The 576,716-nt window shown below is 33.5% G+C and overlaps 1 protein-coding gene across 1 annotated transcript; it reads right to left on the bottom strand.

The window, feature by feature from the left end:
• Positions 1-186,840: 186,840 nt before the first annotated feature.
• BANK1 (B cell scaffold protein with ankyrin repeats 1) lies at positions 186,841-575,744 on the bottom strand. The gene is made up of 17 exons (XM_074275760.1): positions 575,405-575,744; positions 512,530-512,928; positions 461,054-461,208; positions 443,171-443,309; positions 432,692-432,831; positions 414,029-414,131; positions 371,465-371,661; positions 259,568-259,601; positions 253,022-253,303; positions 247,270-247,569; positions 214,332-214,400; positions 195,456-195,634; positions 192,921-192,984; positions 191,399-191,428; positions 189,493-189,548; positions 188,756-188,819; positions 186,841-188,474 (listed from the first exon to the last, which is right to left on the bottom strand). Exons 1-16 carry the CDS (start codon positions 575,742-575,744, stop codon positions 188,760-188,762), a joined length of 2,547 nt encoding a protein of 848 aa, XP_074131861.1. The 3' UTR covers positions 186,841-188,474; positions 188,756-188,759.
• Positions 575,745-576,716: the final 972 nt, after the last annotated feature.

Raw genomic sequence — 576,716 nt, 5'->3', positions numbered from 1 at the left:
ACATCTAATATGTGAAAGACAGTTTCAAATCATTTTTTTAACCTTAGAAAGCAAAACAGTATGTCCAATTTGTAGAGAGAGAAATTTAGGGTGTATACCAGGAAAAGCTTCCTAACAATTCAGGTTCCTCAAAGTTGAATGTATTGCTTCCAGTTGAGTTAAATTCAGAATGGGAATTTTTTTTCCAGTTATGATTGCTGAGACATCTTCCAATTCTGGGATTCATTTAGCTATTTTAACACTATCATAATTAATTACTTTTAGTAGGCAATTGGTGCAATGGACAGAGTGCTATCTTGAAATATAGTTATTATTTAACTATCTTGAAAGGTGAATTGGGAGACCTGAGTTTATCTTTATTTAAAAATAATTTTGTTTTGCATTAAGCAAACATTTACTGCAAGAGCTTCCCTGAGAGTTTATGGTGAATGACCCCAATAGTGACTAAAGGTATATGTGGGAACATTAATGGTTCTTTTCTCACTCTACTATTGCATTCTCTGGGCTCAGATCTCACCTACTCTTCACCATGACATAAGTGAATTTGCCAACTCTTTGAACCAGAAGTGTTATTACTCTATGTAGTCTAGCAGAATGGTTGTTCTCAGGGAGAAGAAAGGCAGTGCTAAGGAGCTTTGACCAAAAAAAAAATGCTTTGAGCTAAGACATTACTTGCCCTTCACTGCATGGCTTGCAGAATACAGAGTAACTTGCTGAACTTTGATTGTTCCACCATTAGCTTAGAGAATATTCTTGAAAAGCAGAAAAAGTAAAGATGGAAGATCATGACTCATTTCAATTTTTGGTCATTAAGAAATCTACTTTCTTCTATTTAAGAGGAAGAAAATTAGTTTACAGAGGAGTATGATAACTTATTCAGAAATGAGATATTAAATACTTCTGGAATAATATCTATAGAATGTATATATATGTATATATATTTAAATTTAAAAAATGAAATCATCTTAAATAGTTATGGAATAATATATGTTTAGAATGTAAACGATTCCATGAATTCTGATTTTGTACTATTCTGTATGGTAGGCTATAAAAATGATAGATATTAAGCCCAGACATTTTTCATTCATTAAGCAAGATGAATTGTTCTTTCCCATTAAATTGCTCTTTAAGACAATGGGTCCTGTCACCAAAGTCCTGTGATTATTTCACCATCTTGGCTTATGTGATTATTGGGCTAGAGCACACAGTCAACAGGATCAATTTTTTTCTGACTTGATTTGTCCCATCTTTTGCTTCAGACTTCTTGAGAATACTAGGATGGACAAATTTATCTTCCTTAGAAGTTATGGAAAGCTGCATATTGAATAGATTCTGTTGCCAGTTTCCCAAATTTTGATGATCAGAGTAAATTGACAAGTAAGATAATGCAAAGCTAATAATGAAATAATCAGTTAAATAACAAACACTTATTCAGCACCTATTATGTGTTACTAGGTGTGGAGGTTACAAAGAAAAACATTATCTTCAAGGATTTTACATATTAACTGAGGAAACAACATATAACACATGTAAGGGGAAGTAGTATTGTATGGTCTCTATAGGTTATATGTGTCTATATGAATCTGTCTAGATGAGGCTTGAATAGGTATGAATATATATCTCCAGAGTCTTCTCCACCCACCCTTCTCTAAGGGAGACTTTAATTCCTTTCTAGAGTGGAAGTAGGAGGTTGGATCAGAACAGAGTGTACTGTTCCAATTCTAACAATTGCCTCTTGGAGAAAAGATACATAGGACACTTTTGAGTGTAATTTGCATAATTAACATTTTCTCCACCCCTTTTTAAAAAACTAGGCAATCAGCAAAACAATAAATTTGGCCCCTATGCAGCACCTTCTGAGGTATAAATCCTCACACTAAAAATTTGTCAACTATGGTCATGAAAAATATGAGTCTAGCATACTTCTGATCCAGAGGGTAGTTACTCCATTTTCCTCAAAGAAAAGGTATTGGGATAGAAACAGATTTGCTCTCTCCTATCCCAATATTTTTAAAATTTAGATTTAAGCAGCACTTCTGATCACTATCCATTAATGAGAAAAGGATGCTCTAATTTATATATCCAAGACTTGACTCCCTTCCCTCTAAATGTTAGTTCCATAAAGAAGAATGTATGGTAAATAAACCTATTTATTTAAGCCCATAGCAAAAACACAAAGCAGAGAAGGCGTACATGCCAGATAATGCAGAGTGAATGACCTCTCATTAGGATTGAAATAACTCAAATGAGAGTCCCAGATTTTATCAAAGGTGATATTCTCCAAGTCTCTAGTGTAGCAGTTTGGGGATAGGAAATGATTGAAGTATTGTCCCTTCTATATATTGGTTTCATCCAGGATTATTTTCTTTCTTTAAGGACTCTCATTGAAGAGAATCTAGAATTATGTGTGTTTTCTCTCTAATTCAGATGGCTCTTTCTTTCCCTAAATTCTCATCAACTCTAATCTTTATATAGGCAGGAAGTATTGAGTAAGCTGTCTCAATCAAGGTGAAACTCTTATCCAAATGGACCTTGAGTCATGGGTCATTCAGTTAGTCAGTGGACATTCATTAAGTGCTTACTATGTTCTATTGTGCTAAGCACTGGAGATACCAAGAGTCAAAAGGTGATCCTCATCCTCAAAAACCTTACAATCTAATAGGAAGGAAAAGAAGCAAATAAATGGATACAGACAAGTTATATACAGGATATATGGAAAACAAATAAAAGAAGGGGATCACTAAGATTAAGAAGAGTTGATAAAAGTTTCCTGTAAATGATGGGATTTAAGTTGAAACTTAATGGAAACCAAAGAAGACATTCAGTGGAGATGAGGAGGGAGAGCATTCCAGATATAAGGGACAACCAGAGAAAATGTCCAAGAAATGGAACATTTTGTTTGTGAAACAGCAAGGAGGCTGGAGTTTTTTGTGTAGGGAGGGACCTTTAGGAAAATCGCTTTGATGGGGAGGATGAATTGGAATAGGAAGAGACTTGAAGCAGGAAAACTCAGCAGGAGGGTATTATAACAGTTCAGGCATACTATGATGAGGGCCTGCATCAGAGTGATAACAGTGAGATAAGAGAAGGGACACATTTAGAGAGATATTGCAAAAGTGAAATTGGCAACAGATTAGATATGGGAGATAAGAAAGAGTAAAGGAGTAAGGTTGTGAGCCTGCAAGACTGGAAGAATGGTGTCATCTTCTACATTAATAGGGAAGAAAAGAATGGGGAAAGGTTTAAGGGAAAAGATAATGAGTTACATTTTGGACATGTTGCATTTAAGGTGGATATGGTTCATCCAGTTAGGAATGTCTGAAAGACAGTTGGATAATTGAGATTGGAGGTCAGTGGAAAGATTTGGTCTGGATAGGTAGATCTAAAAATCAGCAACAGAGAGGTAGTGATTAAATTGTCAATGAAATCATCAAGTGAAGTAGTATCAAGGAACAAGAGAAGACAGCTCAGGAGAAAACCCTGAGGGACATATCTGTTTAGATAATGTGATCTGGAGGAAGATCCAGCAAAGGATACTGAGAAGGAATATTTATATAGGTACGAGGAGAATAAGGGGTGTGGTATTTCAAAAGTCTAGGAAAAAGCCAGCATCAGATGTTTAAAAAAAGTTTTTAAAAAACAGTGAAAAAAAGGTCTAGGAGAATGACTGAGAAAAGGACATTGGATTTGGCCATTAAGTGATCATTAGTAACTTTGGAGAGAGTATTTTTGGTAGAATGATGAATCTGAAGCTGGATTGTAAAAGTTTAAGAGAGTGAGAAAGTGAAAACACTTATTATAGAAAACCTTTTCAAATAGTTTAGCCATAAAAGGCAGAAGAGGTATAGAACAATAATTATCAAGGATAGAAGAATCAGGTGAAGGTTTTTGATAATGAGAGAGGCATACTTATAGGCAGTAGACGAAACATCCAATAGAAAGGAAAAGACAAAAACTTTTCAATTTGATATAATCAAAGTTTTCTACTTTGTGTTTGTAAAGTTCTGTTGTTTCTAAATCATGATCTTTCTCTTGGGGGCAGATTTTCTTGGGGAGCTTCTGGGAACAGCCTTGGCTTTAGTTCCTGTTCAATAACCCCAAATCCATCCAGGAGTTAAAATACGGATTCTATATTGTGTCCTTCAAAGTCTTGAATCTTTTCCTGTCAGAATGTCTCCAGCCAGCTTCAGTCTCTAGCTCCCTCTGGATCCAAAGCCTCCAGCCAGCATGAAGGTAGCCATGGGAATGAATCAGACTCTGCCTCCAAGAGTGTGAAATTGTGGGTTTCCCAAAATTCAATCCTAGATGTGGATCTCCCAGAAGTCCATGAGCAGGCTTTTCCTTTAGACATGTGAATCTGCTCTTGTCCAAGTGTCCCTAGCCAGCACCACAGTAGAATCTCTAATGACCCCCCTCCTTCCTGAATCCTGGCTCCTTCCCTTACAGAACTAATGAGCAAGAGCCTTTAAAGGTGTTAACTCCTTTAAAGGTTTGAAAACCTTTAAAGGTGTGAACTCTGAACTAGAGAATTTTAAGTGCCAGACAACCGATTTAGGGTCTAGTAATAATCCTAACAGTGTTATATCAAATTGAAAAGTTTTTATACAAACAAAACTAATGCAGATAAGATTAGAAGGGAAACAATAAACTGGGAAAACATTTTTACAATCAAAGGTTCTGATAAAGGCCTCATTTCTAAAATATATAGAGAATTGACTCTAATTTATAAGAAATCAAGCCATTCTCCAATTGATAAATGGTCAAAGGACAACAGAAAATTCTCAAACGAAGAAATTGAAACTATTTCTAGCCATATGAAAAGATGATCCAAGTCATTATTAATCAGAGAAATGCAAATTAAGACAACTCCGAGATACCACTACACACCTATCAGATTAGCTAGAATGACAGGGAAAAATAATGTGCAATGTTGGAGAGAATGTGGGAAAACAGGGACACTGATACATTGTTGGTGGAATTGTGAATACATCCAGCCATTCTGGAGAGCAATTGGAACTAAAATGCACGCTCAAAAGGTTACCAAAATGTGCACACCCTTTGATCCAGCAGTGCTACTACTGGGCTTATATTCCAAAGAGATTTTAAAGAAGGGAAAGGGACCTGTATGTATAAGAATGTTTGTGGCAGCCCTCTTAGTAGAGGCCAGAAACAGGAAACTGAGCGGATGCCCATCAATTGGAGAATGGCTGAATAAATTGTGGTATGTGAATATTATGGAATATTATTGTTCTGTAAGAAATGACCAACAGGATGATTTCAGAAAGGCCTGGAGAGACTTACATGAACTGATGCTGAGTGAAATGAGCAGGACCAGAAGATCATTATATACATCAACAACAATACTGTATGATGATAGATTCTGATGAATGTGGCCATTTTCAACAATGAGATGAACCAAATCAGTTCCAACAGAGCAGTAATGAACTGAACCAGCTACAGCCAGCAAAAGAACTTTGAAAGATGACTATGAACCACTACATAGAATTCCCAATCCCTCTATATTTGTATGCCTGCAATTTGGATTTCCTTCACAGGCTAACTGTACACTATTTCAAAGTCTGATTTTTTTTTGTACAGCAGAACAACTGTTTGGACATGTATACATATATTGTATTTAATTTATATTTTAACATATTTAACATGTATTGGTCAACCTGCCATCTGGGGGGGGAGGAGGGGAAAAATTAGAACAAAAGGTTTGATAATTGTTAATGTTGTAAAATTACCCATGCATATATCTGGGAAATAAAAGCTATTATATATATATGTATATATATATATATATATATATATATATATATATATATATATATATATATATATATATATATATATATATATATATATATATATATATATATATATATATATATATATACAAAATAATTGGTAAAGTTGGAATGACAGAGGGAATAATCTGTTGGAAGAGACAGAATGTAATGGGGTCACTCAAACAAGCAGAAGGATAAGTTTTGGTAAAGGAATAGGGCCTCTTCATTATGTGAGACAGGGGTAAAGAAGGATATCATGGCAAAAAGCATAAGAATAATATGAAGTGAGGAAGAGAAGAGAGACCTCATGCCTAATGGCTAATGGCCTTTGTTAAATATGTAAAATACGAGATAAGGTTCTTACCTTACAAGGAGAGGGGGAGAGAAGCCAAGGAAAGTTTAAGGGATGAAAAGATTTAAAAGAGATGCTGTAGATAGTAAGATAGTGACTTGATTGGTAGGCATTGTGAAAGGATTCCATGGTCACAATGAGGGTTCACTTGATATTGTGTAATATAAATTTGTAGTGTATCCAATCAGAATGATTTCATGATGTTTTTCCACTTTCATTCAACAGCAACAGCCTTTGTAAAGGACTGAAGGTGGCAGATTGTGCAAGTGATCTGAGGCTAAAGCTGTGCAGAGAACTATTGGTAAAAATAAAGGGATCCAAGAGAAAAGACAGCATAGAGTTGAATTGGTTTAGCAAAGGCTCAAGATAGGGAGAAGAATTAAGAGTGACTAGTTCAGGGGAGATGGGCTAGGAGACAACTGACAGATCTAGGAACTTCAGATCATAATATAGTTGAAGAGGAGGGTTAGATAAAGGAAATAGCGGGAGAAGGAGGAAACCAAAACATTATTGTCAAATAGGATTTTGAATTTCTAGTTGGGCTTTAAGGATAACTATGGAGCCAGGGTGAGGAGGTAATAAACACATCTCAAACAAGGACAGCCTAGGCAAAGTCACAGAGATGGGAAGCCCATGACAGAATCTTGTACCTAAATTACCAGCATTAATAAATACAACAAATTTCCCTTGGGAATAGTGCAAACTATTAATTTAATAATCATTATTTGATTTAAAAGCATGTTAGGGAGCCAGGAGCTCTTCAAGAATTGGAGAGAAATAGTGAGATGAGAAGATAAGAAACCAGAAGAGGTCAGTGGTAGCTGTGTCACAGAGCAAAGTGATCTTTATTTCTAATTTTTTGCATTTCCTCCCATCGATTATATGTTGCAGCCTGCTCATACCCACCATGTACCTCTCTAATTCCCTCTCTGCGTGATTTTCTTTTTTGATTCCTTAGTCCTTTAATTCCATCACTTCTTGCCAAGTAGTGAACTCCAGAAAAGTACTGCTATTCTGCAATGTGAACTTGGTTCTATTGGAATCATTACAAAAGCTGTGTTAGTTTTTTTAAAGGTGGGACTTAGAGTCAGGAAGATTTAGATTTAGGTTTTACCTCTGATCCATGCTGCTTATGTGACTCTGAACAAATCATCTGATCTAAGTACCCCAAGCAGTTTTCTAAGATAATCAATTGTGGAGCTCCATTAATAAGAATTCCTGTGATTTGCCTGTATCAGTGAAATTTATAAACTAGACCAAAAGTATTATGTAACATCCTGTTGTAGTAACTAGCTCTTTTAACCTTGGGAGAGATGGGCTTTAAGCTCCATATTTATTCTTCTTACACTTTAGGAAGTTTATTTTAGATTTAAAACAATAAGTGTTTAGGAGAAGCTAGATGGTACAGTGGATAGAGCACCAACTCTGAAGTCAGTAGGAACTGAGTTCAACTATGGTCTCAGACTCTGAGCAGTCACTTAATACAGTTTGCCTCTGAAAACAAACAAACAAACCATTATGATTTCAGTCACAATCACTTAAAAAAAGTATTTGTTTAAAACGAATACAAAATAGAAAATAGAAAAAAGAGAAAAAGGAAAAAAAACTGTTATGTACACAGCAGCAGAACTAAGAAGATTAAAATATATAACAAATTTCCATTTCAAGAAAGCATATTTATTAACAGAATGCATTGCATTCAGAACTGTTCATCTTTTCTTTGCTTCCTTGTGGGTTTTCTTTTCTTCCCTGCTATCCACTTATAATGTCCAGACTAGCTCCCTGGAGGGCCTCAAGATCAGTCGCAGTCAGGATTAATCAAAGTTCTTGGTCTTTAGGGGGAGAAGTGAAGGAGAAGCTTGTCAAAGATGTATCCTGGATTCTGGAGTTCAGAGTCTCCAGCCTCTCTCCTTCTCATCCTGTTGCCAAGTGACTCTCACTTTTCTCCCTTTGTACTCTAAACCTTGCCTACAATTGGAGAATGGTTGGGTAAATTAATTTACTACACCTACTGAATAGGCCAAATCAGATATTATATTTATATCTCCTGAATTAATAAGTAAGATCTAGAATGATTACATACAATTCATTCTGCTGAGTGGACTGAAAAGGAGTTCTGAATACTCTATTGTTGTCACGAGAGTATACAGTACAAATGTTATGTTTGGATGCATCTGTAAAGATAGTTGGTCCTTTAAGAGGAACTTTAGAAACCATTTCTTCAAGAATCCATTGCCAATTATGTAATAGTTGGGTTATCTTTAATGGAGACCTGTGTGTAAAATTTGGAGCCGTGACCAATAAAATTTGCCAATCTGGGATGGTTTTACAGTATACATTAATTTGTGCATTGGTATAAAAGCTGTATGTCTTGTCAGGTCTTATCCCAGATAATTGTACTGCTCAATGGCCTTTAATAAAATGCTAGCCATAAGCACTAGGTAAAGAGTAAGGCTTTGTTCTGGTTGTGCTGGAAGGTTCACCCACTCTATAACAGTGTCTTCTTGATGAAGTACTGCTGTGGGTGTCTCTTTTATAGCAAAAACTGATATTTCCAAGGGTTTTTAAATGACTCTTTCAATCACATTGGATAAAGCCAGTTCAACTTCTCTCAAAGCCACTTGAACTTTTATAAGCTGGCATGGTGAATTTAAAGCACTGTCTCCCCTTAAAATAACATATAATGGTTGCAATTGATAGGTAGTGAAGCCTAACACTGGACTCATCCATGGGATATCTCCTATCAATTTCTGAAAGTCATTTAAGGTATTTAACTTCTCTGTTCTTAAGGAAAGTTTTTGTACTATAAGCACCTTATGATATACTTCATATCCTAAATATTGAAAAGGAACATGTCTTTGAATTTTTTCTGGAGCTATATGCAACTTGTAGTTCCTTAGTGTTTCTACGGTCTTTTGCAGACATGCTTCTAATATTTGCACCTCAGGTGAACATTCCAATATATCATCCATGTAATGTAATAACATTACTTTTGGAAATGCTTTTCTTACTGGAGTAAGAGCAGCAGCAACATACATTTGACACATAGTAGGGCTATTTTTACTCCCTGTGGCAAATCTGTCCATTCATATCTTTTATAAGACTCAGCTAAGTTGATGTTGGGCACTGAAAAGACAAATCATTTCATATCTTCCTTATCTAGAGGGATAGAACAGAAACAATTTTTAATATCCATAACCCAAAGAGACCATTCTCTAGGTAGGAGATGGAAGTCCAGGTGGAAGAATTCCCATAGTTTCCATCTGTTCATTTACTTTTCCTAAATCAGTCAACATCCTCCATTTTCCAGATTTCTTTCTTACAACAAATAAAGGGGAATTCTAAGGAGTTAGAAAAGGTTGTAAGTGTCCTCGATCAAGTTGCTTCTGTACTATATCTAATAAGGCCTGAATTTTATCACTAGCTAAGGGCCATTGTTCTATCCACACTGGTGTATCAATTTTCCATTGAATAATAACAGATGAGAGTGTTGGCAGGCCTTCAACAGCAGCCCTGCCTAAAACCCAAAGTATTCATTTGTAATCCTAACTTTTGTAAGATGTCTCTTCCTCACAGATTGATGGGGAATTTTTCAACTATAAAAGGAGTAAAAACTCCTGTTTCACCTTCAAATGTCCATCTCAAAAGGGTAGCAATAACTTCAGCTGCTATTGATCCTCCTACACCAGACATACAGGTGTCTGCCTTAAACTTTGACCAGTGACTGAGCCAGTTGGTACCTCTGATGACTTTATGATCTGCACCTGTGTCTACCAATCCTTCTAAAGGTATGCCATTTATATAGATAGTGAGCACAGGATGGTCAGCTTTAACTGCTGCAGTCCAGAATATTTCTGGATTCTGTTGCTTGGAGTCAGAATCTGGGCAACTATCACCAGATTGCCTATTAGGAGTCCTTATCAGTAAACCTGATGCTACTACTTCTCCTGTTTGATAAGTCACACATTATTTTCTACACATTCCCCAGTTTCCCACATCAGTGTATGGATGAACACTGTTTTGTATGTACTCTCAGGAGGTGAAGTTGTCAAGCCTACTGTGACTGGAGGAAAGGGATCCACAGGCTGGAAAGGAACAGATTTCACCTCTCCAGGGGATATCTCAGTAGTCCCAGCTGTATACAACTCTGTTCTCTCCAACTGTAATCCCTTTCTCCCACCAGCTTTCTTCTAGGCCTATTGGTCATGTCTGAGTGCTGAACTTCTAAAGACTCTCTGGGTGTAGCATCGGCTGCCATCATGCCCCAAGTATTTTTTGCTTTGGGCCCTAGGGCTGGTTCCCCCATCTCATTTCCCTGAATCAATCTACATTCTGATGCCCATTGGAAGCCTCTGTTGCATTTTGGACATGGGGTTTGGGGTCTTGTTTTCCCATCCTATTTTCTCACTCTGTATTTATGCCAACATTGAGTTTTCAAATGCCCTACTTTACCACATTGAAAGTATTGACAGGTCTCTCTGGAAGTCCCTTGCCAAAAGGGACCCTTGTCTTCCCATGTTCATATCTTGGGAAATCTACATCATAGCCTGGCTATGAAAGGCATTTGTGCCCACTGTGGCACAGTGTTTTACGATCTCCTCTAAAGGTGCATCCTTTAGTAGTCCAAGTATAATTCTTTTGCAAACCTCATTAGCATTTTGATGTAATGAATAAGTTGTAAATTCATAAATTCATAAGTCATAAGTCATAAATTCCTTCCTTCTCCAAAGATCTGATAAATTATCCGTTATTCTCTCTCCTTCCTAATGTGAATAATATCTCGGAACTATCAGCCCTCCTCACCCATCTTATTCTTCTATGTCAGTTCTTGCTCTTGCACCTCATCTGTATAATATAATTATTGTTTTTACCTTTTCCTACACATGTTTGATTTTTAGAATCACATACTCAGCTCCATCTCAATCTTTTTCTGAAATATCCTATTACTAACGACAATCTTAGACATATGGTTTACATTTTCATGTATAAAACAGCTTGTCCTTATTGAATCCTGAAATTAATTTTATATTTCTCTTGTTAAGAAACAAGAACTTGTGTGTGTGTGTGTGTGTGTGTGTGTGTGTGTGTGTGTGTGTGTGTGTGTGTGTTTTAACTTCAGTACCCTCCCCTGAAGGTGAATCCTGGTCTTTCCTATTCTCATAGTAACTTTCTATGTTTGTGTTCTCTGGTTGTTTCAAAAGGACCACTGTTCTGCCCCAACTCTGATTTTTAAAAATCATTCTATGTTCACTCTAAGGCACAGTTTTGTCTTGTTTGTAGGAAAAAATCTGGAGAGCTTGAAATTTTCTGACCTACTTTTCCCCCAGAATCCTCCCACAATCACTTTGAGTACCCAATTAGAAAAATTCCAACCACAGAGATTCAGCTCTCTGCCTAATGTATGCATTTACATAGTACTTTAAGATTTGCAAAGCACTTTGCAAATATTTCCATCCTTACAATATCCCCAGGATAGGGAAATGTCATTATTAGCACCACTTTAAATTTACTCAAGGTCATACAGCTAGTACTATATCTCAGAGTAGATTTGATATTGAGTCATTCTACTCTATTCATTGTATCATCCAGTTGTCTCTACATTAACTTTTGATCTCCTTGAAGTTAAGGTAAAATTCACTTTACTGAAAATCTTGGGTAATGAAACAGTAGATTTTGGTATAGTGTCTGTAGCTAAACAGGAGAGAAGTTGAGAGAGAGTTGATCTTTTCTTGAGATTTCCCTGAGATCTGTTCTGAGATGCTTTTAGTATTATTAATTCTCTTTTAAAGAGATATCTTTTCTTTGCCATAGCTCAGTCGTATCTTCCCTCCTCAGTGATGTACTAGAATGATACATTTGCTACAAATTCTTGAATGTCTTCATTTCTCTAGCTGATACATTGTATATGACCCTTGGGATTTGGCCAATTTACTTTGATATAATGATGCTACACATGAGTTTTTTGTAACATCATTATGGTTGGAAGGACTTTTCCCATTTTTAACCCAATGTCTACGAGATTGATTGTTTAGTCAATTATGTCTGACCATCTATTTTTAAGTGTGTGTGGAGTCAACTCAATCATCCTACCTTACATAAAGAAAATATTGAAACAGTGTTCATTTTCATGGAATTTACATTCTATAGGGAGGCAGGATACAAAATGTAAAGTATTTCTAAAGATTTCTTGAAAGATCAAATACCAAAAGGTATGCAGAGAAAGGCAAAGACTTCTTGATTTCTTCTAAATTCTCCTCCAGGCAACTTTAAATAATGCCTCAAAATGAAGTTTGGATGGCAGAACCCATAAAAATGGAGTGAAACAGTTTCCCAGCCTAAGGCAACTTAACAGATCATCAGGAAAGGCTTGTCACACTTGGGTATGAGTGTAGACTGTGCCTTGGCAGCAAGCCATGGGTATGACTGAATCAGTGGCTGCAATGGCAGATTCCATACCTCTAAATCCATAGATGATAAGGGAGTTGAAAAACCAATCAGAATGAAAATACAGGGTTTTATTTTCTAGCTAGGGATGTAAGACTCTGTTGCATGGTCTACATGTAGATCTGGGTCACAATCTTGGGTCACAGTCCCAGTATGAGAAGTACAAGCAAAGAAGCGCTTATGATTACAGGAGAGCAGGAACCCTGGTGATAGTTGCAGGGTGAAAAAGAATGTTTGTAGTCTCTCACAGACCAGAGCACAGGACATCTTTCTTTTAGAAAGATGGAACAACTGAAAACTTACAGACCCACATAACTAGCTCTGAAAACAGCTGTACAAAAATACCCTGAAGCTTGAGGTTAATTTTTAACATATAAAATTAAAAGTCAAGAAATAGAATGAAAAAATGAGCAAACAAGCAACAATGGCAACAACAACAACCCCAAACCCCCCAAACACCATGACCATAAAAAGTTACTTTGGTGAGAGAGAAGACCAAAACAAACTCAAAATATAACAGTTGTCAAAACAGCTACATTGAAAGCCTCAAATTTGAATTGGTCTAAGACTATGGAGGAGCTTAAGTTTTTTTTTTTTTCAAAATCAAATAAGGGAGGTAGAGAAAAAATTGGGAAAAGAAATAAAAGTAATGTAAAAAATTGAAAAAAAGAATCAAATGCATGGTAAAGGAGACACAAAAAATACTGAAGAATATAAAACCTTAAAAAACACAATAGATCATATGGCAAAGAGAGACACACAAACTTACTGAAGAGAAGAATGACTTAAAAAGTAGAATTGAGTGGCAACCAGGTGGTATAGTGGATAGAACACTAGTCTGGAGTCGGGAGAACCTTAGTTCAAATCTGGCTTCAGATACTAAGACACTTGAACTATGGGCAAGTCATTTAACCTCAATTCCCTCAAAAAAAATGAATTGACAAGTACACTGATAGATCCTGCCTCAAGATATTTGGTTGCTGATTCTAGTATCACCACCACCACAGAAGTGATTGAATCTCTTTTACTACCTTATGCTCATTTGGTACAAATAAAACTCAAGGCAGTAGCAAGGGCTTGTGAATTAGGAAATGAAAAAAAGGATTAATATCTATACTGATAACAGGTATGCATTTGGGATGACATATGACTTCAGGATGCTGTGGAAACATGGGGCTTCCTCATCTTCTTAGGACAATCCATTAAAAATCAGAAGCAGGTTTCCCATTTATTAGATTGCTTACTAGCTTCCTCAGGCCATAGCAGTGATTAAAATTCCAGGCCATGGCTGAGAAAACCAAAGCTTTTCTGGAAATGATTTAGCTGATCAAGCAGCTAAAACTGCTGCTTTAACTTCCCTTAATTCCTCAGGGAATGGCTCACACAGCATGGTCCCAGTGGAACTTTTACTTTGCCCCATAAGTATGGCCTTATTAGCATATCCATCTCACCCTGAAGGCTTGCCTAAGCCTCTTAGTCTATCAAAAGAAGAAATAACTATAGCCCAGAAAAAAGATACTTATTACTTGCAGGGAAAACTACAAAAGAAGGGATGTACACTTAATAAAACTGTGGGGTTATGGGTAGGTACAAATGGGTTTAAATACAACCTAAGAACTTATCCTTCCTTATGATGGAAACACCTTAATTCATTTAGCCATTGAGTAATCAAAAAACTAATAAGGCTTGCTTGAAAATATTGGTGGGGGAGTTTCTACAGGGTTGCTGTCACCACCTTTGAGATGTTTCCCACCTGCACCAAACACAATGCATCCAAGCCTCTGAAGCCAGCTCTTGGGCAGTTTCCTCTACCAGATGTATTCTTTGAAACCTGGAAGACTAACTTCATTCAATTGCCATAATTATAAATATGCTTTGGTTATGATCTGTATTTCTCTTGGTGGATGGAAGTGTTTCCCATGTTTTATTGCCACAGCCTCTGGGGTAATAAAAATCCCCTTAGGAAAAAAAAATCCATTATGTGATGTTCCTAAAGAAATGCACAGTGATAAAGGCACCCATTTCACAGAAGATTCATTCAGCTAAGCTCTTTTCATATCTGGACAATTACTCAGCACCTTCGTTGTGTCTATTGTCCTCAAGTGAAGGAGTTAATGTTTTACTTAAAACTCTCCCCATTAATTTCTCTGAGGGGCTAGTTATCCTCTGGCTCTAAAACCCTTCCTTTAGCCTTTTTAGGCCTTAGATCTAGATCATTTGGTTCCCATAAACTCAGTCCCTATGACTCCCAATACTCCCAATGCCACTGTATCCATACAGGAGAAACAAAGGCTCCCTCTTACAATACTGTATTAGGTTGACTCAGAAAATATTAGAAACTTCTTACTGTCCCATTCTTTAGAAATTTCAATCAAGACTCAGCCCCTGATCTAACCCAGTGACTATATGTATTAGAAACATCATCTCTGAAACCATTCTTTCTTTACAGCCATTGACTTCCTGATCACCATTTCCACCTGCCAAACTCCAGGGAGTAGAAAGTGACCTTTCACATCTCAAAAGAGCAGTAGAAATGTGAACTTATTCTCTCTCTTTGTTAGGAAGAAGTCCAACAAGCTATTAATGGGAACTCTTTATCAACCTCCATTGTCTATCCCTCAACTTTTGTGCATCTTTAAACAACTTTTTGAGATATTGATTAGCTTATATTTAGATAGGTCTGGGACCTGGTCTGTCAGGCAGTCCATATTTTTCCTCTTTGATCCCTCTCTCTGCACTCCCTAGCACTTCCTCTTCTTCCTGAGAAACCCCCAAAGTTGTATTTTCCCTATAAAAGATCTGCTCCTGATGAAGATCTTTGCTAAATTCTTTACAGGACTAAGCTCACTAGAAGGCAGTGGGCTTCTGCCTCTCTCCTTCATAATGTCTTCCCTCTAATGATGTCTTTATCCTTACTCTAGCTAATTCAGATTAGTCTGCTAAATCCCTCTATGGATCTAAGCAGTCAATCAACGATATACTCAGCTTCATTGCATATTCTTCCTAACTTCTTTCCTTGGTAACTCTGTTGCTCATCCATATCGAATTTATATTTGTCACTCCTAGTGCCTGTTTTACCTCTTACTAGTCTGTAACCTTTCCTCTAAATAAACTTACCTTTTAGCAAAGAGAATGGTCATTGTGAATTTACCACATGTTTATTTTGAACCAGGAGTTGCTACTTGACCTTATCATTAGCACCCATTTGGATTGTGGAACCTACAGGTGACCTGACCTTGAAAATCAAATGGATCTGAAATAAGTGATATCTGAGGCAGACTGCTATTCCCAAGACCCCCCAGATTAACAGAGAACTGACAGTAGATGCAGACTAGGATGTGTTCTGAGGTTTGCAGTTGCTCATAGAACTAATATTTTGTTTTTCCCTACATGTCTAATGGTAGTCAAGCCCTAAATTGAGGTTAGTGATATTTTACTATTTAAGGTAAAGTTCCTGGGATTCTAATGTGCTTTGAGTTTTGATCACTAAGATAGTTATCTGAATTGTTATAAGTCAATTGTAAAAAATGGCATGTCAGCAGTTTGGGGATTGTTAAGGTCCAATCTGTGCCTGGCAAAGATTGTGGAGATAGGATATGGCTTAGGTGGGATTCTCCTATTTCCCCATAGTACTATTTCCTTTCTGGAAAAGGAAAATTGTCCACATGATTAATCCCGATTCTTGCCTTTAACACTCTATAATTACATAATTGAATGCCAGATATGACTCATGCCTGCAATCAAACAGAGCTAAGGAAATTCTTCCCTCTTTTATATAACTATCTCTATCTTTCCTCTTTTTATTATAATTTTCTATAATCAAGAAATTTTGTAAATAATAGATTGATCCTGTAATAATTCTGAGTCTAGTCTGATTTTTGTTTCAGATTATTATTTCTTATTACTCTTCAGAGTTATTCTGACCTTTGATCAAAAGGAGGGAATATGAAGGGTTTATGATTTTCATATTAATTGATATGACATGTGTAATTAATATATTAATAACTTAGATTTTTTTTAGAGTTCCCATTTTGCCAGAAGATCCTGATTTGGGAATCAGAGATTCACAATAAAGCATAAAGTTATTAATCATTTCTTGTTAACACTCTCACAGTCACTACCTTTCTATGCCTTTGTATTCTAAGTGAAGCTAATCAAACACTGCAGAATCTGTTCCCATTACAGAACTTTAGTGGAGTTCTGTAGTGCACTAAGTAATGACTCCCAAGACTTGAAATAATTAACTTTTTACTATACATGACTTGAGAACACTTGCATTGTCCTGCACTCATAAGCTTACTATGGGAAATTGTTCAAATCCTAAAAATGATTGTATTGTAATACAGCTTTCCCTATATTACTACTTTTGATTCATGTATATAATTTTGCTTTTTCTGAGGCATGAGGAGCTCTTTCGAGGAGAACTTTGAAGATTTGCAAAGCACATCCTTTATTCTGAAATTAATTAATTAAACCACTACTTGGTTGCTGATATACCTACATCTGATTAGCTGTATTTCATTTCTGGTCATTCCCAGGTTAGAGACAAGGCCAGAAAAATTCTAGTAACATGACCAAATTGGGAAAAAAAAAGTTATACAAAAATTCACTGAAGAAATGACTTCTTAAAAAAACAAAAACAAACAAACAAACAAAAAACCAGAATTGGCCAAATGGAAAAGGAGGCACAAAAGTTCATGGAACAAAACAATTACTTAAAAATTAGAGTTGGGTAAATGAAAGCTAATGAATGCATGAGACATTAAGAAACAATGCAATAAAATAAGAAGGATTAAAAAAATAAAAGAAAATGTGAAATATTTCATTGAGAAAACAATTGACCTGAATAATAGTTCTAGGAAAGATAATTATCTTTCTCATATAATAATAATAATAATAATAATAATAATAATAATAATATATAATAATGTATATAATAATAATGCTTAAATTTAAGCATTATTGGACTACCTGAAAGTCATGATCCTGCCCTCCCCCCACCCAATTAAAAAAGCCTAGACGTATTTTCTTCAAGGAATTATCAAGCAAAACAGTCCTAAGATTCTAGAACCAAAGATTAAGCTAAAAATAGAAAGAATTCACTGATCACTTCCTGAGAGAAATCCCCAAATAAAAACTCCCAGGAATATTAAAGCCAATTCCAGGGCTGCCAGATCAAGTGCAAATTATTGCAAACAGAAAGAAACCATTCAAATATCATGGAGCCACTGTCAAGATAATGCAAGATTTAGTAGTTTCTACATTAAAATCTTTAGAAGTTTGGAATATGATATTCTAGATGCAAAAGGAGCTAGAATTACAACCAAGAATCACCTACCAAAGAAATGGGTAAAATCCTTTAGAAGGAAAAATTGATATTTAATGAAACAGGAGACTTTCAAACATTCCTAATGACAAGACCAGAACTGAAGGGAAAATTTGATTTTCAAATACTAGATGCCAAAGGGTAAAACAATAAATAGGAAAGAGAAATAATGAGGAAATCAGTAAAATTAAACTGTTTACTTTGTTATATAGGAAGATGACACTTGTAATTCTTAAACATCTTTAGCACCATTAGTGCAGTTAGAAGAAGCATGCACATACTGAGGGCACAGGCATTAGTTGAATATGATGGAGTATCTAAAAATAAAATTAAGGGTTGAGAAAGGAATTCACTAGGAGAAGGGGAAAGGGAGAGACAGAATGGAGTAAATTATCTCACATAAAAGAGGTAAAAATATTTTTATCAGTGGAGGGGAAGATCAGGAAGATAGGTATGTGTGTGCTTGAAACTTAATTTCATTGAAACTAGTTCATAGACATACGCACTCGGTTGGATATAGAAATCTATCTTAAGAGAAAGTAGAAATGGAGGTATTAAGAGAAGTGAGGGAGCTGATAAAAGGAAAAGAAGATGAAGAAGGGCATTAATCAGAAGCAAAATACTTTTAAGGATGGATAGCATGAAAGAAAAAAGAGAAAAAGTAGAGCAAAATAGAAAAAGAAAATAACAAATGTTAGAGGGGAAATGGAAAAGCTAAGACATTGATGCATTGTTGGTGGAGTTGTGAACTGATTCAATCATTCTGGAGAGCAACTGGAACTATGCCCAAATGACTAATGACTATAAAAACATGTATACCCTTTGATTAAGTAATACTTAGGTATTATTCCAAAGAGATAAAAAACAAAAAAGAAAAAGACATATCTGTAAAAAATATTTCTTGCAGCTCTTCTAATGATGGTAAAGAATTGGAAATTGAAGGAATGTCCAATATTTGGGAAATGATTGAACAAATTGTAATTTATGATTGTGATGTTATACTATTGTGCTATAAAAATGATAAGCAGTATGCATTCAGAAAAATTTGGAAAAAACTTACATAAATTGATGGAAAGTAAAGCAAGCAGAACCAGGAGATCATTATATACAGTAACAGCAGTATTGCATGATGACATATCATGAATTACTTAGTTATTTACAGCAATATAATGATCTAAGACCATTCTGACAGACTGAGGATAGAAAATATTATTCACATCCAGTGAAAGAATGTATGTATCTGAATACAGATAATAAAAGACTTTTTCTTTACTTTAGCCTCCCCTCCCTCCCTTCCTTCCTTTCTTTATCTTTTTTGATCTGTTTCCTTTCAAAACAAGACTAACATGAGAATATGCTTTGCATGGCTGTATATGCATAATCTATATCAAATAGCTAGCCTTCTTAATGAGAGTAGGGGAGGCAGGCGGATAGGAGATAATTTAGAAATCAAAATTTTAAAAAAAGAATGTTAAAATCACTTTACATATAATTGGGGAAAATAATTAAATTTTTAAAAATGTTCGATATCTAGGAGGAGTCCATTATACTGAATGGATTATTGACAGAAAATTTATGGAAACCCTTAACAACAAGAATATCCCAACATGAGTAAAACTGGATGAGTAGCCAATTGCAGCAGTGGAATGGATATCCTGACACAGAATAATGTTTTAGACAGAATTACTGAATTTAAACATATGAAAACCTGATTTTCAATCCTGCCTTATTTGCTGTGTAATCATGGGCATAATGTAATCATTTAAATGATTACATTACTAAAAATTTAAAAATCAAATAAAAATTTTAAATCAATTAAAATCATTTAAACTTGATGAACTTGAGTTTTCTCACCTGTGGGATCAGTGATGTCACTTGCTTCTTGTTTTGAGGATGAAATGAGATAACCTTTGCAAAGTGTTAAACAGAAAAGAACAGCATTGAAATTTTAAAACAATGTTTAGTAACTCCAATTAATTTCCTTGTTACAAAACAGTTTTGCTTCAATAGAACAGTGTCATTTATAAATAACATATTGTTTTATGAAAATAAATATGACCAATATAATTCAAAATATTTTTTGGAAGTTGAACATTCACCCTCCCAGAATCTTCCTATTAATATTAAGTTGCTGATAAAATTCTTTGTTCATAAACATAAATACTTAGATTCTTTGTAACTGCTTTATTGCTATGAGTACTCCCACCAGCTGCTCAGATTTCAATCTAACCACATTTTGGTATCCTAATAGCTCTTGTCCAAGTCTTCTTATAAATCATCCATATGGGGTGTATCCAATGTTCTGGAAGCTTTCATCAAGTTCTCTCAAGAAAATTAAAGAAGCATGTGGGCTATCCATACGTTACCTGTTGTCGACACACTTTGCAAGGGATCCATCTCCTTTTTTAGTTATTTGTTTATGTAATTCTGTCCTTTATATTGCTTCTCCTGTGTAATTCTTCATTGTTGATTTTTTAAAAATTTAATTTAATTTTTTATTAATTTTATAATTATAACATTTTTGACAGTACATATGAATAGGTAATTTTTTACAACATTATCCCTTGTATTCCCTTCTGTTCTGAATTTTCCCTCCTTCCCTCCACCCCTCCCCTAGGTGGCAGGCATTCCCATACATGTTAAATATGTTATAGTATATCCTAGGTACAATATATATGTGCAGAACCGAATTTTTTTGTTGTTGTTGCAAAGGAAGAATTGTATTCGGAAGGTAAAAATAACCTGGGGAGAAAAACAAAAAATGCTAATAGTTTACACTCATTTCCCAGTGTTCTTTCTCTGGGTGTAGATGATTCTGTACATCATTGATCAATTGGCTCTTCTCTATGTTGAAGATATCCACTTCCATCGGAATACATCCTCATATAGTATTGTTGAAGTGTATAATGATCTCCTAGTTTTGCTCATTTCACTCAGGATCAGTTGATGTAAGTCTCTCCAAGCCTCTATGTATTCATCTTGCTGGTCATTTCTTACAGAACAATAATATTCCATAACATTCATATACCATAATTTATCCAACCATTCTCCAATTGATGGGCATCCATTCATTTTCCGGTTTCTAGCCACTACAATAAGGGCTGCCACAAATATTTTGGCACATACACCCTTTCCCTTCTTTAGTATTTCCTTGGGATATAAGTCCAGTAGTAGCACTGCTGGATCAAAGGGTATGCACAGTTTGATAACATTTTGAACATAATTCCAGATTGCTCTCCAGAATGGTTGGATTCTTTCACAACTCCACCAACAATACATCAGTGTCCCAGTTTTCCCACAGCCCCTCCAACATTCATCATTATTTATTACTGTCATCCTAGCCAATCTGACAGATGTGTAGTGATATCTCAGAGATGTCTTAATTTGCATTTCTCTGATCAATAGTGATTTGGAACACTTTCATATGAATGGAAATAGTTTTAATTTCATCATCTGAAAATTGTCTGTTCATATCCTTTGACCATTTATCAATTGGAGAATGGCTTGATTTCTTATAAATTAGAGTCAATTCTCTGTATATTTTGGAGATGAGGCCTTTATCAGAACCTTTAACTGTAAAAATGTTTTCCCAATTTGTTACTTCCCTTCTAATCTTGTTTGCATTAATTTTGTTTGTACAAAGGCTTTTTAATTTGATGTAATCAAAATCTTCTATTTTTAATTTTTTAAATTTCATTTATAAATTTTTTGACAGCATATATGCATGAGTAATTTTTTAAATAACATTATCCCTTGTATTCATTTTTCCAAATTATTCCCTCTCTCCCTCTACTCCCTCCCCTTGATGACAGGCAATCGCATACATTTTACATGTGTTACAATATAACCTAGATACAATATATGTGTGTAAATACCATTTTCTTGTTGCACATTAATTATTAGATTCCGAAGGTATAAGTAACCTGGGTAGATAGACAGTATTGCTAACAATTTACATTCACTTCCCAGTGTTCTTTCTCTGGGTGTAGTTGTTTAAAATAAATAGATCAGTTTGGGGAGTATTGTCATCTTTATTATATTCGCTCGGCCTATCCAAGAACACTGAATGTCTTTCCAATTATTTAAATCTGACTTTATTTTTGTGGCAAGTGTTTTGTAATTTTGCTCATATGATTCCTGACTTTCCTTTGGTAGATATATTCCCAAATATTTTATACCATCGACAGTTATTTTGAATGGAATTTCTCTTTGTATCTCTTGCAGTTGGATTGTGTTGGTAATGTATAAAAATGCTGAGGATTTATGTGGATTTATTTTGTATCCTGCAACTTTGCTAAATTTCAGAATTATTTCTAATAGCTTTTTAGCAGAGTCTTTGGGGTTCTCTAAGTGTACCATCATATCATCTGCAAAGAGTGATAGTTTGATTTCCTCATTACCTACTCTAATTCCTTGAAACTCTTTCTTAGCTCTTATTGCTGAGGCTAACATTTCTAGTACAATATTGAATAGTTATGGTGATAGTGGGCAACCTTGTTTTACTCTTGATCTTACTGCGAAGGGTTCCACTTTATCGCCATTACATATGATGTTTACTGATGGTTTTAAATATATGTTCCTTATTATTTTAAGGAATAGTCCATTTATTCCTATACTCTCAAATGTTTAGTAGGAATGGATATTGGATTTTATCAAATACTTTTTCTGCATCTATTGAGATTATCATATGGTTTTTGTTAATTTGGTTGATATAGTCAATTATGCTAACAGTTTTCCTAATATTGAACCAGCTCTGCATTCTTGATATAAATCCCATTTGGTCATAGTGTATTATCCTGGGGATGATTTTCTGTAGTCTTTTTGCTAATATTTTATTTAAGATTTTTAGCATCAATATTCATTAGGGAGATTGGTCTATAATTTTCTCTGTTTTCAGCCTACCTAGTTTAGGTCTCAGTAACATGTCTGTGTCATAAAAGGAATTTGGTAGGACTCCTTCAATCCCTATTTTTTCAAATAGTTTATATAGAATTGGAGTTAGTTGTTTTTTTAAATTAATTTTATAATTATAAATTTTTTTTGACAGTATATATGCATTAGTAATTTTTATAACATTATCCCTTGTATTCATTTTTCCAGATTTTTCCCTCCCTCCCTCTACTCCCTTCCCTAGATGACAGGCAATCCCATACATTTTACATGTGTTACAGTATAACCTAGATATAATATATGTATGTAAATCCAATTTTCTTGTTGCAAGTTAAGTATTGGATTCCAAAGGTATAAGTAACCTGAGTAGATAGACAGTAGTGCTAATATTTTACATTCAATTCCCAATGTTCCTTCTCTGGGTGTAGTTGTTTCTGTCCATCATTGATCAGCTGGAAGTGAGTTGGATTTTCTTTATGTTGAAGATATCCACTTCCATCAGAATACATCTTCATACAGTATTGTTGTTGAAGTGTATAGTGATCTTCTGGTTCTGCTCATTTCACTCAGCACCAGTTCATTCAAGTCTCTCCAAGCCTTTCTGAATTCATCCTGCTGGTCATTTCTTTTTTTTTTTTTTTAATTTTTTATTATATATATATATTTTTATAATATTATCCCTTGTATTCATTTTTCCAAATTATCCCCCCCCCCTCTATTCCCTCCTCCCGATGACAGGCAATCCCATACATTTTACATGTGTTACAATATAGTCTAGGTACAATACATGTGTGTAAATATCATTTTCTTGTTGCACAATAAACATTAGAATCCGAAGGTACATGCAACCTGGGCAGACAAATATTAGTGCTAACAATTTACATTCACTTCCCAGTGTTTCTTCTCTGGGTGTAGCTACCTCTGTCCATCATTGATCAACTGGAAGTGAGTTGGATCTTCTTTATGTTGAAGATTTCCACTTCCATCAGAATACATCCTCATACAGTATTGTTGTTGAAGTGTACAGTGATCTTCTGGTTCTGCTCATTTCACTCAGCATCAGTTGGTTTAAGTCTCTCCAGGCCTCTCTGTATTCCTCCTGCTGGTCATTTCTTACAGAGCAATAATATTCCATAACCTTCATATACCACAATTTACCCAACCATTCTCCAACTGATGGACATCCATTCATCTTCCAGTTTCTAGCTACAACAAAAAGAGCTGCCACAAACGTTTTGGCACATATATGTCTCTTTCCGCTCTTTAGTATTTCTTTGGGATATAATCCCAGTAGTAGCGCTGCTGGGTCAAAGGGTATGCACAGTTTGATAACTTTTTGGGCATAATTCCAGATTGCTCTCCAGAATGGCTGGATTCTTTCGCAACTCCACCAGCAATGTATTAGTGTCCCAGTTTCCCCACATCCCCTCCAACATTCATCATTATTTGTTCCTGTCATCTTAGCCAATCTGACAGGTGTGTAGTGGTATCTCAGAGTGGTCTTAATTTGCATTTCTCTGATCAGTAGTGATTTGGAACACTCTTTCATGTGAGTGGATATAGTTTCAATTTCTTCCTCTGAGAATTGTCTGTTCATATCCTTTGACCATTTATCAATTGGATAATGGTTCGGTTTCTTATAAATTAGGGTCAGTTCTCTATATATTTTGGAAATGAGACCTTTGTCAGAACCTTTGTTTTTAAAAATATTTTCCCAATTTGTTACTTCCCTTCTAATCTTGTCTGTTGAAACTCCAGATTCTCTTCAGCTGGTAAGTCGTGCTTCCAGTCCTTGTGGTATCTATCAGTCCTGGGCTTATTCTGAGGCTGATTTATCTAATTGGTTGTGAGGGAGTGAGGACGTTCACAGAGTCGTGTGTTTCTTCTCCGCCATCTTGGCTCCGCCCCTGCTGGTCATTTCTTACAGAGCAATAATATTCCATAGCCTTCATATACCATAATTTACCCAACCATTCTTCAATTGATGGATATCCATTCATCTTCCAGTTTCTAGCCACTACAAAAAGGGCTGCCACAAACATTTTGGCACATACAGGTCCCTTTCCCTTCTTTAGTAGTTCTTTGGGATATTAGCCCAGTAGTAGCACTGCTGGATCAAAGGGTATGCACAGTGATAACTTCTTGGGTATAGTTCCAAATTGCTCTCCAGAATGTCCGGATTCTTTCACATGGAGTTAGGTGTTTTTTAAATGTTTAGTATAATTCACTTGTAAATCCATCTGGTCCTGCGGATTTTTTCTTAGGGAGTTGGTTAATAGCTTGTTCTATTTCTTTTTCTGACATGGGACTATTTAGACTATTTACTTCTTCCTCTGTTAATCTGGGCAAACTATATTTTTGAAGGTATTCTTCCATTTCATTTAAGTTATCGAATTTATTGGCATAAAGTTGGGCAAAGTAGCTCCTACTTTTGTTCTAATTTCCTCTTCATTAGTGGCAAGTTCTCCCTTTTCATTTTTAAGACTAACAATTTGATTTTCCTCTTTCCTTTTTTTAAATCAGATTTACTAAGGGTTTGTCTATTTTGTTGGATTTTTCATAGAACCAATTCTTAGTTTTATTTATTAATTCAATAGTTTTTTTACTTTCAATTTTATTAATCTCACCTTTTATTTTTAGAATTTCAAGTTTCGTGTTTGTCTTGGGGGTTTTAACTTGTCTCTTTTCTAGCATTTTTAGTTGTAAGCCCAATTCATTGATCTTCTCTTTCTCTATTTTATGCAAGTAGGCCTCTAGAGATATAAAACTTCCCCTTATTACTGCTTTGTCTGAATCTCACAAATTTTGGTATGTTGTCTCATTATTGTCATTCTCTTGCATGAAATTATTAATTGTGTCTATGATTTGCTGTTTCACCCAATCATTCTTTAGTATGAGATTATTTAGTTTCCAATTGTTTTTTCATCTATTTTCCCCTGGCTTTTTATTGAATGTAATTTTCATTGAATTGTGGTCTGAAAAGGATGCATTTACAATTTCTGCCTTACTGCATTTGATTTTGAGGTTTTTATGGGCTAGAATATGATCAATTTTTGTAGAGGTTCCATGAATTGCTGAGAAGAAAGTGTACTCCTTTCTGTCTCCATTTAGCTTTCACCAAAGATCTATCATATCAAACTTTTCTAGTATTCTATTTATCTCTTTGACTTTTCTTGTTTATTTTGTGGTTTGATATTTCTAATTCTGAGATTGCAAGATTGAGATTTCCCACTATTATAGTTTTACTGTCTATTTCTTTTTGTAGTTCTCTTAATTTCTCTTTTAAGAGTTTAGATGCATCACCACTTGGTGCATATATGTTTAATATTGATACTGGTTCATTATCTATGCTACCTTTTAGCAGGATATAATGCCCTTCCTTATCTCTTTTAATTAGATCAATTTTTGTTTTTGCTTGATCTGAGATGAGGATGGCTACCCTGGCTTTTTTGGCTTTACCTGAAGCATAGTAGATTCTGCTCCACCCTTTTACCTTTATTCTGAATGTATCACCCTGTTTCAGGTGTGTTTCCTGTAAACAACATAACTTAGGATTCTGGCTTTTAATCCAGTCTGTTAACTGCTTCTTCTTTATAGGGGAGTTTACCCCATTCATATTTATGGTTAGAATGACTAATTCTATATTGCTTGCCATCCTGTTAACCCCTGCTTTTGTTTTTCTCCTTCCCTTCCCTCTTACCCCCCTCCCCAGTATTAAACTTGTGAATACCACTTGCTTTTCACAGCTCTCCCTTTTTAGCATCCCTCCCCCACCTTAAAGTTCCTCCCCCTATTTTACCCCTTTTCCTTACAATTTCTGTATTCCCTTCCCCTTAGCTTACTCCTTCCCTCTCACTTTTCAATGAAGTGGAAGAAGTTTCACCATAAATTGAATATGTCTATTGATACACACTATGTTCATCCCCATCCTTTCTTTCTCTCAGATATAATAGGTTACCTTTGCCTCTTCATGAGATGTAGTACCACCACTTTACCCTTTTTTATGATATAATTTCCTTTCCACCTCTAGTTTCTAGGACAAATTATACATGTGTTCTTTATATATCTTTATGGCAGAAATATAGTTATCAAGATTTCTTTTTACCTTTTTAGAAATCTCTTGAGTTGTATATTTGAATATGAAACTTTTTGTGCAGATCTGGTTTTTTCATCAAGAATAGATGGAATTAATTTATTTTGTTAAATGTCCATCTTCTTCCCTGGAAAACGATGCTCATTCTTGCTGGGTAAATTATTCTTGGCTGCATACCAAGTTCCTTAGCCTTTCGGAATATCATATTCCAGGCCCTTCATTCTTTTAATGTGGATGCTGCTAGATCCTGGGTTATCCTTATTGTGGATCCTCCATATCTGAATTGTTTTTTTCTAGCAGCTTCCAATATTTTTTCCTTCAACTGATGGTTCTTGAACTTGGCCACTATATTTCTTTGTGTTTTGATTTTAGGGTCCCTTTCATTAGGTGATTGATGAATTTTTTCAATGTCTATTTTTCCCTCTATTTCTAAAACATCTGGGCAGTTCTCTTTCTCTCTGGAAAATAGTGTCCAGGCTCTTTTTTTCCTCATATTTTTCAGGAAGTCTGAGTATTCTCAAATTGTCTCTCCTGGATCTGTTTTCCAGGTGTGTTGTCTTCCCAATAAGCTACTTGACATTCTTTTCAATTGTTTTGTTTTTCTGGTTTCGCTTGACTACTTCTTGGTTTCTCCTTGAATCATTCTTTTCTACTTGTTCGATTCTAATTTTTAATGATGTATTTTCTTCACTCACTTTTTTAAATCTTTTTATAATTGTCCAATTGAGTTTTTAAGTGAGTTTTTTTTTCTTTTTTGGAATTTTTTTTCCATTTCATCAATTTTATTTTTTAGAGAGCTCTTTTCTTTTTCCAACTCACTAATTTTATTTCTCAATGATTTGATCTCTTTATCCACTCTGGATGACTTCTCCAGACTCTCTTGTCAAGCTTCCCTTTTCTTTTCCCATTTTTCTTCTAGGTCTCTTGTGAGAGCCTTTTTGATTTCCTCTATGAGAGTCCTGTGTATTGAGGAGCAGATCATATCCCCCTTAGGGGATTCCTCTGGAGACAGCCTGCTTTTAGTCTCCTCAGTGTTTGAAGTCTGCTCTCATCCATACAGAAGCTGTCAATGGTTAGAGCCCTTTTACATTTTTTGTTTATTTTGTCAGAGCAGAATAGAAGAAAAAAAATTCACAAGAGAAACAATTGCTCTGTTTCTGGGGGGGGGGATGGGGCTGGATGGTGTTTCCAGGTTTCCTCTACAAACTGCGGGAGACAGCAGCGAGGTACTAGCAGGACAGAGATGGCTGTGCTGAGTCTGTGCTCTGAGGCTCTAAGAATGCGCTGAGTCACTCCTGGTGGGGGTGGCGGTGGCCGGGTCCTGAGAGACACTAGCTTTCAGGGGTTTTATTCTTTACCTCCGGTGTTTACAGCTTCTCTGCTGATCCTGGCTTGCTGCCAAGATGGAATAGCCACACTGGGGTAAAGGTCGTTTCACAGAAATGGCAGAAACCACACCTCTCCCCCTCTGGTCTGAGCAATGTGAGCTGCCTGCCTCGCTCTCGCTGCCTGCCCTCAGTCTTCACTCAGTCTGTTTGTCCCTTCCCCTAAACAAACACAGACCTTTTCTGGCGAATTTCCATGGATGTCTTCTGTTGGTAATTATTTGTGGGTTTTTTTTTTTTTCTGGTCAAGCATTAACTTGTCATGAAGTAAATTCTGAAAGAAAATGTGGAACTCAAGCATCTGTGTGTCTCCTCACTGCCATCTGGGCCGGAAGTCCCCCCTGATATTTTTAATATAATAGTCTTCAGTGCACTTAGAGTGCTGGTGTTGGAGTCAGGAAGATTCAATTTCAAATTTGGTCTTTGCCACATAGCAGCTATATGACCCTGGATAAATCACTTATTTGTCCCAATTTCATCGTCTTTAAAATGAGAATAATGGAATCTATTGTAGAACATATATAAAGTAGAATAGCAACATGGGTTATTGTCAGGGCTAAAAGAGATAATATTTACAAAAGACTTAGCCCAGTGTTTGGAAAATAATAGGTTTATTTCCTCCTTTCTTTTCCTTCCTTGCTATTCATGTTCATTTATGTACTTTTACTGTTCTTTGGTGATCTCTAACTTTAATTCTTTAGGCACTGTAATATTGCATGAGTCACAGTGGCATGGCATCACAGAATATTGAATTTAAAAAGATAGATCTTTGTTTCAGGAAGAAGCTTGATATCTTTAAAAGTATATGGATTTTAAAAAAAAGATAAAATAAAGTTTGTTCTTTTTTTCAATTCTGTAATCCATCAGTATGGGCTGCCCATTCAACTATATATCATATACACATATGATACACATATTATACACATATATAAGTTCCTCATCTGGTCAGTTCAAAATTGAATTCTAGTGACACTCTATTCTATTGTTCTGTCTCTGCCACATGACTGTCTTTGGTTCTCTCAAGGTCAAAGGAAACTAAAAGAGCTTCTGTAGCTTTCTTGTTTTCTAGCCCAGCCTTTAAATTGTTTTTATTTTCCTTTGTGTGAGTGTATTGTTGGGAGAGAAATATCTATTGCTCCTCATACACAGAAATTTTTAAAATCAGTTGACATCTGAAAACCAAAAAAGAGTTGATATGGTTTAAACCATAGGCATATGTATGTAGATATGTGTGGGGGTGGCCATCTCTCTGTACTCCAAAACACAAATGTTGATATCTGAGGTATCACTTTTATAGATCCTGATGTGACACATTTATTAAACAACATAGCTATTACTGCCATAAATATTAATCAACAGATAATATCTTTAAGTTTTATAAAGAATGAGATCATAAATAAATTAGAGGAACATAGGATAGTCTACCTCTCAGAATTGTGGAGGAGGAAGGAGTTTGTGACCAGAGAAGAATTAGAGATCATTATTGATCACAAAATAGAAAGTTTTGATTACATCAAATTAAAAAGCTTTTGTACAAACAAAACTAATGCAAACAAAATTAGAAGGGAAGCAACAAACTGGGAAAACATTTTTAGAGTTAAAGGTTCTGATAAAGGCCTCATTTCCAAAATATATAGACAATTAACTCTAATTTATAGGAAACCAAGCCATTCTCTAATTGATAAATGGTAAAAGGATATGAATAGATTATTTTCAGATGATTAAATTGAAACTATTTCCACTCATATGAAAGAGTATTCCAAATCACTATTGATCAGAGAAATGCAAATTAAGACAATTCTGAGATACCACTACACACCTGTCAAATTGGCTAAGATGACAGGAAAAAAACCAATAATGAATGTTGGAGGGGATGCGAGAAAACTGGGACATTGCTGCATTGCTGGTGGAGTTGTGAAAGAATCCAACCATTCTGGAGAGCAATCTGGAATTATGTCCAAAAAGTTATCAAACTGTGCATACCCTTTGATCCAGCAGTGCTACTACTGAGGTTATATCCCGAAGAAATACTAAAGAAGGGAAAGGGATCTGTATGTGCCAAAATGTTTGTGGCATCCTTTTTTGTAATGGCTAAAATGAAAATGAATGGATGCCCGTCAATTGGAGAATGGTTGGATAAATTGTGGCATATGAATATTATGGAATATTATTGTTCTGTAAAAAATGACCAGCAGGATGAATACTTAGAGAGATTTACATGAACTGATGTAAGTGAAATGAGCAGAATTAGGAGATCATTATACATGTGAACAACAATACGGTATGAGGATGTATTCTGATGGAATTGGATATCTTTGACAAAGAGAAGATCTAATTCAGTTCCAATTGATCAATGATGGACAGAATCAGCCACACCCAGAAAAGTAACACTGGGAAATGAGTGTAAACTGTTTGCATTTTTGTTTTTCTTGCCAGGGTATTTTTACCTTCTAAATCCAATTCTTTTTGTGCAACAAGAGAACTGTTCAGTTCTGCACATGTATATTGTATCTAGAATATTCTACAAAATAGGGTGGAGGGAAGGAAGGGAAAAGTCAGAACAGATGTGAGTGCAAAGAATAATGTGGTAAAAATTACCCAGGCATATGTTCTGTCAATAAAAAGTTATAATAATAATAAAAAATAAAATGCAGTATGTCTTTCTATTGTTTCTTAGGAAAATGCTTGAAAACATTTAAAATGTTAACAAAATAGTAAAATGGAATTGTACATAATCAGGAAAAACCCCAAAAAGTTATGTTTACATTTTTGTAGAACAACATGATAGGAATAAATACTCAAAATGGACTGGTATATCTATCATCTATCTATTAATATTTGTAGAATAATGTGATCTGTGATTTTTCCAAGCTCTTTATTCTTAATTATCATTGCTCTTGAATAATATGTGATAATAAAAATAATAACATATTTATATCATGATTTATGGTTACAAAGTGCTTTATATATAGTATCTCACTTGAGTCCCTAATCAATATTATTCCCATTTTACAGATGGAGAAATTGGTATGTAACTTGTCTAAGTCAATAAAGTCTCAGGTGTTCTAACATCAAATCCATTCTTCTTTCAACTGTGTATGATGCCTCTTATGGAAATCACTATTTTCCCACCACCATCTGTTGAGGGAAAGTAGGAGTTCTCAGATTTACAAGGATTTCTGCTTAAAAATCTTCAGTGGCATTTAAAACCTTTCACAATCTGGCTCTCACCTACATTTCCATCTTTTCATATTGCTCCCTTTAGATGGGCTCTTTGAGTCAATCTGGCTAGAGACTTGATCTTCAAATATATCATTCCATCTTCTACCTCTGTACAAGTCTAGTCAAGTCAAGTCAACAAATATGATTTAAGCACCTACTATGTGCCAGGTTCTAGTGCTGAGAAAGATGGTGGGGAAGGAGGAAAGGAAGCAAGGTAAAAAGGAAGGAAGGGAAGAATCCTTAATTTGTAGAATTCCTTCCAAACACAGCTCAGGTGTTACTTCCTACATTAAAACCATTTTCCTGATTTCTCCAGGTATAATTCTCCTCCTGAAAGTACTTTGTCTAAATTGGTATATATTTTGTAGTAATTTACTTATGGTTTTTAGGTACTCTCCCCTCCAATGGAATATACACTCATTGAGGTCAGGGAATATTTGATATTTGTTATTTGTATTTCTAGAACTTAGTATACTGACACATATATACACATATACCTGTATCTAGACATATGTATATGTTCACATGTATATAGAAAGGCATACATATACATATACATGCATGTATATATATGTGTATATACATGTTTCTTTATCTATCGATCTATCATCTTTCTATCCTCTGGCCTTTATCACTATGGATCAGCAATAGCTTCACAACTTTGTATTATGGACTTGCTTGGGGAAGGGTTGGGGGATAATGGTTATCAGTCAGAGACAAAACTTGAACTTGGTGGGAGGATGAGTGGGAGGTAGAGGGTTGGGGTTTGGGAATGGAGGTGAGAGTTGGGGTGGGATAGAGCAGCAGCATAAGAGTAAGGAGAACTTGGATTCAAATCCAGCCTCAGACACTACCTATATGACTCTGGGCAACTTGCTCAACCCCACTTGTCTCCATAAAACAAAATCTGACTTCTGTTTTCTTGACTTCAAGTTTTATTCTCTAATGATTATGTCATAGTATTTGCAATAATAATAGCTAATAGCAAACATAAATAGTGATTTAAGGTTTTCTGTCTCCCTTCCTTTCCCCTCTCCTCCTCTCCCTTTCTCCTCCCTTCTCTCCCCTCCCCTCCCCTTTTCTTCTCCTCTCCCTTCCCCTCTCCCCTGCCCTTCCACTTCTCCTCTCCCCTCCCCTTCTCCTCTCCTCTTCTTTCTTCTTTTCTCTGCGTCTGTGTCTGTCTTTGTTTCTTTCTCTCTTTCATCTCTCATAGTGTCTAGCTTGACTTGATTTGCACAAAGTAAATTCTATACAGATATTCCTTAAATAAAATTAAGCTCATCCTTACTGTTATAAAGTTGTTACCTTGAGAGGTAAATAACATGAGAATAAATATCCTCATTTTGCACCTGAAGAAGCAGAGGTAAAAGAGGAACCCAATGTCACACAGAAAAGAAGTACCTGAGCTAGAACATGATACAGTGATACAGTGGAAAAAAAGTTCTGTTTCTGGATTGCCTTGGGTTAAATTCACATGTCTAACATTTAATTTATTAAACCTGGGTTTCAGTTTTCTCATCAACCAAGAAAGGATTGGATTAGATAGACTATGAAATTCCTTTCAATTCTAAATCTATGGTGTTTTACAAAAAGTCCAAAAGTTGAAAAGAGCCTCAAAGGAAACTGAGACTTAGGAAGTTGTGACTTGCCTAAGGTCATACAGATAGTAGGAATCAGAAACAGAATTTGAATTTATGTTCCTTTAGTCCAAATTTAGCAATCCTCCTTAATTGCCTGCCTCAGGGAAAATATATAGTGGGTTAATGCATAGATTGGACAGTCTTCAAAGGTTTGTCAAGACTAACAATACTTTTGTTATACTTGATTTTTCTTTGTAACTGTTGTTCTTCAAAGAGGACCATGACTTCAGGTTTCTGATGCCACAACATGGAAGTGAAATGGATTTAAATGAGGTACAATTATGATGTTACTTAGTCATCTTTTTCAATCATCTCTGACTCTTTGTGACCCTATTTGGGGTTTTCCTGGCAAAGGTATTGGAGTGGCTTGCCATTTCCTTCTTCAGCTCATTTTATAGATGAAAAAATTGAGGCGAAAACAGTTAAGCGAATTGCCCAGGGTTGCAGCACTAGTAGGTATCTAAGGTAAAATTTGAACTCTGATATTCCTGACTCTAGGCCCTTTGGTCTAACCATAGTTACCCTTTTGTAATGGCATTTGTTGCAATTAGATTTTACTTGGAGTGAAAAGGTAACTTTCTACCTAATGAATTCTTAATTAGTGGGATCTGAATTAATAAAGCTTTAATGTTCCCAATGCATTTTCCATCTGTAATGAGTCAGATTCTCCCTAGTATTTTGTTGTTGTATGTCATGAGAAATGGACAACCTACAGGGCTCTGGAATTATATAACTATACTGCTGTACACCAAATGCCATTGTTCATTGAGCCCTCTCAGTTGTCCTATTATAATTTATCTCTGTCAAGCTAATGCTAATTATTAACAGCAAGAAAACATGCTTGGCTGAATTGTTGTAATACAACAGAAAGAGGATTGGGTCTTGGTATCCAAAGATTTGGGTTAGACTTTTTGGAGACCAAGGGGACCCCAAAATGTTGGGGTATCATGAGGTATCTCAAAAGTATTTGTAGACCCAGACCTATCCCCAAGTCAAGGGACAAAGTTTATTATAATTATATTGCCAATGAGTGGTTAAATTCCAAAAGAAGTTACCAAAGAGCTAGTACCAAGAAGGTAAATTTATAGGAAAAAGTAAGAGAAACCAGGTGCTTTATATAACTGACATGCTAATTTTTTTTATGCTAGAAGTGGAGTTGAGGCATGGCCTGGTTATAATTTTATGCGCAGGTGCAGTACCCATGGTTTTCTGGGCAGAGTTGGGGGGATATGCGGGAGAGAGGAGAAACCTTTCAGAGGTGCATTTTTAGTCCCAAAAAGTAACTAGGTCAAGTGGCAGGCATACAATTTTGTGCTGCTAACTTCAGGCACTTCATTAATGCTGCTCTTTGGTTCCAGAAACCCATTATAACTGACCAGTGAGTTGTTATCAGCATTCTAGCCATATAAAGTGAACTATTAAGGCAAGATAGCGTAAGAGAAGAAATGCATCAATATTAACTACATTATTCCTTAGACCTGGTAGCCTTGGGGTTATTCCTAAGGACTGCATTACATCAGAATCAGGGTTTGGCTGCTTATTACTCTGTGGCTTTAGTTTTATCACTTGAGTTTTATGGGCCTCAATTTTATCATTTTCAAAATGGGAGTATTGGACAACATGATCTTTATTATCACTTAAGCAAATGATAAATATAATAATATGGAGCCAAATAGGCTCAGATTTAGTATTCCCCCCAGAACTGAATTGGACTTTTAAAGAATTCAGAATCGAATGTGAGATTTCAATGGTTTTTATATGGCTCCAGAAATCAGGGGAGACAAAGGCAAGGGGTACAGTCCAAACATTGGTGAGTGCAGGAATTTGTAGGAATGGACCATCAATTTGGTTCTGACAGGCTGGGGGTAGGACCACAAATTCTGATAAATTGGTAGTGAAGGGGGTAATCACTGGAGACAGAAAGTTTGGAACAAGATATATGTAAGCATATCTCTAAATAATTTATCTGCCTATGGAATGCTAATGGTCAGGGATCCTAACCCTAATTATCTCAGTTGTAATGATCAGGAAGGGGTTTGCAACCAGAGGGGATTGAGGCAGAAAAATACAAGGAACTGAGGCAGAACAATTTAGGGGAACTGAGGCAGGACAATAAAAGGGAACTGTGGCACAACACTTTTTCCTCCACAGTTTCATTATCCTCCAAGAGAAGGGATTGCAGGTGTGTTCCACCATATCCAGCAGCAAGGATATTTTCAAAGGAATTCCACAGTCAAATATTTTGTTAAAGGTAAAGTACTTGTCAAAGTTTTGGTTTAATGAAACATTTACTATATTGCATGTCAGTGGTTTCAAACATGTTTGCAAGTGCAGCCTATACCAGATTAAAATGCAACTGAAAAATGTTTAACAAAATAGATAAAAATACAATAGATTACCTTAACATTTAAAAACTCATTTAACATATCCACAGGGATCCTTATGTATGAATTAATGACCCTGTTTCTATTTTAATTTGACATCATTGCTATGCATTCCTGATCATAATAATTCAAACTGGTCTTCAAGTTAACAAGTCAAGTCAATAAACATATCAAGTACCCATTATATGCTAAGCAATATTCTAAGCCCCAGGTATGATACAGGCAAAGCAACAACAATAACAAATCCCAGAAGTCCTGGTTCTCAAGGAGTTCACAGTCTAATGGGAAAAACAATATATAAGCAACTAGGTACACATAAATAATAGAGTATGTTAAGAGATAATCTTAGAGGAAAGGCACTAGGGAAAGGCTTCTTATAGAAGGTAGTACTTAAACTGAAATTTGAAGGAAGCCAGGGAAACCACAGGAGCCAGAGATAAAGATGGAGAAAGAACCAGGGATGAGGGATGGCCAGTGAAAATGCTAAGAATTGAAAAATAGAGGGTTTGATTTGAGGACCAGTAAGGAGGTCAATGTCATTGGATTACAGAGTATGTAGAAGGATCTAAGAACATTGAAAGAGTAGGAAGGAGGTAGCTAACAAGGTTACAAATATTATGAAAGTAGAACTAACAGTAATGAGGGAAAGGAAAGGGGGAACCCCGTTTCTTGGTGCAAAGATCCCATGAGGCACAGTGTCCCCTGTAAATGAATTTACAGGCCTGAAAACCTAGATTGATAAATAAAAGGTCTATTGTAGAAATTCAGAAGTAAAGCTCAGTTAGACGCCAGGGCCAGAGGTGGCCGCTGGGCGGGCAGGAACCCTTACATGGCTGGAAGGATTCCATGTGTTGGTGGGGAGGGCTCCTGCAAAGAGAGAGGTCTGCTTGGCTCTTTTATACCTAAAAAATGATGGGTGGTTCTTGGCAGGCTTTTCAGTTAGCTTAGATCAGGTGAGTGCTGGGGGAAGCTGAGCAGATAGTGGGGCTGGGCCCAGATATTCACAAGGGTGCTTTTGAACAGGATTTGTGAATCAAAGTCAACCATGGGGGTTGGGCAGTCAGAGAGGAATCTTAAAGGGACCTCAACCCCCATCAACAGCACTTGCCAACTAATTAAATAGGGGTGATGATGATGAGAAAGTAAGAAATTGATAATAATATCCAAGTTGTGAGTCTAGATAAATGGGAGAGTGGTTAACAATCACAGGAAAGATGGTAGATATCTCTAGGGTTGGTGTGAAGTATAAGGGTAGGAAAGAAAAAAAAGAGAAATATGCAGGATAATTTTCTTGTACATTTGAAAGGAATGGCATGTTGTGCGTAAAAGATTTGCAGTTTCATGTACAATTATCTTTTTTTTTTTTACAATACTATAACATGGAAATGCTTATTTTGTTACATAAATTAAAAATAAAAATTTAAAAGGAAGACAGAAGGATTTTTGTGGAAAAGTAAGTAAATTAAATACGGTATATATTGAGTTTAAGATAGCTAAGAGACAGAAACTTGAGAGATACTTGCAGTTAGCATGGGTGACCTGGATGAAGTTTTGCCATTTAGCATTGTGGTAAGATTCTTAAGGGATCAACTTATTGGATAGGTTAGAGTAATTAATGATTTCCCATTCATTCTAGAAAATTGGTTTCTTTTAACATTCTTGGAAATAGTTTGTTCTTTTAATTAGTTTACAAATAGCCTAAATTAGGAAATCCCTATCAAGTACCCAGTGAATGACTTCTATCTGAAATATATTCCTTTTTATATATAGTACCTTTTTAAATTTTTTGATCAGTCCCTAATCTTTTTATTAGTTGAGTATTAATCATTCTAGATTGTGTCTAGGAACCAAAAGTAAAAACTTTAGTGAAACAACTCTGTTCCAAAATTTTCCCCTCCTTCCCTCCACCCCCTCCCCTAGATGGCAGGCATTCCCTTACATATTAAATATCTTATAATATATCCTAGATACAATATCTATGTGCAGAACCGAATTTTGTTGTTGCTGTTGTTGCAAAGGAAGAATTGTATTCAGAAGGTAAAAATAACCTGGGGAGGAAGGCAAAAAAAATGCTAACAGTTTACACTCATTTCCCAGTGTTCCTTCTCTGGGTATAGATGAATCCATCCATCATTGATCAATTGGAATTGAATTAGCTCCTTCTATGTTGAAGATATCCACTTCCATCAGAATACATCCTCATACAGTATCATTGTTGAAGTGTATAATGATCTCCTAATTCTGCTCGTTTCACTCACCATCAGTTGATGTAAGTCTCTCCAAGCCTCTCTGTATTCCTCTTGTTGGTCATTTCTTACAGAACAATAATATTCCATAACATTCATATACCACAATTTATCCAACCATTCTCCAATTGATGGGCATCCATTCATTTTCCAGTTTCTAGCCACTACAAAAAAGGGCTGCCACAAACATTTTGGCACATACAGGTCCCTTTCCCTTCTTTAGTATTTCCTTGGGATATAAGCCCAGTAGTAGCACTGCTGGATCAAAGGGTATGCACAGTTTGATAACTTTTTGGATATAATTCCAGATTGCTCTCCAGAATGGTTGGACTTTTTCACAACTCCACCAACAATGCATCAGTGTCCCAGTTTTCCCACAGCCTCTCCAACATTTATCATTATTTGTTCCTGTCATCCTAGCCAATCTGAGGGGAGTGTAGTGGTATCTCAGAGTTGTCTTAATTTGCATTTCTCTGATCAATAGTGATTTGGAACACTCTTTCATATGAGTGGAAATAGTTTCAATTTCATCATCTGAAATTGTCTGTTCATATCCTTTGACCATTTATCAATTGGAGAATGGCTTGATTTCTTATAAATTAGAGTCAATTCTCTGTATGTTTTGGAAATGAGGCCTTTATCAGAACCTTTAACTGTAAAAATGTTTTCCCAATTTGTTACTTCCCTTCTAATCTTGTTTGCATTAGTTTTGCTTGTGCAAAAACTTTTTAATTTGATGTAATCAAAATTTTCTATTTTGTGATCAATAATGGTCTCTAGTTCTCCTTTGGTCACAAATTCCTTCCTCCTCCACAAGTTTGAGAGGTAAACTATCCTAAATTCCTCTAATTTACCTATGATCTTGTTATTTATGCCTAAATCATGGACCCATTTTGATCTTATCCTGGTATATGGTATTAAGTGTGGGTCCATGCCTATTTTCTGCCATACTAATTTCCAGTTTTCCCAGCAGTTTTTGTCAAATAATGAATTCTTAACCCCAAAGTTGGTATCTTTGGGTTTGTCCAATACTAGATTGCTATTTTTATTCAGTATCGTGCCCTGTGAACCTAACCTATTCCACTGATCAACTAGTCTATTTCTTAGCCAATACCAAATTGTTGCTTTATAATGTAGTTCTAGATCAGGTACAGCTAGACCACCTTCATTTGATGTTATTTTTCATTAATTCCCTTGAAATTCTGGACTTTTTGTTCTTCCATATGAATTTTGTTGTTATTTTTTCTAGGTCATTAAAATAGTTTCTTGGGAGTCTGATTGGTATAACACTAAATAAATAGATTAGTTTAGGGAGTATTGTCATCTTAATTATATTTGCTCGGCCTATCCAAGAGCACTCAGTGTCTTTCCAATTGTTTAAATCTGACTTTATTTTTGTGGCAAGTATTTCGTAATTTTGCTCATATAATTCCTGACTTTCCTTTGGTAAATATATTCCTAAATATTTTATACTATCATCCAATATTTTGAATGGAATTTCTCTTTGTATCTTTTGCTCTTGGATTGTGTTGGTAATGTATAAAAATGCTGAGGATTTATGTGGATTTATTTTGTATCCTGCAACTTTGCTAAAGTTCTGAATTATTTCTAATAGCTTTTTAGCATAGTCTTTGTATACAATCATGTCATCTGCAAAGAGTGATAGTTTAATTTCCTCATTTATTACTCTAATTCCTTGAATTTCTTTCTCAGCTCTTTTTGCCGAGGCTAACGTTTCTAGTACTATATTGAATAATAATGGTGATAGTGGGCAACCTTGTTTCACTCCTGATCTTACAGGGAAAGGTTCCAGTTTATCACCATTACATATGATGTTTACTGACTGTTTTAAATATATGCTCATTATTTGTAGGAATAGTGATGGCCTATTTCTTTAAAAAGGAGTCCAATTTGAAATTAATTTTTTTTCTATAATAAGCAGAAGCATTCAACATTGTTCTACAGATGTTTAGAGCTGCATTCAAAAACTGGAATAGGACTTTTCAGAAACAGTAATTTTCAAGAATAACATTTGATGCACTCCTCACCTAGCCCCCTTCCCCACCCCCCAATTATTCCAACACACTTTGGAAGTCAATATCAATGCAAAGCCATTTGCTTAAGAGTCACTATCAGAGTGTTTCTTTTTAAATTTTATTTATAAAATTTTTTGACAGTATATATGCATGAGTAAATTTTTTTATAACATTATCCCTTGTATTCAATTTTCCAAATTATCCCCTACTCCCTCCCCTAGATGACAGGCAATCCCATACATTTTACATGTGTTACAATATAACCTAGATATAATATATGTGTGTAAATCCCATTTTCTTGTTGCACATTAAGTATTAGATTCCGAAGGTATAAGTAACCTGGGTAGATAGACAGTAGTGCTAACAATTTACATTCATTTCCCAGTGTTTCTTCTCTGGGTGTAGTTGTTTCTGTCCATCATTGATCAACTGGAAGTGAGTTGGATCTTCTTTATGTTGAAGATATCCACTTCCATCAGAATACATCTTCATACAGCATTGAAGTGTATAGCGATCTTCTGGTTCTATTCATTTCACTCAGCATCAGCTGATGTAAGTCTCTCCAAGCCTCTCTGTATTCCAGAGTGTTTCTTTTACTAAATCAACCAAAGGGCACATTAATTTGTAGTAAAATGTTTAATCCAATGGAATGGTTAAAAAAAAAGTGGCAAATTTTTTTCTTTCCCTCCATACATACATACAGTGGTACACTCTTCCACAAGTGATCATAGCACTCAGATTGTAAAATTTGACCATGGATAACATTCTCCTCTAATAGAATATTTGTGACTGAGCCAGCTTTTACCTGTAAGACTACAGTCACCTATGTTTTTTGAAGGTCTATTACGAAATTTGCTAATGGGTGTTTCCACTGAACTGCTTTCTAGGTTTTTTTTTTCTTATTGGATGTCTTCATCCTCTACTAAACTTTTTCATTGTTAACTATTTCAGCCTTTTGGAGAAGCAAACCCTAAGCAGGTGACCATACCTAGGGAATTAGCTAGAAAAGTGCTTAGACATTCAAGTCTGCCTTGTGGACTCCATTATTCCTGTTGTCACTGAAGGTTTCTCAGTCTTAACTCTAGTTTGATTTTGAGAAAAAAATTTCTTTCTATTATCATGATATCACTTATGGCTATGAATGGCCATAGAACTAGCAATTTTTGTCCTACTGCTCCTTACTGCCCAAATTTATACCTTCCCTACGTCAACATCTAAATATTTGAAAGACTATGGTTATAAGAACTTGTTCAACTGTCTTCTCATAATGCTTTTTCTCTTGCCCATTTTTTTCCACCATTTATTCCACCATTTATATAATTTGGTATTATATGCCAAAGATAACACTGAAATATAAAACAAGTCATTGTGTGGGAGTAAGGAAGGAGAGCCAACATTAGTTCTTTACTATGATGTTAGTAGGATATGTCTATGGGTTGGTTATGCATTATTGTGTTAGGGGCATAGCATTCTGGAAATCTTGAAAATCATCATAAGATTTTTTTGGTTCATACCAGGGAAAATGTTTGAATTTTTCCTTTTTCTTTTATAGGTTTGGTTGCCATCCTTCATTTTTGAAGAGGACCAAAATAACATCACTATGTTAGAGCTGAGTTACAGTTTATCCTATTGTAATCGATCAGACTAATATGAGCTCAGAATGCTCTGTCATAGGTCAGACACAAATAGTCCAAATGAACATTTGGGATGGCTTCTCTAATTTTGCACATTTCATATTTCCTTTGAGCTAATTCAATTCTGCTTTGCTCATAGAGAACAGAACCTTCTCCGATGATGGCATGCCATGCTGGGGAATCTGTGTGAGTGTCTTCCATGTCATAATTTGATTCTAGAGTTCTTAAGAGATACCTTGAGAATGTCCTTTTATTCCTTTTCTGACCACCTTGTGAGTGCTTGCCCTGAGTGAGTTCTCCAAAAAGTAATTTTTTGTGCAAGTGTACATTTTGCATTTGAATAACCAAATGGAGCTATTGCTCTCTGCTTGGCATTTTAGTTCAAGAAAGAACTTCAGTGTCCGAGGTGATATTCAGAGTTTTCCTAAGACAATTCAAATGGAAATGATTCAGTTTCCTAGCATGGCTTTGGTATACTGTCCAGGTTTCACAGGCATACAATAATGAGATCAGCACATGAAAAATATAGGTATAAGGATAAGATTCTGTAGACCTCAGCCCTCAGTTTCCCTCTACATCTATGGGGTAATTACAGTACAGTGAACTCCTATTCACTCCTGTTTTGCAGCTGCTGAATAATCCTGGGAACAAATATAATTAAAAGAACACTGTCCTGGGTGGATTCTGGCCAAATCCACCAAGGACACATTATCTATCTACTGGAACTAGCCACTCAAGGTGTAAAGTTTTACTCTTGATAGACTCTAGCAGGGCTGTTCTCCCTTCTGGATTCACTCAAGAAAGTGAAGCCAGTATTTCTAGTATTTAGCCACCTTTGTTCCCTGGGCTACTTAAGTCATGATAGATCAATACCCAAATTGGAGTCTTACCCATGGAGAGGACTCTCTGCCTGGAATCCTCCCTGTTGGGACTTGCAGGTCTGTAATCTGGGATTCCCCAGCCAGAGGTTTGCAAAGTTGGTACTTTGCTGAATTGGTGATGTATCCTTTCTTTTCTCCTCTTCTAGTCTATATATCTCTTTGTATTGTACCTGTTAAGTAAAATATGATGCATTAAGTGCTTTTGTTGTAAGAACTACACTGTCAATTCTTGTTTTCCTTTTTTTAAAATAATTCATTGTTATTAAACATTTTCATACAATCTGGTATCTTAAGTCTTGTTGTAGGAGTGAGCCATTCTGTAGGAGCAAATTCATAAATCTTAACCTAATAGCACAACAGCTCTATAGATCTTCAGTTTGGTAGTCAGTCTAATATCTCTCTTATCTCACACTTTCCTTTGGAGCTTCCTAAACATTGGGCTAGCTCTGGCAATACATGTGTCAATTTCATTGTCAACATGGACATACTAATCTATGATAGATAGATTGAAACCATGATGGGGAAAGCTGTGATATGGAAAGGATACCTTTTATTATTATAAATCTCTTTGGAATAATGAAATTCTCCATTGTTAATTCTGTAACCATTAACTCATACAGAAGTGATATTCTTTTATTTGGGGAACATCAATTATCATCTATCTGGCCTAGTCACTTCTTGCTATTGGTCCCTAAGTGTCTTTGGAACTTAGCATTTTCCCTGATTCTAGACAAGTTACTTGACCTGATGTTGCATCTTAAGAACTCTGGGGTCTTGTCAATCATCCTGTACTTGCATTCTATTGACCACTAGGAATTACCATTTATATGATTTTCCTCTTAGAACATGAGATTGTTGAGAGCAGAGGCTGTGTTGTTTTTCTATTTGCATTCTCAGTGTTCAGCACAGTGTTTGGCACATACTAAGCATTAAAAATGCTTTTTTCATTATTTTGAGTAATTGGAGACACTCATAAAAATCAAGGTTTGGAGCCATTAGCTTAGCAAATCATTTGGTACACATTACTAAGAGTGAATTAAGTTAATATGTCTTCCTAAATGCTTATTTAATGCCAGTGGGAGACACAAAAATAGAGTGGAAGTTGTGGATTAATGAGATATATTTTTTTACATATATACACACATACACACACACACACACAGGCATATAAAGATCATTTTTTTGAAGGAATAGAACAATGGATTCGACTCAGCATTTTTCCTTTTAAGAAAATTATTGCTACTTTTTGGTTTTGTATACATTAATTTATAAATATTTTTTCCCTACAAAACAAGTCATCCCTTATAATAAAGAAAAAAGAAAGATGGAAAAGAGCAGTTAAGCAAAAGTCATCAATATACCAATGTGGTTTGGTGACATATGCATTGCTCCATACCCATACACCCCTATCTTGATTAAAAAAAGAAGTTCCTTTTATTTCTATTGTTATTATTATTATTATTATTATTATTAAGATATCTCTTCTCCTGGATAAAGCTTAGTCATTAAATTACAGAGAGTTCATTTTTAAAAGTTGTTTTTTCTATTTATATTTTTGTGATCAATATGTACAGCTTTGCTTCCTAAAGTATTCATAAAAGTATACCTAAGCTGATCTGAATTCTTTCTATTTATTGTTTCTAACAGTTCAGTAATACTCCATTATATTCACATACCACAATTTGTTTAGCCATTCTCCATTTAATGGGTAGCTACTTGGTTTCCAATTCTGTGCTACTAATAAATGCTTCTAGCTTTCTAAATGCCTTCTGACAGGAGAGAGTTTGATTATTCATCACTTTCTAAGAAGAAATTACTGAAGCTGTTTTTGAAAAGTCTAAGGGAAAATATTTCTTTCTTTTTTTTTTTAAAGAAGAAATTTCTTAAATGATTAGGAAGGCTTGTTGAGATGTTTAAATTCATACTTAGTCATTTAGGAACTAACTTTGTCTATAGGATACAGGGGAAAGGCATTTTCTTTTTTTTAATTGAAGGTTTTTATTTTCAAAACATATGCAAGGTTAATTTTTCAAAACTGATCCTGAAAAATCTTGTGTTCCAATTCCCCCCTTCTCCCCACCCCAGATGGAATATAATACAATATATTTAAATATGATAAAATATATATGTTAAATCCAATATAGGTATACATATTTATACAATTGCTGCACAAGAAAAATCAGATCAAAAAAATAAAAAAAAATCAGAAAATAAAATGCAAGCAAACAACAAAGAGTGAAAATGCTATGTTATGATGCACCCTCAGTTCGCACAATTCTCTCTCTGGGTACAGATAGCTATCTCTATCACAAATCTGTTGGAACAGACATGAATCATCTCATTGTTGAAAAGAGCCATGTTTAGGGGGGGCAGAGCCAAGATGACGGAGAAGATACACGTGAATTTCTAAGCTCCTTTCTTCCCTCAATACCAACTAGTTAAATCAGCCTCAAAAATAATGCTGGACTGATAAAAACCACAAGGATTAGAAGCACAACTTACCAGCCAAAGAGATTCTGGAATATTGACAGAAAAGGTCGGTTCCGAGGGGAGGAAAAAAAAAAAGATCAGCACAGACAGGGTTGGACTAGGCTAGCACACTGTGCCAAACGGGCTGGGGAGAACTCTGGGATCAGAGAAGCCATTGAGAAAGAGGAATCTGAATAAGCTGATAGTTTTATTCTGCTTGTAAAACAGCAGGTCAGAAAAGAAATCAAAGCCACTTTAAAATTAAAAAGCCAGAAAATATAATCACCCCAAACTGGAAGGGACACAATATCGATCTTGGCATGGCTGTGCAGCCACCTGCTGTTGTCCAGGGCTTCTCCTTGGGGCAGTTAAGAATATGAACAGTGGGGGACACAGCCTGAGGCAGTAGAATTCTAGCAGTGAAACTTCAGCAGTGGAACCTTTGCAGCAGGGACTGTGCTTTCTGGGAAGACACTTCCGGTTTGAGCGAAGGAGCCTTTAGTGTGTCAGCTGCTAATATCCACGGCCCCACAGGAGGCTTTGCATGGGGTTTGTGATGCTTTTACTGTTCAGCCTCTAGTCTCAGGGCAATCGCTAAGCCACACAGGGAGGGTCCGTCACTGGGCACTCTTTGCAACGCAGCCGTGCTAACCACCTCTGAGTCACTTCTGGGGGGAGAGGGGAACTCTCTCCCAGAGCTCTCTCTTAGTCCACACACAGGATAGCAGCAACCTACCCCCCGTCTGGGAGGAAGCTGATAAATTTCCTACCCAAAGGGCAGACCCCACACAGAGTGTTAACAATGAGTAAGAAACTGAAGAGAACATTTGACACCTTCTATTCAGAGAAAGAATGGGTATCCAACCCTGAGGAGGCTAACAGCAGACAGTCTCCAGATAACACCCTAAAGGGGAATGATTCCTGCCCCCCATCACATAATTCTCTCCTAGAAGCAACTATTAAAAAGTTAAGAGAGTTTGAACAAAAATGGGGAAAGGAAAGAGAAACTATGATAGAGAATAACAACGTCCTGAAATTTGAGTTGGAAAAAATAAAGAATTCACAGGAGGTGCAGGGAAACAAAATTTGTGAATTAGAAAAGGTTTAAAAATCACAGGAAAGTAGGATTTTTGAATTGGAAAAGATAAAAAATTCCCAAGAAAGTAGGATTTGTGATTTGGAAAAAGAAAATAAATCACTAAAAAAATTAGTGAAATGGAAAAAAAATCAACAGAGCAAAATAATTCATTTAAAAACTCAATTGGACATATACAAAAAGAACTAAAAAATGTGAATGAAGAAAATAACTCATTAAAAATCAGGATTGAACAAATAGAAATGAATTGAGGAATCAAGAATCAGTCAAACAAAACAAAAAATATGAAAACCTGGAGAATAATGTTAAATACTTACTGGGAAAATCTATAGACCTGGAAAATAGATCTAGGAGAGATAATCTGAGGATCATTGGACTTCCCGAAAATTATGATGAAAAAAAGAACCTAGATTCTATTTTATAGGAAATCATCAAAGAGAACTGTCCAGAGATAAAAGAAACAGAAGGGAAAATAGGCATTGAAAGAATTCATTGAACACCTTCTGAAAAAGACCCTAAAAAAAGAACTCCATGCAACATTGTGGCTAAGCTGCAGAACTATCAAAAAAAGGAAAAATATTGCAAGCAGCTAGGAAAAAAACAATTCAAATATCAAAGTGCCACAATAAGGGTCACTCAAGATCTGGCTGCCTCCACATTAAAGGATCGAAGGGTCTGGAACCTGATATTCTGAAAGGCAAAAGAACTAGGACTGCAACCAAGAATAAACTACCCAGCCAAGTTTAGCATTTTCTTCCATGTAAGAAAATGGACATTTAATGAAACAGAGGAATTCCATTTGTTTCTAAGAAAAAAAAAACAGACTTAAACAAAAGATTTGATCTACATCCACAAGACACAAGAGAAGCAGAAAAAGGTAAAAAGAACTCTCTAGAACTGTATCTCTGTTGTGGATATACAGAAAGCCCACATGGATAATTTGATTTTACTGATATAAAAAAGGGGGAGTAGTAAAGGCAAGGGGATAGTATCAGAAAAAGGGAAAGAAGAGATAAAAAGAGGGAAACTACATCCTAGGAAGAGGCATAGAAAATTTACCATATCTGAGAGAATTTAGAGAAGGGGAGAAACATTGTGTGAATCTTATCCTTGCCTAGGTAGACAGAGTGAGATATTGGTCCATTTATAGTTTTTGCCAGGCTGCTTTCCAGGTTTTCTAACCACAGTGAATTTTGCCAGAGTAGGTGGAATCTTTGGGTTTGTGAAACATTATACTACTCTGTTCATTTGCATGTTGTATACCTATCTGTTCCACTGATCAACCACTCTATTTCTTATCCATTGCCAAATATTTTTACAATTACCACTTTATAATATAGTTTGATATCTGTTACAGTTAGGACTCTCGTACATTTCATTTAAAAAGATTGATTCCCTTGATATGTTGATTTGTTCTTCCACATAAATTTTGCTTTTATTTTTTCTAATTATATAAAGTAATTCTTTGTTAGTTTGATTTGGCACTGAATAAATAGTTTGATAAATTAAGGTAGCATTTTCATTTTTATTATGATGGTTTGGCCTACCCATGGGCAATTAACATTTCTCCAATTATTTAAAACTTTATTTCTGTGAAAATCATCTTCAAAGAGTAAGAGAATTATTTCTTCTTTGTGTTTGTTTATTTCTCCAATTTCTCTTTCTTGCCTCAGTTCCATTTGTATTGAGTATTCATGGTCATAATGTATATTCTTGCTTCATTTTTTTACTTGATTTTACTGAAAAGGCTTCTAGCCTTTTGTTGGTAATTTTGTTTTGTTTTATTGTCTCCATTATATATAATGCTTCCTCTTGGTATCTCATTTATGTGAAATAATCCCTCCCTTTACTAATGCATTTTCCCAGTGCATTCTTTTCCCAATTCTTCCATTCTTCCAAACATAACGTATAATAACCAGATTCTCTGTCTAATCAGATTTCCTCTAAGATTCCTGGTGATGATAACGTTCTGAGAAGTTACATGTATCATTTTCCTATATAAGAATATAAAACAATTATCTTATTTAGTTCTTCATAATTAATCACATGTGTTTTCCTTTTTAGGCTTCTTTTGAGTCTTATGTTTCAATGTCAAATTTCTATTTAACTCTTTTTATCAGAAATATTTGAAAGTTTTAAAATTTTATTTTATCTTTTATCAAATTTTATCTTCTCCCATAGGATTATATCCAGTTTTATTGACAAGGTTATTCTTTATTATAATTTTAGCTTCTTTGCCTTTTGGGATAACATATTTCAATACTTCTGTTCCTTTATAATGATGGGTGCTAAATCTTATGTGATCATGACTGTGACTCATCAGTACTTGAATTTTTAATTTCTGACTGGTTGTAGTATTTCCTCCTTGATTTGAGAACACTGGATTTTGGCTATAATATTTCTGAAAGTTTTCATTTGGGGATTTCTTTTAGGTAGTGACCAGTAGATTCTTTTTCCTGTTTCCTTGAAACATGTTGCCTAGACTCTTTTTTTTTTTTCATGGTTTTTAAATAGACCAATAATTTTAAAGTACCTTGCCCCAATCTATATTTCAGATTAGTTGTTTTTCCTATGAGACATTTTACATTTTCTTTTTTTTTAGTCTTTTGACTTTAGTTATTATTATTATTATTGATATATTATATGGATGTAATTCACTGTGGTCTTGGTCTGATCTCTGCAAGTTTCTGAATGAGGTTTAGGACTATTGGCTTATATGTGGTTGAGTGTCAGTAACTACTGTTGGCTTTTTTTTTTTTTTCTTTCTTTCTTTTTTTTTTTTTTTTTGGCTGAGGCAGTTGGGATTGAGTGACTTGCCCAGAGTCACACAGCTAAGAAGTGTTAAGTGTCTGAGACCAAATTTGAATTCAGGTCCTCCTGACTTTCAGGGCTGGTGCTCTATCCACCAAGCCACCTAGTTGCTCATGGACTCTTTCATGAAGCTTTTGGGAGGTTATGCATGATTGAACTGCTAACTTCTCCTTGGTCTCAGCCTCTTACCTTGCTTATAAAATTTCACTTTTACAGGCAGGGTAAAAGATTAGAACTTAATCCTACCTCTGCTCTTGGGCTCAGAGTACATAGCTAAGTTTCCGGAACTTGTATCTTGCTCCACCTATAGTGCTCACTTACAAGTATCTCTCTCTGCTCTGGAACTGATACATGGAACTGGGCAATGGGTAAGAGCTAATAGATGGCATCTATTGCCAGGATTGGTTTAGGGATCTTCTGGGATTTCTTTCTGCCTCAGGGCTTCCTACTTGACATTCAGACTCAGCCTTTTTATTATTCAATGGCACTGGAATGTTCCCTACTGCTGCTACCACTGGCCAGCTTTTGCATCAGTGTCCACAGATCTCTCTAATCTTCTTAAGCTGCTTTGGACTAGAAAAGTTACTCATTGTGACTTTTTCTTTTCTTTCCCTATCAGAATTCAATGTGGTTATTTTCTGAGTTGTTAGGGGGAAGGTGTGTTGGGTGAACTGAGCAAGAACATTTTCTTTCTCTCTGCCATCACAATTCTGCCTCTCTAGATTTATAATATATTACATAATTTATAAAATAAAATTTCTATGTTTTTAAAAATATGTACTTGCTTTCAAATGGATAAAACTGCCTTTTATGCCAGTGCAAATGGACAGTCCTAAGTTTGGCAAGATAGTTTAAAAATTATCTGAATTATCAATGTTAAAGAGTATATATATATATTTTTTTTTTCTTTTATATAAAACAGTTATTCATGGCTACCTTACACCTCTATTATTCAAGATGGATTTTTCTTTCCTTACAATTCATCAGTTATAAATATTTCACCATTCTTCTAGAAATGTGTCTTCTCTATAGGTCACATATAAAAAAGCAGAATGTATCAAACTGAAAAAAAACATCTTTTGAAAGTTAACTAAAGAAGTTGAATCTTACGGTTGAAGCAAGACAGCTCTGCATGGATTGTTAAGTCATTTTTGAGTTCTCATATAAGTAATATAAGAGATGCTTTGTGTCATTTCTATGGAACCTAAGAAATGACTGGAAAGCTTATTGGTGAAATGAAACCTTCTGGGGCCTTTAGGGACTAAGATTTTATTCATTTTATTTTATTTTTTGCTTTATGATAGCTTTTCATTTTTCAAAATACACACAAAGATAGGTTTCAACATTTACCCTAGCAAAACCTTATGATCCATATTTTTTTCCTTCTTCCCCCTCCTCCTCTCTTACACAGAAAGTAGTCCAATATAGGTTAAACATGATCAAATCTTCTGACGATATTTATCACACTGTACAAGAAAAATCAGATAAAAATGGGAAAAATGAGAGAGAAAACAAGTAGATAAACAACAATAACAACAAAAAACATGAAAATACTATGTTGGGAGCCACATTCAGTTCCCATAGTCCTTTCTCTCTATCACAAGTCTATTGGAATTCGGCTAAACCACCTCATTCTTGAAAAGACCTCAGGGATTAAGAGTTTAAACACATACTTATTGTATTATACTGAAATGCTTTCAAAAATCATATAGAAATTTTTAGGTTGGTTTCTTTTTTGTTTTCAAGCTTTTAAAATAAACTGCTTTCCATATTAAAATTTAAGAATTAACAGAACTGTCTTATGTGGAATTAGGAAAGGAGACATTCTTATTTTCATATATTTTGCATTTTTCTCCTAATATTTTATTCTTATAGATATTGCAGAAAGCCCTTTTTCCTATTCTAAAATTCTATTGATTCTCAATATTCAGTCTTCCCTCATCTTTTCTTGTCAAGGCATGGTTTAGACAAGTAGATATTTGGGTATGAAATATTACCAGGGATCAATAGCTTTGGTTCTCAAACTCATATCCAAAACTCACTGGAAGAAAAAGGAAAATGTTTAGTCTGGAAAAGGAGAGATCAAGATTAACTATTCTGTTTAGGTAACTGTGATGTTGTATGAGCATTGACCATTATAATAGGGGAAAAGATATGTATTTGATCCCTCTATGAATAAGCTATTCTCCAGATAGTTATCCTATATGTGGATGCCATAGTTAATAAGTGGAATCTTGCAAAAGAGTATGGCTAGAATAGCACCAATCTATTATCACACTTGGTGCAAAGTCCCTGCCCTGTTTATCAGAGAACCCTCTCTATGCCATATTAGCAGCCTAACAATCACTGATTCTTGTGCACTTATACCATGTTCACTTCCTGCTATTGCTATATTGCTCTGGCCTAAGAGTAATCAAAAGAGACACTATTGCCATGGAGACCAGAGGCTACTTCAGGTTTTTAGACTTCTTATTTTTTTCCCTTCTGCTTTAGCTAACAGTAATTTAGTAAAGGTGAAAGTTTTTACACTTTGAAAATCTGAGTCTGTGAAATTTTTTTTGACTTCTAATTTTTGGCAAAAAAGAATAATTGTCGATCACATTTTAAAAATTTTTCTGTAAAAAAAAAATGTTGCAACATAATTCTGTCACTTATTTATATATCCAGCTAATGCTTAAATATCAAAGTACTTAACACATTTGATCCTTATTATGGATAGGTGCTATTATTATCGTCTATATTTTACAGATGAGGAAACTGGGCAGGATTTGAATTCAAAACTTCCTGACTCCAAAGATAGCACTTTAGCCACTAAACCATATTGCCTATTTACTATTATATCCTTTGGCTTTGAAAGCATCTCACATCTTGGCCCCTTCTTACCTTTCTTGGCTTCTCTTTCATGTAGTTTATTATCCAAGGACACCAACCTCCTGACTATTCCTTCCTACTCTTCCTCTACTTTTTGCATTTTCACAGGAAGTCTCCTATGTCTTCCTTCTTATCACATCTTCCAACTTTCCTAGCTTGCCTTAACTCTCAGTTAACATCCCACTTTCTGCAATAATCCTTTCCTGATCCCTCTTAATGCTATTCCCTTCTCTTGGAGATTGCACTTAATTTACTCTGTGTAAATACATACATATGTGCCTACATATGTGTATGTGTGATATATACACACATATACATACATGTGCACCATATATCGTTTGTGCAGTTGTTTGCATAGTGTCTCTCCAGTTCCACTGAGAGATACTTGAGAGCAAGGCATGTTTTTGTCCCTCCTCTTTTTTTAATTTTGTAAAGAAAATACTTAATACAGTTCATATTAGGCACCTAGTAAATCCATGTGAATCTGTCTTTCTATCTAATCCATCTAACTTTCTTTTTGCTTCTTTATTTGTTATATCTCATGTCTTAATTGTATATCTTTTTATCTATCTATCTATCTATCTATCTATCTATCTATCTATCTAATTCTCTTTCTCTTTCCCCCTCTTTCCTCCTTTTTCTTGGCCATTCTTTTTTTTTCATCCTCCTCCTCTTCCTCTATCAGTCTCTCTCTCTCTCTCTGTCTCTCTCTCTCTGTCTCTCTGTCTCTCTCTTCCTCTCTCTCTCTCTCTCTCTCTCTCTCTCTCTCTCTCTCTCTCTCTCTCTCTCTCTCTCTCTCTCATTTGGTTTGACCCATTAGTGATTTGATGTTATCGTATTGTGAGCTTCTAGTTATCATCATATCATAAAATACATATAATTTTGATGATTTATTTTAATAGTACCTAATCTTGCTATGAGAGAAGCAGATTTTTATACACTAGAGATAACAAAGCTCTTGGTGGCAAAATCTAACTGAATAACTAGTATACACAGTTTTTGTGCCCTTACATTTGTGCTTATAGTTACACTAATGTCAGGAATAATAATAGTTCAAATTTTATGTAGTACTTTATATTCAATATTTCATTAATTAGGTTACTAATCCTCTGATAGATAAATAATTAAGCACCCACTATGTATCAGACAGTTCAGTATGTGCTGAGGATATGAATACAAAAAATATAGATAGTCTTTACTTTGAAGGAGTACAACAGTGCAATAAGGGAAGATAAAACATCAAGGGGAGATAATTAGTATAAGTATTACTTTTTTAATGATGACATTCATTTTTTACAAGGGGAGTAATTTGTGTGTATTCTTAATCCTCATTTGACAAATTAGGAACCTAAACCTCAACAAATTATATGACTTGCTCAGAGTCTAATAGGTGGTAAAACTTAAGAATCAAAAGCAGCTTTTCTGACTTTAAATTCAATGCTCTTTAAAGTACAAAATGTTCCATAAGAGTAATTTCCAGGATTGAGTTGGTGAACACCTTGGCAAGATGGCTGATAGCCTGAAAAGTGATCTCTTTCTCATCCTTGAATTCTTCATTATGAGAATTATACAATGTGTGCTTTAGCAGAAGCATGGGTCCCTGCATGGGAGCCTATCTCCAGACCTGGCCATAATCTTGTTCCTTTTTCATCTCTGCTCTGCTATCCCTGAGAATAATGTCTACTTTGTTTTGCCATTGGTGAGGGTTGGAGTCTGAGATTTCCTGTAGAAATTAAAGGTTTTAATGTACATTTTGACCAAGTAACAGATTGGAATGAATGAATGGATTGGAGTAAGGGGGAAGAGAAACTATGATATAATTCATAAATATGGGAATAAAAGTAGTTGCAGTAAGATGAATAATGAGGAGTGAAAATGCCTATTTCTTAAAATATACTGAAATTGCTGTGAGCACATGATTCCTTAGGATTTTGATAAGAGATTATTTAAAAAGGGACTTCCTTTCCAATCTCCTTGGAGAGTAGGAATATGAGTATATCGTGTGCCACTCAGAGAGCTCAGGAGCTGCCAGTGCCAAAGGCCTCGATTTAAATCATACCTGAGTTTATTAAAATGCTTCTGCTTTATTAAACTTTCTGTCTCTTGCTGCTAAATGGATGCTACACTGAATAGGAAAAAATGTGGATAAGGGAGGATGTGTGGAGAGTTGTTATGGAAACAGCAGGGACAACCAATCAGGAGAGGCATTAATGTTTGTCCTAGAAGACTGTTTCCAAATCATCCCAATAGAATTCTAGCGATAGATGAGATGGTGAATAGGCATCTATGTACTCACTGTGCTCTCTATAATGGCTGGGGGGATTTTTGCCAGCTTCCTAACTAAATGTGGAATAGAGTTCAGAATCATTTGCCCAGCATCCATAGCCATGCAGTCATACACACAGCAGAGGGGACTTAGACATAGAAATATGGATGACAGGGATATAGATACATATATACAGGGATGGATGGATTTATAGAGAAAGAAAGATGTGTGTAGAGGAAAAAAGATAAAGAGTAAGAGGGGAAGAGAAAAATAGAAAGGGAGAGGGAGAAGGAGGAGGAAGAACACTCAGAGAGATTGAGAAACCGAGACACATACACAGAGACAGAGGGAGACCGAGAGTTTACTCAAATTAGTTGCAGTTTCTTTTATGTTATGTCAAGACTGCTCCACCCTCTGAATGCAGACATTTCCTGGGCCGGAGGAGAAGCTAATAAAATGTTCTCAAATAAGTTTCCCCTTCTGCAAAACAGGGATAATAATAATAGCTAGATTTAATATAACACTTTGTTAAGCACTTTGCAAGTATTATCCTATTTAGTCTTTACAACAATCCTGGGGGGGTAGGTCCTATCATTATTCCCATTTTATAGATAAATACCTCTATGTTCTGACAACTCTATCTCGGGGCCTTCAGCTAAAGAAAATACTTTTTGTACATCAAAATGCTATCCAAAGGAAGTACATTATTATTAGATGAATGCCAGTTAATTTGAAGAGGTCATGTTCTTTTTTATACTATCAGCTAAGGCTTAAAATGTAAAATAAATAAATAAATAAAAGCCAAACAAACCCAAATCTTGACTTTTATTTAGAACAGTGGTAAAATTTATTGGGCAGTAGTTTGTGGAGAATCCCAAAGTGTGGAAATAAAAAGTAATGTGGCTGAGATTTGGTGCAGAGTGGGAGTTTTGTGACTCATTTTTAAGGGGGTGCCTAATCTCCAAATGTTTTTTAAAAGGCAATGATGTTAGGTGCCCCGACAATTTTCTTTCTCTTTTTCCCCCTGTCATTTTAAGACTCAGAGGCTGAATGATAACCAATCTTTGTAATGTCTAGGAATTTGTTTTATTCCTTGCTTTTCTTTCTCCTAAAGGTAATGTGGCTTAATAGTGTGGCTTTCTCAGGAAGACCTGAGCTCTAGTACTACTTCTATTACACTCTGTAAGACCCTGGAAAAACTCATTATTCTGGACATATTTCTAAAGCACTAGGTTGCTGAGAAAGTGACATCCTTCAGGGTAGAGAGTCACCCCTGGATGATTTCTAAGGTTCCTTCCATTTATAAATATATGATCCCATGCTTACCAATTCCCCCTTTCCCTAATCTCTTATAGTCAGTAATTAACTTGATTTATTAAATACTTTCTTATGTGCCAAGCACTGTGCTAAAGCTTGGGAATACAAATACAAATACAAAGTAGAAAGACTTTAGTTAGCTTTTCCCTAATGGATAAAGAAAATAGATTTAAAATAAAATAAATAAAGTAAAATAGATTTTAAAAAGTTAAAAGGGGGTGGGGGAGAGATGAAGATATCCAAAGTATAGCCTGGAGAGGAATGAGACATGGCTGGACTGGATATGATTTTTAAATAGTTGTTCTTGGAGAAGCTGTCCAAGCAAACAGAGAAGTCACAAGGTAATTCCAATGTATGGATTCCAGGATTGGAGTGAGGCTTTCAAGTGAAGATCGTATATAGAAGGGGTCTTGAGTACAAACTGAAGAGGATTGATAAAGTTGTAGTTTGAATAATTACTTTTATTAGCCACATTGAAATAGAGTATAAATATTTATGTGGTTAATAGGACTGTCTTGCTGATAATGAACAGTAGAGCTTTAAAATGTATGTGTTCAGAGAATTGTAATAAACCCTATATTGGCAAGCAGTACTGGGCTCTTGTGTTGGGAGTCACTTAATGGCATCACTGCTTCTCAAAGCTCTTCATTTATGTCATTAGTGATATGTTGTAATTGGAGTCCTGGTCTTCTGTATTTAGCATTTAAATATTTAAATCCTTCTACAACTTGGCTCTAGCCTATCTTTCCAAGCTCATTGATTCTCTTTATCAATTTCATTTAAACTGGTGTCCTTGTTTCTCATATACAATACTACATCCTTTATCTTTACATGTTGGCAAAACTTTTTTCTTGAGCTAGGATTACATTCTCTCTTCATATCTCAGAATCTCTACTTTCCTTCAAAACTCAGCTCAGGCATCATATTTTACAAATGAAACTTTTCTTGGCTCTCTTCCCATAAGAGTTCTTCCCATAAAATTACCTTATCTCTATTTTGCACAATTTTATAAAAAAAATCATATGAGTACATATTTTCCTAATAGAATGTAAGCTCCTTGAGGATAGGAACTATTTATTTTTTTATTTCGACTAGGGTTTATTACTATACTTGATATGTATTAAGTGTTTGCCAAATAAATGCTTGTTGATTAATGATCACAATTACATAAAACCATTATTTTCATGAAAAAAAAAACACCTGACTAAATACTTCTTTGTATTTAAAACTGTGTTAAGTTTTGGGCAGAGCAAGCCAAAAAATCAAAGTTCTTTCTTTTAGTAAGTCAGAAAGCATATATTAATCACCTATTATATGACATATAATCTCAAATGAAAGGGACACTTCTACACTACTGTAAAGAATGGAGCAAAAATATCCCTGAAAGTCATATATTATATGAAAAAAAAATCAAACAACAACAACAAAAACTTGTTGTATATGAAGATTAAGGTTGGCCACAGAAGCTCCATTAAGATGTGACTGTGACTTGAGATAATTTTGGATTCCATAGGATGTTTTACTTGAATGTGAGTTCTGGGAAAAGTAAGGGCCCATTACAGTCAGAGGACCTGTCAAATAGTGGTTTAGTCTATAGAAGCTCAGCACCAAAGGACTGGCAGTTGGTGACTAGTACGCTTTACTTACTATATATAGAGAGAATACCCATACTAATAAAATTATAAATCTTTAATATATTCATAGCAATAATAGTTATACCAGTTAGACTCATCAAGAGGTTCCATATTTGTTATCTAAGGACCATTCTTGAAAAGTTAAGAGAAGTTCCTTACCACAACATTGGTAACTGTGTAAGTACATTTTTGGCTACAGTAACTCATGAAGACTTTACAAAGATAAAAAGGGGTTATGATTTCTTCTATTCATGGATGGAATACCATGTGAATAAAGGATCTTGGGAATTGAAGTAATTTAAGGCTAAAAATTACCTTTACTATGACCGCTTTCAATGGAGAAAGTTTTATCATGAATATAACTATTTTCTAGTTATTTTTTCTTAGAAAACATACCTACTTGAAAAATGCCATCATATGGAAGTGGAAATCTTCAACATAGAGAAGAACCAACTCACTTCCAGTTGATCAATGATGGACAGAAATAACTGCACCCAGAGAAGGAACACTGGGAAATGAATGTAAATTGTTAGCACTACTATATATCTACCCAGGTTACTTATACCTTCAGAAGCTAATAATTAATGTGCAACAAGAAAATGGTATTTACACACATATATCGTATCTAGGTTATATTGTAACACATGTAAAATGTATGGGATTACCTGTCATCGGGGGGGGGGAGGGAGTGGAGGGAGGGAGGGGATAATTTGGAAAAATTAATAAAAAATGCCATCATATACAGGAAAATGTCTCTTTTGCTAAACTAATTTAGCCATTCTAATCTTTTCCAAATTGTTCACCATACTACTTCATAGCATGTGTCACCAGCAATTACTTGCTATAGTGCATGACTGGAAAATTATTACAATTACTACTTTTAGAATTTGTTCCATTTATGTGAATGATGAGATCCTGAATTTTTTAGATCAAGAAAAACTAAAGAACTGATTCCCGAGGCAAGCAGGCAGAGGGCTCTGATTGATAGAGATCAGTTTAGTTCCAGGGTCCACCTTTTGGGGAGGTGGTCCAGTGTGAAATCCAGGTTATGTCAAACTCCTGAGACTCACCCTCTGTAGAGGTCTTGAGCAGTCTTACCTCACCATCTCCTGTGAGAAATCTCAACCATGTCCCTGAGGTTAAATTTTTCATATGGAATCTACTTATGGACTATCCCATGGCTATTATCCTCCTTTGGGTCAGTCTCCACCATGGCAAACACTCTGCCACCTGGGTCTCTTCCTTTCTCCTTCCCCCATGCCATGTGATATCTCTCCTAACTTCACTATGTTTCACAACCCCACTTCTCCTCATAGCTAACTTTTTGGGGTGTTATATGCCTTTAAGGAACTTGTCTTTCATATGCTCTTCCAATTCCATTTTGTACTTACTATTCCCAGTGTCTATTGCATCCTTTCATTTTTTCTGTAACCTATTTTCCTAAATAACCTACCTTTTGCCAAAAAGAATGGCCACTATAAATTCTTTACATGACTACACACCAACTTTTGGTACCTGCCATCATTTGGTGCCAAATCCCACAACGTAGATCACTTCAGGATGACATTCATATGTTGGAGATTCTAGTTAGGAATTTTATTGGCTCTGTGGGTAGTAGTGGTGTTGTATGTGCTAGTGTGGAAAAGAGGAAGGCAGAAAGAAGTAATGTCTTTAGACATAAATCATATCATGGAAATGTATGTTGTGAATGATTCAACACCACAAGAATGAAAGAGATGGTGAAAGGTCATTGAAGTCACACCTTGAAAAAACTGCCTTGATAAAACAATGACAAAGAGAAAATAATTTGCTTTAAAAGTCTTCCAGGAAAGATGTATGTACCCCCTGTGAGAACTATTGAAAATATTGATGTGCGAGATCAGATTACTTTAAGGATTAAAAACAATTTATCTTTTTTGGGGCTAGACTTTCAAATGAGTTATTCTATTCTCTGCTGTAACGAGCTGTCGTCTCTAGAAGCTGCCGGATCACTCTCTGGGAAGAGATCTGCTGTGTCTTCTACTCAAATCTCTCCAACAGATTCTTCTTCCTGTAACGAACCGTTGTCTCCAGGCAGTTGCTGTTAACTCTTGTCCAGAGAAGTGACTTCCCTTCCTGCAGGGAGCCCCGTCAAGCCTGATGCAATGCAGAGTCTTCTTCTTGAATCCTGGCTCTGAATCTTCTCCAGCTCTTATCCTTCTCCAGGCTGATCTGCTCTCTGGGCCCAATGCTGTCTCTTTTATCCTCCCAGATAAAGGGAGCGTGGAATAATGCAAGGGCTTCTGGGAAGAACCACCCCAGCCAATGAGCTTGCCCCCTCTATCAAGTCAACCTGAGTTCTCACTTAGTAATCCTAACATCTCCCCCTTTCTTTTGATTTAGAACATAGGACAGTCATGACCTTGAAACATAAATCCATCAATATGGGAAGTATTACAGATAATTACATAAATGACCTTGAAACATAAATCCATCAATATGGGAAGTATTACAGATAATTACATAAATTACATAAGCATATAGTAACATAGTAACATAACACATGCTAGAAGTATATAACATAATCATAAATTGAAAATTTATAAATGTCCATAAGTCCATTGTCCATTAGTCTCATCTTGTGTGAGGAAGTCCAATGATTCCTGCTGGTTTTAAAGTTCTTTAACAGTCTTCTTATTATCCATGCTCTTTCAATGTCAGATGTTTCTTAGATCTTCTCCTTTATTTTGAGGTCTTTCTCTTTTTCTGTCTCTCTCTGATGGACAAGGCGAATATGACTCGTTGGCACCCATCTGATTCCTTCTCCTGCTGAAGAAATACAAGCAAACCTTCTCTCCCAGGCAGCCAACCTATCTAATTTCCTTCTATTTACCACTTTCTAAATCTCTTCTCATCATCTGGCAATTACATTGGAATTGTTTGCACTGGACACAGCCCCGTTGGTTTAAAAGGCCTGTATTCTCCCCAAGTGTAATCCATTTTTGCAATCTGATTGCCTTTTGGTTGACTGATTGGGTAATCCCTTTCTGCCATGTGATTGCTTTTCTGCTGGTTGATTAAATCAGAGTCCTGGCCTTCTAAAGGCTCTTTGGGTGTAACATCAGCTGCCATCATGCCCATGTCTTTTTTGCCTGGGGCCCTGGACCTGGGCCCCTCATCCCATTTCCCTGAATTATTCTACACTCTGATGCCCAATGGAGTCCTCTGTTGCATTTTGGACATGGGGTTTTAGGTCTTCTTTCACCCTGTCTTCTCACTGTATCTCCATACCTACACTGAGCTCTTAGATGTCCAATTTTTCCACATTGAAAACATCGCCGAATTTCTCTAGAAGGGCCTTGCCAGGAGGGACCCTGTTTTTCCGCGTTCATCATTGTCCGGGTGTAAAAAGCATTTGTTCCCACTGTAGCACAGCGTCTTATGATCTCCTCTAAAGGAGCATCTTTGTCTAATCCCCATATAATTCTTTTGCAAATCTCATTGGCATTTTCCTTAGCCAGATGTCTGGTCATTATTTCTGTAGCTGAATTTTCTCCAATAGTTCTTTTGACAGCAGTTTGCAAACGTCCCACAAAATCTGCAAAAGGTTCATTGGGACCTTGCTGTATTTTAGTGAAAGCTTCTCCGCGATCTTTCTGTCCAGGAAGGACACCCCAAGCTTTTATTGCAGCCTTAGCAATTTGTTCATATATTGTCATGGTATAATTAATCTGTTCCGAATTCTCTCCATACTGACCTTCACCAGCTAAGTGCTCAAAAGTGAATTGTGTGTTAACTCCTATTTCCAAATTGCATCTGACTTGAATTTTACATAATTCATGAAATTCTGCAAGCCATAATAAATTTTCTCCAGGTTCCAGACATGTCCTTGCTATGGATTTCCAATCATTCGGGGTTAGGACTTCATAAGACAAACCATCTAGTAACATTTTGACATAAACTGATGTAGCCCCATAAAGGGTACAACCTTTTTTCAAATCCTTAATTTTATTCAAATCTAAAGGTGCATATCTTCTCCTTTTTTTACCTACAGAATCAATCTCTTCAATCACAGGATATGCATGTATAAAATCACTTATATCCTGTCCTTCTCTCTTAGCTTTAACCAATGCTTTTTCTAATCTTGTCATAGGCTTAGGCTGCTTCACAGGCAATTCTGTTTGTGTTTCTGCCTCTTCCCCTCTTTCTTCCTCCATCTCTGAAGGTGGGGTTGATGTGGGCCTGTCAATAATCTGTTCTCTAGGCAGGGTTGAAGCTTCTTCAAGAGAATCATACCATAATTCCTCATTTAAATCCTCTTGCTCTAGGGAAAAATCTTGATCTTTCCTTTTTTCCTCACACTTCCTCCTCTGTTCATTTTTAGAACTTTTCCTTCTCCTACAACTTGCTTGATAGTTTAAGGCTAATTGAACTATGTTGTAGATATAAAATACTTCTGCAGAAATTGAACGAGGCCCATTTTTTGCTTGAAATTCTTTCATTTCATATCCCACTAGCTTCCATTTATCTACATCTATTTTTTCTTCCTCTAAGAACCAAGGGGATGTGCGTCTTAATGCAGCCAAGAGTTTAGCAATCTGTACCCAGGTTACAAGTAAACTCTGCTCCTCAATTATCTTGATTATACTCTCTATAGTACCACTCCTGAATGGGGGTGGAGCTGAGGTTGCTTCTGGGGCTGGGGTTGAGTCGGCTGAGGTCCAGGGATTGAATATAGCTAACATCTGCCCCATTTCAGCTATAAGAGATTCCTGGTTTAGCCCTTAACAAGTTAAGTTCCTTATTTATCTATTAGCACGCTCACTTAATCTTTAACAAAGTTTCCTCGTTACTCACGGTTTTGGGTCAGAGAGACTGAGATCTAGATCGGAAGCTTTTCTACTGGAATCAGGACTGTGTCTGTCCCTGTTCGGGCGCCAAATTCCAAAGGTCTGGTCTAGCTCCTCTTGTCAGGATAAGCAAAAGTCCTTGCCCCACGTGTGGACGCCAATTGTAACGAGCTGTCGTCTCTAGAAGCTGCCGGATCACTCTCTGGGAAGAGATCTGCTGTGTCTTCTACTCAAATCTCTCCAACAGATTCTTCTTCCTGTAACGAACCGTTGTCTCCAGGCAGTTGCTGTTAACTCTTGTCCAGAGAAGTGACTTCCCTTCCTGCAGGGAGCCCCGTCAAGCCTGATGCAATGCAGAGTCTTCTTCTTGAATCCTGGCTCTGAATCTCCTCCAGCTCTTATCCTTCTCCAGGCTGATCTGCTCTCTGGGCCCAATGCTGTCTCTTTTATCCTCCCAGAGAATGGGCGTGGAATAATGCAAGGGCTTCTGGGAAGAACCACCCCAGCCAATGAGCTTGCCCCCTCTATCAAGTCAACCTGAGTTCTCACTTAGTAATCCTAACACTCTGCCTTTCAGATTTGGGCTGAGTCAGAGCAAAGTCTAACTAATATTTATTATGGATTAAGTTAAGATTCAATTAACTTCATCAAATATTTATTGATGCCATATTCAAAGATAGTTGATCAAGGAGATACAGAAAGGAAATAAAGTCTTCTATTTCTCTTGTCCTCAAATTCTTTATTTGTAAAATTAAGAGTTTGGACTCAATCAGAGGTATTAAACTGTTGTGACCCATATGTGACCCATAATACTCCTGAATGTGGTCAAAACAGATGAAATGTAATTGGGAAGTATTTAACAAAATTAATAATAATAATAATAATAATAATAATAATAATAAAACACAGATAATATCACATCTTAAAATTTAGTAAAAATGAAAAGATCCTTATGTTTAGCAAATGTCCTATGTTTCTATTTGAATTTGATATCATGGCTTGGATGACATTTAAAGGCCCTCATAATTCTAAACTAATGATACTAAGAAGTTACATACACAATACTTGAATTAGAGAAAGATAATAGAAACTATTAAGTAAATTTTGAGGAAGAAAGTTTTTATTATTATTAAAATATCATAGCAATTGATGATGTTATATTAAACATTATTAAAATTTGAATATATGAGGTATTTTTAAGATTGGAAAGGCACCTTACAAATATTATTTCATACTATACTTATGATAATGTTAGGACATGGTAGTATTACTGTTGCTTTTTAATAAATGAGAAATTGAGACAGGGAAATGTGAAGTGACTTTTTGAAGTCACCCAGCTTGGAAGTGTCTAAGGATTTAAACTCAAGTTCTGACTCCATCACTAGTGCTCTAGACTGCCTTACCTGCTGCCTATCATTTTATCATTGGCTACCAAGAAGTTAAAGGAAAGCTTGAGAACAGAGAAGACATTTGAGGTGAATTTCAAAGGACAAATAGGAACTCAACAATTTAAAAAAACGGGTGGAAGGGCAGCTAGGTAGTACAATGGATATAGTATTGGCCCTGCATTCAGGAAGACTTGAGTTCAAATCCAGACTCAAACACTTACTAGCTGTATAGCACTGGGCAAGTCACTTAACCCCAATTGCCTCCACCAAACAACAACAATAAAATCAAAAGAAGAAGGAAGGAAGATATTACAAGCTTAAGGAACAATATAAGCAAAGGCCATGAGGAAATGTTTCAAGGCCATGAGGGAATGTTTCAAGTCCATAGAGAGTTGTCCAATTTGATTAAACCATAGAATGTGAGGAGAGTGAATTTTGGAAAAAATGGCCAGGAATGTTTCATTTATTTCTGAGCTATGTGAGCCTGTCCAAATCATTGAACTTTTGTCTGCTTCAATTTTTTCATCTATAAAATGGGGATAATAATAGCAGCTATGCCCTAGATATTGTGAAGATCAAATAATATAATATTTTAATATTACAGCAATACCATTTAATAAATATTAATATAAAACAAATAAGAAATATTTAAATAACATTTAATATAATAAATATAATATTTAATATAATAGCAATAATATTTTAAAAACACTTTGCAAATCTTAAAACATCATAGAAATGCCAATATTTAAAATGGAACCAGTTTGTGGAGATTTTTGAATAATAAGCAAAAGACTTTGATCTTTCTTCAGTAGGAAATTGGGAAGACACTGAAGTTTTCTGGACAGAAGAAGGACAACATCTATTTAGAAGCAAAGAGCAGGTTGAAGGATGGCAAAGTGTAGAGATGGAAATACCACTTTAGAAGCAATGATAATAATGTGGGTAGGTGGCTGCTGTAAAAGGATGGCATTAGAAATGGGTGCCAAAGAGGTAGAGGTGGAATTGTCAGGATTGGCTAGTTATTTAAAAGTTTATACTTTAGTAGGGGAGATAAAATATATACATAAAGAATTATAACATCAGAGAAAAAGCACATAAGATAATAATAATGACCTGTGTTAAAATGATCTGTTTTCGATTAAAAACTATAACTTTCATTGTCTCATTTGCTACTTCACACTGCACAAAGTGGGCAATGAGATAATTAATATTTCACTTAATAGATGAGAAAACCAAGACTGAGGAATATTACATAGCTTTGAGACAGGAGCCATTTGTTTCCAAACCTACTACTCTTACCACAAAATTCGAAGTGCTATGAAGTCCAAGGGAAGAGAAATATTAACAATTTTTTAGAATTTTTTCCACTTATGTTGACAATTAGAAGACCAATAGACCAATAGCAGAATAGAACCAAGATTAAAGATTCACTATCAATCTTATAGATGAAGTTTCTGTGAATTAATCCTACTCTAATCACATATAAGCCAGGATCAGGAGCCTGCAAAGCTCATTCTAGGAGGGTAGCAATCAGACTTTATCCTAGATCCAACTCCTTAGTGTGAGATGAAAGTTTGCAGGTTTTCATATGGTTGTTAAAAATCCTTGAAGAAAACAGCACTCAATACTGGGAGAAAGCAATAACTACCAAGACTCCAGAGAATACAAATTAAGTTCCCAAATCTGCTTACCAAAGTACACAGACCCTGGAATACACATTATTAATTCAAAAAGTAAGAATAGAAGAATGAGTTAAAAAAAAAAAGATTCCCTGGATAAAGAACCATTATGGTATGAACACCCAAGGCATAGAAGTTATTCTAGAAGGAGAGACTGACTCTACCACATCTAGAACAGCCTCAAAATAAAACACAGCTTGGTGTTTAGATTAATTAGAAGCAAGAGTTTAAAGGAGAATTTTAAAAGACATTATTTGTGAAATGAGAGATCTAGAGAAAATAATTGGAAAGGAAATGAAAGCCCTAGTAGAAAGAATTGGAAGGATAATTAAAATCTTCCTCAAGTAATAGACTTTCTGAAAATTAGAATGAACCAATTAGCTAATGACTCCATAAATAAACAGGAAATATGAAAATAGTCAAAGGACACAAAAAGTAGAGAAAAACAAAACAAAACAAAGTATCACATCAAAAACAACTGACTTAGAAAAAAGATTAAGGAGAAAGAATTTATTATATTTCCTAAAAGTCATGACCAAAAAGATAAAAAACCTAGATATTATATTTCAAGAAGTCATAAAAGAAAACTGCCCAGATCTCTTAGAACCAGAAGACAAAGTAAAAATACAAAGAATCATACAGAGCTTTCAGGTCAAAGTAAAAATACATTTGTTGTTCAGTTGTGTCCAACTCTTGTGACTCCATTTGCAGTTTTCCTTAGCAAAGATACTGGAGTTGTTTGCTACTTCCTTCTCCAACTCATTTTGTAGATGAAGAAATTGAGGCAAACAGGATTCAGTGATTTGTCCAGAGTTACATAGATATAAATATCAGTTTGGATTTGAACTCAGGTCTTCTTGATTGAGACCCAGTTCTCTATCCATTGCACCACCTAGCAAAAACAAAAACGCTCAAACTGAGGAGACACAGTCACAGTCATACAATATTTGACAACTACTATAATGTAGGAATAGATAGAATGGGAAAATGATATTATTAAAGGCAGAAGACAGACTTACAACAAAGAATAAATCACCCAGAAAAACAGTATAATTCTACTAAGGAAAAATGGATTTTTAGAAGATTTCCATTTTTTTTTTTTTTTTGGTGAAAAGACCAGCATAGTTAAAACCTTTGAAAGACAAACTAACCAGTTAAGAGAAATATAAAAAGGTAAATATGAGTAAAATAATCAGCCAGCAGAAACTATAGAAACTTGAAGTTTTTACATTCTTTTGGAGGAGTTGAGTTATGCCAAAACCAATTCTAACTGGTTTGCCCGCTTTAAAGAATTCATTATAGTTTCAGTGAGAATTTATATTTCAAATATTAGTAATTGCAATTACTTATTAATCAGGGCTTGATTTATTCTTTTGTTGATTATCTTGTTTTTAATATGGTATTAATAATGTAAATTAATCTCAAATGTATACATACATGTCTTCCCTATTCACAGAAAACATTTCATAACAAATCTCTGCTTTGTTCTTTAAACATTGCAGAAGTGCAGACTCAGGGAATAAAGTCATCACCATATGGAAAGTTTAAAAAAAATGATGAATTGAACAGACTTAGTATATAATGTACTAAAACAAATGTGTCCATTAATCTAGTATTTGATAATAAAATTCCTGGGGTAAGTTCTCAGTATTTGACAAAAACTGTTGGAGAGATTGGAAAACAATCTAGTAGAAATTAGGTTTAGACAACCTTTCATACTATAAACAAACATAAACTCCAAATAGATATTTGACTTAAGAACGAAGGGTGATACCATAAACAAATTAGAGGAACAAGAAAGAAATTACTTCTCAGATTTATGATTATGGAGAAAGTTTATGATCAAATAAGAGATGAGATGAGATGATTACAGAAGATAAAATCATTAGTTTTTGTTACATAAAAAATTGAAGAGTTTTTACACAAACTATAGGGAAAAGTACAAGAAAAAATTAATTGAAAAGAAATTGTAGATAAAGGTCCAATTTTCAAGCTATATGAAGAAATGAATCTAAGTAATAACATTTATTCCTGAAATGAGAGATGATAAAAGCCATATTAACAGGTAGTCTTCAAAGGAAGAAATACAAACTATCAGTTGTCATTTGACAAAATATTCCAAGTCAGTAATAATTAGAAAAATACAAATTAAAGTGCTGACATTCTATCACATACCCGTCAGACTGGAAAAATTAATAGGAAGGAAAATACCAAATAATGGAGGGGCCATGGGAAATCAGGCACAATATAGCACTATTGGTGAACCTGTGAATTATTTTAGCCATTTTAAAAAGCAATTTGTTAAACAATGCAAATAATTCATTAAACTGAATATATTGCAACTAAGAGTATACCCCAAAAATCAAAGAAAAAATAAATGGACACGGAGTCACACATATATATTTCTAACAGCTCTTTCTGTAATGGCAAAGAACTGAAAACCAAGATAGCACACCAAGATAGTGGAATAGCTCAGAAATTATGCTAATATACAAATATTTCCCATGAGGAACTGACTCTGAAGACACTGAAAATCATATTTATAATGGCATCAAATGAAAGAGCCTTAGAAAAACTGTGGAATATGATTCGATTTATAATTGGTCCCAATCTTTTAACCACATGACTAAATAAAGCCTTTTTCATACTTGGACTACATACTTGAAACAGTATATTAAAAAAAAATCCCAGCCAGCCTCAGTCTAGCCTCTTTGTCTTTTTTCCCTGTTTGTTTTCCAAAAAGAGAGAAAACAAATCAATCATTATGAATTTCCCAGAACTATGATTTCCAGAGTGTTCATGCGGGGAGATGGCATCAGAGACATTCTGGATATGCATCAGAACATATTACATTCTCCCCACAGTTAAAAAAAATTGCTGTTTTCAGCAAATTAGTAAAGGTGAGTTTTGAAATTGTTCATGTACCCAATCTAGAATAGCCCTCTTAAGATTTCTAGACAGGCATGAGATTTGTCATTTTTCACTTGCTTCCCTAGAAAAGAATCTCAAAATAATTTTTGAGGCAATCTATATATAGGCCTATATAGAGAGGCAAAAATCTTAATGGTCCCCAAATACAAAGTTATACAGATTCAATATAGAATGTTTCACAAAGTTTGCTTAGTTTTGATATTCCACAAGGGCCTATCTTAGTAACGTTTTTATTCAATCCAATGACAATCAGGAAAAGTTTAAAAAAAATCATCTTCCAGTCTCAATAGGATATTTGGTCAGAAACTAACTGTTCTACCTGAATAAAATCTGATATTCATTTAAAGAAAAGTAGAAAAAGAATTTATCAACTTGTTTCAAAACCTCCAAACTAAGTGAGTTTTGAACCAATTTGTTAATTGGTTAATATCAACACTCTTCTTATCCACTAACCAATTCAGCATAGCAAACAACCACTGTCAGAGAGATAATAACTGGCCAATCACAATTATAAAATGTCTATTGATTAAAATATTAGGATTATTCTTTTTTTTCTCAGTTTCCTTCTTTGTTTTTTTATTAATTTTATATTTATATTAGGATTATTCTTGAGATTTTCCTGTTGCTCTTTCTACTCTGTAAGTTCTATAATTATACTTATTGCTATAATAATCAAATCAAAATCAAAAATCAAATCAAACCACAAGCTGTTCTAAAAGTGATACGTATATAAATTGTTCACAAGCATCATGATTTCTAAAATTTCAACCTCCCTCCTCCACAACCTCTCACTTTTTAAAATAATGGATAGAGCTAGCCTTGGATTTGGGAAGATCCAGGTCCAATTCCAACTCTTTTATAGACATAAATTTCAGTGCCTGCAGTCCATGTGAGAGAGTTAAATTAAGTGAATTTTTAAAATTACATTTTAATTGTGAAGTGGAATCATGGGGGGAATCTCCATTTTGGAATTGCCCCACACTGAGAAAATCAGAGGCACAGTTAAAACAAGATGCTTACCTTTGATAGAAAGTTTAAATTAGGACTAATCATATATTTTAAACTTTTGATATCTGTTTCAGCTTCTATAATTTTTGGCATTTGAAAACATCTTCTGAAATTCAAATTGATGTTTCTTTTTTTGTGGGAGTGGCATTTCTTTTTGGTTGCTTGTAGGATCACTAGGATAGGAATATGTCTAGAAAGATGAATTTTATTTTTATCCTAATTGGTATCTAGTGAATTTTATTTGAAAGGCTTAATACATTTTCCATATTTCTGATTCATATTCTCATGTGATTTTCTAAAATGTAATGCACATGTTCTTTTATTTTTTTCCTTCTCATTTTTGAGGAGACTCATTCCAAAATTTCCTTTTCTTGGTCTGTCGTTCAGAAGTCACTCTTATCCATATTGTTTTCCAATTTTTTTCCAGATGACAAGTGGGTTTGTTTTTCTACTTTCAGTGTCCTGCCATTTTTTTTGGTAGTAAGAGTGATGACTTTTATTGAATCCATTGTTTTGTTTATATTCACCAAAGGCATGTCTAAACTACTAAACTTTATCATCATTTCCCTCTCAGTTCTTTAATGCCTTCATTTTTCCATCTGGTAATTTGAGTAATATATTGAGTTGTTCCTTTAATTCTGTATTTTTTCTTTAGTTTATCTTCTTTATAATCTCATTTCTTTCTTGATTCTGCTGCTCAAACTTCAGACTTTTTTCTCCACCCAGCTGTCTCCTCACCCTAGAAGATTTTTCTACTACCAGTCTCTAGTCATTTTTTCATCCAGAAATATCCCTTACCTTTGCAGTTTTCTCATCCTGAAAGGTTTCATTAGTCCTGAATCATTTCCTCTGATGAATCAGTTAGTCCTGGAACCTATATTTTAAGGAAATTATTATTTTCATTCCTTCATTTGTCTCCAAGCTTCACTTCTGACCTTTTCTCCATCATATTCTTGTGTAGATATTTCTCCCCTCTATCCCCCTTTCTAGATTTTTTTTGGCTGAGGCAATTGGGGTTGAGAGACTTGCCCAGGGTCACACAACTAGGAAGTGTTTAGTGTCTGAGGCCAGATTTGACTGGCCTCTGACTTCAGGGCTGGTGTTCTACCCACTGTGCCATCTAGCTGCCCCGTTTGTAGCTTTTATATATTGTATTTATCCATTAGAAAGTAAGCTCATTCAGAATAACTGTCTATTTGCTTGCTTTTGTATTCTCAGAATTTAGCACAGTGCTGGGTACATAGTAAAAGCTTAATACAGATTTGTTGCCTTGACTTATCTTGAGAAGATCTATATTTTACATTTTTTCCATGCATTTTTGCTTTTTAAAAACTTGTTGCACAGTATTTGTTTCATTACATTGGTTTGCTTGTTCTTTTAGACAATTAAAATTTACTTATGAAGAATTTTGGTTATTTTAACGTTTTAGGCTCTATAATTGTTTGGAAAATATGGAAAAAAAACCCTCTACTCTGTCATCTCCCCAAGATCTGCCCTCTTACTGTTTTTGTCATCCTACAATCTACAATTGGATTGTAGAGACTGGGTTGGTGAGAGACTGAAAGGTGCTCTCAACTATAATATGACTATCATTTACTGAATTCCGTTAGAATTGAATGGGAATAGAAGCAAAAACAATTAAAGTAGCCTTGGCATTTGCCTTTAGCAAAGGGAACTACAGGGAAACAGTGTATTCATTGGCAGGATAAATATGTACAGCCTTTAGTAAACTATTGAAATAATACCTTATATCAAGCTTTTTCCAGAGTAAATGTTTCTGACAGATTCTGTTCAATAGGTGAAAGAGAGTCAGACAAGAGAAATTTTTTATACTGCTGGTTTATTGAGGTCCATTGGGAAAACATTAGTGAAGGTTGGTTTTTCTAAGCATTTAATCCACCTATTCTTAGCACAATGGAAACAGTATTCTGTTGAAATGCAAAGTAGGGTCCCATTTTTTTCTCTTCTAAGCTGAAAAATAAGATGGAAAAATTAAAAATATTACACTCACTTTAAAAAAGCTAGCTTCATTTTCTTCTACAAATTATTTCTCAATTTGTTTATTCATTTTGCTTTTCCTTTATTTTATTTTTCAAAATCAAGAGGCAAAGATTTTAGTATTATACTATTGATTTGTAGCCTCAGTTCCCCCAAAGGAGCTAGCAGTTAACAAAAGGGAAAGACAGATAACAAGGAAAAAGATGTTCAAAAGCAGGCAAAATTCCCAGAGAATTTGCTGCCATAAAGGAAATAGTCAGAAGATTCTACCACAGAATGAACACATAGTCTATGTAAATAGTTCACCTTCTCTGTTGATCATACATTTTAATTTTATATTTTACTCTAGCTATTTATAATTCCATATTTTGTGTAGCAGGTTGAGTTCACTTACCATATATTTCTCTCTACTTGATAACTCATTTTTAATTCTTCAGAGAAAGTAGGGTTTCATAGTTCATAGCCATATAGCAGCAACTTTAGTAGAATATTGTTATTAAAATCATATGACTTTGTTTATGTGAATTTAGGGTAATCATAGAAGCTTATATCTTCTAACAGATAATCCAACCTATTCTCCTTGCCCTGCTTAATTTTGCTCATCTTCTATTTTCAGATTCTATTCTCCCCAAGACAGTCTAGATAGTAAAGTCACCACAAGGGAAGCCTTTCAGTATTTCAGTATTCTTTTCTCCAGTCTGAATTCATGTTGGTATTCATTCTCCGCCCCAAAGCTGGGTGGCTATGTTAATAATAATAATAACTAGTATTTATATAGAGCTTTAAGGTTGGTTTAGTATTCAGTAGAAATTATCTCATTTTATTCTCACAATAATTCTGGGAATTAGGTGCTATTATTATTATTATTACTCCCATTTTACAAGTGAGGAAACTGAGACAGAGATTAAGTGACTTGCCCAGGGTCATATAGCTAGGAAGTATCTTAGACCATATTTAAATTTACCGTACTAGAAGCATCTAGAGGGTGTTAAGGTACTACAGCTCACTCTCTGAGTTCTACATGTGAGGAGACTATACATTGACCCCTCTTGGTATGCTTCCTATTTAAACAAACCAGCTAACATGATGTCATTTAATTGCAAAACATTTACTAAACAAAATGCAAGCAAGAAAAATCGTATATTTCCATTAGCTTAGGCTGATCCCATCAATAGGCTGTATTCTATCAATACACCAGTGTTTTTGGGGAAGAGTGGGTCCAAACTTTTACAAATTTAGAAGGAAGAAACCTAAATTGGGAAAATCAGGTACACAAGATAATTATAGCTCTATACTACAGGTTTTGATGTCCCTGGGCTCCTTGGGAAATAGGATGCATCAAAAGTTACCTGTTGGGTAGAAATTCTTCTGGCTACACTACTACTTCTTGGCTATATACTAAGGCAGTAGTTGGCTCTTTTTAACTGAAAAGGATTTCCCTTAAACCTTGGATGTGGAAAACTATTTAGACCCTAAGTGCCAGTAAAGGTGAAGTCATGTCAAGAAATTAGGTCTTTTCAGTGTCTGGAGATTCTTCTTCCTCAAATTGACTATAAGCAGCCTAAACTCTTCTCTCAGTTTATAGATCAGCTGGTTTTCTGGGAGCTATCTACTTAGCTGTACTTGACTTACATTGTTTTTTTTTTCAAACAGCAGAGACCATCTTAGTTCTGAGCCCTCTCTTTAATGGGGTCAGCTTAGCTTTCCTTTCTCAAGAAATAGGGCATTTTCAGTCTTTTCTTCTGAAATAGCTGACTGATTCTGCCTTAAAGCAAGACCTCTTCATATAAAGTCACTCATTTTTTGTCTTAAAGTGAGAAACTAAAATTCACATTTCTCCCAGGTATCAATTGACTCATATTCACCAAAAAGTTCTAGTTATCAAGTTTTTCCAAGTATGGATATCAAATTCCTCATAAGTCTTATATGAATTAGCTGCAAGGAAACAAGACATATCAACAATATTTTCCTTTAACAAATGTGTTTTCTTAGAGGGCTGCTTTCCTAACAGAATCATCTTCTATTCTTCCAGAAAATTCTTCTTTGAAGGGCTGGTCTGAGATTCTCTCAGAAATGACTTCTCTGTCCCTGTGACTAAATTATTTGTTCAAATCTGAAATGGTCAGCATTACATATGTACTGTTGGACAAACTCTATAGCAAAAGTTCTTCATCTTTTTATTCTGTGTGTCATAAGTCCTTTTGGCAGTCTGTTGAAATTTATATGCCTTTTCTCAGATATTGTTTTTAAATGCATAAAATAAAAGACATGGAATTATAAAAGAAACCAATTACACTGAAATACAGTTATCAAAATATAAAACAAAAAACAATTCCATGGTATTAAAATTAAGAATCTCTGCTCTTCTGGTCATTTTTCTAGAGTGTAAATGATAACCTGAATACTCTTTTCATCCATTTGTTTTTTGCAGTGTGGATGGTTAGGCCCAAGTTTTCTGAATGATTATAGATCTTATCAGGGAGGCTCTGTAGTATTCTAGGTCTTGAGTCCACTTACATAATGTCATCTGCTAACAAGAGCATCTGGAAGCACCTCACCATCCAAATAAATTAAAATATATTGATTCCATGTATTTGAAAATGCATTTTTATCATATGATTGCAATTCTTTCCAATTGATTTCACTGGGTTATGGAAAAATCTTATCATAAGTTAATGTATCTATATTCTGAACATTTGAAACCAACTATTAAGAAAGTATTGACATGTTTAATTATGAAACTTTACAGCAATTAGATGTCAATTAGGATTAAAGTATAGATCTCTTTTGGACCTGAAAATACATAGTATACTTATGTTATCCAATGTGTAGCATTTTTAAACCTTAAGTAGAAAAGTTAATTTTTATCAAAATGGAAAGGGTTGTGCATTTCTTCAGTATATTCACTGTCTTTTCCAAATTTGTTTTTGCAGTAGTGAAGTCAAAGGGCTGGCTCTTAAGGAAATGAAAATTAAAAGGTGGTAACTGAGGAGAAAAATCTGTAATTGTATTTGTCTTCTTGCTCCTTTTTGTTTTTTGCCATTGTTTTATGGCATTGATGGTAGGCCTATTTAATCCCATTGCTTTTAATGTATTTTAAAATCAATAACCTATAACATAGTTTTAGATAAGATAATAGTCATCTATCATCATGTAGAGCTCTTATTGCTACAATACCTACACTAACCTTTTCCATCTTCTCTCTCTCTCTCTCTCTCTCTCTCTCTCTCTCTCTCTCTCTCTCTCTCTCTCTCTCTCTCATTGTGCCAGTAAGAAGTAAATCCTTTTTATGGTGGAATAAAAACCTATTTCTGGCCTCTAGTTACACATACCAAAGGAAAGATTATGATTCTTCCACAAACAGGTGTGAATTGAGATTTATTTTCTGTATAATTATGTTTAGAAAATTAAATTTGAGTGTCATGTAAAATTCTGTAAATTCTTTTGTTACTTTTTTCTAGGGTACTATATGCCAGACACATGTAAGTGAAACCCTGTTCCTTTCCTATTTTCCCTGATTTATAGACCCACTGTGAGAAGAGATGAGACTACAGTGGAATCAGAGATGGTGTAAATGTGTTAGCCTCTTATCTCTCTTTGGGGAAAATTTATGCTGTGGTACAACCCAAAGAAAATTATTTCATGTACAGTGGCAGTCAAACTCTGGGAATGACTCCACAGAAGATATAAACTCCACTTCAACTATCCCATGGGAAAACTTGCATGTGACTCTAGGCTATCCCTGGCACTGTGCCTTCTTTGTTCTTTCTATATAATACTTAGCATGAGCATTTTACTTTGTTCTACTGTTGCCCAGGATGATTGGTCTCTTGTGAGTAAATTCTTTCAATTAACCTAATTAATCTTAATAAAATTTATTAACAACCAGTTTGGTATGGACTACTCTTTCTCTAGTATCTCAATATTCTTTGGACATCATGCTACCGTACAACTGGCATAATTAGTGTACAACAGATTTGCCTCCTTACATTTCAATGTCAATCAATCAATCACCAAGTATTTATTAAGTGGTTATTAGGCCTGGGAAATCAATTGAAAGTTCAGCTCCAAACATACTATTGACTTTGTTTTCTTGATTGATAAAAACCTAAGTTTAATAGGTATTTGAAGCATATCTACATATAGACAGAACACTATAGATGTTTAACTATCCACAGAATGACAATTGATGATGAAAAGAGAAGAAGATGATGTAAAGAGAAGAATACAATTGGGTAGGAATGCATATGTAGCACTATAATAATCAATATCTGTGCAGGGTTTCTATATGCAAACAAGTTAGCTGTTCTAAGTTAAAGTAATATCTAATATTGTAGAACTTGCATTGACCTAAAGGTATCAGTATCTTAAAGTATTATCATCCAAGAAATTGAAATACTCTGCTATGGATTGTAATGATGAGTCCATAGATTGATGGGATGGGGAGAAGGGAAAGATTGTAAAGATTCTTGGACTTATCCCATTTATCATGAGATTTCACATATATGTATATATATATATATATATATATATATATATATATATATATGTATATATACACATACACATACACACAGATGTATAGATATATATGAATATAAATAAAATATAATATGTGTATATGTTAGATTCCAGATTTTTTGAGTTATAGTTAATTATTGATATGTCAACAGAAGATTAAGTATAAAGAATACCTGGAGCGCAACTTTCCTAGAATGTTTTCTACCTGAATTTGACTGAAGCATGAGAGAGAAATGATAATGATAATGTGATGGTAATAATTATTATATCTCACTGATCAATAAAAAAGGTTAATGAAAAGATACACACCTCTGAATTTTTAAAAAAGAAACCAGATGGAGCCTATGAAATGGCTAAAATCCAAGACTGGCATCAAAAGGACCTCCATGGGTGTCAGCTACATGAACTCTAGCCAACAACATGCTGACAAATTAGCATTGAGCAAATGTTTGAGGCATGCAGATTTGTTTAGGAAAACAGAACAGTTTTACAGCCAGATCATACATCACTACCTAAAGTTACAGAAAGATTAAATTTAAGGAGTTACTGAATTATTGGACAAAGCAGCTTATGCAAGGAAATAGTAGAAATTATGCATTGTTTGTTATTGTTCAGTCATTTAGTTGTGTCCAATTCTTTGTAAATCTGGGAACCATAGTATACCTGTATACATCATGGGGTTTTCTTGGCAAAGTTATGGAAGAATATGCGATTTCTTTCTCCAGCAGATTAAGGGAAATGGGTGCTAAGTGACTTGCTCACAGTCACACAACTAGTATTTGAAGCTGATTTAATTCAGGTTTGCAGGCTTAGTGCTCTATCCACTGAGTCATTTAGCTGCCTACACATGTAGAAGGCTATAGAAATTTAGCACTGACCAAACACCTAGCAAGACATGACTCAATGATGAGAATTTTATATGAGAAACTCACTCTCTTTCATGGACTGACATATAATCAATATTCAGGAGAACTAAATTGGTAAACAGCATTGAAAACAGGTCATTATCATAGAAGGAACTGTTACTCATGATTGCCCTACTATTAGCTATAAAAATTAAAAAAGAAAAAAACAATGTTTTGGGTGTCACCCTACTATATACTCATAACTTCTAAGCTGTGTGGAAAGCAAAACTTTCAAATATAGCTATCTAGCAGAATAAATGAAAATCACAACCCTCTGTTTTTTGGTAAATGAAAGAAAACAAAAATGTGTTGAGCTCAGTTAATAATGGTCATTTTTTGAGCTTTTCTGTTGTTACACATTCCTGTCCTTAAATCTTATCTTCCTTCTAGCTTCCCTACTTGGGAACAGAAGTGCTGTGATTAAGAAATTATCCCTGTCCTAGCAATTTAGGTTCTTTGGATTGTCACGCTTATAATGCTTCACTCAAGGTTGTTAATGATGGGCTTTAGAACCTTGTAAACCTGTTTCAGAAAAGATATATGGACATGTTCCCCAATTAAAGTATGTTATATCTTTTGAATCATGGCAATCCAAAGTATACCCCCATCAAAATCTAGGATAACCATCTCCCTAACTTTCCAGCTCAGTTGTGCTAACTCCCTCACCTGCTAGGATAAAGAAAAAAGTTTCTAGCCTTGCCATCTACCCTCTCAGGGTCCTTGCTTGGGGATAATTTCTTTTAGAGGGGCACCCTCAATCTTGCTGCTATGGATTAGAGTACAAAATTTTCCAAGGCCCTAGAATAGAGCCTATCCAGTCTGACTTGACTCCTGGCCCAAGGAATACATTTACTCAAAGATTACAAGGTGAGCTAAAAGTGTCTTTCCCAGCTTTTGAGGACTTCTTTCCCTGTTACTGGATATGAGTTTTCTATCATAATCCCAATTCTATGGCAATTTGATTGCTCTCTTCCCTGTTGATCAAAAATAAATAATGTTTCTGTCCTTGAAACAACAGTCTGACAAATTTGGTATAGCCAACTTTGTAATAGAAGCTTAAGGCTAGTTTAGCTTCTCTTTGTTCTATCTCAGGGCTGACATGCTTCCTAAGTGTTTTCTTTTGTGGTCCCTTGCTAGGGTTATTTGGTCATTAAGAAGGCTAGAATATATCTATATATCAAAGATGCCTCATGAGTAGAACAGTCCATTCTGAGCTGGATACTATTAGTGCTCTCCTGCCTAATGGCAGGTGTTTCTAGCTCTAATCTTATTCTCCTTTTCTATCTTCTTGTTGGTTTTTCAGCCAAACTGCCAAGTCAGTCAGATTTTCAGATTTCCAGACTCAGAAAATACTGCTAAACAGGCTTCTACTTCAATTCAACAAAAATTTATTAAGCACCTATGACTGCTGTGGTCTTTGACTTGAGATTCATGAACTTAAAAATACTTTTATAACTGTGTCTCAATAAACTTTTTTCCTTTGTAATTCTACGTGTTTTATTTTATTCTTCTGAAATAGAGTCCATAGATTTATTAAGCTGTCAAAGGGATTCATGGTAAACAAAAAAGTTAAGAATTTCTACATTATAAATGATGCAAAACATTCTATTAGGTGTTGAGACTTATTTAGTTCCTAAATATTTCTATCAGGGCCATCTTTTTATGTTTCCAAATGAAATTTGGTGGGTGACATGTAGTTAAATTTGCTAGTAAAGAGGATGCTTCCTTTGGGAGATGGGTTATGATACCAAGTATCTGTCTAGATCTCCTATTTTTCTATGATTCTGACCTTGGACTAGAGAGTTTGCCTTGTCTTTGGTTCTTGGCCAGCTGAAGATGACTTTGGACCTTTGAACCAACTCTGTATACCATTTTCTTTCTTTTGATTCCTTCAATATAAGAGTCTTACTTGATTCTCTTGTTCTATCTTCCACACTCATTTCATGATATTCTTTCATATGATCTCTGGACATGTGGAAACTACAGTTCAACAACTCACCTACTACTGTCTCTTTTCCAAATTACTTTTAAATGAGGTGTGTGGAGTGTTCAGGGAAGATTAGGAACTATGCTATGAAAAGTTTGCCAATTTCCAGGGCTGCTCATCTAACCTTGGCATCTTTCTGTCCCCCAACTTTCAATTGTGTCTTCAAGAAACTGTAGCATGCTCAGTGGCCACACTCCAGTAAAACTATGCCAGTAGATTGAGGGTAACTGAAGGGAGACTTCAAACCTATTGGTGAGTTAAGGGAATTTCTAAGGGTTTTTTTTATAACCCATTCCAGGTTTTGATAAACCTAATGATAATAGATAACACTGATGGATAGATAGTCTGTTAGGTGCTGTTAAGTCACATCATGAACTGTTTTGTTCTCAGTCTAAACGAGATAGGCTAAACTGTCCAGTATAGTCTAATAGGAAAAGCACTGCATTGAGATACAGAGTTCAAATATTGCCTTTTTTCTAGGGTAAATTGCTTTATCTTCTCCCAATCTGTTTCTTCATTTTTATTATTTATGTATGTATTTATGCTTTTGCAAGGCAGTCTGAATTAAGCAAATTGTCCAGGTCATGCATTTTAGTAAAAAAAGTATTTGAAATCCAATTTTGAACTCAGGTCCTCCTGACTCCAGGGTCAGTGCTCTATCAATTTGCTACTTAGCTATCTCTGTTTCCTCATTTAAAAAATGAGTGAGTTGAAGTAGGTGAGGTCTGAAGTACCTGAAGTGTTTGTAGATATTTAATCCTAAAAAATAGCAAAATAATTTCACATTCTGAACTGTTTCTCCCATTAGTACTTCACGATTAAAGTTTAAAGGAAAGAGATATAATTAACACCATACACTGACTTCCAAACTCAAAAAATGATCATTCTGAGAAAGTGAATGCTTTCTTCTACTTATTTTTCATTCCATAAGAAAGAAAGGGGGCTAAAAGCATTCAAGCACTCTACTGGTGATATCACCTGTCTTTATGCTATCAAATCCAACTCTCTTTTAGCTAAAATTCTGTGTCATCATTATCAGTCCTTTTGCCTACACCATAAAGAGTACGAATGAAGGGGAGATATTTTCTAGGGGACAGGGTGACTTCACAGTACCAGATTAACAGTTGATATGCTGATTGTGCCAAAGAATTTAAATGTGCTTTTTGGCAGTGATGCATATGTTTAGAGAAGAATTATAGGTAATTATATTGAAAAGACAAATGATAATGTCTTCGGCTTGACAAACAAGATAAGTTTGGTTATGTAAGCACTAATATTATCTCTCATCTGCTGAAAAGAAAGATATTGTAAATACAGACATATTCATTAATCCATATGGTAACATCTTATTGATTATAGCATTGTTTATTGGCAGGACCTAAAAGATGTTTGGATCATTGAAGTCATTTGAAATGCTAAGTGTTGCTAAGAGATAGTAAGCCATAATGGACAGAAAACTGATCTCAAACCCCAGGAAGAATTGAGTTCAGATTTTATTTCTGATATATATTGGCTATATAACTCTGGATAAATCACATAGCCAATCATTACTATAGGTAAATCTTCTTAGACTATACATTATAGAGATCTATGTGGATCAAAAAAATACCCTCACAGGAAAATTCCTTATATACATAAAAATACAGGTCCATTCCTTCTCTATCCCTCCAAGATGCTAAAGGCTTGATTGTTCTTTATTTAATAAACACCACATTTTCTCTAGTAAGTGATTTCTCCAAGATCACAAAGGTAGTAAGGAGGCAGGTTAAAATTCAATCTTAGAAAATATTTTTCCAAGTTTGGGGTTTTTTCCATTGTAATTTTTTCAATAATACTCATCAAACCCAAAGGTTTAATTATGGAGTCTTCCACTGAGAAAGATAGCTCATAAGTTTCTGATGCCAACATTTAAATAGATAGGTTTAAAAGAGTCAAACTATAAAGATCACCATCACACAAAGACTTAGACAATGTGAAGGACTATAACCCTTCTATATGCAATTCATTATTTATCCTGAAAAGTGAAGAGAATCTCACTATTTTTACTTATGATGGTACCATTCTGAGGAGATGACAGCACCAACTAGCTGTTTGCATGTATTCATTCATTTATTTGCTCACTTACTCACTTAAATCATTTGAAAGAAGGCCTTCATTTAGATGTGTTGTTTCAAATCCTGCCTTGGATTTATTGTCTACATGACCCTGGACAAATCAGTCGATGTGCTAGGAAACTCTCTAGAATTTTTAATCATAGATCTGCACTGGCAGAGGAAGTTTCTTATCACAATGAAAAAGATAGAAGAGACTTCAGAGTCAATTGATGCCAAATCCCTCACTTTATAGGTAAAGAAATTGAAGTTCAGGGAAGAGAAATCATTATAATCCAACTTTCCCAAGTTCACACAGAAGAGGGATTTTAGCTCACTCCTATGACTTTAGAGCCAGGGGTTCTTCATTTACTTTTATTTACTAACCACTTAAGCAAAATGTACAAGTTTGTGAATTGCAGATAACTCTGCAATTTGGTGGTAGATTTAGAGACAGGAATATTCAGGAATCAAGACTGAGGATTGTGAACTAATAATGTCTGCACTAGCTTTTCTTCAGTATAAATAATATGAAGAAAATGCTTGAGATCTCAAACTATTGTCATTTTCAAGAGAAAAGTGAGAAATATTGGAATAATTAGAGCAGTCTCACTTCTATATGACCCATGAGATCTTCCCCAGAGTTCCTTTGGATTAGCTATTGCACAATTTTTTTTTGTTCTCTTATGTCCTATTCTTCATGACCCCATTTGGGATTTAATTGGCAAAGATAGTGGAGCGAATTGACATTTTATTTTCTGGCTCATATTGTAGATAAGGAAACTGAGGCAAACAGAATTAAATGTTTTACCCAAGGTCACACAGTAAATAAGTAAATAATAGTAAGAAAATAAAGGCAGATTTGAACTCAGGAAGATGAATCTTTCTGTCTTTACGTCTAGTGCTCTATTTATTGTGCCACCTAAGGGTCCCTAATTATAGAATAACTACATTCTTAATAGTATTTGTATTTACTCTTTTTCCTTATCTATATTAATAACAACAGAAGAATTCAGCAACAGATTGATTTGTGTTGCTATTCTGCTTTGCTGGGTGGGGGAAATAAAATAAAATAAAACAAAAACATATAGGGACTGATGTGAACTGGTTGGTACTAGAATAACATTAGACAAAGTATAATGAAGACTGCCTTCTAATGAAGGCATCATCCTGGGTGCCAGACCAGCATCTTTCATTGAAAATGAAAGTGATAGCCTTTGGGTAATTGTTGGGTTCTATCATGTGAATGAGATAGAGGGAAAAAGATCAATATTCATATCCCTGGAAAAGACTAAATTTATCTTACACAGCTTGCTTTAAAGTAAGTTGAAGATTTCCTATTTAAATACTAAACTCCAGGATTGCATTTCAATGAGGCTTATTTTAATAAATCCTATCTTACTTCTGTCATCCTGAATCATCTAATAGTATAGAGAGGTCTTGGGGGAGGTTGGAATAAAGTTCAGAGAAAAGGCCTTTACTTTTTATTCTTTATCCATATTCTACAAAGCTTCATTGGTGGTAAGAGTTTTTTCCTCCCTCCCTCCCTCCTTCCCTTCCTCCCTCCCTCCCTCCTTCCCTCCCTTCCTCCCTCCCTCCCTTCCTTCCTTCCCTTCCTCCCTCCCTCCCTCCCTCCCTCCTTCCTTCCTTCCTTCCTTCCTTCCTTCCTTCCTTCCTTCCTTCCTTCCTTCCTTCCTTCCTTCCTTCCTTCCTTCCTTCCTTCCTTCCTTCCTTCCTTCCTTCCTTCCTTCCTTCCTTCCTTCCTTCCTTCCTTCCTTCCTTCCTTCCTTCCTTCCTTCCTTCCTTCCTTCCTTCCTTCCTATATTTATTATTCCTTCCTAGGCATATTTAAAAAAAAAAACATCAAGTCAATTTATTAAAACGTTTTGCAGGGAAAGTCTTGAAAAATGATGACGGGTGGGAATGGGATTGTTTGGGAGGAAGTGTCTAATGGAGTGACACAGAATATAGCTATTGAAAGAAATATAACAAATACAGTAGGTGTTTGTCACGGCAATTTGTGAACTCATCCTGCCCACTGTTGCCCCTGCTGTACTGAGAGTATTGATGGGGGTGCAGTTTTTGCCCCTAATGATGGTGCTGAGCTATATTTTGTCTCTTGTTCAAAAAGATCAATCAGAAGAGAAAGAAAGAAGGTGCCTGGGGACTAACACTTTGGAAATTCTCAGGAACAGAAAAAACAAAAACTCAGAAATTGAGATGGTTGGAAAACAAAATTCTAAAGTAGTTAGGAAATAAAAATAAGTGAACACATCAAGGGAGGAGAGAAATCCTTCTTTTTCCAATTCATCAGTCATCATTATGAGAGCCCTGGCTATTTGTGGGCTGAGCTGTTTTAGGCTAACTGTGGAAAGTAGGCTGGCATTTTCATCCCCACACCTGTGTTTATGTTCACAGGCATCCCAATGATTGCCTTTGCTTACTCAGCACAGACCTATTTCATTCTGGGAACAGCAGCCCCATCTCAAGAGCCAAGTACCCTGCTGGGAATCAGAGCAACAAGAACAGTTCACTTGGGCTTGAATTATCTTCACAAAATAGGCTGAGCAAATTCCCTTAATGCCAAACCTCTCAGTTGAGTTTCCAAGGCAAGTGGGCTGCTGCAACTCCCTTCTTAGCTTTAAAAAGTACTAAACATGTGATTCACCCACAGGCCACTAAAAAGTTCCCAATTGCCTTCTGGGATAGATAGATCTCACAGCACTAATTAGTTCCCTATCTTGCTTTGGGGGCCCTTCCCTTGAGTGGGAGGGGTATTTATGGCCAAATTCAAAAACTAATTTGAAAAAACTGAGGGGGAAGATACATTGTTTTTACCCCCCTTCTCTCCCTCCCAGAAATTTGGACTCACTGAAACACATAAGAATAAGGAAGATATAGAGCAGGGGTTCTTAACCTAGAATTCTCAATAGGGATTTGTGAATAGATTTCATGGGGTCGAAATTACATTTTAAATTCAATATATTTGGTTTCCTAGGTAAGCCTATGTGTTTTATTTCAAGCATTTATAAACGTTATTTTGAGAAGATGTCCACTGATTTCCCCAGACTGCCATAGGAATCCATGAAACATATATAAAAAGCTTAAGAACTCCTGGCCCATATGTATGGAGGAAGCAACATGTCAGCTGGGGAGGAGGAGGAGGGTTGCTAGTGCTGATACCCCTTCTCTCAGGAGACAGTGATCCCTTTTGTTCAGGAGGTTAAGGACAAGGCAGGTTGATAGTCCTGGCCTGAAGGGATCAGCTAGAAGAAAATAGAAGGGAAGGGAAGGGTTCCGGTCTGTAGCATGGTATTTTCCTTAGCCTTTTCCTTGAACCAGAAGGAAGTAGATTCTATTGATTAGCAGTGTGGTGGTATAGTAGATCTAATGCTAGTCTTGGAGTCAGGAAGATCTGTATTTAAATCCTGCCTCTGGTACTTGCTTAGTTGTGTGACCTTGAGCAAATCACTTTACCTTTTTCAGCCTCAGTTTTTCTTATCTGTAAAATGAAGACACTAAAAGTACCTACTTTTCAAATTTGTTGTGAGGATCAAATGGGTTATTATATGTAAACTGCTTTGCAAACCTTAAAGAACTATATAAGTCCTAGCTGTTAGTAGTAGTAGTAGTTGTGATTGAGCAGATTTGCAACCAGTATTTCATGGCCCACACTCCTTTGTTTGCTTCCAGGATGAGCAGCCAAGGGGTGGGAAGTTGGAAAGGTTGTGATTGGGAATCAAATGATTGCATTGCTGACTTCAGAGAAGGGGAACAGGTTTGCACTTTGGTGATAATCTGAGATAAAACCTGCCTAAATTATGGGATAAGTTGTAGATATGTGGTAGATGTTTTAATATGTATTGTCTTATTCCTTTCTTTGTTTCCTTGGATTGTCAAGGACATTCATGCTTTTCTGTCCATTTGTCTGAAAAGTCAACTTTGTTTTGTCAAGATCTTAGGATTATCTCGGTAAAGTATAACAGATGTAGGAAGAAGACAAGAGTTTCCATTAGGTGGGGCCTCAAGAATGAATTCTGAAATGTTAAATCCACATGTACCACATTATATTAGGTGAATGAGATGGTTTGACCATTTATAGAGAAATGGAAACAGGTGAATAGAACTATGAAAAGTTTAGCACTTTCTTAATACCCCTTCTGTAGTGGGGTAGAGTACATGATGAAGATGAGATTTTTTTGGGGGAGGTAGAATCAAGTTAATGGTTCAAAAATTACTTGGAGTCATATTAATAAAAATTTATATTTTTATTGGCAACATTGACATGTAGCAACCATCATTTATGAAGTAAGTTTTAGAGCAGCTTCTCCAGCTGGGTACACCAAAGTAAGACTTGTCTCTTAGGAACATTGTGAAATGCAAGATGGATAATTTTGCTTACATTAGATTAAAAAGATTTTGCACAAATAAAACCAATGCAACCAAGATTAGAAGGGAAGCAGAAACCTGGGAAACAATTTTATAGCCAATATTTCTGATAAAAATATTTCTAAAATATGTAGAGAACTGACTCAAATTTTTAAGAGCACAAGCCATTCCCCAAATAATAAATGGTCAAAGGATATGAAAATACAATTTTCAGATGAAGAAATTAAAGCCATTTATAGTCATATAAAATGCTCTAAAGCATTATTGATTAGAGAAAGGCAAATTAAAACAGCCTGCAAGTACCACTTGGCACCTATCAGATTGGCTAAGATTGACAGGAAAAGATAATAATAAATATTGGAGAAGTGGGAAAAGTGGGGCACAATGCCTTGTTTTTTGTTTGTTTGTTTTGCTTTTTGATTTCTGAGGCAATGGGACTAAGTGACTTGCCCAGGGTCACAGAGCTAGGAGGTATTTAGTGTTTGAGGTTGGAGGACTCAAGTCCTCCTGACTTCAGGGCTGTCAGTGCTCTATCTACTGTGCCATTTAGCTGCCCCCATACTAAAGTGTTGTTGATGAAATTGTGAACTGATCCAACTAATATGGAGAGCAACTATAGAACCAAATAGTGCATATTCTTTGATTCAGCAATACCACAACTAAATCTGTATTCCAAAGAAATCATTTAAAAAAGGAAAAGGGAAAAGGACCCACATATACAAAATGTTGGTAGCAGCTTTGTTTTTTGGAGTGACAAGAAATTGGAAATTGAGTGAATGTCCGGTTGGGAAATGGCTGAGTAAGTTATGAAATGTTAATGCAATGAAATATTATTATTCTCTAAAAAATGATGAGCAAGCTGATATCAGAAAAGACTTATATGAACTGATGCTGAGTAAAGTGAGCAGAACCAGAATATTATCCATAGTAATAAGATTATGTGATGATCAACTGTCATAGCCTTGGCTCTTCTCAGCAATGCAGTGATTTAAGGAGATTCCAATATACTTGGGATGGAAAATGCCATCTTTATCCTGAGGGACTGAATCACTTTACCTTTTTCAGCCTCAGTTTTTCTTATATGTAAAATGAGAACAGTAATAGTACCTACTTTTCAAAGTTGTTGTGAGGATCAAATGAGATCATATATGTAAAGTACTTTGCAAACCTTTAAGAGGTATATAAGTTCTAGCAGTTATTAGTGGTAATAATATGATTGACCTTGGTGGATCCAATGAACAGTTTTGAAACCATGGCTCACACTCCTTTGCTTACTTCCAGGATGAGCAGCTAAGGTATTCGTATCATTTTTTGTTTGATTTTTCCTTTTCAGGGTTTCCTCCCCTTTGGACTGATTTTTCTTGCACAAGATAACAAATAGGGAAATATATTTAAAAGAATTTCACATATTTAACCTCTATGAGATTGCTTGCTGTCTTGGGTAGGAGGGAGATAAGGGAGAGGAGAACAATTTGGAACACAAAATCTTACCAAAATGAATGTTGAAAAAATCTTTACATGTATTTGGAAAAATAAAACATTATTGAGGGGGAAAAAAGAAGACTCATCTCAGGAGAAAAAGGTGATCTGATTCTAGATTTCTAAACCCTTTTTCTCTTCCTATCCTCATGTTTCATGTATTTGCTCATTCTATGCTACATATTAGGTGACTGATTGTTAAAGGAAATAAGGTATTTTAGAGGAAGCTAGGTTTCACAGTGGGTAGAGCACTAGGTTTGGAATCAAAGACATTCTCTTTGGTACAAATCTGGTATCAGATATTTATTAGTTGTATGAACCAGAAACTAATCCATTATCTTTGCCAAGAAAACCCCAAATAGGGTCACAGTTTTGGTCACAACAACAAAGGGAATCTATAAAGGAGAAGGAAGCCATCCAGGGGGATTAAAAATGGAGTACTATGTGTGAGAAACAGAGTGTATGAGACCTAGTTTGGTTAGGCCAGTGGTAATAAACTCAAATAAAAATGGGGACCACCAAGTCATACATAAGGATCCCTGAAAACTATATGTCAACTAAGAAAAACCACATAGTAATATCATTTTCTATTATATTTGTATTGATTTAGTTAAATATTCCCCAATTACATCTTAAACTGGGTTAGGCCACACTATTATTCTGGGCTGTATGCAGCATGATGGGACTCATACGCTGGCTGTAGAGTATAGGATGGAGGCAAAGCATAACAATCCTGGAAATATAGATTGGGACGAGGCAGTGACCTGCTTTAAAAGATGGAGTTATTTTTTTTTAAGGTCAATAGCACTTACATTGATTACATAAGCAGATTTGAACTCAAGAAAAATCACTTTGGTAAGGGCCAGGAGGATGGATTAGTATGGGGAGGAATTGGAGGCAAGCAGACCAAGTAGGAGAGACCATTTGAGTAATCCCTGTGAGAGGAGGTAAAGGTTTGAACTAATATGGTCTCTGTGTTAATGGAGAAAAGAGGATAGGTGTAAGGGATATTGTGGCAATTGAAATAGCAGGTATGAAGTGCATAATATGCACAATATATGTACAGTATCTCATAGATTCTTATGTAATCTTGTAAGACAAATGTCATAAAGAGTCAGATCCTGATTTTATAGATGAGTAAGTGTAGGCTCAGAGAGTAAATGGCTTTTCCACAGCTCTTGGCAGAGCTAGGATATAAACCTAGATATTTTGATATGAAGCCCAGGAACCTGGTGTGCATTTGGAAGCCTAGTCTGTTTTCTGAAAAATCATACAACTCATTCCATAAGGTTTTTGATCAATACTTTTTTGAGAGACCACTGTCTTAAGGAAGGACTGAGCCAGCTTCTTTGTACTGCCTGGATTTTTTTCTTGGCAACAAATTGAGAGTAAACCATATTGTGACAGCCTGGCTCTCTTGATTTTTTCTCTCTTGTCACAGCTCACTTGAGTCTTGTGGGCCTCCCTTCTGTTAGTCAGGTCTTCATCTACAGGCTAATTCTGCCTTTGCATTTCCCATTGCAAAGCAGCTAGAAGAACATAGAATTGGAACTGTGAGCCTGGGGAAAATATTAATGGGCAGTTTTCATAAGGGTAGACCCAGCAGAATAACTATAAAGAAATGTTCTCTTTAAAATGGGATCACTGAGGGGCAGTTTTGTTCAGAACAAGAGTAGATAAAGAGGCCAACAGAGGAAAATGAATTTCAAAGTGAGGATACTGAGATACATAGAGTGGATGGGGGGAGGAAAGATGGAGGAATATTGCACATTAAAATCTCAAAGCTTCCCTTTCTAAAAGTCTTTTCTCTTTAATGAGTTAGCTGAACTCAGAGTAAGTGCCTGATTAAAATGAATCAGCATGTACTTGCTAAAGCAGTTCATTCTGCTAAGAATTTGGAAGGCATTAGGGATAAAGAAAAAGATAGGGACAAATATGGATAATTCACTGAAATTTTACCAACCTGGTCCTTTCCTTCTTTTATTTTTCTATATACCCACTCCATCTCCTTTTTAATTAAATTTGGTATTTTTTTAAACTTAAATTAATGAGAATCACAAGTACCAAAGATTCCATTGTTTTAATTAATGACAATGAACCCCATACTTTCATAAGAACAAACATGAACACAAGTAGTCTTTTTCACACTTGAAATTTTAAAAAATATTTTCCAAAGCTATTGCTATCATCTGAATTCAATTGCAGGTTTCCCCTTTATATATAGCAGTCATTGAATAACCCTCATAGTCTAAATCCCCACATCCATATTCGCCTTATTTACACATACCTGGAATGTGTTGATATCTCCTGATTTTTCTCTCCTGTAACCTTTATAAGTCTTTAAAATTGATCTGTGTCTTCCTTATAGAAATCCGATAGCTCCTTTTCCTTACCTATTCTCTATTAGAGACCTTAACAAGTAACAAAATGACCAAAAAGCAAATGTGGAAGAAAAGAGGGGTTGATGTGTGGAATATAGAAATCTATTTTTAAGTTTAAGAGAGAAAATAAGACCCCCAAATTGATCTCAATTTCAAAACATTATATGGGAATTTCTCAGAGCTGAATCCCAACACCCATGTTACAATAAAATATTCTTGTTTTCCATGTGTACATGAACCATTTGTATTTTGATTTGAAATGGTCTCAAAAAGAAATGTACCTTTTTGGAAAATAATTATATTGTTTAGTGAAGTTTCTGTCCTGCCCACTTATCCTCTTTGTTTTATTAACCCATCCAAAAGTCATTCTTTTACAATGCATTTCAAAAGTACCAAATTCCTTGTGCCTATTTTTCTTCAGTAATTGTAGGAAGTCTATTGGGACAAACCTATGAATCTGAATCAAACTATTGAACTTTCTGGATATGACAATGTTTCCTTGTCGGAGATTTTTCTGCACCATGGTAACTGGGTACCATTGACACTTTCATCATTTTGTCTTTTGTTAGCTTGTTCTCTGTGTTATTGCAGAGATGCCTTAGGGAACCTTCAGCGCTAATGCAAATCTTCCCCAGAGATTTCATATTTAATAATATATTTACTTGTAGACTACAGTATTCTCGGTAATTTTTGAAAGGAATATGTACTCTACATAATCTGTCATCATTGCTAAAACTAGAAAAGAAAGCAAACATTTATTCAATGCCCTACTATGTGCTAAGCACTGTGTTATGTTTTATAAATATTATCTCATTACATTCTTATAACAACCATAGGAAGTAGGTGCTATTTGTATCTGTATTTTATAGTTGAGGAAACTGAGAAAGGCAGAGTTTAAGTTATTTGTTTAATGTCACACAGCTGTTAAGTGGCTAAGGCCAGAATTAAATTATTCATTATTCCAGGCCTATCTCCCTATCTATTTTGCCACTTAATATCAGTTGTTGATCTTGACTAAGATATAGGTCCTGAATCACCAGTTTCAATAATTCTGTGACTCTAACTTCAATCTTGTTGCAAACTTTTGAGGAAGAATAGTTTCATGGAGAGTATATTGGAGTTGGAGTCAGAAATACATGACCATTGTCTTATTCAAGTTATTAATCTTGAATAAATCATTTTGAGTGAGATGGACAAGTGAAGCTTTCTCAAGAAGTCTATGAGACTACGCCTAAGTCATGTGATCCCTATTCCCAGAGTTCTGAAGAATCAGAAGATCAGGACTTGGGCCCAGGTTGCAGGAAGTCACATGATCCCTAGGCCTAGAGGTCTCTAAGGCCAAGACCCTAGGTCAGTGATAGAAAGTGATATGATCCACATGAAGCAGACAACATTGGTGATCATTAATCAAGATGGTTACTTCCTTTTAGTTTATCCAATGAAAAGACTGGGTTTTTTGCTGTTTAACCAGCTGTTCTGTTTCCACTTGGTCAGATTAAGGAGCACATGTTGGAAGCTGATTGGCCCTGCCCGTGCAGGGACTAAACAAATGTTTTTTTCTTTGTACCTGAAGATGTTTCTAATTAGTTAATTTGGGAAAGGGGATTGAGCACCCATCCCACACAATTTCACCATTCAGGACTAGAATCATCCTTTGTAAAATGTAAAACTAGAATACATAGTCTCTAAAGTATTTTTAAATCTCACATTCCATAATTTTTTCTATCTATGAAATTCTAGGCAAGTTATTCAGGACCTCTGAGTCTCAACTTGTCATCAGAAAAAAAGGGATAAAAATATTTTCATTATTACCAGGGCTATAGATTTAGAGTTAAAAGGAGTCGTGGATGTCAACTGGTACAAATAAAAGGTGGGGAAAATGAGATTTAAATAACTTGCCCATAGTCCTGTGGGTAAAAAAAGGGCAGGATTGGGAATCGAACAAAGGTCTTTTTATCCTCAACTCTTACCACTACACCAAACTGCCTCTATCATAAAGTAACCTTCTTTCCCTCTTCTTTCCTTCCTTCCTTCCTTCTTTCCTTCCTTCATTCCTTTCCTCCTTCCCTCCTTCCTTCCTTCCTTCCTTCCTTCTTTCTTTCCTTCCTTCCTTCTTTCCTCCTTTCTTCCCTCCTTACTTCTCTCCATCCATCCCTCCCTTCCTTCTTCCCTCCTTCCTTCCTTCCTTTTTCTCCCTCCTCCTTTTCCTTCTTCTCCTCCCACTTTCCCCCATATAAAAGACAGAGAACTACATAATGTGAATAATTAGTATTCATTTGTATTTCCATGCTTATCTGTAACCATCTTTCCACAGTCTCTTTGGGCTGTATTGTTCCCACTCCCCTATACTTATATGTGATATAACCTATTTATATCTGTTTAAATTACACCACAAATACTAGCAAAGCAATAGATTTTACTTGGAACTCAAACCACTGAAGTTGCAAATGAAATAAAGAGACCAACATATATTTGATTTCCTGAGCTCATCGAGTGGCATATTGAGAATCCCACTCATTCTAAGGAACATATTGACTTCTGAAATTCGTTGTACTGAGCAGCAGCATCACGATGGATCAGAGATGTCATACTCTAGCAGTTAAACTCCTGGGTTGTTCTGCAAGTTTTTAGTGCTTTGGCTTGGTTATCCTTCCCTTAAACAATAAAAGCAAACAGTAATCACAGATTTAATGAGCATGAGCTTTCATAAAGCACCCAACAAACATAGCATGCAATATTCTTCTCAAAAAACAGGTTAAGTGTAGCTGGGCAGTCCTCTCCCTTTCATTTGCTTATCATTGCATCAGACAAATGGAGATTTTTGTCTTCTCATTTAATATTTTTAGTTATGGAATCAGACTCAAAGGCTTTTAGAGTTAGAAGGGATCTATTTTAACTTCATGATGAACAGGAATGTCAAGTATGTAGAATAACATTTTGGGGATGGCTCCATTGAAAAATTTCTTCAACTTATTATTATTCATTGTATTTTGTCTTGTAAAAACTCTAGTTCTGTTTTTAATAATATCATTGATATCCTCTTCTTCCTCCATATTTTCTTGGTTTTTGCTTTTGCTTCTTTTTGCTTATAAATTTTTTTCATTATGAAAGCAATTTTTTATTTTTCTTATTCTTTAGAAAAGTTAATTTTTTTTTATTCATAAGGAAGAGATTATCATCACAATATATTCTGTCATGGTTCAATTTTATCTGAATTTTTGAGTTAAGTTTCCAACTTGATATTATTGGAGGGACATTGAGAAATCAGATTTTATTAAAAGTTCAATGACCAGAATGGTCAAATAACTTAAAATCATGTCATAACAGTATTGGCTTAAGTAACTAATTTTTTTCCCCAAAAAACAGAAGGCTTGGTAGTTGGGAGGAATAACATGAGGTTTTTCTTTAAGAATATGAAAGCTTGTCATGTGGAAAATGAGTTGAACTATTTTTGCCTATCTGTTGATCTACCAAGACAGTCCATGTATCTATCTATCCATCCATCGATCCATCCATTTATTAGCCACAATGGAAAGATGGAGGATAAAAAGGAATAAGATACAGAAATGTACAATTTGACTTCATATAAGAAAGCAATTATTCATTAACAACAATAGGGATTAGTTTTGATGTCTAGGAAAGTATAAGTCCTCATGAAAGCCAAAAAGAGGACTGGTTTGATGAGAAGAAATTTTAAGGAATAGAAAATAGAGAGAGGAGTAGGTAATTTTGCCTAGACAGGATCCAGATACAGACTCTGTCACCATAAATATTGCATATGCTAGCAACAGAGTAGGGAAAAGAGTGTATTTGGGTTGAGGGACTAGAGAAGTGTTGTATAAATGATAAATGATAAAAGAAATCTATATTACTTATTATTTGGGAATAAGCACCAAAAGAATCCAAGGAATGATTGGAAAACTAATTTTTTGCATTAATGTCAAATACAGAAGGATATTTAAAAGATAGACTTTTAAAAGACTGAACTATTCTTTAAAATTAATATCTATAAAAAAGGAAAATGAACAATATAACTTTACTCTAGTAGATATTTAGTAAAGAAGTATGAAAGAGATCAGTAATGAATTTTTCCTGCAGTTACTGGAAATCTACTGCATATAATAAAATCCTAGGGGGAGGGAAAAAAGAAGAGAAAGAAAATCAAATTTGGAATTCTTTGACATCTGGAATAATTTTGTCAATTTATACAGAAAGAAATACATTCTCCTGCTGCTGTTCTCATAGTGGAACACCCACATCTTTTTCTTTGACAGTTCTTTTAAAAAACCCTCAAAAATAATAGAAAATGCAAAAGTAACATTTCACAAATATCAACACAAAACAGATTTCAGGTTTATTGGCTTTGAGTAACTGGTTAATGTGTGAATATGTGGGACATATTTTCATATGTAAATGCTTTAGGTTATATAAGTTGTTCCTAATTTTTGTATAGAAAACAAAAACAAATCTTTGTAAATGTGTGAATTTGGAGCTGAAATGGGAGAAAATCCTAGATGGAAATTTGATCATATTTCCCTAATTTTTTTTTGTGTATGTAATCACAGTCTGGACACTCAAAATTGATTTAAGTTAGGAATTTCATCAAAGGAAGACACATCAATTTTTCTATCAAGTGCACTCCTGAATCACTGATGGAGAGAATTACAGGATTTTTGGCATTTGTGAGAAGCATGTTCTCTCAGCTAAAATTTTGGCTCCTTTAGTGTCACTGCTAATCTGTTCTAATCCAACTTTAAGGCAGAATGTGCTTTGTGGGTTAGGAAAATAAAAGTGAGAAGCTGCAGGCAGATACTCTTGGAATTTTCTTTAATCAGCCCGTCAGGTATCTAGGTGATGAATGCTGGAACAGCAAGACTGAATGCCAACCTATCCATTAAGATATGACTCTTGTCAGCAGGTATTCTTTACTGTGTTCAGTTTACATTTTACATCAATCACAGTGTGACTCTGACCAAGTCACTTACTTTCTCTGCATCAAGTTTTCTCATCTGTAAAATGAAATTGAACCTAATGGCTTTTAAAATCCTTCTAAACTCTCAATCTATGATTTTACGATTAGTTAACCAATAAGCTTTTATTAATTATCACAAGGACAAAAGTATATACTCAAACAGCTAGTACCCAATAAGGGCTGGTAGGCAAAATATATTTGCCCAGGGAAAGAAGAAGAGGAAAAATCTATTTCTGAAAGCTAAACACTAAGCTAGATATCATAGAAACTAGTTGCAATATGTGAAGAATTGCATTTGGGACACCCAGAAACTCACAGGAAACAAAAATCTGAGAAAAGAGCTAGTAATAAGACCCACAGTCTCAGATGTCTCTAGATAACTGCATGGGGAAGGATAACAGGCAAGATAAAGAGATACTAATGTGAGGAGATATATGTGTCCTCATAAAATTTCTTGGAGCCTTGAGGAGATGAGACACATAATTAGAATATATCAAGAATCTACCTTGAGCAAAAGGAACAGACTAGATAAGGGGGAGAGGCAAGTAGCTTTCCAAAATAAGAATACTAACACTGATGAACATAAGGATCCCTCACATGACTGCCTCTGTAAAAAGTTCCTACATTCAAAATCTGTATCTCATGAGCTCCTAACAATACATTTACATTGAGTGATCAGCCAGAAGATAAAGTCAGTTCAAAGCAAAGATATTTCATGAAATAGCCTAGCTCTAAAAAATACTAAGAAAACATGACCTCAACAAACCTCGGGCATGTTCTCTCAAATACACACTCCCTCCGTGGGAAAAATGTGACATATAAAAGGAGCACGTATGGAGAGACATATGTTGGAAACAAAAGCACACACATGGAGGGGCACATCATGCTGCTGATTCTGCAGGGCTGCTGACATCTCCTAATCCTAATCCTAAAATAGATCAGCTCCTCTGAGTATCTATCTATCTATCTATCATCTATCTATATATCATATATAAAGCACATATAAACTTTCTCTGATCCTGGCTTTTGGCTTAAGTTTGAGTTCTTAGCTTAGGTATTATTTCTTTCTTATAAGAAGACAAATAGGCTCTGATAGCTCTCTTTTTTGCAAAAGGACCAGAGATTTTGCACCAGATTTTTTTTAGAACTATGCTCATTTGTACACACAATCATCAAACTAGGGGAAAATATACCTAAAACTACTTTTCAGGAGTCTCAACTATTAGAAACTTGGCAGTAGTGGACATTTTCTCTCCAAAAGCATTTCCATTTTCCAATCCTAAGGGTCAAACCCGTTGGAAAACAAAAGAGATCCATTTAACATGTGATGGCAGATAATACATATTTATATGTGTGTGTGTGTGTGTGTGTGTGCATTCACAAGCGTATTTATGTATATGTATATATATACATATATATACTATTATAAATAATGTTATTTTATATTATATATATACATATTTTATATTATATTTGAATTATTACATTATTTTATATCAATAATAGTTTTGTATATATTTATATGTTTATTTTTTATTTTATTAGTTATACATTTATATAAATATACATATAAGTATATGTACACACAAATATAGTCTCTCTCCAATTTAAGGTTAAAAATAATGTATCTTTTCAATTAGTTTCCTCCCGAGGTATTATATTCTCAAATTATTTTTAGGGGTCTTTTCTAAAATCTCATAAAGCTGTGTGGTGTAATTCATTTTAAAAATAAACAAACAAACAAACAAATATTTTCCAAACCAAATTTTCATATATAAATAAATTTAAGTAGGTAGGAAACAAGTTCATTTTCTTTCTCTTGTCTAGCCACATTCCTGTCTTTAATGTATATTTGTGACTAGTAACAAGCTGTCTAAAAAAAAAAAGTAAATCTATGTGAGTCAATCCTGAAACCAGACAAGAGGAAGTGTGCTATACATTTGAAGAAAATAAAACAAAGGCAGAAATAAGAGCAATATTGTCATTGGAGAACACTGTAGACCACCTAGACAGAAAGAAGAAATTGATGAGGAGTTTGGAAAATAGAAATGAGACTAATATGTTATGATATAGTATAGAACAACATAATATAATAATGTTTTGAAATCTTAGTTTACAGACATTTGCTGCTGATTTCTTATGTGACAGAGAAGAAGAGAAAAGCTTAGCGTAATTTTATGTGCTCTATAAATTGTGAAGTAGCAGTTATCAAGGTGTTCAGAGAAAGCACAAGTAGGATTCTCTGAAAATATAAACTCAAAAAACATCAGAATTGGAAGTAGCTTCAGGGGCTCACTAGTGCAATTAGTAATTAAATGATAATCACCCCTATATTAGACTTCTGGATTGAAAAAACTGAGCTGAACCAGTACAAGGCAGTAATAATGGCTAAATAACAGTTCATGTGACAAAGTACTTTCAGTTTTCAGTTGACCACAAGCTCAGTGGATTAATGGCTTGAAATGATGGCCATTAAAAAAAATCCTAATACTTTAGATTGCATTAATAACTGGGACATGATATCTAGAATGAAAGAGATAGTTTTGCAAAACTCTGGCCTAGTCAGACCCTATCTAGCATTGTGTTAATTTCTTCTAAGCCTTTTTTTTTTTTTAAGAACAATGGCAAAGCTAAATCATTTTTAGAAAAAGATCACTAGGATACTAACATTTGTAAGATCATAAGAGTGTCATACAGAGGTCATTAAGGGCTATAATGAGAGAAACAAAGGGATAGATAAGGGCAGTACTGTGAAGTAGCAGATACTTTATAAAGTTAGCTATAGGAATTCACAAAATAAGTATTTAAGTAATCTTTGGTTCTTTTAAAAATAAATTTGAAAATATTTTTTAAAATCTTTAAGATTCAAAATGTCTAATAATAAATTTAATCAGTTTTTAATCATTTAAATAATAAATTTATTTATTTAGGAATCAATGACAATCTTTATGTAATTTTAAAATGGGACTGCTAGTTAAGTCACTTTTAAATTAGTCATTTGGTAAGGGAATGACATTTTAAAAAAGAAACTGGGGAGGAAAGCTCATATTCTATATTTACTTTTTCTCTTTTCCTACACATAACTCAAGTGAATGGAGGAATGAGGGGATCCACAGAAGCCACAAGTAGGAAAAGACTAAAAAAGTATATCATATTTTCCTAATCAGTTTCAAGAAAAGAGATATCAAATTATCAATTGTAAGTGACAAATTAGCTTAATCTATGGCTAAGAAATCATATTTATTGACTTGGTTTTTAGACCAAAGAATATTTTTTTTACCCACATATGTGAGAATTTGTGCTGTGTTCTTATCCATTGTACATGTTATGTTTGGAAATGAAGAGTTGAATTCAGTATATTGAATAGTGCTACACAAGGATTTTCTCCTACTTCATTAATAAGAGCATATATACCAAGGAAAATAATAGAGTTCCTTAGAAGGTACACAGATCCCTGGTTCTACCAGATTTTCTGACACAAAGATTAAACAGGTATTTTCAGCACATATAGTATAAAGGGATTTTTGCCTGCTAAATCAATCCATAAAAGATTGTTTTAAGTAATGAAAAATCTTGAGTAATCCCTTCCAAACAGATTAAGAAGTTATCAATTTACAAAAGAAACATCCACATTTAATTCTCTAAATTCCCAATTCTTGAAAACTATCTATGGCACTTTAGTATTTTATAAGAATACAGAACCAGATATTCTGAGATATCATCTTTAAGCACATTACAAAACTCTCTTTCAGATAGAAATGTTTCAATTTTAAAAGATTCTAGAGAAAGTCCAACAACTTTCATAGTTAGAAGTATTTTCTTGTATACATATTTTCCTTGTATATACTCTACATTTCAGTCTTGTCATGCTTACCTGTTGAAATCCTTCAATGAGATCAAGGTAAACCTCAGTTCCACAGAACCTAGACACTTCCTATCTATGTAACTGTACAAATCATTCAGCCTCTTTCTACTTTATTCTCCTCATTTGTAAAATGAGGATAATTGTTACAATATAGGCCTACTGGGTCTAAAATAAGCTTTATGAATTCAAATCTATCTATCATCTATCTATCTATCTATCTATCTATCTATCTATCTAATTATCTGTCTATGTCTATTTATCTATCATAATTAGTCCCTATTCATAAGGAAGCTTGTGAACATCTAATAAAATGTTTTATATATACATATATGTACATACATAAATATATATATATAAACAGACACACATATACACATATCTGTATATAAATTACTAAGAAACCTTAAAATACTATATAAACATTAACTATTATTTCTATTACACAAGCTAAAAGTGATAATTTATCCTTAAAAATACATTTATCTTGATCTGTTTCTTAAGGGGATGGACATAAGTTTATTACTGCTCATAACATTGATTTAAATGAGACATAAGGGAAGGGGAAACTCAGAGCATAAAAGTAATACACAATTAATGAACGCAGTGGCCACCATAACACCAAAGACACTATAATAAATAAATACATACAACATACATCATCATTGCTTCAAGGAAGCACCAACATCTGAATTCCTTGGTTGGGAGGATCCATGGTCATAGGTATTTAGAGTCTCAAGAGGGAGACTAGGGAAATTATACAACTACTAAGCTAAATTCTCCAGTCCCTTTCACTAAGGTGTTTTTATAGGCTGAGAACAAAGAAGACACTATGCTAAGTATTCTTATTTGATCTGTGACTCTTGAGACAAAGCAGCTCCCTCAGGTACAGAATGCTCCATTTCCTTTAGGAAGATTATGTTTACTCCAGGAACTGGCCAGGTTTCCAGGGTAAACATAGACCTACAATAAAGGATAATCATTAAAGCAGGTACCAGAAGGCTGGTTGACCATTCTTGTGTGCTTCATGAAGTTCTGTCTTGATCTTTTTTTTTTTGTCCCCATTGTATCCTACTTCACAATTTTTCTTATTTGGATACATTGACAGGACCCTGGCCAGAGTAGTTTCAAAGCTGAATAATGAGTTGAGTTAGCATCATGGCTAGGGACAGTATTGGATTACTCACAACTGAGACATAGTGCCACCATTCTGGTAGTATGGAGGTGACGTATAGTGGGACATTTAAGAAAGAGGAGGAACAGTGATAGTTATTAATAGTAATAGGCTATTATTATAGAGAACTTCAACTCTTTTTCTAGATGTTCATAGAATAATTCATTTAGAACTGGAAGAGAACTTAGAGGTATCTAGTCCAACCTCATTTTTGCAGGTGAAGAACTAAGGTCTGAAGAAATCAAATAACTAACCCAAGTAATACAGTAGTAAATAGCAGAGATATTCAAACCCCAATCTTCTGTCTCCTCATCCTTCCATCTTCTACAAATAAACTAAGACCTAAGTGAATTTTTGGAGTTAGGGAACAGTGTGGTTGCATTGGTAGTATTTCTAGGAATCTTCTCAATTATGGGTATATTCTTGTTTGTCTCTTGTTATTTGTTTTTGTTAAGTCATGTCTGATACTTTATGACCCTATTTGGAGTGTTCTTGGCAAAGATGCTGGAGTGATCTGTCATTTCCTTTTTCAGTTTATTTTACAGATCAGGAAACTGAGGCAAAGAAGGTAAAGTGCCTTGCCTAGAGTCACACAACTTCTAAGTGTTTGAGGCTGGATTTCAATTCAAGTATTCCTGACCTAGGCCCACTGTACTGCTGAGTTGTTCCCTCTTTTGGTATGCTGGACCTTACATTTTTATTTTCCTTTCCTCTGGGATTGTGTGTATTATGGTTATGTTTGGTATCTTCCCTTTTGTTGAAAAACAATATTTTGATATTAATCAAATCATATGAGAAGATTTTTCTTAGGCTAGGCCACATTTCTCTGATACTTTGTCCTTTCAACATGGGGAGTGATTGAAAAACCCAGAAATAATACAATGTTCTCTTATTTTTCCACATCCTTAGTTATACTGTTCTTGGATCAAGGCCTGTTTTGTTTTTCAACTTTACATCCCCATTACTTAGCACACTGCCTTGTTGATCCTTGAAATTAATGATTTAATGCAAGTAAACTAGCTTTTATCTTCTGTGTAGGATTTGTTCATAACTTTGTCAACTGATAAGCCCAACAGCTTTCTTTTGTTTCTCCTTGAGTATTCCTACTTCCTCAATTCTTTTTTCCCTCAGTCTTGGCAACACTTTTTAAGTCTTCTCTAAGCTCTCCATATCACCCTACTTAATGAGCCAGAATGTCAAACATTGATGTAACAAGTACCTATATATATGTGTGTGTGTGTGTGTGTGTGTGTGTGTGTGTGTGTGTGTGTGTGTGTATGTGTGTGTATCAAAGATACATAGGAAATAAATCCAGAGTTATTCAGAGAAGTATGTCAGATTCCTCTGGTTGTATCTACTATGAGTCATTTGCATATGAGATCACTAGCAATGGTTGATCCAGATTATGTAGAATGGTTAGCATCAGTGTATCCTTATTCAAATGAGATTTGTCAAATTGGGCTAACTTTAGCTTATTTGTTCATATAGACCAAACTAAAGACTAGTAAAGAAGTTAGCTCTAAAAATATTATTGCACATAACACAACTTAGTAATGAACTGACTGTGATATTTTAACATTTAGCACTTTTAAAGTGCTTTTCCACTTCAGTGCCCTATGCAAACACGACTCAATTGTGGGTGGTTTAGAGTCATTTATAGTCTACACTATTTGCAAAGTTTTATGCACTGCTTAATTTGGCACAGGTTTTTTGGCCTTCTGTGTCTTCTTGGGTAGTTTTTCAACCTTATGGCCTCAAAAACCTTTAATAGACTTGTTATAAAGCTGGGTTTTTGTGCTCAATTTTCCTTCCATTTCATGTCATGAGAAATTGCTTTCTCCAATCCCAGAAATTATTTAATAACTATACTTTAAAGTATCTTTCAAATTCCTTTGTTATTCTTGTATAATTTCATCAGCTTACCTTTAACACATGTGTATGTGTGTGTGTGTGTATGTGTTTATGGGGACAATGTTGTAAAATGGGACCTGGAGGTAGCTTTATGGGGCATATTGTAAATTATAATTTTTGTGTCATTTTGTCTAGAAACTAACAACAAAAAAGAGGCAACAGATGGAATGTCAGCCTCTTTAGTTTTAAACTGGCATTACCTTTTAGGCAAGATCTAAATGAGGTAGGAGGGAGGAGCTTATACTTAATTCTCATAATTTGGCAGGCTCTTAATGCACACAGAATGTAATGGTGGTTGGAACTATTATGTACCAGAAGAATTTTAAATAATAAAGAAAACCAAAGTATTGTACTTAAAGATCTGGGTAAATGGAAATGACATGTGAAGCAAGTAGGAGTAATTGGAAGGGGAGGCTGTTAAGTGGGGCTGATAACATGACTTGATGAAAACCAAGGCCAAATTGATGGGAACAACCCATATTAGAACCTAGCTAGAATAATGGATGATTTATATGGAAGTGTATGTCAATATTTTCTTGCCCACACAGGATCAAATGTGTTCACAATGAAGGAAATAATTAAAATGTTTGAATAAAATGTAAAGAGTATATATCATGGGAAGCAGCTCCTGATTTCACTGGCACAAAGAGGTTCTGCCAGGGCTACCCACTACTTCATTAGCCAGATTCTGTATGACTTTTCCTTTTGATTGCACTATTGAGTCTGGGCCAAAGTATGAAAGATGAAGAAAGTTGGAAATAAAAGGAAGGCTGACTTCATCACTCTTTTGGGCTCTCTGCCCTCCTCTTATTGACTCCACAGCTGTTAACTTCTGGTTCTGACAACATCTCCACAGAATCTACTTCCACAAAGATTACATGTTTACATGAGTTCTATCTCGCTCCTTCCTTGCCTCTTTCCTTTTAAATGCATTTCCTAAACTAATTTGCCCAAATAACATTTTTTTAAATTTTAGGATCTATTGAAAGACTCAATAATTTTTTTTTTGGAAGAGGTAGAGGTAGAATTTTCCAAGGAAAAGGGGCAAGGGAGGATGTGGTACAAACTGATATAATGGTTGTGAGTTAAAGGTAGCATAATTTCTTTCTGTTCCATGGTTTCACTGTAACACAAAGTGACCTAGCATTCTTGCACTTAGTGTAGTGCAAGTTCTGTCAGGATCTAAACAACTGAAAAGCTTCCCCTCTCCAACAAAGAAGATAAGTTCCTTGAGGCTAAAGGATGGTTCCATTTCTGTCTTTGTGTCCTCAGCACCTAGCACAGTGCCTGAGATATACTAGGAATTTTATAAATGCTTGAAAGATTGAAACTCTTTGATTGTAAGTCATACATATGTGAGTTTGTAGATCTGTTATCTATGAATTAAACTGCTGTTTTTAGAGGCTTAATCTTTAGCATAGTACCTGGCCTATGATTAGTGTTTATTGATTAGAGCAGGGGGTCCTTTGGTTTATGAATTTATTTTTTAAAAGATATTTTGATAACTTTTTCAATACAATTAGTTTCCTTTATAATTCCGTAGATTTTTAAAAATTGCATTTACAACCACTGTTCTGAGAAGGAAAGCTTAGGATTCTGTAGACTTCTAGGGGAGGCCATGACACAAAGTTAAGAATTGCTGCCCTAGAGAAATTATCAGCAATAATTTTTGGTCTAATCACAAAAACTCATGAAGCGGGTCTCTGAAGGCAAAGAAGATTGGGATATGGTATGCTGGTAAATGTTTGATAATCATCTTTCTGCAAAAAAGTACACAATACACTGATAACTTTAACTAGAATTATTAGCATTTTCTCCATTATTTCTCTGTTTAGATAATGAACAAAATAATGCATCAAGCTAATGAATCAAGCTTGATTTGTAGCTTATGCTATTTTCGGAGGCATAAATACCTATGCTGAAAATTTAGCAGTGGCTTTTCATGAGCCTATATAAGCTCCCATTGGTGGAACAAGATCGCAGACAGAAGAAATCATGAATTATTTGATGTCCTGAACAATACAGGTAGGAATGAAGACTATATGATAATTGAATTATCTTCTAAATTTATGAGGCTATAATTTAAAAGTAGTAAAAGGCATCTTTCAAGAAACATTTCATTCTTCACTTTTACCTATTTGTTGAAAGATTTTTGTCTTACTGACAAAAGCTGTTTTCTTTGGAGTCAGGCAGAAGTTCAGGGAGTACCTTATTTAAAAAAGTAACAACTACTTCCTTGACAGACAAGTGGTATTCAGATATTGCATTCAGGTTGTTATGTTTGTTTGTTTTTGGCTATTCTCTTGCTAGAAAACTTTGGTTGAGATTAGCCATCTACTCTCATCCTAATTCCAATTTCCCCCTGGATTGCTCTTCATATTAGAAGACTTTCTGACATTCTCTTTAGCCTTCTTCTTGCTGATCACCCCAATTTCCCTTTAACTGTCTGGAAACTCAGAAGACCATTTAATCCATGGTCTATAAAATCTAGTGTTTTGACCATGCTCATTGCCTTACAAAACAGAATCATTGCCTGATTTTCTTTCTTTAAGTTGATTTAGTTCCTGTTGATTTGTAGGTACTACATTCAATTTATTGACTCCTACTTAGACTGAATTAATAGGACAAACTTTGGGATATGAGCATTTGAGCAATGAGACTAATCTCTTAAAGGATCCCAGATTTAAATTTGACAGGGATTTTAGAGATTATCTTTTTCAAATGAGGAAACTGAGGCACTGAGAAAAGTGATTTCTTATAGATCATCTACATAGGTAGTAGAAAATCCAGGATTCAAGCCCAGATTCTTTGGCTCTTTATCCAGTACTATGTTCATAAGATCTCTCCATCTCTTGGGGAAAAAAAAGAATGGCAGGGAAGGTCTCATGAAAAGTGATAGGGAATATTCTTGGTTTCATGAATATATGGTAGACAAATTTTCAGATACATAGACTTCTCCTCATTAAGACATATAATTGATGTAGGAGATAGAATTCCCGTTAGCAAAACCTCATGAACCAGGGTAAGACTTTATTGGCTTCGGAACTGCAAAAGAAATGTGTCCTAGAACCTTTTTATAATGAATAAATCTTGGGCCATCAGCATGCATAGCAAAAAGTCTTCATTCCAAAGGAAATTTTGTCAGCATGTTCATCTAAAGGGAGTGATGAGGCAACAGTAGTTTAGTAATTGGTACAGGGACAGTGATTGAATACTGAGTATGAATTTAATTACAGGGTAAGCATTAATCTCCACCAACACAATTATTCAAACTTCATAAAAATGCAGAGAAAGAAAGCTTTTGCAAGATTCCGTGACTATTGCCTTAAATATGATCATACGTGGTCTTTAAATCATATTTTTACCTAAAAATAAAATACATACAAACAGAATAAAAATATCTGCATTAAATTTAGAACTGGAAGAGCCATTTTATTTTATTTTATTGATTGCATACAAGCTTCTTAAGGGCAAGGACTCACGATAGAGTGGTAGAGGGGTTTGGTGTCAGGACATACCTGGTTTTATCTCCCAGCTCTATATACTATGTAACTTAACAATATTATGTATATATCTATACTATCTCTTAACTATATAATCTTAGGCAAGTTACTCAATCTCTCTGTGCCTCAGATTCCCTATATGAAAATGAAGAACTTGAAATAAATGACTCCAAGATAAGATCTTTTCTATTCTAATTTTTTGATTTTACAATGATTTAATTTTTGTCTGTATCTTTGGTGTCTAGCAAAATTATGGGCACAATATACACTTCATACCTATCTTCTGATAGATTGTTTTATTGACCTGCCCATCTATTTTATAGTTGAGAAAACTAGGATCTAGGGTATGTTTTGCTCAAGATAGCACCAATTGTAGGTAGCAGAGTCAGAATTTAAACAGGTTTTCTGTAAAACAAATGCGATGACAATTTAATTATGGAGATATGAACAGAGAAGTATCACAATCTTGAAATACAAGGATCCTTAAAGTTTTAGTGCAGTTTTGATCTATTAAAACTTAATAATTTTAAAGTTTTTATAAGATGTCAAATTACCAGATACATTTTCATATAGAATTGAATGGATATAGCTTCAGAGAAGCCATACATCTTTGCTTTATATCCTGATTATATTAAGGCAAAGTGAACCTTCTTTTAATATTTATTCAATGGAGTTTTTGAAGTAAATTCCTTTTTTTGTTCTAACATCAAACTTGAACTAGTAGTGTTAAAGCTTTGTCTAACTACAGGGAGTTTATGAGATAAAATTATATAATGTGTAAAAATTTGTAAATTTTCACTTTATAAAATTCAAAGTTTTATATTTGGAGTTATTTTTATTATAGCTAATATTTGTTGTTCTTGCTATTCAGCTAAGTTTTATCATCTTTGCAATGGAGTTCAAATAGAAATAGTTTTGGAAAAGTGATTTATCTTGTTATTCCCTTACATTTAGTGATCTATTCCAGAGCTGGATAAAATATCATAAAAATAGTTGAATAAAAGTTCATCTATTTTCTGTAGTCTCACGAAAAATACCTTAAGTACAAGTCAGTAATTGACAAATTGATGGAGATGATACTTACCCCGTCCTGTTCTCCCATGATTTTTATTTCTTTTCCTACTGTAGTTCTCTATAGTTTGAAAACTTGTCATTCTAGATAGCCTGAATATTACCAAATATTTGTTATCATGACAACTATTAAAATATTGTGCCTAAACTTTTAATGAATCAATGTCATATTAAGATAATTGGTGGCAAGAATTTGATCTATGATAATGATTTGGTCCTGGATAGCTGAATGGTTGCATCCTCAAAGAATTTGGACAAATCAATATTTGTAGTATGAGGATTTTTCATTTATTTGTCCATGAAAAATATATAACTAGCCACCATCCTATAGTTGTTAGGTATTTGTTGGTACTAAATGTTTATAGCCTGCCCAGTTTGTACCACTTCTTTGTAGAATCTGTATTTGTTACTTAAATCCCTATTCCTTAAGCATCATAAATGCCTTTATTTTAATAAACAAATGATACCGAATGAAAAAAGGCATGAAAATATAATTTATGTATACAATAATTATAGCAATGCAAGTGGAAAGGAATACACACCAAACATATACCATAACTGTAACAATGCAACTGGAAGGAACCACACATCAAAAATAATCAAAAGGGAATGTTGCAAAATTATGAAGAACAAGTAGATCTCCAAAAAATAGATGTGAGTCACCTTGATCCTGCTCCAACCCTTTGATGAGGTGAGAGGTACACAAATATGGACCCTATTTTAATACTTTTTCAATGTATTGACATGTTTCTATTCCTGCCTTTATATTATTATTGGTTACATGAGATGGATCTTTGAAATGGACATATTGGGGAAAATTTTAGTGATATAAATAAAATATTTGATAATGATTTATTTTAAAAATCAAATTAGAGTTTGTAAGTGGAAAAATGGAAGTAAGAGAACATAGAACAGAAGGTAGAACACCTTTTCCAAGCATCATACTCTGTAAAACAGAATTAAGCAAACAGAATTCCATGAAATAATATGAAATATTAGACCAGTTAAAAGACTAAATAATTAGAGCATGTGAGATATCAACTATGAAAAATAATTGGCCATTACAAGAGGGATAACAATAATCACAACATTTAGATAAAAAAAACCAACAAAACAGATCTATTTAAAGAAATAATTAAAAAAAAACAAAAAACCTCAAACCATTAGGATTAGAGGGCCAAGTGAAAATAGGAAAAATATCTCACTATCAGTCCTTGAAAAAAGTCTCAGGAATATGATAGGCACAATCCAGAGCTTTGAGGACAAAGAAACATCACTGTTTTTAAAGTTCTTCATAACTTGGCCCCTTCCTACCTTCTCAGTTTTCTTCCACCTTTCTCCTCAGCATGTACTCTTTGATCCAGTGACATTGGTCTACTTGCTTTGCCCTGTATATGATATTCTTTTACTCAACTCAAAGCATTTTTACTAGTTAGAATTCAGGGCTAGAATTTTCTCCCTGCTCATCTCTGTCTCCTGGCTTCCCTAGTTTTCTTTCAATTTTCAGCTAATATTTTTTCTTTTACAAGAAGCTGTCTTTTCTTTGAGATGATCTGTAGTGAGAATAAGTTTTACTATCTCAATAATAAAGTATGAATAAGTTTATTAATTGAGCATAAATGGTAACATTACTGGTAAGAATAAGTTCTATTCTCTTAATAAGATATTTTGTCAACAGTATAACTGATTCCATTTTGCTTTGTCTCCAAACTTTCTCAAGTAAGTTGTTTTTCTGTAAGATGTTTATCAAAAATAAGATATGCCTCAGTTTGATATGTTGTAGTATATACTGAAAAAACAACTGATTAGCATATAAAGACTCTTGGTTAAAACAGACCAACAGTGACAAGCTATTTAAATAACTTTATCAATAATTTTGAAGTTAACAAACTTCAGCTAAAAGTGAAATGAGAAGTGATGAAATCTTTGTCATCAGTCTATTCAGACTCCTTAAGTCTTTTACACTTAAGACTACAGCAATATTGGTTGGTTTGGATAGCAAATTAGAGACTTAATGGAAGACCATTTTGGAGGGAAAGATGGTCCTTTAGCTGTATACAAAAGAAATCTCATCTACTTTGATGATAAATGAGCCTATAGGGACCTCTAAAACATGACTGTGGTAGAAGTCTGTTTTCAGAGGATATTGTTTGCATGCTTTAATAAACCTTGATTGCATGTATCAAAAAGAGTAGATCTAATTAGTGTATACATCTTATTTGTTAGCAGACATAATGATAAATCAGCCATGTTCACTAAATGTCACCCAATCCCCAATTTATCAGATATATATATATATATATATATATATATATATGTATATATATATATATCTTATTTGTAGATGAGAATTTTGTATATTATTCCCATGTTGTTCCCTCTCACTTGATTGTGAATTCCTTGAAAATAGGGACTGGTTTCTCTCCCCACCCCATTTCACTTCTTTGCATCCTAAGTACTGTGTCTTGCATAGTTGGAGCTTGAGAAATACCCTTTCAGACTAATAGCTTGCTCTTTCAGAGCAACAGTAAGACAACCTACAGCCTGTGAATTTTAAGGAGGATATAATCAAAAAGGCCACATGCAGTATTTGTTAGAAAGTAGGTTGGGAAGTCTTCTTGACTTGATCAAGTTTTACTTTTCACATGATTGCCTGTTTGATCCCGGGAAAGTAACCTAAATCATCTGGGCCCAAGGAAATTAATAGGACTATAAAGTGGCACAGTCCATAGAGTGTGGAGCCTTGTTTCCTTCAGTTTCCTTATTAAAAAATTAGATTAAGAATAGCACTTGCCTTCCAGAGTTGTAGGGAAGATCAAATAAGATAACAATTAGAAGGTACCTGGCACATAGTAAGCACCATGTAAATTTTAACTATGAGTTATTATTATTATTATTATTATTATTATTATTATTATTATTATTATAAGTTAATAGAGCTGGGAGATCCCTAAACCAATATAATCACAGATTTATTCTACCACATCACCATTCCTGCCCCCCCATCCTAAATAATTAGATGATAGATATGAAAAATCTTTGAGAAGGAAAAAGCATTATGCAATGAACAATTTTAATAATGAGATAACTCCCACAGATATCTTCTCAGGGATATGTGCTACAATGCAGGTGTGTCAGGAACTTTGTAGAAGATTTCTATCTAAACTCCTGCGTGCTGTTCTGAAGCCCACAGACTCCCAGGCCAACTTCTTTCCAAAAAAACCCCAAAAAACAAAAAACAAAAAACACAACTACAACCACAACAAAACAAGTGCACCTACCATGTACCCCTGTGATTTTTGGAGCTTCCTTCTTAGGAGAATATCAAATTCCAAGTCTTTTTATATCTAGCAAACGATAGCCATTCATTGAAAATCAAGATTAAGCTTTTTAAACTCTGGTTTGTTTGCAAAATTATTATTTATTATCAGTAGATGTTTGATCTGTATACATGTTTTATATACTTACACATCTGGGGTCATATAAAAATGAAAAGAGATTGTGAGTGGAAAAAGTTTAACGAGCCCTGAACTTGAGAACTCTTCTGTCCTTCTTTGATAATTACATCAGATAAAAACATTAAAAAGGATAAGATTTTACATAAAACTTTCCATCCCCAAACTTTGCACAGGAAGTCAGTCCTCATACCCAGAATACCTCTTACCTTATGCTCAGTTCTCTCTACAGCTCAGACTTATTACCAAATTAAAAATGGAAAGAATTACAATTGCCATCAGCTATTGCATTAAAGCATCCCAGCCTTAAAGCAACCACATAGATATTTAGTATTTAATAAGGGGGAAAGAAGGAAGATAAGATTATAATTTAAAAATGTTTTTCAAAGTTAATGTTGTGGAGTATATGTATATAAAGCTTCAAACTTTCATGGAAAAAAAATCTGATTTTTCATGGGCAAAAAATTAATCACTGGAAGCCCTGAAGGAATCCATTGTATGACTTTAATTTGATTCTTCATTCTAATAGAAGTTCTTCCGAAGTTTCAATTTTTTTCAATATTTTATTTTTTTAAATAATTTTTAATTTTCCTAATTACATGCAAAGATAATTTTATAAGATTTTGAGTTACATATTTTCTCCCTCTTTCCCCTTTCTCTTCCTTAAGATGTCAAGCAATTTAATATAGGTTATACATATGAAATCATGTAAATATATTTTCACATTAGTCATGCTGTGAAAGAAGAAACAGTACAAAAGAAGAAAACCACAAAAACAAACAAAAAAAAATCCAAAAGTGAAAATAGTATGCTTTGATCTTCATTCAGATTCTTTCTCTGTATGTAAATAGCATTTTCTGTTTTGAGTCTTTTAGAAATGTCGTGAATCATTATGTTACTAACAAAACTCAAGTTGATTATTGCACAATGTTGCTATTATAGTATACAATTTTCTCCTGGTTCTGCTCTCTTCACTGAGCATCAATTCATATACATCTTTTTAGGTTTCTCTGAAATCTACCTGCTCACCATTTCTCAGAGCACAATAATTTTCTATTATATTCACAAACTACAATTTGTTCAGCCAATTTCCAATTGATGGACATTACCTCAATTTCTAATTATTTGCTCTACAAAAAGAGTTGCTATAAATATTTTTGTATATGTAAGTCCTTTTCCCTTTTAAAATAATTTCTTTGGGATACAGACCTAGTAGTGATATTGCTGGGTCAAAGGGTATGCACAGTTTGATTGCCCTTTGGTCATAGCTCCAAATAGTTCTTTAGAACGGTTGGGTAAGTTTTTCCCACATTTTTTCAACATTTATTTTCCTTTTCTGTCACATTAGCCAATTTGATAAGTATGAGGTGGTATAAGGTTTTAAATTTTAAAGAAAAAAGCACCTCTGATTTCAAATTGAAAGAAAGGAAAGGGGTGAGTGGTGGGTGGCAGATAAAACCCTTATCCAGAGTTAGAACATAACTGTTTGAATCATGGTGCAAAGCTTGAAACAAAAGAGGATTTCAAAGATGTCAGGTCTTAATGTGGATTTAATACATGATAAACTGAGGTTCCAGCTCTAAGCTGTTGGGAAGAAGGTCTTGTTTTATGCTGTGTTTTTATCATTCAGATAAAAATTCAACTGCTTACAAAGAGGGAGGCACAATGAGGCAGTGAGAATAGTGCTAGATTGTAATGATTCCTTTTCTTTTTCCACAAGATGGGGGCACAGGTTTGGTGACTGATTACAAGTTTGTGATTATTTATATTCCAGTGGTACTTCTAACCCGAGTAGCTGGTGGCATGGATATAACACTGGTCTTGAATCAGGAAAACTCTTTTTTCCTAATTTCATGGGTAAGTCACTTAATCCTGTTTGCCTTTGTTCCTCATCTGTAAGATAAGTTGCATATTCCTTCTTCTGTTCTTCCTTTTTTCTGGAAGTGATGTCTTTTAATTAAGAGAAAGAAAAATTTTGATAAACTGAGGAGCAGAATTATTCTAAAATTGCATCCTTTTTAAAATAATAGCTTTTTGCTTTTGAAATATATACAAAGATAGTTTTCAACATTTACTCTTGCAAAACTTTGTATTCCAAATTGTTTCTCCCTCCCTCCCCCCAACCTCCTCCCCTAGACAGCAAGTAATCCATGTGCAATTCTTCTATACATATTTCCACATTTATCATGCTACACAAAAAGAATCAGCTCAAAAAGAAAAACAAAATAAGAAAGAAAACAAAATGCAAGCAAACAATAACAAAAAGGTTAAAATACCATATTGTGATCCACATTCAATCCCCATAGTCCTCTTTCTGGATGCTGGCTCTCCATCACAAGTCTACTGAAATTGAACTGAATCGCCTCATTGTTGAAAAGAGCCAAGTCCATCATGGTTGATCATTGCATAATCTTGTGATTGCTATATATAATGGTCTCTTGGTTCTACTCACTTTACTTTGTATCAGTTCATGCAAGTCTTTGCAGACCTCTCTGAAATCATCCTGCTCATTATTTTATATAGAACAATAATATTTCATAACATTCATATACCATAACTTATTCAGCCATTCCCCAACTGATAGACATCCATTCAGTTTTCATTTCCTTATCACCACAAAAAGAGGTGCTACAAATATTTTTGCATACATGGGTTGCTTTCCCTTTTTTATGATCTCTTTGGGGTAAAACACAATGGAGACACTGCTGGATAAAAAGGTACACACAATTTTACAACTCTGAGCATCGTTGCAAATTGCTCTCCAGAATGCCTGGGTAAGTTCACAACTGCACAATAATGTGTCGCAGTTTTCCCATAATCCCTCCATTATTTATTGATATCTTTTCCTGTCAGCTTTGCCTATGTGAGAGCTATAATTGCAGCAATTCTTAAGTGGAAGTAGAGTACTTTGGTGTGGTCTTTATCCAATCTATATGCTATGGAACTCACTTGACCTTGGGAAAAAGGACTATTCCTCAGAATAGTCTTAATATCCTAGTGTGATATGATTTCATGATAAAGAATTAAAGGATATTTCTTAAAATCTTATGAACCCAGTGACAAATTCTCTAAAACATGTGAGTGAAGGAAAGATCATATAATACAAAGTCTTTTTTAATGTAAAGAATTAAGTGTATTAAGGATGCCATGTGAAACAAAACAATAATGATATCATTCTTTTGGTACTATTTTCAGAAAAAAAAAGAATTTTGTAATATCTGTTGACTCAAGAGGTACATTTCTTATGGTATTTAAGAAGAGAAGAAAAGAGAGAAATATATTTTAATAAGCTATGCCACACTTTCTTAACCAATCCATGACATAGGGATGACATGAATAGAATGTAAGCTCTTTGAAGGCAAAGCCTTTTACATTTTTGTCTTTGCATTCTTAGTCTCTAGAACAACCTGAGATATAGTTGATGTAAAACAAATACTTGTTGACTAATTAGAGGTGACAACAATAGAGAGCTGACATAAGCTATGCAGTCACTTAACTCAGGTTACAAAGCATCTATCTATTTATATTGACTAGAGACGTTTTCTAATTAGGAGTTTCCAATAACAATTAAATTTTGTGTCAGTTCATGCAAGTCTTTGCAGACCTCTCTGAAATCATCCTGCTCATTATTTTATATAGAACAATAATATTTCATAACATTCATATACCATAACTTATTCAGCCATTCCCCAACTGATAGACATCCATTCAAGCAAAATATAAATAATAAACTAGTTGATCAGTGGAATAGGTTAGATTTAAAGGATAAAATAGTCAATAACTTTAATAATCTAGTGTTTGACAAACCCAAAGACCCAGCTTTTGGGATGAAAACTCAATGTTTGACAAAAATTGCTGGGAAAATTGGAAATTAGTATGGCAGAAACTAGGCATTGACCCACACTTAACACCGTACACCAAAGATAAGGTCAAAATGGGTTCATGATCTAGGCATAAAGAATGAGATTATAAATAAATTAGAGAAACATAGGATAGTTTACCTCTCAGACCAGTAGAAGTCCAAAGAAGAACTAGAGATCATTATTGATCACAAAATAGAAAATTTTAATTATATCAAATTGAAAAGTTTTTGTACAAACAAAACTAATGCAGATAAGATTAGAAGGCAAGAAATAAACTGGGGAAACATTTTTTACAGTCAAAAGTTATGATAAAGGCCTCCAAATATATAGAGAATTGACTCTAATTTTTAAGAAATCAAGCCATTTTCCTATTGATAAATGGTCAAAGGATATGAACAGACAATTCTCAGATGAAGAAATTGAAACTATTTCTAGCCATATGAAAAGATGCTCCAAGTCATCATTAATCAGAGAAATGCAAATTAAGATGATACTGAGATACTACTATACACCTGTCAGATTGGTTAGAATGACAGGGAAAGATAATGCTGAATGTTGGAGGGGATGTGGAAAAACTGGGACACTAATACATTGTTGGTGGAATTGTGAATACATCCAGCCATTCTGGAGAGCAATTTGGAACTATGTTCAAAAAGTTATCAAACTGTGCATACCCTTTGATCCAGCAATGCTACTACTGGGTTTACATCCCAAAGAGATTTTAAAGAAGGGAAAGGAACCTGTAGGTGCAAGAATGTTTGTGGCAGCCCTTTTTGTAGTGGCCAGAAACTGGAAACTGAGTGGATGCCCATCAAATGGAGAATGACTGAATAAAATGTGGTATATGAATGTTATGGAATATTATTGTTCTGTAAGAAATGACCAGCAGGAGGATTTCAGAAAGTCCTGGAGAGACTTACATGAACTGATGCTGAGTGAAATGAGCAGGACCAGAAGATCATTATATACTTCAACAACAATACTATATGATGATCAATTCTGATGGATGTGGCCATCATCAGCAATGAGATGAATCAAATCAGTTCCAATAGAGCAGTAATGAATTGAACCAGTTACACCCAGCGAAAGAACTCTGGGAGATGCCTATGAACCACAACATAGAATTCCCAATCCCTCTATTTTTGTCCGCCTGCATTTTTTATTTCCTTCACAAGCTAATTGTACACTATTTCAAAGTCCGATTCTTTTAGTACAGCAAAATAACTGTTTGGACATGTATACATATATTGGATTTAATTTATGCTTTAACATAACCTGCTATCTGGAGGAGAGAGTGGGGAGAAGGAGGGGAAAATTGGAACAAAAGGCTTGGCAATTGTCAATGATGCAAAATTACCCATGCATATATCTTGTAAATAAAAAGCTATAATAATTTTTAAAAAAATGAATAACAAAAAGATGGTTGTGAATTTTACAATGTGAATATATAAAAAATAGGTTAGTTACCATACGCCTGTTAATCATAACAAAACAAAAATATTTAATAGAGAGGCTCTAGGAAGATTTTCTCTGGATGACAAGAGGTATTTTATGGATTTGCTCTTCCTAGTTCCTTCTTTTCCCATAATCAGAGTGATAGGCTATCCCTTCTAAAGTCTCTTCTTCCACAGCTGTTGTTGCTTCCATTTGTTGCTCTCCGTAATTATGACCTCATGGAGGACATGAGAAAGATGATTAACCTTTGAAAAGATCTTTCAATAATATTGATTGCCAGCTTTCTTGTTTGCCAGATCTTTCTAACATCCTTTTTATTACTGTTATTCTAAACTAGAAAAAAAAATTATAAACTCCATCTGCTTTTTTGTTATTTATTTATTTGTCTCTTATTGATCATTAGATTTAGAGTGGAAAAGAGCCTCATAAGCCAATTAAAACAACCCGCTTATTTTACAGATGAAGAAACTGAGATCCAGAGATATTGAGTAACTGGCCTCAGGACAAACAGGTAAAGAATGAAAGAGCAGGATTTTTAACATAAATCCTTTGTTCAAGATTGAGGCTTTGTCCACCATACCTTATTGCCTCATGTATCAAAGCTCCTCCAGCTCCAATCATTCCAAAGGTTTCTTGGAGAACTCTATAGTTGTCCTAATTCAGAAAGAACAGGGTGGGAGTATTGCCAGCTAGATTGAGCACAGAACACTTTCTAGCTGAGCAGCTGATGAGCTCCCTTAACTCACTTGTGGCAGTAATTACATAAGGCAGGCTTTGATTTAAGACAAGGCATTAATTCAAACCTCAGTTCTTTTTTGCTGTGGGCGTCTGCAGGAGTAAATTTATTTCTCATGGTAGCTGCTGCAGAGAAACCAGGACTTTATAGCACTTGATAAAAGCTGAATCTGAAACTGAACAAACAGAGCAAAGGAAGTATTTATAAGTGGAAAAAGACAACAGGATGGATCCATATTAGACTTTTAGACTGGGTGGACTTGAAAATTCCTGGAAGCAAGATAATAATCTTTTAAAGAGCTTTAGTTCTTCAACTATCTCTTTTTTTAAATTTATTTTTCACTTGTTTTGATCTGACACAAAATTTGTTATTGGAAACTCCTAGTTAGAAAACTCCTCTAGTCAATGTAAATAGATAGCTGCTCTGTAATTTGAGTTAAATGACTTGTCCAGAGTTACATGCATAGCTTATGTAAGAGTTAGACCATGTAATACAGAATTCATGACTCTTAGCTCAGCTTTCTATCAAATATACCATGGCTGTCTTTCCAAGCTAAAAATAATTATCATTCTCTCAATCACTTGCTTTTGCCCAAGTCAGGTCATATAGTAACAAAGTCTTTCTTGTGGCATTATGGTTCTTTGGGATTCAAAGCAAAGTCTGGGGAGACAATGGAAGCTACCAGACTTCTACATTCTACTTTTCTTTACTCTAGGCAAAAGGAACAGGGGATTAAAGGAAGAGAAAGTTTTTTTTTTAATTTAAATTATTATTACTTAAGTAACATTTAATCTCAAGGTGCTATCTGTTATAATTTTCACTAGTGGAAAAAACATAGTGTTAAATTTGTTTTAAAATACTTCATGTTATGCTACATATAGTATATATTAGGAATTTTAAGATAAATGTTCTGAAACCATTTTAGACAGCTATAATAGAACCAATTCTAAAGCATGGAAGAGGGAAGATGACATCGATTCTGTGGTCAGTGGACTATGATTCTACTCCTGTATCAAACTCTTACCATGTAGCTTGGACAAGTCTATTAACATCTCTGTGTGGTGCTCATTTTATTACATGTAAAATAACTATATAGCATCAAAGGTTTTTTCTAGCTCCAGAGCTATCATCCTACAGTTGGGGGTCACTCAGCCAAAGACTGGAACCTTGAGGCCAATTATCTGTTTCTTCATTCTTTTGGTCCTTCCTTCCTTCCTTCCTTCCTTCCTTCCTTCCTTCCTTCCTTCCTTCCTTCTTTCATGGAAGTTGGGTCCTTACTTAAGAGAATGAAGAACTTTGATAAATTGAGAAGCAGAATTATTCTGGAATTATCTATTCCCATTTGGAAGTAGAATACTTTGATATGGCTTTGACTGCTTCTATATGATATGGAAAGATAACTAATCTGTCCAAAAGATGGAAATAAATATTCTATAATGGCATGGAAACTCACTTGATCTTGGGGAAAAGAACTATTTTTTAAAATTATTAAATCATTAAATAAATAAATATTTATTAGGCACCTTATATGTGCCAGGCATAGTGCTAAGACATTTCCTGTCCTCAAGGCACTTACAATCTATACTACAATGGTTTGCCTTCTTCTTTTCCAGTTTATTTTTACAGATGAAAAATCCAAGGCAAGTGTCTTGCTACTTGAGGCTAGATTTAAACTCAGGACTTCCTGACCCCAGGATTGGCATTGTGCCACCAATTATCTCACTAAATAAACAAACATTTATTAGTAAGCTAATATGTGCCAGCCACAGTGGGGTTACAAAAAGAAACAAAAACCATTTTTTCTCCTCAAGGAACTTACAAATAAATGGGTTTATTTGTACAGAACATGTACAGAAATGTATGCAAGTCAAGCAATATACAAGTCAAATGCAAAGCAATTAAAAGAGGGAAGGCACTACAATTAAAAGGGGCTTCCAGTAAAAATAAAGATTTTAAATGGGGAAAAAGGAAGAGTGGGAACTCAGTAGGTAGAGTTAGCGAAGGAGGATTATTCTAGGCATAATACACAGCCTGGAAAAAATTCCTATAGTCAACAACTAAAGGTCATTTGTTTTGGAACAAAGAATACCATGCCATAGAATAATGTATAAGAAGATAGAAGGATAAGAAGGGGATAGATTTTGAAGGACTTTGAATGTCAAAATTGTCATATTTCTTACCAGAAGCAATAGGAAGACACTGGAGTTTATTGAGGGGAGGGGGTCATGTTTAGAACTGTGCTTTAGGAAAATCACGTTAGTGGCTGAATAGAGAATGTATGGAGTAGGGAGAGACCTGAGTCAGGTAGATCAATTAGCAGGCTATTGTAATAGTATAGTAGTAAGGTGATGAAGGCCTGCAGTAAAGTGCTGCCAATTAAGAGGGGAAAAAGAAATGTATTCAAATATCTTGCAAAGGTGAAATCAACAGGCCTTGGTCTTGGTATTGCCCAGTGATGCTGTTGTCCCTAGATTCCTACTGATATAAAGATAATTTACTAATGAAATATTTGGAGATCTCACTGGATAAGGATATCATGAGTGCTGCAGGAGCCCATCTTTCTTTCCTGAGAAGTAATGGCTTTTCCTTGGCTGTGGGCAAGTTTTCTTCCTGAAGAACAGAAAGTAACAACTTCAGTTTAGGAATGGAGACAGCCCTGAAGCCCTTCATCTTGAATTCTGTAGAGGACGCTCTCCCAGCATGTCATTAACAAACCACCCAAGTCTCATTACTCAGCAATATAGTGTTGACTTCAGGTGTCTGAGCCATTGTCAGTTTATTGATCTCGGTGAAAGTGAAACTTTGGAAGAATTACAGACTACATAGGCAAGAAATGATGCTTTAGCAGTGTTACACTTTCATTGCTGTCAGCATCTTGGCTACTCAGGGAAAATGAGAATTCATTTACTGTTAGTATCTTGGCTCCACTGATTGTGAAGAGAATGATTTTCATTACTATTCTTCCTCCATTCCCTTTCTTATAGTTTACTGTGAAAGTCTTTTTGAAGAAAATCATGCTATAGCCTATGGAGGCCTGGATTTGAAAAGATGTCTTTAAAAATCTGTCTATAATTCTTCCTATTTTTACCTCCTGCTCTTTCTCATTTTAAGTGTTTTGTGTGTCGGTTTTAGATTAAGGTCACCTTTTAAAAAATCTAAGTTAAAAAACATTCTCCTATTCTAGTCAGAATCTCTCCTCACCTTCCCCTCTCTCACTCCTGTTCCACTTCTTCTTCTCTGTCATTTTGGAAGGGGTTCTCATGATTTATTGGTACATTAGCTTTAATCATTGAATGGGTGGTTCCCTCAGTCACACTGAGACTTATTAATGACCTTAGCTTAAAAAGACCAAGGTCTTCCATTTCATCCAGGGCATTCTCCGATCTTCTTGATGCCACTGGATCCAGATGGCTCTGGAGGAGAGAGTGAAGCAGGTGACTTTGCAAAGACCACTATCCCCTTAAATCCATCTCATATGTATGTCATGGCGTCACCTCCCTGATGTCATGGAATTATTCGACAATGAAGGACAAAGACCAATAGGGGATAAGGTATACCCTGAAGGATGCTGACTATAACAATTAGTTGTTCAATGATAGGCAAATCAATTAACCTCTTGATCTCAATTTCTCCACTTGTAAAACAGGACTTATAATACTTATACTACCCACTACCCTTGTGATATTGTTCTGAGGAAAGTATTGAAGATATTCACTATTTAAATAAATTATTTTAAGTGTGAATTAAAGAAGTATTTCACAAAATGCTCTGTGAAGTCTGAAAGGATAGGTTGTTACTGATTAGTGTCAGACTTCGTGGAAGAGATAGTATTAAAACGGAATCTTTAAAGATGGGCATAACATTCTGCAGGTGATGAGGGGGAGAGAGGACATTTCATAAAAAGGAAATAGACGAAGGTAGGGAGGCAAATGACAAATGACATTTTTAGGACATAAGAAGTGGAATACTTTGGCTGAAGTGTAGAAATCACATAGAGCAATACTATGCGCTATGGTTGAAAAAGTAGGGTAAGACAAGATTGGGCAGAGTCTTGATGCCAAATAGAAGAGTTTGAACCTCATTTGGAAAGCAAAATGGAGCAATGGAAGAATTTTCTACTTTTTCTTTTTCTCTGTCCACTGTTTGCCTTAAATTTTCATACAGATCAATGAAAAAAAGTGTTAAGCACTAGCTGTAAAGGGGCTTCAGTTTTGATACTGCAGTAGTGCAGAAGTGATTAGAATATTTTGCATTGTAAGTCATTTTCTTCTATTGTTTTTACAATTGCTCTTTATCATTCAGAATTTAAAGAGCTGGTCTGGAAAAGAAGAAATCCCACTCATTTTACAACTCTTTTATATTAGCTTACCCATATAATAAATATGTATGAATGATCCAAAAATAAATAATTCCATTTTACTTTGTCTTCCTAGTGGCAACAAATCTTTGTTCTGAGTTCGTGATTTTACTTCTCTTTACCTACCCTTAGTGATCTCATTAATACATTTTAAATCTGCCCCATTTTAATATTTAATAATACAGAACAGAGCAGATACAAAGTAGAGAAACTGAGACAGAGACATGCAGAGAGAGACAAGGAGGAGACATACACAGAGACACATATATACACACATACAGAGAACTCTCTTTCTCCCCCCTTATAAAACATTATATTTTGTATTGTTAGGATTGTTGAAGCGAAGTACAAAATTCAGTAACTCCAACTATTGCATCTGATAAGAGGCTATGCTTTAAAATAGAAGGGAATTTTTGGCTGGCAGGCCGTATAAGACCTGCAAAATCATTTGGCCTGGCCCTGCCAAAGCAATTGTAGGCAGTGATGAGCTGAAAGTCAGGTACGATTTTCCAAGTGCTTGTGTTTTTAAATTGATAATTCTGTATGGCCCATGAATGTTGTTATAAATATCTAATGCTCTTTGGCAGAAAAAAAGTTTCCCACCCCTGCTATAAAGAGAAAGAGCTTAAGAACCTTCTCCCACTCAGAAGTCATATGACCTTCTGAGAAGCTAGCCTTAGTCTTTAGCTTTTTCTTGTTGTTGTTATTATTGTTTATGATGTGCTTTTTCTGTTACAAATGAAGGCAATGAAATGTCTGATCTTTGTCTGGATACCAAGCCATAGGAATCTAGGATTTGGAATCCAGTCTGGATTTTGCAACTTGTATAATATCAATGTCCCAAACAGCAAAGAGTGATGTTCATAAGTGTCCTTCAAGACTCCAATCCAGTAGACTCATAGTAGGTTACTCATTTAATTTGAAAATGAATAGCTCAGAAATAATATGTAAATTTTGTTTTTTTCTGTTTTTCCAAATTTTTATTTGGTTTTAACATTTCTTATTGTCTCATGGAACCATTTTCTTTTGTTTGGCCCATCCAGATTTTAAAGGAATACATTTCTTGGATAATGTTTACTACCTTTAGTTCTGAGCTCTTAATTCTCATTCAGGTATGTTTTCCAAAGCTCTCACTTCATTAAATTTGGGGGGCTATCTTTTGCTTCATTTCATCTAGATATTTCTTGGGGACTAACTGTGATGTCCCATGAGGTTTTACTTATACTTATTGTGGAGTTACTGCTTTATTTTGGATTTACTTCTTGTGTTTCTCTTAATACATAGCATTTCTTTTGCTGCATTCAGCATTTTATTTTGTTTGCTATCTTCAGCCTCATTTTATGGTTTGTGATTTTGTGCTTGGGTAGGATTCTACTCTTTTCTTTATAGAGTCCTGCATGCTGTATCTTAGACTAGATTCCTATACTGATGGCTTGATTTGGGCTTTGTCCTTGTGCTCAGTTTTTTTGTCTTCTCTTTACATACGACTAAACTTGGCTTTATTCATTTCTTAGACTTTGCCAGGCCCCAACTATCTATCATTTATTGTACTTGTAGCAGTGATCTGTAAGACCTTAGATACATTGTTCTTTTTTCCTTCTGTGGCTCAGACATGGAGTTTTCTGAGTGCTGAGTTGTTTAGATATTGATTTGCCTTTGTCTTCTATCATGGTTTGAAAGAAACCGCTTATGTGCAGTTTCTCTCCCTAAGATCTGACCCTGTGTTTGTTTCTGGGCTTCTTGCATACTATGCCTTTCCCTAATCCTGACTTATCTTTGCTCCATGACACTATAGATTTCTGGCAGTTTTTATTTCCTATGGCTGTGGACAGCATTGTCATTTCTCCTGGGTTTTATTTATTCTTCTTCCATTCGATGCATTTTGAATCTTTATTGGAGCATTTATTGGAAATCTGGGCTCTTCTAGGTTCATTAATTGTCACCATTTTGCCAGGAGTGTATTCTCATAATTTTAGGTAAGAGTCAGGGAAGTTAAAACTTCCCATGATAAGAAATTTAGTATATATTAGAACTAGAGCTTTAACAAAGGCCATCAGACATTAAGACAAGTAACCCTGTGTGTTTGTGTGTGTGTGTGTGTGTGTGTGTGTGTGTGTGTGTGTGTGTGTGTAGTTCCTGTAACTTCATGTTTGCTTCTGGTGGGGTGGATTGCAATGATAAGTTTGAATGTGTAGTTACTGTACTTGTTGACTGACTCATTTGCTTTGGCAAAGAGTGAGCATGACTTTCCATTCCAGGAACATCTTCCCGGGAGTTTCCTGATTCTTGTTCTGGCATTGTGCTTTTGGCAGGTTCAATGTCATAACTCAATTGCACTATTTGGACCAGGTGTGCTGGTTGATTTCGGGCTGTTTCCAGGCTTTACTTTGGATGAGATTTTGATATTTAGAATTCTTGGGTTGGCAATTCCTCTACTTGTGAATTGTGCAATGAGTTATCATCTGAACTAATCTTCTGTAAGTTTCTAAATGACTGATGTGGCTAGCTCATATTTCTGAATAGGCTAATTAAGCATTTGGTTTTGTATATCTGGAATCATGAAAAAAAGCAAAACAACATAAACAATATGATTCTAATCCTCTAGGAAGGAAACAATAGCATTCTAGATGTATTTGAACAAATGTTCAAAGCTCTAAACGTTAATCCCCCAAAAGGACATAATTCCAATCTTTACATATTCTCCTTTGGGTAATGAGAGCTTTTCTACCCTATTCTTGGATGATCATAATAGTAATACATTTGTAGGGTGCCTTATAACTTATAAAGCACTTTTACACCCATGACCTCATTTTGACAATGTTCAGATATTGAGAGCTCTTTTGAGGTTGGCAATTGGTTTTTACTGGCAGTACAGTAAAATCAATATGTTTTGGTTTTTTAGTGGAATGAGAGGAAGATACTACAAATAGGAAGAGGATTCCAAGTACTTGGTGATGATTTTATACCATTTTACAAGTTCTTTTTCAGAAGAGCTATTGGTATAGAAAATTGCTCCTCTGAATCCAGATTTTTCTTGGACTGATTCCAAGAGAGCTAGATTCTGAAAATGTCAATTAGAAATTTGGTAGACTGAGACGCCTGGAAAATGCCTAAGTTTCAGAGCAGAGTTCTTTTCCCCAAGAAACAATGCTAGCTAAAGTCTTTGGAAAATTTAGCTGAGATATATTTATTGATTTTTCGGATTTTTTCCTAAATGTTTTTGAAATGATATGATTGAGTGGGTCAAAGTACAAATCATAGAAAAATACATAATTTCATTAAAAAGGATAACAATGGAATAACATACCCATACTTAGAGTACATTTTATATCTCTAAACATTTATCTTAATGAAATAAAGAAATAACAGATCAATGAATTGAAAATGCAACTAGGATGGGGGCAGCTAGGTGGCGCAGTGGATAGAGCCTTGAATTCAGGAGAACCAGAGTTCAAATCTGATCTGAGACACTTAACACTTCCTAGCTGTGTGACCCTGGGGAAGTCACTTAACCTCAGCCTCAGGGGGAAAAAAAGAAAAAAAAAAAAAAAAAGAAAATGCAACTAGGGAAAAAAAAACCTAGAAAAAGGACAAAAATCCTAATTAAATGCCATATTGGAAATCCTGAAAATCAAAGAAGAGATTAATAAAATTAAAATCAAGAAAGCCATTTAACTAATAAACAAAACTATGAGCTGATTTAGAAAAAAAAAACAACAGATAAACCACTGGTTAATTTGATTTTAAAAATAAGAAAGAAAACCAAATACCATTATCAGAAATTAAAAGAATGAGTCAATTGAGCTATTTTGTCCAAATATATGCCAACATATCTGACAATCTAAGTGAAATGAATAAATATTTACAAAAATATAAGTTCTCCAGATCAACAGAAGAGAAAGCAGCATACTTAAGTAGTCCTATTTTAGAAAAAAAAAAAGAAATTATGCCATCACTGAGTTGCATAAGAAATAATCCCCAGTACCAGATGGATTTACAAATAAATTCTACCAAACATTTAAAGAACAATCAATTCCAGTGTTATATAAGCTATTTAGAAATATAGGCATATAGGCAAAGAAGCAGTTATACCAATTTCCTTTTGTGATATTAAAACCAGGAAGGATGAAAGCAGAAAAAACATAATTATGGCTTAATTTCTCATCATAAATCTAAGCTATCTATGGTTATATGGAAAAAATGTTCTAAACTATTGTTTAGAGAAATGAACATTAAAACCTCTGGTATTACTTCACAATTATCAGATTGACTAATATGGCAGAAAAGGAATGGGGCAAATACTGGAGGGGTTGTGGGAAAACTGGGACAGAAATGCAGTATTGGTCAAGTTGTGAGTGATCCAATCATTCTGAAGCATAATTTATAAATATACCCAAAGGGCTATAAAACTATGGATTCACTTTGACTCAGCTATGCCACAGCTAGGTTTATTTTCTGAAGGGATATGAAAAAAGGGGAAAATGACATGGTTGTACAAAAAAAAAATATTTACAGTAGCTCTTTTTGTGGTGGCAATGAGTTCGAAATTGAGGGAATGCCCATCAGTTGGGAATGACTAAGCAAGGTGTAGTTTATAATTGTGATGGAATACTATTCTACCATAACAACAACAACAACAACAACAACAACAACAAAAAGAGCAGGCTGCTCTCAGAAAAACCTGGAAAGAACTGAGGAAGAATGAAGTGAGTAGAATAGGTAGAGCACTACTTATTATTATGCACTGATAAATTGTGAATGAAATGACAGCTATTTTTAACTATACAAAGATCCAAGACAATTCTGAAGGACCTGTCATGAAAAATTATATACATCCCCATAGAAAGAGTTGATGGAATCTGAATGCAGATCAAAGCATAACTTTTTTTCTATATAAGTAATAACTTTCTTATAACTTTGATGTGCTGCAATACAAAAAAAAATTCAGCAATGAGATACAAAAAATATCTGGACATCAACATCACTTGATTTAAAAAAAAAAGAGGCTGGTTGGTTTGACACAAGTGTGTCTACATATACTATGAATTTTCTAATCATATCTACCTCAATACTGGTCTTTAAATCATTATAACAATGTGCTTATTTCCAAAACAGGACTAATTTAAATTAAGCCTTCACTTTAAACATGGGATACAGAATTAACTGGATTGCTGTAAATGATGATAAAACGTCTGAAGAATTCCCACAAATTTCCTTTCAAAATATAATGTCCTTTTACTGTAAACAGAAAGTAAGCTGTGAGTCTAATTCAATTCAGCAAACATTTATTAAGCATTTATTATGCAGAGCATTGGTTAAACTAGTTTAATCTTGATGATTTAGAGGAAGCTCTGTGTATGTGTGTGTGTACTTTTGTAATACCTTGAAACCAGTGACCAATACAACTGAAGTAATTTCAAATAAATGAAATTAATACTCATAATTTTGATGTTTCAATCTGAAATGAAATATTGATTTTAAACTATGAAATACTTTTACAAAGAAATAATGATCTCTTAAAATTTCATTCTTAAAATATTTATTTCAGACCATGAGCATGCAAATATAAATATCTGACATCAAAGCATATTTTTAAAGCTTTATTTTTGTTTGTGTTGTTTTTTTGACATGACATATAAAAATATGCATTGCATGACTGCGCATGTATAATCTTGATCAAAAGGTATACTTAACCCAACAAGGAGGAAGGAGAGAGAGAGTGGAAGAACATCTGGAGCTCAAAATTCTAAAAAAAAAAAAGATTAAAAAATGCTTTCCTGTATAATTGGAGCAATATTAAGATTAAAAAAAGAAAAGACATGATTTAGCTGAATTTCATGCCAAGCTTTTTGCAGACTTGTTCTTTGCTCTTTATGGAGGCTGTATTAATAAATATATTAGATTATTTTCTACTTTCAAAATTTCCAAATTAGTTTATATTTTAAGTCGGTCTCACCTTTGTCTCCTTTGTCTCCATTTGCTAAGGAAATTGAGGGATTGCTTGTTGACTTGGACAGTTTCTGGTATCTGTGGGCCTCCTTGTGCTAATTTTTTTTTTATTTGTAACTAGATATATGAGGTGGTAAGGGAGAAAGAAGAGTAAAGGATGACTATGAGGTAACTGGAAAGTAATAGGGAATTTCAACTGAAATAGGAATTTTGGAGGGGGGATAAAGAGACAATATTGTATTCTGTTTTTTAATATGTTAATTTTGAAATTACAATAGAACATTCAAGTGTAGATATTGAGCAGTTGATGATGTGAGACTGGAGTTCAGAAGATATTAGAGATAGAGATACAGATTTTGTAGTTATATGTATTGAAATAATTCATTTCATGGGAGCTGAAGAAATCAGCAAGAGAGAATATAACAAGTTTAGGGCTGGATATGGATGAAGATTTAGAAAGAATCTAAAAGGGAGCAATCAGACAAATTGTGGAAGAACCAGTTGATCATGTTAAAAGACTCAGAGGCCATGGAAGATGAAAAAGCTCAGAAAAGGTCTTTTAATTTAGAAGAGATGACAACTTTTCAGAGGGCAATTGCATGGAAATAGTGGATTGAAAAAAATTCTGGTGCTGAAAAATGAATGACTTTTTGAAGAAGTAGAGTCAGGGAGTGTAGACAACTTATTCTTTAAGATTGACTTTAAAAGGGACACAAGAAATTGGACTATATTTGGACAGGTTCACATGACTTTCAAGGATGAAAAACATGGGCCTATCTGTAGGCAACAGAAAAGAAGCTAGTACTTAAGTAGAATTATTTGGAGGTATGTGTAAATGATTTAAGGAATGTCATTCACATTCCAATGATTGATATATATATATATATGTATATATATATATATATACATATATATATATGTTTGCATATGCATACAATGCAATATACATTTATCTACATGCACATATGTACCCAGTATATGCACAAGTGCATTCACATACACATATGTATATATGTACTTGTATATTAACATATAAATATGCAACTGCACAGCCACATATATACATAGGCATATATAATGGATATATACACAGACATGTATGTATATTATACACACATATGCTTATGCATACAACCAAGAAAGCTTTCTTTTGGAAAAAAAATTGCATATTTTTAACAAATGAATTATACTTTGGTTATTTCCACAATCTTACACACTATTCCACAGTGTTGCTCATAAACCTGGGTATGACACATTTTTCTACTTTTCTGATAATTTCATCTACAGATATTTGCTGCCCAGGCAACAATCTTTTTTCATTGCTCTTTCAATGAATGACCAGACTCTTTCTCCCAGGTAAATTCAGACAGATAGAATAATAATTGGGGCAGAATTTTCTTTGGGTGCCATTGACACTGCCTTGGATGCAACTACCATATTCCTTTCTTGGTTTGGCTGGAATGACCACATATTTGAGTGTATTCTTACATTTTACTGTGGCTAACAGACTAGTTATTCTTCTTGATTGTACCTCAACCAGGAGGAGCATTATTCTCTCTGGAGTAATGTGATTAATATTCATGAAATTCTCTTCTTTTCTCTAAAGCACTCATTTTTCTTGCTCCATCTACATAGAAGTTTCTCATACAATGTGCAAGTTCAGTTAGGGGAACCCAGAGTTCAGATGTCTTTTGTAATTTTAAAATCAAATAAAATGAAGTGAGCAGAACCAAAAGAACATTGTATATGGTAACAACAATATTGTTTTAAGAATGACTTTCAGTGACTAAGACATTTTTTACTATTATAAATACTCAAATTAACTATAAAGAACATATGCAGGTATGTTCTGAGAAAGAACCCATAGATAGAAGTATGTATAGAATAATTTTACATAGGTATACATATTTTTGTCTAATAGTAGCCATCTCTATGGTAAGAGGAGGTAAAGAAAAAAAAAGAAATTTACTTATTGGAGAAAACAGTAAGTTGTGTACAGTAGATATGCAGTTTCATGTGCAATCATCTTTTTTTTTTTAAATTGAACTATGAAAATGCTTGTTTTGTTCTGTGAATTGAAAATAAAATAAATTTTAAAAATCCAAGAAGAGTTTTCTATACCATTCCCTATTTCTTATATTTCTAGGCATCTACAAAATACCTAAATTATTTTTTCAATATATTTTCCTTGAACTTTGAGGTGGGTCCATTCAAATCTGTAAGGACAGATACCCTGTCTTATTTATTCATTTTTGTATCTGAAACAAAACTTAGTGAAATTTCTTAGCTATATTTGGGATTCAATAAATATTTGGTAAATATTGAATGAATATATTCAAGAAGGCCAGAGCAAATATCCAAAGCATACACATAACCAGACACATCTATGTTACAATCAAATTACTTGCCTATGGGCATAAAACTGTTATGTGTTCAGGACTGGATTTAAACACATAAAGTCTTCTGTCTCTTTTGCCATTCTGGCTCTTAGTAGAGATGAGCATAAATATTTACTGTTAGGTTCTTACTAAGTGCTAATGAGATAATGAGATATTGGGTTTTTACTAAATGCTAAGTTGGTACTTGACAATTTTCTAGTTCCGGCCTTTCCTGGTAGTTTGACTTGTGAATTCCTGGGGAAGAGTTTGCGTGCTTGGGAGGAGCAAGTTCATTGGTTGAAGTGGTTCTTCCCAGAAGCCCTTGCATTATCCCACGCCCATTCTCTGGGAGGGTAAAGAGGGCAGCACTCCAGAGATAGTCTCTACTCTAGGCCAGAGTTGAGTCGGCTCTCTGCAGGAAGGGAAGTCACTTCTCTGGACAAGAGTTAATGGCAACTGTCTGGAGACAATGGTTCTCTACAGGAAGAAGAATCTGTCCGAGAGATTTGAGTTGGCACAGCAGATCTCCTCTCAGACAGTGATCGGCAGCTTCTGGAGACATCAGCATGTTACAATTTACAAAAAAAGGAGTGTGTACATGAAAGCATATTTGTGTGTGTATGTATGTATATGTATATATGTATGTAAGTGTATAGCCATGTAGACATCTATATGAAGACTTTTGGGGTATATAATTATAGCAACTTGTCCAAGATTACACAGTAAGTGTGATAGAGCTAGACGAATGGTTCTTGGTTCCTAATAGTGCAGCACAAATGTGCCCATATACTTCAAGCAGCCTACAACATTCCCAAGTGCTTCAAGAATTCAGATTAAAAATGCAATTGGAAAATATTTAACAAAATAAATAAACATGCAATAAAACACAGATACCATTACATTTAAAAACTTAATATGTAGCCTAGAGGAATCCTTTTGTATGGATTATTGGCTTTCATTTCTCTTTGAGTTTGATATTCTGGTATAATGTACTATTTTAATTTAAAGAAATACAACTTGTGGTATAATGGATTATTTGGGTCAGGGATACTGAGGGATACTGAGTCTCAGATATGTTGCTTGCTATCTATGTGACTTTGAGAAAGTAATAATCTCTCTGGATCCTAGGGTTTTAATTTCATTTTTTTAATAAAATGAAAGATTGCACTAATTGCCCTCTTAAAAGTTATAATCATATGATTTATAAGTTTGGTCCTGGATTTTCTACTTTCAAGCATTATTGGAAAACAAAAAACATGAGAAAAAGGGAAAGTTATGATGGCCTTCTTCCTGCCCCAATATTCAAATCTTTTCTGTAGCTCCAATGGAAAGGTAGAGAGCTCACTGCTTTAGATATAATGCAAGTCTTGGATGCCATCCCAGCCAGCAAATTGAGAAATGCTTTTTGGCACAGTGGACCCAGCCACAGCTTTTGGTGAAGCAAATGACTGGAAAATATCATTGCAAAGAAATAGCAGCAACAACAAACACATTATGACTAAGTTCTAACTATTATCTGTGGTGAAGCATTAGGAGTGATATTTCTTTTTTTTTGGTTAAAAAGTAGGTCTTTCAATAAAAGTCTGTTGTGAAAATTTGCTATAGGCTCTATCTTACAATGTTGATCAAGGCAAAAATAGCCCTTGGCTAAAGTTTGGTCTGACAATGTAGTTTAAACTTTTATTTTTGATGACTACAGAATTTGTTTAACAATAATTCTTGTAATAGGTATTATTGTTGACTTTGAGGACCCTATCTCTACAATTCTCTCTTTCTTCACTTTTCAGTTTCTCTCCCTTTCCTTCTTCCTCCTTTAATAGAAAGAAAAATTCCCTAAAACCAGCCCTATAATTCTTAACACATATGTGCAGCCAGGTTGTCAGTAAGAAGTGAGTGGGAGAAGGACTGAAGCAGCATGAATGAATGATTGAACAGAAGCTATCACAGCAGGGATTGGGGGGGTGGGAGGAGGAGGAAATTTAGTACTGGATCGCCTAGAATAAAAAATGTTGAAATTGACACATTTAAGGAGGGTACAAATGGTAGATGTTGTGTTGTTGTTAGGTGAATTTTTCCCTATTTGACTTCCTATTTCACTTTTGAGTTGGTGATATTTGAGTTTCTTATCTATTTTTAGAATGGAAGAAAACACCTTGGAAATGGAAGAGCTTGGATCTTTTACATTTGCATAAGGTGTGCCCAGAATAAGAATTTTTCTTTTAAGTGTCATTGTGCTTAGAAACATTTCAGAGGCATATAAAATATAAGCAAACTTTATAATTGTCCAGTGATTTTTCTCAGGCCTTCTAAAGATTAAAAAAGTTTAAATGCTTGAGTAAATAGTACCTTGCACATAATAGACAATAAATATGAGTTGAATGAATGGCCAGTTACTGTGAAACTGTTTTTCATACTTTCAGAACATTCCTTTTTTACTCTCTATTTCTCTTCCCACCTTTCTATAAAGCAACTAGAAAGTAGAACAGATGATTTTGAACATCTGGTATTTCAATAGGGAATAGACTATAAACAATGGAAAACACCTGAGTTATAATTTAGTCCAATCCTCTCATTTTACACATAAGGACATTGAGGTTCAAAGCTCCACTACAAGTTCCTTACTTCCCAAATCGAGGACTTTAGATGAATAAAGGCCAAATGTCTCTGATTTTTTTAGTCATTAACATTTCTTAGACATTTTGTTCATAATGCATTCTTCCCATACTGAAGATGGTGCTGAGACGGTACCTTCAAACACAATTTGGCAGTTTACCAAATATCATCTTTTTTCATCAGCAGTATTGCAAAGAAAAACAAAGATCTTTAGAAATGAAAGATGTGTCAACACTCTGTATTCTTTAAAAGCCCGTGTCTTTATGGTCTTTGTCACAGAGAAATAAAAAAGAGGGACAGGGAATGACCGTTATGCTGCTAATACTGACATCGGCCTTGATTTTATTGTATTACCTCTGCAGAGAAGAGTGAGGCTTATGGGAAGCCATATGTTATTCACTTCTAGCCCCTCCTGTCTGAGACAAGCACTCTTACTGTCAGAAACTAAACATTCACTTTGACACATTGTATTATATTCCAAACATTATTCCACATTGTTTTGTTAAAGTGTGTATGACTAGGCTATAAAAGCCTCTAACATGTTTTGCACATGTTTTGGTGATTGAAGAGTAAAGGCTTAGCTATTTTAGAAAGGTAGAGAAAGTCACAATAAAATTCATTGGTAGAAATGAAAGGTCGATCTCAAGGGAAATCAGGAGGAGGAAAAATAGAAGTGAAAGAGTAATATGACTTACAGATTTCATATTATATTATAAAGTAGTATAGGTTAGAAAGGAGGTCATCAGAACAAACTAGATAAAGAGGAATCAGAAACAATCAAAATCAGTTAAAGCCAAGTACATAAATTAACTGTAGGATTTTTTATTTGATTAGAATTATTAGGAAACTAGAGAGCAGGTTAGTACAAAATAGTTTGAAGACTAGCATCTTTTTTATAGCTTTTTATTTATAAGATATATGCATGGGTAATTTTTCAGCAATGTTCCTTGGAAAACCCTGTGTTGCAACTTTTCCCCTCCTTTCCCCCACCCCCTTCCCTAGATGGCAGATAGATTATTAAATATGTTAAAGTATATGTTAAATACAATATATGTACACATATCCATACATTTATTTTGCTGCACAAGAAAATTTGACTTAGAAATAAGGTAAAAATAAGCTAAGAAGGAAATCAAAAATGCAAGTGGACAAAAACAGAGCGAATGGAAATGCTATGTTGTAGTTCACACTCATTTCCCAGAGTTCTTTCACTGGGTGTAGCTGGTTCTCTTCATTATTGAACAAATGGAACTAATTTGGTTCATCTCATTATTGAAGAGAGCCATGTCCAACAAAATTGATCATCATATAATATTGTTGTTGAAGTATAGAATGATCTCCTGGTCCTGCTCATTTCACTCAGCATAAGTTCATGTAAGTCTCTCCAGGGTTTTCTGAAATTATCCTGTTGGTCATTTCTTACAGAACAATAATATTCCATAACATCCATATACCACAATTTATTCAGCCATTCTCCAATTGGTGGGCATGCATTCAATTTCCAGTTTCTAGCCAATACAAAAAAGGCTGTCACAAACATTTTTGCACATACAGGTCTCTTTCCCTTCTTTAAGATCTCTTTGGGGTATAAATAGTAACACTGCTAGATCAAAAGGTATATACAATTTGATAACTTTTTGAGCATAGTTCCAAACTGCTTTCCAGAATGGCTGCATGCGTTCACAATTTCACCAACAATGTATCAGTATCTCAGTTTTCCCCACATCCCCTACAGCATTATCTTTTCCTGTCATCCTAGCAATCTGACAGGTGTGTAGTGGTATCTCAGAGTTGTCTTAATTTGTATTTCTCTTACTAATGATGACTTGGAGCATCCTTTCATATGGCTAGAAATAGTTTCCATTTCTTCATCTGAAAATTGTCCTTTTACCATTTACCAATGGGAGAATAGCTTGATTTCTTAAAAATTAGAGTCAATTCTCTATATATTTTAGAAATGAGGACTTTATCAGAACCTTTGACTGTAAAATGTTTTTCTAATTTATTGCTTCCCTTCTAATCTTGCCTGCATTAGTTTTGCTTGATTAAAATCTTTTCAATTTGATATCAAAATTTTCTATTTTATGATCAATAATGATCTCTAGTTCTTCTTTGGTCACAAATTCCTTCCTCCTCCACATGTCTGAGACATAAACTATCCTATGTTCTTTTAATTTATTTATAATCTCATTTTTATCCCTAGATCATGAACCCATTTTGACCTTATCTTGGTGTACAGTATTAAGTGTGGGTCAATGTCTAGTTTCTGCCATACTAATTTCTAATTTTCCCAGCAGTTTTTTTGTCAAATAGTGAATTCTTATCCCAAAAGCTAAAGTCTAGCATCTTATGCCACATTCCACAGTTTCTTTTTTTCTTCTTGTAGTCCTTCCTTTTTTCCCTGGTTATTCATAAACATTTTAATACACATTTCTTTATGAATTATCTTGGGAAAGAAAAATCAGAACAAAAGGAAAAAAGCAAAAGAAGGAAAAGGAAAAAAAAGTGGATATAGCATGTGTTGATTTACATTCAGTCTCCTAAAGTATGTGTCAAATGGATACTTGATTTAATTATTAAATGTCAATCTAACCAATCATAAATCATAAATCAATCATAAAAATTTGAAGTAAAATGAATGGTGATATCTTTCACAGATATGACTGGGGAGCAGGGTGAAATTTTCTCCAAACAAAAGATAGAGGAGATATCATAAAATAAAATATATAATTATGATTACATGAAATAGGAAAATAAAATGTAACTAGGATAAAAGTAGTAATCTTTTGGCCAAAAGGGGTAAATGAATCTTTGCAACAAATAACTCTGAAAGGGTTTGAGGTCCATAATATATAGGGAATTAGCACAATTAAATAAGAGCAATAATAATTATCCAATGAATGAGTAAAAGATATGCACAATCCCTACTCAAAATAATTGTGAATTGCTGGTAACCATATGAAAGTTTGTTCCAAATCACTAACAGGAAAAATGCAAATTAAACAACTCTGAAATTTTATCTCATACCCAGAAAATTGGTAAAGAATGACAAAAGATGGAAATAGTCATTGTTGGAAGAATTATGGGAAGGCAAGCTCTGAACTATTCTAAAAATTTTGGAAAAGCAATTTGGAATTATGTAAGAAAAGTGACTAATTTGTTTACCTGCTCATATTAAAATCCTAGTGCTCTTAGTAGGACAACGAAGAAAGTAAACTCTTATATTTATGAAAATGTAAATAGTATCAATTTTTTTTACAAAGCAAAATCTAAAGGCAAAGTGAACACATTATTTGGGAATGGCTAAACTAATGGTGGTATCTAAATAAATAGATAAGTAGATAGGTAGAAACCACATTTATTAAATACTTGTTCCAGGTTATTATGTTCAGTGATTGGGAAACCGGTGGGGCTGGATAGTAGGGGAAGGATACAGAGGAGGATCCAAGCCTATTGGCCAGAAGGTGGAGACATCCTTGATGTATTCATTGAATGTTACAGCTTCTGAAATGGTGCTCCAGATTGATTTAGGTTAAATGGATATGCTATAGAGCTAAGGTTCTTAATACAAAGTATGAAAAATTTGTTTTTAATTCATAAATGTACCTCATTATAATTGTTTCCCTTGTAATTCTATTTATCTCATGTCTTTGAGAACATCACTTAAGGAAGGAGTCTATAGAATTCATAAAAAGGTTAAGAATCTGTAGTCTAAAAACCTTTGCCCTATTATTTGCCCTTCCCCTTTCTGAATACAAGACATATGTAGTTTCATGTCTGTCTTATATTTACTCCTTAGTCTCTTCAAAGTAACTGATACTTAATGGCATGTTTTCAATAGGCGTAGTGTCCGGACTAGCTTTCTGGAGCATCTCTGGACTATTCTTGGTCTTAGGTGGAGAAGTGATAAAGGAAGGAGAGCCACCATGAGGATGGTCAAGGATGGAGTCTGGAGTCTTTTTTTCCAAGATGGAGTCTCTTTATTTCAAGTCCTATCAGCCCTTAAATACATCACTATAGCACACTGAGCGTGTGCCAACTGTAGAACCATTACATCACCATATCACACTAAGTCTATGCCAACTACAGTGATTACATCATTACATCACATGAAGTATATGTGAACTAGAAAACCATTATCTCATCAATCACACTGAGTAAACACCCTGCTGTAAGTATCCTTGCTCAAGTATACCTTTCGCAGAATTCTCCCACTATCTGCAGTCCTCTACAACCAGGTAAGAAAAAAAGACTTTTCTTCCATATTCAAGGACTTGGATATCTGGATAGGGGAGTTCTGAAGATCTTACTGGCACAAAAATTTTTACCAGTGAATACTAGAATTGTCCTTTAAAACTGTTTTTCTCCATGTGTATTCCCTCAAAATTAATGAGTCTTCCACCTAGCCCCTGATCTTGCCAATAGAAAACTTATGACTTTAATCTGAACCCTTGGTTAACATATTATAGAAGTCACAGAACTACTTGCTATTAAGAAAGAAATGCCCAACCCTCATTTTCATAATTAATGCAGAAACATCATTTCAATATCAAGGAAATTTTCATCTCTCTAATATTCCATGCACGTATATAGCATAAGCTGGCATAAAGACATCTTCAAGTACCTTGAGGTAAATAACTCAGGCTCTTTATGGATTTCAGTTGACAAAGTGAGAGAAGAGAGGACATTTACTGGTTATAATTGCTTCATCCAAGTGAAATAAATGCTCCAAATATTGTATGCCATATTAGTTACTTAGCAAATGAGAGAAAAAGAATAAATAGAAAGCAAACTAAGTTTTTAAAGGCTGCCAACCAAAAATCAAAAAGTTCACTTTCTAAAAATGAGATATAGGTCGGGGAGTATTCTAGTGAAATTTTTTTTAACTTCATACTTCATTAAAATGATTTCATGGTGTCAGTTTTGGTGGACCTCAGACAAATACTTGTCCTAGAATTGGAATTGAAAGAAAGAGAATGTTCCACTTTTTTTTGTCTTTTCCATCCTCCAGAACTGGTGTTTATTCACATGTTGCTAAAAGCTAGTTTGTAACTTGTTACCTTGCAATTCAACTTACATTTCAGATTTCTCTACCTTCTTACCAGGAGCCTCGCTTCTGTATCTTTCCTCTCTTACTGTCCAGATCTGCTCTTTTAGTGCCTTCTCCAATTAAGATGCAAATCTTGTGAAGGAAAAGTCTACCTTGTTTATTTAAATTTATTTTCCCAGAATTTAGTGCAATTCCTAAAACATAATAAGTACTTAATAAATCATTTCTCCACCTTCCTATCTAATCATCTATATTCCTTGCCAGTTAACAATTGCTCAAATCATATATCCAGTTTGCTTTCAGATTTTGTTCCATAAAATTGTGACTATATATGTGAGGAAAATAACTAAATTATTGATACCCTCTTAAAGTATTGATACCTCTTAAGAAGTCAAATTTAGAAAAGTATAATATTATATTAAATTTCTGTTCAAGAATAGGCAATTTTCATCTGATACTCTCTTCCTTCCTTCCTAGATACACACACAGTTATTATTGCTAGGATACATTTTAAGTAGAGACTCTCTCTTTCCTGCATCCTATTTAAATTGAAAAAAAAAGCTAATTCATTACTTTCCCTTACAAGTGGGGTATTCCCCATGTATTAGTCAACCTGCCATCAAGGGGAAAAACTGGAACAAAAGGTTTTTCAATGATCAATGCTGAAAAATTACGCAGGCATGTGTCTTGTAAATAAAAAGCTATAATAATAAAAAAGAAGTGGGATATTCTCAAGTGCCAGAGATGTAGTCTTCTCTGACTGTGACTAGTGTTCTGTGCTCCTTGCCCATGGATAAAAGGCTCATCAAAACTTATGGAGAAGCTGAATCTCTGCTGTACTCAAAGCGATAATTGTAAATCTTTTCACTCAGGTTTAAAAAAAAGGAAAGGAAAATATAATCACCACTGGAGATGTGTTGAGACTAAAATGGGGGAGGGGAAAGAAGAGCTCACTTTTGTGGATCATCAAGTAGCTTCCAATACAATAAGTATTTATTGAATATATTCTAGGTATGAGACACTAGGTAAGTAAAATAAAAATTAGTCAAAAATAAAAATTAGTTTCTTTCCTCCAGGAACTTGCATTTGACTGGATAGTTTCAAAATATAAACAGATAAATATGATCATAGAGAGAACATTAATAATTAGAGAGAAAAAGACAAACCTCATTGGTAAAGGCAGTGGTTGAGTTGAACCTTGAAAGAAAATGGAGCTTCTAAGAGGCAGTGGCAAGAAGAGAACATGAAATGGAATATTAAATTTGGTGAATAGCAAAAAGACCACTTAGGTTTTTAATAGATTATATAAATGAGAGTAATGTAAAATAAACTATATTGTTAAAGGCTTGAAATACTAAACAGACATGTGTGCATTTTATGAAAATTTTCTAGAATATAGAGCTACTCAAGATTCTTGAGAAAGGGAATGGTATAGTTGAATTTGTGCTTTGGGCACATCAATTCAATAATTGTGTGCTATTAAAATGGACTAAAAAAAAGGATATTGGAAGTCAGATATCCCACTTAGAGGATATTGAATTAATCCAAGTGAAAAATGATGGGTGTCAGAATGAGGATGCTAACCATGGGAAGGGAGAGGAGGATAAATATGATGGATATTGTAGAGATAGAATGAATAAATTTTAACAATTTGGCTAAAGCAGGCTAAAGAAAAGGAAGAGTCATTTCAGGAATGTAAATGTGAGGGAGTAGAAAGAATGTGGTACCCTCAAGAGAATTAAGGAATACCAAGATGTATTATTCAATATGAGATGATCAAATGTCTCATTAGTAAGTGATTTCTTTTATATCTATTTACAAAAATATATATGTATGTATATACATATATATGCTTAAATCTATGTATACATACAAGTATAATTTAATGAATATTATTAACAGTAATGATAATACAATAATAATAACTCACACTTATCCTGCATATGCTACATGTCACACATTGTGGTAAATACTTTATAATCATTATCTCATTTGATCCTCAGAAGAATTGAGAAGTAAGTGCTATTGCTATCCTTATTTTATGAAAAGAGATTAAGTAATTTGCCCAGAATAGTACCATTAGAAAGTGTCTGAGGCTAGATTTGAACTTGGGCATTATTATATCTACTGTTGTTATTAATCTCATTCTTATCTTTTAAAATTTTATTACTATCTTATGGTTTTTCATCACCTAATCTTCTCCCATATCCTTCCCTTTCTCTCTGCCCTGAGAGCTATACCATATAATGAGAATATTTTAAGAAAAAAAGGGAGAAAAAATTGACAAAACCTATCAATATTTTAAAAATACCTGAAAATAGACTTTCCCTGTTGATAACCAACTATTTTGTGCTAGTTCTTTGCTACCAAAACAATGCTGCTATAAATAAATATCTTGATGTATGTGGGGACTTTCTCCATATCAGTGACTGCTTTGGAGTTTATACTTGTAATGGAATATTTGAGTTTAAAGGATATAAGGATCTTAGTCACTTTATTTGAATTATTCCAAATTGTTTTCAAAATGCTTGTACTTATACATAGCTTCACCAACAGTGTACTACTTTGCCTATTTTCTGACAATCTGTCACATATTTTGTCATTTTCTCCCTAATTTTCTGAATGTAAACTGAAATATCAGGGTTATTTTGATTTTCATTTTTTCTCATTGGTGTTTTGGAACATTTTTTGGGTTGATAACAATTGGCAATCCTTATTTTGAGATGTTTATTCATGATATTTGATCATTTGATTTTTAAGTTGGGGATGGATAAGATGTACATGTATATACGTGTACATGTATATACATATAAATTTATATATACATATAAACAAAAATGCATATATACACAATCATATATATTGTGGATATTAACTCTTTTTCCAAGAATATAAGGTTTATGTTGAAAAAACACATTATTTGATAACTTCCCTTCTTATTATATTAATTTTGATCTGCAGAATCTCAAAATTTTGTGTGATTAAAAACTATTCATTTTATTTTTTAATTGCCTATTCTTTTTGTTTGGTTTTGAATTTTTCCTGTCTTTAGCTGGGAAATAGGTGTGGTTTGGGTCTCTTCTAATATTTTATGGTGTGATCTTTAATAGTAAGGTCATGTTCCTATTTTGAATTATTGTGTGATATGGTACAAAATTATAGTCTAACTCTAATTTATGTCAGATTACTTTTCAGTTTTCTGATTAGTTCCTATTAAGTAGAAAGTTCTTTCCTAAGAACTTCTTTCCTAAGAAATGTATGTTTTCCCATTTACTGGAGCCAAGTTATTAAATATTGGTACTTCTGATTCTCACTTTCTCAAGTCTGTTTCATTAATCTTTTTTCTTTTTAAAAAATTTGTACCAAATCGTTTTGAGGAGTGTTACTTTGTACTATAGTTTAAGATCAGAAATGGTGTAACATTAAAACAATGAATTAACTTTTGTAGCATTGTTATTTTTGTCAAAAGAGCACAAACCATCCATTGACATGGGAATAGCTAGACTATTCCTTCAGTTACTTAAGTTATTGTTCAGCTATGTAAGGGCAAATTATAATTTAATCCATATAAATATGTTATATGTTTTGGTGGATTGATTCCCATATACTGTGTGCATTTTAATAATTATTTTGAAGGGTATTTCCCTTTCTATTATTGCCACTTAGGTTTTGCCATTATATTGAAATGCTGTTGTTAATTTTGTGCGTTTATTTTGTAGTTTGCAACTTTGTTGAAACTATTGTCTCAATGTCACCTAAAAAGCCTAAGCAAATATATATTTGACTTACCTTCCATACAGAGAAATATGAAAATGATAGGCTACTTCAGCTTAAAATGTAAATTTACTTCTAAAATCCTATAGAATAAAATGATGGAATGTTATTAATAGTTTCTTATAAAACAGAATAAAGAAGATAAAATCAACTTCAAGATACTTAAAGGAAAATTTTCCCATGGACATTTAAGAGTAAAAAAGGAAAAGAGGATAATACAAAGAGGAAAAATGGAATGGATAGGTAAAAATTCTTACAGCATATTTTCACCTTAAATCAGTGGAGACACAGCATCAAGTTTTCTGCATCACAGTTCTGAGTGTTCTCATAGAAGAGTTAGAAATGCAGTTTCATATAAAAAGAAAGATGTGAAAAGCAAATGAATTGGACCAAGTGTACATAAGGGAGATTTATTCTGGAGGTGACATAATTGTAAAGTCATTGGAGGATCAATTCACAAGGTATTTGAAAGGGAAAGATGCCAAACATATCTCATTAATAATAAGAAAGAGTAAATGATGGAAAATTAGTAACTTTTGAGCTATATGCTCAGTTACCATCTGTATAAGAATGTTTATGAAGGTAATCCACAGCAGCATTGAAGGCATTTTGGGGACATGAACAGGAACATTTTCATAAGTAATACACCACAGTAGAGTATATCTTGAATGTCACACACGGACTGAAAGATTTAGGAAATACAAAATCCCACTCTTGCTGTTTTTGTCATTAAATAAAATATTTGATTTGGTAGAGCTGAATGCCACTTGACAGTTTCCTTTCAACAAAGGTTTCTCTGCATATATTGAAATTGTTCAGGATTTTTAAAAAATACAATAGGGATAACTTTGTTTCATGATCCAGGGACCATTATCATCATATAATGAATAAAAAAGAATCCTTTGTTTGTTAAAATCATTCATCACTGTTATGAATGGAGGAGATAACAGTTCAGTGTCCAAGTTGAAGAGAATTTCTCAATAGATGTTGAGGTCCTTCAGATGCTTCTATTTATGGATCATATTGTGCTGGTTGCACAAAATTATAGAATATTGTCGGGGCTATTAAAAGAGATCTATACATTCAAATGAGTTTAACCTAATCATTCACATAGATAAGACAAAATAGGTGAAGAATGTTTATTAATCAAATTATGACTTGTAGCTGAGTAAACAAACCAAAGAGCAGGGCTTCTCAATATTTTTTATGTTTGTCAAGGACCCCATATACTGAAGCACATAGATCCTTTCTCAGAATGTTTTTAAATGTATATAATAAAATATATAGGATTATGAAGGAAACATTATAATTAAATATTGTTATCAAAATTAAAAATAAAATAGTTCATGGCCCCAGGTTATAAGAAGCATTGCCATAAAGCTCACCCTTCACTATAAATATCTTGAACGAATACTGAAAATGCCTAAGTGGGATCCTTAATTAAATAGGAGAATGAATTCCCTTTTGTAACTTGCAAACCTCCCAAACGACTACTCCCTGCAACAAAAGACCATATTTCTATTTTTTAAATAGTATTTTATTTTCCCAGATACATGAAAATATAGTTTTCTGCATTTACCTTTGCAAAACCTTGTGTTCCAAATTTTTCTTCCTTTCTCCCACCCTCTCCTCTTCAAAAAGCACCATCAATAATTTCCATATTCATCATACTGTGCAAGAAAAATCAGATCAAAAGGGCAAGAAAGAGAAAGAAAAAACAAACATGCAAACAAATGGGGAAAAAATGAAAATACCATGCTTCAATCCACATTCAGTTTCCACAGTTCTTTCTTTGGATGCAGATGGCATTCCCCATTCCAAGTTCATTGGAATTGCCTTGAATCATTGCATTGTTGAAAAGAGCTAAGTCTTTAACAGTTGATCATCACATCATCTTCGTGTTGTTGTGTACCATGTTTTCTTGGTCTTGCTCACTTCACTCAGTATCAGTTCATGTAAGTCTTTTCAGGCTTTTCTGAAATCAGCTTGCTCATCATTTATTAAAGAATAACAATATTTCATTACAGTTATATATCAAACTTATTCAGTTATTTCCCAATTGATGAGCAGTTCCTTGGAATTACAAAAGGGCTTGCTATAAACACTTTTACACATGTGAAGACAATATTTTTAATATCAATATTCCCAGAATGTTGTTATTCAGTTGCGAATTTCAGATGCTACAATCTCTGAGGAATTTTGAAACTGTATGATTGTCAGTGATTGAAAGGTAAATGATGGGTATGAATTGGTAGTATAATAAAGACCTATGCAGAAGAAAGGGACATCATCAAAAAAAATGGTCTGGTCACTTGATGAGAGCAAACTATAATAGGTAGGTAGGCCAATGGCTCTACTTTTATCCTTGAAATACCATGGATAAAGCACGGAAAGCCCTCTGCATGTTGGGTTGCACCTCCTATCCCTATTCACTTCCCCCCTCCCCAGCCTTCTCCTCATGAGGAATTTATGAGGGACTCAGATTTCCTCAGAGTTCCTAAGAATATGCAGGAATGAAAGGTTGGGAAGGGCATTGCTGGAAGAAATGTCCTCATTGATAAGATCATAAACACATTTGAGTATTTTGAATACTCAGATGTGAGAGAAAGTCATTCCTGAGGGAATTCTAGTCTATGGCAATGGCTAAGGAAGAGAAGAACGTCAAATGAAGGCCTAAATAAGGCCATAGGATATTAATTTATGGTAGCAATATTCTGTGCTGCATGGTTTTTAATTTTGACAGATGTGATATATTTTGACCTCAAAGGGCTTTGGGAATTTGGCCACACTTCTATCATCACCTGTCTCTTTTTATATTAAGAATTCAGACTGCAGTTATTAGTTTCGGAGGACCTTTCCATAATCTTTATAAGTTATTCCTTCCAGGAGCTGTTATTTGAAGATTAATATTACTATTCCCATTTTATAGAAACTGAACTGAGAAAGTGATGATGATGATGTTGGATAACATTTATATAGTGTTTCAAAATTTCCACAGCACTTTACAAATGTTCACTCAGTTGATTCTCATAACAACTCTGTGAAATAGATGCTATTATTGCCCATTTTAAAAATGAGGAAATTAAGGCACAGAGAGGTTAAAAAAAGCTTGGCCCTAGTCCCAAAGCTAAGGAGTGTTTAAGAAAGGATTTGAACTCAAATAATCCTACTTGTAATTCCTGTTCACTATTCACTGCAATATATTTATATAACAATTTATGGTTTGCAAAAGTATCATTTCATTTCTCTTCACAGCAAACCTCCAGGTATTATTATTATCATCATTTTACTAATGAGGAAACTGAGGAAGAGAGAGATCAATTGATTTGCCACATCTTGTATCTGAGACCATGTTTAAATTTAGGTCTTGCTCATTCCAGGTTGTGTGCTATTCTTAGTACCGCTTAGTTGCCTCAGTATAACTGATGGAAATAAAGTCTCAAAGAAAGTGGCAATTTTGGATGATGAGATAGTTTGGTACTAAATTCATTAGCCTGTTGACTGAAGTCATATTGCTGTTCAGTTATTTCCATTGTGTCTGATTCTTTGTAACCCAATTTGTAGTTTTCTAGATAGAAATACTGTAGGTTTCTTTCTCTAGTTCATTTCACCAATGAGAAAATAGGCAAAATAGGGTTAAGTGCTTTACTTAGGGTGACATAGCTAATAAGTGCCTGAGGCCAAAATGAACTTTTATATTCCTGCTGCCAGGCAAAACTCTATTCATTGTGCTACCTAGCTGCCTATCTCTTTCTAAAGGGAGCTCTGCAGATTATAAAATAATCAGTACCATCTTTGTATTATTTTAGTTAATAATTTTTGGTGGAATCTCAATAAATTCCAAGAATATCTCCTTTAAATTTTTAGTTCATCTGAGAACTATAAAATTTGTCTTATTCAATAAAAGAAAAACTCAAGAAAAACTCTTATTCCTATCAACTGAATAAATATAGTTCCTTCTTCTCCCTTATTTTTCATCACAGAATATTAGGCTAACAGCTTTTTTGACTCTCAGAAACTCTTATATTCATTCAGTCTACTTTGGAGTTTGAAGTTCCCAATATGATTGTATTCCTATCTAGTTACCAACATGCGCTTCTGGCACATGGGAACCAATAATTCTCTTTTTTTTTCTATAATAGGTGGATTTCTTGATTTGTGCAAAGGTAGGAGAGGAAAAATTCTCTATTTTTTGGAAATAGCTAATTTGATTAGGCAGATTGAGATTGAAATATGGGTAGGGAAAGGATTAGCATAGGTGACCCCAAAGTTACTTAGGCAACTAAGTAAATTGCCTAATATAATTCATTTAATATAATATATATTTCTGAATGAAAAAATGGCATATGTAAATTATGCTCCAAATAAAAACTTAACAAAAGTACTAAAATAGGCAACCAAGTAGGAGGGCTACTTCTTATTGAAAATTCAAGTTCACAGCAATGATGTGACCAATAAATCAAAGTCACATACCCTTAAATTTTATCTCTTCTATTTTTTGGTCTTTAACAAGATAACTAGTGAACAGTGAAATGATAGAAGATAGCTGAAACTGAGAATTGAAAAACAAAGATTCTGGGTCATCTACCAATTGAATGATTGAGAGGTATTACTAAAAAGATCCAGATAAGTCTAACTATAATGCCTCACTTTGGTGGGAAAGCAAACTTGGGTTCTCAAAGTTATATCACAGAATCATAAAATATGAAAATTAGAAAGCACCCCAGTGGCCATCCAGCCTAATGCAAACACTAAATTAATCTCCATTATCACCATTATCATCATAATCATAACTAGCATTCATAAAATTCTTTAAGGTTTTAAAATTACTTTACAAACATTTTGTATTTTTAATCATTTATCCTCACAAAATTAACTTTGGGAGATAGATACTTTTGTTATCCCCACTTCATAGATAGGGAAACTGAGGTTGACTAGCCTTAAAATTACTTCATCAGACCTATTAAACATCAAAAATAGGATTTGATTTCAGGTCTTAATGATTCCAAGTTTATAGTGCTAGCCATCGTGCCACCTAGCTTTCACCACCATCATGACCATAATTATATCATCATCATCATCATCATCATCATCATCATCATCATCATCATCATCATCATCATGTTCTTTTTCTTCTTTTTCATATCTTCACCAATCATAATCATCATTGCTAGCATTTATATGGTACTTACATATCTTCATTGAATCTCACAATAAGACTATGATGTAGATGCCAGTCAGTATTTTTTGGTAAATATTTAACAATCAGTTAACAAAAAACATGAAATACTTTTAAGTTTCACCTATATTCTGCTAAAAAGCTATTAGAAATAATTCAGAACTTACAAAATAAATCCACATAAATCCTCAGCATTTTTATACATTACCAACACAATCCAACAGCAAGAGATACAAAGAGAAATTCCATTCAAAATAACTGTCGATAGTATAAAATATTTGGGAATATATTTACCAAAGGAAAGCCAGAAATTATATGAGCAAAGTTACGAAACACTTGCCACAAAAATAAAGTCAGATTTAAATAATTGGAAAGACATTCAGTGCTCTTGGATAGGCTGAGCAAATATAATTAAGATGACAACACTCCCTAAACTAATCTATTTATTCAGTGCTATACCAATCAGACTCCCAAGAAACTATTTTAAAGACCTAGAAAAAATAACAACAGAATTCATATGGAACAACAAAAGGTCGAGAATTTCAAGGGAAGTAATGAAATAAAATTAAATGAAGGTGGTCTAGCTGTACCTGATCTAGAACTATATTATAAAGCAACAGTCACCAAAACCATTTGTTATTGGTTAAGAAATAGACTAGCTGATCAGTGGCATAGGTTAGGTTCACAGGGCAAGATAGTGAATAAAAATAGCCATCTATTGTTTGACAAACCCAAAGATCCGAACTTTTGGGATAAGAATTCATTATTTTGACAAAAACTGCTGGGAAAACTGCAAAATAGTATGGCAGAAACTAGGCATGGACCCACATTTAATACCACATACTAAGATAAGATCAAAATGGGTCCAAGATTTAGGCATAAAGAACGAGATCATAAATAAATTACAGGAACATAGGATACTCTACCTCTCAGACTTGTGGAGGAGGAAGGAATTTGTGTCCAAAGGAGAACTAGAGATCATTATTGCTCACAAAATAGAAAATTTTGATTACACCAAATTAAAAAGTTTCTGCACAAACAAAACTAATGCAAACAAGATTGGAAGGGAAGTAACAAATTGGGAAAACATTTTTACAGTTAAAGGTTCTGATAAAGGCCTCATCTCCAAAATATACAGAGAATTGACTTTAATTTATAAGAAATCAAACCCTTCTCCAATTGATAAATGGTCAAAGGATATGAACAGACAATTTTCAGATAATGAAATTAAAACTATTTCCACTCATATGAAAGAGTGTTCCAAATCACATTGATCAGAGAAATGCAAATTAAGACAACTCTGAGATACTGCTACACACTTGTCAGATTGCTAAGATGACAGGAACAAATAATGATGAATGCTGGAAGGGGTGTGGGAAAACTGGGACACTGATGCATTGTTGGTGGAATTGTGAAAGAATCCAACCATTCTAGAGAGCAATTTGGAATTATGCCCAAAAAGTTATCAAAATGTGCATACCCTTTGACCCAGCAGTGCTACTCCTGGGCTTATATCCCAAGGAAATACTAAAGAAGGGAAAGGGACCTGTATGTGCCAAAATGTTTGTGGCAGCCCTTTTTGTAGTGGCTAGAAACTGGAAGATGAATGCATGCCCATCAATTGGAGAATGGTATATGGATAAATGGTATATTAATGTTATGGAATATTATTATTCTGTAAGAAATGACCAACAGGAGGAATAGAGAGAGGCTTGGAGAGGCTTACATCAACTGATGCTGAGTGAAAAGAGCAGAACTAGGAGATCATTGTGCACTTCAACAATGATACTGTATGAGGATGTCTGATGGAAGTGGATATCTTCAACATAGAGAAGAGCTAATCCAATTCCAATTGATCAATGATGGACAGAATCAGCTACATCCAGAAAAGGAACACTGGGAAATGAGTGTAATCTGTGAGCATTTTTTTTGTTTTCTTTCTCAGATTATTTTTACCTTCCAAATAAATTCTTCCTTTGCAACAATAACAACAACGAAATTCAGTTCTGCACATATATATTGTACCAAGCATATACTATAAGATATTTAATATGTATGGGAATGTCTGCCATCTAGGGGAGGGGGTGGAGGGAAGAAGGGGAAAAATTTGAAACAGAAGGGAGTACAAGGGATAATGTTGTAAAAAAATTACCTATTCATATATACTGTCAAAAATGTTATAATTATAAAATTAATTTTAAAAAAGTTTCACCTATAATATTGATGTTTACTCCATTTATACCTTACGTCTAGATATCAACAAAACAATAAATAAAGATCTTATTTATAGTATTTTCTGATTTCTGAGATACAAAAACATACATTGAACATCTAGCAATTGGCTTTTGAAAATCAGTATGAATATATTTTAGGAGCTATAGTTGCTTCTGTCTAATAGATGAGAAAACTGAGGCTGAGAGGGATTAATTGATTTTTCAAGTTAACACAATTAACATTTATTTGAAGCAGGACATGGAGTTAAGTCTGCCTGATTCTAAGTCAACATTACAGCCACCTGGTTGCTATAGCTCTTGACAAGTATTTATCCAGCTTCTATATAGAGACCTCCAAGGAGGCACAATGCAGTTACTCTCAGAGCAAGTCATTCTTTTTTTAGACAACTCTGATTATTAGGATTTTTCCCTGATTCTGAGCCCAAATTTTTATCTTTTCACATGCTCTGTGGATTTTACTATGTTGGAAAGACTTTGAAGACAAGACTAATGAAAGATTATATGTAGGCCAATTGAGACTACATCTTGATAAGTAAAAAGAAACTCATTTTGAGAAGATTGGAAAGTTGATGATTAGTTTTCATCCAGGGACCCATAAAATCGAAACTAAATAATGTCAGATGGCCCCATCCTGTGATATTTTGAGGGACAAAGTTTACTACCTTCATTGGTAAAAAGGGGACCAAAGGCTCTAAGAATCCCATAGTTTTGGGGCCATTAACAATTTTAAATTTGTACATTTAAACAGCAGGAACTGTTTTTCATTTTGGTCTTTCTATCCCTACTGCCTAGTACTATCATACTTTCAGAAGAAAATTAGAATGCCTCGAGCATGGGGAGACCTTAACAATATCATTTAAAAAGATAGACAAAAGAGGACTGGTTTTCGATGTAGTGATATTTCACTATAAGCTATTTAATTGTAGTTAAGATCAAATGGTCATAGCCAAGGTCAAGGTAGACTGCAAATTAGAAAGAATAGAAATTAGAATTTGACAAAGATTTCAGTACAACCAATTCCAAAAAATGGGAAATAGTTAAATGTAAATATATTAGTTCTATCATCATTTTTGAGAGATGCAGAATAATTACCACACTGAGCAATGGCAAATTGATTTTTTTATTTTAATATTGTTTGTTCATTCATTTTGTTTGAACATTTCCCCATTGTCTTTGATCTTATATATTTGTTCTTGTTCTTACATATCTTGGATGTCAGACTTGTTAGAAAAATATGTGACAAGTAATCCCCAATCCCCCATCACTGATAGTTAACTATTTCTTTTCTAATTATGATTGTATTGATTTTGTATGGGTTTTTTAATGCAGTTGAAATTTTTCTGTTTTATCTTTATGTTTCTCTACAACAGACTGAGGATTAATAGTTTATTTTTAGGATACAGTTTCATCAGTGCTAAAACTAATGTTTCTAAAGGCTGAGAAAAACACCATAGAACAAATTGGAAGGTAAGGGGTGAGTTTCTAGGATTGTGGTCTGCACAAATTACTTTTTAATGGTTCTCACTTAATGATTTCATTGCTCAGAAATAGAGAGGGTGCACATTAGACAATACTGTAAAATGACTTTAATTAGACTAATTGTAGCTTTGCTCCATTGTACTAAAAACAATTTGAACCATCAAGCCCTTTCCTTCATATCATGCCAGTTATTTACAGTAACAATTACCTTGATTTCTGAAAAAAAAATTAGCAACTTTTTTTGCAATAAATATCTAGACTTAATAATCTCTCATTTTTAAGTTAAGAAAGTAATCCCTTTTAATTTATTTTTATTTTTTGTTAAGAAATATATCTATTCTTCCCCTCTAATTTGTTTATGGAATGAGATTTTACATTTAGATTACATATCTTTGTGGAGCTTATTGTAGTACATGGTATAGGTTACTAGTATAAAACTAATTTCTGTCAGACTTTTTTCTATTCCAATTGCTTCTGGATCTTCTGTGCCTAATCTAATCTTTTGATCAACTTTTTTTTTAAACATCACTAAATGGATTCAATGTTATTACTTACAGTATTGTTTCAAATCTGCTAGTTTTAGACCACTACCATTCCTATGTTTTGTCATTTTCCCCTAGAGATTGTTGACTTTTCCCCAGCTCCAGATACATTTTGTTATTATTTAGTCTAGTCCTATAGAATAATCTCTCTATAGATTGGTTGATATAACACTAGATCAGGAAATTAATTTTTGTTATATTTTAATGATATCGCCATTGGCTATTTGTTTCTCTTTGATTATTGAATTCTATCTTTTGTTTTAATAAAGAGTGTTTTGTAGTTGATTTCATAGAACTCAGTGTGTTTTTTTAGTGTGTTTTTATAGGTCTACTTGGATACTTTATATATTTTGTAATAAATTCTAATAAAATTCATTTATTCTTCCTTTTTATTGGGTTTTCTCCCAATATTGGCAGTGTATCATTTGATCATTTTATCTCTCTACCTGACCTTACTCTTTCCAGAGAACCATATTATCCTCTCATCATAGAATTTCTTCATGAGTTTTGTGTTCTTCAGTTTCTTGTTTATTCTATGTTGCAGTTTGTTCAGTCACCATATGCTTCTCCATTTCTCCCAGTGTGATATTTATTTTTTTGTTTTTCAGATACAGTAGTACTTCACGTTTTGTTGCTATGTAGCAACACCAGCAAAACATTAGAACTGAAAAGAACTTTCTGAGGTATAGAAAGCTTTAGTTCAGTAAAAGAGATTTTCACTTTTCAAAAAGCAATTCACCGTGGTCTTCTTTTCCTCTTCAACTCAGGACCAGTTAATTTGTACTGTCCATTTCAGATACACACACTATTGACACTATTGGACAGTTCTGTGGAAGACTGGACGATGAGTGGAGGTGGTCTATATAAATATATGTTGATACCTGGGCAATAGAAACTCTTGATCCACTTGATCTTTCCTGTGTGATGGACAGGTCAAACTCCTTTGAATGATTATAGATCTCTTATGAAATTTTTTCTATGTTCTGATGCAATCTGCAAATAGGAATATTTTGGAAGACTTCAACATCCATAGGGAATCACTTTTAGATGTGACTTTATCTTCCATTATATCTTCCGTTATAATGGTGATTGCATTTGTTGAGTATCTATGTTCTTCTATAATACTTGCCTAATGTTTGTTGCTAGACAGTTGTCAATCAGGGTTATTTCTGTTATTACATCTTCTGATAACTCTTGAATAATCTTGATCCATATGTAGCAGGTATTTGGATGTAAGGGGCATTTAAGATGGCATTTTGATCTACTGAATTAATTTTTTCATTATCAAAAAAATAAGCAAAATCTAATTTTATATTCCTATATTTTTTTAGTTAATTGTGAAATAGTAACCATGTGATCTACTATTGAATATGACTTAAGAAAACCTCCTTGCATGCTTCTAATAATACTCTCATTAACACTATGGGATTGATTCATGTGTAGGTGAATGTTGAAGATTAAATAGTTATTGTTTACTCACTCAATTTTTTATATTGTTTGAGATTTCCCTCACACTTTTGGCAGTTGTTACTGACACACATACATACATACAACAGAGCTATCTTCCTCACAATTGTTTTCATTGGTGCGTTTTTTACATCATCAATAAAAATAAACAAATAAAAATTGTGATATTAACATCCATATATTTCCATCATCATTAATGGAGAAAACAGTTTTCAATAATGATATTTTTGCAATATTTTTGTATATTTTTCTTTGTAATTTTTTCATTTTCATCTTTGAAATATGACTTTGTTTAGATATTTTATTCAACTTATTATACTCTCTATTGCTTCTCTTTGCTTTATGAGATGGCACTACTCACCCTTCTTCATAAGATTGTACATATGAATTGGAATTATAATCTGGTGCCACCATTAGTAGCCAATGCTCTCTTTTAGTAAAAAAAAAATCTAATTTTGCTGACAAAGATGTTCTCTAAGTTTATTTGCTTTCCCTATGATAATTTATTTATACTGGTTAAACTTCTAGATGAAATTATTATAGTAGATATTCATGTAATTTCTGTTGTCCATTTCCCATTTTTGATTTTCAATTACTTAATCAATTCAAGCCTAAGTTAGTTCAGTTATATGATACAATTTCTCTTATATTTTGTTATAATTTCTTAATTTTGATCTTGGCTCTTTGGAAGTGATGGTTTGATTATACACAGATATTTGACTCAGGATTAACTCCTACATCATTAACATCTTTTCTGTCTATTAAAATGTAATCCATTTCCATCCTTTTGGTGTTATTTGGTGTTCTCCATGTACAATGGCTATCAATTCTTTTTAAGGAAAACATTCATGATATAGGGATCCTGTAAGCTTTCTGGGTAGAGATTGATAGGATTCAATTATAACCTCTCTATGTCTATATATGGTTATTAGACAAAAATTTCATATTTAGAGAATCAATAGTAAAATAGGAGTTTATTTGGTCTAAAATTTGTGATTCTTAGAAGCCTTTCCTCTTTTCTTTCCATTTTGGCATTATCACTTTGCAAAACTTAACTGCAAAGATTAAGGGATTTTTTTATATTGTTTTGCATTTCATTATTTATTTATTTTATAACTTGTGGCAATTATTTCTATAACATAGTATAATAAAAATGTTTGCAGGTAAAACTGCAAATCTTTTATATACAACTTGCTATACCTTTTAAATCATGTAAATTTCTTTTTTCCCTTTTTTTCTCCCACCCACCTAGAGATTTCTACCATCAGAAACAAATATGCAATTACATATGTGTATATATATATATATATATATATATATATATATATATATATATATGTGTGTGTGTGTGTGTGTGTGTGTGTACATATATATATATATATATATATGTGTGTGTGTGTGTGTGTGTGTGTGTGTATGGAAATAAGTTTATACTTTGATAGATAAGATGGTTGAACAAGTTTATAATATATGATTGTGATGGAATACTATGTGCTCTAAGTAATGATAAGCTCAATGATCTTAGAAAAACATGGATAGAATTGCATGAAATAATGAAGAGCAAAATGAACAAAACTAAGGGCCATTTTATTTTAAGAACAACTATGAGCAAATAAATCATTCAGACTGGAGTATTTTAAATTTGTTTGTTAGTTTCTTGAATTGCTTTGACAAAAAAGAAAAAAACAAAAACACTACCCCCACAGAACAACAACAACAGCAGCAACAACAACAACAACAATAAAAACAAAAAACAAAAACAAAAACAAAAACAAAAACAAACAAACAAACAAACAAAAACAAAAGCAACAATAGCAAGAAGCATCACCAACTGGCTAGCCACTTGACATTGTTCTTTTCTGTAGTTAGGTTGATTAGCCTCCAAAGAAAAGCCTGCTACAGCATATATCTCAAGAATATTGCCTTCATGCCCTTTTGGTTACCTCCAAGTCACAGTGGAATATGGAGGATGACTTTGTGGAGATATAAACAATGATAATAAACACTGAACTCATAGTTGGATAAGCTAGTGGCACTACCAGTTTTTGGCTAGGAGGATCCAAGTTAAGACTTCATGCATAATTATGTGAAGTCTCAGGACTTTTCAGCAATAGTTCACCTCAATGCTAAGGATGAATTAGATGAGTTTCCTTCTTAGTCAGTCCACTATTAAAAGAATGTCTGTATTTTTGGAATTCATCACTATTTTGATATAAAATTTCTGAATTCTTCAGGTTGATTTCAGAGTATAATACAAAAGGTTCTCTAGAATCTTTTAATTAGCCAAGTCCTTAAAAGCCTACTCACATTTCTCATCCCAGGAATCCCCAAACCGCACCATACGATTTATTCTTGATGGTCCCATATTTTTCTAGAAGGACATTTTGTTTTTATTCAACTATATGCACGATTGAGATTTTTTCCAGGTTTATTCATAATTGTAGATTTTTGAAAACTTTTAATAATAGCCTTTTATTTCCAGGAAAATTTCATCTCTAAATAATTCTTCAGAAGTAGCCAGATGAGTAGACAAAAGCTCTACTCATCTGGCTACTTCTGAAGAATTACTCCTTGTTGAGGTACTATATGACAGAGTGAATTTATTGATTAAGCAATCTAAAGCAAGGAACCCAGAAATGCTCATGTGCTTAAATTGGGAGAATTTCACTGGATATGATATAGTGGAGGGAACAGATCAGTGAGTTTGGTGTCAAGAAACCTAGTATAACTTGGCCTTAGGTATTTACTAGCTGTATGACTCTGGACAATATTTTACACATATTAAAACATTACGTGAATACTAAATAGTATCTTCAACATCATTTCACCATCACATTCATCCTTGCCATGAATATTTGTCCTATTCTAACAATAGAAGTGGAAGAGGAGGGAAGAAAATAAGCATTTATCTAATGATTACTATGTGTCAGGACCTTATAATCATGTCATCCTTAGCTTACTCCACAGAAAGATGCTTTCAAACGGGAGCACTGCTCTTCAGATGGAAGAACAATGATCTGAAAAGAAAATATATGTTTGAATTTGTAACTTTTTCTTTTCTTTTTTCCCCCTTGGAATAATAAAGCAAAAATAAAAGTTCATCCTGAAATTTCATCATTTTGCTAACTCAGTTTTGGAAATTTACTCAGTTTCTCAACTCTCTGCTCTGATTTCAGAGCTAGAGGGTGAAGTGATGGACTCTTCTTAGAATTTCCTTTATAGAAGAAAGAAATCTGGACCTATCAGATTATTTTGTATTCTCCATCTATACCTCTGCTTGATTTGAACTCCACTGAATACCCCCTTTCCTAGTTTTTGGTATACCACCCCCTTTTACCTTCTTTTTGTTCATTATCTTCGCCTAGTAGATAATAATCTCCTAGAAGACAGAGACTGTGCTTTTTTTTTTATTTGTATCTTTGGGTGTTTAGCATAATACCTGACACTTAGTAGGTAGTTATAAAAAATTTTTGTATTGTATTTTATAGTATTAAATTAGGGAAGGAATACTTGGAAAAGTAAGCCTCAAAAATAAATAGAAATATATCTTTAAAAATTTTAAATTATGGAATAATTTTCATTACATAATATAATAAAAAGATGATTGCATATGAAAACACAAATCTATTATGTACACTTAATTTTCCTTTTAAATATATAATAGCATTATCAAGATTTTTTTCTTTTATTCCCATTTCTTTGTTCCCCCACCCTAGAGGTAGCAACCATTAAATACAAATGGTATTATATGTATGTGTGTATATAAAGCTCCTCCAAGTCACAATGGAATATGGAGGAGGATTTTGTGGAGATATAAACAATGGTAATAAACACTGAACTAGTTGGATAAGCTAGTGGCACTACCAGTTTATGGCTAGGAGGATACAAGTTAAGACTTCATACATAGTTATGTGAAATCTCAAGACTTTTCAGCAATAGTTCATCTCAAAGCCAAGGATGAACTAGAGAATGAGTTTCCTTCTTAGTCAATCCACTACTAAGAAATATCTGTACTTTTGGAAGTCATCACTATACTAGAAACTCATTCTCTAATTCATCTAATAATATCTATACCTATTTCTATTTGTCAATTCTTTCTCTGGATTGTAGGTAGTATCTTTCTTCATATGTCCTCTGGAGTTATTTCAGGTATTTATAAAAATTTGTCATTACTGTAACAATGTTCTCTTGCTTCTGTTCATTTTGCTCTTTTTTGCTTTATTTTGTGCAATTTTTGGTGTGTTATTTTGTACAAGTCTTTTTATGTTTTTCTAGGATCACTAAGCTCATCATTTCTTAAAACAAAGTTATAGTCCATCACAACCACATACCATAACTTGTTCAGCCATTTCCCAATTGATGGACATCCCTGCAATTTCTAGTGTTTTGCCATCACAAAGAAATTGCTATAAATATTTTAAAACATGTTAGGTGCTTTTACTTTTCCCCTAATTATCATTGGAAATAGACCTAGCAGTGTTATTGCTAGTTAAAAGAGTATACACCATTTTTTGTTTGTGCTTGATCCAAAGAAAAGAAGACATTTAATATATAGTTGACTCCTGAAATGGAGGCTTCTAGGAGCTATCCAATCAAAAGGAGAGGTTGGAGGGGCCATGGATCCAATGTGTGAATTCCAGCAGATGACATTGCTCCATGATTCTGGAGGAGAGTGAGACTGATCACTTTGCACAGCTCTGCCACACTTAAATTCAATTCACTTGTAAATCAAGACATCACCCTCTTGAAGACATTGATCTACAGAACCAAGGATGATGAACAATGAATAGTAGGGCTAGAGGGAACTTCCAAGCTGAAGCTTTTGACATATAGTGGAGAAAGACTGGGATTTAGCCCCGAAAATTGGAGGTTATGGAAGGCTTGGAATTCATTTCTACCCCATCAGTCAATGTCCCATATGATTAGCTCCGATTTTAGGAAGCTTTTCTTACTTCAAACCAAAATTTGCATCTTAGTAACATCTTCCTAAGACTACTAGTTTTGCCCTCTCAGTCCAAGTTGAACAAGGATAATCCTTCCTCAACTGCAATTTCCCTGAAGTTGATGAGAATAGCTGTCTTGAGAAAAAATCTTGAGAAGATTTTTTTTTAATTTTTTGAAGGAAGAAATTACATGGGCCATGTTGATTAGGGGCTTGTGTTATATTATTTTGAACTTGATTTTATAAGCTGTTTGAGTTCATTTTGAGAATTTGTCCTACAAAACAGAAGGAAATGTGATCTGCAATAATTCAGAAATAATGATTAGCAAAATGAACTTAGCAAAGGAAGTGGGTGGAAGGTTTCTCAACTTTCTAATATTTAAAAATAATGATCTTTTAATGTTATAATCAAAGAGAGAAAAGCTTGGATTCTACTGAGGTGATTTCTGCCCTTGTATAGTATACTACTTATATGTAAATTTAATCAATCAATGAGGTCTCATTTATTCATTTATCTATTTATTTATTTTTTCTTACTCTGTGGTTTCATTGTGTGAGGAGCTTTTGCTAATTCAAATGAAGATTTTCTCTACATTTATAATCTGAGAGTTGTCTGAGGACACTGAAAGGGTGAATGATTGGCCCAGAATCACAATATCCTCGATGCTTCTTACTTCAAGGCTAGCTCTCTCTCCATTAGGCCATATTGCCCCTCAATTTTAATTTATGGATCATGATTGAATCAAGTGGTTTTCCATAAAATGATCTGCAGCCTTCTCTCTGATTCAATTTCTTTCTGGTAATGGTAATTTGGTATTCTTTATATCTGAGTGTTGGTGAATTATTGCTCTTGAAAGAAATGATTATTTCTCTTTTGTATTTAAAAACTAATTTTTGAATTAGAGCCAAGGTTTTCCCCCTTTCTACTTTCTCATCCAGAAATCAACCACAAACACAAAAATGGGAATTTTGGATGAAGATTTATCCAGTTTAAGATCTAATCAAAAATAGTAAAATAAACTCTAAATTTAGGTGAATAAATAGACTCCTGCTTATTCTGTTTACTTAGACAAATCCTAGAAAATATGGATCTTCCCTTTTGTCAGATACATGATATGGGAATTGATAAATCTGACTAAAATTTGGATGTTCACTCTCCTGTACCTTAAGACACTCATTGTAATATAACTTGCCTCTTGCAATATTTATTTTCTCATTAATTATTAACCAATCAGAGTTGTTTGCCATCTTCAAGAACACTTTTCCAAGGGTGAGACTTCCCCCATAAGGGGTCTTTGGCATTCAAAACCTCTTTTATTAATAACATGCTAGCATTGTTGAAAATGATTAGTTAACCAGAAACTATGTATCTCAAACTCAAAATTTCATACTTTTATACTCCCTTACCTGACTCCTGTGATCAATAGTCACCATTTTTTAATTGATCAGGTAGCATAAGTCTATGGGCATGCAATGAAAAGGAGAGAATAACAGACAGTCAAAAAAAAAATGAACTTGTGACTTCAATCTCAGCATTATTTTGTAACCAACTAAGCTCCTTAGTAACAATGAGTTTTATTGGAACTTATGGTTACTCTTTACCACATTGAAATATGGATTATATATATATGATTTAACATATATTTTTGTACATTTAACATGTATTGGACTACCTACCATCTAGGGGAGGAAGTGGGGGGGGTGGGAGGGAATAATTTGGAACAGAAAGCTTTACAAAGGTAAATGTTGAAAAATTACCCATGCATATGATTTCTAAATAAAAAAATAATAAATTTTAAAAAAGAAATATGGATTTGACTGGGTGGAAATGAAGTAGTTTTATTCTAAAAAATGTCATAAGATTATTTCTGCACATTCTTCTCAGGGCTGGTGGAAAAGCTATCTGCTTATTTTCCTGCATATAACGTTAAAACACCAGGTTTCAATAGCATATGAAAGCAATAAATATTTAGCTTAATGTTTAAATTGGGTGTCAGTATTCAAAAAATAAGGTCTTAGTCCAATGACCAATGAGTGGATCACTGGAAGAACTGACTCCTATCAATCAGAACATTCTTGATTAAAAATGAAGCCAGAATGGAGAGGACACACATCTGCTTAAGCTCCTCATTTTCTCTCAGAATAATTTATCTCATGACAAACCTCAGAATTAGTGCTTGACTGAAAAACAAACAAACAAACAAACAAACAAATAATTACCAAGAGTAGATATCCTGGAAAGTCACCAGAAATGGTCTGTTTTTGCTTGTGGGTGGGGACAGTTTTAGATTGGGCACAAACTGAAGGCAGGCAGCTGTAGCACAGCAGAGTAAGGTAGGCAGCTCACAACCAAGCAGACTGGAAGGGGGTGGGGTGTGATCTCAGCTGTTTCTGTGGAGAGAGCTTTGACACAGTGTTGGCTACTTTGCCCTGGCAGCAAGCCAGTAGACAAGCAGAAAAGCTAAAAACACAGTGGGTGAAGACTATAACCCCAAAAGTCAGAGTCTCAGAGTGCAGACTAAGCCCAGCCATTGCTGTCCTGCTAATGCCTCTCTGCTGCCCCCTACAGTCTTTAGAGGAAGCTTGGTAATACCCCCGCCCCCACAAAAAAGCAGACCATTTGTTTTTCTTGTTAGTTTGTTTTCTTTGATTCTTCCTTGACAAAATGAGCAAAAAATTAAAGCACATTCTAACTATTGATAGCTTCTATATGGATAGAGAGCAGACTTTAAACCCTGAGGAGACTAAAAACAGACTATATATATACTTTTTCCACTTTTATATTAAAGTTGCCAAGTCAGACAGATAGACAGACAGACAGACAGATAGATATTATTTAACTTGAATAGTCATTGAATTCTTTATTTAAAAACATTGTAAAAGATATTGATAATACACTTTAATTATTTTCCATGTTCTTTTTGATGTACTTATATCAGCGCTGTACTACAAAATGACCAAAAATTCTATGAAATATTTCATTTGCCTTTTAGATAAATGATAAAATCACCCCGCAAATGTCTATCCAAGATCAATCTGTCAGCTATTCTTCCATTTTGTAACAACTGCCTTCTGTCTTCTGGCTTCATTTTTTTGTTTTTATTATAACTTATTATTGACAGAACTAATGCCTGGATAATTTTTTACATTATCGCTTGAACTCACTTCTGTTGCCACTTTTTCCTTCCCTCCCTCCCTCCATTCCCTCCCCTAGATGGCAAACAGTCTTATACATATATAATATACTTTGGGTTTATCAAACACTAAATTACTATGGTCATTTACTACTTAGTGTTTTGTGTACCTAATCTATTCCACTGATTCACTATTCTGTTTCTTACCCAGTACCAGATAGTTTTGATAATTGCTGCTTTATAATATAGTTTGATATCTAGTATGGCTAGGCTACCTTGAAAGAAAGATTTTTTTTAGTGTTTCAAAAATTTTGGTTTATTGGTTAATTGATCCCAAATTACAAATGACTCTTTATGTACATAAATTTGTTTTTTTTTTGTAAAAATGCCTTACTATATCTGTTCTTTCATATAAATATGTTGTAGACTACAATAAATCATTAGCTTTGGATGCAGTAAGACCTTAGACTTAGAGTTTTCAGAATCATCCATTCTGCATGGCCTAAAGAGTCAACTTGGACCTCCCTGTCTTCATTTTTGAGCTTAGGAGGCAACCTTCTTTCTAGCTTGACAAAGTCTACTTTTGCCATTTTTTATCTTTCTCATATTTTCATTCCCTCTTTTTCATGCCATATCTCTTTAGTATCAGGCTGTCTCTGCTCTTCAAGATGACAGTTAACTAATCTGATTAGCTGATTGCAAGATGGACTTATTAAGAAGCATTCCAATTGTTGGGAATATGAATATAAGCAAGAAGAAAGGCAGTCTTTTGAGGAACTTATCTTCTAATGGAGGAAAACAATACACAATAAAGAGGTGAAAAACAGAGTGTTGGATTGGGGGAATGATGAAAGGACATGGTTTCAATATCAGGAAAGTCAGGGACAGGGCTAGGATGGGAATGAAACAGGATTTCTTTACAAAATAAAGATTTTAGAAGGAACTAGACAATAAAAGGGACATTGCAAATGAGCATGCCATTGGAATAGTAGGATGTTTCAAGGCAAGGAGATTCTAGGTACTGAGAAAAGTTTAAAGATGAGCCAGAAGTAGAGGTAGAATTTCAAAATCAAAAAAAGTCAGAAACAAGTGTTCCCTAAGATAGAATGGTAGTGTGGAAATAGTGACAGATTTGGGTTCAAATCTTGCCTTAGCTGCTTAATGCTAACCTTGGCCAGGCAATCATGTTCCTCTCTGGATCTTAGTTATATCACCTCTGAAATAAGGATTTTGAAGTGATGGCATCTTCTAGTTCTAATCTCCCATTTTCATATATAAATTAGTGGTAAGATCTTGGTAGCTCATTCTATTTTAAACCTTTCCTCTCTCCCAAAATTCTTGAGACGTTTTTATCATTACTAATCACAATACTATTAATATCTCTTATTTGCCTGTATGCTATTTTACTTAAAAATAATGAATTTGTATCCCAAACCCAGACAAAAGCTTCCACAAACAACCTCAGTTCACAGAAATGGAAGCAACAATGGAAAAATGTTCATGCCATCTGATTTGGACTGCTCTGCCAAAGAAATAAGAAGGCCTGGTACTGTTCTGATGAAGAACTAAGAAGAGGAAAAACACATTTCCTTTGTTTCTGACAAGCAAAACGGTATTAATCTGTGACATGGGAGAGAGACTTTCAGCTGTGATGATACAAGTAGGAGGAATAACAGACATTTGAACCTGACACTGATGTGAAAAGGGGCCTTGGTTGATTGCTTGACAAAGCATGTCAAAGATAAGCAGGGAAGCTATTCTTTTTTGTTTGTTTGTTTCCTGGTGGAAAGCAATAAACTCTTTTTCCTAAGGAGACAGTTTTATTAAGAGAGCGATGTGCTTCCTGAGGATCCTAGCAGAGACTCAGGCTGTCAGGAAGATCCAAGAAGAGAACTGAACAACCTCTTATTTAAGAGAGACTAGAAATATTTTCAACATGGCTAGATAATATTAAACTGAATCAAAGGATGAGGAGTTGGGTATAAGGAGTTTGAATAGCCTCCCAGCCACATGCAAATTGCTCAAAGATGGCTAGATTGCCTAATCTCCTGATTGATATGAAGAAGAGCCTTGTCATTGGCTGCAAGGAGGTTCCTCCCCTAATAATTTGGTACTAATACTGCCTTTTATTTTATTTTTAATTACTTGATATTAGATCTGAACTTACTTAAACTGAAAGTGCAAAAATATAGTCCAAGCATTGTTTCTGAGCTGGGTTGATTCACCCTCCCTTAGGCAACACGCTCACCACCCCTAAGACTGGTGTATTGATGTAGAAATTTGAGTATCTTTAGCATATTGCAGCTCAAAATTCCTGAACCTTGAGCAATTGGTCAGCCTTAGCCTCTCCCATATTAGTAGTTATTGTTTTACCACTCTAGTCAGTTTATAACTTGCTGTTTTAAATCCAGGGAATTTAGGGGTGGGTTTTGTCCTGGAATCTTAGTCTTTCAAGTGACACAGATGTGTGAGATCAAACAAAAGGATTAGAAAACTTGAGGACAGGATCTAACATCATACAATTAGCACCTTTTGGAGGAGACAGAATTTGTACCCAGGTCATTTCTGAGTCCAAATCTCAGAACTTTTGCCTGCCTATTCCGAAAGCACTATGAATCAAAGAATGAGAAGCATAGGGCTCCAACTTTGAAAGCAATATGGTACAGTGGGAAAAAAAAAGATATGGATTCAAATTCCACTTTTGATGATTGGTACCTATGTAAACTTGGGCAAAGTACCTAATCTTCCGGGTCTTCAATTTAATCACCTTTAAGTTGAGGTAGTTGGGCCATTACACCTTATAACTATGAACTTTTAGAAGTTGAAAAGCCTCTGGTTGTCCAGCATACCCTATTTTGCCCTCTAATGATTACCTTTCTCTTTTATTAAATGAAGGAACATTCGTTCAATCTATAAGTCTTTAGTCAGCATTTATTATATGTCAGATATTGTGATATATATCAAAAATACAGAGTCTCTGCTTTTTAAAAGTTTATATTTATATGTACATATAAATATATTTATATTTTTATGTACAACATGTACATATAAAAGTTTATCCAAGATATATACATATAAGATACCTTAAATATAAAAGCACTAGGAGAAAGTAAGGGAAAAAGATTCTCCCAGAGAATATATCTATTTTAATTTTGAGGGGTGCCAATTCCATGACAGTTTCTCTTGTTTAACACACAATCCTTCCTTTCTTTCCTTCCCCTATTCCTTCCTCTTTTTCTTCTTTCTTCATTGCTTTCTTCCTTCTCCACTCTCTCTCACTTTCTCTTTCTGATTCTTTCTTTCCTCCTCTCTTTCCTTCCTATTTGGTACTGTCTAGGAAAAAAAGTTTACCATTGTGTGTATATGAGGGTGTGTTATATTCTCCTGGGCATGTCTCTCACAGGTGGCCACTAAAAGCAATCCATTACTTGTTTGTGATTCAAAAGCCTCTAATCTCTAGTTTTTATGAACTTCTCCACTCAAGTTCCAAGTAAGAGTCCTTGCTTCATGGAATGATTTTCTGCTTACTGTTTCTGCTTCTTTCCCCTGGAATGAAAAATACAATATTGTTTAGTAGTTCCCACACCTAGAACTAATATTTTATTACAAATATATTTTTAGGTATAAATGTGTTTGCACTTCCACATTTCCCCTTAGATCAGCAGAATGTAAGATATCTTTAACTGTGGAGAAAGACAATGGAGAGAACAAAATGAGCTAACTACAAAGATAGGGTATTGCTACTTGAAGAGGCCATTTGGGAAGCAGCTGTATTTTTTTTTATAATTTAGTTTTCAAAGGCTTTTCTTTTTGACAAAGATTGATTTTCCCTTATGGGAAAAACCTGTGAAAGTATATTTCATATATATTTCATATATATGAAATATATGTAATGGGGGACAGACTTTTCCTTGTCTTGAACTATCATGATGACAAGAAAGAAGGAAGAGTTAAAGGAGTTAAACTGGCTAATAAGCTAATAAACCCAGTCCTCAGGAGCAAAAGCTTGGCTGGTGCAATATCCCAACATGGATTCTGGAGCATATGTAGACTTTTATAATTGGTTTAGTTCTGTTAACTATAAACAGGAGTAACCTATTTGATTGGTTGAGTAGACTTAGTTGTCAGTCTTTCAAAAGGAATTAATCATTCAGAGACTGTTCCTTCTTTTTATACCTGATAGTCTCTATACAAAAGAAAAAAGACCTTGATCCCTTCCCATCTGTGCTCAATGAATAAGGGCCTTGGTTCTTTGTCTAAAAGAATCTTTTATTATAGATAGAGAATATCAAAGGCTACAATCTTATGACTTTTGGCCAATCACTTAGCCTTCCTGGCTTCAGTTTGCCAATCTATAAATTAAATAGATTATACTAGATGAGATCTCTTTTAGCTATGATTTTATGATTTTATGACAGTATCTCAGGGAGAAATCTCAGGGATTCTTGCGGGGCTATTTGGCATTTAATTATCACGTCCTTCACTAGAATATACACACAAGCATATATGTATGAATATGCAAATATACATATAAATATAGATACAAATATATATTTGTTGTTGCTTTTTTTGTTGAGTTGCTTCCATCATGTTTGAACATGACCTCATTTGGGAGTTTCTTGGAAAAGATACAGGAGAAATTGAGACAAAAAGCACTAAATGACTTCCCCAGGGTCACATACCTAATAAATGTTTGAGACTGGATTTGAACTTAGACCTTTCTGACTTTCAGCTCAGACCTCTATCAACTATGGCTATCTGCTGCATGGTTGATAATAATAGGTTGTAACATGTTTCCAATGATGATTACAATAGAATGGAAGTTTTTTTTTAAATTTTTATCTTTGTATCCCCAGTGCCTAACAGAATCCCTAATATATAATAAGTGTTTAATCAATGTTTATTTGGTTGAGCTAAAATGATTAAACTATGTGCAAGGAATGGCATGAAGGATAACGTCAGTGAAATGAACTATGAGATAAAGAAATGGGTCAGTTAAATGAAGCATATACACAGGCTGAGAGCTCCTTTGAGTTCTTGTGAAAAAAAGAGTTCTTGTAAAAAAAAATTCTATTTTCAATGTATAGAATTCTAATGAAATGAATTTCTACTTTTAATGGATGGTCTTTGGAAGAACAGTTCTGTAATCACACTGACTGAGACATAAGATCACAGAAATCTGTTGAAAAATGTTTTCCATATGTATAGAAGAATTGCACATGCTTAATTAACATAGATTACTTGCTGAATGGGGAAGGGGGTAGGAGGAAAGGAGGGAAAAATTAGAAAAGAGTTTTGTAGGGGTGAATATTGAGAATTATCCATGTAAATATTTTGAAAAAATAAAAGCTTTAATTAAAAATGTTTTCTATTTTCAAAAAGCATCATTTTATAGGAGCTTCACGACAAATGATGTGAGTTAGATAGGGTAGATATTTTTAGTCCTATTTTTCAGATGAAGAAGTCATGTGAACTTACATAAGAAAACTACGTGGTAGACTAGACAGAGAACTGGATTAGAAACCACCAGGTCCTGATAGCTATGTGACAATTGCATTTATATAGATAGTACTTGAAGGTTTACATAGTGCTTTACAAATATTTTGTTTTGTCATCACAATAATGCTATTATTATCTCCATTTAGATGAATAAGCTAAGAATGAGAGAAGTAACTTAGACTTGTCTAGTATGACATAGCCAGTAGTTGCTTAAGGTTTTATATATATATATATATATATATAAATATACATATACATATATATATACATATATATATGTATATATATATATGTATATGTATATTTATATATATATATACTTAATGTTGGAAGAGAAAAATCAGAACATGGAAAAACCATGAGAGAGAAAAAAAGAGAAAAACTTGAACATAATGTTTGTTGACTTACGTTCAATGTCCATAGTTTTCTCTCTAGATGCAGATGGCATTTTCCACCCAAAGTTTATTGGAATTGCTTTGGATCACTGAACCACTGAGAAGTTTTATAGTTGATCCTCACATGATCTTTGCTGTTACTGTGTACAATATATTCCTGGTTCTGCTTGTTTTGATTGGCATCAGTTTGTGCAAATCTTTCCAGGCCTTTCTAAAATCATCTTCTTTATTATTTCTTATAGAGTAATAATATTCCACTACTTTCATATAGCGTAACTTATTCAGTTATTCACCGATTGATGGGCATGTACTCATTTTCCAATTCTTTGCCACCACAAAAAGAGCTGCTACAAATAGTTTTACACATGTATATCTTTTCTCCTCCTCTTTTTTGTGATCTCTTTGAGATACAAACCTAGTAAAGACATTGCTGGATCAAAGAGTATACACAATTTTATAGCACTTTGCGCATAATTTCAAATTGTTCTCCAGAATGATTGGATCATTTCACAACTTCCTAACAATGCAATAGTATCCTAATTTGCATCTTCTCCAGCATTTATCGTTAATAAATCTGTCATCTTAGCCAATCTGAGAGGTGTGAGGTGGTACTGAGGTCATATTTGAACTCAGATCTTCCTGACTCCAGGCCCAGCACTCTAGACAATGTGTCACTTGGACTACCTTTTGATCTTTGTGGGTATCCCTTTTCCTATCTGTCACAAGAGTGAATTGGATTTGACAAATAAATTCCCGTTACAGCTGTCAGAGACTATGTTGTTAAAACCTAGGTCTATTTATTTCAGAATTGGGGGATTAATTTGCTTCTCCTGACTTCCATTCTAGTCCTTATTCCATGTCATCAAGCTTCCTTGTTGTACAAACATATGTATTGTTCTGCCTTGTTTCCTGGTATTAAAAAAAAAAAGTTCTGTACCTATCAGTTTGTAACAATACTCTGCTAAGTTTGTTAATGGAAAGTTAAGTCCTACTCTATAGAATTTCCATAGGAAATGTATATTGGGGTTGGTTTTTTTTTAACACTACTTTCCCCATGATCTTTTCCAAACTGAGAAATATTTCCATTTTAAGACAAATAAGCCTGTGATTAGACATTAGAGGTAGCACTGAGCCATGAGGCTTGTGGGGGTATTTAAGTACTGACGCCAACTGAACTTCATCTGCTTCAGATTGACTGTCAGTTGAAGAATCTGAAAAAGAAGGCAGAAATGCAGTCTGTTGTGGGTTAGACATCCTGTTCTTATCTTCTCTCCATTGAGTGCTCACTAGAACAGGCAATATTCTTTGTCTTTGACATTCTATTTTAATATTGAGTACCTCTATTTCACTCAAGTTGGAAATGCAGAGTCTACACATGGATCTACTCCCATTACTGATGGCTCAGGATTTCTGACTTTTTCTGCTGGTGATTTGAACAGTTCATGTCTTTCTAAGTAATCTAATTGTCCACCCCTAGGGGTTCACCATGTTAATACTGAACTCCATGTCAGTACCTGCTCTGGTAGTCTACTGAAGTACCCAACTCCTAACCTCAAATAATCTACCAGTCTCAATCTCTCTAGTAGCTGAGATTTCTACTCTCCAAGAAGTCACAAAACTTTTAAACAACAAAACACCATACTAAAAGGAATCTTTTTTACATATTCCCAATACACATATATTTATTTATAAATTGGACACATATATAATTGTAGTAATAATTATCTACATTACTTATTGAGTTTATTAGATTTGTTAAGTAGGGAATCAACATGACTAAAAGTTCACTTCAGGTTATCACTTTTGGTAGACTAGGAGTAGGAAGGATTTGGAAAAAAAAGAAACAGGAAAAGGGGAAAACATTTAGAAAATATTGTAATAGACTAGATGAGATATGATGAAGGTCTGAACTAGGGCTATGACATTCGAGAGAAGTTGTGTGCTAAGAATGTTGTGGAGGAAAATATAACATGTGGCAATCGATGGGATATATGTGGTGAGTTATCAAGGGTTATAGGAGGGTTGCAAGCCTAGGATATTAGAAGGATCTTGATATACTCAAAAGAAATATGGAAAAAAGTTTGTTTTGGGGGGAGGAAAATAATGAGCTCTATTTGGGAGAGATTGAGTTTGAAATGTCATGAAGATATCTGAGTTCTTTAGGTAGCTTAATATTGCCATCTTATTTCCCTCCATTTTCAAGTCCTCATTGCCCATTGCACTATGCCAGTCTCTGGGCAGTCTAATGTTGTCCCTTCTAGAATAATTCAATAACTTCTAATCAGGACTCTCAGATGGCAATGTTAGATCTGGCTCTCTCCAATTCTGTTCTATTATTTTTGTCAGTTGCTTCTCTTTCTTATCTTTGGGCATTTTTCCTCTACCTTTTATCATATATATATAATTTTGTCATTTGGGACAGAGTTCAATAGAAATTAGGGATGGTATCTTCGTTCAGTTGATTTTTTTGAGTTTTGTTCAACTCTTTGACATCATTTGGGTTTTCTTTGGCAAAGATACCAAAGTGGTATTTCATTTCCTACTTCAGATCATTTTACAGATTAGGAAACTGAGGCAAACAGGTGAATTGTCTAGGGTCACAAAAGTAGTAAATTTATGAGCCAGATTTGAGTATTGAGTATTGTGATACATATGAGATTTTATTTGGTCCTTATTCATTCCTGTGATGAAGGTGCTATTATTATGCCTATTTTACAGATAAGGAAACTGAGGCTGAGAAATATGAAGTAACTTGCACACATACAGCAAATAAGTGTCAGGGATAGGGTTTAAACAGGAATGAAAAAGGACCAAATGAAATCACATATGTAAAGTGCCATTGCCAGTCACTTTAATTTTTTTTTCTTTCCACTGGACTCTGATGAATTTAAAGAAATGAGGCTGATAACTTTGTGTAGTTTTGCATTACTTGAATTCAATTCATGTCCAAGTCATGACATAGCCCTTATGATATCCTTGGCCTTCTTTAAAAATAATGAAAAATTATTATTTTTTCTTTATAAAAGTTTTAATATGAAATTGTAGTTAATTTTTTGCTTACTATTTGGCTTATTATGGTTCAATTTTTCCTACTATTGCACTTCATAAAACTCTGCAAAGTAAATGCATAAATATGTTAAAATTTAATTTAATGCTTTTGCATTAATATTCATTAGTGATATTTACCTGCATTTTTTCTTTCTCTACTTCATCTCTCCCTAATTTGCTTATCAAGATCATATTTGCTTTAAAAAGATGTTTGATGAGCTTCTAGTAATTTATATAGGAGTCAATAGTGTGTGAAAGGCTAAAACTCTGAGTAGGTACACTGGAATCAGACAACTGAGCACTTAAGGCTAATTACACATTGGACAATACTCTAATAGCATATGCCTTGAAAATGGCCCTTCCCAGTGTTCTGTGCTGGCTAGATCTTTTGCAGGAGGGATTAGGGGATGGAGTAAGACAAGTCAAAGTCACTTTTGCGGTGGACGAGGAGAAGGGAGGTGGTGGAGAGCTTGCGTCCATTCCCTTCACTTCTCTGCCTAAAGACCAAGGACTTTTGCTTATCCTGACTCCAGCTGATTCTAAAGCATCCAGGGTGCTAACTCAGACTTCACACTAATGTTTGTTTGAATTTAGTTGGAAATCCTTTGAGTCTCAATCCTTTCCTTTTTCTTTGTATTGGGGAATTCATTGTTGACATTCATTTTATTTTGACTGTTCTCATTTTTTGGTTATTATTCTATTAATTCATGGATTTTACACTTTTTGCAATCATTCATCCATTTCTTTTAATTTTTTCAATTTTTATAGCCTCCAGTTGGACAAAATAGTTTCTTTTTTTAATTTAATTTCTTTTTTTAATTGAAAATTCCAATTTCAAATTTTGATTTTGGTAATTTAATTTTTTTCTCTTTTTCTTCATAAGTTTCTGCAATAAATTTTGATAGCATTTTGAAAAAGCTTTTAGTTTTATCAGCCCAATAAACTCATTTTAAATTTTATATATTTCTATTTTTAAAATGTCTATGTGTTTCTTTGAGAACAATTATTTGTTTAATTTCTAGTATTGCAGTGTCATGTTCAATTCATTGTATCTTTTTTGTCTTTATTGATTTAAGTATTTAGTTATATGTATTATATACTGATATACTCCAATATGATAATAGAGATTTAGCTGATTCTAAGGAATATTTTGAATGTTATAACAATGTCCTTTTCTTTAGCATAATATTTATTAATTATGTGATTTTTAACTTGTCTCTTTAAAATTAAATAACTGAGTCTCCATTTAAATCTGAGATTTTTTCATTTTCCCTTATTGATTACACTTTTTCTTAAGCATGAAATAACTATGCCTTTCTATCTTAGTTTATTTGATCTTTACATTCAATTGCAGGGTCAATTTCTTTTTTAAATAGTATTTTATTTTTCCAAATACATGCAAAATAGTTTTTAATATTTACCTTTGCCAAACCTTGGGTTCCAAATTTTTCTCCCTTTCTCCCTTTTTTCCCCTCTCCAAGACAGCAAGCAGTCCAATATAGGTTAAACATGTACAAATCTTCTAAACATATTTTTATATTTGTCATGCTTTTCAAGATAGATCAAAAGGGAAAAAATATAAGAAAGAAAAAAAAAACAAGCAAACAAACAATAAGAAAAAAGATGAAAATACTAACCTTTCATCCACATTTAGTCTTCATACTTCTCCTTCTGGATATGGATGGCCCTTTCCTTCAGAAGTCTATTGGAATTGCCTTGAATCTGAAAAGAGCCACATCCATTACAGTTGATCAAGACATAATCTTGTTGTTACTATGTGAAATTTTCTCTTGATTCTGGTCACTTCACTTCCATCAGCTCATGTATTTCCAGACTTTTCTGAAATCATTCTGCTCATCATTTCTTTTAGAACAATAATATTCTAATATTCATAATCCATGATTTATTAAGCTATTCTCCATCTGATGGGCATCTACTCAATTTCCAGTTCTTTGGATGGTCAATTTCTAAAGAACATATTGCAATATTTTAAAAATATGCATACTATTTATGATTTTTGTTTTGTAATTGTCAAAGATCTATGATATTTTTATTTTAAAATATTTTGTTCATGTTTATTATATTTCTTGTTCATTGTTTTGTTGTATTTATCAGTGTTTAAAAGAAGTTTTAAAGTTATTGCATTACTATAATTAGATCTTTCTGTCATTTAGTTAACTTTTTCTTTAATTATGTGTGCTGTTTGAGTTAATGCATATGTCTATATATATATTTAGTATTGTATTTTTCATTGTCTATGATGCCTCTAAACATAATGTAGATGCCCTGCTTCTCTCTCTTGTTTATACTGCATCTATTTTTATTGTTGCCTAAAACTAAAATTACTATTCATTTTACTTTTAGAGTCTAAGGCACAATAAACTGCATTCTAGCTTCTCATCTTAATTCTATATATTACTTAATATATTATTTGTTGTGTGCAAACAACACATTATTGTAGTTTGCTTCCAGTCCTTCTTATAACCCTCCTCTGCATTATGATTGATTTTAAGTCATGTATATTTAAAGATAAGATAGCATAGTACAGGATAAGATAGGAAAGGATAGAGTAGAATAGAATAGGATAGGATGGGATAGAATAGGACAGGACAGGATAGATTAAGATAAGTAGAATGAACTAAGTGGTACACATAAATATGTTTAAGAACCCTTACTATAAGATCAGCTAGAAAAGATATTCATTTCCCAAGAGAAAATAATTAATTTTAAAGAAAAATTAGAAATTGGCCACAAGGGTCAGAAGACTCTTAGAATCAAGACTTGAAGAGCAGGCCTCATGGTGATAGAGAATTGATTTGTGGCTCTAAATTTTCTCCAAGGAGGCAATTGTGAATTAGGTAAAGGAACATTGGATTTGGTTTCAGAAGTCTTGGGGGACGGCAGCAGAGAATGTCAGAAGTTCTGGGTTTGAGCTCAGAAAATCTCAAATCTTAATTTTGCCTCTTTTAATTATATTTGTGACATCTTGAGCAAATTACTTCTCTCTCTGGATCTCAGGTGCCTCATTTGTTAATTAGGCACCCTTTAAACTCTTTCTGAGCATAGAAAAAATTGGAGAAAACTATATATATAGAGAGGAATTTGTGAGATTTAAGAGGAAACTAGAGTGTAATTTTCTTGGAATTTTAACCACTTGTGAATGGAGGGAGAAAAAGACTTCTTTATGATGCTCTCATATCTTAATCAAATATTTGCAACTGGATTGATATTTCTTCATAAAAGAAGACTTAAAGAATGATTTGCAAAGTTGATTAGTTCAAAAAAGGCCAAAGAGAACCTGGGAAAAGTAGCAAATGATTCTAACACTGGAGTTTTCAAGGGGTCCTCAGGGAACTCATATTAGAGCTACTTGGGCAGAACTTAAACCTAAATGTTCCAACACTATTGCATCACTCTGCAATTATTAAAAAAGTTTCCCTATTTGGCCTTAAACCTGTGGAATTTTTTAATTGGTCCAGTCATTTCTTTAAGGAAGCACCTTCTATCTTTGCAGATTTTCATGTTTTATACAAAATGTGAAAATTATAGAGGGTTGTAAATGGTACTGAAAGTTTTTTTAATCATTTATTTATTTATCTATTTGTAGGTTATATATGTAATTCACTTTTTACATATTTCCATATGAGTCATATTGGGAAAGAAAAGCCAGAGAAAATGAAAAAAACCAAGAGGAAAAAAAGAAGAAAAAAAGAAGGGTAAAAATAGTATATGTTGCTCCCCATTCAGTCTCAATAGTTCTCTCTCTGGATGCGGATGGCATTTTCCATCCATAAAGTTTATCAATATTGTCTAAGATCACTGAATTGCTGAGAAGAATTCAATCTATCATAGTTGATCCACACAATCTTAATTGTTGCTGTACCCAGTGATTTCCTGGTTCTGCTTGCTTCATTCAGCATCAGTTTATGTAAATTTTCCAAGCTTTTATAAAGTCAACATATTCATAATTTTTATAGAATAACAATATTCCATTACTTTCATATACCATAATTTATTCAATCATTACCCAACTTTTGGGCATTCAGTTTCCAGTTCCTTGCCACTACAAAAAGGGCTGCCAAAAACATTTTGCACATGTGGGTCCTTTCCCACTTTTACAATTTCTTTGAGCTACAGATGCAGTAGAGATACTGCTGGATAAAATTGTGTATACATAATTTTACAGACCTTTGTACATAGTTCCAAATTGCTCTTCAGAATGATTGGATCAGTACTTAAGAGGTTTTAATGGATTATCATACAGTTACTATGTGTCAGATATGAGATTTGAAACCAGGCCTGCCTGACTCCAAGACTAGCTACCCTATACCACAAACCTGTTGTGAACCTACTCTAAATAAAAAGTGACATTTAACTAATGATACTTTTTCTGGAAGTAGATTCCTAGGCTTTATTTTGGTTTCTAACATTTGGCAATTTGATAACTAGAATGAAATAGTTGAAGGCATTCCTAGGTCTTAAATTAGATTTGACCATGACAGATGTTACTACAAAAAATATAGGCTGAATTTTACTATTTCATAACAACATCTGGGCCATGTTTGTCACTACAGGACAGAATAAATAGTAAGAAGAATTTTTGTGTTAGCAAACTTAAAAGTCAAGAATGTACTTACCATCTGGGATTGCTTTGACAGGAGGACTGGCCCACCATACTCACAGAATTAGCTTAACTGGAATATTCCCATGGAAAGATAATGTGCTTTGCAACCTAATCTTTGATTTCCTTCATATTCCTCACATACATTCTATTCCTCAATTCTTTGTATTTTCACTGTCTGTCCCCTATGCCTGTAATTCTCATTTTCCTCTTTATTTGTCTCCTGGTTGTTTTTTTTAAACTTTCTTGAAATCCTAATTTTTACAAGGAGACTGTTAGGATTACTAAGTGAGAACTCGGGTTGTCTGGACAGTGACAAGGTGAGAATTCAGGTTTTCTGGACAATTACAAGGTGAGAACTCAGGTTGACTTGATAGAGGGGGCAAGCTCATTGGCTGGGGTGGTTCTTCCCAGAAGCCCTTGCATTATCCCACGCCCATTCTCTGGGAGAATAAAAGAGAGGACTCTCAGAGAAAGAAGAAGACTCTCTGCATTACATCAGGCCTGACGGGGCTCTCTGCAGGAAGGGAAGTCACTTCTAAGGACAAGAGTTAACAGCAACTGCCTGGAGACAACGGTTCATTACAGGAAGAAGAATCTGTCTGAGAGATTGTAGTAGACACAGCAGATCTCTTCCCAGAGAGTGATCCGGCAGCTTCTGGAGACGACAGCTCGCTACAGGAGACTTTCTCAATCCTCCTTAATTATAAATAAATTCAGTGATTATTTCCAGTTTATTTTGAATATATCTTGCTTTTACACAATAGTTTGCATGTTGTCTCCCACTGAACTATAAGTTCCTTAAAAGTGTGGATTATTTCTTGCCTTTTTTTGTATCCTCAGAATTTAGCAGACTGTCTGCCCCATAGTTGGTATTTAATAACTGCTTGTCAACCTGAATTAAGAGTGGAAGACAGCATACTAAATTCAGGGGATTGCTAGTAGATCAGCTAAACTGGAATGTAGGATATGTGAAGGAGAATAATATGAAATAATGTTGGAAATGTAGGTTGAAGCCAGATTGTGGAGGGTCATAAATTCTAAAATGTTTTTATTTTATACAAAAGGCAATAAGGAACCACTAAAGATTTATGAACAGGGGAAGGAAATTGCTTAGATGCTTCTTATGAAGATTGTTTTGAAAGCTTTATGAATGATAGATTGGAAAATATGAGACTGGAGGCAGGAAGACCAATTAGGATGTTATTACAATAGATTGTGCAACAGTTAGTAAAGATATGAATTAGGCTGATGGCAGAACAAATGGAGAGAATGATGGATACAAGAAAAATCATGGGAGTAGAAACAGTAGGACTCAGCAATGAATTGCATATGGGGGAAAGGAAGAATCAAAAAGAACTCTAGTATTTTGAGCCCGATAGCTTTGGAAAATGGGGGTGTCTTCTACAGAAAGAGGGAAATTGGAAGGAGATTTATGGGAGGGGGACAGGGAAGGCAAGATTATGGATACACAAAATGTTTGTGGCAGATCTTTTTGTAGTAGCTAGAAACTGGAAAATGAATATATGCCTATGAATTGGAGAATGGTTGGGTAAATTGTGGTATATGAATGTTATGGAATATTGTTGTTTTGTAAGAAATGATCAGCAGGAGGAATACAGAGAGGCTTGGAGAGATATCAACTGATGCTGAGTGAAATGAGCAGAACCAGGAGATCATTATACACTTAAAGAACAATACTGTATGAGGATGTATTCTGATGGAAGTAGATATCTTCAACAAAGAGAAGATCTAATTCAGTTCCAATTGATCAGTAATGGACAGAATCAGCTATACCCAGAGAAGGAACACTGGGAAATGAGTGTAAACTGTTTACATTTTTGTTTTTCTTCCCAGGTTATTTTTACCTTCTGAATCCAATTCTTCCTGTACAATAAGAAATTTGGTTCTGCACCCATATATTGTATCTAGGATATTCTATAAGATATTTAACATGTATGGGACTGCCTGCCATCTAGGGGTAGGGGGTGGAGGGAAGAGGGGAAAATTCAGAACAGAAATGAGTGCAAGGGACAATGTTGTAAAAAATTACTTATGCATATGTACTGTCAAAAAAAGTTATAATTATAAAATTAAAAACAATAAAAAAAAGAGTTGGGGAAAGTTTCATGGATGTGCTAGGTCTAAAATGAACAAGTGAACTTTTGACAGCATGAACAATAAGCTGCAAGAACCAAAGCAGGATTTACTGGGGAAGAGATCAATTTGTACATGAAGCACTGAGGATAAATGACTCATTCAGAAGACAATGTTCATCGTAGGAGAGCATGAGATTTTAGATGTCATGATACTATGTGCACCCAAATATTCTCCATCTTCTTCATTTGCTTTAAATCTTAAATATCTCATAGCATCAATAAAATATTGATGAAAGAAAAAAAAAGATGATAGGCACAATCCTGGACATCTTGATTTGGAAGTGCCAGGAGGATATACATGTTCAGGCTATCAAGACAGATCCTTTGTAGGGAGAGGCATGCATGAAGAGAGAGAAAGGAAAGAATAAACCAGAAAAAGAGAATAAGTAGTCATCAGTTTTCAGTAGAACAGAGAATGAACAGTGTCTTAGAAACCTGGTGAGAAAATACCACAGGAGGAAGGGGCTAAAGGTGTTAAATGCCATAGGTGGATTAAGGATTATGGGAACTAAGAAGAGGTCATCAGACTTAACAATTGAGAATTAGTGACCTTTGAGAAGGCAGATACAATTTAGTGCTAAGGTTGGATGTCAGATTTCAAGGGGCAAAAAAGGGAATGAGTGGTGAGGAAATGGAAGACATAAGCATACTTTGCTTTTTCTAGCCGTTTAGGAAGGAAATGAAGGAATGATAGGCAATGATAGTTGAGCAAATTGAAAACTGAAAGGGAAAATGTTTTTCCCCCAAGTATGAAAGAGAATGTTTTAAAATAACATAAAAAGAGTCAGTAGATAAGACAAGATTAATAAGGGAAAAAGGGAAAATGATTGCGAAGCATGCTCCCTACAGAGTTGATGATAGATGGTATCAATAACTCAAGTGAAAGATTACCCTTGAAATGGCAAATAAAAAATCTTTAAGTCTTTGTAGTAGGAGCAAAGAGGGAGTGTCTGATGAAGTTGTATAAAGATTTTGAGGTATGAAGGAGTGAACATGAGAGGAATCATTATGGATAGTCTGCCTTTTTCTTACAGAAGGAAGAGGAGTTACTTTATAGGAAAAGGCTCTCCTTATCTGCAAAAAAGGGAAAATAGTGCTTACCTCTTAAGGTTATTGTGAGGATGAATTATATTAAAGTGAAAATTAATTATATTTAAATGAAAATGATTATAAATCACTTTAAAAACCTTCAAGCATTATGTAAATACTAGTTATTATTATTGTTATTGTTGCTGCTAGAAGTTGTGCTTTTGCAAAGTCACTCCACCAGCATGCATATCTTTTTTTTTTTTTTTTTTTTTTTTTTTTAATTTTTATTTTATTTTATAATTATAACATTTTTTGACAGTACATATGCATGGGTAATTTTTTACAACATTATCCCTTGCACTTACTTCTATTCAGATTTTTTCCCTTCCTCCCCCAAACCTCTCCCCCAGATGGCAAGCAGTCTTATATATGTTAAATATATTACAGTATAATTTAGATACAATATATGTGTGTAGAACCGAATTTTTTTTTGTTGCACAGGAAGAATTGGATTCAGAAGGTAAAAATAACAGTTTACATTCATTTCCCATTGTTCCTTTTCTGGATGTAGCTGGTTCTTTCCATCATTAATCAATTGGAATTGGATTAGCTCTTCTCTATGTTGAAGAAATCCACTTCCATCAGCATACATCCTCGTACAGTATCATTGTTGAAGTGTACAGCGATCTTCTGGTTCTGCTCGTTTCACTCAGCATCAGTTGATGTAAGTCTCTCCAAGCCTCTCTATATTTCTCCTGTTGGTCATTTCTTATAGAACAATAATATTCCATAACATTCATATACCATAGTTTACCCAACCATTCTCCAATTGATGGACATCCATTCATCTTCCAGCTTCTAGCCACTATGAAAAGGGCTGCCACAAACATTTTGGCACATACAGGACCCTTTCCCTTCTCTAGTAGTTCCTTGGGGTATAAGCCCAGTAGTAGTATGGCTGGGTCAAAGGGTATGCACATTTTGATAACTTTTTGGGCATAATTCCAGATTGCTCTCCAGAATGGTTGGATTCTTTCACAACTCCACCAACAATGCATCAGTGTCCCAGTTTTCCCACAGCCCCTCCAACATTCATCGTTATTTGTTCCTGTCATCTTAGCCAATCTGACAGGTGTGTAATGATACCTCAGAGTTGTCTTAATTTGCATTTCTCTGATCAATAGTGATTTGGAACACTCTTTCATATGAGTGGAAATAGTTTTAATTTCATCATCTGAAAATTGTCTGTTCATATCCTTTGACCATTTATCAATTGGAGAATGGCTTGATTTCTTATAGATTAAAGTCAATTCTCTGTATATTTTGGAGATGAGGCCTTTATCAGAACCTTTAACTGTAAAAATTTTTTCCCAATTTGTTACTTCCCTTCTAATCTTGTTTGCATTAGTTTTGTTTGTGCAGAAACTTTTTAATTTGGTGTAATCAAAATGTTCTATTTTGTGATCAATAATGGTCTCTAGTTCTCCCTTGGACACAAACTCCTTCCTCCTCCACAAGTCTGAGAGGTAAACCATCCCATGTTCCTCCAATTTATTTATGATTTCGTTCTTTATGCCTAAATCTTGGACCCATTTTGATCTAATCTTAGTATGTGGTGTTAAATGTGGGTCCATGCCTAGTTTCTGCCATACTAATTTCCAGTTTTCCCAGCAGTTTTTGTCAAATAATGAATTCTTATCCCAAAATTTGGGATCTTTGGGTTTGTCAAAGATTAGATTGCTATTTTTATTCACTATCTTGTCCTGTGAACCTAACCTATGCCACTGATCAACTAGTCTATTTCTTAGCCAATACCAAATGGTTTTGGTGACTGTTGCTTTATAATATAGCTTTAAATCAGGTACACTTAGACCACCTTCCTCTGACTTTTTTTTCATTAGTTCCCTTGCAATTCTCGACCTTTTATTCTTCCATATGAATTTTGTTGTTATTTTTTCTAGGTCATTAAAATAGTTTCTTGGGAGTCTGATTGGTATAGCACTAAATAAATAGATTAGTTTGGGGAGTATTGTCATCTTTATTATATTCGCTCGGCCTATCCAAGAACATTGAATGTCTTTCCAATTATTTAAATCTGACTTTATTTTTGTGGCAAGTGTTTTGTAATTTTGCTCATATAATTCCTGACTCTCCTTTGGTAGATATATTCCCAAATATTTGATACTATCGACTGTTATTTTGAATGGAATTTCTCTTTGTATCTCTTGCTGTTGGATTGTGTTGGTAATGTATAAAAATCCTGAGGATTTATGTGGATTTATTTTGTATCCTGCAACTTTGCTAAAATTCTGAATTATTTCTAATAGCTTTTTAGCAGAGTCTTTGGGGTTCTCTAAGTATACCATCATGTCATCTGCGAAAAGTGACAACTTGATTTCTTCATTTCCTACTCTAATTCCTTGGATCTCTTTCTCGGCTCTTATTGCCAAGGCTAGAGTTTCTAGTACTATATTGAATAGTAATGGTGATAGTGGGCAACCTTGTTTCACTCCTGATCTAACAGGGAAAGGTTCTAGTTTATCACCATTACATATGATGTTTACTGAAGGTTTTAAATATATGCTCCTTATTATTTTAAGGAATAGTCCATTTATTCCTATACTCTCAAGCGTTTTTAGTAGGAATGGATGTTGGATTTTATCAAATGCCTTTTCTGCATCTATTGAGATGATCATATGGTTTTTATTAATTTGATTATTAATATGGTCAATTATACTAATAGTTTTCCTAATATTAAACCAGCCCTGCATTCCTGGTATAAATCCCACTTGGTCATAGTGTATTATTCTGGGGATGATTTTCTGAAGTCTATTTGCTAATATCTTATTTAAGATTTTAGCATCAATATTCATTAAGGAAATTGGTCTATAGTTTTCTTTCTCAGTTTTCGATCTACCTGGTTTAAGTATCAGTACCATGTCTGTGTCATAGAAGGAATTTGGTAGGACTCCTTCAATCCCTATTTTTTCAAATAGTTTACATAGCATTGGAGTTAGTTGTTCTTTAAATGTTTGGTAGAATTCACCTGTAAATCCATCTGGTCCTGGGGACTTTTTCTTAGGAAGTTGGTTAATAGCTTGGTCTATTTCTTTTTCTGAGATGGGACTATTTAGACTACTTACTTCTTCCTCTGTTAATCTGGGCAAGCTATATTTTTGAAGGTATTCTTCCATTTCATTTAAGTTATCAAATTTATCGGCATAAAGTTGAGCAAAGTAGCTCCTAACTATTGTTCTAATTTCCTCTTCATTAGTGGTGAGTTCACCCTTTTCATTTTCAAGACTATCAATTTGCTTTTTCTCTTTCCTTTTTTTAATCAGGTTTACTAAGGGTTTGTCTATTTTGTTGGTTTTTTCATAAAACCAACTCTTAGTTTTATTAATTAATTCAATAGTTTTTTTACTTTCAATTTTATTAATCTCACCTTTTATTTTTTGAATTTCAAGTTTTGTGTTTGTCTGGGGGTTTTTAATTTGTTCCTTTTCTAGCAATTTTAGTTGTAAACCCAATTCGTTGGCCCTCTCTTTCTCTATTTTATGCAAGTAGGCCTGTAGAGATATAAAACTTCCCCTAATTACTGCTTTGGCTGTATCCCACACATTTTGGTATGATGTCTCATTATTGTCATTTTCTTGGGTGAAGTTATTAATTATGTCTATGATTTGCTGTTTTACCCAATCATTCTTTAGTATAAGATTATTTAGTTTCCAATTATTTTTTGGTCTATTTTCCCCTGGCTTTTTATTAAATGTTATTTTGATTGCATTATGGTCTGAAAAGGATGCATTTACTATTTCTGCCTTACTGCATTTGATTTTGAGGTTTTTATGCCCTAGTATATGATCAATTTTTGTATAGGTTCCATGAACTGCTGAGAAGAAAGTATATTCCTTTCTGTCTCCATTTAGCTTTCGCCAAAGATCTATCATATCAAACTTTTCTAGTATTTTATTTACCTCTTTGACTTCTTTCTTATTTATTTTGTGGTTTGATTTATCTACTTCTGAGAGTGCAAGGTTGAGATCTCCCGCTATTATAGTTTTGCTATCTATTTCCTCTTGCAGCTCTCTTAATTTCTCTTTTAAGAATTTAGATGCTGCACCACTTGGTGCATACATGTTTAATATTGATACGGCTTCACTATTGATGCTTCCCTTTAGCAGGATATAATGCCCTTCCTTATCTCTTTTAATTAGATCAATTTTTGTTTTTGCACCAGCATGCATATCTTGAATACACCCAGAAAATGTACAATGATTTGGATCCATAACTGAATAAGAGGAAGAGATTAGGCATGATCCCATACTTCTTTCTGCATTGGTTGTCTTCCAAATGTGTGTCATGATATGAGCAAAAGTCATTCTTTATCAAGAATTTATTTGTGTTTCTAAATGTCATAGAGTCAGTCTAATCTCGTGAATGATCTTTTGTATTATCAAAAAAGATTAAAATTAGTTTTATATTCAGTAGTATATTAGTATATAGTATATTAGTTTGTATATTCAGTATATTTTATTGTTTGAAAATCGATAATTCATGGATAGCATATACATGACAACTCAAACATTAAGTTAATTAAGTCAAACATTAAATTGTTCAGAATGATCCTGAGAATAATGAATAATGAAATTTTATTTGTTTTTTCCAAAGTGCAAATAAATAATAATTCAGTAAAAAGTAATACTAATAGCAATACTAATACCTCAAGGGCTTTACTGAAAGGAGTGATAAATCTTCATCTTCAAAATAAAATGTCTGCCTGATGTCTCTCATCATTTTCTTCACCCCAATACATGCTTTTGCCTTCTGGCTTCCTTCAATTCTCAACTCAATTCCCAACTTCTGTAAAAAGCCTTTCCAATTCCCCTTAATCTAAATGCCTTGCCTCTGAGATTACTTCAAATTTATCCTGGGTATAACTTGTTTGTACATAATTGTTTGTATATTGTCTCCTCCATCAGTCAGTGAACTCCTAGAAAGCAAGAACTTCCTCCTTCCTCCCCCCCCTTTGTTTCTCTAGAATTATGAATTGACTGACATAAAAAGGTTAGAATCTAAGATTCTCTGTTGAGTACATTATAGATATGACAATGAAAGGTACTACATAAATGCAGGCCATGGGAAAAAATGAATTAGTCTTAGAAACTTCCTGAGATAAAGTCTAAGATACTGTAGGATGACTATCTCTAGATTCCAAAATTACCTTTAAATAAGGTATAGAATTAGAATATGTTAACAAGGCCTTTGTGAATGTGTGTGTTCTCTAAGGACAGATATCTTCTTTTTGACATACTGTAAAAAAGGAATATTAATAAAGGAATCACCACCTGTTTAACCTATAAAGTCTTCAGACATCCTTTCCAATGATGATATTATGATATGAATGTCATTTTTGTCCCAGACAATGTGTTGTAGAAATGAATTAACTTGTGAACATCTCAAGGTTTCCTGCTATTTCTTCTCCTAAAAGGCAAAGACTCAATACCTTTACCTGTTAGGTTCTTACTAAGTTCTAATGAGATAATGAGTTATTAGGTTTTTATTAAGTGATAAGTCAGTACTTAACAATTTTCTAGTTCCGGCCTTTCCTGGGAGTTTGACTTGTGAATTCCTGGGGAAGAACTTGCATGCTTAGGAGGAGCAAGTTCATTGGTTGAAGTAATTTTTCCCAGAAGCCCTTGCATTATCCCATGCCCAATTCTCTGGGAGGATAAAAGAGGGCAGCTCTGGAGGAAAAGGGAGTCTCTGCTCTAGACGAGACTTGAGGCGGTTCTCTGCAGGAAGGGAAATCACTTCTCTGGAGGAGAGTTAATGGCAACTCTCTGGAGACAACGGTTCTCTACAGGAAGAAGAATCTGTTCGAGAGATTTGAGTTGATACAGCAGATCTCCTTCCAGAGAGCGATCAGCAGCTTCTGGAGACAACAGCACATTTCACTTACCTAAGGAAAAAGTGAAGCAGAGAAGGATTGAAGTAGTTTTCTGAGTTGTTGAATCATTTATCAGTCATGTCAGACCCTTCATGACCTTATTTGGGGTTTTCTTTTCAAAAATAGTAGTGTTTTGCCATTTCCTTCTTCAGCTCATTTTACAGATAAAGAAACTAAGGGCAAACAGGGTAAAGTGACTTGATCAGAGTCACTTAGCTAGTGTCTAAGATCATATTTGAATTCAAGATCTCTTAAATCTAGCCTATCACATAACTGCCCCTACTATCTTGAATAATTATTTTGCCACCAAAAGATATTAGCTGTCCTGGTAAGTGAAAAGATGCTATTCCTGAAGAGGAAAAGTGATTGAGTTCATCCAAAGCCCTCAGTGATTCCAAAGCCCAGGTCTATTGCTCACACAGACTTTAGTACTATCCCAATAGTATAAAATAATATAAAAGTGGTTAAGACCCAAAAGTTCTAAGAAATGAACACTTTAGGGCTTTTTTGATTGAGCAAAGTAGTATGCTCAATACAAGGCAGTGTACAATTCAATGTTTGCCTCTCAGGATCATTCATAAGACACATCAGAATTAGGTAATGGATCCTTAATATAGGTCAGTTCTCAATATAGCTCAGTGGATGATTCCCAGATCTGGTTAGATTTGGGAAAAGATAGAAGTTTCACCGACTAGGGTTTTCTTTGGTTTTCACTCTCCTACTTCTGTCAGCAGCTTGTTTTTTATTATTTCTTTCTTTTTCAGTTTCTACTCAGGGAAAGGGGGGAAACTGCTACAAATCATTATAAAATGGATTTTCAGAGATGTTCTAAGGAAGATCTCTAACCCATACCACTAGTCCCAGTTTTCAATTTCAAAGTTGATGCTTAAGCTGCCCCATTGTTTGCATTTACTTTTCTTCAGGGAACTATCTGCTAGAGGAGAGCAATCCAGGATGCTCCACAGCCTCCTTTTACTATTGGGCAGTAGGGGGGGGGCGGGAGAAACAGCTGCTTTTGACACCCATTACCTATTTGATTTGACATTTTCTGGCAATAGATTTAGATAGACCCTGAAAGATTGCTTCTGAGGGAAATCTAAGTGGGATTAATTCATCATCATCTTACAAAAGGCACCATTGCTTACTGAAGATGAGAGGATAAGAACAGATGGACAGCATAGGTACTTTTCCCAAGACTGACTAGTCCTTATGGACCTCATTCTTAACTTATTGGCAGGCTATTTGCAAGGATCTTCAAAGTTTGTTGATGCAAAAGGGACATGCTGGACAATGCGTGACTTGACATGACTAACTAGGCAATTCTCTGTGGTATGATTTATGACAAATGCCAGTGACTTAGGATAGAAACTGAAGCTCATTAATGATTAGGATTGCCACTGCTTGCACTGGAGTGGTAGGAACATATGGTCTAAACTCTGCCAAGTATCTTTTTTTGTTTTCCCTTCCTCCCTCTTTCTTTCCCTCCCTCTTTCTCTTCTTCCCATTCTCCCTCCATCCCCCCTACCTTCCCTTCCTGCCTCCATCCTTCCTTCTGTCCTTCCCTCCCTCCTTCCTTCCCTCCTTTTCCTCTCCATAATTCTCTCCATTCCCCCTCCCTCCAGCCCTCCTTCAATTTGTTTCCCTTGTTCCTTTCCTGCCTCCTTTATTCCCTCCCTTCCTGTCCTCTTTCCCTCCTTTCTTCTCTCTCATATAAGACAGGTCCACCACAACAGAGAGCTTGAATATAGTTTGTACACAGCCCCGCAGTACACTCTAGAGGATCAGTCCTTGAAGTCTGAAGCTTTGCCCTCTACCTGTTTGTTAGCCAACTCTAAATTAATGTAAACTTGATAATGGTAGAAGATTTATTCAGGGAAATTTTATTTTTCCCCTTGAGATAGCTCATTTCTTACCCATCAGTCTGGAACATATTTAGTTAGCTCATGACAGCTTTCTCTTCTATGACAGGTGAGGTCTTTACTTTTAATCAGAAATTTGAAAAGACCAAAGGGTCATGCCCTTTAGGTCTTTAGGGTAATTAACATTTAGTATATTTCCTTTTATCTAACTTTTTCCCCTTCTGTTCTAAAATCTCTAAGTAAATTCAATAAATCAATCAAGCAAGTAGTATTTATTAAGTGTCTATAGTATCATGGGTCAAGCTGGGTGCTGAGGATACATTTTTTTTAAATGAAACATTTTCTTCTTGAAAGAAGTTTCCGTTCTATTAGGAGAGTTTACATATGCTCACATATATAAGCCAGTATGTATATAAAATACATTTAGTAATTTTGGCAGAAAAGACATTACTAACTGATTAGACATAGGAAAGGCCTTTCCTGGCAATTGAGTCAATCTTTTTAGGAGAGTTCACAGGAATTTAAAGACACAGAGATGAGGATGTAGTGTGTGTGGGACAGCTTCTGTAAAAGTATGGAGATAAAAGATGGAATGTCATGTTAAGGAAAAGAAAGAAAGCAAATTTGCATGCGCTGTAGAGTATGTGAAGAATGCGTAACAAACCTGAAATGCTGCATTATTGCCAAAGTATCTTAAAATTCTCTTTCTTCATTTCTTCTTTAATATTTCATCCTACCCCCCCATGCCTTTCCTGGACCTATCCCAAAATACTTCCCAACTGCTTGTTTGAGATGGATGTTGCCAATTCATTTCCTACCAGAGGCTTGGAGAATTGCTGTATCTTACCATTCTCACTGTAACTGCTTCTTAAGGTTCTCCAGGCTTTGACATTTTTTCTGTTTCTTTGACTTGTCACTAGTCTGCACCTTTGTTACTTCTGGGTCTTTCCATCTGTTCTGTGGAAGAACTTTTCCTATATGTTGTTACTCCATTTGGAATACAAGCTCCTTGAGGAAATGGATTGTCATGATTTCTCTCTTTATATCCCCAGTATTTGGCACAGTACTTGGTACAAATCACTTAATAAATGCTTAGGTAATAATAAAAGGGCATTGGATAGAACCCTGGGTCTGGAGTCAGTAAGATCTGAGTTCAAATTTGTTTTCTGATACTAATTGTGATTCTGGACACTTAATCTCTGCCTCAATTTTCTCAACTATAAAAAGGAGATAACAGCAGGGTTGCTACGAGGATCAAATGAGATAAAATATGTAAAGATTTAGTGCAATGCATGGCACATAGTAAGTACTTAATGATTGTTTGTTCCCTTCCCTATCATATGTTCATTCTCTCTGCTTTTAATAGGCCTTTCCCATATAAGATTGACCAAGCACTAAAATTTAGAGTAAAACAAGATATCAATTAAGGATTGCTAGCAAGAAAAAGCACATGATTTTTAAGTTATTCAGCTATACAATCTAATGACTTAAATTTTCCCCCAAAATTTTACATGTTATAAAACCCCAAGTCAGCATGAATCAAGAAAAAATTCATAGAAAAAAGAAGTATTAAAAGCAAAACCTTCATATATTATTGACAGCAGGATTTATCTGATGAACAAATACTTGGTCAACAGATAGGCTGCAATAAATTCCCATACAAGAAGAATTCAGTATTTTAATAATCTGAATTAGTGAAAACAGGAGGATATAATGTATCAATGATCCTCTAGTTCATAATTTGTTGAATAGATATAGGGCACTAAACTCCTACTCTGGTGATTCATTGTAATATAGAGGATCATAGAGTCAAAGACCTTGAAAAGACTTCAGAGGGTCATCTAATTCAATCAATTTATTTTGCAAGTGAGGAAACTGAGACCTACATATGTTAAGGGGCTTTTCCAAGATCATACAAGTAGTAGTAAATAATATAATTTTAGAATCTATTGATTCCCCAAGTTCTCAAAGAATCTGAAATTAATATGACAATAATAACTCCTCCCAGGGAAACTAGATAGTGATTGATGGTAGGAACTGTACAATACATTACTGCAATTTTTAAAATTTTATGTCCTGCTGAATAACTAGCTCTAAGACAGATGACCTGATGACCTAGAACTCAGAAGCTCAGTTTTTCACTGATTGACTATCTCCATACTACAAACACAGACCTCAAAAAATCCTGGAGAACTTAACCAATAAACTAATCTTGATCCCTAAATATTTAAGTAATGTTTTTAATAGATGTCACAAGACTATATAATTATTTCTAAAATACACAAAACATAAAACTTTCTAAATATACTAGTGTGGGTGAGGTTAAAAAAAAAACATTTGAGAGCAGGATGGAGTCATCCCTATTGATCTATCTTTTCTCTTAACTATGGCAAGAATATTTCCAATGAGCTTATAGAAATTGAATTTACACTAAAATCCTTTTATTCACTTTTAAAACACATTTATTCTATCAATGATGTAAGCATTTCTAGAACATTGAAAGCAAAAGAATAACAGCAGGGTAGTGGCTTATTCCTAGATATATCTATGCTTTGTCTTAAAAAATAAGGAGTATATAATAATAACAATTGATCAATTAACAAATATTTAATAAATGCTTGCTATATACTTACTATGTGACAGGTACTTTGCTAAGCACTGGGGATACAAAGGCAAAGAAAAAAATATTTTTTTAAAAAAATAGTAAATACAAGAACACATTGATTTAAAACTTTACCTGTCTTTAAAAAGAACAGTGCCCTCTAATGTCTTAGAGCTTGTAATGCAGAAGAGATTTTACCTTCAATCTTCAAGAAGTTCTAAGGAGATGACTATTGAGATGCTAATAAAAAGGATGCTTGTTAATTACATGGGCTAGATGAGAAATTATGGAAAGGACTACCAAGTGCACATACCTATGGTGGGTTCAGGAGCATTTCGGCAACATTTTCTCCCTCTTACCTTTTCTCTCTTCTTTTTCCATCCTACACTCCTTCCCTCAATTTTCCTTCACATTTTCTCCCTGCCAGGTTTGGACCTGGGAGACCAGTGTAATTTTTTTTTTTTATCAACATAGGTCCAAAAAGCTTGAGAAACAATATTATTGTATTCTAAATGCATCAGTGCTTGTGAACTCTTAGGAGTTACTATTGAAAATTATCTCTTCAATTTATGAAATTATATTTGATAGATTTGCATATTTGTCCTGAGATAGAAATTTCCCTGAAAGTCTTTTCACTTGTAAACTCTTATAAAATGTTTCTTTCTCTCAAATTCAATTGTATGTTTTTTCAGTATCATTCAGCCAGTCAAGCATTCTTTTGTCTATTGCTTAATGATGAGAATTGAGGGCTGGGAGAGGATAGAGATAATCTTGATACCAAAATCCTGTACTAGAACAATGCTTTTAACAAGCATTCAGTCCTGTGATGCCTGCTTATTGGAGTGACAGTTGATCAGCAAGCTTATACAGCAGAACCATCATTACTCTGGAGTATTATTTATCTTAATCTGGTGACTTAAACTAATAGAAGGTAAAAGGATGCTCTCTTAGCAGTTCCTTATTTATCATGGTTTATGACTCTTCTTTAGCCATTTCTGTTTTATTCTCCACAGCCCACAGATTGCTGTGGTAGAGAAAAGAGAAACAAAATAAAATCTAAATAGTTCTGCATTTTCCCCATTCGTTACTATCATATGTTCTAAGCTGTAGTATTCTTGTCCTCAGTGTAAATATAAAAATCGTATTTGTTGTTACTGTTTTTCTAAGTTCCTGATGCTATCTTTATATGAATATATAACATTAAAAAATTCTCATATAGTGTGAGCACTATAGTGAAGCATAGCCTCTGAGGCTACTCTCACACCTTTTATTCATACTGACAGACTGGGTCCTTGGCCTCAGGACCCAGTTTAATTTGGGTTTAACTTGGAAGGGCTAGAGATGGCTTTCTAATACTTTGTCTCATAAGATCCTACTGCTTTGTTTTCTCCATTGATTATCATGTGATATCAACAGTCAGCCAGACTTAATAGCTATGAGAAACAGGTACTTATTAAGGCAGCATAGTTTTAAAAAAAGAAGTTGGTTCAAAAATCTTCTTCAACTAGGAGCAAATTTTCTTTCAAGTGAATATAGAGTCCAAAGGAAAGTAGCCTCAATCTTAGGGTGCATGGGGCAAAAGGGTAATAAGCAGCTGCTGACTGAAGTCCTTTTTTCCCCCTTTAGGAAGGTATTATGTGATTTCCCTTAGGTTTTGTATAGCTGTCTTCTGGGTTTCTTGTAGGATCTATGTATCTAGTGTCTCTTAAGCTCCCAGTGTAGACACTGCTGTCCACTACTGTAGTACAGGTGTCAGGGCTAGGATATCCATTGGGCACCCTAAAATTTTCATTTTTGAAAATTCAGAAGTTAATTCTCTGAATTTGGGGTGTGGGTGTGGGGGTAGGAGGAGACAAAAGTTCTTTTTACCTCTGTTTTTAGGAATTTTATAAGAGCTTAATAACTGCTTTTTGACCTCTTACCTAATCCTCCCAACAATGATTTGCAACATCCATAAGAATCAAAGGAAATTTCCTTGTCATTCAATTTTTGAAACTTTTTGAAAATTTACTTATCCTCTATTTCTGAAAAAAAAAGAGTTTTATTTGAAATCTTTGAGAAGAATTTGTTGGATAATTTTATATCTGAAAGGCATAGGAAAAAAGCAAAGTACCCTATATTACAAAATATACTGTATTTATTTGGAAAAAAAGCAGGCATAGTTTTAAACATTCAATTTAATTATAGTAAATGAACAAGCATGTTTACAATGAGGACACTGTATTCTGTTATGAATTATTGAGTTTAGGTATAAGATGGCAGAATTATTCAAAGGAAGATAAGGATCTTGAAATAATAGTTATTCACATTGAGCAAATAAAGAAATAAAAAGCTTTATTTGTCTTTCATGGCTATACATTTACATACATAGAAGAGAATAGTAGTTATTTACTAACAGTTTGTAAATGTCATGGACACAGGTTTCAAGTTGATGAATTTAGAAAATGAATATAAAATGTCTTTAAACTTTAAAAATATGATTGATTAAACTACAAACATTTCAATATTCAAAGAAGAAGATTATAAAAGAATCTGTGAACTTTTCATTTAGTTATTTCTTTTTCAGTTGTGTCCAACGCTTCATGACTTCTTTTGGAATTTTCTTGAGAGGTTTGCCATTTCCTTCTCCAGCTCATTTTACAGATGAGGAACATGAAACAACTAGGGTCAACAAATTCCTAAGGTCACACTGCTAGGGAGTGTCTTGTCTGATACTGTATTTGAACTCAGGTCCTCTTGTCTTCAGGCCAGACATTCTATCTATTGCATGGCATAGCTCCTTATAAGTTTCTTTTACATTTAGTTTTTGAAAGTATATGTTCTATTTAACAAGATAGTTACAAAGCTATCTGTTTTTCTCCCCTTTTATTGCTTTTTTGATATTTTAAAAATGTTTTATTGATTTTTAAATTTTAAATCTATTATTATCCACCAATTTCCTCTCTTTTTACCCCCAGCTGAAGTTCCATAATGAGATGGCTAGATAAGGGAAATCAATATATGGGCTAATTCTGAAGATGCCTGTCTCATTATCTACTACTTATTCATCACTTCTCTGACAGGACATGGGCATAATTGATCACAGCTTTGATTGGAATCAAGTAGTATTTCAGAATTGTTTCCTTTTACATTATTTAGCTCAAAATAAATCCTAAAAAGTACTATCCTTTCAAAAATTAAAGTTGGCTAAATTAACATCTGTACTTCTTTCTTTCCCCCAAGGATGCAAAGGGTGAGGTGTCTTGCTTAATTCCTGGATTAACAATTTTGATACTATTAAAAACACATAACTATCTTTTCTACCTATTTGTGAAAATGGAAGAAAAAAAAAAGCTCTGATGGCATTTGATTTTGTGAGATGCAAGGTATTCCCAAAGACTAAAATTATGCCATTTTTAATATTTTAAGAAAGCTAAGTAGACAGAGCACAAAATCTGAATTAGAATTTGGCCTCCAATATTTACTAGCTATGTGCTCTTGGGCAAATTATTTAATCTATGTCTTTATCAGTTTCCTCATTATAAAAAACTGGGACAATAACTGAGACCCATTTCCCAAGATTGTTGTGAGAATGAGATGAAATAAGATCTGTAAAGCATCTTGCAATTCTTAAAGCCCTATATAAATGTTAGATATTTTTATTATCATTATTATTTTGCCTTAATGACAGAAATGTTCATTTTTCCACTCTGTTGTAAATAGTCTCCATTCTCAAATTCAAGGGCAATTTAAGCTACAGATTTCTTTCGCCTAATATAAACTAGCCTTTGAAAAATCAAATTATCCAAATTCAGACTTGATCCATTTATAGACTCTCAGATTCCATCAGAATATTCTGAAAAAAAGTGATAAGGAAATATATCATTTAATAATGGATTAACAACAGAAATGTTTCATTTAATATCCAGTGACAGTTCTATCTATCTACAAATTTTTCAAAGAATCAATCACTTAGAGCAGTAAAATCACAAGTGTTCATTCATAGAGGAAAAAACAATGTAATATTTGAAATTTTCAAATGTACTCAGTTGACTATTTTATACTGAATCATAGTTATGTAGGCTTATGCCTATCTGTTTTTCCATTTGCAGATCTAAAATGTAATTGAGCATTTACCTCCTTAATTATCTTTTCTCCAACAGAAACCATAATCCTTTTCTACCAGGGCTCGAGGGGAAAACTGAAAGAAAAAAATAGACAGGATTATATTTCTTTATTTCATATAAGGGCAGTGACATTAGCTTGTACCCTTTGTCTTTTATAATTATATTAGTCAATCAACAAGCACTTTAAAAAATTCTTACTATTCACCATGACATATACTGAGATATGAATATATATGTAATCTATAATATATGTACGCAAATGTATATATATATATATATATATATATACAATATGTAGAAGATAAGCACATTTTACTTTTCTTCTCTTTTAGTTTGAAAAAAAACCTTTTTTTTATGAATACATTGAATTAGTGTGGCATTTTGTTTTGTAGATGATTCTTTGATTAAGAACACTTTCCAAAAATTCTAAGGAATTACAGACCTTCACAAAGAAGGATCACCTTCTTTATGTCAAGGAAACAATATTCAGAGCATCACAGACAGGTGGGAGATCACTTTAATTTTAAATCTTTATTCCTACTATTTAAGGGGCAGTTTACTTTTTTTAAAAAAATTATTTTTTTATTTTAAAGAGAGTTTGTCAGGACACATTTTGATAAAGCCAGTAGGCCTTTCATTATGTCTCATAGATTCTCTTATTCATTCTTTATTCTTTCTTAATCATTGCCTCCCAAATAGGAATCTTTTCCCTTTAGTTTTGCATAAATTAAGTAAATCTACACATACCATATTGGTACCAGATTTTCCATACAAACTGTTTTCATTTTGGGTGGTTTCTTTAACTGGAAAAACAAGAGAATTTATGTTAGTGTTTATAATTAATTTTACAGGGAATGGACAGAAAAAAAAGGAAACCAGTGATTAAAAACTTGATCAGCTATAAGAAACCATGACATCATAAAATGTATTTATCTGTAGTTGAAAGTAGAGAGGCCATAAGATTTTTTAGTTGCTCATGGTGATGTCAAAATGAGAACGACCAGGTATCTTTCTTCTCCTGGCATTAGTGATTCCTACTTTAAACTAGGCTCAATTTCAGTTAAATTACTAGTCACATCTAGCCTCCAATGTTTGTATTTTTATCATTGTTTCCCTACTATGTTAGTCAGAACAACAAAAAAAAGTTGCCTTTTTGACATTCTATGAAGGTCAATGATAGAGAAGTAAACCACTGCTTTATATCCAATTCTTGAAGACTTTTCCATTCTTTGGCTCATATGTATTCTCTCTTTTTCCTTCTGTCTCTGTCTTTTTCTCTTTATTTCTTCCATTCTTAGTCTTTCCTCTCATGCCCACATATTATATTGGTAGGAAAAAATCTTGTATTCAGGGTTCCTTTGAATAATGTAGGAAAGATGGCTATGGATTGAGATTCTTCTGCCATAATTTTCATCAGTGCTTCTTTCCTAATTATGCACTCCAAATTTGTGAACAAAGGTCCTTTTATTATGATAATAATCATCTCACAGCTGGCTCATTAATCTCCATTTCATCATTACTACTGTCCTCCTCCCTTAGATTGTACTAATGCACATAGGTGCTTTGGGAGCACTCCTTAGCTGGCTATGATGTTTAATACACAATAGAAACTTCCAGCTGAACTCTTCCAGCTGAAAAAACTTAAGATGTTTTTTGAGAAATCTTTTCTAATTTTCTTTAATACAAGTATCTAGCACAGTATCTGGAACACAGTTGGTACTTAATAAATGCCTGCTAATTAATATTAATAATAATTATTACTGAGCAGGCTATTACAAAGACAAAATTTCCTGTAATGCACTCACTATTCTGTGTGGTACAATTCTACTTTCAAACTATCTGTCTATTGTAGTAGAAAGCCAATGGATTTGGAGTTAGGGTTTCTAAACTGACTTTGCATTCTGTTATTTACTATAGCATTCTGTTATTTACTACAGCAGTGAGAGGGACTTCCTTTCAGTGGACTCCAGTTTTCTAAAATGAAGTGTTTGTTCTAAAAGTCTAGAAAGTACCTTCTAGCTCTTAATTCTATCATCAATTTCTATCATGCCAAAATTTCTTATTTTTTTTCTTAATTTTCATGGCTATAGGTCAGGTTTTAAATATAGTATAAAAATACTCCCATTAAATGAGTCTGAAATGGCAGAGTGCATGGGGATAAATATTTCACATTGTCAGATGTGTATTTCACTAGGAATTTTCCAAAGCAATGAAATCAAAGATCCAGATTTTTTAAGGCCTATGGATGATCTCTAAGATACTGACTTAAGATTCAATTTTTAATATGCATTTCATAGATGTTTTATTCATATCAGAATTACTTCCCTCCTAAAGTTCTTCAGGTCAAGCTAGAAAAAGGCATCATTTCTTTAAGAACTCTTTTTGTCCTCCCATTTCCATTAGTACTAGTAGCCCAAAGAAATTTGAACCTCAAAATCAAGGCCAGAGTTGGACCTAAAGTCATCAGAAGTAGCCCAAATGAACTCTTGTTGGATCTGCAAAAACCTTTACACATTTTCATTATTTACTGATTACAGACAGTCCTTTCCAAACAATCCTAGAGCACCTAATGGCTGCTATTAAACTAATGATACTGAAGTCTTAAATTGTTTATGTTTATGGTTTGGGCATCTTTATTTTTGGATATACTTACAATCTGGATGGTGTACAATGGTAATTTTATCTGGAAAGAAAAAAATATGGTAAATATACTGCTTAGTTTGTTCTGAGGGATTAAGTTTAGACTATGCCCTCCTTTCCCCTCTCTCTTTCCATCCCTCTTGAAAGTTACTTTTCACCTTTGAAGTAATCCTGAAATTTCACAGAGGATCAAAAATAAAATAATAAAAATTCTAATATTAAATTACTACATTTTAACTAATTTTAATCACCCTGAGAGCAAGGATAGAGTTCTCTCTCTCTCTCTCTCTCTCTCTCTCTCTCTCTCTCTCTCTGTCTCTCTCTCTTTCTCTGTATATGTGTACATTTACAGTGTTTTGTAAACCTTAAAGTACTATATAAATATTGGTTATTAATAGCAATTAATGTTTTTCTTTCTTCCTTTCTCAGTCTTTGAATATTTGAACATACTAATGCTTGTTAATTGAAGATATTCACCTCTAATTAAGAATATATGAATTTCTAGTCTTCAGCACAGTTAAGGTCATAAAAATAGTTTAGTCAACTCTCAACATTCTTTATGAGGAGAACCATGGATTAGAGTTGAAAAGCATCGGTAATAATTATCCTAGTAATTTAAATTAGGCTTTGGGAAGCATTGTGATTTGGGATTAATTTATCAGTTGTGTTTTCTTTAGAGTAGCATTAAATTTGTTTTTCACCATTGAGCACATGATAATTAATGGCAAGGGAAGTCTTCCCTAAAGCATTCTGGGATATGTGGGAAATCAGTCTGAGTTAACATGGATAATTAAGAATAGACCATATATGTGTGATAGAGAGAAAATTGATAGCTAAGAATGATATGGAATTAATTATCAACATTTTAACATGAGTAATAATAACTAATTATTAGCATGGTTGTGTGGCTATTGATCATGGAATAATATAGGCGTGGAAGAATTAAGTTTGAGAGTAACCCAGAGGGCAGAATACATGGTGGACAAGTATACTATATCTAAGAAAGAGTAGCACAGAAACTATGGACTCAAGAATATTGTCTGAGAGATATGTAATTGGAAACTAATGTGAGTCAATCACATTTCAAGAGCAAGGGCTACCTATGTTCTCAGTGGTCTTTATATAAAGAGATCTTGCAAAATACCCCTCCTAGCATAGTGGATGAGTATTTAGAGATGAGGTGAGCAAAAATTAAGCAATGGAGAAGTCATGTGATATGCCTTGGTGGAGGGAGTAGCCACACTGATAAGTTCCCAGTGCCAACAAAGAGAATGGTTATAAGAACTCTGGAATTTGGAGTCAGAAGACCTGGTTTCAAATCCTTATTTGACTAGTTACTTGCTGTGTGGCAAGACTCAACCTGTCTGGATCTCAGTTTTCTTACTGGTAAAATGAGGGAATTGGACTGGATGATTTCTGAGCTTTCTTCCAACCTTAAATTTGTGCTCCTATTCTCCAAATGAAAACTAATAATTTTACCAAGGTTTTTCATATCTGTTACTCATAGGTTAAAAAATATTAGATAGCTAATTTACCATAGAAGTGTTCTTCTTCTAGTCTCTTCCCAATAATGCAGTCTCGGAGCTGTCGTAACTTTTCCTTAAGAAGAAACATATCAAATACAAGTTAATAATTGTAGTTTTTAATGGACTAAAATGGAATGTAGAAATAGATTCTATTTTAATTTTACTATTTAATTTAATAATGGTATGCTTCTATGCTGTAGCACCACTTGAATGATACTCAGGTACAGAAGTAAGAACTCTCAGAAGAAGGCTATCTCTGCCCTTCTTTTCCTTCCCTGTTCCTGCTGCCAACCAACTAGCATGCAAGCCAACATGCAATGTATACTTATATCTCTGATTATTTAATATTTTATATCTCATATTCCCCAAGGCTATATACTAGTCCTCTTCTCTTTCTTTTGTTATTCAGTAGTTCAATCATGTCCAAATCTTCATGAACACAGTGCACCAAGACCTTCTATCTATCATCTGCCATAACAAAAAACTATCCAAATTCATGTTTGTTGTTTCCATGACATGACCAGATGCTATTTCACTTGGTTGATCTCATCAATTCCCATGGGTTTAATTTATCATTTATATGAAGATGATTGTCAGATCTCTTTTTATCCAGCCCTAATCTTTCTCCTGATCTCTACTCTCATATATCTATCTATTAAATATCTTAAACTGACATTTTTTCTTTTATAATTTTTAATTTAATTTATTTTAAAATAGTATTTTTCCAAATACATGCAAAGATAGTTTTCATTATTTACCTTTGCAAAACCTTGTATTCCAATTTTTTTTCTCTCTCTCTCTCTCTTTCCACTCTCCCCTCTCCCCAACTCAGCGAGCAGTTCACAATCCAATAATCCAAACATATTCATATTTGTCATGCTGCACAAGAAAATTCAGATGAAAATGGAAAAAACAAATTGAACTAACATTTTAAACTTCATATGTTCCAAATTGAACTCATTACTCTTTTCCTCCAATTTCTTCCCTCTTCCCAGCTTCCTACCAATGATACCACCATCTCCCAGTTATCAGGGACACAACCTAGCTGTTATCCTCAATTCCTCCTTCTCTTTCACACCTCATATCCAATCAGTTGCCACTACTTATGGCTTCCACTTTCATAATATCTCCCATATATCTCTTTTCTCTCTTCGGATACTGATAACAGTCTGGTGCAGTCTTATCACTTTGTACCTAGAACACCGCAACAATTTTCTGCTCTCTCACCACATCAATCCATCCTCTACTCAATTATCAAAATGATCTTCCTAAACCATAGTTTGATCATGTCACCACCCTCTTTCCTCCTTTCAATAAGCTTCAGTGGCTCCCTATTACCCTCAGCTTGGTTTTCAAAGCCCTTCATAAGCCTTCTTTATGTGTTCATGAAGATGACTTCAGTTTTGCTACTCCTACCTATCAGTATACTCAGTACTTCTGCCTTTCTGATTAGAGCTCTGAAGAATGAGCAAAAAATGTCTTTCCTTTACAGAAGACTTAATATGCCAGCCTTCTTTTCTACCTTCTGAAAGTATCTTTTTGGGCTTCTTTTTGTATTTTGTCTTCATTAATTAGATTTTAAGCTTCTTAAAGGCAGGGACAGTCTTGCTTTTTTTTTCTCATTTTGTCATCTGCATTTACTATAAGGCCTGGCACAAATTTAGGCATCTCACAGAAGTTTATCCTATTGTGCTTTATAATTCAGTGATACTCTTCTTGCTGTTCCTTGAATAAGACATTTCATTTCCTAACTTTATGTGTTTTCACTGGTTTTCTTTTATGTCTGTGATTTTCTTCCTTATTATCTCTGCCTTTTTGGCTTCCTTCAAGTTTTAACTAAAATCATACTGCCCACATGAAGCAGCCTTTTCTCATCCCTTTTAATGTTAATGGAGAGAAGGCAGTGCTGCCATTTCCAGGGCTCTTGTGTCTAACATGAAATACTTCTTATCCTTTAGAATTTATTTGGCAAAATACTTTTTACAGCTTTTTTTTTGGTTTGTTAAGTCTTAGACTTACTATAATGCTTATTAATGTATGAAACTCAAAAGAATATCAGATTTAGCACCTTTACCAACAACTAGGACTGGCATTAGACTAAAATAGAGTAGACATTTGCTTATGTGAGGTGATTTAAGGACAGATCTCTGCTCTGAATGATTTCCCTCCTGCACACTGAGTAAAACACAATTAGAGATCTGTTCTTTTGGTTAACTAATTACTTCTAAAGATATTTTCTTTTACATAAAATTTTCTTTGGGATTGGCAACATAGTACACTTAAATCAGTCACTTATTATTTGGTATAGGTTATTGTACTAATTGTTTCCCCTTAAGAGCACTGAGAGAATGAATTTTTTTTTTGTGATAAGGAGGGAGGCATAACTTTGGAACTAGAGGGATAATCCATGGAGATTAATCCTAGACTTTCATTATCAGAAGTATATAAACTATTGGTGGTGAGCAGGGCCAAGACATGAAGAAGTGAAAAAAAAAAAAAGAGTTGAGAGACCAGAGATACTCTATGAAAATAGGGCCTGGTTACCTGTTGAATAACTTCAAGCCCACTTTTTTCAGTTTGCCACTGTTTGAATTTCTTCAAGGCATCATCAACAGAAAGTTCTCCAGTTTTTACTTTTTCTTGCAAGAGAATGAGTTCTTCTTGGCCAGAGGGGATGCAGCATTTCAGGGCAGAACACTGTTGATTGTCTATACGGATTCTATCTAGATTGGTGCAAGGGAGAAAATTTCAAAACATCAGTCAAAATTTAGACATTTTTATTTGTTTTTTTTCTCTTTAAATATTCATTAGCAGTTGAAAAGTAGAAATTGTAGGTGATTTATGACAATTGAGACCCTAAAAGATTCATGGGGCATTAAAAATATGGAATTCACTTTGTAAGAAGATTACTACCTCTTCATCTTGTGTTGCTGATTGTCTAAGCTATTCACCAGGACCTGACTAGTTCTTTCAGGCAAACAGTGATAGAAAATGCAGAAACATCAGAGCTGAACATAGCTTTTCTATTTTATTTTTGTTGATTCAACACATGAGAAAAAAACTACAGAGTTGAGTTCAAATATGATCACAGATAATTGGCATCTATGCTACATTGGGCAAGTCACTTTTCCTTGTTTTTCAACTGTAAAATGGGATTAATAGTAATATCTACCTCACAGGGGTTGTTCTTAGAATCAAATAAGATTATAAATCACTTAGCATGATGTTACTACACATAGTAGGTGCATTCAAATACTTGTTATTTTAAAAAAATAATATCCCCCCAATTACATATTAGAATAATTTATATATATATATATATATATTTATTTATTTATTTATTTATGTTTTGAGTTTCAAATTCCTTCTTCTTTTCTCCCCTCTCCCTTCCCTGAGATGACAAGTAATCAGATATAACACATTTCCATATTAGATATTTTGTATTAGAAGATGTGAACAAAAAAATGAAATGAATGAAAGAATAAAGGGAAGAAGGAAGAAAAAGAAAGAGAAAAACAGTATACTTCTGTCTGTAGTCAGACAATATCAATTCTTCCACTGTAGGCATATAGAATTTTTCATAATTCTATGATTGTTGTGGAGCATTGTATATGTTGAGAATAGCTAAGTCATTCACATTTCATAATTGTACAATATTGCTGTTACTATGTACAATGTTTGCCTGGTTCTATTTACTTCACTTTGCTTCAGTTCATTTAAGTTTTTTTTAGATTTTTCTGAAATCATTTTGCTCATCGTTTCTTATGGTATAATAATATTCTATAACATACAAGAACTTATTCAGGCATTTAACAGTTGATGGCCCTCCCCTCAATTTCTATTTCCTAGCCACCACCAAAAAACCCTTCTATACTTTTGAACAAATAGAACCTTTTCCTTTATTTATATATGCATTTATTTATTCATTCATTTATTTGTTTGTTTATTTATCCATTCATCTGTTTATTTATTTATTCATTCATTTATTTATTAAATTTCCAGCCCTTCAAAAACTTGAACACAGCTCTCATTACCCACACTGAGTTTTTTTTTCCTGTGACAAATATTTATATATGCATTATTTATTCATTCATTTATTTGTTTGTTTATTTATCCATTCATCTGTTTATTTATTTATTCATTCATTTATTTATTAAATTTCCAGCCCTTCAAAAACTTGAACACAGCTCTCATTACCCACACTGAGTTTTTTTTTTCCTGTGACAAATATAACAGGTTGGTTTTTGTTTGTTTTTAAATCTATCTTTATTTGACATGACTTTGAGGCCTTTTTAGGTGATAGTCCTTTCTTCATGTAACCCAATACTGCATTTGTCTTTTTGTTTCCATAACATACTGTTAGCACTGGTAGTGCTACCAGTTATAGTAGTAGTGTACCAAAATACTCATGTTAGAAAAACTTCTGTCTAGCTATGAATTCTTTTTTAATGCATTTAAAATTAATGTTTTTAATCCAAAAGTATCACATCCATCCCTGTTCAATTTCATCATAATAAAGTTGTCCCAATGCTATATAGGTTGTCCAAATTTTCTGTGATCTTGATTCTATCATCTTCTATATTAGTCATTCCTTCTAGCTTTCTACAGATAATGATCAGCGTGCCATCTATGTTTTTAACTTACTTATTGATAAAAAAAAATTGTTGATTAACACCAGGATAATACAAGAGCCATGAGAATCTTTTCAAATTGGCAGGAAAACAATGGATATAATGATATAACTGGTTTCAAATCTGCCTAACATCGAAAAATCAGGGCAGTATCTCTCCATTTTTTCCACAACATTAGTTGAGAAGACAGTTACTGAGTCAGAGAAAAGATACTGAAATTTGCAATTTCAGAAGTGGGAGTTACTTTGGACACATGGGTTTTCCTCACTCATGTGATTCCTCTCAGGTAGTGTCCTCAGCAAATACTGAGTGCATTGATGGGTAAGTATGACCCAAGTTTATGTAAGGATCATGATGTATTTATAAATTATGCATTTACTTTGATATATGTGATAATTATATTTAGGCTGTTATAATTATGTTATTATTATAATTATGTGTTATTATTATTATATATATGTTATTATTATATAAAATATATGTGTTATTATTATGAGTAGCTGGTGATATAAATAGAACACAGTGATATTTAGTTGAGCGAAAGTGGTGAGTAAAGAATATTTCTTTACAATAGATTTTGTCCTGGGATTCTGAGAGAATTTGAATTAACTTCATGCTGATGGCGTTTTTCTGGGAAACTTGATGTGTTATGTCCATATAATCTCTATAAGAGGTACAATCTGCCATTTTTTTCAGGACCTTAAAATATAGTTCACTTGAGTTGGTAACTTGAAATTATCAAAGACAATTTAATTCTTTCCTGATACCTAGTGCATACATTTCTTATTATTTCCTAGTTTTCTTGTCCTTTCTAGTCCAAAGACACTTCTCTTTGGAAGAGGAAACAGAAGCATAATAAAACTGGACAACTTTTCCTCCTTTTTGATTTGAATTATCATCACATTATCAACCCCAAACAATATTCTCATCCTTTAATTCTCTTTCCTGCCATATTGCTTTAAAAAAACCAAAAAAACCTTTTTGTCCTTAATTTTATTAGCTTCAGTTCATTCTTATATTTCTGATGTTATTTTCACACATTGTTACATTATTTTGTATTCATCCTTTGTTACTTATTGTTGTTTACTTGTGTTTTACTTTTTAGGATGCTATTTGTTTTTTGTTTTTTTCCTTTCTTTTTTTTTTCCTGAGGCAATTGGGGTTAAGTGACTTGCCCAAGGTCACGCAGCCAGGAAGTGTTAAATATCTGAGGCCAAATTTGAACTCAAAACCTCCTGATTTCAGGGATGGTACTCTATCCACTACATCAACTAGTTTCCCCTTTTTCTTGGCAAAGGTAGTGGAGTAGTTTGCCATTTTCTTCTCCAGCTGATTTTACAGATGAGTAAACTGAAGCAAATAGGGTTAAGTGACCTGCCCACAACAAGTAAGTATCTGAGGCTGGATTTGAACAGAAAAAGAAGATACTTTCTGATGCCCAATTTGGACCTTGGTCCACTATGCAATAGTTGCCTGTACTTGTTTCTATTGTTGGTATATTGTAACAAATAAAAATGGTTATTAAATTGTCTATGCTTTCACATCATTACATTTAGGCAACTTTTCATTTCTTCTCTTTTTGTTCTTGAGAATATTGTTCCTGAGAGCTTACCATGTCTTTTAGGTTCTCTTATGTAATTTAATATGGACTTTTTACTGATCATTCCTCTCTTTTGCTCTTCTAAATTAGAGCAGATTTCAGATCATTCCTAACTTTCCTCATCTTTTCTCTTACAAATTCAAATATGCTGAAGCAGTCATCGCTCATCATCTTTCCCATCATTTCCATGTTAAAACAAAGTGTTTCATTATCTTTTGAATGATGGAATTATCATTAAGGTAAGTCAAGAAATGTTTGGTTGCTCTGCTTTTGATTGAGGAAAAAAACTTCAACAGATGTCTATGTAATCAGGGATTTTGATAATTACTATGATATGTCACCATGATAAATTTTGTGATCTGTTTCCTAAATTCTTCAGCTATTTTCTCTTTCTTTCTAGAAAGTATCAATTCATAGCAAGTATAAATGACCATATTGCTTCTCTCTTTGTGCTTCTGTTAATCTTTACCCAAATGATTTCCTCACTATTTCAACCCTTTTAGTATCCACATTCTTTCTTGGTGTAATTTTGGCCTTCACCAGTGTTTATTATATTATTTTCACTCTAAATTAAGAAAAGTATGCTTAGGACTCGCATATGTTTTATCATCAGTGTTATTAAGGTACCAGAAGAACACAAGGGCCTTTACCAGGGTATCATTTGGGAGTATTTTTAAACAGTGTCCTCTATTTTATTTGTAAAAGTCATTATAAAGTATTAGTTTAATAATTTGTTATTAATGATCTTTAACAATCCAATGTACTGCTATTTTATTTACAAGAAAGCATTTTGATAAATCTGATAAATTTTTGAATTATTATTTTACCTTTCAGAAAGTAGAAAAACATTTGAATATGGCCAATGAAGTAGAATCATCTGAAGAAATGAAAATGAAAATGAAAGAAAATGTGATAAAATGACTATTCCATTTTAACATTTGGAAAAGATAAGAGCAAAATACTTTGCACATTAAGACATGTGCCCTAGACATGGATACAGTGAACTCCAAAAAGAACAGAAAAAAAACAACAAAAATGGGGCCTGGGGCCTGAGGAATAGAATGTCATCAAGAATGATATCAAAGAAGACTGAAATAATTTGTTAAGAAACTTATGAATAAGCTCAGATTTTAAAAAAGGCATCTAAAGTTGAGTAGGGCATCTAAAGAAATATTAAAAATTTGCATGATCTTAACAGCAGGATGATGGGGAAAAGGCTACTATCTCACTTAATCTTCAGTCTCTTCCCATTTTATGTAAGATCTACAAGACACAGCAACCAATTGGAAGATGGAAAGAGAGACTGGTGAGGGACAAGAATGATTCTAAGGTTAAACATTTCTATAAAAAGGTGTGCTGTTAATAGAGAAGGAAGTTTCTTCTCCAGGATAAATATCCACATAGTGAAGTAAGAATCAGAATATCTATGATTGAATCCTGGCTCTGTCATTCACAGCCTTTGTAACTCTAAGCAAGTTACTTTGATTGTGAAAGACTTAAGAGACTCATTGAAGTTTCCTGAGTATGTGTGTGCATCTTGATGATGGGTTAGAGATAGGAGGAGGGGAGGCATGGTCAATCTTATGGCTTAGGAAAATCCCTTTGGCAGCTTTGTGGAGGATGGAATGGAAGGCACCTTTCTTGCTCCCTGAAAATACACCCTCATTGCCTCCATATTTAAAAACTCTGACTTGATTTCACCATTCTTGATAGCTATTATATATCTCCTTTTCTTTTCTTTTTTTCTTTTTCTATTTTTTTCTTTCCAGAAGAGGAGAAATGAGACAGGAAGAGACAATAGATGTCAGTTAATTGAAAAACATTAAAATAAAAAAGTAAGTATTTAATGACTACTTTTTACTTTTAGCTTAAAATATAAACTCCTTAGAATGTCTTTTAATAATAATAGCTTACATTTATATAGTATTTTAAGATTTGAAAAGCACTTTGCAAACATTTTCTCACTTTATCCTATAAAAGCTCTTTGAGGTAGACGTTATTATAATCATTTTCCAGATAAGGAAAATGATGCAGACAAGGCTTGCCTAGGATCACAAAGCTAATAAATGTCTAAGCCTATGTTTGAACTTAGTTCTTGTTTACTCCAGATTTAGAGCTATAACCACTGAATCATTTAGCTTCCCCTGTAGAATATTTACCACTCTTCACAATCTGGATATTATGATACTTTCCCATTTTATTTGATATTATATACCTTTCCATATTCTCCATTCCAGAATTAACGAGTTGAGAGTTGATGATAAAAATGCACTTTCCTCCTCTCAATTCCCCCCATTGACTTATATTTATTCCATACCTGTTGTACATTTACACACTATTTATCAGAATAAAATGTAAGCTTCTTGAAATAAGCTCCTTCCCCCCTTTCTCTTGGAACACAGTAGGAGTTTAATAAATACTTGTTGATTGGTTACTGATTTATTATTGAATAATGTATGTATTTTTGGTCATAGCAACTGTTATCTGTTGTTTTAACCATTTTTTCTATATTGTAAGACCAGGTACTATGGGGAAAAATGAGTGCATATTGGGACTGACACATATGTGGAAACAAAAAACAAACAAAAAAAAAAGCTAATAAATTTTTTAAAAGAAAAATGGCCATGTCATTTGAATATTTTTGTAATGATGATGGTAATAATAACTATTGTTCAGTCATATCCACCTATTTGTGACTCTGGGATTTTTCTGGCAAAGATATTAGAGTGGCTTGTCATTTCTTTTCCAGCTCATTTTACAGATGAGGAAACTAAGGCAAAAATGTTTAAGTAACTTGCCGATAATCACACAGCTAGTAAGTGTTTGAAGCTGGATTTGAACTCAGGTTTTCCTGATTCCAGGCCTGGCATTCTATCAATTATGCCACCAAGCTGCACCATAATAATAGTAAGTAGCATATAAAGGGGAACTTTTAAGCTAGCAAAGCATCATTTATATTATTATTTAGACTCTTCCAACTACTATTATTATTCCCATTTTATAGATAAGGAACTTGATAATCTAAGAGACTTAATCAGGATCACAGAATTAGTAATTGTATAAGGCCAAATTTGAATTAACATCTTCCTGAGTTAATTCTGTGTACCTGACTCTCAATCAGGGCTTATATGACTATTTTCTATGTGTCCAGATATGCATAAGTCTGAAGGACCTCTAATGTCTCTTTCAGCTACAAGCAAGATAAGATAGTTCCCTGAAATTACTACCCAATCTTGAGTGTCTGGGAGGTGGGAAAGTATAAAAATTATTTCAACATTAATGACAATTTGTATTCCTCTTTATTCCTTCAATATTGTTTATTTACATTTCACAGGGAAATTTTCCCTTCCCAGAATTGGTTTTATCTTTTACCCTATGGGAACCCATGTTTGTCACTGTTAGCAGAGGTAGTGAATGTATGAGTTGGCTGTGGTTTTTGAGGGCATCTTTTTGTGGTAGAATGAAATTGGTAGAGTTGGACATGAGACCAAAGGAGTGACTGATCTAGACATTGAATATAAGGCAACTATATAATTCCCCGAATTATTCTTTTAGCCATGTAGGACAGCTTAGGTCTTGGAAAAAAACTTTGTTAGAATATTAAAGTGAAAGAGATCTAGAAATAAAGTGGGCATCATTTTTAGGAAAACCAGCACTGAGGGAGTTTACTTTCTCAAGCTACACATTGTTTCTGATGCATACATAAGAATCTAATTATCAATTATCTTGATTTTTTCAGAAACTTTTTTGTGTTGTCTTTTCTTTTTGGAAGTTCTATACTTCTTGAACTAACAAGATGTCAACACATTTTATATTCTAAATCTTTTTATTCAGGGATGATGGAGCATGTGATCCCTAGGGAACACAACTAAGCCGTAGGGCTTACTAGCTGAGCAGCAAAAGACATAGTTAGCAATTGAGAATCTGTTCCATACAGCACTTATTCTTGACAAACCTCCAAGCTGAAATTCAAAGAAAAAAAAAAATTCATGAGATGAATTGCACTCGAATTCTAGGTATTATCTCTCTGTCAGGATATAAAAGGATTAGTGTATAAGGATGCATCTTTCCTAGTACTGTGTCTGTTACCCTAAAGCCCTGATACTCTTCTGGTTGATGGTGAGTTCTTTTCTTTTCTTTTTCATTATAGCTTTTTATTTAAAAAAATATATGCATGGATAATTTTCAATATTGACCTTTGCAAAACCTTCTGTTCCACCTTTTTCCCTCCTCCTCCACCCCCACCCCTAGATGGCAGGTAATCCAATATATGTTAAATATGTTAAAGTATATGTTAAATCCAATATGTGTGTGCATATTTATATGGTTATCTTGCTGCACAAGAAAAATCAGATCTAGGAAGAAAGAAAAAAACCTGAGAAGGAAAACAAAAAATGCAATCAAACAATAACAAAAAGAATGGAAATGCTAGGTGATGGTCCACACTCAGTTGCCATAGTCCTCTTTCTAGGTGTAGCTGATTCTTTTCATTACTGAATAATTGGAACTGGTTTGAATCATCTCATTGTTGAGGGGAGCCACATCCCTCAGTTGATCATTATATAATCTTGTTACCATGTGTACAATGATCTCTAGGTCCTGCTCATTTCACATTCAATTCATGCAAGTCTCTCCAAACCTCTCAGAAATCCCCCTGCTGATCATTTCTTACAGAACAATAATATTCCATAACATTCATATACAACAATTTATTCAGCCATTCTCCAATTGATGGGTATTCATTTGGTTTCCAATTTCTAGCCACTACAAAAAGGGCTGCCACTAACATTTTTGCACATACAGGTCCATTTCCCTTTTTTAAGATCTCTTTAAGATATAAACCCACTGGTAACACTACTGGATAAAAAGGCATGCACAATTTGATAACTTTTTGAGCATTGTTAATTATTCTTTAAATGTTTGGTAGAATTCATATGTAATCATTCTGGTCTTAGGGGATTTTTTTCTTAGAGAGTTGATTAATACCTTGTTCTATTTCTTTTTCTGAAATGGGATTATTTAAGCAATTTACTTCCTCCTCTGTTAATCTGGTCAACCTATAATTTTGTAGATATTCATCCATTTCACTTAGGTTATCGAATTTATTGGCATGAAATTGGGTAAAGTAATTTCTAATTATTGCACTAATCTCCTCTTCATTAGTGGCAAGTTCTCCTTTTCATTTTTAAGACTATCAATTTGATTTTCCTCTTTCCTTTTTCTAATCAAATTTTCCAAAAGTTTATCTATTTTGTTGGTTTTTTCATAAAACCAACTCTTAGTTTTATTTATTAATTCAATAGGTTTTTTACTTTCAATTTTATTAATCTCTCCTTTTATTTTTAGAATTTTAAGTTTAGTATTTAATTGAGGATTTTTAAAATTTGCTCTTTTTCTAGCTTAAGTTGCAATTCCAATTCATTGATCTTCTCTTTCTTTATTTTATGCAAGTTAACCTCTAGAGATAAATTTTCCCCTTATTACTGCTTTGTCTGAATCTCACAAATTTTGGTATGTTGTCTCATTATTGTCATTCTCTTGCATGAAATTATTAATTGTGTCTATGATTTGCTATTTCACCCATTCATTCTTTAAGATGAAATTATTTGGTTTCTAATTACTTTCTGGTCTATTTTCCCTTGGTTTTATATTGGATGTCGTTTTTATTGCATTGTGATCTGAAATGAATGTATTTACTATTTATGCCTTTCTGCAATTGATTTTCAGTTTTTTATGTCCTAATATATTGTCAATTTTTGTATAGGTTCCATGAACTTCTGAGAAAAAAAAATGCACTATTTTCTGTCTCCATTCAGTTTTCTCTAAAGATCTATCATGCCTAACTTTTCTAGTATTCTCTTTCCCTCTTTAACTTCTTTCTAATTTATTTTGTGGTTTGATTTATTTAGTTTTTTGCTATTTTTTCTTGCAGCTCTCAACTTCTTTATGAATTTAGATGCTATACCACTTGGTGCATATATGTTTAGTATTGATATTGCTTCATTATCTATGGTACCCTTTAACAAGATATGGTTTCTTTCCTTATCTCTTTTAATTAGATCATTTTTTGCTTTTGCTTGATCTGAGACCAGTATGGCTACCCCTGTTTTTTTTTTTTTTTTTTTTTTTACTTCACTTGAAGCATAATAGATTTTGCTCCAGCCCCTTTTACCTTTACTTTGTATGTATCACCCTGCTTTAAATGTATTTCTTGTAAATAACATATTATAGGATTCTGGCTTTTAGTCCAGTCTGCTATCTGCCTCCTCTTTAGGGGAGAGTTCATCCCATTTACATTTATAGTTAAAACTAATTCTGTATTTCCTGCCATCTTATTATCCCCAAATCATACTTTTTTCTTTCCTTTTCCCCTTAACCCTCTCTGCAGTATTTAATTTATGGGCACCACTTTCCTCAAGCAACCGTCCTTTTAGAATACCTCTCCCTTAGAGTCCCTTTCCTTTTCTTGTAACTTTTCCCTACCATTTATATTTTCCCTTCTATTTAGCCTACCCCTTCTCTTTTTGCTTTTCCCATCCCACTTTTCAATAAGGTGAAAGAAATTTCTTTATAAACCAAATGCGACTAATATTTTGTCTTTGTGCCAAGTTGGATGAGAGTAAGGTTCACACAATGTTCATCTTCCTCTCTTCTTTCTCTCAAATACAATGTTTCCTTTAACTCTTAGTGCTATGTAATTTCCCTCTTTTTACCTTCACTTTTCCCTTTTTCTGGTACAATCCTTTTTTAATTATAACTGTAAAATAAAATTATACATGCACTCTCTATGTATATCCATAACAGAAATATAGTTCTCAAGAGTTTTTTTTCCTTTTATGCTAATCTTGAGTCCTATATTTGGAGATAAAATCTTTTGTTTAGCTCTTTTTTTTTTTTCATCAGAAATAAATGGAATTCATTTGTTTCATTGGATGCCCAAGAAAATGCTCAGTTTAGCAGGGTAGTTTATTCTTGGGTACATTCCAACTTCCTTTGTCTTTTGGAATCCTTTAATGTGGAAATTGCTAGATCCTGAATAATCCTTATTGTGGGTCCACAGTATATAAATTGTTTTTTGTTTGTTTGTTTGTTTGTTTTCTGGGTTTTTTGCTTGTAATATTTTTCCTTGGTTCAATAGTTCTGAAATTTAGCCACAATATTCCTTGGAGTTTTATTTTTGGGGTCTCTTCTAGGATGTATTTGGTGAATTCTTTCAATGGCTATTTTACCTTCTGATTCTAAATGAGTTGTTTTGTTCTATGGAATTTTTTTTCCATTTCACAAATTTTTTAAAGGAATTATTTTCTTTTTTCCAATTCACAAATTCTGTTTTTCAGGGAGTTGTTTTCTTTTTCCACTCTATCTTTTAATGAGTTATATGCATTTTAAAAACCCTCTTGCAAAGTTTTCCTTTCCTTTCCCTATTTTTCTTCTAGCTCTCTTTTAACACCCTTTTTAAATTTATTCTAGGAGAGCCTTCTGTGGTGGGGACCAGGTTATATCCCCCTTTGGAGCTTCATCTGGAGACAATCTGCTTTTAGTCTCCTCAGGGTTTCAAATCTGTTCTTCTCTTTCACTTCAGATACTGTCTATAGTTAGAGCTCGCTTTGCCTTTTTGCTCATTTACAAAAAAAAAAAAAAAGTTGGGATCTGCTTTTAGAGCACAGAAGTTCAAAGCTTCTTCTACAAACACCCCAAAGCAGTGATGGCTGTGCTGGGATCACACTGAGTCACTACCAGTGCTGGGTGGGTGTGGCTAGGTCCTGTGAGACTCTGGTGCATTGGAGTACACTCTTTATCCTCTCCATTTGTGTTGGATGCTTTATAATTTCTTTGCTAATATACTGGCTTGCAACCAGGGCAGAGTAGCAAACATTGTGGCACAGTCCTCCCCATAGATTCTCTGCCCTGTGGAAACTGCACCCACTCCTGGTCTTCTCAGCATGGGCTGGAAGTTTTCTCTGCCTTCTTGCCTGCACCTGGCCTCCTCCTGTGCTGTGCAGGAGCAAAATAGACCTTTTCTGGTTATCTTGGGAAATTATCTTCTGCTGGTAATTTGCTGTACTCCCAATATTAGTGGATTCTACCAGTTAAGCACTATTTCAGAGGCTGAATTTTGTAATTAGTGTGAGGGTAGTAGGAGAGCTCAGAAAGAAGCATGTGTCCTCTCTGACCATCATGGTTCTGCTCCCAATGAGTTCTTTTCTACTAAGTAACCCATGAAAGTGAAATCTTCTTTCCTTATGGAAACTGTCATTAAAAGAGCCTTCACAGAGAAAGCCTTCTGGTAATCAGACCCAGAATTAATAACCTACATAAGACACAGCAATCTTGTGCTTCATTTCAGTCACCTCTCTGCTCAAAACTCCCGATTTCAGCTACTAAGACATACTCAAACTAGCTTAAGTATGAGTTATGCTTGTTTTCTCTGACTAGGATCTGATAGTGATTCTGTTAGAGAGATGCCCAGAAGATAAGCATGAATTCAAATGTTGAAAAGATAACTAGTAATGGGACAACTGAGAGGCAGTTGTAATCAGCAGCTGAGATAATCGCAATTTAGTGACAATTTCTGTAGACTGACACTCATTCATCCCCTATTGTTTATATCTTCTTTTAAAAAATAAATTGGTCAATCAATAAGTCCTTATTAAGTACATTAGATTCATTCTAGGTCCTGCCTTTAGCACAATTATTCTCTATGGAGGAAGCATGTATCCATATGGTTAAACACAATATGTGTCTTATGGAACTATCTCCAAAATCGGGAAAAGTTTGGTTTAAGCTTTACCTTTAATACATATTGGCCTTATGACCTTAAGCAAGATATGTTACTTCTTTTTGTCTCAGTTTCTTCAATCATAAAATGGGGATATTCACTTTCTATCAGAGTTGTTGTAAGGATCAAATTAGTTAATAATTATAAAGTACATAGCAGTGTCCCTGGCATATAATGAGTACTTCGTTATTCAGTACTTCATAATTATTATTATTATTATTATTATTTTATTTAGTTTTTCAGTGTCTCTGACCAATTTTTATTGGTAAAAGGTGTTTCTTCCCTAAGAATGTTTTATTTTGATGAAATATCAGGTCTTAAACCAAATAAATAGTAAATTTTGGGGTACTTTAGAAACTAAAAGGTTTAGGTAAGCTCTAGATGCAGCAGGCAGGCAGCACTTGAGGTGTATTTTGGATAAAGCAAGAAATTCTAAGAAACAGAAGTGAGGGAGCAGTGAATTTCAGGCATTGGGAACAGTAAAAGTACAAAGTCAGGGGAGTCTCCTATAAAAGGGAAAACTATAATTTATAATGAGACTGGGAAAGTTTGCGAAGCATGTGAAGAACTTTATATTTGATTTTCGAGGTAATTAGAAGATCCTAAGACTTTCTGAGGAGGGGATTGATGTGCTCCAAAGCTGTGCTTTTCAATTAGAAAGCTCAATTGCCAGTTAGGCATACAATCATCAAAGAATAAAAATGGGGATATATTTTATCTTTTCTACCTTAAGAAAGTAAAGGATAGGAAAAAGCAACACATAGAAAAAGAAACCAAATTATCAACAACTTATGAGCTGTTAATTACTTGGTAGGATGTTTTAGACTACTGTTGTATATTCAGAACATTTTTAAGGATAACATTCTTTTTTTTTTCATAGGTTTGAGTCTCATCTTTGATACTTATTAGCTACGTGACCATAGACTTTAGACTTTTTGAGCCTCAATTTTCTGAACTCTAACATAATAGCATTAGTACCTACCTCACAATATAAGAATATGAGCCTCAAATGAGATCAGACATGTAAAACGGCAAAGGGCTATTTATATACATGTCATTTATGATTATTATTCAATTATGGTTCACTATATATTACTGTAGAAGTTATTATGGCATCTATTATTATAGATTTCAACATAATTTAATTCAAAATCATTTAGGAAGGACCCTTCCACGCATTGTAGTAATATACTTTGGGGGCAAACTTCAGGGCACTTCTCACTTAAGAACTGGGCACTATATTGACCCCTTTTTCTTGATAAATGTTCTATTCTTCCCTTCATTCAAGGCCCAACTCATATGGCATCTCCTTCATAACAGTGCACCTATCAGAATATGCTTATAACTACTTTTAGAATCTACTGTAATTCTTCTCACTTGAACATCTTAAGTCAGTCTCAAATTTTTCATAGCTCCTTATTCCTCTCCATTGTTCTTATCTCATTTCCTCTTCTATCATAGTTAGGTGGAAGAGCGGATAGAGTGCTGTGCCTATAATTAAGAGGTCTTGAGTTCAAATTTGGCCTCAGATACCTAAGAGATGTGTTACCCTGGTCAAGTCTCTGCCTCAGTGTAAAATGGGGTTTGACATTTCCTTCCCTAGCTCCTTTCATGATTGAGGAAATTGAAGCTAAAAAGTCAAGTGACTTGCTCAGGGTTACATATCTAGTAAGCATTTAAGGCTAGATTTAGATTCAAGACTTTTTAAATACTAGATATAGCATTTATCTCCCAGGGTTATTATAAGGTACAGATGAGGTAATATTTATAAAGTACTTTTTCCACATAGTAGGTGGACTATAAATGTTAGTTATTATTATTGCTATAATTATGAGAATATATAATTTTTCTTTTTTATTAATTGAAAAGCTCCTTGAGGGTAGAGACTATTGAATCTTTTTTTTTGTATTTTAGCAGTGAATATACATTTTTGAAATGAATTGCATTAGTTACCTGAACAAGTCAACATGATATTTCTATCTAGAAGCTTATTGTTAATATTTTTAAACTGTCTTTTTTTTTAGTGAATAATAACAATGAACAGAAATCTATTTTCTCTCCCTTCTATTTTTACTCATTTCCTCAGTTTGTTGATTATGTTTTAAAAATGGGGATTCCCTTCAAGGAATTCTTTTTCTTGAATTTCTTAGCAAAGTTCCACATCTATCTATATCCCAGGGGAAATATTGCATTCTGTAATCTCATCTAGTAGATTGAAGAATGAGTCAGATGGATAAGAGGCTGGACTAATCAAATTCTCATTACATTTCATTTTCTTATACTATGACTTTCTATTGACTTTATTTTTTCAGTTGCAGAAATAGAAAGTTCCCCATTGAGAATTCCCACCAATAGATTCTATCATTAGTTAAGAGTCTGGTAACTTTGGGCAAACAATATATCCTCTTCAGGTTTCACTGACCTGATCAATAATGTGAAAGGGTAAAAGATAACAACCTCTAAAGTGTTTTAAGGATCCCTAATTTTATACTTTTTTCACCTGTATAGATAACAGTCAATCCCTGATATTTTTTTGCCTTAATATGTGAACTACATGAATTGCTTTAACTGAAGAAAAAATTATGTCACCTGGTTGCCAGCCATCTGGTGATGAGACAAACTGGTCCTTGAGTGATCAACAGTTATACAAGCCATTGTTTGACCCATCCTTGAAGCCCTTAGATAGGAACAGAATCAGGTAAACATTGAGCTTTGCTGTCATGCCCTTTACTGAATGCCATAATGATGTGTTATACTTTTTCTGTCCTTGTGTTTATATGTAGTAGAAAATAATTGAAATTATAAAAACTGAATATTTTTAATGTGAATATTTATTGATCTTAAATCATTACATATATAATTGCTCATTAACTCTTAAAATATTCCTGTGAGATATTTTGGGGATACCCATTGGGGAATAATAATCTTATCTATTTCATCTAGCCTCTGCAATAATTTCTGGGATCTTAATTGCATAGCAGTTGCATTTACCTGCAGGCCTTTCATTTCATTTTTTTTTAAATTGCAGGTCCTTAGGGAAAATAGAAGAAGATTTTAAGGAAATAAATGCCTTATGTCCAACTATTATGACATCAAAAATAAAGAGTCCATCAATTATATTAATTTATGATAATAAAATAATCAATAGGCAGAAAATCTAGGTACCACATGATAGTCAGAAGTGAGCTTTATTATGTATTACATTAAAATCCTTTCTTTAAATAAAAGAGTACTCTTAAAAACTAAGAATTTGTTCTGGATTAACAATTTGAATTGAATGATGAATTGATCTTGAATTGATGAATGTGGACACATTTAAAATCACTTTCATATTTTTAAATATTTTGCAAAATTAATGAAAGTAGAAACAGATCTGGAAATAAAGTCAGGAGGAAACCAAATCCCAGTAAGAGACAGAAGATGGAATGAAAGAGGTAAAGGTTTAAGATGGAGGTATTTTTTAATTAATAGAACAGGCTTTCCAAGGGTGAGAAGTTGGGTAGATCTCTAGTGGAATATTGGGGTGGGAATGGTTAAGGCTGAAGGGAATGGGTTTAAGGGAAAATAAAATTGTGGATAGGGGATCTTTGAAAGAGAAGTGGCAAATCACAAATCACTCAGGTTTATTATTGTGGGAATTTTTTTTCAGAAATAGATTGGGCTAGATTACTGCTCATCTCTCACATAAAAATATATTCTGAGACATGTATTAAGGAAGCCAGGGGGTCTTAATTAAGAGGATGGAGTCTGCTTAAAGGAGGCAGGTAGGATTAAGATAGAAAATGTTCCCCTCAATCTGGTAGCAGGTAATCACTTTCATTTAAAAAAAATTAGGGTATAAATCACTATTGATTAGAGAAATGCAAATTAAAACAACTCTGAGGTGCCACATTACACCTCTCAGATTGGCTGACAGGAAAAGATGATGAATGGTAGAGGGGATGTGGGAAAACTGGAACACTAATATATCATTAGTGGAATTTTGAAAGGATCCAACCATTCTAAAGACCAATTTGGAACTAAGTCCAAATAGCTATAAAGCTGTGCATACCCTTTGATCCATCTGTACCATTACTGGATCTGAATCCCAAGGAAATTATAAAGGAGGGGTAAGGACCCAAATGTGCAAAAATATTTGTAGCAGTTTTTTATAAAGTACCAAAGAATTGGAAAATGAATAGATGCCCATCAACTGGAGAATGGTTGAATAAGTTGTGGTATATGAAAGTAATGGAATATTATTGTTCTATAAAAATGATGATCAAATTGATTTCAGAAAGGCCTGGAAAGATTTAAATGAACTGATGTTGAGTGAAACAAGCTCAACCAGGAATACATCGTACATATTAACAACAATATTGTTCAGTGATCAAATATGAAAAACTTGGTTCTTCTCAATGGTTCAGTGATCCAAGGCAATCTCAATAAACTTTGTATAGAAAATGCCATCTGAATCTAGAAAAAGAACTATGGAGACTAAATGTAAATCAACACATGTTCACTTATTTTTTCTGTTTTTTGTTTTTTTCTCTCATTTTCTCCTTTTTTTTCCTGATTTTTAACTCTCAACAGGTTTCATAAGGAAATGTGTATTGATATACATGTACAACCAGAAAAATAAAATAATTAATGAAGGAAAAAGATATATAATATAGGAAAAATAAAATATAATTTCTCTGGAAAAAAAGATTTAGAATAGCTTCTGGCATTAGAATCTTCCAGCTTCTACTCGGTTTCACTATGTTCTAGAAGAAGGAAATGTACTCACTATTGTTCTTTATATAAATGGACTGATTCATAGGCATGTTTGGGTAGCTATTCTCCAATACCTGATTTTCTTTGTCTATTTATGAATAATAGCATAGAGGCCAGGTATCACGATTTGAGAATTGAATAATTTCAAAAGCTAATTGAGATAAATTTTGATGAATTTTTAAGGCCAACTAGTAAATTCCTTTTCAACTTTTTGACATTTTTTCTTTCTTTTTAATTTTTTTTGAAAGACAATAAATAAGGGTTAAGTGATTTGCCCAGGATCATACAGTGTGTCATTTTCTGAGGCCATATTTGCACTCAGGTCTTCCTTACTCTAAGGCCATTGCTGTATCCACTTCACCACCTAGTTGCCCCAGAAACCTTTTCTTAAAATGTTTTCAGTAGAAAATGAGAACTACATTACTTACTTTTTCCCTCCATGTACCTTAGAAAGAGATGGAGAGTATTGTTTCTTTCCCATGCTCTCTTGAAACTGGGTTTACTTTGAACTTCAGGAAAAAAAAATATTGTCCTTGAGCTGGTGGTAAATGAGACTTATGGCTCTAACCCTTTTCAATGTGGACTCTATGTCAAGGATCTCTTGTCAGAAGAAATAAAAAAAGGAAATACCTTTCAAATTTGGTACCAGAGCAAAAATATCACAAAGAAAATTTACTTCTTTTGAATATAGGTTGGATGAGGTCTGTTCCACCCAACTAAGTATATGTTCAGAGGTTCCTTCTAAACCAGAGATTCTAAAAAAAAAATTAAAGATAGTCTTTGATGGTCTGGTAAACCTAAAGGACCCCTTCTAAGAATAATGTTTTGAAATGTATACAATGCCTAAATTAACTAAAAAATAAATTATACCAAAATATAGACACTAAAGTATGAAATAAAAGACTGTCAGTTAAGAATCTTTAAGTATTTATTAAAAATTAGTCTCAGTGCAAATCTCAGAGGACTTGGCTCTCTATTTGCCCTATAAAATTGCTTGATCTAGCAGATAGAGAACCAGATTTAGTGTTTACAAAGAGATAGGTTCAAATATTTTCTTTGCCATATGTTGATTTTGTTATCCTGTGTAAGTCACTTAACCTTTCAATTCCCATAAGACTATATGATCATTAGGTTTTAAGTTGAGGTTTGGAAGGTATCTTGAGACCATCTAATCAAATTACCTGAGTTTAAATATGACATAACAGGTTCAAGGAGCTAAATGACCCATCTGAGGTTCAATATATAGGAAATATCAGAGATGGATCCACGTTCTATTACTACAGATGGCCAGGAAAGTATGTTCTGTCATATTTTGTTTCAGAGGAGGTTTCAGTCTACCTAGGCAGAATGAGTTTTCTCATTTGGAGTACCTTATATTAATGATATCATAAGTCTAGCATGACAGAAAATAGTTGGTTAAGTAAACCACATTCTCCCAAGTCCATTTCTGGCTTTCTTGGGTAAACAAATTATTTTTGTTTCACTAGTCTTCCTGGGAAGGATAATTGGAATACAACTTAACCAATGCAAGATTATATGAAACCAATCAAACAGCTGCTTTTGTTCCCTAGGCTTTTGCCAGCATCAGGAAGCCAAGGAAATATTCTCATGCTGTTTTTCCAGAAATAATTATCAATATTGGCTAGGTTTAGTACCTGACTTTTTGACAGGAGCCTGGAGCTTGTCACCTTCATGCTGGGGTCTAGTGGTCTTCTGCTGAAATACTGAAAAACACATAAAATTGATTACTTACTGAGCCCAAACATTTCAACCTTAGTGTAGACATCTCAGTGTTGCTGGATTGCTGTACATAATTTTCTTTAATAATAATTCTTGACTTTTTTATTTTTTATTTTTTAAGTAGGATGTCTATTAAGTTTTCAATTTTGTCACTTGTGCCCCTGATTTGTCATGTCATATAGTTCTTTCTTGTCTAGAAAAACATCTTGCTGATGCCAGGCCTCACTGATTTACTAAAATCATGATATTTTATTTTATAAACCCCAGGCCCTTAAAAATGCTAAATCTAGCACTTAGGTAATATTAAAAATTTGCATAGAAATGATTCATGTTTCCCTCCCAGTGCTCAGCAAGACTGATGACTGTTTTCCCTTAAGTAAAGCAAATGATGCATTTCATAGATGGAAAAATTGAAGTAATCTTTAAACATCTTTAGTGTTTTAACTTTTATTTTTATTAAGAACTTAATCATCATATAAACATGTTAAAATTTGAAGAAAAATTTTATTCCATAAAAAACTGTGAGCACTTTAAAGGAAGACCTCTTAGTGTATGTGGGGAGGTGATAGATTGGTAGTGATAGAAATTCAAAAACAGCACAAATAAAAGAAAAAAAGAAAGGTAAAAGAGGGTACACGCATAATATTATTTGATATCTAGTACCAGCTAAATTGGGATTATGATTAATCTGGGTGTGAGGGCAAGTACATGAGACAGGAGACATTTGATTTTACAGAATTTCAGAATATGAGAATTAGAAAATACCCATCAGCTATCTAGTACAATCCATAACTGAAAAAAAGAGGAATACCCACTATCATTCCTATTTGTCCCTTTTGGGGACAAACAGAAAAAAATCAGCTCATATCTTTTACATAATAGCTTTCAAATATTGAAGCCAGCTCTCATGCCAGCATTTGCTGGATATAGGGAAATGTCCTTCAATGTGAAAGTTTGTATTCATTTTATAAACTGATAGGATCATATTATGCAAAAAAGTTTGTATTTTTTATATAGATAATCTCTCTATTCAGTGCAGGTCGGAACTGGTTTATTTCTTAAAATCATCGATGCCTGGAGCTCTAAGATTTGACTCAACTTGACCATAGATAGAGAATCAGTATATGTTAGAGGTGTGACTTGATCCTTAATTTTCCTGATTCTGACAAGAGCTTTCCATATTAAACCACCCTGCTCTGGCTATAATAAATACCAAATAATCTTGCTTTGTTCACATTCTTTTTTTACTCAGTCTTGTTAGGTAGGTATAGATAGTTCTCATCTTCTTTTATAGATGGAGAGATAGTTTTGTCTGCTAAATGTCAAATGAAAACTCGTGAAGTTTTGCAAACATTCTACCTTTGGGGATTTGCATTCTAATGTAGTCCCTGCATGCTCTGAGGTTCCTTATTCCAATTGCCATTCTTGTTAATTAGTTAGATTCCCACAGCTTAGTTACTTCTTCCTTTCAGGATTCAAAAAGTACCTTTCATGGGTCAAGAGTAATTTTCTAATTCCAATGACTTGAACCTACACTGATATGCTTCCCTCTGAAGATTTTGAGTTGAGAATCATTTAGTTAGCCAACCTTGCAAAGTTATATTTTTTAGAAAAGGGATACATAATTGGTATAAAATATCCACCCCAAATGTTTCTGAGAAATTTCCTCCAAAGTATAGAATAAAGGGGAAATTGGGCTAAAGTTATTTTCTCTTATTTGTGTTTATTTTAAGCATGATAAGTCTTTGTCCATATTCTCAACTCCTTACACAGATACTATCGTCAGAGAATTCAATAATATACCAATGGGAATCTGTTAGATTTAGATAGAGTCTAAAAGGGTCTTTTTTTTTTTTTTTTTTTTTTTTTTTGGTGGAGACTGGGGTTAAGTGACTTGCCCAGGGTCACACAGCTAGGAAGTGTTAAGTGTCTGAGACCAGATTTGAACTCTGGTCCTCCTGAGTTCAAGCCTGGTACTCTATCCACTGCACCACCTAGCTGCCCCCTAAAAGAGACTTCTTTAATCAAAGATTCTAGGAAGGAGATCTGATCAAGGCTAAAGCTGAGGCTTTGAAAAGTTTTTTTCCTTAAGAATATGCTACAAAGCTATACTTATTTCAATTTCTAGAAAAAAAAAAAGCTATCACATCCACTAATTCAATGTTCCTACACAAAATCCTGAGGATATGGCAAAATACCACAGCCATTTGGAACAGCTCTCTTGTTCTGTCACTTCCCCTGGCTTACAAAGTTAATTGTAAAATAAAGCAGTTGAATTAGATAGCCACTGAGGTCCCTTGCATCTCTACATTTATAATCCTATATGCTTAGCATAAATACCAGGAAGACAATGTAACATAGGTCATTAGAGGAGTAGCTTTAGAATCAGCAAGACCTGAGTTCAAATTCTGCCTCTGACAAATATTAACACTGTGATCCCAAGCTAGTCACCCAGCCTCAGACAAATATCTTAGATGGGTTGCTAATCTTTGTTGTTGCAGTGATTCCTCATGTTAGGAATTCTCCATATGAGTGAAATCAGAGATTTGGACAAAATAAAGAGCATATAAGTCACATTCTAAATAACAACAGCAACAAAAAAATCAAATACTGGTAAAAAAAAAAATTCAAGGGAAACAGTGCCTGTGTCAAATATACAGTTTTGAAAAGGAGGAGCAATTAAAATAAATTTCTTAAAATATGAAATTTCCAAGGAAAATCTTTGTATATCTCAGAAAGTTTATTAGTGGAAAGTAAATTGATATGTCAATTGAAATGTGGGAAAGGGCCAAACATAATTTTCTCAAAAAAAAACCTAATGGGTATTTGCAATTAAATATTTTTCTAAAATATTAAAACCATATAGTCTATGGTTCTACTGACCAATGAGTTATTTGGAGAATTGGAAGTTTTAAAAATATTTCTTTTTGGCCTCTTCAAAATATTAAAAAAAATACTTTCATTTATTTTAATCACATATTGAATCTTCATTCTTTGCCAGTATTGTTAAGATAATGGCTGGGAGTGCTTGGTATTAAAAATCAGCTGACATCATCAATTCAGGAAATAACATGAATCCAGAGTAGAAATTTAGTCAATAAAGCCTCTAATTGAAAAGGGTAGTAATTGATAAGTTTGGAAGATTCTGCTGAGTTTTGTAACCATTAATTAATCAGAAATTGATTTGGTCTTCTGTCTGTTCAGAGTCAATTTGTTAAAACCACTTCGCACCTTGAAATTTACTGAAATACCTTCAATTGACATCAAATACTCAGCATGAATGAAATACATTAAATACCATGAACTCCTCCAGTTTATAGAATAGATGAATATAAATATATATATATGTATTTGAAATATTAGGCAGTGTTGTGCTTGGGGCAACCTACTAAGGAAAGGGTATGGGGATATTGTTAATAAATTCATCTTGCTGCCTGAAGTGCTGATATATGTGCACACACATACTGTGACACAACAACCAGTTGTCAATAATGATTTTCAGCTTCCCAGGGTGTTATTGATGTGGCTTATTTTGAAATGGGGAATGGATACTTCCAGACTAGCATTGTATCTGCACTACTTTGACTGCTGGACTCAATTCCTACATGATCATGACAGATTAGGCTACTGGATTGAATCTAGTATAAGGAAATGAATATTTTTTTTATTAAAGCTTTTTTATTTTCAAAACATATGCATGGATAATTTTTCAAAATTAACCTTTGTAAAACCTTGCATTCCAATTTCCTCCCTTCTTTTTACCCCCTCCCTCAGATGGCAAGTAATCCAATATATGTTAAACATAATAAAATATATGTTAAATTCAATATATGCATACATATCTATATGATTATCTTGCTGCATAAGAAAAATCAAATCAAACAGGAAAATATGAGAAAGAAAATAAAATGCAAGCAAGCGACAATAAAAAGAATGAAAATGCTATGTTGTGATCCACACTCAGCTCCCATTGTCCTTTCTCTGGGTGTAGATGGCTGTCTTCATCACAAGATCATTGGAACTATCCAGAATCACCTCATTGTTGAAAAGAGCCATGTCCCTCAGAACTGATAATCTTCCTGTTGCCATGTACAATGATCTCCTTGTTCTGTTCATTTCATTTCATCTGTTCATGTAAGTCTCTCCAGGCCTTGGAAATCATCCTGCTGATCATTTCTTATAGAACAATAATACAAATTATTTAGCCAATCTCAAACTGATGGGCATCCACTCAGTTTTCAGTTTCTTTCCACTATAAAAAGGGCTGCCCAAACATTTTTGCACATGCAGGTCTCTTTCCCTTCTTTAAGACCTCTTTGGGATATTAGCCCAGTAGTTGTTATGCCCTTTGGGCATAATTCCTAATTGCTCTCCCCAATGGTTGAATCAGTTTACAACTCCACCAACAATGCATTAGTGTTCCAATTTTCCCACATTCCCTCTAACATTCATCATTATCTTTTCCTGTCATCTTAGCCAATCTAAGAGGTATGAGATTGCACCTGGGAGTTGTCTTAATTTGCATTTGTCTTATCAATAGTGGAAATGCATAGTTTTTGAAAGCTTTGTTTTTGTTTTTTACTTTTACATCATTTCCTCTAAACTTTATGATAATCTTTCTTGTTACTTTATAGTCACAGTGTGGGCAGGTCAAAAGCAATATTTGCCTTGTACATAAAGAAATGCTTACCTGGAAAGTATGAGTTTAATACAAATGATAATTACTAAAGCAAATTTAAATCTCTTAAAATGCCAGCAGAATGTAGGGATATCTCAGATACTTTTAGAGGAGCCTGAACTATTAGAAGATGAAGAAAGTTTTTTCCTTTTTCTTCTTGTTGTGACGTTTCATTTTTATTTTGTTTTCCTTTTCCCCCTTTCTTGTCTTTTCCTTCTTCTGAGCTTTGTTTCTTTTGTTTTGAAGTGTTTTCTTTAATAGAACTAAATCAATAAGACTTTTTCCTTTACTTTTACAATTTAATATTCTGTTTATTTTTTTCCTTTCTTTTTCCTCATTTCTAATTTTTTTCCTAGGCAAAATGCAAATTATTAAATTCTCAGCTTCTTTCTTACTATTTTCAATACTTGTGCTGTTAACATCTGAAACTGCATTTCTTTGGATTATATTTAAGAAAATTATAGCATTCAAAATCATGTGACCAGCTTCTACATTATGAAGCAATTCATAGGAGACTTCTCGTATTCTTTTTATTAATCACATTTATTATTACTTATAGCACGTTAGTATTCAATTATACTTCTGAATTATCATTTGTTTAGACATTCCTTAATTGAATGGAATCCAAGATATCTGACTTCAAAATCACTGGTCTTCCTAACACTTGGCTATGCTTTTCAAATTGCCATTTTATTTTGATAGCTACAATTTTTGCATCCAATTCTGATATTGTCCTTATTTCCACTGGAGGAGTTGAATCACCTCAATCTTGACATTCTTGTTATAAATGAAATCAGGAAGAAAATTGCAACTTAATGGATAGATGACTCATGGGTACTCTTTAACAATCTCTAAAGAATTAAAAATCATTATCATATGAGGACAATGGCATATGGTCTGAATAAGCAGGTATGAGCACCTGCAACATATAACCAATGATGAACTCTGGCAGAGCCAAGGCCTGGAGAAAGGGCCTTCAGTGAATTTTCTTGCAACAATTCCAAATTATTGATTAGCTGAAATAATAGCTATAATAAATTCTATTAATGTGTCTGTTTCCCCATGTACTCTCCCTCATTGACCATTTCTGTCTATCACTTGAATGAGGAGTATAAACTCAAAACTTACATTTGCTTTTTTAAATAGTTATTGTTTTAGTAAGTTGAACATTATTTCATATGGTTCCTTATAGTTGGCATTTCTCAAAAATTTTTCCTACACTCTGAGCACTTAATATTTTTGTCAGAACTTTTTTTCTTGGATATAAGGCTTTTGCCCCAAAGATGAAATTTAAAACAGATAAATATAAAGTCTTGGGTTTAAAAGAATAAATGTGCACTTAGGTACAAGAAAAAGAAGTATGGTTTGAAAGAGGAAAAAATAGATCTAGAGGTTTTTAGTAAACTGAAAGCCAAAACCAAACAAATGCAATCTTGGACTAAATGAAGAGTGACATAAAATAAGGAATAGGTGGCAACATTCTCACTGTTTTTTTGTTTGCAATATATGTGGAGTGATGTGTTTAATTTTGTGAACCACGCTTTAAGAAAGACATTGACCATGTGTGTCTAGAAGACAAGCAGGATGATTAGGATTTTTGACTTCATGACACTGAGTATTGGATAAAAGAATGAAATGAAATCTCTAAAACTTTGTGGTTCTATGGTTGTGTGCATGATGACTGGTCTCCTACAATTAGTGATGAAATAAAACAAAGGACTTTGAATCAGGAAGTCTTGTGTTCAAATATGGCCTCAGACATTTATTAGCTATATGATCCTAGGCAAGTTACTTAACCTTTGTCTGCCTTAGTTTCTTCATCTGTAAAATAGGGATAATCATAGTGTCTACCTTCCAGGTTATTTTGAGGATTGAATTATAAATGTAATTATATAAAATAATGAGCTAACCTTAAAAGTGCTATGCAAATATGATGATGATATTGATGCATTGGTTTGTAACAAAAAGGCATTCAATTGCTAAAGTATTAAATAAAGTATATCCATCAGGCAACTCACTGAATAGAGAACTGCACCTAGATTCAGGAAAACTCATCTTCCTGAGTTCAAATCTGGCTTCAGACATTTAGTAGCTGCATTACTCTGAGCAACACACTTAAACCTGTCTGCCTCAGTTTTTTCATCTATCAAATGAGCTGGAGAAGGAAATGGCAAACCAGTATCTTTGTCAAGAAAACCCCAAATGGAGTTGTGAAGTCAGACACTGCTGAAACTAACTGGACAAATAATCTATCTGGAATACAGAGAATGTTATTGTATGGGAAACATCAATGGAAAGATATATATTTTAACCTATCTCCATAAAGAACAGACCTTAGAATTTTAGATTATTTATTAAGAATCATGGAACCTTAGAGTTAAAAGTTTTGAATTCTTTCAGACCATCCATTGTGACATTCAATTCAGAAAGAAGTACATTTTATAACAATCCCTTACAGGTGTTTGTTCATTAAGTCATTTCTGAAATCTTTCTGGTGATGGGAAGCTCACAACATTTCATAATAAATTTTAGCACAGTTTAATTGTTAGAATTTTTTTCTTCTTATTGAATTGAAACATAATTTCTATCCATTGGTCCTAGTTTTAGCCTCTTGAAACACACACACAATAAACCTACTTCCTATCCTCTTTAATAGTTTATCCAATAATTGCTGACATTGATCATATTTTCCTCAAGTCTTTTCTTCAGGGTAATAATTTATAGATGCTTCAAATACTTTTTTACTGGAATTGCATATCAGATCTTTCACCATCTTGTTCTCCTTTTCTCTGCATATATTTCACTTTATTCATTTATCAGTTAAAATGAGATTCTCACAGCTGAACACAATACTGCAGATATGTTCTAATGAGTTCAGAGTACAAAGGGAATATTATCCTTCTTTCTTTGAATGGTATATTTCTATAGCAGTAGTTTAGGATTACATTAGCTATTTTTGTTAACCGTATAACATTTGATTCATACTGAATCAAATGACAAAAAAAGAAATAATAACAAAAACAACAAAACTTCTATATTTTTTTCTTTATCACCAACATTCTCATCCTCCTCAGTATCATGATGATGCACATTTATATAATGCTTTAAGATTTGCAAACACATTTTCTTTACAACAATTTCTGTTGAAAATTCTTCCCCCTAAATAAGAAATTCTTATAAGGAAACAGGCTAGAAGATGTTAATGTTTTCCCATGATAATGTAGCTTGATATGAACCTATGATTCCCTATTCGAAGTCTAACTAACTAAATCTGTCCTTTCTTGTATTTGTAGAATTGATTTTCTTAGAAACTAAATGTAAGATATTATTATTATGAAGTTTAATAATTATTTTCACTGACAGGAAAGCTAATAGTCTAATAAGAGAAGAAATGTTTAGTTAACTGACTTTGGGTGTAATAAAGAAAAAAATCATTTAGAAAGTGGCTAATTATTTTTCCTCCCTGTAGATATTAGCAGACATTTCATACTATTAACACTGGAATAGAAACTTTTCCTTTCTTCAAAAATCTCTTTCTCTCTGTACATGTGTGTATACATGCACACACACACACACACACGCACACACATATATCTCTACTTAAGGAGGGAAAACTTGCTTTTTTCCTTTTAAATAGTATTCATAATACTATTTTAATTATATGTATAAACAACTTTTAACATTCATTTTTCTTAAAATTTGAGTTCCACATTTTCTCCTTCTTTCCCTCATCTCCTCACTTCCTAAGACAGAAAGCAATTTGAGAAAGATTATATTTGTGCAATCATGTAAAACATATTTACATATTAGGATCCCATTAGGATGGGAAAATAAATTGATAATAGAATACTTCAATCTGGATTAAATTCCTTACTTCTTTCTTTCTATGTGGATACATGCTCCATCATGAGTCTTTTGGAATTGTTTTGGATTATTGGATTGTTGAGAAGAGCTAAGTTATTCATAATTGATCATTGATTATTACTGTGTACAATATTCTCCTGGTTCTGCTCACTTCACTCTGCATCAGTTCATGTAAGATTTTCTAGATTTTTTGAAGTCTTCCTGCTTATCATTTTTAGAGCATAATAATATGCTATTATATTTATATATCACAACCTGTTCAGCCATTTACTAAATGTGGGTATAAGGGAAACAGTAACAGTTAGTTGTGAGATTTGGATCCTAGCTCTGTATCAGAAAAGGTCTTTTTCTCTCCTGTGTGGCTCCCAGAACTATTCTTCTTGCCATGAAAGGTCACCAAAAAAATGCAAGGACAGAGTCAACCACAGTTGTTTATGATAAATAATTTCTTTCCTTATTGCTACTCAATTTTCCCATTTGCTCCACTAATTTATTTTATGTTTTTATTCACCAGTAAGTAGTTATGCTGATTTTCCCTGAATAGAATGAGATCTGGCAGTCTACATCCTTCCTCCTTTTTCTTCTCTTAACATTCATTTTTGGTTTGTTTTCTCATATAAATTCTGCTCCTACTCCATCTTATTCTCTGAAGTACCTCATTGATTCTTTGATTGGTATTTCATTAAAACCAGAAATGAGTTGGGGTACGATTAGTTGGCATGGTGTAGTAGAATAAATACTGGATTTGAAATCAGAGGCAAATTTCAATCTTGTCTCTACTTGGTGGTACAGTGGGTACAGTGCTGGTTGCAAAGACATGAATTCCCACAGACATTAATAGTTGTGTGAATTCTCTTGACCTTTGTCTTTTCTCTTTCTCAATCTGAAAAATGAAGATATAAAAATAACACTCATCTTCTGGGGTTGTCTTGGAGATCAAAATATTTGTAAAGCTTAAAGCAAATGCTAGTTGCTGCTATTGTTCCATGTGTCTTTGTGACTCTGTTTTGGGGTTTTCTTGGTAAAGTTATTGGAATAGTTGGATAATTCCTTTTCCAGCTCATTTTACAGATAAGGAAACTGAGACAAACAAGGTTAAATGATTTGTCCAGGATTACATAGCTATTAAGTGTCTAAGGAAGGCTTTGAACTCAGAGTTTCTTCTGATGACAAGCCTGATGCTTTATCTACCACTCCACCTTGTTGTTATTGCTCTCAGTGTAGGAAGCCTAGTGCTACCTTTGTTTCTGAGACATCCCAGACTTGGAGTTAGCAAGAAGTGAGTTCTATACTGACATTAAACAGTAGATATATACATGACTCTGGGCAAATCTGACAAACAAACTCTGTTTCCTCATCTGTAAAATGAAGATCATAAAAGTACCTGTTGCCTAGAATTTTTGTGAAAATCAAATGAGATAATTACTAGTAAAGTAATTAACACAATGTTTAGCACGTAGTAGGCACTTTGTTAAATGTAGAAATATGTAAAAATTATGTAAGAGGACAAAAATACTACTTTACTACTCTATTATGTTCAACTATACTACTTGAACAAGTCACTTGATTTTCCTCAACTCAGTTTCCTGCTCAGGAAAATGAATGGATTAGAAGAAATGATCTCAGCCATTCTTTGAGGATCTTGATCTATGTTCCTAAGGCTCTATACTGCCATGCTTATCTTTGCCTTGTTGGCCATGCATATTGTTTTCTCTCAAATGACTGTTTTCCTTTCTTTTAAATATTTTGAGGTACAGCTCTTGTTTTAGATTAAAGTTAAAGAAACTTTAGTATAATGGAAAGAACACTTAACAAAATTTCTATTTGCTAACTATGTAGCATTGGACAAGTCATTAAATCTCTCTAGGCCTCAGTTTGCTCATCTATAAAACTGACAAATTCAACTTGGTGATTTCTAAGATACCATCCAACTCCATAGACAAAGCATGTGGAGTAATAATAAATAATAATAATGACTAATGTTATTAACCCACATACACCACACACACACACACACACACACACACACACACACACACACACACAGCCCCCCCCCACACCTATTTATGTAATGGTACCATCTTGGGTTGGAGATAAGGAAGAAAAAAGGGGGAAAAAGAAATGTATATAATAACTGTTGTATATTGGGAGGCAATAGCAAATTGAACATGGTAGATTAGCAGTTTCCTGTGTAACTATCTTTTTCTTATTATACTGTTATGGAAATGCTTGTTTTGTTCCCTGAATTGAGAATAAAATAAAATTTTAAGAAATAGTGGGCAGTTAGGTTGTACAGAAGCATTTCTGAAGCTCAAAGTTCCTTCTAATTGACCAATTATTGTATAATTCCCTTGTTCTGTTCCTCTTTGAGAAAGAGAATTTCTAACAAATAGTATAGTCATTATAGGGCCCGGGTTAATATAGTAGAGAGAGCACCAGCCCTTGAGTCAGGAGCACCTGAGTTCAAATCTGACCTTAGACATTTACTAGCTATGGGACCCAGCACAAATCAGTTAAACCTGTTTTTTTTTTTCCCAAAAACTAAAGAACAACAATAAAAAAAAAAATAATAGTGGGAGGGGATAGTCTTTGTAAGAATGACAAAATAAGTTTAGTAGAAATTAGTAAGGACTAATATTTTGAAATTTGGATTATGTGATCTATGAGAATCTGGTAAAAAACAACAAACAAATCATCCCCCCAAAATAAGCCAAAACCAAATAGAGTTTGAATAATAATAAGAAAAATCAACTTAAAATTATCTTAACTTACTTCTTATTTTTCTGTCTAACCTATTCCCAGACCAATCTTGGGTACTGATGGTGTTCCTAAATGATTAAATTTTCAAAGAGAATATCATATTTCAAAGAAGGACTATATTTGATTTCCTCAGGCTTGGACTAATGAGAAACTAAATAATAAAATAAGGTACCATCATTGACATATTTGAAAAGGTTTTACTATGATTTAAAAACACTTTGAAAGAAAATGGTGTTTGATCAACTTTCTGTGCATGCAAATAAAAGGAAAAAGTTATCAAAGCTATTCTAACATTGTCAACTTCAATGCTTTCCGCAGTTTTTGGCTTAAAAAGGCTAAAGACTCCCTCCTACTGCATCCAGGGTCACCTCCAGTCCCCTGGACATAAGTGGTTCTGAAGGAGAGAGTAAGGCTGGTAATTTTCCATAGCTATTCCTTACTTGCAAGTCATGACACTTTCTTGATATCATGATTTTTTTTTTTTAGGACAAGGAATAATGGAATTGCATTTTTTCTCTTCTTTTCTATAAGTGTTGATCAATAATGAAACTGAATACTTTAGTACTTGCATCATCTTATAATAATAATCCAAATAGAACTCTCTCTCTTTACAAAACCCTCATCATTTTTGGAGATTCTTCAAATCATCCAACAGTTAACATTCCCTCAAGACACCATCTCTATCCATTTTTTATTTTTTAATGTTAGTGAGACAACTTTGGAAGAATTTGCTTTGGAATTAAAATGATGCTGAATGGGAGAAAATTTACATAGTGTTGCATATTCAAGACATTAAGTCAAATTAAGCAGAAGAACAGAGGCGGAGAAGGTGAAAATGTGACTAATTCACTAGAAACTGTTTTCCTTTCTGAAATGTTGACAGCAACATTTTACTTGTCAAATTTATCTTTGGCCTTTTCAAATAAAGGAATTGTTTCTGAGCCACCCTTCTTAGAAAGAGTTGATGAAACTTGTTTTAATTATCATTAAAAAAAATTAAGGTGATACAAGGTCTGTACAATAACCTAGTGCAACAGTAAAGGTGTGAATTAAAATCAAATGTAGTTGAAAACCAAAAATTAACTCCTTGGTGCCTATCCCTGTAAGATTTACATAGACATCTGAAGTGAACCAGAACAATTTATTAATCAGAACTATGACACTGAATTCAAAGGAGCCAATTTTCCCTCATTTTCATCAGCTTAAAAGCATCAATTTCATCTGATGGGTAAGACGTCCTCATATTAGTTTCCCAGTGCCATTTTTACAAGTCAAGAAGGTAATAATATACACATTGGGAGCAAGAAGTCTTATTATTAGTTACAAAGCTACTAATGAGTTTCTGTTCCTCATCATCTCATACCTCATGACCCCTAATTAATCTTTTTGGCTCAAGCTTCTCCCTAAAAATCCCGTTTACTTATCTGTTAAAGAGATCTTGCTAAAACACAGGTTCCATCATGCCTTTCCCCATACCAAAAACTTTATTGATTCTCTATTACTTCTGGGATAAAATATAAATTCCTCTTTAATGTATTCAAAACCCTTTACAATATAGTTCATGGTACATAGAACACTTGACAATTTGTAATCAGTAATATCAGGAATGAAATTCCCAGCTTACTCCCCCTTCCTCAGTTTCTTCATCTGTTGTTGGGATTTGTTGCCTTCCAGGTGTAAATCTATCACCATATGATCTTAGAATAAGTTCAGATTTATGACTTGTGATTCTTCTTCACACATATGAGAGATCAAACTGTTCTCACTAGTGTATATAAATGGTACTACATCTCTGGAGTAATAACTGTTCCTCATTTCAAGTATATAATTCCTTATCTCCTTCACCACCTTAGACTCCATAGTTTTCTTAAAAGCCCAGATCAAATGCCTATATTCTCTAGGGAGCATTTCCTGATCTCCCCAGCTATTACTGCCTATCTTCCTGAAATCATCTTGCATATTGTTACTATTCAGTCACTGAGTCATGTATGATAAATATCTCAAGACTCCATGAATTAGAGCACACCAGGGTTTCTATCTTCTAATATCTCTTAAAATTAATTCAAGTTCATGTTCATTGTTTCCACGATATAATCTATCCATTACATCCTTTGCTATCCCCTTTTCCTTTTGCTTTAAATCTTTCCCAACATCAGGGTCTTTTTAATGCATACTGTATTCTTACATAATGGCTAAGGAATTTAAGCTTCAGTTATAGTTTTTGACTTTTCAGTGAATAGTCTGAATTACTGAACACATATACACACACAGAATTCCTGACAAATAGGTGCTTGATTAATACTGTTTGACTGATTGGTTAAGCCATTTATTTGTCATGCTAACAACTGACCAAGGGTTTATGGTTTATGCTGCCTCCAAAAACCAAAAAGCAAGTGGTCCCAGAGACAACAATGGGGAATCCTCTAGATCACTTCCTATTTTGGTGCTGAGACTCTGAGTCTGTCAGGATTGAACTTCAGGAGGAGCCCTTTCTAAGTTTGATACTGGTCTATAATAATAACCATTTCTGTAGGTCATTTCTTCCCCATTTAGGGACATAATTATTATCTGAGGGGAATAGAAAATTTTTGTGTTTGATGATATATTTTTATCCTCCTTTGACACAAAGGAAAATAAGTTTCATTTTGATGATGCTTCTCAAATTGGGAACCTCAGGGAATTTCTGAGGAGGCTGTAGGGATTGGAGTTCTGGCACATTTAAATAGCTATTCTGTGGAGCCCCTGCCATGAGGCTTATTAGCAAAACCGCCTTCTTCCTCCTACACTATCGTCCTGCAGACTCTTTTCCCTCTTGTTAATAGGCAGTCAATAATATTTATTGAGCACCCTAGCTCCCTCTGTGAACATTGTATGAGTGGTTATCACCTCCCGTGGTTCTTTGTTCCTAGCTCACCCTTTCCTCATAGCCTAACTTCTTTCTTTGTTTAAAAAAAAAGCACATATTAACAAAGATCTTACTTTAGTAATATTCCATCTTTAGAAAAAAACTGAAATTAATTCAAAAGGCCAAAAAGTTTTCAAAAATACTTGAGAAAGACAAGATCTGGTGTTTTAGATAACCATTCACACCCCATACTCTAGAATAGGGGTTCTCAAACTATGGCCCGTGGGCCAGATGTGGCCCCCTGAGGACATTTATGTGACCCACCGAGTTATGGCAAATGGGCTGAGGGGCAGAGACAGAGTGTGAGGTTTTGTTTTTACTGTAGTCTGGCCCTCCCACAGTCTGAGGGACAGTGAACTAACCCCTATTTAAAAAGTTTGAGGACCAATGCTCTAGAAAGAACTCTTTTCTCAAGTCCTTTGTCCCCCTGTACTATTTACCAAACTTCCTCTGCCAAACCTCCTTTTGGGGTTAATACTATTCTTTTTTTGTTACTGCTATTCTCTACTGCCTTTTCTTGTTCACATGCTGCTGAATGAAGCTAGAAAAAATCACAAAAACCTGCTGAATGGATCCACTACACATTTATGTTATACAGTTCCAACTGGGATTTCACTGTAATAAGGCAATACATTAGTATCTCCCTAAGTGACTCTTCACAGTAGATTTTCCACATCACTTCATCCCTCCTCAAATCTCTAATGGCTGCCCTCCCCAGTCCTTTCTTTTGATAACCTTGTTCACAGAAGAAAAACAAACAAACAAACAAACAAACAAACAACAACAACAACAAAAAAACTGAGGTCATTTATTAAGAGCTCCCTCTTCTCTTTTCCTCATCTCACATCATTCAGGTTTTTTTTTTTTGAATTCTGTTTTCCATTAAGAGATGTTTCTTTTCTTTATATAAATAGATATTCCTATTTAATAATTCCTATTTAATTTCATCATCTCCACTATCTATCATTACCATCTCTCAACTTTTCCTGTCTTCAGGCTGCTTTCCTACTGTTAACAAGTCTTGCCTTCTCAGAAAACCCTCACTGGATCCACCCATCCATTCCTGCTAGCTATGGTTCCATATGCCTCCTGCCTTTTGCAGCTAAAGGTATCTACAATCAAAATCTCCATTTCCTTTCATCTCAGTCTCTTCTTAACTAACTCTTTACAATTCGACTTCCTACCTCATTATTCAACTGAAACTGTTCTTTCCAATGCTATGGATGATATCTTAATTTCTATATCTAATGGCCTTTTCTCTGTCCTCTTCCTTCTTGTCCTCTGAAAACGTTGACTCTATGGACCATCTCTTCTCATTTATATTCCTTTTCTCTAGGTCTTCCTGACTTGAAAACACTTTGTTTTCTTCCTACAATTTTTATCACTATTCATTCAGTCTCCTTTGCTGGATTTTTAGTCATGTTATTAATGAGGGAAAGGAAAGGGGGAACCCCATTTCTCGGCACATAGATAATCCCATGAGGCGCAGTGTCCCCTGTAAAATGAATTTACAAGCCCGAAAACCTAGATTGATAATTAAAAGGTTTATTGTAGAAATTTGGAAGTAAAGCTCAGTTAGAAAGATGCCAGGGCCGAAGGTGGCCGCTAGGCAGGCAGGAACCTTTACATGGCTGGAAGGATACCAGGGGCCGGGGGGGGGGGGGGGGGGAAGGCTCCTGCAAAGAAGGCGTTCAGGCTCACCTCTTTTATACCCAAAAGATAATGGGCGGTACCCCTAAGTTCTCGGCTGGCTTTTCAATTAGCTCAGATCAGGTGAGGGCTGGGGGAAGCTGAGCTGATGGGGGCTGGGCCCGGATATTCAAAGGGTACCTTTGACCAGGATTTGTGAATCAAGGTCAGCCATGGGTTAGGCAATTAGAAAGGAATCTTAAAGGGACCCTAACCCTCATCATTATGATAATAGTAAAATTCCCCAAAGCTCTGTCCTCTTCTCTATCTCTCTATACTCTTTCACTTGGTGATCTCATCAGCTTCCATGAATTCAATTATCATTATTCACTCATCCAGTCTTAACACTTCTTTTAATGAACAATCTGGCACCTCCAAATGATTATTAGACTTCAAAAGTAATGTCTCACAATATCTGTAAATTCACCATGTTCAAAACAGAATGCATTTTCTTTCTTTCTTTTTATTTATTTATTTACAAATCTCCTTCTCTTTCTGACTTCCCTATCGCTATCAAAGATAACACCATCTTTCCAGTCACCAGGCTAGAAACTTGGGTGATAATCTCAAACCCTTACTCTTTTTCTCACTTCTTGTGTACAATTTGTTGTCAAATCCTGTTGATTTTATTTTCATAACATTTCTTGTTTATACTCTGAAATTCTCTTCTGACACTGCTACTACCTAGTAGTACCCTCATTATCTCATGGCTATAGCAATTGCCTTATAATTATTCTCTTTGCCACAGGTCTATTCCCACTGTAGTCTATCCTCCACTCAGTTGTTAAATTGATTTCCCAAAATTTCAGGTTTGATCATGTCACACATCCTATCAATAAACTCTGGTAGTTTGCTATTAGCTCCAGAATCAAACAGAATATCCTTTATATGGCATCCAAATCCTTCACTTAAAGTCTTCCTCTTCCTTTTCCATTTTTTTTTTCTGTTTCTCCTGCATTGGATCCTTGTGGCTCTGGAGGGGAAAGTGTGGTAGGTGACTTTGCCCAGCCCTTCCTCACTTAAATCCAATCTACTTGCATGTCATGGCATTACCTCCCTGATGTCATAGTCCTCCTCAAGAAAGAACAAAACAGCTTCCTGCATTGTATTTTATCAGCTGACTCCAGGCAGTTTCACAGAGATTCCTTAATATTTAGAATTTTTTCCCTACTTATCTCCTCCTCTACTCTTTTTTCAGTCTTAGCTCAAATCTCATCTTCTACAAGAAACTTAATTGTAATACCTTTCCTTTGTTTATGATTTCCAATTGATTCTTTCTATAGTTTATTTGAGTATTGCCTCTTCCATCAGATTGTAAGCTCTTAGAAGGAGAGATTTTATTTTATCTCTTTTTTTATCCCTCAAATTTAGCTCTGTGCCTGGCATATAGTAAGTGCTTAATGGATATTTACTGAATGAAGAAATAGTTGTTTGTATGTTGTCTCCTACATTAGACTGAGAGCTCTTTGAAAACAGAGATAGTCTCTTGTCTTTGTTTCCCATGATTTAATAGTGTACCTGGCACATAGCAGGAACTTAATAAATGCTTACTGATTGATTGACCTTTAGAGAAATAATAGATGATAAAAAAGTGACAGCCTGTTCATATTTTGCCATGAAAGGGGATAAAAACAGTGAATAGAAGTCCAGGATCTATGTATGATGACATCTACAGGACGGAGAATCTTAATTATGCCCTTTTTTCTCTTCTGATACTAATGTAGTATCACCACCCTGGTACAGATCTTTATCACTCTTTTGGTAATTATAGCTGAAGGTTCTTTATAGCAAGTCTTTTCTCCATTCCAATCCATCAGCCATTAAGACACCAAAGTGATGCTTCTAAAGCATGTCCAATCAAGTCACCCTCCTACTTAACAAACTCCAATGACTCCCTACCATCTCCAGGATCAAATGCAAAATCGTCTCTTTGGTATTCAAAGCCCTTCATAATCTAGTCCCTTCCTACCTTTCAAGTCTTCTTACACCTTAAGTACTCTTTGATCAGTAACAGTGTCTACTTTCAGTTCCATTAAAAAACATTCTATCTTTTGGATCCAGGAATTTTCTCTTCCAAGCCTATAACATTCTCCTTGTTCATTTTTGCCTTTTGGCTTCCCTGATTCTAACTAAATAAATGCCCATTTTTCTACATGAAGCTTTTCCTAATCCTTCTGAATTATTCTCCTTTCCCTTTCTTAATTTTGGCTTATTTATCTTCTATGTAGCTTGTTTGTACATTTATGTCTGCTTGTTGTTTTCCCATTAGATTGTAAGCTCTTTGAAAGCACCCGATTGCTTAAAGACATTCAATGTTGGGGAACCTTCTACAATTTGAGAAAGCCTCTTGTATTTGTAAATCACTCTATTTATTAGGATGTTGTTGGTCTTTTTTCCTGTCATCAAGCTGAAACTGTTGGGGTTTTTTTGCTACTTTTGCTTAATGTTCCTGGCTCTGCCTTTTAGGGTCAGATAGAAAAGGTCTAAAAATCTCTACTGTCTCTGCTTCTCTCTCTTTCTGTCTGTCTCATAACAAATGCCCTTCAAGTAGTTGAAAACAAAACATTATGTGTCCTCTCAACACCTAATCTGTTCTTCTCCAGGCAACACTTCTTAAGTTCCTTCAAATGAATGTCATATAATGTAGCCTTAATGTATTTTACAATTCTGATTATTTTTCTTTGGACATTCTCCAATTTATTAATGTCTTTCCTAAACTGTACCACTCAGAAAAGAACACAGAGCTCCAGCTATTGAGGGACCAGGACAATGTATTAGGATTATGATCATGTTATTTAGGGAAGCTATAACTTTCTCCCTCTTATCCTTCTTTTTCTCTTTCTCTCCCCTTCCCTCCTTCTTCCCTCCCCCTCCCTTCCTTCCTCTATCTCTGTCTCTCCCTTCCTTCCTCTATCTGTCTCTGTCTTTCTCCTTTCCCTCCTTCTCCCCCTTTCCTCTTCCTCTCCTCTTTTCTATCTTCCTTCTCTCCCTCTCTGTCTCTTACTCTTCCACTCTCTTTGTCTCCCTCCTTCCTTTGTGTCTCCCTCTGCCACATATATATTACTGCTGAATCAAGTTTAATTTGCAGTCCACTAACAGCCCTCTGGGGTAATTAAGTGGTATAATGGAGGAGTACTAGATTTGGAGTCAGGAAAATTCATCTTTCAGGGCTCAAATCTGACCTCAGACACTTAGTAGCTGTATGATCCTGGGCAAGTCACTTAACTCTGTTTGCCACAATTTTCTTATCTGTAAAATGAGCTGGAGAAGAAAATGGCAAAAATATTACAGAATCTTTTTTTTTTCCTGAGGCAATTGGGGTTAAGTGATTTGCCCTGAGACACACAGCTAGGAAGTGAGACTAGATTTGAATTCAGGTCGTCCTGACTTCACAGATGGTGCTCTATGCACTGGGCCACTAGCTGCCCCATTATAGAATCTTTGACAAGAAAACCCAAATGGGTTTTAAAGAGTTGGACTCCACTAAAAAATGAACAATAACAACAACAACAAAAAAAAACCCTGGCTCTTCTGCAATATCTTTTTTTACACAAACTGCTATCTAATTATGCCTTTCTTACCTACTATTTATGAAGTAATTATAACCTCCCCCAAATCTATTTTTTTCCCTATTGAATGTTACCTCATTAGATTCATCCTAGTGTTCCTGTAAGTTCCCTGAACATAGTGACTGAAAAGAATTCCAACATGGGTATTTTTGGCCTTGAGGCAATCCTGTAATTTTCTTTTCTTGAGGCAGTTGGAGTTAAGTGACTTGCTTAGGGTCATACAGCTAGTAAGTGTTAAGTGTCTGAAGCCAAATTAGAACTCAAGTCTTCCTGAGTCTTGACTCTACTGCACCATCCAGCTATCCCACAATACTATAAATTTAAGAAATTCTGAGTTCCTAGATCTCTCAGTTTGTTAAAGCTCTACTTTGGAAGAAATCTCTGTGACTACTACAATGTTTCATGGAGAAGATGGTTTTAATGTGAAGATTAGTTCAAGCTTGTCCAAAGTGCAAAGCAAAAATGCATAAGAAACGTTGATTCATCAATCTCACAAAAATGTAATGCTCTGATGTTCTCAATATCAGTCATAAATTTACTACTATGTGTTTTGTCAAAAAGTGCTAGAAATCTTTTGTGTTTTCAGCATTTCTTTCTTGGGAAGGAAATTAGTATCTAACTGTTCTATGTCATATATTTAGTACCTTTTGACTCTCCCTCTTAGATACTTTAGAAAAGAGTCAAACTTAAGCTTTAAATAATTTTCTCTGGGGCTTTAGAATGGATACGTTAAAAACCAGAGGGTTTTCTTTTTAGGGGGGGGAAAGGGATTTGTCTCCTTTTATGGATCTAGGAATGAAAGGTACCTTTAATTGAGGAAAGGACTAAGGTGGCCCCCAAATCCCTCTGGACCTGATAGTGACACTATGATTCTTTGAGATCATCTATCCTTACAGCTAGGAGCTAGGTTGCATTTCAGGTTCTGCCAGCTTTATTCTTTTGTTTTGTCACAAATTGTAGAAGATAATTTTGCAATAAGTTGCCATCATTTCCACTTGAGCAAACTATTCTTCCCTCTTAGTGAGATTCAGGTCCAGAATATAATTTCTCCTCTTTAGGGAAATCCTCTCCTTTTAGAAAGATGCAATTATCATTAAGGCAAGTAACAAAGTCATTAAGTGCTCTGCTTTGGCAGAGAGAGAACTCTATCAGATGTCTGAATAATGGAAGGCCCCCATTACTACTATATTTTGTCAAGGTTATGATCTGATTACTCATCAATTTCCTCTTGCTGCCCAGGCAGTCTCTAGTATACTCTGATAACAAAATTATTTCTGGTGTTCTTTCTTAGGGTCATGGATTTTTTCAGATAGTTTCCTAAAACACAATACTACTGTATTCCTTGCTCACAACCAGGCTTTAATTATCCTCATTCTTTTTTGAACAAAGCATAACCTTCCAGGGCTATATTATGGTCATGAGTGTTACTGCAACAATATCAGTGATTGCTTCCTTGTATTTGGATATCCCCTATAGTTTATTTGGATGCCTTGAACATGTTTGCACAAACATTTTAAGCCAACAGCATTTTAATGGTTCCTTTCTTGGATTCTGTCTTCTACAAATTTTGGATGTCTCAACTGCTATTTTTCCTAGATCACAGTTACTCTATATAATGCTCTAAAATAAGTACTTAGCAAAGTATCTTGAATATTTTTAGAGAGGATCTGGATCTATGATTTCTGTGGTTTAAGGAACTCCTGTGTAGCATCAGGTGAGCAATTCCTCTAAGACGCAGAGAATTGCCTAACCTACATACAGCTAGTACTTGTCAAAGGCAGGAGTTAAATGTAGATATTCCTTCTTCTTTTTTATGGTTTATTTATTTTCTTTTTAACTTATAAAAAGTAGGTTTTCTTGGCAATAGCACTAGTCTTATATACATCACGTAACATTGCTTTTCTTCCTCTCATACAATAGGCCTATAATAAGCATGTGTGAATGGAACTGACAAGTATTCACTGAGGAGCTACTTAATAATTAATTATAAATAATAATAATAATAATAACAATAATAATAACTTAACAATAAACTATTAACCACAAATAGCAAAAACTATGACATCTAATTCAAGGGAAAAGAATACACTTATATCTAGACAGAAGAAGCTTGATGAACTGTAGCCTTAGTTGTTTTATATCTGTGTAAATAATCAGGATAGGGAAATTCCTGGATATGGTACTGGGCATAGAATCAGGAAGGGTTAAGTTCAAATCTGGTTTCAGAGACTTGCTAGCTGTGTGACCCTGGACAAAGCACTTAACCTGTTTGCTTCAGTATGCTTATCTATAAAAATGTGATTAGGCATCTACCTCCCAGGGTTGTTGTAAGGATCACGAGTAGCAAAATACTTAGCATGGTGCCTGGCACATAGTAAGTAGTATATAACTATTATCTATCATTATTACTATTATTAAATTCCTATAGTCTTTGCAACTTGTCTTTCTTTTCTAGATATTCATCTAATTATCTCTTTATTAATAGAAAATTCTACAAGTTTTCCAGCAAAATTCACGACTTCGCCTTCCTAGCATCTCATGAGCTAAAAAACTCTCTAGGGGGATTCATCCCAAAAGAGATAGGAAAATTTAGAGACTACAATCTGAAGATAAAAAGAAAATAATTCCAGTGAGGATCATAATACTGAGAAGTTGTAGTATTGCAGTACTGAGGAGTTGAGTAGTTTAGGAGTGGAGAAGATAAAGTCAGGACTACATTCAATCCTTTTACATGGGGAGCTCAACCTCATTTCTCTGACTTTAAAATCAACTTTCTATTTTCTTTGTCATGCTGCTGTGTGACCAATCAAATGTCAAAGAGACATCTTTTCTAGTATGTGTATCTGCTTGAAATCTTTTGCTTCTTTTCTTTTAACTATCTAGCCAAGCTTAAGTCAAACATCAACATGTATAGTCATGGTGGGAAATATTATGAATTTGAAGCTTAGAGGCAACACAATATGAGTGATGAAACAACTCTCTTTTCAGCAGCTTTCTCTTTTGCTGAGTCTTCTTGATAAAGGTCAGAATTTTATTCCAGTTCAAATTAGAGTCCATTTGACTTCTTACAAACATGTATTGAGAAATAACTCAAAAGTGTTTTCATGCCTTTTAGAGGAAAAAAATACTAGAAGAGTAGGAAGAAAAAAAAACTTAAATTGCCAAGACTCCAGGAAATCTAAGATTGTTCTTTGTTAGTCGATGACCATCTAATTGTTTAAAGATATTTTCTTTACTTTAATTTTTTATGTAATAAGATTTTCTTAATTTCAACTGAGAAGTATCATGACAAAGGAGACAAAATGCTGGAGTTGGTCTCATGAAGTAGAAAGAGATATCAATGGCCAAGTTACCATCATTTTACGAAGGGGAAACTGAGGCTGCAAAAGTTTAAAGGACTTGCCTGTTATCACAAAGGTAGTAAGTGAGAGAGACAGGATTAGAACTCAGGTCTTCTGATTCTTAGACACAACTAGTTTTGTGATTCAGGGAAATTCACTTAATTTCTCACAGCCTTAGTTTCCTCACATGTATAATAAGGTAATTTGATTCCATGACTTCCAAGGTGTGTTCCAGCTTAAAATCTATAAGATCTAGCACTCTTTTAACTGTGTCAAATTGCTTCTGGTTTCACACTAGGCTTTTGACATTTTCTCAATATGGTAAGATATCTGTGCTTGGCACATTGACAAAATTATAGAAACAATTGTCATAATACAATGATGAAATATCAGATATTTCTACCAATACTTGACAAATGATTTCTGCCTAACTCAGAAAATGAAACTGAATCAAATGGAATATTAATTAGGGCACAATCATCATGTGCTTGTAGAAAGTGATCTCAGATTAAGTTCCAGTTTTATCACTTCCTAGCCATCTGACCATGGGAAATAGACAATCTCTTTGAGACTCATTTTTTCTATCTGTAAAATGGCAATAATAATACTTGTACTGCTGCATTGCTATAGAAATATGAAATTAAAGCCATTTTCCAAAGCATTTCCCAAGTTTAACCCATTTCTTAATGTTTCTGGGAAAGAGGCAGGGGTCAATTCTATTCTGTAGTGAGTGCCAGAAGATATAGTTGGAGGTCAAAATTGTAAGAACTATGCCATGATCCTAATTTGTTTTGAGAATGATCTATCTATATGAGAAAGAAGAGCAAAGAGAAAGGGGAATAAGAAGAAAGAAGAGGGGAGAAGGTAATTTCTATTCAGAACTCCTTCAGTAGTTTCACTCATTCAAAGATAGAGTTAAAGGAAATTTTAACCATGTGCCCTAAAAACTGAAAAATGAATTTGACCTCCTTTTGTCATGTATATATAAAAAACATTGACATGGGAGAACAGGAAAAAAAATCTGAATGATTTAGACATGAGAACCCATGACTCAATTTCTCTCCACTTGACTATCTTTTCTTCCTAAATAACACAGGAAATATTCCTTCCAGGCACATTTTTATGATATGAATGAATTTTCCAAAGGGTTTCAAGTCCTCTTTTATTTTTACTTTTGTATTTTGATTACATTCTACTTGATCAGTTTCAAGTATGAGTGAATTGCATGTGGAACATTTCTGAGTGTCAGTGAGTTGTACTTGACATTTTGGGGTCCCAATAGCTGAACTACTCTCAGGAAGGTTTGTTGTACTCCAAATGCCACAGGCGATTCAGTAGTAATGGAGAATTGAATAGAAAGTTACATTGTACCCTAAACCAGCCACATAGACTCTCAGGAAATGACCTTGTCCTTTTTAATCATGTATAAGGAAAATGAGAATTCACAAATTAAAAGATATGGATGGATAGAGCCTCATCTTTTTTTTTTTGGTTGTGATTTATAATATATACTTTTTACTAATAGTTACTCCAAGCCATATCTGGTACAAATTTCTATCCTTTACCATTAGATTTTTTTTAAATCGAGATTCTATTATTGAAGAATATTTTAATTTTGCTTATTTGTTCATTTTCTTGAATTTTACTGTAGGTAGGGTTATTGCTTATCCTTTGTTCTCAAAGAGAATCAATGATATCAGTCTTGACTTGTGAGTGAGTTAAATTTAAGTGAGGTAGGACTATGGGAATGAGGAAGGAAGAATAAGGATAGAGGAAAAGAAAAGGTGATGGCACAATAGAAAACTGGGACTTGTTAAAGATTGTTCCAATAATATATAATATTCTTTGATTATATTATTGAAAAATAAAAGATTAAATTTACACAAAAGTACAAAATTCAAAATTCTTGCCTTTTTACAAACAGAAAGGAATGTTTAGTTTTTTTAATTTGTTATTTGCTTTTGCTTTAATGATGAATCTTTCTGGAAATCATGGGAAGGGACAAGAAATGTCTTTCTTTATCTACCTTTCCATGTTCTTTGAGTCAACTGAAGCTATGTTTAGTTTTAAATTTGAAAGACACTGGCAACCACAGCAGTGGGCTCCTAGACCACTATATGTAGCTTCTTCCACAAATCAGCAAATTGGAAAGCATAGAATGGCTTAAAGCATGAATAGCTAGGTAGGATCCTTAGACATTCTGATTAACCCTAACATCTCATTTAACAAATCCTTAAACTATATAGAAGAGGTACTCAATGTGGGACTTAGAGACTTTGGTTTTAATATTTTGATAACTGTAATTCAAAATAAATTGGTTTCTTTTGTAATCTTATGTATTTCATTTGGTGCATTTAAAAAATAATCTAATAAGGGTCTGCAGATTTTATTAGACTGACAAAGGAGTCTTTGATGCAAAAAAAAAATGGTTTAAACATCCCTATTCTTCACCAAAGCTATAGTTTGTTGTTCTTCAATTTTAAATCTAGTTTATACATTCAGGCATTATTTTCTTTGCTTCTATTCTTTTTTATTTTCTATTCATTCCTTCATTCTTCAAGTTTGGAAAATCAATAGCTATCATAAAACAAATATTTTCCTTTACATTTTTAAACTATTTAAAATCTTCAATGGGATTGCACAGAAGAGCTAGGGAATGATTGAGCATAAACTTGTCTTATCTCTGCATTTTCATTTCTGGCACATCTTTTAATTTTGTGATCTTCCTGAGCTGAATTCTTGGAAGTCTGCATTAATAATGTGGACATGTGTGGGATACCAAGGAATCAGTATATGGCCAATGGCCATGTAGTCCAAGAATTCATTAGGTGAAAGATAATTCCCTCTACAAAGTATCCAACATGTTTTTAATCCCATCTTTGCCTGAAGAACTACAATAGGGGAGAACCCAATGAAAGAGATTCTTATCCTTTTATTATTCCCCTTTCTCTTGGTACCTGGTGAGATCTGTGTAGCTTTAAGACTTTTTATTGTGCCCCAACAAGACCTGTGGTAATTCATGACTTTTAATTGAATGGTTTGCTTTCTGGGAAACTGTGGTAAATCTATTTCACAGGACTGCCAAAGCTTTGGAAGAAAATTAGAGAGTTGTGCTATAAAATATCTACCCTCTGAAAGAAAAAGACTATTAAGTGTTAAGAAAGAATTGTTGATGAGGGAAAATAAATAACATTTTGAGAACAGCATACCCAACACTATTATAATGAAAATTAGATGAATGAAAACATTAGCCATTTTGAAAAGTAACATAATTTAGTGGAGAAAAAAAATTAAACAGAAATGTATTCTAAAGATTCTGGTTTTAATTTAACTACTGCTATGATTTTTGATTTGGGGCACGAAATTTACTTCTTGGGAAGCTAGGTGGCACAATCACTGGCCCTGTGGTGAGGAAGACTTCAGTTTAAATCTGACTTTAAATATTTACAAGACATGTGATCCTGGGAAAGTCACTTAATCCTATTTGCTTCACTTTTCTCATCCATAAAATGAGCTAGAACTGGAAATAGCAAACTGAGCTAGTATTTTTGACAAAAACAAAAAACAAAAAAACAACCAAACCAAACAAACAAACAAACAAAAACAAAACAAAAACAAAAACAAATGTGGTCAACAAAGATGATTAAACAGCTATAACTTAGTTCTTAGTTCCATTGATAGGATCAAATAAAAGAATGGTTGTAGTTTACCCTTCGAAGAGAAAACAAAGGAAATGCTTCTATTAAAAATTATTAAACTATATTTTAATAAAGTATTTAAAATATTTTAAGTATTTGAGGGGCAATCTCTTGGAACAAAGATTACAGTGAAATTTTCTGTTTGGTCCCAGAACTGTGGAAGTTATTAAGAAGTAAATTTAAGTCTGAGATTAAGGGAGGAAAAAGGTAACTAAATTTCCAAACAATTAGAGCTATACCAAAGGGGAACAAATGGGCCCTTCCAACTCTGAAATACTTTGCTTGAATTTTCATATTTTGGAACAGTAATCAGTAAGATAGTGATACTTACTGTCCACTTAATAGATACATTGTAGTAATAAATGAAATAAAGTTTTCTATAAATCTATACAGGTATTTTAGGTGAGACATAGATAGTAGTATATTATAGAAAGAGCACTAATGAAGTCAAATTATGCCTTAGACACTTCAAAGCAGTGCAAACATGGCTAAGTCACTTAGTTCCTTGTGGGCCTTAATTTTTCCATCTGGAAAATGGAAATGATAATGATACTTACACAAACAATAATAATTTAATATTGTTGTGAGGAAAAATTTAAAGAATTATATAAATATAAGTCATTATTAAGGTGTCTTACCTTTTAGACTTTGTTCTTCTTTTCCTGTTATGAACTAAATAAGCACTAACACACATATACAAAGAATAACAACAACAAAAAAGAATGGAATTCTGTTTGAAACCATGTTATGTGAGATTTTTTAAAAAAAAATCTATGTTAAATTTAACAAGGTCCAAATTGTTTATTCTTGTTTTGTTCTTAACTCCTTTAAAATCATATTTGTTCTTATTTCCTTCTTAATTTCTTAAAAAAAAAACCCAAAAAACAAACAACAACAAAAAAAACATGCCTTACTGATAGTATCCCTCTCTTCCTCTTTCCTTCCTTTTGGTCTCCCTCTTTCTCCTCTTTCTTTCTCATCTTTACTCCATTCCTCTTTCCCTTTCCCCCTCTCTATTTGTCTCTGTCTCCCCTTCTGCCTCCTCTGTCTTCTTCCTGTCTTTGTTTACACACTTTCAGTCATTATCTCTGCCTCTCTTTCTTTGCCTCTGTCTCTTTCTTCCCCCCTCCTTTTCTTTAGCTCTCTGTCTCTATCTTTGTCTCTATATCTGTTTCTTCTCTGTCTCTCTGTGTCCTTCCCTCTATTTTTCTCTCCCTCTCTCCCCCTTTGTCTGCCTCATTCTCTGTCTCTCTCTGTCTCCCTTCCATTTCTTTTTATCATTATTACATTTTTTTAATATTGGAAATTTATTTGTATGTACTGTGAAACTTTGCCACAGTTCACTCAATTATGCTTGCTTTTCTCCCTGCAGTAATTCATACGTTCTTTGGGTCAAATAAGGCACTCTTATTTACCTTGAATTATATGCAATATGACATGATCTTTCATGTGGATTGTTAATGTTTACCATCTTCTTCTCCTCCCCCCCAAAAAGAGGCTTTATTGTGACAATGCATACATCCAATGACAATCACATCCATGCCAGATAAGGATAAACTTGGGGAAGTGTTCTTTCCGAAAAGTTTTCTAGCTTTTCTATAGCAACAAAAGAACTTAGGGAATGGGTTAGATGACTGAAAGCATGCACTGGTGAAGTAAACTACACAAAATTCTAGATCTTAATAGTAGGTGGTCTCAAATATTCCCCCTCTCTTCATCCCATAAAAATAGTTCTGACCATAGCATAATACATTTTGGAATTTTCTTTTTCCCTTGGGAGTTCTAAAATAATATTTCAAAAGACTCAGTGTATGCATTTCCCAACAGGAGAATTTCAGTAAGGCAGTTGTTGCCAGTGATTCCCATATCAGTACAGTATTGCAGAAAAAAAGACTAGTCCAATAACTAGAAGACCTGGGTTCCAATGCCTGGCTCTGCTATAAGCAAGGTGATCTTGGCCTTGTGAATTGAATAGTGCTCTGCCAATTCTGTGATGTATAGAATCCAGGACCTCAGGAAACTTATAGTCAAATAAAGAAGGTGCCACATGTAAGTGCAATGAAAAGGAGGATAGTTTTCTAAAGGCAATAATCAGGAGAAACTTCTGGGAAAGGGCAGAATTGAGAATAAGGGAAAAAAATTCTTCATACAGAAATCGTACAGAAATTGTGCATGAATAAGCCAATGTCTCCTATATAAGATCTTAAATTAATTTTATTGCTAGTTAATAATTTTCTCTTGTATAGGTCATTAAATTTTCCTAGCATTCCAGAAGGTTTAATCTTAGATTTCAAAGCTAAGTCTGGACATACTAGCTTAGGGTTATTTTCATTTTTATTTGCTTTCTAACTTGCAGTTAGCAAATTCCATTAATGTAATTGTAGTACTGTGCTTAATGACCAACATTATTCAAAATCATGAAATGACTAGAGATCAAGCTCTGGATTTAAAATTTTTAAAAGCATCACATTGAAGGATGGGAAAATCTGCTGGAACTAATTGAATACTAATTCAAAAAATTTCTTAGAACTTTAACTAATCATATCCTTTAAAAAATTAAATGTCATAGAAAAAGCTTTGAAAAAAATCTGATTCCATATTTAGAACCTAGGACAATTTTTGCTTTTCTAGGGGAATCACAATAATATAAGGTTCCTTTTCTCAACCCCAAATGAAACTTGAAACTTAGATCTGTGAAGCATTTAGATTTTGTACAAAAATCTGCTAAAATTTAAAGAGATATGAAATATATGCCACCTGTTAAACTTTTACTTCATCATGTCATCATCGCCTAAAATAACTGATTACTTAATCAGTAATCAATAAGAAAATCAAGACTTCAGTTCTGGTTTTCTTGCCTCCAAGTCTAGTTTTCTTTCCATTGAAGGACTTTATAGTGATTTATTTACTTTGATTTTATTGTTGTGAAAATCATTTCTTAACCATTTCTTAACTAATTCTTAACTATTATTCCTTAACTATTGTGTTTTGAAAAGAAATTAAATTCCAAGCTTTTATCAGTGATTTTTCAATTGATAAACTATTTTAAAAAGATTAAAAATATTCCTTCAGCATTTCACTTTGCAAGATCTTTGTGAAAAAAAATTGTTTATTTCCTAATTCTGAATATTTCTCTTCAAATGTCAAGAATAGATAATGGATCCAGGATTTTAACCTTTGTTTCCAGAGAGCAGGTCAGAATTTCTCACTAACATCTAACAATTCATATCTCTGCTTGTCATTTAAGATTCTTCATATTGGGTATTAACTAACATAGCCATCCTATTCAACAGTCAAATATCTCTATTTATACTCCTAGAAAATATATTTCATTTTCTCTTTATCATGCTTGTGCTTATTCTCTTTGCCTACTTGATCCAATTTATATCTATTAAAATTCTATTCATTCTTTAAGGCTCAACTCAGATGCTACTTGCTTAGTCTTTTTACTGCCTTATCTAACAGTCTCCATTTTTGACATGGAACTTAAGCTCCTATCCCGAGGCCAACAGGCTTCTGGTTGGTAAATAATCAATTTATCTTGTACAGACCCAGAATCACCAGGCAATTCCCTGGCCATCTTAATGCCACTGAATCCTCTCAACCCTTTGTCTAATAAGTCTGCCTCTGAGAAGAGTAATCAAATCAATAGTAGCATTCCTGGAAAAGGAAATGTAATCTTTGCCTTCAAACATCTCCATGTCATCTTACTTGTCTATGCTTTCTATGTATCATCAGTCCTTTACTTTCTTTTCCTTTTCTCTCTCCTCCCCCTTTCTCTCCTCTCTTTTTGTTTCCCTCTCCTTTGCCGCTCTGTCTGTCTTTCTGTTTTAATCTGTCTATCTATCTATCCATATATATATATATATATGTATATATATATATATATTTATCTATCATTTGTCTATCTATTCCCTTATTAGAAGGCAAGTTTCTAAGAAAATTAGAAGTGCAAGGGATGATTTATCTATTAGATCTTTGGAGAAGGGAGGAATTTATGACCAAAGTAGAACTAGAGAACATTATGAAAGACAAAATGGACAACTTTGATTACATTAAAATTTTTGCATAAACAAAACCAACAGAAACAAGATTAAAAAGGAAGTACAAAGCTGAGAAAAAATTACAGCCCAGGGTTTCTGATAAAGGTCTCATTTTTAAAATATATAAAGAATTGTGTCAAATTTATAAGAATGAAAATCATTCCCCAATTGATAAATGATCAAAGGATATAAAGAGACAATGTGCAGATAATGAAAATAAAGCCATCTATAGCCACATGAAAACATGCTCTAAATCTTTATTGATTAGAGAAATGCAAATTTGAAAATTAAAACAACTCTGAGGTACCACCTCACACCTCTCAGATTGGCTAAGATGACAAGTAAAGATAATGATAAATGTTGGAGGGGATGTGGGAAAACTGAGACACTAATGCATTGTTGGTGGAGTTGTAAAATGATCCAACCATTCTGGAGAGCCACTGAGAACTATACCCAAAGGGCTATAAAATTGTACATACCTTTTGACTCAGCAGTTTCACTACTGAATCTATATCCCAAGGAAATCATAAAGGAGGGAAAAGCACCCACATGTGCAGAAATGTTTGTAGCAGCTCTTTTTGTGGTAGCAAAGGATCGAAAAATGAGTAGATTCCCATCAATTGGGGAATGGTTGAACAAATTGTGGTATGTGAAGATAAAGGAATTTTATTGTTCTATAAAGATTATGAACAAGCTGATTTTAGAAAGGCCGGAAAGATTTACACAAACTGATGCAAAGCAAAACAAGCAGAACCAGGAACATATTGTATGCAATAATAGCAAAAATGTGCAATGATCAACTATGAAAGACTTGCTTTTTCTCAATGGTTCAGTGATCCAAGGTAATCCCAATAGACTTTAGATAGAAAGTGGCATCTGCATATCCAGAGAAATAACTATGGAGATTGAATGTAAGTCAACACATGCTATACTCATTCCTTTTTTTCTGATTTTTTTTGGTTTTACTCTCCCATAATTTTTTTCCTTTTGTTCTGATTTTTATCTCCCAACATGATTCATAAAGCAATGTATATTAAAAATCAAAAAAAAAAAAAAAAAGAAAAGAAAGTAAGTCTCTTGAGAATGAGGATTTTCTTACTTTCTTCTGTTTATGTCTCAGTAGTTAGCACAGTGCTTGGCACATAACTAAGTACTTAACAAATGCCTTTTAACTTATTCCTTCCTCAATATATTTTATATGATCACTAGTAAAATCATTTTGTCTCTTGTGAATTCCCTTACTTCAAATGTTATTTGTCACATTTTATGTTCTATTAGAATTATTTGTGCATTAATTTTCTTTCTCTTACAAGATTACAGCTATTTGAGAGCAGGGACCATGTCTCATTTGGCTTTGTTTCTCTTTTGGCTGATTATCTTGCACAGGGTAAGCATTCAATAAATATTTTTTGAATGACTAAATGAATGAGTTTGAAATTTGCCAACTATTACAAAACACACTGATGGGAAGTACCAAACCCATTAGGAAATGGCAACAATGATAACAAAAAAATATCTCAAAGTTCCAGGTGAAGTCATCTCACAGGGGAGCCAGATAATCAAAAGCTACGGGAATTTCTAGGTTTGCTATCATTTAATAAGAGTAAATGGAAGAAGATAAGGAGCTAAAGATGGGTAAATTTTTTGAGCCAAAAAAGACACAGGTATCCTTCTCCTGTATACCCCACCCAGTTCCCTTCAACACGAGCACACACACACACACACACACACACACACACACACACACACACACACACCCCCACCCCCACACATTTACTCACTTCTTTGAAGCTGGAGAACCATTACCAAAATGAGATTACCTGATTTGCTTCAAATTGCTTAAGATTTTAAAATTATCTAGAATAATGGAACTAGGGAAAATAATTACATTTATAAAATTTCTAGAAGAAAATACAAAGAAAAAAAAAGTGTTCTTAAGACCCTTAGCTATATTTTTACTGAATTTGTGGACAATAAAGTACTTTAATTTATTCTACTTGCATCACATAAGTAGATCAGAATTTAATTCTTTGTTATCATTTGCAGAATTATATTTCATGGTTGATTTATTAAAAACAATCCCTTCTGCATGAAGAACTAGCATTAGAGTCTAATCAGTTAACCTTGTTTTTCTTTTACATTGTATTTCTGAAAAGAATTAAATGGAGCATAAATCATTATTTCCCCCCCCCCCCTTATTATTTCCTGATTCCCCAGGACCAGTACTTATCCCGTTAAGTGCTCTAAGCATGCTTCCATGCAAACACACATACACACATGCATGCATTCCTGTGCTCACACTTTACCTTGAGCTATATAAGGTATGGTCTCCTCTCTAATGGGAACACTTCTTGGTCTTGGGGCTGGGGCTGGAGGTCTGTTTATAATGAAAGATCTACTGCCCATTTTCTTCTTTGTACTCTCTTTGGCCAAGATAATATCGTATTCATTCTCATCAATTTCTGCAGAAGTATAAGGGTCTTCCTCCTCTTCTTCCTCCTCTTCTTTCTTTTGCTTCTCCCTTTTAAGCTCACCTTCTGTCTCTTTTTTAATTCCAAGATCACACTGGGCCCAGCTTCGTTCACTTTGTCCTTCTAATATTTTCCCTGCCAAAAAAAAATTGGGATGCATTTAGCCCCATGTTACATACTGTTTCATAAATGTACATTTTATATATATATATATATATGCATATATATATATATATATATTACATTCCCCAAACAGTTTTTTTTTAAGTCTAGAGGAGTAGTATAAGGAAGAGTAAGTCAATTAATAAGTATCAGGTATTTACTCTATGCCAAGAATCAACTAGATATTTCAGAGTATAAAGTGCTGGGCCTGGAATCAGGAAGAATTAAGCTCAAATTCACCCTCAAATACTTTATTAGCCGTGTGACCATGGGGAAGTCACTTAACTCCTGTTTGCTTTAATTGGAGAAGGAAATGGGAAATCACTCCAAAATCTTTGCCAAGAAAATCCCATGGACAGTATTGACACTGGAGTTATGAAGAATTGGACATGACTGGGCAATGAGCAACAATGTGCCAAGAGTCTATAGGGATACAAATAAAGGCAAATACATGATCCCTACCTTCAAGGAGTTCACATTTCAATGTGGGGAAACAATAAAAACAACTGTTAAATTTTTGTAAAGTAAATGGGTGGCAAAAACAGAGGGAAGGCTCCAATAGTGGATGTTGACATAGAAAACAGGAAAGGCATCTTCTAGAAAGTGGAGTTAGTTTTGAGTCTTGAAGGAAGTCAAGGAAGCAAGAAAATTGAGGTGAAGACGGAGAGGGTTGTAAGATGTAATATAATATCTAAAAATGACAAAGGCATCATTTTTCCTTAATTGTAAAGAGTGTGGAGGGGAGTGAAGGGCAGAAGCAAGGTTGTGAATAGTTTTCAGAGTTAACAGAGAATATTTGATCCTCCAGATAAGAGGGAGCCCTGGGAGTTAATTGAATGGGTGGTTGGGGCACATGACCCATATAAAACCTGTACTTCAATAAGATCACTATGGTTGCAAAGATATCATTGGAGGATAGATGTGAATAGGGAAAAACCTGAAGTAGGGAGACAACCAATAGGTTTTTATAATATTCTTAGTGTGAAATGATGAGCGTCTGCTCCATGCTGTGTTTTTTTCACCTGTAAAATAGGGATAAAAATACCTGTACTTCACAGAATTGTGTGAAAACCAAATGAGATAAATACATAAAGCACACTGATCAGAGAGGCATTTTAGAAGAAGTTGATAGGCATATATATATACATATATATACATATTAATATATAAAATGTCTATAATGATCAATATACAAATTGTTATCTCTAATGACCATGATTTTATTGATATGGAGGCATGTTATGGGTAATAAATAGTTAATTTATTCATAACTGTGTCCAATTGAGAAAACAATGAAGCATGATGTTAACTTATTCTACTGCTTTTAATTAAATAGTACCTTTGTGAAGTCAGTCTTTTAATATACTCCAAACAAATCTTATTTTTTTTTTTCTGCAGGCAAAATTTTTGTCTTATCTTGTGATTATCAAATAACAGTTTTTTGAATAGATATGTTTCAGATACCTTCCATAACAAGTGAATCATACTACAAAGTCAAAAACAGGAAGTCCTTTTCAGACTTCTGCTTTTTCAACTACTACTTCTGACTATATTTACATGTGAAATATATAAAGCAACAGCATGAATTTATGGAAAAAACAAGAGCACTTATGGTAAGAAGAGATCTAGAGAGCTAAGTTTCTCTATCTGGTATTGTGATTTACTGGCATTTTGAAAGGAACCCAAAAGGATATCTGATAGAATTCCCAACATAATTGTGTGAATTAGAGGAGAGCTCTTTTAATGCTTTGACTGAAGCCTTGCAAATCAGCAGTGGGAGAGAGGTTTTTCTGGGTCTTCAGTTTTCCAAGTGTGAATTAAAACTCAAAGGATACTCCTTTCTCATTGATCAGTATTGTATCAGGGGAATAATCTTTATTTGCTGAAAACATATTTTGGAGGGAAGACTAAACAGAAAGGAAGGAGCATATTCATAAAAGAGTTTTCTGGTTCTTTAAGAAATAGTATTAGATCTTAGATAAGAATTGTAAGATGATCGTTCTAGAGCTGTGAGTTATCATAGCTTTACACTCTCATTTTACATATGAAGAAAATAAGGCTGAGTGAAAAAGTGACTTGCTCATGTGAACCATTAAAGTGTGATTTGAATTTTTTTTTTTTTACTCCAGATTCCTTTTTTTCAGTGTAGATAGAAGTGCGAGATACAATCAGTTCAGTTCAGGTCAGTTCAGTTCAACTTAACAGATATCAAGTGCTTAATAAGTAGCCCAGCACTGACTCTTTTTAATCTCACTGTGATTTAGCTTCTGAGTAATTTGTAATGTTGAAATTTTGACCAAATGACTCATCTGTCCCTGACAGCATCCCAAGGTGAAATCAGATAAATGTGTGGGGAAACATTTTTCTCATGTTCTACTTATAAGTTGAATGTGTCAGATATCTTAACTTTCAGAACATCTTTACCAAATTGTTTGAGCTTAATTCTTATTTTATATCTCACTACTTGACAAGGGAACTTATGAGGAACTTGAATTAAATGCCCATGAAAATTATTGTTAATGAGACTCAAGAACCATCACGTTATTTGGAATTTTTAAGCTCACATACTTAAATGTGTTATTATAGCCTAAGAAGTAATTTTCTCTCACTGCAGCATCAAATCTTATGGAAGAGTGAACTCAGACAATAATCCTGCTTCAAAAGGTTAAATGACTTGCTCAGAGACATACAAATCCACACAATTTTCTACATGCTTCTCTGATACTCTTATTAGTCTCTATTTACTGGAATACCATTTATTCATCACTTGCCATGTACAGAGAGCACTGAGAGTGATGCAGTTTAGATAATAAATAGTCTCTGCCATCATGGACTTTTCAGTTTGGGGGGAGTGGCCATATAAAATACAAATACAAATAATTCTAATGCAGAAGATTAGAAGATAAGAATATTGAAGTTTTGTAAAATAATGCTATGTCAAGTATGAAGGGGTTGATGTCATTAAGAGACATATTTTTGTATGCAGACCTCAAAGGGATTTGTTTTGCTTGAATATATGTATTTATTACAAAAATCTACTTCTTTTCTTTTTCATGGGTTGGGAGGTGGAAAGGAATGAGAATAGATGACTGTTAATTAAAAAATAAGAGGTGAGTGTAATACTATGGATATGAAAAGTTGCATGCACTTTCAAATGAGGTTATGTGTTATTAGTTTTTTATTTTATTTTTATTAAATGAGACCTCTTATAAAGTGGGAGTAATATGTACATGTTTGTAGTCTATAATGTAAAACAAAAACATCAATAATTTTTTTAAATTGTGAGGATATCAAAAAATCTGTCATTTGAGGTACACTAGGGGTTTTTAATCTGAGTATTATAGACTTTTAAAAATACTCAAATACTATTTCGGCAAAATAGTTTTCTTTATAATCCTATGTATTTTACTTTGTGCATTCAAATTTATTCTGAGAAATACCATAGGCTTCATCATATTGCCAAAGGAATTCAGGATACAATGAAATTTAATACCCTTTGAGAAAGATTTTAAAAGGCAGGTTGATGTTTAACTGGCAAAGTTGGAAAAGATTGACTAGTCTTAGGGAATAGGGTGAGGAGAGATATAGAGTAGAGAGAACAGAGCAATGTGGAGGATTATGGAATGGATATTTGGAAGGCATGATTGGAAAGACAAACAGAGTCTTTACAATTTATAAGTCCAGACCTAATGAATCAAGGCCTTGAGCTTTCTTAGTGTTTGCATTTGGCTTAGAATTTATTACTTCCTGTGTTACTTTGGACATGTCACCTAACTTCCATTGGTCTCTCTAGAACATCTACATATGTAAAATGAGGAGTCTGCATTAAATGATGTTTGAGATCTCTTCTAAGTCAATGGATTTTATGAGCCTTCAGTTTCAAAGTACTCTTTGGTTTTTCTTTTACTTTTAGAACTGTTACTTCTCTGTCTCTACTGATTCCTCATCTTCATGGAGGGAGAAATGGCAAACCATTGCAGTATCTTTGCCAAGAAAAGTCCAAATTGCATCAAGAAGAGCTGTATACAACTGAAAACTCCTGAACAATAATAACAACTTAAAACTCAATATGTCCAAAACTGGACTTATTGCTTCCCCTTCTAATTCATGCCTTATTCTGACTATTTCTATCTAGAATGCCATCTTTCACTATTTTTCCCATGCTCACAAATTTGGAGTTAATGCTCTCTCATTGCTCTTGTATAATCAGCTATCAAATCATAAACATTACACCTCTATCAAATTTAATACTCTTTCTTTCCTCTATATTTCCATTTCCATTGATATCAGCTTAATGAAGTTCTCATTAAGTGTATGTAATATTTCTTATTTTTCTTCTACCTCCAATCCCTCCAATGCACCTTTTAGGTCATTGCCAGAAAGGGAAAAAAAAGCATTATTACATTAAAGATCTTGTTATTTCACTCCTCTGCTCACAAAGTTTCAGTGAAACTGAATACTAGGTTTCAAATAAAGTTAAAACTCCTGTGACGGGCATGCGAAAACCCTTTATAACTTGCTGCAATCATATTTTTCTATCCTTATTCATGGGATTATAGATCTAGAACTTAAAGAAACCATAGAGATATTCTTTCATTTTACAAATGAGGAACCTGAGGCCCAGAAACATTAAATCCAAGGTGGTACAAGTAGTAAAGGGTAGAGGTGGGATCCGATTCCAAGTCCAGTGCACTTCTCTCTGCATAAGGGAGATAATCTTCCCTGATATGCTCTCTTAGCTCTAGCTAAATTAGATAATTCTTTGCCCCATGAACTTATTCCATGTTTTGGTGGTTGTTTTTTTTTTTTTTTGGAAACCATTCTATTCTAGATGCCTAGAATTTCCCATATCCATAGATTTATCTATAGAATTCCTATGCACTGATGCTAGGAAGCTCAAATTACATCTAGCACCTTAAACATAGGATAATATATATTTGATCTAAAAGAAGTTTTATAGTTCACCAACATGAAACTCCTCATTTTATAGATGAAGAAACTGAGGTTAAGAAAGATTAGAGATTAAGAGTGATGAGAGGTTAAGTGATCTGCCCAGAGTCATACAACTAGTAAATGTCTAAGGCAGCATTTGAACTCAGGTCTTCGTAGGTCCCAGTATGCACTAATCCCCATTGCCTCTACAAGTCCTTTGCTAATCTTTGGAGCTGCTAACTAGTTCCACTGCCCCTATTTGCCATAGTACCTTTTTTGTTGTTATTGCATTTAACTGCATTCATTCTAGAAATATTTTGAAAACAGGCACAAACTGTATTTTCTTCATTGGCTGTATTCCATAGCTACTTAATAAATGTTTATTGTATTCATTGTATTGTCTTGAAAATCAGACCTAAGTTATATCTGTGTTTCATCAGATCCTGGCAGTGTACTTTCCAAAACTGGTTTGCTATATTGACTCAAAACTTACCTGGTAACAGGCAATGCGGCTTTTCTAGTCCAATGGGAGAAACCACAGCTCGAGGCGGGGGGAGTGGAGGTCTGTCAGAGAACAAGGGGTTTTTTGAATTCCCTTCTTGATTGTTCTCAGTGAAAATAACATACAATTCATCCTCTGACTCAAGCCCAGTGCCTCTCTCCTGTCTACTGTCTTCATCATCTTGTTCCTTTTCCTTTTCCTTTTTTTCTTCCTCTGCTTCCTTCTGGTAGATCTGCCCTCTTCCATGATGATGTGATGGATGCTGCATCATTGCTATTTGGGAGAAAGACTGTATTATTTCATTTAAAATACACCATCTGGAATCATTTCATGTTTCACAGTTTCCCACAGAAGTAACCCCGCTACTAATAAAACTTTTATGAGCCGATACAGCAGAAAGCTGTCAAATGCAGAACTAGGGTGAACAGCAGTTTCTGGGTTTTTAAAATATTTACCAAATGAACAGTGAAAACTTCCATCATATTTTGCCACCTCAGTACACAACATACTCATGCATATAATAATATTCAGATTCTGTCGGCTTGTTGTCTGAGCAAAGTCCTATGTTTGATAGTATCACTGAATTTTTTATTTCAAAACAAAAATTGACTTAAAAATAAGTGATAAGTACAAGATGACAAAGGTGATGACAATATGTGGCAAACTAATCTTGATCTGCATATGAATAAAGGGCAAGAAGAAAGCTTTGAGTTGTCAATTTTTTTTTTTTGTTCAATGTGCTTGGCCTGATGCCAGTTTTGGATCTGAGTTCAAATTACAGCTCTGCCACTGTAGAAAGACATATGACTTGCAACAAGTCATTTCACTTTTCTCATTTGAAAACAGGGATTGGCCTTTACCTTCCACTGTATCTCCAAATAATTAGCATTGGCCCTGGCAAGTAGTAGATGCTTAATAAAGCAGAATAAATTTACTTAATTGTAAATTGAAGGGGGCTAGACTAGATGACCCATAAAGTCCCTTATAGTTAGAAAGCTATCCTAAATTCTCATATTAATTCTTATGAACAATAATTTTTGTTTTCTTTTACAAGTTTCTCTTCTCTATAATTTACTGGCTGTTTGATTTTGCATAAGTTATTTAAACCATCTCAACCTCAGCTAGTTCACCTATAAAATGTAAAGACATGAAGAGGGTTACAATGTTCTTTCTCATTATAAGGATGATTTCTCTTGGTTGCTGTAGTAGTTGAATAAGGTTGAGCTAAATGGTTGCTGAGGTTCTCTCACTAACTTTCAAATTCTGACCTTCTGTGACCACTTTTTTTTCAGTTGTTTTAGTCATACCCAACTCTTTATGACCCCATTTGGGGCTTTCTTGGCAGAGATACTGGAGTGGTTTGCCATTTTCTTTCTTTAGTTCATTTTACAGATGAAAAAACTGAGGCAAATAGTCACTTACCTAGCAAATGTCCAAGTAAGGATTTGAACTCAGGTTTTCTTGATTCTAGGGCTACACCCTTTCTACTGCTCCACCTAGTTTCCTATGATCCTTCCTTGCTCATTGACTACCTAAAAATGTCATAGCAGCATGAATCTGTAATGACATTTTGCACTCTGTAAATCTAAGTTCAATAGTCTACTTTAAATTTTATTTTAAAAATGCTTTACGCTATGAGTGGGGAAACGAGGTGAAGGGAGAAAAAAAATCTGGAACTGAAAATAACATAAAATTCAATTTTAAAAATGCTTTGTAGTGTGTATGAGATTCAGGATTTTTATTCAAAGAGCCCCAGAAACACAGCATTGGAGGCATTCTCTGAGATGAACAGAAGATTTTTAGGTAAGCAAATGTTTAGGATAATCCTTGTCCACCACAATTAAAGATATTAATGAAAATAAAGGAAGGAGGAACTTCAAGAAAAAAAATACAAAGATAAATAGATAGAGCATCTTTCAGTGACTAGAAGATTTTGCACTATCATTATTAAAATGCCAACATCCATTTTATTTATATCTTTTGTCTTGTGTTGATAATGGAATTAGGAGAGAAGTTAAATTAAACTTGATCCTTTATTTAGCTTTAAAAAATTCAGAAAATGTAAACCTTTGGTCGAGATACAGAGAGAAAAAAATCCACTCAGAATTCTGGGATGCACTGACAATTTTTGAAAAGAACTACAACTTAACATAAGCAGTTAATTCAAAAGCTAATGTTGGAAATGAATGAAAAAGTTACCTGATTCAATTATGGACATTTATTTTTTAATTTTTTAAATTTTGAATAAATACAAAAAAGAACCTTTCCATATATATAGCAGAAGGCACAAAAAAGATTCTAAATGAAAATATGAATCTCCATTTTATAGACTTGCTGTAAAAATAGGTTGTTACTTTCAAAATTCTCCTATTTGGCTATGCTTCATTCTGAACTTCCTCCTGTTCTCTTCTGTGCATTAAAAAATCAATAGCTTTTTCCTTTTTAAAATTACTTATTGCCAGTGCCTTTTCCCAAAGGACTGAGAGAAATAAAAGAATAAAATTGTAATAAGCAAGCACAGTCAAGCAAGTTGAGTATATGTAGTGTCCGTGTCTAAAATGTAGATTTCTGTACTTTGTGCCTATCACCTAAATCCTTTGAAGAAGTGAATGGTTACTGCATGAAGCAGAGATCATAAGTATGTTGTGATCATTTTCCTTTAAATGCTATTATTTTTATGTGAATTGTTCAGACTCTATTCACTTCATTTGCTGTCAATACTACCCAAAATTCACTGAAATTGTATCTTTGATCCTTTCTTACTACATATAAACATTCCATTATATTATAATTTATTTTATCACTATATGTTCATTATATCATATCAAAGTTTGTTCAAAATTCTCCAACTGCCTAAGAGACAGTCTAACTCTGTTTGCCTCAGTTTCTTCATCTATAAAATGAGCTGGAGAAGGAAATAACAAACCGCTTCAATAGCAAATAAATCCCAAATGGAGTCATGAAGAATCAAGCATAACTAAAAAACAACTACTTGCCAAGAACTATGCTAAGCATCAGGAGTACCAAAAATCCTGTTCTTGTTCTCAAGTAGCTCACAATGTAATAGTAGAGATAAAAGGCAAACAATTATGATTAAGCAAGCTATATACAAGGTATATATACGTATAGGAGGAAATTAAAAGAGAGAAGCTATTAGAATTAAGAGGGGTTGGGAAGTATTTCCTGTGGGATTTTAGCTATGATATAATGTAAGTTAGGGAAGCTAGTAGATGGAGATGAAGAAAGAGAGTATTCCAGGTATGAGATAAGTTAGAGAAAATGTTTTGAGTCAAAAGATGGAGTATCTCATTTATGAAAAAGCAAAGAAACTTGTGTCTTTGAATTGAAGATTATGTGGCAGGTAATATGGAATAAGAATGATTGAAAGACCAGAAAGGTTTAGGTTGTGAATGTGAAACAGATGATTTTTATATAATTTTGGATGCAATGGGATGCCAGGGGAGTTTACTGAATAAAGAGGTGACATGGTTAGACCTGTACTTTGGAGAAATCACTTTGGTGGCTGAATGGAAGATGGATTAGAGTATGGAGAAACTTGAGGCAGGAAAACCCATCAACAGGCAACTATAATACTCTAGGCATGAAGTAATGAGGGCATGTACCAGAATAATGACTGTTAAAGGAAAGAAGGGGGAATTTTTGAGTGATGCTGCAAAGGTGAAGTCAATAAGCCTGGCAACATCTTGGTTATGGGGGGGGGAGAAGAAATAATGACTTCTGGATGACTTCTAAGTTAGGAGCCTGAGGGACTTGGAGTATGATATTGCTATCTACATTAATAATGAAAATAGAAGGTGGGTAGGACTTAAGAGGTATTGTGTTTGTTTTGTTCATGTTGAATTTAAGATGTCTACTACTCATTCATTTTAATTTTTCTGAAAAGCAGCTGAGGATTCAAGACTGGAAATCACCAGAGAGATCAGGGCAGGAAGAGTAGATTTAAGAATCGTCAGCATAGAGTTAGTAATCAAGTCCATAGAATGTTATGAGATTAGCAAATGAAATAATAAAGAAGGAGAAAAGAAAAGGACTCAAGCAAAATTGTGGTACCTCTATGGTTAGAGAGTGTGATCTGGATGAGAATCCAGCAAAGGAGATTTTAACCAGAGAGAAGATGGGTATGCAGGGGCAGGGGATGCTGAGGTATGAATTTCAGATTTGATTTCATTTTACAAAAAGATGAATTTCTGGAGATCAAGAAATCCAGGAAATCAGTTGTGTGAGAAATGAATAATATAGTCGGTTTGGGGAGATTTTATTTTTAATTCTTGAAATATAGTGTCCAGGGTTTTTTGTTATTATAATTTTAAGAACTCTTTCAATTCTTTAATATTTTTCTTTGGCCCATTTTGTAGTTCAGTTTTTGATGGTAGGGATTTTAAATTTCCTTCTGTTTTTTAATCTTTTGACATTTGTTCTAATATTTCTTGCTACTGGATTTGTTTTACTTTGTTCTAATTTTCAGGGATTCTTCTAACTCAGATAAAGATTGACACATTCTTTTCCTTGAGTTATTTTTTTTTTGTATATTTAGTTTCATTTCTTCTAGGTATCTACATAGTTGTTATAGAAAATCTATTTTCTCCTTTGAATCTCTGCTTGCCATTGCTATGGAGTTAGATGAGCAATAATTTTTAACATCAACTGGTGCTTGGTATCACATTCTGTTTTCTAAATTCTTATGTTTACCTGCTATGGTCAAGAATTTTCAGATTCAGAGTATAGGATATTTGTAACCCTCTCTGGAATCTTAAAACAGTATTTTAGAGATCACAGAACCTAAGTTTATGCTTTCCCAGTATAAGGGTTGCTGACTAACCACCAGATGTTTGATGTTCTTCCACAGGACTTTCAAGGTTTTCATTCTGGATTTTTTGGACCACCTCAGAGCTATGTAAGGTGTGCTACTTACTCTTCATGTCTCAAAACACAGAACCTTGTCAGGTACATCTTTCTCATCTCTGGTCATATTTATCCTTGATTTGCCTGAGGTGTCACATTTTCTATTACTTCTGGACTTCTGGATGACTTTTTGTGAAGATTTGGGGTGAATGATGACATTTAACATGGTTTCTCATTGGATTTCTTGAATATTATCCAGTCTGGGAATATATATTTGTTTTAAAATGCTCTAATTATCACATTTATCAACAGTTTTGGTAAATAGTATTTCTAAATATTGTTAGAATTGCTAAGTATAACCATTTTAATGAGAAAGACACTGTAATGTAGTGGAATCGCTCTGAATTTGAAGTCAGAAAACTCCAGATTCTTCTATCCTTCACTCGTCTGTCCAAGTTCACATTTGTGGTAGCCATGGTTATTTATCCATTTCATCCTCTGCCATATCTTTTTCCTTTTGTTTTCAAGTTTTCCTAACAACAAGGTCTTATCCAATGAGTGTACAAAGAGCAGGAATTACTATTATAAGGAATATAAGTACTATTATTATTAATTATGATGCTGATGAAAATTGTATTTGATCTGTCAGAATTTAAATGGAAATTCTTTTTTTATCTTAATATTGGGAAAAAACACAAGCCTTGTGTTTTTATGATTTTATGATATACTCTATCAGTAGCGCCCTATTAAAACTATAGGTGTTTGAAAGGGAGGAAATCTTTTTGTTTGAGAGAAGTAACTAATTTTAAAAAGCTGAATTTGAAAATCTCAAGTTATAAAGTTACAGCAAGTGCCTTAACATAGTATTATTTATTATTTTTATTATTTTTTTAATGAAATATTTGATATCACTGGTGTTGGGGGTACTCCAGAAGCAAACTCATCCTAAAACCATTGCTTTGAGAATTGTAGTCTCAGAGAATTTCCTTTGGTGCTTCAAAGCCCAGGATCATGAAGCCAATTATTGCTAGAGGAAGGAATAGGATCCAGATCTCCCTGAGTCTGAGGTCAGTCTTTTGTCCACTACATTCCTTTCCCACAAATGATCAGGGATACATTTATGTCATCATTATCTCCATTTTACAAATAAGGAAACTCTAAACCAGAGAGTTTAAGTGACTTGTCACATGACTGTTTTATGTTTTAGTGTCAAATGAGATTGAATTGTGGAACTTTAGAACGGAATGGCTTTAGAGACTGTCTAATCTAATTTTTTTTTTCATATTATAGTATATGAGGTAGAGGAACTAATAAGCTGAGTAAGATCATGTAGTTAATTAATAGTAAATTTGTAACTTAAATCTCAGTGTTTCTTTCCAGTAGATTACATGGTCTTTAGAAAATAATGGAATAGAGATATAATATTTATTTTCTTTAAGGAAATTAAAACCATTCAATTAATATTAAGTTGTTAGATTCAAAATGGTAATAATAACTTTACAAATACAATTTGTTGCTAAATACATGTAACTCAGCTATATTTTCACTAAACATAAAATATTTATTTAGATTTCCCGCAATGATTAAATTATATCTACTAAGAAACATAAAACTTACTAGAACAAAATAGAGGGACTTTAGGTATCACATCTTCCATTTTTTCTGTATACTTACTTTCAAGATCATCATTTCTGTTATCTCCATGAATCTGAAAAAGAATAATTTGATTTAATAGGTAATGATATTCATTTATTTTGATAAATCTTCATTGTTATATAATATATAGAGTATATGACAGGAAGGTTGTTACCTGGGGAAAAACAGAATCTCTTTTCAGTTTTTAATCAAATACTTCATCTTGCTTATTTTAGGGCTCTCAATGTGCCCTGTTCAATTAACCTCCAATTAAATAGTACAGAAACACATTATCTGTGACAACACATAATTTAAAAGCATCTATTCAACTGAATGAAAAATGAATGCAACTGTAACTATTCAGAGGACTGGTCTTATAATTTTGAAGAAAAGAATAAAGGATTTCTAAAAAAGATGCAGATGATTATGGGAAACATTATTTTCAAAATCTGATTATTCCTTTAAACTTAAAATACTTGGTTTACTTTTTAATGACACAGAAAGATGAATGTTAAGTCCATGTATGTTATATATAATATTTTCTCAATGAGCTTGTCAAGAGATTTGGTGAGTGGGTTGTCATATTTATCTTTCTGCAACTTCTGGATATAATTTCCACTGCATTTAAAGGAATTTATTGTAAAAAATGAAGATAAAATTGTCTTTGGAAGTCTTAAGCCTTACACATACTCAGGAGATTAAGTTTTTTTTTTTTTTTTAATAATCATGTCGGGTAACGTAAGTATTATTATTGCCCAATTTGCAGAAAGTAAAAATTAGACTTAAAGTGGTTAGGTTACTTGTCTAGAGTTATGCAGCTAGTAGATGCCACAGATCAGATATGAATTTAAATCTTTGACATTAAGTTCATTATGCCCTCCATTGCAGCTGATATAAATTATTCAGTTATGAGACATATAATAAATAGATAACATTTACCTAGTGCTTCAAAATTTATAAGACTATCATATATATTTTCCCATTTTACCCTCAAGATAATCATGTGAGATAAATACTATAATAAACGTTTTCATTTTGGGCAGGGTCTGTGAGGAGGAGGAAGAGGAAGAGGAGGAAGAGTGATAAGAGTTTTGGTAGAGGTCTCTGCTTGACTGGAAATAGACAGCCAAACTCCCACATATCACATTCTACTCTAGCAGAAATCTAAACAGTTCCATATCAAATAACAGTCAGAAATCTAATGAAAAACCGCATTAATGACTTCAACTCAAGAACTATACAAAAAGTCAACCAGAAATCCATGGCCATTAGGAAATAGGCCTTAGCAGATAAATAAATGCTAGCATAGGCCAATAACAATAGATTGAAGCATTCTGAACTTCAGATGCTGGAAAAGGCCTTAAAAATCCAGTATTGTGAACTTTAAAAATCTACAAATGCCTAAACATAGGAGGTAGAATTTATCATAAGAATCTAGTGGACCTGAGGTAAGAACATGAAGGGCCCATCACCTCACCCCAAATTATAATAACAAGAACAGTTTGGCCCTAGCACAAAGCTCCAAGTGAGGAATCAGGATTGGAGAAATGAACAAATCAAAGGGAAAAAAAGATCTAAAAATTATTGTTACTCTAATTTCATAACAACTGCAAGCAATAATTTTATAAAGGGGGAAAAGTAATTTTTTTCTTGAAATACAAGAATACCAAGAAGAAAAGAAGCAAAAATATTTTAAAAAATGAAATAAAAGCTTTTAATTAAAGACTTCAAAAGGGAATAAAAAGCTTATGGTAAATGTGCTAAATCCTACTTAAGTAAGAGAATCCCTGAGAACTAAAAGAGATCACATAGAAATCCACAACTCCACAAGAGGGAAAGTGATAATAAAAGAAACTCAAAAACATAAGAAAATTTAAGGTATCTGCTATCAAAAACAACTGACCTAGAAAAAAGGTAGAGATAAGAATCATTGGATTCCCTGAAAATTAATATAATAGTAAAATTGGACTTTTGCAAAAGCTTAGTACAGTCTTATAGAAGGGAAAACAAACCTCTAATAGTGAATTTTTAAGAATTCCTCATTAAAAACAATTTTAAAACTTTGAAATGCAAACACAAACATCAGGAGAAAACTAGAAACAAATTTATTTGAACAATTGGAAGGGATTTTATAAAAATAAGGGCCTAGCATTCTGATAGAATTGTCACTTCAGAAAGTTAAAGTTTTAAAAAGAATTAAGGAATTTAAATAGGACACACAGATAATCAGAACTAAGAGTAATCCTTTTCTGATGATTTTTAAGAGCAGAAAGAAAAGAGAAGTAATAATATTAGGCAGAATTTATTTAAGCATTCCAGGTAGACATATATAAGGACTATATAGGATAAGAAAACATGGATGTGCTGTGATCTTCACAGTCTGGAGAATGAGGTAAAGGTACCAAAGTATCAAAGTATTATAATGAAACTAAATTCACTTAAATACCATAGGATAATATAATTTGATATCAGAAGGGACTCTATAGGTTTAATATTTAAATGTTTCATTTTATAGATGAGGAAACACACAGAGAGATAATTAAGGTAGTGACTTAGGACAGGAGATGGCATAGTATAAAATAAGAAAAAAATAGAGATTATAAACTAAATATAGAAATTGTTTCATATGCCTATGTTTTAGCATTATAAGTAATATTTGTCCCTCAAAACCTGTTTTGCATATTTCATAAATTAATATGAGAATATAGGAGAAAAAAGAATTTGCATTCTTATTCTAATAATGACATGAAAGGTATTTTTAATTCAGTAAGAGATGTATTTACTTCAAAGCTTTTGAGTTTTGTTGTTGTTGCTGGTTTTTAAACGAAACTTGTACCATGTTCTTCACAAACCTAAAAGTGTTACTATGAGCAATAACTTTTAAACAAACTGTAATTAATGGAACCTTTGCATGTGCATATATACATATTTGTTTGTGAATGAGAAAGGGTTTGAATATGCTAAACATGAAACATAAATGAATCATTTTGCTCATGCCTAACAGTATATAGGAAACAGAGAAAAACTAAAAATTAATTCTAGAGGGACCTTCCATATAAATTTCTAGCTAGCAGAATGTGTTTATTATAGGAGGTAACTCTGCCCTATTTTAACCCTGAATAAATGTATAGACACTCATGTTAGCTAGGAAACAATTTCTTCAAGAAATGTGAATGATATTTATAGTAAAATGGTGACCTTTCCAGCAATTTTCATGCCTGATACCTTATAAGACAATCTTCTGATACATTTTTATTTTAAAATGTTACCAATGTTAGATGTTGATATTAATGAATATTGAATAAAAGCAATACTTACTTTAGTGTTAAATATGTAAACATCACAGAATAAGAGTCAATGTTGATCCTTCATGTCTAAACTTTTTAGCATGCATTATGTGATCTATAGAATGTTGTGGTCTCTTCATTACTTATTTTTATTGAAAACACAAATTCTGGAAACTGTGTTAGTCAACTGCCAACAAATCATTCCTTTACCTTCCCAGTCTTTCTCTAGCTTTCACTTCTCTATGTATGTCTTCTCCTGTTAGAATATAAGTTCTTTGGAGGAAAGGACTTTTATTTCTTTGTATTTTTTCTGCCTGACATAAACTTCTCAGCAGACATCCTGTTGCAAAAGCTACTATTAGATGCCTTTAATTAATGCAGTAAAACCCATGTTGAGATTAAGAAAAAAGAAGAAATATTTAATTCTTAAATATTTTTCTAGGAGTACATAAATCCTGATTTCCCTAATATCAGAATAGCTTTCTTAAAGCTGGGAAATGAACAATTGGAAAATATTTCGCTAATCAATGTACAAGAAAGTGCTTGGTTGTTTTGCCTTCGTAAATAGAGGTATAATTATATAAGTGGTAGACATTAAATGACGATTTTACTTTCTAATACAGATATGGCCTAAACCTCAAAATATCTAGGGAGAAAACTGTCTCCAAGACTTGGCATTTAATTATATATGTTGAGTTAATAAGAGTAAGAAAGCGAGGCTGATGCTATGATATATCAAATAAGATTACTCTTAGTAATAGTACAGACCTTAAAGATAACAAATGGTGAGACTAGTACCAATAAGTCTCCACATGACTTTTGGGAGAGCTTAGTATTGAGGAGAAAAAGACAGTTCTGGATTCAGAGGATTCAAAGGGATTCAAATCTCATCTCTATTACTAACCTTGTGACGTAGAACAACTCATTGAAGATTTTTGGGTTTGAGTTTTTATTTAGAAAATGAAAAGTTTGGACTAAATGAACTCAAATATCTCTCCAATTCTAAATCATTGTTCCTATGATTTTAATATCTTTCCATGTGGATGAGTTACATAATATGTCTTTATAATGATTGGTTTCTACAGTAATTGAGACTGATTAAAATATTGACTTCAAGTCAAATTTTTCAGAGTTTCGTAAGCCATGGATCTTAAAAAAATGTCTATCACTTATATAAGAATAGGGTACCATTGTATATAATGAGTAAGAAACTTGAAATGTATTCCTAGGGGATGACAATTTTAACTTTGCACTATAATTATACATTGACCTATATGAAAGCAATAGACTACAAAATCTGGGCTAACATTCCAGAGGAAGATAATGAAGTTTGTTCATACCAGCTGTCAAGAATCATGCATAATGTAACACCCCAGATGCTAATAACAGCAAAAATAAGGTCCCAAATTGTTTTTTAAGGACAGGGGAAGCTGATCTTTGATGCAGGTCCCAGTATGATTCCTTTGGCTCCAATTATATCTTTAAAGAGAGTTAGTTTTTCCTTTGGCCACACAGGAATATGAACTCAATGTAAGCTCAAATAACTTTTCACACTGGAAGTCTATATACCTTGAAAGTGAATCTTACATAGAACTTCTCTCCAATAGAGGTGAGGGACTAAATAGAAGTTGTATATGAGAGTGAGGGGAGCTGAAAGGATGATATAAGGAAAATGTCAACTTTGTCATGGATGTTGGGACAGTCAATGCACAGAATGTGAAAATTTATATACTCTATCTCTATCCAAGAATGGGAGGTAATGAGTATTCTCTTATCATATTTTGAATAAGAACAAGATGAGATTGTCTCATTTACACATATGATACTAATGACAAAGTTAAAAAGCTGCTTAAGTTCCATTTTTCTTTCTATTTTCTTCTTTCTTTTTCATGAAGTCCAATGCTCCTTAAATTGGAAGCAAGTAAAATAAACTGAATTAAGAAGAAATTGAAAATCAAGTGTAGAGTGCATTCAAAACATTCTCCTGACTAAAAAGGAGTTTACATTTTGAGGTTGGCAAGAAGAAATCACAAATTATCAGGTAATGCAGATGAAGACAGATTATGTAGATATTTGAAATACTGGACTTCATAGGTAATTTGGGGCTTCAAGTAATAGCAGAAATCAGGTCAGAAAGCATTTATTAAGAATTCATTATATGTCAAGCATTATCCTATGTGCTAATAATGCAAAGAGATGAAAAAAAGAAAAGAATCCCTATTTTCAGGAAGCAATGGGCAAGGGATTCTCAATGCATATGGAAAGTGATATTTTATGAAAATTAGGTAAGCAGTTTGAATTTATCAGAAATAAGACAAAAAGCTAATAGAAAAATGAATGACAGATAAGCTGAATTAGGTTGAAGAACATAAATGATTATCAACATATGAGTAGTAATGCAAAAATCATTATCAAGGGCAGGTATAACATTAACATGCTATTTTGTTGTTTGGCCATTTTGATAGTGTCCAATTCTTCATGATTCCATTTGAGTTTTCCTGGGGTTTTTCCATTTCTTTCTCCACTCATTTTACAGATGAGGAACTAAGGGAAAGTGGGTTGAATGACTTGCCCAGGGTCCCTTAGCTAGTAAATATCTGAGAATAGATTTGGACTCATGAAGATAAGTCTTCCTTACTCTAGGTCTGGCATTCTATCTCCTGCACCACCTAGATGCTCCATGCATTTAAAAGGAAACCACAGAGAGTAAGTTCAAAGTGCTTTTTGACTTTATGGAATGCTAGAAACTAAACAAAACAGTTTAAAGAGAGGTACTCTGGCATCAGGATCATCTGGGTTTAAATCTCATTTCTGACATATCAATTATATGATCATCAGTAATCATCAGTTCTCTGGACTACAGTTTCCTCATATTTCTTTTCTTTTTTTTTGCTGAGGCAATTGGGGTTAAGTGACTTGCCCAGGGTCACACAACTAGGAAGTATTACGTGTCTGAAGCTAGATTTGAATTCAGGTCTTCCTGATTTCAGGGCTGGTGCTCTATCCACTGCACTACCTAGTTGCCAAAGTTTCCTTATATTTCAAAGGAGAGGATTAATCTAGGTGGTCTTTCAGGTCATTTATAGCTCTAAATTTATGACCTAATGAAAGATTTATGGTAAACAAACAAAAACAGCTCCATTGCAACAAGATTTTTTTTTTTCAATCCAGACAAATGGTTGTTAAAGAAAAATTGGACATAAAATTTTCAACTAAATCCATAAATGTACCTAGTTTTAGATCCCTTTTAAGGCAGTTTTCAAGCTGCAAGATTTAGAGCTAGTTTAAAGGTAGACAAGCTATACTGAATGTTATGAGGAAGCTTTTTGTTAGCTTGTACCTGAGCCAAGGAAAGTCTCTGTGTCGGCCCTTAACTATCAAATGAAGAAACCACACATAGCAATGAAGTGCTAGAATTGTTGAGTCACAGTTGTAGTGCATCTCTTCATCTAATGGACTATAACAGCTGGGTTCTGAAATCTCATCCAAGCCATAAATGGAGAGCTCTCTGTGCAAACGTAGTAATTTCCTACTAAGACTATACTCAACTATTATTAGAAAATAAGTGTTATCTGATGAAATAAACAGCATGATTCTGTGGGCTTATGCGATTCCAATTTCATTTCTGATGAGGTTTTGAATCGCAAGTTGATTCATTTATGTTTACCAAACAGAATTAGAAAAATAAATTCTTAAGACATTGCAAAGATGAATTTAAAACACATCACCAAACAATAGATACAAAGATCAAGAATTTCTTTAAAAGGCAGCTAGGTGGCACAAATGGATAGAGCACCAGCCCTGAAGTCAGGAGGACCTGAGTTCAAATTTGATCTCAGGCATTTAACACTTCCTAGATGTGTGACCCTGGGCAAGTCACTTGACCCCAATTGCCTCAGGAAAAACAAAAACAAACAAATAAAAACTTCCTTAAAATATTTGGTGGGATGATAAGTGGACCTGGGGAATCAGATAATTTGAAGGTTAGTAGTTACCTAGTCCAATTCAAACCTTATAAAGCCCTTTCTCTGGAACATAGCTGGCATTCAGTTGATTCTTGAATAACTCTCTTGAGAGAGAACCTTTTTAAAGCAGTATAATCCACATTAATTATCAATTACATGTTTTGCAAATCTTTCCCTTTTCCTAATTTTGCCTTCTATGGTCAAACAGAAGAAGCCTAGACCATCATCCATGTGACAGTTTCAAATAATCTAAAGGTAGCTATCACTTTCCCCCTCAATATTCTCCACACTAAACACTCCCAGTTCCTTCAAATGGTTCCTTGATGTAAGTTCAATGCCTTTCATTTCCAGGTTATCCTTTTCTGAATGCTTTCTTAGATCAATATCCTTCTTTGGTAGCTAGATTTCTCACTAGCATTTGTGGGTTCCTATGGAAATAAGTGGGAAGAGGGAGGCAATAACTCATTCCAAATCAATTCAGAACTTAACGTATTTATTTCCAATCAGCAAAAAAAAAAAAAAAATTAAATAAAACAAAAAACTGGCACTTTCAAATATTTCATAAATTTTTCACAACTGTATTTTGAAGAAAGAAAAACTATATAGAAAAGGGAAGATAAACTATGACAAATTATCTAGTTTAAACTAACTGGATAGTATCTTGACATTAGAATAATTGGCTTTTGCAAGTTTTAAATCTATGATCCTTTAAAAGATGGCTAAAAAACAAGCAAAAACTCTGCATTACTGAAACAAGAATTATTTTAACCTGTGACTCAATGTAAAACTTAAAATAAGCAGCAGAAACAGGAATCTCAGGTTCTAAATCCAGGGTTTTCTTTTTGTATCCCACTACCTAATTTTAATGGGTTGGAAAAAAAGAAGTAAAAATAAGTCAGGAGCAATTTTAATTTTTATTTGTTAAGATGATCACTCTAATAGTTAAAAAAAGATTTAATTTAACTTTTTTAAAGTTAAAAAATAAAATTATAGTTGTCTCAAAAACTGATATGTAATACTGAAAACTCATTAAGAATAAAAGATTCTCCTCAAACCATCATTATAAATTACCATTCTCATTATCTTCTCACTTTCCTCCTTCATGTAACATTATTGTTCCCCTAACTCCTCTACTAGGGGTCAGATGTAAATATGTATCAAAATACACAGTAAATTCATGGCTAAGATATAATTTTGCAAGAGGCATTCTTCTTTACCATGATTTCTGGTATAATTCAAAACATTAAATACGTACATGATTGCTATTCAATGAATGTGGCAAGTTTAGACAAGGAATGCAGTTTCATTTGTCAAAGTAAGTCCAAATTAGAAGATGATAAAATTTAATTAAACTTTAATTGACTAACTTGAATAGTAGAATAAATCTGCTGAAAGTTACTGTGAAGTCTGGCTAGGGTAAATAAAATGAAATCTTTCTTTTTTTTCTGGTAGAAAAACACAAACTTTATTTTTCAAAAAAATTTTTTTCTCCTCATTGTATGTAAAATCAGAATAGAGGTGAATCAGTAATGCCAATGTGCTCACTTATGGAAGAAACCATTTTCTTCAGGCCCCAAATTTGAAAGGTCAGAAGTTTATAATCTTGAAAGTAAGTTATATTTAGTAATACTCACTATCAAAGTGCCTGGAATAGAGTTCTTCAATAAAATAAGCCTCATTCTTCATCCACTAGAAAGTATATGGGGTGTTCATTTAACTCTTAAGATCCAGTGATTTCTTGAACAAATTAAGACCAATTATAAAAATAAGTATTAACTAATAGTGGTCTAAAAGTAGCTGGATTAGTTTAATAAAAATTAAGAAGTTCACATAAAAGATTACTTTCTTTTTAGATTTCAGAATCTCAATTGTGGAGAAGTGAAGGTAGGGGAAGATGGTCCTGTGAATTGAGGTTTGGGGCATAAACATTGAAAGAAACGACATAGAAGATGGGAAATAAAGTTTCCCAATCAGGAAGTACTAGTCCACCCTCCCCCAGAACAACTTTACACTATGCTATGTTTAATTTCCAAATACAATCTTAGAAAAAAAGATTTAAGAAGTTATAATTTTAGGAGTATTAAAAAATCTTTTTTCTACATATCTTCCTAAAAATATCCTTGGTTACTATGTTCAGGGCAAATCTAACAGAAATGAAGTTTTTGTTAACTATCATAAAGAAATGTTGATTCTAGAGTTATTAATTTTTAACATTTTATATGTTTAAGACATTGATATAAGTATGAATGGGCTGCATTAATGAAATTATTATAATATACTTTTGTAAATGGAAATCATTGAACCCTCATTTAATTGAGGCTGAAACATATTAAGTGATTGTGCAGGGTCAGACAGCTAATAAATTTTTGAAGCAGGTTTGAACTACAGTTTTTAACGACTGTAATCCCAATTTTCCATTCATTGAATCATCTAGATCATTGAAATAGAATTAGGCATGACTGTTATCAAAATGTTTTGCATGACTATACATGTTTAACCTATAATGAATTACTTACATTCTCATTTGAAGGTTAGGAGGGGAGGGAGGAAAGGAAGGAAGTGGGAACTCAAAGTTTTAAAAACAAATGTTAAAAATTATTTTTATGTGCAATGGGGAAAAAGTAAAATAGTAAATAAATTTTAAAAATGAAATACTGAATTGGAAATGAGGATAATAGTGGGAACATTTTTTGCATGTTGTTGGAAAGAGAATCAATAGTGATAGCCAGAACTCATCCATTGTTGTGACATGTGATGGAACACTAATCTATTGCTGAATTTCACTTTGTTCTGCTTGCAGTGGCTGAGCAATGAACACAAAATACATACTCTACCTTGCATCCTCAAACTTTTTTTGGGCAAAGATCATTGGCAAAGACAATTTTTCCATTAAAAAAGTTGGCTTCTTAGAAAGATATGTAAATCATATCATTTAAAAATTTTCTTAAGCAAAAGAAGGCTTTAATTAACTCTCTCTGAAAAATTATGATTGTAGAAGTTCTTCTAAGATTGGCAATATCTATGAATTCTCTTAATAGTGTGTTCTATTTTATTCTTATGACCCTTGATGGCCTCTTTTTTCTCTCTCCCAGTTTACCCTCAGAAATGTAGATGACATTTTCTGTCAATCAGTGTCATATTCAGTGTCTTGCTCCTAAAAACACATGGAGTTAATCAGTGTAGTTCTGAATTGTCATAAATCTACTTCATTTCCTTCCGATTAATAGTTAAGTACCCTGAGTAAGCAACTGATGGATTCTTTTACTTGTAAGGAGTGAAAAGCCATCCGTAGCCCCAAAATGCCAGCCATGCAACAAGATGTGGTGTCAGCAGAGTGGGAAAAAATTATTGATGGGGCAGAATCCAAGAAGTGAGTAAAGAATTGTTGGGAAGACCAGCAAGTCAATACACTCAGACAAGAGCAAAAATGACCAGGAAATGGAATGTGGAATCCTAAGGAAAAATCAGCAACAATAGATATGAACTCCAAGCTAGAGGCTGAGAAGCGGTCATGGTTTACCTAGATCCTTAAAGGGGCAACATCAGAACCTGGGACCAATAATTTATGCACAAGTTACTATAGAAAACAAATTTCCAAGTCTGGAATTACTAATGGTATCTTTGAAGGGGTGACCCAAACATAAATAACTATATGTAGAGGCATAAATAACAGAGAGAGGCATATTATGTCAAATTGTCAATATGAAGATATATGAAACTGAAAAGTTAGGGTCCAGTGTAAGATTAAGAATAGGAACTAGGAACTATGTGAGATGCATCAGGAATTACACTAGCAATCTTTTACTTGTAATTTGGATCATTTGCTTTTCTTGCTTCTAACAGGAGGAAAAATGAATATTTTTGAAAAGTATAATTTTTAATATTTGGTTTGAATGATAAATACAATGAAAGATGATTCTCCTAAGAAGATCCCATCTTCTGGGGATAGTTAAACAGATGATAGCACAGGAATGTACTGGAATATAACTGCACCATTAAAAATGAAGAATATAAAGAGTTCAGAATATCATGAGAAAGAATTATGTACCAAATGTAGAGAATCAGGAAAAAAAATATATATACAGGGCAGCTGTGTAAATGGAAAGAACAAAAACATGAAATTACATGCCTGCATTAAATACAATCATGATTTTACCAAAAGTGGGAACCAGAAAAAAGATGAGAAAATGTACTTCCCCACTTTTTAGATGCAGGGCACTATGGATTTGAAACATTGTATTTTCACTCAATATATTGGCTACTGTTGCTAAACTGCATTTAAAATATATAATATATACATATATATGTGTGTATATATGCTTTACTACAAAGGATGGCTTGTCAGCAAGGAAGAGAGGAAAGGTATTTTTGGAAAGGAATATGAGAAATCATTTTTAAAAAGTTCCAAAAGAAAAAAAAAATTTTAGATTTGAAGGGAAAATAATAGGTTGCAAATAATAATAATATGTTGCAAACAGAAAACATCATTTTAATTTCAAATGAACATAGAAATACATAGGATTCTTAGTAATAACATTTAATTGGATAATATAAGCATAGGATTGAAAGGTGTCTGGCTTCCATTATCAGTTTTTCTCCCCCCAAAATAGAAAATTGAGAATTATCCTCATTTCATATCCAAAACTATTTTATCACTGAAACCTAGCTCTACCTCTTCATATGATTCCATTCTTGCCCATATCTTTCTGTACATGCTCCATAAAGAACTTACCTGCTCTCATTCACTTAATATTTGGTGCATATCTTAACAACACTGGGATTGACCATCTGATGCTATTATAATAGAGAAATAATTGATCTTTGTATGTATTTGCTTACATGTTATTATCCTCATTAGAGGGCAGGGACTGTTCCCTTTTTGTATTTCCAGCATTAAGTACAATGCCTGAAACATAGTAGGTGCTGAATAAATGTTTATTGATTGATTGATTGATTCATCTGACAATTAGGGAGAGCTGGGCTCAGGTTCTATATCCATTGCATGACACTAGACAAATCAATTAACCTTTCCATGCCCTTGGTCACGATAATTATAAGTCACAGAACAGTTGTTGATATGCATGAGGACAAAAATATTCCTCATCTGAGCTCCCTACAGTAATGAAATTCCAGGTCCAAACAAGTCTTCTAACTTGATGGATATAAGGAGAGGCCTTGCTGCATTCCTATATACCATATCAAAGCAATAAGTAAAGAATGTAAGTTGCCATTTTAAAGGGATATTTGAAGTTTGCAGACTGGGTCAGGTAGAATGTCATATTTTATCTCTTGCCTTCTTAGATCATTTGATTTTCCTGTGTGCATTAATCTTGTATTCAGTTTCTTGCTTCCATCTCAGTTCCTTGGATTCTGGTACTTTGAAGAAACCTTCAAGCTGACCTAGAGTGACTTTTCATTTATACTTGCTTGAATTGTATTTAGATTAGTCCCTTAAATAGCTTTGACTATTGGCATTCTTATATTCCCCGTCATAAGAGATATGACAGTATTTATTAATTTCCTAAAGTATGCTTCAAATGACATTGATAGGTTGTTGCCATGGGCCAAGTTTCCATCAGGGGGCTCCAGAGGCTAAAGAACTATCAGCAAGAATTGAATGATATCTCAATGGGCCTGGGTCAGTGCGAGGCACATTTGTCAATTTATAAGAAGGCAACTCTTGGTATGGCAACAATTTGTAGTTTGACTATTAAGAGAAAGCAACCAGGGCAGTGTCTATGGGGCAGATGGAGGGACAGTCAAAAGACATTCAAGCATTCCTAGATTTAGGTATTTAGGTACCTCCACTAGTCGTTTCAAGGACCGGGGTCTAGGATGGTCTTTGTCGCATTTCAGTGAGTGAACTGGCTGTTTATTGAACCTCCTTTTACTCCAGAGGGATACAATCCTCTATTTTACATTATGAAGGGATTCTTAAAGAGGCCAATGATATTGCCTGCCATTGCCCTTTGAAATAACATTGCAAATGCAAAAATATGCTAGCTTTAGTAGGAGCAAACAGTAAAATATGCCAGTTCTTCATGGAAATATATGAAACTTCTTAGGGAATAACAATATTCTGCCTAATTTGTGATGGGTAGGCTTGTCAATACTCAACCACAATGAATTAGTCTATGAATACATGGCTTCTGATCTTCCTTATTTATCTGCCAAAATGTGTGTAACTAATCTTACCCTTAGTCTTGGCCAAAGTTATGATCCATCCCCCAGCATTTTTCTAGTTCATGCACTAGGAACACCTTACATAATAGGATGAAAGAGAAGAAAATAATTCACTTCAGACAGCTGAATATGAAGTTTTCTATGAACTTAATTTGGAGTCCCAGAACTTGATTTTTTAAAAATATTTCTTTCATAATCATATGCATTTTAAAATATTTTATTTTATGAATTTCAAAATAGTCTCTCACATGGAAGTTACAATTCAAAGTACTCAATGGGAGATTCTAGTTCTGCACTTGACAATTCTTTCCTTTTCTTCAGGACAGAGGAAAACTTTTTAGAATCAATGTAAGACTCCAATGGCCTAGGAAAAGGACTACTCAGGCAGGTTTCTGCAACAGTTCAGAAAAATAGGAGTTGACATGGCCTTCAGGTTGGGTAATTTGTGCTAGCACTACTTCAGGAAAACCAACATATTTGTGCTAAACATGGGATTACCATACAGACCAAGATAGAAGAGCTTGCTACAATGGTACAGAGAGGGCAAGGTTTCATAAAAGTTATAGTCATTGATCCCACGTTTTCTTCTGAGAAGAGGCCCAAAGGCTTCAACAGAATACCAAAAGGGTACATTATATTTTTAAAAACCTTATAAAGAAAGACAACTTTGAAAGACTCTAGGACAGATTAATAAAATAAAAAACAGTGCTTCCAGAGGACTGAATATGAAGCACACTACTCTCCTCCTGCCAAAGAGGTTACAAAGCAGAAATTAGTGGGGTTTTTTTGATTACATAAATTAGTAAGAAAAAAATTTCTTTTTAAAATGTTCACAAAGGTGTGTATAGAATATGTATATAGTTCTTAGTAGTCAAAAATATAGAAAGAAAAACAAAAATATTAAAAGATTTAAAAGATTAAAATGATTAAAAAAAGATTAAAAAATTAAAAAGAAAATAATTTCCTACTGTTTAATTATTAAAGGGAAACATACTCCTGGGGGCTCAAGATCTATAGTGTTAGAAATATGACCACTCCCAAGTTGGTATCCTTAGAATTCAAAAAGAAGAAGTAGTAATAGTTATCATTTCTTAATATCCAGCCGGTTAAAGTGAATGAGTTTTAAAAGTGAAAGCAATAAGGTGCTATGTTTACATAGTCAATGGCATAAGAATCTCATTAGACTACTCTAGGCTTCAAAATATTAATTCTCTCAGAAAATGTAACTGGTCCTGGCTACTCTAAGATTGCATCCTCTAACTTGCCAACTTGCCTCATCTATATTCTTTCTTGGGGTCATGAAGCCATGGTATCCTCTACAGAGAGATCCTGTAACTGGTATACTGTTTTTTCTTTCTTCTTAATCTTTTTGTATAAAGTTTACATAGGGATGCTCTGGAGGTTCCTGATTTTGATAATCCAACTACTTTATCAATTTACTCCCCTTTTCTGGAAAAAGGAATTGTTTTCATCAGTGTTAGGTGTAGAAACCTAAGTCCAAGGTATGTTCCTGTCAAATGTGAATCTCAATTATGATTTCTGGAAAATATTTTTTAAAAAGTATATTTTGCTGATGATAGATATTGGCATCATTGTTAAGTCATATGTCTCATTTAATAAATACTTAATGAGAGGCTACTAAATGTATTGGGTATTTTCAACAAGGAAAATATAATTAGGGTAAATTTGTATTATCAAAGTAAATCATTGCTCATATTTTAAGTAATTTGATCTGTTATCAGTAGTCTTCAATATAGACTATATCTGTTTTTCAAGGACTAACCTAGCCAAGTATAGGGAAGCCTGTTGCCAATAGTTTGGCAAACTTGATAATGAATTCTTTGGATACTGCGATCCATAAAACAAAGACACATATAAATTATCCTTGACTCTTGTTTAGCACTTTTTTTTGCTTCTGTAGTAACAATGGTAGAGTAGTTATAAAGGGAGCAGGGATGAGAATCAAAATTTTTACTCCATATACAAATATTAAATTTGTTATTGATAATCCAAATATGAAATCCTTGAACAGAGACTACCATTTGGTCACACATGTGAGGATGCTGAACATGAAACTGGAAGACAAAAGAAAGTGATAGCTAAGTAGGTGAAAATCTCATAGGTCCTTATTGGAAAGGTAAATAGAAGAGTTGGTGGAATTAATTTTATCAAGCATCTAAATGTATAAAGAAATATGATTTCATGTGATAATTTACCATTTTGTGTTATAATACTAATGATAAACATTTGTAGAAAGACTAAAATAAAACAGTTGCAGTTTATATGCCAAAATTGCTTATAAAAGAGAAGGAAGGAAAAGAATTTTGTGAAAACTCAATAAGACTTCCAAAATAAAATTAACATTTATTTTAATACTTCATGATTTCAATGTAAGTATGAAAAATGATTTATAATTGATGTGGAAATTATGTCTAATTTAGTCATCTGTGTACAGGAGATAACTAATTTGTTATGAATAGATATTAAAAAAGGAGGAAATTAGAGGAAAGAATAAAATAAAAAGATATGAATGGAAGCAATTCCCATTTCCATTATTTAAATAAGTTATCCATGTTGAGAACAATGAGAAACAAATAAAAGAATAGACATGGACACAGATTATAATTTCCTAAGGAATGTTAATTGATGTACATTGATAACCACAGCAAGGTGACTAAAAAAAGCCTACAAGCTATCTTAGTTAGCAAGCACCTCATTTCCCTACTAAACATAAAGATATATGGGATATATGGCAATCAAGAGAAACAGCTCTTTAGAATATAACAAACGTATTTGTATAATCTTATGTAAGAGAATGATCAAAGAGTATGAGAAGCAGAGACAGAGATTATACCTGGGTTTTTATTGACTTTGGGAACTCCCAGTTATCAGTGTAAATTATTACTGCTTTTGAAACTTATGGTGTTAGAAATTTATCTAGAGCACTGAGAGGTAAAATGATTTGTCTGGCTCCACACGAGCAGTAAATGTCAGGGGAAGGACTCAAATCCAAGTGATCTAGTACTAAAGCTTGCTCTCTACCCATATTATACCTTTTGTTAGCACATGAAAAAATATCATTTCTTAAAATAGTGAAGAAATAGAAACAATTTTTTAAAAATTATCACAAAACATGGCAAGAGACCCAACAAGGAGAAATCATACCAAGTAAATTCAAAGAATATGACAAACCGATCCAAAATGATTCATACAATAAACTTTTTTCAACAATGATGGAAGAATCACCTCTTTAAGACTGTGACATAATCTTGTTGAAGATAACAATGGACCATAATTCAGCAAGATATTCTATTTTGAGATACAAAACAACAGAAAATTATTGTTTCCAACAGTCTAAAACAGTGGTCTCTCACCATCAGCACAACGTTCTTGAGTTCCATGCCATGCCATTAAGCATAATTACTCGTGATTTACTTATACTACAGTATTAATAATTATGAACATTTCAAAAGTCAAGGAAGCAGCCTATGTGGATATCATGGTATTTTCATCTTTGTTGTTGTTTGCTTGCTTATTTTTTTCTTTCTCATTTTTCCCTTTTTTCATCTGATTTTTCTTGTGTAGCAATATAAATGTAGAAATATGTTTAGAAGAACTGCACATGTTTAACTTATATGGATTGCAAAGAGAGCAGGTCTCCAAGTCAGAAAGACCTGCTTCCAAAGCCCATTTCATTTTGTGACTGGAGGAACACAGGGGGTGGACAGTAGAAAAATCATCCCTTCTCTATCTACCCTTGAGAGTTCTAAATATATGAATTGCAAAGAGGATGCCAACCTGCAGTGGCACAGAACGTTTAGTCACAAAGGACTTCTCTGTACCAAGGAATCACAGATCGAGTGATCCACATGATAAAGCTTACATTAAACACATTTGATATCATATTGAAGAGCTGATGCTCAAGGTATCTAAAAGACAGTGTAATTAATAAGGCATGTAAATAAATCCATGTACTTTATCATTATCAATTAAAGGAAAAATAAATAAGAAGATACATGTTGTTACCTTATACACTTTCTCTCCTATTTCCTCAAAATATTTATGATACTATGTATAGATACATGTTTTCAGGGGTAAATAAGTTTCACGGTGGATAGATTGCCAGGCATGAAGTCAAGAAGACCTGAGTTCAATCCAACCTTAGATACCTACTAGTTATATGACCCTGGCTAAATCACTTACCTCTGCCTTCCTCACTTTTCTCACTTTTAAAATGAGCTGGAGCAAGAAACGTCAAATCATTCTCTTGTCCAAGAAAACCCCAAATAGGATCATGAAGAGACTGAAATAGCTGAACCACTTCAGGGTATCTTTTTTAAAGGTATGAAAAGAGAATAGGCAATATTCTATTGCAGACTACATTTTTATAATTATACAACCCATTCAGAGAATACAAAATCCCTCTGCATTCATTGTTTATTGACTATTCTATTCAATTTCACAAATATTTATTAAGCTTTTACCATTTACCAATTAAAAGAGGGAGAACTCTGTAATTAAGAAGTGATAGAGAAGTCATCCTGTAAAAAATGGGATTTTAACTGGGACTTAAAGGAATCCAGGGAGATTAGTAGTCAAAAAAAAAAGAGGGAGAGCATTCGAGACAGGATGGACAATTACAGAAAAAGTCATATAAAATGACCTTGCAGTTATCGTTTGTTGACTATAAAAACTATTTGATTTACTGGAGGAAAACACCTCCTTCAAAGAGAACTTCTCCTATGAACCTATCAAAATTATACAAGATTTCTTGAAACATGTAGAAATAGAGATCACTCTGTTCAATGATTATTCTTATTGATGTCAGAGGAGACATGCAATAATGAGAAGTAGTGTTCTCCTAATTACTGGGGGCTCACTACATTGAGGTATTCCAGCACCAACATTATCTTCCTCACGTGATACCTTGCTATACCTACCCCTGAACCCATCTAAATATGTGCCCACTTTATACTTTGGGAGCTTGTTGATTGATGAAAGCTTACTATATCTATTAAGTATAACCATCTGATTGCTTATTTTCTATGTCATATGTACACAAATACAGGTATCTCATCATCTTTTCTACTTCTTATTTTGAGAATAGTAACCAAATCTTAATTACCCAGCAAATGAATATTACTTCTGGATGCAAAGGGTATATCAGCTAATTACCACTCACTATCCCTGACATTTTGCCCTTCCCTGATCAGCATTTCTTTATATGAGTTATTCACCCTCCTTCTCATTAAAATGTAAACTCCTTAGGCATAAGGATTACCTTTTTCTTGTCTGTGTATCTACAGCACTTAGTATAGTGGCTGGCACAGAATAAACATTTAATGGATACATCTTCATTCCAATGAGTTTGACAAAGATGATTGTGGAATGTCTACCACAGAGTGCATATATTTAATTGTGTTGATTGCATTAAGCCCCAAATTATTCAAAATCTTAGCCTATCTCTAATGTTAAAACCATATCTATGAAAAATACCTATTGTCCAGACTATGGTATGCAGTTTGAATAAATATATATTTATGTATATAAATCCCACAGAACTGGTCCATTGGTACCTATAATTTAGTCAAACACTGTTAATGGATGATCAGCTAGAATTAGAATTGAGCAGAAGAAGATCAACAACTTGGATTAGCTTATGAAAACTATACCTTGTGCTATGTTTCTTTCAAAATCAGATCCATTTAAAAATTAAACTCTTGTAGTGATGCCACATTGCTGATATACATGATAGGATATAACACATTACCATAGAAGAATTATGCAAGCAAAGGGTTGCAAAATATGTCATTTCAAAAACCCATGACCAGAAAAGAAATTGGGTTGATCATATATTGAGAAAGAGGGATAGACAAGTGGTGGACTTCACTGTTATTCACACAATGTCAAGAGATCTTTAGAACATTGCCCAGTATGTGAGATGGATCTCCTTTGGGTAGATTATGGGAGTATGTCATTGTCTTTGCACAATAATGACACTTGGATCCATTGAAGAGTGTTGGAATTCCAAACTTTCAAATATCCTAACAGAAACTCAGACAAAGCTAACCCTTTCATGAACTGACTACAGGCAAACATTTATGTCTTTTAACATTTTTATGCCTAACAATAGACACACACACACACACACACACACACACACACACACACACACACATATATATAATGATGTGCCACAAATTATCAATTGCTCTTCCATATAGTCCATATTAGCTAGTTTATTATTATTTATTGTAATAGTTATTATAATATAATTAACATTATAGAGGATTCATTGGAAGGACTCCAGAGTTTAGTATCTATGAATCAAATGGGCTGTCACAACTAATAATTTATGTCTTGTATTTACAACTAAAAGTATGGTAAAGTATGGTAAAGTATTATATCTCTACTTTGTCACAAGATATATAATAATAATTTATTGCTTTCTATGATTTGTGTCCTTTAATTTCCTAAGGCAAACATGACGGACACCATTTTCTCCTGATTTTTATTATGCCAAAAGGAATCTGTGAAAATTCCAAGTCAGACAGATGTTTATTTCAATTTTAGGGAATATTATGAAATCACTTACAATGCCAATAAGGCAAAACAGTCAAATTAATTTCTGCCGCTTTTTCAAGTTGAACAAATTGCATTTTTAAAAAGGCAAATAAAAACATCACTGCAAGTGCTATAATTTTCTAGATACTTTTAAACTATCACCTGAAAAGAGCCAGAGACATTGCTACAAGAAGATCTGGATATATAGAAAGAGATAGCAAGCAGCCAAGACTGAGGGTCTTCAGGACTTAATTTTTCCATGGGATTTGGATAAGAAACTCAAAGACTTCAACCCAAATCATTTGAATAATCAAAGGAATGTGAAGTTCACTTTGTAAGAGAAAAAAATGGGATGGGTCTGGATCAGGACAGGGAACATAAAAGCTGCAGGAGCTACATTGGAAGGGTGGGAGAGAGCATTTTGTAGAAGTAATTTGGGTAACGGGTCATTTTGAAACTCTTCTAAAACTCCTAAAATCCTTAATCCAAACAGGGGGACCCAAGTGTTTAGGTCTTTCTAGTTCTACTGGGTCTATCCCGACTCTACTTATTGAAAATAAAGACAGAGAAGTACTGGAATTCTGAGTCCACAGATATCTGAAGACTTTCATTTATAATAGGAATTCACATCCTTTAGGAAGGGGCACAGATTAGATTACAAAAGTATAGGACATAGACAAATGGGAAAGGGTAAGGAGTTGGTACAGAAATCACCTCTTCACCAAACTCTTTCAAACTTTCCCCCCTTATTTTGCTTCTGACTTTTTACCATACCATATAATAAAGAAAAGGCTATACTGATTTCTCAGAGTTTTGTTTGTTTGTTTGTTTGTTTTGTTTTGTTTTGTTTTGTTTTTTTGCTGAGGAAATTGGGATTAAATGACTTGCCTCAGCCCACATAGCTAGCAAGTGTTAAATGTCTGAGACCAGATTTGAACTCCTGACTTCAGAACTGGTGCTCTATCCAATGTGCCACCTAGCTGCCCCAGAGATTTCTAATGTAGTGGTGTTAATTGTTTAAGAAGATATGATCTCTGTGGAGAGAGATAAATATACACAGGTTTCTTTTTTTCTTTTTTTTTCTGGATCCCCAATGTCTAGCACAGTGTCTTCCTTGCATACAGCAGATGTTTAATAAACATGATTTCTAAGGATATCTTCAAAATTGTATCTTTTCCTAGGAAGTCAACAGAACTGGCATTTTAGTAGGATGAAGAGAGAAACCTATCTCTGTCACCCTTTTTAGGGAAAGCTGAATAATCCATTCTAAAGATTTATTTTTGAAAAAGGAAGCAGCTGTTGGCTTCCAGAACTCTTTGAAGAACAAATCCAACAAGTCCATCTGGGTGAAGAAACGCTGAGATTCAGGTAAGTGTCCTCTCCTAAGTAAGGGATATCATAGATGGAAAATAGTGAACAAGGATCTCTATTGCACTGAAAAAAAGGATGTCTAGTTTCTGAATACAAGCCAGGCTTGTTATTATTGAAATCTAAAAGAAAACTTTGTTTTCAATTGTTAAACAGTTAGGCTTGACTTTTAAAGAAGAAACAAATTTCCCCTTTCTTGATTCACACGCATTACAGACAGAAAATAATTTAAAGTATCATTTAAAAATGTTTCCACAAAATAGAATAAGGAACATTTTGTTGAATGTTAGCACTGTTGTTCTACACCATGTCCAAGTCCCATACCACCAAGCTTGCTTTGTTTTGCTTTTTATTGTGATGAAGCATACTTCCTTTGATAAAGTATTTCAGATTTCATCAATTATTTAGCAAAGCAAATTGTTGCTAACACAGGGCAGATGGTTGGGCTCTCACCAAATAGTAGCAGATAGGATAAAGTACAACTATGTAGAAAAGCAAAAGGATTTTTAGTGGATTGAGTCACAACATTCACAGAAACCATCCAGATGTTTCCTTTTTTGCCAGGAAAAACACATGTACTTGTGTCGGTAGAATTTCTGACAACAGCCTCTAAGCTGTTCACAATCTATTAGGTAAAGGCAAAGCTTCAGAAAGTGTCTTATTCTTTAATTTGCATTCAACTAAAATACAAATATATTCAGATTTCAAATTTGACACAATATTCCCTCGGTTCTTTTTATATTTTCCTTTGTAATCTCCATCTTGATTTCAACAATTTGAAAGCATTGACCATGAATGTTGGAATGGACCTTGGAAATTATCTCCTTCCACCTTTCTCTTTATTAGTGAGGTATCTCAGGTCCAGAGACACTGAGTGATGTCAGGGTTACATAGCAAATTAGCTGACAAAGTCAGTACTAGAAACCTCTTGGTTTTCATTCCAGTACTCTTTCTGTCAAATCTTGCCTTTATTAAAGGTCATTCTGATTTCTCAGAAACTCCTTGATAAGAGTATAAATGGTGTTTTATACTGCTTAAGAAGGCATTTTTCTCTTCTGAGTGAGGAAAAGGAAATTGGAGAAAAGTAGCAAATAACAATTATTGCAAAAGTCCAAAATACAAATTCTTGCCACCCCTCCTAGAAAAAAGGAATTAGAAAGCATTTCATTTAAAGCTTTATGGTTTCCTGTAGTGTGCCAACTTTGTTATTTGGCAGACATAAAGAATATACAAAACATTTTTTCTCCTGACTTTTAAGCAAGTTTTCTCCTCTCTATTAGATTACTAGTGGTACTACCATTTTCCAAGATGGAATAAAATACCATATAATAAAACGCTAGATCAGCAAAGGTGTTTATAATGCCAGGAAATTATTAATGCTGGAAGAGAAATGTGCTAGATCAGCCTGGGATATGTATGCCAAAAAACCTTGAGGCCTGAAAAGATGCATACTGCAACCCTCCTACTTATTGTCTTCCACACCCCAACTATCATCTCTCTTTCTATTTCTCTCTTTAACAATAAGGTAAGACAAAATAAATGACTATGCCCAGAAGAAATGTGCCTGGTTTCCCCCTGTTTGCCCAGTAAACTTAACTCTAAAGTAAAAAGCAAACTACTTTAATTTAGAGACTTTTCAATTTATTTTTCGTCACCCCACCTTCTCATGTGTTTCTGAGCCACCACATTTTCTTTAACAGATACAATGTAACAGATACAATGAACCAAATCTTTTTCAGAGACCAAGAAATTCTTTATAGTTAACTCAGATCTTCCAAAATAAGATTTGGAAGGTATAAATATCATGCTTAACTTAATTATTTAGAATTGATATTCTTTTTTTTAAAATTAAAGCTTTTTTATTTTTCAAAATATATGCATGAACAATTCTTTAACATTATTCCCTGCAAAACCTTGTGCTCCAATTTTCCTTCCTTTCCCTCATGCCCTTCCTTAGATGGCAAGTAATCCAATATGTATTAAATATGGTAGAAATATTTGTTAAATCCAATATATGCATACATATTTATATAATTATTGTGCTGCACAAGAAAAATCAAATCAAACCAGAAGAAGAAGAAAATTAAGAAGAAGAAAATGCAAGCAAGCAACAATGAAAATAGTGAAAATGCTAAGTTGTGAACCACACTCAATCCCCTCTGTCCTCTCTCTGGTTGTAGATGGCTCTTTTCGTCACTGAACAATTGGAATTGATTTGAATCATCTCATTGTTAAAGAGAGCCACAAAAATTGACTTAATTTTGGTAAGGAATCTAGATCAGAAATACTTAGAACTTTACAAGTCTTCCAAGGTGTATGTGGACATGCATCTTACACAGTTAGCAAGTATTTCTGTAACACTTGAAGCTTGCTAAATTTTTTACTTTTATTATCTTATTTGATTCTTCCAACTGGGTGGGGGAGGTACTATTGTTATCATCTGTATTTTATCAATGAGGAAACTGAAGCAAAAATCACAACTTCTATTAAGTGTCTCAAGTGTCATTTAGATTGTAAGCTCCTTCAGGACAGGCATAACTTTTTGCTTCCTTTTTATATTCCCAGACTGTTTAGTACAAATGTCTGATCTATTTTTGTGGTTCAATTGTTTTTAGTTATGGCCAACTCTTCATGACCTTATCTTGGCAAAGACACTGGGGTGGATTATCTTTTCCATCTCCAGCTCACTTTACACTTTAGGAACTGAGACAAAGTTAAATGACTTGCCCAGGATCACACAACTTGTATGTGTCTGAGGAGGTCAAATTTAAACTCATGAAGGTGAGTCTTCCTGATTCTAAACTCAGTGCTCTATTCACTGTATTATCCAGCTGTTCAGCTTGAGACATAATAGGCAAGGGATGTTTATTTATGACTGATTTGAACTCAGAACTTCTGTCTTCAAGCTTTAAACTTTACCCACTGAATTACCTAAACTTAGTATGTTCTTTTCTGAATAACAAAGTTTAACATCACTGAAGCCCCAATTCCACTAAAATAAATAAGGTTTTCTGATTTATTTTTTTCATTCTTGAGTTTCTGTTTTTTGCTTCCTGTGCCTATCAGACAAAGAAAATATTAGGTGATCTATCTGGATACTTTTTAAATTTAAATTAAATTAAATTAAATTTTTATTTTTTAAAAATCTGGATTCTTTAAAAGAAATAAGCTCAAACAAGAAAGGTATTCCAGATGCAATTGCCTCTGATATGTGTGTGCTTGTGTGCGTGTATGCGTGTGTGCGTGTGCGTGTATGTATGTGTGAAAGAAGTATAAAGCATTGTTTACCTGACCTCTTTCTAACAGTCAGATGATTGAAGGGAGATTAAGGTTGAAATTGGTTATAGAATTTAAAATGATATGTTTAAATCTCTTCCAAGTGAAAGTAATTACTTCCCAAACTTTCTGGTTTTTACTTTAGACCTTGGTAAATATATAATCTTGTTTCACATTGACTTTGCAGTTTAAATTCTTCTTTAAGAAACTAAGTGAGGTGGTAGGGAGGGATGGGCAGAATGAATCATATTTGAAAGAAATCTCTTAAAAAGGGGAGAGTCAAGCTGAACAATACTCTTTGCTATGTATATTTTCCTTCAATTACTTTTGTTATTGTAGCTTTAAAGTTTTTAAATTGAAAAGTGTGAATAGACAGAAATAATAACGATACAATTTGGAATTTAAATTCATGAAAATACTACCTGGTTAAGAAAAGAAAATCTTTTCTTTTTTGTTTCTCCTTGTGGTATTGGGTGCTGAGTTCTGCTTCAGAGTGGAGATGGCTCTATTTTACTAGAGTGTTGCATTTTCACAATTATCAGTGTTGATCATGAAACAAATCCCATGTTATGCATCACTTTAGCATGAGGAACTCTCTATGATTATTAAGTGAGAATCAACAACATTCATCTATAAGAGGAATTTGAGGCTATTGAGAATTGTAGTTCACTATTGCCCAGCTTTTAGAAAGCCATTTAACTATTACTAGGTTCTAGTGAGATGATTGTATTTGCTCCTTCATTCTCTATTAGTCTTGCCTTCTAGGTATCAGAGTTGACACCTTACTTTCTCTCTCCTCCAATCCATTTAATTAGTATGCCCCATGAAGAGTCAAACATGTATGGAATCAATTTTACTGAACAACAACACCTTTTTAGAAGAAGGCAAAGTCATTCTGTAGGTTCATCTGTGGGTTCATCATCAATCAATCAACAAACATTTATTGGTACCTACTACATGATTGGTAAGTATACAAAGCTAGAAATGATAATCTCTATTTAAGGGATTGTATGTTTCAAAAGACAATTTTCCTGTGTAACTGTGCAGTAATGAGACACATCTGAGACTATTATTTTCTTGAGAAAGTTTTACAAGAACAATATAAACAGAAGTTTGTAACAACTGAAATGGACAAGAGAGTTACCATGGAAACTTTTGGGGCAACCACATTTTATGCTTTTGCAAGGTTCTCTTAATCTCAGTGATATTTTATTTCTTGTCACCATTCTTTGGTAGCATTTCCCAGCCTTGTTTCCTTGCCAATGATACTGTCCTGCCCCATTGATGATCTCAAATCTATTAACTCATCTGTTCGGATCCTCACATAAGGTTAGAGATTTTCATGGAGATGATGGGTTCATTTTGTTACTTTTTCATATTTGGCACTTAGAACTCAATACAACATGTTCTCTCATGGACACTAAAGAACACAAGATTTGATAATAAGTAGCCTGAGTGAAGCTGGAAGTGTGAGAGTTTATCCATGGGATCAGAATTCTGTGCTCTCTTAACCCCATCTTTGTGCGAACTTTTAAATCAGATTTCAGACTATCTCACTTATGATCTTACTGGATATGATTCTCTATGTAATAACTTGAAGAAGTTCCCAGGTGAAGATCTTTGTGAGAGAAAAATTAAAAAAAAACATTCAGGAATGATAGGAAAACATTTTATAGAGCAAAATAAGAAGTAAATGAAATTTTTCATAACATCTGAGACACTAGCCTGGAAACTTTTGTGATATGCAGATTTTATGTGTATTAATTTTCTGTTTACTTCCCCTCCAATACCAGAATTGTAACAGGATTAAGTCTATATTTCTATGTTATTCATCTTATTTAAAATGAACTGAGGAATTCATGGGGGGGTTAACACATTTGTAAGTACTTTATTGTAATGTTCTATTGTCTCTCAATTGAGATCATTCTCTGGGGGCAGATCTCTTGGGGAGCTTCTGGGGAGGCAGCCATAGTTTCAGTTCCAGTTCAGTAATCCCAAAATGCAGCCAGGAGTTAAAGTCCAGATCCTGTGTTGTGTCCTTCAAAGTCTGGGATCTTTTCCTGTCAGAATGTCTCTAGCCAGCTTCAGTATCTAGCTCTCTCTGAATCCAAACCTTCTAGCCAGCACAAAGGTAAACATGAGAATGAATCAGACTCTGCCTCCAAGAGTGTAGGATTGTAGGTTTCCCAGAATTCAATCTTAGTTGTGAATATCCCGGAAGTCCAGGCTTTTCCTTTAGACTTGTGAATCTGCTGGACTTTCAAATCCACAGGAGTCTTCTCTTTGACCCAAAACAGACTTTCCAGACTGACTGTACCCACTGATTCTTGGCTCCTTTTATCCCCCCAGAGAATGGGCTTGTGTGTATTCCCTGGGCTTGTGGGAAATCCTTAAGGGGCTAATGAGCTAACTCCCTTAAAGGTGTAAACTCCCTTAAAGAGGTAAACTCCTTTTAGAAGTCTAAAGGTGTAAACTCCTTTTAAAGGTGTGAACTCTGAACTAGAGAATTGTTAAGTACTGACTTAGCACCTAGTAAAATCCTAACATCTCCCCCTTTCTTTTGATTTAGAACATAGTGTGGTCATGACCTTGAAACAGGTATACATAAATCCATTAATATGGGAGATATTACACATAATTACATAAATAACATAAACACATAGTATCATAACACATGCTAGAAGTGATGTAACAACATGATCAAATAATCATAAATTGAGAATTTATACATGTCCATAAGTCCTAGAAATAGTCCAAAAGGAATCCATTGTCTATTAGTTCATGTGCCAGGAATCCAATCATTCCTGCAAGTTTTAAAGTCCTACAATAATCTCATCTTGTGTTAGGGAATCCAATGATTCCTGCTGGTTTTAAAATTCTTTAACAGTCTCCTTATCAGCCATACTCTTTCAGTGTCAAATGTTTCTTAGATCTCCTTTGTTTTGAGGTTTTTCTCTTTTTCTGTCTCTCTCCAGGTGCTTGTTGCCACCCATCTGTTTCCTTCTGGGTCTGTAAAAATATAAGCAAACCCTCTCTCCCAGGCAGTTAACCTATCTAATTTCCTTCTATTTACCACTTTCTAAATCTTTTCTCATCATCTGGCAATTACATTGGAGCTGTTTGCACTAGACACTGCCCTGTTGGTTTAAAAGGACTGTATTCTCCCCAAGTGTAATCCATTTCTACTATCTGGTTGCTTTTTGGCTGACTGATCAGGTAATCTCTTTCTTCCATGTGATTACTTTTCAGCTGCTAAATCACATCAGAGTCCTGACCTTCTTTGAGTGTAACCTCAGATGCCATCATGCCCCACCTATCTTTTGATTGAGTACTTGGACCTGGGCTCCATCTCTCATTTCCCTGGGTCAATCTGCATTCTGAGGCCCAGTGGAAACCCTTCTGACATTTTGGACATGGAGTTTTAGGTCTTCTCTCACCCTGTCTTCTCACTCTATCTCCATATCTACATTGAGCTCTTAGATGTCCAACTTTTCCACATTGAAAACATCGACAAGTTTCTCTATAAGTCCTTTGCCAGGAGGGTCTCTGTCTTTCTATGTTTATCATAGTCTGAGTATAAGTATTTGTACCACTGTAGCACAGTGTCTTATGATCTCCTCTAAAGAAGCATCTCTGTCTAGTCCCCATATAATTCTTTTGCAAGCCTCATTAGTATTCTCCATAGCCAGATGTCTAGTCATTATTTTTGTAGCTGCATTTTCTCCAATAGTTCTTTTGACAGCAGTTTGCAAACGTCCCACAAAATCTGCAAAAGGTTCATTGGGACCTTGCTCTATTTTTGTGAAAGCTTCCCCTCAATCTTTCTATCAAGGAGGCAACCCCAAGCTTTTATTCTAGACTTAGATATTTGCTCATACACTGTTATGGGATAATAAATCTGTTCTGAATTCTCTCCATACTGACCTTCACCTACTAGTTGGTCAAAAGTGAATTGTGTGTTAACTCCTGTTTCCATATTGAGTCCAACTTGAATCCTACATAATTCATGATACTCGGAAAGCCACAACAAGTTTTGTCCAGGTTCTAAACATGTCCTTGCTATGTATTCCCAATCATTAGGAGTTAGGATTTCATAAGCCAAATTGTCTAGTAGCATTTTAACAAAAGAGGATGTAGCCCCATAAATAGTGCAACCTTTTTTCAAATCCTTAATTTTATCCAAATTAAAAGGAGTGCAACTTCTCCTTTTTTTGACCCGAAGAGTCAATCTCTTCAATTACAGGATATGCATCTATAAAAATCACTTAAACCCTGTCCTTCTCTCTTAGCCTCAATCAATGCTTTTTCTAATCTGGTCATAGGCTGCTTCACAGGCAATTCTGTTTGTGTCACTGCCTCTTCCCCTCCTCCTTCCTCCACCCTTGAAAGGTTAATTGAGGGAGAAGGAGATGGGAAATGCACCTGTTGCTCAGAATTGTATTTAACTCCATTGTTATCTGATTCATCCTTTTCATCTAGTTTATTGGATCCTCCCCCTCCTGTTCTTTCTTCCTTTTCTTTAGTCTAACACTTTTTAAAGCCACTTGGATTAAAGTGTAAGTACGAAGTGTATCTTTGGAAATTAAGTTTGGTCTGGAATTGTAGTGTTCACCTAGTTCCTCTCCTACTAATTCCCACTCATCTGGATCCAATTATTTTCCAGAGAAAAACAAGGACATATGAGATGCACAGTTTTTAAAAGTTCAGTGATCTCCTCCAAAATTATAATCGATCTTTGGCTTTTCATAACCTTGACAATGCTCTCTAAACATTTTCCTTGAACAGAAACAGAAGGCTGTTTTCTAAAAATTTGCCCCATTTCACTGAAATTCTACTTTAGCTCTTTAACTTATTTATTTTAGCTTATTTCTGGGTCAGAGAGACTTTTCCACTGAGATCTGGATCTGAGGCTTTTGCACTGGAATCAGGATCTTGTCTGTCCCTGTTCAGGTGCCAAAATTGAGTCTGGAGAAGGTCAGTCTGGATTGGGACAAGGAGAAGACTTCCCACACTCTTGGAGGCAGAGCCAAGAATTCATTCCCATATCTACATTCCTGCTGGCTAGAAGCTTTGGATTCAGAGGGAGCTGGAGACTGAAGCTGGCTGGAGACATTCTGACAGGAAAAGATTCAAGACTTTGAAGGATACAGTATAGGATCCGGACTTTAACTCCTGGTTGCATTTTGGGATTTATTGAACAGAACTGAAAGGAAGGCTGCCTCCAGAAGCTCCGCAAGACTTTATTCCTCTGAACATTGTACCTTTTACAATGCCATGAATCTATTGGATTTTAATATAGTAACAATTAAAATTCCACATATTTCAAATAGCATGTTTAGGTTTTTTTTTCTCTCCTATTAACATGCACATGCAAAGAGTTATTTGTAGTATGGATTTAATTTTACATCACTTTGAAGTTTGTTTTCTTCAGTCGTTTAGTCATATCCAACTCTTCATAAAACCAATTGAAGTTTTCTTGGCAAAACTAAATGGAGTGGTTTGTCTTTTTTTTCCCAAATCATTTTACAGATGAGGAAACTGAGGCAAACAAGGTTAAGTGATTTGTCCAGGATAATAGTAAATGTTTGAGACTGAATTTGAATTTAGGAAAATGAAGGGGAAAGAACACTAGCCTGGGAGCATGGAGACCTGAGTTAAAGTTTGGATCTTTCTAGTACATAGCCAGGTAACCCTGGACATACATAGGTATAGTAATTGAACCTGTGATTTTGGGAAATTTCAAAGTGAAATTTGCAGTATTTTCTCTATTCTTCTACATCTTAGAAAGTTGCCTAAAGTATTGAGTAGATAATTGACTGACTGAGGATCATATAGATGAAATGAGAGATAGGATTCAAATTCTGGTCTTCTAAAGCTCTGAGGAGGTCACTTTTCATTGTACTACTCCATGATGCCTCACTTGCATTTCTCATATTTATGATAGGTGACAGCTATAATATGTTTTAAGACTCAAAAACCTTTGTGAGCAAACTGAGACTTCTAGAGATGAAGTGCTTTGCCAAGAGTTATACATCTAATGAGATTTTGAGACAGAATTTGAATCCAAGTGTTACTGACTCCAACTCCAATATCCTATAAACTATGCCACACTCCTTCCATGTAAAAGTAGAATCTTGGTTCAATTACCCCTCAGGTTTCTTTGGGCTGCACAAAATTATTTGATTTACTCACAAAATCATCCTCCCTTTTTAATGAAAAAATATGCTATTTATCTTATAATATTTTTTCCTTCTCAGTCACAAAGACAAGTTTTCTACCATTTGCTTTTCTTTTGCTCTTGGCTATATACAACCAACTGATCTTGGAAACCTCTTTTATTTTTTCAGATAGCTTTTTATTTTCAAAATGTATGCAAAAACAGTTTTCAGCATTCACCCTTACAAAACCTTGTGTTCCAAATTTTTCTCTCTCCCTTCCCCACACTCCCTCCCCCAGACAGTAAGTAATCCAGTGTATGTTAAATATGTGATGTCTTTCACTTATCATGCTGCACAAGAAAAATCAAATCAAAAAGAGAAAGTAAAAAAGCAAGCAAACAACAAAAAAGATGAAAAAATGTTGTAAAATGTACATTCAGTCCCTGGAGTCTTCTTTCTTAGATGCAGATGGCTGTCTTCACAAGTCTATTGGAATTGGCTTGAATCACTTCATTGCTGAAAAGAGCCAAGACCATAACAGTTGATAATCACATAATCTTGTTGTGGCTGTATACAATGTTCTCTTGGTTCTACTCACTTCATCAGAATCAGTTCATGCAAGTTTCTCCAGGCTTTTTAGATCATTTCTAATCATACATATAACATAACTTATTCAGCCATTCCTCAATTGATGAGCATCCACACAGTTTCCAGTTCTTTGCCATTACAAAAAGGCTGCTACACAAATTTTTGTATGTATGGGTTCTTTTCCCTTTTCTATGATCTCTTTGGGACACAAACCCAGTAGAGACACTGCAGGATCAAAGGGTATGCACAATTTGGTAGACCTTTGGGCATAGTTCCAAATTGCTTTTAGAAACCTCTTATAAAGGAAAGGTATGGTGTAGAAATTGGATTCTTGTGCAGAGATCTGGTTCTTCACATTTTCACAAAAATTTATGTGCTTTGAATAATGTGGATTAAGTTATGAGGTGCTTTGATATCTTACAAAACTTTTGAGTGATTTTGTACCTCCCAAACTGTATTATCACTGCAATATTATTATAAATTTTATCCCATTTCATAACTTAAAATGACTTGAACCAATGAACAAACCCAGACACATAATATCTCCAAATCCCCAAATTAACCCATATTTGGGCAGCATTTCACTTCTTCATTAGGTCCCAGAGTACTTCTGTACAAATGTTTTAGAAAAATATATTTTCTCATTAAACCTTCATGTTAGCATTTTCTAGTATTTATGTACATAAATTGAGAGACAATATTGAATTAGGAAACTTTTAAGATGCAAATTACAGATAAAGTATAATAGATATGGAGAAAATGCTTATAATGAAGTAGCCTCCAGCTTTCCATGAACCAATCTTTTTGCACCTTTGTTTTGACTCAGTAAGTTCTTAACTCAGCATGTGATGTGAAAAATGCCTGCTACTATTTAGAAATTCTATTCCCTAACTCATCAAAACAACTTATAAAACTCCTACATACTTAACACTACTAGTAAAACTCAAGTTCATACCAAACTAAATGATGATCAAGAAATCTAATGGGGTACACAACAACATCAATATTACACGACAATCAATTCTGATGAACATGACTCTTTGCAACAATGAGATGATTGATGCCAGTTCCAATGATCTTGTGATGAAGAAAGCCATCTACACCCAGAAAGAGGACTGTGGGAACTGAATGTGGATCACAACATAACATTCTCACTCTTTTTGCTGATGTTTGTTTGCGTTTTATTTTCTTATTCATTTACCTTCTTTTTTTAATCTGATTTTTCTTGTACAGCAAGAGAATGGTATAAATATGTTTATACATATTGGATTTAACATATATTTTAACATGTTTAACATATACTGAATTTCTTGTCATCTAGGGAAGGAAGAGAAAATCTGAAACAAAAGGCTATGCGAGGGTCAATGTTGTCAAATTATCCATGCATATGTTTTGAAAATGAAAAGCTTTATTTTAAAAAAATCTAATGGGAAACCATAGTGACTTATTCCACTTCAGAACTGCACAAAGTGTCAGACAGATCACTGGAAATAGGAAAGAGGATGCATCCCTTTTTGCAAAGTTAGCATTAGGGTGATGAGAGACTGGACAAGGGTAGCTTGTAATCAGGAATAGGGAGAAGGATAGTTAAAAGGGAGGCCACACTGGAGAGAGAAAATCATAAATAAAACAAAATTTCTAATAATGAAAGGGAGGCTAAAAGGAAGGGAAATAAAAGAATCAAAGAAAGTACCTCTATTGCCTCAACGCAACTGAGAAATGACTGAATAATCTGTGGTATCTAAGTGTAAAGAAATGTTACTGTACTGTTAGAAATAATAAAAAAGATGATTTTAGAGAATCTTAAGTAAAAAGAAGAAGGGTAAAATGAACAGAATTGGAACAATTTCTACAGAAATCATGGTATAAACAAAAACAACTTTGAAAGCTTCAGAATCCTGATCAAAACAATAATCAACTATGTCTCTAGATAACCTATGGTAAAGCATTAACCTGCTCTTGACAGATTGGCACAATGTGTAAAAACACATTTTTAAAAATAGACATTGTGGGTGCATTTCCCTTGACTATGTTCCCTCTTTCTCTACTTTTTTTAATTGGGAGAGAGAGGTTAGGTAGTAATACAATAAACCAACAAATAAAGAAAAGAGGGTCATTATAAAATTTTTAAATGCCCCAAATAAAAGTTTAGAAAGAAATATAGACAAGCAAGACTGCTTCAAAGATAGCATGTAGAATTTATATCCTTTTTTTTTAATGTGGTTTGAAATGGAGACTCAAGCCTTCACATAGTATCCTTTGTGTATGTAAGAGTGTTTGTATTTGAATTTGATGTTCATTATGTATGCTCTCATTTTGTTGTTTAAGTTCAGAACAAAAAATTTTTTTAAATCTCTCTGAATGATGTTGAATATGTTAGAGCTTCCAGCTTTCTTTGATTCCTTAGGCAAGGCTCTTTATCTCTTGTCAAGACACATGCTTGCTGAAGCCCAAGGAAAGGCTATTAATTGCCCATTCTTGGAAAGATGTTAGAGCATGTTTCTGACCCTGATGAGATTTAGATCATGTTCAGCAACACTAAAAGTATTGGAGAATATGGAAAATAGAATTTTCATTCTGTCTCTTTCTTGTTCTCTTTCTCTCCTTCTACCCTTTCTCTATCTCTCTGGGTATCTCTGTGTCTGTGTCTCTCTCTGTTTATCTATTTATCTGTTTCAATCTCTGTCTCTGCCTATCTGTCTATCTGTCTGTTTTTCTTTTTCTATACATATGATTGTCTCTCTTTCTCCTTACAATGCCAAATGCAGATTTGGGCTCTCAGCTACACCCAGCTTTCAAAGCACTTTCTTTAAATTATTCAAGAATTGTTGCCATTGAGCTAAGATCAGGCACACAATGTTTCAGGAGGGAAAGGAAATCTGGGAAAATGATGAGTAAGTGGATGGATAGAGCTCAGAGCTGGCAATTTTTTTCTAGACTGTTCTTCCCAAGAAGCAAGCCCCATTTCTTCATTCTGTTAATGAACTTCATTACAGACAACTTTTCTTGCTCCAGAAGACCTGGGCATGCCTTAGTTATAAGTGTCAAGAACTGAGCATGCATCTTTAGTCAACAGGACAGATGAAGTATTTAAAATGCTACAAGACATCAATTATTCACCTTCCTTCCCCTGATGCATTTGAGGTTAGCCTGGTTTCAAATGCACAATTACCTAAGTTTTGCAGGTATAAGAACTCAATTCTAGAGTTAAAGGGAGTGGAGTCAGGCTTGTACATGAGCAAACCAAGTTGGCTTTGTTCCAGGGCACTGAAAATTAGAGGGCACTGACCACACTTAACAAGAGTAATGATTTGAAATAGGAAGCTACCAGAAAACATGCTTTCTCCTGCTCCTTCCCACCCTTAAAGATGCCTGAACTTCAGATAAACTTTATCTCAATTCTGCTCCTGCTGTCTTTCTAGTTACAGAACTATTGGGTGTTCCTGGGCATTAGCATCAGTAGAATAGTTACTTCACCACTCAAAGTCCATGGCATTCAGAAGTCCCAGTGCAGTATGATACATCAGGTATGTATCTGAGATAGTGCCTTTGGCCTCCTCCCACCATCTTCTTCATTGAATTTGTCTTAAAATTATATTTACAAGAAAAATCTGTATAGCTTCTCCTATGAATTTTTGTGATGCTTGATCCTGAATGAGCCCTTTCTATACTGCCTAGAACCATAGCCATCTATTCTCTGCCTCAATATATGTGTTTAATGCATTCATTCCTTGGTCATCTTGAAATTAGAAAATTGTCTAATATGTATCTAAAGACCTAAGCATGAAACAGTCAGAAAAATAATTTGAAGAAAATATCTGCAGGCTCTGCCACATTAATTGCCAATGTCCCTTTTCATATTATGAGAAGCTGACTTTTTATAACAAGTGATAATTAGAATTTTAATAACAATAACAATGACAAGAGCTTACTAGACAAGGATAAACTCTCCTAAAGTGAAAAGTACAAATTATTAACAGAATACAAGTTCAGGGCTTCTCATACTTTTCCATGAGTGTATGAAGAAGCTTTGTGCTTGGTCCTACTAGCTACAGTTATGAGATATTTCTGGAATACTAGCATCAGCAGAATGATTACTTACTCACCCAAAGTCCATGGCATATGGAAGAAATCCTAGTGCAGTGAGATGTCCCATAGTTGTATATTTTAATAAATATGGTCCTAGTCTTATCTCAACCAATCACTAGCTATATGACCTTTGGCAAGTTATTGTACTCTCAGTTCTCTCATCTTTAAAGTGGAGAAAGTAGACCACATTAAGGTTTAGCAAATTATTGTGCAAGAACCAAATATAGACCATCATCTGTTTTTGGCCTGTAAACCAAGAATACCCTACATCCTTGTTATTATACACACTGTTCTTTTTAGAAGAAACATATTTTGTTTGATCTTCACAATAATTACTCTGTGAGGTATATCATCATTCTATAGATTAGGAGACTGAGAGTAAAAAGTGAAGTTATTTTTTTCAGGATCTCAGAACTTAAGTGTCTAGAAGGAAACTCCTGTGGTTTCTAGCAAAATACCCCTCACACAGTGATGGCTGAATATATGTCTGTTCTTCCCTCAAAAGTTTTAAGATACAAGAAATACCCTGTCAGTCTAAATCTACTTATCTCTGAATTTCACTGTCATAAGTTAGTTACTTACTTATTTTTAAGTACTTACTCATTTAAAAGTTGAAAGAATGGCATATCATATTAATGAAAAATGCTAAAACATTTTGTGGTTGAACATTGATGAAATATGTTCACCATGAAGGAAGCTTAGTTGTCCTTCTAGAATACCATTTGATTCCTAAAATTCCTGATTCATCATAACAGAGAAATATCCCTGAGTTGTTAAAGACCTGTTTATTGTTATGGAGTCATTCAGTCATGTTCACCATTTTAGTAGAACACAAATTCTACTCATCACATTTTAAATAACATATTTTGTCATTAAATGAGGCAACTCCAAATATAGTCATACTTTTAAATTTGTTTAAACTATAAATCATTTTATTTTGATATATCAATATAATATGTGATAAAGAGACATTCTAAAAGATTTCAATGAATTTAAATAATCAGATCACTTTGAAAACCATTTACACTGTATCTTTTGGAAAAGATTTGGAAATTAAGGGGCTGACCATTAATTGGACGAGGAATACAGTACAATTGTGTTGTAAGAAATAATGAAGTGGAGAATTTCAGAGAAACCTTGGAAGATTTTTATGAACTGAAAGTAAGTGAGCAAATGAGAACATTTTCTATGGTATCAAAATCTTAAAAGAAATGGACAGCTTTAAAAGATTTAAAAGATAGGTGAACAAGAAAAAATGTTTATTAGTGAAAAAAATTAAACATATACTTTACAAAGAATGAAATGTTATCAAAGTATTTAAGACTATTAGATTCTATCATCCCCTCCTTCAGATCAACAAAGATGAAAAGACAGAAAATCTCTAAAGGTTGGAAGGACTGTGGGAGGATAGATACATTATTAGCTCACTCTTGGTGAAGTTGTAAATTGATCCTTTCTGAAAAGTAATTTGGAACAGTGCCCCACAGTCACAAAACTGTGCATGCCCTTTGAGGAAGTGATTCCAAATATTATACATAAACTCCAAAGAGCTTAGGACAAAGGGGCAAGACCCATGTGTACAGAATTTATATGCATTTTTGTTGTAATAAATCTTCAGAAAAAAAGAGGATCTCTATAAATTTTAGAATGGTTAAAGAAACTGTTCTTTGTGAATTCAATGCAAGATGTGACTGCTGATAAATTCTGAGAAACCTAAAAAGATTTGAATGGAATGATGCAGAGAAAAATAGGCAAAAATAGTAGAACAATTTACACAACACACATAATTAAAAGAACTTCAAATGCCTTTTGACCAACCATAATTCCAAGAAGACTGATAGTGAATCTAACAGTGAAAAGTTAGCTCTACATATTGTAGTGGATAGTGATATATTAGAAGTGTGGAATATGTTTTCTGATATAACCAATGTGATAGGTTGATTTGTTTTGCATAATTATACTTATTAGTTAGAAGAGAGGGCTTCTTTGAGGAGGGATGAATTGGTAGAAAATGAGAAAGGCAAAAAAATGAGGAAAGAAATAAGTAAGAATCATGCATGTTAAACATTTCCATGTGTGTGCGTATGTGTGCACACACACATACACACACATGCAAATACATGCAAGTTCCAAAGGGTAACTATACAAATACCAACACGTCAGCATTTTAATAAAAGGTCAATGGCCTTTTCAAATGCCTAAGACAATATGACCTTGAAAGAGGGGTGCTCCTGAAGGTGGCAATCAATTAAGATTGATTGTCAATGAGAGAATGAATATTACAATGAAGGCCTGGGCCTATTCTAATGAACTTTAATTATGTCATTTACTTCTATTCTAATGACCAAGGCATCAAATTATAGAATTATTTTATTTAGTAAAGAACTAAAAAGTTTACATATAAACTTTTAGAAAATAATGAATTACCACCCCACCACTTAAACACAATATTCTTTGTAGTTGATTAATTATTTCCAAGAATTCTATGAAATTGCTCAGATATCTGTGAAAATTAGTAATTTTTGGTTTACACCTCAAATTCTTTTTTGTTCTAAAATAACTCCAAGTGAATTCATAGCAATTTACTGTCTCTGAACTTCATAATCATGTTCCTAAACTGGGTACATCATTCCACCTTTCATAACTTTTACATCTCTTTTGTGTGTTATTTTCTACCTTTAGGATGTGAATTACTTGGAGTAGGGAGTGTATTTGTTTGTACTTCTGTTTATATTTCTAGCATTTAACACTTTTGTTGTTGTGCATCAGTACTGTCAGACATGATTTTTTTTGGTGACTCCTTTAAGAAAACTTAAGATATTGGAGTAGCTTGCCAATTTTTTCTCTAGTTCATTTTAGAGATGAGGAAACTGAAGCAAAAAGGGTCAAATGACTTATGCCTAGCATCTTACAGCTAATAAATATCTGAAGGCAAATTTGAATTTACATAGATGAGTTTTTTTGACTCAAGGCCTGATACTCTATTCACTACATCACCTGGCTGCCTTTGGAACACAATGTCTGGCAAATAAATAAGGGGACTTGACATTTATGTATTTATCTCCTCCTAGTCCTATAACCCATTTGCATTATTACCACCTATTGACTACTGGAGAAGTTAGAGGAGTCATTTCACCTCTTCTCCATTTTTTCCTCATTTTCAGTTCTCCTCTGGAAAAATGTAAATTAGCATACAGGTTATCTGATAAATTGTGGGATAAGTGGAGGGATGGGAGAGGGGTAATGGAATGCCATGATTCTTTTGGAGTCATTCTTATAGCATCTGGAGAAGCATCTGCACTAAAGGAGAAGATTCTTATAGTTTCTATTGCATGAACAAAACAAGTTACACTAATGAATTAAACATGATACAATTGTCCACTTCCAATTTTCTACTTTATGCATTTTGTCCCAATGAAAGATGTTTTAAACTGTATTTTCTCCCAGCTAAAGATAAAGTGAATGATAATAAAGTCTTTGTGTTGGAATTACAAACTGGGGAAAACTGACGTACTGCCATTTTTATTTCTCTCAAAAGACCTGTGTTTCTTTATTCCTCCAGAATTATATTCTGAAATGTTTTGTAAATGTTTCTCTACTATCAAGAATTTGTTCGCAGCTATTTAACATGAAGTAATTTTAATTTGCTGTATTTTTTCATTAGGTTTTGTTGGAAGTGTGTCAAGAAAGAAGTGCTTTATTTCAGAAGATTTGCTATTCATTATTACAGATAATTCCCATAAAAATCTTTATTTTAAATGATAATTCTTATTATTTCCTTTTGCAAGCTAAGGACTAGAAATAACTTATTTAACTACAGGCATGGAAATAATCGACTGGGTTGGTTTGTTCAAGCATGTTCAAGCATGGCCATTTTAGTGAATACTTGGCAGAAAAATGTTAAATAATTTCTCTTGTGTTTTATCAAGTTAGAAATCCTAGAATTTCCACTAAGAAACTCCATTGCTATTACCCTGATATTTGTTTAAAAATAAATTTAAATGTACAATAGACTTGAAAGTAGCTATTATATTACTTTTATAAGTAACTGCTGGGGTTGAAGTATCATTATGAGGAATTAAAAGACATACTTATTATGACAAAAATATTGGAATTATTATATTTTGAAATTTAGAGATTTTTCTCTTACACATTTGAAAATTTATCAAACATACAAGACCATGGTAACTTTTGCCAATTAGTTTTAAAGTGATTGATTCTCTTTGTATCTTCTAGGTTATATAATAATGAATTTTGAATATGAATAAGTTTAATTTTACTACTTTAGAAAATAATGGTTATTGGTATCATTCCAAGATAAAAAATATAGATATATGCAGAAATTATCAAATAGCCATAGCTCCAAAGGAACTATCTTTGTCAAAGATCTACGGAGATTAAATCAATAGATTTTACATATATTATTTATGTATAAAATAATTTTCCCTCAAATCATTAAAGGTATTTAAAGGAGACAAAGGATATTAAAGTTTCACTGTTTACTACCTATATTGTTGTTCATATAGAACATAATTTAAAATAAGAAATTATGGCATTCGGTTAAATTTACCAAAGATATTGCCCATGATGGGTTTTCTTTGGCTGGAAATATCAGATCTGTTTTTCTCCATTATTTCCTAAAATGGATAATTTCAAAATCAACACTGCACTTTTTATTTGATAGACAGTCAAAAAATCATAATTATCTCTTTCCCCCATGGTTATCTGACATAGATCACAAAATGCTTATGATAGGAAAAAAAAACAAGAGAAAGAAATTAAAAACTTGACTATTTCTGGACGATATGTAATTTGCTTAGAAAACTCCAGAAAATCAATAAAAAATGAATTAAGATGATAGCTTCAGTAAAGGATACAAAATAAATTCAGAAAAATCAATAATGTTTTAATTTAGAAACATGAAGTCTCTTGAGAAAGCAATTAAAAATAAAAACCTTGAAATTCTATAAGATAATCAAAAGTCAATATACTAAGATATATTTAATCATAAAGTATTTTTAGAGAAAAAAGAATGAGTTAAAGAATGAGAGGGCTATTTATTGTTTCATTGCTTGTGGTTGAAAAGGTCAATGTAATGAACATGACAGTATTACTATAACTAATAAATTTACTACACCACCAATCGAATTGTGAAGGGTATATTTACAGAACTAGATAAAATGACAGCAATTTATTTCTAGGAGGAATAAATGTATAAGCCTTAAGAGAAATGCTTTAAAAGAAAAAGTAGTGAGGAAAAAGGAATGGAACCTCCAGACTTTAAATTGTATTACAAAATACCAATTATCAAAATAATTTGGTATTGATTTAAAAAGTAGATGAGTATAAGAGACTGATAAGACTCAGAAACAAATGAATATTTGATAAAGTGAGAATATAAATTACTAGGGTAAGAAATAACTATATTATGAAAACATTTGGGAAAAATGGAAAGTAGATTCACAAATGCAGTTTTTTTTTACCATTACCATTAACCATATACAATAAAAAAGTTCAAAATGAATAAGTTACATAAATATGGAAACACAAAATCATTTAAAAATAATAATGATAGAAAGTTCTTTTCACAAATATATATAGGAAAGATTCTTAACAAAACATGAGAATTAGATGATTAAGAAAGATAAAATGGATCATTCAAATTATATAATATAGAAAAACTTTTATAAGAATAAAATCAATATAACCAGGGTAAAAAGGAAAAATTTTGGATGGGGAAAACTCTTAGTACAATCTATTTCTTATATTCAAATTATATAAGGAGTTAGCAAACATATGTAAGATCAATGGCCATTTCTTAAGGGATAAGACAGTAAATAATATAAATGAAAAATAAAGAAGAATAGTAAACTACTAACAATAATACAGACAAAGGGGCTAAATCACTTATAAAGAGAGAGCTGCCATAAAAACAACTCTTGAGTTTCACCTCAGCAAATTTGTCAGCTTCAGCAAATTGATAAAGATATCTAACTATTCTGTTAATTGGTTTGGAACAATCCACATAAAAGTGACTAAAATATCCAATATCTATGATATACTTTCCACTTCTGCTGGGTGTATGCCTTAGTGAGGTGTGAAGGGAAAAGAGTAATGTCCTGTATATGCCAAAATACTAATGGCTTTATTTTTTGTGGTAGCAAAATAGATTTGGGAATAAAGTGAATTGTTACATGAATACAATGAAATAGTGCTGCCCTATAACAAATAGTAAATATGAAAAATTCAGAGAAGTACTGAAAGATAAATGTACTGATAAGTGAAATAAGCAGAAACAAGAAAATGAAAGTTAATGTTGTTCATTCTTAATTTCTGAAGAGACCCAGACTGATAAAGAAGATTCAGAAACAAGTGAATTTAATAAACCAGTATTTGATAATCTGAGAACAAAAAGTATATGAAAATAGCTATTTTATAATCGGGAAAATTGGAAAGTAGCTTCAAAAAGGTAAACTTTTTTCACTATCAATAACCATAAATCACAAAATGCTCAAAATGTATAAGTTGCTTAAATATTGCAATAATGAAAAATGTCTTGATTAGCATGTGAATTGGATTTAAGAGATCCAGAGATGAGTGCATAGTCCTAAACATTACTCATTCTTTTGGAGTTACAGAAGTCCATTGAAGAAAAAAAAATCAAAATCATTGATGATGACCTAGGAATACAGTGAATGACTTTGGCTTCTTCCATTTCTGACTTAGCTCTAACTGGGTCACTGTGCCTACTTCAGTTGGGACAAATTATTTTCATTCATCTATTCTGTTTGGGAAATCTTCACGTGTTTCTGGTAGACATTCCCCTAATTCATTGATGGATTTGAATCTGGTTACTTTCAATTATGGTTTGATCAGCTCATGAGAAAGTTTTACTAGGGTATGGCTGCTATGCATGTGAGAACTGGGTGACAGATGAACACTGAAGGTGAATAAGCAGCCTTGAAAAGAGTGATATATCTGGTTCTAAATTAAATTATATGAAGCTAAATACTATGTGGAGGTAATGAGCATCAGTAGTGCATAGGATTCTGGGTCTAGAGTCAGAACAACTGACTTTCTGAGTTCAAATCTGATCTCAGATATTTACTAGCAAGTCATTTAAAACTGTTTGGTCTAATTTCCATATCTGTCAAATGGGCTGGAGAAGGAAATGGTAAAGTACTTCAATATTTTTGCCAATAAAACCCCAAATAGAATTAAGAAAATCTGTATGAGACTGAAATGGTGCAATTATGATTACTGTGCTTGGCAAAAGAAAAAAAAAGTAGAGATTATGCACCTCTTTTTTTTTTTCAGAAGTAGGGACAAAATGCTTTCATGCATTGTCTGATAGGTGATTTTGCTTAGCTTTTTTTGTCATGTGTTAAAAAATATGCTTAAATGAGGGATATAGTCTGAAATTCTAGTCATGTAACACCAAAATGTTTCAATAAAATTAAGACATCAAAACATTGTAAATGTGTACATATACACACTCTTGCAAATGAAGAAAAAATAAAGGTTATTTTTGAAACTTCTCTAATCTTGTTCCATCTTTCTCCTCTAATGGAATTGCAGGGAATCAAAGGTAGTTCAAGCTTTTCCTTACTCAACAAAAACAGTCTTTTAAACTTAGAAAATTTAGTTTGGAAAAATGGACTAATGTGATCCTACTCTCAACACTTTGTATTATTACTATTGATTTTCCTTGTAGCCCTGAAGTATAGCTCCACAGGCAGCCAAGATATATTGAGATACTGAAAAGAAGCAAAAAACACTGTGTTTAATTTACTGCTTATGACAATAGATATCTTTGCATTTTAGGAAACAAGATCTTGAGATTTTGTTTTCTTTCTACCTTACATAGCACTTCCTATAGTATTTGGTTTTTCACCATGTGTTATAATAGGTGCTCACTAAATATTTGAGGAAGTGAAGTGATTATTAAATAGGGATCTAGGTCCTGGGGATAAGAGAGCTTATCAAAACTATTTGCAAACTATTTACAACAAAACCAAAATACTCATAAGGAATGATTAATCATTCAAGAAATTTGTCTACTTTATCATTGTTTATATTTCATTATTTTCACAAAATAATAGAGAGAAGCATAAAAAATGGCAAGGTAAGAAGGGTTCATTTTATGAAGAGATTTAAAAGTCAAACAGAGAATTTAATAAATTATCCTAGGGATTACAGCAAACCACTGGACTTTATTGAATAGGGAAATGACATGGTTAGACCTGCAGTTTAACAGATCAGTTTGACAGCTGTGGATTGGGATACCAACCAGTAGCCTATTGCAATAATTCAGATACTCTCCCCATTAGCTGTCATTCCAAACTTATGAGATATATTTTATTATGTGGTTTGGTGGCAAGTTTGGGAATGACAATTTTTCTTTACTGGAGTTGTAGAAGCAGTTGTTTGGGGAGTTTTAAAAAGTGGAGAATAAAGAAAGCTGTCAGATTATTACTGTTTGTTGGCAGAGAATCAGAGTTTCATTTGACATAATGGAAAAATACTGACCAGAATGTTGGTGTCATGAAAACTAAAAAAAAAAAAAAAAAATCAACAAAAAAGTATTATACTAAACACTACAATATGCCAAGCACTGCCTGAGCTCAGAGATGGAGATACAATAAAGGTTAGACAGTGCTTATTCTCACTGAGTTCACATTTTAATTGGAAGAGATAACCTATGTAATAGAATTCAGCTGTAAGGCATATGTAAAGGCAAGGCAAGGCAAGAAGCATTTAGTAAGTACTTACTATGCCTCAGGTAATGTGCTACATCCTGCAAAAGATCAGAAATTCTAAGGATTCTCAGCAATAAGTGGATGACAAGCCTGGAAGCCTTGGGTACATTTTGGGACCTGGTCCCATGGTGCCATATAGCTCAGTACAAAAATTGTTCAGAACAATGTATTTACCTCTGGAAGAGACCTCAGAAACCCATCTAATTCAACCCTACCATTTATGGATGAAGAAACAGGGGCCTAGGGAAGTGGGGTGAATTGTTAAAATTGCTGAGTCAGTTGTCTTTCCACTATAATATACTGCCTACACTGGGGTGGGGAAATCGAGGGAGAAGTGACTTCGCTAAAATCATACACATAGAGACTGACAGAGCCAGGATTAAATCCAGATTTTTTACAGCATATTTTACAAATTTACTGTATTATACTGTCAAATTAATCAATCAAAATGATATTGACTTGGAATAAAACCTTTTGAATTGATTTGAAGCCCATAGGAAAATTGTGGGCCAATATGCATATTGATCTTTGGGAAATAATTCCCTTTATAGATTTCTTCCTGATTGGTAAATTAAGAGGACTTTGACCTGCTTTGTTGCCAAGATTCCTCTTTGCTTAAAAACCAGGATTTTAAATTTCAATTTAACTTATTTTTCCCCTTCCTGTTCATCTGATGCACAAGAGCAACTATCCATTGAACATCTCAAATTTGATGTCTTGTAGACTTCTTAAATCAATATGTTCAAAACTGAACTCATTGTTGTTCCTCAAATTTCCTCTTTTCCTAACTTCTGTATTATTGTTGAATAATCTATTATCCTCTCACAAAACTAGTATATCTCTCTTGTCATTCTTTCTCAATCCTCTTCCCATATCTAATCAGTTGCTAAATCATTGTGGACTCTACTAATATAACATTAAATATGTATAATATGTATAAATATGAAGTATACACATACATTCTCTCCACTGATTTTTTTTTTTTTTTTTTTTTTTTTTACCATGCCGACCTTAATCGCTTTGCACCTGAACTATTGCAGTAGCTTCTGGCTTGTTTCTTTTATCAAGTTTTTTTTATCATTTCAACTCCTTTTTCCCTCAGATATTAAACTGATTTTCCTAAAATATAGGTCGAACTATGTCATTTCCACTCTCAAATCCACTATTTCCCTATTACAATCAGGATCAAATATAAAATCCTTTGTTGTAGAGGGCCTAAACTTTGAAAAAGTGTACTTAAATCTAGGTCAGCATGGTGCTTATAGTTAAGTACCTATTCAATGTGAGATAATGGTTCTCTATGGTGATGTAATGGTGCTCAGGATTGTGTAGTGATATAATCATACTGAAATATTTAAGGGCTGGGACAACTGGGATTGCTCTCTCAGCCACAGCTCTCAGCCACAGACACAAGAGAAGACGCCAGATTCAAGACTCCAGATGTCATTGTGTAGTTCTCCTGCCTCTTTAACTACTCCACTGAGAACAAGGACTCAGGGTAATCCCAAAGTCCTCCAGAGAGCTAGCCCATACATTACAATTTGCCATTAAAATCCTTAAGAATTTGACCTACTAATATTCTTCCAGTTTTCTCCCTACTTCCTCCATGTGCAATTGACATTGACCTCTTTGATGTTCCTTACACATGATACTCTATCTCTATATTCTGTGCATTTTCCTGATTGTCTCACTTTCCTGGAACATGAATTTCTATCTTACATTATCTCTATATTTTACCTTCCTTAAATTCTTTCAAGTATCATTTAAAATCAAAACTTCTACAAGAAGTATTTCTTAATTCCTCCTAATGCTGGTGTCTTCTTACTAATGATTATTTCCAATGTACCCTTTCATATATATATATATAATAATATAGATATATATATCTATATCTATATATATAGGCACAGCTGTTTGCATGTTGTCTCCCCCTTAGAGCTCCTTGAGAAAGAATAAAATAAGTACTTAATAAATGTTTATTGTCTTGACAAGGAGCACATAATGAAGCCTTGTTAAAAAAAAAAAAAAAAAAAAAAAAAAAAAAAAAAAAAAGATTACATCATAGTTTGGGACCAGAGAATTCATCTTGGGAAAGAATGCTTGCTGTATAATTTTCATTTTAACCAGGCCAAAAAAGCACTCTTATTATCAACCATGAAATCAAACATGGCAGTGGTTTTATTATGATTAGAATCATTCTTTTTAACTGCTTCCATTCTAATGATTTTTAAACTTCTTCATAATATAAAAAGATCCGACTTTACTGAAAGCTAAGTAGCTTGAGCAAAGTCCTTTAGTATCTTCCTGATATATAGAATTTCAGTCTTGGAAGGCTTTTTTGTCCAGATAGTCCAATTTGCACGAACACAAAAATCCACTGTATCACATTCCCACTGAATATAATAGTACAACTTTAGTAAAAGACTTTACATTAGGAGGAAATTACCTTCCAAGGAAGCCCTGGATGAACTAATTGTTATGAAGTTCTAAATTCAACAGTCTAATCATTAGAAAGTGGTAGAAAGTGGTTTCTTAACCCGAAGCTCTGTATTTCTAGCCCAAATCTCAGTGGCTGAGAATGTCTTCCCTCTTCCATGTATATGTCCTTCGAATAAATGTAAGCAGCTGTTTTATCCACTTTTAGATTCCCCTTTCCTAGGCCAAACATCTCCAGTTACTGGAAACTGTTTTCATAAGGCATGATATCAAGGATCTTGACCTTGTGTTGTTCCCTTCTGTCTGCCCACTAGTTTTTCAATGATTTTAAAGTGTGATGACCAGAACTTGAAGTATTATTTGAGATGTTCTATGATGAGGAGAGAGTATGGGCCCATTACCTTCTAATTTCTGAATATTATGCCTATAAAAGTAGCATATCATTACATCAACATTGTTGTTGATTTCATGTGTCATTAGTATATTCCAGGATCTTAGTTTTTGCACTTAATAAGTGTTGCTGACTGACTGCAATGTCCTACTATTGGCTTTTAGATCTTTAATCCCAAAAGTGGTTTTCTTGTCATACCTCTCCTACTTTGTTCTTGTGAAGTTTATCATTTGAATCCATTTACAAGGCTGAAGACTTATTTCTTTACTTTTTACTTTACTAGTGTAGGATCATTAGTCAACTCTTTTTGGATTCTGATTTTCTTTTCCAATATGTTTACTTTCCCTGTCAGTTATGTGTTTACCTGAAAATTTGATAAGCATGCATTTTGTTTTCTTATTCCTTTTCTTTCCTTTTTGATCTGATTCTTCTTATGCAGCAAGATAATTGTATAAATATGTTTACATATATTAGATTTAACATATATTTAAATACGTATAGCATATATTGGATTGCTTGCCATCTAGGGGAGGGGGTTGGGGGAAGGAGGGGAAAATTTGGAATACAAGGCTATGTAAGGATCAATTTTGAAAAATTATTCACCCATATGTTTTAAACATAAAAAAGTTTAAAAAAAATTGACAAGCATATGACTTCTTTCTTCATCTCTGCCATCCCTTCTCCCCAAGAATGTAAGCTGTTTGAGGATAGGGATTATTTTGTTTTTGTCTTTTTATCCCAAGTGCCTAGTACAAGGCCTGGTAAAAGCAAATGTTCAATCAATGTTTACTGATTTGACTAGAATTTTATTCTATTTGAGTCCTAGCTTAAAATTGCCATAGGAGCATTAATCATACCACTCTGAGTCCAGACATTCATACATTCTAAATTCCAACACACTTTACTATTAATTAGTCTATGTTCCTCTATCTTATCTTTAAGGATAGCATAAAAAAGTTTGGCAGTTGCTTGTTGAAATCTAGGTAATGATAGGCATGGTGTTTTTCTCATCTACCAATAAAGTAACCCTGTCAAAAGAGAAAATTAAACTAGCCTGACAAGATTTGTTTTTGGTAAAGTGATACTGACTCTTACTAATCAGTCTTCCATTTCTAGATTTTTATTAAATTTTATACTAGAGAATTCAAGGATTTTCCTAAGAAATATGTAAACTGATTTACTTTTTTTTCCCCAGAATTTTATTTTTTTAATAAAGTCAAGTTTAGAAGGTAGAATACTTAGTGAGTTGCCACATGATGAAGTATTTGATAATGGAATTATAATAATTACAATTAAATCTCATGATACTTTCTCTAGGCTAAATGAATATACTTTCTAGAATAGTAGAGCTAGAAAGACACATCTTACATCATAGAAATTTTCGTGTGTTAGTCAATTAGTCAAATATAATTTAAGTACCTACTTAGTGTCAGGTACTGCATTAAGCTTTAAGCATTTAGAAGACAAAGTTATTTTTTTTACATATTTTTCTATCCGCGAGTATATCACAGTATATAGTATAGTATAAATGGCATAGTAGTGAATCCATAGGTGACAATGTATGAAAATGAATTGGGGGTAGGAGGGAGGGTTTTCTTGGGAAGATATGAAGAAGAGTTTGATATAGAGTAGTCTTATGCCTTGAAATTTCTTTTCATTACATTCCATAGTGAGTGAAGTCTTAGATTCATATAGAGCTTTTCATAAATTTAGGGAAACAATGTTGATTCCCCATCAAATATGATAAAGGTATATGTAATTCTGGTCCATTGTGGTGTAGGCTTTTATTCCATTCCTGAGTCTGGACCTGGAGGCCCAGAGCCTCCTACTGCATGAACATCTGATTGTCAGAAATAAGAAGACAGACATGGTTCTGAACCCTGGCAAAAGGTCCAGGATGATCCCTCTCTTTCTCCACAGAGAAGTAAGAACCATGTATTGTATATTCACTCTGACAAAAATTGCCAGAAAATTGGAAAACAGTATGGCAGAAAGTAGGTATTAATCAAAATCTCACACCCTATATACCAAGCTAAGGTTGAAATGGGTTCATTATTTGGACATAGTGATATTAAAAGGGTGATATAAGATAGTAGAACAAGGGATAGTCTACCTGTCAGATCTATGGAGAAGAGAGGAATTTATGGCCAAAAAACAACTAAAGAAAATTATGAAATGAAAAATGGATAAGTTTGGTTATATTAAATTAAAAAGGTTTTGCACAAACAAAATCAAGGAAGTCAAGACTAGAAGGGAAGAAGAAAGCTAGGGGAAACATTTTATAGCCAGTGTTTCTGATAAAGGCCTCATTTCTAAAATATTAAAGATCTGAGTCAAATTTCCATCCCATCTATTCAAATTGTTTTGGATCATTGTAGTATTGAGAAGAGCAAGGACTATCATATTTGATCACTATGGTCTTGCTGATACAGGGTATAATGTTCTCCTGGTTCTGTTCATTTCATTCAACATCAGTTCATGTATGGATTTTCACTCTTGTCTGAAATCAGTCTGCTCATCATTCATTCATTCATTTTTTGCTGAGGTAATTGGGATTAAATGACTTGCCTAGAGTCACACCGCAAATAAGTATTAATTGTCTGAGGCTACATTTGATCTCAGGTACTCCTGACTTCAGAGTTGGTGCTCTATCCACTGTGGTATCTAGCTGTCCTCTTGCTCTTCATTTCTTATAGAACAATAGTGTTCCACAACTTATTCAGCGATTCCACAAATGATAGGCTTCTTTTCAATTTCCTTGCACCACAAAAAGAGCTGAATCAAACATATTTGCGCTATATCCCTCTTCTATAATCTATTTGGGATACAGACCCAGTCATGGCACTGCTGGATCAAATGGTTGGTGTGCAATTTGATAGAGCTTTGGATATAGTTCCAGATTTTTCTCCAGAATGGTAGGATCAGTTCACAGTTCCATCGACAATGCATTAGTGTCCCAGTTTTTCCTCATCTCTTCCAACATTTATTATTATCTTTTCCTGTCATTTAAACTAATTGATAAGTGTGAGGTAGTATCTAAAAGTTGTTTTAATGTGCATTTCTTTAATCAATTGTAAGTTAGAACATTGAAATACCTTTTGGGGAGATGTTAAAGTTAAAAACAACTCAAAGAATATTCCTAAAAGTGGACATTAAAATTCAAAATTTGTCAATGCTTTAAGTTTTCTTCCATCTTATTAACTATCACCATTCCTTAAATGAAAATATTGATAAGAAAAAGCTAGAGCAGATGAAATATATTGATGGATTCCCAAAGGTACTGTCCAAAGCACACACAGAGTGTGTGCATTACACTGGTCCCTCCAACACAATGGATCTTGGACACTGCTCTATGTAGGATTATGGGTACTGTGCTTAAATGGAAATGTTTTTTGATTATTGGTATTTAATAACTATTAGGATATATGAATCTAAATCTCAATGCTGATTATAATAAAAAAGCAGAAAAAGAAACGGGCAAAAAACAGTCAGGATGGGAAAACCTATTGTGGAAGTCAATGTTTTTCATAAGGGATTTCCTTTCAATAACTGCATTTAGGCTTGATTAAGTACCCAGCCACAGCTTAATAGGCAATGTGCTTTGTGAAAAGGGGATTACCAGATATCTCTGGTAAATTGTGAAGCAATAAAGTACTGCACAGTGCATTATCTAGAGTGCCTAATGCTATTATGAAATATAAATTTCTCAAGAAAGGTCATGTCTGTGTATCTCTCAGGAATTAATGACAGTGATATCACAACAATGGCAGATAATCAGAACACTCAGTAGGGATCCAGTAGTCTAAGCCTATTTGAAAACTGAAGGTAAACAGACAAATGAGAAACATTAGGGGGCCATCATTCTTGTAAAGAAGTCCAGGAAGGTTTTTAGATTATAGGTTCACTTGTTTGCAGAGAATCAAAGTTCTAATTCTTTGAAAGTGACAACTTTTATAGGTCCTGCAGATTTATCAGCATAGTCCAGGCTCATGCTACCACTAGGAACCTCTTGAGTATATCAAACTTATGAAGAAGCTGTTTTAGATGGGGCCATAAATAAAAGTGGCATGAAATCTTATTTAAATTCTCTATATTTCTAATCCAAATGGCATTTTCCCCTCTAATTAAAATGAAACCCATTTTAACAATATCTAAAGTTTTTATCACTGCCTGTCACATTAGCTTGACTCCAAATACAATTTTTATTTACTTTGCAGCTGAACAATTATATAATGCAGCAATATTATGGCAGAGAAAAGTAAGAGCATTTCTGAATAAATTATTTAGGAATGGAAAGGCCTCTCTTTTGCTCTCATTCAAAAGGTTAAGTATGAAAATGATTTATATAATCAAAAATGTAGGTGACATTAAGTCATGCTGATAGTAAAAGGCTAATGTTATTTTCAATGGCCTTGAACACATCTCCTTTTATACTTGGATTTCCTAAAAAACATCAACCCAGGTCTGAAGTATTCAAATAGGTCAACTTCCACTCACAAATGTCACCCATGAGCCCTTAACAATATGATTCTTTTGTCATCCATGTAAGAAGATATATTTCCTTAAGCAAAATACATTTAATCAAATTGCACAAATTGCACAAATTGCACAAATTTGATGAGAGATTCACCTTCCCACATGGGGTACACTCTCTCACAAGTTACCACTTTACTGGTGGTTCCTGCATTTTCTTCTATTAATACACCTTTGAAACAAATATTAAAAGAATACATTTTAAAAAGGAAGAAAAATTTGTTCCTAAAGAGGAAATATGAGAAGAAACCTCTTCCTCGTTCTTTTTCAGAGATATGAAGTGTGGTAAGGTCTGAAAAATTGTATATGTCATCAGGAATTTTTGTTGTATTGATCATATTTCTTGATATTTTTCTCCTTTTCTTTTTGAATTCTTTGCTATTAGGCAATGGAAAATCAAATTATATAAAAATCATTTTAAAAGTGAATCGTAAACTGATCAAAACTTGGTAGATAAATCAATACCATTATAAGTAAAAAAAAAAAAAAAAGAGCTCCTAATATTTGTATGGAATGGGTTCCATCTGGGGTTCTTGAAATATCCTTGAGGTTAATGGAACAAAAATTTCAGATAGAGTATTAGGGATATATTAGGAGACTTTAACATAATAGACATTATTTAACATAATAGACAATATAACATAATTAACATAACAGAATCACCTGAGAGCAGAAGATAAATTCTCATGCAGTGGAGAAATTTCCACAAAAAGAATTCAAGACACTTAGGGCAAAGAAAGCACACATACACACCTGAAGTGAGTATGAAACTGTGTTACCTTTAAAATTATCATTCTGAAACTGTGTTCCTTTTTGATCTGTAAAATTAACACTTTGAAACTCTGTCCCTTTTGATCCCTCACTCCCAGACTCCAGAGAGTCTATGAGAGCATATCCTCCTGGCTGGCCCTTTCTAAGGCAAATCATCCCCTCATTGGTAGCCTGATAGCCAGATGCCCATCAAAAAAATTTTGGGAGACCTGGCCAGATATTGATAAACATCTAGGCCTGGGACTTTGGATTTCTTTTCAACTTCAAACCTGAGCCTCAAGATTCTTTTTTAAAGGGCAATTTCTAAACTCATTCTTTGCAGAATGTCCAAAGTAGGACTCCTACCCACTGTGGAGACTTGCCTCTGAGGATGTCAGGCTTCTTAATAAAGCTGGCTTCCTATCCAACAATAAACCTCCATTTTTGCCATTAATATTTTGAGTTCATGAATTCTTTTGGGAAGGACCCGTGTCTCTGCCCAAAAGGGGATTTCCACAATTCTCTGCACTGCCACTAACCTTATCACACTTGCACATATACAACCACCCATTCTCATCACTTCCCCATAAATTATTCCTAGGAAGAACACAACTGTCAGGAAATTTCTCTGCTTAGTGCAACAATGCAGTGCAGTCAAATCTTTTCTCAAATCCAAATATTTACTTGTGACTAGGTCAAAAGTTGGAGCCAATTAAAATGCTTCTAAAGTGCCCTAATAAAGGTGAATTTCTAACTATGAGTGAAGATGTTTCATTCACATGCAGAGAAATTATGTAATTAGTAAACTTGGGTACATGGCACTACGGGAAGAATATGGAAGATCATTGGTTGGTTATTGTTCTTTTTTCTCAAGAAGCAAAATGATATTACTGTGTTGGAGTCAGAGATATAATGTGACTGACCTTGGCTAATCAGATCAATAAGAACTCAGAAAGCTCTACCACAGATGGGGCACAAATAGTCCACATGACTATTTGGAATGGAGATGTCTCTTAATTTGTACATTTCACCTTTTGTTTGAGCTACTGAAACTGTGCTTCACATGTTCCTCTTTTTATTATTAGTATATGTCAGAAATAAAGTCCCTTGTCTTTGTTAATTGTATCTTGGACAGAAATTACATTTCTTTCATACTACAGCTGCATTTTTATTATATTCTTTTTAAAAAAATTTTCTTTGTTATTGCTGGAAAGAATTGGGGGCTTTTTATTCCCTATAATTTGACCCCACCAACCTTGCCTTAATGTCTTGAAAATGTAGCACAAAAGCTAACTACTTCATTGGGAATTTTCTGATCCCCCAAATTATTAGATATATCTCTCCCACTTAAAGAATTTTGAATTTGCTTGGTATAAAGTTTGTGTTTGCCTATTTAAATTTAATTCCCCCAAGCAAAATATAAAATTCTTAAAGGACAGGAACTATTTTTGTACTATCCTTCTTAGCACAATGGATGGCATACAATAGACACATAAATGCATGATTGCTGAATGGAATAAAATTAATTGATAATATTAACACCTACTTTGTGTCAGATGCTGGGCTAAGAACTTGGGATACAAAGAAAGGCCAAAGATTGTCTACATCCTTTAGTAACATAATCTAGCGGGGGAATTCAATATTAATCATGAGCTCATTGGTATACAGAATTGCACTAATTTTTTTTGTTTAATACAAATATAACATTTTTGTTACTACTTTGTTAGATTTAATATACATGTTTAAAAACTGTACATAATAGAAATCCAATTTAATATACAACATTCTCTTTCATTCTTATTTGTTTATTGGAACACTTGTATTTTTATTCTGTAAGGTCATAAAAAAAAAAACTAATACAGTCTTAAAAAAATAAAAAGAAAAAATTAGGGGCAGTTAGGTGATGCAGTGGATAGCGGAGTAGCTCTGAAATCAGGAGGAGGTGAGTTCAAGTGTGATCTTAGACACTTAACACTTCCTAGCTGTGTGACCCTGGACAAGTCACTTAACCCCAATTGCCTTAGCAAAAACAAAACACACACACACACACACACACACACACACACACACACACACACACACACACACACAAAACCCAAAAATGAATGTATTCTTAAAATCCCCAAGAAAAGAAATGAAAAGCACAATTTAAGAGTTGTGTTTATATTTAAATGAGGATTGATACAATTTTTAAAGTGCTTACTGTGTAAAGTAGTGTATTGGGTGATAATAGGGAGGGAGCAGAGTATTTTATATCCTTGTGTACAAGATGGAAACCAAAACTTTAATTGATATAGACTAAGTACTTAAGGAAAATTTAAGGAGAGAGAGAAATCACTCTCAGTGGAAGAGAATCAGGAAATATGTCTTGGAAAAAGCAATACCTGAGCTGAGCCTTAAAAGGGAGTTGAGAAAATCTGATTTAAACTGTGAAATTTCATGAAGATATATCACTGAAGTAAAGTGGAAATCTAGTTATCTACAATTCATTTGAACACCCTGAAACAGGAGACTGCGAACTGAACTTTCAACACCTGCAAGAATTATCACTGCTTGGTTGGCAATAGGGTTCTGCTATGTGCCAACTCCTGGGTAAAGTGAAAGGGAATACAATGCAGTGAGGAATTTAAGGAGGTAAAAAAGTAAATTTTCTTCTCTGATAGAGATTTACCATTGCTAGGGAACTCTTCTGACTTCCAAAAGTAACTCAGACTCAGGTGAATCTCTGGGCTTTGGGAACATGACTGAATTGTATTGTTTATCTACGTTGGGACTTTCTTGAAATAGTTGTATCCCCTCTAGGAATACAAACCTCTGGGAAAATGTCAGAGGAAGGAGGGTGTGTGTGTGTGTGTGTGTGTGTGTGTGTGTGTGTGTGTGTGTGTGTGTGTTTGTATATGTATATGCCCAAGTATTTTGAATTCTGTGGCTACATTTGGAACATAAGAACCCTATCTTGTATCATTCCATGATTCTAAGGACTGTTAAAAATACATATTTCATTTTTAATTTATGGGATAAAATAAGCACTTCCATAATACAGTATAATAAGATGATTATACATAAAACTGTAAAACTATTATGTAAAACTTGCTATTCCCTTTAAATATAAAGTTATGTCAATTTCCTTTTTTTTCTTTTCTCCCACCTTTCCCCCATCCTACAATTAGACACAAATATATTTATACATGTATATATGCAAAATCATTCTATACATACTTCTATTTACATATACTATTTATCTTTCCCTGAAAAAATGTCTTCCGTCATGTGACCTTCCCTCATGTGGGTATTTATAATGGTCAAAATGACTTATTCAGTCAAAGTTGTTTTTAAAACAATATAAGTTTAGCCATGTTTTTCTAAAATCATTGAGCTTATCATTTCTTATAGCAAAGTGATATTCTATCACATCTAAGAAGTTTTGATATATCCTAATATGGCATCAATCTAATGCCTGTTAAACTTTAAGGATGGTTGAAAAGCTTCAGATGTAATATAGCAGCCATTCATGCAATAACATTATGGACTGCTTCCTCCATTCCTTGATGTCTCTAACAGCCAGAAACTCTAATGATTATGGATGACCTACAGGGCACTTTGAGAATCTTCTGATTGATTTCAAAACAGAAGGCTTTGCAGAAAATGCAACTAAGCTGGACTTTGGATCTCTGCACCTATCTTCTATCCCTAAATGACAAATAAATGTTATCTGCCTCATTGCCATTCTCCTTGATCTTTGGAAAGGTAACAGATCTCTACTTTGTAGCCATATAAGTTTTTTCTTTAAATTATTTATTTTCAAATTATCATTATGTGAATGGTCATCAAAAAATAGAAGGAACAAAGGAAGAGATGTGATTAATTACACACATACATACACACATACTTTTGAAGATTCTCTTTTAAACTTAAAACTTCCTCACCAGTTATTTAAGTATAACATTCAAAAGAGAGAATATTATTTTTTTTCTATTCACAGGAAATCCATTTGGAAGCAGTTGGGAGGTGAAGAGTGATGATTTTAAATACAATTAATGTGATCCTACCACTCTAGTCAATAAAGTCAAGAGAATTTGGAAACTTCCTTGAATTAAATCTGAGACTATGATGCTAGATTTCTTTCATCTATTCATTTTGACTTTGGCTTAGAATTTTGGAGTTTCATTAGTGTGGTCTGGAAATCAAATATTCTGCTAATGACATAATGTGGTATTATTTTGCCTACTGCATTCAGTATGATTTGGAGAGAAAAATTGCCAAAGCAGAAGGGAAAAATTTGAGAGAACCATAGGAATACAAGATATTTTCTTACTTCAGATAGAAAATTAAAGAGAAAACAGATAGAACTTGATTCAATAGCTAGAGAGAAAATCTGTTAGCAATCTCCCAGCTGGTGGCATGCTGCCAATATAGCTTAATGTATGGTGAATTTCCCTAGAGTTGCATATGTTAATAGGGGTACCACAGTCATGAAAGCGTGACTCACAGATATTAAAGTCTGGTTATGGCTGATGCATCTTTTCTCTGACAAGAATAATTCTTTTTAACATCCCTGTAACCTCCTTGTTGAACATATTTGTCAACCTAGTCAAAAACTGATTAAATATAACACATAGCACCAGTTTCAACTAATGGTCCATGATTTTACTAGTACAGATAATCCTCTGCCCACAAAGGTATCAATCCCTCCATATTTTAAGCAATGATTTAAAGATTTGCAAGAGTCAAAATAATTTGGAATCTGGGTAAGTGCTTACTAGATAGTTCATAGGAGAGTTTATTCTCAAAGCCCTTTAAATAAGAGAGGGACAATCAAAGATTGCATTCTACTGGCAGGACCAGTGTTCTTGTTCTCTCTGTCTTTCTCCTTTTTTTCTTTTATAACAAGGGATAGTTTATGGTGTGTGTGTGTGTATGTGTGTGTGTGTGCGTGAGTGTGTGTGTGTGTGCATGTGTGCATGCACGTACGCGCACATGATTGTGTATTTTGAAATAAAAGTGATATAAAATCCATTAGCATATTAATAAAAATAAAAATTCAAATAGCCTCAGTCACGAATTTGAAACTGATGCCTTTTGTTTTGTTTAATGGGCATATATCTTGCCAATATCATTTTCTTTTATACCATATACATAAAGGGAACTACTTGGGGAACTGAATTTTCATTTCCCCTTCAATCCTCAAATGTGTGCCTTCTATAACCTTTATTTACAAGTTGTCAACAGGTTTTTTTCCCCTAGGAAAGAAGAGGCATTTAGAAAATGCAGGTTTAATCACCAATTAGCTATTTTGTGACATCCCCCTCTCTGGAAGTCCCATTTCCTTATCTGTTTTTTTTTTTTAAAGGAAGGTCTTGACTAAATGATTTTTAAAATAACTCTAGATCTTATAGTAAATTAGAAAATGGGGGGGGGGAGATTGTATCAATATAAACAGATGGAGAGTTACTCATTACTCATTACTTTGGACAGAAAGCAAAATCCCTGAGGATAAGAACTTTTTTATTTTATTTTTTATTTCTGTCTATATTTTGAAAATGAATGCAATGCTTCATTCATAGATTGTATTTAATCAATGTTTATTGAATTGAATGAAATCAGATGGTACAAATAGAATGCATCTATGGATCAGGACAAAAAATTACATAGAGTGAAACGTTTCTATGAATAGAAGTTTTCCAAAGATGTTCTAGGTGTTCATCAAAAGCCATGGATAATCAACAATCCTTTCTGAGATCTTCTCTGTGTTACTTTGTTAATCCTTGAATCTCAGAGGTCCAAGATACAAATACCTACAATGTTATCTAGAGAACTCACACATAATCAAGAATCCTTAGATATTATTCTCAACAAATGATCATATAGCTTTCATCTGAAAACTTTCCATCACTTAAGATAACATGTGACATTTTTGCATAGTTCAGATTGTTAAGAATTCTTTTTTTTCCCTCATACATCGCCTAACTTTTCATTTTAACCATATGGATTGATTGCTCTTATTTCTATCCTCAGAGTATAAGAAGAAAAGTTATACTCTATCTTCCATATGAAACAACCTCATATATCTGAAGATGGATAACATAGCTGTGTCTTTTCTTCTGCAGGTTTGACAGCAGTAGTTCCTTCATCTGGTCTCCACTATCCTCAATATTCTCATTACTCATTCCTGAAAAAGTTACAATTTCTCAGTGCCTTTCCAAAATGTAGTATTTAACTCTGAAAAAAAAGCACTGAAATTTGGCCAATGTAGGGACCACCAGTTCTATCATCTCATTTCCCTCCCTAAAACTATTCATCTACTAAGGTGGTCTAAAATGCAACAGTTTTTTTGGTCACCATATTGTCCTGTTGGGCTGCTAGGTGGTGCATTAGATAGAGTACCAGACCTGGAGTCATAAAGTCCTGAGTTCAAGTCGACCTTCAGACATTTATTTGCTGGGTGACCCTGGGCCAATCACTTAACCCTCTTTGCTTAAGCTTCCTTATTTTTTCAAATGAACTGAAGAAGGACATGGAAAACACTTCAGTATCTTTGCCAAGAAAACACTAAATGAGATTGAACAACAACATCATCATATTGTACAGCTGACTTGCTGCTTCCCAGGATTTTTCCACATGAACCATTGTTATATCTCCACTTTCTTTTCCTTATAGACATTGATTTTTGAACCAAAATTTTGGCCTTTATATTTATAACTATTAAATATTGCTTTATTTGCTTCAATTCATTAGCTTTTCTTTTGAGAAGACTTTGGATCTTATCATCAACCATGTTCAAGAAAAATATTACATTTGTGAACGCACACACAAAGAGAGGGATATCAAAACATACACTCAGAAAAAGATAACAAAGTCGAAAATCCTATGTGCAAAGCCTCACAGAAAAATAAGAATTGAGCTCAGGACATGGAAGCACTCAAAAAATGATTTTGAAAATCAATTTATAATTAAAAATACTTTTCCTGATATAACATTAGCATGTGATATCAGTATCTTGGACCAAAGGTTCTTAAACTAGGGCCTGCAAATGTGGTTATTGTTTTCTTTTCTTTTTAAAAAACAATTCAGTGTATTTATTTCTAATACACATTGTTTTATGATCAGGATAATATACTATGACCAAATGGGGTTATACCAAGAATACAGGGCTGGTTCAATATCAGGAAAACTATTACCATAATTTACCCTACCAATAACAAAACAAAAAAAAAAATCATATGATAATCTCAAGAAATGCAGGAAAAAACTTTTGACAAAAGCACTCGTTCTTATTAAAAACACTAAAGAGCATAGGAATAAAGGGAGTTTTTCCTTAAAATAATAAGCAGTATCTATCTAAAACCTCTACTTCATACATGAACAAAAAATATGAACAATTTTCATTTATTGTAGAAGCTGCAAGATCCTGGATAATCCTTACTGTTGTTCCTTAATATTTGGATTGTTTTTATCTGGCAGCTTGCAGTATTTTTCTTTGAGATTATAATTTTGGAGTTTTGCAACAATATTCCTTGGAGTTTCCCTTGTGGAATCTCTTTGCGGAGAGGATTAATGGATTCTTTCAATGAGTATTTCTCCCTCTCTTGTTTCTGGGGAGTTTTCTTCAATGACCTCTTGTAGAATGCTATCCAGGCTCTTTTTTGGTTATGGTTTTCAGGTAGGCCAATAATTTTAAAATTGTCTCTTCTGGATCTATTTATGTCAGCTGTTTTGCCAATGATGTATTTTCATAAAATATTACATTTCTTCAATTTTTCATTCTTTTTCATTAGTTTGATTGATTTGTGCTGTCATACAAAGTCATTAGCTTCCATTTGCCATGTTCTAGTTTTTAATGTGTGATTTTTTAGTTATCTTTTGTATCTCTTTTTTCATTTGGTTTTCTCTACTTTTTAAAGAGTTGTTTTCTTCAGACACTTTTTTCCCTCCTTTTCCAAACTGATGACTCTCTCATGCAGACCTCTCATTTCTCTCCTCATTTTTCTTCTCTCTCATTTGCCTTTTGAAGTCTTTTATAAACACTTCCAATAAGTCCATATGGGTTTGAAACTAATTTATCTCATTCTTTGAGATTTCTTCTGTGGATATTCTGTCCTCATCTGAGTTTGGGTTTTGGTCTATCCTGTCACCATAGTAACTTTCTATGGTTAAGGTTCTTTTTTGTTTCTTGCTCATTTTCTTTCCTTTTCTTTTGGTATTTTCTTCTTCTTCTTCTTCTTCTTCTTCTTCTTCTTCTTCTTCTTCTTCTTCTTCTTCTTGTTCTTGTTCTTCTTGTTCTTGTTCTTGTTCTTCTTGTTCTTGTTCTTCAACTTCTTCTTCTTGTTCTTCTTCAACTTCTTCAACTTCTTCTTGTTCTTGTTCTTCTTCTTGTTCTTGTTCTTTTTCTTGTTGTTGTTGTTGTTGTTGTTGTTGTTGTTGTTGTTGTTCTTCTTCTTCTTCTTCTTCTTCTTCTTCTTCTTCTTCTTCTTCTTCTTCTTCTTCTTCTTCTTCTTCTTCTTCTTCTTCTTCTTCTTCTTCTTCTTCTTCTTCTTCCTTTTAAGGTGGTGATCTGCTCCTAGGTAAAGTTTCCTGTGTAGTTCTGAGCTTTGGCTTTCAGCAGAGGGGCCCTTTGTGTATGGCAGAGGTAGTTCTGTCTGTTCTTTTCAGGAAGCAGCCCAGTTTCCCAGAGTTTGCTTTCTGAGCTGGGACTTAAGCTGGCCCTTAATTTTCTCCTCTAGACAGGACATAGGGTATTAGCTGTTAATATAGTGTAGTTAAGACTCTCTCACTTGCTTTCCCAGTGAAACTGGTCTTTCTTGAAGTTTTTGTTTCAGTCTACCTTGAGCTGGAGAATGGTTTCATTCCATTAGATCCTGTTCAACGGCTTGGCTTTTTATGGATTTTGAGGAAAAATGGAAGAGCTCGAGCAGCTTCTTGACTTTACTCTGCCATCTTGGCTCCATACTCAGAAATATCTTTTGTTTTTTTTTCAAAAAATATTTTATTCACTAATACACTATTGGTGGAGTTGTGAATTGAATCAACCATTCTGAAAAGTGATTTGGAACTATACCAGGGCTATAAAAACTGCATACTCTTCAACAAGAATACTATTATTAGGTGTGTGTGTGTGTGTGTGTGTGTGTCCCAAAGAGATTTAAAAAAGAAGAAAAAGACATATCTGCACAAAAGCATTTGTGGAAGTTGGTTTGTGTGTGTGTGTGTGTGTGTGTGTGTGTGTGTGTGTGTGTGTGTGTTGTGGCAAACAATTGAAAATTGAGGAGATATGCATCAATTGAAGAATGGATGAATAAGTTGAGGTAAATGACTGAAATGTAATATCATTGTACTTTAAGAAATGAGGAACACTATGATTTCAGAAAAAGAAAAAAAAAAAACAGACGTATGTGAACTGATGCAAATTGAGCAGAGCCAGGAGAACATTATACACAGTAACAACAATATTACATGAAGATCAGCTGTGAATGATTTAGCTGTTCTCAGCAACATAATGATCCAAAACAATTTGAAATAACTGACAGTGAAAAATGTTATCTAACTTCAGAGAAAGATCTAATGGAATGTGAATGCAGATTGAAATAAACTATTTTTAACTTTATTTTTTGTCTGTGTTTTTTTTTCATGATATGAGTGATATATCAGTGCAGGAATAGTTTTCATTATTCCTCATGTAAAACCTATATGAAATTGCTTACTATTTCAGGGAAATATGAGGGAAGGGAAGAGGGGAGAGAATTTAGGATCAAATTTTTTTAAATGTTAAAAATTGTTTTTATGTACCAAGTATTATTAAAAACTTTTTGTTAACTATTTCAATGCAATTGGTGGTCTTTGTATTTCTTATATAATTTACAAATTTAAAAACATTATTTGGAGAATACATCCATAGGTTTCAAGGTAGCCAAAGGGGTCCATTACAAATTAAAGGTCAAAATCTCCTCCTTGTAGTTACTCAGTCCCTTTTGGTTTTAGAAGACTTATTTTAAATAAATAAAATAAATATAAAAATAAATAAATAAAAATATAAAAATAAAATAAAATGCTTATTTAAAAAATATTTGCTTGCTTCCAGAATGCAGTTGTCAATATACTAAAGCTTCCAGATGATGTTTTCAAGCTTTTTTTATATAGCATTTTTAATCCTTTTTTTGAGTTGGAAGAGTTCTAGGAGACTTGATGTCTCCCACAAGATTCCTGAAACTTACTGTACCTTCAGTGCATGAGATAGCCATGCATCAAGGATGGATTTCAACAAACTACACAAGCAACTGTTGTATGAGGATAAAATAAAACCTCAACAAACTAAGGAGAAGAAACAGGAAAAGGAAAGACTGTGGCACAACATTGAATGAATTGACCATGCTGAGAAATGTTGGTAAACATCGGCATCAGATGGACCAAACTTGCATGCAACATCACAAAAAAGCAAAGCTAATTTTGAGGAAAGGTACTTGGCAGCCTTTAGGAAAAAGAGACAGATGTAAACTGTGATAGTAGTTACAAAGAACAGCTATAGATGAAAACCAAAGGAGTATGTTCACATTTGCACGCAGCAGGGGAAGACTTGATCATGAATTTCTCTTTGAACCATTCTTGCACAAGTAGATAGTTACTTTCAGTAGTAACACTTTCAGCACTAAGGAACAATGATATGAGTGAAGAGGTGAATTAATAAGTGCAAATTGGTGCAAGTTCTTTTGATTATGTGAAAAATGGAAATGCCTTTTAGCATTCTTAAAAGATTAAGAAAGACAATTCCAGAAGAAATTGCATTAATACTATGTATCTCACAATAGACAAGTATTATGTTCAGCTACCAGGTCTTACATACATTTTCAAATGCACTGGTTCATTTTTTAAAATTTTATGTAGCATGTATGTACACACACACACATATATATACACACACATAGACACAATACACATGTACACATATAAAGCAATGCATGTATATATGTATTCACACATGTGTATATGTACTATATATAAGTATATAGTTGTCTTTTTTTGACAAAGGAGAATATTTGAGGAGCTGGCATTAGGAAACGTCTATTGTATAAAAATTTTGGGGAATGAACTAGACCTACGATTTTATTGTATAAGTAATTCCTCAATTGAAAAATTTCCCTCTATACCGATACACATCAGCACCTTCTCTGCAATTTATAATCTTATAAAGTTTCATAGGTAATTAAGATACTAGATGGCTCAGCCAAGGTAACAGAGTCAAAAAGTATTAGAGATGGGGCATGAATGCAGGACTTCCTGACTTCAAGGCTGTCCCTCTATTTACTATGTCACACTCTTCTATAAACAAACAAAACAAAACAACAACAACAACAACAACAAAGTCATTAATAAAGCCTAAAAAAATAGGGGTAATAAACTGAGAAATTTGAATGAAGTCCCATAAACAGTTATCTATTTAAAAGGTATCTGTCTTCATTAAAGGTGGCATGATGGCATGGTTAATAAAGTACTGAAGTGAGCCTCAGGATGAGTGGGTTCAAATCCCACTTCTGACACTTTTTTGGTTATGTGATCTTTGATAAGTAATCTAAACATTCTAAGACTTCATTTCTTTTTGAGGGAAAAGAATAAATTGGATAATATTTACGAAGTGCTTTGCCAATCCTGAAGCACTATTTAAATGTGACCTATTGTCATTACTAGGCAGCAGTTATTCCAAGATTTAAATTGAGCACAAACCTAAGAATTATGCTGTTTGTGTTAAAACAATGAATCAATTTTTTTTCATGTGATAAGCAATGGGACTGAGAGAACAGAGAGATGACAAGAGAATATGGGTGGCCTGTATTTCATAATGTATCTTATTATTAGGTTGATGTTACAGGGCACAAAAGTATGGCTAATTTTGGTGTGGTAGTGGGAGCCGTGAAGATTTTGAAATAGTGTTTGTAGTCCAGGAGCTGGTAAAAGAAGCAGAAACTGGGTGGATGAAATATTTAATTCCACATTAAAGATAAAATTAAATACATATAAAATAAACATGATTACAGTTATAAGTCAAACGGGTAATGCTGATACGTGATAATCAGAGAAGGAATTATTTCATTTGAGTTAAGAATCAACAAGGCCAAAGAAATTTTAGTCTGATGGATGGATTTAGATCTTTTGGAAGAGCTTAAATAGAATAATGTGGAAAGGACATTTACTAACAACAACAACAACCACCAAAAAAACCAAAACAAAACCAAAACAAAACAAACAAACAAAAAAAAAAAGAACAAAAAACTAGGATACTCATCCAATTTCCTGTGAGAAAAACTATTCCCCACAAATACCTTGAGAGAAATGATGAGAGTAAATAATAATATGAGTATTCAAATCAATATTGAGTAACATGTAAATGAAATTATTGGATGGCTAGAGATAATTCCTAAGCAAATTAGGGTGGTATAAAGGAATAAGGGTTAGATATATAGGAAGTTATTTTAAGAAAATAGAATAAGATTTGTGAGGAAAATTATACTACAAATAAGAATACAGCAAAATTTCTAGATTAATCTGATGGGCATTCTTTGTGGATTTCCATGTCTCCTTGGGAGAGGGGTAGAGAGTGGAGATGGGTAAGAATGGTATATCACATTTAACTTTTAATTTAAACTTTTTGGAACAGATTAAATTCAGGATTTTAAAGTGAATAAAATCCATTTGTCTAAGTGGTCTATTTTTGTTTTTTAAAAGACAAAAAGGCAAAAAAAGTGACCAAGTCAATATCATGAGGATAACCCCTTCATGCTGGAGAAGGGAAGTTTGAAAGGGGGAAAAAGAAGTGGTAATGTCTGAAAACAAATGGATAAGTCCAGTTTATAGGGGGGAATGTTTGGATTTATTGAATCATTATTGTCAAAGATACTGGAGATTATTGGATTACAAATCTTATTGCACTCTTGACAAGGATTTAAAAGCCACTGTGCTCATCCGTTTTTATGTGTGGCAAAGAGAAATGTGCTAGCAGCTTTAACAGTCCTGCTGATTACTCAGATATCTGTGAGTATCAGCCTTTGGCAGAGCAATAGATGGATGCAAAGGGGCTTCATTGAAAGCCAAGATTATTAATGTGATATGAGTTTGTCATCAATGTGATTTTGAAAATATGTTTAGTGTTGTAGTTATTAGTGATATATCTCCAAAATAAAATCTCTTAGCTAAGTGGACCTAATGACCATAAATATGCAAGTAATAACAGATTGACTGTACTTTTCCATTATCCTGACTCAGTGTGAGCCTGTGAATAACCCTGACTCTTTTAGTTGTTTGCTGCCATGCACTCCTAGATTTCCCAATTGCTAATTTGAACCCTTAGCAAATTTCTAGTCCCTATTAATATAGATAAATGTTTTTGAGGAATTTCCCTACCACATTTGATAAAGAATTCCCCCTCCCATATATGGTGCTAATTATCTGCATCAATTAAATCCACCTTTATGTTATACAAATTCCTTGCTCAGACTCCACTCTGAGAATGAATTCCCATTCAAATCTTATCACTGACATCATCATGTGAGTGAATCCAGTCCTGAAAATAGCTGAAATATTTTCCTGTTGGTGTTATCATATTCTGTATGTTACTTTTATTTTTGCATATTTTCTATGTTATATAATAAAAAGCTCATGCTTGCACTAATTTCCTGAGTACTACTTTTCTGTGAATTTTCAAATTTCAAAGTTGCTCTAATCTGAGTCATGACACCAAGTGGAGCACAGTTCAATTAATAATGGGAACCTCTTCATAGGTACCTTCCAATTTGTGATATATCATAACCACCTGGGTCAAATGTGTTATGTTGCTTGGAATTTGGAGGTACAGTTTTCACAAAGTCTCTGGAGGGAGGGATATGGCAGAAGCAAATAACACAAAGTTTATCAGCCATATGTAACCATTGGGTATAGTAAGCATGAGTTCAATGCAGATTGGAATAAAACATGCTATAAAATATTTTTTCTTCTTTCTTTGAGAATAGATAGAGAAGGCAGAAAGCAGCTTTGGAATGAAGTGCTACTGAAATCCTGAGTTTACCTATTATTATATGACTCATAGTTTCTAAGCTTAAATTCTTCCACTGAAATTCTGATAAACCAATTTATTTCCAACTTTCTCTGATAGGTATTTCTGGGTATATAAGATATTGAGAAGTCCTCCAGATAAAAACTGCAACTTTCCCCCAAATCTGTTCTGCAGCTTAAGCCTGAAAGATATTCAGTGTGACTTATAACAGTGTACACACACACACACACACACACACACACACACACACACACATATGTATATGTGTATATATATATATATATATATATATATATATATATATATATATATAAAGGGGGGAGACAGAGAGAGAGAGAGAAGAAGAAGAAGAAGAAGGAGGGAGGGAGGGAGAGAGAGAGAGGGAGATTTTATAAATACAAATTAGAGAACAGGCAATATTAACTTAAATCCATTAATCTGACTCATGCTATCAAGGCTATTAAAAAGTCTGCCCCAAGAGACAATGAGATATAATGGAAAGAGAGCTTTTCTCTCTCCTTTCTTTTCTTAATCTCTTTTTCTCTCTCTCTATGTATGCATGTGTTTGTATATGTGCATACTTTTATAAATAACACTGAATATCAACCTCAGAAGCCATCTAGTCCAACCCTTTTATTTCATAAAAGAGAAAATAGAAGAGGAGGGGATTTAAAAGACCTCGTCAATGTCCATAGATAGTATCTGAGAATTCCTGCTGCCCTGTCTTCAGAACCAGTATGTCTTCCATTATATTACAGCATCCTCCCAGGAACATATTTTTATATTAAGCACAGTCACAGAACTTTTATACTGTAGTCATACTGTTTTCTGAATTTATATTCTGGGGTAGAGTAAAGCAGAACTGGCATCTTGAAGAACTACTCTGCTGTGGGGGAGTGAAGTTGGCATGCAGGAATGTGGGATAAGCAAAGATGGATAGCATGCAAGGAGCATTGAGCATAATGGGGACATGTGTAGGAGGGGAGAGCATCAGGCTCACTATGTATATGCCTTCCTTATGTTTACATGTATAAAATGTACCTAATTACTATGTCAAATCTAATCTCAGTGACTCAGCTAGGCTTTGGCTGAAAGATCATTATGGGAGAGGAAATTTCTAAAAAGCATAATATGCACTTTGGGAATTATGTAAAAAAGAAAGAAAGAAAGAAAAGAAAGAAAAGGCTGATCATTTAAACAATGAAGGTCAAGTTTCCACCACTGCTAAATCTACAGCCTGTAGATAACAGGCTGTACTAGCTGACAACACATTACTGTGATTTTTGAAAATAGAACATCCATGTGTTTCAAAAATTCGCTTTAAACAGTCTGTGTAAAACTCAGCCATATTGGGGTTTCATTACTTAGTTGAAGAAAACATTTTTATTCATTGTATTTATATGACTAGTACCTAGCATGTTGACTGGCACATAGTAGACACAAAATAAATTACTTGCATTTTGCTTTATTGAAACACAATGAGAAAGTCTCATTAGAATAGAAAGATAGATAGATAGATAGATAGATAGATAGATAGATAGATAGATAGATAGATAATCATGGGGTTTATCTATTCACTCTCTAAAGTGGACAGAGAGAAATGAGAAAACAGAACTCTGGAGAGCAAAACCCAACTATATTGGGCTAGTCTATTACTTCTAGTAACAGTAGTAATTCTGGCAAAACTTTACTAATTTACCAAGTTAAACTGTATTGAATTCATCTTGTCACAAATTTTCCAGTCTTTGCTATCCCTTCACTCATACCAACTTTTTGTATTATAGAACTTTGTTCTTACTACATTTTATCTATGCCCAGTTTCTCTGGTATCTGCAACTAAACATGTTTCTCTCTGTTCAATGTTACCAACAACATATTGAAATTTCCCTTAGTCTCCCAACTCACCTTTTCCTATTAATACATTTTATCTATTCAAAAAATCATGGAGATGCCTCCTATTGGTTTATAATTGGGTAGATAATAATATAATAAAAAGGGTTCTAGGAATGCTCATTGATGATCAAGAATAGGGAAAGAGGAGCAGGGAAAATTATTCATTTTTTCTGTCTCTGTCTCTTTCAGTTTCTGTCTCTATGTTTTTGATGTTCATTTTATATTAAAATTAGTATTTTACTTTCCCCAGTTACATGTAAAACAATTTTTAACATTAATTTTTAAAATTTTGAATTTCAGGTTCTTTCTCTTTCTCACTCCCAACCTTGCAAATTGAGAATACAAGCAATCTAATACAGGTTATATATGTGTAGTCATGAAAAAGTTGCCATAATATTCATGTTCATGTTGTTAAAGATAATACAGGGCCCTCCAAAAAACCCTCAAGAAAAATAAAGTAAAAAGAAAGTATGCTTCAGTCTGTATTCAGATACTATTAATTCCTTCTCTGGCATGGATAGCATTTTTTATCAGTAGTCCTTTAGAGTTTCCTTGGATCATTAGATTGTTGAGAATAGTTATGTCATTCACAACTGATCATCTCACAATATGCTACTACTTTGTACATAGGACATTTTATTTTGCATCAATTCATGGAAGTCTTTCTGGATTTTTTTCTGAGAGTATCCTGGTCATCATTTCTTTTAGCACAATATTATTTCATCATAATTACATACAAAATTGTACTTATCCATTCCCCAATTGATGAGAATCCTCTCAATTACTAAACTTTAATTCCAGAAAAGAACTTCTATACTTTTTTGTACATATAGGTTCTCTCTCTACTTTAGCCTTTACTATAGATAAAATTTTCAACTTCCATATTAATTCCCTAAAATTATCCAAAGTGGAAAGTCTCTGATTCAATATAAAATGTACTTTTAATTAAAGTTATCATTATAATCAATAATTCATTACTAAGTACTTCTTACTACTATGATTTTAACCTCCTTACTAAAAGAACTAAGAACAGAATATTCTTAAATGATTAGAACCCCAAAATTCAAGTAGGCAACCAATGAATTAACAAACCTTTATTAAATACCTACATTGTTCTAGATACAATGTTACATATTAGCAATACTGTACAAACAATGAAATTATCAATGAATTCAGTCTTTTAAACATGATGAACACAATACTTTTAGACACAAATGTTGCCTCTCAAAATGTCCTTAAGACAATGTTGTTTAGTGATAAGAGAACTGGATTTGAAATAAAAAAAAACTTGTGTTCAAGAAATCACTCAAATAATTAATAGTTGAATTGTCCTCTGCAAAATGTGAATGATACCAAAGAATGGAACAAAGATTTATATAAAACAGTGAACTTCTATTGTACAATGGTGTCAGATGTTAAATTGGAGTCTGAATTGGAAGCTCATAGCCATCTTCATTTATATGTTTTTAGTTATTAGTAACAGGATTTTATATGGCTGTTGGCTTGAACTTTTGAAAATAACTTATTCATATCTTTTGATTATTACCTGTTGATGAATAGCCCTACTATATATGTGCACCAATTTCCTATATGCTTTAGTTGTTAGAAATTTATAAGAAAAAAAGTTGCAATTATTTTCTTCTCAGTTCAAACAGTTTTCCTTCTATTCCCAATTGCAATAAATTTGTGGCAAATCTTTTCAATTTTAAGTAATCAAAATTGTGCATGTCATTTTTTATAATTAACTTTATAGTATCAAGAACTTCCCTTTGACTCATAGTTACAAAATTCTCCTTTTCTAATTGATTATATTACCTTTTCTATTTAGTCTATGTAATATTTATTGTAATATATTGCATGAAATGCTGATCTAAACATAATTTCTGCCAAATTGCCTTCCAAAATATTGTACTACCATTTTTGGTTGATTCTGGGTTTTGTTCCCCTGCTTTTAATTAATTCTACTGATCTGTTTTTAATATTTTAGATTGCAAATAAAATTCTAATTCCTAATGTTTACTATATTCTGAGATCTGATACTATTAATGTCCCCCTTTTCCCTCATTGTTTCTACTGAGACATGTTGCTTCATTTGAGTTACACTAACCCTGTAAGGTCATGTGATAACCCCCTACACCCACTTTTTTGGGGTAAGGGAATTGGACTCCTAGACATTAAGTTATTGCTGATTATTACATAGTACTTGTTAAGATCAGACTTGAACCCAGTTCTTTATGACTCCAAGTTTAGCCTTTTATCTTTGATGCCATATTGTCTTACCTTTATTTTACTTAGTTATCAGACACATGTAGAAAAAAAAAATAACAGGTATCCTTGATTCCTCTATTTCCACATAGGTTCTGCAGATGAGAAGTTGAAATAGACAAAGATTTCTGTAGATTACATCATCTTCTTGTTCCTAGAACTAACTGTGAGTTCGTTAAACTAGGAACACAAATGGTTAGCTATTCCATCCTCCCATCTAACACACACACACACACACACACACACACACACACACACACACACACACACACACACACAGGTTAAAGACTGATTATACAGACCAGAATTCTTGTTTCAAAGAACTGAGATAACAACAATTCTAACTCAGAGGATTTCCAATGGCTTGCTTTTACATAAACTCATAGAATATAAAGTTGACATCTCAGAGCACATACAGAAGTATGGAAAGAAATAAAATATTTTAAAAAATTGTTTAAAACTACATTGCTTCATTACTTATAAAGAATTGGCCACTTACTGTGTTACCTTTGAAATTATCAAAATTGGTGATATGTGGACATGGGACAACTTTGTTTTCTTAAGCAATAAATCTTTTGGGGATAAGTGAACTAGGAAGAAGAGTTATTTCAATGAAATAACTCAAAAGAATGGAGGTTAGAAGCAATGATGTTTACCTCCCAGGATATTTGTTGCTTTACTTTTATAATTAAAATTTCCATGGTTTATGAGTTTAATTAATAAGTCATAATGAGGCAGTTTGCAAATAAAGTCTAATTAGCACATAGAAAGATACTGCAAAATAATACCACCTGGTGTTTGAATAAATCAGATTCTTCTAGTATCTAAACTATTTCTTGCTCCCAAGGAAAGCTTCTTGAAAGTAACATTCTTTTTTTTTACGGTGCTAGAAGCACCTTAAAATACAGTTTGATGGAAAAAGTACTAAATGCTTGTCAGAAAACTTCCATTCTATTTCTGATTACCTGCTATAACTCCCACAAAGATCTTAGGCTCTTTGATAATTCCATTTCCTAGTCAATAAGTATTTATCTCAGTTGATAACCTTACAAGGACTTTATTCTAATATTTCATCCAATATCAAATTATTTCTTTTGAGAATGGTCATGAAGCCCCAACCTGTAACCTCACTTTTCATGAGGAGTCCACAGTTTTGTGATATACTCCATTTGTTGTTGGAAAACTCTAACTTTTAGAAAGTTGTTTTTTTACCTTTCCATTATTATGATATAAGTATATATAGACCAAGGACCTGGGTATGACTTGACTATGAAAGGATAATATCTTTTTTAAAAGATGGATATAAGGAATTAGAGAAGAATGTACTGGAAGAAAGGGAAAGGGAGAAGTGGAATGCTGTAAATTACTTTTAAAAAAGCAGTCAAGAAAAAGCTTTTATAGTACATGGCAAGAGGGGGAAGAGAAGGTGAATGAATGAACCTTACTCTCATCAGAATTGGCTCAAATAGAAAATAACACACATATTAATAGAGGTATAGAAATCTATCTTATTCTGCAGGAAAATAGGTAGACCATGGGAAATGGGAAGAGTATAGAGGGTGACAAAAAAGAGAGTATATTGGGGAAGGAAGTAGTCAGTAGCAAAACACTTTTGAGGAGGTATGGTGAAAGGATATTTTTTAAAACAAAGATACTAGAATGATTTGTCATTACTTTCTCCAGCTAATTTTATAGATGAGAAAACAAACAAGGTTAAGTGACTTGTTCAGGGTTATATAGTTAGTAAGTGTCTGAGGCCAGAATTGATCTAAGGAAGATAAATCTTCCTGACTCTAAGACCAGCACACTACCTGCTTTGCCATTTATCTGCCCAAATAAGTAGGGTAAAATACAAAGGTATGAGATACTTAAGATACTGAGGAAATACTTCTACTTGGGAATATGACCTCATAGAAGAGCTGTCAGTTTAGTGGGCCAGTGGAAAGGACTGATGTGAATTATTGTAGCCATGGGAGATAGAGACAGAGATCTGGAAACCCAGGATGAGAGCAGACAACACATACACATCTAGTTTAGCTGGTACATAGTGTACATGAGGCACACTAAACAATAGATTTGGCAATGAGAAATTACTGACACCACAGGGACAATATAATGTTGGAGTGAGTCTTATAAAGGAGTTGAGGAAAGACTAAGTAGTGGGTAAATAATGTATTGGATGCAAAAAGGTTTTACAAGTAGATTAGCATAGAAGCAATAAGAGATATGGACTATAGCTAGGCAAGATAAAAAGTCAGTTTTTTAAAGGATAGACCTGAAAAAAATTTAGAAAGGAGTCAGGAAAGAGAGATAGATTCAAGCTGTAACAGAAATAAGATCACTTATGGAAAAAGGTCCTGAAGAAAGTTGAGGGAAATGGCATCAAGAGTGTCAATTAATCTTAGTGTATCAGAGGAAAGGAGAAAAGTGGTCACTGATGTCTAGAAAGATGAATGGACATAGTCAGCTATGTCATATTATATTAAGCTAGACTTATTTTTTTCTGTAAAGGAAGACTCATTTATATGCTCTGTGTGTGTGTATGTGTGTGTGTGTGTGTGTGTGTGTGTGTGTGTGTGTGTGTGTGTGTGTGTGTGTGTGTGAGAGAGAGAGAGAGAGAGAGAGAGAGAGAGAGAGAGAGAGAGAGAGAGAGAGAGAGAGAGAGAGAGAGAGAGGGAGAGCCTACCATTGAGGATTTGAAGGGAAGATGTTTAGAAGAGGTGCTGTGGGGAGTGAACTATAAGTAGACAAGCTCTGTTTTTGCTTATCTAATTGCAAATTCTTCAAGGCAGGAATTACGCCTTGTTTCATCTTAGCTTTTTTAACATCTAGCACCATGAATTGTTCATAATGGGAACCTAACTCATGTATATTTATCTGAACTGACTATTTGAATAGAGCAATGTTTTTATTTTAGTTGATCTGAATTGAAAGCATCTTCTCAAGCTTCTTGACTTCAACTCTGACTACTACTCAGCTCGATTCACAAAGATTTATATTAGTAATCTGATCTACATGCTTTAAGGAGGGAGATGAAAATTACAAATGACAGATGTCTTCTGCCCTATGTCAAGTCAGATTAAATCCAGGCAGTTTTGATGAAAATCATATTTAAGCATGACTGATTAATTCTTATTCTTGACCCACCATAGTGTTTGTTTAAACCTGTAAATACTTAGACCGTTTGATTGAGTCATGCAAGGAAGAGTTCTAACATCTATTAACCCTTTTAAGCCCTGATACTTATGTACCAGACCAGACCAAACTTCTAATGTTCTTTTACAAAATCACGGAATTAAAAACTACAGAGTAAGAGAGATCTCAGATGATACTAACTTCTGCCTGAAATGCAGTTACCTCTATAACCTGCCCAATGGAGGTTTATTAAAATCTCTATTTGCAGACATCCGTAATGGAGTACTCACTTCCTTCTAAAATAACCCATTCTCTTTTAAAATATCTTGAATTGTTGAAATGTTAACATTGAGCTCAAATCTACCTCTCTGCAGTTGCCATTATTTTGTTCCTCCATCTACATGTCCTCTAGCATCAAGTAGAACAAATTTACGTATTATTTTATATAGCAAAAAGTTGAATCCAACATGTTAGAAATGACTATTATTATCTTCCTTAAACTATTTTCTTCTACCCTGGACTAAAAATTCCCAGATCTTTTAATAATAATAGTTATCATATTTCTACAGTGCCTACTATGTGCCAGGTACTGTACTAATAGATTTACAAATATTTAATTTGATCCTCACAAAATCTCTGGAAAGATATATTATTTTTATCACCATCACTTATATTTGAGGAAACTAAGATTAAACAGAGGTTAAGCTCCTTACCCAAGATCACATGGCTGGTACACATCTGAGACTAGATTAACTCAGCCTTTTCTGAATCAAGGCCTAATCCTTTATCCACTGAGCTAGGTAGCTTCAGGCTGTTCACCATACCGGTTACCTTTGCCTGGATAATCTCCAGCTTGTCAGAATCCTTTTTCAAATGTAATGATCAGGAATAAACAAAATACTCAAGATATGACCTGACCAGAAGACAATACAAGAGACTTGTCACCTTAGTCAGTAACTGCTTCTTTGATGTCTGTCAAGCTTCCTTCTTTGATGCTATCTAAGATCACATTGATGTTTTTCCTTGCAATGTGCCAGTCTTTATTCATGTTTAGATATAGCCTACTAAAATATCTCAGATTTTATTTTTATATGAATTATATTATCCAACTGTTCTCAATCCTGTAATCAATAATGATATATTTTTTAGCCCAAATGAAAAAAATATTTATTTTACTAAATGACATTTAATTAGATTTGGCTTACCATTCTATTCTGTCATAATGTTTTTGGATCCTGGCACCATTATAATCCATTTAATTTACTCCTCCAGATATTACATTTTATTTATTTTTGACAAAAGTTTTTTTTTTCTTTCTCCCTCTCCTGTACTTTCATACAAAACATAGTTAAAAACTAGTAACTAACATAGAACAAAACACACATGCCAGATATCTCCTTCCTTGACTCTGACATAATCATAACCATATTTGACACAATTGACTATATAAATCCTATTAAATCTGGACTTAACATCTATACCTTATTATTAAAGAGAGTCAGGATAAGAGTGGTTTAATGAGTAACTTGCTAAAGGCAACCCAGGTGGGAAGTAATACCATGACTTCTAGGATTCTTTCCTCTCTACAATATATATAAATATATATAAATATAAATATATATATATATATAAATATATATATATATATATATATATATGTAAACTTTTAAGCTAAAGATCCCATACTTTACTTCACTAAAAGTCAGTGAATAAGCATTTAATAAGCCCTAAGAATACAAAGAAAGAAAAAAAAATAACCCCCCCACTCTCAAAGAATCCACAATCTAATGGGAAAAACAATAGTCAAACAAGATGCATAAAGCATAAATTGGAAATAGTCTTAGAGGGAAGGTACTAAGATTAAAGAGTGCTGGGATTTTTTTTACAGAAAGTGGAATTTCTTCTTAGATTTGATGAAAACAGTGAAGTTAGGAGGTAAAAATGAAGAGGGAGAGTATTCCAAGCATGGGGACAAATAATAAAAGAGAGTAAGGAGGTGGAGTGTTCTCTGAAAATCATAGCAAGACCAGAAGTGTCATTGGATTATAGAAAATATAAGAAGAGAGATAGGAAGGGGGACAGGTTATGAAGTTTTAAATGGCAAAAATGAGTTTTGACCAATGGGTCACTGGAGGGGATAAGGAGTCACTGGAGTTGATTGAATGAGGAGGGTGTGTGTGTGTGCAGAATTGAGTTTTAGGAAGCTCAATTTGACAGGTAAGTGGAGAATGGATTGGAGTAGAGATAGATTAGCATAGGGAAGATAAAGATATAGAATTGGGAAAGTAGATTTCAGATGACTGCTAGGATCCATAATTAAAATGCTACAGGGAAAGTCAGTCTTGGATAGATGGAATATACTTAAGAGTGTCATTCTGGAAACACAAAAGGACACCATTCCAATGAGGAGGAAAAATAGTTTGTAGAGACTGGTGTTTATTCATAGAAAACAAAATACTCAAGACTTTAAAAAAGATCTAGAAGATGTAAAATTTGGAAGCAAAGGCAGGTAACAAGAAGATAAATTTAAGAATGTTATAGTCTTATAAAAAGTAAGATAGAGACTGAATCTTCAATCTCATTGTTATAGGAAATTCCTGGTTAAAGAGACTTCCCTTTATTAAGGCAGGATGACTTCCTCTGGACCTTATAGTCTCAGAGAATTGGCTAGAGCAATGAGAAGTGATTCCCCAGTCATACAGCCATTAAGTGTCAGGGGCAGAACCTGAATCCATATTTGCATGCCCTTTTCTATCCATTATACCACAGCTGCCTTGCAAGAATGAATGAACAAATGAAAGAAAGAAAAAAAAAAGATGGAAAGGAATGAAAAGAAAAAAGAGATAGAAGGAAAGATAGAAATAAGGAAAAAAGGAAGGAAGGAAGGAGGAAGGAAAGAAGGAAGGAAGGAAAGAAGGAAGGAAGAAGGAAAGAAGGAAGGAAGGAAGGAAGGAAGGCAAAAAAGAAGGCAGGAAGGAAGGCAGGAAGACAGGAAGGAAGTCAGGAAGACAGGAAGGAAGGAAGGAAAGAAGGCAGGAAGGAAGGCAGGAAGGAAGGAAAGGAAGGGAGGAAGGAAGGGAGGAAGGGAGTTTGAAAACACAGAAAGGAATGAGGTAGATGAGGACCAAAAATAAAAAATAAATTGCATAATGGGGAAAAGAGGAAGCTGAAAGAAAGGAAAGGGTTTTTTCTTGATCTGAACAAGATGGTGACAATTAACAAATAAGAAAAAGAGAAGATTCTTAATTCTTATTTTATCCCTCATCTCTGATGAGTCCTTTGCAATAGAAATGACTGAACAAAAACGTGTTATAGAGAGTTGATACTGCAAATAAGTCAGGGGGAAATAACCTAGTTCATTTCACACATAATTGAACCAGATGGCTGCTGAGATCTCTTCTAATGCCAATCATCCTGTGATTCTCAAGCCCAATCACCATTGCCACAAAAATCACAGATAACATTTACATAATGTTTTGAGCTTTACAAAATACTTATAATTTCGGTGTTTCTCGTTAATAATGGAAGGTAGCATGGTATAAGTGGATACAGTCTAGAAGAATCTTTGAGGATAGGAATTATTTTTGTTTTTTGATTCCTAGTTTCATACATTGGGTTTAGCAAATAGTAAATTCCTAATAAATGCTTCCTAAATTGAAGCAAATTGAATTGACTCGGTGCCATGTAGATGTGACTTCACATCTTATATGAAACTGTGTGAGCATCAGAGATGTACTTAAACTTCTGGAGTCTCTGTTTCCTTATTTGTAAGATGAGGATTAAGGTTCTTTAAAGTTCTTGACTTTCAGGGTCACTGTAACATTCAAAAATTGCTTTACAAACTTTAACACATTAAATATATATTATTATATCATCATCATATTGCATATCATCATATGCAATGAAGTAATTTAAGATAGAAAATATATGTGAATTGGGATTTTATTTGGCATGAAGACACTTCATCTAAAACTCTACAGCATCTAATCTATAACTTGTAAGTCTTAGAAAACTGTCTGAGGCAGGTTAAGCAATTTTCCCAGTATCACAAAATCAGCATATATCAAAGATGGGACTTGAATTTGGCCAGGTCTGTATATGTTGCTAAAATAAAGCGATGTGTAATGGAGAATCCAATCATGGCTTAATAATATGTACAAATTTTTGTTATGAAATATTGATAGGTTATCATGAGAAATTTAAGGGTCATAATTATGTTGATGAAGCAGGTTTTTATTAGAACATCTGGGGAGATAAATCTATTTGTTTTTTAGCACTCCAAGGCACAATCTATTCCATTTCTTCATCAGTACCTGTGATGGAACCCTTCATTCTAATTTCAGGGAGTGTATTCTCCAATTTTCTCATTCCCATTCATGAACTGAGATACATTCAGTTTAGGGCTGAACACATGTGTGTGTGTGTGTGTGCGTGCATGTTTGTGTGTAAGTGGTGGAGTAGTCTGATACAGGAGGATATATATATATATATATATATATATATATATATATATATATACCCCTATTATATCTAGCTACAAATGTACATATGCAATAAATATACATATATCTCATTTTTGATATATGGTGATAGTATAATCCTGGGCAAGTCACTTAATATCTTAATTAATTAATATCTTAAGTCCATAGGCATCTAGGACTATAAGTTTTATATATGTTCTATCTATCTATTATTGGTCTACAACACATACATACACATATATGTGGGTTAGTAGATGTGTAAGTGAAAATAGTTTGTATATAAGAAACATTATGGGATATGTGGAGTAAAGTAGAGTGAGAAGCTGAAGATGACATGTAGCTCACAAATTTGGATCAGTCAGTAAGCATTGATTAAAATGTTCCATAAAAAGCCATATTAATATTTTAATTAATATTCCAGACACTGCTAAATTCTTGGGGCAAGAAGACAGAACAAAACAAAACAACAAAGTCCTTGAACTCAAGAAGCTCACAATGTAATGGGAAAAGGGGAAACAATATGCAAAGAACTATGTCCAAACAAGCCATACAGAAGATAAAAAGGAAATAATCAGTAAAAGGAAGTCACTATAACTGGAATAGATGGGGAAAGGCTTCCTGCTGAAGGTAGGATTTTTCTTTTTTTTTTCTTTTTTCCCTTTTTAAATTACATTTTATTTTTATGGAATAGAACAAGAATTGTCACAATGTAGTACAATAAAAATGATTACAATGAAACTGCTTATATATTATGTATTATTTCCTATTCCTTTCAAATATACAACAAAATGATGCAGTAAATTTCTTTTTGTTCTATTCTCCCCCCACTTTGCCCTCAAGATGGCTACCATTAGACACAAATTAGACATACATATACAAATAAAATTATTCTGTGCCTAATTCTGATTATTAGTTCTTTCTCTGGAATCAGAGCATCTTACTTTATGTGTCATTTATATTTATTTATAATAGCCAATAAGTCTTATTTGCTCAAAGTTGATCTTAAAACAATATTGTTACGAAGTATGAAGTTCTCTTGGCTCATTTCACTCTTCATTATTTCATGTAAGTCTTTCCATATTTTTCTAGGGTTATTGTGTTCATCATTTCTTATAGCATAGTAATCTTCCATCACAATCAGATATCACAACTTTTCCAGTCATTTACCAATAGATTGATGAACATCCCTGCAATTTCCCATTCTTTTCTACAACAAAGAAAGCTGCTATAAACATTTCAGAAAACAAAGATTCTTTTTTCCTGCTAATCATCCTTGGAGATAGACATAATATTGGTATTTCTAGGTAAAAAAAAATTCTTGAGAAATAATTCCAGATTGCTTCCTAAAACAGTTGGAACAGTTCACAATTCCACCAGCAATGAATTAGTGTACCAATTTTCCCACATATCTTCCAATATTTATTACTTTCCCCTTCAGTCATTTTAAACATAGGATTTTTTAAAGTTGATACTTCAAAGAAATCAGGGAAGCTAGCAGGCAGAAATGAGGAAAGAGCATGGGAGACAGCCACAGAAAATTCTCAGAGTCAAGACAAGGGATTTACTTCTTCTGGGAACAGCAAGGAGGTTAGGATCAAAGAATAATTATGAAGGACTTTGAATGCTAAAGTATTTGTATTTAATCCTGGAAGTGATAGTCACTGGAGTTTATAGAGTTGGGGTGGAAGTGGGAGTTACATTGTCAGATTTTTGCTTTAGGAAAATCACTTTGAAATTGAATTGAAAAAATGTACTGGAACGGAGAGCAAATTGTGGCAGGAAGACAATCATTAGGTTGTCATACAAATATGAGAAGATGAGAACCTGCACTTGAGCATTAGTAGTATCAGAGGAAAGAAGGGGCATAGTTGATAAATGTGGTAAGAATGAAATCTAGTTCACTTTTGGACACATTGAACTCATCATACCTATCAGATATCTTATTCTAGATATCTTTTAGACAGTTTGAGCTTTGAGACTAGATGGCAGCAGAGGTTAGACCTAGATAAGTATATTTGAGAATTATTACTATAGAAATAGTAATTAAATCCATGGAAACTGATGAGATCAATAAAAACTGTAGAGGAAGAAGAGAAAAGTTCCTAGGACAGAACCCTGTGGTGTCTATGTTCTATTATAATTTTATGTAATTTTAAAAATACTTCTCACCTTCATTTACAGTGGTTCTGACACCACTGTTAGAGCCAAATATCCAAGACTGTAAGTTGTTGAGTTTCATGGGCAGAGGAGTTTTCTCAATGGAAGCTCTTTGCCCAAGGGAATCATCACTTCAATTCCTATTTTTAAGCTCCATTAGAGAACAGGTATATGTGACTCACTTTCTAAAGGACACATTGAATTTGGAGCTGAGAGAGACCTTAAATCCAGTCCAAACTACATATTTGAAATATGGGGAAATTCAGATCCAGAGAAGCTATGTGACCTATCCAAAGTACTGCACAAAAGAACTACTGAGATTCAAATCAAAAACATTGGTTTCATAGCTAGTATTTTTTCAATTGTTCAATGCTACTTAAGAGTTTCTCAATTGGTAATGGAATGAGCTTGGTTGTCTGCCTAGGACTTTGGAGGTTGTGAATAAAATGCAGGTTCTAAGGCTAGAGAGTAATAGTTTATCAAATGATTGGGTGATGCAGCTGCAGAATCAATTTGGGTTGCAGAAAGTGCCTGACTGCCAATTTTAGGACTGTCAGAAGAATGAAAATGATGATATGAGTAGCCACCCAGATGTTCCCTACTCTGCTAATTAACACATCAATATTCATACTTTCTGATCTCTATTTGTTCTTGTGCTAACCCTCTGGCTATAAATAACCACCTCTCTTATTCTGCTCCATAAGGGTGTCTTCCAACCTGAGGAGCCAAATAAATTTGAAAAAAATGTGTTATTGTCCCCTTTGTGCAACTGGGAAGCTCATCCATGCTCACACTAAATGTGAGTTGCATTAGATGGTCTCTAATTTCTCATCAGTTGTAAATCAGTGAGCTTATGATCAGAAACGGTATCACTCTAATAAAGGGTAATGACAAGAATAAGAGTGCCAGAGATCAATGTTGAACTAGCCCATTTGGAAAATGAGTGGCAAATGGAACAAAGCATGGTCAACCCTTCAGAACTTAATTAAATCTCATCTTTATCAATTCAGAACTTTATGTATTATCTTAGCTAACCATTATTAGCTTTAATAATGCCAAGTTAATACTAAGAGATATAATTTATAAAATCTAGCATAGATTTTGAAAGAACTTCAAAGACCATCTAGTCCAAATATCTTATTTCTAGCTGAAAAATATATAAACTCCTGGAAAGATTCATTTATTTTCCCAATTTATTCTCATTGTCATTGACTGAGGTATGATGTGAATCTCTAAGTCTTCTGATTCTATAGCATTGATTTTTCCACTTTGTGATGACATTTTTCAAGATTCTTTTGGTATCTGGAATTTCATAAATAAGAAACTTTAAGGAAAGTCCAGATATCTTTAAGGAAATAGGCATTTTAAAGATAATTCAGTATTAATGAGATGGGTTTCATGGTGGGCAATAGTTTGGAGGTCAATGAAAATTCTGTACAATTTCCCAAAGTTGTGAAGGAAATAAAAATCTGTATAATACCTACTATATACTAGTATATATATATATAATAGATACATATACATAATGTATAATAGATAGATTAGCGGATGGAAATATGAATGGATGGACAGATACATGATTCATCAATAAGTAAATAAGTACGTAGGTGGATGGACATTTAGCTGGATGGATAGATAGATGGATAATCAGTCAAAAAGGACATCAATTACCAACAAATTTTATCTCAATACTCATTGATACAGAAACTTTGACTTGCTCTATTTCTGATCTGGGATGATTTGCTTCTTTTTAGACAGTCTGGCCTTCTCTTCACTCCTCCATTCCATATTGGGAACTAATTGGTTTTATGCAGCTCAGAATTCTGGAATTCAAGAGATTTGACAGCCTCATCTTCTGTCACAGGAATTATAAGCATGCACTACCAAGTACACTTAATTCAGTGAGTTTAAGGGAGTGCATTAAGGAGCCTACAAAATGATATCAATTAATTTATTATTATAAAAGATTTTACATTTAAATATCAAAAAATATGTTGATCAAAAAATAGATGATCTAGAAATTGTGAATCTTCTGACTCTTCAGGGAATTGAAATACCATAGTATTTGTTTTGTGTTAAGAATAATAATTTCTAGATCATCTAGTTTTTTTTTTTGATCTACATTTCTGTTGTTTTTTGGTTTTGTTTTGTTTTTATTTTGAAGTTTTTTTTTATTTTCAAAATACATGCATAGATAGTTTTCAACATTCACCCTTGCAAAATCTTGTGTTCCCAATTTTTTTCTCCCTCCCTTCCCCACACCCCCTTTTGTAGATGGCAAGTAATCCAATATATATTATACATGCGCAGATCTTCTATACATATTTCCATGATTATCATCTCTACAAGAAAAATCAGATCAAAAGAGAAAAGTAATGAGAAAGAAAACAAAATGCAAGCAAACAACAAAAAAGTGAAAATACTATGTTGTAATCCACACTTAGTCCCCATAGACCTCTCTCTGAGTGCAGATGACTCTCTATCACAAGACCACTGGAATTGTGTACAATGTTCTCTTGGTTCTACTCACTTCACTTAGCATCAGTTCATGTAAGCCTCTCCAGGTGTTTCTGAAATCATCCTGTATAGCTTAGTTTGTAAGTTAAGGACCCATGCTATAGAGAAAGAAAATTTTAGGGACATCTATGTACAAGTGGTTATACTTGTATATAACAAGTAGTTAACTGAATTTGCTATAGTTTAATGAACTTACAGACGTGTCTGTTTCCTGCTAAGGTTAGACAGAATACCCTTCATCTAAGCTTCAGTGAATCATTTCTTTCTAACTAATCTCCAAATTTTACCTAGGTTCTACCTTGAAAATTCCCACTCTTGAATCATGTGGAGTCTAATAAAGATGTTTGATTTTTCCTGTAATTACCACTTGTGACTTCCTTCTCTTGGCCCTTTTTCATTCCTTAAGCAAATCTTTTCTTAGCATTTGTTCTGCTTCTAAGCTACTATTTTTTAACATATGAAATTCCTTCCAACTACACTTTCCCTTACTCCCCTCAATCAATTAATTTACTCTATCCTCAGGCCTTCTCCCCAAATTAGACCAAATCATAATTCTTTGTGGCCTATTTTTTTGTCCTCACCAAGACAGGCAGCTTGTATTGATGTCACAAACCAAGCTAATGGGGAAATGGAAGGACGGAACAAGCATTAATTATTTACAAGGTGCTAGGCACTATGCTAAATGTTTTACAAATATTTCATTTGGTATCATTTGATCTTTACAGCCACTTGTAAAGTATATGTTATTATGATTCTCATTTTACAATTAAGGAAACTGAGGCAGACAGAGGTTAAGTGTATTTCCCAAAGTTACACAGCAGATAAGTGACTGAGACTAGATTTGAATTCAAGATTTTTTTGACTCCAGATCCAATGCTACATGCACTAAAAAAAAGAGAGAGAGAGAGGAATCTTGTTTGGGCCTCACAAATCTATGAAGTAGGTGCTATTATGGTCATCTGTATTTTATAATTGAAAAAAACTGAGGCAGACAAAAATTGAGAGACTTGGGTCACATAGGAAATGTTTCAGGCAGAATTAGAATTCAAATCTTGCTAACTTTAAGCTGACCACAGTAGCCACTGTACCACATAGTTGCTTCTGTCATGAAATACAGCATTATTATATCTGATCCTGCTTTAATGTTTGGTCATTTTTTAATTTCCTCAGAGATAAGGTATAATAATGCATTGGGGAGAAGCACATTTCACTCTGACACTTTCCCAGATACCACCATGAAGCCATAACAAACCACTAAAAAATCCACAGAAAAGTGTCATTATTTCAGGTAGTCATAGCTACTGACTTTTGGAATTTGGTATTTTATCACATTTAAGATCTATGCAAAGCATCATTTGTTTTTTTTTTTCTTTTTTTAATAATACCTTTTTATTTTTTCAAAATACATGCAAAGATAGTTTTCAACATTCACCCTTGCAAAAACTTTTAGTGTGCCAAATTTTACTCCCGCTCTCTCACTGCCCCCACCCAGACGGCAAGTAGTTTAATATAATTTAAACATGTGCAATTATTCTAAACATATTTCCACATTTATTATGCTTCACAGGAAAAATAGATCAAAAGAGAAAAAAAAACAAATAAGCAAACAACAACAAAGGTGAAAATACTATGTTGTTTTCCACATTCAATATCCATATTCCTCTTTCCAGATGCAGTTGGCTCTCTCCTCACACATCTACTGGAATTGGCCTGAATTATTTCATTGTTGAAAAGAGCAAAGTCCATCAGATTTGATCATCATATAATCTTGTTCTTGCTGTGTAGAATGTTTGTTTGTTTGTTTGTTTGTTTGTTTTTGCTTTTACTCACTTCACTTAGCACCAGTTCATGCAAGTCACTCCCGGCCTTTCTGAAATCATCCTGCTAATCATTTCTTATTGAACAATAATATTTCATAATATTCATATACCATAATTTATTCAGCCATAGTGAGCATCCACTCAGTTTTCCAGTTACTTGCTACTACAAAAATTGCTGCTACAAATATTTTTTGCACATATGGGTTTTTTCTCCTTTCTTATGATCTCTTTGGGATAAAGACCTAGTAGAGACACTGCAAACACATTATATTTTACTTGAAGCTCACAACAATCTTATGAAGTAGATATTATTATTCCTATTTTATAGATGAGAAAATTGAAGAATATTTAGGCTAAGTGACTAACTCATAAGTGTCTGAGGCAGGATTTGAATGAACTCAAGACTGAAAAGAACTATTTTTCCATTTAGCTGACTAATTATATGCTTCATTTTATTTAGGAGTTTTGCCCTCACTAGATCGATATTAGGTACTTGTATTTTGAACAACTTTTTGAAGGGGGTAGAGAGAGATAAGAATGAAAATTAAGCTTAATTTCATCAACTAAAGAACATATATTGAACATCTATTATTTGCCTATTCAAATATCACTGATTACTATGCTTTCAGTTTCAAAAAACCCCAAACTTTTTTTTTTCAAGTCATGGAGAAGTCACCATAATTTTTCTTTTAAAACATTCTAAGGTATATACTAAAATATGGAGCAGAGACCATGTTCTTTAAACTGGTAAATAACAATTTGATTGAAGATAGAAATAATAAGCTATGATCCTTTTTTTAATCATCTGCTTCCAGAAAGTCATTAAAATTATATTTACCAGTGATTAAGACTGGAAGTAAAGACCAAACCTTAGTCCTTCATTTCCTCGTGGTACAAATTGTTGAGAAAGAATTTATTTTAATAGTTGCTGAAATTGATTCAAAGCAGTGTAAAGTGATGTGTTCTGAAAACTGTAGATTAAAGTGTTTTGAAATTGTATTACAAAGACTAATTTTCAGTTGTATTGCAAAATGCTGGTCAAAATGATTTAAACTTTTAGAGGGCAGATGCTTTTATATTTTATCACTGAAAATTGGGAAAATGAAATTCTATTTGGTACCACTGCCAACATTTTTGTAACTGCTATACTCATGCTTCATTTGTCTCAGACTTACATTTGAAAATCCAGCATTCCTGTAAATCATTTGATTCTGAGTTAAATTTAGAAGTTGCCTCAAGAAAATGCTATTCTTGAAAGATACAGGTGTGCAGCAGGGAGTCTGGTCTGGTCTGTTACCTAAGGTAGTCTGGTTCACTACTGCTAAACTTCCCTTGCAGGTGGACTCAATGAACATTTCTTCATGACAGCATGGAAGGAGGGTGTTTTGTTAGCACTCATTCACAATTCCCAGCCAATCATACAGTCCTATAATTTGTAATCAATCAAACCACTAATTATTTTTCAGAATGTTCCAAATTGTTTTCCAAATGTCACAATTTCACCAACAGGACGTTAGTGTATCTATTTCCCTACATTCCCTCTAGCATTTGTCATTTTACTTTTCTGTCATTTTACTTAAGTCTAATGAGTATGAGGAGGCACCTCACAATTGTTTTAATTTTCACTTCTCTAATTATTAGAAACTTGGAGCTTTTTACAATATATGATTTTTGATAGTTTTGATTTCTTCCTCTGAAAACTGCCTGTTTGTATCTTTTTTACCATTTATCAATTTCTCAGTTATATAGTTGATCATTTTACATCCATTGAGAAACTGAAGTTGTACACAATACATAGCATATCTGGACAAAATGCATTTCTTTTGCAATTCTATTTCCAGTTGTACTTGTTTTCCCAAAATATTTCATTATCATGCATTATTATTGTTTTCCTGTGCCTACAAAATGTTTCTCCATTTGCCTCTGTCTCTCATTGCTTCCTGGTATTACACTTTTTCTTATAACAAAGTAACATTTACCATCTGGCTAGAGGGCCCTTGAGAAATCAGACCCATTTCATCTAGAATTCAGATTTCTATCTCATTCAGAATATACTAAGATAAAATAGCAAGGACAGTTTTATATATAAATAATTGGGGAATACTCTTTGGAAACAGTAAAACAAATGGAATAAGTTTGTAAAACAATAAATCAATTGGTATAAACAGCAAAGAAAAAGTCTAATATGCTGAAAGCATTAAGAAATTCAGTTAGAAAATCATAGAATGTAAGAGTTAGAGGGGACCAAAAGGATCATTTAGTTCAATTCTCTTATTTTGCAGATGAGAAAATTAAGGACTAGAAATATTAAATAATTTTCCAAGATGAATCAATGACACTAGATTCAGAATCATAGGATCATAGGTTGAAAAGGACCTCAAATGTCATTTTGTGGAATTCCCCATCTTTTATAGTAAAAGAAAGCAAAATTCAGTGACCTTTAATGAATGCCTAGTGTCACATAGATCATAATTATCAGAATTGGAATTTTAATTCAGGTCCCTTTGACTACAGGACCATGATTTCTCTACTATGTAATGCTACTTTTCAATTTTATAATTCTACTAACTCTTAACTCCAAGAGACTTTGGTCAAGTAATTTATAGGCCTCCTCTTCATCTGTAAAATGAAAGACTTAACTTAAATAATTTGTAGCGTCCTTTCTTCAAATTTGTAATATTTTAAAAATACCATGCATATCAATTTTGCATGGACATGATACCTATTTAATTGACATTTAGGGATCATATTTTTTCTTGTACCAGTCATCAGATTATCTTGAGCCCTTTATGTCTATGAGTGACTATAAACATTTTTTTCTGCCCTGAAATTGTGAAGCGAGTCCCTGATCCACTGAGGCTTCCAGCTCTGGTATACTAGTGATCTTCCTCATCCTAGGACTACCATCCAAGACTATGACCCAGATCTGAGTATGGACAAAGCAACAAAGTTCTTTCTCAAAGGTAGCAAAGAGACTCCTGCAATTCCTTCTAACTTGTTGTTTGATTTCTTTACCATTTGTGGATTAAGAGCTAAGGAAGTAATCACTGCTGCTGCTGATTCAGTGGCTCTCAAGGTCTGCTCCTGGTTTGTTGGGACAAAAGTTATGTTGATGTAATCTTTGCTGGACTGTGGTCCACTTTTACCCTATTGGGAAAGACTTTTTTCTGTTGACCTTCTAAATTGTCTTGCACTAGAAAATTATATCATTTTCTCTTTTTGCTGGTTCTGATGCACAAGAATTTGTTTAGCATATAAGGTATTTGAAAGGTTTGGGGGAAAGCTTAGGCAAGCCCCTTCCTTTACTCTGCCATCTTGGTTCTGGCAGTGTCATAAGTTCATTTGCTAAGTATTTCCCTTGAATATTTGCTGCATCTAGCTTAGTAAAAAGATATTTTTGTATTATTAAGCTTTAGGACAATAAATACATGAATGCTAAAAATGTCACCAGTTGCAAGTATAATCCAAGTATATTTTTCAAACATAATTCTCATTCACATAAAAACACATTGTTTTGATAGAGCAATAATTTAACATAGAATTGGCAAATAAGATCACTAACTATAAATACTGACATCTGTTTTAAGATTTTTCTTGGTTTCTTGAGAGGCCAGACTCCATTCATATTACAATGGTCTCTGGATTCTAGTATTATATAGGAAAAGTTTCTGCAACTTTTATCTTAACAGGATACTTCCTGCAGGAACTTGCAAAGCAAATATAAGTTCTCATAAGGTGGAAACTATGGCATGCTATAAAATACAATTTAGCAGCTTTGAATGGTGAATATGAAAGTACCCATACTCATCAGTTCTCTATTACTCCTGAGTTCTCAACAATACAGGTTGGCAATTTAATTAAACTCCATGGTGTTGATGATTGGTATAATAAGGAAAAAAAACATTTATAATTATTCTATTGTACAATAGTCAGCAAATCTCAAAAGTGCTGACCTTCTGGAAATTAAGGATAAATATGATCACTGGGGGCCTGTACCTTCTGAATAAAATCATGCATCAGAGCAGTTCTCTAATTAGCTGGCAAACCCAAGATATTGGCAATTTAAAGAACGGTTTTTTTATAATGTGAAATACAAGTGATCTTTTTAAAAAACATATTTATTGAGTAATTTTTGCTCACACAGTAATCTATGCTCACATAGCCAATGGCCTAATTCAGGTTTTCTCACTCTAAACTCAATGTAGATTAATTAATTCTAACATCATTCTAATGAATCTTTTTGATTGAAGTCTCTTCCTTTCCAAACCACCCTCCATAAAATTGCCAAAATGATTTTCCTAAAATGTAAATCTGTCCATATTATGACCCTATTCAATAAAATGAAATCAATCCTTGCCCTCTGGCTAGTTTTTAAAACCCTTTAGCCCTAAACTATCTTTCCAAGCTTATTATACATTGCTCCTCTTCCCATACCCTAAATTTTAACCTAATTTCCTTGCTATTCTTCACATACAACATACCATGTCTTTCCCTAAGTTTCCCTCATATCTAGAATGAATTCCCACCTTAATTACACTTACTAAAAGCCCTCATTCCTTTAAAACACAGCTTAAGTAGAACCTTCTTTCTAGTTCTCTGTGTCCCCTTCAGACTTTACTTTGCACATATTTTTGTATATACTTAATAAATACAAGTTTTCCTCCTTTAATAGGATCTTAGTTCCTGGAGAGGGCAGGCTTTTATTTGGTCTTTGTTATTCATAAGACTTGTACAGTGCCTGGCACTTTGATTATGATAACATTAGCCTTTATATAGTCTTGTAAGTATTTCAAAGTATTTTATGTATGCTATCTCAATTAATACTCTCAACAACACTGATAGATGCTATTATTATGTCCATTTTACATAAGAGCAAAATTGAAAGTAAGAAAAGTTAAATTACTTAGCAGGACAGCTCTTAAGTAAGTATCTAAAGGAGGATTTTAGTGCCAGACTTCTTGGATACTAGCATATACTTGATATTTTTTACTGTGTCACCTAACTGCCTGGTTAAGTAGGTTCTTGTTTAATACTTATAAATTGATTAAAATGAAAGAATGTTATATAAAAAGTATGGCTTTTGAAAAGTTTTAGAAGCTATCAACATAGGAAACTTATTTTCTGCTCATATTTAAAATATTCAAAACAATCAAATTTGATTTTAAACAGGCTTGAAGAAACACCTCTTCTATACTCCCTCCCCTGTCCCTGTCACTTTGTTGAGTTCGTATTAAAATCTCTTTAAACTCAAATCTTCCTTCCTTTCCTGATGACCAGACTCATCTCTATTATCCATACACACAGTTATGGCCAAATACTAATTTGAGGTCACTCAAATACTTATGAAAGGCTGAATTCTTTTTGGCTTAATAATCAAGATCTGATCTACTCAAATCCAATCTGATAAATTTCATTCTTTACAGACAGAGGGGCTGATGAAATGTAACTGAGGAAAAGAGAAAATCTGAATAAGAATATTTCCCAAATTTATACCTGAGATCATACCCTCATTTGGCAGAAAGATCTAGAGGGAGAGCCATATTTGTTCTTTGTAGAAAGTTGCCATATTTTTAGAAAGATATTGTGTAATAATTATTCTTTCAAAATATGATTAAAATCCATTAAGTGGGCACATAGTGACATCCAGCACATTTAGAGAATAGTATACTCTCAAACAATAGTTATTTTGTTTACTCTGCATCTCACCATTCAGCTTTCCTCCTCTACTATACTAAATTGTATCATATTTTAAAAATAGTGATATATGCTGGACACATATAACTGAATGCAGGGGAAAATGCAATTAGATTTACTGGTAAAATTGAAATGGAATTAGAATTTAGGGAAAGGGTAATTGTAGCACCTGGTTAGTCCAGAAAGGATTCTAAGATGTAAGCTAACTCACTTGGGAGACATCATTTATAAATCCTTTGCTCCATACATTTTTTCTAAACTCTTCTTTTGCTCTGATTCAAAATTCAACTAATACTCTATCTACTCCTAAATTTCCTCTTTGAAGTACAATCATCCTTATATATTTCATAAAATTACCATGTGAGTTGATGAGATGAAATCTTTAAAGGGTATGGGTTCCTTGGAAAGAGTCTTACAGATTATTCTTCCACCAGAATAAAGCCAGAGAGAAATCTCACAGATTCTGTTACCTCATTTAGCCCTGTTGTTTAACAGTGTGGTAATGAACCCAATTGCTTTAAAAGTTGGCATTCTACCCACCAACTACAAGATGGATAGAATCAATATGTGTAAGCATTTACCAGGGCTTCATAATAGAAAGTTCTCATTAAAGAAATGGATTAATTGGCTTAGTGATATTTTACCAAAAGCCAGATCTAAACAAGTGGACACAGCAGTACTGATAAAGATAAATTAAAAATTAATAAAGGGAGAAACATACTTGTTTATAGTGAAGTCAACCACAAACCCAAATGAAGGTATGAATTTTAAAACTTATTTAGCACTAATGGGCACTAATTAATGTGTGACAGCTTTTTTAAAAATCTGACAGTTCATATCTACAAGGAATCACTCAGACCAGTTATAAATTGAATATTTCTCCTCTACCAGAAGTCATTCATTAGGAATCCAAAATCATATGTCAAGAAATGTGTATTTGAATTAGAACAATGCCTAAGTATTAAATAATATTAATGATAAATGAGTCCAGAAAAATATTCCTCAAAATTTTCCCAAAGCCTCACAAAGCATCTCTTTGATTGTATTTTCCCCAATTTATTCTCCCTCTATCTTTAGGTTGATTAATTGTTTTTCAATATTTTGATAAGAGTAACAACAAAAACTATTATTTATATAGTTTTTGTTGTTACTTTTATAAATAAATCTATAACACAAACTGAAACTTGGCTTTCCTTCAATATAAAATATTCACCTCTGGTATATATAGTTTGCAAAGTACATTATATGTCATTTCACTTGATCTTCATCACAATTTTTTGAGATGGGTGCTTTTGTTATATTTTTATCCCCATTTTACAGATGAGGACACTGATTAATTGCCTTTCCTTCATTTTAAGGCTGATTGTCGCTCTTATCCTCTCTCATTCTACTCATCCTTCTTTAATATTAAGTTTCTCCCTTTTACTAGTTTCTTCCTTGCTGACTACAGACATGCACATGCTTTTCACTTTAATAAAACTTTCGTTGCTATCCCTTCAAGCTAACACTCTGTATCTATTTTCTCTTTCAAGCTAAAAGGATTGAAAACACAGATTACTGTTTTTGTATCCACTACCTATCCTTTCACTTTTGAATTATCTGAAACCTGGGGCCCGATATCATCTTTCAATCAAAACTATTCTCTCCAATATAGTCAATTCTCTCCTAATTGTTAAATTTGGTGGTCTTTTTAAAACTTACTTTCTTGATTTCTCTGCAATAACAGATACTTGTTGACCACCTACCCTGCTCTGTTATAGAATCTATGTCATGGAACAATAATAATTTATTCAGCATTCCCTAACTTATGGGTATCCACTCAATTTGCAGTCCCCTGCCGCTACAAGAAAAAAAAAAAGGTTCTACAAACATGTTTGCACATTTGGGCTTACTTCTTATATAAAGTAATGGGGATGGAAAGAATGATGTGACAGTACCTAGATAAAAGATAGAAGTGAAAAGGGGGAATATTTTGGGTGTGGAATAAACTGTACAATTGAAGAGATAGGAGTTTGACTGTTCCAACAAGAAATAGCAGGTTGGGAATTAAAAGGACATTAAATCTGAAAAGATATGAGAGAGAAAATATGAAGGATTTTAAATGTTAAATAAGAGGAATTTGCATTTGATCCTAAAGATAATACAGAGCTATTGGAGTGTATAGATCACAGATATTATATAATTAACTGCTTTTGGACATTCTCTGAATTTTTGTGACATTGGATTCACTCTCTACATAGCAGCTAGGTGGCACAATGGATAGGGCAATAATCTTGGTCAGAAATATATGAGTTCAAATCTAGCCTCAGATACTTCCTAGCTAGGTGACCCTAAGTAAGTTGTTTAACCTTTATTTATCTCAATTCCCTAAAATATATAATGGGGAAAATAACAACACCTAACCTATAAGGTTGTGAGGACCAAATGTGATAATATTTCTGTGTGACAATAATTGTAGCACAATACCTGACACACAATAGGTACCATATAAATGCTTATTTTGCTCTCTTATTCTCTTCCCCTTTCACTGTCCACCTATTCAGCAATTTTTTTTCTGTTTCCTTTGCTAGATCATCATTTATATTCCTCTTCCTAACTGGGCATACTCCAAAGCTCTGTCCCAAATTTTATTTTCATCTTAAACCTTCTCTCTTTTGGTGACCTAATCTGCACTCATGGATTGAGTTTTTTTTTTCTTTTTCAGCCAATAACCCTTAGATTTATTAATATAGCCTTAATTTCTCTGCTAAGCCCCACTACCACACCATTGACTGTCTGCTGGACTTAACCAGTGAATGTCCCATTGGTATCTCAAGCTCAACATGTCAAAAACAGAACTATCCCCCCACCTAAAACCCATTCTTCTTCCTACTTTCCCTATTTTTGTCAGAATGTTATTGTTGTTCCAGTCAGCCAGGTCCAATCTTGAAATAATCTTTTCTTCCTTATCGTTTTTCATACTTCCCTTCCCTCACATTTCCAATTAGCTGCCAAAGTCTAGCTGACTCTGCCTCACAACTTCTCTTCTTTATACTCAGATAATCACCACTGTAGTTCAGATCTTCAATATGTCTCATCTAGTTTACTGCAATATTACTCAGTTGGTCTCTCTTCTTCAAGTGTTTACATCTCAGTATCTAGTGTTAGGATCTAGTTGCTAAGTGACATCTCTAAAGTACAGGGCTAATTATATAATTTCTCTAATCTACACATTTCAGTAGCTCCCTATTACCTCTAGTCTATATTTTCAGGTTTAATGTCCCATTAATTCTCAAGCTGCTATTCCTTGCTGGAACAAACTCCTATCTCTTTGATTGCATGAGTTATTCCATGGCCAAAATACTCCTCCTTTCCCTTCTATCTTTTATCTATCTGCAGTCACATCATTTCTTCCATCCTCTGAAGACAACTTGACTTTGTTTAGCATATTCTGTTTTATTGACCTATTTGCTTTTCCTCATACAAAATGTCCCAGCTTCCTTTTTCCATATCTTTGTACTGTCTGTCTCCCAAAAGAAGGTATTCCCTCCTCACTTCTGGTCCTTGAAATTCCTGGTTTCTTCCAAGACTTAGCTCAAGAGCTGCTTTTTATAAGATAACTTTTCTAGTTCTCCCCTATTCCTCACTGTCAGCCCCTCAGCAGTGAGTGCCTTCCCTTCAAAGGTTACCTCATGTTTTGTAAATTCAGAACAATTCTTTCACAATAGTTGCAAAGATCACATTAACCAACATAAATATTTCAGAAAAAATTGAAAAGAATTTTTATGATTTATTATTTATTGAACATCTACAGTGTTTTATTTTACAGAAAAGGAGAAGCCTCATTCATAAAAACAAAAACAAATAACCCATAAAAAAAAGACAAAAAAACCCCAAAACTATCTTCTCAAACCACAAAAAAAAAAAATCTTCTCATTTTGTGAATATATCTATATATTTCCTTTTAGGTTAACACTTTGCTCTGTATTTTTCCTTTATTTCATCACGTTATTCCAAATGTATGATAAGTATTTTTTCTCTTTTCTCTCTGTAAAGAGAAGAGGAGCTTACACATTCTTTGATAGCCAGACTGTATAACTTTTCTTCCAGTTGATGCTAAACAAAATGCTTAATACACAGAAGGTCCATAAGACATGTTTGTTGATTTAAGCTTGAAAGTATGTTGAAAAAACAACATAGACTGTTTTAATGGGAGAATATATTTAAATCTTGCCAATGTTTCATGAAAATGATTTGAAAAAACTGAAGCTTAAGAAGGGGGCAGGTAGGTTGTACAGTAGATAGCGATGGAATCTAGAATCAAAAAGACTCATCTTACTGAGTTCAATCTGGTTTCAGATACTCACTAGTTATGTGACCCTGGGTAAGTCACTTAACCTGTTTGCCTCAAGTTCTTCATCTGCAAAGTAATCTAGAGAAGGAAATGGTAAATTCTTCTAGTATCTTTGCAAAAAAAAAAAAAGCCAAATGGGACCACAAAAAGTTGGGCACAGCTGAAATGACTTAACAACATCAAGACATGGTTCAGAATTGTTAAATGATTGGCTCATGGTAACACCACTAATTAAGGTAAAATGTAAGGCATATAAGCTTTTAGTGTTTAATCAGAATATTTATTGTCCCAAGATATACTTGTGTGTTCCCCAAATGCAAAGACTTTTGGTCTTGTTTTGGTTTGGTTTATATTATTTTGTTTTTCTTGTCTCTCTGTCTCTAATATTTAACATAATGTGGATTACAAGTATTCAATAAATGTTTAAGTGAATAGATGTAGTAACCACATATGAATGAATAAACAAAAATCTGAGAAAAAAGAGTGATTTTAGAGTCTCCTTGGATTCTGAAACAAATTCATTAGATAAAAATGACATATATATGTGTGTGTACATATTTATATATATATATGTATATATATATATGTACACACACGTAAATGCACACACACATACACATTAATATAATGAGAGGAAATACATGAGTCTCTTATGTTTTGAAATGGCAATCTTTTTGAGCCTTAGACTTCTGTCTTTTGTGTAAGACAGCATACACTGCGGCTATTCAATAAATAATGCATGATCAAAAAAAAAATCTTTTCATTTGTATTCTGAAATCTTTGCCTTGTTCAATATCTGATTACAGAAATTGTGGTGAGATAGCAGGGAGTATAATGCTTGATTTAATGTAAAAAGACAGTGTTTGAGGCAGCAAAGTTTTAGAGGGACTATTAAGAGTACTTTGTTCAACATAGCAAAACTGATCATTTCATCAGGACACTGAACAGAAATACCACCTTGTCATTGTAGTTGAAGAAACAGTATAGTAGGGGTACCTCTTTTTGTTTCTTTCTCCATAAACCAGGTCTCCAAAATGTAGTAGAATCTAATTTACTGAGGAATACATTTACTCTGTGTGTACATGTGTGTTCATGTATGTATTTGTGTGCATGCACAAATGTGCACATCCACACACGTGCCATGATCCTGTGAACAGACAATATGCAGATCATTAGCTATTCTGAGAACTTGGTAAAAATTTTAATTTGTTATTGTGAAGTTAGGCACAAAGGAATCAGTAACTATATCATCTATGAATGAAACAGGGCTTCTGCCTAACCCTATTTGAATGAGGGATTAATTGTTTTAACTGTTTTTTAGACTATGAAATTTGTGTATCTGAGAAATTTCTTTTCCTAATGATCCCTTTATTGATAAAGAGTCTAAGGATAATTTTCCTAGGTAAGCAATAAATCACATTTGATGGAGACGTTTGGCAAATGGTTACAAAAAGTCTATTGAATTATCTTTTTCTGATTTTGGCTATGTTTAATGAAGTAGAAAATATATAACTTATAAGAAATATGAAAAAAATCTTCCTCCAACTCCAAGAAATGTTTTTCAGTTGATGTAAGAGGTGAAACGCCAAAAGCCTGAAATATCCATCTCTTTCTAGCTCTAAATCTAAATCTATCATTTTTCATTCTCTCCTTTTCTCCACATGTGCCTTAAATTAATTGAAAGGTTGTTTCAAATTTGTCTTAACATCCCAAGAATATTATTTTAAAGTTATTATAATTTTCTAAAATGTTAGAATCAGGAGGGTATGATTTTGAATTTAATACCAGAGCTTTACTACATGTGAGAATCTGGGCAATGACTTAACCTCCTTCTGCCTTTCCTCATTTGTAAAATGGGAATAATAATAATAGCACTTACTTCGAAGAGTTGTTATGATGTTAATGTATGAAATTTGTTTTGCAAAAATTAAAGTGCTCTATAATTGTGAACTATTATCCTGTGTTGATTAATTGATATAATAGGGGATTGGCAACCAATTTTGGGAATTTATAAAACTTAGAAAAGTTAAATCTGTTTGTTGCTATATAAATTAATCTGTTACTTATTTGACATTTTTCCTTTTCATTTTGTTATGGAGATATCCTGCTAATAGATGAAACATTAAATGAATACAAGCTAAGTAATTCCTCTAGATCTTTCTCTCCAAAACTAAAGAAAAAAAATTTTTTTCAGTAGCTTTTAAGGTGCTTAAATTCATCCTGACAGTATCTGGATTCATCAAACTCATGATTTTCATTTAATCCCCCATCTCTTTTCCCCATTCCCTATTTAACTGTATTTTATGAAATACTCACCAATACATACACATATACAATGTCCTTTCTTGTAAAAAACATTATATTCATGTTAAGGAATCATAACTAGATTACATCAAAGAATCTTCCTACTGGCAAGTCGTGGGAGAATCCCCTGGGAGAGATATTTGGCTGAGATATTCCATATTGAGACAGAAAAAAAATGCTGTCCCCACAAAAAGAAATTAAGCAAGTTATTGATTTCTATAGATTCAACAGTACTTTACATATTCTTGCCTCTATCCACAGACAGCTCTGAGCTTTCCAAATACATTACTTGCCTTTTGGGATTTCTAATTTATTCCAATTCTTTTAAGGCTACTTGTGTGAGAATGCTTATGTTTTCTGGCATGAATTAATGGGCTGTTGGTTGTTCTTTTAGGAATTATCTGAGGCTAGGTTAAATGAAGTGGAAGAAGGTGATTCTAAACAAAGATTCAGGGAAGTAATTTTCCTAAAGGAATCATTACCTTCCATTTTCCCCCTTCCAAGCCATTGCTTACACTATTTCCAATGCTTGGAATGCCTTCCCTTTCTTTTTTGCCTGCCAAATTTCTCAATATTACTCAAAGCTCAAGTTGCTTCACCACACAATCAAAAAACATTTTAAGTGTCTATTATATGCATACCAAGAACTCTGTCAAAACAAAAGTGAGATTGTTGCTGTAAGGAGAGCTTATACTCTACTGTCAGATAACATGTATGAATATATGTATATTTTATATGTGTAAAATATACACACAATATTAATAAGCTAATTTTTTTGGAGAAAGCTTTAGTGGCTGAGGGGATCAGGAGAGATCATCGCCATGAAGTCTGTCTGGATCCCTCCTGTAAGTAACAACTTCCTCCTTTTCCCTATGAAGAGGTGTTTATTCTGATTTTCTCTCCCACACTTATCTTATAATTTTGGGCTATCAGAGTGATCTTTGTCTGTGCTTTATCCTTCCAAAAGACAAGTTCAATGACAATAGGAGTCATGTCTTCCCTAGTACCTAGAACAGTGTTGCACCTAGTTGGTGTTTTTAAAAAGTTTGTTGTATCAGGATTATTGCTGTGTTACATCAAACTATTCTGTATCTCAACTAGCATTTCCTAAGTGTCTACCATGTGTAGATACTGTGCTAAATAGCTGAAGATACATGTAAAAGGAATACAATCTAATGGAGAAAACATGCAAACAGCTATGTCCAAAAAGATTATACAGAATAAATGGGAGTAACTTTGAAGGAGAGGTACTAGCATTAAGGTGGACCAGGAAAGGCTTCTTGCAAAAGATGAGACTTGAAAGAAGTCAGGGAAGGCAAGAGAAAGGAGGAGCAAAAGCACTCCAAGGGAATTTTGTGATTGCTCAGTCATTTCTGACTCTTTGTGACTTTATGTGGGGTTTTCTTGGCAAAGATATTGGGGTGGTTTACCATGCCTTTTTCCAACTCCTTTCGCAGGTGAGGAAACTGAAGTAAACATGTTACAATGATATACTCAGGGTCACACAGCTAATAAATGTGGAAAGTAGGATTTAAACTCTATTCTTCCTGAATCTAGGTGCAGTGGTTTACCCACTATACCACCTAGTTGTTCTTGCCTTAAGAATAGGCAATGCAAACACTTAGAGGCCAGTGTCACTGGGTCACATAGTATATAGAAGGGAATAAAATATGAGAATACTAGAAAGATAGGAACAAGTAGATTATAAAGAGCAAATCCAGAGATTTTGTGTTTGATTTTGATTTTAAAAGTAATAGAGTATCAAACATAGTTTATTGAATAGAAGTAGGAAGAATAAGATATGGTCAGATTTCCACTTTAAGTCTAATCACCTAGTTGATGACTTATATATACTAAATTATTATAGTAAAACAAAGCAGGTCTTACATCAACATCTTTGGATTTTGTCTGATGACAGACATCTCTTCATCCTGAGCATTGTATATTATAATGACTACTTATGAGAAACAAGGAATAAGTCCATAAAGACAAAAGTCTAGCATTAAAAAGCAATCAGAAATTAAACACATACATATGTATGTATTTATGGATATGTATCAATTCATGTGTATACATATCCATATATATATATATATATATACATATCCATATATATATATATATATATATACACATTCCCTACTGTACATATTCATAAATACACATACACACTTATTTCTGTAAGTTCATATGTATATATATATATAGATATGTATATAACTGCATGGATATATATCTATGTATAGATTCACAAATATACATATCCATAAATACACACACATACACATACATATAAGATTATGTATATTTTTCATTTAATTTTGTTTCCAAAATATAGACCTTATTCTAAAAACAAAATCAGATCATACAACACTGTAGGTCTTAACTAATTCACATTATGTGGAATTTAGAAGAAATAGTACTCCATCTTTGTTATTATTATTAGAAATAACATTTTGAACATAAAAATAAAATGAAAATGGGATAATTTCCTAGAAACTAAAATGCATAGGTTATTTTGTGTCTAAGCCAGCTACTTCCTTGATATAAGGAATTTTGGTTAGGAAACTCCCTTTCCAAATTCCCAACACCTATGTTTTTAGTTTTAAGTAGCCCTGATCAGGGCACAATTAGATAGCTTTCCCAAGGTCATATAGTTGGGAGATATAACAGGATATTTAAATCCCAATCTGACTGATTCTAAGATTAGTACTTGAGTCACTAAACAATGCTCTTTTAATGTACCAAAAGTAAAAGGAAAGAACCTTCAAGTGTTTTTTTTTTAATTTAAAAAAGTCAAAATATATTTCCTCAGTTCCATGTAAAGTTTCTGTTTAAGCTATATCTCGGTACTGAAAAAGTCAAAGGATGTGGAAAATTAGATATGATTTGGTTGATTTGATCTGAGTTGAATACTAGAGTTAAATGCAAGAAATTCACTTTGTGGATCTAATTATCTGGTTTGGCCAATTACATAATCAACGTTCAAACAGGTCAGGTTGGAGCTATTTTAATTATGGAATTGGCTTCATTGTGTGTTCAGAGATAACAAGAGATACTGTTTTTATGGGACATATATCAGACAAACTGAAAACATTCATTCATATTCAATATTCTATTAGATATAAGCCAAACATTATCATGTGGAAACATCTTGTGAGGTTCCCTTCAGCTCTAAATTATATATACACACACAATGTGTATATAATTCTATACACAGACATATGCTCCTAATGAATTACCATGGTTTTGAGAAAAGCAAGCATTGATTATATTATTAACTTACTGTTTAGACTGTGTCTGAGGAGTCAGAAGCTAGTGAGACTTGCTAACTATACAGTTATTAACATCAAGGAAGATTTGAAACAGGGAGGTTCTGTATTCACTGATGGTGCTCTCTTGTCCTGTAGGATGCCTAGCAAAGAGTCCAAAAAGAAAAGTCCCTATAGTTGGTGTGACCCTCCAGAAAGTATTGAGCAAACCCTATAATATTCCAGAGCCTCCTGTATGAGACCTACTGTTCCTCAAATTGATAGTTGTCTGATAATACCAATTAAATAAGGACACAAAAGATGTGAGTTTCTTTGGGAGCTGAGTGGTACAATGCCTAGAATTCTGGTCTTCCAGAAGGGAAGGTCAAATTCTGTTTGAAACACTTATTAGTGGTGTGACTCTGGACAAGTAATTTAATCTTTTTCTGCTTCAGTTTTGTCATTTGCAAAATGGGGACATTCATCAATTGATGGTGATCCCCTAAATTTCCAATTCTTTGCTCTGATAAAAGAGCAGCTGTAAATAAATAAATAAATATAAATGAATATAAATTACATATAGATCTTTTTTTTCCAAATCTATTTTGAGGTAAATGCCTAATAGTGGTAGTGCTAAATCAAAGGGTATGCATGATTTTATAGCCCTTTGGGCATAGATCATATTTTTTTATCATTTATCAACTGGGGAATGGCTTTTTACAAATGTTAGCTGCTATTATTATAATTATTACCTAGATTGTATTACATGGGATCAGATGGATTCCACATTTGAGTTAAGCCACCCCAAAACATCTCTAACCCAGGTACTATATAAAATGGACCCACAACTGATCAGAAGGAAAGATGTAGACTGTATTACCTTTTGGAGCTTGCCCAGAATTTTCTCAACATTAGAGGAACAGAAACATAGAACAGGCATCACCTTAGAGACTATCTAGTACCGTGAAGAATATAATGTATCTAACATTTTCTTGAAGATATCTGACCTACTTCTTGAAGTAGTCTACTCCATGTCTAGGCAGTTTCCTTCTTCATGCCTAAATTTGTCCCTTTTCCACTTCTACCCCCTTTTCTAAGGTCTGCCTCCCATAGTTAAGTAGGACAAATTTAATACTTCATTCACGTGACAGAAAGCAATCATGGCCCTTAAAAATAAAACAAAACAACACAACCTCTTCTTGTCTTCATGTTAAATATTTCCAGACTTTTAACGAATTATCAAAAAGCAAGATTTAAAGACTCTCTACCATTTTTATTATCCTGCTCTGTACACTTTACAGATTATCTATGTTCATTCTAAAATGAAATGTCCAAATTTAATGTCAATATTTCAGAATTTGTCTGATACAGAGAATCCAGTGGGACAGTCACCTCCTTTCCTATCCCAAGACACTTTTTTATTTCAAGGAAGTTAATACTTTTTGGGCTGTCATCTCAAATTCAAGTCATGCTTACAGATCACTAAAACATCCAGATTTTTTTCAAAGAAATTGCAGTATAGCCAAAATAATACAAAACAACAAAAAAAAATTTCTGAAATATTTTTATTAATTAAAAATTAGTATGACATAGTAGAGAAGGAAAAAATGGTGGATCAGCCAATGAGAAGTAATAGGTCATAGCAAAGAAAGTAACATGAGTTAAAAAGTTTGAGTTAAACTATGAGTTAAAAAGATCTGGATTCAAATCCTACCTCTGACACTTACTAGCTGTATCGTGGCTGAATCACTATATTTCTCTGAAGCTCAGACAACCTTCTAAACAATTTCTAAGTCCTATAGTTTAATCAAAATTTGCATCAATGTATAAATTGGTATATTAATGAGAACAACACATTCTACTAAAGCTAAAAACCGATAACTTCTAGTTAGGGGAATCTGCAACTTGTAATATATTTGTAGCCTGATAAAATCGTCACTTTATCTGACTGTTCTATGCATTTTACTTCTGTCTGGCCAAATTCCTTTACTTACTTCCTAAGGTTGTTGTGAGGATTAAATGAGATAATATTTGTAAAGCACTTAGCTATACAAATTTACAATTATTTACAATTATCACCTCTGTGTAGATAATTCCCAAATCCATATATTGAGCCCTAGTCTCTTGATATCTAGTTACTTATTGTCCACTTGTTGAGCATCTCTAATTGCATGAATTCAAACTCAACATATCCAAAAGAGAACCCATGTTTCTCTCTTCCAAAACCTAACTCTTCTCAGACTCTATACTCATTAGTGGTAGTCTTATCTTTCCTGGTCATTGATTGATAAGGTTGATAACCTTACAATCACTTTTAAGGTTATCCTCTTCTTTACTTCCATATCTCAGTAGACAACTTGCTGGTTGAGTATACCTTTATAAATGTCTCTTGTATCTATTCCCTTTTTTTACGATCTGCAATATTCCTAGATCATAGTCATATCTCTTCTTGCCTGGCAAGAGAGAGACTCTTAATAAATAGCCAGATTTCTAGTTCTGGCTCTTTCCAATCCATTTTCCACAAAGCTTCCTAAGGTATAAGAATAATCATGGAAATGTTAAGAATGATTCTGTTGAGCATGAATAAAATGCAATTTTCTCATCTTGGGATTGGATGTCTTCTAATTCGGGGCTCCACCTTAAATTTTCAGGAATATTGCATATTGTTCCCCCTTATGTACTCTTTATATTTCTGACAAACTGGTACATTTGCTTTCCTAAGATTGACACTCCATCTCTGATCTCTTTACCTTTGAAAAAGTATCATCCATGTTTAGACTATACTTTATCTTTATTTCTACCTCTTTTCCCTGTATGACTCAACTACTGTTTTACTTACTATAGGAAACTTTTTTCAGTCCCTTAAATTTTTAACCATCTCTGCTTCCTGCTAAAATTAGCAGGTATATACCTATTTGTTCCCAAGTTGTATTCTTTCCTTTTGAGGAGAATGTGAGCTCCTTGAAAGAAGAAGCAATTTTTTTTTTAATTTGAATCCACTGTCCATAGGGCAATACTATCCCAATGTAGGAGCTTAAAAAAATCTTGTTGGAATAGATTAGATATGATTGGATAGGAAAGCATTGGTATTTTGATTAATATGCCCATGTTATTAATTTTAATAAAATTAATTTTACAATACACTTTTCTTTTTTTTTTTTTTTTTTTTTTACAATACACTTTTCATAAACTTTAATTTTAATAAATTTTAGATAAACTTTAAAAATAATGAATACTTAATAACGTTTTAAAATCATCTAAAATATTTAAATATACATTTTAATCTTTTATAATTTTAAGAAATATTTGTGTAGATAGTCTGTAAGACACAAAGCTTTTTGTTCTTTTGATAGCAACCCCTTCTGCTACAACCTTATTGGACATTATTTAAAAATGATGCTGAAAAAAATTCTATGCATTATTTCCAACACAACATTAAATGTGAAATTGATCTTATCACAAGTGCTTTCAAAAAGAGCATACATTTTTAATTATGTCATTATTTTTTAAAAAGAAAAACTAAACATAAATTTTTACAATGGTTTGAAACAAATTTAAATTGGCCACATCACACCAATAACTTCTACAAATAAGCTTATACAAATGACTTTCTCCTACTTGACTTAAATCTCCTCAAGGGCAAAAAGCCTTGTTAGCTCCTAACTAGCCATAGTATCTGTACTATACTCAGTACATACTTGGGAAGCACTCAGATATTAGTTGCTTAAGATGATCTTCTTCCCTAGTGAAAAGGGCAAAGATAGTGATGAATAAATTAATAAAGCTCATCATAATGACAAATAAAATCTTTTTTGGAAAAGGAAATTTTACAAGGCACAAATTCCATTTTCTCTTGAGAATTTACATTTTGTTGGTTTAATGTGGACAATTGACAATAGTATTAGTTTGACTAGTGAGTAGATAAAATTAATCCTTTTCATTTGATTTCAACTTGTTTAGAATTGTATATTCAACCTGGGAAGGTATTTATTTGAAGTCTTACTCCAATCCTGAATGATTATGTCTCAAATTTAAAATAAGTCATCATAGTTATATAACTAGACAATTACACTATTAGTGAGCTAGTATAATAAATAGCATCTATATGTTCAATAATTCTTTAATACTTACATAATTGAAGCAGTGAGATATGAAATGAAACTACTTAATTTCCCTGACAGCCTCAACAAAAGTATATTGTCTTTTTCACTCCTGATATATTTGTAATAAAATACAGGCAAAGGTTTTTTTTTTTAATAGTCTCTGGCTATTAAAAAAAAAAGTTTAAGCTTGTCAGAACAAAATGACTGCAACTTAGCAACTTAATAAGAAGATGTATATTGTTCCTTTTGTCTAAAATTAAGTTTATTTTCACTAAAAACCAAAACATATGAAGTCTAGGTTTCAGATGAATGATTAGGGAGGAGGGGGAGAGATTCTGAAAACTATGGTTTGAAATTAGGTATTGATATTAAAACATGATCTATTTGTTGGAATAAAAAGCACTTACGTTGTGATGAGAATTATTTATAAATTCTCTGTTCCAATACTAAGTTCCTGAAAGCTACAATACTATATTCTTTAATATTTTTTCAGATTTTTATGTAAAAGTTGTAATAAAAATTTAGCTTGAATAGCTTACATCTGTATTAAGACTTTTGGGACATGCAGGATTTAATATTGATAAATTAATGATATTAAATGTAACTCTTTGATAATCTAGTTTGGCATATATAAAATATGGAAAATATGATTAAATTTTAATTTATTGTAGTTCTACAATGGAGGTGAGAATGGGAAAATATTGAGATAAGTAGAACTCACGCCAAAAAGAAGGGCATAATATTGTAGCTTGTAAGCATTTTCCATTAAAGATAGAGAATTTGAAAGCTAATCTCATTATTGCAGGGCAATTTTTTGAAATTAGTGAAGTTTAAACTTATACTAAGACTTTTGGGACAACCAAGTTCTGCTTGATACTTCTGTGGAACTGTAATTTCATTGATGTAGATATTCTTCCTATGATGAACATTACAACCCATTATTCTTCTTATATTAATATTGTCTGTGTCCTCAAAGAACTTTCCAAGGAGGTTCTGCCAGCATTCCCATTCTCTTGGTGTCTTGGCCTATTGATATTGGAATTATATTATTAGCCTATCCATCAGTTGGTTGAGCTGCCTACTTTCTTTTCAAACTATATCTCTTTTTTGATCACCTGTTTTAAGCTCTTTATTTATTTTATACTATTCTTTGTTTAAAATGGATCCTATTCTGCTCACATAAACCAACCATTTACACAGTTGTTTTTGTGTAATCCACAACATTAGATTATAAGCTTCTTGAAAAAAGGGACTAGTTTTTCCTTATCTTCTGAATTCTTAGCACCCTGCCAGATATACTTTAAGCACTTAATTGATTTGACTTGATCCTCTTAGGTGTCATTTCCCTTTTATTCCTTCTCCTCACAAGCCAAGACATATCAAATATTGATTCAGGTATTAATTAAAGGAGATACCTACCTAAATATAGATTTTAAGAGAAATTCCTGCTAATTTTCTTGTAAGAGAAACTGCTGCTTCTCCATTTTTCATTTATTTCTATTTAATCAAGCAACAAGCATCCATAGCAAATGCTTACAGTATGTCTAATCCTATTTTAGGTTCCTTTAACAGAAAATAAGATGTGGTCTCTGTCCACAAAAGCCTAAACACAATTGGAATTTCACTTACAGCAAAATAACTTGGAAAGATAGTATATGTTTTAGAAATTTTTGCAGTAGATGATCCAGAATACAAACCCCCTTTCATGTGTGTGTTTTACAAAATAAAGTGCTGATTGTGCAATAATGACAGAAAATGCAAGATATAAAGAAGAGAAAGATCGATGCAGACTGGCTATTTAAACACAAATCTTGTTTAACAAACAATGGAATAATTATAAGGGCCATGATAATTTTCCTAGGAATACTTTAGCCTCTTTTTTGGTCTATCAGCCCATTTCCTCCTCATTCCCAACCCACCCCCATCTATTATCAATAGCATTTGGGTTCCATTTTCTGTCAGCTAGCCACCAGAGGGCAATAGTCACACACATTTAAAAATGCTTTCCCTAAGAACATAAGAATTACAGGCATTCCTCATAGGTAGGTCAAACAATAGCAAATTGGGTCATAGAAAGAAAAATTATCTACTTGGCACATGATGAAGCCATTCTTTAAAGATCATTTATAGTCAACAAAGAGGATAGTAAAATAACTTTTGCAGCTCTAAGATTCATTTCAACAGTCCTTTATTCTTTCATGTGCAAGGCTCTGACTTGCCTAAGATCTGCCGGCCCTCAAAGACCTTATACTCTATGTATAAATAAAATCCTTGTTTTTTCTTATGGAATTTTTACAATTAGGCTTTTTTATTTCAACTGAATATATTTAAGTAGGCTTTTCTTTTGGAATTTTGTATTTTGGGGACACTAAGTTTTAAGCAAGGAAATCTGGGATAAAGGTCTTGCTTTGGATTTAAAAACCAAAGAAATCTTTCAAAATTTATGGTGCCACATTTAGGTCAACAACAATATATACCAATTTACAAAGGCTATTTTAAGTATTAACATAATCATTTTTGACAGTAAATAATTTAAACAACTTGGAGAGAGGGACAAAAGAAACTACATAACATTTTAAAAATTAATTTTCTTCAATTGTTTATGAATATTTCATCCATCTATTGTCTAGATTTGCAGAGAATCTCTGAAGCCAGAGTCAAGTGTGAATTTCCCTACAACTTTTCATTTCAGGAAATGAATGAATGAATTATTAAAAGTAATAATGAAAATCTTGATTCCAAATTTGTTTATAGGTACAGTTTAATAGGGAGTTTTGAAATAATTTTACAGATAAGGAAATTGAGACTCAAAGAGATTGAGGGACCTGTTCAAAGTCACATGTCTAATTAGTGGCAAAGCAGTAACCAGCACCAACTGACCACCAGTCCCATCCAGTAAGCTGCTTTTTAGTTAAAAATTTCTTTTTGAAACTGTTACCCTGGAACAAGAATATACTTTTCAGCAGTTTTTCCAAGTGCTTTTCAATCCTTAAAGTATCAAACAAATGTAAATTATTATTTTATGTGTTCAATATGTACATAATATAAGCATGCATAGTTTATATGTTTAATAATTAAAATAGTGATATTAGATTATCTAGTTTCATGTTGGGTTACACCTATTTCATGCCACTAAAATTTTTCTTTAAATCTTTAGAACACAACTCCTAGAGCTTGGTAACCAGTTTCAGAACATTCATAGGAAGGTTCCTTAATTTCTTATCTAAATAGTTTTTCTCCATTCTATTGACTCAGCAGGGCATGGAGATGTTCTTTATAAGACTATTCCAAAGTATGTAAAGTTTTGAATGATCAACAGCTAGAGATATTTTGAATATAAGCTTGGTGATAGACTTTATGTTTGTTGTTAAAGAATCTCAATTGTCAAGTGCAGAGAAGCTTATTTATCACTGAAAGATTTGCCACTTGGGTGATAAAAATTATCTTTGGTCAGAGAAATCCCAGAATAAAAATAGTATCTCCGAGTTTATGCAAGCTACATTCCTTTGAATTGTGAGGTGGAAAATGTGGGCAAAAAGAGATGAAGTAAATAGAGGATGCCTAAGGTAACCTTCTCTCTCTCTTAATCCATGTATATACATACACACACACACACATATATATATATAAATGTACTAAATGTACTTATATATGTATATATAAATTAAATGATTGTTTACTTTTTAATACCTTTGTTGTCAACAACAACGATACCTTCTATACAAGAAAAGGAATGAAAACATAACCTTCCTTCCAAAGGACTTACTACATTTACCCCCAATTATATACCATGTAAAATCTGGGGCCTAATTATCAAAAAGGTCCAAGGACTGAACAAAAAGATCCTTAAAAAAACCCAAAAAAACAACTAAATTTTTCAAACATTTTAAACCAGGGGTTAGCAAAATTCTAGTCTGAATCCTTCTATTGCCTGTTTTTTGACCTAAGAATGATTGCTGTATTTTATTATATTTAATAAATTTGAAGTCATTCTTAGTTTCATGGGGCAGGCAGAATTTTTGACCTCAGATAAATTTTTGACAAAACCCCATCTAAAAAAACAGAAACATAAATGAATTCAATTACCAAGGAAAGAATATGTAATGTAATAAATTACTTAAGATTTAAAAAAATTGTCCTGCTAAATGGAAAAGCAGCTTAGAGATTCTCTCAAAAAAAGCAAATAAAGTAGTTGGGAAAGCTCCTTTCATGGTTTATTTAAGGTACTTTATGTTTAAACTGATGAAGCCAATGGGCTACTATGCATCAGAAAACTAAGAGGTCTAGAAAAACATATTAACCTTTTAATTTTCCTTAATAAATGAAGAAAGATAATCCAGTGGAAATGTGAGTTTTAAAATATAATTAGGAAAAACTCTCTCTCACATGCAAAATACACACACATATAAATGAAGCAAAAAACATTACATAAGAACTATGGAAAGCGGGAATTGAAACTATTTTCAGCTCTTGATGAGAAATGATAATGTTATTAAGCAAGTTGCCACCTAGGATAAAAGCAGTGCACTTAAGCAAATGTGTGCACGCATGCAAGCGCACACATGCACGCGCGCACACACACACACACACACACACACACACACACATTAATGGAGGTACACAATATTAAAATACTCAGGCCTTAATTTCTCACCAAAGGGAAGACTCCAAAAGAGTAGAAAAAGATCATTGACAGAGCTTCCCTCTGTGCTCATTCAGCCAAGGTGATTTCTGGCAAACAAAACAAACCCATATATCTGCTTTTCTCTTCTCTGTAATATTTTTGAGAATTGTCCTATTTCTCCATTGAGTGTGTCCTTAATGAATACATTGGGAGGAAATATCAGGATCTTCTAGACAGTTTTTATATAACAAAAAAATAATATTCAGCCCACATAACCTGACCCACTGAAAGAATATAAAAACCCAAACTTATTTTTTTATTTGTCATTTTTAAAAAAATAACATTTGAGTCCTGGAAAATAAAAATATATCTTAAAAAAAATAAAGCTGTCCTCAGCTAAAGTATCTTCCCAAACACAGATTAAAACTGGGGACAGATCCTTCTTATATAACTGAAATCAACTCAATTTTCTGGATATCTTTAAAAAGGTTTATTTTATAACTCTTTTTTGACATAACCAAATTGAATAAATATTATATTTCATTATTTTTATAGTATAGAGATGTGAGTCATTAGTAGATTCCAATTTCTAAACAGTGAAGAAATTACCTGTTTTTAAAGCTGGTTTAATTAATTTTACTTACTGTTTTAGTAAATTTTACCTGTTTTAGTTAAATTTTCATGTCAACTTTGAATATTTATGTTTCAATTGAACAATCTAAATATAAACACTAGGAAAAAGTACACAATATACAAATTTGTTACTAATAAGGAAATATTTTATTCACATTTAAATATTATGCCACTTACCAAAGTAGGGATACATGGCTCTTAATGAGAAAATAAGACTTCAAATGAATTAATTTCCTAACATTTTCTATGGCTTATTATAAAATGAAAGTACATTTCTATTAATTTTCCACTTGAAAAATTTGGATTTTCTCTTATTTAATTTTTTTGTTATAGAAAGCAAAACATAACAAAAAACAAACATGACTGCAACCATAATTATTTATAGATGGACAAAATAATTGAGAAGCTATGACATTGGCTGTTGTGGCCATCCTTTGCTACAGCTGCAGTCATTTGCTGCCATCAGATAGTTGTTCAAATGCTTCAGCTGTCCAACTAACATGGCAAAATATGTTAAAGAATCTTGTTTTAGTAGAGCCTAAGAACCTGTAGTCATAGAGTATTCAGAAAAGCAAAGTTATTCAACTGGCACCAGGATATAATTTTTCAGCTGTAAAGTTTGCATCCCTAGAATATAAAAGTTATAAAAGAGTATATAGGAAGCCTCTAGAAAACTGGCTAAGACTATTGCTAAATAGTCTCAAATAGGCTAGATTATTGTTAAATAGTGGAGGGCTACTTATTAAGTAGAGAGAGGATTATCAACATAATATTGGCAAGTATTCTGATGATGGTAATAAAAGGCATCCATGAAGCTATAAAATGCCTTCAGTCCTGGGCAATAGTCTTTTGTTCCCCCCAGCTTCAGAAGTGATAGAAGTAGAGTGACAAATAAGGGATGAAAAGATATTAAGAATCAAAGTATTGACACTACTTTAACTGTTAATATGTATAATCTTTCACCAATATGAAAAAAAAACAGACCCCAACAACATTATCCATGTTTATATTATCATTAAACATGAAACCAGTTACAGAGAAATGTAGAGAGGACTCAAAGAATTTCCTTGGAAAGGTGACAAAGAGTTGGTCTAGTTGCTTTATTGTCAATGGGCAATGATGCAGGGACATCCACTGCCAGACTGTGAAGCACAAGGCTATGAGTTTGCTAGTAACTTGTGCAGCTACTGTACATAGTTAGTTAGGAAATGGAGATTTTGAGGAGGGAGTCTGTCAGTTCTCAGATATTATTTCATGAGACTTTTTTTTAACTCATTCAGTCTTATGTTGGGAATTCATATTTAATTACTGTATATCTGCCACATAATTGCTTATTTTTTAGGGTTGGGGGAGGTTGAAGAACTTTCAGGAAAACAACTCTGCATCATTTCAATTAACTCGCACTGGTTTATTGGCAAAAGGAAGAAAAAGTTGGAAGTAAAGTTTAGTATGTCACACAGTTGTATTTAAAAATGCTTTTACATTTTAGAAATTTCAAGTTGCCCAGTGAAGTAGTTTTTTTTTTTTTTTGTTTTGTTTTTTGTTTTTAATTTCTCCTATTTCTCTTCACAACACTATTCATCCATTTTCTTTTAAATGTAGGATTTGGGTTGGGCATAGACTGAGGCTGATTGCAGGACTGCATCTTAGGTGGGAGATCATTGGAAACAATCACAGAAGAATCATTTCATAACAAATTAACTATTTGTTAAATTGTCTTCCTTCCTTCCTTCCTTCCTTCCTTCCTTCCTTCCTTCCTTCCTTCCTTCCTTCCTTCCTTCCTTCCTTCCTTCCTTCCTTCCTTCCTTCCTTCCTTCCTTCCTTCCTTCCTTCCTTCCTTCCTTCCTTCCTTCCTTCCTTCCTTCCTTCCTTTCTTCCTTCCTTCCTTCCTTCCTCTTTTCTTCTTTTTACTAATCAGCTTATTTGTTTTTACATATCAGATTTAAAAAAACTTTTATTGCGTCTTTGCATGTATATTCTAATCACTTGTATTACTCCAGCAACAATTTATAATAGGCAAATGGTAAAAATTACTGGATTAATTTTGTTACTTCTTATAAGCAGGTTATACAACATGGAGGAAATTCAGGGGTTTTTGTTGTTGTTTTAAATAAGGCAACACTAAAGGTTAACTATTTGCTGTATTCCTAAACTTGGTCTGACAAAAGTTTTTGGTTAATTGTGGAACTGAGTAAAAATAAGAAAGTCTGAACTGATCATTTTAATAAATTGTTTTTACTGGAAAATTATCCAAAATTCTTGTGATGATGGATGAATAGTGACATTTTCATATAAGGACAATATACAAACACATATAAAATGTTTGGACCCATTTGTAACTTACTGTAAATTCTTCAGAGATTCTCTTGAGTTCCTTGTGACCTTGGCTTTCAGCAATATGTGCAGGGTTTGCTCCTTCTATATTTCCAGCTTTTGATGTCCAGCTTGCACCTGAACACTGAAGTAAGTGGACAGCCAAATTCTTTAAGCCAAATTTTGCTGCACAATGGAAAAGGGTTGGAAGTTCTTGAAATTGTTTATCTGTAAACAGAAAATAAAGTAATTTAATACCATTGAAAATTCACATAACAAATAGATGAGAGATTATGGAATAGTGAATAAAGAGCTGGTCTCAGAAATAAAGAGACTGAATTGGAGTCTGGCCTTTGGAATACACTGCCAATAATGACTGGAGGAAAAACATGTAAACTCACAGGGCAGAGCAATATCAATAAAAATTTCCTTACCTGCAGTTTCCCATACAAATGCAGTCACATACCTGACCCAAATATTAATATTAGCAAACATACATATCAGCATGCATGTATATATATACACATATATGTGATATACCTATAGTCTTGTGCTTCACAGTCTGATAGGAAATCTCTGCTCTATTTCCCTATCCCAGCAAGTCAATTACACCAAGTTCTTTATTCATCTTTATCTTCACAACTGGTGTCATGTAGAAATGTGACAACTAATATGAATAAGGTTCCTGAATTCTGTTTCTTAATACTGATCACTGGTGAAAAATTCAAAGTATTAACAATCTAAACCCTGTCTGATTTTTATTATTTTTCATTCTTATCTTTCAGTACCATCACTTCAGAAAGTAAATAAAACACTATAGCCCAAGACTACAGGACATAACAGTTTTATGTATCACTATGGTCAGATCATTTATGACTTGAAGAGTTACATATGCATGCATGTATATAAAACACAAATACATATGAACACATATGCACACACATACATACATGCAAATTTATATATGGAACACGTCTATGTATATGTGTATCTCTGTGTATGTCTGTGTACGGTGGCTCAGTAGATACAATAATGAACCTGGAATCAGAAAGCTTTGAGTTTAAATCCAGCCTCAAACACTGTGCTAGCTGTGTACCCTGCCCTCCCCCCACCCCCATGGGGGGGGATGCACTAAACTTTTGCCTCAGTTTTTTATCTGAAAAAAAGTTGTTATAAAGATAAAATGATATAAATATTTGTGAAGGACTTTGCAAATTACTGGGTAATTAAGTGATGCAGGGGAGAGAGAGTACAAGGACTGAAGTCAGGGAGATGAATTCAAATCTGGCCTCAGATACTTACTAGCTGTGTGAGCCTGGGCAAGTTACTTTACTCTGTTTGCCTCAGTTTCCAATCTGTAAAATGAGCTACATAGAAGTAAATGTCAAACCACTATGGTATATTTACCAAGAAAACCTTAAATGGTGTCATGGAGAGTCAGACATGACTGATGATTGAACAATAACCACTGCAAACTACATAAATCCAAAGTAAATTCTTATATATTCTTATATATCACAATTATGCAATCTCAATTCAAATAAATAAAATTTCCATTTTACTCCTGAACAAATCAAAAAATATCTTTTAAACACCTACTATTTCTTAACTGAGATGCAGTATACCATAACTGTTAGAAAGCTGCTGTAAGCGTCAGAAAGATCTGGATTAACTTCTACCTCTGACCTCTATCTGGTTGGTGTGTGATTTTGGACAAGTTACTCCAGCAATTTTCTAAGTCTATAAACTGCAAAGATGCCTATCTGCATTTGAAGCAAAATTTCCTTACCAGCAGCTCCCTATACTAAAGAAATCTCAGATCTATTTTTTTAAAGGATAATTTTAAGGATGCTGGGCACTAGGGAGATAATACAAAATTGCCTTGACCTCAAGAAACTGGAGAGTACAACATATAAACATATAATTAAACGCAAACCAATATGGGGGCAGCTACAAGGCACAATAGATAGAGCGAAGTCAGGAGGACCTGAGTTCCAATCTGACAGCTATTGAAAAGCTCAGAAAAGGTCATGGGTACTAGATTTGATGAACTGAACTTGAACAGAGACTGAGTCTAATTCTAATTATTTGCTAGTTTTAAAAGTTATCTGCTTCCATGTGATGTTGGGAAAGTCAATGTCTCTTGGTTTCAATTCCTATTTGAAAATGAAGGATTTGTATAAGATGACTTTTAAGGTTTCCTCTGGTTCTTAAGAGAATCCCTTTGTTTGGAAACTTCCTCCACTAATAGAGATACCACACCAAGAAGTTAATATTCATAGATCAAGAGGCATTCAATATTTTTGTAACATGGACTCTTTTATCAGTCTCATGAAGTCTATGGACTCTTCAGAGCCCAGAATATTTTTATATATTCATAAAATAAAATACATATGACTAGAACCCAAAACAAAAATGCCTTTCTAAGGAAGGCCTAAGATTAAAAATAATTTATTATTCTTTTACTCTTGCAACCTGGATTATAAAAGAATGGTTCTGTTATATTTTAACCTGCCAGTAGTTATGAAAGAATAATTTCTTATTCTTTCTGAATAGCCACTCATAGCTTGTTTATAATTGAAACGGTATCCATATTTGATCTTGTATACTAAGCAGAGAAATTTCAGGTCTTTCACAATTTTTTTTGGATCAGACCTAGAATTTCATTTGGGGCAGAGAATTTCTTACTTCAGGTCCTGGCACATAGGATGTCAAAAGTTGAGAACTAACTGTATCATGGATAGAAGAGGCAACAAAATCTGGAAGATCAAAAGAGTGTTTCTAATGTGTCAGAGTTAATGAATCCAGAGGCTTAGTTACTCAGGTGTTTCCTATTGCTGCTGACCTTTCCTAGAAGAAGTTGGCTACTTTCAAGTAGCAAAGCCCTAATCATAACTTCCTTCTTTCTGAATTCACTGAAGTTAAGATTCTGTCATTAGTGTTCTTAATCAATGGATATTAGAATCAGGAAATAGAAATACTGACTGGAAACAAGTGAGCTGTTCTATTACTGAAGAAGAAAATTCCCAAGAATCTATTAATGAATAAGTTCTTCTGACACATACTGGCTTTGTGAGCCTGAGAAGATCACTTAATCTCTCAGTGAAACAATTATGATTAATTTAAAAATGGTTCTACCCACCACTGAAATCATATGTTCTATAGCCCAATAAAAATAAAAGTTTTTTTAATGTTAGATTCAAATATTCCTCCTTGTAAATTCTATCCATTGCTTTTACTCCTATTTCTGAGACAAAACATTAGGATGTTATAGTAAAGGAACTGAATTTAGTACCAGTATACTTGTGTATCCTGTATTTTCCATATGTGTACCCTGGTCAAATAAAAACTCCACTAATAGGCTCAGTTTCATTGCTTATAGAGTAAGTAAGACTGGATAAACATAAAGACAAAGGAGATTCATTTCTAATTCTAAAATCTTATTATCAAATCTTTATTATCAATAAATCTTATTAACAATGCTTTGGATATTTTAAGGTTGTTTTCATGTCTTTCATTTAGTTCTTTTCAAAATTAAGATTTTCAAGTTTCTACAACTGTTGTTAATGATATAATTTCTAGAACCTCTAGCATTTACCTTTCTCTAGACCAATCTAATATGGAAAGTTATTATTTTTTCTGAAAATGCTTCCCTGGTTTTAAGCTTTATAATAACTCCATTAAGATAAGTAATTGAAAGGAGGATTATGATACAGTGCAAAGCTTAGTTATGGAGTCAGAGGTCCTGTATTCAAATTCCACCTTATCACCATCTTACCTTTTGAAAGTTACAATCTCTGTATCTATTTGTTCATGTGTAAAGTTAGAGTGTTGGACAAGATGGCATCTTATTTTTTTTAATTTCATGTTTATAATCGTAAGATTACATTTTATTGCTCAAAAAAATTGAATCTTATAAAAGATATATGAGAAGAACAAAGTCAGAAAGTTGCTTGACTTCTCCAGCTTCCCCTAGAAGCAATGCTAAATGAAGCTTCTCATGGATTCTGGACATGATTCTCATGGTTTCTCCAACAAAAAGATGGAGTAAAACAATTTTCAAGCTTAAAATAACTTATAATGCCTTTATAAAAGTTCTGTATCAGTTGGGTCAATGAAAGTGTAGAACAGTACAGGAACTATGAAAATAATCTAGCAAGAGGCTCTTAGCCACAACACAGCAGAGGTACTTTGGTCTTAGCTTAGCAGGGTGGAGGCAAAACAGGCCAGCTGTGAGGCCTCCAACCCAAGTGCAGAAGAAAAGTTGTGAGTCCAAAACCCCTAGCAAAACAGGCATGACTAGGCCAGGCCATCTCAGAAAAATGGATAGAAAGCACATTAGGCCCATCCTTGAACATATATATAGTGTGATAGTGATAGAGAAGTGATATATATATATATATATATATATATATTTTTTTAAAATCAAGTAAAAGAGATAGAATAAAAATTGGGAAAAATGAGAGTAATACAGGAGAATTCTGAAAAAAAAAAGAGTCAACAATTTCAAAAAGGAAGGACATAAATTGGCTGAAAACAACAAATCCTTTAAAAATAGAATTGGCTAAATGTGGAAAAAATCCACTGAAGAAAACAATTTCTTTAAATTTGGTCAAATGGAAAAGGAGATAAAAAAGTTAACTGAAGAAAAAAAATCATTGAAAATTAAAATTGAGAAGCTAATAACAACACAAATCAATCAAAATAATGAAAAAAAAAATGAAAAAATACCATATTGAGCACAAACTGACTTGGAAAATAGATGCAGGAGAAAAAATTTAAGAATTATTAGAATACCTGAAAGCCATGGCTAAAAATGAACCCAGATAATGTCTTTCAAGAAATTATCAAGGATAATAAAGGAGGGAAAGGGATCCACATGTGCAAAAATGTTCATGGCAGCCTTTTTGCAGTGGCAAGAAAGTGGAAACTGAGTGGATGCCCATCAATTGAAGAATGGCTGAATAAGTTATACTATATAAATGTTATGGAATATTATTGTTCTGTAAGAAACGACCAGAAGGATGATTTCAGGGAGGCCTGAAAAGGCTTACATGAACTGGTGCTAATTGAAATGAGCAGAACCAGGATATCATTATACACAAGAACAACAAGACTATATAATGATCAATTCTGATGGTCGTGGCTCTCTTCAGCGATGAGATGATTCAAACCAATTCTAATTGTTCAGTGAACAGACCCATCTACACCTAAAGAGAGGACTGTGGAAGCTGAGTGTGGACCATAACATAGCATTCTCACTCTTTCTGTTGTTGTGTTTTGTTTCCTTTCCCCTTTTTTCCCCTTCTTGATTTGATTTTTCTTGTGCAGCAAGATAACTCTATAAATATATATACATATATTGGATTTGACATGTTTTAACATATATAATATATTGGACTACCTGCCTTCCCTAGAAGGGGGGGGAGGAGGGGAAAATTTGGAATAGAAGACTTTGGAAGGGCTAATGTTGAAAATTTACCCATGCATTTGTTTTGTAAATAAAAACCTTTAATTAAAAAATAAATAAATTTACATATATAACATAAAAAAGAAATTATCAAGGAAAGCTGCCTTGACATCCTAGAACCAGATGGTAAAATAGTAATTGAAAAAATCCACCAATTACTTCTTGAAAGAAATATCAAAAGGAAAATTCCAAGGAATATAATAGCGAAATTTAAAATTATCATGTTAAGGAGAAACTATTGCAAGCAGCTAAAAAGAAACAATTTAAATACCAAGGAGCAATAGTTAGGATTGCCCAGAATGTAGCAGCTTCTTAATCAAAGGATTAGAAGCAATGGAATATGATATTTCAGAAGGCAAAGGGCTTAGATTACAACCAAGAATCAACTACTTAGCAAAAATGAGCATATTCTTTGAGGGAGGTGGACATTCAACAAATTAAGGGACTTTCACATTTTCCTGATGAAAGGAACAGAGCTGAGGACAAAAATTCAGTCTTCAAATACACTAAAAGAAAAATCATAAAAAGGCAAAAAGAAAAGAGAAAATAAAACAAAACATATTATTCAGTAAGATTAAACTGTTTAAATCCCTAATGAGAAGATATTTGTAACTCTAGGCTAATGTATTTTCATTAGGGCAGCTAGAAGGAGTATACATAGACAAAAGGGAAAGTATAAGTTGACTTTAATATAATGATACAAAAATATTAAGGGTTAAAAAAAGGATCATACTGGGAAGAGAAAAAGGGGACAGGGAGAATAGGGTAAATTTTATTACATGAAGAAGTGCAAAAGATCTATTGTAGAGGGGGAAAAGGGAAGGAATAAGCATTGTTTTGAATTTTACTCTCATCAGCTTTGGCTCAAAGAAGGAATAGCATACCCATTTAGCTGGGTATAGAAATTTATTTTACACTACAGGGAAGTAGGAGGGAAAAAGGGAAAGAAGAGGGGTGAGCTGATAGAAGGGAGGTCAGACTGAAAGAAGTGTGAGTCAGAAGCAAAACACTGGTGAGTGGGCGCAGGATGAAAGGAGAGAGAAAAATACAAACAGAAAAATAGAACAAAAGGAAATACAGAATTAGCAATCATAATTGAATGTGTGAATTCTAGAGAATCAACTAAAAGCTACTTGAAACAATTAATAACATTAACAAAGTATAAAATGATGCTACATAAATCTTCTCAGCAAGCAAGAAATAGGAAGAGAAATTCCATTTAAAATAACTATAGAAATATAAAATATTAGGGAGTTTACCTTCAAGAACAAACCCAGGAATTCTATGAATGCAATTACAAAACACTTTTCACAAAAATAAAGTCATATTTAAACAACTAGAAAAATATCAATTGTTTAGATAGGCTGAACTAATATATGTATATATATATATATATATATATATATATATATATATATATATATATATATATATATATATATATATATATATATATATATATATATATATATATATATATATATATATATGTATGTATATACCATTCTAAAATCAATCTAGTTATTCAATGTCATACCACTCAAACTTCCAAAAAATATTTTATAGAGCTGGAAAAATAATAACAAAATTCAACAAAAATATCAAGGGAATCAATTTAAAAAGTGCAAAGGAAGGTGCCCTACTCATAAGAGACCTAAAATTGTGTTATAATTCAGTGGTTATCAAAGCCATTTGATACTGGCTAAGAAATGGAGTAGTTGATCAGGAGAATAAGTTAGGTTCACAAGACACAATAGTCAATGACTAGTAATTTACTGTTTGATAAACCCAAAGATTCCAGCTTCTGGGATAAGAACTCACTATTTGAGAAAAAGGCTGAGAAAACTGGAAAATAATATAGATACTGTGTAACATCTCACATTCTATACCAAGATAAGGTTGGAATAGATTCATGATTTAGACAAAAAGACTGTTGTTATAATCAAATTAGGAAATCAAGGAATGGTTTACTTGTCACATTTTTGGAGAAGGGAGAAATTTATGAACAAACAAGAAATAGAGAACATTATGAAATGCAAAATAAGTAATTTTGATTACATTAAATTAAAATGTTTTTACATGAAAATTAGAAGGGAAGCAGAAAGATCAGAAATATTTTATAGCCAGTGTTTATGATAAAGGTTTCATTTCTGAAATACATAGAAAAATTTAATCAAATTTATGAAAACCATTTAGCAATTGATAAAGGGTCAAAGGATATGAATAGGCATTTTTTCAGTTGAAGGAATTAGAGTTATCTACAGTCATATTAAAATACTCTAAATCATTATTGATTAAAAATGTAAATTAAAATAACTTTGAGGTATCACATCATACTTCTCAAATTAGCAAAGATGGCAGAAAAAGAAAATGATAACTATTATGGGAGGGATGTTGTGGGGAAATTGGTACACTACTGCATTGTTCATGAGTTGTGAACTAATCCAATCATTCTGAAAAAAAATGGAACAATTCCAAACAGCTGTAACACTGTGCATACCCTTTGATCTAGAAATACTACTACTGGGTCTATATCACAAAGAGTTCATAATTTAGAATACAAGGTTTTTGCAAAGATCAATGTTGAAAATTATCTTTGCATGCATTTGAGAAAATATAAAGTTATTATAAAAATCGAAAAAGTCTGCTACAGGCTGATTTCAGAAAAAAAACTGAAAAGATTTGTATGAACTGATGCTGAGTGAACTGAACAGAACTCAGAGAACATTGTACATAGTAACAACAAAATTATATGATGATGGAGTGTGATGGACTTGACTCTTCTCACCAATGTGGTAATTCAAGACAATTCCAATGGGCTTTCAATAGAAAGTGTCATTCACATGCAGAAAGAAAACCATAAAGACTCACTGTGAATTAAAGCACAGTATTTTCACTTTTTTTTTCTTTTTCATTTTTTCCCTTTTGGTCTGATTTTTTCTTGCACAAGATGATAAATATAATATGGAAATATGTCTACAAGAATTACACATATTTAACTTAGAACTAGAGGGAAAAATTGAAACACAAAGTCTTATGAAAGTGAATGTTAAAAAAACTATTTTACATGTATTTAGGAAATTAAAATATTATTTAAAATTTGAAAAAAATATATATATAATTAAAGCAAAAAAGTTTGCAAAAAGGGAAAATGGCCCATATATATGTGGTACCAAAGAATTGGAAATTGAGATGCTCTTCATTAATTGGAGAATGGCTGAACAAATGGTAGTATATGAATGTAATAAAATACTATTCTATAAGAAATGATGAATAGACAGGTTTCAGAAAACCTTGGTAAGTCTTACATCAACTGATACTGAGTGAAGTGAGTAGAATCAGGAGAACACTGCACATAGTAAAAGCAACATTTTGAGATGCTGAATTATTATAAACTTTGCTCTTCCCAATAATGATGTGATCTGAAACGATTCAAATAAACTTCTGCTGAAAAATGCCACTCACATCTATAGAACTATGAAGCCTAAATGCAGATCAAAGCATACTATTTTTGCTTTTTTTCATTTTTATATTTGTTTATATATTTTGTTTTTCCCTTTTGTTCTAATTTTTCTTTCACAATATGACTAATATGAAAATCCATTTAACATGACTTTACATGCATTACCTATATCAGATTGCTTCCTGTCTTAGTGAACAATGAGGGATGAGAGGGCATGCATTCAGAGGGAGGGAGAAAACAAATGGAATTCAAAAATCTTACAGAAACAAATATTAAAACTATCTTTGTATATAATTTGAATGCTATTAAGGGAAAAAAAAGAAGTATGAATGATAATGAAGACCACATAAGTAAGAGAATTTGAACCCAGCTTCCCTTCCTTGAATCTAATAGCTCTAGCTAGCAGAAAATTGTATTAGAAATTTCTGCATCTTAATTAGAAGTCTGCTGTCTTTCTGAAGAAAGTGGAATTTGTCTAAGCCACTGAGTTTTGGAGAAACAGAGGTGACTGTCTAGATGACATGATTCCCAAATACTCTATCATGCTGTTGATGGCTATAGCCTAGCTTCCAAACCTGTTGCCATTAAAAGTAGGTTTCAAAGTGGGAAAAAAATTGATGCAAAGAATAGAAAAAAAGCTGAGGACAGAGCCTCTTGTATTTCAGTCTTATGCAGCATGTTGGCAAATCTGTCTGGTTATCAGTTGGTGCCTGAGGCATATAGGAAGTGTTCTGCCTTCAGATGAGAAAATATCAGCTTTTACAACTACCAGAAGACTGTCCATAAAGGAGCAAAATTGCCCCAAATATATACTTATGTAAATCTATTTCATTTGTATATATTTGACACCTGCACAAACAGCAAAGTGGTAAAAGCCTCCAAGGCAGCAAGGTCATGAGTTTAATTGGAAACTCTTTGACTATGGTTAAGTTATTCCAACTCTGAAATTCAGTGCCTCAAAGCATTCCTTATTGTTGGAAGAATAGGATGCATGCTTATGGCATATAAGGTGCTCTGCCAAGACTTGAAGTATTATGTAATTTTTAAGAGTACTTATATCTTCTATTTAGGAGAGCTAATAGTTGGGCAGGTAATTGGATAAGTAGCTAGAGTGCCAAGTGTCACGTCAAAGAGACTCATCTTCCTGCATTCAGAAATGTACCAACTGTGTGACTCTGGAAAAGTCACTTAACCCTGTTTGCCTTAGGTTTTTTTTTTTTAAATTTGTTAAATGAGCTGGAGAAGGAAATAGCAAGCTACTCTACTATCTATCCTGAGAAAATCCCAAATGGAGTCAGGAGGAGTCAGTCACAAAAAGTCAGACATGACAGTGATCTTAACCTTATTTAATTGGTCTACTACAGTGGTTCTTATAGATTTTACTTTGTGACTGTGACAATTTAGTTGCTCCCTATGACTCTGCCAGTTATGCCACTACAAATTTGGAACAGAAGGAAAAGGAGACACACCATGTTGAACTCAATCTAGTAGAACTTCAAAATACTCTAATAGAGTAGTATGAGTAGAAATAATTTTAACTAAAGAGATTTATGGCTTAATACTTGCCCAAATAAATACAAACTCTAACAACTAGATACCTAGAAAGCTCATTTTGAGTCCATAACTGGCCTTTCCAAATGAATGACAGCCTAATGGGATAGAGTACTATCCTTGGAGTCAAGAAGACCTCATTTCAAATCCAGCATACATTTTCTTGCCTTGTGCACTCTTGAAAAGTCACTGAAGCTTTCTACATCTTAACTGTCTCAACTGCAAAATGGGGATAATAATAACACCCACATACCAGAGTTTTTGTGAAGATCAAATGATATAATACTTGTAAAAACTGTTTATTTAACATAGTCTCTGGAACATAGTAGGTTCTGTAATGATTATTCTATTATTTCCCTCTTTAATAGTTTGGTTAAATAGCAAGATGTCTAACTACACTAGTCACTTCCCAACTAATCACACTATACATTTTGTATAATACATTCTCTACATAGCAGCTAAAATAATGCATACTTTTGGCCATGAACTTTCCTAAGTTAAAAAAAAAAGTTTCACTGGCTTTCTACTACTTAAAGAACAAGATAAAAACTCTTTAGCTTGACTTTTCAAGACCATTTTAGCAGCCATTACCCCTGGAAATAAACCCTATAAAGATGCATCCTAGCAATAGCTCTTGTAGGTGCTTTAGTTACACTTGCTGAAGACACAGAAAAAAGAGTGCTTTTGATATCAAAGCACTTAGCAATTTCCAAATAACTCATTCTATAAATGCAGAATCTGAGACCCACAATTCTTAAGTGGCCTGTTCAAGGTCACCCCAACAATTAGCATCAGGGGCAGAATTTGAATTCAAACTCTAATTTGAAATCTAACTTTCTTTCTACAACACCCAAACTCATACTCAAAATAGATCCGTAGTCACAAAGATGCAGGGTATCACCAATAATGTAAATCTCAACAAAGATATATATACTATAAGATCTTTTGTTTACTTTCTCCTGGTACTGGGTGAATACACCACAGGGGCATCTGTATTGTCTGACTTACATATATCTAATATTGAATAAATTCAATAAGCCATGCGTTCAAAATGTATGTTAAAATCTTAGTAATATATCTTCTTCATCTACTTCTTGTTTCCTAGTTGAATGAACAGGCTAAAATTTATTTGAGTGATTATAGATCTCTTCTAGAAGGTTTTACAGTGTTCTAGATATTGATGCAATGAGGACAATATCATCTGTTAAGAGAAACAGAAGAAGACTTCACTATCTACAAGGACTTCTCCAATTTTTTACTGTATATAAGATCTTTATTATTATGGCAAACATCTTTGGTGGGTATATATATTCCTATTTTATGCTTGACCTTATATTATTAGAGTATCATTAAACAGTTACTTTTGTTGTTTATACTTTCTAATACATTTTAATCAATCTTGCTATATATTGGGATAGAGACATCTTATTGTAAAAGATATTATAAGGTGGCCTTACATTATATCCAATCAGAAGCATTTTCATAATCAAGCAATAATAATAATAAGCACAAGGGTATCTCATATGAACCCATCTTTTAATTAATTGTGAAATAGGAAATATGTGGCCCATTGTTGAAAATCAAATGTGAAAGCCTACTTGTTCTCCATTAACACATTCATTGAGGATGTCCTTAATTATTGAACAAAAAAACAAGAGCACCCAAAATTTGTTAAATGAATGATTGTTTGATAGATGAAATGGTTCAATGATATAAGAGAATCAGCTCTACATAGAGTTAAAAAGATAAATTATCCCATAGCATTTAGGTAGAGCAACAAATTAAATACATTTAAAATATTCATGTAGACTTTTAGCAAAGCTATTTTGTGTCACAATGTTATAATTATTATCATCATAATACTATTTTTCATTTCTAGCTTACTTGTCAATGGAAGAATTTAATACAGAATGCTTATTCAGATACAGATAATGGCTATGTGTTTTAAAAGAATTGCACTGTTCTTAGATTTTGGCTACTTTGGTGTAGAATTCTGTCCCTTAGTTATCAGGAAGAGACATCAGTGTTATCTCACAGCAACAGAAGGTGAGGAAGACCTGCCAAGTAGTACTGACCTGTTACTGGGGTCATACCCTCACTATGTCAGATTGAGTAAAAAAGACAAGGTTATTAGATGCACTACTTCTTTGGAGAGTTTGCAAGGAAATTTACTTGTACTTTTATCATTCTTCTATTCAACCTTTTCCTTTCTCTTTTTTCCATTAGTTATCTAGTCCATAATGACATAGAGATAAATGGATGCTTTCACTTAAACATTTCTCATGTGTCCTTCTTTCCCACTTTGTTTTGTTGCTTTAGATCAAGAAAACTATTAAACAAAAATATAACCTTCCTTACATCAGTTATCTAACAAATTTAGGGTACCTGTGTACTCTTTTTTTGTTTGTGTTTTTGTTTTTGTTTTTTTAATGAACTTTTTATGTTTGTTCTTGATCTGAAATGCACATGGCCTAAGAAAAGGGGCAGACTTTGCCTCAGGCAGTAAAATTCAAGCCTTCAAAATAATAACTTACTTTTAGATCTAGTTATTTATTTTTATGTTCTTCTTGTAATAACTATAATTCCATCAATATAAGGAACTCCCAATGAGGGAACCAACTCCAATAATGCAGATCAGTCCCTGCTTTGCAACTAAACAGTCTGAGAGAAATGTTTGGTGCTCTAATTTGCCCAGGTTTCCACAGCCAGAATGTCAGAAGTAGAATCTGAAGCCAGATTCTTCCTGCTGGTTGTTGTCCCTTCCTCAAGTCTCTCTTCATTTCAGTTCATGGTCCACTTAATTGTTAGTGATTTTCCTAAAGTACATATCTATCAACTCCTATATGAAGTATGCCAGTGGCTACCTGTCATTGAGAGGACAAAACAGAAAGTTCTGTTTGTCTTTCAGGGCTTAATATATATTTGCTGATTTGACTTGACTTTCTGTTCCTGAGAGAAGCTCTTTACTCACAATGCTACACTGCTTCTCTCTGGTTAACTTACCAAAACAATTACTTAATACAGGAAGGTTTGATAACTTACTTCTTGCTCTACCCACATTCTCAGCAAGTGAGATCTTCTGTGGTCTTGCCATCCCCCACCTTCTAAATCTCAGTGGTAACCTCTCCAGCAACAGCAACTTCACCATGTTCCTAGCTCTGCTTCCTCCCAACAATGACAATACCTAGGTGAGGTCCTTCTTGTCACTGGCCTACTCTTCTCCTAAACCCTGCTCAACAGCATCTCTGTGTCCTGGGGTCTCTGCTGAACATTTCATGTCACTTGTCCCGGGAAGAAAAAAAAATTTTAACTCTAGGTACAATTCTATCTCTGGTTTTATTTAAGGACAATTTGCATCCAAATCTTCATGACCCAATTTGAATTTTCCTGATAAGGATGCTAGACACGTTTGACATTTCCTTTTCTGGCTCATTTTACAGATGAGAACCTAAGGCAAATACGTTTAGGTGACCTTGACCAGGATCACTTAGCAAGTAAGTATTTGAGACCAGCTTTGAACTCAATAAGATCAATTTTTCTGATTCTAGTGCTTTATCCACTGTACCAACTAGCTGTCTAAATAACCTAAATAATCACCTCACTAGAGATAACTCTTTTTGATGATTCCCAGAGACCTTTCCCTATAACCAGAGGTAATCTCTCTAATGACAAGTTTGAGGGCCAAATGATGAGGTTCAGATCTAAATGATGGGTTTTATTAGCAATTCACCTGTGAAGAATTCACAATACCTTTCTCTTTGTCAAAAATACCTTTATCTATGAGAAGAGATTGTAGACAAAATGTAAAGACAAAATAGACTTTAGGAATATTGTTAATTGTTAAAAAGAGCGGAAAAGAAAAGTTCCCAAATGGAAGTCACAATTAACCAGAAGAAAGAGGATATACCATGAGGTGGAGTATGCCATTAACTGGCAGGTTAAATAGAGGCGTTTAACATCCTAAAAGAGTTAGCTATAACAAGGAGAAAGATACCACAAGAAATGGGAAAAGGGATGAAAAGAAAGACATCATGAGGCAGAATGCCATAGTAGGCTAACCCAAAAAGGGATTCAGCAAAGATGATGTAGACCATAGTTAGATTTATAGGGGAAATTTAACCTCAGAGGTTTGACATAGGGTTTATAGGTAAGTTTTAGTTTTAAGTTTTTAGACATACCTCTAGTTTGGGGAATTCATGACCATAGTACTTCTGTCTTGTTGCCTATGTTGCATTCTCCTTTTGGTGTCTCCAGTTAAGCTACATAGCAAAAATTTAATTGTTTTTGTCTGTTCCTTAAATGCAACAAATAAAACAATCCATTGTTTCAAAGAAAAACAATAACAAAAATTACATAGTCAAAAAATGTAGAAATGGAATCCTTCCATATGCACTCATAAAATACTGCCTGGGATACTGCATAAATAAAGATTTAATGGACAGTGAGAATCTTTTTGTGTCATTTTAAGCTAAAAGATGATAGCCATATCTCTATGCTTCCTTGAATTCAAGTTCAGTCTGTTCTTCCTACCCGTGGTATTTGGGCTTACCCTCTCTAAGCAGTGTTCATTTTCTTCATTTATAAAATGAGGGCTTTGTGCTATATAACTTAAAGTTGCTTCTTATTTTAAGAGAATGGAAAAGAAACTTGAGAAATGTAAACTAGAAAGAGATGATCATTTTTTTTTCTTTTCAATCACTACATGGTCAGGAAGTATAGTAGTTATTGGGTAGGCCAGTGAAAGCATCAAATATGGCAGGTTGTAATTACAACACTGCTGGGATTTTTTAAGGGGTCACATATATATTTTCAGACATAAAGGTGTTCATATATTATGGCAAAAGAAGTAAGATAGTTATGTTCTTTTTGATCACAACACCTAGAAAATGGGAGGTCAGGAAATTAAAGAACAATTCTAAAATTCCAGAATTCCGAAATTTTTCTCCTGAAGTAGTCCCAAATTCTCTGAAGATAAGAGGTAGGAAGGCAATGAAACTCTCTACTCAATTTCTTGTTGTGTCCTCATACAGATTTATTTTATAAAACACACTATGATTGTACTTATACATATTATTAATAGTAATATATTGAAAACTCATCCTTATTTATGAAGTCAGACAGTCAACATTGGTCTCTTGCCTGTATTGCCTGAAGCAATGAAGGAACTGAGAGTGATTTCCCAACTCTATAAAATTCACAATCTTGACTTGAGTCATCCAAACTAGATGCAAAACATCCCACTCATCAAAGTAGGCAGAAGTGATGAGAGCCTGGAATAACTTTGGTATAGCACGTCAAAAGGCAGCCTCTCACAAGACTGCTGCTGAACCCCTCTTCTTCCTCCTTTATCTAAAAAATCATCTCACCTGAAGGATGGTGACCTATTTTGTTGATTCAAACTATTACATTTAATCTCAGATACCAAGATTCAGTGATATCTTTTTGCCCTGAAACATTCTTTCCCTGCTCCATGTTTCCTTATGCTCTGCTTGCAGTTTCTCACATTAGGCCTCATGCCTTACCTGCTGTGAGGAACACATACTATAATAAAAAAGACTTATTGCTTTATGCATGATCAGTCTGTCTGATTCTTTAAGAATCTTCTCTCAGCCCCAAGACTACTAAAATGGATATGGAAATCTAAGGCCTATGTGGAATCCAGCAGCAGAATGACAGAGAAAGGATTACACTAATAGAATAGCATTAACTTATTACTGAAGAATCAATCCATCAGTCATAAAAGGTAGCAATGTCTATATATCCTGTGGTTGAGTAGTCTGAGGCTGGTGAATAGCTCTGAGCCAAACAAGAGCCAAAGTTGATCTAGGTGTCCACACTAAGTAGAGAACAGTGAGTTCTTTGAGATTAAAGGGCAACCAGGCTGCCAAGGGAGGGACAAGCCAGCTTAGGTTGGAAAATGAGAATTCTCCATTAGTATTGAGATTGGGTCTGTGAGTATTTGTTGTATTTCCAGTATAGGTGAGATAGTGAGACCCTGTCTCAAAAACCATCCATATACACATACATTTGCACATACATACACATACACATACATATATGTCCATATGTATATATACATATATATACACATATGGGTGACATATGTATATATGGCATACATATACGCATATAAGCTTTTATTAAATATATAACATGGAAAAATAATTAGAAGTGAAAATGTTACTTTATGAAAAGCTCTATAATAAAAAAAATTTCTGACCTATTTTTATTATGAAAAAAATTCATTTGTTCAAAAATCAATCCAATGCTATATGCATTCTACATTTTAATTTCCTAGCCTACTTGTTTTACAATTCTAATTCTTGCTACTCATATTCTTTCAAAATCAGTATTTATGAACTCTTATTCCCAGTTCTAATTCTCATTGCTCTTCTTCATTTTATCAGTAATATTTCCTTAGTTTAATGTCAAAAAAAATCTATACTCATTATCTCTTTCAAATGTTGTACTTGTTACTAAAGATAAAATAACCTAATCTATAACACATTAAAACACTTCCTTATAGGGTTAAAGATTGGTGCAGGGATTCTTATTTTCCAAGAAACTGAGTCTCAAATTAATGTTAGTTTATTACAATCATCAAATTCACAATTCAAATTCCTTTTCTAATGTTTCAATGTTTCAAGTGTTTCTAATGTTTAAATTGATTCATTTAAAGTTTTGGTATAGTTAATAAATATGTATGTTAACATATATGAATGTATACATAAAAACATATTCAATGAACCAATATTAAGTTAACATCACAGCTCAGCATAAATAGCTGGTTTAAAGAAAACCAATGGAAACTCCTCTCCTCTACAATGAATGAGATCTTCCTAAGTGCCATGCCAATTCAGATGACATAGTTCAGGTGTCTAATAATATCACCATCTTCTTACCTCCTTCATGGCTGACTCTCAAGGAGAAACATATGATTATGATTTTATCAAATTGAAACATCTTAATGTTTAGGAACAATGTAATTTTTTTTACTCCGAAAGTTAGGGCTGAAGATCATTCTCTCACAACCATTAGTTGTACATAGGAAGCAAAGAAACAATTTTCCTTCTTATAGGGGTTGTCTCTTTTGGATAGATACTGTTGCTGCTGCTATTGTTATTAATAAAAAACATCTATCTCAGTGGATTAAGTGTCAGGTTTGGAGTCAGGAAGACTAATCTTTTTGAATCCAAATCTACCTCAGCCACTTATTGGTTGTATGAGCCTTGTCTGTTTAACCTCTGGTTGCCTTAAAAAAAGGCTTAAGCCATTGGAGAAGGAAATAGCAAACCACTCCGGTGACTTTGCAAAGAAAACCCATGGAGAGTATGGTCACAGAGTCAGACATGAATGAACAGCAATAAATATATGCCAGATTAGTACCAATATATCTCATTTGATACTCACAGTAATCCTGGTGATGTTATTATTCTCATTTTACCATTGAGGAAACTGAGGTAGACAGAGGATAAATGGCATGCTCAATGTCACACAGCTAGTCAGTGTCTGGGACTAGATATTAACTCAGGTCTTCCTGACCTGAGTCCCTGCACTTTGTGTACTGTTTATGCCATCCTATTGACCCTCAAGTGTGACTGAAGGAATCATGAGATTTGAGATCCAGAGCTGGAAGATACCTCTGAGAAAATCTATTGTAATTTTTAACTAATTAATTTTTACAAATGATAAACCTGAAGCTCAGTCCTAAGCTCAGATATTTTTTACTCAAGATCCCTTAGGGGAGTAAGAGATGGAGTTAGTGCTCTTTCCACTGAACCGCACTACCTTCAGTGTATTTATAATAGAAATAATCAAGGAATTTTAGACAGAATGGAGGTTCCCTTTTCTTTTTGAAAATGATAAATGATGGAATATTATTGTTCTGTAAGAAATGACCAACAAGAGGAATACAGAGAGGCTTGGAGAGACTTACATCAACTGATGCTGAGTGAAACGAGCAGAACCAGGAGATCATTATACACTTCAACAATGATATTGTATGAGGATGTATTCTGATGGAAGTGGATTTCTTCAGCATAGAGAAGAGCTAATCCAATTCCAATTGATCAATGATGGACAGAATCAGCTACACCCAGAAAAGGAACACTGGGAAATGAGTGTAAACTGTGAGCATTTATTGTTTTTCTCCCTAGATTATTTTTACCTTCCGAATCCAATTCTTCCTTTGCAACAACAACAATAACAAAATTTGGTTCTGCACATATTTATTGTACCTAGGATATACTATAAGATATTTAATATGTATGGGAATGCCTGCTATCTAGGGGAGGGGGTGGAGGGAAGTAGGGGAAAAATTCGGAACAGAAGGTAGTACAAGGGATAATGTTGTAAAAAATTACCTATGCATATGTACTGTCAAAAAATGTAATTATTATGAAATTAATTTAAAAATATAAAAAAATTAAAAAAAGAAAATGATAAATGAAACACCTTCCTCCTAAAAATATTACTCTGTAATTTTAGGAAATTAACTTTCTATACCTCAGTTTTCTCAATTATGAAATGAGGTAGTCAAACTAGATGACTTCTGAAGTTCCTTTTAATCCTGGAATTCTTTGTCTATATTTCCCAGTTATTGTTTTTTTTTAAAGAAAAAAAGAAAGTTCTGAAAGAAGCATTATTTTCTTTCTATCTCCTGTACTTGTCTCCTGCACCTGTTTCCTACACCTCTCCTATACTTATTTTCTATACCTATGCAAGTTCCTGTGAGGAATTCTCTAAATTCTGGAGTAAAAATGCATTTATTATTCATTCTAAATGTTAAATATGTTTGGATTCTCTAAAATCATAATGATGGGAATTTTCCCTGAGAGTTGGCCACAAGAGAGTCAAGACAGAGGTGGTATTACTGGACATCTAAACTACATCATGAGAGCAGGCATTTCAATTGGTAAGTGTACTAAGTGCATGTTGATCTTAGAGCTCATCAGTCATCTCTACTCTGCACATTTGCTGAGGAATAAAGGCCAAAAATAGCAAGTTAACAGGTAGAACAAAAAGGATTTGGGCTTAGAAACCATAAGCAAAGAGGAAGAGATTGCTTCTGAAAATCAGAGGGATTTGCTTCAATACACACAGGTTCTAAGGAAGGATAATATCCACAATTAATTCTTCATCACTGACATTCGATAAGATTAATATATTAATTTATTATTATTATTAGGATAATAGAAAGGTGGATAGCCCTGAAAACCAGTTAAATGGATATATTTCAGATAAAGCAAAAAGGACAAAAGAAAACTGGATGAGGGACAAAATTAGTACTTTTAAGGTCCTACAGGATTCTCTTTTTTGGGGGGTTGATGGTGATGATGGGAGGTTTTAAATCCTTCAGAGTATGGCTCCAATTTATCTTTTTAAAAATTCTATGTTTAAATTTAATGTCATATTCACTTCCAGATTTTCTTCCTGCCTCCCTACAATCTTCCCCAGCCACTGAAAAGAAATAAAACAAAATTTTAAAAAAAATTTTGTTATCAAGAAAAGGTTTTTTGCATTAGCCATGTTCAAAAAAAAAAAAGAAAAAGAAAAAAATGGGAGAGAGAAAGAGAGACAGAGAGAGAGAGAGAGAGAGAGAGAGAGAGAGAGAGAGAGAGGTCAGCGGGGGATGGGGTGGAAGAAGCAAATTTATCCTTCAGTCCATACTCTGGATTAGTTCTTATGTGGATGTGGATAGCATTTTTAATCCTGAGTTCTTTAGAGTTGTGGTGAGTCATTGTGTTGATCAGAGTTACTCAATCTTTCACATTTGGTCAATATTACTGTTTCTGTGTAAATTGTTCTTCTGGTTCTACTCACTTTACTTTCATATATTCTGAAATTATACTCTTGGAACAAGGATTCTTAATATTTTCTCATGTTACAAATCCCTTTGCCAGTCTGGTAAAGCTTATGAACTCTTAGATTAGTCAATTTAAATGTACAAAATAAAATGCATAATATTACAAAAGAAACCAATTAAATTGAAATGGAACTTTTTAGGAGTCTATACACTTAAGAATCCATATTTTAGAGTCATAGAAACTTATAGGGAAAAAAAAGGGAAAAGACAACTCAAACCAATGTAGGTAGTGGGGGTGGTATTTGGAGAGAAATGTAAAGTGATTTCCTTTTTATCCAGGAGTCCATGAACTTTTAATTTCATTTCTTCAATTTCCTACTAACAACTCATTTTGAAGAATTTTAACCTTGCCTTGGGTAAATTAAATAAATCACAGGAATTTTTTACATGGAATATCTTGTTGATTTTTTTTAATATGCATAATGCGAATCAAATTATTTGTTATAAAACATCATTTTTCTCAACAGTGGGAAAATAAGGAGCAGAAAACTTGTTAGAAATTTCACCATTGCCATCTTAAGTTAATAAAAGGAATGTATTTTCAAGGGAAACTATTTCAATGTTTTCATATTAATGCTTCACTAGATATACTTTTGGGATCACCAAATTTTTCAAAACCTTTTGCAAAACATCAAGATGAATCTGAATAATGTGTTAAAGTTTAGCAACTCAAAATAATTCTTAGTAGAAACATCAAAAAGTACTAGGAAGAAAATGATTTTGCTTATGGAGGCTGGAATGATGAGGTGCTGTCAAGACTATAGTTTCTGTTTATCTTTATCCATTAATTTAAGTTTAAACTGTCCTGTCACCAAATTATGATTTTTAAAATGACCCCAATATCAATAACCCATCACTTCCAATTTCATTCTGGTGTGATGTTATTTAGTACTTGCTGTAATATCTTCTTATTTTCATTTTGATCAAAATATTTATTATATACAGACATGGCTTCTGAAAAAAATATTCCACACACCTTCAACTTTTCTTTAATTTTACTTTTTTGGAATTTCCAAACTAAGTCCACAACCAAGACAAGAGAGAAAAGACTGGGACTTGTCTGAATTGTCCCCCAAATTTCACCAAAGACCTTTAATTATTGCCTAAAACAAATTTGGTAGTAACAGAATCTTCAAAAGCACAGGGTAAAACAATTTTACTGTCTAAGACAGCTTAGAAGTTTGTCAAGAAAGGTTGGGGGCACCAGAGTGAGAGTGGAGCATAGTTCAGTGAAGACAGCCCCAGTGGAGACTCAGCACTAATAAATCAGGAGCAAGCTGTGGGAGTCATTGAATTAGTAGCTTCCTAAGCTTTCAGATCATAGACAGTAAAGGGAGTCAGAAGGAGGTTTCAAGTCTTTTTCTTGGCACTTGAGGCAATACCCTATTACTTTGTCCATAATCAGACCCTTGTCTCAGCCCTAGGTGGCAGGTTCAGTGTGAAGAGGAGGATGACCACACAAGAGCTTGAAGCTGCAGTTAAGCAGGAACCCTTTCACAGTTCCAGGGCAGAAAAGAGTTTTTGTGATCATTCATAGACTAGAGCACAAAACAGGAAGAATAGTAAACATAGCTCTGCTTAGATTACTTTGGAAAAAACTAAAAATGTACAGATTCCAAGAAGTATCTCTGACAAAAACTAACAAAATCCCTGCAGTTTAAGACAGTGTGTCCTTTAAAAGCAGAGCCCTACCTTAGCAAAGAGTTAAAAGTCAAAAAGTAGGCTAGAAAAATGAGCAAACAACAGAAAAAAAAGTCTGACTATAAAAAGTTACTGATAAGGAAGTTCAAAACATCCAAAGCCATAAATGATCTATAAATGATACACACACACACACACACACACACACACACACACACACACACACACAGACACACACACACATATATATATATACACATACACATACATATATATGTATATACATCTATATACATATACGCACATATATACATATATACAGACAGATCCTCAGAAAGGATTTTTAAAATCAAGTAAGAAAGGTAGAGGAAAAATTGGGAAGAGAAATGAAAGTGATGCAAGAAATTCTTGAAAAAGGACTCTGAAGGTGAGTAAAGGAGGCACAAAATACATTGAAGAAAACAACACACTAAAATTCAGAATAGGCCAAACAGTAAAAGAAGTACAAAAACTCAATGAGAAGAAAAATGCTTTGAAAAGCAGAATTAGCTAAATATAAAAAGACATATAAAACTTCAATGGCATAGAAGACTTTTAAATTTTCAATGAAAAGACTCTAGCTGAATAGAAAATTTGACTTTCAAATAAAGATTAAAGAAAAACATAAAATGCCAAACAGGAAAGGGAAATCATAAACAATGAGAGTGAGAGTAAGAGTGAGATTGAGGGCAAGAGGGACGGAAAAAGGGAAGGAAAAGAAGAGAGGGAGAGAGACAGACAGACAGACAGAGACAGAGACAGAGAGAGACAGTGAGAGAGGAGGGAAGAATGGTGGGGAGGGGAGGGAAGGAAGGCTGAGAAAGGGCACTGATGTGAGTTAAATATGATAGAATGATATCTAAAATCAAATTGAGGGGTGAAAATCCCCTTTCTTCCTTTGGATAAAGGTAAAGGGAAGCATAGAATTGTATAAATTACAATAAAAGAGGAAATTACACATAAGAGAGACAAGAAGGAGCTTTTATAGTGGAGGGGAAGATGTGAGAAGTGACAGAGAATGCTGGAGACTTATTTTCAATTGTTAGTGTCTCAAAGAGGGAATAACATAAACTCAATGGGTTATAGAAATCTATTACATCATAGAGGAGAGGAGGAAGACAAGGGAATCAGAGAAGGGTGTTATGCTCAGAAAAGGAAGGATGGTTGTTGTTTGTTCTTCCTTCTCGAGGAAGATCATGATGACATCAGGGAGGTGATGTCATGATGTGAAAGTAAATTGGGTTTAAGTGAAGGAAAGCTGTACAAAGTCACCAGTCTCACATTCTTCTCTGGAAAGAAAGCAATAGTAAGAAGTAAAACACTTTTGAGGGGAAAGAAGATAAAAGCAGAGAGAGTATTAAATGAATATGGGGGAGATAAAATAGAAGGAAATATAGTTAGCAATCATGAGTATGAAAAAGGTTTTGAAACGAGTTTCTCTAATAAAATTCTCATTTCTCAAATATATAGAAAAATAAGTCAAATTTATAAAAATAAGAACCATTACCCAATTGACAAATGATCAAAAATATGAAGTCAGTTTTCAGATAAAGTAGCTAAAATTATCAATACCCATATGAAAAATACTCTAAATCACTATTTATTGGAAAAAATACAAATTATTATGAAGTACACCCTTGGCTAACAGGACATAAAAGGAGAATGATAGATATGGAAAAATTGAGACACCAATGCAGTATTGATGGAGTTCTGAAGTAATTCAACAATTACATAGAACAATTTGTAACTTTACCCAAAGTTAGCATAGCAATTCTTTTCTGATGACCAAGTATTGGGAATTGAGGGGATGCCTATTAATTAGAGAATGGTTGAACAATTTGTGGTATATAATTGTGATATAATACTTTTGTGATGTTAGAAATTATGAGATAAATGCTCTCAGAGAAACCTAGAAAGATTTAGATGAACTGATGTGAAGTGAAATGAATAGAAGGAGGAAACAACTGTACACAGTATTAACAATATTACAAGATGATCAACTCTGAATGATTTAGCTATCCTCAGCAATTGATTCAAGACATCTGTGAAGGACTTATGATGAAAAAATGTTATCCTTCCCCAGAGAAAGATCTAATTCAGTCAAAGTACAGCATAATTTTAAACTCTATTTTGGGTATTTAAATCTATGTTTTCCTTTATAGCATGACTAATATGGAATTTTTCATATGACTACACATGTATAACCTGAATCAAATTGTTTGCCTTTTTGAGAGAGAGGTGATGAGGGATAAAGAAAATGTAAGCTCAATTTTAAAAATGAATATTGAAAATTGTTTTATATGAAATTGGAGCAAAACAAAATACTAAATTAAAAATTTCAGAACTATATTTTTCTTTTTTCTGCTTTTTAAAAAAGCTTTTTTGTTTTTAAACATAAGCATAGATAGTTTTCAACATTCACCCTTGCAAAACTTTGTGTTCCAAATGTTTTTTCTCTCTTCTTTCTTCCACCTCCTTCCCTAGATGGTAAGTAATCCAATACATGTTAAATATGTGCAATTCTTCTATACATATTTTCACAATTACCAGACTGAACAAAAAAATCAGATCCAAAAGGAAAAAAAATGACAAAGAAAACAAAATGCAAGCAAATAACATAATACTATGTTGGGATCCACACTCAGTCTCCATAGTCCTCTCTCTAGATACAGAAGGCTCTCTCTGTCACATGATGATTGGAATGGGCCGGCATCACCTCAGTGTTCAAAAGAGCCAAGTCCATCAGAATTTATCATTGTATAATCTTGCTGTTGCTGTGTACAATGATCTCCTGGTTTTATTCATTTCACTTAGCGTAAGTTTGTGTAAGTCCAGGCCTCTCTGAAATCATCCTGTTGATTTTTTCTTATAAAACAATAATATTCCATAATAATTATAAACCATAACTTATTATCCATTCTTTAACTGATGGACATTCGCTAAGTTCCCAGTTTCTTGCCTCCACAAAAAGGGCTGTTACAAAAATTTTGCACATGTGGGCCTTTTTCTCTTTTCTTTGATCTCTTTGGATACATGCCCAGTAGAGACACTGCTGGATCAAAGGGTATGCAGTTTGATAGACCTTTGGGCATAAGAAGTATGTTTTTTTTATTCAGCAGATTTCACCTTGATAAAAAAAGAAAAACATTTTTTAAAATTAGATCAGAACAAAGATGGAAAGAGTTATCTTAGGAAATAATAAATTCCCCCTCAAAAATCAATAAGGAACCTTAGTAGCCTTTTAGTATTAGTCATACCCAAATAATATCCCCAACAAATGGTCATGCTGCTAGATCTTCAAATAAGAAGAGAAATACTGTCTCCTAAGGCACTACATTCTACTTTTCAATAATACTAATTATTAGTAAATTTTCCTTCATAAGTAATGCTGTATTGAACAATATGCAGAACTTAGGTCAGAAGTATTTGATTCAAATTCCCAAATTAATGCTCAGCAAATCACTCATTTTTTTTCTATCTCACTTTATTTATCTCTAAAAAAGGGATAATAATTACTATTGTACTTAATTTGCAGGGTTATTATGAGTTCAACTAAGAAAATGTATGCTTTAACACAGCAAACTCTAAAATATTACATAAACTCTATTTTTTGTTATTAATATTAGTTGTTGGTGACTAAGGTTCTTTCCAAATCTATAACCTATGATGCTGTAAAACTAGATGGTCCTAAAATAATTTACATATGTCCCGGAAGAAGGATCTCAAAGTGGTATGAATTGAAATATGTGTGCCAGCATTTCTCAATTGTTATCAGTTATAATGGTTCCATTACATTTGGTCTCATCACCTCAGTGCCTAATATGCTACATATAAGAAGGTACTTAAGAATTAGATGCTGGTAAAAAGTAGCTATAACCAAGCAACTACATGCAGAAGAAACTGGTGCTTGAGCTAATACATTTAAAGATACCTGGGGATAAATTTTTAAGAAATTTCTCAGAAGAAAATTCTACAAGAATAGAAAAGATCATGCTTTTGAAAAAGGCAATCAGAAGGCCTCAAAAAATGTTGACCATAGATGCTTATTTTCATATTTCTACAAAATCTTTAGACAAATGATTAATGAAAGTATTGATGAAAACAAAAAAGCATATGTATGTATGCATATACACACACATATATAAATATACCTACACACACATATATATATCTATATCTATATCTATATATATACATATTTATATACATATACATATATCATAGATGACATGTTTACAGACTTCTTAGTCACTCAATTGACTAAAAGTATGAAAAAATAAAAAATGTTCCTGTTATTTATTATTTGTTTATAATTATTATTTATATAAAATAGCATTTGACTGAGTAAAGCAAAATGAAGCCTCACTCTCCATCAGTGATATTTCTTTCATGCTTCTATGTAAGATACTTCTCTTGCCTCTAATAAAGTTATAAAATGTTGTTTGGTATTTACAATCACAATGATAACTGATGACACTTTGATACCTAATTTTGCTCAATGCTACTCAATGTGAAGGGGAGACAAGAGATTACAAAACAGGAATACTCATGCTTGAAAAAAAAATTCACTAGTGCTGTGGAGGATGTTTTATGCTAAATTTACATTGAACAGGGATATCCTATATCTGACAAAGTTCTCCAGATGCTCCTGTTTATATACGTCATTTAAAAATTATTTTTACCCAAAGCAAATTCTTCAATGAGATTTGCTATCATTATAAATAAATTAATAATTTACACAGGAAAAGTCAAGTGGATAAAGACTGCATATTTCTGAATCGAATATACTGGGCCTAAGGCCCATCGAACTAATCCATTAGTTTTTCTATCATTCCAGGTACCATAGATGAGTAACTGGAACCAGAATTGAGTAAGAGGAGTAAAATAGGCTAGCTTGCATTTGGGAGACTCTGAAACACTTTCAACAATCCTACATTTTCCATGCATCTTTTGGAAAATCATTAATTCTCAAGAATGAAAACTACAGAGGTACCAACATGTAATGGAAGATAAACAATTGCTTTAAATAGGCTACAATAAAATACCAATGATGATTTGTACATAAAAATCAAGGGTTTAGGAATGTGGGGAAGAACGAAAGACATCAGCAGTGGTATGTATGTTATTCCCAGAAAAAGAGTGAGTAGGAGGCACGGCATAATTGATGTAACATTTGTCTTGGTAAAAGGAAGAATTGGGTTTGAAGCTATCTTTAGTCCCTTACATACTGTCAAGTAACTTATCATGTTTTAGTTTCCCCATCTAAAATAGCACCTACTTCCCAAAGTAGTTGTGAAGATCAAATCAAATAATATAAAGAAAGTGCTCTGTAACCTTAAAATGTTATAATTTTAGCTATTATTCTTATGTAGCAAGAATGAATATTTGTAAATGGTCAGCTTGGAATACTTCATTGATAGCCACACATAAAAACAAAGGCTTTCAATACATTGGATAGGAGCTCCTATTGAAAGGAACTTTTAACCTGGATTTCTTGAGCTGAAAAAAAAAAAGAATGCCTGTTTTTCAATGTAATTGTTTTTGTTTATTTATTTGTTTTTGTAGTACCATGGCTTTTATGCATTAAAAAATATTCTGAGAAAGGGTTTATAGGCTTACCAGACTACCAGAGAAGTCTGCTACCCAAAAGAGATAAACACATACTCTGTAAAATATTTATTGAATTACATAGACAGCAATGAGAAAAATGGAAATGGCATAGATGCACTGTGACCTGTGCTACTGAGTCAGAGTGCCCACCATGATAACATTCTAGATGCAGCAAAATAGGGAAACAATTAGAGGAGGATTACTAAGTGTGCATTCAAGACTAGTTTATGAAATAAGAGGGCTCTATCATCTGGGATCACCTTTCACACATCTTTGTATGAAGATGTTGTTATAAGGCATCATTTAGCAGGCCAAAGTATTCTGTGAGCCAATAATATATTGTGTCCACAATGGACTTCTTAATTTGCTTCAGCTTTATATGTTGCTGGTAGTTTAAGGAGCAGAGAAGAAGAGGAAAGCCAAAGACTGGAGGAGTTATATAGAGGGAGATTGACAAGAAAGAAGAATAAAGTGTTATTTTTTTTAAATTCATATACTTTAAGAAGGGCCTTTGAGAATAAACATTTTGTGAATCAATAAAAAATTTGCTTAGACAATATCAGTCCATGGGAAACCCTGGAAAAATCAATCCCAGCTTTGCTTTCTGTTCCCACATAAAGCTGAAAAAACAAAGTATGATAAAAAGATTGAGTGAAAACCACATAGGATCAACTCTGAGCCAAACTGGGAAAGAGGCCAAGTTTTCTTGTTTCCACTGTCGCTTATCATCAAGATTTTCCTTTTCATCCCAGGCACACCTTTTCCAATCCTCCTCTAACCCTTCTATGACCTTTTCCAATGGTATCTGTATTTTTAAAGGAATCTCCAATGACAGAAAAACATTTCACCACTTAAAAGAATGAAACTATAATAATAGCATTAAAACATATATATATATATATATACATATATATTTGTATATATTTCTATCTATCTATCTATCATCTATCTATATTTTAGCCAGAGGCCCTCATTAAGACCAAATACATTATATAAGAATGCTGCTACTAGAGATATTCTAGAGAAAATTATATCCTTATATCTAGGAGGAGGCATTATTTTTTTTAGAAGTCTGGAATTCAAATGATCTTTCTTTGGGGGGAAATATTGGGAGAGAGTAAAACTGACTTATTCATTCATTGAACAAATATATATTAAGCCTCTACTAAATCTTAACTTTTAGGTCAGTTTCAGAATTAGGAACAGACTCTAGCCATATGATGCAGTAACATTGTTATAATAACTGATAATATTTATATATTCCGTTACAGATAAAAAATATTTTAAGCTTTGCCACATAGCTTGGCTTCAAATTATTATTTAGAGGAAGTAAGGTGATAAAATGGATAGAGTATAAAGCATGGAGTCAGGAAGACCTGAATTCAAATCTATCCTCAGATATTTAGATATTCAGATATTTAGGTAAGTCACTTAATTTCTGTCTGCTTCAGTTAGCTGAATTGTACAGTGGAGAATAATAACTGTATCTACCTCTCATGGTTGCTGGACTTTTAAAATCTTAAAATATTGATTAAAGGAGGAAACTTCATGTTCATCCTAAGTCAGACCCAGAGTCATTCTTTGAACTCCTAGTCTTCTAAGTGTTAGAGCCCCAGTGTTCTTTCCACAAAGCAGCAGTGCTTCTCCAAATGAAAGTTTCTCTGTGAGACCATTTTAAAACTCTATTAAACAATATCTTAAATGAGTTCTTGTTATGTATTTATTAAGTGCCTATTATGTACTTAACAATATGTATAAAAGGATCATAAGATTTTATTTCAGTTGTTGAAAATTCTGTCAAAGTTCTGTTTTCTATGACAACTATCCTATAATTCTAAGCAGAGACTTAGAACTCATCATGATGCACTGGATAGAATATCAGGTCTGGAGTCAGAAATTTAAGTGATTTCAGACACTTACTAATTACATGACTCTGAACAAGTGACTTAATCCTGTTTGACTCAGTTTCCTCACCTGTAAAATGACCTAGGAAAAGAAATGGCAAACTACTCCATAATCTTTGTCAAGAAAACTCCAAAAGAGGTGACAAAGAATCCAACACAATTGAAAATTACTCAATACCTTAGAATTCCTCCTCCTCCAACACTTTACTGGACTTAACGAAAATAGATTCTCCTTCCTTTCTTCCTCACTCTAACAAAGAAATAAATGGGAAAATAGTAGATTGCAATTCTGTTCTTGGTGCTTCAGGATTACAAATAATGTACGTAGTATTGGGCAATCAATAAATGTAGGGTTTTGTGCATTGTACAACAGAAATAAACATACATGCGCACACACACACACACAGAGAGAGAGAGAGAGAGAGAGAGAGAGAGAGAGAGAGAGAGAGAGAGAGAGAGAGAGAGAGAGAGAGAGAGAGAGAGAGAGAGAGAGAGAAAGATCAACTGGAAATTTTAGCATCCTTCAGTGTGGTAATGTTCTAAGACAAGATTTCCCAAGATTGTTATGGTCTTGATGTATTGTAAACCTTTTTAGGAGCAAATAAAAGCTTCATTGTTGGATTGAAAAGTGATTTGCATCCATAGTGATTCATCATAATGATAGCAAATCAGAGATGTGGATTTTGGTTCCCAATAATGAGGATAGATAATGGAGCTCTCTGATCACTCACTCTAAGTACTCATTGTCTCATGTTATACTACACAGATATTTGTTTTCCCCCAACTTACCACCCTCAGGAACTCTGAAAGAAATTAAGATATTACAAGATTGGGGTTGCTACTTATTTAAATCTTAATGAATGGGAGCTGTGAGGGGGAATGATTTGAATATTGTTTGTAGCTCACACATTTCAAAATATTCATTCTAGTATTTACTTGAAAAGAAAAGAAAAAAAAAAATAACTCCACTAGCAATCAATGCATTTTTTCCTAAAGGGCCCAAAGTGAAGTATCCTAATTAATTTTGTTAAGAAAGACAAGGTATTCAAAGCACCTTGAGCAATACATGTTTTAGAAACAATATTGAGATTGAATATGTACATTTCTCAATACATTCTCATGGAATAAATGGGATTCAGTTTGATAAGTGAGTGTGATGAACATTCAGAAATTCATTTCTGCACTCAAGCACAAACCCCATGGGTTATGGTTAGGTTTTTTTTTTTTTTAGATCTCAGAAGCTTACTGGGAAGTTTCTGTTTTAGCAGCAGAGACTACCACAGACTCCATATTCTTTATCTCAAGTGGCTTCTCCACCACTCCTTACCTAGACAGCAGAAGCAGAAAATTTTCTAGGGCTAAGAAAGCAATTGTTTTGACTATCAAAGTATATTAGAACCTCATAATGGCATTTACCTCTTCAACTGTTCTTGTGTATCCTTCTGTCATGCTTTCTTGCCTAGGGTTAGGACTTTTGGTTGGCTTCTGGATTTTGCTGTTTGCCCTTCTTGAACCCTTTATACTATGGTTTGATAGTTTTACCTATATCAATGTGTTTATAAAAGCTAGATGGTGTGGTAAATAGTGAGCTGGATCTGAGTTCAAATGTGGCCCCAGACATTTATTAACTATGTGATCTTGAATAGATAATTTAACCTTGTTTTTACTCAATTCATCAGCTGGTAAAAAAAAAAAGCTGAAGAACAAAATGGCATAGTACATCCCTATTTTTAAAGCTTAAATAACTATACTTTATTATATAGCAATACTGTCTATCTTTGAAATTGAGCTTGCCAAGACTTTCCAAACTATTTTAGAAATTCTATTAGGATCAATGAAGTGGAAAGATACAAAAGAAGGGTCTTAAGTGTTCAGTTTTCTTTTGGTATTTTGGTATTTGCAACTGTCAATTATTTTAACAATACTCTAACATCCTAGAATTTCATATTTTCTTGACAACCAACCAATGATGGTCCCTTGCAACTCATCAGAAAAAAGTAGCTTAGATACCAGCAAGAGGTCATGAAAAGATAAATATGACTTAAATGACTGAACAACAAGTAAAAAATGTGGCTTTTAGAGCATTTTTTTGTCTTATTCACTCAACCCTAGAATTGCCAATTCACTAATGACTATTAAGCCAATTTAAACCCTTATACCTGTCTCTTCCTTCATTCTTTATGTTAATTTCTTTAATTTTACTTTGCATTTAAAATCTCATGTCTTAGGGCAGCACTAATACAGAAGATTTAAGTAGAGTGTCTTATAATTGCCAAAGAAAACACTGATATGCTGGACAGATAATGTCCAGTTCTATTATACTTTAAAAAACCCTCTTTTCCACTAATGGGAGATGTAATCCCTCACTCCATTTATCCTGCCCTGGACCCCGACAACCTCAACATCAGTCCTCTACATTTAACCCCCAACAATACATACACTAATACTCAGAGAAATTAACTTACTCATTTTTGGGATTTCCATGTGAAGGCCCAGCCATATTGATGAGAGTGAAAACTAGTTTAAATAAAGCTTCTCATAATTGAGTATGGAGTTGCAAAATTATGATTTATTATCATCAAATATTTGATTTCTATACCAATTTTTATATACTTATATGTTGGGGTCTTGTAAAAATTTATTGAGCAAAATGGGGTCATGAGTGGAAAAATTTTAAGAAACTCTGACATAGACCACTATATATTGGAATTTACCCTGCCCTTAATGTCCTACATCACAGATCATTTACTTCACCTTTGCATCCCAATTAGCCATCATCATAGACCTACTTGCCATTCTGTGTATATCCCCCCTTCCACTGTACACCTCTTTCTCAGTAATCAAGTCAATAATTCTATTGCTTCTGGACAGGATGTGGTAATTGATTACCCTATGGATCCACTCAATATCTTTGTAATTCTTTCTCTAGACCAAAAGTCTCTTTGCTGGCCATACTTTCCCTATAGGTGATTTGCTCTTTGATATAACAAGGGTTATCTAGTTTTCGCCAATGCTAACTTGCATTCCTTGTACCAAAATGATATGCTGATACTGCCACTACTCTGATGAACACTCTCATCACCTCATGCCTGGCCTATTGCAAAAGTCTTTTTAAAATTATTTTTATTTTATTAAATATTTTCCAATGACATATGAAACTTTTTAAACAATTATTTTTTAGAATTTAGAATTCCAAATTCCCTCCCTCCCCCCATCACTCCCTCCTTGAAAAGGAAAGCAATTTGATATTGATGATATTGATGAAGTCATGTATCATAATAATTTTGATGATTAGTCTCCCTACTTCTATCTCTCACCATAGTAGCTATCCTAAGTAATGGAGATACAAAATAAAGCAAAAGACATCCCTTGTTCTCAAGACTATGGGGGAGACAACATGCAAACATACATATACAAATCAAGCTGCATACAGAATAAATAGGAAATAATTAAAAAATGAAGGCACTGGAATTTAGAGGAGAAAGGGAATGCATCCTTTGTTCCACTCAGCTATCAAGGTGATCCTCCTAAAGTACAGGTCTAACCATGTCACTCCCTTATTTTTAAAAATGCCAATGTGACCCTATTACCTCCAGAGCTAAATATAAATTACTCTGTTTGGCTTTAAAATTTTTCCTTACCTGGCTTCTTCCTACCTTTTTAATCTTTTTATATCTTACTCCCTTTTACATATAAAGTGGCCTATGACCCTGGCCTTCTTTCTGTTCCTTAAACAAGACACTATGTCTCTTGATTTTGTGCATTTTCACTCTGTCTCTGCTTCCAATGCCTGGAATTTTCTCCTTCTTCTTTGCCTCCTGACTTCTCTGACTTCTTTAAAATTTCAAGTAAAATCCACTTTTGACCTGAAGCCTTTCCTTATTCCCTTTCATGTTAGTAATTTTGCTCTGGCATTGTCTCCAATTTATCTTGTTAATTCAGTTATTTGCATATTGTCTCTCTCATTAGACTGAGAGCAAGTACTGTCTTTTTTTTTTTTTTTTTTTTTTTTTTGTTTGTTTGTTTGTTTGTTTTATTCCTGGTGCTTAGAAGACTATCTGGCACATAGTAAAAATTGGTTGAATTGACTATGTACAAGGAAAAATGAAACTGAGAGCAGTTAAACAGATCAGGATCAAAGTTTATGATACAATGAGAGTAGAACTTTAGTTACTTAAATCAGTTACATTGTCTCTATTTATTTGGCAGAAATATTTGGTTGGGGTAAATAAGTAGTTAATTTAGTGTATTAGTTATGATATATTCTCTACTAAATTATCCTGGTAGGTATAGCAGAGCATAAGCACCTTGAATGGAAAGACTGGTTTTTGTTTGGAGTTTCTATTTAGTTCTTTGAATATAGTAGAAACTCAATAAATAGTTGCTAGATTTAATTTATTTCAAAATCCCATTCATCTTCAATATTTGCTAAAGTGCTTTGTCCTCACCCACCTCTTGGCTATTCTCTTTGGTGGAAGAACAGTCTGTCTCAATTATTTTCTCATAGATTTCTTCTTTGTTCATGACAACCTTGAATAATACCATTAAATTTAACATTAAAGGGAAAAGCACTTTCATAAACTTTCATGTGAGAACTTAAAATATTAGCTGAAGTAGTGAGGGTCACTTAGTAGTCATGTGACACTGGGAAGCATATTTAATCTCCGGGCTTTTATTTCTTCATCTTTAAAATGAGAAGATATATCCATTCATTCATTCATTCAGGTGGCTGGAAGGGTTCAGTGGATAGAACACTGGGCCTGGGGTCAGTAATACCTGAGTCAAATCAATTTTTTATAATAATAGCTTTTTATTTTTCAAAACATTGTGCAGCAACAAGTAGATTATGTGATGATCAATTGTGATGGACTTGACTTTTTAACCATGAGGAGATTCAGGACAAATTATTGCTGTGCACAATGTTCTCTTGTTTCTATTAACTCCTTTTAGCATCAAGTCATGTAAGTCTCTCCAGATCTTTCCTCCCTCCCTTGCCTAGATAGCAAGCAATCCAATATAGGTTAATCATGTACAATTCTTCTAAATATGTTTCCACATTTATCATGCTGCACAAGAAAAATCAGATCAAAAAGGGAAAAAAGTGAGGGAAAAAAAAAAAAAAGGTGAAAATCCTATGTTGTGTGATTCACATTCAGTCCCACAGTCCTCTTTCTGGATGCAGATGGTTCTCTCCATAAGTCTATTGGAATTGGCCTGAATCACCGCATTGTTAAAAAGAACCAAATCCATCACAGTTGCCACTGATCCTTTCTTATAGAACAATAATAATATTCCATTAAATTAATACAAACATAATTTATTCAATCATTCCCCAATAGATGGGCATACACTCAATTCCTTACCACTACAAAAAGGGCTATTATAAACATTTTTGCACATGTGGGTGCTTTTTTCTTTTTTATAATCTCTTTGGGATATAGACCCAGTAGACACATTGTTGGATCACAGGTAATATACAGTTCTATATCTATTTGGACATAGTTCCAAACTGCTGAGCTCAAATCTTGTCTCAGACAAGAACTAGATTACCAGGAAGGAAATGGCAAACCACTCCAGTATCCTTATCAAGATAACCTCATGGATAGTGTTCCAATAGTCACAAAGAATCAGACACCACACAAATTCATTCATTCAACAAGCATTTTCCAGACACTTATAATGTTTAAAGCATTATGGTAGTAGGCATAGGAGATAGCATTGTTAATGTGTTGGACACCACAGAGAAATTAACCATGATTCAGAGACCACTGTATAGTGATTTTACTGTAAATTAATGGTGTTGAACTCAAATAGAAATAAGGCCCACTAATCTTTAAAAGGGAAAAATAAGATAATTTTTATCCTCAAGAAGTATGTTGTTTATTATTAGAGGAGGAGAGTGAAACAACATATACACAGGTAAATAAATACAAAAATACATATGGAACAAATTAAAATAATTTGTGGGTAGAGAAGAGCCAAATACTAAAATTGCACAAATGATCTTTATGGTCTTTTCCAGCTTGAAACTTCCTGTTCTTGTGTTTTTGAAATTTTGGGGATGTTTTTAAAATCCCAAAGTAATGTTTTTGCTAATCTTCAGTGTTAGCTTCCAGTTAAAAAGTACAGTATTGTTCCATTTAGCAAGAGTCCATTTACACATAAAACATGCTAGGAAAATGAGAATTTATCTTTGGAACACCCAAATGATCAATGCTAAAATAATTCCATGTTTACCTAAAAAGCAATTAGTTTTTTTTTTTAATTTTTACTACTTTGGACAAATATCAAAACATTACAATTTCAGGTTAGAGTTTCAGGGGTTCAAGTTGTTTCATATATTTCAACTATTGTTAATAGAGAAATTGATCATGGATCAGGGGCCACTTTCTGAAAGGTTTCATTCTAAAGTAGTAGTGTCAAACTCAAATAGAAATGGAGACAACTAATACATAATAGGGATTCCAGTAGACCACATATTGACTAAGTTTTAAAATATAATAAAAGCAAATTTTTGGCATTTTTATTTGTTTTGTTAAGTTTTTCCTAGTCATATTTTCCCACCTTTCCTCTAAACTGTCATTTCATATACCTTATGGATATGAAACTGGAAGGCCCTTTAGGGATACTTTTGTCCAATAATCCAGTCCTATGGATGGGAAAACTCAGGCACAGAGTAGTTGAGTTACTTTGTTCAATATTACAAAGTTAATAAATTGCAAATCCTGGATTTGTATGATAACTCCAAATCTCATGTTCTTTCTCCTGTAATATGTTTCCACTTATGGTTAACTATCTTAGTTAGTAATGAACCATTATTTGCTCTGCCCCCAAACTAATGATACCATTAGGGAATCAAATCTATAATGTTAACTTTGTTAATAATACATTCTAGTAAACGGAACTGATTTATTGTCCTTTCTGTTTATGTTGCTTTCATTAGTTGAGCCTTTTGTAGGGTTTTGAATGGAAGTGTGGGAGTGAATATATGAGAACTAGGAAGTCACACAGACATATAAGATTTACAAAGGCAGGAATAGAATATACAGAAGCAAGATTCTAAGGAAAAGGCTGAGAGCAAGTCTGTTTTAAAAAGTCTGTGTTGTTTTCTTTCAGAATTACATAACACAATGCTCTTCCTGCATCATTGCTTTGCCCTTTCTCTTAGAAACTGCACTAAACTAAATGAATACAAGGGAAAATGTTATAAAAAAATTACTCATGGATATATACTGTCAAAAAAGTGTATAATTATAAAATTAATATAAAAATAAACTTCCCTTAGTTCTCAAAAAAATTGCACTGAACTAATGTTTAATTAAAGGACATGTATTAGTTTATTTTCAAAAAAGCATCAATTATTATTTTTAATTTATATTTCAACTATTATTTTAAATTTCACAAGATAAGCAAGTAAAATAAAAATATATAAGTACTAGAAAAAAGTGAAGACATGAAGTATTCACCAATTTGTTAAGAAAATCAAACCAAAATATTTCCATCTTTTTCCCCTTGTGCCATCCTACTTGCTAGAAATATAAATATGCACACACATTTATTTGAAAATATATAGACACATAGGCAGAGAATTATGTATTGTATTTATTATAAATGAAATTTCAGAGGAAAGAAATGGCTAAGCCTATTTGAAAAAGACTAAGGGAAAAAACTATACCAGGATATAGCAAGCAGTCGTGTGTTTCAAGTGAAATAAAATATTCCACTGCATAGGTTGTCAAGTCATCATGGTCTGTAGGGATATTGTAACTGGTTATCAAGAGAGTAAGACTGTCATATAATCAATCTTCCCAAACCCTTTTTGCACAAGTGGTCATGGAATCTCTTCAGCTAGTAAATGAAGGTTGGGAGAAAAAAACAATGTATGAAATCAGGTTATATAATATTTGAAATTGTACTAGGTTTATTCCTTGTATAACTCACATGTTAAACTCTGTCATGTTTCCTTTGGAGGGTCTTCAGCAACCTAGCTATCAAATTTTTAATTGCGAACTATCTATCCTTCCCCCAACTAATTCTACTGCCCTAGTTCTATAAGTCCAATCAACTATTCAAATGAAGTATATGAAAAATATGTCTCATCTGCCAGCATGATTCCCCCACTATGGCTAGCTTCATTTTTGTATTAAATAAAGTTTCCATAATTATAGCCAACAATTATAATAAATATTTTAAGACTCACAAAGCTCTTCATATACCAAATCTCATGTGGATATCATGGTATTCCTGGGATTTTGGAACTATTAACATTGTTATTCTCATTTTAGATAAGGAGGTGATACTAAGTTACATGTTCATAACCACATAGCTAGTAAAAGTTGAAGATAAGATTATGATGCTGCTTATTTCCACTATCTAAGGCAAACAGTGGTTACCCTACTCTGTCTAGTCATATTCCTGAACTCCTAGACTAGAAAACTTTGAGTTACTGCTGTATTTTGAACTTCCAGGATTAGATCTTGCCACTTTCTTCATAGCATTTATCAAATTTATTCCTTCCACTCTATCTTGAAAATCAAGTACAAAGTTTTAGTCAAAAACTTGTTAAAACCTGTGACTCTCAAAAAACCCAACTTAGATGTAGTATCATTTAGAAAAGTCATTTGGAAATGCTTGTTTTATTTCTCAAATTAAAAATGAAATTTAAAAAAAAAACATAGAGGAGACAGTGCTGGCATCCATAGCAAGACATTCAATTTGTATTTAAGCATTTAAATGACATTCTAAGAGTGGACTTCTAGATAATTGAGGTTTAACTTTTTACTTCAATAACATTTAATTATTTTTGATGGAAATCTTTTTCAAAAATATATTCATATATCCCTACTAATTGTGTGGATCACATATGAGACTCATACCTTGCTTTTTAGAGAGAAAAGTATTATATTATTTTTGTATTAAGAGTACATTCTACAGCATTGATGATTTAGGGTTATACTTATGTGCTTCAATTATTGTACTGTGCTTTAATACAGTGACAGCCTTGGAGACTATAGTATTCAGTACTGTCATCTTCTCCCTTATTACAGTATTTATCTTATTCCTATTTCACCCTTTGTCCCCCTTCTCTGTGAATCATCATCTCTCAGTGCTGTCGAGATATCTGATTTTAACAGGTAAGGAAAGATAGAATAGCAATAGAAGTCAATGGTGTCAATTCATGGCCCAAACCACAGAACTACAGTCAGGCTAATAGTCTTAATGAGGGAATCATACCTTATCATCATTATTATTATTCTACAGTAGGATGTTATCTACAGACAACTTTTAAAATCAGACTTAAATCAAGTTGAACTGATATTTCTTAAACTGAGGCGTTGTAATTCTAGAACTTAGAGTATTTGGGGGGCTATACAGAATGATGGAGGTGTGAGACTTTATGTTAAAGCAATGAAGTTTGGAGCTGTCTAATTTTCTGGGTAGTTTTCCTGCTGCATCATTATTTTCCTCTTGAATAACAATACTACTTCTTGGCCTTTAACCTAAAGAAAAAGAAAAATAGCCATATGTACAAAAATATTTATAATAGCTTTTTATGGGGAAGCAAATATCTAGAAACTAAAGAAGTTCCCATTAACTGGGGAATGGCTGAACAAACTATGGTTTATAAAGATAATAGAATGCTATTTTGTTGTAAGAAATAATTAAAGAGATAGGTACAGAAAAAAATATGTGAAGATTTATCTGAACTGAAGAATACTGAAGTTAGTAGAACCAGAGCAATTTAGAAATAATTTTGAGAGACTTAAGAATACTGATCAACACATGAACTAATCATAGTGAAGAATAGTGTTCCTCTCCTGATGTATGTTTTTGGACATGACCAATGTGGGGTTTTTTTTAAATATGATTTTATTACCTTGATGTAAAGGGCTACAATTGAGCAGATGTAAGGTAATCTAGCACTTGAGGCCAAGAGCCCGAATGGTCACTGAATTCCTTATACAAGCATTTGCAATTATGGGTGTGCCACAAGCAATAAAAACAGACAATGGACCTGCATATACTTCTAAACATTTTACACACTTTTGTGCACAGTATAATATTTTATATACCACTGGCATTCCTTTTAATCCTCAAGGTCAGGCAATAGTAGAGAGAAGAAACAGATATTAAAATACTCCTCCAAAAACAAAAGAAAGGGGGAGCCACAGGTAGCCCTAGAGAACTTCTAAATTTAATTCTCTATACCATTACTTTTTAAATTTTTGACAAAGATGCACTGGCTCCGGCAGACAGGTTTTATAACCCACCGGAAGGGCAGTGTCCAGTGAGAGTAGCTCCACTGTCTTTAGATAATCACTAGGTCACGTGGAGAGACCCAGAAAGTGGTGAATGGTAGGGACCAGATAGGTTAACTGCTTGGGGAAGAGGATTTGCTTGTATCTCTACAGATGGAGAAGGAATCAGATGGGTGCCAAGGAGCTATATTCGCCTTGTCCATTGGAGACAGAGCAGACCCTTGAAACGAAGGAGAAGACCCAAGAAACATCAGGTGGTTCTGCTGCTGACTGTGCCCACCACTGAAAGAGCCTGGCAGTTATGGTGTTTGACTCATGGATATCAAAAATTGTTGGACTTGAAACCCCTCAGGAATCATTGAATTCTCTGAGACATAATATTGTTGCAGGACCTCAAAAACTTGTGGGGATCATTAAATTCCCTGGCATGTGAAGCAATGGATAATAGATTGGTTTTGGACTATCTCTTGGTTGCTGAAGAAGGCATATGTGTGACTGTTGTTCACATACCCTCCTTCTAGGACTTCTGGAAATCTTTTACAAGACCGTGTTGATTTATATTGTTTGTTATATCACTACTTGCATGTACAATTCATGTTTGTTACACCACATCGAGCCTACACTGACTGTGGGGAGAGTCATCACTAATAGCCTGTGAGTTATTTCTATGTGCTTGTATAATACCTCTCATGCTGATGGGTTTGTGCACACCTGTCTCTAATAAGATCCTTCAGTCCAGAAACCCACTAGCAATCCCCACTTCCTTTGGTGCTTTTCATCTCCCTTCCTGAGATGTCAGGAACTTAACTATTCTGTGCTGGCTGGATCGATGGGTGTGGACAAAGAAGGGGAAGTAAGATCAGTGGGTAGAGTAGGAGGAGGAGATTCTTTCTTTTGGCCCTAGACAGAGAGGAAGAAGGTGGAGAGATTCCCATATCTAATCTCCTAAGAGAGACCCCAAAAGAACAAGAATCCTGACTCTGGCTGATTCTAAGATATTTAGGGTCACAACACCTTCTTACAAAGATATTTGTAGAGTAGAGATTTTATGCAGCAGCAATGATAGAAGTGGTTCAGACACTGGATGCAGGGGTGTCATTTACATTCTCCAGTATACTCTGCCTGCCCACTTTTCCTACAGACACTGTTTTTGTGAGGAATGGCTTATAGGCTTGTGGGAAGCAGATGTTTTCTATCTATTGTTTTTATGGTGTTAGCAAATGTCTGTATCCTCTGAGTCACTTTAAAAGGTAGGCATTTGAGGAGGTTTTTGAGCTGTTGCTTTAATAGTTCAGAACCCCTGAATACCTTAGACCTATTTAGCCATATTCTAGTTTTCTATCCCTGCTGCAGCGAGTTTGCCAAATTTTCTATTTCAAAGTAGAAACTTCCTGTTTTCTATCTGATTGGTGCCACTTTGTGATTTCAGAAATTAAACCCAACTCACTTGGTCAAATTGATCCCAGAATATTCATAATTCCTGGATTAAACTAACTGCTTTGAACCCACATCCCTGCTCTTAGTGCTAATTGAGGGGTGCAAAATACAGTACAATAAATAACCAAATTAATGATAAGGAAGAAATGAAGAAGCATGCTACCTACAACTAGAGAAAGAACTGAAAAGTAGAAGTATGAGTAGAGTAAATAATAAAGTAAATGCATACATGTGCATACATATACATATACAGCTTTAAGTGTTTGATAGCAGGGAGAAGAGGGAAGACAAAAAGAAGAAAAATTTGCAATATATATTAAAAAAAGAATAGTATGTTGACAAGTTGCACATATGACATTTGCTATTTCATGTTCACCTTTAAAAACAACTTTATTATGGAAATGCATGTTTAATTCCATCAATAAAAAACAAATAATTCTTTAAAAGAACATTAAATGTAGAAATATGGAAGATCTTTTTCTTTGTATTCTAGTTTTTTTTTCCTGTCCAAAAATTAGCCTTTTTTTGAGAAGGGAGTTATAAACTATTTTTCAGTTTTTCATTCTTTTTTAATAAGGGAAAGTTCTTTGGAAGAAGATGAAGATGGGGGTAGGGATCTACTGGGAAACACAGATGATGTAAAAATGAAAATTTAATGAGGAAAAAATAATGTAATAAGGAGTACCTTACTCTATAGTTGGCTTCAAAATAAACTGCAGAGATACCCCTTGCCCCCACAACCCACACTCACAGCCTCTTAAATTGAGGCTCCTAGATTCTTCAACTGATTTAACTGAAACCAACTGAGCAATAACATTTTTGAAAATCTCTGCATGCCAAATTTTCTATTTCAAAGTAGAAACTTCCTGTTTCCTAAATGATTGGTGCCACTTTGTGATCTCAGGAATTAAACCCAACATACTTGATCAAATTGATCTCAGAATATTCATAATTCCTGGAACCAACTGTTCTGAACCCACAAAATGCATTAACTTTCTTTCTAGTTCTTTGCATTAGAAATTAATTGAAAAATATGTTCTCTCTACCTCCCAACTAAATTTCTTCCAAATACCTAGATGATCATATTTTAAAATAATGCAAAAATACATGGAAAAAGAAATAAAGAAGAAAAATAATACTTGACAAATGTATAATTTGAGGGAATGAGGAAATCAGGGTTAAGTGATTTCCTGAGGGTTATAAAGCTAATAAGTGTCAATGTGAAGTGAAATATAGGCAAAAATAATGAGAACAATCATTGGTCTTTGATATTACTTTTACTATATTTTATCCCTTATGTAAATGGATAAAGTAGGAGCATAAACAACTTGAACTTTTTAGGTAAAAAGTACTCACTTTCTTGATGGTTCATTGCTTGTTGGAGATATCTAAGATTATAGTGTGGTATCTCAGCTTTGAATATAGAAGTGAGAATGGCATCAAGTTCTTCTAAAGAGACCTGTTTCAAATAAGACAGACAAGTTGGGAAAAAATAAATAAATCTATCTTCATTGCAATATAATTTTAATTTATTACATGGAATCCAATAACTTTTAGTATATCTAAAACATATAAATATAACATACTAATATAACCTACTATAAATTATATGTATTTAAATGATAGTAATATACCTTTTTGAAATAATTCTAAGATAAATGAATCTTTCATTATATTGATTCATCCATCAAACATTCATTAAGCATTTATTGCATGCAAAACACTTTGATAAAAATGCAAAATTTATAAACAAAAATATGGTTCTGACCTGACTGAATATAGAGTCAACAGACACAATCATTGATAATTTAAATGCATGAGATTTCATAATTACATTTTACAGGATTGCTAAGCTCATTGATATGAAAAAGAATACATTCTTTTATCACTATTTCATTTATTGCTATCACATTGCTGAAAAGAGAGGTGAGGCAGAAAAGGAGAATAATATATTACTTTTAAGTGAAACCAGTCATTTCATTATTAGTTTTACTTTATTATTTTATTTTCTTATAAGAGGTCTCTCATAAATTGGGAGAAATCTATATGTTTGTAATGTAAAAATAAAAAAATCAACAAAACTTTAACAAAGATTATATAATAATTTTATTAGAATGTGCAAAAAAAGTATTATTAGAACTCCAAGACATAAGTAAACATAATTCCTAGCCTAAAGGGATAAGGGAAGACTTCAGGGTAGAGATGCAATTGATATTATCCAAAAATTAATATCTGGGGGAAAACTGGATAAAAGATGCATGAAATTTTGTTATTACCTAATCATTTTTCTCTAATATTTAGTAACTATGAATGATAAATGCCCTCAGAAAATCAGAATAATATTATAGTTTATTTCAAAAATAAATATAACATAAAGTAGATACTGAGCAAGCAAATAGGATTGTTGTCATTAAATTATTGTCCAATCATGTCCAACTCTTCATGATCCCCTTTGGATTACTTTTTTTTGGCAAAGATACCAGGAATAATTTGCTATTTCCTTTTTTCAACTCATTTTATAGATGAAGAAAATGAAGCAAACTGGAATAAATGACTTGACCAGGGTCACACAGTTAATAAGAAACTGGAGCTATATTAAAATTTCTCCAGCCATGGTACCCTGTGCCACCTAGTTTCTGTAAGCAAGATTGTTTCAAAGTACAAATTTCAGAAGTTTATGACTTTTTAATGCTACAGAGGATTATGGTTGTATAGTGGAAAGGGTACAAAGTTTTGAGTTAGAGGATCTGGGTTCAGATTTATTTTGAGATGACCTTGACAAGTCATTTAACCTCATTCGGTCGCACTTTTCTCATTTGTTAAATAAATGAAGCAGTTGGACAAGATGGTCTTTGAGATCTCTTCCAGCTCTAGGGCTATCAATCTACACAATATAAAATATTGATCCTTTGACCTATTTAGGACTGTCATAAATGTGCAGAAGGGAACTCATGTGTGAGTCATATTTGGAAAAAAAAAAAGACAAGGCTCCCCATGACCCTTATTTTCCCTTTACAGCAGTTCTAGGTGCAACTTTCCCCCACAATTTATTAATTTTTAGCAGAATTATGCACACTAAGTATTTTTATTTGAATTTTGTTATTATTATGTGGTTATATTACAGGAAACCATGAGGTTATTAAAAATTATATATTACTTCTGCTTGAGAATTGATCTGGGCTATGCAAGGAAAGTTTTTTTTCCTACCTGGATCTATAGGATATTTACATATGGTGCCATAAAGAAAAGATCAAGGATATATAAGCTTTCTAGTCCTTTGACCTATATAGATATGCTTTCTACATGCAGTATTGCACAATGGGTTAAATTTCTACAATTCTGTAAAATTTAATGGCTTAAAAAGTATTAACTAGCTGTGTTATATTCTCTCAACAACCTCCCAAATTTTTAAGTTGTGATTAATGATGATCTTGTTGATCCTCCTATCTCTATAATGAGAGATTACAAGCATATGTCTGAAAAATATATATACTCAGAGATTCCCTTTCAGATACAAACTTCAAATCCCTAATGAGACAGAAAAAATCAATGAAGATTGCCCCCTTTCTTTTAATCATGTTTAATTTAAACACAGGTCTGTGTTCATGTATAAGTATTAGTAGTTTGTGCTTAGTAGTAGTGCTTAATTGAAAAAATAAACAAAAAATCAACAGCTTTATCCACTGATTTTCCAAGTTGGCACCCATAGACATTTGGTGAGGAGAAAAAGTCTAAAATTTAGTGTTCTCAAGTAGAACTTCTGGAGTAAAATGAAGTTTGCTTTCTTGCCAACCATTTATCAACAATTCACTCTAGAAATGAGGGACAGTAAATGAAAATCCTTTTTAATCTATGTGAGATCATACCTGGCCAGTCTACAAAGCTTTTAACCAGAGTGGGCTTTCCTAATGGACTTCCGGAAAGGGAGCAGGGAAAGCCTATTTGTGAATAAGGTCCATTCTCTTTTGATTTTCTCTTTTGACTACATTGTATGGTATTACATACCCACATATGGATCCTTGCAGATCCACAGAGGAAAAAGCCCAATCTTAGTTGTTGCTGGTGGGGGGTGGGGAAGGGGATGTTGAATGAGGTTGGAGCAAACTGAGAATTTTAAAAGGTTGTTCAATGGATTTCTGCTGTTTCGAAATCTAACTATTTTACAGAATTATTGGAGCCTTGCATAGGGAGATACTACAATTTCTGAAAGCTTTCATTTGACCTGAATAATCCTTGGCATGTTCTGTTATTACCTTATAGCTGCTGGCAATAACACAACTGTGAAAGCTAGTTATGATGTGGTTATTTGACACTTCAGCAAAATGTCCAGAAATATAGAAAGTGAGAGAGCCTGCAAGAAGTGTTAGACATAGACAAGATTTCAAGGTTTTCAAAAAATTCCCACTATTTTTTACTCTTTTCAAGTAGACATTTTCAGAAAAAAGTCTTTGGAGACCCAAGGCAACAAAAAAACCTCTTCTAGCTTTCTCCTTGGTTTTTTTTAATAGTTTTTATATTCTCCCTGTTTTCTTGAAAGTCTGTTCTAGGTTGGACAGGACTCCACCCAACTGGGAAATATAATTTCTGTTTAGAATATAGAGTATATATGTAGAATAGAGTCCAGTCTGAGTGAGATTCTTGCCTAGGGAAGAAATCCCTGTCCTTGAACCCCTCCATTAGAGTTTAGGGTGACTTAGATTATGAAAGTGAAAATTAATCAGAGTGATCCAGATGGAAATGATTTATGCTGGAAAGATGCTTTGAAGCTGCTGAGTCCCACGATCAAGCTACATTCTCAGCAGAAGAAGCTGAAAACTTTTTTAGCTAATCTTCTAGTTAAATATTCACCAATCAGAGTTGAGTTATGCAGTTAAAATCCATTATTTTGAGAAAATGTTCATTGGCCTTACTAAACAAAAGACTTCATTCAGGCTTTAAATGTCTGATTTTAACTCCACAGAACTAGAGATCCCTATGCCAGTTACCTCATGATCTTTTTCCTCCTGCTGCCACCTGCTTTCCTGATAATTTTTTTATGTTGCTACCCTTGCTCTTCCATTAGATCAAAAAAACATGAGAAGAGGGACTGTCTTTTTATTAATTATATCTCCAGCACTAAGTCCAGTGCTTGCTACATAGTAGTCACTTAGTAAAAGTTGATTAATTTTCAGTGGGAGCATTCATACTTCAGAAATAGGTATACTCTGCAAAGCAGAGCCTGGTTTACTCTTAATCATTGTCTAGACTTAAGGAAGTGATGAAAAAAAGATAATAATGCAGATTAAACTTAAAAGTATGCCATGAATATCTTTTCCTCTTATAATCCAATTGTCCAACATTTATTATCATCCTCTAAGGCTATAAAAATAAAAATATGAAGATCTGATCTAGATGTACATAGCTTCCAAGTATACATCTCCAATTTTTATCCTTTCTCCTGCCCTTCAGCTTTCTATCTCAAATTATAGATGTCATAGTTTTTAACTAAATGTCTTACCAGTGCAATAGTATTATATATTATATATATATATATATATATATATATATACATATATATATATATATATATCTGTGTGTATACATATATATATGATGAAGCTTATTAATCTTCCCCAAAAACTTGCTCCCTACTTGTAAAGAGTGCAATCATTTGCCTAGCCACCCAATATTAAAACCTTGTTGTTATCTTTGATCTGCCATTTTTACCTTCATGAAATCTCATGTATCTATCTCCTCTCCTCTATTTCTATTTTAAGTTATCATTGCCATATTATGAGACCAAAAACATGGTTTCTTAGGTTACTGTTTGCTTCATTTTTCCATCTACCACCAAATTTAACCTTCTGCTTACTGTTCATACTGGTTCCCTTTAAAGGATTTACTTCCCAGTGAGAAGGATACTGGACTTGGAGTCAAAAGAAGCCTGGTCCTAATACTTGCTAGCTTTGTGATCACAGACAGGTTAAGGAACTTGTTTCCTCAACAGTAAAAAGACAACAATAATACCTACATAATAAGGTTTCTCTGAGGATCAAGTATAAAGTACTATAAAATCCTTAATGAGTTATGTAAATGTCAGATGCTATTCTAGATCAAAGGCTCTTAATCTGTATTTCAATATAATTGGCTTCCTTAGAAATTCCATTTAAAAAAGTAATTTTGACAAGGTGTTTCACCAGACAGCCAAAGGGTTTCCATGGCATACAAAAAAGTTAAGAACTTGGGTTTTTAATGAATATTCCTTATATGAAAATCTTATTTCATTACTTCTTTATTCAAATACTTTAATGACTTCTTAGTACCTTTTGAATAAAATTTAAATTTCTAAGCCTGGCATTGAAGGCCCTCATGTCAACAATCACACTAGTCTGTAGATATAGGTCTAACATTAGGAGGAACTGATATGAGGGATATATATATATATATATATATATATATATATATATATATATATATATATATATATATATATATAATAAGCAGGAGAGATAGCTTTTATACTTGGTTTCTCACCCCCTATCCCCACTGCCCTTCCAGTCATTCCATATTGCTTCTTGTAAGGAAAACTAAGCAGTGATATTGAAGCCAAAGGAAAAGAAGGTACCCCTGAGGATTGGACTAAAATCTCCATTGAAAGTCCCAATCCAAGCCAAGATTGTGCTTTCTTAGAAGGAAGTGCCAGATGAAAATCCGTGCAAATATTTGCCATTAGGATTCTCTAAAGTACTACTCTCCTATAAAGGGCTTGTCACTCTAATGAGAGCACACTGTAGCTCTCTTGACTCGTTGGTTTTTTGTGTGTCTGTTTAGTGAAATGATAAGTCTTTCTGAATTAGAAAATACCTGCCACATGGGGACAGACTTTGTAATTAGGGAAGGATATAGATACCTTTTTAATTTTCTGATCCAACAAAAGTAGCTGAATCATCCCATGTTCAATTGCATAATCACATTAGTATTAATAAAATTGTTTAGAATTTAATGTTTAGAATTAATGTAGTTAGAAACAATTCAAAGGGAGAAGAGAGATCAAAGAAAGACTCTTGAAAAGAATCCCCAAAAGTGCCAAATAGTATAAAAAGAAATCTTCACTGGGAAAATAATGTACTACCTAGCTTAAAAAGCATGATTTGAGCTTTTCTATATATTTTTAGGAGAGCAATATATTTACATTTATAGATATAGATACAAATATCTATATCTATATATCTTGGTCTTATGTAATACTTAAAGAAATTTGCATTGTTAGAATTAAAAAAAATATTGGAAACAATAATAAAATTCAAAACCATGAATTAAGAAAGTAAATAAAACATTCTTGGAAGTTGAAGCATTTACCTTTAAGACCCAATGATATAGATTGGTCTCAACATTATCCTTAATTTCTTTTAAATCAATGAAGCAAAGACCCTACATGAGGTATATATTATTTTTCATTACCTGAAATGTCTCCCCCCCACCCCAGAAATTATATTCTCTTCACTAGTCAGAAAATTGATTTATCTTTTCCATCTCGGAATATAAATCTTATCTAGAGATAGTGTATTCCAGGTAATACAGAGCTAAGCCACATGGAAAATAATCTGTATCCAAAGTGAGGAAGAAAACAATTCTTCTATTTCAATGAAGTCAAAAATTAATGGTTTCAAGGAAATAACTGGTGACCAGTTGGATTATAGCACCACAAGAAAACATAAAAAAAAAAAAAAAAAAAAAGATTTGTGGATTTCAAGATTTCTGCTTTCAGCAGAAAGCACATGGGACAGTAGTGGAAATGTTAGGAAGTAAGTAAATGAATCATAACTGGAATTTCATGCATTATACATACATACAAACACCCATACAGGCATATATGTAAGCAGTGTGCCTAAATGTGCAACAAGATTAATTCCTCTCGGCTTCAGGGACAAGATTATTTTATTTCTCAACTTTGTCATCAAGGCTTAAAATTCCATGAATTAGAAATTTGCTTTTCCTTAAACAGTATACAGAGCTAATATCATACTTGATGAGGTGAATGAAAACATGACCCAGAAAAATGATTAAGATGGAGTACAGTGATGGTTGTTTGACAACATTTGCAAATACTATGAGCATTCTTATCATTCACAAGTACTTTAATAGAAAATTAAAAGAAGTATAAACCTACTACAAATAATAACTGAATTAATGACTATAGAACAACAGAAAAACAAAGGATACAAATTGGACATCCAATTTAGAATATTGCAATTATAAAGTTGTTAAAAGAATAAAATAAAGAATGAAATAAAAGCTGATTATGATAAAAATGCCTCCATTGATAAAATACTTGCTTTTTTCCTTTCTGATAAAAAAAAAATTAAGGGAATAAGAATTTGTCATATAATTGTGAAAGTTACTCACATGTATTATCATTTAGTAAGTGTAATTCAAATAATAACATCATGCATCTGTCTTACAATATTCTCACATAATTTAATTATTAATTTTAAATATTTTAATTAAATTTGATGATTTAAGAATAATTTTATACATTTATAAAAATCATATGTGACATTATCATATATCATGTGCTATATCATATATGTGTGCTACACAATAATAATTTAATTTCAAATTGTCAAATTTCAATTAGTAATTAAACCAACACAAATTTAATTAGTAATTAATTATTGAGCAATGAAATAATGTTTGCTAATTTGGATAGTTAAATTCAATTTAGTTAATCTTGAAAAACTCTTCATTGCATATTTATATTTCCCCAAAAGACAATAGGAAAAACCTCTCAGTGAAAACACAATTGTAATAGTGCATGTGAACCACTGAATTGAACAACACAGAATCAAATTCATTAAAGTGAATAAATGGTTATTCACTTAGAATTACTTTCTAAAGAGTCTCAGTCAAAGCCAGGAAGAGAATGGTTATTACATTACTGGGTGGATAATAGTGAGGTGATGATTTAGTCTTTTAGAGAAATACACAAGAATTTATGAAAAACAGGAATGAAATAATATAGTAGAAAGATTCATAGACTCCTAAGCAGGGGACTAAAATCCTACATTCTAAGTCCAGGAGGGAAGTTCAAAGGAAATAACAAGATGTATGATGGAACAATGAAGAGTATTTGTGATTCAATATTGTAATACCAGCCTCTGAAATGGAAAGACAAAAATTGCGTGGATAGAGCAGACCAGAGAAGGTTCAATTAACTGCAGTCATTTCTTTTTTTAATCCTCAAGGATAAAGGTCATAGTTATTATAAAATTAAATAAAAAGAAAGCTCCTTTTTTCAAAATTCACCATGTGTCTGAACTATGCCAAAAATAATAATTAAAAAAAAGTTTACTATATATATTTTAAACATTGTTTCTATATATTGGAAAACCAGAAAGCAATCACTGATAGGATTACATCAAGTTTGAGGAGCTTAGAATTTTCAAGTAATGAACTCTGAAGATAATGTTTTTGATTTTTTTTTTTTTTTTCTTTCTTTTTTTTTTTTTTTAAGGAAAGCATCTTCCAAAGAGGAACTCTATTTCAAAGTCATCAATGTTAGCAATAACCATTCAATTCACTTTGGCAACTTCTCTACTGGATTCTCCAGGATATATTCCTAGCTATAATCCTCTTTCTGTTCCCCAGATACACACACACACACACACACACACACACACACACACACGCACGCACGCACAAGAAAAACTGTCCATTACTACATACTTAGGAAACAGTATTCCTTACTCTCCATACTCTTTTCTCCATGATTTTCTCCTTCTTTTCCTCTCTATATCTATACTTTACTCTATTTAACCCCCACATTCAGTTATGTGATTCCACATGGGGTTGGGATCCACATTTTAAGAAGCTTTGGTCTGGGTGAGTATCAGAGATGTTAACACTAACTCTAAATATAGTTGAAATATGTCAGAATGAACACATCAAACTAGAAAGTATGAAAAAGGAGTTGGGCAATTCATAAGATAAACAAAAATTTTAATAAACAGAAAAAATTAGAGACAAAAGTTAAAGAATAATCATTAGTAATAAAATATTGACTTGTACTTGGGAATTTTTTCTACTTTTAAAATATTGCTCTGATTATTTACATCAATGGAAAGCAAAACTGGGGCAGCTAGGTGGCACAGTAGATAGAGCACCAGCCCTGAATTCAGGAGGACCCGAGTTCAAATTTGGTGTCAGACACTTAACACTTCCTAGTTGTGTGACCCTGGGCAAGTCACTTAACCCCAGCCTGGGGGTAGGGGGGGAGGAAAGCAAAACTGACTAAGTAAGTACTATTTTCTAAATAAACATTTAAATATAAAGAAAGATTCAGATGTGGTATGTGGTATACTTCCCTCTTCTCTTCTTCAGGTTTATTCTTTTAAGTTTGTTTTTTTTTTTTTTTTTCTGTTTTTCTTATTTTTACTATATTAATCAAAGATCATTCATCTACAGGCATACAGAGTAAGTGAAGACCTAAAACTCTGGACAAATTGAAAAGCCTCTACAGTTTGCTTATACCCTCTAATTCTTTAATAAAATGTCTGAGGGATACATTTCTCCTTTTCCATTTCAAAATCAAATACTGTCGTATTTGTCTCTTTCTCTGTCTCCGTCTCCATCTCTGTCTCTCTGTCTCTCTCTCTGTCTCTGTCTGTCTGTCTGTCTGTCTCTGTCTCTGTCTCTGTGTAGGTGTGTGTTTCTGATTCTCTCTGTCTCTTCATATATATTCAGTGATAATTTTAAAAACAGACAAAATTAGTTTTACTCTTTTCTTCATATCCTACATTTCTTGTGAAAGCTAGTAAACAAATAATAAAATTGAAGGAAAAGACAATAAATCCCGAATTATCAAGTTGTTCTTCTGGCCATGTGGATAGGGAAGAGTTCATTAAAATATCTAACTATGGGTAGACAAAATGAAGAGGTTGTTTAACAAGGGGTGCAGATAATGGACAAACCATAAATCCGTATTCCATTCAGTCACAATCAATCCACAAAAAAGTTAAAATGCATATAAATCCTTCTGTATGCCTCTAAATATTCTTATACTTAATTCCAGATTATAAAGGGATCATTTACATTATATGACTTAAGAAAATGATTTTTTTTTCAAAATTACAACTGTCTTTGACTGTTAAAGTGAATCCAAATTTTAATCAGACATTTTTATGGAGCAGGCATATTGCTTATTATTATTTCAAAGGAAAAACAAGTCTGGAACAGTGTGGGTGGAACCCATCAGGAATGAAATATAGGGACACTCAGCAATGAAGAAAAGCCTACACAACAACAATCTTCATTTGTCATGGCTATACTTCTTGCTCAGAGGAGGGCTCAGGATGCTCCACCATAAAATTGTATTGAATTTGCTCATCCAATTTTCCATAAAGAGAATGACCATCAATTTTTTTAAAATTTCCTTTCTTTTTTTCTTCTCTTGAACTTCTCTTCCTATTTAAGCTAAGGAATATATATTATAAATATATGATAAAGTATATACAAAATATTAAAATATTATACACATCATATGCAAATATATATATATATATCCTTGTCACACATATATTTTGACCTCATATCCAATTTTCCATATAGAAAATGATCAACTATTTAAAAGTTTCCTTTTTCTTTTTTCTCTTGTACTCCTCAATTAAGCTAAGGAATATGTATATATATATATATATATATATATATAAAACATATAACATATATGATATATTATACATATTATATATGTGTATATGTACACACACACACACACACATATATATATATATATATATACATATATATATATATATATATATATATACACACACACACACACACATTCCCTTTTCACAGATATATTCTGACTTCATATCCAATTTTGATTTTTTTTCAAAGAGATAGAATTAGGCAAATTCATTATTTGTCTTCAAAATTTTACAATGGGAAAGATAAAATTTTGAATCTGAAAACCCATATTTGAAGTTTGGCTCAGCATTCTGAGACTAAATCTATGCCAGATTCTTGTGTTCCAGATGAGGAAACTGGGGATCCAAAGAAATAAAAGGACTTTTTCCAAGTGCCACAAGTCTTAAGTGTAGGATGAGGATTCAACCCAAAATCTCTGCTTCCACATTCAGTGCTCCTTCCAGCACTAGGATGTCTCCTAGGGCCTGCATTGAGCAAGTCTCTGAGTTTTAAGTTTCTTATTATTTAAAAGGAGGGGTTTTGCACTAAAGGACATCTAGATAAATAATACTGGGATGCTCCTCAGAAATATCTTTTTTTTGTATGTATCTACACATCATCTTGGCAACCATTGCCCTTAAGTTATGGGAAGCTGAAGGAATTTTCTTAAATAATGCCATAAGGCAAAAATCACATAAACAAAAATTTTAGGGGCATTTCTTTTTTAAAAATTCTTTTATAAATAAAATTTATGGAATAAAACAAACATTTCTATGAAGTAAATATGAATTTCTATGAAGCAAATAGTTAATACACAACTTGCTATTCCTTTAAATATGAAATTAAATAATCATGTAAATTTATTTTTTCTTATTTTCTTTTCTTTCCCTCCCCCATTGAGACAGCTGCCATTAAAAATAAATAGGTATATACATATAAAATTATTCTTTACATATTTCTATTTATATGTTCTTTTTCTAGATGCAGATATTGTCCTTCATACATCCTTTATTGTTGATTTGAATATACATAATTGTCAAAATGACTATTTGCTGAAAGTAATTCTTATAAATTTGGGAAGTATTTCTCATAAATTGATGGAAGGAGTTTTGTACTTTTGCACTATTGTATCCCTAGTATATAGTATATAGTATATATCCCTTTGTATTTTGGGAGGACACTGGATAATTATAGCAGTCCAGATCTTTGATTTAAATGGGATAGAAGACTTCAGTAATAAAGTACAAATTTTAAAAATAGACAAAATTGGAAGAAAAGCAGAAAGTTGGGGATGGATTTTATATTCAGCTTCTCAGAATTCGTTTTCATATCTCAAATATCTAAAAAACTTTGCAAAATCTATAAGAATTTGAATCATTCCCCAAGTGATAAATGAGTCAAAGGATAGTGAACAGGCAGTTTTCCTATGAAAAAATCAAAATCAAAATAACTTATATGTACATAAAATAGTGTAAATCATTATGGATCAAATAATTCAAATTAAAAAATGCAAAATTTGATATATTTTATTTCTTTCAGAATGGCTAAAATGTTTGAAAAGGAAAATAATAAATGTTGGAAGGGATGTGGAAAAATTGCGACCCTAATTCCTTGTTGGTGTAATTGTGAACTGATGCAACCATTTTGGAGAACAATCTGGAATTATACCCAAAGAATTATTAAACTGTCTCTACCCTTTGATCCAGGGATACCATCACAATACCAAAAATGTGGCTAAGGAAACTATCTTGAAAATACAAATTCTAGAAAACATGGTTTTTTTCCCTTGAAAGAAAAGGATAATACAAACTCCTGCTTTGATCAATAATTACTATCCAATTTTAGCCTTTTGCTTTAATATTTTATTACATTTATTATATTAATAATAATTATATTACATCTGGTTGTTGCTTTACTAAGATAAGTCACTGTTGCCTCAGGATAGCTTTACAAATAGCTTTAACTACTCAAGTTAAATAAAAGTTACTTCTCCTTGTATTTATTTGATGGGAATTTTAATTATCTTCCCAAACTGTGCTTTACTTCCATTTCTTGAAAGGATAGAGCTAAGTGCTATCAGACCTTTATAGATCAAATGTGTTCCTATTTATCATCTCCCTTTCAAGGGTTAAAAGAATATAAGAAACCCTTAGGCAGATGAGCCAATGTAGGAAGAGAGCTTTAAGGCATAGTGTGCCTCATTAAAAATACAACGACAAAACCAGATTTCTCATTATCATTCCTTCTCTCAAAATCACAGAACAGTTGCAAGGTTCTGTGCATGCTTTTAATTGATGATGAAAAGTCTCTTGGTACTAATTTTTAGGTTTCCAGCACAACACAGACTAATGAAACTTACAGTAAAACCAAGAGTACCTACCATATTATACCACTTTAACTACAGAGATACTAGGATGTTTCATTCTAAGTTATTAGCTACAATTAGAGCTTTAGCTTTAGGCTGAGCTCTGATGAGAATTAGGTAAGGGGTAACCCCTTTTGGTTCTGCACAAGAATACATAGTTAAATGCAGTCTAGTGATGGCACAGAGTCCCCTGTAAAGGAATTTATAGGCCTGACCTAGATTGATTTAAAAAAAGGTTTATTTGGGGTTTGGAAGTAAGGGTAAAGTTAGAAAGATGCCAGGACCAGAGCTGGTGCCGGGCAGACAGGAACCCTTACATACACAGAAGGATACCATTTTTGGGCTCTTGCAAAAAGTGGGATCCAGGGTTCCCCTTTTTATAATCTTGAAGGTGGGTGGAGTCCCAGGATTTGGGAATCAGAAAGGACTCTTAAAGGTAACTCAACCCACATCAGCTCTATGTAACTAATGCTGTGCTGTTCTGAGAGGTACTAGTTCAATTCTTATGTCTGACTCGTATATACCATGTAACCCTATGGAAAGCAACTTATTCCTTCAATGCCCACTGGAAATGCTCTAAAGCTTTATATTCCAGAAGTTTGAATTTTTAGAACAAATTTCCTTAATGGGAACTCCATACTAAAGTCACATAGTAACTGCTTTACATAATTTTTCAATGTATTCTCTGTTGGGTGACATTTAACAATGCAAGCACATATATGCATGTATGCATACACACCTACAAACATAATGATTAAATGAAAATTAAATGGTTATCAGAAATATCTAATCTAAGCCAGGGATCTAATATCATCTCTAAACAATTCTTTTCCTCAAGATAATGCAAAAAGTTAGGGGAAATCATGTTAGGTTTATACAATTCTTTTATGAAGGAAATCATTTAGAAAACAACTATAAAAGACAGTATATAATAAGATCCAGTACTGGTTTCTCTAGGTTGGGGCATGATCATGATCCAGAAAAAATAAATCTGGTAATATATTTTAGACAGAAACATGGAAAATCTCTATGTTGTTCCAAGGCTGTAATATATCCAGATGAACTCTGGATTAATTCATAAGATTCCATGTGGCCTAAAGGATGGTTAATTCAAGTATATATAATATAATATTATATTATATATTATGTAGTATAATTAATATTATATATTATATTATATATTATGTAGTATAATTTATATTACATATTATATATTTTTCAAATATACACACACACACACACACACACATATATATATATGTGTGTGTGTGTGTGTGTGTGTGTGGATATATGTGTGTGTGTGTATGTGTGTGTGTGTATAATTTATAATTCAAGTATATCCAAAGCATTGCTGTCATGCTTTTCCTTCTCCTAGCAAAGCACCATTCATAATGTTTATTATTCTCTTGGCCTAATTCTTCTACAATATATGATTCTGAAGAACTGACTTTGTTGGAGATCTTAATTTCCATTACCAATAGAATGTAAGCTCTTCAAGGACATTTTTCTGTTGCTTTGCTTTGCATATCCAGTTATTTAATGCATGCTTGTTACATGAGTGTATGAAAAGATAGATTACCTTTTAGATGACTCCAAACCTGTACTAGGTTGAATAAGGTAGACCTTAATAGACTAGAAAAACCAAGAATGTCAGTTGATGCATTTAAAAAGAATAATTTTCTATATTTTTATCCATGTAAATATATTTTAAATATACATATATACATGTAACATATATATATATATATATATATATATATATATATATATATATATATATATATATATATATAATTTTCCTTTGAAACAAAAATTTTCTTCCTCCTATATTTATTTGTTTTATGGGTAAAAAAAAAAAAAAAAAGAAAAAGAAAAAAGAAAAAATAGATTGCACAAACTGGTGTAGCTTAGTCCTTTCAATATATTCATAAATGTCAGTCTTTCTAACATAAGAGGTTTTATTTTATTTATTTATGAAATGATTTATAAAATAGCTGCAGAGTTGTAAGAATTCTATTACCATAGAGCCAGAGCTACACTTCATGTTGGAAAGAATTTTTTTTTTCTCCTTATTATAGTAGTCTCAATTGATTTATGAGTTTTCCCTTTATAACCAAAGTCTTCTATAATTGCAGGAAGACCAGGGATGTATGCATATGATGATGGCTTTTGCCAAAGTCAGACTCATGTGACTAAAAAGGAAAGGGAAGAGAATAAGCATTTTTAAATGTCTATAATGTTTCAGTTACTGTGTTAAGCATTTATAAATAATTTGATTTTCACAACAACCCTGTGAAATAGGTGCCACTATTATCCTCATTTCATAGTTGAAGAAACTGAGACACAGGTTAAATAACTGGATCAATGTCACCAAAGAAGTCAGATAAACTCAGCTCTCCCTAACTCCAGGACTAGTACTCTATCTACTGCTGATATTCTAGAGGTAGGAATAGATTTGAGTATTTCCCAGAAACATCAAAACTATTCAAGGCATTCATTTTATCTACTCTTCACCTATAGCTAAAGAAATAGGAACAATATATTCTTTACAGATTACAATTACATTGTTCAGGGGCAATCTACATTTCATTGTCATTCTTCAAGGCATGTTTTTCCTTTCCTAGAAGAAAAGCAACTTCAAAACAAGGATTTGGAACCAACATTGGTAGTTAAAGAGAATACAAATAGAACCATGGATCATTTATTATTAATTCTTTTGTTATAGGTGTTTTTGTTATAAATGGAATGCCTTAGGTAAAAGATAAGATAAATTCCTCACAAGAAAATGAGACTGTCTGCATCACCGACATATACTATTAGTTTTATTCTTGCTTTGCAGTTACAATATAGACATTATGTCAAGTGGGTTCAGACTACACAGTGGAATAAATGATATTTCACTTTCCTACTTTCTGCTAAAAAAAAAAAAGAGAGAGAGAGAGAGAGAAAGAGAGAAAGAGAGCCCTCAGTTCATCAGTTAACATTGGAGACAAAATAAAATCTCCAGTTTCCAAAGTAAAGCAATATCTTTTACATGAAACCTTTCTTGATTTCCCAATTGTTAAAGTCATTCCTGTCAAACTACTTTTATTCTCTATGTGTGTATGTGTGTGTGTGTATAGGAATTTTTTTTTGGTACTTGTTTGCCCAACCTAATAGTGTTTGGCTTTTCACCAATCAATCAACCAACCAATGAATCAACATGTATGAAGTGCCTATTATGTGCCAGCCACTGTACTAAGCCCTGGGGATGAAAAGAAGGTAAAAGACAGTCCTTATCTCAAGGAGACAACATTCATCTAGCTAGCTGGCTAAATAAAGGATAAATAAGAAATAATTAACAAAAAGAAGACAGATAATTAAGTATTAATAAATATTTATTGGTTAATTGACTCAGAATGAGAATATAAGGGTAGGGATATGCTAATCACTGAAACCTATTAAAGATAATTATCTTTCTTAGGTTGAAAACACTTCTTGATTGAATCAAATAATTACAACTATATGGAGAAAGGGCCAGTGTACCACTTTGAATCAGTCATTGCTTGAGAGATTTGAACAAGTACTAAGGAATTTGTATAAAAGAAAGTAATATTCAAAGGAAGGTAGGTGGTCAGGCAAATGAACAGAGTGCTGAATTATATGTCAGGAAGATTTGAGTTCCAATTATAACTTAGAGATATTAATTGTACAAATCCTGAGCAAGTCATTTAACTAATTTGGGGCTATTTTCTCATCTATACCATAGGGGTGGTGATAGTGGTTGCTTTTAAGGATTGTGATGATTACTCTGCAAATCTTAAAGTTATCAATAAATGCTAAATATCAATATTAAGAAGGAGATAGCCATTCTACAGATCTGGAAAAAAAAAAGAGTGGGATCATACAGAGAACTGGTAGCCCAGAGAAACTAGAAAAGTGAGAAAAATAAGCTAGAAATGAGCTGTAGCAGAGAAGCAAGATATTAAAGAAGTCAACAGCTCTAAAAGCATTTCAGAACAAAAACCCTGGCACTCTTGTGTTTCTGTTGCCTGTATTCCCACAGTCATTATAATATAATCTTCTGTTTCATCATTCAGATATTTTCAGTAACTAGAATTTCACTTGCCCCTAGAAATGACTCAATTAATGCAACAAGGTGATAGAACTAGAAAGTAGGTAGATGAATAAAAGTTTCATGTAGGAAACAGAACTTGGTGTGAAGTTTGAAAAAAGCTAGTTTCTAAAAGATGAAGGTGGTAAATGACAAGGGCACGGAAGACAATAGTTTGCAACAAAATCCAAACTCTCTTTAAAGTAATTGCCACTAGGGTAATTTTTTACTAACACATATTCTTGGGCTTATTACTTGGTAAAATTATGAAGAATATTATTATTACATAGTTGTTTCAGTTTTCTAAATGGATTAACTTTATTCTTCCACCATACTGTAATGCTGAAGAAACTGAGGCAAGCTAGACATTAGAGAGTTTTTAATATTTTATTTGAGAGTGAGAGATTGTGCTGGGACCAAATGAATCTATGGTTAGTCTCACACTATTGTCTCAAAGAATCCAGCAACTAATGTGTTTCCCATGAAGTATATATACACAAGTGGTTCCAAGTGACCAAGGTAAACTGAGGCAAGGGCAGAGTCAGAGCACTGAGAGCTGGCTCTGACAGGGTCAGGGAAGGCACCTACCAGACATTCTGATAAGTTGAGATCAAGAAGAACAAGGGCAGAATGTGGGGAGGCACCAGACATTTTTATAAGTAGGGAAGGGTCATATATAAGGGTTCATATATATAAGTAGTAAGGTCATGATGTCTAAGATAGAAAGTCTTTCTCCTTATCTGGATCAAACATTTACAATTTATAATCTTAGTGTAGCCAGCCCTAAATTATATCAGTTCTAATGATTAGGAGGGAAAGGTGGTGTTACAACCAGGAGGATTGAGGCAGAACAGTTAAGGAAAACTGAGGCAGGACAATTAGGGAAACTGAGGAAAGACAATTAAAGGAACTGTGGTACAATGTAAAAAAAAACAACCTGATATAGTAAAAATAATTATAAAATTATAAAGTTATATAAATATATAGTTATACAAATATTATTATATAATTAACATAATTATATAGTAAAAATATCTTCTTTGGTCCTTGTCCTATTTAATTTTATTCCAAATTCCAAATCATTGGTTAACTGGTTGATCTTTCTATTTATTTTGTGTTATATTGCGCTGAATAAAGAAGAATCAATTTCTTTTTTTTTTTTTTAGAATTTATTTTATTTTTTTTATTTTTTGTGACATACCATAGGGCCTTCTTAAAAATTTTTTCAGGTCATTTATCACAGGAGAAAAGTGAAAAGAATCAATTTCTTAAGACTGAATTTCTAAACATTGATTTCCCTCATTTTCTTGTTCTATTACAACTTTATAACAAGTTAGAATAGCTTTCCTGTAATGGATAGGTTTTTTAAATTATATTTTTCACTTCTCCACTTTTTTAAATATTATTTTTAATTCAATTTTGAATTCCAAATTTTTGATACCTACCTGCCTCCCTCAAATGGCATGCAATTTGATATAGAATGTATTAATTTGTGCACATATACATACTTATGCAACCATGTAAAATATAGTTCCATATTAAACATTCTGTACAAGAAAAATAGGACAAAAAGAAAAACTATGATTTTTTTTAAAAGTGAAAATAGTATTCTTTGATCTGTATTTATACTTCAGCAGTTTTTCCTTGAGTTGGGGATAGCATTTTCCAGCAGGAGTTTTTCGAAATTGTGATTGAAATTATTTGAGAAAATTTGACTTAAGGAAACTAATTTGCTGCACTCAGGGACACCACAGAGGTTGTCTCCTCTTTCTATCTATCAACAGCTTACTACTATTTGATCACCATTTAGTCTTCATACCAAAATGCACATTCTGTCATCTAATGTACATACTTTTACTTAATACATTATTCACCTTATAGAAGGTCAACTTACCTGTTGAGTCACATTTCCTGGATCAGCCTCTTTGAGTGGGTGTTCAACCTCATTTTCTATTGTGTAATATTTAATCTCTGTTGTGGCCTTAATGTTTCCATCACAGTAGACATTTACATTGACAGAGCCAGCAGGGAAATCTTATGAAAAACAAATAAGAATCAGGAACTAAATATAATTCACATCCCACATCTTTATATAACTTGAAATATAAAAGCAAAGTTTGTATCCTCTGCATAAAGATTTCATGGTAGTTCTAGCAGAAAGAAGTCTTTCAAAATTGAATCTTTTACTCATAAGCACTGTAGAGAAAAAGCCATACTTGTAACTCCCCAAAACCTTAGGAATCGTAAGAACTGTTGTTTCAAATCAGAAAAACAGTAAAGTAGGAAATTTCTTCCTTCTACTCATCAAACTTCCTGACGATCTATAATCACCTTTGTAATGCACCAACAATGGAAGGGCCTCAGCATTGAATCAGAAACTGTATATTTGTTATTAATCTATTGAAATAAGCTTTCCTTAATTATAGAATGCTTCTTAAGATTGTCTTTGCAAGGAGCAATGGCAAATGAAATTTCAAAATTACATTCCAGTTTCTTAAATTGCCAAGCCTTGGGAAGAGTTATCTTAATGCCTGCTCCTTAACCATGATTTACTTCATATCAGTAGCATATAATCTTTCTGTATGGTGTATAGTGTACCAATGAAACACTGACTATACTATGTTTCTTACAATGTCACCCCAGCAGAGTTCAAGTCGCCTTAGTACTTTAGATGTCTCCATGAAAGAATAATCATGTACAAATATTTTCATAGAAAAGGCTTCACTTGGAATTATTTTAAACAGAACCTGAAACCATCTAAAGATTTATTTGAACTGAATAGATTACTGTCCCTCAGTCTAGAAAGCAAGTAAATCAACAAAACATCAGAGCTGGTCTTATACTTGATAAAGCTCAGGGCATATTCAAGAGCTCTTCTTGAACAAGTATTAATCCTGCCTTTTTTTCAAAAGGCATTGAAGGTTCTTTTGTGATAATTCTCTGGAAAATCCACAAGAACTCGGTAAATTCTGATTATAAGAAAAGCAATGCTATTGAGAATCAAAGGTAAATATCTCTTTTCTTCCTCTCAGAATTGCTCATTAATCAGTAAGCCTCATCAGTCAATACCTGATGGTTGTTGCCCTTAATTCTCAAAAGAGACCAAAATGACATCACTCTGTTAGCATTGAGTTACAGTGTATCCAAATGTGGCTGACCAGACTAATACAAGCTTGGAATGCCCTTTTACAAGTTGAACACAAATAATCCATAATGAACATTTGGAGTCGCTTGTCTTATTTTGCTCATCTTGTGTTTCCTTTGAGCTAATTCAATTCTGCTTTGCTCATAGAGCACAGCACCTTCTTTTATGAAGGCTTGCCATGATGGGTAGAACTGTGACTGTATCTCCCATGTCATACTTGATTCTAAAATTCTTAAGAGATACATAATAAATAGGCAAAGCAGGAAGCCATTGAACATCGGGTGTTTTGTTTTGTTTTTTTGATGTGGTTCTTGTTGTTGTTTTTGCTAAGGCAATTTGGGTTAAGTGACTTGCCCAGGGTCACACAGTGAAGTGTTAAGTGTCTGAGGCTGAATTTGAACTCAGGTCCTCCTGACTTCAGGGCAGAGGCTCTATCCACTGTACATCAGGTGTTTAAAAATAAATAAATAAAAGGCCATGACTCCTGTTCTCAAGAAATAAAGAACTTAGTGGGGATGGGAAGAAGAAGTATCATAACTGATACAGGTAAGCAAATAAAACTATATTAAAGCTAAATATATAATCACAAGCAGGGCTTGGAAACAAGAAGTTAATCTTTGAAAACTTTGAAGAATCAATTGAATAGTTTTTATTAAGCACCTACTATGGGTTAGGCACTATGCTTTTGAAGGTTAAAGACATTGTTTTTCAAAGACTAGAAAGAATGCATTATAAATATTGAGATAGCTTGGGAAAAAGTAAAGAGGCAGGATAGGATATCCCACTAATGGTTGGTAATGCTGTTTTTCTTGTTAGAAGTGGAATTTTTGATTTATGATAATAAAAACAAGACAGTATTTGTGAAGAAAAAAAATAAAATAGGAACCAGGATTGACCCAGAAAATTATCAATTTATTTCTACCTCAACTCTTCAACCCAAAATATTTTCTTAGGACACATAGTATATAAAAATATCCCAACATTATAGATACTGTCATTAGGAAAGTTGGGAAAAATATTGTGAGTAAATTTTAAGACATAAATATAATTGTAAAATAAAAATCACTGGTAATGCTTTCACAACAATATCCTCACTGAAATTATTTCTTTATGTTGGAATGTTTTAATCTGTTCAGTGGTTGTCATAAAATTAAGAGCCAACTTGTGGCAATTCCATAAAGTGAAGAACTATATAATCAGGCAAAGTATGCCAAATAGTAGTACTTTAGAGAAATACAATTAGTGATATTGTTATGGTCATAAAGAATAGAAGTTTCTGAAATGGAGGAATTAAAGGATGAGACTACTGAGGAAGTAATTATCTTTAGTGTTTCTCAGTTTCTTCATCTGCAAAATGGGGAGGAAATGAATGAGATAGTCTCCAAAATTTCCTTCAAGCTCTAAAGTGTATGATCGTATTTCCCAGGAAATCTTATATACTCCAAAGAAAAGAGTCTGATAGAGGAAGCTTAGAAAAAAAAAAAAAAAAAAGAATTGAAAATCAGAAATCTTGGCTTTTAGTATCTCCAAATTGCTTTAATTCACTGGGCTTCAATTTTTTTCAACTATAAAATCAGGGAATTAGATAATCTCTAAGTTTCATTTTAAATATAACACTTTATAATCATAAATTATGAGGGAAATTATGAGGGGAAAAATCATTTTACGAGAATTGTTGTATTTTTTCTATCTCCACAATTTTTGGTCTGTTCCTGAACACTGAAAATGACCTGATAAGTAATTAAGCATTGAGAATTTAATTCAAAGAAATCTTCAAGTAATTAACATTTCATTATTTAATCTCTCAAAATGTGATATATTTATTTTCATAATAAGCAAAATTAAAAAGTGGTTTTAAGCTCTTTGGAATTACCATTGTCTGAGAACTTGCTTTCTTTTGAGGGTGGGGGAGAAGCAATTATATAGCTCAGTCCCATCTGGTGAACATTAATCTCTTTGCCTTTGGTTTCTATGGGAACCAATGTGGATCTGTTCTGTTTAGATACTTGGTTTTTGTATGTTCATCCTGAAATGAAGCAATGTGGCTTCAAAAATGTGAGTCATACCTCAAAAAGGAGCATGAGTTTACTCTTTATTAGGTATGCCTTCTCCAAATTATGAAATTCAGAAAGAATTTTTACAACTAAATAAAATTGTTTTTTGAAAGAAATCAACAGAATCTCTGAATAGTTTAAACATAAAACGTGACTTGCCTGAAAAATGTTTCTTAGTCTATTCAATCTAATTGAGCAAAAATTAATATAGTATATATGTACTATGTGCATTTTGCTGTGGATATAAAGACAAAAACCACAGAAACCTTTCTTCTTTAGGAGCTTAAAATCTGCCATGTACAACTCATACACAGTTAATTGAATACAAGGTCATTTGAAGAAGGAGAAAGAATTAACAATTTGGGGATTAAGAAAAGGCTTCAAGAGACTAGCAATAAGGATTCTGAAGGCAGATAAGGAAAGAATGCATTCTAAGTAGAAAGGATAAATGTATAAATGGAAGGAAGTAGGAAATGGAATGATCTCATAATTCAATTTATAAAGAGTAATGTGAAAGTTGAAAAGGCAGATTGGATTACACTGTGAACGGACATAAAAACTGTGTGCTATGTTTTATCCTTGAGACAAAAGAGATCAATTGGAGGCTAAACAGAGGAATGGCAAGATCAGAACTGTTCCGTAGGAAGATATAATTTTTTTTATTAGAATTAGAAAAAAAATCATTTGAAAAAATAAAAGTCAAGAATATCAAGTCAATAATGAAAAAAGTATATAAAGGAAAAATGTGATTCTAGAAGTCTAAAATCTTTCACCATTTACCAAGATCAAGTTAAAATGGATATATGTCTAGAAATAGAAAATTTTCAAGAAATTTAGAAGAAGTTGGAGTATATTACTTATGAGACTTATGAATAAACAAGAGATGGAGAACACAAGGAGGTGTAAAATGAATAATTTTAGTTACATTAATTTAAAATGTTTTTGTATAAATAAAACATATAATTTTAAATAAGGGTCTCATATCTAATCTATAGAAAGAACTTTCATTCCCCAACTGATAAATGGCCAAAGATATGAACTAGCAGTTTTCCAATGAAGAGATGAAAACAATTTATAGACATATAAAAAAAAAATGCTCTAGATCATTATCAGAAAAATGCAATTTAAAACAACCTTGAGATACATTTTACACCTGCCAGACTGGCTATATTGTGGGGAAAGGGACAAATGCTGGAGACAATGAGGAAAAGTTGGGACACTAATTCATTATTGATAGAATTGATGAAGTGATCCAACCATTTTGGAGGTGATATAAAATTATATTAGGATATAGGTAACATATATCCTCTGACTAATTGGTCTATTTCCAAAGATGATTAGAGAAAAAGGAAAGGAATCTCTATGTTCTAAAATGATTATAGCAGTGCTATTTGTGATTTCAAAAACTAGAAATTACAGGGATGCCCATCAATTGGGGATGACTGAACAAGTTATGATAGATGATAATGGAAGACTACTGTGATATAAGAAATTATGAAGTCAATGTTTTTTTAAAAAATTGAAAGACTTGCACAAAATAATAAAAAGTAAAATAAGCAAAACTAAAAGAACTTGTTTGTACACAGTAATATTGTAACTGTAATAATTATAAACATCAGTATTATTTTAATAATGATTTTGAATGAATAAGTTATTTTAACTATTATAAACACCCAAATTAACTATAAAAGACATATAAAAAAGAAATTATCAGCATCCAGAGAAAGAAGCAAAAAGAAATATATATAGAATAACATGTATATATGTAAATATATATATGCAAATATATATATGTGTGCATAAACATAAATATATACAACAAAAATATATAAATGTGTGTATACTTTACACACATGTATACATATATACAATATATTCATATGTATATACATGTATACATACATGTGTGTATAGAGATAGATAGACAGAGACAGATAGACAGATAGATAGATAGATAGATAGATAATAGATAGATAAATAGATAGATAGATAGATATACTTATCTATATCTAGTAGTAGCCATCTCTAAGGTGAGGGAGAAGAAGGAAAGGGAAAAGGGGGAAATTTTACTTAAGAATTTTGTTGTATATTTGAAATAAATAGCCATTTGTGCATATTAGAATTGCAGCTTCTTTTTCAATAATCTTTTTATTGTACTATGTTAGAAACATATTTGTTTTATTCCACAAATTTAAAAAAAATTGGGAAAATTACATATGTAGAAAGGGTGGTGATGGATAATTTCAACATTTAAAAAATTTAGCAGTCAAGAAAATACTTATAACTTTGTGAACAGCAGTTTTATTTGAATGTTAAAAGAGAGTCAAAAGTGAATGTTCAGTGAAAACATGAAAATAGGCAATCTTTACTGGGGTTGGTTTTGAGGAATAATTTGTTTTTAGGATGGGGGAAGCCCAGCCATGCTTTTAGACATTGAGGGAAGAACTAATAGAAAGGAATAACTGAGGCAGAGAATTTGGAACTCAAATTTGGAATACAAAATTTAAAAAATTAAAAATAAACAAACTAAACAAAGAATATTAAAAATGATTTTACATGTATTGGGGTGAAATAAAATATTAAGTAAATAAAAAGAAATGAGCAATGACGATATAAAATGTTTTCATAAACAAAAAGAAGAGGAATACTAAAAATTAGATAGAGAGGGAAGGAGTACCTGCTTTGGAAAGAATATTATCTTTATACATTTGAAAAACTCTAATCCATCGAAACTTGTAAAAATTTTATACTATATCACTTCAAATGTCAGAATATCTCAATAAATTAATATAAGATTACTCTGGACAACATAAATTGTACTTCTTGGTTCTTAATGAAAACAAGAAGAGCTAGTCAAGTAACTATTTTGGCAGGGTCCTTTTCTCCACACTTCAACACAGTGCCTTTCCTATTCCTTCTTCCTTTGTTCTGATCACCAGAGATGAAAGGATAGGAACATAGATATTGAGTTGAAAGGGATCTGAAAAATTATCTCTTCCAACCCCTTCATTTAACAAAAGAACAAACCAAGATTCAAAGGACTGACATAAGTTGATGAAGATCATATAGTTAGTGATTCACTGAGCAGCTATTTGAAGCTCTTTCTGGATAATAGTAAGTTTGATTTGTTAGAGAGGAAGTCCTTACTCATGAAATTCAAGCAATAAATATATATCTAATACACCATGCTAAACCCTGAGGGAGATAATCTTTTCCTGAAAGCTCATATAAAATTCGCTCCTGTCCAGTTCACCTATCTCAAACTTAAATTAATAGAAACATGGCTTTCCTAAGACATCATCAGATTCCTTTCAACTGTTTCATTAGGAAGCTATTTATTTCTTTCACATAGAGGTCATAGAGGTGGGAAAATCCTATTCTGCTAATTAATAGTTTGGCATCATATCTTTATTACTGTCTATCACTGACATCTTATCACCTGGAGGCTATGCAATCCCTTTTTCCATCTTGTTCGTTACTGCCATCTATAGACATATATAGAAGATGGGAGCACAGACACATGACAGTATGCAATTTTAGCATTGTCTTATAAGAATTTTGTTACCAGCACTAAAGCTCAGAATTACCTGAGCCCCCCAAAAGATGATAATACCCTAGTGCTTGTAGTGGATGGAATGATGATAGCTAGATGATTGTGGCTAAAAGGAAAAGACAGATTAATTTTGCCAGAAGATGCTTCATCTGTAGTATGAGTCAGTTGCTAGGGAATACAAGCTTTGAAATGCTCTGTTGAAAAGTTGCATAAAGCAAAAAGCTGATTTCAGGAAAAGATTATCTCCCTCAGGGTTTAGCATGGTTTATTAAATAGATATTTATTGCTTAAACTTAATGACTAAGGGTTTATTCTCTAACAAATCAAGTTTATTATCAATTCAGTCATGATATCTAATAGCATATTGCTCAGAGAAAGATGCCTTATCCAGTTGTTTAAGACTTTGTTGGTTCAAGAAATTTTGAGGTACAATTAAGACAATAGAAACACACAGTCCAAACAGACTTACATACAATCTCTCAGGGGAGAAAGTAGATTCAAGGAATGAGATCCTTTGCAGCACAGAATGAAACCAGTTTACAACTAGCACTATCAATAAGTATACAAGTGTGGAGAAAAGTAGATTATGGGAACTTAGACGAGTAGTCTATCCACAAGTGACATTATAGCCAAATGAGAACATTTGGGTTCTATAATGAGGAAAATGTCAGGTTTCACAGTACCAGCTATTGTGAGTTACTTTTGCCACATGTGTACACTATATATATGTTTCATTACCATTATACAATAAGTTGATTCTACTCTTCCCATGTATATTATGTGTGTTTATGGGACAAGGAGCTTAGATTTATGAGGGTTATGTTTTATAATTACTAGCCTTACTATAACATATTAATAAATTCCTTTGCTAAAAGTTAATTGCATCTATTCACTAATTCTTGAGATGAGGCATTTTAGTAGAAGCCCATGAACTAGACTATTAGATCTCAATCTAAGTTTTAGAGGTCTCTAAAATTTAACTATCCTCTTGGGACCCAATATATGAATTTGAGTGCAAGGCGGGGAAATATTCAGAGTGTCTGTGACAAGGGGAGCTACATAACTTAAATAATCTCCAACAATGTTACAATGTGTTTGACAGTCCTTCTACTCTCTCTTTGCTATAAACAAACCTCATTCCCCATAGTTTATTCCAAATCTTCTCTAATCTCTTTCCTCCAACTTTACCCACATAATTAATACTTATAACAGATGACTAAGCTTCTTACTTCACCAAGACTACGGAGACCAAACAATTTGAACTCCTTCAGCCCGCCCATTTAACTTTGCAAATGTCTCAGCTTTACCATCCATTTTCTCTTACCACTCTCTGACTACCTTTGCTGGTTCCTCATTCTCCTTCAGATCCCCTAATGTGAGTGTTCTTTATCCCTTTTCTCTTTTTATTCACTCCCTTGAGATTTCAACCACCATTCTTGAGTAGATAATACCTGAATCTATCTTGCAAAACTTCTTGAAAGGAAAAATATTTTTGTTTTTGTCTTTATATACTCAATGGTAATCAAAGTGCTTGAAATACGGTAGGAATTTAATAAATGTTTATTGAACTAAATTTAATTCCTTTCAATAATGAAGTCTCTTCTAGATGCTAGACCCATATTTCCATATATAGCTATAAAAAGTGGCAGAAAGTGCATTATGGATACAATATTGGATACTCCCTACATTTATGGAACTAGAGGTCAAGGAGAAGTCTTGGGAAAAAAATGATAAAAGTGATAAGGGGAAAGCCAAAAGCCAGGAAAAAAATTGTGCAAAAAAAAAAAGAAGAAAGAAGAAAGAAGAAAAAGAAGAAGAAGAAGAAGAAGAAGAAGAAGAAGAAGAAGAAGAAGAAGAAGAAGAAGAAGAAGAAGAAGAAGAAGAAGAAGAAGAAGAAGAAGAAGAAGAAGAAGAAGAAGAAGAAGAAGAAGAAGAAGAAGAAGAAGAAGAAGAAGAAGAAGAAGAAGAAGAAGAAAGGAATAGTTATTATAAGAATGGAGAGGGATCCAAAATTATTATATATAGAACATGAAGATCTTATAATTTTTCTCCTGGTATGCAACAATGTCAATCCTAAAATCAGAAAATGTGAACTGGTATCTCTTTATAAATTTGGGGTTTTAAAAACTTGTTTTTTTTTTAATTTTTCCCCTCTACTGTTCTACTGTTCTACCATTCTCCTCCATGAACATGATTGCCAAAGTTGGGTTTCTATATCATATATATATATATATATATACATATTTCACCTAGAAACATTATTTTAACCCACTAGTTAAATAACCTTGCCTAGTATTCTTACTAATATTCAGAAATTCAGAATCTGGTTTAAATTATTATTTCTGTGCTGATGAGTTTTAGATTTAATTATATAGTCCCAAGCTCTCTGTGTCTCTGTTTCTGTCTCTCTCGAATGTTAAAATTTTAGTACTTTCTAGAAGTTAAAATTGCCTGAAGCAGACTACCTTCTGTACCAATTTCATAAGATAAAAGGCATATTATAAATGTAACACAGAATCAGTTTCTAGAGAACTTGTAAAGTGTTTGTAACCTTAAATTTTTCTATGTGATTTGTTTTTTCTCCCTCTTAATATTTCATATAAAACTACAATTATTATTATTTCAACTATCAAATATCTATGCTTTTTTTCTTTTTCCCATCTCCTTTTATCCTGTGATAAGAAAAAAAAAGAAAAGAAAGAAATAAAAGAGAGAGAAGAAAAGAGGGAAAGAAGGAAAGAGAAAAAATAAAGAAAGGAAAGAAGGAAGGAAAGGAAGAAAAGGACAAAAGGAAAGAAAGAAGAAAATTGGAACTTTGTCATGAAATGGACAATGTTCCTTATAAATTTTCTGGTATCATGGTTGATCATTTAGTTGAGCAAAGTTATAAACTTTTCAAATATAATGTAGTGTTTAAGATAACTTTACAGACTGAAAATCTACAGACAGCATACATTTATGAGAGACCATTTATGAGTTAATATTTTAAATTTTGGTCTTAGTCCAAATATTTGGTAGCATTCCATCTAGAGTTTTGTTTGATTTATTATGCTGTAGGCAAAGTCAGATAATATAATGATTTTCTTCACTTATACAATACGGAAATCAGGAGTAAACTACAGTTGAAATTGAATCCAAATTCAAGCCAAGGAAAAAGTTGTCCACTATGACTAAAATATATCCACTGAAAAACAGAGCAATATATACATATATATATATATATATATATATATATCAGTTCTTAAAGGGAATCCAAATATCCTACTAATCCTAATATAGCAATAAATTCAATAATTTAAACCTGACATTTAATGGCTGAGCTATATTAAAAGCACTAAATCAAGAAGGATCTATTTAATGTCATTGGAGATGTTGGCTGTCATTTTACCACACAAGCACAAAATAGTGCAATTCAATTTTCCATAAATGACAAGTCTTTGTGTTTTCAAATCAATATTAGTAACAGCCTTTGCAGTTACAACCCAAATACAGGAAACACCTGGCAGAACTTTTTGAGATTATGAGAGAAGTGAAAGTATACAAAATCACTGAAAAGAAAATTAGGTTTAAGGTTTATTATTCATTATGCTTCCCCCAACTCAAAACAAATCCGGCTCTTACCTAAAGCTTTCATACATCTGACTGTCTTGCTCCAAATAGGTGGCTGTGTTCTAACACACTTGCTTTCTGTAGCAAATTCTATTTCAATATTGTCACCAATTATTTCATCTTTCAAAAGAATGAATATGTCACAAGGATCCTGTGAAATAAAAAAAGATATGTCCCAATCAATCTTTGGCCAGATTTCACATAGATAAGTTACAGAAAGTATTGGTAAAAATGGTTATTGACAATGATCAGAAATGCTCTTTCAACGAGTTCTCTTTGTTATCTTACCTACCTAGAACATTTCAATATAGGTACAGTGTAAAGAGCAATATTTACACTCCTCAGAATATGGGATCAAAAGAAATAAAGTTACATGGAAATCTAATAAGCTGTGAAGCCCTACACAAACAAATTATCATTAAACGTATTAACTGTCTTCATGTCTTGAAGCAGTTGTGGATCAAGTAGTTGTATCTATATATATTTTTAACATTTTAAGTCATTAACTTAATAACAATGAATAAAGAAAAATAACCAAACATATACAATAAGGAGAAATTCTAACTAAAGTCTTTACATTATATAAAATAAAAACAAATATATGAACAAATAAATAAAAACATCTTAATCTTACTTTTAAAGACTGAGATTTTTAAAATTTTGATGTGATAAAGGTATATATGTATATAGGTGCTTATGTACACATACATTTGTATATGTGTAGGTGCACTGTTTTTGTGTATACATGTGCACAACTACTGTTGGCATGTTTACTTTAGTGTTATATACATATATGTATATGCATGCACAAACATGTAGATGTGTATATATGTATGTATTTTGCTAGAACTTATCAAAGAAGACTTGACTCTGACTCTATCTACTATATTAAGCTGCTTTTTAGTATGTTGTCCTTTTTTCTATTTAATTTTTAAATGAACACATTTCAGCATAATATAGTGGTAAGAAGTGAAATAATTACACTAGGAAAGGTTTTTTTTTAATAATGTGGGAATTCTATAAAATTATATTTGCTTTTATTTATAATCATTCATGAATGAAGAGTATGATCCTTGTCGCAGTCTTACTCTTCCTTCCTCTTTCTTTGATCTTGTGACTTTCTTTTTTTTATTTTTATTCTGTCCCAGATCATTCAGATGACTCAGAAAAGTTGAGGTTAACAAATTTTCCTCATCTTTCACCTCTTGTTATCATGCTCCTTTCATCTTCTCCACTCACAGAAACTTAACTTTACCATGAAGACATTGAATGCCTGGCCATTCTCTCTGTATTGGATACATTCTTTACACTTGGACCAGGACAAGGAATAAGCCGACATGACTACTTTCCATTCTCTCTTTCAAATCTTTTCTCGACTGATATAACTCAACAACCTGTTTTCCTTTTCAGTTTAGTATGTCCAGATGTATAACTTTACCCGGGTATTTCTGGCAATTATTTGAAGCCCTTTATTCTCTCTTCTTCCTCAGTGAGTTCCATTCCTAGTTTATAGTCTTGCTCTTCACTTCAACTGCTGCCCTTATCCTAGGGAACTTCAACATGCAAGCTGACCATCCCTTAAACACAATGGCCTCCTAATTCTTCAATATCCTAACTTCCTTCTAACCTAATCATTTACTCTACCTCAGCACCACAAAGCCAAAATTTCATTATCATTCTCAGGCATTCCAGATCCAAAACTGGGGATTTTTTGTTTTGTCTCAGCATAATCTTTTATGTTTGTATCCCTCCTTGGCTTCCTTGTGCTCTTCCTAAGCCTATTAACCATCCTCACCATCTATCACTTAATACTTTCCTGAGTAGTTACTCTGGTTTCATTTTCCTCCTTTCTCAATTCTTACTTTATGTTAACCAATTGAACTTTTCACTTGAATGGGTTTGTAATCTTTAATCCCTTTCCTACTTGTCTGATTGATATTTATACCTTACCAAGCCTCAATCCTGTATTAATACATTTATCTGCCACCCTTTCTCCCATTCATGCTGCTGAGCTGTGCTGAATGAAATCACACGACAGTGTTCACTGGATTCACTATAATTTTATATTAACAGTAACTGTGCATTTGATTCAAATGATATCTAGATCAATTAATATATCTATCAATCATGTATCTATAATGTGTATCTGTGCATGTATCTATCCATTTATCTGCCATCTATCTATAATCTATAATCTATCATCTATCTGCCTATCTAGCCTAATTTGTTCTCCTGTGTGCCACTTATACATTATCAATTATCTGTTAGTCATTTCTCAATAGATACCAAATTTACATGCAACCCCAATATACTAATCAATCAATCAATATTTATTAAGTATTGTTATGTGCCAAGTACTGTGTTAATCACTTAGGAGACAAAGGGGAAAAAAATTCTCTGTTCTCAAGAAGCTTAGATTCTAAAGAGACATAATGTGGGGTTGAGGAAAGAAAGTTACATGAAAACATTATTATATATTTAAAAGAAAGAGCAAGTTGTACATAAAAGATTTGCAGTTTCATGTGAAATTATTCTCCCCTCCCTGCCATACTACTATATTATGGAAATGCTTATTTTATTTCTTAAGTTCAGAATAAGTAATTAAAAAAAGAAAAGGAAAAAAAAAATGTGAGTATAAATAGAAAATATACAGAGTAAATAGGAGGCAAACTTAGAAGAGAAGGCACTCACAAGATACCAGAAGGAAGGACCAGAAAGACTTCCTGTGGAATGTGGCAATTGAGCTGAGTCAGGGATTCTATAAGGCATATGAGGAGAGAGAGGATTTTGGGTGTTGGGGATAGCCATAGGCCTTCCAAAGGGGAAAAAAAAAAAAAAAAAAAAAGAGGGAAATAGAGTGATATATATATATATATATATATATATATATATATATATATATATATAAAACAAGTTCAAAAGAAAACACATATTTTATCTCTAAATACACCCTTCTTTCTAACTTTTGTTTTTCTGTTAAGGATCTCATTGTCCCTACTGTCATTCAGGTTCACAAACTTCTGAATTATTTTCAGCTCTTAATTCTTTCTAACCCATGACTATACACCATACTTAGAATCAGTTCTCAAATATTTTCTATTCTATTTTTACATTATCTTTCACATTTTTCTCTTTCTGTCTTCTCATGTAATCATCACCCTAGATATCCAAGTTACAAAGACTAGACTATTGTAAAAGCATATTAATGGATTTTCTTGCCTCAAGTCTCTCCCCCTCTTGCTTCTAGTCTTGCTTCTAGTTGCTAAGGATATTACTAAAGAGTAGTTCTGAACTTGTCATTCTGATCTAAAATGTCTAGGAGCTTCTAATTTTCATAAGTACGCAACACAGATTTTCCAGTTTTTTACAATCTGGCTCTGGCCTTCTGTTCTAGACTTCTTGCATATTACTTGCTTTCACAATTTCTACATTCCAGACAAATCATTCTATTTCTTTTTCTTCAAGCATAACATTCTAACTCCTATTTCCATGCTTTTTACTATCATTCTCTAATGCCTAAAATTCACAATTTTAACTCTTACTGATTAGGAGGATCTCTAGTTCTTTTTAAAATACTGCTTAAAAGTTATCTTCTTACTGAGGCCTTTCATGATCTGCAAAGACCCACTCAAACTCATATGACTAATTCCTTTGCAAATTAGTTTTCAATTACTTTGTATGTAATTACATAATAATAATCTAGTGGTATTGATAACTAAGGTAAACCAAGATGTTACTTCTCTCCTAAGCCTGGAACTGATCAGAATCCTCTTGTTTTGCTAGGATCAGTGTTCCCTAAAAGTTGTATTATTCTTTAGAGCGATGGCTATTTCTTTTGCAAGTCACTCAACATCCTCTATCTTCAAGATTTTTTTTTTTAATACTGTAAGCCAGGAAGCCACTCCCTACATTGACTTTTAGGCTTAGGGGAAAGCCTTCTTTCCCCCCTCCCAACTATCTCTGAATTTCATTTTCTATAGTCTCATACTTCATATAAGTCTGGCCCTGAGATTTGTTCTCTCTCTCCTGCTAATACACAACAATTTTAGTTAAATGTGTAGTTCATGAAACTCTAATCAGATTTTTATCTCAATAAGTATTTCCTAATTATTATGCAAAATGTTTTAAAAGTATTTTTAAAATTTTTAATAGAAATCATCTTCCCATCTCCTGTCTCTTCTCCCTTCTTGGAAAGGCAAGCAATTTTATATTGATTATCATACGAAACATAATTCCATATTAATCATGCCACAAAAGAAAACACAGACAAAAAATAGAACCAGAAAAAAAAAATCAAGCAAGTAAAAATGTTTTCTAAATTCTGCATTTAGAATTCATCAACTCTCTTTCTGGAGGTTGATAGAATTTTTCATTTTTAGTCCTTTGGAATTGTCTTGAACTAAAGTAGCTATCTTCCACAGTATGGTGTAACAGTGTACAATGTTCTTCTGGTTCTGCTCACTTCACTTTATATAAGTCTTCTCAGTTTTTTTTTTTATTTTTTTTATTTTTTTAAACATCTGCTCATCAGTTCTCATATAATTATATACCATAACTTGTTCAGCCATTCTCCAATTGATGAGCATATTCTCAACTTCCAGTTCTTTGCCATCATAAAAAAAATGCTATGAATTTTGCTGTTGCTCTGATGTTTTCATTGTATCTGACTTTTTGTGACCCCACTTTAGGGTTTTATTGATAAAGATACTCTAGTTATTTGTCTTTGCTTCTCCAGCTCAGTTTACAGATGAAGAACCAGATCTAGACAGGGGTTAAATGACTTGTACAGGATCACATAACTAAATATCTGAGGATGGATTTGAATTCATGAAGATGAATAGTCCTGATTCTAACCACCAAGATATTTGTACAAACTTGTCTTTTTCTCTTTTCTTTCATCCCTTTGAGAGACAGGCCTAGTAGTAGTATTGCTGGGTAAAAAGATATGCACAGTTTTATAGCTCTTTGGATGTAGTTGCAAATTGTTCTTCAGAATGGTTGGACTAGTTCACAATTCCAGCAACAATATATTAGTATCACAATTTTATGATTATTTTATGGTTAGATTTATCCAACCCTGAGTGGGGTAAGTTGAGGTCATTGACTAATATATATTTACTATACCTCCTCTAATTCATTTGCCTTTCCTTTAAAATTTTGGATTCTGTGCCATTTGGCACACTTATATTTAATATTGATATTATTTCATTATCTGTGTGTCTTTTAACAAGATATAGTTTCCCTACTTATCATTTCAATTAGCTTTATTTTTGTCTTTGCTTTGTCATGATTGCCATGCTTGCTTTTTTTTTTTTTTTAAGTTTAGCTGAAGTGTAGTAGATACTCTTCCAGCTTTTTTTTTTCTGTGATCTTTTGTTTTAACTGTATTTTTTGTAAATAACAAATTGTCAGATTCTGTTTTCTAATCTATTCTGCTATTCACATCTGTTTTGACCCAGCAATATAGCAATAGGTGTGTGTCTCAACGGTGAGTAATGGCAACAAGAGGATTATATAATGATCAATTCTGATGGACTTGGCTCTTTTCAATAATGAGATAATCCAGGCCAGTTCCAATGATATTGTGATGAAGACAGCCATCTACAGCCAGAGAGAGGACTGTGGGAACTGAGTGTGGATCACAACATAGCATTTTCATTTTTATTATTGTTTGTTTGCGTTTTATTTTCTTTCTCATTTTTTTATTTGATTTTTATTATGCAGCAATATAACTGTATAAATATGTATGCATATATTGGATTGAACATATATTTTTACTATGTTTAACATATATTGGAATACTTGCCATCTAGGGGAAAGGGTGGGAGGACAGAGAGGGAAATTTGAACACAAGGTTTTGCAAGAGTTAATGTTGAAAAATTATCCATGCATATATTTTGTGTAAAGGCCCTTTAAATGGATGGCGCCACAGTGCAACAGGAGATTGAGTACCCCAGGAAGTATTCTCTGTGGATATAAGACTGCCCTGTGGGTGGGATCCTGTCCATATTGAGATAGCTTCATAAAGGGTGACAGCTCTCTTGCTGGTTGGCTGTGTGTGTGACCTCACAGGCCCTTTATAAGCCCACTGCAGACAGCAGTTGTTCTCTTTAACCTGGCTCCCTAACCTGGGGTAGCCAAGCCAAGCTGAAGGATAGCTGAGAGGTAAGGTGTTTGGTAGTGAACACGTGGGTCTTCAGATTTTAAGATTACACGTGGCTGTTCTTGAGTGCGCTACTGGTTATTAAACTATAGATTCAAGAGATTGTGGCCAGAGACCTTTGAAGGCCATAGAGGAGGCAAGCCGGGTAGAGTTGACACTGCAAAGGTCAGTGGTCAAAGGTACTCTGTTGGGCCTAGGGCAGACTAGTAATTGTAACTGCCAGGAAGGCATGTTACATTTTGAAAATTAAAAAGCTTTAATATAAAAAAGCAAAAGAAAAAATAACATGTGTGATCTTCACATGTAAAAGGTAGGCAGTTTAATCTTACCGTGTCCCTTATGCTTTCTCTTTCATGACTATTTTTTATGTTTCTTTTAAGCCTTATATTTGTAAGTCAAATTTTCTGTTCAGTTCTGGTCTTTCTATTAGGAATCACAAAAATCCTGTATTTCATTAAGTATCTTATTTTTTCCTTGAAGAAATATACTCTGTTTTTCTGGATAGGTTATTCTTGGCTTTAATTTCACTCTTTTATCTTCCAGAATATTATATTCCAAGCCTTCTACTTCTATAATGAGGCAGCAAAAAAAGTTTGGATGATTGTGGATCCCCGTTTTTTTAATGGTTTCTTTCTGGTTGGTTGAAATATTTTCTCTTTGACCTCACAATTCTGGAATTTCAATCTAATATTACTAGGAATTTTTCTTTTTGAAACTTTTTCTGATGTAATAGGTGGATTTGTTTGTTTTATTATTTGAGGAAATTGACTTGCCTAGGATCACACATTAAGTGTTAAATGTCTGAAGCCTGGATTCAAACTCAGCTCTGCCTGACTTCAAGGCAAGTACTCTATTCACTATGACATTTAGCTGCCCAAGAGGTGGATTCTTTACATTTCCATTTTACCTTCTAAGTTCTAAGATATTAACGCAGTTTAACTTGATTTCTTGAAAGATGAGGTCCAGATTCTTTTTTTTTTTTTTCTTTTAATCGTGGCTTTTAGGTAGTACAGCAATTTTGAAATTATCTCTGTTCTGTTTTTAAGTTGTTTTTCTGAAAAGATACCTTTACTATTTCTTTTCATTTTTTGACTTTGTTTTATTATTTTTAATGTTTCATGGCATCATTAGATTTCACTTTTTCAATGCTTTTTTTTTTCTTTTGTTTCTTTTTTTTTAAGACTTTTTATTTTCAAAACACACGCATGGATAATCCTCATCATTCACCACTGCACAACCCTCTGTTCCGAATTTCTTCCCTCTCTTCCCCCCACCCCCTCCTATAGAAGGCAAGCAATTCAATACATGTTAATCATGTGCGATTCCTTCATACATATTTCTACAATTATCGTGCTGCACAAGAAATATCAGATCTAAAAGGGAAAAAAAAAGTGAAAAAAGATACAAGTCCATTAGAAACACTGCTGGATCAAAGAGTATGCACAGTTTGACAACCCTTTGGTCATAGTTACAAATTGCCCTCCAGGATGATTGAATTAGTTGACATCACCACCAACAATGTATGTATCCCAGTTTTCCCACATCTCCAACATTCTGCATTATTTTTTCCTGCCATCTTGACCAATCTGAGAGGTGTGTAATATTATCTCAGAATTACTAATTTGTTTTTCTTCTCATTGCTAAAATTTGCATTTTTAATACAATGGGCAAACTTGTTTCACCCCTGATCTTATTGGGTATGATTTTAGTTTATCCGCATTACATCCGATACTTGCTGATGGCTTTAAATAGATGCTATTGATCATTGTAAAGAAAATTCCATTTATTTCCTATACTCTCTAGTGTTTTTAATAAGAATGCATGTTAGATTTTATCAAATATTTTATGCATATATTGAGATAATCATATGATTTTTGTTAGTTTGGTTATTGATATAGTCAATTATGATAATAGTTTTCCTAATATCAAACATGAATTACTTGTGTAAATTCTATTGGATCATGGTTGTAAAATCCTGGAGATAACTTGCTGTAATCACTTTGCTAAATTTTATTTAAGATTTTTGAGTCAATATTCATGACTCTTGGTCTATAATTTTCTTTCTCTCTTTTGACCCTACCTGGTTTAGGTATCAGCACCATGTCTGTATCATAGAAAGGATTTGGTAGGATCCTTTTCCCCTATTTTTTCCAAAGAGTTTACATAGTATTGGAATTAATTTTTCTTTAAATGTTTAGGTATAATTCACATGTAAATCCATCTGACCCTGGAGAATTTTTTTGAAATTATTGATTGTGTCTATGATTTGTTGTTTTTCCTACTCATTCTTTAGAATCAGATTATTTAGTTTCTAATTAAATTTTGGTCTATTTTCCCTGGCCTTTTATTACATGTAATTTTTATTGCATCATGATCTGAAATATATGCATTTACTATTTCTGCCTTTCTGCATTTAATTTTGAGATTTTATGTCTAGTACATGGTCAATTTTTGTCTAATTCCATGAATCACTGAGAAAAAAGAATATTCCTTTTTGTTTCCATGCAATTTGCTTCAAAGGACTGTCATATCTAACTTTTCTAAAATGCTCTTTACCTCTTTAACTTCTTTGTTATTTATTTTATGGTTCTGTTTATCTATTTCTAAGAGAGCAAGGTTGAGATTCCCCACTAGCATAGTTTTGCTTTCCATATCTTCTTCCAATTCTCTTAATTTCTCTTCTAGGAATTTGAATGCTATACCATTTGATGCATATAGTTTAGTATTGATGTTTCTTTCTTTATTAACTATAGTAACTTTTAGCAAGATATAGTTTTCTTTCTTACCTTGTTTAATAAATCCATTTTTGCTTTTGCTTGATCTGAGATCAGGATCATTATCCTTGCTTTTTAAAATTTAGCTGAAGCATAATAGATTCTACCCTAGACTTTTATCTTAATTCTGTATGTATCACTCTGCTTTAAATATGTTTCTTTTAAACAACATATTATAGGATTCTGGCTTTCAGTACAGTCTGCTTCCATTTTTATGGGAGAATTCATCCTATTCACATTTACAGTTAAAATTACTAATTCTGCATTTTCTGTAATCCTTATTTTTCCCAAATTACACTTTTGTCTTTCCTTTTCCCCTTTTCCTTTTCCTCAGTATTTTATTTCTGACCACCATTTCCCTCAAAAAGCCCTCTACTTTTATAGCCCCTCCCACTTTTTATGTCTTTCCCCTATTATTTCTGTTTTCACTTCTATTATCCCCCCCTTACCTTTTCTTTTTCCCTTCCCACATCCCTATAGGGTGAGACAAGTTTCTCTGTGAAGCTAAATATGTTTTATGATCCATAAATATGAGCCAAATCTAATGAGAATAAGATTCACACAATGTTCATCCCCCTCCCTTCTTTCCTTCTATTATAATAGGTCTTCTTTGATTCTTCGTTAGATGTAATTTACCTCATTTTACCTCTGTTTTCCTCTTCTTCCAGTACAATCCTCCTTCCACCTCTAGTTTCTTTTTTATATTATCACAATAAAAATCAAATTATAACTGCATCCTTAAAATACACCTATGATAATGATACAGTTCTCAAGAGGTCTTATCTTTTTACCTTTTTATGCTTCTCTTAAATTCTGTATTTGGAGATCAAATTTTCAGTTCAGCTCTGGTATTTTCATTAGAAATAAAAGAAATTTTCTTGTATCATTGAATGTGCATCCTCTTCTCTGAAAGATAATGATCAATTTTGTTAGATAATTGATTCTTGGCTGCAATCCAAGTTTCTTTATCTTTTGGAATATCAGATTCCAGGCTCTTTCATCCTTTAAAGAGAAAGTTGCTAGGTCCTGGGTAATTCTGATTGTGGCTCCTTGATGTTTGAATTGTTTCTTTCTTGCTAATTGCAATATTTTCTCCTTGATCCAATAATTCTGACATTTAGTTACAATATTCCTTGGAGTTTTCATTTTGGGGTCTTTTTCAGGAGGTGATCAATAAATTGTTTTTATTTTACCTTTTGACAAAACATATGCATGGGTAATTTTTTAACATTGACCCTTGCAAAAGCTTCTGTTCCAACCTTTCCTTTCCTTCCCTCTACCCCCTCCCCTAGATGGCAGGCAGTTTCATACATGTTAAACATGTTAAAGTATATCTTAGCTATAGCATATGTGTCCAGATCCATACAGTTCTCTTGTTGCACAAGAAAATTTGTATTTAGAAAGAAAGTAAAAAATAACCCGGAAAGAAAAACAAAAATGCAAACAATCAATAAGAGAAAGAGTGTAAATGTTATGTTGTGGTTTACACTTATTTCTAGGTGTTTTTTGTTGTTGTTGTTGTTGGGTATATATGGTTCTGTTCATTACTGATCAATTGAAACTGATTTGGATCCTCTCATTTTTGAAGATATCCACTTCCATCAGAATATATCCTCATACAGTATCATTGTTGAAGTATATAATGATCTCTTGGTTCTACTCATTTCCCTCAGAATCAGTTCATGTAAGTCTCTCCAAGCCTCACTGTATTCATCCTGCTGGTCATTTCTTACAGAACAATACTATTCCATACCATTCATATACCACGATTTACTCAGCCATTCTCCAGTTGATGGGCATCTATTCTACCATTGATGGGCATCCATTCAATTTCCAGTTTCTAGCCACTACAAAAAGGGCTGCCACAAATATTTTTGCATATACATGTCCCTTTCACTTCTTTAATATGTCTTTGGGATATAAGCCCAGTAGTAACACTGCTGGATCAAAGCGTATGCACAGCTTGATAACTTTTTGAGTATAGTTGTAAATTGCTCTCCAGAATTGTTGGATCCGTTCACAACTCTACCAACAATGCATCAGTGTCCCATGTTTTCCCACATCCCCTCCAACATTCATCATTATCTTTTCTTGTCATCTTAAACAATCTGACAGGTGTGTAGTGGTATCTCAGAGTTGTCTTAATTTGCATTTCTCTAATCAATAGTGATTTGGAACATCTTTTCATGTGGCTACACAGTTTCAATGTCTTCATCAGAAAATGGTCTATTCATATCCTTTGACCATTTATCAAGTGGAGAATAACTTGATTTCTCATAAATTATTTAATTCTCTATATATTTTGGAAATGAGGCCTTCAATAAATTCTTTCAATAACTATTTTACCCTCTAGGACATCAAGGCAGTTTTCCTTCATAATTTCCTAAAAGGCTCTTTTTTTTTATCATGTTTTTAGGAATTCCAATAATTCTTAATATTGTCTGTGTTTGATCTTTTTTCCAGGTCAATTGTTATTCCAATGTATTATTATACATTTTCTTCTTTTTTCCCTTTTTTTTTTTTTTTGTTTTGTGATGTGTCATTGACTCATTAATTTCCATTTGTTCAATTCTAATTTTATTGTATTATTTTCTTCAGTTATCTTTTTTAGTTTCTTTTGCATTTGGCCAATTGGGTTTTTAAATGAGTTGTTTTGTTAAATGATTTTTTTTTCCATGAAACAAATTCTGTTTTTAAGGATTTGTTTCCTTTTTTCCATTTCATCAAATCTATTTTGTAAGGAGATATATGCTTTTTCTATTTCATCAAATCTATTTTGTACAGAGTTATATGATTTTTCCATTTTACTAAATCTATTTTTAAGTTGTTTTCACATAATTTCTGTTTTTCCTTTTCCAAACTGTCTTCCAAAGTTCTCATTTCCTTTCCTATTTTTTCTTCTAATCATTTTTTAAGATTCTTTTTTAATTCTTCAAAGAAAGTCTTGTAAGAGGGAGACAAACTCATAACTATCTTTTGGGGCTTCACCTGGAGATAGTTTACCTTTAGGATCCTCAGATTTTGAAATCTGTTCTTCTCCTTGTCCTTCAAAGCTATCTATGGTCAAAAATACTTTTTGCTTTTTTGCTCATTTTTTAAAAGTTAAAGTCTGCTCTAGAACAAAGGGGAGATTGTCCTCAAGGTCCTATATAGAAGAAAGCACTATTAGACTCTCCTGGGCCAGTGCTGACTGACACAGTGTTGGGTGAGTGTGGCCAGTTCCCTTATTATTCTCAGGTTCAGAGGCTCCCTATTTCTTTTGTTTTGCACTGTATGTCTTACAGCTAATCTGCTGATCCACTGGCTTGTAACTGAACAGAGTAGCCAATGCTGCTGTACTTTTCCTAAAAACCTCAGGTAGATTCCCTGGTGCATGGATACCACACCACTCAGAGACACCCTGGATCTCTTCATTGTACCTACACTCAGCTGCCTTTTCACTCACCTCCCCCCATTGAAGCAGACCTTTTCTAAAATTCTTCCAATATGTCTTTCCAAAGAAATTTGTTATACTCCAAATATTTTTGGATTCTGTCTCTCCAAAACCAGTTCAGAGATTTGATTTGGTGTTGATCTGAGAACATCAGGAAGAGCTCAAATTAAAAAATGCTATTCTTCTCTGCTATCTTGGCTCTGTCCCCCTCAATTATAATTTTTAAATAATTATTTTATTCCATGAGTTTTATGCCTCTTTTTATTTCAGTTCAACTCTGCTTTTTAAGCAGTTATTTTCCTCAGAGATTTTTGTACCTCTTTTTCAATTTGGCCAATTCTGTTTTTTTTTTTTTTAAAGTGTCATTTTCTTCAGGGTTTTTTGTGTCTTTTTTAATCAAGCTATTAATTTCTTCTTCGCAATTTCCTTCCTTTCCTTTCATTACTTTACCTAATTTTTCCTATACAACATTTCTTTTTCAAAATTTTTTTTAGGTTTCCCCAAAAAATTTTTGGAGATTGTATCAAATTCATATTTTGTTCAGAAATTTTGCTTATAGATGTTTTGATTATATTGTTTTCTTCTAAGTTTGTGTTTTGATGTTCCTTGCTACGATAGAAGCTTTTTAAGTTCAGATTTTGTTTTTGTTGTTTGTTCATTTTCCCACTTTATTTCTTAGTTTTGAACTTTATGTTAAAGTTGGACTGCTCCCACAGTAGAATAAGGCAAAGGTCAGGGGCACTGCTCTTTTCAGAGCTGTTCTGGGTGTGTGAAAGTTTTCATTGCTTCCAAGCTGGTATGATACAGGGAGAGTTGCAGTTGCTGCTTTCCTGATCCTTACTTTGATCCTTATTCAAAAAGGGCCCTGATTCCTTCAGATTGCAATTGACATTGTTCTTCAGGATTATCATCCATTGTGACCAAACTAAATACTACCCCTCTGAGCTTTCTTTATCACAGTAATTCTAGTAACAAAGAGATTGTTAGCAATAGGGCCATAGAACAGCAGGTCATCACAATTGATTTAAATTTTATTTTGGGGAATGGCACTCTGGTGGTGATAACATGAAGAACTTTCTTAGTATAGGTCTTAGTAGCATTGTGGGAAGAAGCCTCAATCCATGTTCAATCCTCTAAATTTTGATAGTCCCCTGAGATTCTTTTACATGCCTTCCTTTTCTTTATGATTTTTTCAGCTTCCATGGATATAATTATCAACTTTGTGAAAATGATTCCCAAATCTCTGTCTCTGGATCTCATAGATATCTATCTATCTCCCTTGAATCTCTCTTATGATGATATGGCTGCTTGAATTCAAGAATGTCTTCTTGAATATAGCAAAATCATAGACATTTTAGGGCTAAAAGGAGTTGCAGAGACTATCTAGTCCAACGGATAAATAAAATTAATCCTCCACTTTAACAAAGGATCGTTGGGCCTCTACTTTAAAGACATCTATCTAAGTAAGAAATATTGTTTCCTAAGGCAAATAATTCCATCTTCTGTGTAACTCTAATTTTGAGGATTTTTTTCCTGATATCAAACTCAAATTGACTTCTTTGCAAACTTTCACTATTATTTATTCTGTTTTCTGGGACCAGACAGAAAAGGCTTCTCCCTGACAATTCTTCAAATAGTTAAACACAATGATCTGACCTCCACAAGTCATAACCTAAATATTCCCAATTCCTACTAATTGTAATAAGGGAACTAGGGTGTACAATGGATAGAGTGCCATATTTCAATCAGCTAGTGTTAGTGGCTACATTTAAACTTAGTCTTTCTATGGGCAGGTCACAATCTGTTTGCCTTAGTTTCCTTATTTGTAAAAAAAGGGATAATATATGCAGGCTTTTGTGAGTTTCAAATGACTTAGTAATTATAAAGTACTTAGCATAGTGCCCTGAACATAGTCAGAACTATATAAGTATAATAAAAATTATGTGTATATAATATAATAATAATTATTATTATTATTTTAATTATTACCCTCATGAAACACAGACAAGGCTCTTCACCATTTTGTCTCCCTTAATCAAAGCACTTATCAGCTTATCTTTGTCTGTCTTAAGCTGGATAAGTCTATCTTAAATACCCAGACTGAACACAATATTTCAAATATGATTTGACCAAATTAGAATACAATAGGATAATCATTACTTATTACTGCTCCTCAATTCAAGTTAAGATCTCATTAGCTTTTCTGGCAGTCATATTATATTGTCTGTTAATATTGAGTTTGTGGTCTATTAAAGCACCAAAATCTTTTTTTTTTTTTTCAGACAACATACTGTCTAACCATGCCTTCCTTATCATATGTCTATGAAGTTAACTTTTTAGAATCCAAGTTTGCATTCCTCAATTAATTACATTTATTTGATTCAAACTAGTGCTAGCCTGCCAAGATCTTTTTTTTGGATATTGATTTTGTAATTTACTATGTTAACTGTCTGCAACTGCATTATCTGCAAATTTTTATGAGCCTATCATCTATGACAATCACTATTTTTAAAATAGTTCATAACAATTATAGATGATAGGGATTTTGACTTTCTAATATATGGACCTCACTCACCTATGTTAAGAATTTCAACATGGGATGACACAAATCCACCACTCCATGAAGAAACCATCTGAGATCTTGATAATCTATGCTATTAAATTACTATAATAGTGGTCAGATCAAGGAATAAGATATGCTTATGGAATGCTTATGGCATATTAAAGATAGGTCAAGACGAAGATATAGGGAGGTTTCTGCACAGATCACTTCAATGGCTCACAATAAAAAAAAAAAATGAAGGGGAAAGAAGTGGATTTTGCTCAAATGTTTCAAATGATTTTTTTTGGACAATGCAGAAATGAAAATTAATCCAACTCTCAAGTTATAAGCTGTTATATATATATATACATATATATATATAAATTGTATATAATCTATTAATATTCCTGTTTCTATCAACTATGTCATTGTTTCCTTGTCAACTAAGTTTGAAACTTTGGAATTATTTATCTAATTCCTTTTTCTAAGCATTTAGTGAAAAGATAAGTTACCAAATCTTGTCAATCTTTTTGCTTTCAAATCTTTCTTATCATTTTCCATCCTTATCATCCCATTGGGATTTAAACTTTTAACTCCTTCATTTTATATTGATACTTTGAGATATCTTTGATTTTGTTGGTCAATCCCTGTCTACTAATGCAGATATCAAATCTACCATGTTTTTGGAGTTTCTCTAACCAATCTTCTAATGCGTCTACCTGTACTTTGATAGCTTTTTTTGTTGGAGGAGAAACACATCATTTTATAATAAGAGTAAGTCTATACATGAAGATCTATCAGACTGACAAATTCAATCACAGCTTGTGTCTTTAAGAATCCAGGACTATCTCTATTCTGTGATGAGATATCAGAGTGATCCAGTATTTGCATTTTTTTTTTTTTTTTGTATTTGAAGAATGTTTTCTCAAATACATCCTGCATTCAATTGATAAAGTATCTTCCTAAAATATTACTTCCATTTTAGGACCCTGCTTCATTTAATGTAATCTGTGAGTTATTTAATATTGCATTAAAGGACAGAATCTCACTTGGAAATGGGGTCAAAAGAGTGTTAGTTCCTGAAAAAGAATCACTCCTATATTAAAGCAAAAAAATAGTAATCTAATATTTGCTTGACAACCTCCAGTAGGAAGAAACTCATTAACACCTAATGTATCCCATACAACTTTAATATAGTTCTTATTTTCCTGACAATAATTCTAAATTTATCTCTTTGCCATTTCCACATTTCTGTGCTCAGGGAACAGAAGAGAACATCCATCAAATATTTTAACAGAAGAATATCATCCCCATTGTATTTCTCTATAAAGGTTTTAGACATTCCCAGTTCCCTCACTGACATGAAGTTTAGGTACTTCACAATCCTGGTTATACTTCGCAGGATGCTCACTACATTTTCAATGTTTTTCCTAAAATGTGACTCCCCATATTGAACTCACAATCTATGTCTTTTAATCTAGATTATAACTAGTTTATGACTACCAAATCACATAATTGGTTCTCTTAGTTTATGGTTCATTAAAACTTCTAGATTTTTTATATTTCAACAATACCCTCTTATGTTGCATTTATAAAAGTGTTTTGACTCAATTGTAATAATTTATATTTATCTCTATTATGTTTAATTTTATCAGATTTTGCCAATATTTGGGCCTATGTTATATCCTCTATTATCACCGACTAGTTTTCCATTCCAACAATTTTAAAAATAAGCAACAATATCTAATTCAGAACTTAAGAAATAAAACATTCATTTCCATAGCACTTGTTTTTCTCTCTGTTAATCTATAACCCAATTCTCTTCATTAAGTTCCTTTGTTCCTCTTGCCTTCAGTACTTATATTTCTTCACACACAGTATTTCTTGACTACATTTTAACACATAACATAATCTCAAACTAATTCTCTTTTTTAAAAGTTTAAAGACCTAGAGCCTTCAACATTGAACATTTTATTTCACTATGTCACTTTCTATATTGATCATCCTTGAGAACTAAGATCATGTATTGTACTTCTCTTTTAATTCCCAAAGCATCTAATAAAATGACATATACCTAATAGATGATTCATATTCATTCATCCATGTATTGGAAGAAGTCTAAAAGAGTATCTAGAAGGTTTATGAAATTCAAACATACTTTTGTGAAAATAAGAAAAATCACAAATTCATTGTCTTAGAAGAGATTTCAGAAGCCATTTATATCAACTCATACATATAAAATGAAAAAAAAATAGTAATTAATTTATAAATATATTGGTATAATGAAAATCAGTCTGTCAGCCAACATTAAGTGCCAAGCATTATGCTAAACTTTTGAGATACAAAGAAAAAAAGAAAACAAAAAACAAACAGTCCCTGTTAAAATCAAATGGGAAAAGACAATATACAAAAGGAAATTTAAAAATAGGAGAAAAATGGGGGATAGAGAATTCAAGGTACACAATGTGAGGACATGGTGGAGAAGTTAGCGAATTTTCATAGGTGAAAGATTGAATAAAGATTGATTGATAGGTGCCAAGAAGCCATTCATATTATAGAAATATCCATAATTTGATTATCGTAAATTGGAGATTGCTCAAAAGTATTTTTCCCAAGTAAAATTCAAATTTCTGAATATCAGAGACCATCTCTTCCACCTTTATGATATTTCTTAAAGAACAGCTAGCACTACACTGTGAATCAATGTTTACAGTGAATGCACTCAAAAATGTCACCTAGGTAAATAGTAGATATGGTGAAAATGATGGACTCTTAGTTATATCCCTTAAGAAGTTTCTCCTCTATTTGGAAAAAAAAAAACATAAATAAGAATCTAGGATTCCACTACAAACTTCAGCAGAAAATAGTCTATGAAATAAAATCATCAAACAACAGTTGATAAAATCAAAGAATTCCAAGATCGCACCCAAATCTATAATTTGATGCTATTATTATCAGGTAGCTACAAATGTATTAAACTTACCTCACAGGATATCTTAGCTGGTAGCACTAATATTGATGACATACTGTTTTCAGGCATTTTGGATGATACTCCTGTCTCCCTTGTCATATTTGTTTTTATACAGAGTTCCGTTCCTATTTCTATTGGATTGTTAACTTCGAAGTAACTCTGGGAACCTAGAAAAAAGGCATTGAATTAAGTTATTTAAATGGTTAATTTATCCTTTCCAAATATCAGTAGTATTAATAATTCAATAATTAATTTAGCAAAATATTTTATAAGATGGTTAAAATTTAAATAAGTGATACAACAAACATCTATTAAATACTTATTTTTTTGAAAGCTATTATGCTAGGAAATGTAGGGTTTGCATAGATTAATACAACATGGCTCCATAAGGAAAATGTAGCTTAATTGGAGAGAAAATACTTTACTTTAGTTTGAGGTTTATGGTTTTTATGAACCTCAGTATTCTTTCCACCATTTTTATTCTCTGAAAGTCTAAAACAACTCCTTAAAAAAAAAAAAAAAAAAAAAAAAAAAAAAAAACTATACAATGTGATAAAGTATTTCCTTATTTTTTTTTTTTATTTTGATGGTATCAATGTAGCATTTGATGTTTACCTGTTATCTCTCATTTTTCTTTTGTCCATAATAGTGCTAGATTTGGAGGATGAAAGACCCATGACAGAATCCCATAATCAGGGATGGAATTTTACCTTGGGTTTTCCAAATTACTCATTGTCAAGTCTCTTAACTTATCTTAGTCTCATTTTCTTCAGATGTAAAATGGAGATGACATCTATAGTGCCCACTCACAGAACGGTTGTCAAGCTTCTGATCTATTGACTTTCATATTAATGAAGTGCTATAAATATAATTATATAATTATACTAATATAAGGGTATTGTTATTAATAATGTAATAAATATAATATATTTGGGGGGTTATGTGCACAATTATACAAGGTACTTTGCTAGACAATGGAGATAAAAAGACAAAAGGGAATTGTTTCTGCCTTTACATTTTATGTAATAGTTTGAATATAGACAAGCATTAATCCAGAATTTATCTATTCTGAATGTTATTATTCACATCTACTACTATTTGCCAGCAGTTTCCATATACACTTTAACTAAGAAGCTATTTGATCCAAACTTAGGCAGTTTGAATTTGGCTTTTCTGATCTCTTCTAAGGAGAATTACTGTTATTTTCCTTTATTGTTTTTCATTTACACATTTTATTTTTTCCTCAAGGTGCTATGCAACTGTTATTGATATTATTCACAAAATTCTTAGGAGGCAAATCAGCTATTCTTCTAGATTTTAACCATGAAGTAATAATAATGCTAAAAGAATAAGATATGAGTTATATGACTTTTGTCTATGTCATATGTCAAGCTATGACAAAAATCATAGTCCCTTCTTCAATACTTTTCACTTCCCTCCCCACCTCCTAAAATAGGCATGAGATTCTCATTTTAATTGTGAACTGAAGAGAAAAAAAGAAAAAAAGAAAATTGTAACAAAAATGCATAATGGAGCAAAATAAATTCTTGTGTTGGCTCTTTCCAAATATATATCTCATTATGAATCTTGAGTTTGCCCTTTCTGTCAGAAAAGGGGTAATGTTTCATCATTGATCCTTTGGAATTGTGGTTGATAACTGCAGCAAAGTTCCTAAGTCTTTCAAAGCTCTTTGTCTTTACAATCCTGTCATTACTATTATCCTGGTTCTTCTCAATTTATTTTATGTCATATAAATTGTATAAATCTTCCTACAGCTTATCAACAGTTTTTTAGTGCACAAAATTTTTCTTAAGTTCATTTATAATAATGTGTTCAGTAATTCCTCAAATTATAGGTAAAACTTTATTTTCTAGTCCTGTCACTACAAAACAAAAACAAACGAACAAATAAAAAAACTGTTAATGAAATTGCATTAATATGGTCCTTGAAAGCTTGCAAAGGACTTTACACTTCATCTCAATCGATTCTCATAACAAACCTAAAAGGAAGTTGCTATTGTTGTTCTTGTTTGCCATAAGTAAAAACAGGCAGATGGAGGTTAAGTGATTTGAACTTGGGTCTTCCTGACTCCAAATCTAACATCTTATCTACTATGATACCTAACTTTAATAACTATTTTGTATGTATGCATTCTTTTTTCCCCTTCCCATCTTTCAGGCATATGCAAAGTATCCCTCTGTCAAAAAGTATGTAAGTTTAATGACTTTGTGGGCATAGTGACAAATTGCTTTCCAAAATGACAAGACCAATTAGCATCTCCATCAACAATATTAACATGCCTATTTCCTGAAGCCCAACATTTGTCATTTCTTATTTTTGTAATCTTAGTCAATCTGTTGGGTTATATTTTGTTGACAGAAAAAAAAATCTAATAATTTCTCTTATTTCTTCTTTTTAAATTATTTTATTTCTGTACTTTTTGATTTTTAAAACAAATTTTTTTAAGTTAGGTGGCACACTGGGTAGTACACTCTCACTAGAGTCAGGAAGATCTATCTTCAAATGTGACCTCAGATACTTTCTACTCATATAATCCTGGAGAAGTCATTTAACTTCTCTACCTCATTTTCCTAATTTCTAAAATGGGGATAATAACAGTACTTACCTACAGTATTTAACCAACAAAGGTTGCTTTGAGGATAATATTTGTAAAGTAAATAGCATTCCTGGTATAAAATAAATGCTATATATAACATTATCTAATGTTTTTATATATGGAAAAATTTAAGAAAGAAAAAAAAATTCTTCTTAGTATTGCTTTGCATACTCTAAAATTTTTGTAGTCTCTTCATATTTATTTTTTGATCATTTTCTTTGATGATATTATCTGTTTATTTTTTGTTGTTTTTTTAGTCACCAATTATTTAAGTTATTTAGTCTTCAATTACTTGTAATCCTTTCTTGAACCATTTGTTAAATGTAATTTTATTGTATTGTGATCAATAAACTATGCTTAAAGTTTCTGCTTTTCTGAAACTTTAAAATAGAGTTTTAAAATCTTTATGCAAGGTCAATTTTTGTAAATGTATCACATGTGGCTAAGAATTATTTATAGTCTTTTCTACTCCCATTTAATAGTCAGGTCCACAATACATAATTTTTTTAAAGATTCTACTTAGTTCTTTACCTTCTTTTCTTTTCTTTTTGTTTAATTTGTCTAGGTAAAAAGCTATTATATTTAGATCTATTACAATTTTATTGTCTACTAATCCCTGAAATTTATTTATTTATTTATTTGTTTGTTTGTTTGTTTGTTTGTTTATTTATTTAAAGCTTCTAGCTGAAGGCCACTGAAGCTAAGTAAACTGTCCTAAATCACACAGTCAGTTGAAGATTTGGGCAAACCCCCCAGACTTTAATTTATAAACACTCTTGATAATATCACTCAGGCAGTAAAACTGATAAAAATTGATTTGCGATGTTATCACAATCATACAAGGTACTTTGCCAGACATTGAGGATAAAAAGACAAAAGTGGAATTGTTCCTGCCTTTGGAGGAGCTTTTACTGGGGAAATAGTTTTGCTTAGATTTCTGGCTTCTTCTTCTTTTTTTTTTCCTTATTTTTTTTATTAAAAAAAAAAGAATAGAAAACAAAACCAGAAAATTAAAATAAAATAAAGCATAGCAAAACAAAATGGAACATTGTCATGTGCCTATCTTCTAGAATATTAGAGAGGATTCAAAATAAAAAAAAAGTAAATTGCTAGTTTAAGAAAGGATATTGAATAAAAGAAGAAAGAATATTAATGAGTGTCCATGTTTTCTTTGCTTCCTTAAAAGTGGCTCTTTTTAGAATTCTCTCTCACCTTGTTAAAAGGGGGGAGAGGAAAAGGAAAAAGGAAAAGGGAAATAAGGGAAGGGTACAAGAAAAGGGAAGGGATTTGGAAGTAGGGGGAAGGAATACTAAAAAGGGAGGGCTGCGCGTCACAAGTGAGGTCTATAAATTAAATATTGGGGAAGGGGTTCCGGGGGGTGGGGTCAAGGGAAAAAAGCATAATCTGGGGATAATATGATGGCAGGGAATACAGAATTAGTAATTTCAACTGTAACTGTGAATGGGATGAACTCTTCCATTAAGTGGAGGCAGATAGCAGACTAGTCAAAAGTCAGAACCCTACAATATGTTGTTTACAGGAAACACACTTAAAGCAGGGAGATACAGAGTAAAGGTAAAATGTTGGAGCAGAATCTATTATGCTTCAGGTAAAGCCAAAAAAGCAGGGGTGACCATCCTTATCTCAGATGAAGCAAAAGCAAAAGTTGATCTAATGAAGAGAGATAAGGAAGGAAACTGCTAAAAGGTAGCATAAACAATGAAGCAATATCAATACTAAACATATATGCACTAAGTGGTATAGCATCTAACTTTCTAAAGGAAAAGTTAAGAGAGTTGCAAGAAGAAATAGACAGTAAAAACTATAATAGTGGTAGATCTCAACCTTGCACTCTCAGAATTAGATAAATCAAACCACAAAAGAAACAAGAAAGAAATTAAAGATGTAAATAGAACATTAGAAAAACTACTTATGAGAGATCTTTGAAGAAAATTGAATGGTGATAGAAAGGAGTATACCTTCTTTTCAGGAATTTATGTAACCTATACAAAAATTGACCATATATTGAGACATAAAGATCTCAAAATTAAATACAGGAAGGCAGAAATAGTAAATGCCACTTTCTCAGATCACAATGCAATAAAAACTACATTCATTAAGAAGCTAGGGATAAATAGACCAAAAAGTAATTGGAAATTAAATAATCTCATCAGGGATAATAATAATAAATAATCTCAAGCAGGGATAATAATAATAAATAATCTCAAGCAGGGGTGGCCATCGTTATCTCATATCAAGCAAAAGCAGAAGTTGATCTAATGAAAAGAGATAAGGAAGGAAACTATATCCTGCTAAAAGATAGCATAAACAATGAAGCCATATCAATACTAAACATATATACACCAAGTGGTATAGCATCTAACTTTCTAAAGGAAAATTTAAGAGAGTTGCAAGAAGAAATAGACAGTAAAACTATAATAGTGATAGATCTCAACCTTGCACTATCAGATTTAGACAAATCAAGCCACAAAACAAATAAGAAAGAAATTTAAAAATTAAATAGAACATTAGAAAAACTAGGTATGATAGACCTTTGAAGAAAACTGAATGGTGATAGAAAGGAATATACTTTCTTCTCAGAAGTTCATGGAACCTATACAAAAATTGATCATATATTAGGACATAAAGATCTCAAAATTAAATGCAGGAAGACAGAAATAATAAATGCCTTCTTCTCAGATCACAATGCAATAAAAAAGTAAAAAAAAAAAAGTAATTGGAAACTGAATAATCTCATCTTAAAGAATGACTGGGTGAAACAGCAAATTATAGAAACAATTAATAATTTCACCCAAGATAATGACAATGATGAGACATCATACCAAAATCTGTGGGATGCAGTTAAAGTGGTAATAAGGGGAAATTTTATATCTTTAGAGCTTATTTGAACAAAATAGAGAAAGAGAAGATTAATGAATTGGGCCTGCAACTTAAAAAGCTAGAAAAAGACCAAATTAAAACCCCCCGACCAAAAATCAAACTTGAAATACAAAAATTAAAAGGAGAAATCAATAATATTGAAAGTAAAAAAACTACTGAATTAATAAATAAAACCAAGAGTTGGTTTTATGAAAAGGCCAATAAAATAGATAAACCTTTGGTAAATCTGATCAGAAAAAGGAAAGAGGAAAATCAAATTGTTAGTCTTACAAATGAAAAGGGGGATCTTTCCACCAATGAAGAGGAAATTAGAGAAATAATAAGGAATTACTTTGCCCAACTTTATGCCAATAAATTTGATAACTTAAGTGAAATGGATGACTTCCTCCAAAAATATAGGCTTCCTAGATTAACAGAGGAGGAGATAAATTGCTTAAATAGTCCCATTTCAGAAAAAGAAATAGAACAAGCTATTAATCAACTCCCCAGGGAAAAATCCCCAGGACCAGATGGATTTACACGTGAATTCTACCAAACATTTAAAGAACAATTAGCCCCAATGTTATATAAACTATATGAAAAAAATAGGGGATGAAGGAGTCCTACCAAACTCCTTTTATGACACAGACATGGTACTGATACCTAAACCAGGTAGATCAAAAACTGAGAAAGAAAACTATAGACCAATTTCCTTAATGAATATTGATGCTAAAATTGTAAATAAGATATTAGCAAAAAGAATTCAGAAAATCATCCCCAGGATAATACACTATGACCAAGTAGGATTTATACCAGGAATGCAGGGCTGGTTTAATATTAGGAAAACTATTAGTATAATTGACCATATTAATAATCAAATTAATAAAAACCATATGATCATCTCAATAGATGCAGAAAAAGCATTTGATAAAATCCAACATCCATTCCTACTAAAAACTCTTGAAAGTATAGGAATAAATGGACTATTCCTTAAAATAATCAAGAGCATATATCTACGACCATCAGTAAGCATAATATGCAATGGAGATAAACTGGAACCTTTCCCAATAAGATCAGGAGTGAAACAAAGTTGCCTACTATCACTATTACTATTCAATATAGTACTAGAAATGCTAGCCTCGGCAATAAGAGCCAAGAAAAAGATTAAAGGAATTAGAGTAGGAAATGAGGAAATCAAACTATCACTCTTTGCAGATGACATGATAGTATAGTTAGAGAACCCCAAAGACTCTGCTAAAAAGCTATTAGATATAATTCAGAATTTTAACAAGTTACAGGATACAAAATAAATCCACATAAATCCTCAGCATTTTTATATATCACCAAAAAAATGCAATAGCAAGAGATACAAAGAGAAATTCTATTCCAAACAAATGTTGAGAGTACAAAATATTTGGGAATCCATCTACCAAAGAATAGACAGGAATTATATGAGCAAAATTATGAAACACTTGCCACAAATATAAAGTCAGATTTAAATAATTGAAAAACATTCAGTGCTCTTGGATAGGCCGAGCGAATATAATAATGATGACAATACTCCCCAAACTAATCTATTTATTTAGTGCTATACCAATCAGACTCCCAAGAAACTATTTTAATGACCTAGAAAAAATAACATCAAAATTCATATGGAAGAATAAAAGGTTGAGAATTGCAAGGGAACTAATGAAAAAAAAAAAGTCAAATGAAGGTGGTCTAGGTGTACCTGATCTAAAGTTGTATTATATAGCAGCAGTCACCAAAACCATTTGGTATTGGCTAAGAAATAGAGCAGTCAATCAGTGGAACAGATTAGGTACAAAGGACAAAAAAAGGGTACATCTATAGCAATCTAGTCTTTGACAAACCCAAAGATACCAACATTAGGGATAAAAATTCATTATTTGAAAAAAACTGTTGGGAAAACTGGAAATTAGTATGACAGAAATTAGATATGGATCCACACTTAACACCATATACCAAGATAAGATCAAAATGGGTCCATGTTTTAGGCATAAAGAATGAGATCATAAATAGATTAGAGGAACAGGGAATAGTCTACCTCTGAGACCAGTGGAGGAGGAAGGAATTTATGACCAGAGGAGAATTAGAGATCATTATTGATCACAAAATAGAAGATTTTGATTACATCAAACTAAAAAGTTTCTGTACAAACAATACTAATGCAAACAAGATTAGAAGGGAAGTAACAAACTGGGAAAATATTTTTACAGTTAAAGGTTCTGATAAAGGTCTCATTTCCAAAATATATAGAGAACTGACCCTAATTTATAAGAAATCAAACCATTCTCCAATTGATAAATGGTCAAAGGATATGAACAGACAATTCTCAGATGATGAAATTAAAATTATATCCACTCATATGAAAGTGTTCCAAATCACTACTGATCAGAGAAATGCAAATTAAGACAACTCTGAGATACCACTACACACCTGTCAGATTGGCTAAGATGACAGGAACAAATAATGATGAATGTTGGAGGGGATGTGGGAAAACTGGGACACTGATACATTGTTGGTGGAGTTGTGAAAGAATCCAACCATTCTGGAGAAAAATTTGGAACTATGCCCAAAGTGTGCATACCCTTTGATCCAGCATTGCTGCTATTGGGCTTATATCCCAAAGAAATATTAAAGAGGGGAAAGGGACCTGTATGTGCCAAAATGTTTGTGGCAGCTCTTTTCGTAGTAGCTAGAAACTGGAAGATGAATGTATGTCCATCAATTGGAGAATGGTTGAGTAAATTATGGTATATGAATGTTATGAAATATTATTGCTCTGTAAGAAATGACCAGCAGGAGGAATACAGAAAGGTTTGGAAAGACATTAACTGATGCTGAGTGAAATGAATAGAACCAAAAGATCACTGTACACTTCAATGCTGTATGAAGATGTATTCTGATGGAAGTGGATATCTTCAACATAAAGAAGATCCAACTCACTTCCAGTTGATCAATGATGGACAGAAACAACTACACCCAGAGAAGGAACACTGGAAAGCGAATGTAAATTGTTAGCACTACTGTCTATCTACCCAGGTTACTTATACCTTCGGAATCTAATACTTAAAGTGCAACAAGAAAATTGGATTTACACACATATATTGTATCTAGGTTATACTGTAACACATATAAAATGTATGGGATTGCCTGTCATCTAGGGGAGGGAGTAGAGGGAGGGAGGGGATAATTTGGAAAAATAAATACAAGGGATAATGTTATAAAAAAAATTAATCATGCGTATATACTGTCAAAATAAATTTTATAATTATAAAAAAAAATCTTCCTTTACAAGTGGATGATTATATTAATTCAAGTATTATATTTTGGCTAGAATATTTTGCTGGACTTCACTGATTCCACTAATATCTAAATGAGATATTTTATTTTTATTTTTTTTCTCTCTCATGGCTTTTCCCTTTTGTTCTGATTTTTCTCTCCCACCATGATTCATAAAGAAATGTATATTAAAAAGTTAATATACATGTATAACTAGAAAAGAGAAAACAATAAAAAAATTTTAAAAGATCAAGAAAAAATTGCTACAAGAATATTTTAGCTAGGAAAAAACCACTAAGAGAAAGGGAGTAGCAGAAAAGGTAGGTTTTGAAGACAGGCTCCTAAGTACTCTTTCAAACTTTACATATTTCCTCCTTATTAAATTTATGCATTGAGTAGTAGTTGGTAGTTATGTGTGTGTGTGTGTGTGTGTGTGTGTGTGTGTGTGTGTGTGTGTGTGTGTGTATGCTGGTTAGTTTCTAAAGAAAAGGAAATTCTACATCTTAATTCTTACTGAGTGCTTAGGTACCCACTAATTCTGTAGGCCATAAAAGAGAATGCAATCAGGAATTACTGGTTCTGCTGAAATATTATAAAATTATCTGTTTCATTATCAAATCCATTGAATTTCTATTCTAACCTTGAAAAATATATTTTTTTAAATTATTCCCTCCACATATATTCCCTTTATATAATGGTAGCTCTTTTTGCCACCCAAATATGAACAAATTATGAATTTTCTCTATTTCAGTTAAAATTAGATAAAACCCTACTCTAATTGTTGCACAATAATGATAAACAGGAAAATAGTTGTTATTTGAAAAAATTTAAAGTTCTATGTAACATTCAAATTTTTGTGATACCATAGAACAAAAAGAGAAACAAATATAAAAGTTTAACAAGTTCAATATTTATCAGAATTTTCATGGAAAAAATATAATTTGGCCAATTCTAAAAAATAACTTTTCACCAAAAAAGCCTGCACTTTTTAAAAGCTGTTTTTATTTATCACTGTTAAATGGTACCAGCATCATAATTATCTAATTTAGTTGATTATGCATAACAAAGAGATTTACTAACTTTTATGTAGCTTTTATGTGATAGTGTCATATATATAATAGTTATTCAGATTCATAAGCTGATATGGTTCAAAGTGAGTGATAAAACAATTATCTTGGGAAAATATATGTGTATATATATATATATATATATATACATATATATATATAGTATATTACATATATGTATATATATTTAAATTTTATAAGGTAATTTATTTTACAATATTAAATAAAATAATACAATTTTGCAATAGTAGTCTTTGATTTTTGATTCCTTCAATACAGGATATGTAGATATACACAAGTTATTCTATGAAGGGGCAGCTAGGTGGCGCAGTGGATAGAGCACCAGACCTGAATTCAGGAGGACCCGAGTTCAAATTTGGTCTGACACTTAATACTTCCTAGCTGTGTGACCTTGGGCAAGTCACTTAACCCCAGCCTCCAAAAAAAAAAAAAATTAGTGAAAGTTATTCTATGAAAGTGAAAATGAGGGTGGAAAAATTACCTTAAATATCATCTAGTCTAATAATCTTTTACTTTACTTTTAATTATTTCAATAAGAAACATTTTCTAGACTACTTTTATAAGTCAAGCTTTTACATACATTGTGAAGCATATACTTCACAATGGGCATTTATCAAGTGCTTACTATGTGCCAGGCATTGTTTTATAAAGGGCAAAATACATTCTACCCTCAAAGATGAAGGGAATCTACTATGGAAAGTAAAATGAGGGCTACAACTTACAGACAAGCATGTACAAGGTTATCTACATAGGTATATAGATAGATATGTAGGTTAGGCAGATCAATATATAGATAAATAAAATAAGAAATTGAAGTTGATTTTAGAGGTGAGGAACTAGCCTTAAAAGTGATGGTTAAAGATTTCCAGTAGAAGTTAGGATTGCAGTATGCTTAAAGAAAGTCAGGAAAACTAGGAGAGGTAGATGAACAGGAAGAGTATTCCAGGTATAGGGGAGAGCCATGGAAACATAGTTTAGAGTTGTGGGAGGAGCAAAGAGATTGGTTACTCTATTGTAGAGTAATTGTTACAATGTAAATGTCTAAACATTATTTTCTTTTTCCTTACTTGTAAACAATGCATGGAGGCCTGCTAAAGTAAATTTAATCTATATTTAATTGACCAGTTTGCAGTTTTAATGAGAAGAAAACTTGAAAGCAATATTTGTTTTAAAACCCCACTCTGTTTAGAGCATTTTAAAGGCAGGAACTTTCTCAGAGAGCATATTTTATTCTGAAATACAGTAGTGATGTTTAATTGTTGTTTTTTCTCCTATAAGTCTGTTTTGATTTGCTAAATACTCATGTGCAGGATTGCCATAGGGCAAAATAGGGAAATAATAAGATAGCAGCTTTGCACTTTCACTCCCTTCTGCTGCTTTTTTCTTCAACTCTTTCTTCCTGTTGAAATTGCCTACCTCTATTTTTGATATCCAGAATATTATTTTCCTTCCATACTTTCCTTGCCTTTACAATCTATTTCTTGTAAATAATTTTAATATGTAATTCCGGAAGGCAAATGGAATTTTTCAACTGTATTACTAATTGTCAAATAAAAATGAATATCTCTTGTTAAAAGTATTTTTGACATCATTCTGCATTTGGAAGAAGCATTATAGGGTCAGAGGTGACACCTTAATCAATTAATCTATCAGATAATCTCTGATGGAAAGATAGGATGATATAGGATTAAAATCAGGAAGATGTGGCTTCAAATCCTCTTTCCTTTATTAAATGTGTGACTCATGCCAAGTCACTTAACCATTTTCTTTGTCTGTGAAATGAGGATGTATTTAGTAGTCCCTTCTAGCCAAGAATAGAGATCATTTCAAAGGCAGCTCATTGTCCACTTTGAATAAGATATAGACAAATGAAACTAGGGAAGGCAAAGTCCTAAGCAAGAGACTGAAGACTTTAGAGACATATATAGATGACACGCACTGGGGCCTCCATGACAGAAAGGCAGTTGTTTTGGGGAAAACTGCTTATTAAAACAGAGTTTGGATTTCTGAACTATCACCAAGGTGCAGGAATAGTGAAATATTGGTCATATGTTGAATTCTTTCAAGAATGGCCAATAAAAAGATATTTGGGTGAAGATTTGATCAAGAAAAAATTTAAATGTAATAGAAAACAGAAAACAACAACAACAACCTATATATATATATATATATATATATATATATATATATATATATATATATATGTATATATATATATTCTCCAAACCAGATGCCAAAAAAAGAGGAATTAAGACAAATATCCATGAAGATATAATGAAGTATCAGTGGATTATTGTAACAAAAGAGACTATCCTGGGGGCAGCTAGGTGGCACAGTGGATATAGAACCAGCCCTGAATTCAGGAGGACCCAAGTTCAAATCTGGTCTCAGACACTTAACACTTCCTAGCTGTATGACCCTGGGCAAGTCACTTAACCCCAGCCTCAGGGAAAAAAAAAAAAAAAAAAAAAAAGAGAGAGACTATCCAAAAAGATCAAGAAAAAATTCATGGCAGCAAGGGTTGACACAAATATGAGAAATACCTTCATCTGCTTATAATATATGTTTTGAAAACTCAAGTGTATTCCAAAGGGATGGTCATATTTTAGGGAACATTTTGAGCATAATTAGAATTTTGAATCATCTCCTGGAAGATTTCTTCCAAACATCAGAGAGAATACCAAAAAAACTGCATCACTTTATAACTCACAAGCTGTGAACTTTCCCATTGCCACTTCTGCAGGTAAATTTCAGATATTTATAAATATTTATGGTTTATTCTTGGATACAATAGGGGATATGGGTGGAGAAGAGAGAATCCACCCTACTTCCATCCCCTTTGTCTATGGCTACCTTGTGGGATTGTAATGACCTGCCCAATTTGCCTTTGGAAGCTGAGCAGCAGCTAATGGGGTTGAAGTTCTTAGATACAGTCACTAATAATAGTAACATTTATGTATTTCTTAACCATGTAACATGCATAAAAACATATTACTGATTTTTGTGTTAGACTCCTTTTTTTTTTAATATATCATGGATGAAGAAGCTTCATTTCCTACAAAACTTCTGTAGTTTTTATTATGTGAATTTGTATATTGAGATGTTTTGGTGGAATGCCTATGTCATGTCATGCCAAAATTAACTATATAATTAACAAATAATGAGAAATCTCATCTAAATATAATGAGACAAGTTTGATCACATGGGTCACACCAAGATTTTCTGAGATGTGACTCAGCTGGAAGATGACTACAGAAAAGAATTTTTTTATTCAGTAATTTATTCCATAACTACTTATTAAACATACTCTCTGCGCAAAGCACTTTGCTTATTATTGGGGTAAATACAATGATAATTTAGATATGGTTCTTGTTTTCATGGAGTTTATCATCTAGGGATTGGCTAAGTGGCAATCTCAGAATCTCTCAATCTCTTACAGTCATTTGCTTTACCTCCTACTGATATTAATATTGTTCTAATATTAGCAAAAAAAACCCAAAAAAACAAAAAAAAACCTTTCCTCACAACACCCCTGTAAGATAAGTTAAAATTTACTTTCTCATCACTCAACTGAAACTTTTCTTTAAGGTCACAGATGATATCTAAATACAACCTGACCCCACTGAGTATTTTCTCCTCTTTTATTTACTCTTTTTTTGAGCTGTGGGTGACACTGGTCTTACTTGGCTCTCTTCCTACGTATCTGTAAGTTGCTCCTTCTTATAGATCTTAAATCAACCTTTCTAAATTTTATCTCTAATCATTTAATTTCCTTATTCAAAAACAAAATTAAGAAAAAACAAACAAATACAAATAGTGGCTCTCTCTTGCCTGTAGAATAAAAGAGAAATTCTTCCATTTGAAATTTTAATTCCTTCAAAATCTAGCTTCATCCTATCTTACAATCAATAAATCAACTGTAATGCCAGAGAAACTGAGAAAGATAGCTATTAGAGCTCAAAGAATTCAGCAGTGAATGTCAAATACCAGATTCTTTTATAGGGTAAAAAGAACAATGACATAATGAGGGAGGTACCTGGATGGGGATAACTTAATGGGGGGAAGCACCTAGGATGACATAATGGGAGGTACTGGTGAGGTTCCTGATATTCTAATGATGTCTAAAATGGATAAATACCTTTATCCCATCAAACTTTAAGAGAGAATAAATATAGCCTAAGATCTAAGATATAAAACCTTTATTATAACATTAAAAGGGAATGGTTATAACTTGAAGCAGAGTAACTGAATAGGACAATTAGGGAAACTGGGTCAAGACATTAAAAGAGAACTGTGGCACAACAATTTACATCTGTCTATTCTAACTATTCAAATCTTTGAATTACCTTCCTCTAGAAGGTCTTAACACCATAATTTTGACCAGCCCTATGTGAAGTAATTAAACCAAATAAAAACCCAAATAAAGCTAGAACAATGCAAGGACTTTTGGCAAGGGCAAGTCTCTCCCTGATAACCCCAGAGTAATACACAAAATTCCTTATTGCAATCATGTCAGATCCTCTGCAGTTAGATCTATGATCATTTGTGCATTTGACTCAGCCTCTGCTTACAAAGCAGCAGGGCTCAAGAGAGTTGTGGTACCCATTCAGAGGGGCAACCCACTCCATCGGAGAAGGGTGAGGCTTGGAGTAGCTCCACCTGTCTCTGCCCACAGGAACAGACAGGGTTGCAGAAAGGATTAGATTTCTGAACAGATTATGCAGTTAGACCAAAGCAGACAAAACCCAAACTTTTAGAGGCCTGATATCAAACTGCAAAGTCCTTTTAAGTATGCTGATGTACTAATTAAGGACCTGGATTAACAGGAGTGGAGAAACCGATCAGAGAGACTGCCAATCCCAGGACAGGTATCCGATTTCTGGTTGTTTCTAAAAAATAATCCCCAAAACTCAGTCTGCCAGGGCAATTCAACAGAATAAAGGATTTAAAAGTTAAAGTATAACCAGCAAATCAGTCCAGTAAATTTAAGCAAGGAGTAAAAGATTGTTTAAAGGACTTCCAATTAAATCTAAACTAGTAAGATAGGGGGTGGGACAGAAGTGCCTAAGAAAATACACCAGTTTCCCCAATTTCCTATGTCTTCCCCCCTTTTTTTATGGAAATGAATTATCAAATAACCATTCTATATATAAATCCTAAGAGCCAATCAAATACATAATACATAATACATAACAGACTAAAAATCCCTCAAACATAACAGCAATAGTAATACAAGTTTAACAGTTTCCATACCAAGTCTGAAACACAGTAATACAGTTAAAATTTTAACAATTCAGCCACTTTTCCACTCCCTCATATCAGTCCAAATTACAACAGGAGCAGAGGCAATGGTTTTCTCAAAAACTGCTTTCTGCTGAAGATGGACAGAGATGCTCAGCCCAGGGAGGGGGATGGGTGTAGTGTGGTGTGCTGACAATCAAAACTCGGATCTATGTCCCAGAAGCAAGTCAATATATCTGTAATTTGACCAAATCTAGAAACAAAAACAAATCTAACAAAGAAAAGTTAGAACAGTCTGAGATAGAAAGACTGGTCCACAAGGACTGCTACAAGATGTAGTCTCTCAGTTATAAACCTTAAAAAAACAAAAACAAAAACAAAAAAACAAACTTGAATATCCAGACACAATATCTAGTAACTGATAGATGACTAGACTAAATACTAAATAGTGCTAGGTGCAGAGGGAGAAACAAAGAAAAAGAAAGAAAATGAAAGAGAAAAAAAGAAAGAAAGAAAGAAAGACAAGAAGAAGGAAGGAAGTAGCAAGAAAGAAAGAGAAGGAAAGGAGGAAGAGAAGAAGGGAGCAACAGAAGGAAGGAATGAGAGAAGAAAGAAGGAAAGAGAGAGGAGAGAGAAAGAGAGGGGGAGAGGGAGGTAGAAAGAAACAAAGGAAAGAGGGAGGAAAGGAAAGAAAGAAGGAAGGAAGGAGGTAAAGAAGGAAGGAAAGAAAGAGGGAAAGAGGGAAAGAAGGAAGGAGGGAAGGAGGGAAGGAAGAATGAAGGGAAGGAAAGAAGAAAGAAAGAAGAAAGGAAGGAAAGAAGAAGGAAGGAAGAAGGGAAAGAAGAAAGGAAGGAGGGAGGAAAGAAAGGAAGGAGGAAGGGAAGGGAAAGACAGAGGGAGGAAGAAGAAAAGAAAAGAAAAAGAGGAAAGGAAAAGAAAAGAAACAAAGAAATTTAAAGTGAAATGATTAGTTAAGTCTCTGCTCTAAAGAAGTTTACATTCTAAAGGCAAGAGTCACCATGCACTAAGTTACATATGTAAAAGATACAAAGTAAATACCAGATAACTTCAGAGGGAACTGTTCTAGCTGTAATGAGATGTTAAAGGTCCTTCTCTTTTGATGCATTTTTAAAAAAGTTTAATTTTTAATTTATGGAATAAAACAAGTATTTCCATAAGACAGCATATTAAAAAAGGTGATTGCACATGAAACTGCAAATGTATCATGTACAATTTGCTATTCATTTAAAAAAATATACAATTCTCATACAAATTTCTTTGTTTTTTCTTCCCCTGCCTCACCCTTGAGGTGACCACCATTAGACATAAATGAGTAGAGTCTTGAAGGAAACCAGGAATTCTAATAGGAGGAGATTTGAAGGGAGAACATTCCATTCATTTCCAGATTTGGTCTCCTCCCCATACTTTACCTTCAGTCTGACCTAATTTGCTCTTTTACTCTTATAAAACTACCTACTATTTCTGGCAATAGGCAATAGTGAAAAGCTTTAATTTCTTGCCTTCTTGTCTTAAAATCTTTACCTTAGTTCAGCTCTCAATTCAGATACTGTCCAGTCCACTGAGCCTTTCCTGATCTTTAAAGTTTCTATAAAGTCCCTCCCCCATTATCTTGGATTTATTTTGAACTCACTTCTTTTACATCCTTTATGATCTGATAAAATAATCTCCTTGGGAGGTAGGGATTATTTCATTTTGGGGCTTTACTTCAACATTTGGCATAATACTTGGCAAATAATAAGGACTTAATGAATGTTTATGGATGATCCAGTTTTATCTCAGATGTTAGGAAACTGAAGCTGAGAATGATTAAATGATTTGTTCAGTATCACAAAGTTAGCAATCAAGGTGTGATTTAAACAGCTATTTTCTGTCAACAAAAGCAGTGTTCTTTCCATTATACCGGCTCAATGGATCTTTGATAACAATACACTTCTTATGTAGCACAAAGACTCTGGAGATACTATTAAGGGGTGCAGCCTTGCTTGACTTTGTGATACAGCAATATCAAAGTCAAATTGTTATATTGCTTTCTGCTCCCCAAACCTCAGGAATCTTGGCAGCTTCATTGAATACTCTAGACACTCCCAGAAAACACTTTCTGCACAGGAAAAACATACAACCTCTACAGAAAAGTTTGAGAGAGAGAACATCTAAGGACACCCAAACTTGACAGATGTGTTTCTCTGCTGGAATGAGGTCCCACACAGATCCTATTCTTTCCCTATTTCTAAGATGATAATAATACTACCTAATATTATAAAGCCAGTCATTGCACTAAGTGCTTTTACAATTGTAATCTTACTTGATCCTTGTTAACAAAGCTGGGAGGTAGGGGCTTCTACTATCCCTATTTTTTCAGATGAGTAAACTGAGGCAGATGGGAATAGATGACTTGCTCAGGGTCATCTGGTATCTGAAATAAATATCTGAAATGAAATGTCTGAATAAGTGTCTGAAACTGGATTTATATTCAGGTCTTCCTGACTCCAAATCTCACACTCTAATGTGCTATCTAGCTGCTCCATTCTACTTGGCAATCTAATCAAAACCAGATTTGTAAACACTTTTTTGGAAAACTACTCCTCCTTGCTTTTATGTATGTACAAAAGACAACTTAGTACTGTAGAAAGAAATCTAAATTTAATCAGAGGAATTGAGTTCAAACCCTACTCAGGATCATTTAATTAACTGTGATATCTTGGACAAATCATTTAATGGCTTTGTCAATGAGTTCTTTACCTATAAAAATGAGAGGATTTGGGAAGGTGGCCTTTGGAGTACCTTTTATCTCTAAAGTTGAGATTTTGTTTGATTCTGTGAACAGAAGAGTTTGGTGCATTTCTAAAGCTTTAGACTATACCTGATTTGTCCCTGTGCTTGCTACTCATTTCTATTGCCTTCCTTTTACTACTAAAAGAAAAGAACACATTTACGGATATGTATAACTGTAGTGTAGATTAGAATAAAATTAAAAGTAGGTGCAAAGTGCTAGGTTAGGTTTCAGGAAGGAAAGATCATTTCTAATGGGGATGGTTAGTGATGTTTCATTGATATGTGGCATTTTAGTTGTTTTTCCTTGGTTCTCAAAGATGACTATGACACTAGAGAAGTGATATTGTTACATGCAAGTGAGAGTGGCTTATGCATAGTCACCAGCCTAACTTTCTTTTCCAGAGCCATCTATGCCCAGTGGCAAGATATAGATCAGGATAACTAGAGATGGCCTTGGATGTAGGGATTTCAAAAGGAAGAGGTTGCAGAAGTGAGTTGTTCAAGACAAGAATAACCAAAAATAACATAAATTCAGGAAAACAATGTATTTGAACAATGGGGAGCAAATAATTCATTCTGCATGAAATGTAGCATGTGTGAAAAAAGACTGGAAAGTTAGGTGTCTGCAATGCTATACTCAAAAGTCCAACTAGCATCTGGGGAGAAAATGATGATTTGTGGAAGGGTTTTAATCAAATGAGTGACCTATTTATTAGGGAGAATAACCTAGCAGCAGTATAAAAAATGGACTAGTGGAGGACAAGAGTTGAGGCAAGATTTAAAGGGAGTATGATAGTTAAGGCAGCTAGGTGGCTCAATGTACAGAGTACTAGACTTGAAATTAGGAATCCATCTCCTTGAGTTCAAATCTGCCCTCAGACACTTGATAGTTGTGTAACCTTAGACAATTCAGCCCTATTTTCCCAGTTCCTCATTTGTAAAATGAGCTGGAGTAGGAGATGACAAGTATCTTTGCCATGAAAACCCCAAAGGAGGTCAGGAAGAGTCACATTTGACTGAAACAAGGCGGATAGAATTGACATTATCTAGTACTGAAACTGATAAGGGTCAAAGATATGCATAGGTGACTAGATCACTATCTCTGAGAACAATAGAAAAGGAGTCATTTGAAAGTAAAAGTTGAAAAACTGCTTTGGGCAAATTAAGTTTAAGGTGCCTTCTGGGCAGACATGGAAATTTGCAGAAAAGGGAAGGGGGAATGGAAATAAGTGGTTGACAATACAGGCCTTGATCTTAGGAGAACTTTTAGAACTACAGTTCTACAGAACTATAGTTGAACTGTTGGGGGGAACCCTGAAACTGTCCTCTGACTTTGGGAGGAAGCTATGAGGGAACTCTTGAGAAATTCTCCTTTGAGAGAGGCCACCTCAAGAAATCAAGATAAAGTAGTTTGATTCTGTTATCTTGGTGGGAGTAGCTGCATCCTCTATTGAGTTGAGTCCGGGACTACTCCTACTTAGCTCAAACTTAAGTGGTCTCATTCAATTTGATATCTAGGCCTGGGGGCAGTGACATGATTGAAGGAATTTCATTCAATTGATCTCTTATTAAACAAAAAAACAAAAAACAAAAACCACACCTCATAATTTGCAGAGGTCTGAAGTGGCACAGCTGTCTACCAGGATCCCTGCCCACTGTGAAGAGACACTCTCTTCTCAATGTTAACACCTTTGCTTATTTCTCTGCCAGGATTTCTCTGATTTAATGAAGAGTCACTCTCCTCACTCTTCCTTTATAATGTATAGTCTAAAAAGAGTTGTCTGTAAGAGAAACTAAGTCTTTTTTCTGTGATTATCCAGAAATTATGTAAGAGGCAGAGGCAAAACAAGACTGAATCCTGGTCTTGTTCAATCCAAGTGAGTATTCTATCTATAATGACAAGCTGCATTTCACCCCAAAACCATGTCTACTGTATTAAAATACAATTGGATTAGACAGATTGAGACAGTCTTATTTTAGACAGAATGAGAGAGAGAGAGAAAGAGAAGGAGAGGGAGGGGTGTGTGTGTGAGGTGTGAGAGAGAGAACTTTAACTTTAACTTTAGGCTGTCAATCACTCTCTGCTTACACTCTCTCTTACAAATCATTTTTTGAGGTGGGTAACCAATGATAACTGATCAGTCCACAAAAATTATGCTTCTCAGTAGGAAAATCATTACTCTGCCATCTTCTGGTGCTTTTCTCTGAGGCTTGTGAATCTTCTGCTTTTCCTAGGTGACTAGTCTCTCAAATCTCAATTGATATTGTTAATATTAAACACCCAAAGAAAATTAGTGTCACTATTTTCTTTTATATAAAAGGTGTTAATTTTGAAAAGTGAGAAAAAGGAAGGGGATCACAGAATGAAAATGGGCATATCCAGTCTGCTAAATACTTCTAGTTAAATAGGGAACTAATTGTTTTAAAATCTTCCATCTAATAGGACAAAGTTGAGATGAAACTGAGGGGGAGGAGACAATTAATTCCACATTATCCTTTCCGACATTATATTATAGGAAAAGAAAATTTAGTGAATCATTTAATCAAACATGATCCAATCAGTTTAACAGACACCTGTCCCCAGCAACAACAGCAGCATGGTCTCATTATAGTTTTTCAAGAAGAAAAATGTCAGAATGCATACCTCCAAATAATTCCAAGATGGAGGGTGAATTCTGACCTCTATATTTTTGATCCATGTTCTCCTATTCTAGCATTTCTTTATAAACACAATCCCAAAAGTCACAGTTCTATCAGTTTACTAATTAGCTGATTCCGGTATAGCATCTCTAATGGCCATGGTGATGATTATCAATGTTAATACTTCATATTTCGAGCCTTGTGAAGCAAATGGCAATTAACATAAAGATAAGAGATTTGAATAAGTAATGGGATCATATATATATATATATATATATTTCAAATTTTACCTTACATTTACATTGCAGTATAAACATTATTGCCCAAAAGAACAAGCAATAATGCTACAAACAATAAATATGGTAGTTGTGATGGGGTAGTTGTGATGCCTGAAACTGTGTCCCCTTTAATCTGTAAAAGAAAGGTGATTGGGGTCTCAAACTCTCCCCTGGGAAAATCATACCTCTCCCAGCCAATGCCCTCTTAAGTGGTCTCATTCAGTTGGAGATCTTAGCCTGATATTCCTATTGAGTGGCTTGAAACTCCAATATAAGTACTCTCTTTTCAACTGGAAATGTAAGGCCAGGGCAGTGACAACATTGATGGAATCTCATTCAATTTTGAGTGGAAGCCCTAGTCTCAGACTGCTAATAAAAAACAATTCTGAACTCCAAATCTCTGCAGAAGCCCAAAAGAGGATCATGCTTTGCCTGCCTGCCAGGACTCTTGCCCATTGTGAAGATATTCTCTTCTCAGTGTTCACCTTGGTTATTTTCTCTGACAGGACCTTACTCACTGAGAAGTCTGTCTTCCTAGCAAAGCTGGTTTCTCAGTGCCAATAAAATTCCCTTTTGCCTCAGATTTTCAGGTTTGTGAATTCTTTCACATTGGACCTACACTCACCAGAGGGGATTCCCCACCTCAATTCTCACACCTCTTCACTGCCACTAGCACTGCATCAGTTGCATTGGTCAAAAGTTTCAAAAATATTTCTTTATATATGTATTATGGGGAAGCAAAATGATTTTAGCTTTTCTTTATATCTCTCATTAATTCTTAGCTAAATAAGCATAAATCTTTGACCAGAAGAAGAGATCCTTGGAGCCATCTTTTTCTTTTTTATGTTGTAATATTTTTAATTTCCCCACTTGCATGTAATTTCTTTTTACATTTGTTTTTAAAACTTTGAGTTCCAGATTCTCTTGCTTCCTTCCCACTCTACCTACCCCCTAGAGAAAGCACATGTGATATTATGCAAAACATTTTCATAAAAGTCATGTTGCAAAAGAAAAGATAAACTCTCCTTCCCTGAAAAAAAGCCCTCAAGGAAAAAAATAGTTTTTAAAAAAGATGTATCAGTTTGTACTCAGCCACAATTAGTACCTTCTCTAGTTATAGATAATATTTTCATAAGTCCTTCAGTATAATGTTGGATCATTGTATTGCTCAGAATAGCAAAATCATTGACAACTGATCATCCCACAACATTGCCATTATTTTGTACAAAATACATTTCACTTTTCTTGAGCTCATGGAGGACTTTCCAGGTTTTTCTGAGAGTGTTCTACTCATTAATTTTTCTAGAACAATAATATTCCATCATAATCCCATACCATAATTTATTCAGTGATCCCCAAATTGAGGGGCATCTCCTCAATTTCCAATTCTTTGCCCTGAGAAAAAGAACTGCTATAAATATTTTTGTATATATAGGTAATTTTCCCATTTTTATAAAATTGTTTTTTGAGATTCATGGCTAGTAGTTATATTGTTAGGTTATGATCAATCATAGTTATATTTTTTGATCATTTATCATTTGGAGGATGACTTATTTTTTCAAATTTAACTAAATTCCCTATACATTTGAGAAATGAGGCCTTCATCAGAGAAACTTGCTCAATTTTTTTTTTTCAGAATCACTATTATTGTGTTTTCCTCCTGTTTATTCTATTCTCTCTCTCCTTTCTGTCTGCCCTTTCTCATTAGTGTTTTACTTCTGACCACCCCCTCTGCCAGTATGCCCTCTCTTCTATCACTCCCCTCCCTTTTTTTATATCCCCTTCCTTCCTACTTTCCTGCAGGATAAACTAGGTTTCTACACCCATAATGAGTGTGTATGTTATTTCCTCTTTGAGCCAGTTCTGATGAGAATAAGCTCATTCACTCCCCCTCCCCTCTTCCTCTTCTCCTCCACTGTAAAAGCTTTTTCTTGTCTCTTTTATGGCAGATAATTTACACCATTCCACCTTTCCCTTTCCCTTTCTCCCAATATTTTCCTTTCTTACACCTTAATTTTTTTAGATATTACAGCTTCATATTCAACTCACACTAGTGTCTTCTGTCTATGTATATTTCTTTTAATTGCCACAAAAATGAGAAAGTTCTTCTGACTTATAAGTATCATTTTCCAGTGTAGGAATGTAAACAGATAAATCTCATTAAGTCCCTTATGATTTCCCTTTTCTGATTACTTCCTTATGCTTCTTCTGAGTCCTGTTTTTGAAAATCACATTTTCTACTTGAGCTTTTTTTTCTAACACATAACTACCTCTTTTCCACCTTTCCCCTCACAGACCTTTGAAGAAAGGGATTGGAAAGATGTATTTTAAAAGTAAAAGTTTGCTTAAAATGTTTTCTGTTCCTTGCTCACAGTAGCATCTTCAGACCTCCCAGGAAGGCCTCCTAACTTCCCCCAACTCAAGGTAAATAGATCAGTCAGATGCCTTTTAAGTGAATGTATCCCTCTTAGACGGATCATCTAACTTAGTCAAAGCATTTAGATAATACACTCCCATCTCCAAAATTACATATATAACCCCACAATCTACTGCTCCCCTTCCCTTTTGGATGCCAACCACTTCTCTTTCATTGTTTATAGCTTTACTCCCCGAGTATTGAATATCCCCCTCCCTCTACTGCTTTTTCTAGGATGTTTTAATAGAATAATTATGTAAAATTCAGACTGGATAGCAAAGAAGGCATCCTTCAATCTTTTTCTGAATTCAATATTACTGCTTATCAGTGATTATAATTCTTTAATCTCTTTTCCCAAGCTTCTTTTTCTTCCCTTCTTCACTCCCCATTCACTCCCGTAAAACACCCTCTTCCAATAAATGTTCACCTCTGCTTTTTGCATTTAAAGCATTAGCCATATATGAGTTAGGAGAAATGTCCTAGAGAATTTCCTGAGTCATAGAGAAGTTGTAATATTTGTTCACTACTAGGACATAATCAAAGCAGGATATGAACCAAAATTTTTCTTCCTCATTTTAATCCCAGAACATACATATGGCCTTTAGATTAATTCTATATCCATTTCTAAGTAAGAGTTGGGGAAGGAATGGGAGATCAGTTCTCACAAGTTCCCTTAAGCCAGTAGTTCTTAATGAACAAGATGAGGTGAGATCTCTCAAGACAGTTGTGAAAATCAAGTAAGGCTTCATCTACTTCAGAGTTGGAGTAGGCCTGAAAGTCCTTGAGCATTGACTCAGGCTATACCTAAGTCCCCTTCCTGCTATCTTCCATGACATCATTTTCTCCCTACTTCAATCAAATATGGGCAACTATATAGTTATTAGCCAAGTTCAATTTCTTGGGCGGTTCCCATCTTTAGAATGTAACTCCCTCAAACAATGAGGATGATGGTCAGTAGTGAGAGGATTATTTGCATTAGAGACTATTTAAGTGTCAAACCTGTCCCAAAAGTTGCCCCCTTCTTTTGATTGCTTGCCTCAAGGGGAGGGGTGCCCACTTCTCCTGAAAACATACAATAAACTTTTGTTTTGCTCCTAGAGATATCTTCAGCCTTTTTTTAAAATGGGGCCCAGTCACCATTCTGAGCCACATATTAACCATTTTTATGTGTGTTACAGACCCCTTTATTAAGTGGGATAATATTTATAATGTAATTAGCATGATGTCTGGAACATAGTAATGCTTATTTAATATTTGTTCAGGTATGTCTAATTCTGCTTCACCTCACTTGGAGTTTTCTTTGCAAAGACACTGGAGTGGTTTATACTTCCTTATTTAGCTCCTTGTACACATATAGAAACTAAAGCAAATAGCTTTAAGTGACTTGACCAGGCTGACATAGCCAGTGAGTATCTCATTCATTCTGAATCCAGGTTTTCCTGTTCAGGTCTGTTGTTCTATCCATTGTTCCACCTAGCTGCTCTATAGTAGTGTTTAATAAATGCTTATGTTCTCTGCCTCCTTCTCCTCTGCCCCTTGCCTTAACACTTTAGCAATTTCATGAAATCTAAGGACTTCTAAACATCATGTTTTTTAAATCCACAAAGTAAAATATAACAGGAATCACTAATATTGAAATATAGATATTGTTTTACATTGATGGACCTTAAGGTAAGGACTCCTGCATTAAGCCAATAAGTGCATGCCTAGCTTTTACATCTTTTCAACTGATTAACTTAGTTTTTGTTCAAAACAACCTATCTTTCTTACTCTTGTCCTTTTAGCCATTTTAATTCCTTAGCCTCCATTAAATACACTATGTATTAAATCCAGAAACATCTAAAGGATTGGTAAGAAGACTCCCATCAAGAAAGGAGACCAAGGCACTTATCTAATGGTACAGTTTTGTTACTGGGAATTCTGGGTATTTAGTTGAGGGGCTAGACACAGAAGACAAAATCTGGATCATATCCAGGATTAGATTCCTGGGTCAATCCAAATTTGTGGAATACTAAAAGAGAGATACAGTTTCTGTATATATTTAAACTGGAATAGTCAATAATTAGTTTCTTTGAGGAAATGGGCCCATTATTGGAATGTGGACCTGACTATCAAATCTTTTCTTAAATAATTTCAGTTGGATGGCTCCAATTGCTGTAGGCAATATTAATCTAAAAGGAAAGATTATCTCTAAAATGGAAACAAATGCCTCCAAATCTTTCCAGTAGCCTATTGTGCATGGAAGATTCCTTAAATCTCTTTCTCGGCTCTTATTGCCGAGGCTAGCATTTCTAGTAAAATATTGAATAGTAATAGTGATAGTGGGCAACCTTGTTTCACTCCTGATCTTACTGGGAAAGGCTCCATTTTATCCCCATAATATATGATGTTTACTGTCAGCTTTAAATATATGCTCCTTATTATTTTATTCCTATACTCTCAAGTGATTTTAGTAGGAATGGATGTTGGATTTTATCAAATGCTTTTTCTGCATCTATTGAGATGATCATATGATTTTTGTTAATTTGGTTATTGATATAGTCAATTATGCTAATAGTTTTCCTAATATTGCACCAGCCCTGCATTCCTGGTATAAACCCCATTTGGTCATAGGGTATTATCCTGGGGATGATTTTCTGTAGTCTTTTTGCTAATATTTTATTTAAGATTTTAGCATCAATATTCATTAGGGAGATTGGTCTATAATTTTCTTTCTCTGTTTTCAGCCTACCTGGTTTAGGTATCAATACCATGTCTGTGTCATAAAAGGAATTTGGTAAGATTCCTTCAATCACTATTTTTTCAAATAGTTTATATAGCATTGGAGTTAGTTGTTCTTTAAATGTTTGGTAGAATTCACATGTAAATCCATCTGGTGCTGGGGATTTTTTCTTAGGGAGCTGGTTAATAGCTTGTTCTATTTCTTTTTCTGAAATGGGACTATTTAGACTATTTACTTCTTCCTCTGTTAATCTGGGCAAGCTATATTTTTGAAGGGATTCTTCCATTTCATTTAAGTTATCGAATTTATTGGCATAAAGTGGGCAAAGTAGCTCCTAACTATTGTTCTAATTTCCTCTTCATTAGTGGTGAGTTCTCCCTTTTCATTTTTAAGACTATCAATTTGTTTTTCCTCTTTCCTTTTTTAAATCAGATTTACTAAGGGTTTGTCTATTTTGTTGGTTTTTTCATAGAACCAACTCTTAGTTTTATTAATTAATTCATTAGTTTTTTTACTTCCAATTTTGTTAATCTTACCTTTTATTTTTAGAATTTCAAGTTTTGTGTTTGTCTGGGGGTTTTTAATTTGTTCCCTTTCTAGCATTTTTAGTTGTAAGCCCAATTCATTGACCTTCTCTTTCTCTATTTTATGCAAGTAGGCCTCTAGAGATATAAATCTTCCCGATATTATTGCTTTGGCTGTATCCCATATATTTTGGTATGATGTCTCATTATTGTCATTTTCTTGGGTGAAGTTATTAATTATATCAATGATTTGCTGTTTCACCCAATCATTCTTTAGTATGGGATTATTTAGTTTCCAATTATTTTTGGGTCTATTTTCCCCTGGCTTTTTATTGAATGCAATTTTCATTGCATTGTTGTCTGAAAAGGATGCATTTGCTATTTCTGCCTTACTGAATTTGATTTTGAGGTTTTTTTGTCTAGTATATGATCAATTTTTGTATAGATTCCATGAACTGCTGAGAAGAAAGTATACTCCTTTCTGTCTCCATTTAGCTTTCGCCAAAGATCCATCTATCAAACTTTTCTAGTATTTTATTTACCTCTTTGACTTTTTTCTTATTTATTTTGTGGTTTGATTTATCTAATTCTGAGACAGCAAGGTTGAGATCTCCCACTATTATAGTTTTGCTGTCTATTTCTTCTTGCAGCTCTCTTAATTTCTCTTTTAGGAATTTAGATACTATACCATTTGGTGCGTATATGTTTAATATTGATACTGCTTCATTATCTATACTACCTTTAAGCAAGATATAATGCCCTTCCTTATCTCTTTTAATTAGATCAATTTTTGTTTTTGCTTGATCTGATATGAGGATGGCTACCCCTGCTTTTTTGGCTTCACCTGAAGCATAGTAGATTCTGCTCCACCCTTTTACTTTTATTCTGAATGTATCACCCTGTTTCAGGTGTGTTTCCTGTAAACAACATATAGTAGGATTCTGGCTTTTAATCCAGTCTGCTAACTGCTTCCTCTTTATGGGGGAGTTTACCCCATTCACATTTATGGTTAGAAGGACTAATTCTATATTGCTTGCCATCCTGTTAACCCCTGCTTATGCTTTTCACCTTTCCTTCCCTCTTACCCCCCTCCCCAGTATTAAACTTGTGAGCATCACTTGCTTTTCACAGCCCTCCCTTTTTAGTATCCCTCTCCCACCTTAAAGTTCCTCCCCCTATTTTACCCCTTTTTCTCACAGTTTCTGTATTCCCTTCCCCTTAGCTTACTCCTTCCCACCCACTTTTCAATGAAATGGAAGAAGTTTCACCATAAATCGAATAGGTCAATTGATACACACTATGTTCATCTCCTTCCTTTCTTTCTCTCAGATATAATAGGTTACCTTTGCCTCTTCATGAGATATAGTACCACTACTTTACACTTTTTTATCATATAATTTCTTTCTACCACTGGTTTCTAGGACAAATTACACATGTATTCTTTACATATCTTTATGGCAGAAATATAGTTCTCAAGATTTCTTTTTACCTTTTAGAAATCTCTTGAGTTCTGTATTTGAAGATCAAACATTTTGTGTAGGTCTGGTTTTTTCATCAAGAATAGATGGAATTAATTTATTTCGTTAAATGTCCATCTTCTTCCCTGGAAAACAATGCTCATTTTTGCTGGGTAAGTCATTCTTGGCTGCATACCAAGTTCTTTAGGGTTTCAGAATATCATATCCCAGGCCCTTCATTCCTTTAATGTGGATGCCACTAGATCCTGGGTTATCCTTATTGTGGCTCCTCCATATCTGAATTGCTTTTTTCTAGCAGCTTCCAGTATTTTTTCGTTCGTCTGATGGTTCTTGAACTTGGCCACTATATTTCTTGGCATTTTGATTTTAGGGTCCCTTTCAGTAGGTGATTGATGAATTTTTTCAATGTCTATTTTACCCTCTGTTTCTAAAACGTCTGGGCAGTTCTCTTTGATAATTTCCTGGAAAATATTGTCCAGGTTCTTTTTTTCCTCACATTTTTCAGGGAGTCTGATTATTCTTAAATTGTCTCTCCTGGATCTGATTTCCAAGTCTGTTGTCTTTCTAATAAGTTACTTGACATTCTTTTCAATTGTTTCATTTTTCTGGTTTAGTCATTCATTTCTACTTGTTCAAGTCTAATTTTCAATGATGTATTTTCTTCACTCACTTTTTAAAATATCTTTTTGTAATTGTCCAATTGAGTTTTTAAGTGAATTTTTTCCTTCTATGGATTTTTTTTTCCCATTTCATCCATTTTATTTTTTAGAGAGCTGTTTTCTTTTTCCAACTCACTAATTTTATTTCTCAATGATTTGTTTTCTTTATCCACTCTGTCTTTAAATGCGTGGAATGACTTCTCCAGACTCTCTTGCCAAGCTTCCTTTTCCTTTTCCCATTTCTCTTCTAGCTCTCTTGTGAGAGCCTTTTTGATTTCCTTTATGAGAGTCTTGTGTATTGAGGAGCAGCTTATATCCCCCTTAGGGGATTCCTCTGGAGACAGTCTGCTTTTAGTCTCCTCAGGGTTTGAAGTCTGCTCTCTCTCTCCATACAGAAGCTGCCAATGGTTTTAAATTTTAAAATTTTAAATTTTAAAATTTTAAATTTTAAAATTTTAAATTTTTTGTTCATTTTGTCAGAGTGGGACTTGAAGAAAACAAGTTGATGAGAGAAATAATTGGTCTGTTTCGGGGGGGAGGATGGGGCTGGATGGTGTTACCGTGCTTCCTCTACAGCTGCCAGAGACAGCAGTGAGGTACTAGCAGGACAGCAATGGCTTCACTGCGTCTGGGCTCTGAGGCTCTAAGAATGTGCTGAGTCACTCTGGGTGGGGGTGGGGGTGGCCAGGTCCCGAGAGACGCTAGCTTTCCGGGGGGGTGGGGGTGTTATTCTTCACCTCCCGTGTTTACACCTTCTCTGCTGCTCCTGGCTTGCTGCCAAGACACAGTATCCACTCTGGGGTAAAAGTTTTTTCACAGAAACAGAAGAGATCGTACCCCTCCCCCCTCCAGTCTGAGCAGTATAAGCTGCCTGCCCTCAGTCTGTGCCCAGTCTGTTCGTCCCCTCCCCCGAGCAAACACAAACTTTTTCTGGTGAATTTAAAGGATGTCTTCTGTTGGTGATTATTTGTGGGTTTCTTTTTTGGTCAAGCATTAATTCAGAGGCTTGTCATGAAGAAAATTCTGAGAGAAAACAAGGAGCTCAAACAGCTGTTTGCCTCCTCTCTACCATCTTGGCCCAGAAGTCTTCTCATATAAGTCTCTACAAGTCTTTCTGAAATCATACCTGTTGATCATTTCTTACAGAACAATAATATTCCATAACATTCATATACTATAACTTATTAGCCATCCTCCAACTGATGAGCATCCACTAAGTTTCCAGTTTCTTGCCACTACAAAAAGTGTTGCTATAAACATTTTTGCACATGTGGGGACCTTTCTTTTTTTTATGGTCTTTTTGGAAGTATTAAAGTTCTAATTTCCTTTGCAATGCTTCTTTTTTATTTGGGGTCTTAATCTCTATTTTGATCAATGTGGGGAATTCATGTTAGAGATTTCCTCACAGATGCAGATTTGCAAATCTTTTGTAATTCTAATTGCCTAGGACAGTGGGAAGTTAAATGATTTGTTGTTCATAGTCAAAAATGTTCAAATATGGGTCCTACCTCCAAAGTTTTTTATTTTATTTTATTTTATTCAATACAACACACTTATCTACCTTACTTAGTAGTATTTCCTTGAGTTCCTGTAACTGAATACCAAATCATTTTCTGGAATGGGAGTCGATCATGGTGTTGTGCTAGAAACACTTTAAACCAGATTGTTAAATTTTCTATGTGAACAGTTACATCTGGGTTCTTGATTGATTGTTTTGTTAATTATTCAGATTTTATAAGTGTTAGCGATATAAATTAAACTTAGAGTTCTTTCTCTCTTTTTTTCTCATTTTTAGAGAAACCATTTGTTAAATATTTATGGGTATATCCTTGGATTTACTTGAAATAGCTCTTCAGCAATAAAGCATCACTGAATTGGCATTACCTAGTCAACCTGAGACTTATTGAAAACCTTAGCTTAAAAAGGGCAAGGTGTCCATTGCATCCAGGGCCATCTCCAGGCTTCTTGATTTATATCTTACAAGTGTACCCAGATTGCTCTGGAAGGGAAAGTGAGGCAAGTGATCTTGCCCAGCCCTCCCTCATTTAAATCCAATTCACTTGCATATAATAGCATCTGATATCATGTTCCTTTTTTGAGAATGAAGGGCAAACAACAACCACTATTGTAATGAAGGCTTGCTCATTCTTGACTATTTATTAACACAAAAAAGAAAGCACATATCAGATGCCTAGTTCTCTTAATTTTTATGCCCTCTTTCTATTTCTCCATCCTATCCAAAAAAAAAAAAAAAAAAAAAAAAAGAAAGAAAAAAGTTACAGAAATTAAGAACATACTGACATTAAAAATGCCAAGGCAAGAAGATATTTCTAAGATGTTTACATTGTTTTTTTCATTTATTTTTATATTATCAGTTTTTTTTCCCCTTCTATCACTTTTTCCATCCTTTCATAAACATTCTCACTAGTGAGAATTAGTTGAATCCCAATTAAACCCTGGTTAAATATCAGGTAACTAAGTTCCTATACAACATATTCAAAAATTTTCTGGTTTACTCTTAATGATTTACCCAAATAAAGTCCCAGTATAATTGAAAGATCAAAGAATCACAGATTCAGAGGTAAAATTAATCTCAGAGGCCAGCCAGGCTAAAGATCTCATTTGAAATATAAGAAAACTAAAGTTTTAAAGGTGAAACTACTAGCCCAATATCAGAGGTAGGAAATAGGCGACCTAAGATTCAAAATCAAATCCTCTAACTTCAGACCCAAGAATCTTTTCCATAGTACTACATTCTTTTTTCTCCCTTAAAAAAAATGGATACTTTCTAGAAACTTGAAGCATACACTGGATTTAATAGTACTGAACTCATAAATATATTTATAAATGTATATGTGTGCACATGTATATATAAAGACATATGTATGTATATTCACATATGTGTTTATGTATATATACACACATATACATATCTTTATATAGTTGTCTAATCTATCTGTATCTATATATCTAATTTATATCTATCTGTATTTATATATATAATCTATATATCATATATATTTATATATGCATGTGTGTATGTGTGTATATGTGAAGATATAGATAGATAAAGACTTGGGTGAGTCATTCATGGGGAAGAGATCCTAGTTTATGCTCCTATAAGTCTGCAAGTTTTTGATAATACTGTATAGAAATTTAATTATCTGGCATTAAACCAAGGTTTAATTAGTTGTAGGTTCATTCTCATTAGTGATAATGTTTTTGAAGGGATGGTGATGTGTGTACATATATATGTGTGTGCATATACATGCAAATATTTTACATGTTGTATATATCACATGTGTGTATGTTTATACATGCAAATATATGTATTATGTGTTAAGGTGTATGAATGATGGAATATTATTGTTCTATAAGAAACAACAGGAAGATTTCAGAAAGGCCCGGAAAGATGTACATGAACTGATGCTGAATGAAGTGAGTAGAAGCAGGAGAACATTGTACACAGCAACAGCAAGATTATATGATGATTAATTCTGATGGACATGACTTTTTCAACAATGAGATTATTCAGGCCAATTGTCTTGTAAGGAAAAGAGCCATCAGAGAGAACTCTGAGTGTAGATCACAGTATAGTATTTTTACTTTTTTGCTATTGTTTGCTTGCATTTTATTTTCTTTCTCATTTTCCCCCCTTTTTGGTTTGATTTTTCTTATGTGGCATTATAATATGTATAGAAGAATTTCACATGTTTAACATATATTGGATTGTATGCTGTCTAGAGGAAGGGATAGAGAGGATAGGAGAGAGAAAAAAAAATTGGAACATAAGGTTCTACAATGATTGAAAGTAAAAAAGCTTTAATTAAAAAAGAATGCAAAACCAAAAAAAAAATATTGTCTTTAGATTCAGAGAACCCAAGGTTAGATCCTGCCTCTATCAATTAGAAAATGTCTGTTTCCTGGGATAATTTCTTTCTCTTCCCAAGCCTTCTATGTACTTATACTATCTATATACTTATCTTTTTAATAAGGGGGTTGGAGTAGGAAGGCTTCTAAGTTCCCATCTAGATCTAGAATCTTGTGAGTACTTCCTGGGAAACAATCCTATTCATGAACACAACAGAGTCCACTTTTTTTCAAGGGCTTGATTTTAAAGAAACAGAAAAAAAAAAATTAGAATTTGTTAGATCAATTGAAAACAGCATATGGCCTCAACCTCCAGCTATGCATGTCTAAGGCATCAGCTACTGTTAGTGGCATAAGCTCATAGCCTGTTCCACTTTTAAAGCATCTCTAAACAAAGAATTATAGTCTTCATATAATCTGAAATGTTTTCTTCACTAATCTTATACTATTATTCCATTGTAATGAATTGCAAAAAGAATTTGTATGTTGTGGGGGCATTGCTTCATAATGCAATTTTTACTGTTCTGTTTTGTTTAAAAGGATAAAAGGAAAGGAGAAAAAAAATTGTAAAGTGCTTAATACAATGCTTACAATATACCAGACACTTGTTAAATACTATAAATGTTATCTCATTTAATACTCTCAACAATGATGTGAAGAAAGTACTATTATTATCCCCATTTTATGGTTGAGGAAACTGAGACAGAGGTTAAGTAATTTGGTGATGCACCCAGGATAACATAGCTAGTAAATATTTGAGGCAGATTTCAACTTGGCTTCCATATGCTAGGCCAGAGCTCTAACCATTGTGCAACCTATCTGATAAACATCAGAAATCAATAATGGTATTGAAATAAGCCCTGAGTATGTACCAAGCCGAAAGCAAAAGAAAGAAATTTTTACTGGTTCTTTTTTTCTCAAGCTTTCAAACTCCTGAGATTCTCCATTTATCCAAAATGACAATGCTCTGATTCACTAGTGACAGTTTCTTTGGGGTTGCTTTAAACAGACATCCACTCTTATTTTTCACATTTAAAAGATTAATGACTTCATTTTTATCTCTCCATTTAATTCACCTAACAGTACTGCAGATCATTTCAATATATTTTATGCAAACTTTTAGAATGCATTATAACTTTCAATTTTATACTTTCAAATAAATTTATAAAATGACTTTGAAATTTCATGCCACTACATAAAAATAGTATTTTAAATGAAGTAACCATCACCTCTCACTAGCTCCAAAATGAAATCCTTTACATAACTTGTGAGAAACCTCCCTCATCTCTCCAGTAAAAATAGAATCATATAATTTAACCTGATTCTCCCACCCTTGAGGCAGAAATAGAGTTTATATGTCTTTAATTTATCCAGTGAGGAAAAAGAAGAGTGAAAGAATCTTTCTCTATAGGAAATCAAATTAGTTCAATACAAGATATAGTCCATGTTCAGTTGTATACTCCCCCAAATAGGGTAAAGAGCAACAGACAGGGTATTTCTGATGAACAACCACAAGTGAATACCCCAGAAGGAACTCTTTTATCTCTTTCATACTGACTTACTAGAAACCTGACCTTCCAGTAGCCATGTAAAATCCTCATGGCTAAGAAGCCAGTTATTATTTCTTGGAAAATGTCAACATGGACGAAAAAAGTGAAAAGAAATGGAAATATGAAAGAAACGGAGATATTTCTCTCTTCTAAACCCAAAAGACAGAGTATGTTTCCTATAATTAATGGAGAAAGCATATTGGTAGCCTGAAGAAAAAGGAGAGAATCAATTTGAAATATGAGAAATCTTAGATAAAACAAGATAAGCAATACAAAAAATCACAAAATGAAGAAAAAGAAATGTAGTTTTCAATTTAAGGAAAAACCACTGAGAGTAATTTTGAAGGGTTAAGAAGACAACAAAGACAGCATCGTACAATACTAGTTATAATCAAGCATTTTTGGTAATTTTTGTCTTTTATCATCTGTATCAATATGATGCATATTAAGGAAAACATCAAAATTTTCTTAGATTTTTTTTTTTTAAATAACTGCTTTGGAACTTTCCATATGGTTGTTGATAGATTGCATTTCTTCTTTTGAAAACTTGTTCCTATTCTTTGAGTAGTTATTTCTAGAGAAATGATTCCTGTTTTTAAAAGTTGTTTTATTAATATGAATTTGACAAAGTGTTAAAAAAACATTTCTGAAAAGAAAAACAAATTTAAAAGTATGATTTAATATGAAACTATAATACTGTAACACATATAGACTGTGGATTTTTGAAAGCATTACTCAAATTTAAAAATATTTCAACACTGGGAACTGTGTTGTCTATGTTCCACTTTGAATTTCGATGTTTTTCTTATGTATTTTTTAATGGTTTAATGATGCTCTTCTTTTTTTTTTTTTTTTTCAGAATGAAGGGGAGGGTGCTTCACTACTCTTTCTAAGTTCCTATTTTACCTTTCTGATATGGGTTGTGCTCCCTTTAAGAAACTAATCCTTTCAGATTGATTTATTCCTTTCTGATTCCTACCCCCTCCTAGCTGATGCATTATCAATTCAAGAAGCTAGGACCTTTGATTCACAAATCCTGTCAAAAGCACCCTTTTGAATTCCAGTAGGAGATCTGGGCTCTCACAACCCCCACCCAGATCTGAGCCAACTTGGGACATCACTCACAGACCCCTTTAGCTAAATCTCTCATTATAAAAGAGCTAAGCTGGAGTCTTCTCTTTGCAGAGGTTCCAAACATGGCAGCCTTACATCTGGCATGCCAAGGATCTCTGCCCACTGGAACACTGGTTCTGGTGCCCTCTTCTCTTTACTCAACACTTTTTACTAAATAGACTTTAACCTTGCTTCCAAACCCCATAATAAACCTCTTTTATCAATCTAGGCTTTCTGGTCTGTAAATTCCTTTACAGGGGACTCTTGAGCCACTACTAGACCTCATTTAACTCCATATCCTTGTGGCAAATCCAAAGGGGTTTCAGGGGAGCTTTTTGACTCCCTGTACCCCAAAACTGCCACTAGACCTCAATTAAACCTAATTTCATTTAGGTACCCCAATTATAAACCTCATCATTTCTACTTCCAAATAAAAGGAAAAGAAAACCCTCTCTTGTGAACAAATAAGTGTAATTAAACACTCACTTCATTCTGTATCTTTTCATTGGTCTCCCCAGATTTCTCTGAAGCTATTCTTTTTATCATCTATTGCAATGATATAACATCCCATTACATTCATTTCTTAAATGGGTACCCACTTTGTTTCCATCCATTCTAACAAAAAAATCCAAAAGATATTTTTAAATATAAGGATTGTTCCCCTGCTTCTTTGCTCTCTGTGTAGTATAAGCTGAATAGTAGCACTTATAGGTCAGAAGATGATTTGGAGTGTTTTTTTTTTTTTTTTTTTGTTTTGTTTTGATAAGCTGCTATTTTACTGTTCTTCATTGTTTAAAACAAATATTAGTTGAATCTGCAAGGTTTCCTATGTCAATCATCATATTTTCAAAAAGTTATACTTACTCTCCTCCTTGTACATGCTTATTCTCCCTCTCTATTTTTCCCATTACTACAGTTAGGATTTCTAAATTTTTATTAAATATCACACTATCCATTCTGGCTTTATCCCTAATCTTACTGGAAAGGTCTCTTGAATATTGAAATAATCCTAACTCTGCATTTTAGATAGATATAATTTACTATGCCAAAGAAAGATCCAATTAATCTGATGTTGATGGGGATAAATCCTGAAAAATACTGGGGGTGAATTCTGAAACTCTCCTCTGACAGAAACTCACCCTTCAGGTCAGTCAAATAGTTTCTTTCTGTTGGAAATGTTGGCAGGAACTAGCTGCACCCTCTATTGAGATGAAGATTAGCCCAGGACCATTCCCAGTAGCTCTAACTTAAGTAGTCTCATTCATTTGGAGATCCTGATCTCTTATTACTATTGAGTGGTTTGAAACTCCAAGATAAGTACTGGAAATCCAGGCCTAGGGGCATTGACTAGAAGCCCTAGCCTCAGATTTCTTATAAAAAGACAATTTTGAACTCCAAATCTCTGCAGAAGTCCAAAGTAGAATTATGCTTTGTCAAGAAGCTCTCTTCTTGGCATGGCTGCCTGCCAGAACTCTTGCCCGCTTTGAAGATACCCTCTTCTCAGTGTTAACCATTGCCATTTTCCCTGACAGAACTTTTTGCCAGTAAGAAGTCTGTCTTCCTAGCAAAGCTGGCTTCTCAATGCCAATAAAAATCCCTTTCCTTGCCACATACAGATTTCAGGTTTGTGAATTCTTTCACATTGGACCTGTGCTGACCAGAGGGGATTCTACCTCAATTCTCTACTACTAGACCCTCATCAATGCTTTCCAGTGTTTATTTGTTTTTGTTATTGTTTTTTTTTTTTTAAGAAATTTGTTGAATTTTGTCAAGCTTTTTTTTTCCTGTATCTACTTGTATAATCTGTGATTTCTGTTGTTCTTATTATTAATATGGCCTACTTTGTTTATTATTTTCTATATAAAACTTGACATAAATTTAACTTAGTCATAGAGTAGCTTGGTACTTGGTACCCTCTTAGCTAATGTTTTAATTAAGATTTTTTCTGGTGATATTCATTTAAAATATTCATTTATATTCCTCTCTTTTTTTGTCTCATTCTCATTTAGATAATAAGATCATATTTGATCACAGATAGAATTTGACTTCTATTCTTTCCTATTTCTACAGAGTTTATATAATATTGTTATTTATTGTTCTTTGAATATTTAATAGGGCTTGCTTGTAAATCCATCTGGTTCTGATGTTTTTCCTCCTTATAATATTTATAGATTGTATAATTTTTTTCCCCTGAAACTGAGGTTTTAAATAATCTGTTTTTTGTTCTATTAATTAGGATATTATATATTTTGTAGATGTTAAGATATTTAATTTATCTGTTGAGTTGACATTTCATTTATTTCCCTGCCTCAGTTGTTGAAATTTATCCTTTCTCATTTTTTTTTTCAAATTGGCAGCATAGGTTTCCTTAAGTTTAAAAAAAAAAAATCAAATTATCTAAAGGTTCCTTCAAAAACCAGCTCTTAGTTTTATTTATTAATTCACTGCATTTTTTTTCCAAATTTGTTTATTTTTATTTTTTTCTTTGATTTTCATAATTTTTGTGTTTGGGTTTTTCTGATTATTATTATTATTTTTTTTTAAGGTGCATTCTAAATATTTATCTGATCTTTTTTTTTTTTTTTAATGAAGAATTTAGATACCCTTAATCTTGCTTCTTTTACATCTTATCTCACTTTTTAGATTCCCCCTTTATGATTTCCCCCTCCAAAAGCTTGTGTTTTGCTTACTAGTGTGACTCTATCTTCCCTCTGACATTTCCTTTCCCTCTAATCTATTGAGTTTAAAGTTCTTGTATGAAAAATCTCTCTCTCTCTCCCTTCTCTCCTTCCCCTGCCTCTTTTTCATATATTCAATCTTTCTTTTTTGGGGGTCAAATGAGCATGAGCTTCATGAATTACTGCCTCTTACCTTCTCCGCCCCCAACACATACATTTTCTCCACATTTGGATACTCTTTTCTTTGCATATGCCATTTATATAAAATGATCAATTTCTCCTTTTTCCTAATTTCTTCCTTAGGATTTTTCATTTTCACTTCCCCCTTTTTTCCTCTCTCAAAACCAATATAATAGATCAAAACCACAATAAAATAGATCAAAACATAAGTCTATATTTGTCTTAATTCCCTTTGTGATTTGAAAATAGCTTGTTGTTGCTCTATCGTTTCAGTTGCACATGGCCCTTCATGATGCCATTTAGGCTTTTGTTGGCAATTTTTGCCAATAATTTGTTGCCATTTTTTCTTCAGTTCATTTTATAGATGAAGAAACTGAGCAGTGCTAAGTAACTTGCCTAGGGTCATACAGCTAGTGAGTATCTGAAGCAAGACTTGAACTAAGAAGATGAGTTTTCCTAACTCAGAATTCATAGAAATACAAAATTTCTGACTAACAAACTTTGTGAGTTGGAAGCAAACAGCCATCTAAGACAAACCAATAGCATCCCCACTATATCACATTAGACAAGAAATCATTTTCTATTTAATAAACTATAAGGAGAAATAACCCAGCAATACTTCAGCAATACTGACGTTGAACCACTAACAACATCCACAGTTTAGTAGTCCTGTTTAAAATCTTTGTAGGTATTTATCATCCATTTCTTTAAAGCAAGAATTTCTCCAGAAACCTAAAAACAGTTTACTACTCTATAATTTGAAGATTCTGGTATTTATCAAGTACTTAACAGTGTCTAGCACATAGTAGGCACTAACATATTATTCCAGTACCTTTTCCCCTTGTCCTTTTTTACTATCAGGATGAGTCAAACTATTTTTTTGTATGACTTAGAATTTCCATTGACTAACAGAAACTAAGAAATATAAAGGCACCTGAGAGATCAACGTTAATCTGATATAACAGACTACTAAGTCCTTTTTATAACATTTGATAAGTAGTCATGGAACCTCTATGTCAAAATCTCCCATTCTCCTCTCTCAGTATGTTTCTGACCACAACAATTTCCTTTTACTCATAAATGAATAACCTCTCAATCATTAAGGAGGTATAGTGAGAAACATACAAAGAAAAACATCCAGAAGTGAGAAAGTGTGATCAGAGTCTTTATCTGTGTCTTTGTAATGCTATCCACACTGCATGGTCCATAGTAGGCACTTAATGAATGTTGATACTTGAATTGAACCATTCATTCACATGATTGATGAGCCAGGATATTGACAGATACTAGAGAATTTCTTGATAAAAAACTGAGTCATAAAGAATGCCTACTGAGTTGAGATGGGGCAAATAAGTTCAGCAGGGGAATATAACTTAATTTTCTGTAACAGAAATAAAGCTCATGAGTAATAAGACTGTTTATGAGTAGGAATACATTTTTATTCACTGTACAAAGCTTTTCAGTATTCCTGTAATGTTGTGGGAGGAGAAACCCTGTTGTTCTCTTTTAAAACTACTCTTGGCTTAATCTCAAAACAAGCCAAATTTTGCATAGGGTAGTCTTAACTACAGAATGGATAAATACTTCTCAGAGGGGTGCCTTTCACAGCTCAACCCCTGATAAGAATGGAGCAAGGAGAGTTAAAAAGAGTGTGATTATTTATTATGTAGAAGCTGTGTGTGTGTAATGATCTAGAACTAGAAAACATTTTTCACAGTTACTGTTTTCTTGTGCAAGTCTGCTCTTAATTTCTGTAGAGGGCTTTGAAAAAGAGGAATGTTGCATAAGTGGTAAGTATTAGAACATGCAGAGCCAGCCTCCTCAAATGGGAAGCTATTAAGGAGATGGATAAGTATTACCTACATCCCTATGAATATATTTGATAGTGTAATGGTCCCAAAGCAAACATTAACATTGAGAAATAAAATATGGATATGGCCTAATCTCACGAGTCTGGAACTTTTAAAGTTGGGGGTATGGTGTCAATTTCATTCTGATCCCTATGTTCCAATTGTAACTCAAAAGGAAACTACAATCATTTAGTATAGGCCAGAACTGTGTAATTTTAATAGAAAATAGATCTTATAAAGTCATAGGCAAATCCATCTGCTACCATGAATTGAAACTTGTTACTTTCTACTTGTTGACATAGCTGAAGTTAGGACTTGTATTTTACTTATTTTTAAATATAATTGAAACCACTTCTTGTATCTCAGAATGATGAAGAGAGCTAAAGTTCACTTACCTCCCTCATATGAAACAACAATTTAGGAAAATAGTGTTTGAGGTAAAACTACCCTTTAGAAGATTATTTGACAACCACAATAATCTTATTTACCTTTTGAGGGTTCTTTTATGTGCGGTGAAGGAGGTGAATAAATCTAAATAGAAATGAAGAAATATCAGAAAGAAGTTTGAAAAGAGATACAGGAACTCTTGGTGGATATATTTCTGTTTACCAATGCAGATTGGAAAACATTCTGTAATTTATAGTCCTAGAGGACTGCATGAGTCATTCTAAGATTAATTGATTTGCCAAGGTCTATCCAGGCACTATGTGATAGTCAAAATTAAAATGGAGGTCTTTTGGATACTGAGCTAGCTATCCATTAATTTACATTGCTTCTCAGGATGAGAAAATAATATATAGAAATATAGTTAGGAAAACAATCATTATGACCAGTAAGCAGGGATATGATCAGGAATAAAATACTCTGAAACAAACATCAGAGTTAAAATTAATCTTATTTTATCTATATGTAACCGAGGTCACAAAGACAGGTACATAAATTTCAAAATTTTATTTGAAAACAAAAACAGAATGATTTATACTTTTATTTCACTGTTTTATTTTCTACAAAGCATCATTAGATATTAGCTTATAAATAGTCAATACTATGTAAACTCAGGTAGATTAAAAAAAAAAAAACAGCCTTAGGTAAAATGCTATAATAAAGCTAGACACAATGAGTAGTCAGGTAGATACAAAATTGGCAGCATTTTAAACTGCATGTTTGGGTGGAGGTATTGTAAACAGCATGATCTGATGTTACTCATTTTAGGAAACAGAATACATTAACAAGTTAGTTCTGATTGGCTTTTTAAATGGTTATCTTTCACCTTGCACAATGCCAGGAGAGAGAGAAGAGAGATAGAGAGACAGACAGATAGACAGACACAGGGACATAGAGACACAGAGAGACTCAGATATAGAGAGACAGAGACAGAGAGACACAGAAAGAGAGAGAGAGAGAGAGAGAGAGAGAGAGAGAGAGAGAGAGAGAGAGAGAGAGAGAGAGAGAACATAGGGAGAAGGAGTTAATTTTGATAGAAGAATAGAATTGAAGTTGGTACAGATTGGGACAAGAAGGGTTCGGAAGATTGCCATTCAAAGACCAGAAGCAATGAGATACTATATAACACAACTATTCTCATAAGTCATTCTTCACATTATTTTGTTAAGATGTGAAATGCATCCCAAATTAAACTAAAAAATAAAATAACAGATGCCACACAATTTTTTGAACTTCCATTAAATCTTTGACATCTGAATAAGTTTTATCTTTGTTCTATTTAAGAATGATCCTAAAAAGTTACATTTGGGAAAAATTTTAAATGAAAGGAAAATAGAATAAGAAAATAGTCAATATAATGCCTCCTTGAGTCATGAAGGGGAGCTTGGATTTGGTAATAATGACAACAATAATTAGTACTTAAAGGCTTGCAGAGCAAGTTATTAAAGAGCATGCTATATCTCTTTGATCCTGACAACTACCATGTAATATTATCCCTAAAACAGAGGAATTAAATTACTTTCCGAGGGTCATACAATAAGGAAATATCTGAAGCAGGATGTAATCTCAGGTTTTCCAGACTCCAAGTTCAATGCTAATCATTGTCCCACTCCCTACAAATGCTTTTGAATGCTCTGTCAATGGAGTGCAACATTTGGAAGGTTCACAAGAAGCTTCCATGTTTCCAGGCATCAGGTTTTGCCACTTTGGAGTAATACTTAACTCCTACTCTTCTTTGACCTATGTAGTCAATCATTTGCAAAGTCTTGTTTAAGTTACCTCAGTAACATCTCTTATATCTATCTTCTAATCTCCATCCATATCCCTCTTAGTTCAGACTCTCAACACCTCTCCTTTGAACAATTATAATGGCCTCCTAACTGGTATCCCTACCTTGGCTCTTTCCTTTCCAATTTACTCCCCAGAAAGCTGCCAAAATCATATTCCTAAAACACAAGTTCAACCATGTCACTTCCCTGCTCAATAAACTATAATTTCCTTTGTAATTCTATGTATTTAATGTCCTCCATTTAAAAACTTAATTCTGAGAAGGGATCCATAGGCTTGGGCACAGGCTTCCCTAAAACCTTCTCTTCCAGGCTTATTATGCATTATTTATCATTCATGAGATACCTTTCTTGCTCTTATTTATACTTGATGTTTCACCTTCCATTCTCATACCTTATCATGGGCATGGAATATTCTTCCTTCTTACTATCACATCCAAGATTCAACTAAAATTGCAATCCTTTGATGAGTTTTTCCTATTCCCTCCAGCTACCTAATCTGCTAGTCTCCCTCAGTGGAATGAAAGTTTCCTGAAAACATGATCCACTTTTATAATCCATATATCTACATATATATGTTCATTACTTCTACATCTTAGCGCAATGCCTGATACACAGTAAATAAATTCTTGTTGATTGATTAATAGAAATTCCATGATAAATTGTATGGCTCATGCCTGAAGTCTAGTGTAATTTAATTCAGGCAGACTCATCACCAGAGTGGCCACAGGATAATGAACTTTTGGCAGCAGCAACTTTTCAATGATTAAGTTATAGGTCTATCTGCTTTAGTAGAGGTATTATCCATAACAGTAGGTACTTATCCTTGAAGTATTAAAGAATTCCTGAAGAATAGAAGAAGAAAAAGAAAAAACATGAGAAAACACAAAAGCATAAGGGTACATGCACATGTGCCATTACATTTGGGCATAAAATATTTTCACTAGAACCTGGCTTTTTCAGTCCATCACAGTTCACAAAAGCAATATAGTTTCCAAAAACTCATGGCCCCAAAGAACAAATCAATCTACTTTATTGAACATGCAGTTCTAAGAGTTGTGAGACATAGAAATTTACTTTGGAAGTGCCCCAGCATATGATTACAGATACCTGGACTTACATTTATAATTCAGACTGCTTGTGTAATGTGCTTTTTGATCAATACATCATTTTAATTGAAGTTCTGAAGTTACAATAAACTATTAGTTCCTTAGGAAGAGAAAAAAACCAAGTCCATATTCAATTCCTCTACTTAATAGCTGGCAGTTGTTGATTTATTAAATGCTAATAAATTCTCAAATTAAGAAAATTATGGCACCACCTTTTGTGCTTTAATGTGCAGAATTATCATTATTAGCTTATATTCTGAGTGGCTTAATTGTTACCTAAATTAAAAGATCATTAAGTATGGAGTTATGAAAATGAACTTGTCTCTCAAGTGTGGTGTTTGTCTCTATACTGTGAAGTTATCTGTATTCAACTGAAAGGTGAGAGAGAGAGAAAGAGAAAGAGAGAGAGAGAGAAAGAGAGAGACACAGAGACAGAGACAGAGAGAGACAGAGAGACAGAGAGAAAGAGAGAGAGAGAGAGAGAGAGAGAGAGAGAGAGAGAGAGAGAGAGAGAGGAGAGAGAGGAAGAGAGGAGAGAGAGAGAGAGAGAGAGAGACACAGAGAGAGAGAGAGACAGAGAGAGAGAGACAGAGAAAGAGAGACAGAGAGAAAGAGAAAGAGACACAACACACACACACACACACAGAGAGAGAGAGAGAGAGAGAGAGAGAGAGAGAGAGAGAGAGAGAGAGAGAAAAGAGAGAGAGAGAATGAGAGAGAGAATGAGAGAGAGAGAGAGAGAAAGCCTAAGTTCTCACTAAGTAACAAAGTAACAATTTGGAAACATTATAATATGTGTGGGCAAGATTGCTGCTCCAAAAGTTTTTAACAAAAAGACAGGTTTCAAAATTTTCGAAATATTTTACACAAGGGGTTTTCTTGTTTAGTCATTTTTCAATGACAACTGATTCTTTGTGGTTTCATTTGGAGTTTTTTTGGCAAAGATATTGGAATGATTTCTCATTTCCTTCTCCAGCTCATTTTGTAAATGAGGAACCTGAGGCAAATAAGATTAAATGACTTGCCCAGGATCATATAGGTAGTGTCAAACGGCCAGATTTGAACGCAGAAAGAGGAGTTTTTAACTCCATGTCCAGCACTCTATCTGCTGCAGCATCTATCTGCCCCAATACAAGGGAATGGGATTGTAAAGAATTCTAAAATAATACTCTTAATTTTTTATATATTGGAAAAACAAAAGCTCTTTTCTTTTAGAAATTTCAAAGATAGAAATATCATTTTTCTCTTGTAATTTTTATGGTGGTGTCTCAATCTAGATCTATCCTGATGCATAACTTTTAAATATCTGTATATCATTTATTTTCCTATTGTCTTTTGTCAACATGAACAAATTTTATTTAACTATTTAACTATTAGCATAATGAAGAAGGTAAACTTTTCTTCAAGAAAGAAAAATATTGTGCATTTCAAAGTGAACAATTTTTTGCTTTAGGTTAGTTCTATTTTTCTCTTATTTATTCCATTTTGTTATTGTCGATTCCCTCCAGTTATTTTCCAGTCTTTGTGAAGTTTGGAGGGCAGCTAGCTGGTGCAGTAGAGGGAAATCTGGATTTAGTGTTATGAAGATTCATCTTTCCGAGTATAAGTCTGGCCTCAAACACTAACTAGCCATATGATCCTGGGCAAGACACTTAACTCCATTTGCTTCAGTTCCTCTTTTATAAAATGGTATGGATAAGGAAATGACAAGCTACTTTATTATTTTTCCCAAGAAAATTTCAAATGAGTCATACAGAGTTAGACATGGCTGAAAAATGCCTGAACAAGCAAAACTCCTTGTGTAAAATATTTTAAAAACTCGAAAGTCAAGGTGAAGTAGTCTTTACTACTTCAAAAAACCAATATGTTGGATAACACAGCATGCTATGGGGCAAAAAATTCTAGCAAAGCAGATGCCTGTTAGAAGGCTACAAAACCCAACATTATGATTACATAGCTCAGATAATCAAAGATTTAGGTAAATAGACAGATACTACAAATTCACAGGAAACAATGGATAGTACAAAGCAAGAGATCTAGACTGATTCCTCTGGGCAGCAGATGTGAAATGATAGCATTAAGATTTTGATATATGAGACAACCCTGAAAGGAAGGAAATTGTTCAGAGATGGGAAAGAGCCCTGGAATGAAAAAAAAAAAATATATATATATATATATATATATATACATATATATATATATATATATATATGCACTATTGAGCATCAACTTCAATTCTTCTCATTCTATAAGAACTCTATATTCTCTAGAAAGCTCATTTCTATTTAGAAATGCATAAAGGAAGAAGGGAAATAAAAATGTATCTAAAGAAAACACTGAAGGCTTCAATAAATTTTCCTATTGGACATTCCTAGAGTTTCAGGGAAAATAAGGCATGCTCAGTATTGATGCTAAAAAGGAAAAATAAATAATTTTTATGTAAACATTCATGAAAGAAAGGAAATCCTGACTTAAAAAAATAAAAAAAAACAAGCATAGCCATTGAGCCATGTGAAAAATCTGTTTTTTATCTCTTTTACCTAGTCTTTTTTTTTTTTTTTTTTTTTTTTTTAACATAAGTAACTAAAAGACTTTACTAAGACTATGTTCATAGCCATGGCATAATTACTTTGAAAGTTTTTGTTAAATAAGAAAGTAATTATGCAACAACAGAATTGACCAAATAGTAATCCAAAGAATACCCTAATTTGGTTGAAATGATCACACCAATCATCCAGTATTATTATTATTATTATTATTATTTTGGTCCATTGATCATAGCACAATCATATGCAACAGCTCTGTGCTAGTAAAGTAAAAGGGTACATACAAAGACCAAAGAGGTAAACAAAATTTTTAAGTTATGGAGAAAATAAAGGAGGTGCTAATTGTGGATCAGAAGACTTCCAATTGAGATCTTTGGAAAATAATAACACAAACATAAACACACACACACACACACACACACACACACACACACACACACACATACAGAATACTTTTTCTCCCAAAGAAATACACTCTGGAATCTTCAATTTTCTATAAGGAACAGCCATTTTAGATCCTATTAAGATAATTTCTTATAAGACATGCTAAAACAATCGTATAATTTCAACAATATTACGGTCACTCCATATTATACAGGTAAGTAATGCAATGTTACCATTGTTTAAATGCTTCATTTTATTATATAAATTATAAAGTTATATGTGATATATGGACACACACACACATACACACACACACACACACACACACACACACATATATATATATATATATATATATATATATATATATATACATAAATATAGATAAAGATGTAGTTATGAATATAAATGAGAGATGGCTCTAATGGATGCCTAGAGATCCAACCTCAAAGTCGGAAGAATCCATTTGATACTGAGCAAGGCACAACCTTTAAGTCTCAAGGAAAATTATTAAAATTGTATATTTTAAAGAAAGTGCCACCATAATTTAACCAAAAAAGTTTCTTTACCCAGGAATTCTCTATATCAGTGAAATCACAGGTATAGTTCCATTGATATATAGATTGACAGATATAGATAGATCTTTCACTCTCCATACATATATGCCTATGCACATATATGTGTGTAAATACATTCATGTGCATAGATATACATATATATAGAAATACATATATTGAACATACACACTATATACATACATACTTGTGTATGCATAATATAACTTGTGTGTACATATAAGATCTATCTATAAAATAGAAGATGAGTGTGTGCATATATCTAAATGTAATGTGTCTATATAATGTACTGTTCATTTTTTAATTACCTAGATATCTCAGTGGATAAAACCCTGGGTCTGGAGTAAGGAATATTTGGATTTAAATCTGGCCTCAGACAACTTACTAGCTGAGTAATCCTAGGAAAGTCTATTTCAGTTTTTTCAATTATAAGATGGAGATAACAGACATTTTTTGAGAATAAAGAGATAATATTTACAAAACTACTTAGCTCAATTCCTGAACATAGTAGGTCCTTAATAAATGTTTGTTAATTTCCCTTTAAAAAATCTATTAGTATATGGAATTAATCTTTTTGATTGAACTCTGATTTCAAGTACACCTAATAATTCATGTCACAGGTACTCAAATGTATGATAATTTAAAAACCAAGTTCAAAAATCCCATGGCAACACAAGTATATGTTTTTTGTTTTGTTTTGTTTTTTTAATAAAATAAATATGTTCACCGAACTTTTTTTGTTAATTGACATTTGCTGGTAATAGAGTTGGAGAGAACCAGAAAAACAGATGTAAAAGACAAGGTTTTTCAGATAGCAGGTTGTCAATTGGCCCATTTTTTCAATAGAGATCATTGAATGCTTCCTTAAGGAAAGTGAGTGATTATATCTCAAATGTTTCAGGAGATGTTCTCTCTTCTTTTGAATTTTCTAAGCCAATACCCTTTGAAATAATTGGTATCACTAAGACATGTTGTTTTTAAATTTTTGCTAAAGTGCCTACAAATCCTCAGGCAAAATATAATGATTTCATTAATGGAATGCTTTCTGGTGATGAAAGGAAATGAAATTTAAAAAGCAAAATAAAGAGAAAAAAATAATTCTTGAGATCACCAGAGATAAGTATTAAGATGTACCTCATGGATATGGATTAGATAAAACTTCCAAATATGCCCAGTGAAATTTGGGATCAGTCTTTCCTCTAATATCTCATACCATCCATAATGCTCTTGAGTATTTGTTTCCTCATAATTCTATTTAACCTATGGATGAGAGAGTTTTCTGTCTCATGTGTTCATTAATGCAAGAAATATATGAATGTTCTTCATGGATGAGGCACAATGCTGTCTCATATAGAGAAAACAAATATACATGAAACAATGTTCTTGACCTCAAGGAGATCATAATTTAATTGATATGATGAGAAACCATTTCTGTCTATGTAGATAGCTAATGCCTAATTACTATCATTTAACAAATGAGAAAAATTCAGCGATTAAGAAATTTGCCTCTGGTCACAGAGTTAGTGTTAGAATTCTATCCCTTATGACAAAGTCCAGAGGCTTTGTAGATAAAGGGAAGATTATGGTGAGAGAATAGAATTTTTTAGGTAGAGTACAGAGATTGTAAGATACTGCAATGGCAGAGAAGAGTGTAAAGAGATATTGGCATCTGGCTATGATTTAGGGGCTTAGTAGGCAATGAAAAACTACTAAATATTTCTTTTCAGGACAGTGATGTGACAAATTCGGGAACAGCTTATAGGATAAATAGGAAGTAAGGAGAAGCTGAAGGAAATAAGAATAATACTAACAGCAATGATAGTGCTAACAATAATTGACATGCATATGTCACTCAATGTTTTGCAAAGTGCTTTATATACATTACTTTATTTGAGCCTCATAGGAGCGCTAAGAAATTGGCACAGATTATTATTCTCACTTTACAAGCATTTCAGGGATTAAATCACTTACCCATAGTAATATAGATAGTATATATAATAGGATTAAAACTCAGGTTTTCCTCACTTCAATGATTCAAAATTATTAACATTATTAAACATTATTAACATTTATTAAATATCTACACTAGTTTTAAACACTATGCTGTGGAAATACAACAATCCTTGCTCTTTAAAGGAACTTATACTCTATTAAGCCTACACATACACACACACATACACATGTATGTTTGTATATATGTTTGTATGTACATGTATAGAGAAATAGAAATAAACATATATACATAATTATACATATAATCACAATGTATACATAAACATATATGCATATGAAATCATACATTTATATGCACATACACATACATAGAATGTGCATTTAATTATATAAGTTAACATAGTAATACAAACACATACACATATTTACTTTGTATTTACTTCATAAATGTATATGTACATATATTTATATGTACACATACATATATATATATATGCATACATATAAAGAGAAAGGGAGAGAAAGAGAAGAAGAGAGGGAGATAGAGAGGCAGAGGGAGAGGGAGAAGGATGCATGGATAGTATCCAAATCTAGCACTGTATTATATTATATTGCCTCTTTAGAATAGTTAAGGGACTACTACTAAAATTAAGCTATAAGAAAGGAAATTATTATAAAAAGGAAGAGTAGGTTTTGAAGGACCCATGTAGATAGGTAGATAGAGATGGACTCAAAAACCATGATCTCAGGTTTCTGAGCAAGAGTTAAGCACTGTTGAAATAAACAGGGAAGACAATAGGTAGAAATAGCTTGTGATCAGGGAAGAAATGGAAAAAAAAATCAGTTTTAGACAATGCCTTCCATGGGCTAATAAGATGATAATGCCAGAACAGACATAATTGGAAGTTCAGGACAACAGTTGCAAAGAAATGTTAGTCTGAACCCCATGATTAGGAAGTGATACAAAAAGAAGTGAGTTTTCTAAAATATTGTGGTAGCTATATTATTCTGCATGATAAAGCCCAGGAATCTGTTACTTCTAGGTACCTGCTGTATCACTGGAAATATCTGTGACTGGAGAGTTACTGAGCAATGACCTCTGATAGATCTTGAAGAACAAGGGAAATGTTATAAATATGGGAAAGAGAAAATACTATTTGATTTTTCAAAACCTCAAACATAGCACCTCTGAGTTTGACCACTTCCTGGCAAAGTTTCAGAACATATTATTAAGAAGATGGTTAATATACCTTAAGGGAAAAAAAGAGATCATTACAGAAGACCAGCAAATTTTGTCTTCTAGATTCACTCTCTAATATGCTCCCTCTCTATACCAGGTGATCTGTTCCTCTGAGGAAGACTCTATCCTGGGGTCAAGACAATGATGAATGCTAACACGTTATCAGAAGTATCAGCTATGGTGCTCACTTCTCACTTACCTTCCCTAACACTTACCAGAATGCTCCATCTCCTCCACACCTGCTGCCTTGCCCTTGTCAAGTTTTTCCCCTTGATGCCTTATTTTCCCCCATTAGAATGAAAGATTCCTGAGTTCAGGGATAATCTTGTTTTCTTGTTTCCGTTATCCCAAGTGCAGTGCCTAGCACTTAGTAATACTTATTAAATGCTCTTATCTTTCTGTGAAATTCAGAGCAAATTATGTTATGTACCTTTTCATTTATCTATACTCCATAAAATTATATACATTGTTTTTTGAGAATTAAAAGTACTGCTCTAATAATAATTTTCCTTTGCTATCTTCAACAATTTGAATAATTTGGGGGAGAACAAAATGATAGAGACACAAAAATTAGTCATCTAACCTTACTACATTTTCCTCATAATTGAGATACACTATCACAATCTATGTTGGATTCATACAATCAGTGCACATTGAAGTCAATCACTAAGCCCTCATCACAACTATACCATAAAAAAAACAAAACCATAAGACAGATAGGACTAAATAATAACAGCAACACCATGAGAGAATCAGTGTAGTACTGTGAAAAAAGAGTTATCTAAGAATCAAGAAGGCTTAGGTTGATGTAAGAAGCTGCAGATTTGTTTTAGTAGATAGTATTTACTTCCTGAGACATCTTTATAACAATAAGTATATAGATCCACCTCAGAAAAAGGGTATATATTCATGATCTTAATTTTTATAGCATATAGCCAAGAATTGAAACATTTGGATGCGAAAGACTGAAAAAGAGATAAGAAATGACTGACTAGAGATGCAGAACAGGGCATATACTGTCAAACTAAGATGTTTTATTGTGAACTGCATTTTTACTTTTCCTTTTTAATTCTTTCTTTTATTCTTATTTTTTATTTGAAGGTGGAGGAAAGAGAATTGTATTTGGAAATGAAGGTGATAGGAAATCAAAAAATGTAATTAAAATTATTTAAGAGGTTATTATTATTATTAAGCCATTATCAGCACTTCTGTTTATGGTAGCTCTGCCCCATGGCACTGCTATTGGTCACCCCCATCCTTACTGCAGGCAATGAATGAGTCAGAACAGGTCAACTAATAAAGGGACTCCTCCTCTCCTAATCCTAAAAGGATTTGTTATTTATAGGGCTATCAAATAAAACAAATATTTGTTTTTTAAACTTAGTTGCAAGGATTGACCAGAACAGATACAAAAGAGTAGCTTTGATTACATTGAAAGAAATGGTACAATATCATTTAATTATGCACTTTTCTTTTCTTTTCTTTTTCTTTTTTGACCTAACATCATAATTTATAACAGCTAAAAGAAAGAGAGCTGAATTTAAAATTTAGTAGATTAGATAAACAGTACCTCTTTCTATGATGCTCCTGATAACTGAGATGTAATCTTCAGGCTCCTGCTCAGTGGAGATCTCCTGGCTGTCTGGGGAGATGGTTAATAATTCATAAAGCTCATCTGAACTCTTTACTCCACAGAGCAAGATGACTACACTTTCTGGTGAATGGAGCAGTGTGTCCAAAAACCGGCATTTCCTAGGGGTCAGGCATTTCAGGAGACTATTTGATAATATCAGTAGTTTGCATTTGTAAGCATTTAAATCCAGTAATTCCAAATGTTGGGCAGAGGAGTTAGTCAAGCTATATAACATTATTGCCTCCATCTTCACAACATGGAGTAGGACATCTCTCAAATACAGAGCCCATTCCTTGGCTTCCTGTTCGTATAGCACCAGCAAGATCTTCATATTTTCTGTGAAAAGACAAAACACAAGCCATCTTCCAGTATTTGAAAAGCTGCATACTCATTATAGCCTTCTTCTCTGGAAACCCTAAATAAATTATCCAGACTAGATTCCCAATTATTTGTCACAGTAAAAATTAAGTAAATTCTATTGTGATAGCCAGACTAATCTACTCTAACCTCTGCAGGGAAAGTATTCTAATTATTCTCTATATTCATAACCCCAATTAAAGTACATCATTTTCATCATTGCAAGGGAAGAAAAAATATGTCATGCTGGTATGGTATCATCTCTCCTTTTGATGAGCCCATATAAGAAAGAGAAATTGGTGGCAAAATACATTTCATCCTTATCCCTTATTTTTTGAACCTGTTAAGTGCTTAAGAAAATCACAGTGCATTTTGATGTAATATATAAAGAGTAGCACTACATTTCATTTCAGGTTTTTCTTTTCTATATGAAACTATTTCAATTTTATCTTCTATATGAATCTGTATGTGTAAACGATGCACAAAACTTAAGACAGACATTTTATTTATTCTCATGAGTTTTCCTTTAACTTATTTAATTAATCATTTCTTAAAATAAGTATTTAATAAATGCCTTTTTATTCATTCATTTTTTCTCCTTTTATGAATATGAAACCTTGAATAAAGTAATGGCTTTGCACTTATACTTGATACACAAATCAAACCAATATGGTCATCTCAGAAAAAGTAATTGACCTAGCTACCTTCTTTTTTAATAGACTAATGTCATTAATACTTGGAAGCATGCATAGATAATTTAATGAAAAAAAAAACAAATAAAAATTGCAACTCAAAATTCAGAATTTTTTCACTTTAAAAAGTTTTAATTATAAAGCAAATGGCTATTGAGAGACAATTAAAACATTTGAAAAATATCTATTAAAAATAGAAAATTCTAGGTCGCGAACACAAACAAATGGTAATACATATTATAAACACCCATTAAGTCCAAGCTCATTTTGAAATTCTATCATAAAAAGCAATTGGATAGTTATATTTGATAACCATATACTAATTATTCTCTAACTCCTAAAACTTAGTGTCTATTCAAAACTCATTAAACTGAAGAACATTCATGTCAACAAACTGTCTTTCATAAAATAAATAAGAGTACATTTCATCCACAGAATAAGATTAGCCAATCTAAGCTCAGAGTAATGAAATCATAAATCAAAATCCTATTGCATTTATACAACATAGGAAGTAGGAAGGTTTTCTATTCTTTGTATAACTACTGATATTTTTGAAAATCTATGTTTATTGTCTATGATGGAGTAAGATTTATTTCTTCAATATTATATTTTTTAATCAGAGGAGGAAAAACTGAAGAATTCCAAAAGACAGAATTATAACCAGAGTGAGAGCAGAAATAACAGAAATATAGACATTGATTTGATATAGTCACCAAAAAAGCAACTATTATATCTTTTAATTAAAATTTTTTAAACATGTGTCCTCAGTCCAGTACCATAGTAAGCTGGTTTTTATGGGCATTCTACTTGTCTTCCATTCCCTTTCTCATGTATATGTGTGTATGACATAAACACACACATATGTGTGAGAGACACAGACAGAAAGAGACAAAGACAGATACAGAGAGACATAGATAGAGACAGGATTTTAAAAATTGAATAACATGTATATATTTTAATGGCCAACTCCTCTCTCCTTTCTGCAGTGGTAGAGAGACTGATAATGGAATACTGCATTTATTCTCAGGCACAGTTGACATTTTAATTGATTTGATTGAATAGTTTTTAATATTTCTATTTATATGAATATATCTTTATTAATCTTTGTTCCAATAGATGACTCATGGCAGAAAGAAAAGATATATTAAAACAAAAATATCCCCCCATGTTAGGATTCTTACAAGGTGTTAAGTCACTGGAATGGATATAATTATCTAATTTAGCATGGTACTTAACAATTCTCTAGTTCAGAATTCACACCTTTAAAGGAGTTCAAACCTTTAAAACAGTTTACACCTTTAAGAGAGTTCTTTCATTGATCCACACATTATACTCACACCTTTAGAGAGCATATAAAAGCTCACTCTTTGGAGGGAGATTCACAATAGGGATTGAAGTAGTCCTACCAAACTCTTTTTATGACATGGTACTGATACCTAAACCAGGTAGGTTGAAAACACAGAAATAAAATTATAGACCAATCTCCCTAATGAACATTGATGCTAAAATCTTAAATAAAATATTAGCAAAAAGATTACAGAAAATATCCCCAGGACAATACACTATGACCAAATAGAATTTATACGAGGAATGAAGGGCTGGTTCAATATTAGGAAAACTATTAGTATAATTGACTATATCAATAACAAAATTAACAAAAACCATATGATCATCTCAATAGATGCAGAAAAAAACATATGATGAAATCCAAAATTCACTCCTAATAAAAACATTTGAGAATATAGGAATAAACGGACTTTTCCTTAAAAGAGTCAGGAGCATATATTTAAAACCATCAGTAAGCATCATATGTAATGGGGATAAACTGGAACCTTTCCCAGTAAGATCAGGAGTGAAACAAGGTTGTCGACTATCACTATTATTGTGATAAAAATTATCACTATTCAATATTGCATTAGAAATGCTAGCCTCAGCAATAAGAGTTGAGAAAAAGATTAAAGGAATTAGAGTAGGTAATGTTCTCTTTTCTCTAAATTATAATCCTTCTCTCGGAGCAGGATTCTTGGGGAGCTTCTGAAAGGCAGCCTTAGTTTCAGTTCAGTTCCAATAATCCCAAAATGCAGCCCGGAGTTAAAGTCCAGATCTTCTATTGTGTACTTCAAAATCCTGAATCTTTTCCCTGGGGCCTGGTTGGCTTTAGTAGAGGCCTAGCTTTCTCCTTTGTTCCCAGATTTGCTCTTGTCAGAAAGTCTCCAGCCTCAGCTTCAGTCTCTAGCTCCCTCTGAATCCAAAACCTCCAGCCAAAATGAAGGTAGTCTTGGTAATGAAATCTTGACTCCGCCTCCAAGAGTGTGGGATTGTGGGTTTTCCAGAAGTCAGTCCTAGTTGTGAATCTCCTGGAAGTCCTTGAGGAGACTTTTCTTTTAGACTTGTGAATCTGCTGGACTTGTGAATCCACTGAATCCTTGTTCTCTGAATCTCCTGGAGCTTCCCTGAAGTTCTCCCAGAAAGTCCTCTCCTTGACTCTCCCCACTGAATCTTGGCTCCTTATATTCCCCCAAAGAATGGGCTTGTGAGTACTCCCTGAGCTTGTTGGAGCTTGTTAAAGGACCAATGAGCAAACTCCTTTAAAAGTTTGAACTCCTTTAAAGGTGTGAACTCTGAACTAGAGAATTGTTAAATACCATGCTAAATTAGATAATTATATTCATTCCAGTGACTTTGTAAGACCTTGTAAGAATCCTAACATCCCCAAATGAAATGAAGTATTTTATATAATAAATTATTCTTAGGTTAAAAATAATTTTATGATATATTATAACATTATATCTATCTATCTATATATAAATATTACATATATAATAGTATATAGTATAATTTTATCCCTTTAGCTTTTCTGGAGGTTCAACATAAGTAGCATTTATTTGAACATTTTTCTTTTAACCTGTTTTTAAAGAACTTTTTGATTATGTTATGCCATATGATTTATACAAAACTCATGTGAGGAATTTCTCCATAAACCCAATTTTAGGAACAAATTTTCTTTCAAAGATGAGCTTTCTTACTTTCTTTTCACATAATAATAATCATATAAGCCAATATATTTCACTTTTTTGACACAGATGCTAAGAAATTCAGAAGTAAATCTAATTTTCAACTTTAACTATTAAACACATCCCAGGTGCCTTCTAATGTCTATTCTTCTACCCATTTTACCCAATGCTTGATTTTGTGAGCAAAATCAAATTTTATTTTAGGTTCTCAACCCTAGTTTTCTATACTTGAAGGCTAAATAATTTCATTGATGTGAGTCCATGTAAGAAACATATCATCACTGACAAAGTGACACATCACTGACACTGATTTTTTGTAGATGGTCTTGGTGAGTTGCAACATTAAAAAAATCTCATCACTGGATAAGGTCCTCCATCTTAATCATGATCCTTAGTTAATACTCATAAATCCATGATGCCCCAATAACACAAGATTTAAGAATGCAGCCATGATTGTGCAGTGATATATAGAGCTTCAGTGGTGGATAAATCCTATATCTACAATTAGGCATGATAAATATTGATTGGCTTATAAATTAAGGAAGGAAACTTCTTTGTTGGCAGTACTTTAAAACCAAGTCATCTAGGTGGGATGATCATTATGGAGACAGAATGAAGATTCAAAAACATTTCAGTTAATTCGAACAAAAGGCTTAAAATAGGATAAAAAAGCAGTGGAGAAGAATTGGGAGAGAGAGAGGGAAGGAGAGAGAGAAAGAGGGAGAAGGAGGGAAAGGGGAGGGAGAGAGGAGAGAGAGAACAAGAACATTGAGGTTATGAAAAGGTTCAAGTCACCTCTGGCATTTCCTGGTTGTTTGACTTTGGGCAAATCACTTAATTTCTTAGTGCAAAAATGCAAGTAGTCCACATTCATTTCCCAGTGTTCCTTCTCTGAGTGTAGCTGATTCTGTCCATCATTGATCAATTGGAACTGAATTAAATCTTCTCTTTGTCAAAGATATCCACTTCCATCAGAATACATCCTCATACAATATTGTTGTTGAAGTGTATAATGATCTCCTGGTCCTTCTCATTTCAATCAGCATCAGTTCATGTAAGTCTCTCCAAGCCTCTCTGTATTCCTCCTGTTGGTCATTTCTTACAGAACAATAATATTCCATAACATTCATATAACACAATTTGCTCAACCAATCTCCAATTGATGGACATCCATTCATTTTCCAGTTTCTAGCTACTACAAAAAGGGCTGCCACAAACATTTTGGCATATGCAGGTCCCTTTCCCTTCTTTAAAATCTTTGAGATATAAGCCCAATAGTAACACTGCTGGATCAAAAGGTATGCACAGTTTGATTACTTTTTGGGCATAATTCCAGATTGCTCTCCAGAATGGTTGGATTCATTCACAACTCCACCAACAATGCATCAGTGTCCCAGTTTTCCTGCATCCCCTCCAACATTCATCATTATTTTTTTCCTTTCATCTTAGCCAATCTAACATGAGTGTAATGGTATCTCAGAGTTGTCTTAATTTGCATTTCTCTTGATCAATAGTGATTTGGAACACCCTTTCATATGAGTAGAAATAGTTTCAATTTCATCATCTGAAAATTCTCAGTTCATATCCTTTGACCATTTATCAATTTGGGGAATGGCTTGATTTCTTGTAAATTAGCGTCAATTCTCTCTATATTTTGGAAATGAGGCTTTTATCAGAACCTTTAACTGTAAAAATGTTTTCCCAGTTTGTTACTTCCCTTCTAATCTTGTTTGCATTAGTTTTGTTTGTACAATGGCTTTTTAATTTGATATAATCAAAATTTTCTAATTTGTGATCAATAATGATATCTAGTTCTTCTTTGATCACAAATTCCTTCCTTCTCCACAAATCTAAGAGGTGAACTATTCTATGTTCCTCTAATTTATTTATAATCTCGTTCTTTATGCCTAAATCATGGACCCATTTTGATCTTATCTTGATGTACGATGTTAAGTATGGGTCCATGCCTAATTTCTGACATACTAATTTCCAGTTTTCCCAGCAGTTTTTGTCAAATAATGAAGTCTTATCCCAAATTTGCGATCTTTGGGTTTGTCAAACACTAGATTGCTATAGTTATTCACTATTTTGTCTTGTTAACCTAACCTATTCCACTGATCAACTAATCTATTTCTTAGCCAATATCAAATGGTTTTGGTGACTGCTGCTCTATAATATAGTTTTGGATCAGGTGCAGCAAGGCCATCTTCATTTGATTTTTTATTTCCCCATTAATTCTCTTGAAATTCTTGACCTTTTGTTCTTCTATATGAATTTTGTTGTTATTTTTTCTAGATCATTAAAATACTTTCTTGGGAGTCTGATTGGTATAGCACTAAATAAATAGATTAGTTTAGGGAGTATTGTCATCTTTATTATATTTGCTCCACCTATCCAAGAGCACTTAATATTTTTCCAATTATTTAAATATGACTTTATTTGTGTGGAAAGTGTTTTATAATTTTGCTCATATGATTCCTGACTTTCTTTTGGTAGATAGATTCCCAAATATTTTATGGTATTGACAATTATTTTGAATGGAATTTCTCTTTGTATCTCTTGCTGTTGGATTTTGTTGGTGATGTTTAAAAAATGCTGAGGATTTATGTGGATTTATTTTGTATCCTGCAATGGCTAAAGTTATGAATTATTTCTAATAGCTTTTAAATAGAATCTCTGGGGTTCTCTAAGTATACCATCATATCATGTACAAAGAATGATAATTTGGTTTCCTCATTACCTACTCTAATTCCTTTAGTCTCTTTTGCAACTCTTATTGCTGAGGCTAGCATTTCTAATGCAATATTGAATAGTAATGGTGATAGTTGACAACTTTGTTTCACTCCTGATCTTACTGGGAAAGGTTCCAGTTTATCCCCATTACATATGACGCTTACTGATGGTTTTAAATATATGCTCCTGACTCTTTTAAGGAAATGTCCATTTATTCCTATATTCTCAAGTATTTTTATTAGGAATGGATATCGGATTTTATCAAATGCTTTTTCTGCATCTATTGAGATGATCATATGGTTTTTGTTAATTTGGTTATTGATATAGTCAATTATGCTAATAGTTTTCCTAATATTGAACCAGCCCTTCATTCCTGGTATAAATCCTACTTAGTCATAGTGTATTATCCTGAGGATATTTTCTGTAATCTTTTTGCTATAATTTTATAATTATATATAATTTTATTATATAATTTATGTAATTATATAATATATATTTTTATTATTTTATTATTAATATATAATATATTATTATATTATATAATTTATATAATTATATAATTTATTATATAATTTTATTTCTGTGTTTTCAACCTACCAGATTTAGGTATCAGTACCATGTCTGTGTCATAAAAGAATTTAGTAGGACTCCTTCAATCCCTATTTTTTCAAATAGTTTATATAGCATTGCAGTTAATTGTTCTTTAAATTTTGGTAGAATTCACATGTAAATCCATCTGGTTCTGGGGATTTTTTCTTAAGGAATTGATTAACAGCTTGTTCTATTTCTTTTTTTTAAGATGGGACTGTTTAACCAATTTACTTCTTCCTCTGTTAATGTGGGCAAGCTATATTTTTCAAGGTTTTCTTCCATTTCATTTAAGTTATTAAATTTATTGGCATAAAGTTGGGCAAAGTAACTCCTAATTATTTCTCTAATTTCCTCTTCATTAGTGGCAAGTTCTCCCTTTTCATTTTTAAGACTAATAATTTGATTTTCCTCTTTCCTTTTTTAAATCAGATTTACTAATGGTTTATCTATTTTGTTGGTTTTTTCATAGAACCAACCCTTAGTTTTATTAAGTAATTCAATAGTTTTTTACTTTCCATTTTATTAATCTCTCCTTTTATTTTTAAAATTTCATATTTAGTGTTTGTTCTTAATTTGTTCCTTTTTTAGCATTTTTAGTTGCAAGCCCAATTCATTGTCCTCTTTATTTATGCAAGTAAACCTCTAGAGATATGAAATTTCCCCTTATTACTGCTTTGGTTGCATCCCACACATTTTGGTATGATGTCTCATTATTGTCATTTTCTTGGGTGTCTATGATTTGCTGTTTAACCCAATAATTCTTTAGTATGAGATTATTTAGTTTCCAATTATTTTTTGGTCTATTTTCCCCTGCCTTTTTATTGAATGTAATTTTCATTGTATTGTGATCTGAAAATGATACATTTTCAGTAGTTAATTCTTAAGAGAAGGGTATTGCTTACATACTTTAATTAGTATCCTTTTATTACAAGTGTTTTTATTTTTATTATTTTTAATTTAATCTTTATTTTTAATTTTTAGCATTTTTATTATCTATTGCAATAATTTTATTGGAAGTCTAACTTTTTGTTGGACTAATAAGTTATATAATAAGTAATCACACTTTAAGCTACACCATCCATTATATATTTCTTTACTCCAAATCATAATTGTCTTCTCATTAATTTTTGAATAAGATTAGTCGTAATCCTTGCAATTATTTTCTATCTTTCTACTGACTTCCACTTCTTTTTTTTTTTTTTTTTTCAATCTGCTCACTGATGTCTTTCAGCCTCTGATGAGACTATCCCCTGTGCTTGGAATTAATGAATCCCCTCTTCTTATCTTCTACTTCCTCTTTTTTCCCCTTCCTTCAAAAATTAACTCAGGTGTTACTTAATTCATGTAGTCTTCTCTGACCTCTTCTGATGAAAATGATTTTTTTCCCCTTCAAATTTCTGGTAGCAGTTTTACTGCCTTCTTTCAAAGTTCTTTATATAAACCTATTATTTGTGCCTCTTTCCTGACTTCCTCAGGAAAAGTTCTTTCAGAAGAAGGTCTCTGATATATTGGATATCTTTGTAACTTTTATGTCCAGCACAACTTCAGTATAATAGATAAGTATTTATTGAGTTGAATTGTTATTGAATTGAAATATATTATTTACCTTCTTTCAAAACAAATTTATTTCAAGCTATTCAAAATTTCAAAGAGCAAAATCTATAAATATACTATTTTGCTAGCTCTTTAGTTTAAAAAAATCAAATACTAATATTTAGTGTGGGGAAAAATTCTAAAATTCTTCAAAGTTAGACCTTGAACAACAACAAATATCATTTAGCAGTGAAGAGCTAGCTTGAAACCGAGAATTTTTGCTTCTGTGTATTTAAAGGAATAAAAGAAAAAGTAACCATAAGGGAAATAGTTCACAATAAATAAAATTTATTCAGGAGCAGCAAATTAGATAGGGAAGGAATCGGTAGGAAATACAAGAAAATCCATCAGGAACTTAATAAAATTTGGCAGAATCTCTAGACAATTGATATGTAAAAATCTTTGTTGGAGTAAATGAGATTGATTGATTATGTGTGGAATAGAAAGATAAGGTGAAGAACTTATAGGAATGTATGAATTCTTTTTCTGTATTTTATTTTCATTATTTCTGTGTTTCCCCTATGACCTGTAATATGTGCAAGCCCATATTTACTTGAGCCTTGGCCAGTTATAAATATATTTACTTAACCTGAGCTGATGACATTTATCAGTATTTGACATTTATCGATATTTAGTATATTAGCTTGAACATTATCTGCTTGATTAAGCCTGAAGGTCTGATTTTCTGTTTCCCAGAAATGGTGATTTCAGGGAACAGAAACCTTCCATTCCAATTTCTCCAAATAGCAACAACCAATTAGATGCCATCTCCTCCTCTTCTCAATACTCTCTTACTTGTCATGTAATCTCTTGTATAAATGCTATGTATCTTTACTTCTTTAGCCCTCCTTCTCTTTCTCTTTCTTATCTCCTGATGGGACAGCTCATCCTCTGGAAGTTTTAATAAACAACTTTTCTACTTTCTACTGAATGATCTCTGAGTAGTCATTTCAGGTAAGGGTCTTCTACATCCCTCACAATTATACTATATATATATATATATATATATATATATATATATATATATATATATATATATATAGGTATATATATATATAGGTATATATATAGGTATATATATATATAGTTATAAGTTTAAATATATATGTAAGTGAATGAAGTCAATTGTAAGTCTCTGTATTTCATTTGATTTGACAGATAAATGGGGAAGAAGGGATAGGAGCTGAGCCACTGATGCTACTGAAAATATACTGGAATACAGAAATATTATAAATGCTTGGTCTATGAATGGATTTTGCTATAATTGTATTCTCTAAGCTTGGATAATTCAGAGAGTTTTTATTGCTTTATGAAGTCTCTCCTTCCTGCAGATTGGTTTTCCTAGGGGAAAAAAAATGGAGGCTGATCTCATTTAAAAGGTTTTTAGATTTTTTCTCAAATGACCTAAAGGATTCTAGTACAATTCAGAAATCAGAATCTTTTAAAAACAAAGATGGGGATTTTTTTTTAATCATTACCAGCAAAAAAGCAAGAAGGAACTTTAATGATGCTGGCTTCTAGATAAGGTAATATTCAAAGCTTTTGTATAAAATTACATTTGAAAATTTCTTGTGATTATAACTTGATTTGTCTTACAAGTAAGTCTTACTCCCCAAAATGTTACATGTCACTGTAATATATTGTGACTGTAATAAAAATAAAAAAAGGAAAATTCCCCGGGCCCTCTGGTAGGATCTTTCATAGTTTGGTCCAGATCATTAAAGCCACAATATGTCAGTTTTGCTTATAACATATGCATTAGTATGACTTAGATCATTAGTTATTTACCATGCCTTTGGGCAGGGTTGCAAGACAAATGATTATTCTTGTATAAGTTAACATTTAAAGTCAGTTTAGGAAAGGGAAGATCTCTCTGGGAAAACATACAAAAATAGAAAACAAAAACTAGCTCTTGATTCTTTTAGCTCTATTTCCCATATGATGCTTTATCACCTTCCATTATTTAGAATAATTATATTTATGATGTTTTATTTAAACTTCTATATATCAAAAGTAAATTATCTTCTAAATGTGAAAATTGTCTCAACCTACCGTAAATTGTGGTTTTAGTCAGATTATTGGGTAATGAGAGTCAATTCAATTTCAACTCATCCCATCCTACTCATGTTATCTCTCTTGTACCAAATATCTCACTTATCACTGTGAAAAATTTTGGGATCAGATAATTTTCTTCTTTTAATGTTAAAGCCAATTATCAGTTATGCACAGGATTCTCATACCAGTATCTCCTTCAGTATGAGGAAAGAGGTACCATTAACCTTTTTTGCATGCCATGGCCCCTATCCCTATAGTGTTTAAAATTTTGAATAACATAATTTCAGGTAATTATTGTATTAATAATCATTGATTGCTAATAAATAATCCTATACTAACTAATAATAATGCCAGCTTGTTTATTTATAAAAGGAGTTCAAATGCTGAAGACTGTTCATGGTGGTGGGCTCACAGTATATATGTTCTTGGAAGAAGGAGTGTTCCTGAAGGTGGTAGTCAATTAGAAGTAGTTAACAATTAATGACAAAATGAACATTAGAATAAGAGGTGGGTTATATTACAATGAAATGCTTGGGGTATGCCACTTGGTTCACCCGAAAATTTTGGTCAAAAAGACTTATCAATTTCCCTATTACCTGTGTGACAAAAGGGAGGATCCAAATTTTCCCAAAGGTATCTGGACAAATACAAAGGTCAGGAATGCTTAAGCTTAGAATTATACTTAGAATTTATTTTATTGCCCTTGCATCTCAACCATCCTGGATAGGTAAATCTTTGAAAGAGATTTCTCACCCTAGTTGTTTTCGGGCTAAGTAGAAAATCGGGTTATGATTTAATAATTAGCTTTTAATACAAGAGAGAAATAATCATTTCTCTCTTACCCCACCTTTGGCAAATTGGTGATGCCTGTGGACCTCTTCTCTAAATCATGTTTCAAATACACAGAAGAAAACACATAGGATTGAAACAGTTATCAAAATATTTTTAAAATTTATTTATCTATTGAAATCTATCCATAGTCCCCTTGAAAGTCTATAGACTCACAAGTTAAGAATCTCTTTGATAAAAAAAATGAACATGAAATCTAAATCCCTATCTTAGCAGATCTTATAAGTTTAGTGATAGAGCAAGCTGAAATTGTTAGCCAAATGGGATTTTTAATTATCTGTGGAGTTGAATTATTTATGTTCTCCTGATGGCCTATTAGCTTGAATAATCAAGAACTGGCAGGACAGACTGTTCCTGAATTACATAAGCTCAAGTTACTTGCAGCCATCCAGGAATCACTGTCATTATTCTTTCCATTCTGGTGTCTCTAAGGAACATTGGATTAGGATTCAGGATATCTGGCACTACCACTTACTAATTTTGTGTCATTAAGCAAGTCACTACTTTTCTGGGACTTAATTCATCTGTCAAAAAAAGAGAGGTTACAGTAAAAGACCTTTAAAATCTATTCTAACTCCCCTATGACATTTTCTATTTCCATCCATCCCACTTCACCTCCCCCATTTCCCTCATCATCTGCCCTTTGGAATGACCCAGGGCAAAATGTAAACTTCTAGAAGTAGAAATATTGAAAGGGAGAGATAAAAAGTAAAAGAAAATCCCCATTGATGTTCCTCTCTCTCTATTTGAATTACAGGCTCCCTCACCCCTGAGCCCCAAACTTCTTAACAGAATCCCTGGATGAAGCTCCATTTCTATATAAATTCTTTACTTATCAAATTGTTTTTTGATATGCTCTACTCCAAAGTTTCCTTCTCTAACTCAACTGTATTCACTTAACAAACATGGAAGACTACATAGTTGCTACAGGAGATAGCTCAATATGACTTTCCAGTGAAATATAAATGAAATTTCAGTCCCATTTCCCCAAAAGCTCACAATGTGCATCTATGCAATGCTGGAAATAGCACAGTATGGTAGAAAGAGCATCAATTATTGAGTTACTGGGCTGATTTCAAATTCTACCTCAGATACTTGCTACTTGTGTGACCTTAGACAAATAACTAAAATTTCCTTAATGCCAACTTGGCCTAGATGGCTTTTCTTAGAGCTCGTAGCTCTTAGGTTTTCCTTACAACAATCTTTTGAGGTAAATGAAGCAAATATTATTATCTTTATTTTACAGAAGAAGAAATTGAAGTGAAATGACTTTTCCACGATCTCACAGCTGATACTTATCTGAACATCCATGTTTCCTGATACAAAGTGAAGACTGTTGATTATACCACATTGACACTCAGTAGAAAACAGATTTCTTTTTCATTTCTCCTTTCTTTACTTGTGTAGGGAGTAAAGGTGTCTGGAGATCTAGGAGGGCTGAGCTGCCAATCATGAAATTAAAGGACCTTTTAAGCAAGATGGTACAACTCATTCACCCTTCCCTTTGAAAATACAACTTCCTTAGCAGTTCCCTTCTTTTCAAAATATCTATCCCATTCCAAGCAATTTCCTCCTCATCCTCTTCCAGGCCATGAAAGCTTTAAAATACCCAGGTGGCAAAGAGCCACTGGTAAGGAAATAGGAAAATGAAAGCTTGTTCTTGCTTTCCTTGCTATCTGTGATTTTTTTTTCCTCTGGAATCTGAATTCATTGCCAGGTGCATAATCATTTGATAGCATCTCTCACTTTTCCCAACCCAAGTACACATTTATTAAGAATCTACTTTGTGCCAGATATTGTACTAAGCACTAGGCAGGGGGATGGGGAGTGGGGAGTGGGGAAGACAGTCCCTGCCCTCAAGGAGGTAATAATCTAATGGAGAGTAACTGGAGAGAGATGGTACAGAAAGTACCCAATATAGGTTCATCTTATTCTGCTCAATTGAAACCAGGGAAAGCAGATGCACATTGGAGTGAGCTAAAAATTTCAATTTCTGCCTTCTATAATGTTCCCCAAGTTTCTAAGCTCATTCTAAACCAAACACCTAGGTAAATAGTTCACCATAAAGAAGAAAATGGGAGGGCGAGAAAGGGGAGAAGAGAGGAAGGAGAAAGAGAGAAAGAGAGAGGGGGAAAGAGAGGGAAGGAAGAAGAATGAATTTTTTAGTCACAATGCACAAATGAATGTCCTAAGTGCTGAGGCTACAAATAGAAAAACAAGAAAGTCCTTGCTCTCAAAGAGCTCATACTTTAATAAGAGAGGCAATAAATATGAAAAGTTTTCACTTGCAATCACATAACAAGTTCATAAAGATTCCACAAAATCAGACAATTCCTGTTTGGATTTTACCAGCTTAGAATACACTGGACAATGTGCATAAAATCCTGCTGCATGTGCTTATTCTCACTTTTTGAATGATCTTTTTCCTCACCTTCCCTAAAACTCATCTTCTTGAGATGTACTCTTTTTTTAATGATGAAATTTCATCTATTCTTAGGCACTCATCTCTTAGGAAATAGTTCTGCTTAGGGAAGCAAAGGATTTACAAGTGCAAACTACAGATGAGGTAAATCCTGCACTATTTGATTAATTTAAGGCTGTATCCAGAGGAAAAAAAAAGCTGATAAAGAGAAGTATTCAAAAAATAATTTTATACACACACACATATATGTATGTTTATAAATACATATATAAATATAAATAGTAGCCATCTCTATGGTGGACAGGGGAGATAAAAAGGAAAAACAAATTTACATGATAGATTTATTGTATATTTAAAATGAATAAAAATTGTATATGATATATTTGTAGTTTCATGTACAATTATATTTTTGTTGCACTGTGTTATGAAAATGCATGTTTGGTTCTATAAATTAAAAATAAAATAATATTAAAAGTATATATGGCCATTCTCTGTAATTACTTGCTTCCTCCCTGCATCTCTTTCTGTGTCTCTCTGCCTCTCCTACTCCCCTATGCAATATTGCAAATATATTTCTATATTAGGCATATTACCAAAAAAAGGAGAGAGAACAATAAAAAGAAATAAAATACTTCCATATATACTTACAGTCCATCAATTCTCTATCTAGTCTGAAATAGCATTTTTCATTAGGAATGTTAAAAATTACTTTGGATCATTATATTCATCATAATTTCTGTCTTTATCCTTACAATTTGGCTATTATTATATATATTTTCCTCTTAATTCTGCTCACTCCACTTTGCATCAGTTCATTTAAGTCTTCCCAGATTTTTTGAAAGCATGCTCTTCATAATTTATTATAACACAATACTATTCCACCACAATCATATGACATAACTTGTACATCTATTGCCAAATTGATGAACATTCCCTCAGTTTCCAATTCTTTGCCATTACAAAAGAATTGTTATAATTCTTTTTGTTCATATTTGTCTTTGAAGTATACATTTAATTATGTTATTACTGAGTTCAAGGGTATGCACAATTTGGGCAAAATTCCATATTCTTCAGAGTGGTTGGACTAGTTCACAGCTCCACCAATAATTAGTGTACTCATTTTTTCCATATCCCCTTCAGAATTTATCATTATTTTTCTATCATCTTAACTTGTCTGATAAGTGTGATATCTTTCTCAAGATCTACCACTAAAATATATATTCTAGAATTGGTTACCAGTGTCAGAACTCTCAAATCTTAGATTCTTCTGAATGGAAAGACAAAAACATTTCATTCCACCTCAAGAAAGTAAAAAATGATATTATCTAAACAGCCAAAATACATGTGCTATGGGCAATGTATCAGTCAACTAATAAACATTTATGAAGCACATCTTAAGTTCTAGACATGCTAAGCACTTAGGACACAAAAAGTGACAAAAGACAGGCTTTGTTTTCAAGGAGCTTACAATTTTCTAGAGGAGACAAGCAACATTTGAGTTAACTTTCTGTAAGCATTATAGGTAAGATGCTTTGTAAATCTTAAAGAACTGAATCAATGTAAATAGCTTTCATCAAGTCAATAATAATGGAAAATAATTGTTCAAGAATTGTTTTGACTGTTCTCTGGGAGCCAAATTGTCTTCCAGAAAAAACAAAAAAACAAAACAAAACAAAACAAATATATATATATATTTCTCCAAATGTAAAAAAGTAAACTTAGACAATAGTTCTGGACTTTCTTCAAATCCAAGTCAAAATCCAAATTTCAAAAAGAAGCCCATAGAGGCATCCTTAATGCTAGTTTCTTGTCTCTAGTGACTAACTCCCATTTATCCCGATATAGCTTGTTTATATATAATTGTTTGCATGTTGTCTTCCCCATTAAAAGGTGAGCTCCTTGAGAGAAGAGATTGCTTTTTGAAGAAAAGCTTTCTGTTTTCAAATGAAGGGGGCCTAGCTGTACCAGATCTAAAACTGTATTATAAAGCAGCAGTCATCAAAACCATTTGGTACTGGCTAAGAAATAGAGAAGTTGATTAGTGAAATAGGTTAGGTTCACAGAACAAAATAGCCAATGACTATAACAATCTACTATTTGATAAACCCAAAGGTCTCACCTTTTGGGATAAGAATTCACAATTTGACAAAAACTGCTGGGAAAATTGGAAACTAGTATGGCAGAAAGCAGACATAGACCCACACCTAACACCTTATACCAAGATAAGGTAGAAATGGGTTCATGATCTAGACATAAAGAATGATACTACAAACAAAGTAGAATATAGGATAGTTTACCTCTCAGAATTATGGAGTAGGAAGGAATTTGTGACCAAAGAAGAACTAGAGATCGTTATTGATCATAAAATTGATAATTTTGACTATGTTAAATTAAAAAGATTTTGTACAAACAAAACTAATGCAGACAAAATAAGAAGGGAAGCAATAAACTGGGAAAACATTTTTACATCCAAAGGATCTGATAAAGTCTTCATTTCTAAAATATATAGAGAATTGACTCAAATTTATAATAGTTCAAGCTATTCTCCGATTGATAAATGATCAAAGGATATGAACAGAAAATTTTCAGATGAAAAAATTGAAACTATTTTAGCCACATTAAAAGATGCTCCAAATCAATATTGATCAGAGAAATGCAAATTAAGACAACTCTGAGATACCACTACACTCCTGTAAGATTGGCTGAAATGACAGAAAAAGATAATGACAAAGTTGGAGGGATTGTGGGAAAACTGGGACATTGATGCATTGTTGGTGGAACTGTGAATATATCCAGCCATTCTGGAGAGCAATTTGGAACTGTGCTCAAAAAGTTAACAAACTGTTCATACCCTTTGATCCTGCAGTGTTACAATCGGGCCTATATCCCAAAGAGATCTTAAAGAAGGGAAAGGGACCTGTATGTGCAAAAATGTTTGTGGCAATCCTCTTTGTAGTGGCTTGAAACTGGAAACTGAATGGATGCCCATAATTTGTAGAATGGCAGAATAAATTATGGTATATGAATGCTATGGAATACTATTGTTCTGTAAGAAGTGACCAGCAGGGGCAGAAAGCAGAGAAGGCACAAGTGAGAATCTGAGCTCCTCTCATTCTCATTACCAATTTTTAAAATCAGCCTCAAAAATAGTGCTAGACTGGTAAGGTTCATGAAGGTTGGAAGTACAACAACTCACCAGCTGAAGATAATCTAGAATATTGCCAGAAAAGGTTTGTCCTGAGTGGCAGGAATAGACTGGCACAGGGCAGGGACAGAATTGGGAGTGGGGCGGCCTTTGTGGTTGGAAGGTTTACATAGAGCTCTCTACCATAGCCTGACTGCTTTGCTTTGGTCATAAAGTAGTGGCCCAGCAGAGAAGTTGGAGCCTAGGGTAGAGGTACACTGAGGGACGCCAGAGCCGGAGAGGATCTGACTGTACCCACTCAGGACTGAAAGTGACTCAAAGCACACCATAACACAGCTCTTTGCGGCATTCTGCAACTAGGGCCTCTTGTTGGGGGGCAGCACAAACCTGCATGGCAGGAGCACAGAGGGGCAGTCTTTCATCTGCACAGTGTGGGGCTCAGCCTGGGGTAGTGGAATTTCCCCAGCTTGATTACACTGCCCAGGCAGAGACACTTCCAATGAGGTGAGGGATAGAGCGACTGCTAATATTCAAAGTGGGAGTTTGTGGGGGGGGGGGCAGTGATATTTTTGCTGCTTAATCTCTACCCCAAGACAGTCACTAATCTGCACAGCAGGGTTCCTCCCAGGGCACTTACACAGCCCAGCCCTTGTTACCCAGGCCTACTCACTTCCCTGTGGAGCTCTTCCCAGATCACTCCTGCAGTTTGGCCATTCTTTGCACCCCATTGAGAGCACAGTTACTATCCATATACCAATCCTTGCTCTGCAGAGGAAGCTGGTAACCTCCTTGCCCTGAAGGCAGACCCTAAAGACTTTTTTAAAAAATGAGTAAAAAAATGAAGAAAACAATTGATAGCTTCTAAACAGAAAGAGAGCGGGTTTCCAACCACAAGGAGACTAATAGCAAACAGCCTCTAGACAATACTGCAAATAACACTCTCCTAGAAGAGACTATTAAAAGTCTCAAAAGAGAGTTAGAAGAAAAATGGGGAAAGGAAAGTAAAGCTATGCAAGAGAGTAACAACCTCCTGAAATGTGAATTGGAAAAGGTAAACAACTTCCTGAAATATGAGTTGGAAAAGATAAAGAATTCACAGGAAGTTCAGGGAAATCATAAGAAAGTAGGATCTGTGAATTGGAAAAGATAAAGAATTCCCAAGAAAGTAGCATTTGTGAACTGGAAAAAGAAAATAACTCACTAAAAAACAAATTTAGTGAAATGGAAAAAAATTCCATAGAGCAAAACAACTCATTTAAAAACTCAATTAGACATATACAAAAAGAAGTAAAAAAAAAGTGAATGAAGAAAATAACTCATTAAAAATCAGAACTGAACAAATAGAAATGAATGATTCATTGAGACACCAAGAATCAGTCAAACAAAACCAAAAAAAAAAAAAAAAAAAAAAAAAAAAAAAAAAAAAAAAAAGAAAGAAAGAAAAAAAAAAAGAAAATCTGGAGAAAAATGTCAACTATCTACTTGGCAAAATGACAGATCTGGAAAACAGATCTAGGAGAGATAATTTGAGTATTATTGGACTTCCTGAAAATTATGATGAAAAAAAGAGGTTAGATAATATTTTATAGGAAATCATCAAAGAGAACTGCCCAGAGGTAATAGAACCAGAAGATAAAATAGGCATTGAAAGAATTCATTGAACACCTTCTGAAAAAGATCCTTAAAAAATACTCCACAGAACATTGTGGCCAAATTTCAGAACTATCAGTCTAAGGAAAAAATATTACAAGCAGCCAAGAAAAAAACAAACAAACAAAAAAAAAAAAAAAAAAAAAAAAAAACAATTCAAATACCAAGGTGCTACAATAAGGGTCACTCAAGATCTGGCTGCCTCCAAATTAAAGGATTGAAGGGCCTGGAATCTGATATTCAAAAAGGCAAAAGAACTTGGAATGCAGCCAAGAATAAACTACCCAGCTAAGTTGAGCATTTTCTTCCATGGAAGAAGATGTACATTTAATGAAACAGATGAATTCCATTTGTTTCTAAGGGAAAAAAAAACAGATCTAAACAAAAAAATTGATCTCCAACCACAGGACTCAAGAGAAGCAAAAAATGGTAAAAGGAACTCTTGAGAATTGTATTTCTGTTGTGGATATACATAAAGTCCACATGTATAATTTGAATTTACTGATATAACATAAAAAAGGGAAGTAGAAATGGAAAGGGAATAGTGTCAGTAAAAAGGAAAAGGGGAGATAAAAAGAGGGAAATTACATCCCAGAAAGAGGCAAAGAAAACTTATCATATCTGAGGGAATTTAGAGAGGGGGAGGAACATTGTGGGAACTATAGTCTCATCAGAATTGCCTCAAAGAGAAAATAATTAACATATTTGTTTTACAGAGAATTCTCTCTCACCTCATTAAAAAGGGGGAGAAGAAAAGGGAAAAGGAAAAGAGTGATAAGGGAAGGATACAAAAAAAGGGAAGGGATTTAAAGGAAGGAGGGAGGGATACTAAAAAGGGAGGGCTGTGTGACACAAGTGGTCCTCATAAGTTTAATACTGGGGAAGGAGTTCAGGAGGGCAAGGAAAAAAAAAGCATAATCTGGGGATAATATGATGGCAGGAAATACAGAATTAGTAAATTTAACTGTAAATGTGAATGGGATGAACTCTCCCATTAAGCGGAGATGGATAACAGACTGGATTAAAAGTCAGAACTCTACAATATGTTGTTTACAGGAAACACATTTAAAGCAGGGAGATACATACAGAGTAAAGGTAAAAGGCTGGAGCAGAATTTTTATGATTCAAGTGAAGTAAAAAAAAGCAGGGGTAGCCATCCTTATCTCAGATCAAGCAAAAGCAAAAGCTGATCGAATCAAAAGAGATAAGAAAGGAAACTATATCTTGCTAAAAGGTAGCATAGACAATGAAGCCATATCAATACTATATATATATATATATGCACCAAGTGGTACAGCATGTAACTTCCTAGAGGAGAAGTTAAGAGAGTTGAAAGAAGAAATAGACAACAACATTATAATAGTGAGAGATCTCAACCTTTCACTCTCAGAATTAGATAAATCAAACCACATAACAAATAAGAAAGAAATTAAAGAGGTAAATAGAATATTAGGGAAATTAGGTATGATAGATCTTTGGAGAAAACTGAATGGTGACAGAAAGGAGTATACTTTCTTCTCAGAAGTTCATGGAACCTATAAAAAAACTGACCATATATTAGGACATAAAGATCTCAAAATTAAATGCAGGAAGGCAAAAATAGTAAAGGCTTTCTTTTCAGATCACAATGTAATAAAAACTACATTCAACAAAAACTTAGTTGTAAACAGATCAATACATAAGTGGAAGCTAAATAAGCTCATCTTAAAGAATGATTGGGAGAAACAGCAAATTATAGACACAATTTATAATTTCACACAGGATAATGACAATGATGAGACATCATACCAAAATTTGTGGGATGCAGCTAAAGCGGTAATTAGGGAAAATTTTATATCTTTAGAGGCTTATTTGAAGAAAATAGAGAAAGAAAAGATCAATGAATTGGGCTTGCAACTTAAAAAGCTAGAAAAAGACCAAATTAAAAACCCCCAACCAAATACTAAACTTGAAATTCTAAAATTAAAAGAAGACATTAATAATATTGAAAGTAAAAAAGAAACTATTGAAATAATAAATAAAACTAAGAGTTGGTTTTATGAAAAAACCAATAAAATAGATACATCTTTGGTAAATCTGATTAGAAAAAGGGGAGAGGAAAATCAATTTGTTAGTCTTATCAATGAAAAGGGGGAACTTCCCACCAATGCAAATGAAATTAGAGAAATAATAAGGAGTTATTTTGCCCAACTTTATGCCAATAAATTTGATAACCTAAGTGAAATGGATGACTATCTCCAAAAATATAGCCTTCTAAGATTAATAGAGGAGGAAGTAAATTGCTTAAATAGTCCTATTTCAGAAAAAGAAATAGAACATGCTATTAATAAATTCCCTAAGAAAAAATCTCCAGAACCAGATGGATTTACATGTAAATTCTACCAAACATTCAAAGAACAATTAGTCCCAATGTTATATAAACTATTGGAAAAAATAGAGAATGAAGGAGTACTACCAAATTCCTTTTATGACACAGACATGGTACTGATACCCAAACCAGGTAGGTTGAAAACGGAGAAAGAAAAGTATAGACCAATCTCCCTAATGAGTATTGATGCTAAAATTTTAAATAAGATATTAGCAAAAAGACTCCAGAAAATCATCCCCAGCATAATACATCATGATCAAGTAGGATTTATACCAGTAATGAAGGACTGGTTCAATATCAGGAGAACTATCAGTATAATTGGCCACATTAATAACCAAATTAACAAAAATCATATGATCATCTCAATAGATGCAGAAAAAAAGATTTAATAAAATCCAATATACATTTCTATTTAAAAAAAAAAACAAAAAACTTGAGAGTATAGGAATAGATGGACTTTTCCTTAAAATGATCAGTAGCATTTATTTAAAACCATCATTAAGCATCATATGTAATAAGGATAAACTGCAACCATTCCCATTAAGATCAGCGATGAAGCAAGGTTGCCCACTATCACCATTAATATTCAATATATATTAGAAATGCTAGTTTTGGAAATAAGAGTGGAGAAAGAGATTAAAGAATTAGAATAGGTAATGAGGAAACCAAATTATCAGTCTTTTCTGATGATATGATGGTATACTTAGAGAACCCCAAAGATCCTACTTAAAAACTATTAGAAATAATCCACACCTTTAGCAAAGTTGCAGGATGCAAAATAAATCCACATGAATCATAAGCATTCTTACACGTCACTAACAAAATCCAACAGTTAGAGTTACAAAGAGAAATTCCATTTAAAGTAACTACCAATAGTATAAAATATTTAAGAATCTATCTGCCAAGGGAAAATCACAAACTATATGAGCAAAACTACAAAAGTCTTTCCACATAAATTCAGTCTGATCTAACCAATTGGAAAAAATATTAAATGCTCTTGGATAAGGTGAACAAATATAATAAAGATGACAATACTACCTAAACTAATCTATTTATTTAGTGCTATTCCAATCTGACTCCCAAAAAACTATTTTAATGACCTAGAAAAAATAGCAACAAATTTCATATGGAAAAACAAAAAGTCAAGAATTTCAAGGGAATTAATGAAAAAAAAAATCAAATGAAGGTGGCCTAGCTGTACCAGATCTAAAATTATATTATAAAAAAGCAGTTCCAAAAGCATTTGGTATTAGCTAAGAAATAGATTAGTTGATCAGTGGAATAGGTTAGGTCCAAGGGACAAAATAATCAATAACTTTAATAATCTACTGTTTGACAAACTCAAGAACCCCAGTTTTTGGGATAAGAACTCAATGTTTGACAAAAATTGCTAGGAAAATTGGAAATCAATATGGCAGAAATTAGGCATTTACCCACACTTAACACAGTACATCAAGGTCAGGTCAAAATGTGTTCATGATCTAGGCATAAAGAATGAGTTTATAAATAAATTAGAGGAACATAGGATAGTTTACCTTTTAGACCTGTGAAAAAGGAATGAATTTATGTCCAAAGAAGAACTAGAGATCATTATTGATCACAAAGTAGAAAGCTTTGATTATATCAAATTGAAAAGTTTTTGTACAAACAAAACTAATGCAGATAAGATTAGAAGATAAACAATAAACTGGAAAAACATTTTTATAGTCAAAGGTTCCGATAAAGGCTTCATTTCCAAAATATATAGAGAATTGATTCTAATTTATAAGAAATCAAGCCATTCTCCAATTGATAAATGGTCCAAGGATGAAGGTCTCAGATGAAGAAATTGAAACTATTTCTAGTCATATGAAAAAATGCTCCAAGTCATTATTAATCAGAGAAATGAAAATTAAGACAACTCTGAGATACCACTACACTCCTGTCAGATTGGCTAGAATGAGAGGGAAAGATAATGTAGAATGTTGGAGGGGATGTGGGAAAACAGGGACACTGATACATTTCCAGCCATTCTGGAGAGCAATTTGGAACTATGCTCAAAAAGTTATCAAACTGTGCATACCCTCTGATCCAGTAGTGTTTCACTGGGCTTATATCACAAAGAGATCTTAAAGGAAGGAAAGGGACATTTATGTGCAAGAATGTTTGCAGAAACCCTCTTTGTAGTGGTCAGAAACTGGAAAATACGTGGATGCCCATCAATTGGAGAATGGCTGAATAAATTGTGGTATATGAATATTATGGAATATTATTACTCTGTAAAAAGTGACCAACAGGATGATTTCCGAAAGGCCTGGAGAGACTTACATGAACTGATGCTGAGTGAAATGAGTAGGACCAGGAGATCATTGTATACTTCAACAACAATACTATATGATGATCAATTCTGATGGATGTGGCTATTTTCAATAATGAGATGAACCAAATCAGTTCCAATAGAGCGTAATGAACTGAACCAGCTACACCCAGCAAAAGAATTCTGGGAGATGACTATATACCACTACATAGAATTCCCAATCCCTCTAATTTTGTCCATCTGCATTTTGGATTTCCTTCACAGGCTAATTGTACACTATTTCAAAGTCTGATTCTTTTTGTACAGCAAAAGAACTGTTTGGACATGTATACATATATTGTATTTAATTTATCCTTTAACATATTGAACATGTATTGCTCAACTTGCCATCTGGGGGAAAGGAGGGGGAAAATTAGAACAAGAGGTTTGGCAATTATCAATGTTGTAAAATTACCCATGCATATATCTGGTAAATAAAAACTATTTTTTAAAAAATGACCAGCAGAATGATTTCAGAGAGGCTTGGAGAGACCTACATGAACTGATGCTGAGTAAAATAAGCAGAACCAGGAGATCATTATACATGGCAACAATAAGAGTATATGAAGATCAATTCTAATAGACATGGCTCTTTTCAACATTGAGATGTCATAAAACCAGTTCCACTTGTGCAGTGATGAAGAGAGCCATCTACACCCACAGAGGGAACTATGGAAACTGAGTGTAGACCACAACATAACATTCTCACTCTGTCTGATGTTATTTGCTTGCATTTTGTTTTCTTTCTCAGTTTTTCCTTTTCTTCCTTCTTGATCTGATTTTTCTTGTGCAACAAGATAACTGTATAAATATGTATACATATATTGTATCTAACACGTATTTCAACATAATTAACATGTTTTTGACTACCTGCCAGCTAGGGGAGAGAGTGGGGGGAAGGAGGGTAAAGTTTGCAACAAAAGGTTAAGCAAGGGTCAGTGTTGGAAGAATCATGCATGTGTATGCTTTGTAAATAAAATCTTTAATAAAAAAACTTAAAAAAAAAAAGATGAGAGAAAAACTTCATGGGGGAAAAAAAAAAAAAAAAGCTTTTTTTGTTACCCCAGTCCTTAGCACAATATTTGGTACCTAGTAGGCTCTTAATAAAACCTGTTGACTGGGGTTGAATAAAATAGAAGCTGCTTTTTATGAGCAATTAAATAAATATAAAAAAAAATTAAAAATAAACTTTTATACTTCCTGCGAGTTTCCCAATAGAAATGATTTAAAGTTCAAAAGTACTATTGTTTTCAAGGTTCTTTAGGGTGAAAGAAATAGCAAGAGGAGAGAATCTAAAATTAAATGCTAGAAAACTCTCCTTTTAATGAAGAGAAGCATTAGTGTGTTTAAAATCATCAAGGCTATAATCTCGTGGTGATTAAGACAGACTACAAAACACTAGTTATAAAGAAACAATCTTTTAGGGATGCAGGAATAATAATTATCATTTTCTTATGTAATTTGCAAATTTAAAGCATTTTTTAGGATACAACTAATTGACCCTTAGAAAATACCCTTGAGTTTCCAAGGACCTAATGAAGATTGAGCAGCTTAACTATTCAAGTAGAACAACCCACAAAATTTTCCTCAGAACTCCTACTATGCTACTTCATCATGGTGTGGATGTGACACTAGGTTCTTTACTAGAGCTCTGGCTCTGACAGATTCTACTAAATTGAAAAGCCTTCAAAGATGAAATGGCAAAGCAAGAAGTCACCTAGGATAGAGCACACGGTCCAGATGGAAAAATTGCAAAAATATTTCAATTGTTGCAAAAACAACACTGATAAGAAGTGGAAAATGGAAAACATGGAAATGGAAAACAACTTTTTGTTATGATAGGACAGAAACAACTGACGACTAAGTAATCTGGTATTCCTTTATGTGCCTGGCATAGCCATTCACCCCTTATTGGCCTTAGTAACTCTGTCTCCCTCATAAAGTATTAATATATATTTACTTCAATTAACTTATTTTGAAAATTATATTGCAGTATAATTTGTTCCTTGGTAAGCCTATAAGGTCTATTTTTGTAGTTAAAAAATACTTAATTCTGAGAAAGACTCCCTGGGTTTCATCAGACTGTCAAAGAGATCCATGGCACAAAAATGGTTAAGAACCCCTGTCCCAGAGGGTAACTAGTTCCCAGGTCTTGTGGAAGCTCATGTGCCAATCCAGTCCTCAGACTGGAGAAGACAAGAATGGGGAAACTTTACAGGAGTGTGGAACCTAAGGAAGAAACAGTGAAGCCCTGAAGAACACCTAAAAAAAGATATGGTTGTAAATATTTAGCACAAGAGGAAATAGAAAACAAAGAGGAAGAAAAGATATAATTATCCCAGCTTCAAATATTTAAAAACACAGGAAACTTACAGAGTTTTCTTGTCCAACTCCCTCCTTATATGTAAAGATACACAGAGAAGTTAAGACACCAACTCAATGTCCCAGAGATAAGTGATAAAGCCAAACTTTTAACTTGGTTTCTCTTGCTCCAAATACAGAATTTAATTTTCTATTGCTCTGTATTGTCTCCCTTAACCCTTAAGAATTTCCCCCAACTCCTTTCCAACCAATTAAAGAATAAGCATTTATCCTGGCCTAGAAGTCAATTTTGAGCTTTAAAAAAAGTGTCCAAATGATAATACTGAGAAAAGTAACAAATAGGTCTTCTCTCTTTGTAACAGTTTCCTAATGAATAATTCCCATTTTCCTCTCTGAGGGCAATGGATTAAATCAACTCCTGATGGTACAAGAGGACAATAGCAGGCATCATGGGTTAAAGAAAGGAAAAAAAATCATTATCTTTAAAGAAGAGGAAATAGAAGATAGAGCCAAGATAGTGGAATAAAGGCAGGAACTTGATGTGTTCTCTCCCAAACTCCTCCAAATTCCTTTAAATAATGACTAAACAAATTTAAGAGTGTCAGAATACACAAAAAGATGGAGTAGAACAATTTTCCACAATGAAAACTTAGAAGATCAGCAGAAAAGGTCAGGGGCACCAGGGTCTGAAGTCCTGGTACAGGCTTTGCCAAAGCAGTCTAGCCTGGTCCTAGTCGCCAGTGCCAGCAAGGTAGGAATGGGCCTAAGAACCTCTGAGTATGCAGCAGCGCTGCCAGTTTCTAGATCTCTTGGCCCCAAGACCCAAAAGATGACTTGGAAGGTCAGCGGGAAGGCTTTGTCAGTACAATTTCTTGGGAAATGAGCAAACTAGGAAGGGACAATGTTAGCAATGGTGGTGATGGCAACTTCCAGAGGCCTCTCTCTACTAGCACTGAGGACTCTATTGCTCTAGAACAGTAGATCTTACAGCTAACAGAGAGGTGGAAGCACTCCTAACAGCTTCAGGACAGAAAATAGTTCATATGGTCAGATTCCTAGAAGAATTTCTGAAAACAGCTCCACAAACCCCTGAAGCCAGGGACAGTGCTCAATTCACCTTGAAAACAGAGCCCAGCTTTAACAAAGTGTTAAAACCTGAGGGATGCATTAGGAAAATCAGTAGGCAATAACAACAACAAAAAAGATTCTGACTATACAAAGTTACTATGGTGACAAGGAAGATCAAAACATACACACAAAGTCAAAGCTCCTACATTCAAAGGTGGATGTAGGAAAGTTGGTCTAGGCTATAAAAGATCTCAAAAGAAATTTTAAAAATCAAGTAAGACAGATAGAGGAAGAATTAGGAAGAGAATTGAAAATGGTACAAAAGGAAATGCAAAAAGCTAATAAGGAGAAAAATTTTCCTTTAAAAAGTAAAGTTGGCCAAATGGGAAAGGAAATACAAAAAATCACTGGGGTAAATAATTCCTTCAAAATTAGAATTGAGTACATAGAAGCTATTGACTTTATGAGAATACAAAATACAATAAAACAAAAGCAAAAGAATGGAAACAGAAAAAAAAGGTGAAATATTTCATTGGAAAAACAACTGACCTGGAAAATAAATCTAGGAGAGATAATTTAAAAATTATTTGCCTATCTGAATGTCATGATCAACAAAAAAAAAAAAAAAAAAGAGCTTAGACATCATCTTTGAAGAAATTATAACAAATTCTTGGATATTGAGGTCAAGAAAATATTACAAGCATCCAGAAAGAAAGTATTCAAGTATAGCAGAGTCACTTGATATCACTTGTCACAGTCAGGACAACACAATATTTAGCAGTTTCTACATTAAAGGATCAGAGGGCTTGGATTATGATATTCTGGAGAGCAATGCAGATGGGAATGCAACAAAAAATAAACTACTCAGCAAAAAAATAAGTATAATCCTTCAGGAGAAAAGCAACAAATTCAATGAAATAGAGAATTTTCCAGCATTCATGATGAAAAGATCAGAACTAAATAGAAAACTTGATTTTCAAATACAAGACTCTGTAGAAGCATAAAAATATACTACTAAGGAAAGCATAATCAGAGGTTGATATTTGTAAATTATTAGAACTTTTTCATTATTTTGGCAGTTAGAGCATATATGTATAGAGGGTATGAGTGTGAGTTGAATATGAAGGGATGATACCCTTAAAAATTTTAAACTAATGGGTAAGAGATTAATGTACTGGGAGAAAGGGAAAGGGAGAACTAGAATGGTGTAAATTACATGCCATAAAGAGGAAAATAAAAGCTTTTACAGTAGAGGGGAATAGGGGGAGGAGAGAGTGAGTGAGTGGATCTTATTTTCATCAGAACTGGCGCAAAGAAGAAATAACTTACACCCTAAGAAGTATTTTTCTTCATATGCTTTTTCTGAGCTTTTTATCATTCTAGCTTATCTCCTGCCTTAGAGTTGGTGGGCTGTTGACCTCCTGTAGATATTAACCCACTGAACCCTTTAGAAGTACCACTGCTAATTAATATATATATATATATATATATATATATATATAGAGAGAGAGAGAGAGAGAGAGAGAGAAAGAGATAAATAATAATATAGATATATAGATATATAAATCTATCTTACCCTGCAGGAAAGTAAAAGAGAAAGGGCATAAGAGAAAGGGAGGGAGGGTAATAGAAGAGACAAAATATTGGGGGAGAGAGTTATTAATAGCAAAACATGTTTGAGGAGAGACAGAGGGAAAGGAGAGAGGCAGTAGAATAAATGGAGGGTTACAATTTTAAAAATAGTAGTTCTAAAAGGAATTTTGAAGAAAATGCCTTTGACAAGGCCTCATTTCTCAAACATAGAGAAAACTGAATCAAATTTTATTAAAAAAAAAAAAAAACTATGCCACAATTGATAAATGACTAAAAGATTTGAACAATCCCCAAACAGCTATAAAATCATGCATATCTTTTGACCTAACAATACTACTACTAGGTACAAATTTCAAAAGAGAATTTTTAAAAAGGACCTATATATATATATATATGAAAATATTTATACCAGCTTTCTTCTCAGGGTAAAAATTTGGAAACTGAGGGAAGCCCATCAATTGGGAAACGACTGAATAAATTATATTATGTGATTATGATGCAATATTATTGTTTTGTGGGAAATGATGAGCAAGATGCATTCACCAAACTTGGAAAGTCCTCCATGAATTCAAGCAAAGTAAAATATACTGTTGTACAAAGTAATGTGGATGATCAGCTATGAATAAACTGCTATTTTTAGCAATGCAATGTTCCATATCTACTCTAAAGGACTTATGATGAAAAATCCCTATCCATATCTCAAGACCTCAAGAAAGAACTTAATGTGTCTGAATATTTGACGTATACGCTCGCTCTCTCTCTCTCTCTCTCTCTCTCTCTGCGGTGTGTGTGTGTGTGTGTGTGTGTGTGTGTGTCTTTCTCTGCCTTTTCCCCCGCCTTCCCTTTTCTACTTCATGGTTTGTTTTTTTTGTTTGTTTGTTTGTTTGTTTGTTTGTTTGTTTTTTCTTGAGGGAATTTTCTTAAGCAGGGGAACTCTATTTTCGTTTACAACATGACTTATGAAAATGTAACTTCACTTGTGTTTTCTTAATGGGATATAAGTGTGGGGATAAGGGAATCTGGAACTCAATGTTTTAAAAATAAATGTAAAAAAGTGTTTTAAATATAACTGGAAGAAAATAAAATATTTTTTAAAAATGTAATCATCTTTTTCTGTCTTCTGTATATGGAAGTGTTCAAATTTATTGATGACTGTTAAGTTAAAAAAAAGAAAACTGATTGTTTAAATAACTTTAAATGAAAATGGATTGAATTTCAAAAAAAAGGATGAAGGTGGGAATAGATTTCAGAAAACAACAATAATCTACAAATTTTCTGAGTACAAACAATAACAACAACAAAAAAAGATATAACTGATATAACTGAACACAACAAATTAAAAAGGTGGACTTTGAGGGTTGCAATTATAATTGCTTTTAAAAATAAAAAGTAATAGTCAAAACACAAGCAAGGAAACTATATTATATAAAAGGCACACTAGGAAATGAAAATATAACTTTATTAAATATCTAGGGCACAAAAATCATAGTATCTAAGTTGTTGTAAGAAAATTAGATTGTAAAAAAAATTATCCTAATTTTATTTAATTTAATATTATTCTCTCGAAAATGGATAGATCTAAGAGGAAATGCAATGAAACATAAAATATTGTGATGAATAAATTATTAAAAATAGAAATTGACTAACCTATGGCAAATTTATCAATTGAAACATGAAAGAATAAACATTTTCTTATCATCATAAAGCACTTTCTTGAAAATGACCATGTGAGTAAATGTAATGCTAAAAATGTAATGTGCACACAATAAATGCATTTTAAAAATGCAAAAAATGCAATAGTCCACAATGCAATAAAATTAATTGTGAATTAAGAATAAATGATCAAAAGATAAAGACCTAAAAGAGTGACTTGACTAAGACTTCATAAAAGATGATTGCTCACAAAATCTTATAAGCAATAATTATTATGTAGATCATGATAATGATGTTATATGTATTACATCAAATATATATAATGATAAGCAGTTAATTATTCCTCAGGAAAATTTTAGTTTCTTAATACCAATATGAACCTGTTAGGATTTTACTAGGTGCTAAGTCGGTTGTCTGATATTTAACAATTCTCTAGTTCAGATTTCACACTTTTAAAAGGAGTTTACACCTTTAGACTTCTGAAAGGAGTTTACACCTTTAAAAAGAGTTAGCTCATTGGTCCCTTAAGGAGTTCCTACAAGCCCATGGAGTACCCACAAGCCCATTCTCTGGGAGGATAAAAGAAGCCAAGACTCTGTGGGGAGGGCAGTCTGGAAGAAGGCAGTCTGGAAGAAGCCAGTCTGGATTGGGTCAAGGAGAAGACTTCCCATGGATTCGCAAATCCAGCAGATTCACAAGTCTAAAGGAAAAGCCTGCTCATGGACTTCAGGAGATTCACTTCTAGGATTGAATTCTGGGAAACCCACAATCCCACACTTGGAAGTAGAGTCTGATTCATTCCCACGTCTACCTTCATTCTGGCTGGAGGCTTTGGATTCAGAGGGAGCTAGAGACTGAAGCTGGCTGGAGACATTCTGACAGGAAAAGATTCAAGACTTAGAAGATCAAATATAGTAAAGGACTTTAACTCCTGGCTACATTTTGGGGATTACGGGTACTGGAACTAAAACTAAGGCTGCATCCCCAGAAGCTCCCAAAGAGATTGCCTCCCAGAAAAAGATAACAATTTTAGAGACAACAGAACATTACATGAACCAAATAGAAAAGAAAGGACTCATGAGTTGAACATAATACTAAAATACATAAAAATAAACAAATTATTAAACCCAATAAAATTTTTGGAAAAAGTTGTTTTTTGAAAATCAGAAAATAGAAACTTGAAAATAAAAATTACTCAGTTGATAAATAAAAGTAATTAAAATATAACAATTCATAAACAAACTAAACAAGAAAAGAAAAATTAAAATATCAAAATAAAAAAAATGTTACCTGTAATTTTCACTGAGAGAAGAAATGAAAAGAATCCTTACCAATTACTAAGCAAAACCATATGACAACCAACTGAAAATTCAAAGACAATGGCTAAATATCTATAAAAATATAAGATACTCATTATTAAAAAAAAAAAAAGAATATCTCAAACAACTCAATCTTGGAAAATGAAATCAAAGGAAACTACAAGTAAACTGAACATGAGAAAAAAACCTTCTTAGGTGGATTTCTAAGGAAATACTAATTTGTAAGAAATAATCAATACTTAGGTTGTACATATTATAATTAATAATATAGACAGAAGATATTTTTAAGGAAACAAAAATTGTCCTTTTATCCAGATCAGGTTGGTAAAAATCAAAGGAAGAAAAGTATAGACTAATTTTATTATTGAATCATCTATTACAATTTGAAACAACTGGAAAAAAAAACACTAATTTTGTTTTAGTAGTGTGTTTAATATAAACCAATTAGCCACAAGTTGATCAAAAATCTTTATCTACTGTCTGAAATCTAGACTAGATCTGAATGTCTATTAAAAAATTTGTACAAAGGTACATATGGAACAGCTTTTCTCTTTATAACAAGTTACTAGGGAATTTCACAAAGTAACTTTTGTTGATGTTGTTTGGCCTTTACTTTCAAAAAGAATTGATGATATTATGAAGTTAGGGTCAGGGTACAGTGTGTTTGGCTGTGGCTGATCAGCAGAATACTAGTTCAGTACATTTGGGAGTGAGCTGATTTTGGACCTGTGCAACTTATGTTTCCTTTGCACTACCAAGATTCTGCTTTGGTCATGAAGTATGGCACCTTCTTTGATGCAGTCACGTGATACTGGGCAGTTTTGTGCCAATGTGGATAATGACTTGACATGTTTGTGAATTAAAAGAAAGTGATACAAAGTTTCACAAAATTGTCATTCTTTCTCTTTCTTAGACATCCAAATTGAGTGGCAAGGCAAAAGTAAAAACAACTGTAGATGGCCCAGGATGCACCAAATAAGTGTCTTTGATGTCTGACCAAACTCTAAAGACTTCATAGAACTTGTTGCATCCCCTTTCATGGGCTTTAGAACAAATTATTCTCATCTATGCATTTCTTCATGAGAACTGTACACATGTTTGCAGTAGATAACCCCTTAATTCACTGACAGGTTTAAGGCCGGTTGGTTACACTCAATCTGGTTCAGCCCATTGCTGAGACAGTTTTAAGAGAGTGTGGCCTTTATGCATGCTACAGCTTTTTGGAGCCATCTGAGAACCATGGAACTCATTGAAGGATTAGTGGATACCAAAAGATTCAACAAATCCTCACACTGAAACCAAGATCCAGAAGGCCTCCAGAAAACTAGCCCTAAGTGAAGGAGATAAGATTTGGAAAGAGACAGTAAAGGATTTGGACTCCTGGCTGCATTTGAGATTATTGAACTGAATTGAAACTAAGGCCACCTCCAGAAGCTCCCCAAAAAAACCTGCTTCCAGAGAACTATTAAAATTTAGAGAAGAGAACATTACACTGTTTAATGATTTTTCTTTGTCACAAAGAAGGATCAGTCTGGGAGGTTTGAATGAATGTGCTGTATTCTTTTTTAAAAGATATTATGAACTGATGTGAAGCAAAGAAAGCAGGACAAAAAGAAAACAGACAATATTCACAATAATGTATGCAAAAACATCAGAATTCAGATTACAGGCAATGATCATTCTTGGTTCAAGAACTCAAATGATGAAAGGCAATTTCTTCCTCTCATAAAGAGGTTGTGAATAACAGATGTGAAATGAGCTATTGGTTGTGGTTATAATGAATGTTTGCTTTCCTTAACTGCTTTTCTTTCTGACAAGAGAAGGTTCTGGAGAATGTGCTAAAGAGAAGTCATAATGGTATAAAAAACAAAAAGAATGAACAAAACATAAAAAATATATTGTACTATACAGAATAAACTTCAAATCATCTAAGTCAACAAAACTGGTTTTTTTTTTTTTAAGTTGTAATAGTATTTTATAATCACTCTGAGTCTCTGATGTTCAGGGCCGAGATTTAAAAACATTTGCACTGCCATTATCTGTACACATCCACACACATATACAGTAACCAGATCATTACTATTGGGGCATTTTCTACTTCAGATTTCAAAAATCTCCTAAAGCATGAATTTCTAATATAATTTCATTTAACTCATTCTTTTCTAAGGGTCAAAGAAGTAGAATGGGGAGACAAAGAAGTCATAGTAGACAGTGAATTTTTAAAAAGACATGAATGAATTGAAATTATCTTGAGATCCTTGAGTATATTTTTGTACTATTACACTGAACAGCATGATGGGATATTAGACAGTGCTCATAAAATGTGTAGATGATGCCAAAGAAATTGGGATGAAATGTTATACAAAGACAGGATGTTACAAAGATGGCTTTAGCATTCAACATTACACAAAGTCATAAGAGTGATAGGGTCATAATGGATTGCAAAGGGAGATAATGGTATGGTATTCACTAAATACCTTAAAAAACAAAACAAAACAAAACAAAACAACAACAGCCTCATTGTTAGACATGGTTCTAAAAAAAATATATTACATCTTAATTTCCCTTTCTTTTCTGTAGAACAAAAGTGAAATTCAGTAGAGACAAAAAAGGAAGTACATTTTGAAAAAAGAGCCTATAAGCTCAGATTGATTGAGAAACTATCCATTAAAAAATCCTGCCCCAAAAAACTTTCTTGTTCCAGATGGCCAGAAAACTTGAATTAAGTTTTTGGGCCATTGTCACAAAAGTCCTTCTCCTCCAATTCTGAGATAATCTATATTCTTTTTTCCTCCTTTTCTAGTAAATTTATTTATTTTCATGCATCTTGCTTTGTGCATCATATTGAGAAAGAAAAATCAGAGCAAAAGAGAAAAACCATTGGAAAGATTAAAAAAAACAAAACAGAAAAGAGAAACGAGCATAGTATGTGTTGAGTTACAGTCTCCTTAGTTCTTTTTCTGAGTGCAGATGACATTTTCTGCCTACAGTCTATTGGGATTGTTTTGGAGACAATATATATTCCTTACCTAAGCAGACTAGCAAGAGAGAAGAAGAAGCAGATGATTGGTAAATTGATCAATGGTTATTCACATTTAGATTTGAGTTTCCTTTCAAAATTCTACAATATCCTCAAATAGTATTTCATCATAGAAGCACTCAAGAAGACTATGATTTCCTTCATTCTGTACTCCATACTTCTATTGATGCACCACTTATGATTTTAGCTATTTTTAATAAAAATGAAAAGCAAGGTTGGTGGCCAAAGTAACCAAATGTTACTGTTGGTATGTTTGTTTCAGTTTTTATCATTCTGGCATGTAGCCCTTAACCTAGGTCTCACAGAAGAGTGAGATTTAGCGGTCAATTCAATGTGCTAGAATGAAAAATCATGGACTAGAAGTCAGGAAATCTGAACTCTTTCCATGGACCTGCTACTAATGATTCAGATGACTGTAGTCCAATACATTTCCTTCTCAGTAGTCCAATTTCCCAATCTGAAAAACAAAATGGTTAAACTAGATGATGCTTAAGTCTTTGTTAACTTTGATACTGTTTGATTGAACTTAAGTGTTTTCTATATAAATGTATTATTTTGATGTTAAATTTTTCAAAATTAACATATCCTCAGCCCTTTTGCCTTATACCAATTGTTTAGGCAGGGCTTATGCAAAGTGGGCACAGATATAGGAAGCATCTATAACGTGGTCTAATAGAAAAATCAATCAACTGTTTGGGTCAGAAGACTTGTTTTCAGCCTGGTTCTTCCATATAACAACCTCTATAACCTTGAATAAGTCAATTAACCTGATCAAACCTCAGCACCTCATCTATAAAGTGAGGGCTTTAGAACAGATGACCTATAAGGTCCCTTTCAGTCCCAAATCTATGATCCTGTAAATAAATGTCCTATTATCTGTGGCCCAGAATTATAGTTCTGATTTAATGCAGACCAGGTTTAACTAAACTCATGCCATAGGAATCTTCATAGTTTAGGAATTAAAATTACTCTGAGCTGAATTATACCCATGCACCCTGAGACTTTTCATCTTTGCACAACATGGGAAGGAAAAATGACTGCTTGACTCTCCTTACCAAATTTGCAGATGATATAAATCAGGAAAGATGGCTAATAATGGATGACAAACAGTATCTCAAAGGATCATGACAGATTAGGACATTGAATTAAATCTAATAAAATGAAATTCAGTAATCATAAATGTGAAGTCATATACTTTGGTATAAAAACATAAATTTCATAAAAGAAATTGCAAAGATATGGAGTGTAGACTAGAAGCATGAGGATCATAAAAGTACTTAAGTTTATAACAAGTGAAATTTGTATCAGTTGAAGAATGTGGGTTGTTTAGCCTGGAGAAAAGAAATTAGAGGAACATGAGAGCAATCTTCTTTATTTGTAGGCTGTCAAGTGAAGCCAAGATTACACTTGTTCTTTTTGGGCCCAGAGGGCAGAATTAGGAGTAATAATTAGAAGTTATAAAGAAAGAGCCCAATTTAGTTTTCCTGACAATTAGAACTATTTTAAAGTGAAATGGATTCTTCTTAGACATCTTCAAGCCTAAGCTGAACTATCATTTGTTAAGTATATTGTAGCAGGGATTCCTTTTGTTTATAGTTTGGACTAAATGATTGCTGAATTCCTCTCCAAATTATGAAGCCTGTACTTTAGTAATAGATGCTTAATAAATGTTTGTTGTATTTATCTAACAACCATAGTGGGCAGGAAAAAGAAAGCTCTGAAAAAAATGACAACACAAAGAACACATTTTCCCAAGCTGTTCTTCTGAGTGACTAAAACTCTTATTTATATTTTCAAAGAAATTAATAACAATTATGTGATTGCATGGTGTGCATAGATAATGAGGGTATAATTTTATGACACTTGTGCAATTTTTTTTTATTTAAATAAAAAGAAAGCTTATATAACAGTAAAACCTTGAATAAAGTTATCTTATATGAAGTAGATTTCATCTGAACGTTATTATGCTATATTTTTCTCTATCTTGTAACTTGTATATTCTATTACATAATAATTTTTGTTAATAAAACATACATTTCATCCTTATGGAAAAGAAAACAACTTTTTATACTAAATCATTAGTGTTTGTAAAAAGAGGTCAATTAAGCATTCACATCTGCTCATTAATTCTATCACCAAATCACCAAATTTGACAGTGACAAAATAATGATCAAAAACCAGCCAATTGTCACAAATTATTCATAGAAGCAAACTCATAGCCTAAACTCTCATCCTTTCTCTTCTCTCCTTCACTTCATTTATCCTCATCTTCATTCCTTTCCACATATTTCTTTAATCCTATCTAATATTGGCCAATTATAATACTCAAATGAATCTAAATTGCAATCCATTCACATCTGCCTTTTTTTTTTTTTTTTTGCAAATCTTGTCCATGCCCTTGCATAAGTTCACCATATCAAGGCATATCTTTTGAAAATTAAAAAGCTTTAATAAAAAATAAGTTTGTTCTAAATTTTATTACCCCTGATTGCTATATATCTCCACTTTGCAATTAAGTCAGTTTCCAAAACTAGGACACATTTTATTCTCTTTGTCATGACAAATTATTTACTTTAAACTTCTTCATTAAATTATTTTCATGCAAATGCAATTTTATCAATAACATTTAAATAGAGCTGGATAGATTCTGTTTTAATTACATTTCATTTTTATTTATATTTTTTCTAGCTCTATGCTAATTTTAATCCTTTCTTAAATAATTTGGTGGTTTGAATATACACCAAGAGCTGACTCAAGAATGATTCCCATATCAACAATAAGTAATTTCCTATATGCTAAAATACAATATTGTGTGATGTTATTTTGTGCTAACTATTTCCAGGGCCTTCTGATTCTCTTATCAAAGAACTCATTCATAATATATGGATGTAAATCCTTCAATGTGATCTGTAAGACTGGCCTTTCTCATTCCTAATTCCTTATCAAAATTATACACAATAATGGATAAATTAATTCTTCCTTCCTTTCCTATTCACCCTTTTAAGCAGAAGTCACCGAGCATCAAAATACAGGTTGATTTAATTTGGAGGGTCTTAAGTTCCTTGAAGAATTTCTTTAATATTTCATCTTCTGCAACAGATTTTGGTAACTAAAACAATATATAGAGTGATGTTTTGGGCAAATATTTTTTTTCTTGACCACTAGATTCAAATGTAACCAAAAGTCACATTAAATCATGGTTTCTGGGATAGCTAGGTGGTACAGTTGATAAAGCATTAGTCTTGAAGTCTAGAATATCTGAGTTCAAGCTGTGCAACCCTGAGAAAATTCCAATTCCAATTGTCTTCAAAATAAAATAAATGATGTTTCCTATTTTTTTTTTAACACATGAGAACCATGTCAAGTCATTTAGTTCTTTATTTAAGAAGAACCTTATGAACTAGTTTAACAAAAATTCCCTTCTTTTGACAGCTAGATTAATGTAATGCATAATGTTCATTATGAGATTATTATTATTATCATTATGATTATGAGATCACTCCTGAAAGTACCTCATTCACAATGCTGACTTCATGGTTGCCTACACTAACTGTCTTAGGTCACTTCTCTAAGATTCAACCCCCATGCTTAACACTTATCTCCTCAAAGGCCCAATTCATTTCTGAAATCTGCTACATCCTCACACTTGAAATGTACTACTGAGTGCTACCTGACTGAAGCCCTTCCAGAGCTGGTTGATAGTAGGGAAGGAAGTGAGGCATTTGAAGGGGAAAAGGAAATCTCTAAGTGGCTTCAAGTATAAGTCCTTACAGTAATATTTTGTATATAAATTAATCCTTTTTTATGTTTCATACCTTGTAAAGATAAGAGCTTTTAAGAGGAATATACATTACTACTGACAGTGGCAAACAAACCACGCTAGTGTATGTCCACCAAATAACAGGTCCATTGTATTAAAAAGAATCCTCTAACACTTAAATTACATGGTCTTATTGCAAAATATATAAATGGGTAATGATTGATTTGCCCTAAATCTCTTAGTAAGTGGCAGAGTTAAATACTAACCAAGGGTCCCTGATTCTAAATATAGCCAGATTCCCATTGCACTATGCTAAAAGTGGATGAGACTTATTAATAACTAAATACAGAGGATTCCAGAGGGAGGATATTTCCTGCCTCCCTTTTTTTCTATTATTTTTCCTCTTTCACAAGTTTCATGATCATACCCTGTGAGCTGGCAAGGGAAGGGAAAGTTGGCAATAATCCCATAATAGCTGTATAGTCCTTCCCCAAGTATCTCCTATAAATTCTAGTGCCTCAAAGAGAACTATCTAGAAATTAGAGAATCCTATGTGTCATAAACATCTGATTTCTTTTCATTCAGCCAGTCTATTTACAAAGTGCTAAAAATCCATTATTTCAACAAATATTGTAGTACACACAATACCTGCTTCTATTAAACTTTGTAATTTCACTGAAGATGGCTTCTGTTAAGGGTACTTCTTCCTAATTACTTAAAGGCTTCTTAAGTTAAAAGATACTCATGCACAGGAGGGGAAAGGGACCTGTATGTGCCAAAATGTTTTTGGCAGCTCTTTTCGTAGTGGCTAGAAACTGGAAGATGAATGTATGTCCATCAATTGGAGAATGGTTGGGTAAATTGTGGTATATAAATGTCATGGAATATTATTGCTCTGTAAGAAATGACCAGCAGGAGGAATACAGAGAGGCTTGGAGAGACTTACATCAACTGATGCTAAGTGAAATGAATAGAACCAAAAGATCACTGTACACTTCAATGCTGTATGAAGATGTATTCTGATGGAAGTGGATATCTTCAACATAAAGAAGATCCAACTCACTTCCAGCTGATCAATGATGGACAGAAACAACTACACCCAGAGAAGGAACACTGGGAAGTGAATGTAAATTGTTAGCACTACTGTCTATCTACCCAGGTTACTTATACCTTCGGAATCTAATACTTAATGTGCAACAAGAAAATGGTATTTACACACATATATTGTATCTAGGTTATATTGTAACACATGTAAAATGTATGAGATTGCCTGTCATCAAGGGGAGGGAGTAGAGGGAGGTAGGGGATAATTTGGAAAAATGAATACAAGGGATAATGTTATTAAAAAAATACTCATGCACTATATAGTGTCAAAAAATTTTATAAATAAATAAAATTAAAATTAAAAAAAAAGATACTCATGTATTCAAAAGGAGGAATGATCTCATCAATATGGATTTCAACTGATCCATGCCTATTCATCCTGCATTGCATTTCCCATGTCCTCTCATACATTCAAATCAGAGCATCCAGGCAATGTGTCAGGGAGCTTTCCTCATTTTCATTTAAATAGATTTAATTTAAATTAAATAAATTTTATTTAATTATTAAATTAAATAAATTAATTTTAATTAATTGTATTTATAATTTATAGTTTATATATATTTATAAATAAAATTATAATTTTATTTATTATAATTATAACATAATTAAAATTATATATCAGTTTATATATTTAAGTTAATAATAATTAATTTTCTTTCTATCAACTCCTCCCCAAAGAAAAATAAAATTCTTGTAACCAATATGCAAAATCAAGAAAACAAATCTTCATAATGGGTATGTACAATTATTTTTTCATTTGAAATATTTTCGCAATGCTAATTTTTTCAGTCAACAATGTAAAGGAAATTTTATTAAGATGACCATTGGGATATTTAAGGGAAAAGAGGTTAGATAGAAGCAATGTGTAATAGAACCATGATAACATACAATAGCTAGTGCAAGTTATCTGACTGATCCTTTCAAAATTTCCTACAAAAATAAGTCTGAAATATGTTTTAAATATATAGAAAAGCATTACAAAAGAGAGAATAAAGGTTTTAAAAGTAGCCCAGCTGTTTAGAGGCCATCTCTATTCCAATATGCTGGATATTATTATGATAGGTTTAAAGTATATCAATAGATGGTATATAAGGATTATTTAAGCAAAGAAAAATATGTGTTTTTATATTTATAAGTTGCATGATTTTATAAGTATATCAGTTATGTGTTTTTAAAATATCTACTTAATCATTACAAGATACTAATTTCTTCTCGGACACTGTTTAGACCTATCTGAATACATACAATTATAGTTTACCACTAAGTCAATGAAATTAAAACCAGATAAGACATTTCTTTCCACATTTTCTTTCTAAGACCTATATTTTACAACTAAGTCATACTGACTATGAGAATAAATTTCCTGAGAAACAAGTACTTGGAAAGAGAGTTCAAAAATAGAAATCAGTCAATTTATCTTCATAATATAGCCTGTTTACTTCATTTAAATCTGATATGGGTGTTTTTGTGGAGGGGAGACTTGAAGAAACAGACTTCTTATGTCTTTTCTGACAGTCTTAGTACTGCAAGTCCTTGAAAAAGTGAATACCATGGTCAAATCTTTAGGAAGATTACTAAATTTCATGGAAGATGTATAAGGGAAAGGAGAGAATGGAAAATTCAAGTTCCAATTAGGAAGCTATTACTTTAGCCCAAATAGAAAGCAATGAGGTTATGAACTAGGATAATGGTTATGTACATAAAGAAAATGAAATAGATATAAGATATTGTAGAAGCAGAACCTATATGATCTAGCAAATGATTGGAAATGAAAAGTGATGATGAGGGAAGAGGGAAGAAGAAAAGGTAGATTGTAATTTAGCATTTTAAAAGAATGAGAGTATTCTGAACCAAAATAAAGGGGTTTGGATGAGGATTAGCTTTTTATTGGGGGGAGGGAAGGATAGGTGGATAATGATTTCCATTTTGGACATAGTAAGTTTAAACTTTCTGTGGGAATCCAAATTAAGGTGCCCAACACTTACTTGGAACTGGAATAAGAGAAGGATTAGGTTTGGACCAGGGAATCATCTGCAAAGTAATGATAATTGAACATATGGCAGCTGATGAAATCACTGAGGTAAGGAAAATACAAAGATAATAAAATGGCTTGGCAAACAAACTTATGGTCACTAGTGTTTAGGAGTTAACATGGATGATGATCCAGGAAAAAAAAAAAAAAAGACTGGAAGGAAGAGAAACAGCAGGGAGCAATTGGAATGAGAAAAGAAGAATCCAAATGCCGTGATCACTTTGTTCTAGTGGGGGCTACAAAACAGAAGTGATGTATAGGAATTTTCAATTTTTAACCTTAATTATCCTAATCAAACTGTGCACACCCTTTGATCCAGCAGTGTTTCTACTGGGCTTGTATCCTAAAGAGATCATAAAGTAGGGAAAGGGACCCACATGTGCAAAAATGACAGCCCTTTTTGTAGCGGAAAGAAATAGGAAACTGAGTGGATACCCATCAGTTGGAGAAAGACTGAACAAGTTATGGTATTGAGTGTTATGGAATATTATTGTTCTATAAGAAATGATCAGCTGGATGATTTCAGAGAGGCCTGAGAGAAACTTATATGAACTGAGTCTAAGAGCAAAACCAGGAGATCATTTTATATGACAGCAACAAGCTTATTCAATGATCAATTCTGATGGATATGGCTCTTCTCAACAATGAGGTGATTCAGGCCAGTTCCAAAGATCTTATGATGAAAAGAGCAATTTGCACCCAGAGAAAAGACTGTGGGAACTGACGGTAGACCACAACATAGTATTTTCACTATTTTTGTTGTTGTTTGCTTGCATTTTGTTTTCCTTCTCATTTTTTTTTTCCCTTTCGGATGAGATTTTTCTTGTGCAGCATGATATTTATGTAAATATGTATAGAGGAATTGTACATGTTTAACATATATTGAATCACTTGCTGACAGGGGGATGGCAGAGGAAAGGAGGGAAAAAATAGAACACAGGATTTTGTAGGGGTGAATGTCAAAAATTATCCTTGCATATATTTTGAAAATTAAAAAAATTTAATTTGAAAAGTAATTATTATGCTAACTAGGTGATAGCTGAGTCTCCTATTTCCAGTTAAATATGATGAATAAGTTGCTAGTTAAATATGATGGGAAGAGGATGTCCTTAAATCTTAATATTGTCCTCTGAAACCCCATCTTTTTTCCACTACTATCATCCTTGGTCTACATTTGTTTAGGTGCCATAATACTTGTGACAGATAATACATATAAAAACATCTTTTTATATACATCTGCTCTTGTCTTTTCTTGACCATCTAAGGAAATCTCAGCACATCACTTCTTTTCTGGACAATTTTATCTAAAGCATCCACAACCAATCATGTGACCTATTCCAAGGACAGAAGCATCATTTTCCATTACAGTAGGAGATAAAAAAGTTTATTTAAATCTTTGATACATATATACATTCATTCTTCACAGTTTCACAAAGATTGATTTAGGGATAGTTAGGTGACACAGTGGACAGAGCACCAGGCCTGAAGTCAAAAGGACCTGAGTTCAAATCTGGTCTCAAACACTTAGCACTTCCTAGCTGTATGACCTTGGGCAAGTCACTTAATCTCAGTTGCCTCAGGGAAAAAACAAAAACAAAAACAAAAACAAGCATATTGATTTGACTATTTTTCCTCAGTTCTTTAGATCATTAAAAAATTATTCCAGTATTTTCTTTGATGAAACTGGGGACAGCAATTTTGACAATACTCTCAGGATCTTCAGGGTAACCCTGAAGTATTGACAAAGAGTCTTACACAATGTAGCCATCATGGTTACCTACCTACTTCATATGCTTCAACCTTTTACTTGCATGTGTTTTCCTTATAAACTTCCTTCTGTTCTTTTCTAAGCATTTTCTTTTAAATGTTTTAATGATTATTTTTTCCATTCTTTTATTTTTGGCAACATTATTACTAGTCCCCAAAATCATAATATAAATTATTTTTCTTTCTTCTTACTTCATTCTGGAGCAGTTCATATAATTCCCAATGAAAGAAATTTTTATGGAATCACATGGAATATTTCCAAATGCCCAAAACATCACAGACACACAATTCTTCTTTTTTATTTTTTGGTAAACTCAGAAAATAGAAGATCAAACATTCTAGGCAGAATGGCTTGGAAGTTAATGAGAAAAGACACATGATGCTTACTATCTATAATTATCATTTGTTTAGCGATAAGATGAATTACTCAAATCAGTAAAGTTTGAATCCAATTTGGAATTCAGTGTTTAAGGATGGTTACTTCCACTTAGCCCTTTTCCCTCAGTGAATTCATACATTATTGTGTTACTCTGATGGTTCTCTGGTTACTAACTCTTAATTCTTGCTAAGTCTTCCATCCATCCAAGATTTGAGCCAATAAGTGGGAACCTATGTTTTAGAAGTAGAGAATTGTGATATTCTCATCTTATCCTGAGATATGCAGCTCATTCCACATGGGAAAGTTTCAAATCTGAGAATCTTCTGCCATTCTCTTTGACACAAATCCTTGTGAATCTTGGCTTGAATGGAAAGAGTGTTGGATTCACAACTGAAGAAGACATGTTGAGAGTGGAGCCAAGATGGCAGAGAAAAGCCAGGAAGTTGCCTGAGCTCTCTCAAGTTTCTTTTAGAAAGAGCTCTAAAGGGAATTTAAAGTGACAGAACCCATTAAAAGGATGGAGTAAAACAATTGTTTCAGTGTAAAATGACTTAGAAGAGCTTCAGGAAAGGTTTATTTTATTTAGGCAAAAGTGGAGCCCTGCCCAGCATATGTGCAATGAGGGAAATCTGGTAGGAAGCCCTATCCTACAGCACAGTTCAGCAATCAAGGTTCCTTAGTTCTGACTTAGCTTGCCAGTGGCACAGCAGGTCAACAGTAAGGCTCCAGATCCAAAGCAGAAGATAAATTGAATTCTGAACCCTGGTACAACAGGTGTGACTAAGTCTGTCCATTCCAGTACAGTGGGCAAGCTACCTGCATCATTGGGGCCACAGCAGAAAACTAGTGACAAGGCTGGTGTCTTGTCACAAAAGAAGTTTGTGACACCCTGAGCCAAATGAGCAAAAAGACAGAGTCCTGACCACAGAAAGCTACTTTGATGACAGGGAAGATCAGAATGCAATAAGAAGAGGACAATAATGGCATAATGTTATATGTGAAGTTCAAAGAAGAATAAGAATTGTCTCAAGTTCAAAAATTTCTCTTTGAAGAGTTTCAAAAGGATTTAAAAATCAAAGAGAGGCAGAATGAATATTAAGAAATAAAATTAAAGATATGAAGAATTTTGAAAAAAGGATCAACACCTTGGAAAAAGAAGCACAAAAAATAACTGAAACTCCTTAAAATGGAATTGGCCAAATTGAAAAAAAAAATGTTCATTGAGGAAAACAACTCCTTTAAAAGTAAAACTGACTATATAGAAAAAAGAGATAACAAACAAACAAACAAAAACCAAGCTAGCTGAAAAGAATAATTCACTATAAATTAGAATTGGTTAAGTAGAATTAATGTCTTTATGAGACATCAAGAATCAATCAAACAAAAGCAAAAAAAAAAAATGAAAAATAGAGGAAAATATAAAATACCACATTGGAAAAACAGTTAACCCAGAAAATAGATTCAGGAGAGAGAATTTAAGAAATATTGAACTGCCTGAAAGTGTTGGGATTCTTACAAGGTGCTAAGTCAGTTATCTAATTTAGCATGATACTTAATAGTTCTTTAATTCATTAATGTATTTAGTACTTATTAGAGTTCTACAAGATTCACACCTTTAAGAGAGCATATATATATATAGGCCAAGATAGCAGAGAAGCCACACTCTACTTTTTAAGTTCTTTCATTCCCTTACTACCAACTATTTAATTCAGCCTCAAAAATAGTGCTTGACTGGTAAAACCCATGAAGATTAGAAGTACAACAACTTACCAGCTAAAGAGAATCTGGAATTTCATCACAGGGGTGGGAAAAGACCAGTGTGAAAAGCAATATAACTTGGCTAGCTTAATGTGCAGATCAGGCTGGGGAGGCCTCTGGGGTTAGAAAAGCTACAAGACAGATGAATCAGGCACAGGCTGATTGCTCTACTCTGCTTGCAAAACAGTAGATCATCACTGAGAGATGATCAGAGAAATCAAAGTCACTTTAAAAAACACCAGAACCTATAGTCTGCCCACCCAAAACCAGAAGTGACTCAGCACAGATCACAGAACGCCTGTGCAGCCCCATTCTGCTGTACTGGGCTTTTCCTTGGGGCAGTTCAGAACCTGCACAGCAGGGGGACACAGCCGGGGGCAGCCTCTAATCAGCATAATGGGGGGCTTGGCATGACGCAGTGGAACTTCCCCAGAAGTGAAACTTCCCCAGCAGTGACTGTGCTTCCTGGGGCAGAGATACTTCTAGTCTGTGTGCCCAGGCTGGTCAGCTGCTAATATCCACAGCTTCCTGGGGTGGGGGTGGGGAAGGGGTTTGGCCTGGGGTTGTGACATGTTCACTGTTCAGCCTCTAGCCTCAGGGCAGTTGCTAGGCCACACAGCAGGGGCTCTTCACTAGGCACTTCTGCAGCCCAGCCCCTGCTAACCAGAGCTGAATCACTTCCACTGGGGGGGCAAGAACTCTCTCCCAGAGCACCCAGGTACCTTTGCAGCCTGTTCACAAGACAGCTGCTGTCCATATACCTATCCTTGTTCTGCAGAGGAAGCTGGTAACCTCCTCACCCTGAAGATAGACTCTATTGTAAAGGGCTAGAACTGAGCAAATGCACTTGGATAATGGAGCACATGAGACTAATTACCAATTGCACAATTCTCTATTAATATGTTTGAAGAATGACCCTCCCCAACTATTCTCTGCTGGCTCGATTGGTGGGTGTGGAAAAGAAGGGGAAGTGACTTGTGTGGGTGGAGTAGGAGGAGGAAATTGAGGCATTCTCCTGGTAGTGAAGAGAGAGAAAGGAGGTGTGAAGATTACTGGATCTAATCCCCTGATGGCAACCTTAAAAGACCAAGAATAAAGACTTTTGATTAGCCTGACTCAGGCTCATTTCTGGGAAGACAGAGTTCCAGCCCTATAGCTTTTAAAAATTAGTAAAAAATAAATAAATAAATAAATAAAAGGATAATCGATAGCTTCTATACAGAAAGAGAGCAGTTTTACAACCCCGAGGAGACTAATAGCAGACAGCTCCAGATAATACCCTGAAGGGGAATGTTACCTGGACCCCATTACATAACTCTCTCATAGAAGAGACTATTAAAAACTTCAAAAGAGAATTAGAAGAAAAATGTGGAAAGGAAAGAGAAGCTATGCAAGAGAGTAACAATATTCTGAAATGTGAATGTGAAAATAAAGAATTCTCAAGAAAGTAGGATTTGTGAATTGGAAAAAGAAAATCACTCTAAAAAAAATTAGTGAAATGGAAAAAAAAATTCCGTAGAGCAAAAGAACTCATTTAAAAACTCAACTAGACATATAAAAAAAGAAGTAAAAAAAGGTAATGAAGAAAATAACTCATAAAAATCAGAACTGAACAAATAGAAATGAATGATTCAGGGAGACAACAAGAATCAGTCAAGCAAAACCAAAAAAATAAAAGCTGGAGAAAAATGTCAAATATTTACTTGGAAAATTGACAGACCTGGAAAATAGATCTACGAGAGAAAATCTGAGGATTATTGGACTTCCTGAAAAGTATAATGGAAAAAAGAACCTAGATTCTATTTTAGAGGAAATCATCAAAGAGAATTGCGCATAGGTAATTGAACCAGAAGGTAAAATAAGCATTAAAAGAATTCATTGAACACCTTCTGAAAAAGACCCTAAAAAATAAAAACTCCATGGAATATTGTGGCCAAATTTCAGAACTATCAGACTAAGGAAAAAATATTACAAGCAGCCAGGAAAAAAAAAATAATTCAAATACAAAAGTGCCACAATAAGGATCACTCAAGATCTGGCTGCCCCCACATTGCAGGATTGAAGGGCCTGGAATTTGATATTCCAAAAGGCAAAAGAACTTGGAATGTAGCAAAGAATAAACTACCCAGCTAAGTTGAGCATTTTCTTCCATGGAAGAAGATGGACATTTAATGAAACAGATGAATTCCATTTGTTTGTAAGGAAAAAAACCAGATCTAAACAAAAAAATTGATCTCCAACCACAGGACTCAAGAGAAGCAAAAAACGGTAAAAGGAACTTTTTGAGAATTGAATTTATGTTGTGGATATACATAAAGTCCACATGTATAATTTGAATTTACTGATATATAACATAAAAAAGGGAAGTAGAGATGGAAAGGGAATAGTGTCAGTAAAAAGGAAAAGGGGAGATAAAAAGAGGGAAATTACTTCCCAGGAAGAGGCAAAGAAAACTTATCATATCTGAGGGAATTTAGAGAGGGGGAGAAACATTGTGTGAACTATAGTCTCATCAGAATTGCCTCAAAGAGAAAATAATTAACATATTTGTTTTACAGAGAATTCTCTCTCACCTCATTAAAAAGGGGGAGAAGAAAAGGAAAAGAGTGATAAGGGAAGGATACAAGAAAAGGGAAGGGATTTAAAGGAAGGAGGGAGGGATACTAAAAAGGGAGGGCTTTGTGACACAAGTGGTCCTCATAAGTTTAATACTGGGGAAGGAGTTCAGGAGGGCAAGGAAAAAAGGCATAATCTGGGGATAATATGATGGCAGGAAATACAGAATTAGTAAATTTAACTGTAAATGTGAATGGGATGAACTCTCCCATTAAGTGGAGATGGATAGCAGACTGGATCAAAAGTCAGAACTCTACAATATGTTGTTTAAGGAAACACATTTAAAGCAGGGAGATACACACAGAGTAAAGGTAAAAGGCTGGAGCAGAATCTATTATGATTCAAGTGAAGTAAAAAAAAAAAGCAGGGGTAGCCATCCTTATCTCAGATCAAGCAAAAGCAAAAGCTGATCTAATCAAAAGAGATAAGAAAGGAAACTATATCTTGCTAAAGGGTACCATAGACAATGAAGCGATATCAATAGTAAATATATGTGCACCAAGTGGTATAACATATAACTTCCTAGAGGATAAGTTAAGAGATTTGCAAGACGAAATAGACAACAAAACCATAATAGTGGGAGATCTCAACCTTGCACTCTCAGAATTAGATAAATCAAACCACAAAATAAATAAGAAAGAAATTAAAGAGGTAAATAGAATATTAGGGAAATTAGGTATGATAGATCTTTGGAGAAAATTGAATGGTGACAGAAAGAAGTATACTTCTTTTCAGCAGTTCATGGAACCTATACAAAAATTGACCATATATCAGGACATAAAGAGCTCAAAATTAAATGCAGGAAGGCAAAAATAATAAAGGCTTTCTTTTCAGATCACAATGTAATAAAAACTACATTCAACAAAAAGTTAATTGTAAATAGATCAATATGTAAGTGGAAACTCATTTTAAAGAATGATTGAGAGAATCAGCAAATTATAGACACAATTTATAATTTCACTCAGGATAATGACAACGATGAGACATCATACTAAAATTTGTGGGATGCACTAAAGCAGTTATTAGGGGAAATTTTATATCTTTAGAGGATTACTTGAAGAAAATAGAGAAAGAGAAGATCAATGAATTGGGCTTGCAACTTAAAAAGGTAGAGAAACACCAAATTAAAAACCCCCAATCAAATACTAAACTTGAAATTTTAAAATTAAAAGGAGAAATTAATAATATTCAAAGTAAAAATAATAATAAATAAAACTAAGAGTTGATTTTATGAAAAAAAAAACAATAAAATAGATAAACATTTGGTACATCTGATCAGAAAAGGGAAAGAGGAAAATTAAATTGTTAATCTTAAAAATGAAAAGGGGGAACTTTCCACCAAGGAAGAGGAAATTAGAGAAATAATGAGTTATTTTGCCCAACTTTATACCAATAAATTTGATAATCTAAGTGAAATGGATGACTACCTCCAAAAATATAGGCTTCCTAGATTAACAGAGGAGGAGATAAATTGCTTAAATAGTCCCATTTCAGAAAAATAAATAGAACAGGCTATTAATCAACTCCCCAGGAAAAAATCCCCAGGACCAGATAGATTTACATGTGAATTCTACCAAACATTTAAAGAACAATTAGCCCCATATTATATAAACTATTTGAAAAAATAGGGGATGTAGGAGTCCTACCAAACTCCTTTTATGACACAGACATGGCATTGATACCTAAACCAGGCAGATCAAAAACTGAGAAAGAAAACTATAGACCAATCTCCTTAATGAATATTGATGCTAAAATCGTAAATAAGATATTAACAAAAAGACTCCAGAAAATCACCCCCAGGATAATACACCATGATCAAGTAGGATTTATACCAGGAATGGAGGACTGGTTTAATATTAGGAAAACTATTAGTATAATTGGCCATATTAATAATCAAATTGACAAAAAACATATGATCATCTCAATAGATGCAGAAAAAACATTTGATAATATCCAACTAAATATTCCTACTAAAAACACTTGAGAGTATAAAATTAAATGGACTATTCCTTAAAATAGTCAGGAACATATATTTAAAATCATCTGTAAGTATCAAATGTAATGGGGATAAACTGGAACCTTTCCCAGTAAGATCAGGAGTGAAACAAAGTTGCCCACTATCACCATTACTATTCAATATTGTATTAGAAATGCTAGCCTCGGCAATAAGAGTCAAGAAAGAGGTTAGAGGAATAAGAGTAAGGAATGAGGAAATCAAACTATTACTCTTTGCAGATGATATGATGGTATAATTAGAAAACCCCAGAGATTCTAATAAAAAGTTATTAGAAATAATTCACAACGTTAGCAAAGTTGCTGGATACAAAATAAATCCACATAAATCCTCAGCATTTTTATACATCACCATCAAAATGCAATAGCAAGAGATACAAAGAGAGATTCCATTCAAAACAACTGTCGAGAATATAAAATATTTGGGAAACCATCTACCAAAGAAAAGTCAGGAATTATATGAGCAAAATTACAAAACACTTGCCACAAAATAAAGTCAGATTTAAATAATTGGAAGGACATTAAGTGCTCTTGGAGAGGCCGAGCAAATATAATAAATATGACTATACTCCCTAAACTAATCTATTTATTTAGTGCTATACCAATCAAACTCCCAAGAAACTATTTTAATTACCTGGAAAAAATAACTACAAAATTCATATGGAAGAACAAAAGGTCTAGAATTTCAAGGGAATTAATGAAAAAAAAATCAGATGAAGGTGGCCTAGCTGTACCTGATCTAAAACTATATTATAAAGCAGCAATCACCAAAACCATTTGGTATTGTCTAAGAAATAGACCAGTTGATCAGTGGAACAGGTTAGGTTCACAGGATAAAATAGTGTACAGTTATAGCAATATAGTGTTTGACAAACCCAAAGATACCAACTTTTGGCATAAGAATTTATTATTTGAAAAAAAATCTTGGGAAAACTGAAAATTAGTATGGCAGAAATTAGATATGGACCCATGCTTAACACCATATACCAAGTTAAGATGAAAATGGGTCCATGATTTAGGCATAAAGAATGAGATCATAAATAGATTAGAGGAACATAAGATAGTTTACCTCTCAGACTTGTGTAGGAGGAAGGAATTTATGACCAAAGGAGAACTAGAGATCATTATTGATCACAAAATAGAAGATTTTGATTACATCAAATTAAAAAGCTTTTGTACAAACAAAACAAATGCAAACAAGATTAGAAGGGAAGTAACAAACTGGAAAACTATTTTTACAGTTAAAGGTTCTGATAAGTGCCTCATTTCCAAAATATATAGAGAACTGACTCTAATTTATAAGAAATCAAGTCATTCTCCAATTGATAAATGGTCAAAGGATATTAACAATTTTCAGATGATGAAATTGAAACTATTTCCACTTATATGAAAGTGTTCCAAATCACTACTGATCAGAGAAATTCTGAGATACCACTACACACCTGTCAGATTGGTTAAGAAGACAGGAAAAAATAATGATGAATGTTGGAGGGGCTTTGGGAAAACTGGGACACTGACACATTGTTGGTGGAGTTATGAAAGAATCCAACCATTCTAAAGAGCAATCTCGAATTATGCCCCCGAAATTACCAAACTGTGTATACCCTTTGATCCAGCAGTGCTACTACTGGGCTTATATCCCAAAGAAATACTAAAGAAGGGAAAGAGACCTTTATGTGCTAAAATGTTTGTGGCAGCCCTTTTTGTAGTGGCTAGAAACTGGAAAATGAACGGATACCTGTCAATTGGAGAATGGTTGGGTAAATTATGGTATGTGAATGTTATGGAATATTATTGTTCTGTAAGAAATGACCAGCAGGATGAATACAGAGAGGGTTGGAAAGACTTACATGAACTGATGCTGAATGAAATGAGCAGAACTGTGTGATCATTATACACTTCAACAATGACACTGTATGAAGATGTATTCTGATGGAAGTGGATATCTTCAACAAAGAGATCTAATTCAGTTTCAATTGATCAATGATAGACAGAATCAGCTACACCCAGAGAAGGAACACTGGGAAATGAGTGTAAACTGTTTGCATTTTTGTCTTTCTTCCCAGGTTATTTTTACCTTCTGAATTCAATTATTCCTGTGCAACAAGAAATTTGTTTCTGCACACATATATTGTATCTAGGACATACTATAACACATTTAACATGTATGGGACTGACTGTCATCTAGGGAAGGGGGTGGAGGGAAGGAGGGAAAAATTTGGAATAGAAGTGAGTACAAGGGATAATGTTGTAAAAAAAATTATCCATGTACTTTCAAAAATTATAATTATAAATTTAATAAAAAAGAAAAAAATTACCCATGAATATGTATTGTCAAAAATTATAATTATAAAATTAATATTTTTTTTTAAAAAAGAGAGCATATATAAGCTAGGAGCCTCAACCAGGATTGAAATTGGGAGATTCACAAACCAGGATTCAGTCAAGGAGATTCACAAGCCAGAGAATGCAGTCGGGCAGAACTGAGGAAGACAGAGAAGTGGTGGTAGGCTGTCTTATGGGGAACACTGAAACCAAGATGTGGAAGGCCTCCAGAAAACTAGCTGAGCCCCAGTGAAGGAGATAAGATTTTGGAAGACACAATAAAAGATTTGGACTTTTAATACCTAGCTGCTGTTGTGATTACACTGAACTGAAACTAAGGCTGCCTCTAGAAACCCCCCAAGAAACCTGCTCCCAGAAAACATTATATTTTAGAGAATAAAATTATATTTTGTTGCCCAACGTGGGGCAAAAAAGTTCAGATCACTGAATTTCTCCTTGTGTACAGCTATAGCAATCTAGTGTTTGACAACCCCAAAGATACCAACTTTTGGCATAAGAATTCATTATTTGAAAAAAAGCTCTTGGGAAAACTGGAAATTAGTATGACAGAAATTAGATATGGACCCACACTTAACACCATATACCATACTTGCTTCGTTAAGGAAAAAGAATTGAATCCAAACGAGTGGAAATTAGTAGAACAACTAGGTGAAGACTCCAATTCCAATCCAAACTCAATTTCCAAAAATACACTTTATACATATAATTTAATACAACTGGCTTTAAGAAATTATATAAGTACTAGAATAAGGAAAAAGAAGAAAGACCAGGAGAAGTAGTAGCATCAGATTTACTGTTACATACCCCTAATAGGTAACCTGATGATAGTTGTCCAGATTCTGACTCTAAGCAGCAGAGTTCAGGAATATTCTAGACTGCAGCTGTGACAGCTGACCATCCAATGCTCACTATCTATATAAATGGAATAACATTAGAAGGATTGGTAGACATGGGTGCAGATCGTACAGTCATTAGAGGTGACAACTGGCCCAGTCACTGGCCAAAGATTAAGGCAGACACCTATATGTCTGGTGTAGGAGGATCAATAGCAGAAATTAGTGCTGTCCCTATGCAATGGACATTTGAAAATGAAACAGGAATTTTTACTCCTTTTATAGTTGAAAAAATCCCCATCAATCTGTGGGTAACAGAAATTTTACAGCAGATAGGATTACAATTAAGTACTTTGGCTTTTTAGGTAGGGCTGCTGTTGAAGGTCCTATTCAGTGGAAAACTGATACACCAGTGATAGAACAGTGGCCCTTAACAAATGATAAAATTCAGGCCTTAGTAGATGTAATGCAAGAGCAACTTGACCAAGGACACTTACAACCTTCTCTAAGTCCTTGAAATTCCCCAGTATTTGTTGTAAAAAAAGAAATCTGGAAAATGGAGGATGTTGACTGATTTAAGAAGAGTAAATGAACAAATGGAAGCTATGGGAACTCTTCAGTATAAAATATAAGATATAAATAAGGAATTTTCAGAAGAAATCAACATTATCTATAATCATATAAAACATTCTAAACCATTTGTAATTAGAGAAATGCAAACTAAAACAACTCTGAAGTACTATCTCACACTTACTATAGTAAATAAAATGACAGAAAATAAAAACAACATATATTGGAAGGGGTATAGAAAAATTGGGACATTAATACATTGCTAATTGATTTCTGAACAGATCTAATCTTCTCAGGAACATTTTGGTATTATTCTCAAAGAGTTATAAAACTGCAAATACTTTGACCCATAAATATCACTTATGGGTCTATATTCTTAACAGATCAAAGAAAAAAGAAAAGAACTTATGTGTACAAATATATTTATAGTAGCTCTTTTTGTGGAGGCAAAAAAATATTGTCTACAATTATTTTAAATGGAATTTCTCTTTTTATCTCTTCCTGCTGGGCCTTTTTGGTGGTTCAACTTATTTTTTAGTTCACTTTTAAAGATTACCTAAATATACCATGGTATTGCCTACCAAGAGTGATAATTCTCTTTTTTTGTTGTCTATTTTAATTCCTTTAAATTTCTCTTTATTCTCTTATTATTATTGCTAGCATTTATAGTACAATACTGAATAACAATAATGATAATGGGTACCCTTGATTCACCTCTGATCTTATCTGGAAGACTTCTTAGCTTGATCACATTAAACGTAATGCTTGCTAATGATTTTAGATAGATACTCATTATTTTAAAGAAAGCTCCATTTATTTGTATGCTTTCTAGGGTTTTTAATGGGAATGACTGTTGTATTTTGTTTAAAGGCTTTTTTCTACACCTAATGAAATAATCATATGATTATTGCTGGTTTTATTATTGATATTATTAATTGTGCTGACAGTTTTCTTATTACTGAACCAATCCTGCATTTCTGGTATAAATTCCATCTGGTCCTGGTCCTTCTGATATATTTATATAATCTCTTAATAATATTTTATTTAAAATGTTTGCCTCAATATTCATTAGGGAAATCGGTTTATAGTTTTCTTTCTATTTTTGTTCTTCATGGTTTAGATAATAGCACCATGTGCTATAAAAGGAGTAAAAGGACTCTTTTTTGCCTATTTTCCCAAATACTATATATACATTGCTTTTATTATTTTTTTGCAGAGAGAGACCATTGATGGCTGCTTCGGTTTCTTTTTCTGAGATAGGGTTATTTTAGTATTCTATTTCTTCTTCTAATCTGGGAAATTTTAATTTTTGTAGAGATTCACCAAAATAACTTAGATTCTTATATTTCTTGGTGTGTACTTAGGCAAAATAGTTCCTAATATTTGCTTTAATTTTTCCATCTTTATTGGTGATGAATTCAGCCTTTTTCATTTCTTGATGTTATGATTTGATTTTTTCTTTTTTAATAAAATTAATTACTAATTTATCCATTTTATTGTTTTTTCTTATTATCAATTCCTGGTTTTTATTTATTAATTTAATAACTTTCTTACTTTCAATTTTATTAATTTCCTCCTTTGGTGTTTAGAATTTTTATTTTGTTTTTAATTGGCAATCTATTTTTTTTTAGTTGTGTATTTATTGATTTTATTCATGTAAGAGTTTAGAGATTAAAAAAAATTTTCTCTTATGTAGTGTTTTGGATATATAGTGTAATGGGTCAGAAATCTGGAGAAATGTACTTGAAACAAGGATTCTTACAACAAGATGTTAACTCAGTGGAATTGATAAGACAATGGTTATCTAGTTTTAGCATGTGAGTTCTCTATTAAGTATGATTAATAATCTTATAACAAATAATGGTTACATAGTGATATAATGATTGGTTTATACTCAGTATATAAAATGGGGACAAACTCAGCCAGAGAAAGAAAACTTGACCAGCCTCTGGAGGTCCTCCTTCAGTGGAGGAATGCAGGAGGCAAGAGAACCACCAGAGGTTGGTCAAATCTTTTCTTTCAAAGTGCAGGAGGCAGGAGAGCCACCAACAGGCTGATCAAAGATGGAATCTCTGTGGCTTACTTTGTCCTCAGTTTAAATACTCTATTACAGTTACATCAATTGTAGAACTATTACATCACCATGCTAAGTACTAAGTATATGTAAAGTAGATAACCATTGTCTCATCATTTCCACTGAGTTAACACCTTGTTTCAAGTATACTTCTCCAGAGTTCTGGCTCTCTACAATATATGATAAATTTTGGTACTTTGTATCATTGTTGTCATTCTCTTTAATGAAATTATTAATTATTTCTATGATTTGGTCTTTGCCTACTCATTTTTAGAGTTAGATTACTTAGTTTACAATTAATGTTAATATGTTTTTATCATCCTTTATTGAGGAAAATTGTATTGGATTATGATCTGAAAAACACAAGTTAAATATTTCTGCTTTGTTACATTTGGTTAGAAGGATTTTATTCTCTAGCACATGGTAAATATTTGAATAGGCGTAATATGCCACTGAGAAAAGGGTGTATTTTTTTTCTGCTTTTTCCTTTTTCCTTCAGCCAAAGCATAATAAATTTTGCTCCTTATTTTTACTCTATGTGTTTCTCCATGCTTCCAGTTTGTTTTTCATAAACAACATATTGTAAGAACCTGATTTTTAGTTCATTCTAGTATTTGCTTCCATTTTATGAGTGAATTCATCCCATTACTATTCACAGATATGATTATTAACTTTTTCATTTCCACCTTATTTCCTTCCTGTTTATTCTCTTCTTCCTCTTTATAACCTCCCCCCCTCTCAAAAATTCACCCTCAAAAACATCTTGTTTCTGAATACTGTCTCTTCCAATCTACCCTCCCTTGTATCACTCTTCCTTCTTCTCTTTCCCCACCCCCCTTCCTACTTCCCAGTAGGGTGAGATAGATTTCTACACATATACATACACAAACATACATTCCCTCCAATTGTGAACATGTCTTTGTCAATAAAATGTAAGCTACATAACATTAGAGATTACTTCATTATAAGGATGTGGTTCCCACAAAACAAGAGAAGGGAATTATAAGGGCCCTTTAAATGGGCAGACACGGTGCATCGGGAGATTGAGGCCCAGAAGTAATTTCTGTGGATATTAGGACTGCCTTGAATGTGGGATCTTGGCCACGATGAGATAGCTTCATAATGGGTGACTCTCTTGCTGATTGGCTGTGTGTGTGACCTCACAGGCCCTTTATAAGCCCACTGCAGGCAGCAGTCGCTCTCTTTAACCTGGCGCTCTTCACCCTGGCTCCCTAGCCTGGGTGGCCAAGCCAAGATGGGTAGCCAAAAGAGGTAAGGAATTTGGTAGTGAACACGTGGGTCTTCTGCCCAGGTGTTCACTCAGGAACCAACAAGTCAGGGCATCAGTCAGGGCATTATGTGAGTAGGTATAATAAAGGCTTTTAAGATTACACGTGGCTGTTCTTGAGCTCACTACTGGGTATTAAACTATAGATTCAAGAGATTGTGGCCAGAGACTTTTGAAGGCCTCAGAGGAGGCGAGCCGGGTAGAGTTCACACTGCAAAGGTCAGTGGTCAAAGGTACTCTGTTGGGCCTAGGACAGACTAATAATTGTAACTGCCAGGAGAGCACGTTACACTTCATTTTTCTGATTATGTACTAATACTTTACACAATACCTGAACATAGTTGTTGTTCCATTATTTCAGTCTTGTCCATGTATTCATGGTCCTGTTAGAAATTTTCTTAACAAAGATATGGGAGTAGTTTGTCATTTTTCCCTCCAGTTCATGGTAGGCTCTTTATAAATGCTTGTTAATTCATTAGAATAACTTAAAGGCTTCCAATGTTATATGAAAATTAAAACTTTTTTTTTAAAGTAGCTGTTACTATAATGGGTGTAAGACTGAACAGCTCCATCAAATTTTCGGTAATGAAGGGATCCATGATTTCAAGATCTATTTATTTTATGCCCACTTACTGTGGGTATATCACAGAGTTCTATCCTGAGTCCTCTTCTCTTTTTTTCTATACTTTCTCACTTAGTGACTTCATTAGCTTTCATGAGTTCAGTGATATATGGACCAAAATTCTAATATGTTTAGCACTGGTCTCCTAAACTCCAGTCTCCTATCACTCCACTCATAACCTACTAGACATTTCCAAATTGATCTTTTGTAGAGATTTCAAATTCAATATGTGCAAAATAGAACTCATTCCTCTTCTGAACTTTCCTAAAGTGCAGTCTCAGTAACCTTTTCTCTCAAATTCGTTTTTAAAAAAGACAGTCTTAAAATCATAGTACCATCCTTTACAAACATTTGACGTTATTGATTTCAATCAATGCTATATTTAAAAAGATGGAAATGAGTAATGGAGTTCCCCTCTTTCTGATTTGAAAGTTTGGGGAAACACTGCTCTCTATAGCCTTTGTTAAATATGAAATATTACCATTAGCAGTCAATTTTTTTCTTTAATTATTTTCAATTCCAATTTTTCTTTACCCCATTCTTTGAGAAGGCAACTAATGTAATTCTCAATTAATATGTGAAGTCATGCTGTTTCCATATGAGCCATGTTGCAAAAAAACCCCAAAACAATGAGGATAAAGAAAGTGAAAAAAATGCTTTAATCTACATGTAGAGTTCATTAGTTCTTTCTCTGGAAGTGGATAACATTTTTCATCATCATTCTTTTGGAGCTGTCATGGATCATTTTATTGAATAGAGAAATTAATTCTTTTACTTTTTGTTATTGTTACTCCAATGCTATTGCTATGTATAATTTTTTCTGGTTCTTTTGTTTCATTTTGCATCAATTCACATGTCTTGTCAGTTTTTTTCTGAAACTATCTCCCATCATTTCTTATAATACATATAATATATAATAGATATATGAACTTTGAAATTAAAATATTGAGGCACTTCTTTTTTTTTTTTTTTTACCTTACTGAGGATAAATTTAACATAAGATATCTGACAAAAATAAGATATCTGGGATAGCTAGGTGGCATAGTGGATAGAGAACCAGCCCTAAAGTCAAGAGGACCTGAGTTCAAATTTGACCCCAGACATTTAATACTTCCTAGCTGTGTGACCCTGGGCAAGTCACTTAATCCCAGTTGTCTCAGAAAAAAAGTGATAAGTAAAAAATGATAAGTGATAAGATTTCCCCCATTAGGCTATCAGAAAAAAAGTGATGAATAAAAAATAATAAATGGTAAGATTTCCCCATTAGGCTATTAGACTCTACAGGGAAAGGACTTTTTTGCTTTCTTCATTTGTAACTCTAAGACGGCAGAATGAGTGACAGATGTAAAGAAAATTCAGTAGGAAATCATAGAAAATGAAGGTGAAGGAAGAGAGAAAGGGGAAAAATAAAATGCAAAAAACTAACCAACTAAACAAACAAACAACAACTCCACTGGCCTTTAAAATGTTTTCTCAGGATGAAGCAGCAGCAAGACCAATGCTTAGTTAGGATTTAGTCCTAGATTTAGATTGATCCATAAATACTTTCTTATCCTAGTATCTTAGGTGTATAAGGACATGTATCTGTAAGATGAATGGTTATCTTAAGGCTATAGTTCACTGACTGTAGAAAAGATAAAAACTTAACTGGTTTACATAGGGCTCAACTTTATATATGCTATGGTAGAAGCCAATTGGTAATGGCCAGCAGGAACCAGAAAATTAGCACTCTGTCTTTGTGTTAATACTTTTGTACTTAAAGAGATACTTTAACCATTAGAATTAGCCACAGGATAAAAGAATAAACTTAAAATCAAATGCACCACTTTGGGCTCAAGAAACTCTCATTTTGATGGACTAATAGATCCTCCTAAAGAAGAAATACAGAATTAATGAAATAAATAAAATTGTCAACCCAAGCAAAATTCATTATTTGCCATAGTGATGGTTTTAGCCAAATGAGGGAAGATATACATGGACAATGGGTCTGATATCTATAGTTCAAAAAGATTTAGTTTCTAACTCCCTTACATTTGGCGAAATGTTCATCCATCTCACTGCATGTATACATTTTAAATCCACTTGGGACATGGAGTCTATCTTTTCTCCTCTCTTTAGTATAAAGTACAGAACTAAGTAATTAGTAAGAATGACATATTATTGATAATTATATTCATGAAATGTTCATTAGAAATCAGCAACATAGTATTAGAAAAATAGTAAATTTGTCTAAGAAAGGCTTTATTTATTGTTTAATGATTGTCCTGCAAGATTTCTCTTATATGAGTTAAAAGGATTGTTGATAGTTGGATAGCAGAAGACAAAATATTTCTCAGACTGACCATTATTATGAAAAAAGGACAATTTAGACTATTTTTGAAGGTCAAAGTCTCTCAAATGCTTCAGAAAAAGAACAAAAGGAAATAATTAATTTAAATAAATTATCTCCTAAGAGAATATAAGATTCAAATAAGGGATTCTGTATTAATATTCAGGATACAGATCACATGAGGATGTTTGGCTAAAATATTAGCCAAATAACGAAGTTACTGAAGCAGTTAACATATCACCATTTAGAGAAGAAAGCATAGAAGAAAAATATATAGGAATGATGTAAGAAACACAAAACAAAATTTAATTCAGCTCCCTCTAGTATTTTTTGAAAGAATCAGGGGCTTCAAAGCATTCCTTTGACATTAAATGAAATGGAAGTTTGATAATTCTTTGCCTAATTTGGTCAAGGAAGCTGCCTGAACCAAATTCTGTTGTTGTTCAAAGGTGTTCCATTCTTTATGACCTCCATTTGGGGTTTTCTTGGCAAAGATATTGAAGCAATTGGCCATTTTCTTTTTCAGATCATTTAACACATAAGTAAACTGAGGTAAACAAGATTAATTGAGTTGGTCAGAGTCATACAGTTAGTATCTGAGATCATATTTAAACTCAGCTTCTCCTGACTCCAAGCCTGTCATACTATTCACCGTGCCATAACCTGCCCAAGTTAAATTATATTCCTTTTTTTTTTTTTTCTTGAGCAAGTTTCTAAAGCAAAGCATATAGAAGCTCAAGGTTCAGAGGTATGACCACTCATGCTTCAGGTATGCATTGCTCTGCACCCAAAATCACAAAGTCATAGAAAGTTTTAAAGAATTACAACTTATATTAAAAGAAATTATATTTGTGCATTTCATTTTTCTTCCATTTTCCCCTTCAACAGAACTTGCTCAGAGAATGCTATGTGATATTTATGTTGATAAAATGTTGGCCTTGAGGACCTGATTTCAAATGTCAAAATCTCAAAAATCAAATTTCAACAACTCTTTTTTTTTTTTTTTTTTTCTTTTTTCTGAGGCTGGGGTTAAGTGACTTGCCCAGGGTCATACAGTTAGGAAGGGTTAAGTGTCTGACACCAGATTATAACTAAGATCCTCCTGAATTCAGGGTTGGTGCTCCATCCACTGTGCCACTGCGCCACCTAGCTGCCCCCCAACAACTGTTAATAGTAAGGAGACTTCATAGTGATCTGGCCAAATGGGTATAATTAAAGTTCCTACCTCACAGGATTGTTGTAGAGATCATAAATCGGATAACATATATTAAAATGTCTTACACACCTTAAAATACTATATGGATATTAACTATCATTATTGATTATTTTTCATCTTTCCATGAAGGAATCTATACTTTGAAATCTGTCCACATCTAGATATATGATCCTATGAAATGTTTCAATTCAAATTATAGGACAATCTTACTACTTTTCAATTGTTTAAGTATTCTTAAAAATTAACCAAGAAGGAAAAAAAATCAAAAGCAAATCTTTTCAACCCCAAATGAGTAGAAATCTTGAGTTTCAAAGATCTAGAAAGTTAATCTAATATCTTCATAAAGAAATGGTTGCTTTTCACAGCAGGGTATTTCTTCAGGCAACTTAATCTCAAGAAATATTTGTCTCAGTCAAGCTGTATGTGGAAACTGTGACACTATTTAGGGTCCCAGAGATCATTAAAGAATATGGGAAATCTCAGTGGAGCAAGACCTGCAGGTCTGGAGAAAAAGTTTCCTTCTAACTGATGCTCAAGGCATCTCTCAAAGGGGATAACATCCTTTTTGGATGGCACAAGTCTAAATAGCCTCTGCACAAATTCGTGCAGAGGCTATTTAGACTTGTTGCTTAATAATAATTTATTAGTAGTATTAATAATAAAATTGTTATAAATATCCTCATGTAATTCACAAATCTAATTCACATGTTGAATTTCAGTTCATCCTTGATTTGTTTTAGTGAAGATTCACGTTCTCTCCCTCTCATAATTTCTAATCAGTTTCAAGAAATAGTTAGTTGCCTCAGTTCACGAAGAACTGAACTTTGGCAAGAACCCTTTTGAATGTAAGCTATATCTCCAACCTTGTTTTAACAGGAGTGATCTTTACCAAAGATCTAGAAGATGGAAGCGGTTTTATTTATAGGACTTTTCCCCTGAACCAGCAGTCATTTTCTAGCATCAACTCTTGTATCTCATCATTCTCCATACGTCATTTTAAGATTGTAGAGGACTTGTTGGAGATCAGAACCACACTGCAACCTACGGAATATGTGTTACAATCAATCAATGGACCACCTGGCATTTATAAAGAGCATATGCTATGTGCCGAGCCTAGTTCTCTGTTCTCCTTGCCAAAAGGATCAAAGACAGGGATCTGATCATTCCCTGTTTAGATCACTTCCACGCCTATGTGAGCCCAGACTTAGGGCAATGTCAGGATGAGGGAACTGACTCCCCAAACTACCTCTAACCCGGATGAGGGGGCTTCCATTTCTTGCGCTCTTTAGAATGTCCACGAACCCACCTGAGGGCTCCATGCTGCTGGCCGGGCTTCTCTTGGGACGGAGCGCCGCACAGTACAGCGTGCGATGCGCCGGGGCCGTGTTTAGGGAGCGGGAACCTGCACTGGTGTCTCCTGAAGCCGTGGGAACGGTGGGAAGGAACTGCGTGGCCGGCCTAGAGAGTGCTACTCTTTGCTCTCCACAGCGCCGCGCTCCGCCCCCATCCCCGCTGGGCCCCCCACCCCCACCCCCGGCCTGCCCCTGGCTTCTCCGGAAGCTCAGCCCCAGCTCTTCGGGCCCTCTCAAATCCGCTGTGCCTCTATCTTTGCAGAAGTGAAACTGCCCCAGACCCTGACCCGGCATCCTACACCTCCCACTCAAAGCACCTTCCTCCTTCTCTCTTCCTTCTACAGGTTTCTCCTTTCTCTGCTTTACCCTACTGCACTTGGATCGCCTTTCTACTTTAATTCATGTCTCTTGTTTTCTGCTAAATGTGGGGATCCTGGGACCTGAGATCTATTTCAGGCTCGGCCATTTATTACTTATGTTACATTGGGAAAGACATTTCATTCATTCGGGTCTCAGTTTCATTATGTAAAACCTGGGGGCAGTTAGAATAGGTCCCTTCTGAATCTGTTAAATTCCTGTGGCTCCAAAACCCAACAAGGCAAAGCATGATTAGAGACTCTGCCCTCTGCTTACATTTTATCAGGGATGATAATGCATTTAAGGTGAAAGGGAAGCGAGTATATTTATGATTTCCTTAGTCTAAGATACTTCCAGATAAAGAAATACCCTCTATGTACCACTACACACCTCTCAGATCGGTTAAGATGGTAGGAAAAGATGACGCATGTTAGAGGGGATGTGAGAAAACTGGGACAGTAATACATTATTGGTGGCGTGGTGGACTGATTCAATCATTCTGGAGATCAGTTTGGAACTATGCCCAAAGGGCTACCAAACTGTGTTTCTACTAGGCCTGTATCCCAAAGAGGTCAAAGAGGAAGAAAAAGGACCCACATGTTTGTGGCAACCTTCTTTTTAGTGGCAAGAAACTGGAAACTGGCCTTCAGTTGAGGAATGGCTACATGGTGTATGAGTTATGGAATATTATTGTTCTGTAAGGAATGACCATCAGGATGATTTCAGAGAGGCCTGGAGAGACTTACATGAACTGATGCTAAGTGAAGTGAGCAGAACCAGATCATTGCACACAGAAACAGCAAGATTATACCACAATCAATTCTGATGGACTGACTCTTTGCAACAATGAAATGATTCAGACCAGTGCCAATGGTTTTGTGATGAAGTACCCAGAGAGATGACAGTGGG

The sequence above is a fragment of the Sminthopsis crassicaudata genome, chromosome 6, assembly GCF_048593235.1.
Source record: "Sminthopsis crassicaudata isolate SCR6 chromosome 6, ASM4859323v1, whole genome shotgun sequence".
NCBI classification, from domain to species: Eukaryota; Metazoa; Chordata; class Mammalia; order Dasyuromorphia; family Dasyuridae; genus Sminthopsis; species Sminthopsis crassicaudata.
The sequence above is the reverse complement of the archived record's forward strand: the minus strand, read 5'-3'. Positions and strand labels throughout refer to the sequence as shown.

Coding starts and splice junctions, on each gene's coding strand:
- BANK1 (XM_074275760.1), bottom strand. CDS start 575,744: ATGCCGGGTCAGGGTCTGGGGCAGTTTCACTTCTGCAAAGATAGAGGC. Junction 512,929..575,404: donor CAGCAGCATGGAGCCCTCAG/GTGGGTTCGTGG, acceptor GTCTTTTCACAG/AAAATATGAAGATCTTGCTG. Junction 192,985..195,455: donor GGCTTGAAGTTATTCAACAG/GTAACCAGGCCC, acceptor TTTCTTCTTAAG/GAAAAGTTACGACAGCTCCG.